At 34.2% G+C, this 576,716-nt stretch overlaps 1 protein-coding gene, 1 long non-coding RNA gene and 1 pseudogene across 2 annotated transcripts, besides 6 other annotated features; 1 reads left to right on the top strand and 2 right to left on the bottom strand.

Annotated features, from left to right (window-relative positions):
• Positions 37,489-38,092: an enhancer, noted in NCBI's record as "NANOG-H3K27ac-H3K4me1 hESC enhancer chr2:185389775-185390378 (GRCh37/hg19 assembly coordinates)". NCBI's record gives its function as "activates a minimal SCP1, AML or CMV promoter by ChIP-STARR-seq in naive H9 embryonic stem cells {active_cell/tissue: H9 hESC(naive)}" and the evidence as "EXISTENCE:reporter gene assay evidence [ECO:0000049][PMID:30033119]".
• Positions 43,136-43,636: an enhancer, noted in NCBI's record as "H3K4me1 hESC enhancer chr2:185395422-185395922 (GRCh37/hg19 assembly coordinates)". NCBI's record gives its function as "activates a minimal SCP1, AML or CMV promoter by ChIP-STARR-seq in primed H9 embryonic stem cells {active_cell/tissue: H9 hESC(primed)}" and the evidence as "EXISTENCE:reporter gene assay evidence [ECO:0000049][PMID:30033119]".
• Positions 106,068-111,439, bottom strand: LOC105373780 (proline-rich protein 18-like). The gene is made up of 3 exons (NR_171621.1): positions 111,238-111,439; positions 110,709-111,161; positions 106,068-108,817 (listed from the first exon to the last, which is right to left on the bottom strand). It is a non-coding gene; the product is annotated as a proline-rich protein 18-like (long non-coding RNA).
• Positions 110,733-110,852: a silencer, noted in NCBI's record as "silent region_12164". NCBI's record gives its function as "represses an Ori minimal core promoter by ATAC-STARR-seq in GM12878 lymphoblastoid cells {active_cell/tissue: GM12878}" and the evidence as "EXISTENCE:reporter gene assay evidence [ECO:0000049][PMID:35858748]".
• ZNF804A (zinc finger protein 804A) lies at positions 110,970-451,933 on the top strand. Its single transcript, NM_194250.2, has 4 exons — positions 110,970-111,511; positions 378,810-378,953; positions 446,044-446,174; positions 448,224-451,933. Exons 1-4 carry the CDS (start codon positions 111,401-111,403, stop codon positions 451,465-451,467), a joined length of 3,630 nt encoding a protein of 1,209 aa, NP_919226.1. The 5' UTR covers positions 110,970-111,400; the 3' UTR covers positions 451,468-451,933.
• Positions 111,033-111,192: a silencer, noted in NCBI's record as "silent region_12165". NCBI's record gives its function as "represses an Ori minimal core promoter by ATAC-STARR-seq in GM12878 lymphoblastoid cells {active_cell/tissue: GM12878}" and the evidence as "EXISTENCE:reporter gene assay evidence [ECO:0000049][PMID:35858748]".
• Positions 197,987-198,492: an enhancer, noted in NCBI's record as "H3K27ac-H3K4me1 hESC enhancer chr2:185550273-185550778 (GRCh37/hg19 assembly coordinates)". NCBI's record gives its function as "activates a minimal SCP1, AML or CMV promoter by ChIP-STARR-seq in naive H9 embryonic stem cells {active_cell/tissue: H9 hESC(naive)}" and the evidence as "EXISTENCE:reporter gene assay evidence [ECO:0000049][PMID:30033119]".
• Positions 198,493-198,996: an enhancer, noted in NCBI's record as "H3K27ac-H3K4me1 hESC enhancer chr2:185550779-185551282 (GRCh37/hg19 assembly coordinates)". NCBI's record gives its function as "activates a minimal SCP1, AML or CMV promoter by ChIP-STARR-seq in naive H9 embryonic stem cells {active_cell/tissue: H9 hESC(naive)}" and the evidence as "EXISTENCE:reporter gene assay evidence [ECO:0000049][PMID:30033119]".
• On the bottom strand, positions 414,549-415,003 carry RPL23AP33 (ribosomal protein L23a pseudogene 33; annotated as a pseudogene).

Raw genomic sequence — 576,716 nt, forward strand, 5'->3', positions numbered from 1 at the left:
TTTTGATGTCTGCTAGCTAAGGTTTAGTATCATGCTTATTTACAATATGTGGATATCCTATTATGTTGCCGATTCCTTTAGCTTTTCTGTAGTTACTATGTCATCCTAAATTATTTCAGCTCCATTGCAATGAAAGTGCCTATTAAATGTTTATATAAAATGTATAATGATTAAGTCTTACAAATAAATATTTATGGAGGCTTCATAGTTCCTTGGCAATACTATTATGTATTGAAGAAACTTGACGTTTCTAAGAATCCAAATGACTTTTAACCAATGGGTATTATTATTATATTAGAGATTTATGTTTCCCACCAGATGATGAATGCTGAACATTGGAAGAGGTCTTTCTAGTATTTCAAATAGCTTATGTAAGCAGAAATAATAAATAAAAATTTTCTAACAAGTAAGATTTCCAGAAAATGACTTATAAAACATTCATTGTATTTCCCAATGTAATGCTGAGGAAAATCCATTTTATTACTATGGAGTTAGAATACATCTATTCTTTCCTGACTTCATGCATTTGATTTATATTTTTCACATTTTTTTCTTAAGGAATCCAAGTCATCAGGCTATTTCTTTGTATGATATATTCATGATATATTAAATTTCCATCTTCATAATTGATCAGTATCTTATATTTGTATAATTCTCTTCAGAGTGCTCAGTGACTTCACCACATTTATCTCTTTTGATCACAATAATCCTGTTGTAAGTAGGAAAAAATCTTTTCCTTTTGCCATTTAGAAAATTAATACTCCGAGAGATTAAAAGATTGCCTAAGGTCAAGCAGGGAGTAATGTGGGAATCTCAACCTTGAATCCACTTTTTTTTTCTTTTGAATCCAGGGATTTCATCTGTTATCACAGGCTGTTTTTTTATTAAATATTGTAAGGCCAAATCTGCCTCCTATCCTAATCTTGCAGAAATCCCCTTTATCCGAATAAGCATTCAAATTTAATTTCATGATTCATTCAGAATCTAGTTATTTTATTAGAGAGTTAGACCTTTATATAGTTGATTAATTTATTCAGCTTATTTTAAAACAGACATTAGATGCCAGAGGATACAAAGGGTAAACATACCCAGTCCATATTTGTAATCATCATACAGGCATAGAAACAATTACTATAAAGGAAAGATATGCAAAGTATGGTGGGAGCATGCAGAGCTGCACAGCATGTAAGACTGCCTGGGCATTAAGGAGAATCTTCTCCAGAGGACTTTTATGTGATGGGGAGCTGTTCACTAGATGAATGTGCAGGAGCATAAGACATCACAAACAGAGCATAAACACTTTTCCAAAAGCATGAATGAATGGAAAGCCAAGGAAAAGAGTTTAGTTTCACTATGATTTAACGTGAAGACTGAGTAGAAAGGAAAAGTCTTGACAAATGGGCAGGCAATGTTATGAGAACAGTAAGTCTCATGCATCAGTGTTTAGATTTTACACTACAGACAATAGAGACATGTGCGACGTAGAGGATAGTGCGCAGAGGTACCTGTGGAAGGACAGGATGGCACAGGAATAAGCAGGTTAAGGAGGCTAAACCATCAGAGAAGAGACCCAGGATTTGAGAGCTATTTAAGATTTGGAATTCATAATTAATTGGACAAGGTCTATATTTAAATATTATTTAGTTGCAAGTTCCATTAACCCAATTCCTACCAGCTTAATAAATAACATGTATTAACAGACTCTTCTAACTGGGAATTCCAAAAGCTGGATTTGACTTTGTGCCAGGGTGAAATTCACATCAGTAGGACTCTCTTTCTAGATTCCTCAGCTCAATTTTTAAAATCTAGGTTTTATTATCAAGCATTTACGCCAACTTCACAGCTAGTGATTCTAGAGTAAAAATTATGATTCTCTATCCTATGATATCTCTATTAAGTAGAGACATTTTCCCACTCCTGGTCTAACCACAAACTCTCCTCATGATGGCAAGACAGGATCTGTTTATTCATAGCCCTTCCAGAGTCAAATTTAAGTGTGGAAATGTACATGATAAACAGAAAAATAAAAGATGTTTGAAGCAAACATCTAGGAAGAATTCTGAATTCCTGGATTAGACAACCAGACAGATGACAGAGCTCTTAATAAAGTTGGATGCAAGAGGGTGACGTATGATGTGCCTGTGAAGCACCCAGGTGACATTGTCTATTAGAAAGCTTATTGCTGAATTTTGAATACAAAATAGAAATCTATGATTTTTGTATGTCTAAGGCCTATATGCTATCATTGAAGTCATGGAGACAGATGAGACTGCTAGGGATTTTGTGTAGAGTAAAAAGACAGTATTATAAACAACATCAATATTGTAATGCCTTTACTTTAATCAAATTTTCTCTTTTATTTTCTTTTTTTCATTTTTTTCTTTTTGAGACAGGGTTTTTCTGTCACCCAGGCTATAGTGCAATGGCATGAGCACAGCTCACTGTAGCCTCGACCTCCTGGGCTCAAGTGATCCTCCCACCTCTGCCACCCAAGTAGCTGGGACTACAGGCGTGTGCTAGCACGGCAAGGTAATTTTTTAAATTTTTTGTAGAAACAAGGCCTCCCTATGTTGCCCAGGCTAGTCTTGAACTCCTGAGCTCAAGTGATCCTCCTGCCTTGGCCTTCCAAGGTGCTAGTATTACAGATGTGAGCCACTACAACAGGTAACTTTTATGTTTTCCAAAATCACCACAAGCCAAGACAAAGCTTTTCTCCATACACATATGTTAAGTAGCACCAACCTTCAAACCATATACTTGAATAACAGTACATACTAGGAGGCATTTGACAACAAAATCAAGATTTCATACACTTGAAAATTAAAACACAATGTTTAAAAGCCTATGTTCTTGTTGATATTCTACTTGATTGACTTTAGTGTTACTTAGTTTAGGACAACAAAATGAAGGAAAAATTTAAAACCAAAATATTTGGTGGAATTAAATCATAAATTGCCTTATACTTTGAGATAATTCTAATAAAAAGAGAGTAGTTGTAATAAAATGTGCATTTCTCTCAAAATATCTTCTTTAGACATTAAAATAAATGCCACAGTTGGAGAGATGCAGCAAAGGAGGAAAGGAGAGGAGAGATGGGGTAGAGAGGGAGAGCAGAGAGATTGGGGGTATGAAAGAGATTCCAATCAACACTGCTGGTATTAAATTTGGAGGAAGGGTACCATGGAGCAAAAAATGTGGGAGGCCTGTAGAAACTGAGGGCAATCCCCCATCAATGGGCATAGGAAACCGAGACCTCATTCCCACAACCCCATAGAAGTGAATCCTCTCAGCAACCTGAGTGAGCCTGGAAGCGGGATTTCTCCAGATTCCTCAGTGAGGGATGCAGCCATGCTGACTTCATACTTTAAACTCACTGAGACCCATGTCAGAATTCCAACTTATAGAACTCCAAGATAGTGTATTTGTGTTGCTTAAGCCTCTAATGGTAACTTGTTATGAAAGCAGCAGAAATTTTTTAAAAATAGTAATACATTCACATCTTTTATGTAAGGTGAATAAGACATCTTCCTTATTCTACGTGGGCTATTAGGAAATACATTTTACATTTACATCTGTAAATTACTTAAACTCTCTGGATCTCATTTTATTCATCTTTAAGGTGAAGAATTTGGGGGATTTTTAGGATAAAATGTTTGCAGATGGATACATTTTATATGCATTTACAAATGTCCATTCATATAGTCTTGAAAATTTAAAAGAATTAAAAGATTTTTAGTTTTACATTTAAGTACTTAAATGATCTTGAACTAATTTGTGTATATAGTATAAGGAATGGACCCAGTATCAATCTTCTCCATATGGCTATCCTGTTTCCTTGCATCATTTATTGAATAAGAAATACCATTCTAGACATAGTACATGTCAAATATTTCATGACGAAGGCACCAAAAGCAATTGCAACAAAACCAAAGCTTGACAAATGGAAATGTAATTAAACTAAAGAGCTTCTGGATGCAAAAGAAACAATCAACAGAGTAAACAGACAACATGCAGAATGGGAGAAAATATTTGTAAATTATGCATCTGACAAAAGTCTAATATCCAGAATCCATAAGGAACTTAAACAAATCAACAAGCACACACACACACACAAACATACAAAACAAAACAAATAACCCCATTAAAAAGTAGGGAAAGGACATAAACATACACTTTTCAAAAGAAGACATACATGCAGCCAAAAATCATATGAAAACAAATGCTCAACATCACTAATCGTTAGAGAAATGCAAATCAAAACCACAGTGAGATACCATCTCACACCAGTCAGAATGGCTATCATTAAAAAGTCAAAATATAACAGATGTTGGTGAGGTTGTGGAGGAAAGAAAATGCTTATACACTGCTGGTGGGGATGTCATAAAATAGTTCAGCCATTGTGGAAAGCAGTTCGGTGATTTCTCAGAGAACCCAAAGCGGAATTGCCCTTTGACCCAGCAATCCCATTATTAGGTATATACCCACAGGAATATAAATTGTTCTACTATAAAGAGACGTGCACATATATGTTCACTGCAGCACTATTCACAATAGCAAATACATGGAATCAAACTAAATGCCAAACAACATTAGACTGGATAAAGAAAATGTATACATACACATCATGGAATACTGCACAGCCATAAAAGAACAAGAACAAGATCATGTCCTTTGCAGTAACGTAGATGGAGCTAGAGGTCATTATTGTAAGTGAACTAACATAGGGGCAGAAAATCCAATACTATATGTTCTCACTTATAAGTGGAAGCCAAACATTTAGTACATATAGACACACAGAAGGGAACCACAGACACCAGGTCCTACTTAAGGGTGGAGGGAAGGAGGTTGGTGAGAAACAAAAAACTAAAGAGCTTCTGCATGCAAACTATGCTTATTACTTGGGTGAAATAATCTTTACACCAAACCCCTGTGACACACAATTCATCTATATCACAAACCTGCGACTTTCATGTATCCCTGAACATAAAATAAAAGTGAAAAAATTTACCTTCCTGAACACTTACACACTTTTGATAGGAATGTAAATTAGTTCAGCCTCTATGGAAAGCAGTTTGGAGATTTCTCAAAAATCTGAAAATAGAACTACCATTCGACCAAGCAATTCCATTACTGGGCATATATCCAAAGGAAAATACATTGTTCTACACAAGAAAAAAAGAATCAAAAAATTGTCAATTTGGCTGAATTTTTCAATTTAATTAAACACTGGATCTTAAGGAAATTTCTCTTATCAATTTAGTATGTGTTACAAACCCCTTTATTAGATTCTCCAGTTCATTTCCTTCCCACTCAATTAGAATAAGATGATGATCCTAAAAAGATAGAGAAACAGGCCAGGCATGGTGGCTCATGCCTATAATCCCAGCACTTTGGGAGGTAGAGGCGGGCTGATCACCTAAGGTCAGGAGCTCGAGACCAGCCTTGCCAACATGGTGAAACTCTCTCTCTACTAAAAATATAAAAATTAGCTGGGCATGATGGGGGGAGCCTATAATCCCAGCTATTCGGGAGGCTGAGGCAGGAGAAATGCTTGAACCTGGAAGGCGGGGATTGCAGTGAGCCGAGATTGCACCATTGCACTCCAGGCTGGGTGACACAGCAAGACTTTGTCTCAAAAACAAAAACAAAACAAAACAAAACAAAAGATAGGGAAACACTTAGAACCCCTCAGTACTTCTTGTTTCTATTCCTGTCTTCCACACCATATACATGTGTATTAAGAACTCTGACACTATTTTTTCTTTCATTTGTTTAGTTTACATATAATAATTATATGTGCTTATAGAGTACACAGTAATACTTTGATACATATAATATATAGTGATCAGGTCAGGATAATTTGCATATTAATCATCTTAAACATTTATCATTTCTTTGCGTTGGGCATATTCAATATCCTCCTAGGTATTGGAAAGTATGCGATATGTTATTGTGAACCATAGTTATCCTACAATTCTTTAGAACATTAAAAATTATTCCTCCTATTTAACTGTAATTTTGTATCCTTTAGCAAATCTGTATTTTCTCCTTCTCCCTACCCTTCCCAGCCTCTAGTATCCTCTGTTCAAATTTTTACTTCTATGAGATCAACTATTTTTAGCTTCTGTATCTGAGTGAATCTGCAATATTTAACTCTCTTCTCCTCACTTATTTCATTTAACATGAGGACCTCTAGTTCCACCTACTTGCCACAAATGACAAGATTTGATTATTTTCATTATTTTTTATGAATGAGTGTAATGTACATACTCATAACAATATGAGTATAAAGTACATATACATACCACATATACTTCATCCATTTATCTTTTGTTGGACATTTATGTTAATTTCATATCTTGGCTATAGTGAATACCAATGCAATAAACATGGAGGTTAAGATGCCTCTTCAATACTGATTTCTTTTTCTCTGGATAAATACTCAGTAGTGGGATTGCTGAATCATATGATAGTTGCATTTATAGTTTTATAAGGAACCTCCATACTGTTCTCCATAGCTGCTGTGCTGGTTTACATTCACACCAACAATGTATAAGAGTTTTCTTTTCTCTGAATCCTTGCTGGCATTTAGTATTTTTTGTCCTTATTTTACAATATCTATCTTAATTGGGATGAGATGATACCTCATTGTAATTTTGATTTGCATTTTCCTGATGATTAGTGATGTTGAGCATTTAAAAAATATATATTTTGGGGGCATTTCTATGTCTTCTTTTGATGTGTCTGTTCAAATTATTTGTCCATTTTTAATTGAATTATTTGATTTTTGCTGTTGAGATGTTTGAATTTCTTGTGTAGTCTGGATATTAATCCCCTGTTGGATAAACAGTTTGCAAATATTTTCTCCCATTTTGTAGGTTGCCTTTTCTTTCTGGTGATTGTTCCTGTTGCTGTGCAGAAGCTTTTTAGTTTTATCTAATCCCTTTTGGGTTTTTTTGCTTTTGTTGACTGTGTTTTTGAGGTCTTTTTTATAAAACCTTTTCCCTGAGCAATGTCCTAAAGCATTTCCCCTATGTCAAAAAACTAGAAAAATTTCAAATACACAGCATAACAATACATCTTAAAGAACTAGAACAGCAAAAACAAACCAAACACAAAATTAGTAGGAGGAAAGAAATAAGATCAGAGCAGAAATAAATGAAATTGAGACTAAAAATGTACAGAAAATTAACAGAACAAAAAAGTTGTTTTTTTAAAGATAATATTGACAAATAGTTTCTTAAGACTAGCTAAGAAAAAAAGAAAAAACTCAAATAATTAAAATGAGAAATGAAAAAAAAGGTGTCACAACAGATACCACAAGAATTACTACCATGAACAACATACACAAATAAATTTGAAAACCTAGAGGAAATAAATTCCTGTACACATACAATCTACCAAGATTTAACCAAGAAGAAGTAGAAAACATAAAGAGACCCATAACAAGTAATAAGACTGAATTAGTAATACAAAGTGTCTCAACAAAGAAAATTGCGGGACTGTTCATGCTCATGGACAGGAAGAATCAATATCATGAAAATGGCCATACTGCCCAAAGTAATTTATAGATTCAATGCTATTCCCATTAAACTATCATTGACATTCTTCACAGAATTAGAAAAATAAATAAATTCATATGAAACAAACAAGCAAACAAACAAAAACCAGCCCAAATAGCCAAGACAAACCTAAGTAAAAAGAACAAAGCTAGAGGCATTACACTACCCCAATTCAAACTATACCACAAGGCTACAGTAACCAAAACAGCGTGGTACTGGTACAAAAACAGACACATAGACCAATGGAACAGAATAGAGAACTCAGAAATAAGACTGCACACCTACGGCCATCTGATCTGCAACAAACCTGACAAAAACAAGCAATAGGGAAAGGATTTCCTATTTAATAAATGGTGCTGGGACAACTTGCTAATCATATGCAGAAAATTTAAGCTGGTTCTTACACCATATACAAAAATTAACTCTAGATAGATTAAAGACTTAAATGTAAAACTCAAAACTATAAATACCCTAGAAAAAAATCTAGGCAATACGTTTCAGGACATAGGCATGCGCAAAGATTTCATGAGGAAAACATCAAAAGCAATTGCAACAAAGGAAAAACTTGTGAAATGGGATCTAATTAAACTAAAGAGCTTCTGCACAGCAAAATGAACTATCACCAGAGTGAACAGACAACTTACTGAGTGGGAGACAATTTTTGCAATCTATCCATCTGACAAAGATCTAGTATCCAGCGTCTACAAGGAACTTAAACAAATGTACAAGGAAAAAACAAACAACCCGAAGGCAAAGGCCATAAACAGACAATTCTCAAAAGAAAACATTCATGTGGCCAACAAACATATGAAAAAAAGCTCAACATCACTGATCATTAGAGAAATGCAAATCAAACCCACAATGAGATACCATCTCATGCCAGTCAGAATGACAATTATTAAAAAGTCAGGAAACAACAGATGCTGGCAAGGTTGCAGAGAAAACGGAACACATTTACAGTGTTGGTGGGAGTGTAAATTAGTTCAACCATTGTGGAAGAGAGTGGTGATTCATAAAGATATAAGACCAAAATTACCATTTGACCCAGCAACCCCATTACTGGGTATATACCCAAAGGTATATAAATCATTCTATTGTAAAGAAACAAGCACATGTATTTTCCCTGCAGCACTATTCACAATAGCAAGACATGGAATCAACCCAAATGCTCATCAATGATAGAATGGATAGAGAAAATGTGGTACATAAACACTGTGAAGGTAATGAGATCATGTCCTTCGCAGGGACATGGATGGAGTTGGATGCCATTATCCTGAGAAAACTAACACAAGAACAGAAAACCAAACACCTCATAGTCTCATTTATAAGTGGGAGCTGAATAAAGAGAACACGTGGACACATGGGGGGAACAACACACACTGGGGTCTGTTAGGGGCTGGGGGAGGGAGAGCATAAGGAAGAATAGCTAATGGATGCTGGGCTTAATACATGGATAATGGGATGACCTGTGCAGCAAACCACCATGGCACACATTTGCGTATGTAACAAACCTACACATTCTGCACATGTACCCCTGAACTTAAAATAAAAGGTGAAGAATAAAAGAAAAGAAGGAAAATTGCAGGACTGGATGGCTTTACTGCTGGATTCTACTGAATCATTAAAAAGTACTTAATACAAATTCTTCTCAAATTATTCAAAAAATTTGAAGTAGAGGGAGCTCTTCCTAACTTATCTACGAGGCTAGCAAACCTTGATACCAAAACAAGACAAGGAACTAACATAAAAATGAAACTACAGGCCAATATCCCTGATGAACATAGATGCAAATATCCCTAACAAAATACTAGTAAACTGAATAAAACAATAGATCAAAAATAACACATCATGACCAAGTGAGATTTAACTCAAGAAAGCAAGAATGCTTTAACATGGGCAAATTAATAAACATGATACATCACTTCAAGAGAATTAAGGACAAAATGTAATATGATAATCTTAGTAGATGCAGAAAAAAGCATTTGATAAAATTCAACATCCCTTTATGATAAAAACTCTCAATAAATTAGGTAGGAATAGAAAGTACTTCAACACAATAAAGGCCATATATGACAAACCCACAACTCATATCACACTGAATGGGGAAAAGCTGAAAGCTTTTCATCTAAGAACTGAGACAAGACAAGGGTGCCCACTCTCGCTACTCTTAATCAACACAGCAATGAAGTCCTAGCCAGAACAATTAGGCAAGAGAAAGAAATAAAGGGCATCCAAATGGGAAGGGAGGAAGTCAAATGGGCTGTGTTTGAAGGTGACATAATGTTATGTATAGAAAAGCCTAGGTTCTGGTAAATGTTTTTAAATATGTATTTATGGATATATAGAAACACATATATAATGTAGTCATGTATGTATGCCTGTGCACATGTATATATCCCCCCATATATAAACACATGCATGTGCATGTGAAGAAAGCTATGTATTTAGACTTTACCAGATTCTCTCTTCACTCTAGCACATAAGGCATGTGTAAAAATACTACACTGCATAAGAAGACATTTTAAAAATTTAATAACAAGAGGAAGTTTTAGACACAAAACTGCGTATAGTAATGGTAAAAAGGCCTATAGGCATCAGAGGAAGACCTCTAATAAAGACAGTGTAATGTTAAATGTTTGTGGTGTAAAAACAATGGCAACAAAAGCCAAAATTGACAAATGGGATCTAATAAAACTAAAGAGCTTCTGCACAGCAAAATAAACTACCATCAGAGTGAACAGGCAACCTACAAAATGGGAGAAAATTTTCGCAACCTACTCATCTGACAAAGGGCTAATATCCAGAATCTACAATGAACTCAAACAAATTTACAAGAAAAAAACAAACAACCCCATCAAAAAGTGGGCAAAGGATATGAACAGACACTTCTCAAAAGAAGACATTTATGCAGCAAAAGACACATGAAAAAATGCTCATCATCACTGGCCATCAGAGAAATGCAAATCAAAAACACAATGAGATATCATCTCACACCAGTTAGAACGGCAATCATTAAAAAGTCAGGAAACAACAGGTGCTGGAGAGGATGTGGAGAAATAGGAACACTTTTACACTGTTGGTGGGACTGTAAACTAGTTCAACCACTGTGGAAGTCAGTGTGGCGATTCCTCAGGGATCTAGAACTAGAAATACCATTTGACCCAGCCATCCCATTACTGGGTATATACCCAAAGGACTATAAATCATGCTGCTATAAAGACACATGCACACGTATGTTTGTTGTGGCACTATTCACAATAACAAAGACTTGGAACCAACCCAAATGTCCAACAACGATAGACTGGATTAAGAAAATGTGGCACATATACACCATGGAATACTATGCAGCCATAAAAAATGATGAGTTCATGTCCTTTGTAGGGACATGGATGAAACTGGAAATCATCATTCTCAGTAAACTATCGCAAGGACAAAAAAACCAAACACCACATGTTCTCACTCATAGATGGGAACTGAACAATGAGAACACATGGACACAGGAAGGGGAACATCACTCTCTGGGGACTGTTGTGGGGTGGGGGGAGGGGGGAGGAATAGCATTAGGAGATATACCTAATGCTAAATGATGAGTTAATGGGTGCAGCACACCAGCATGGCACATGTATACATATGTAACTAAACTGCACATTGTGCACATGTACCCTAAACCTTAAAGTATAATAATAATTAAAAAAATAATAAATTTAAAAATTAATAAAATAAAATGACTTCTGCTGGAAAAATTCAAAGAGTAAATAAATATTATATCTAAAAATAAAAAAAATAAATGTTTGTGGTGTTGCAATTATGTTTAATTGTATGTGTTTATTTGTACACTTCATATTTTACAAATCTGTTCAAATATATTCACCAAAATATAGTCACAAATGTTTATTTTAAACAAACCAGTAGCACTATTATAGTGGTGCTTTAATGCACATGGATAATTGCGTAAGATGTTGTACTTGAATTTATAGTCTTCAACAGTTTTGTACAGCCCTGATTTCCACTCAACTGAAATCAGATAACCACAGGTCTTACCACATTCGATTTATTACTTCAAACAATGTTGATATAGTTCCTTCTGTTTATTTTATATATTTATTTATTTATTTTCATTTTCTTTTCTGGCTCACATTAGAAAGTATATTAAGGCCAAGGGCTATGTATTATCAATTGCTGTAATTTTCATAGCAACTGATACATTAAATGCTTAATGTGTAAATGTCAAAGGAAACAGGTATTTAGGTTCATATCAATACAATAATGGTTTCAATTTTCTTCTTTCCTCCAATTCTTCACATATTTGAATTAACAAATAAATTATGACTTTTATTTTTGTATTAGTATAATATTCAAACTAAAGCATATCTGTACTATGGGTAAGTAAGTAGATATTACTGTGAGTAATATGTAGATACATAGTACGTAATTTTATTTTTGTCATTTTAAGGTAATCTAATAAATCTTTATTGAGTATGTAACAGAAGCAAAAGAATAAGATTAGTTCCCAGTATTATACACAGAAAAATAAATATATATAAGCATTCCTGACAAACTATTTTATCTAAAAATCTTCAAAATTGTCAATTTTTTCAATGTAATCATGTTTTAAACACTCAGTTAATACAAAATTAAACTCATAATGTGTCAGTTTAGTAGCTTATTTGATATCAACATAGTTAAGTTTGAAAATTGTGTTGAAAACAAAGGAAATTAGTACTGCATTATGTATATTTCCTAAGTGTGTAAAAGAGAAAATATCTCATTGAGTCCCTGCATTCTTAGCAGTAACTGTGTATAATAGACACGGAGGCCCACATGCTTTCCATAACACACTTACCAGAGTAAAATTGTACATTAAAAACACGGCTGTGGATGTAATTGATTTCATGAACTAACCTACCTTCAATTCTAAATGCCAAACTGTCCATCAAAGCTACAATTAACCAGCTGTAAAAGAGAAGCAAAGTTCTATGAGGAGAACTCCTTTAAAATGTCACTTTAAAATTTTATTTTGCCAGATAATTCCTCACTTGAATTGTCAAAAGCAGTGTTTCCCAAGAAGGTTTTACGTTTCTGTATATTCTTAACGTGCCTTTCTGTCATAGATATTCAAAGTTATAATTTCAAGTTTGCTTTGTTGCTGTTAATATTTTTCATCTGTAAGACTTCAGCTTAACTTTTCAAGACAAGGAACACAATAGTCAATATGAAGAGAATAATTAGGTTCTAAGAAAGGTGGCACCCCCAAAAATTCTGTTGGAGAAAAATGTATTGATATCTTATTAAGAGCAGAAATTTGTATTGGAGAGACATTCTGGCTATCAAGTCCTGGCTATCAAGTCTGGCTATCAAGTTCAATGGGAAGGTACCCATTGAAAAAGGACTTTGAAGTCAAATTCTGTTCCTGAATCTCATACTGGAGAAATATATAGTGTTAGCTGTCTTGATGACAGAATCTGAAACACGTTCTGCCATCAATACTCTGAGTTTATTCTTTTAATTATTTAATTATGCATTCTTTATGTATATATTAATTATTTGTAAAATATTATGTATTATATTGAATACACAAAAGAGCATATAAATACATGTATGATCTAAAGAATAACAAAACTAACACCTGACATGAGAAAGTGAACATTATAAATACTATATCTCAATTTACAATATTTACCATTTGTCAATCTTCATTTTCATTCTTCTCTCCTCTCCTTCTGCAACCAATATAAATTTTCTGTTTATTATACCTTTCCTTTATTCAAAATTTTGTCACACTTTCACAAATACATTATTCTCTTTTTAATTTCTTATCATACATGTGGTATAATATAGTATTTCACAAATTTCTATTAGAATAATTTTTACATGTCTATGCCAGCCAAGGTGATGCTTATTATTTTCTTTGTATTTATTTTCACTGCTGCAAGGTATTCCATAGTATGGAAACATCATAGTGTATTTATATATTCTCCTCTCAATGGACAGTTGGGTATTTGAGTGCTTAAAAGTTGTTGCTATTATGAACACAGGCTATGGTCTTTACATGTCTTGTATTGAAAAAGTGTGTGGATTTCTCTAGAATAAAACGAATAGAATTGATGAGGTATGGGTTATGTTAACTTTCTACTTTCTTAGATAATTCCCCATTGTTTTCCAAAGTAGTGGTATCAAGCTGTTTTCCCACCAGAACTCTACTACTCTGCATCCTCACGAATATTTGTATTGTTTTTCTAGATTGATGTGAAAAAGTGGGTTTGTTAAGCACTTATTGCACTGCGGTTTTAATTTAGTTTCTCTAATTTCTAACTTCTTTTCACATGTGGGTTGATTTTTCATATGTTATTTTTTAGGAAATATCTAGTCATATTTAATAATATTGTCCTAAAATTTGATTTTCCCAAAAGTCTATTTTGGCTGATATCAATATAGCTACTGGATATTGCTGATTAATATTAGCCTTGTACATCTTCTTCCACCATTTTGTTTTTAATATTTTTTACTATGTATGTGCCATGTGTCTCTTGTAAGCAAGAGATATATAGAAAATTTTCCAAATCATATAATTTTTGCCTTTTTAGGTAGATAATTTAGTTTTTTTCCCCTCTTTTTCTAATTATACTTTAAGTTCTAGGGTATATGTGCACAACGTGCAGGTTTGTTACACATGTATACATGCGCCATGTTGGTGTGCCGCACCCAGTAACTCGTCATTTACATTAGGTATTTCTCCTAATTCTATCCCTTCCCCCTCCCCCCACCCCACGACAGGCCCCGGTGTGTGATGTTCCCTGCCCTGTGTCCAAGTGTTCTCATTGTTCGGTTCCCACCTATGAGTGAGAACATGCAGTGTTTGGTTTTCTGTCCTTGCGATAGTTTGCTCAGAAAGATGGTTTCCAGCTTCATCTATGTCCCTACAAAGGACATGAACTCATCATTTTTATGGCTGCATAGTATTCCATGGTGTATATGTGCCACATTTTCTTAATCCAGTCTATCACTGATGGACATTTGGGTTGGTTCCAAGTCTTTGCTATTGTGAATAGTGCCACAATAAACATATGTATGCATGTGTCTTTACAGTAGCATGATTTATAATCATTTGGGTATATACACACTAATGGGATCGCTGGGTCAAATGGTATTTCTAGTTCTAGATCCTTGAGGAATCACCACACTATCTTCCACAATGATTGAACTGGTTTACACTCCCACCAACAGAGTAAAAGCATTCCCATTTCTCCACATCCTCTTCAGCACCTGTTGTTTCCTTACTTTTTAATGATTGCCATTCTAACTGGTGTGAGATGGTATTTCATTGTGGTTTTGATTTGCATTTCTCTGATGACTAGTGATGATGAGCATTTTTTTGGTGTCTCTTGGCTGCATAAATGTCTTCTTTTGAGAAGTGTCTGTTCATATCCTTTGCCCACTTTTTGATGGCGAAAGATTTCAGCTTTCTACATATGGCTAGCCAGTTTTCCCAGCACCATTTATTAAATAGGGAATCCTTTCCCCATTTCTTGTTTTTGTCAGGTTTGTCAAAGATCAGATGGTTGTAGATGTGTGGTATTATTTCTGAGGGCTTTGTTCTGTTCCATTGGTCTACATCTCTGTTTTGGTACCAGTACCATGCTATTATGGTTACTATAGCCTTGTAGCATAGTTTGAAGTCAGGTAGCATGATTCCTCCAGCTTTGTTCTTTTGGCTTAGGATTGTCTTGGCAATGTGGGCTCTTTTTTGGTTCCATATGAACTTTAAAGTAGTTTTTTCCAATTCTGTGAAAAAAGTCATTGGTAGCTTGATGGGGATGGCATTGAATCCATAAATTACCTTGGGCAGTATGGCCATTTTCATGATATTGATTCTTCCTACACCTGAGCATGGAATATTCTTCCATTTGTTTGTGTCCTCTTTTATTTCGGTTAGCAGTGGCTTGAGTTCTACTTGAGAAGGTCCTTCACATTCCTTGTAAGTTGGATTCCTAGGTATTTTATTCTCTTTGAAGAAATTGTGAATTGGAGTTCACTCATGATTTGGCTCTCTGTTTGTCCGTTATTGGTGTATAGGAATGATTGTGATTTTTGCACATTGATTTTGTATCCTGAGACTATTCAGCCGTAATAAAAACGGAAATTCTGTCGTCCATAGCCACATAGATGGAACTGGGGACAATATGTTAAGTGAAATAAGCTAGGAACAGAAAGTTAAACACTGCATGTTTTCATTTATATGCAGAAGCTAAAAACTTTCATCTCATAGAATCCAGCAGCACATCCAAAAGCTTATCCACCACGATCAAGTTGGCTTCATCCCTGGGATGCAAGGCTGGTTCAACATACGCAAATTAATAAATGTAATCCATCACATAAACAGAACCACAGACAAAAACCATATGATTATCTTCAATACATGCAGAAAAGGCCTTTGACAAATTTCAACAGCACTTCATGCTAAAATCTCTCAATAAACTAGGTATTGATGGGACGTATCTCAAAATAATAAAAGCTATTTATGACACACCCACAGCCAATATCAGACTGAATGGGCAAAAACTGGAAGAATTCCCTTTGAAAACTGGCACAAGACAGGGATGCCCTGTTTCACCACTCCTATTCAACACAGTGTTGGAAGTTCTGGCCAGGGCAATCAGGCAGGAGAAGGAAATAAAGGGTATTCAATTAGGAAAAGAGGAAGTCCAATTGTCCCTGTTTGCAGATGACATGATTGTATATTTAGAAAACCCCATTGTCTCAGCCCAAAACCTCCTTAAGCTGATAAGCAACTTCAGCAAAGTCTCAGGATTTTTGTCCTCTGAATAAGGAAAATGGGAAGTCAGTTATTTATCAAAATGCTACCATGCTACCAGAGTACTTAAGCCTGTTAGAATTTAATACATTTATTTTAAAATTTACTTTAACAAATGTATTTTTAATTGATTTTCTTCAAGGAATCACTACCGTGTATCAGTTCCTGATTTCCTTTTTACGTTTTAAGTAAAATGAAGAGACATCTAGAGAAAGCATACTTAGAATGGCAATATTTAGCTTCCTCAGATTCCCTAAGCCTTTGAACAATTAGCCATGAGCCTTTGATTTTTAACCACATATCAAATGCTTTTCTGATGACTTCTGTCTTACAAAACATTTAATTAGACTGAATTCATACACCATTCTGTTGCAATTGAGTTTCTCTTTCATTTTAGGTGGATTCTCAAGCTGAAGATGGAATGATGGAAAATCAATTATCTCTATTCTTTCCTGGGTATCTGTTTCTCCACCTGACTTGTAAATCTTGAGTATTCAGTAATTTACTCTGAAGCCCTAACCACTAGAGTGGTTTCATTTATCCTTTCAACAAATATTAACTAAGTGTCTTACATGCTAGTGAACTTCTATATGTTATCTGTGAAGGATACAATTGAGAACAAAGCCAACATACTACCTGGTCTCAAGGAGTTTACTTTTGAATTGGAGAAAAGTACTATTCCAGCAATTCATGCATGTAATAAAAATATATATAACCTTAAAATCAATGGCATTATCTAGTTTGGAAGATAGACAAATATAAGGGATTAAATAGGAAGAGGATAGACAGTAGAAAAAGCAATTCAGAAAATGGGAACTACATCAAGAGGGAATGCAAGTAGTCCAATTCATAGAACCTGTGGAGAACTAGACAAACTGAAGAGGAAATCTTCACACCTGAGACTAAGAATGCCTCTAGGCAAAGTCCAAGTATAGAATGTCCCCACCACTCCCTATCCATATGGCTCCTACTTCTGACCTCAGGACTAGAAGCTGTTGGTTCTACCCAGAGCCACACACTAGAGATTAAATTTCCTTCTTGCTTTTGGAAAATGTAGTGGCAAAGTTTTTTAAAAAAATAAATAAAGAGAAGAAGATTGAATCATTTCATGTGAGGTTGAATTTTTTTTTTAATCTTAATCTCATTATTACCCATTTTAACTAGACATAGGCACATAAACTTAGAACACATGTGGTCTTTCTCAAAATGCAGTCTTTTTATTTCTTCTGTTTTTACTAATTTTATTCCTTTTCAGTTGCTTTCGGTGAATTTTAGGGGAGTCACCACAGACCATATTGATTTTTAAAATATGTTTTGTGACTGATTATAACATATTATGCTCTTTTAAACGTATTGCCTTACCACTGTTTTTTATTTCTTTTATTTTTTTTAACATGTTGACCACCTATTTGAAATTGTCTATAAAATGATTTACCCTATTTATCAGGAATAGTGTTAATTAGAATAATGTCTATGGAGATTGTATTTGTGCATGTGTGTATATATACTATATATAGTATAGCATTACATACAATATTATTATAGTGAAATATATATAATATATTCTATAGTGGACACTTAAAATTTGTCCTGACAAGAGGAACCGCACCTATATATCTGTGAACCGTTTTAGCTTTGTAAATATAAGCCTGGGTTCTACTCATTAATCTTTGGCAAATCCTGAACCTGGAAAATTAACCAATTAAACAACAATTATATGTACTTAGATGTTTGCAGTCCTAGTTGTTAAATTTATATGTTTAATAATGTAATATGCTATCACTATTGAGGGTGACATGCAAATCTACGAAGATCATTATATTGTAAAAATACCTTTTTCCCACTAATAGTGGAAGAGAGACCAGGTTCTAAAACTCTGAACTTGAGTGAAGAAGGAGAAAAAAAAATAGACTTGCAATTTGTGGAGAAAATATATTCTTTCAGCCGTGGTGGAAGACTGATTTCTAAGGAGAGAATCACAACCGGGAAATTCCTGTGAATGACAATAGTGATAGACTTTGAAAGCTATGAAATTTCGCATTTGTAAATTATGTTAAACTTGAGAAGTGAGTTTTGGAGAATAAATATTGAGTGCTAGTGCTCTGTGAAGCAAAGCAGTCAACATAGAAAGATTCTGAGATAATTTTTTGTTTGGACATTCTTTAAAAGGTGACCAAACAATTTGGAGGCACTTATTAAAAAATTGTATTATTTTATTATTTCATGCTCATTTTCTCTCCTTTTCCTGTTCTCAACCTTATTCTTATCTAGTTTCACCCTCTACTATCCCAGCTTTTCCAGTCCACCCTTGGATATATAAAACATTATAACGTTCGTGGAATTTCCATGTTTTACGAAGATGCAAATCAAGTTTCTTATTAAAATATGCAACCAACACCATAATTCTAAAAGTATTTTTTCATAAAATCAGAGCTAGATTTCAACTGTATTCAATTATAAAAGTTCAACTATTTCCTAATGAGGCCACATCCTTTTAATAAGTACTAACCTGTTAAAGGCCACATTTAATTCCAGTAAAGGTTATAGTCTCTTTGGGCCCTCTGTGTAGTCCAAATGCAACTTTACTGGCTCCACCTCAGTCTGGCATTAATTCCATCTGCAGGGATCTCTTGTGATACATGTAAGTTTCTCAGAAGCAATAGCATCTTCCACTTAGCTTCTTATTTCTACACTGTCCTTTCTTCCCTTATTATGTAAATAAGAAAGAAAAAAAGAAAGAACAAAAGGAAAGAAAAAGGAAGGAAGCAAAAATTCCCACTGAGTGAAAATATCTTAATAGTATACATAATGTTCAATTGAGAAATTGAAATTTTATTATTTAATTATTTTCAAATAAAGGGCTTTGAAATGTAAGGCAAGAAGAAATGGCAGTACTATTCTTCACACCTAACCTCCATTTAGTACATTTCCTACTTCCTAGCATCTAAGGTGCTTCCAGTTTATGACTGGATGAGCTAATTGAGTAGAAGATAACATTTAAGTAGTTCATAAGGCAGGTGGCATAATATAAATATGATTATATAATTAAATTTATAATTATAAAAATATGATATAAATATAATATATAAAACTGTGTAAATATAATTATATAATTATAGTTATATATTATAAATATAATTTCATATGATCCTGAAATTATACATGCATATGTAACATATTAGAAATATGTAATAAAATTTTAAGGTTTATTTTATTTAATCTTTGATTAGCCTGGGGTTAAAGACTTGTTGTTAACAACAACAGACATTGCAAACCTGAACCCAACTAATGCCTGTAGGTCTCAGCAATTTTATTTTGTGTGATTTATTGTGATTTTTTTTCATAAGGAGGAATTTTGCCCCTTTCCTTTTCCCTGCAGTATGAATTTAAAATTGCCGATGTTGAATTATCTTCGTTGCAGTCAGAAGGGAGGGAAATGAGCTTCAGTAGGTAAATACCTGACATGATGAAGCTCGCTTTCTTATGAATTATGCCAAAGGAATAGAAATAATTAACTTAGAACAAACATGTCCAAGGAAGCAATGAGTTCTGTTGCAAAATTACTACAGCAAAAATAACTGCTTTTCACGTTACACTGAAATGGTAGAAAAATGAGCAAAGATATTTTATAAAGATTTCGCACATAAGAAACATAAAAATTACATAAAATAAATTGTGTTTAATATGCCTAAAATCTATTTCAGGTGGAAAGTTACATATGGCTTGTTTGGTTTAAATATTAAAAAGTACTGAAAATAAGGAAATGTCATCTTAATGAGGTATAGGGAGCTCTGCACCATATCAAGAGATCTGATTTTGGACCTAATTTATCCACTAAATAGCTATATGCTCTTCTGTAAAGCACATTTCATCCTCTGTGATAGTTTTTTAATGAGTAAGAATAACAAATGTTGGATTAAATGCTACTTGAGGTCCTATTCAACTCTTATATTTTAATTTGTGGATTCTTCTGTGTGTTCTATACATTTCTATGTACATTATATGTATTTTAAATTTTTAATTGTGGTAAAAACACATAATATAAAATTTACTATCTTGGCCATCTTTAAGATGCAATTCAATGGTATTAAGTATATTCACGTTTTTGTATAACAGATCCTCAGAACATTTTTATCTAGCAAAATTGAAACTCTATACCAACAAAGCAACAATTCCCCATTTCCCCATCCCTGCAGTCCCTGGTAAACACTACTCTACTTTCTGTTTCTATGAATTTCACTATTTAGATACCTCACATAAGTAGAATTATTCCATATTTGTCTTTTTGTGATTGGTTTATTTAGCCTAGCCTAGTATCCTCAGGTTTTATACATGTTATATTAGGTGACATGATTTATTTCCTTTTTAAGACTGAATAATATTACATTGTGTGTGTGTTTTGTGGATTCATTCATCTGATGATAGACATTTGGATTCATTCATCTGATGAATGAAAATTCATTTTGTGGATTCATTCAGCTGATGATGGACATTTGGCTTGTTTCCACCATATGGTTGATATGAGTACTGTTGCTGTGAAATAAATGGGTGTGGAAATATCTATTCAAGACCCTGCTTTTCATTATTTTGGAAATACACCCAGAAGTGGAATTGCTGAATCACAACTTCATTTTTAATATTTTTAGAAACCACTATACTATTTTCCATAGAGATTGCACCACAATAAGTATGTTATATATTTTAAGTTGATATTTATTTCATTGCCATCATCTATATTGTCACTTTCTTCCTTAACACTTAAAAAATTAGAAGATATTCAATAAACATTCTGGAGTGTGGTCATACCTGAAAATCACCACTTTCTGATAATATATCAAACCCTGTCATGAGACATTTATCTTAGAATATTAACCAGGAAATTTATAAGAACTAATAAAGTTACTTACCTAAGGTTTGCAGCCACTAACATAATCAGTGGGAATTGTTTATATTTCTTTTTAAAAAATGTATTTATGTCAGGCTATAACTATGGATGTAAAAAGTAAAGAGCATTTAAGTATTCTTTATATGATGGGACGATATGAGGGGATGGGAGGAACATATGGGACTGAGTGTGATCTTTTGCCTTTCAAACTATCAGCTTAGAATACTGAAAGAAGATTGGGACTTTAGAGGATGAAGACAGAATGCCTGTTACATTCTAGGCAAAGCAGTTCAGAGCTGCTCTATTCCTTAAGTTATTTGGAAGTCGTAGTAATGTGGATGGAAAAATCTTAGGAAGTACCTTTTTCTTGTTTGAAGTTTCTACTGCAGTTCCAAAATTTTCTCCAGGGACAGACTATTGTATGCCATAGTCTTTTGGGATATTTCAGCTAAATTAATCTGCTGACTGGACTCTGAGTAAGAGTCTTTTAAAAATTATTTTGATTTTTTATTTTAGATTCACAAGGTACATGTGCTGGTTTGCTACATGGGTATCTTGAGTGATGCTGAAGTTTGGGCTTCTAATGATCTCATCACCCAAGTAGCAAACACAGAACTTGATAGGTAGCTTTTCAACCTGAGCTTCTCTTCTTCCTTTCCTGCTTTTGGGGTCTTCAGTATCTATTGTTCCCATCTTTGTGTCCTTGTGTGCCCAGTGTTTAGCTTTCACTTATAAGTGAGAACATGCAGTATTTGGTTTTCTGCCTCTGGGTTAATTCACTTAGGATGATTGCCTCCAGCTACATTCATGTTGTTGCAAAGGGCAAGATTTCATTATTTTTTGTGGCTGCGTAATATTCCATGGTGTGTATGTACCACATTTTCTTTATTCAATTCACCATTGACAGGCACCTGGATTGATTCCATGTCCTTACTATTGTGAATAATACTATGATAAACATATGAGTATAGGTGTCTTTTTGGTAGAACAATTTATTTTTCTTGGGTATATATGCAATAATGAGATTGCTAGGTCAAATGGTAATTCACTTTGAGTTCTTTGAGAAATCTCCATACTGCTTTCCACAGGGGCTGAGCAAATTTGCACTCTTTGGCCACCAACAGTGTCTAAGCATTCTCTACAACCTTACCAATATCTGTTATTTTTTGACTTTTTAATAATAGCCATTCTGACTCATGTGAGATGGTATCTCATTGTGGTTTTGATTTGTATCTCTAATGATTAGTGATGTTGATCAATTTTTTATGTTTGTTAGCTGCTTGTATGTCTTCTATTAAAAAGTATCTATTCATGCCCTTTGCCCAGTTTTTAATGGGGATTTTTTCTTGTTGATTTGTTTAAGTTTCTTAAAGAATCTGGATATTAGTCCTTTGTTGGATGAGTAGTTTAAAGACCTTGTCCAGGGGCAATATGGTTTCAAAAGGATGTTGCCTCTCATTTTTTCCCACTTCAAAGATTATGTAAAGAATTGATAAGGCATGTATTTAAAATTAAAAATGATGTGGAGGAAAATAAGCTATGAAAATTATTACAAAGGTATGCTTATAAAGTATTTTACTTTTTCAGTCTTTAGTCAATGTATTTTATGTTTTCACTAACAGGATTTTAAATAAATTATTATTTATTTTGCCACATAAACAAAAGTAAACATTTCTACAGGTTTTTATGTACTCATATATTCAATTCATCAACAATCATGCATTGTTTTCTGTTCAGCATTGTTGTAAAACATAAGCAAACAGAACTAAAAGGCAGCTAACTAAAGAAGATAGAACAGGCAAAAATGTACAGAAATTAAACCAATGTGTGTATTAGTCTGTTCTAACACTGCTGTAAAGAACTACCTGAGATTGGTTAATTTATGAAAAAAAAAAAAAAAAAAAGAGGTTTAATTGACTCAGTTCCACATGCTGTATGGGAAGCATGGATGGAAGGCCTCAGGAAACTTACAATCATGGTGGAAGGCAAAATGGAAGCAAACACATCTTACCATGGTGGAGCAGGAGAGAGAGAGAGTGAAGGGGAAAGTGCTACACACTTTCAAACAACCAGATAGCCTGAGAAATCTACCAAGAGAACAGCAAGGGGGAAGTCCCACCATGATCCAATCAAGTCCCATGATTAAATCACTTCCCACCAGGCCCCTCCTTCAATACTTGGGATCACAATTCCACGTGAGATTTGGGTGGGGACACAGAGCCAAACCATATCAATACACAACAGATGTTGTAGTATAGAGCTGATCAGATTTCCATGATTGCATGAAGCAAGCAAGACAGGGTGATAAAAAGCTTTGTGTGTTTTGGTACTTAGTCTAAAGCCTATAAAGAACTACTGAATAATTTTAATTAAGTATGTGATACAATTAGATTTGTTTTAGAAATATTATTTTGGCACCTCTCCGGAGATTTGATCATGTGGAGACAATTTGAAGAAAGAGAGACTGGTTTAGAGGACACTGTAGTAACACAGATAAATAGTGAAAATAGACTGAGTGTGGAAACGAGTGGACGAATGACAAATATATTTAGATGACTAAAATGGGCATACATAGTGATCATTATGGATGAAGAGAATAATAGAAAGAACAAATCAAGGATGCTTGCAAATTTTCCTAATTACTGAAACATAGGTACCTGATATTTTGTTTCCATAGTTCCAAAGTTACTTGTTTATTATCAAATTTACTGATCACAAAGGTCACTTCTGTTTATTGATCCAATTTCCCAATAAAAGTGAGTCTCTCAAGGGCAGTATGGCAGTATACAAAACAATACCTGGCACAAATATTAGTTGATGATATAATATTGATCTTATTATGTATAAAAAACACCTCTTATTTACCAAAACAGCTCCTTTCATTTCTACTTCTATTAAACTTCTCTGTGATATTTGATATCACAGTAGTTAATCTGTGAATTTTCTCTTCCTTATCGTGATGTCTGTCATGTAACGGTTATTCAATTATATTCATCTCTACGCTCTTACTTCCTCTCCTTCAAAATACCAATCTTCCCTTGCTCTTTGATTGAAATCTCACAATGTCACTCAGTCTCTTTTAGCATATTTTATTCCTTTTTTTGTTTAAAGTTGGTAGTTTGCAAATATCTGTTCTTGACCTTATTTTATTTTAGTCCACTGTTTTCTTCTGTGTAATTTCATATCTTCTCTTATCATTTCATTTTCTACCATTATGTGTAGACCAGTGGTTCTTGTGTCAGTAGTCTCATAACTTTGCAAATAAGCATACTTTTAGAAATGATTCTTGAAAGTTAACATCCCAAGCACTACTTATATTTATTACATGTGACCATAAGCAAATGACTCTCTTGCCATTGGGCCATGTGGAATGTAGATCAGGAATAGATTTTATTATTTCCTCAGATGGAATGATCTCTATCACTTGCTTTCACTCTGTAGTGTACACACTACAATCAACTCAGGTACCTATTAAAAAGGATATTACTCAAACCCCATGCTTTATCATATAGATAGAAACAATTTTGCATTTTGGTAGAGTTCCTAGTTTTCTTTCATGGGATATTCAGGGCATATTCAGGGCTCTTGTGTCAATAGTTTCATAACTTTGCAAATAATTTTTGCATAGGCCACAATTTTTGCAAAGAGAAACTTGCTACAGAACATATGGAGCTGGGATCATAGTTATACACAAGTTGGGTATCTGGTATGGAAAAATCCCTAGGAATATACAATCAGGTCCATAACTTAAGTTACAGGAAGTATTCAAATTCTGCAGATAAGGGATTGGGGAGATAGTGTAAGGAAGTTATTGTGCCTCTCTTAAAAATAATTTATCTTAGGTAGCAAACACAAGAAAAAGGCTCCACTACACATACTTTCAGGTTATACAAATGTATCCTATACTTCAACTATAGAGAGTGCCCACAAACCATTTTCTTGACTCAAAAACTCCCTTCTTTCACCACGATTATAGTTGATTCTTATATCCTTTAAGATTGTATTCACTCCTGAGAACTGTAACTGTCCCTATTTCCATATTGGAATTCCTTTCATATAAAAATGAAGAATGCACAGGTGTCCATATAATCCGGAGTCATACATGATAATATTTTATTTTATAGATTCCAGATTTTCTTTTTAGCACTATGTAAATTTGGCAGATATTATAAATGCCCTGTGTATTATCGTAAGGGAATCTCTAGTAACTAAATAGTATAGCAAAAAGAATGCTATTCAGAAAGAAGAATCCTAGAATAACAATCTCAGATCTGAAAGGTACCTCAAGAGTCACTTATCAAATTTCCTATCTGTTCCCTAAACATATCTATTAAATAGTTTTATGATAAGGAAATAAATACCTTAAAATTATATTACATAAAGCCTTTTAAAAATGTATTTCCTCTTATATGGTCATTCTGGCTTTCCCTTTATTGGACACTTTCTCAGAATTTTTGCCCATATTTCATTGTTTCCTTCTTTCTTCCTCTTATTTTTTTAATGAATTCATTAGTTATTAAAATTTACTGGACAGGATGCAGTGGCTCACACCTATAATATTTCAGAAAATGTTAAAGTGTCTGGTGTGCTGATACCATCTCTTCTTTCTAATGCAGCATCATTAGATTTAATTTATGAGATACGGATTTAGCTTATTCTAGATCTTTTATGTTACTTTTAGAAATGTAAAAAAAGGAACTAAAGACACATATTTGTCTACAATTTTTTCCATTGTGCACACATTTTAAAAATAAGTCTTAATAATATGAAGACATGTTTTATTTCTCAAATCCATCTATCTAACCTGTAATGTTTCAACAATTATGGAAAACTGTTTTGGTTGCTCTTCATTATACTGTCTGTTTCCAATTTATCCTAAAAATTAAAACAGCAACAACAAAATAACACTATATACCTTTAGCATCAATTACTGGAAATATCATTAGAATTCTGATATTAAAATTGAAACTTAAATGTTAGCTAGCAATCAGTGACACCACGTAGAACCTGAGATCAAGAGCCATTAAATGGTCTGTGAAAGACTGTTTCGTAACAAGATGATTTATGATTTTCAATGTATAATGCACTGAAATTGCATTGTATGTGTAATGTTTAATGCAGGTTCTACAAAATAATGAGTAACTTCTGGTTATATAGAATTGAATGTATGCATTTCTCTCCACTGCTTATAAAATCCCACATTAATAGTCATAAAGGATCAAGAATGGCATCAATTCATCAGGCCAAAAATTTTTTAAAAATGAAAATATTGGAAACAAGTGGTTTACTGAATTTTTATAAGCTAGAAAGCACATGAACCAGTAGTAACTGACTTATATTACAGGAGAAAGAGTAAAGAAGAAATAAGCATAAGGGTTAAAAACTTTAAGTACCATAAACCCATAGGCAGGGATGGAGACTCAAGGATAGAGACTCAAGATTATGTAAAATTCTTTTAAGGAAGTTATTAGAAAACCAGAAATCCTTCCACAGCCCACGAAATCAGTCAAATACACTTTTGCTCTTCTTTCAGAAGATGTTTACTCTCTGGAGAGGTTAAAAGATAGATTCTGGCTTAGGGAAAAAGAGGTCCTGCTGTGGGGAGAAGTGAGGCTGAAAACAGGATTCAGTGAAAATCTTCATACTGATGATGAGCTCCTCATACAAACACAGCTTTCCTTTTCTGAACTCCTAGAACACCAGCTTATATGTACTAAACAGGAAACAGGAGGTTTTTGGAGAAACTAAGCAGCTCAAAAGAAAATACCTATAGGTATTCATATTTGGGAATTCCCCAATATAACAAGCTAGTCTGGTCACACTAAGTGAGGCCTAGCTGTCAACAAGCCTCTACAACAAACAGAGCTTCTAATTAGTTCCTCAGGATCTTTCTCTTTTTAGACAGCCACATTTCACTACATATTCAGAAAAGGTCTTGTTCTGACAGAAAAACAAAAACAATTAATAGAGAACCAAACCAAAGCAACATTACTATATTTTATATTGCCAAAGATTAGAAGATTCTAAATGCTACTAGAAACGGAGGGGGAGGATACAGATAAAGAAGCAGAATTGGAAGCTAGAAAACAGTGGAGAATAATCTTCCAATTTTGAGGGACTCAACTAATTCTCACTGAAATGTGAGACCATAATAAAAACATTTTTAGGTATAAAAATCCCCTCAAATTTACTTTCAAAGTCACCTATCTCAAAAATCCTAGGAAAGTGTACTCAATCAAAATGAGAGAATAAAATGGGAAGAGAAAATATGGGCTCTTGAAAACTGGATCTCCAACCCAAAAGAGGTAAAGGAATTCATAATATGAAATCAAGGGAAGTACAGAATGTCAGCTATACACAGCACTAGAAAGCAAATAATCCACATGAGAGGAGAAAGATTATGGTTTCTACTGATGATTTCTAAAAGAAGAAAAATGTTAGTAAATCATCAGGTATGTGTGAAAGAAAAATTGTGGGTAAGCAGGTGATTTAAAAGTTGGAAATTAAATGTATGTAAATGAAACTAACATTGTTTTCAAAGAAAGCAAATATATATTTATATATATATACCTTTAGCATCAATTATAGTAAGCATATATATATGTATATATGAAGAAATGTCTCACTACACACCTATCAAGATAACTAAGATAATACATAGTGATATGACATAGTGATGGTGAGGATACAAACTGGATTACTCCATATTGCTGACTGGAATGTAAAATGGCACAACCATTCTGGAAAACAATTTGGCAGTTTTTTAAAACACTTTGCATGCCATAATTTTGTGACTCAGCAATTACACCTCTGGCCGTTTATCCCAGATGATTAAAAACTTTCATTCACACAAAACCTGTACATGAATGTTCAAAGCAGCTTTATTCGTAATAACCAAGAAGCAGAATTGTCCTGATGTCCTTCAGAGCAAGAATGGTTAAACAAACCGTGGTCCATACATACTATAGAATAATACTCAATAATTTAAAAAATAAATTATTCATGTACACATCTGGGTGAATCTCCAGGGAATTAAGCTGAGTGATTAAAGTCAATAGAAAGGTAATATACTATATGATTCAATTTGTATAACATTTTCAAAAATGAAGGAAATTTTGTGTAGAGGACAAATTAGTCATTGTCAGAAGTTAGAGAAGGGACCAGTCAGGGGGACTAGAGAGACTAGAGAGAAGCAGGCATGGTTACAAAACAGCAACATTGACTGTGGTAATGAATTGGGAGCCTACACATATGATATAGAAAATTCTGTAGAATGTAACACTCACACACACATATAGACAAATGAGTATAAGTATAATTGGGGAAATCTGAATAAAATGGGTGGATCATCTTTAGGTGAATATACTTTTTATGATATCACACTGTTGTTTTACAAAATATTAGAATTGGGAAAAGCTGGGCAAAGCATATAATGGAACTCTCTGTTTCTTCTTAGAGCTGTATGTCATCTATAATTTTATCAATAAAATTTTCCATTTAAAAATTTAAAAATAGAAATGCAGGCATAGTTTCCTGTTAAAGTCAGCTGTGTGAAATATATCATCATAATTTAGGAGAGAGAGTGCAAAGTCATGTGAGAGCACATGTGTGTGCATGCATGCATTCACACAGAGGGAGGTGCAAGAGTTGCATAACTCTTCCTATATGTACAATATAGGATGTTAAACAATAATACATAAAACTATAATATATTTAAGATACATGTAAGCATGTTACATAAAAATATGAAAGTAAATACCACCAATGAGATTTAAAGGAGTTAAAAGTGCTTGTCCCTAGAAAAGGGGAATCTGGGCCAGAATATTGCTGTGTTGTTTTAAGCTCCATGTTATTTTAATTTTAAAATATGTACACAAATTATTGCATTTTGTTAACATTAGAAGTTAATAAATTAAAAACATAAATATTATGTAAATAGCATTGTGAAAAGGTAGAATAACAATCTAATGTTTTAAAATAAATACCTGATTAGTAAATAAATATGAATATGTGAAAATGGATTTATTACATATATGAAGCATAATCTTTCAGCAAATGCAATCTAAGTGATCAGTAAGCAATCATTTAAAATCAATAGGCTAATATTGCTTAGAGTATTACAAAAGGTTTTTTATGTATACTTGCTGGTTTCTAGACACATAGCTTTTAAAAATTCATATATAATTTACAAAGACAATTTTCTATTTGCAGATACAATATGCTTATATTATAGATAAATGTAGACCTATATAATCTACATTTATAAATACTACAGTACTCATGTGTTTTAAAGTAAAATAACCTTAAAGGCAAACAATAAACTTCAATATTATGAGGTTCAGCATGTTAGTCAGAGACATTGTTGCATTACTAGACTCGATTTTTACAAGTCCCACAGTCCTCAACTCCAGGAAAGCCATTATGGGTAATAAGTCAGGGACTATGTCTGTTTTGCTTATCATTACAGCTCCAGGAACTGTTATCTAGAACATATTATTTCCATAACAAGTATTTATTGACTACTTGATTCATTTCTATACATAAAAATACTACTTCCACTTTTGCTATAATTTTAGAAAAACCAATTTTACAAATTATTCATGTGGTATTATTTTTAAATCTTTAATCTTTTGAGTTGATTTTGAGTATGGTGTAAGATACGAGCCCAATTTCATTCTTTAGCCTGTAGATATCCAGTTTTTCTATTATCAAATATTAAACACTATCCTTTCCCCATTGTGTGTTCTTGGCACCCTTGTTAAAAATTAGCTGACTATATGGATTTTTTTTACTCTCTACTTTGTTGCATTGATCTATATGTCTGTCTTTATGTCAGTTCCATAATGTTTTAATTTCTATTGCTTTGTTATATGTTTTGAAATCAGGAAGTATGATGCCTTCAGCTTTGTTCTTCTTTCTCAAGATCATTTTGGCTATTTGGGGTCTTTTGTGGTTCTTTGTTAAATTTATATTTCTTTTTTCTATTTCTGTAAAAATGCCACGAGGATTTTGATAGAAATTGCATGGAACCTGTATGACACTTTGGGTACTTATGGACATTTTAACAATATTAAGTCCTCTGATGCATGAACATGGGTGTCTTCCATTTATTTATGTCTGTTTTGATTTATTTCATCAATACTTTGTAGTTTTCATTGCAAAAGTCTTTCACCTCCCTGAAATACTTAAGTATGTTATTCCTTTTGATGCTATTGTATATGAATTTTTAAAATTTCATTTTCATATCATTTATTATGTATGTATAGAAATACAGCTGAATTTTGTATGTTGGTTTTGTATCCTGCAACTTTACTGAATTTATTTGTTCTAAGAGTTTTTTTAATGGTGTCTTTAGGATTGTCTACATAAAAGATAATGTCATCTGCAAACAGAGGTAATTTTACTTCTTTTCCAATTCAAATGCCTTTTATTTATTTTTCTTGCCTAATTGCTCTTTCCAGGACTTCCAGTACTGTGTTGAATAGACTTTGTGAGTGTGAACTTCTTTTCTGTGTTACTGGTTTCAGAGAAAAACCTTTCCATTTTTCACAGTTGAGTATGTTAGCTGTGGGTTTTTATAAGTAACCTTTATTATGTCGAGGAAATTTCCTTTTATACCTAGTTATTGAGAGTTTTTTTAAGATCATGAAATGTACTGAATTTTGTTAAATCCCATTTCTACATCTATTCAAATGATCATGTGAGTTTTAGTCTTCGTTTTGTTAATGCGGTCCATCAAATTATAAAATTCCTAGATAGAAATATAGGGAAAATGCTTCAGGTCATTGGGCTAAGCAATAGTTTCTTGAATATGATAGTAAAAGCACAAGCAACAAAAGTAAAATTAGACAAGTGAGACAACATCAAACTAAAAACTTCTACACAGCAAATGAACAATTAACGGAGTAAAATGGCGACCTATGGATTTAGAGGACATATTTGCAAACTATATCTTATAGGGGATCGGTATCCAAAATATGCCAAGAATTCCTAAAACCCAATCACAGAAAAGAAATCACTTGATTTATAAGTGGGCAGAGGGTTTAGATAGACATTTCTCCAAAGAAGACATAGAAATGGCTACCATTTCTATGAGAAGATGCTCAACATTACTAAATGTTAGGGAAATGAAAATCAAAACTGCAATTAGATATCATCTCTCACTTGTGAAGGTGGTTATTATGTCTATCTATCTATCTATCTATCTATCTATCTATCTATCTACAAAGATAACAAGTAATAAGAATGTGAAGCCATTAGAGCTATTGTACACTATTGTTTGGAATATAAACGGATGCAGCTGCTATAGAAAACAATATGGAATGTTTCATAGCCAACTAGAATAACCAGTATTTCTAGCACTAGTGTTTGAATAACCACTATATCGCTACAGATTTCAAGTGGAAGTCTTATAGAATACTAAAGTGGAATGTTTAATTATTTTCAATAAGCACGTAGAGCACATAGAATAAAAATTAAAGACTAGTATATTGAATTTTGCCTTTTATACCAGTTTCCCCCATGGATTGCTTTCTGCCTCATATTCTATTTTATCCGATAATTATATTGGTATACCAGTGTGTATTGCTTATACTAGCTTTTCCATGGCATATTTTTACCATGTCCTTTATCCACCCTTTTGCACTGTATTATTTTGGGTGTATCACTTAAAGGGCAAACACTTACATTTATTTTCTTTTACTAATGAGAAGCTTTTTCTCTTAAAGAAATGACATTTTCTAAATAATAATAAATATCAAATTTTAATAATTATTGCTTTTGTACATCACCTTACCCTACATCACCTTTTATAATTTAAGAAAAGTTACCATATTCCCTTCATGAAAGTTGTGCCATCATTTTATCCTGTCTCCCAGGCCTTCTCCTTCTCTTCCTAATATTTCCAAGAAAATTGACAGCTATTCAGAGATTTCATCTTCAATTTCTTTCTCAGCATTCTTGAATGGATGTTATCCAGGCCAAGAGATTTACATTTTTATAGAGCAACTAAGTGCTCTCTAAAATTATCCTTTCTAAAAATCTTCTTTCTTATCTTAGACTTCATATCACTTTTACCAATGTTGAGTCAAATTTTGTTGTTTGGGGTAGCCATTCACCTTGCCAGAAAAAGCTGAAAATTTGTATAATTTTTGATGATGTGTTAGCAATGAAGCATTATCATAAAGTAAACTGAGCATTGATTTTAGCATTTCTTGTCTTATAATAAATATAATTTAAGAGACCACTATATGTCATTTAATACTTTTTCACAAGAATCATATCATGCTAGTTTTGCTTTACAAAAGTTTTCATAGCTTGCTGCCAATTTGTTATAATTACATTTAATTAGCATACTTTCTGTGTCATCTTTTATGTATTTTATTACAATACCTTCAATGACTGGCTCCTTAAATACTATTACTGTTTTTTTCTTTCTTAAGATTATTTGTGATCACCTCTTTAGAATTTTATTTCTTAAAGTAATCCATTATCATTAATATGTTTCCTATTAATTAATTCTATGTTGTCCCATAAATGAGTAAATTTCAGTAAGCATTTTGTTTTTATTTATCTCTATTAAGTTAAAGTTTTTAAAAAAACTTTTCCTGTTGAAGGCTGTTTATTCGACTAGACCAAAGTAAGCATCCTCAACAATAATAAATTTTAAGAGTTTAGATTGAATTTATGTTAGATTTTCTGTCATTTCAACTTCCCTGCCAGTTACTTTTCATTGGCTGGAATTAAGTATAGAATAATCCCTCTCATAATTCTCTCTAGCTTCTAAGAGATTAAATTGACTGTAAGGCAAGCCAAGCATTTGCCAGACTCAGCTTTTAATAGAATTAGTTCTGTGGAAAGTCTGAAAAGATTAAATCATCCTTTTTTATTATATTGTCAGTTTCTTAAACTCTATGAGCTTCTGTTTCCTTATCTGTAATACAGAGGTAGTAATATTTTCTCTTGCTTGTGTATTTTCCATTTATTTCAAAGAATAAATGAACCCAAAAATATTGAGATATTTTGAAAATCTTTAAAAATGCTTTCAACATGCTGTAAGAATTTTATTTTATGTAAGCATTTTGAAAAATAGTTTTGCTTCTTCTAGCCACAAATCACACAGGATTATGACTCCTTTTATTTATTTCATCATGTGGAACACACTTAAATAGATAGGTTATCAAACAGATAATTTGCTTTAATATCTATCATATAACTATTCACACATAATTAGACTGATTCAATAGTTAACTAATGAATACAATGAGTCAATCTAAGTAATTTATTCAGAATTTAATGCCTACTCTGCATGGTAGAAACAATATATCTCCCCAAAGATGTCCATTTCCTAATGGCCAGAAGATATGTTAGGTTACATGGCAAAGGGGAATAAAGTTGAACATGAAATTAAGGTTGATTAGGAACTGATCTTAAAGTAAGGAGATTATCCTAAATTATACAGGTAGACCCAAAGTAATCACAAGAGATCTTAAAAATGGAAGAGGAAGGTGGATGGAGGAGTTGCAGTCAGAGATACAATGTGAAAACAACTTGGCCCACTATTGCTGGCTGGAGGAAGCTGGTTGGATGGAATAAGAATACCATGGGTCAGGGAATTTGGGCAGCCTCAAGAAGCTGAAAGAGCCAGGAATTCAAGTCTCTGTTACAACCTCCAGAAGGAAGGAATGCAAGCCTTACACCACGTTTACTTGAGCCCAGTGAGAACCATTAAGATTTCTGATGTCCCAAACTGTATAATAACAAGCTTGTGTTGTTTTAAGCCACTACCTCTATGATATTTTGCTTCAGCAGTCATGGAAAACTAATACAACCAATATTAGTTTGTATTAATAGCAACACTACAAAATATCTTCTTTGAATAAAAGCACCTTGGACAACTACATAAACTGGACAAGCCTGATTGTGGGACTGTGGAAACATATTTCACTGTTGTATTATAAGTGCATTCACTTTGGTAAAATGAACAAATAGAAAAGAGGCAAAACAATTGTCTTATGTCTTTTCCAAGACAAGTATTTAAGGTGATTTCCTCCTTGGCAAATCTCTTTCTAGTTGGCATGAAGGACTTTATAGTTTATTGAAAATGCCAAACATTTAAAATTTGAACATTGAAGATAAAAAAATTCAAGACTCTTCTTGGGTTTTCACTAAGTGGATCTCTAAGGTGTATTTCTCATGAATATCACTACTACCATAATGGAAGTTATAGAGATAAGTTAGATGAAATAATAAAATAAAAATAACATGAATATTGGCATAACAATATTACATGCATAAATACTTCCACAGGCACATGAACACACACACACACACACACACACACACACACACACACACATGCGCCAAAGATAAGCTGAAGTAGTTTCATAAAAGAAAGTATTTGGTTGTATAATAACTACTAAAGTATCTCTAGGAAGTATGAGCTTAGAAAAGTCAGATAGACTTCCTTGGAAGACCAGAAAAAACTTATTTTTAGAAGAAATATTATCATTGTCTAATCAATTTACAGTTTATTGTTTCTGATATAACCTTAAGATAATCTCCTAGTGATATTTTAAAATAATTCAATGTTTTCAAATTATTTAGTCTGTCAGATGCATTTTTTAATTGATTAATATCCATATCATTTAGTAAACCATAAACTTAATAGCAGAAGGGTTCATTATTTTATCTCCAGAGCTCAGGATTTGTGGCAGGGTAAACATCAATGAATATTTGTCTAATGAATATTTTTAATTATAGAATAAGTTCTTAATATTTTTTAGATTATTTTACATTCACTGAGTGTTCCGGATAGAAAAATTTCTGCCTTTCAGAAAGCTTGTTCTATACCAAATGACAAAGAATATGAAGACTAATAGTATATAGCTTCTCTGGATGATGTCCAGGAAATACATGTCAATCATGAGAAGAAAAAGTACTTCTAGGTTATTCAAACTCGAAATTAGAGACTTCAAAATAAATTACCGGATATCCCAAGTTGTCATCTGAGGTGCAGATATCTAAGACTTCTGAGACTTTTATGGCATTAGGAACCAGTTTTGTTTCTGATGTCTTCTGTTAAAAAAAAAAGTGCTATTTTAAGATTAGTACTAGAATTTGCAATGCTATACTATATCTAGAATAAAATAAGTATTATAATAATTCAAACCAATATACAAATTCAAACTGATTTAAAAATGTTGAGGACATTAGGTTTTTATGGTATTTTCAAGGGTATTATAAATAAGTTACAACTGGAAAATTATGAATCAATGCAGTCATATTTCAACTGGATTTTATATATGCTTCTTTTTTACTCTAGAGATAGTGAATAAATGCTTCAAAATGCATATATTCAAATGCGATTTACCTATACATAGGAAATAAAAATAGTAAAAAAAAGCATGTTCACATTGTGAGATTACACAGTTTCCAACAAATTTTTTTCATTTTGAAGTATGATTAACAAAGCAAAGACTTTTCTAAATTCAAGGCAATGTACTGAGAAGCAGAATAAATCAGAAGAACAAAATAACCTAGATATTAAAAAATGAAAGAAATTATAAATAAGTTCCTAAAGTGTATTCTTATGTAATACAATATTTAAATATGTCACATATTTCCAGGACATATGTTGTGTTTCATAGTGTCAAAGCAGTCAGGGGGAGTAGTTCAAAGAGAAATAAAAATCAGAATTCTGCTTAGTAATACAATCAGTTGATTGCATTTTACACAACTCCTCTCTTTGCCTTATTTCTTGTAAGTAAATGTACAATGTCTTTTTATCAAATTTATAGCCAACTGTAACTGATAAATGCACATAAATTGTATGGATATGTCACAGGATACTTTAGGTGCCGCTTCACTAGCCAAAAACCTCTGTGGCCAGCAGCACCTTCTACCTGAGTATTTTTCACACCTGCTGTGTTCATTCCACCTACTTGGCCTGGCAGGCTGCTCTCAGCTCGTGCTACCGACCCAGATCCCACATTTACCAAGGGCACGTCAGGCGCGGAGTGGCAAGGGGCGTGTGGGTGAGTGAGTGCAGGCTCTGGCCACTGCGCACAACCAGACACACTGGCTGCTGCGGCAGAGTAGGCAGCTCCAGACACTGGCACAGGTACCAGCTCCATGTGAGGCTGAGGCTGGACCAGACGTATTCCACGTGGCTTCCACTGTGGGCACTTCCATCTGGAGGAGGGGAACATGATGCCCCCACAAGCTTGGAGACACCAGGATCCACAGAACCCTAAAGAGGGTGTCACAGCCCTGCCTCCGGGAGCCCCCAGGGCTCCCCAAAGGGCTGCAGCTCTTCTCTCCTTCTCGCCGCCTGTAATATGGCGAGTGGGGGAAGCGTGTTTCAGCCCTGTTTGTATTACAGCTCTTTTATTCCTACCATTCAGCAGGTACTCAGTTCTTGTCCTGCATCCAGGAACCATGAGATATGTGGACAACTGGAGGGTGAGCAAGGCAGAGAGGAGCTTCATTCAGTGGCAGAAGAGCTCTCAGGAGACCCCAAATGGGTAGCTCCTATGCGCGAGCAGGTTATCCTAATGTCTACAGCTCTCAGCAGAGAGGAGACCTGAAGTGGGTAGCTCCTATCCACAGGCAGGATGTGCCAATGAGTCTATTCAGCTCTCAGGTGATAGGAGACCAACAGTGGGTAGGTAGCCCCTCTCTGCAGGCAGGTCATACTGACATCTGCACAAGTCTGGCTGAGTCCAGAGATTTTTATGGGCTTTAGAAGGGAGGAAGTGTGTGCAGATTGGTCCATGGGCGGCCATGGGTGGGCCCGGAAAAGGCACCGTAAGTTCTCATTTGGATTCGCGAAACTGACAGCCTGGCCCCCAGGCCTCAGGCTATCCCTGGCCTAGAGGTGGGGTTTCACTGGGGACCTACTCCTTTTTGCCTGGGAGCCTATCTGTCTCCTGCCACCATCCACAGCTCCCAGGCTGTTTCTGCCGAGGGGCACCTGAAGGCCTACGCTGAGCCATTCTGAGTTCCCCTTAGGCTGCCTTCCCATGCACGTTGGTGCCCAAAGTCCAGAGGGGGCCAAGGTGGCAGGGATCTGGCGGGTCAACACTGCCCAGAACATGTTCACACCCAGTCTGGTTGTGACAGCACCAGGGCTTGGCCTCAAATTTGCTCTGAAACCTGAGCAAGTGCCAACAGTGGGGAGAGGCCAGTCAGCGGGAGCAGGCACTTTTGAGCCTGTGGGGAAAAAGGGGCTTCCTGGACCCTTCTGAGTGCAGAGATGCCCAGGACCACAGCCACAGCTGGGTGGATGTAACTGTTCTTGGGAAGGTGAGGCTACCACCCCTCCAACTCAGGAGGCAGGGGTCCCGCCTGCTCCTAGCTCCAACCGGCTCTGTGGAGCACGTAGCAGCAGCTTCACCACCCCAAATGCAGCCACCATCATGGCAGCAGCGACTTCAGATGGGCTGCCACTGCCCATCAATTCCCTCTCTGAAGAGGTACGTTTAACTGCTGTTAGGATAGGGACAATGACTGCTCTTAACTGCTTCATGCTGACAGGGGGCATTGTTTTGAGGAAAACGGCAGTCAGACCTTCTGTGAAAGGCCTATCTAAGGGTCCCCAGTAAGAGGGAGCCATTGTCCAAGGTTCCATTTGCATGACCATTTGGAGTTTGATGGCCTGAAGATGAAAGAGACAAACCGTGATATTAGAAGACAGGAATAAAAACAAAACAAGGGGTAAGGACAGCTCAAAAATAGTGAGGCTGCTGACACACACAGAATTAGAATATTGATTCAGATTTGTACATTACCTCTCCCTTTTGTCTCTTCTAAACTTCAGTCAGTGATCAGTGGTTAGTTCACAGGAATAAGCAAGGTTAGTCTAAAATGCAAACCAAAGATTGACAAAAAAAAATTAGTTTTTTTCTTTGCTTTACAGTAACTTAACATAGTAACCCTAATTATGATTGATAGCATGTACTCAGATATTTGACTTTTAGAACTCCCATACAATTTTGGAACATATATTAATATTATTCACTAAAATATAACCTGAAGAAGATTAAAACTCATTTTAATTTTGACCCTCTCGTGTAACTAAACATGTGAAATATTCCTGTTTTTGGATGCTCCAGTGGCCCTCCATCACATCCCAAACTTACGGGTTAGAGAAGCCAATTTCAAAGCTGAAATTTGATTTTGGGAAGCCTAGCAAATACGTTAAAGCTTTAAAACACTTGATATCATGAAATAGAATTCCAGGTTTCCATAAGACATTTATTTAGCTAAAATGATGACTCCAAAAAAACAAGGCAAAAAACCTTACTCATTGAGAGGGAAGACTTAGCTTTCTGAATAATCTTTCTCCGGTCTTTCTCTTCTTTTTTCAGCAGTTTATTCACAAGGCAAATAAAAATCTTTCATTATCCTTTAACATTACATGAAATTCTCGTTCAAGAGAAAGAAAGCCAAATTTCACCCTTGCATTAGTCTATTATTAATATCAACCCCAATTTTTCAATGAAATCCTATAGACAAATCTGTCAAATCTTAATCAGTTTGACCATGAGGTGATATTCTTATAAGTCTTTTATAACACTTAACAAATTTTTGCTAAAGAGCAGATTAGTGCCTTAAGAAACCTTTTTTGTGCTTTTATTCAAATGTTCAAATTACAGAAAAACCAAATAACAACCTTTTAAATTTACTCAATATGTTCACACACAGAATTGCTTTTACAAAATTAACATTTATGAACCTTCCACAACTTGATTAAACCTTTTACTTTATCTTATATAATTTAAAACAATCCTTTAACCCTATAAAATAGGAGAAAATTGACATTCCCATGCCTTCTTATAATCTTTTACAAAAGACACATTTTATTTTCCTTACACACCTTACATGTAAATCTATTTTTAGTAGTCTCAACAACATGTTATAATAGTAACTCTTACCAATGTTTAATTCTGGTGTAAAACCTAGAAAGTTATTTTAATTATGCCCTAGGTGCAGATGAGGTCTGACTCTTTCCAGCATAGTTAGGGGTGTGGTTAAGTTCATATGTCCCCAGGCCTTACCAAACTGTAAAGCAGGCAAGCCAAACAGTTTTCAAAAGCCAAAGAAGCAGTTTATGACCTTAAAGCATTTAGCAAACCTAGTTTCTTACCTGCATGATTTAGACTACATGTCTACATTTCTAAGACATTTTTATTTTACCAATAATTTTTAAAGCTGTTTTGAATTTTCCAAAAATTAAACTCACATTAATTAAAAGGCATTGCAGCTTTATTTTTCTTTAAAATTTGATTTAAGCATGCATTTTTTCTTAAGACAATCAATAAGAGGTCATTTTCATATAAACATCACACATATAACCCATATATAACTACACAGAGAGACAGAAAAATATTCAGTAGTTGTAAAATTTTTCATTTGCCAAAGTCTTAATTGTATTACTGGCCTCAAGGTGGAGCCCTTCAAGAAACAGGGCTAGGAAAACCTGCAGTTTATAGGTGCCTAATAATCAGGCATGGTGGAAAGACTAAAACAGGTTTTGAGAGGGATCCATCAACCTCTAATTCCTGGGGTCCAATGAGGAAAACAGGTTTTTTTTTTTTCCCAATATGGGGTCAGTGGCACCTCCTCTGTTTGTCTCAAGGAGTTCCAGGCCATCAGAATATATCTTAGGGCCTCTCATGTGTGCATTAAGAGTGGCAAGACAAAATGGAGAGAAATAATTGAGTCAACTGAGAAGAAACAAACCTTTTTTCAGAAAAACAAGGTCCATGAAGAGAAATGGTATAAAGGCCTTTTGAATAGACATACAACTTTGATATCCACATTAAGTTAAGGTGACTTTTAACCATATCACTTCTTTTTTAAGAATTCCTTTTAAATCCCTACTACCCAACCTTAGCCATGCCAAATGGCCAATACTTCTGACTTTGAACTCATGGAGGAGCAGAGAATACAGTGATTTTTACTATTCCCACAACCAGTTTGCACAAAGAGAACCCAGAAGTCTAACTGCTAAGAACTTTTACCCTTTTGCTGGCATGTCAGGCTTCTAGTTTCCCTTTCCCCTAGCGATGGATGGCCTCTTCAAGAGATTGCCAAGCAGCTTAATGTTCGGGGAAATTAAATGTTTCCCAGTTTGGGGGATGCATCTGAGGAGTGTCCTGTGGTACAGATATGTGATTCCATAAAGAGAGGACAGAAGAGGATAACAGAAAAAAGTTTTTTTTTTCTTTCTCCAGAGTCTGAGGGTCAAGAAAATTCCAATGATTAAGGATGCACTCAAGAGGAGTGAATGCTGAAGATGATTGGTTATCCATCTGGAAAGAGGGGAAAGAGGTGTCCCTTTGTTCCTTTCTGTTTCCAGCAAATACCAAAGATACATGAGGGAAAGAAATAAAGGTGTCCCCTTCTTTCTTTTAACTTTATATTCCCAAATCCTGGCGACCTTTGCAAGTGTCAACCATGGGTGCAAGTGTGACCTTCACTCATGAAGTGGGGAGGCCTAGTGGGTAGGAATATTCACACTTACTTTTATGCACTGCCCTATCCTCCCACTGTTGGGAACATTTGCATGCTAGCATGACCTCGATCCACAAATTGGGAGGGCTTAATTTTCAGGAATTAGTTATGCTCACCTGCACCATGCCCCTTTACTTCTGCCATCATCTCTCTCTGGGTCCCTCAGGTCTAGCTTTGCATTTCAGGGCTTCAACATGAAGCTTGCATTGTCTCAGGAATGTGGATGGACTCATTAAATTAAGTTTCAGGTGGCCCTCACCAAATTGCTGCCAGCAACTGGTGGGGCAGACCTTCCATTGCTTCCCTGTCATAAGCAGATGAAGCAATGGGACCAGGTCCTCCTCAAACAAGAGAATGAAAGGGAGTCCTTGGAATTGGTGACCTGACCTAATAAGGTGCTTTCCAAAAGGAAACAAACAAACAAACAAAAACCTGACCCCTCACATAGAAAATTCCTTGTATTTGCAGGACTATGCTGACTCCTGACATGGTGTAGGGAAAAAAAAAAAGAAAAACAAGAAAAAAACCTTAAGTTCAGGGGAGGGGCTTGCAGAGTGGCTTGCTTTTCAGCAGTACTCAAGGTTTGATTCAAATGTAGTATGACATAATTCCAGCAGAGTTCAAATACTTAGGTTAAGTCCTGGAAAGCCTTTATATGCCTATGAAGTTCATCTGAAAACTTGCCAAGATTCCCCCTTACTTTGCCTTAAGTCCTGTTGAGAAAAGGGTACCTGGATCTTCACTGGGCCATATTCACCAGGCATCTGTTGCAGGGGCAGGAGTGAGACTGACCTGACTAAAATGAGGATTTCTAGGTTGAGCCAAGCTTGAGAGACAACCTGGATAAGAAGGAGCAAATGGAGTTGACTCCCCCACTGGAGGTACCTCTTGGGTTTGCTTCCTTAGTGCCCTGGGATTGCCCCTTGCAGCATCTCCTTTTATGGCCACTGGAAGGCTGAATCAATACTGCATTGACAAAAGTCCGCATTACACTACAAGGCAAAGAAGGCCTGCACACATGGGACCTTAGACCATTTGCTCTTGTGTTTATGCAAAAGGTCCATTTGCAGGATGATATTGAAATTAATGATTCCTTCCTGAAGCCATGCTTCATTCCTGTGCCTCAAGGTGCTTGGCACTAAGTTGGCAACCAAGGAAATGACAATAACATTTCTGCCACAAATTTATGTAAAGATACCAAGGCACACTTTGCTTTCTCTGTGCTACTCTTAAACTTTGATTTTACACTCCTGATGGCCAAGCCAACTGCCCATTCTACCCAGTAATATCATCTCTATGATTTGCAAGAACACCCTTAACATTGTATGCAAAGAAGAGGATAGCAACCACGGCAGTCTTGAAAGAAAGAAAAAAAAGAAATTCCAATAAGAAAGACTGAAGGTCTGAGTGCTGACACCCTAATGAACTCCTGTCAGGGACTGGAGCAGGTCTAGGGGCCTTCAGGCAACACTGAGGTGTGACCTCAGCCAGATGCCCTTATTTGCCCCAGGACCTTATTCTGATCTCATACGATGGCTAGACCTCCATGAAAGGAAAATGTATTGGAAAAAGCCAACAGGCCAATCCCCGAGGGTAATGGGGGATTCACGACAATGTCCTCCCCAGCAAGCCTGTCCTCCGTGTCTTAAGTCTGGCAGCCGTGCTAGTCACTTTTAACTGGCTGACAGAGGCCCAGTATTTTTCTTTCATTTTAGCTTTTGTGGAATTTAGGGACTTTGAAAAAAACAGGATAGAAAGCAGCAAGTTTATTTTATCTACACTTTTGCAGATCCCAGATGTGCTGGCAAAAATGTCATGGGATCCTTGGGGTGTCATTTCTCTGGCCAGAAATCTTTGTGGCTGGCGGCACCTTCTGCCTGAATATTGCTTTCACTTGCTGGGTTCATTCTGCCCACTTGGCCCATGAGGCTGCGCTCAGCTTGCACTACCTACCTGGATCCCACACCTGCTAAAGGCAAGCCAGGTGTGGAACGATGAGGGGTGTGTGGTCATCAAGTACAGGGTCTGTCCTGTGCACAGCCAGATACCCTGGCTGCTGTGGTGGGGCGGGCAGCTCCAGGCTCTGGCTCTGTGAGAGGCTGCTGCTGGACCAGATGTACTGCACGTGGTTTCCACTGCAGGCACCCGCATCTGGACAAGGGGAACTTGGTGGTTCCCGGAAGCTTGGAGATGCCAGGTACCACAGAACCCCAAAGAGGATGTCACAGCCTTGACTCAGGGAGCCCCGAAGTTTGAGCTCCCCAAAGGGCTGCAGCTCTTCTTCTTCTTGTTGCCTGCAAGGTGGTGAGTGGAGTGGCTTGTTTTAGCCTGCTTGTGTTACAGCTCTTTGAGTCCTGACATTTGGCAGGTCCCAAGTTCTTGTCTGGTGTCTAGGAAGAATGAGATACATGGACAACTGCAGGGTGAGCAAGGCAGAAAGGGGCTTTATTGAGCAGCAGAACAGGTTTCAGGAGACCCGAAGTGAGGACCTCCTCTCCACAGGCAGGTCATCCCAACATCTGCCCATGTCTGGCTGAGTCCAGGATTTTTACTGGCTTCAGAAGGGAGGAAGTGGGTCCTGATTGGTCCATGGGCAACCATGGGTGGGCCTGGAAAAAACACCATAAGTTCTTATTTGGGTCTGTGGAACTGGCAGCCCAGCTCCCAGGCCTCACACTGTCCCTGGCCTGAATGTAGGGTTTCACTGGGGACTCACCCCATTTTGCTTGGGAGCCTGCATGCCTCCTGCTGCCATCCATGACATCCAGGCTATTCATGCCAAGGGGCACCTGCAGGCCCACACGGAGCCATCCTCAGTTCTCCCTCTGCCTCACTCCCATGCTCACTGATGCCCGAAGTCTGGAGGGAGCCAAGGCATCAGGGGTGTGGCATTTCCATGCTGCCCCGAGTGTGCACACATCCCTCTGAATTGTGACAGCATCTGGGTTTGGCCCCATCTTTGCTCCGAAATCAAAGCGGTTGCTGAGAGCGAGAAAAGGCCAGGCAGCAGGAGCAGACACTTCCAAGCCTGTTAGGAGGGGGCTTCCTGGACCCGCTAGAATGCAGAGATTCTCGGGTCCACGGCCACAGCTCTTTTAGTTATTCAAACCGGCTACCACTGCCATCGGATATATATATATATATATAGTTTTATATATATATATATATATATATATATATATAGTTATATATATATATAGTTATATATATATAGTTATATATATATAGTTATATATATAGTTATATATATATAGTTTTATATATATATATAGTTATATATAGTAATATATATAGTTATATATAGTAATACATATTTATATACAGTAATATATATTTATATATAGTAATATATATATATAGTAAAATTATTGGGTACATATGAAAATCAAAGGAAGTACTGCACTTATGTATGTCAAACCAGAATCAGGGAAACGAAATTCAAAATGAAAAAAAAGTCAAAATGTGCATGTAGTTTATGATATCATGTCTTTATTTTTAAATGCAGTAAAAGGAGTTTATTAAACACTTGAAGTCATTGTGTAAGGTCTTACTATACCATTCATGAAGATAAATATTCACTAAAGTGTGACCTAATGTGATGTTAATGTTTACTGTCTTTTGATAATGACTACCGATATTTTATAATGTGTATTTAGGTCTAATCTTAGTTCTATTGTTAATTAGGTGTGCAACTTGAGTATATTACCTCATGGGACTTATGTGTGAAAGGAGGATAATTTTTACCCTATACTTTTTTGTTGAAGTTGTGAGATATTTGTAAACCACCTCAAACAGAATATAGTTTAATTACATTATATGTAATATAGAAAGACACTTTATTGCTTGGATATGACTCACTCAAAATTGAATAAGATCAAGTCCATAATTGATGAAGATTTTCTAGTTCAATAATGAAGATTGTTTTTATCTAGGTTAAGGATCTTAAAACAAAAACACTATACATTGTTCCATTCCAAGAAGAAGAAAGCTCAGTAGAACTAGAGTGAAATTTACCTACATGTATATATGAATATATATATACATATATATTTATGTACACTAGCCATAAAAGTTTAAAGTTGATTTTTTGTATTCTTCTGGGTAAATACACAATGAGCCACTATTTTTGTTGATTTATAGATTTTTTAGGGAAAAATAAAAATACTTAGATTTTCCAACTCTAGCAGCCATAACAAATATTTCAATAGAAAACAGCCTTCCTTTTAAAGTAAAATAAAATAATAATATGCTGTGTGTATTGCTAGAGCAATAAACTTTACTCAGGTGCCCTTGGCCTAAACTCATTTTGAGAATTACCACATTGTTCAACACTAACATTTTGCTTTTTAACTGTCATGGTTACAAAGGTTTTTGTTATTCAGATATGAAATTCTTTTCTTTTAATACAAGAGCTTTGGCAGCTGATTCACAATTTCACATTGTTTCATGCCAATTCATTTTATTATGTGAAAATTGTTACTGTTATATGTAGTTCCCTTGGGATTTTAGAGTAAACTTGCTGTATCATATCATAGTCCATTTTTAGAATATATTACTCTTTTTTAGTTTATGGTTCATTTTAGTTCAGAGAGAAATAAAATAATATTAGAGTTTCAGGCAACACAAAGTAAAAAGATTAGCTATAGTTTTTGTTTTCCTTATAGCCTGTTATTCTGTCATGCATAAGTTTCAAATAACCAAGGTTTTTATTAAATAGTAGTGCCTAGGAATAGTTTGAGAGCAGTTTAATGAGTATTTACAGTACTTTAGATGTGTTCTTTTTATTTGCATTAATTTTATATATGCAGGTTGTCTATAAATCCTGGAAAGAGGTAAACGTACCTAATCATTATGTAGGGGTGTGTGTGCATTTATATTTATATTTTTATGGTGCCCTTAACTTCATACATTAAGAATGATATGATTTCTAAGAGGAAAAAAAAACACATGTAAATTGTTGATGATGGCTCTATCAGTCTACTAGGGCTATCATAACAAAATATCACAGTCTCGGTGGCTAAACAGTGAAAACATATTTTCTCACAGTTCTGGAGGCTAGATGCTTAATATCAAGGTCAATGTTGGTTTCTGGTGATGCCGCTCTTCCTGGCCACCTTCTCATTCTGTCCTCATGTGACCTCTTCTCTGTGTGCTCACTGATATAGTTAATACAGCAGTTGTTCAAAAGAGGTAGGTTCACTTGAACAAAATTTTGACTTAGCACAATTAAGTTACTTGCCAAAGATAAGTGATAGTGAAATGATTTAAATCTTGATTGATTAATTAAAATTTTAGTTGTATGTTTGTTACATCATGCTGGTTCTCAGTGTAATGATTTAAGTTTTGATTGATTGATTAAAATTTTAGTTGTATGTTTGTTACATCATGCTGATTCTCTTAGTTTGATTTGTTTGTTTCAGGAAGCTGACAGAAAAATTGTTAATTTTGATAATTTATAAGTATATTACTTGCATTTTTTCTGTAAAATTTTTGCACAATTTATCATTTTGCTTGAATTTCACAGGGTAAACAAATATGTAAATACATAAGTATATAAAGAAGTTAATATGACCTTAACACTAAAACTAATTTCTTAACAGGGAAATAATTTCATTATAGCCTATTTGTTATTTCAAGGAGAATTGATTATATAATTCCATTCTCATTAGATAATAAGACACTCAAAATGACTTATAGGCACAAGTAATTACTGCTTTATTACTGAGGAAAATTTACAACTAGTAGAAAATTCAGTTAAACTATTTGAAAAAGCTATGATAAATGAAGTGTATGAATCTAAATTTATACATAACAGAATTACCTTCTATGTTCCTATCTTATATTTACACAATGGAATCCTATGGCAGCCATAAAAATGAACAAAAACATGTCCTTTGGAGCAACATGGATGCAGCTGGAGGCCACAATTCTAAGGGAATTAACACAGGGACGGAAAGCCAAATACCACATGTTTTCATAAGTGGGAGCTAAATATGGAGCATACACGGTCATAAACATGGGAACAGCAGATACTGCAGACTACTGGGTTGGGGAGGGAGGAAAGGGGGCATAGTCTAAAAAACTGCTTATTAGGTACTATGTTCACTATCTGGATGATAGGATACATTCTCAAAACCTCTGCATGGTGCAATATAACCATGTAACAAACCTGCGCATATACCTGCTGTATCTAAAATAAAATTTAAGGTTTAAAAAAGAAAGAAAAGAAAAATTAAAGTTTACCTTGGGAAATAGGAAGTTAAGAATACAATCCATTTGCAAAGACCCAGGGATATGAGAAAGCAAAAATACTAAGAGATTAAACTATAATAAGTGTTATATGATTTCACAATAAATGGTAAGGTAGGAATGGGCAGAGTTGGCACAAGGGAGATGACAGTCGCTAATGTTTCTCTAGTACTAAGCCCCAGACCTTTCTTCTAAACCTTTTATATTAATTGTCTCAGTCATTTCTCAGAACAACCCTGGGGATTGTGTCGACATATTACAGTTAGGAAGATCACTGCACTGGAGCTAGATTGCCATACTTATTATCAAGGTAACCATGGTTACTCTCTGAATGCCTTCATTTCCTTCTCTGTAAAATGGGAATAATGCTAGCATATCTCTTTACCATTTGATTGTGAGGATTACATGAATTTACAGATAGGAAGCACTTCGAGTAGTGCCTGGCAAATAATAGACACATTATATGGTAATCACGTTTTAATTATTTATAATATATTTTCTGCCCTTTATATTTGTAGAAACAGCCAGTGGTATTTTAAAAAGACAAGTCAGAGCATGCCAATACTATACTCAAAAGCCCAGATGGCATTCTTGGCACACATAGAGGAAAAGCCAAATTCTGGGCCTTTAAAACATACCTCAGTGGTTACTATCCTCCCCTTTCCCCATCCACAAGAGACTCATTGGCCACCTAGCGTTTTGTTAAACATTCCACTTTACACACTTAACACTCACTATTTCCTCTAACCAAAAACTTCCTACAGGTATAATCTCAACTTGCACCTTCATTACTTGCAGGCTTTTTATGAAAGAGTATTTTTCTGACCACTTTAAATAAAACAACAAAGCCTCACCAGATGGGGGGTGGGGGGAATTTCAACTAGATTAATCCAACTTTATGATAGATCAGTGATTTTTTATTTGAGGCTTTAGATCTTCTTTTACCCTTAGGAACTGGAAAGAGCACAAATACATGAAATAACAGTTTTCGGAAGTTGGAAAACAGGCAGCACAGTATTGTGATTCCTAAAGAAATTAAATAATTAAAATGAGAAGTAAGATTAACATTGCTGACTGCCCAGAGTTAATTTCCAAACTGAGGGCCAGGGAAGGAAAACTCAATCAGAATTTAGCAGACTTTTTAAGTAGAGAAGACAGAGGCCAGAGTCTGGGGAGGCCAAAGTGGTTGGAAATTGAGAGGAAGAGTAACAAAGAGGAGGGAACTATGTAGAGAAAAAAAATCCAGAGATTTGCACAGGGTTATCCTTAAGTTGTTTCCAATAAATGACTAGTGGGTGAAACGCTATTCATTTGTGTAAAAAAATCATAGAATTATAAGTTTAAGAATTCCAGAAATTCATACAGGATAGGAGAAGTTTGAGTCCCAACCAGCCAGTGATTTCAACCCTACAGACAGTCAATAGCATTACCAGTAAGGACATGCCTTATTAATAGGATGGAACCATTCACTAAATGTAGGATACTTTAAACCATCTTATCATAGCTTTAGTAGGCCTATGAGACTAACCCACATGAAACTTAACCGCCTGCCATGAAAGAAAATATCACTAATTAAATGAAGACAAGATTCAAACCAAAAACAACATAACATTCATAAAATCTGTACTCTTTTTCTTGGACTGCCATAACAAAATGCCAAAGACTGATTGGTTTAAACAACAATGATTTCCTCAAGAGTTGTTGAGGCTAGAAGTTCATGAGCAAGATAGCAGCAAATTAGGTTTCAGACAAGGGCCTTCTTCCTGGCTTGTAGTGTTGACGGAAATTAAGGAACTGGAGAGATTGAATGGAGTGCAGGAAAGTGTTTATTTAAGGGGTACATCAGCTTAGTGGACACGTGTTTTGAAAATTTGAGCTTAGAATAAAGAAAACGAGTTTTTTTAAAGAATTTTGAGGCAGGCATTATGTGAAGTAGGAAGCAGCTTTATAGAAGTGAGAATAAAGGCTGCTGTGATATTTTGGCAATATGTCTTATATTTCCGGGAAAATTTGGTTTGCCGCTTATGCTTATTTGTTTTGTGACCTTGGAACCCGAGGGAAGAAAGAAATAGGAGTTTACAATATGTATGGAGGGCAGATATGGTTAATGTTTTTTTGGGAGAGACAGTTAATATGTTTTTTAACTTTAATTTTGGGGGGGGCTATTTAAATTTTTTAGCCTTGGTTAATATAGCAGTTTATTTTATGAGCTATTGTTACTTTTTTATTGTAATTATAATTATTATTTATGCTATTATTTTGTTATATTTTTTTAATTTTTTACTTCAGTAGATGGCTATCTTCTTGCTGTGTCCTCACATGCACTTTCCTTGTTGCATCATGCAAGGGGAGCAAGGGAACTCTCTGGTGTCTTTTTGTCTTCCTGTGATGATACCAATCCTGTCAGATTAGGGACTCACCCTTACGGCTTCATTTAATCTTAATAATGTTCCAAAAGTCTTTAGCTGAAAATAATATAGTATTGAGGGTTAGGCCTTCAACATATGAATTTCGGGGAGACAAAATTTAGTCCAGTCCATAGCAATACCCAATATCCAATAACCTGTGTCAAGATATGCCAAGATGGAGGAATATGTAACTTATTATAAGTGGCAAATATTGATAAATAACACCCCAAAATGTCAGACACAATGTAAATAACAGACAAAAATGTTTAAAGGGCTACTTACATGAATTTAAAGGAAAATATAAACAAAATGAAGAGTTAGAAGCTAATAAAAACTAAATGGAACTCCTAGATATGAATATAATATATTAAATACTGTCTGAAATAATTTTATTTGGTGAGAGTAACAGAAGATTATACACTTCTGATAAAACTTTGAATATAGCAAAATAAATCATCCAAAGGGGGAAGCACAGAGGGAAGACAATTGTCACAGAGAGAGAAAGAGGGAGAGAGAAAGGAAGGAAGGGAGGAAGGAAGGGAAGGAGGGAGGTAGGGAAGGTGTGGACTAGGGACAATAAAATTTGATCTAACATACATGTATTAATAATTAGAGTCCTAATATAAAATAAAAGGGAGGGCGGGCAGAAAAAAAATATTTCAAGATAGAAATAACAGTGTTTTCTAAAATGGATAAAAATTATGAATTAGTACTTCCAAGAAGCTAAATCATCTCAAGGATGAAAAATGAAGAAATATACCCCCAAAAAGCTAATAATATTTAAATAGCTAAAAAATACTGCTAAAGAAACAATATTAAAAGTGGGAAAAACAAAAAGATAAATTATATACAATGGAATGAAGATGAGCATTACTGTATACATTTCTTTAGATGCTATGCAAGCAAGAAAAGGACAATATAAATAAAGTGCTCAAAAAAGGGGGAAAAAGTCAAGTAAGAATTTCAAATTCAATAAAACTCTTCAAAAATGAAGGTAAAATAAAAACTTATTTTTGGACAAATAAAAACTGTAGAATATGTTAATAGGATTGCATTATAAAAATTGCTGAGGAATATTTCTCAAGCATATAAGTAATAAGTTAGATGGAAACATACACCTATGCAAGTAAAAATGGTAACATAAAAATGGCAATAATGTTAAAATTATAAACTTTCTATTATACGTAAACTCCTTAAATTCAATGATATTCTTCCTTAAGAAGCTTTACAAACAAGAGCAAATTAAACCCAGGATGAGTATAAGAAATAAAACATAAATAAAAATAACTGTGAAAAATCAATAAAAAAGAAAATGGACAAGCAATAGAGAAAAACTAATAAAAGCAAACATCCCTTTTCTGAAAAATCAATAAAACTGATAAATGTTAGCTGTGTTGATTAAAACAATGTAAAAAGAATGAGGAAATTCACAAATGTCAGAATTGGAACAGAGAACATAACTACAAACCCCATAATGATAGTAAATGAATAATAAGTAACTGTCGTGAACAACTTTATGCCAACAAATTTGACAGCATAAGGTAGAAACTAATCTTGAAAGACACATGTTACCATAATCAATTCTAGAAAAAATAGAAAATCTTATTCACCTTCTATTTTAAGTGATTTTACTTTGTAATGAAAAATCTTCTTACACAGAAAAGTCAGGTTAGTTCCATCAAAAAATTAAAGAGTAATTCCAAAATAGTACAAACTATTTCACAAAATAAAAGGGAGATAACACATGTCAACACAGTTTATGAGGCTACATTTACACTGATATTCAAATTTAACAGAGACATCATAGAAAAACTAAAATGTAGAAGCAAAATTCCTTAAAAAATATTAGTAAGTTATATCCAGTAATGTTTAAAAGGGCTAATGCACCACATAAACGCTATCATAGGAAGGTAAAGTTGGTTTAACACTTTAACTTAATTGAAACATTTACACAAAGTTTAAGTTTTGGTATTTATTAATTAAAACTTTTAGTAAACAAAACGGTATCAAACTCAGTCTGATAAAGGGCATTTCTAATCATATAACTTACATCATACTTTATGATGAAGGACTGAATATTTTCTGTGATTGATTGGTAAAAAAGGCAACCATATCAGCTCTTAATCTTCCTGTTCAACACTGTATTGGAGGTCCTAATCAGAAATAAAAGGCATATATTACTATTTCAGCATTAAAAAATTAAAACTGTCTTTACTTTCAGATAACCTGATCACATACATAGGAAATCCTTAAAAAATGCAAAGATGACTCTAGAACTAATAAATGAGTTAATTAAGGTCACAAAATATGGATCATTTAGTACATTTATATGTTAACAATTAATAGTTTTATATTGAAATGTAAAAATTGCTATTTTCAATAGCATCACAAAACATGACATATTTGGAATAAACGTTTAAAATATTTGTGTAAAACCTGGACACATAAAACTATATAGCATCGATGACTACAATTATATACCAAGTATAGAAATTGGAAAACAACAGTACTAAGATATCAGTTCTCCAAATATTGATTTACATATTCTACATTATTCAAATCAAAGTCTCAGCAGGTGTTTTTATAGAAACTGACAGGGAAACTCTGAAGGTATGGAGAGATGCCCAAGAGAGAGATCAGAATTGGGCAACTTCTATTACCCAATTGCAAAGCTTAATATAACACAGTAATCCAGACATCATAGTATTCACATAAGAGCAAATATACAGATTAATGAAACAGAATAAAGAATGAGTGTATAGATAGATATTTATATAGCAATATCTATAGGTGTATAGTTTGTGTGTGTATTCAATTTGTTGTTGACAAAGGTGCCAAGGCAGCCTGTAAGATGGCCCACAGTGATCCCTGATTCTTGGTATTCACAGCTTTCTGTAATCTCCTGAGTTTGTGTAATTTCTTTCTAACCAACAGAAATTGGCAACATTAACCAGGCATGGTGGCTCACACCTGTAATCTCAACACTTTGGGATGCTGAGGTGGGTGGATTGATTGAGCCCAAGAGTTTAAGACCAGCCTGGGTAACAAAGGGAGGCCCCGGTCTCTAGAAAAATAAAAATAAAAACAGAAAAATAGCTGGGCATGGTATTCACGCCTATGGTCCCAGCCACTTGGAAGTTTGAAGTGGGAGGATTACTTGGGAAGTGGAGATTAAGGCTACAGTGAGCTGTGATGGCATGACTGCACTCTGGCTGGAGTGACAGAACAACACCTTGTCTCGGAAAGAAAGCGAAGAGAAGGGAAGGGAAGGGAAGTGGAGGGAAGAGAAGGGGAGGGAAGGGGAGGGAGAAGGAGAGAAGAGAAAGAAGGGAGAGGGGAGCAAGGGAGGAAGAGAGAGTGGGAGGGAGGAAGGAAGAAAGGAAGGAAGGAAGGGATGGAAAAAGGGAGGAAGGGAAGGAAGAAGGGAAAGAAAGAAAGAAAGAGAAAGAAAGAAAGAAGGAAAGAAGGAAGGAGGGAAGGGAGGGAGGGAAAGAAAAGAAAGAAAGAAAAAAGAGAAGAAAAAAGGAAGGAAGGAAGGGAGGGGAAGGAAGGGAGGAAGAGAAAGAAAGAAAAGAAAGAAAAAAGAAAGAAAGAGAAAGAAGAAAAAGAAAGAAGAGAGAAAGAAAGAAAAGAGAAAGAAAGAGAGAAAGAAAGAAAGACAGACAAGTAGGCAGTGTTGAGGGAATGTCACTTTCATGTTTATGTTACAAAAGATTATGACTCTCATCTTGCTAACACTCTCTCTCTCTCACTGGTTTTGATTCAGCATGCTGTTGTGTAGGAGAGGCTCCCATTGTAAGAAACTCAGGTGAGCCTCTGACCAACAGCCAGCAAGGAATTTGAGTTCTCAGTTCAATAATGTGCAAGGAACTGAATCCTGCCAACAACCATATGTGTGAGCTAAGGAGTGAATCTTTTCACAGTTGAGCATTGAGGCGAGAGCATCCCTAGACAACCCCCTTATTTCAGTCTTGTGAGAAACAATGAATCAAGATACCCAGCTAAGTTATTCCCAGTTCCCGACCTACAGAAATTGCAAGAAATTAAATGTGTGCTGCCTTAAAGAATTACATTTTGGAAAACTATGAGAAAGAATTGCAAGAAATTACAAGTAAAGCCCTCTTCCCTTGTGCTCCCTTCTAGTCACTCCCATGAAAGAATAACCACTCTCAAAATTTCTAATTGCATAAGCAAATTTCACATTTTTTTACTTTTGTATTTCATATAAACAGATTATACATTGTATAAATTTATTTTTGCCTGGCTTATTGCATTCAAAATTATGTTTAGGAAATATGTCCTTAATAATTTATAATAAAAGTCATTCATATTCATCGGTGTATAATTATCTATTGTGTACACAGAACACATATTATTGATTAATTTGAATCATAATGGGACTTTAAATAGCTTACAGTTTTTTTTAATTTTTAACTTTGAAAACGGTGATGCTATGAATATATTTAGTCCATATCATTTGATGAACAAGTATACTCATTTCTTTTTAGGTGTATTCTTTGGATGGCAATTGCTGGGATATAGAATACGCATTTACCTTTAGTAAATATGGCCACTTATAGTTCACTGATAGACACAGTAATTGTTTTGTACTCTGAGAAGATAATGCTATTGAAAAGAAAACAGACATTTTTGCCTGTAAATATTCAAATTTTATTTAGTAAATATTTCAATGAATAAGATGCCTAGGTTTTGTTTTGTTTAAATATACGTGAGGTACCATGCTACTGAGAAATTGTACTCTTGGGCACTTATACAAGAAAAATGACCACACATGTTCACATAAACATGACCAAATATTTAGTCATTAAATATGAAAATATGACTCATTTTAGTCATAGTACTATAAGTTAATCCGTTGGAATATATATATTCCAATATATATAATCACAAGTACAACTAACCATAGTGTACTTACTCCTTAGCACATAAGCTATATATATTTATAAGGAATAAGTACAGTATAGTTAACCAGACTTGATTCATAAACCTAACCATAAAGAAAGGAAAAGGGGAAGGGTAGCCATATACTTTGATTACCATTCCCCAAAATGGTAGGAGAGTAGATTGCTAATTGTAGAGAGAAGAGATACGGGATGACTAAGAAAAGACATGTACACTACAACTAGATTAGAAGATTTACACAATTTTCTTCATTTTCAAAATTATATGAGCATAAAGTTCTCTGTTCTTGAAGACATTTATGCAGCCAAAAAACACATGAAAAAATGCTCATCATCACTGGCCATCAGAGAAATGCAAATCAAAACCACAGTGAGATACCATCTCACACCAGTTAGAATGGCAATTATTAAAAAGTCAGGAAACAACAGGTGCTGGAGAGGATGTGGAGAAATAGGAACTCTTTTACGCTGTTGGTGGGACTGTAAACTAGTTCAACCATTGTGGAAGTCAGTGTGGCGATTCCTCAGGGATCGCCTGAGAAACCCAAATACTATTTTGGTTTCCAGAACTAGAAATACCATTTGACCCAGCTGTCTCATTACTGGGTATATACCCAAAAGACTATAAATCATGCTGCTATAAAGACACATGCACACGTATGTTTACTGCGGCACTGTTCACAATAGCAAAGACTTGGAACCAACCCAAATGTCCAACAATGATAGACTGGATTAAGAAAATGTGGCACATATACACTATGGAATACTATGCAGCCATAAAAAATGATGAGTTCATGTCCTTTGTAGGGACATGGATGAAATTGGAAATCATCATTCTCAGTAAACTATTGCAAGGACAAAAAACCAAACACCGCATGTTCTCACTCATAGGTGGGAATTGAACAGTGAGAACACATGGACACAGGAGGGGGAACATCACTCTCTGGGGACTGTTGTGGGGTAGGGGGGTGGGGGAGGGATAGCATTAGGAGATATACCTAATGCTAAATGACGAGTTAATGGGTGCAGCACACCAGCATGGCACATGTATACATATGTAACTAACCTGCACATTGTGCACATGTACCCTAAAACTTAAAGTATAATAATAATAAAATAAAATTTAAAAAAGTTCTGTGTTCTTGAATGTCCCCTTTGATTTAGTGATAGCATGGAACCAATGTTAGTACATTTATGTAATATTTTACTGAATTCTATCTTTAAACTTTTAGAATCTCTTAATTCCTTGGACATTTTTATACAACAGATGCAATGCCATATAATTTAGGTTCACAGTTATTTGGTAAGAAAGTCAAATATCAATCATTGCTAACACATTGTTAGCTTAAGAGGAAGAGGTATAAATACCTCAAACACATTTCCCTCTGGAAGAAAAATAACAGGGAACTGTAATTAAACACAAAAACGTGTTCAGTTGAACTTCAGTTTTGTTCATAAGCATAACTTCTAAGCTCCATTTGCTTTTTTTTTTTCTTTTAACATGATGGTATTTCTGTGGAAAGTATTAGAAGCTTACCCATACTAAAAGAGAGTCACTGAAGATAGCAGAGGATACCAGGAGCAAAAAAAAAATTGAATTCAGAGATTATTCAGTAATATATTTTTAACCATTTGCAGGTTTCTAAGCATCAACTATATTTCTCCTGTTTATACTAATTTCGTCCCAGCCTTTCAAACTACTAAAATAGGGATCCTAGATCCATAGCAATGATAATTTTATAAGTATCATTATATTCTATCAGCAATCCAGGTTTTCTCAAACTTGAAATGTGACAACAAATGGAATATTTTACAAAACTTTGTGAAAAGCTTTTCTTAACACTTAAGAAACACTTAGCACATAAAAATAAGAAAATTTAAAATTTGTTCAAAAGATTAAAAACATTAGTAAAAAACAGTACTGAATTGACCTGGTTATTTTTAGCTTTAAATTCAACTCCATGTTCTTAAAAAATAAAAGGATTCAATTTATAAAGTTTAACTTAAAATAAAGTGCAAAATTCACAGATAAAGAAAACAACTATTTGAAACTATAGTAGTCTTCCCTTATCTGTAGTTTCACTTTCCAAGGTTGCAGTTACCCATGGTCAAGTGTGGTCCAAAATATTAAACGGAAAATTCCAGAAATGAACAATTCATAACTTTCAGGTTTCACATCATTTTGCATCATCCTGCTCCATCTTGTCCAGGAGTGCATCATTCTACTCTCCAGCATATCTATGCTATATACACTACCTGTCCATTTAACACTTAGTAGCTGTCTTGGTTATCAGATTCAAACAACAACAGCAACATAATATATATAGGGTTTGGTACTCTTAAGTTTCAGGCATCCTATGCAGTCTTGGAATGTGAGTCTGTGAATAAGAGGGGACTACTGTGAGTAAGAGGGGACTACTGTAAACTCCACACATAACTACTGATTGGCCAATATATGATAGATGTAAAACATAAAAGGAAACCTTCAATCTCTGTTTTATAAAAATACTAATATTCCCCTAGGACTATTTATTTAATTTACTTTCATTTTAAAAGTAAAGCAGAGGGGATAATATTGTTAAAATCCAAAAACAGTCCAATTTCTTTGGAAAATTGGAAATATGTAATTATAAAGTGGGCTAAATCAATTTATCAGAGAAGTTTAGATGTTCCCAGTAGGATGAATATTTAGCTTCTCTCCAAAAAGTCTCTCATTACTGTGTGTCATTTAAATAAGCTTGTGAATGTAGTTATGCTGTAGCCACTGATTTGCAGTTTAGCTTTTGGAAAGTTAGTGTTTTTGCTGTTTTATAAAAAAAGAACCTGTGCAATTATATTTTATATGCTTTAGTATGGCTTTTACATTTTTGTCTAGAAACACCCCTAACACAAAGAACATGGTTAATAATATTTTGAATGAATAAATAATAAGAGTATAACTCACCTCTGTGACAAGGTAGAAGACCAACCCCCAAATTACCAATAAGCAAAACTTAATTTATCTGAAGCATAATTTGGATCCCCTAAGTGTGCAAACAATATTTATCTAACTTATTAAAGTTCATTGATATCAACTTTTTCTAACAAAGAAAAAGCTAAATACTTTTAAATTTTTTTGAGACAGAGCCAACTGAATTGGAATTCAAGAAAAACAGAGATCTGAAGAATAAAAACTTTTTGGCATATATATATAACTGTTCACAGTATTTCCTTATATATTTTTTTCATTTCTGTAAGGTAAGGAGTAATAACCTCCATTACATTTTTTATTTTAGTAATTTGAATCTTCTTGGTGTTTTTCTGAATCAGTCTAGCTAAGATTTTGTCAATTTTATTGATCTTTTTAAAGAACCAACAGTTGGTATTGTTGATTTTCTTTCTTATTCTTCTGTACTCTATTTTATCAATTATCACACTAATTATTATTTCCCTCATTCTGCTTGCTTTGTGTTTAGTTTTCTTTTTCGAGTATCATAACGTGGAAGTTTAAGTCATTGACTCAAGATTTTCTTTTAATGTGGGTGTTTATAGCTACAAATTTCCCTCTACACACTGTTTTGGTTGCAATTCATTAGTTTTTGTATATTGTGTGTCCATTTTCATTCATCTTAAAGTATTTTCTAATTTCTCTTGTGATTTCTTCTTTGAGTCTTTGATTATCTAGAAATATCTTGCTTAATTTCCAGATATTTGTAAATTTCCCAAATTTCCTTCTGTTATTCATTTCAATTTCACTTCATTGAGATCCAAGAATATACTTTGTATGACAAGAAACTTTTGAAATTTATTTTGGCTTGTTTTATGGTCTAGCCTATGGACTACCCAGGAGAATGTTCTATGTGTACTTGTAAAGTATATGTGTTTTGCCATTGTTAAATGGAGTGTTCGATAGATTTCTGTTAGGCCCTATATTACTTCCCCGGGGCTTCCATTAAAACCTACCACAAACTTGGTGGCATAAAGCAACAGAAATTTATTTTTTCATAGTTACGGAGGCTACAAGTCTGAAATAAAGCTGGGTCATGCTTTCTTGGAGTTTCTAGGAAGATTCTGTTTTATGTTCTTCTCAGCTTCTGGTGTTGCTGGCAATTCTTAGTGTTTCTTGGCTTGCAGCTGTGTAACTCCAACCTCATTCTCCATTGTCACTTGGCATTCTCACTGTAAATACTTGTCTGTGTACAAATTTCTCTCCTCCTATATTGAGAATCCATCATATTGGATTCAGGCCCACCCTAATGACCTCACGTCTACTTAATTACCTCTGCAAAGATCTTCTTTCCAAAAATTTTTATATTCATAGATTTGGGAGTTAGGTCTTAAACATATATTTTAGGGGTACACCATTCAAGCAATAACACTTACTATTGTGTTTTACTTATTTATTTTTTATATTTTCTGTTTCCTACTAGAAATAAGCCCTTTGAATGTAAGACATTGGTCTTGTTTCATTAATTACTTAAACCTCTGTGCTTAAAGCAACAACTGGACAAAACTGGTGTTCAGATAATATATTTAGTGAAAGAATGAATAAATGGCTGCCTTCTCTTTTATGCCAACCTCCATCTCAACCTAAATATTTGTGCTCAAAAGCTTATACAATGATGCTTTACCCAGACTACAGCTGTGCCTTAATTAGTGCTAGTTTCTTCATTGCTATTAAAATTATCTCATTATCTCATCTTTTTTCTATGTAAATGTTGATTATTCAGTAATAATATGAGTTCTATCTTTTTTAGGATGTTTTCAAACTCAGAAACCTGACAGTCTAGAATAGAACAACCAAATTTACCTTCTATTTTTATTAATTATACTGTTAGCTCATTTTTAAAATTTTCTATGTTGACTGAAATTTAGTTTAGCCTAAGTTCTGCATATGCATCACTTTAATAACTGAGGTTATTATAACAGTTGAATATATATGATATGGATCCAAATGTATTGAAATAAATTTTGGCTGCGTGCTTCACATTGTTATTTTCAAGCTGAAATTATAATTCTGGCAAATGTACCTAAGACTATGTACAGCTTCCTACTTGAAATATAGATTAATATAAGCCAGAATTGTTACTATCTAATACAATTTTTGAAATTCAGGGTTCATAAACAACCAATCCTGGCTACTCTAATATCCTCTAAAATATTTTATTTGTTTAGGTGTTTTGTAAATTCTCATTCTGATAGGCCAGACAAGTTGAATTTGAAACTGGCTTAATTGCTGTATAGAATTGATATTTATGGTTTCTTTTGAATAAACAAAGAAATTGACCCTCTCAGTCTTTAATTTAAGAAATAGCTACATTTGTCTTATTTGAGTTCATTTCTCAGTAAACTAACAATCAGGCCTCCTAGATAATACCACGAACTGAAATTTGCCAGATCACCCCATCTAGACAATGAGACACCAGACCTGTCACCTATCATTGTTGCCACACCAACCACCTGCTTCCTGTTGTCCAACTCCTCTTCTTTATCCTTCCCTAATTCCTGTTTACCCATGTATAGTTACCTTCCTTCCCCACTATATAAACCCTCAATTTTAGTAAGTCAGGGAAATGGATTTGAGACTGATCTCCCATCTAATTGGTTGCAGCACTTGATTAAATCATTCTTCCCCAACAATACCCATTGTCTCAGTAATTGGCTTTCTGTGTGGTGAGCAGCAGAACCTAGACCAAACACCTAGTGTTATGGTTACAAAGTGACTAATAAATTATTATTATTAAATGAAAATATTATCAGACTCCCCAATGTTCAAAATATGCAAAAACTGATTATTTAGGTTTTAAAACATCATATTAAATTATGTTACAATAGTAATGACACAAATTTCCTAAGATAATAAATTTTAGGGATGCAGTGGTTCATGCATATAATCCCAGAAATTTGGGAGGCCCAGTTGGTTGGATCACATGAGCCTAGGACTTCAAGACCAGCCTGGACAACATGGAGAAACATCATCTCTACAAAAAAAAATTTAAAAATTAGCCAGGTGTGGTGGCATGCACCAGTAGTCCCAACTTTTTGGGAGGCTGAGGTTGGAGTATCCCTTGATCTCAGGAGGCCAAGGCTACAGTAAACCATGATCACACTGCTGCACTTCAGCCTGGGCAATAGTGCGAGATCCTGTTTAAAAAAAAAAAGAATAAATAAAGAGAGAGAGAAATAATGAATTTTGGCAATGTGCTTTTATATTACATCACTTAATACAGTGTCTTATATTTATAAATTATACATATAAGTACATATATATGAGTTTAAATGTGTAGGAATGTAGTTTATTTTTTGTAATATTTTGTAGAATGTTTGGTGAATATTTAATGTAATTATTTTAGTAAATGATCAGGAGAAAATTAGCTGTAATCATTTCAAAATGTTTAATATACTTCATTGCTGGCACACGTGTATTTGTTTTCTTATTTCAATTTAATACCAATCATTAAAATTTGGATGTTATTTATAAGCTTGCTTCATCTATTTCTTTTGTCTGTTGGCTGTCTTGTTTTCTTTTATGAGGTGCATTATATATTGTATATGATAATACACATTAAATTGGGCAATGCATGCTATGTTGATGCCCTTGAACCTTACTGTTGAACCTGATAAACTAGATTAATACTGTAGCGAAAATTCATTCTAAGCCCAATGAGAAGAAATGATCTGTACAATGCATAAAACATTTTTTCATGAATTACCCTTAAAGAAATATGTTATGTATCGGTTTATATGTGTGTCTTCTTTAACATCTAACAGTTTCACAGCTCATTTGTTGTTTGATACAGGGGGATAATGGACAACAATAATTTAAGAATTGGCATGTCTTGACAAGGTATGTTTGAAATGGTTTACAGATTTATGCCTTGGTGAAGGCACCATTTAAAAACACATTGTTTTCTAAGATATTTCTGAGTTTGCCAGTAAAAACAATACCACTCCCTTATAGAATCACATCATCTATATAATCCTATTCACTTATGCTCTTAAACCTTGAGTTATGGGCTTCCTCTTACATACTGGAGTTGTTGAAGGAAAGTATCAGTGTCTATATTGTCTTTATTCCAAAAATATTAAATATAATTATTATAGTAAGCTTTAAATTATTAAATGCTAAATTGTGTTTATGAATACTAATTTTGACCAATTTTAAATATAGAAAAGAACATACATAAAGAGGGGCATTACATAATAACAAAAGGCTAAATTATCTAAGGAAATGTGGGAAAAAAAAAGAAAAACTTAACTATGTGTGTACCCAACAATACAGAGAGTCAAATACATGAGGCACGACTGATAAAAAATGGATTTATAGACAACTCTACTATTATAGCTGAAAGCTTCAACATTTCTTTGTCAGTAAGGAAATGACCAAGAAGTCAGAAAATCAATAAAGATGTAGTTGACCACAATAGCATTCAACTTGATCTAATTGACATTTATTGAATACTCCATGTAGCAACAGAATGCACATTTTTCGCAAGCTTACCTAGAATATTCACTAACATAGACTACATTCTGCTCCAAAGCACACCTTAATACATTTAAAAGAATAGAAATAATACAATATGCATTCTCAGATTACAGGAATTAAACTGAAATCAAAACTAGAAAGAGAGCTAGAAAATCCCTAAATATTTGCAAATTAAGAATGCCTTCTAAATAATCCATAGGCCAAATGAAAAATTTTAAAATAAGTTTTAGAATATTTTGAACTAAATATAACTGAAAGTATAGCTTATCAAAATTTATGAAATACAGTGAAAGGAATGGTTAAAAGGCAATTTACAGTATGGAATGCATAGATTAGCATAAAAGAATAGTGTTAGTGTCCTAAATGTCCTTCTCTACATATTCTTCTCAGAAAACAAGAGAAAGGAGAGCAGCATAGGCATAAAGAAAGCAAAATAGAATAAATAATAAAAGTTATAGCAAAAATAAATGCATCAAAAATCCATAAAAAATGGAGAATTTCAATGAAACGAAAATCTAAGGTTTTGAAAAGATTAATCAAATTGATAGACCTCTAGCCAGGCTAACAAAAAAAAAATAGAGAAGATAACACATTTCCAATATCTGAAATGAAAGACGGGCATCACTATTGATCCCATGAAATTTAGAAGTATAATAGATGAATATTATTAAAACTACGTGAGGCCACAAATTTGACCACTTAGATAAAATGGTCCAATTCCTTAAAAGACATGAAATAACAAAATTCACACAAGGATAATAGATAATATGAGTAGCCAATTTATATTAGAGCATTTGTACTAATAATTAATAACATCCAAAAACAAAACATACAGCTCAATGGCTGCACTAGTTTAGTCTGCCAAACCTTTAAGAAATTATACCAATTATTCACAATTTCTTCCAGAAAGCAGAGGCAGAGATACATATTTTGAAATAACATGTTCTATACCATCAATAAATACAATTTTCATTTGTCAGTTTCAAAAAAAGTACTACTACTAATAAAAGAGAAGCAGAAAGAACATTTGCTAAATCCTTTAATAACACCAGAGTTATCTTAGTATTAAAACTGGCAAAATACATTACAACAAAGGATGACTAGAGACCAATATCTTTTATTACCACCAATGAAATATCCTCAACAAAATATTTGTAAATGGAATCCAACAACGTGTAGTTATATACCACAACAAAGGAGGATTAATTAATACCAGATGTGCAATGTTGATTTAACATTCAAAATTGTTCAATGTAAATTACATCAACAGAATAAAAACAAAAAGGAATTTTTAATGTAAATATATATATATATTTAAAACATGATATACATTATTTTGTTGTACAGCACAAGGCTTCGAAATATGTATATGTATTTCTGCTTCTATTTTCAGGAAGATCATAGATAATTGGTATCAGCTCTTTCTTGAATATTTGGTGGATCTCACCCGTGAAACCACTGGATTGTGTGCTGGTTTCTAGAAGGTTATTAATTATTGAAACAAATTTTCTAATAGACATTAGCTACTCAGATTATTTATTACTCCATGAGTGACTTTTGGTAATTTGTACATTGCAAGAAATTGGTCTATTTCATCTAAGTGATCAAAATTACACACACACACACACACACACAATATATATATGTATATGTATATGTATATGTATATGTATATGTATATGTATATAAAATAAATGCAGTGAAAGCAAGGGTCAATACTATGTATATATACACATATATAAATTTGGAATAAATATATATATAGATCACTAGCACTAAAATAAAACACTTTGTGTAATCTAGTAGAATGTGTACTGGATCTAAATGCATAAAACTACAACACTCTAATGAACAAAATCAAATACATTTTTAAATGAAGAGATATTCCATATTCATGAACTGGAAGCCTCAATATTGTTAAGATGGTCTTGCTTATTTGAACTATAGATTCAACACAATTCACAATCTCAATCAAAATCTCGGCAAATTATTTTGTAGATACTATAAAACTAATTATAAAAATTATATAAGATGTCCAAAGACCCACTTTTCTACTTGCAGTAGAGAAAAATCTGTGGGCTGAAGGAGATGGGGAGAATGGAAATCAAGTGGTTGTTAAACAAATACTTGTGGGTCCCTTGTTACACATGCTGGGCCTAGGACTACATAGAATGCAGCATGTGTTCAAAATGGGATTGTGCGCTAACAGAGCCCATTTCCCCATTCCTAAGGTTAAATTCAATCAATGCTGCGATATGTTAAAAAGAAATTGGCACATGAAGTGAATAGGCAGCTGAGGTGCTTATAAAATCTTTTCTGTGTTTGAACATGGAGGAGGAAACATAAAGGTCATAGTTTCCCCAGAGTGGGGGAAAAAAGAATTTAAAAAATGTGCATAGAAATAACCATAAGTGAGAAGCAATTTGCACAGCCCATCAACAAAATGATGAAAATCTCTGCAACTGTCTTCAAGGTCATATGAAATTTGAAGAACAGTGGCAATAAACCACTCCTATCATGTACTTCTTTTCACTAGAGAAGTCCCACAGATCTCAATTTAATGATGTTTATAGCATTCAAGCCATACTTCAAGTAGATCAAGTTATAAAATATAAAGACAATGGTATTTCTATGCTGAGCTTTGGACTCAGATACATGCCCACCCACTGTGTTAGTAAAAGCTAATGTTTCAACTTCAGCCCTGCCATTTACTAAGAGGAAATGAGTCTTTGGTAAGAATTTTAGTCAAAAAAACAGAAATACTAGCCTCCACCCTGTCTATTTTCCTGGATCCTCAAGTAAATTGAGGTAATATACGTGTAACACAAAAACTCTATAAATAGGAAAGTAGCATTAATGTTTTTTAAGTCTATAAATTGTACTCTGTTTTTTCAATTACTTGAAAAACTATTTATAGGATGATATAAAAATTATGTGACTTCTGCCCTTAAGAAGTTTTCAATCAACAAAGAGACATGACATAGTCCTGATAACATTTATTTGACAGAGCAAGTTATTATAAGGCTGATTTGCAAGATACTTTTAACTTTAAGGGATGATAAATGAATTTCAGTGGGTAATGCAGGATAAAAGCTGGCTATGCAGCATAAGAAGAACTTGAATATTCAAATTAAGGTGGAACAAGAAGGGAACTTAGATAATTGAAACTGCATAAGTAAAAACATCAAAGTTGGAGGTAAGCATGGTTTATTTCTAGAACAGCAGGGAACCTGGTAGACTTAGCTGGAATACATGAAAAAAATCATTAAAAAATTTTATATATTATTCACGTATAAACCAAAAGTTAAGTTTAAGGAGTAAAGAAACAATCAGCCATACAAAGACATGAAGTACTCATACATACTGCAATGTGGATAAATCTGAAAAACATTATGCTAAGTGAAAAAAACCCACAAATAGTCACATATATTTTTCCATTCATTTGAAATAAAATATGCAGAACAGATACATTTATAGAGATAGAAGCAAAGGCTAAGAGAGGGAGGAATGGCGGGAGGTAATTGCTTAATGGCTATGGTGTTATATTTTGGGATGATGAAAAGTTTTAGAACAAGATAGAGTTGGCGATTGTACAACATTGGGAATGTACTAAATGTAGCCGAATTGTTCACTTTAAATGATTTATTTTATGTTATGTGAATTTCACCTTGATGAAAAGAAAATTTAAGAAGTGAGGAAATGATTTCTGAAGTGGGCTAGTGAGCACAATCATAGCAGGGTATATATAGGCACTAGAATGCCCCCCCCAAATCCTTTCTCAAAACTGAGAAATATTTTCCAAAATTAATGTGTTATAGTCAGTGAGTCCTAGCATTGCAATTGTAAACACTAAATAGCTTCACTTGTCATTGCATAATTGTTTCAATTTCAATTATCTTTTTAAAAGTTCATCTTTACCCCCAAAATGTACATCCTCAAAAGCCCTATTATTGTAAACATTCCTCTAGAAAAGCAGTATAATAAATGTGCCTCCCTTTTTCCAAATTCAGTACATTACTTTGTATTGTTGATTATTTCTTCATGATGCTCATGCAGTTAGCACATCTTTCTCTTAGAACATCATTATTTTACTACTTGGTCATTGAAAAATTCATTTACTCCTTCTTCATCCTTCTCCTGTCATATAATATCTACTCACTGATTCTAGATTAATTTTAGTAATAGTAATACGAGTTTGCTTCTCAGGTAAAATAATTACAAAAGTAGACTGACAGATTCTCATAAAATGGCTCCAAAATCATCAGAGACTCAGTTTCCTTGAATCTTTCTGATACCCATTTCTGGTTCATGGTTCCCATCCTTAGGATTACTTCATAATCCAAGATATCTTGAGATATCATGTCCCAATTTTAAGTAACTCTTAATAAAAAGGATGTGGAAGATGATAGCAAAATAAGAACACTACCAAGTTGAGTCAGCTCTCTAAGAAACTTTCTAAGAAATCTCAGACAACACTTCTGCTCTTATCTCATTGGTCACAATCGACTGCAAGGGAGTTAAGGGAATAACATATTTTAAGGAGATAATCACTAGTTTTAAGAAAGTTAGGGATTTGGTCATGAAATTGCATCACAAAGTATACATCAGACAGGAAATAAGCAATCTCTTCCTTTCATATATTAAATAATACATACATAGTAAATAATCAAGTGATAATATTAAGGTTTTTGCATTATATATTTTATGTTATATGTTACGCATTATGTGTGTAAACTGAACCAGTCACTATATTAGAAACTATAATTTTATTCATTAAACAAATATTTGTTGACTACCTACTGTATTTTTGGCATTAGACTAAACACTGAAGAGCAAAATTATACTTGGTTCCTATTCTCAAGGAGGTTGTAGTCTGGTGAGAAAAGCATTCTTTAACTCCATAAACATGTACATAAATATTTAAGTATAAATTGGGAAACAACCTTTTATGAAAGTCTATAAAAAAATCTGGCTTCAGGGGAGAGAATCTCCTGAATATTCAGAGTGAAATTGGCATTTGAGCTGAGATTTGCAGGCTGATAGATGTTAAGTAATTGTTGTAGGTACTTGTGAATAAAATAATGGGCAAAAACAATGGGCAAAAACCCAGTGGAGGGAGGAAAGGACTAAATGTATCTGGTGCAACCATAGTCACAGGGCTAAGGACATCAATGTGAAGGAGGTAGGATGGCAGAAAATAAAGCATCTTTTCCACAATGTTAAGGAATTAGATAATTACCCAAGAGACACTGAGTACTACCACTCACTGCTTCATACTTTATCATAATCAAGAGCTGCTTTTTATGAAATCCACACACAGAATGATGTTCTTGCCTCTATATTCACTGAACTTCTTGCTCCTGCTTCCTGGCCTGCTCAGGAACTGCCCACTCCCTCTTGCAAAACTTACCTGTCTAAGTCACATACATCCTTTGATGTATCATAGGTAGAATCTTTTTCATAAAGTCTTCTTCATGACATCAGCCTCAACCACATACTTCAGGTCATGACTGGAAAAATACTTTATCATAAAGTGTACATACTTCTATTTTCATTCTTTCCTTGTCTGTTTACATTTTGTTTTTATATCTGCCTCCTCCAATAGGCTCTGCACCTCTTGAAGACAGGAATATTACTCACTCTTGTTTATTTCCCTAGCCCCAAACCACAGGCTTGGCACAGATACTATTGCCATTAACACTGACTCAAGAAATAGTTGCTGGGTTAATAAATGAATGAATGTTGATTACATTGATTTAATCTATAAATCTACTTCTAAGACTCACATTACATTATTATACAAATTTTTTTCTGAACTGCAAAACATTTAAGGAGGAAAATAATGTAAAATTACATTTCTGAACCTTTAAATGTAGTATTTTGACTTAAGCACACCATTGGGATAGTTTAATAAAAGTCTTCTGACATTAATACTGCACCTCTTCAACACTATTAAAAGCAAATTGTTTTTATCTTAGCAACAGAATTGTTAGGAATTTCTGCTGAAGATGCTTTCAATTGTTTAATAACCACTTTGTTTATTACTCTTATTATTTACTAAAAGCTATTATATACTCAGACTATCTAAACTGGAGGAAATGTTCCTATCTGCACTCATGTCCGTGTGTGTGTGTGTGTGAGTTTGCATGTAAGCAGTAAAACCATATTTATTGAGTATTGAGATGATGGCAAACAAAACATAACATTATTTCCGGTTGTGGTCAGTATGCTCACTTGGAAGGAATTCAAACGTATGCATTTTACTATAATTTCTATCTGCTTGGCAATATTATTGAAATCTCTCCCTGTAGAGGCTTCACCTAAAGAGTGAAGAATGGGCCGGGCGCAGTGGCTCAGGCCTGTAATCCCAGCACTTTGGGAGGCCGAGATGGGCGGATCACGAGGTCAGGAGATCGACACCATCCTGGCTGACATGGTGAAACCCCGTCTCTACTAAAAATACACACACAAAAAATTAGCCGGGCGTGGTGGCGGGCGCCTGTAGTCCCAGCTACTCGAGAGACTGAGGCAGGAGAATGGCGAGAACCCGGGAGGTGGAGCTTGCAGTGAGCCGAGATCACGCCATTGCACCCTAGCCTGGGCGACTGAGCGAGACTCCGTCTCAAAAAAAAAAAAAAAAAAAAGAGTGAAGAATGGGTGTATTTGAGGAGAGTGGCGCTGCTGTATATCTTTGCTCCTTTTGCAAATTAGAAAAGCTCCATATTTTCCCTCTTCTCTTGGAGTGTTCAAACGATTCTTTCCTTAAATTATTTAACTTTTTCTCATATTCCTAGAATGCTTTGCAAAAATTATTGCAAAATTGTGCTGCTAAAATGCCTCAATCCTGTGTTTCTCTCTGAAGAGTAACATTGTTTCAGAGGTTAAGCACATAAATGTACATGTCAATCAATTCATGAATATGACAAGTGTTTTAAAGCTGAGAAGAGGGCCAGGAGGAGGAAAAAATAATAATAACTTTCATCATGTTTTATGTGTTGGTCCTGAAAAGGCATTTTTATTTTCATTAACTTAATTTATTTTCTCTGTAATGCCAATAAATAGGAGAGGCAGGTATTATTATCTCCAGTTTACTTATCTAGAAAATGGGAATTTAAGAATGCTGATCTCATACAGTTGTTGTGACTATAAATGACACAATGCATGTAAATTGCTTAGAAAATTTTCTAGAAGACATTAAATACCTAATAAAATTAAATATTATTGCCCCAATTTCAAGGAACTATCTTAATGCTAAGAGGTGTTGACTTGTTTGCCCAAAGTAATATGGGTTAAATTCTGGATTCAAATTATATCCTTCTGGCTCCAAATATATTGTCATTCCCATTGTGTTTCTCAGGAAAGATTGCATTTTCTTACAAGGCTTTTGGAGGCACCTGTCTTTATAATCAAATTTACTACTGATTTTAATGGCAGAATTGCCCAATATTTGGGGATAATGGCTAGCAACGTTTAATTTGATCAGGACAATGTGGAAGAGATTGTATCTAAGAGGAATATATTTAGCAATCAAGGTTAATTAGAACAGAAATAACTCAGTTTGGTCTGCATTTCAATGTTTAAACCTCAAAATGTTACTTTAATTAAAGCATCAATTCAGCTATAAACTATGATATTATGTTTCCCAAAAAGAGCCTCTTTGAAAAAATATAGATCATGTGATTCATTAAATTCCAGTGATCAGAAGTTAGGATAAAATATGGTTATCTACATTAGAGAAGCAGGAGTGAAGTATGATTTAATAGGATGTAATAAAAAGCAGACAAAGGCTTATAAAGGTCTGTTTTCATGAGAACTTATTTTGGCTCATAAACCATGACTGCATTGTTACAAAAAAAAATTGTGTGCTTTTTAAAATTTTAAAATGATTTCAATATACCCTTAATTTGTAAATATGCCTGGTGAGAAAGCACCCAATTAGAAGCAAATTGGTAGTTCTATCATTTTGACAGCACACATAATAATGGGAGAAACTGAGTTTTGGCAATAGCTAAGTGGGAAACTGTTCAGTTAGCTCTTATTATAATGTCCTAAACATTAAATATCAGAAAAGATGCAGTTCTTAGACAGGAGATAGCAGAGGATACATAGCAGAGGATACATGATTGAATGCCTACAGTTCAGGTGAGGAATATATTAGACAGAGCTGCTACAGGGTATGAAGTGTCTCTCAGTGCAACATTTAAAAGTGTGCTTTAGAAAAAAATGTTGTACTATGATATTAGTATTATGATAATTGATATGTAAATTAACTGTTAGTAATGGGAATGTTATATAAATATACATATATATATAAAACTTACAAAGATATTTAAGATAATGTTTTGGTTCATCTGTTTAATTAATAAACCTAAAAGAAGTTACGCACTTTGAGAAAATCGCTTATGAGTATATTTTTAATGCATCCTAACATATAATTTATTAGATATATATGTAAAAATATAAAACAAAATTTTCAGTTATTTTTTACAAAAATAAACTTTGACTAAACACTTAACAAGTTCTTAAGCCATTTACAATGCAATTCATTATTACATATAACTGATTTTTTAAACATCTAATACCTTAAATAGAAGACAAGATAGGCTGAAATGCAACTTTTACATAGTATATTATTACATTTATACTTTGAGTTATTCTAAAATATCAGCACTACCTATTTAAGTCATTTTCAATATGTCTACAACCTCATTTATTCCTACTTAGGTTTATAAAGATATTTATTTTGATATCTTCCTTGGTTTGCTATAATATTCTAGGAACAATAAGAAAATGCTGGCTGCTCTGAAGTGAAGATCCTCAGATGCTCAGAGTAGCCAACATTAGGGGACATGGATTATCAAACCATTGATTCTTTGTCAGGGCCTGGGACCTCATTGCTTCTTTCAAGGGGATGTCCAGTTATGTAAAAAGGCATTTATAATTAGTCTGAGGCTTTGCTTAATTTTTCAAAGCTACATTTTACTTGCTAAGGAAGAGAGACTTTTAAAACTTATCCATGACTTTCACATAAGTCTTATTACATAGAAACATTTTGTCTCCTCCTGAAATTATGAATTATTTTAGACCAGTAATATTATACAACCCACAGTGCTATCATAATGATCCTTTCACCTTGTTTTGTTAGCATTATCAAATATTGTTTATGTCTGATTTGTATTTTATTAAAATTAGAAGAGCCATATAGAAAATCATTTGCCAGATGATGAAGATTTTATATGTTGTGGTCAGGCCTCCATTTTAGGGTATTTGCATAAATTACCACTTAAAATGTATCCTTGAATGCTCCTTGTAGCTGTAGTTTTACAACATTGTTAATTAGCTATTTGGTTCCCTGCTAGGTTATAAAGTGTGACAACTGATGGTGATTGGTTCTTCCTATTCTTGGTAGCGATTTCCACTTTTTTTGTTTTCTTTTGTGAGGCTGTTAAGCTAATTCTCAATTCTCTGCGCTTGTCATTTTTCCTGCCTTAAAACGTGGTTCATTTGAGTGAAGAACAATACATATTGTGATGGTTAATATTAAGTGTCAACTTGACTAGATTGAAGGATGCAAAGTTGACAGAGGAAGAGAAGACTAGGGCCTGGTTTATAGATGGTTCTGCATGATATGATTGCACCTCCCACAAATGGACAGCTGCAGCATATAGCCCCTTTCTAGGATATCCCGGAAGGACAGTGGCAAAAGGAAATCTTCCCAGTGGGCTGTACTTCAAGCAGTGTGCCTGATTGTGTGTTTTGCTTGAAGGAGAAATGACCAGATGTGTGATTATATATTGACGCATGAGCTGTAGCCAGTGGTTTGGCTGGGTGGTCAGGGACTTGGAAGAAGCATGATTAGAAAACTGGTGACAAAGAGATTTGGGGAAGAGGTATGGGATAGACATCTCTGAGTCATCAAAAACTAAAGACATTTGTATCCCACATGAATGCTCACCAAAGGGTGACCTCAGAAGAGGAGGATTGTAATTATCAAGTGGATAGGATGACTGATTCTGTGGATACTACACAGCCTCTTTCCCCTGCTAGCCCTGTCATCACCCAATGGACCCATGAACAAACTGGCCATGGTTGCAGGAATGGAGTTACACATGGGCTCAATGACATGTACTTCTACTCACAAGGCAGACCTGGCTACAGTCACTGCTGAGTGCCCAATTTGCCAGCAGAGACCAACACTGAGTTCTCGATGTGGCACTATTCCTGGGGGTGATCAGCCAGCTACTTGGTGGCAGGTTGGTTATATAGGACGTCTTCCATCATGGAAAGGATAGTGGTTTGTCCTCACTGGAATAGACACTTACTTCAGATACGGGCTTCTCTATCCTGCATGCGATGCTTCTGCCAATACTACTATCTGTGGACTCATGGAATGCCTTCTCCATTGTCATGGTATTCAACACAGCATTGCCTCTTACCAAGGCATTCACTTTACAGCTAAAGAAGTGCAGCAGTGGGCTCATGCTTATGGAATTCACTGTTCTTACCATGTTCCCCTGAACGTGTACATCATGAAGCAGCTGGGTTGATAGAACAGTGGAATGGCCTTTTGAAGGCACAATTACAACACCAACTAGATAACAACATTAAGGGATCTCTGGGGTGTCCCTTTTCTGGCGGGAAACCTCTGTGGCCAGTGGTGCCTTTGCCCAAGTTCTTGTCCTGTGTCCAGAAAAAATGAGATATGCAGACAGGTGGAGGGTGAGCAAGACAAAGAGGAGCTTTATTTAGTGTTAGAACATCTCAGAGGAGACCCACAGTGGATAGCTCCTTTGTAGACAGGTCGTCCCATGGAGTGTTCAGCTCTCAACAGGGAGGAGGCCCTGGAGTGGATGGCTTCTCTCTGCCAGCAGGTCTTCCCATCCTCTCTGCAGCTCTCAGCAGCTGGTAGCCCTCTCCTCTCTGCAGCTGGTAGTCCTGACGTCTCTGTAGGTCTCTGAATCTCTCAGCAGACAGGACAGCTCCTCTCTCGAGCTGCTCACCTTCTCCTGCTATCAGCAGAGAAGGTAGCTACCCTCTGCAGCCAGTCATCCCATTGTCTCTGCGTCATCTGGATGCTCTGGGTGAGCCCGGGGCTTTAATGGACCTCACAGGGGAGAAAGTGCACGCCAATTGGTCCATGGGCGACCATGGTTGGGCCAAGAAAAGGCACCAACAGTCCCCACTCCTGTTTATGGGACTGGCAGCCTAACTCCCAGCCTTCTGGCGCTCCTTGGCCTGAAGGTGGGGCCTTACCAGGTAGCCACCCACTTCTGCCCAGGAGCCTGTCTGTCTCCCGCTGCAGTCCTTGGTGCTTATGCTCCTGGCACCAAGGGGCACCTGCAGGCCAGCGCTGAGTTGCCTGCAGCACCCCTTCGGCTTCTCCTCTCACTCTCGTCCCTGCCCAAATTCCGGAGGGGGCCGAAGTGGCAGAGGTCTGGCATGTCAGCCCCCAGGAACACACGGAGGCTTGGATCTGCAGCCGCAACTTTGGTGGCTGTAGCTCCTCCCAGAAGGGCGGGGTTCCCGCTGGCTCCGTGGAGCATGCAGCCCTCCCTGCCACAGCCAGCGTGATGGTAGCGGCTGGACATCTGGAGCGGCCGCTGCCGTCAACAATACTTTGTAGGACCGGGGCAAAGTTCTCCAGAAGACTGTGTATACCCTGATTCAGTGTCCAATATATGGTGCTATTTCTCTCATAACCAAGACCCATGGGTCCAGGAATCAAGGGGTGGAAGTGGAAGTGGCACCACTCACCATCACCCCTAGTGACCTACTAGCAAAATTGTTCCTACCTGTTCCTGTGACATGTTCTGCTGCCCTAGAGGTCTTAGTTGCAGAGGGAGGAATCCTGCCATCAGGAGACACAACAAATGATTCCATTAAACTTGAAGTTAAGATTGCTACCTGGCCACTTTGGGCTCCTCCTACCTCTATGTTAACAGGCTAGGAAGGGAGTTACATTGTTGGATGGGGTGATTGACCTGGAATATCAAGATGAAATCAGTCTACTACTCCACATTGGAAGTAAGGAAGAGTATGTATGGAATACAGGAGCTCCCATAGGGGATCTCTTAGTATTACCATGCCCTGTGATTAATGTCAATAGGAAACTACAACAACCCAATCTAGGCAGAACTACAAATGGCCCAGACCCTTCAGGAATGAAGGTTTGAGTCACTCCCCTAGGCAAAAACTAAGACCCGCTGAGGTGCTTGCAGAAGGCAAAGGGAATATAGAATGGGTAGTAAAAGAAGGTAGTCATCAATACCAGCTACACCCATGTTACCAGTTGCAGAAACGAGGACTATAATTGTCATGAGTCTTTCCTCTTTATTTTGTTTTTGTTTTTTATTTTTTGAGACAGAGTGTCACTCTGTTGCCCAGGCTGGAGTGCAGTGGCACGATCTCAGCTCACTGCAACATCCGCCTCCTGGGTTCTAGCGATTCTTCTGCCTCAGCCTCCCGACTAGCTGGGACTACAGGCATGCACAACCACACCCAGCTAATTTTTGTATTGTTAGTAGAGACAGGGTTTCACCATATTGGCCAGGCTAGTCTCGAATTCCTGATCTCATGATCCGCCCACCTTGACCTCCCAAAGTGCTGGGATTACAGGTGTGAGCCACCGTGCCTGGCCTATTTTGTTAAGAGCATGTTTGTGCATGTATACACTTGTACTAAGAAAATATCTTCATTTTACTTCCTTTCTTTTTCATTTATCATGTGACATAAGATTTATTGACTTCATTTCATCATTTAAGTGTTGTTAACTTTATGTAACATTTAGGTTAAGGATTAGTGCCCTCTTGGTTGTACTAGGGATAGCTGTATTATGTTAAGCATAATTATGACCTTATTATTGTCTTTATTTGGAGATTATATATGATTTCAGGAGAATGTGCATGAGATTAAGTTGAAAAGGGGTACACTTATGGTTAATATTAAGTGGCAACTTGATTGGATTGAAGGATGCAAAGTACTGTTCCTGGGTGTGTCTGTGACGGTGTTGCCAAAGGAGATTAACATACGAGTCAGTGGACTGGAAGATGCAGACCCACCCTCAATCTGGGTGAGCACCATCTAATCAGCTGCCAGCATGGCTGGAATAAAGCAGGCAGAAGAAGGTGGGAGAGGCTGACTTACTGAGTCTTCCAGCCTTTATCTCCTCCCATGCTGGATGCTTCCTGCCCTGAAACATCATACTCCCAGTTCTTCAGCTTTTGTACACTTGAACTTACACCAGTGCTTTGCCAGGGGTTCTTGGACCTTCAGCCACAGACTAAAGTCTGCACTGTCAGCTTCCCTAGTTTTGAGGTTTTGGGACTCAGACTGGCTTCCTTACTCCTCAGCTTGCAAACGGCTTATTGTGCAACTTCACCTTGTGATTGTGTGAGTCAATACTTCTTAATAAACTCCCCTTCACACATACATCTATCCTATTAGTTCTGTCGGTCTAGAGGACCCTGACTAATACACATGCATTTTCAGTGTATTTAAGATTCATGATAGTTATCTATGCAATGTTCATAGTTTTCAGGAAATAGATTTTACGGTAGAAATTTAAGTTCAGGGATTCATTGTGGATTGATCTCAATATCAACACATAAGGAGAGGTTACAAATAGAATTGGGCAAAGAGAGAAGTTGGAGTGGAAAGTATTCACAACGAAGCCCTCCACCAATTTCAGGAGAGTTTTGAAACTTTGATGGCCCTTCAGAGTTGTCCCAAATTTAAATAATAAGATGGTACATACACTAGTCATTGAAAGCTAACTGCCCCTTAGAAGTGGACTTGAGCATAGGTAAAGTGGTTTTCTTCAGCAAAAGTCCTTATGGTAGCATAGAATTTCTTCCCTAATAGTGTTTAAAATATTAGTTCATAAACCCTATGATTTTATGAATTTGCTAATATTAAGAAACCATGTATATAACCTAATATCTGACACAATATGACATATATTAGTTGCCTTATAATACTGGTTACTGAGAGTTATTGAATTTATCCTGCAAAATCGTATATTAGGTTATTGGTAAGCATATTGTGATGTCCTTGTTTGACAAAAGAGACTTAATTTCCTATTATTTCAGATATTTAATGACTGAAAACTTAGGATAAAACCTTCTGTCAAGCGTTTTATTTATGCTGTTACTAAAATGTATATCTAAAATATATTGTAAAATTGACCTAACAATGCTCTCTCATATGAAATTCAACCTTACATTTTATAAAATATTTTAGTCAATACCTGTCAGTAAAATATTTGATAAAAGTATAGATTATTTAGCAATATTTCTCACATTTATACGCTGAACCAAGTAACACAAGAATTTTATTCAGATATTTTGACAAAGTTCTATTTTTATTAATACTGATGTTGTCAAGGTTGTTCATTTTCCAAAAATGGATAAATTTAAGCACTAGTTACAAAGAACACTGGGTTTTTAAAATCACATTTAGAATATTTAATTTCCCTTCCATCTGATAATAATTTTGCATGTAAAAAATAACACAAAACTATGTCAATTTGAAATAACCACCCACACACCTTATGGATTTAAAATATTGTGTGGGCTTGAAATCATGAGCATGTTCTGTAAGCATGATCTCCAAAAGCATATTTTTCTTAAAAAATTATAATAATGACAGTTGTTGAACCAAATGATTTGATATTTTAATGTCAGGAACTTGCTCAGTAGTCTCTGGATCTTGGTTTATAGTGTTAACTAGAACATTTGGATTTCAAGGACATAAAGTCTCATGATAGTAAAATATAGTAACACAAAATTTTAGAATGAAGAGGGAACAGAAAGTCCATTAAAAGCTATCATCTAACATTGCTTGGAGTGTTTATTTTTAAGTGCATATTTTTGTTGTAGAGGGAAAGATTATGATCTCTACCAATTTAAACTGTACTTTCCGAGCATATGGATGTAATATAAGATAAAGGGTACACATTTTCAGGGAGTCTTTAAGAACTATGTTTAATTCCTGAGCAGACTTGGCACTGTACAAGTGGAATGTAAGGCATGATTTACAATTTCACACAACTGATTGATACTTAAAACATGGTAAGATAAATATGGAGATTTCTTTTCCCTTTGCTGTCCACTAAATGAGTAAAATTGTTTACTGCACATACATGGGCCACTTGGAGCAATTTTCAGGATAATTTTTCTATTCAAACGCTCCTGAGTGTTAACTGTTCCTTTTATATCTGGTTTCAAATTAAAGGCTAGAGAGTAGTATTCTTATAAACATGTCCCATATTTTTCTCATTAGGGTAATTATCGTACATAAAGCAATATTATAACAAATAGAAAAATGAAAAGATTTCATTAACAGAAAATGAAATGTGTAAAACTAAAAAAAAAGTGTAAGATAGTCATGTAAACTTACTCAGCAGCATTTTCCTTCTGGTGTCTTACTGAAATTTAATTCACCAGGTTTACACTTAACAACTAAGGAGGGATTCATAGGTTTTAAATATATTTATAACTATGTTTAGTCATTCTCAAAATATGTGATTTAATCATCATTTGGGGGAAAATGTATTCTTTTTTTGTTTTATAAACATTAAATGGATTAAAACTGGAATCTATTTTTTATTTTAATATTCCTAAATTCCAGTAAATAGACATACCTCAGTTTATTCCTCAGTCAACAACCACTGTTTCATCTATTTACTAATTTTGAACATTTAGATGTCCTTTGAAAACAAGTGTTGAACTTACATAGACATTATATGTAGTTGGCATTTTCTAGGTCCCTAATAACATTATTAGGTCCCCATTAGGAACCTAGAAAATACCAAATAAATATATATGACATCAACCACATTCCTATAGGCAGACATGTCACTGGATGGATAAATGACATAAACATGAGGAATACATAACTAACCAAAAAGAAAAAAAATTATAATTTCACAGTAATTAAAATGAATGTTCAAAGGACACTAAAGAAGTAAATATCTGTATTGCAGTTATTAAGAATTGGTTAAATATAATTTTTAAAAAAATCTCCACTATCTATATCCAGGGTTAGCAAGCCTCAAGAACTCATGTTTAGACTCAACGCTATAAATTATTGGTATATTAAACAAACAAACAAACAAACAAACAAAAAAGTGTTTTTGTTTGTTTTAACCATGAAGTTGGTGTTTTATTCTATACTTGTACTATTTAAATGTCATTACATTGACTTGATTTATTTGTATTATCAAGGCTTAATTCTTTTTTTTTTTTTTTTTTTTTTTTTTTTTTTTGAGACGGAGTCTCGCTCTGTCGCCCAGGCTGGAGTGCAGTGGCGGGATCTCGGCTCACTGCAAGCTCCGCCTCCCGGGTTCACGCCATTCTCCTGCCTCAGCCTCCCAAGTAGCTGGGACTACAGGCGCCCGCCACTACGCCCGGCTAATTTTTTGTATTTTTAGTAGAGACGGGGTTTCACCGTTTTAGCCAGGATGGTCTCGATCTCCTGACCTCGTGATCCGCCCGCCTCGGCCTCCCAAAGTGCTGGGATTACAGGCGTGAGCCACCGCGCCCGGCCTCAAGGCTTAATTCTTGAGTGGAAGAAAATTACTTAATTGTGCCATCTGTAAAATACTATCACCAAATTGGCCTGTTAACATGGAAAAAATGTAACTGTATATTTATCCAATTGCTTGTCACTATTGTGAAGTCATTTTGTAATGTCAGAGGAAAACAGAGTAGATGTTTGATAAATGTTTCTGCCTTGTAAGTATAGGTATAGATGTTCAGATGCTGGATTGGGCCTGCTATTGGGCCACAAATCAAATTCAATTCTGCTGATATACATTAAGCGGTTATTATATGAGAGGCATTATGTACAAATTATATAAAATACATGAGAAATATGTAGATGTTGGTTTTTTGTTGTCCACAAATCTTATAGGCTACAAACATATGTAAACAATTAATTAAAATATTAAAATATTTTTCTGTAAGTGCAGTCTATATGAGAGGCTCTACATAGTGTGGTTAAGAGCGCAGTAACCCAGAGCACAGATCAAAGCTCTACCACTTGCTAGTTGTGTGACACTGTGAAAGTAACTTAAACTCTTAACTTCAGTCCTCTCATATGTAAAATGGTAATAATAACAATTTTTCACAGATGTGTTGTGAGAACTAAATTAGACACCTACATGTAACGTCAGAAGTTCAATGACTGTCATATGGCAGATGTTCAATAGACATTACCTGTTATTTTGCTATTGTTAAAATCATTTTATTAACAAGGTAATGTTATGAAAGAACAAATGTGTAATTCTGGGACACAATAATTGTTTATATTATTTTATATATTGTGCTAATTACTTTAGATCTTATAGTAAATTAAATCCTACACAACTCTAAAAAATAAACATTACTATTTTTCCGATTTTATAGCTGAGGAAAATGAAGCTTAATGAGGTTAAACTGGCACTCGAAACCAGGTTCATTTGCAAAACTGCTGCCACTGAAATATTCAGTGCGTAAGGGACAGGGAGGGGCATGCTAGGTGGAGAGAATACAATGTGTAGAGACATGTTTATTCACTGAACATTTTGTCTCAGCCTGTTTTTTCTGTATAATACTTCCTATGATTGCCAACCCCCAGAGTTTCTTGTCTTCAGCCACTTCTCAATTAAGATGTATTTACACTACCCATGTATTTATCACCCATGCTTTAACTGTAACTAACTCTTACTGGAATTCCATTTTCCAGTCAATTCTCAAAGAGATAGGTGATGCTTCTCAATTCTTCAAAACCAAATGAAGCCCTGAAAGCTTGGATTTCAGTGCTGTTGCATCTGCCTTGATCTTCATTGTGCAAATGTCTCCTATTATTCTGCAAATGGTTGTTTTGCTTTAGTGAAGCTGGATTTTTTTCTGTTTTTTTTGTGAATATAACTTTTCTTATTCCTTCTTCTATGCCATTGATCCAACTCCTACTGCCTTCTAGAAAACTTTCCCCATTCTGTTCCACTCATTTAAATACTTCAATTCTCCAATATCTAGATTGCATTTCTTCTACCCCAACTCTGAGATTTTCATCAATCCTAATGATCCCATACCTGAGGCAAAATTTATCAGGGAACATTCTATCTTCAAAGCTTCAAGACATTCTGTAATGCCAAAGTATAAAGTGTAGGTAGAAGACAGCCTCCTGAGAGATTATTCTCTGTCCTTTTGCTTTTAAAATAGAATAAACCAAACATCATGATAGTATGCCTATTATTGGTGACTTTTTTTTTTTTTTTTTTTTTTGAGACGGAGTCTCGCTCTGTCACCCTGGCGCGATCTCGGCTCACTACAAGTTCTGACTCCCGGGTTCACACCATTCTCCTGCCTCAGCCTCCGAGTAGCTGGGACTACAGGCGCCTGCCACCACGCCCGGCTAATTTTTTCGTATTTTTTTTAGTAGAGACGGGGTTTCACCGTGTTAGCCAGGATGGTCTCGATCTCCTGACCTCTTGATCTGCCCGCCTCGGCCTCTCAAAGTGCTGGGATTACAGGCGTGAGCCGCTGCGTCCGGTCTGTTTGTTTGTTTTTTTATTACAATGGCAAGCACTTTCAGATTCAGAAGTTCTTGGTGGAATAAGTTGTGCTGCAAAATATATAAAATACAACTCAAAATAAGTTACATAATCAAGGAAGTTTGTTGGCCCAAATAACAAAAATGTCCAGTATTACCAAGTACTTCAGTCAAGGCTTGACCCAGAGACTTAATGATTTCACCAAATATCGGACTTCATTTTTATTTCTGCAATTCTTTCATTGCAGAAGGTAGCTTTCATCCTAAAACTGCCCACTGCCCCCAGTCACAACCCAATGTAGTCAAAATACAGCTGCCAGGAGATCATGGAAGGAACATTATTTTAATTTCTATCCAGCTAGAAAAGGTATCACCTTTATCTGGTAATTTTTTGACATCCAGTATTCTGAGATTCACTCTGATTGGATTGACCAAGTCAGAAAGCACCACTAAATCTATTGATGGAGCCAAGAAATGGAGCACTTTTTTATTCAGTTTAGGTTACGTGCTTTACATTCTCAATATGAAGTTAGATTTTACAGAACCAAGAGAAAATTAGGGGAGGATGAAAATCTTACAATATTGAATCATCCAATGAATGGTCTTTAAATATTTCTTCAGTTGTTTGGCTGATATTATTTTTCTCTCAGAAATGGTTTAGTTTGTTTCCAATTTAGAAGTCTTGAACATCTTTTATTAAATTTATTCCTAGGTATTCTACATCTTTGACGTTATTGTAAATGATATTGCTTTTTAATCTCAATTCTGTTTTTTGTTGTTAAAAGTTAAAAGTCTATTCATTTTATATACTGACCTCTTATCCAGAAGCATTGTTAAATTAATGCTTTGAATAATTTTAATTTATTTAATAACATATGTTTCATTAATAATATTTACATAATTTCTTTTGGATTTTTTAATGTACAAAATAATTCATTTTCAAATAATGTCAGTTTTACTCGTGCTTTTCATTCTTTATAACTTTTTTCCTTTCCTGCTATTTTCTCCTGGATAGGAAAGCCAATATAAGATTGAGTAAAAATTATAAGAATGAATATTTTGTGTCCTTTGAATTAAGATGAAAAGTGTTGAATATTTTACCTTTAAGTATGATGTTGACACTTTTTTATTGTAGATGAATTTTAACAGATTTTGTAAGTTCCCTTTACTGAGAGACTGTATTTTAAAGAAATATTGAATTTTAACAAGTGCCTTTTCCTCATTTGTTGAAAGAATGAAAAAATTTCTTTAAAAACACAGCTATTAAAACATTTTTCTTAGAATTTGTCAATTTTATATTAATTGGTATACAGACATACGGTTTCTTAAACATCTTATTGTCTATAAATGTCTTTAATACCTGTAGTAATATCCCTTATTTATTGTGAATAAACAGGGACACAAATTTTTTTTATTCACAGAATCTCTTTTGTCTTTAATGAAAGAAAAAAGGTAACAAATGTTGATGTGGGTCTGTATTGTACATCTACTTTCTATTTCATTAAGTTCTACTCTTACTTTTATTACTGGGTTTCTTCCATATTCTTTGAGTTTTTCAAACTTTTTTTTCTTCTGTTGGAAAATTACATTATTAATTTTTCAATCTTCTTGTAAATATATATGTATGTACCTATAATATATGCAAATATAGATGTATGCAAATATATATTTAGAGGTAACTTTTCCTCTAAGCACTGGGTCGGCCTCATAAGTCCTGATATGTTGTATTTCCTTTTTTTTTGTTTAATATTTTTAAAATTTCCATTGTGATTTACTTGACATATTATTTATTAATACTCCTTAATTTCCAAACATTTCAGAATTTCTATCCTTCAGTTATTGATTTCTACTTTTCTCTTATTAATTAGCAGTTTAAATTCACTGAAGTAATCAAGTCTATTTTATGCAAATTCTTTGAAATGAAAATGACATGTACACACACACCCACACACACAAATACACATCCACTTGCCCTCACAAGCATGCATGTATATACATTTAATTAATTCAAGTGGGCGAACTGTGTTGTTCAAGGCAGACATGATGTTCACTGTTTTATTCTCAGTGCTTGTCATGGTACAAGACATGGAATAAAATATGTTTGTCTGACACTATGTATTTTTTGGGAGAAATTTAACACTGTATCCAAAGGAAAATGAGTTTCAAGTTTTCATAAAAAGATTTCAAAACAGGCATTTAAATTACAAGAAATGAAAAAGTTAGGAAAAAATTCATAATTAAAACCATAAGGGTTTTGATTAAAATGAATTCAAATATTACTTGATGAATACTATTTGCTATCTAGAAAATGTATTTTTAATTGTCTATGCATATTCAAGAGTTATTTTAAAAATAGAAATTGAAACATGCCTTTTCAACTTATAATAATTTTCAGTTTCAAATTTGCTGTACACAGAAACTACAATCTACATAATTAATTTTCAAATCTTACATGTGCAGTACTTTTAATGGCATTGAGATATGTTAGTAGAGTAGGTCCACCAGGTCATTTGCATCTACCCTTCTTAACGCATGATAATGTGTCTGGGAGCTTCTATTATTCCTACCTTAAATTCTCTCCTTGAGGTCTACCTTGAAAATAATGTATCTGAAGCTACTGGAAAACTATTTTTGTCAGAGAGATATCAGAAATAAAATTCTAGAAGGATGAAAATCATCGGACAAGAATTAATTGCTCCTTCAAAATGTTTTCCTTTCTTTGGTCCTATATAATTTGAAGGCTATATCAGAATTGTTTTAGACAATGTAATTTTCTATTTAGATAAAATAGATTATTACCTCTAATCCCTCTATCCAGACCTCTGTGCCTAAGTTGTCTACTTCAAAATTTGGTACAAAAAACATTTTAAGGTTTCTACTAAGTTTTTCATTCCCTGAGAAAAAATCCTTAAAAGTGTAGAAAACAAATTATCTCTAAATATTTGTATGCATGCATCTGTAGATTAAGAAATATGTGAACTAACACAGGATTCGGGGATTTAAATGTTGATCTCAGTTCAAAAATTTTTTAACAACACCCTAAAACTAGATTTTCTAACATTTCTAGAAATGTAATAGCATTTTTAACGTTCTACAGAATTTAATACTTTTTTCTTATTGACAAGTGTTTTGAATTCACACTTATTAGTCATAAAATATGTTAAAAATTATAAAATTTAGAGCTATTTAAAGAGTTATAGAACTTATCTAATCCAGAGTTATTTGACAGATAAAAAAACTGAGATCCAGCAGGTTTTCAGGACTTGGCAAAATGTTATTTGACAGGGCCAAGGATGAACTATGGTTTCTTGATTTTAGAAATCTTGTTTGGATTTTTCAGACACAGACTTAAAGCTCTCATTTCATGTGAGTGATTTCTAATTCCCATATAACTTGTGGAATTAGATATCATTTCCTAATTCCACAAATTATGCTAAACTGTGTGAGCCTCATGTGCCTTAAGCATCCACCACTCCCAAAGTTATTGTTTAGCCAACTTTATCACAACTTGTAGAGCAATGACTACCTTACACATCATTGTATCTCCAGTACTATTAACCTACTCACAAAACAGGAGTTCTGTAAATATTTTATAAATAAATGAATACATTCAAGAGACAATGAAAAAAAGCAAGTAGGCTTACTTACAGGGGCTGAACTGTAATCATCAAAATATGAAACAACACAAATTTCTTTTTACTGAAGAATGTCTAAACACACTGTGGTACATTCATCCAAAGGAACACTACATTAAAATGGAAAGAACTAATGTGCACAACAATATGAATGAACCACAAGGCACTACTCTAAGTAAAATTATACAGATATAAAAGGTTATGTACAGTATCACTTATATGACATTTCTGGAAAAAAACAAACTATAGGAACAGAAAATAGATAAATGGTTTTTAATTGTTGGTAGTGGGAGAGAGTGGTTAGCTGAAAAAAAGACAAGAGGAAATTTTCTAATGTGACAAGCAACTTTAATGTTGATTATAGTGGTGATTACACTACTTTATGCATTTGCCAAAAGTTGGAGAGCCATATGGGAAAAAAAATGGGATGAATTTACTCTGTGAAAATTGTTCTCCGATGTAATGTGTAAAATATATTTTATTTATAAAATAAAATATAAAATTGGTTATTTTACAAAGTTGCTTTAGGATTATTTAATAGTAATCCCGATTATTAACTCAATTTTACATTAAATGAATATTTACTACCATGTCAAAATTTATGTTTCTTTGTTTTGCCGGTATATCAGTCAGGGCTCATTAAGAAAAAGAAAATTGTAAGGAGATATGGTGAGAGATTTATTACATGGGATTGGCTTAAACAATTATGAGGCTGGCTACACAAGTCCAAATCCACAGGTCCAGCCAAGCTGGAAATCTCAGGTGTGGGCTGAAGTTGCTGTCCACAAGCAGAATTTATACTTTATCAGGGACACCTCAGCTCTGCTTTTGAGGTCTTTGAACTGACTGAATCAGGCCTACTCAGGTTATCTGAGATACTTTATTTTATTAAACCAAATTTGATAGTTATGCCCTTGATAATCACAGGCAAAATTCAAAGGTTCAGTTTGTTATTATGAAACAGTAACAATTCTTACGACTTTTAAACAAATGTGGTGAGCCTTAATCTTTTAGCTAAAAGGGTTTTTGCTAGAAAGTTTGCATCTTCTAAAACTCTTTTTCAGAGATTCTTTTCCAATTGTAGAACTGTCAGGCCAGAAATCTATGAAAAGTTAAAACCTCTCCTAAATATACATAAAATAATAAATAAAACTAATCACTCTTCAAGGGAAGTTTATCTTGTACACAAGTAGTTCTATGAATTTTTAATATCATTCCTATAAGCAGTCTAGTATGTTTAAGAAGACTCCTTTAGAACTTAAATTTGTTCTATTATATTTTTTTAAAGTTTAACATGAAAGTTAAAATAGTAAAATGTAGGTTTATAAAAGCCAATATAATTCTTAATTTATTTAAAGGCTTGGATATAAGGATACTAATAAAGAGTTCTCTGTCCTAAGAGTCTGTCAATAACAGGGAACCAAAAATAACTGAAATAAAAATGAATCTTATATCTCCTTTAAACAAATATAAAAGATTCAAGGATTGGATCTATTTCAAAAACATCCACATAGCAGGAAAAGAGAGTTCTATTCTTGTTTCTATCATTAAGTTCACTTGCTTTCCCCAGTAGATATGGTTACATAAAGTTTTCACTACATTTTTGTAGAAATAAAAGTTCTAAAAGACTCTACTCAAGATATTAAATAGTATAGAAAGATGTTTTATTATAAAGGCAAGTAAGGAGTTGATTCCAGATTATCTCATTTGGAACATGACTGGCTGTAGCATGTTATAATTCTGTTGCAATGTGTTTTATTGGGGAAAGGAAATAAACTGAAAATCGAAAAGCCAAAAATATAAAATAGGTAAAATAAATTACTATTTACATACCTAAGATTCTGTAATGAATGGTTAAACAAAATATTTTATCAAAAAGATTTTTGAGAGGAATAACTGTCAAAAAGCAAAGGATAATGTAAATGTATATTTTTGCTTCTTAAAAATGTGGTTCTAATGAGAACACCTGGACACAGGGAGGGGAACATCACACCTTGGGGCCTGTCAGAGGTGGGGTAGAAGGGGAGGAACAGCATTAAGACAAACACCTGATGCATGCAGGGCTTAAAACCTAGATGATGGATTGATGGGTGCAGCAAATCACCATGGCACATGTATACCTATGTAACAAACCTGCACTTTCTGCACATGTATCCCAGAATTAAAATATAATAATAATAAAAAGTGGTTCTAAAATAATTTTATAACTTCCGCTCTCTTCCAGAGAAAAAATTAAAGTGTTATAATGCAGATTGTCATGGAGAAAGGGAAAGAGTAGTTCAATATATTTAAGAGACTTTATCTAAGAAATAATCTCCTCTCAACACAACTTTTCCATTTTAATTGTATGTACTGATTCCTCACAAAACTTCTATCAAAATTCCCCTAAAAACAAAATTGAGTAAAGCGTGCACTGATATATTAATCTGGGTTCCCTAGAGGGACAGAACTAATAGGATATATGTATATCTGAACGGGAGTTTAAAAGAGAATTGACTCACACGATCACAAGTTGATTTCCTACAGTAGGCGGTCTGCAAGCTGAGGAGCAAGGAAACCAGTTAAACTTCCAAAACCTCAAAAAAGGAAAGCTGACAGTGCAGCCTTAGCTGAAGGCCCGTGAACCCTGGCAAATCACTGGTGTAAGTCCAAGAATCCAGGACTGAAGAACTTGGGATCCGATGTTCAAGGACAGGAAGCATCCAGCAGGGGAGAAAGTTGAAGCCTGGAAGACTCAGCAAGTCTGTTCTTTCCACCTTCTTCTACCTGCTTTATTCTAGCCACTCTGGGTCTGCCTCTCCCAGACCAGTGACTCAAATGTTAATCTCCTCTGGCAATATCCTCGCAAACACACCCAGGAACAATACTTTGCATCATTCAATTCAATCAAGTTGACACTCACTTCTGTTATATACCTTACCACCATACCAAGAGTGAGTGCTCCAGCATAATAACAATGGGTTATAGCTAAAAGAAATGCAAGATACAGACTATCTCTGAGCAAGAGTACTTAGGGAACCCTAAAATGAAGAGGGGAAATAAAACCAAGGAAACTGGAGAAATTTGTATTCACTAGCACTTATAGCTACAGCAAACATTAAACACTTTTCAACTCCGAGCCATATTAACGTAAATACTAAAGGCCAATTTACCTCAGTTTCCATTACCCGACATTACTAATGACTGAACATTACAACATGCCTTCATTTTAACAACAACGGAATTATAAGCCATGCCAAAAATCAAGAAAAAACACACTCTGAGGAAACCAGGCAATCATCAGAAACAGACTCAGGTATGGCACACTGCTATAAAGAACTACCTGAGACTGGGTAATTTATGAAGAAAGAGGTTTAATTGACTCACAGTTCCACAGGCTTAATAGGAAGCATGACTGGAAGGCCTCAGGAAACTTACAATCATGGCAGAAGGCAAAGAGGAAGCAACCATCTTCTTCACAAGGCAGCAGGAAAGAAAGAAAGAAGGAGGAAGTGCCACATACATTTATACCATCACAACTCACTATCATAAGAACATCAAGGGAAAAATCCACCCCCATGATCACGGCACTTCCCACTAGGCCCCTCCTCCAATTCGACATGAGATTTTAGTAGGGACACAAATCCAAACCATATCACACAAATATTGGAATTATCAGAAAAGGAATTTAAAATAACTATGATAAATATGTGAAGGGTTCAAGTGGAAAATAGACAACATATGAAACAAGTGGTATAAGAAGAGATGGAAATCCTAGGAAAGAATGAAAAGGAAACACTATAAATGAAAAAGACTAAGAGAAATGAAGAATGCCTTTGATGTCATCGGTAGACTAGACATAGCTTATAAAATAATCAATGAACTTGAAGGAAAGTCAATGAAAACTTTCCTAAAATATATAAAGAAAAAATAATAAAACAATATATAACAAAACATCCAAGAACTGTAGCACAATATCAAGAACTGTAGCACAATATTACATTTATAACATAACTGTAATTGGAATACTGGAAAGAGTAATGAGAACACAGAGCATAATAAATATTTGAAGCAGTAATGGTTGAGTTCATTCTAAAATTAATAACAGACGCTGTATTAGTCCGTTCTCAGGCTGCTAATAAAGACATACCCAGGACTGGGTAATTTATAAAGGAAAGAGGCTTAATTGACTCACAGTTCAGCATGGCTGGGGAGGCCTCAGAAAACTTACAGCCATGGCGGAAGGGGAAGCAAACATGTCCTTCTTTACATGTGGCAGGAAGGAGAATGAGAGTGAAGAGTGGGAGAAGTTCCTTATAAAACCATCAGATCTCATCAGAACTCACTCACTAACACAAGAATAGCATGAATGTAACTGCCCCCATGACTCAATTACCTCCCACTGGGTCCCTCTCATAACACGTGGGGATTATGGGAGCTACAATTGAAGATGAGTGGGTGGGGGACACAGCCAAACCATATTAGACACCAAACCAAAACCCAGGTCCATGAAGCTCAAAGAACGTGACCAAACAGAATAAATAAAATAAACCAAACCAACAAGCCAACTTAGACCTATATTCAAACTGTAATAAAGCAATAACAAAAAAATCTGGCCGGGCACGGTGGCTCACGCCTATAATCCCAGCACTTTTGGCTCAAACGCCTATAATCCCAGCACATTGGGAAGCTAAGGCGGGCGGATCACGAGGTCAGGAGATGGAGACCATCTTGGCCAACATGGTGAAACCCCGTTTCCACTAAAAATACAAAAAATTAGCTGGGCATGGCAGCGCATGCTTGTAATCCCAAGTACTCAGGAGGCTGAGGCAGGAGAATTGCTTGAACCCGGGAGGCGGAGCTTGCAGTGAGCCAAGATCACGCCACTGTACTCCAGCCTGATGACAGACCTAGACTCCGTCTCCAAAAAAAAAAAAAAAAAAAAAAATCTTGAAATAAGGTGGGGAGGGTGTTTACTCACAGGGGTATAAGATAAGAATTATAGTGGACTTTTCATGAGAAATTGTATAAGCAAGAAGAAAATGAAGTGGAAGACCAGGTGCAGTGGCTTATGCCTGTAATCCCAACACTTTGGGAGGCTAAGGGTAGCAGATAGCTTGAGTTCAGGAGTTCAAGACCACCTTGGGCAACCTGGTAAAACCTTGTCTCTACCAAAAAAAAAAAAAAAAAAAAAAAAATTAGCACACTTATAGTCCCAGATACTCAGGAGGCTTAGATGGGAGGATTGTTTGAGTCCATTCCATTAGAATGTCAAAATATATGAGGCAAAATGATTGAATTGAAAAGAGAAAAGAAATCCACTCTTACAGTTGTAGACTTCAAAACCCCTATTCCAGTAATTGATAGATCAAGCAAACAGAAAATCAGTAAAGATATAGTAGACTAGAACAGCACTATCCATCAACTTGAATTAATTGACATTTATAGAATAATACTAGGTATTTACCCAGTTGAGTTGAAATCTTATGTCCACACAAAGACCTGCATAAGAATTTTATAAACAGCTTTATTCATAATTACCAAAAATTGGAAACAATCAAGATGTCCTTGCATAGATAAATGGATAACTTTGATATGTCCATGCAATGACATACTATTCAGTGATAACAAATAATGAACTGTTAAGCAATGCAAAGACATAAATTAATCTTAAATACATATTGAAAGATGGAATCAGTCAGTCTAAAAAGACTATGTACTCTATCATTCCATTTATCTGACATTCAGGACAAGACAAAACTACGGAGACAGTAAGCAGATCAGTGTTTTTCAGGGGCTTGGGTAGGATGAGATTGGAATAGATGAAGTACAGTGGATTATTTAACATGATGAAACTGTGCTGTATGTTGCTATCATATTGGATACATAGCAACACAAAATGTTAACCTAATGTATGGAACTCACACCACAAAGTGTTAACCTAATGTATGAAATCTAAAAAAATCATTTAGAAGTTTTGAGATCTAAGGAAGGAATGCAGAATGTAACAAAGGAAAATATTTGTATTATAAATATATTAAAAATCCTTCCTAAATCATGTGGGTAAATAGATGCTTACCTTAGTAGCTTTGGAAATAAATTGATTCTATAAGACTAAGGACAAAATTAACTATGAGCAACTATAAGTGAACACTATTCTAGGTAATAAAGTTACTTCCTATTTGGGTAAATGTTAACAAACCTGAAACAATGATTGTCTTAGTCTATTAGTGTAGACTAAGTGTTACTATAAACGAATATCTGAGACTGAGTAATTTATAAAGAAAAGAGTTTTATTTAGCTTGTAGCCTTGCAGATTGTACAGACGGCAAAGGGGAGCCAGTATGTGCAGAAATCACATGGTGAGAAAGGAAGCAAAAAAGAGAGAAGAGGAACATGCCAGGCTCTTTTTAACAACCAGCTGTCAGGGGAACTAATAGAATGAGAAGTCACTCACCCACAAGAGAGGGCGTTTATGAGGAATGTGCCCCTGTGACACAGACACCTCCCATTGGGCCCCACCTCCAACGATAGGATCAAATCTTAACATGAGGTTTGGGTAACAAACATCCAAACCATAGCACAATGGAATCAATGAAGTAAGTAAGTAAGTAGGTTTCTTATTGTTGGAGTGAGAGATTGCATATAAGCAAGGGAGTCCATATGGCAATGGATTAGAATTGGAGTCATCAGTATAAACTCAAGTTTAATTTAGGTAGTTAAATATAGATACTGATGATTTTATATAGAAATAATCATATACATGTGTATATATGTGAATTAGTATACAGATACATATTTCCTTGTTCTGTCAGCTGAGAGGACCTATAAGCCATGACATCCCAGTAACAATGAGAATGCCTAGTGTCCAGAACTTGCATTCTAATACATCTTCCAATTAAAGTATCCAGAGTTCTTGGAGTAATGGCTGATTCTGGGACTGCTGATCCTGGAATGTTTGAAGTGTCATAAAGAAAGGAAGTGTTCCAAAAAAATCTCCTCAAAACCCAGAATGATGGACGTATGTCAAAGGGACAGAGGAACCAACTAAAAGAACTCTTAGGGGCCATTGCTCAAATAATATGCCTAATGCATGTAATGTAGTATTGGGTTGTAGCCAAAGTATAAAATGAATATTCTTACTTATATCAATATATGATTGAATAACTAAGTAAATAGGAAAGAATGGATAAATATCCCATGCCAAAGAATTCCAAATAATTTGTGTAGATAATCCTTACTCAAGAAAATAGAGCACAATGCCCATTGCTTGAATGCTGGCTGCTCATAGTGACATCCCTCTAAAGAGTACAGTATGGAAAGGGGCAAGAAAGGAGTATCTTAGAGTGGAGAAGCTTGAAAAACACTACCTCAACCAGGTGACCAAGATCAACATTAATAGTAATAATTCATGTTGATAGCATGTTCTCTGAATAAAATGTGATTAAAATGTCACCTCTCCTTGTGATCTTCCTCCCCAAAACCCATATTCCAAGTCTAATCATCACAAATGCGTCAAACAAATCTTGACTAAGAACATTCTACCAAAACCTGACCAGAATAAGAAACTGGTAGAGCCCAAAGGAGGATAAGCAAACATAAAAACTGCATGTAATATGGTATCCTGGGTAGAATCCTGGAATAATAAAAAAGTTAGGTAAAAAACTAATGAAATCTGAATAACTGTGAACTTTAGTAATAATGTATTAATATTTGTTAATTAATTGAGAACTACGTAATCTAAAATGCTAACATAAAATAAGCTAGATATGCTGTATATGGGAACTCTGGAGTATCATCATGATTTTTCTGTAAATTAAAATCTGTTCTAAAATTTAAAAGTTTACTTAAAAGTATGACGTTTCCTGTCTGCCTATGAAATCATTTAGTTTTGTTCTCTTTAAATAACACGTCAGCAGGTTTGAAGAGAATAGAAGTATTATAAACATACTCATTTTGAATTGACAGTAGACTCAAGAGAAAAGCATAGGAGAAAGAATAGTTACACTTATTATCAAATATATATTTTTCATGCTTCATCCAAATTGTTCGTATCTTACAATGCAGCTCTTAGTTAGGTCCTGAACAAACAGCCCTAAGTTATCATTGTAATAGAGCATAGTAATAGATATTCATAATGACAATTTTACATTTATTAGCATACCAGATTTTATTAAAAAACCCTGTTTATTAAGTCAGTGAAGTATGTAATATATTTAAAATTAATGAGTTTTTAAAATTTTAAGGGTATTGAAAATTCACTTAACTAGAACACTTAAATCCCTAATGATGGCAGGCAAATTATTTCGTAACTATATGGTAAATTATATGTCCTGAATTCCATAACAGCAATTAGACTATATATAAATGATGTTTCCATTAGCATATCTCCTAGGGATAAATTTACATTATATAAAAAGTAAATTCTCATTTGACCTTTTGATGCAATATATAGTTTGATTTATAATATTAAACTGTCTTGTATTTCTGGCTTAATAAATGGCCTATTTTGCCTTTGCATAAATAAAATTGTTTTTTTCTTACCATTTTGCATGAATACTTTATCTTGGTATGGAAATATTACATAAAAAGCCGTTCTCCTTTAAGAAAACAATAACTTCTGAGGGGTTTATGTAGCATTGCAAAATAATTTGAGGACGCCACTTCACCTTTTTTGTAGAGTGATATTAGTTGTAGGATACTTTCAACTTGTATCCTTGTAGAGGATACTTGTAGATACTTTCTTTTTTTCATTCTGGAAATTTCACAATGGTCATTCACCATTGTTTAATCGTGGTTAATTTATTAATTTAGACTGTATCATAGGCAATGTAACTACAACTTTTTAACCCAAATCAAGAATTCAAAATCGATTTTATATACTTCTGTGCAGCCCTGTATTTCAGTTTTTAGTAACTGTTTGATTCAATTTCTTCTTTATTCTTCTTGATTGTGTATGTTTTAATGAGAAGTTGAAGGGGAATATTCAAGGACTTCTGCATGCTTATGAGCATTAATTTTGTGCCATCTTGAGTATTGAGGTTCATCTACTACTTGTTACTTTAGAATAGAACGTTGTAGGAAATTGGCTGACTCTTCAAAGCACTTCTGTGGAGCCTGTGTTCTAGACCCTTACAGGACCTAGAAGCCATAATACTGACATGGATCTTTGTGCTAATGCATAATTTTTCTCCAAAGTTTCTGCATCTATTACAGTTGCATGGCAAATGCAGTTTGGATTGCAGCTACCTGCTTTGTCCTAGCTTGAACCTTCCTCCTGTTCTTTATTCTGCCTACTCCTGCTTTTTTTTATTTGTGTGTGTATATATGTATGTGTATGTTATCTGATACATGCAATATTATTTTAGTTTAAAATTTTAATTTACATTCTCTTAGTTGACAACCTATAATACTTCTAGGTGATTTTTAATCTTTTCAATGAATGGCTCTGCCAAGTTAGATAGGTACTATTATAACATTCTTCCTTATTAGCAACAGCACTCCTGTACTGTTTAATGGCAAACTGAATGTCACTAGTTTATCATTACAGGTGATTATTTTCATACTTATTTATATTGAAGAGTTGAATTTATTTTGATCAAAGTATCTTAATATTTGGTCCTAAAGCTGATCATTCGGGTTCTTTTCTCAGTCCTTTAGCAATATTTTTCTTCTAACTTTAAAAAGGTTCCAAGATAAAACATCCCTTTTTAAAAAACCTGGTTATGATTTCAGTATATTGCTGCCTCAGTTCAGAAAAAGTCTGGCTATCAATTCAAAAATTGAGTGGTACAAGCCACCTCCTGCTTGTTAGCTAGCAGTCCAATATTTTGCAGGTTTCACAATTCTACCTAAGAATCCATAGATATGTTTACATATTTTTATAAATAACAATTCTAGTTCAATTGCTGTTGCTTAATGTAGCATGAGTATCTCCATTTCACCCTTTTAGACTAAACTACAACTACTGATAAATAGACAGTACTTCCCTTTTGTCTCAATTGCCTCTCTATTGCTTGTTTATCTCAATAGCCACTGATACCCCTGCTGTTGCCTGATAGAGCTGAAGGAGCTGGATGCTTGCACAAAATACCCTGCTAAGAGTTGAGGAAAGAAGCAGTTTCAAAGAATCTCCTATTCTCTCTAGCCTGTTTCCTTGCTGGCCACCACTTTTATCTCTCGCAGCTGCCTACCAGTATGGATGTATCTTCTTCTGGTTGGCCATCATTCCTCTCAGTGTCACAAACATGAAGAGTAAAGCACAGCAATATTGTGTAGGTCCATATTTATACAAATCCTCACATTTATATTCATAATCCTATTTACTTAAAGTACACCTATGACTCCCAAGTTATTAAATTGGGTCCTGGAACTAGTATCACTGTGTTTAATGTATATTAAATCTGACTTTCTGGTCGAAACTCTAAGATAGTGAGTTACACGGAGACTTAAGGTATTATTATTATTTCAATCTGACTATTCAAAAAGGTTATTAGTTAACTATATAGTTTCCCATATTTTAACTTTAATACAGGGTGAAAGAATAGTGACAGTTTTCCAGTACCCCTTTTATAAGATGCCATTTACAACTATGCAAATATATAGGTATAAATGCATATGAAAGATGTTAGCCAAGTCCATTATGTGGCAACATATTCAATCAGGGAAAAATGTTGTTTTGTAACACCACCAAATCTGTCTGTATCCAAATGTTATTTACCCCCCAAAACTTTTGTAATAAAATACAGAGGATAAGCAGTTCATAGAATTTCCATGATTTCAGTATAATCTAATCATGTTTATTGATGAAGCAAATATTAAAATGATAACTCTCTTCAATATCTTCAAGTATTACATAGGAATAAATTATTGACAGAAACTTGGAAGGTAAAATATCCATAGCTGGTTACCTGGTGTGTAAAACACAAAGTGTCCTATAGTGAATAAAATTCTCAATAATTAAAAAAAAATTAAACTTGCCTCTCAACCATTTTCTTCAATTAAGTTTAATTGTATTAACAAAATAAATAGTAGTAGCACATATGTGCAACAATTAAAATGATATAATTTAATTAAATATGTTTCAATTAAGTGATAACTGAATTAGCCATATGACTGAGATAAATTATTTAATTTTTTATATAAAATTATGTAATTATATACAAGACAATTTATATAAATATGTTCATTTCTACATGTAGTTTATGTACCTATATTACAAATAAAAATATCCTTGTTAGATCCTGAGGGATGATTATGCTATTGAAAATGTATATCTTAACATTATTTATTTCAGATTTGGCAGGATATTTTCATAAATTCATGTAAAAAAGTTGATTGTTACACAGTAGTTTTGAAAGCGATGAATTATCTTTTCTTCAGCTTGGATTTTAGGAAGACAATTTTATAACTGCTTTTATTTGATATTTATTTATGCTGAAAAATCTTACGTAATAGATGGAACAGACAGAAATTGAGAGTTTCCACTGAGACCAAGTAAAAAGAAAATGAAATCTTTAAGATCTGAAACTGAATTTTTTGAGGGCTACACTATTTGTATGTTGAACTAGAAGCCCAAATAATTGTATCTTAACACTTCCTCAAAGAAGATATGTAGTTGGTAAATAAACATAAGAAAAGATGCTCAAAACAATATGTTATTAGGGAACTTCAAATTAACATGATGAGATACCATTATACACCAATTAGAATGTCTAATATCTGAAAAACTAACAAATGATGGCAAGGATGTGGAGCAGAAGGAATTCATTCATTGATGGTGGAAACGTAAAATGGTACAGCCACTTTGGAAGACAGTTTGGCAGTTTCTTACAATATAAGCATAGTCTTACCCTATAATCCAGCAACTGATTTCTTAGGTATTTATCCAAACGAGTTGAAAAGTATGTCCACACAAAAACATGCTCATAAATGTTTATAGTGGTTTTATTGATAATTCTCTAAATTTGGAAGCAACGAGTATGTCTTTCAATAGATGAATAAATACAATGCAATACATTGGTATAGCAGAATATTACTTAATAAAAAGAAATATGCCATCAAGCATGAAAAGCTGAAATACATATTGTTAAGTGAACGATCTATTGAGACAACGAAAAGAGAGTGGTGCCCAGGGTCTGGGGTAAGGAGAGAAGAATGACTAGATGGAGCACAGAGAATATTGAGCACTGTGAAATTACCCTGCATGATACTATAATGGTGGATACATGACATTATGCATGTATCAAAAACCATAGAACTCTATAACGCACAGTGAATCCTAATATAAACCATATGCTATAATTAATAATGATGTATAAATACTGGTCCAGTAATTGTAACAAATGTACTATACTAACGCAAGATAATAATAATAGGGAAAATTGCATGACAGAAAGGTAAGAGGGTTATGAGAACTCCATATCTTTTGCTCATTATTTTTGTAAACCTAAATCTACTCTAAAAATGAATCAATTAAAAATAAATTAATTAAAATAGTCACTCATTTAGTTTCAGATTCTTACATAGTGAGTGTTTGACACACTATTGTCCTACCATTAAGATGGAGGTTGCTACTCCCAACTTAAATTAGACACTGTTTTAGATTTGCATATAAGATTTAAAATACCTCAAAATAAAAGTAAGACATATAAAACAACTTTTAATCATTTGAAATCATAATCGCTTTCTTTCGTCATGTAAGGTTTGTTTCCTCACAACTAGTCAGAGAAAATGAATGCTGCAAAATGTGGCTTAATGATATTTGTAACTATACCTCTTTCCACTAAAAATGGACACGATAAAAATACTGCAAAATAAAATGAATATCTAAAATATCTCATTTTCTTTCATGCTTTCACTCTATTTTATTTATTTGTTACTGGAAGTCATCACAAAAAATTTATCTGTTTTGTTTGTACTTGTTCAGTTGACCACTCATATGCTTCCTACAAATATTCTAAATTTGGCCTCAATATTTATTTATAGTCTACCTGTCACATTGTTACTGTTAGCCATATTCTTATATTTTAGTAAAATAAATCTTTTGTGTAATTGTACCTCTGTGTCAGATACTTTACTATGGAATTTTAAACAGCATTTATGTTATAGTATTTTGATTTGATGCTATACTATTTAGCAATACCCTTCTCATTATAATTATCTACTTAAGAAGCTGTATTTTGTGGGCTAATTTCGAATAATTTAAAATAACATTTTTAAAAAAGTATTTGAATTTTGTAATGATAAGCATTATTTGACCAAAAGGTCAGACCATAAGCTTGAATGATGAAAGCATAGCTACACCATATGTGCTTGATAGTGTAGTGGCATCAAGGAAAATCTATTTTTCAGCTCTTGAAGAGAAGGCTGTGGTTATCACTCCACTTACAGAGATCTTAGACACCGTAGCTCTGTTCAGAGAAAGAACTTGCAGCAATCAAAACGCTGGCTGTGCATACCGAAGTTTCTCAAAATGTAGTCCACACACTAGAGAGTAGCAGCCTCAGCATCCCCTGGGAACTTGTTAGAAATGCAAATTATGAATTCTTACCTAGGACATACTGAATGAGAAACTCGGGTTGGAGTACAAAAATTTCTGTGATTTTTTTTTTATTTTTAACTTTTATTTTACATTCAGGAGTACATGTGCATATTTGTTATACATTTAAACTCATGTCATGGGTTTTTTGTACAGATTATCTAATCACCAGGGTATTAAGTCTAGTAACCAATAGTTATTTTTTCTGTTCCTCTACCTTTTCCCAACCTCTGCCCTGCAGTAAACCACAGTGTTTGCTGTTTCCTTCTTCGTGTTCATGAGTACTCATTATTTAGCTCCCACTTATAAGTGAGAACATGCAGTATTTGGTTTTCTGTTCCTTCATTAGTTTCCTAAGGATAATGATTTCCAGCTTCATCCACGTTCCCACAAAAGACATGATATTATTCTTTTTTATGGCTGAATAATATTCCATGGTGTATATGTACCACAGTTTCTTTATCTAATCTGTCGTTGATGGGCATTTAGGTTGATTCAATGTCTTTGCTATTGCAAATAGTTTAGCAATGAACATTCACATGCATGTGCCTTTATGGTTGAATAACCTATATTCTTCTGGGTATATATGCAGTAATGGGATTTCTGGGTCAAATTGTAGTTCTGTTTTTTAGCTCTTTGAGAAATTGCCATAATGTGTTCCACAATGGTTGAACTAATTTACTCCCCCATCAACAGTGTATATGTTCCCTTTTCTCCACAAGCTTCCCAGCATCTGTTACTTTTTGACTTTTTAATGATAGCCATCATGACTGCTGTGGGATGGTATCCCACTGTGGTTTTGATTTGCATTTCTCTAATGATCAGTAATGTTGAGCATTTTTTATGTGTTTGCTGGCTGTATGCATGTCTCCTTTTGAAAAGTGTCTGTTTGTTTCCTTTGCCCACTTTTATTGGGGTTGTTGGTTTTTCTCTTGCAAATGTATTTAAGTTCATTATGAATGCTGGATATTAAACCTTTGTCAGATGCATAGTTTGCAAATATTTCCTCCCATTCTGTAGGTTGTCTCAAAAGTTTGTGTTTTGAAAGTCATCCAGTTGATTTGATGCAGACTGAAGTTTGAAAACCTGTACTTTACTGCTTTGAGTACAGCTTATAGTCTCAGCAATGAGGCTATGATTTAAAGATTAAAACAAATTAATGCAAAGATTACTGAGCCTTAGTTAATGCTAAACATTGATCATTAAAATCAAGGCAAAAGTTTCATACAGAATAGAATACTTCAGCTCTACGTACTGGATTTTTGTGTCTTTTGTTTTTGTTGTTGTTGTTGACTTACAATTAAGGTTGAGCTATGAGAATGAGAACTCTTCATAATGGGGCTTGCAATCAAAGATAAGCAGAGTTAATACATATCTCTGTCACAAAATAAATCCCAGTCAAAATGGTATCTCTAAAATCAAATAAGGAATATTAGAATATGGGATGGGTCCAGTGGCTTACTCCTGTAATCCAAGCACTTTGGGTGGCCAAGGCCACAGAATCTTTTGAGCCTAGGAGTTCAAGGCCAGCCTGAAAAGCATAGCAAGACCTGTCTCTACAAATAATAATAATAAAAATAATAAAAAAATAATAAAAAAATAGCTGGACATGGTGGCATGTACATCGGTTCTCAGCTGCTCAGGAGGCTGAGGTGGGAGGGTCACTTAAGCCCAGGTAGTCACGACTGTCGTGTTCACACCATTGCACTCCAGTCTGAGCAGCAGAGTAAGCCCTTGTCTCAATATACATACATATATATATATATATATATATACACACACACACACACACACACACACATATATTTATATATACATATGTATTTTTGGAATATAAGTTTTCAAGACTTAAGGCCCATTGCTGCGTGTTAGTTACTATAATCAAAGAGGGAAGACGAATGAGTGCATTGTTTTCTATTAGTCAGTCATGATACCCACACATTAGGATGAATAGTCACAATGATGCTGCTGCTTTTCTTTCCTTTCTTTTCCAATGAACACAAAGAATCTTCCTTGAGAAACATGTTTTTAAAGTGTATTTTAATATCACCACCTTGAAGTAAGTTAGTTTGTTGGGAAGGAGGTAAATTAATTTTTGTCTATGGTACTAAAAGTTTAAACTCAGAGTTGTAATGTATTAAATGCAGACTAATTATAGAAAAGCTAAGTTTATGTGGAATAATTAAGTTATGAGGGTAAAATACAGTTGAATATCAATGTGTAACAGTTTACATTGGGGTTTTCTGGCCTCATTTCCCTGACATTCAACAACATTTGAAGGTCAAATTTTATGGATTTATTAGAGTTGTAAGAGTTATGTTGAAAGTAATTACTCATATGGGCCAGGCGCGGTGGCTCACGCCTGTAATCCCAGCACTTAGGGAGGCCCAGGCTGGCGGATCACAAGGTCAGGAGATCGAGACCATCCTGACTAACACAGTGAAACCCAGTCTCTACTAAAAATACAAAAAATTAGCCGGGCGTGGTGGCGGGCACCTGTGGACCCAGCTACTGGGGAGGCTGAGGCAGGAGAATGGCGTGAACCCAGGAGGCGGAGCTTGCAGTGAGCTGAGATCGTGCCACTGCACCATTGCACTCCAGCCTGGGCGATAGAGTGAGACTCCATCTCAAAAAAAAAAAAAAAAAAAAAAGAAAAAAAAAAAGAAAGTAATTACTCATATATTTCCTCCTCATCTCCAAATTTCTTTTTAAATTTCTTTTAGTCAAATACTACATTCTGATTTTTGTGTTTCTGGTGTATGTAACATCATTGAAACGTTGTCAGCAGCATGTATAATATATGGGCAAAAGAATGAAAAAAAAATCAGTCCCTCACAAATATATATCCCTAAAATAAAATGTCCCATCACTTTAGAAACTTTATTAGTGTTGCCTACCAATATTAATTCTCTTTTATTTCTTTAAAATGCATTTGTTGAATTTCAGGTGGATACACAGCCAAACACTACACACCCAAGCCTCCTGTTGCAGCTTTGGGTGGCTATATGTCAAGGTTATAGCTAATTAAAATATGAGCGGAGAACTGTCCCATGTAACTTCACAGCTTTTCTTTACAAGAGACTTTCTCTTGAAGAGCGATGCCCTCTACTTTCTCTTATCACCGTTGTATTAGCCACAACATGTACACAATGATGGAGACAAGAGCAACCATCCTAGATTACAAGATGGAAGCCATACATTGAGCATGGCAGAACGCCAAGATCCTGGGTCACTGACACCATTTGGACTCCCTATCGTGTACCCTGACTGGCATGGATAAGTAAAATAAGCTATTTCCTTAAGCTTTTGTTGTCTGGAAGTATTTTTAGAGAATCTGATATTGATTTTCACTGATGTACTAGGGGAGCCTAATTTCCTTCATGTTGTATTGTTTATGAATACAGAGGCAGGATATTTGTTGAACTGGAATTAAAATAAAAAGGTAAATCATGGGGGAAAGTATTGCTATAATGTGTTTGCGTTTTCAAACATTTGCTCCAATTTCTTGTAACTCAGCCAGTCAACAATAATTACTGAGCACATTCTAAAGACTGAGTACACTTCAAGGCCCCGGGGAATGCAACGATGGGCAAACCAGCCAAGGCCACTACCTTTAAAATGCCTTCATTTGTGTTGGGGTGCTAAAATAAATAAACGGATAAAATTAAAAATGATTGTATTTATTAAATTCATTGAATGCATTCTAAATAAGTCAATTTAAATAGGCATAAATATTTCTGAATTTCTTTGAAAAGACCAGTATTATTATAGTCTCCACTGAAAATTATTAAGAAATATTCTCATTTGAGATTTTATGACACCCTCCTCCACTCAATCTCCTCATCCTCCTCTCAAAATTATCCAAGTTAATGTTGACAGTGTTAACGACTGTTAAGTGTTTGTTGCATATCTAGTCTTTCTTTCTTCTATGATTTTCAATATCCATCTGCTTATGTGTTGAAGAATACATATCCTTATTTATACCAAAATGAGATGATACTGTAGTAATTGGTCTTGATATCCTTAGATGAAAATTCTTATTATTTATTTATTATTTTTTGAAATGGGGGTCTTGCTCTGTTGCCCAGGATGGTCTTAAACTCCTGCGCTTCAGTAATCCGCCTATCTCAGCTTCTCAAATTCCTGGGATTATAGGTGTGAGCCATAGGAACCCAGCCAAAATCCTTCTTAATACAGACATATGTATGTTTTAACAATTTATCTCTGGTATACCATTGTATAAATGTACAGTAATTTCTACTATTTTTCACAGTATATAATGGTATTTGTCAAATTTTAGATATTACAAACTGTCTGCAGGGAGCATGTCTATGCTCATATTTTTATCTTTTCATGATATTATTTCTGTGTCATAGTTTGTGAGAAGTAAAATTGCTGAGTCATGGGATATGTGCTTTTTAAAAATGTTTCATAAAATCAAGTTACTTTTCAAAAATTATTATCAATTTATGCCACCACTAGTCTTAAAAATCCAGCATATAATATTTTTGTTTGGACAATGTAATAGAAAAAATAAGGGATCAACAACAACTCATGTTTATTGGCTATTCATATTACTTTTTAAATTTTTTCTTTATAGATTTTTACTTGTTTTCCCCAAACATTTTGCTTTATGCATTTTTATGTTATGTTGTTTGTTTGTTGTGGAAATACTTTTGACTGTTATGTTTTCATCACTGATTGTACTCTTCAGTGTTTTTAAATATTACTTGATATTGGTAGAAATGTAAATATTACAGTTTTCTTTGTGTTTGTATTTAATTCTGCTATCTTTCCCATTTGTTTACTTCTAACTATTCTGTCAGCATAGATTTAGTAATATCTTTTGTTAGATTTCCCAAACTGAATATCTCCTTTTATGGAATAATTAAATTATTTCCATTCATTTTGATAACACATATGCTTGTCATATACCTATTTTTTTCAATTTTTACTAGTTTTTATATTTTTACTATTTCTTATATTCTCATCAATTTTTGCTAGATCAAATCAATTTAACTTATTATTTTCCTAGATTTTTATAATTAATATTTTTTCTTTATGTAAAGAAAAATTATCACATACAATATGAACATATGCTGAAAATATTTGAGAAAAACAATTAACCTTAATTTTACTCTTGAGAGGTTTAACTATAAATATTTTGTTACAATGCTTTTTTGTATAATTTTATTTTTATTGATTTATTTAAGATTCAGAGGTATGTGGGCAGGTTTGTTACATGGGTATATTACATAATGTTGACGTTTAGGGTAGAAATGATACCATTACTCAGGTACTGAGCAAAGAATCCCAAAGGTACTTTTTCAACAATTCCTTTTTCCCTCCCTTACCCCTTTAGTAGTCCTCAATGTCTATTGTTGCCATCTTTATTTTCATGAGTACTAAATGTTTAGCATCTACTATAAAGTGAGAACATACAGTATTTGGTTTTCTGTTCCTGCGCATTAATTCGCTTAGGATAATGGCCTCCAGTTGCATCCATGTTGCTACAAAGGACATGATTTTGTTCTTTTTTATGGTTGTGTAGTACGCCATGATGTATATGTATAACATTTCCTTATCCAATCCACTGTAGATGGGTACCTAGGTTGATTTCATGTCTTTGATATTATAAAAATAGTGCTGTGATGAACATATGAGTGCATGGGTATTTTTGGTAGAATGATTTGTTTTCTTTTGGATATATACACAGTAATGGTATTGCTGGCTTGAATGCTAGTTCTGTTTAAAGTTCTCAGAGAAATCTCCAAACTGTTTTTCATAGTGGCTGAACTAATTTGCATTTCCACCAACAGTGTATAAGTATTCTATTTTCTCAGCAGCCTTGCCAGAATTTGTTGTTACAATATTTTAATGTCAATTTTTTTCTTTGTGTATATTATTTGTGTACGTACCTATGCATGTGAGGGGGTGTTTTTGTGTATATACAAATTCAATCTTATATCCTGTCACTTTTGTAACATTTTCTTCATGATGATTTTCTCATGCCACTAAAATAGCATAAATGTTATATGTTGTTGTATATTTTTATTTAATGTTTATGATTTTATATCAGATATAATTTTTAATATATTACTTCCAATAATATATCTTGTGTATTATTTGAATTGTTTAAATTTTTTCATTGTTTAAATATTATCACTCATGCTGTTCATCTATCATACGTAATAGATAAACAAATATCTTTTTTCTTCCTCAATATTTATAACTAGAATTCAGAATCCTCATGAAAGAGTTAAAGATTATATATTATAGATGAAATCAGTTACATTAATCCAATTCTTACTAAATTTATATGAGGAATTTTATTATAAAGATTCAAAGGTGTCATATATAAATAAAATATTAAACCAAGTAGATCTTAAGAATATATCTTTAGGGACATTCTCCATTCTTGACCTCTCTAGAATAATACATTATAGAAATAATGCCCATCAGTTCTTCCTGAGCTTCTTAGAGTTCAGGTACAAAAAACATTATTGGTCAGCCCTAAAACTTAGCATGAGCCTCTTGGGCTTGTTTGGTTTAGGAGTATTCCATGGATAAATTAATTTTGGTAGGCAATTGGGTGATCTAACAGACAAAGCTACATCGATAGTGGAATGGAAGTGGAATTTATGACACACAGATACATATTTCCACATTTATTTTTAGGAATATTATACTACCAAATATTGCCATCTGAATTTTGCAAGGCACCCGTTTCATGTTACCAAATAAACATATAAAAGTATTTGTTAAAACTGCCATGAGGTTACAGGAAGATGGCATCCATCTGCAAACCAGGAAGAGGACTTTCATCAGAATCTGAATGAGCTGGCACCTTGATCTTGGACTTTCCAGCCCTCAGAACCATAGGAATAAATTTCTATTGCTTAAGACATTCAGTAATGGTATATTTATTACAGTATTTTAAAATGACTAAGACAAATATATTTTATGTTAATGAAATCTATGTAGTTTTAATTAATATTTATCTTGTTCTAAGTCAACATGACCATACATAAATTTGAAACCTCAGTGGAAATTCCCACATCTTCTTATCAGAAAGGGGTATGGTAGAGAAGAGAACAGTTTGAGTATATACAAAAGTTGTGTTATGGAACAGTATTGTGTCTTAACTTCCTATACTTTTCTTAAATCTGGCCACATCTGTACTACATAGAGAACTATTTCTACAAAATTTCTCTCATATGAATAGCACAGATGCCTGATTACTCAACTGTGCTGCAGAATTTAGTTTTTGTAAATTATATGCAGTCTTGTTAGTATATTCTAGATATTACTTTGTTAAAGTCACCAATGACCTTCAAGATGGCCAAATTGAGATCATTTATTCATCTCATTTTTCTTAAAAGCTATCAGTAGCATTCCTCACAGTTGGTTACTCTTTCCTTAAAACTAACTTTTTGCATTGGAAGGAAGGATTTATGAGGCATCTTATTTTCTTGGCTTTACAATCTTCTCCCAGGAGCTTGTTTTCTATCTCCCTTTTTAGCTGTTGCTTCTCAGGTCACCCCTGATCTGTCCTGGGGCTCTTTATCTATCTGTATAAGCTCTCACATGATCTCATGCAGTCCTTGCTTATAAATGGCATTGATATGCCAGTGGCTCCCAAATCGGTTCTGATCCTGACTCCATATTTTATACCTGCACATCTCACTATCTCTATTTGTATATCCAAAATGAATCCAAATTTTATAAACAATTTCCTCAATCTGTCCCTCCTCCCCATCTTTACTTAACATCTTAGACCAATTACTTTCATTTCAGTATCTTCTTAATATTCTCCCTGAGTTTACATATCTCCTAGAATCAGTTCTTTACATCCTAACTAGAGCGGTATTTGTATCTTCCTCCCTCCCACCAATGCTTCCTTTTTCCCTTTGTTTTTAACCCAGAAACAATATGTGTCTGTAGGTGCCTGCTTGTCACCTTTATCTTCCCCCATACCATCTTTCTCCTTCTCTTCTAGTTCTTTCTTCTCCCACTTACCGGACACTAAGAAACTCATGATGACAAAATACATGCACCCTTACCTTATTAATATCTGTTTATTCTTTCACAAAAATGTACACTTGTTCTTGTTTTTATACAAAACTAAATCCTAATCTACTCTCTTGTTTGTAATATACATTTTTATATAATAAAACAACTAGAAAATCCTACCTAATCAATGTGTATAAACTTTATTATTTTAATAGGTATATGAAAGTCTGTGAAATATATCATAATATATCATAATTATGATATACACCATAATTTATGCAACTATTTCATTATTGAAAATGACTTTCTTTGTTTCCAGCTTTTTTATAATTATAATGTTAAGCTAAGAATGTTACCTTAATGTTACATTAAGTGTTCTTGTAAATATCAGTTTATACTGGTAATTTTACTCTACGTAACAAGTCCCAGGAATGCAATGGCTAGATATAAGGTTAGCTGTAATTTTAATTTTAATAGATATTACAAAATTTCATTCAAAAAAGGGAATAAAACACAGGAATGTAGTTATTGTTCATCTTTTCTTCTTTACTCATAATAATATATCTTAAATTTATTCCTTTTGGTAAATTAATTACATGTCATCCAATTGCATTAATTTTTTTGGCAACATATTAGAAATGTAGCTTTGGCTTTCCAGTTTGCATTGTTTTGGCATTTATCCCAAGGCTACTTATTAGAATTAAAAAGTAAGGGGCAAAAATGCTTGAAAAATATAAATATCACCTAAATATTTTTTACAGCCTAACAAGTGCTCTATCATTCTTTTAAGATGTAAAAAGTTGCATAATTAAATTAGTTTATCTACTTATTAAGGTTGAATCCAGAAAAATTATGAAATTTCTCTCTAATCCTTTTTACATTTGTATCAATTTCCACATTTCCACAATTTCTACAGTTATACCAGCTATTCAAGAGACACATCTTCAAGTGGGGAGCTAAGTTGGTATTCTGTTCTGCCAGGCATAATCAACATCAGCTCTAGGCAAGTTGCCAGAGAATCAGATAATTAAGCTTGAAAAAACATAAGATAATATCTTGCTTATTCCCTTTCTTTCAAAGGTTAAATAAGTGAAGTTAAGGGAGTCTGAATAATTATTTGCCCAATATTCAAAAGTTGTTTTAGTTGAAGGTGCCTTACAGTGGTTTGTAATAAGGTGTTAATTGTGATAGAATCCACACAAATATAGGTTTCACACTTCCTTGATTAGAAGATGCCTTTCTGTTTGTAACATCTTTATATATGTCTTATAATCAGTGACAATTTATTGATCCTTGCTTTTAACAGGACCATATTTCAACTCAGCCGAATTTGAATACAGAAACAGGGTTATGATCATGGAGCTACTTTTAGGAAATTATTATCTAATAATTACCTTAAAATTTTAACCATCACCCATAAAATAATACAATTGCATTATCATCTTCAGGTAATATCAGTTTTGGTATTCAATATATATCCCATGACTAGTATAGATCAGCGTTTCTCATACTAAATATCATATAGACATTTTCTTAAATATTCTCTTGAATACACTAAGTTCACTTGAGGCATAATTTTACTTAAATATGTTAACATCAAACTAATTATACAACCCCATATGCTTATAGCTCTTATGTAAACACAAACCAAAAAAAAAGAAATCAAATGAAAATACAACAGGCAAAATATCCAAATTTCCCAACTTAATTTAATACAACAGATGATGTTGCTTTGCTGAAATCAAATCCTATCTCAAACATGAATTTGTTTATGAGTGTTTGTGTGTCAACGCTAATCTCCACATGCCTGAAGTTTACAATGACTATGAGTGCACTATGGTGATGCTGTTCCTCTACCACTTTTTCCAATTTAACTATGTAGCACCTTCATTTATGCAGCATGCCATCATATCGCTTGGCATTAACTTAGAGTGAACAATCGAGTGTTAAATTTTTATTATTCACAAATAATAAAAGCAGTAGTGTTGGGCACCAATGTGATAATAAACATGAATGTAAACCAAAGTGATAAATAGTGGCAACACTAAGTTCCAAATTATCCAGCTGTATGGTTATACAGATGATAAAAATATGCTTAAGATTATTACAGTAATGAAAAGGAAAATTTTGAATCCCAAAATATACTCAGTGATGACTATGAATACGTCCCAGACACATATGAAAAGTGGTGGAATACATATTTGCTTTGTATGTTATTTCAGGATGACATAAGATTAAAAACTTGGTTCACAAAAGCCCAGGTAAGCCTGAATTGCTGGAACCCAGAAGTCAATCTAATTTGTGGATTTTTTCAGTTGAGTGATGGGAAGTTATTCAGACATAGTAAAAGCATCCAAAGATTTTTATGACATGAAGTAGCGAGTCCAGTGGAAAGGCATGTGGAGGTAGTAACATATAGTGTTAAACATCAGTAGGTAAACTCAGGAAAGATTTACCTACTCCTGGAAGAGCTGGACTGAATGAATCTGGAAAGGGATTTAGAACTCAGAGGTCTAGCCGCTGGTGTAGGAAAGGAGCAAGACCTTGGTTTCACATGTCAAGGTGACAACACTGTCCTGAAATTTTGTGTGAGCCAGAAGCAGATGAGGAACAACGCTGAGCAGAAACCTATTATCCAAATTTGAGTTAAGCAAAGCAAGATAAGTGGGATAAATCAGTATAAGAGCAAAACTTAAAGAATCTTGATTTGAATTGCAGTTGTAAATGGCGAATTGAAGGGGCAATTGCAGTTGCAAAAAGGGCAAAATTGAAGTGAAGTTGTAGCAAAAATGAACTGCAAGTTTTTAGACTAATGACACTTCTTTATTTACATTTTTAATTATAAGTTGTTCGGCTAGAACATTGCCAACTGAACACAAATAATCTGTAATTATTCCATAAAATATTTGAAATATTTTCTAAACAAGAAATGATTCTGCATATTTATAATAAGCAGGTATATATTTAACCTCATACATTAAACCTATTGTCCAAATTACTGAGATATTTTTATTTTTTAAATTAGGGTGACTCGGTTCCCCAGAAACATTTCATTCCAAAATCTTTACCAGTAGTCTTGCAAAATAAAAATTGATTTAAATAATAGGAATAATAGGAAGGATATAACAAGTGCTTGCAACACAAAGGCAAATTTAAAGATACACTGATACATACATATATGCAAACTTTGCCACTAGAAGCACAGTGTGACATTCCACGTAGACTATATTCTGTTCCATGGGATGAGTCATATATCAGTGTTTCCCATTTCCTGAACTGGATATTGAGCTTTATCCTGTAGATGAAAATTTTAGAATTTCATTAGACGTATTTTGATAGAAAAATATTGCAAAAAACCTCCTAAATTACATTATTATAAATTAAAAAAAAATAACCTACATCATCTGGTCCTTTCACACATGGTGCTTCTTCTACTTCCCTACAAGCTTCCTTGGTATAGCTTATTAATACTAACAATGTTATCTCCTTTCTAATAACTAACTTTGGAAAGTTTACAAACCTTCCAAAGACATACTAGAAATCATACAGGTTATTAGTTCTTTCCAAAGTTGACGTGTCCAGAGAATGCCTGCATTTTCAAAATGTAAACATAAAACAATATTTTTACGATAGCTGGAAATGGATTTAATTTCCATGCAATATTTAGTGTAGATCAATTACATGTTTTTCCTCTGATAGAACTGTGTTCATACTGAATTCTAACAAATTATTGGGTGATCTGTTCCACAGAGTACAGAAGTTTTGCAAATTCTCGCTTTCTCCCGAGACTTGCAGACTCCCCCAAGTGGATATCTGAAAAATTTAGCCAAGTGCCTCTAAACAACTCTGACCCTTCATAATGAGCTTTGATCAAACCATACCAACTTTTTTTTCCCCTTTGTTTGAACTGAAGCATAATACAGGAAGAATGACTATGTAAATGTGGTAACTTCCCCTTTCTACCATCTATGAGTTATAATTTACTCACACTACTATTGACTCTCTTTCTTCTCTTTTTTCCCTCTTTCAAAAAGTGAAATCAAACTGTCGGATTTATTTAAGGAGCTTATTATGGATTGCAGGGCCACTGCTACATAAAATCCTACATATGAGACACACAGAGTGGAATGTATTGCAATCTCGATTCTCAAATAAACAAGTTTCCCAAATAAACACAGTTTATATCAAAGTGCAGTTTGTTCTGACATAGGGGCATCAGAATGTCTGGAATCTGCTTTAACCAATTAAGCCTTTCAAGGCAAAGGAAAAATAAAGCCTTCAGTAAATCCATTGAAGGTACCATCTCCCAGCCTCCCACTGCCTGTTATCGATCTTTTTAAGTGCCGACTGATGAATCGTATATATATCTGATGGGATGCTCTCACTCCACCACCTCAGAGGGGCTAAACTTACACAAAGAGAGAATCAACTGGGTGGGAGGCAGGGTGGGAGGGCACAGCCGGGCTGATGGCTGCCTTGGACCCTTGAAAACCAACCAGAAAGTCTGTCTCCAGGGAATGCTGCAGACCCGGTTCCCTACTTTCCGTGACAAACCCATTAGTTCGTGTGCAGATTTTTCCATTCAGGTCGCTTCTAGGGCGAACGCTTTTGTTCGCTACCACTCTGTAGTGCGAGAGGAACTAGAGAGGCATGTAAAGCAAGCTTGAGGCAGCAGCGCCTTTGCCGCAAAGCATCCCTTTCCCCTCAGCTTTAGCAATTTAGGAAGAACTGAGGTTCTCAGGGGAGGTGGGGTGAGAGGATTGCCAGGAGGAGGGACATATAAATCAGGAGTCCCTGCTTTTACCCTCTACTCACTTGTACTCGCATCGCCACAACTACCCTCCCCCGAAACTATCATCAACACAAGCACTTACGGTATCTACAAATGTGTGGGAGCAGGGGTGGGTGGGGGGCATATTTTCTTTCCTCGCCTTTCCCTAAGACTGAACAGGGTACCAGCCTCCATACCAAACACACATTAAATAACAAAATCAAATAAGCCAAACCCAGTGGATAGCAATTATCTTGAGAAAGAAGCCGCTGCTGGCACCGGCCTGGATTCGCTGCAGTCGGAAGCGGGTGGCTTTCGGTATTGAATTATTAATTTATTTATCCCCCTCGCCCCCACCCCCACGCCGACTGCCAGGCAAGAAATCGCGGCCTCTTCGCTTCCTCTCCGCCCCCACCTTCCAGGAGTCTCCCACTTGGCGGTGGCCGTCGCGTCCCCGGCCCTCTGCGGCAGCGGCGCCGCGCGGGGCGCTCCCACTCGCGCTCGGGCTGGCGCGGCCGCGGGTCCCGGCGGCGGGGTGGGCGGGGGAGGCAGCGGGTGACAGATGTACTCCTCTGACAGCTCTCAGTATCAGCCCAGTGGCTCCCTGCCATTGGCTCAGTGCAATGGACCGGCAACGCCGCTCACTATAATAACACTCATGCCTGCCAGCAGCAGCAACTCCGAGTGCAGGCGCCGAGCGCGGGGGATGCTGCCGCCGCCGCCGCTTCTGCTGCCGCGCGGGCGGCTCCCGCAGCCCCGCTCCGCCCGGCCACCGCGCGGGCACTGACTCCCGCTCGGTTCCGTTTCGCCGGCCCGGCCCCCTCCTAGGCTGGAATCCTCCCGCGGGGCTCGTCGTCCCGACGCGAATCTGAGGAGAAACAGGAGCGAGAGACTGAGGGGAGAGCGCGGCGAGCATGCGGAGGCGGGGGAGCCTCGGCGCTCACCACAGAGGGGTGCAGTGAGCCAGTCTCCAGAGGACGTGCCGGGGGTGGCTGCGTGCCCTCGTGGCGGGTTCCCAGCCCACCGTCGCCGGCCCCGGCGCGCTGCGGCTGTGGGCGCGGGGTGCGTGGAAGCGGCGGCTGCGGCGGAGGAGGCGGCGGCTGCCCCATGGAGTGTTACTACATTGTCATCAGCTCCACGCATCTCAGCAACGGACACTTTCGCAACATCAAGGGAGTTTTCCGGGGCCCTCTCAGCAAGAACGGGAACAAAACTCTGGTAATCGCTTCTGTTTTCCTCTCTCTCTCTCTCATATTTAAGAGGGCATTTGGAAGATTGAGTTTTTGGAGGTTTTGAGATTCAGTTTGGTTTATAATTTACTCATTTTTTTATCTGGTGGGCGTGGGGTGAGAATTGGGTGTAGAAAAAGGAAGGGGTCTTAGGGAAGCTGTGATCCATGGCTTTGGTTGACACTTCCACAATGCTCTGGACTATCTCACCTCACTCCATTAAGCTGAAGATTACCACAGTCTCTCCTTATTTGAAGCAAATGTGTCAACAGGACCTGTTTAAAGAGAAAAGAAAAGAACTCTAACCCCAAGTTACCCCATAACCTCTTTTGTTTGGCTTAGGAGGCTGAAGGTGAATGAGGATGTGGCTGTCTCTGATGGAGGCAGGGAACCATGTGGCTGGTCACAAGGAGGAAGTGGCGGGATTGAGTGATGGTCTCAGAAAGAGTTTGTATTCCAGCTCTTTCCTGAAGGACTGATAGCAAACTTCTCCAGTGAGAAGTTGTCTGTGCTAAGCTTAAGAGAGTGACTCTAGAACCTTATGCTGTCCACTTTCAGCTATTCACTGTAAAGTGGTGGCGGATATGTGTGAAACACTATCACTATGTCACCATTAGAGCCACTAGGGAAAACGTGAGGCAGATAGAACCCATGCAGTTGCTGGAAGGTTCTCACTGGATCACAGAGCTTCATTTTTCAGGATCCTAGTCGGAAGAGCACTCCTGATTGGTGGGAGAAGATGTACTGAGCATTGAGATAGTGCAGGATGATTGCTCCTACTTCTCATCCAAATCCCCCTTTAGCTATAAAACCTCCCTGCAGAACTGACTTTCATGTATTGGTATGTTTGGAGAACTATACACCTCCATAAAGTAAAAAAGGAAGTAGAATAAAGGCTCATTAGGCTTAGTACTGCAAAGAGTAAAGACAAAGTAGGGTGGCAATATGAAAATGTATGATTCACTGAAGTCCATGTTTATTAGCAAGCAGCCTCCCTTCCCCTTTCTTACACAGTGGTAACTTAGCCTGAATGAGGAGAGTAGAAGTTTAAGGACAGACTCAAATAGTCCAAAAATAAATATAGCGTTCTTGATCGAATTTTCTTTATGTATCTTAAAATATGTTTCTTTATGAATAAAGAAAATATGCTGTGATGTGTGTTTTCCAAGAATGAAAAGTTCTCATCTAAAGTTTTACGTAAATTCTTGATGCATTTAATTTCATTCTTTTTACTTGAATCTCTTGGCTACTTGCTTTCAGCCCACTTAAGACTCACAAAAGCAGGGCTAGTTTGTTTCTTTTATTGATTTTGTGGATGTGGTTGTTGGTTGTTGTTGAACAAAAGAAAGTGAAAATACTCTTCTGCAGTCTTCTTTAGTAGAGTAGCACAAAGAGCAGTAGCCAAAGGCTAAAGGAGTTATTGAAATTGTTCTGGCCCCACTTAGAGAAGTAAAAAAGGAAGGTAAAATTTTGGGGGAAAAACTTTCAGTCTGAAGAAAGTACACACTGTTTTTTCAATTAAATTTAACTTACGGTTAAAGGCAAACTTAATGCACAAGATTTCATTTCCATATTTACAATAATGGTGTAGGTGATAAAATGCATAGTGGGGTTTATAGAAAAAAAAAGTTATTTTCCAAACCTCAACTTGTTAAAATTCTATAGGTCTTGATTCTCAAGTTAATCTTAGGTTCTAACAATAGTTGAATTTGCTTATGCTGATGTGTTTGTTGTGTGTTTGGAGTTGGTTCATTCTTCATGACTTACATTTGCAAAAGGTAGGTTAAAGTCTAGATTTACCATTGTAACCTTGTGAGTAAATTGGGTTCTAAAAAACAGCTATGTAAATGAGATGAATAAACCTAAATATAGACAAACATCAGAAAGAACAAACAAGGATAAAATGGCTTTGAAATAACTCCATAATTATCTTAGTTATCATGAAAGAGACTTTAGGCACTTCTGAGCTAGTCCTTCCAGATGATTTTAAAACGGCCCAAGTTTGTATTTCCTGTGTATGAGATTTGCACTGACTGAAAAGAAGTAAATTTTCATATATGATGTGAATATATTTGAAACTACTGCTTTACAAGATAATATATTCATCTACTATATGTGCTTTCTAGCCTTCTCATGAGTATTATTATGGAAAATGATGAGATTTATGCCTGTCTTTAAGTATAACAGAAAATATTCTAGATCTATTCATAAATGAATGATTTCAATTTTAAAAAGAGCTGTCTATACTCACCCCAAAGTGATTCTTTATAGCACATAGGATGCTATGAGCACTTACATATATGCTAAAACATACTGTCACTTAGAAATAGGAAACTGGATCTGAAACTTCTAAAAATTAGCAACTCAATAAGAAATACAAACATCATCTTAGAAGGTATATATGCCACATTCTATAAATTTTCAAGTAAGAATTTATGCTTATCATGGTTTTACAGTTTTATTTTTTATTTTTTAAATTGACAGATAAACTTGTGTTTATCGTGTACAATGATTTTAATCCCAGTTTTATGGAGTAATAATTATGATATCTTTCCAACTTTATATTTTATTTTAATATATTTGAATTTTGCCATTAAAAATCATCACATTTTTGTATTTTGAATCGTGTACCAAGTTCTAAGGATTTTAATAATATCGCAAATGTTTTTTTTCTTACTTCGGGGAAGTGCAACTTTAAACATAAAATTACTCAGTGAAAAGGTACTTTGATTACTGCAAGACCTTTTAGTTAGTTTCTGTCAATAGATACTTAATGGCTATTTGAGAATTTTTAAAATTCAAATTTAGAAAATAATTTTATAATCTTCAAAAAAATCACAGGATTAATTTAAGTTAGCCTGTAACTGTTAATACAGTCTTCTTTTATGAATTAGATGTTACTTATAGGATAACCAGGGTAATTCATATTTTAGTGCCAGTGATTAATTGCTTTAATCCTAAATCCAGAACGTTATCCTGCCATTCATATTGAGAAGATAGTCAAAATATATAGTCCCTTCTATAGGTCATATTATACCACCCAAACATAAAATTTTGGAAAATAAAACAACAACATTCTTGAAGACTAAGCCTCTTGTTAATGTTGACCCTATTTATGAGCTTTTAAATATATTCCTTTTGCCAATTCTAATGAAAAACATATAAATTTTCATTTTGCAATGTCTTACAAGCAAAAAGAAAGGTCAACCTATTTATCATGATTTCTGTTAAAAGCTGCAACATAACTGTGATATAGTTTTAATTTCATAGAACAAGAAATAAGTGAATATTTAGTAGTTCTCCAGAACATTTCTGGATAAGTTATAGGGCTTAACAGAAAAGAATAAAGTTTATCTTCCATCTAATCTCATTCTTTTTATTTAGATTTTCCCAGTTAATCATTGTGTAAGCAATTGCTTACTGAATGAAGACATTTGGTACATCCTTTTTGGAATTGATTTACAAAGTTTGTCTTAATTATATATTTAAATAAATACAGAATATTTCTGTATACTACATATTTAACATGGAATTTAAATATCCCTTTAATCACTTTAATATGTAATTTGGGATTTGTCTTGGGAAACTTGGAAATCATTACTAATTTGTTCATTACATTCTATTATTTGGTCAGCATTTTAGTATCTCATAATAACATTATATCTATTTCACTGACTATAGAATTCAAAAGAATCAGTGATAGTTTTGAGGTCACACAATGAGTCAATATTATCAAGCAGATTTCCTGACTCCAGACATATTTCCTTTATAATTTATATGCTAAATTATGGAATATCTAGGGATCATTATGATAATATGATTAAGAGATGGTATTGTGTTATCTGTTTGGTCGAAGGCACTTTATTTTTCCAATTGTCTACAGATGTGGATAAGTAGTGCCAGATTCACAGAATAATTTGATTAAATTTGTTTTACTACTCATCCTCCACATGCAAATATCACTCATTTCTGTCGGACCTAAATGCCTTGTTTCTGTAGGCTGCCCTGCATTTCTAATATATGAAATACTATGTTCCGCAAGAAAAGAACTGCTAATTTACTAATCGGTTCACAAAATATTTGTTATTTAGTTCATTCAAATTTATCGAGGTGCCTCAATTACAAAGCACTGTTCTAGGCACCACAGGCTCTGTATTAGGCACTAAATAATACATGCTAAGGAGCATTTTGGGCTGCTCTTGCTCATTTTGAATCTGTTAAAAAATATATTCACATCTTTTGACATGTTTGTAGGTTTCTTGTCACTCAGGACGTTGTCATGTGTGTTAATTTTGAAAAACCTGAAAAAATTCTGTGTTATTTCCCTTGTGTATATAGGAACACACTAAAATTTGGCAGGCTTTTGAAACACTATTTGGCCTTTTGTTTTAGTTTTCATTATTGAATATAACTTATTTTTCATATAATTCCTTTGAACATTTTCTAAATCTCTTGGAGAATGTAATTTAAAAGGCTTCTCTTCTCATCGAAACCCATTTAGGTGGCACTTTAAGAGTGTGCATGTAAGACTAAAGAGATCAATTGGTGAATTGGTGCTGCTGGAAAAGTTATTATTTTTAGGTTAATGTCCTCAAGAGAGCTCAGGGGTGAGGGTGGATTAGGGTGATATCCTAAAATATCTTCATACCTTCCCACTTTATAAACTTCTTCACACAAGCAGTCCAATTATATATTCTTCCAAATTTCATTTAAACTCTTATATATTCAATATTAAAGACCATCTTGTGTTTCAATTTTCTGAACTTAAGGTGTCATATATTCTTGCTCTGTTGGTTTTGAATTCTAGTGAAACTTTACTACATGTCCTTTTTCAGAACACATTATTCTAGTATCGAAAATAACTGATATTTGAATTAGTGTTATAACACAAACATGCAAGCAGTATTTTAAGGCAAATGTCAAATAATATTCATGATTACCACATACTTTTGTTAATTCATTAAATATTGAGTTATGTTAGATAGCTGCAATTTGAATAGCGATATAATGTCTTGACTTCTCACTTCTGCACCAATAGTTTCAGGTTATGGATGACTGCAATTACTTTTTTTTTTTTTTTTTTTTTTTTTTTTTTTTTTTTTTTTTGAGACGGAGTCTGGCTCTTTTTGCCCAGGCTGGAGTGCAATGGCGCCATCTCGGCTCACTGCAAGCTCCGCCTCCCGGGTTCACGCCATTCTCCTGCCTCAGCCTCCCGAGTAGCTGGGACTACAGGTGCCCGCCATCGCGCCCGGCTAATTTTTTTTTGTATTTTTAGTAGAGACGAGGTTTCACCGTGTTAGCCAGGATGGTCTCGATCTCCTGACCTCATGATCCGCCAGCCTCAGCCTCCCAAATTGCTGGGATTACAGGCGTGAGCCACCGCGCTCGGCCACATTTTTAATGAAAATACAGATCAGCGAGAATTTCAGGGATGACCTAGTCTAGAGGTTAATGGAATTATATTCAGGGCCAAATTCAGGCTGCCAAATTAGTTTGTTTAATGTGCACAGTGTTTTAAAATACTTGGGTTGAAATGAAGTTGGAAGAAGACACTTCTCCGTTTTCCACTGTCTACGCTACATTCTGTTGCTATGTAGGCTATTCATTTACTTAGGTTACTTTCCTGACCATTGAAGGCACTTCAGTGTTCCATACCTTGCTTAGTTCGAGGACCGAAGTTTACCTATGTGGAGACAGAAATATTTCTATCGTTATATTTTATTCTGTAGTACCTGTTTGCCACATATTGCTTGAACTGAATTAACAGTATTCTCCAAGTCAAATATCTAGGATCTCTATCATAATAAGAAATATACAGGGATTTCAGAGTGATAAATTTTTGCATTTTAAAATTGCAAACTTTTACTTAGGCTACTGGTGTTTTTGGTATTTTGCTGTTGTTTTTGACCTCAAAAAACTAATTTAGAATGTAATTTTATTCTTTAATATATACTTATATAAACATGTTACTTTTATATACCATATTTGGGAAATGGTTTATTAAAAGTATTATACATAGTGTAAATCATATTTAAATACTTGTAGTAATGATATGGCATTGAAATAGTTTCCTATCGTGTCCATTTAACTGAGATAGTACTGTTGAAGCGACTTGCTGTTAGGAGTTTGAGTAATCCTACCAAAAAAAGATAGCAGTTATAATCTATGGTGTACTGCAACAAAAATTTATGAAGAAATTACTTATATCTGTTTATCACATTTTTATATTGCTAACCACAATAATAAATATAATTGTGTTAGTTTCTCTTCCTAAAAATTTTAACCTAAACCATTTGATCTGTTTTATCTCATTCTAAATTATCTACTGTATCTGAGAAAATGTTACAATACATAGTAGGACCTTCATATCCATGGGTTCTCATTCATGGATTCAACCACTGTGGATATTTTGAGTATCTCAAATACTCAAAAAAGAAAAAAAGCACATTGTATTTGTACTTAACTTGTACAAACTTTTTTTTCTTGCCATTATTCCCTAAATAATACAGTATAACAACAGTTTATATAGTATTTACATTTTACTGGGCATTAGAAGTAATCTAATCTCCAGAAAATTTAAAGAATAAGGGAGGATGTGTATAGACTATATGTAAATACTACACCATTTATGTAAGGGACTTGAGAATCTGTAGATTTTGATATATATCCTAGGGGGATCTTAGAACCACTTCCCCATGGATATGCAGAGATAACTGTGTACTGTATTATGATAGTGTCTTCAAGTAGCCATGATTCATTAATTTTATAAATGTATTATAGTACACTTCCTATTACAGTATAAGATTAAGTGGAGTAATAAATAATTAAAATTCAATCATGGTTGTCAAAGTAAACAAAATCCATTACCTGAGGTATTACTCTGAATTCTTTCATAATGGTTTAGCACCATTGGAAGAAAGTTATATACTTTTCTAAATGTAAGTACATTTAATATACTGACTGTTTATGAGGTCAATGGTGTGTTCAAATTATAAGAAAACAGTTTTTCTTAAATAGTATTAGGAAAATTACCTGTATTAAACATGATGGCTAGTTTTATGTGTCACCTACAATAGTAGCATATTAGTCAATTCTCACACTGCTAAAAAGATATTACCCAAGACCAGGTAATTTATAAAGGAAAGAGGTTTAATTGACTCACATTTCCACGTGGCTGGGGAGGCCTCAGAAAACTTACAATCATGGTGGATGGTGAGGGAGAAGCAAGGACCTTCTTCCCATGGTGGCAGGAGAGAGAAGTGCAAACAGGGGAAATGCCAGATGCGTATACAATTATCAGATCTAGTGAGAGCTCACTTACTATCACGAGAACAGCATGGGGGAAACTGCCCCTATGATCCAGTCACTTCCCTCCCTCAACACCTGGGGATTACAATTCAAGATGAGATTTGGGTGGGGACACAGAGCCAAATCATATCACGTAGCCAGTTATTTAATCAAATTCTAATGTAGGTATTGCTATGAAGGTATTTTGTAGAAACACATAATGTGGACAACCAGTTGACACTTTAAGTAAAGGAGATTACTCTTGATGATGTGGTTTGGCCTGATAACCAGCTGAAAAATCTAAGAGCAAAAACTGAGCCTTTCTGGAGAAAAAATTCTACCTGAAAACTTCTGTAACAACTCCTACCTGAGTTTCCAGCCTGTAGGACCTGCCTTCACATTTAAGATTTACCAGCTCCTGCAATCACTGAGTCAGTTTGTTAAAATAAATCATAGGTGTGTCTACACACACACACACACACACACATACACACACACACACATATCATATTGTTCCTATGTTTCTGGAGACCCTTAACTGATACAGTGAAAATCAGTTTATAATATTTCTTTTATAATGAGCTAACTAAATGTTTGAAATGTAAATCTCACTTGGATTTAATAGGAAATAGATGCATTGATGTTGATAACTATATAGGTTTAAAATTGATAGAGCTGATTGTGAAATTTTTCTGCTATTTTATATACAGGTTTACAATAACTTTATCTGAAATGTTTGCCTGGATTACAATTTCTCTCTCTCAATCAACACACCTCAAGCATCTAAAACAACCTCTATGTAAAATGGAGTTATTCTTATCTGTTCAACCCCAACAGCTTACCACACATGTTTATTGTACTTGAAGAAAGTCAAGCTCTCTCTAAATTAGATAAAATATTGTATTAGTCTATTCTCATGCTGCTATAAGGACATAATTGAGACTAGGTAATTATAAAGGAAAAAGGTTTAATTGACTCACAGTTCTGCATATCTGAGGAGGCCTCAGAAAACTTACAATCATGGCAGAAGGGGAAGCAAACACACCCTTCTTCACATGATGGTGTGAAGGAGAAGTGCCGAGTGAAGGCCCTTATAAAAGGCCTTTATAAGAGAGAAAAGCCCCTTATAAAACCATCAAATCTGGTGAGAACTCACTATCATGACAACAGCATGAGGGTAACTGCCCCCATGATTCAATTTCCTCCCACCAGGTCCCCCCCTTCCACCCCCATGACACGTGGTGATTATGGGAACTACAATTCAAGATGAGATTTGGGTGGGGATACAACCAAACAATATCAAATATCTTTTAAAGTTAATTTCAAAAGTTTATACTTTGTTAGCCTGAATTTAAGCAAATGAGCTTTAAATTGAGATATATAAAATGAAGGACATTCATTTTACAAAACAAAAATGTCTTCATGAAATATACAAAATATGTACAGAGTTATGTCAATGTCCACCAGCCAGAAATACCAGGACACAACTCTAGTTGAACCAAGTTGGGAACATTGGTATTTGTTGAAACAAGGTTAACTGCACACCATGGAGAACCTTGATGCATCTCTTTTTTTTTTTTTTTTTTTTTTTTTTTGAGACGGAGTCTCGCTCTGTCGCCCAGGCTGGAGTGCAGTGGCGGGATCTCGGCTCACTGCAAGCTCCGCCTCCCGGGTTCACGCCATTCTCCTGCCTCAGCCTCCCAAGTAGCTGGGACTACAGGCGCCCGCCACTACGCCCGGCTAATTTTTTGTATTTTTAGTAGAGACGGGGTTTCACCGTTTTAGCCGGGATGGTCTCGATCTCCTGACCTCGTGATCCGCCCGCCTCGGCTTCCCAAAGTGCTGGGATTACAGGCGTGAGCCACCGCGCCCGGCCGATGCATCTCTTGAAGAGAGTATAAGGGGTTGTTCTTTCGGATTTGGGATTGTGTGAGGTGTATTTTCTGGATAGTTTACTAAAACATTGTTTAATTCTGGATTGGATACTGTGATAAAGAAAAGACAATTCCATATTGGGTATCTTAGGACTTTCTATCTAGGAGCAAAGAGAAACAAAGTGGGGGTAGGGCTGTAATTGGTGGAAAAGCAGCTTTCCTCATAATGGCTGGCAGAGGGAGATGTTGGGTAAGAAAAACTGTGTTTTTGGTAATGTATGTGCTCAAATGTGATTGTGGAGTGGACTTGTTATTGTTAAGCTCCATCACAGTCATAGAGTGACCTTGTCTGACATTAGTGTATCGTGAAACTTTATATTTGACAAGAGAATACTATTCCTCACTTTTAGATCCAGACAAGCTCCTACCCATCAGTTATTGAGAGCTGCTTTTTCCTTTCTCAGATATGACCATGAGATGGATGATTGCAAGAGAAGGTAGGAGGACAAGCTTATAAGAGAAGATTATTTCAGGGACATGAGATCCAAAGCTGAGAAGTTTTAGGAATGAGGTGTCAAGATGGAGCAAAGAGGGCTTGTGCCACATATTACCACATTAGTATAAGGAATTTGGAGGATAAAACATCCACCTCTGGAGAGAGATACAGGGTAAATAGTGTTTTCAGGAGAAACAGGCTTCACTTAGAGCAAAAAAGAAAAGAAGTTTAACTTCAGTGAAAAGTTTGAATCTACAGAATTTTTTTGATAATAGACACTTACGAATTCAAGGAGGACATAGTCCAAGAGTTTTAGGATATGTAGAAATATAGAGATTTGTGTCAGAAAAGAGGATGTAACCTAGCCATATGGAGAATAAAGTTCAGGTAATGAGGAAGAATTTGGGAGTTCTGGGCTTCTTGTGGTGAACAATGTCACTGGAGATACAGGGTAGGATAAAATTGGTTCTGACAATCATACTATTGGTAGTAGCAGCAGTGGAGTGGTGGAGGGAAACAGATATAGGACTGTATGGGCAGCACTCAGAATTTTGGGGCTCACCATTGACTACTGCTGTGACACTGAATTATGCATGACCCTTTCTCTGAGCTTCAGAGTTCTCTCCTGACTCCTGTTGAAGTGTTTTGACAGAGAGGCGTGATTACTGCTAGTGCACAGACTTTCTCCCAGATTCAGCCACTAGGAGTTAAAATTATTAGCAACAATTTAAAAATTAACTCTTTGCCTTTGATTGGGCTTCCATAACAAATTAATATAGACTGGGTGGCTTAAACAACAAATACTTATTTCTCAGAATTCTGGAGTCTGGGAAGTCCAAGATCAAGTTCCTAGCTGATTCCATATCTGGCGAGGACCTGCTTCCTGGTTTGCATGTGGTCTTCTCATAGCATTCTCACATGATGGACGACAGAGAGGGAGGTTAGTTATTGTGTCTCTTCTTATGAGGGAAGTAATCGCATGCATGAGGGTTCCACCCTCGTGACCCGATTATCTCCCAAAGGCTTCATCTTCTAATACCATCACATTGGGAGTTAGGATTTCAGCATATGTATTTTGGGGGATACAGAAGTCACATTCATAGCACCCATCTGTATTGTCTTGTTTGTGCCCCTCAGACGGGAAACACCTAAAGAATGAAAAGTAGAGGGCTATGGTTTGAATATGTCCCCCAGAAGCTCATGTGTTGAAAAAACTTTGTCCCCACTGCAGCAGTGTTGATAGGTGGGACATTTGGGAGATGATTGGGTCATAAGGGCTCTGCCCTCATGAATGGAGTAATTCATTCATAGGTTGATAGATTAATGGTCTATCTAGGGAGGGTGTTTATTATTAAAAAAATGGATCTGTTATAAAAATCAATTTGGCTGTTACTCGTAAGTCCACTTGCGATGTGATGCCCTGTGCTGCCTCTGGACTCTGCAGAGAGTCCCCGCCAGTAAGAAGCTTGTCACCAGATGCAGTCCAAACCCTTTACCTTGGATGTTCCAGCTTTGACAACTGTAAAAAATAACTTTTTTAATGTATTATCCAGTGTCAAGTATTCTTTTATAGCAACAGAGAACAGACTAAGACATCAGAGTGAGTAAGTTTTGTTGCAAATACTTTAGAAAAAGTCTGAAACTCTGGGAGTTGCCAAAGACTTTTAGATTGGTTATGGAAAGCAGGATGTTTGAAGTCAATAAGTTAATAGGAAGGAAGTGAGACTAGTTGCAGAAAAGGAATGGGTTTAATGAGAAGTGTGTAGTGATTTTTTTTTTTAACAACTGGTCAAGGACAAAAAGATGGAATTATATGTAGATTCTGTCTTTGTTTAGTAAAAATGTCTCAAGTGGCATAATCTAGTGACCCCCAAGAAAGTATCAATGGAAATACTGTAAAATTACATTTGTGTTACCTCCTTCAAAAGGTTATGTTAGCAAAATACCACTCCCTGGTGAAGACAGTCAATGTCTGGACAATGTGCATTTATAGTTGAGAAGAAAATGACTGCTTTCACTCCAGAATAGTGTTCTTGCACCCAATTTAGCAAGAAAGTCTACTACAGCCAGTCACTTGTGTTATGACCTGGGTAAAGTTCACCTCTCTCCCTGTTAGTTATGTTATCTTTAGATAAAAGATATGATAATAAAATTAGCTATGTATGGATTTACATAATTTGGACACTATTAGTATTGAACCATGTCAACATTTCCTTTTTTTCTCAGTGTCTTAGCCTGTTTGAGCTGTTATAACAAAATACCACTGATTGAGTGGCTTACATACAACAGAAATGTACTTCTCACAGTTCTAGAGGCTGGGAATTCCAAGATTAAGGTGCCAATTTGGTGTCTGGTGAGAGCTTGCTTCCTCATAGTCAGACTTCTTCCCATATGGGGGAAGTGGGCAAAAGAACTCTCTAGCCCTCTTCTATAAGGGCACTAATCTGTTATGAGGGTGGAGTTCTCATGACCTAATTACCTTCCAAAGTCCTCATCTCTGATACCATCACATTGGGGCTTAGAATTTCAACATATACTTTTTTTGGGGGAGGGCAAACATTCAGAACATTGCTCTTAGCTTACCCGTGGCATTTCTTACATGTTTACCCATACCCCAAGAATGTATAGAATCTTAAATATGTGCTGAGCCCTAAATATTTTAGGGCTAAATATTTATGGCATGATATTTAGGGCATGAATATTTAGCCCTAAATATTTATGAAGACATGAAAATCATAAGGAAACCCTCAGATATCAGTCATTGCTGTGACTCATAAAGTTCACGAAACAATGGGAAGCTTGCTCTTTTGGGAAGCTTAGAAATTCTTTTAATTCTCTTCAATAATAATTTTGATAGCTGTAATTCCCTTGCAATGTCTTCTAGATTACTGAAGTTCTGAAGTTACAAAATTAATATTTACACTAGGGGGCGACATAACATTTCCTCTTCTTTTCAAAAAAACAGGCATAGTAATCAACCATAGATTAATAACATTGTCAAATATACTTAGGACAATTTTATTAGTAAAGAGTCAGTTTAAATTTTGTTAGCCAGAAAGTCAATATAAGAAGGCAACATAGGGGTGATGTGTTTGCTGTGTACTTTATTTGCATACTTCACCTAGTAATTATTTTTGGCCATTATCTATTTTAGTCACATGTGATACATGGATAAGATATTGCTGACATAGAGTTGATGACCAATTATATCTTCATTAGGTGTCACTCTTGGCTGTAAAAGTATCAGTCTTCCTATTGAAGCTGATGTTTTTAGGGTTTTTTAGTTTCTTAAACCTTTTATGATTCTTAATACCTAATTTGCTTTAATGTCATAGCTAATTAATCATTAAATTTGATTGAAATGTTCATGGAGTACATTATTAACCAAAATAAAGGTCAACTGTGATGATAGTTACTTGCTGAAAGAATACCAAAAATATGAAATAATATGTGAAATTTTGAAAATTATTTCTTATTTTCATGATTGCCATAAGTGATATTATATAAATAGAAAAAAATAGTTGAAAAATATCTGAGATCCAAATTTTCAAACTTTATTAAAATTTAATGGAATTTTCTTCATAGCAATTAGTATTATATTTCTAGGGAAATAGTACAGATTGTTTAAAATTATACAAACTTTTCTATTTGTATTACCAATCACTGGGAAATTATTGGTTCAACATGAAAGATGTAATTTTTTTTTTTTTTGGGGGGGGGACGGAGTCTTGCTCTTGTTGCCCAGGCTGGAGTGCAGTGGTGTGATCTTGGCTCACTGCAACCTCCGCCTCCCAGGTTCCAGCAATTCTCCTGCCTCAGCTGAGTAGCTGGGATTACAGGCTCCCACCACCAAGTCTGGCTAATTTTTGTATTTTTAGTAGAGACAGGGTTTCTCTATGTTGGTCAGGCTGATCTTGAACTTCTTACCTCAGGTGATCTGCCCACCTCGGCCTCCCAAAGGATGTGATTTTTATGGATGAGGACTTAAAGTAGTTGATGTTATGATACATACTGTTACTCAAAAACACACAAAGCTTTTTCACAGGTAGACTGATAGTAATAGAATTTCAGATGGAGTTTATTACTTATTGCTGTCCTGAAGAGCCACATTGAAGACAATCTATTTCCATATTATTCCACAGTAAAGGGTTAATTAAGTAAATAATAATAATAAATCAAAACACACAGATCTTTGTGCAACAGCTAGCATTATATAAGCTAAATTTGATAAAGTAAGAAACATTTGGAGACTGAGGATGTTGTTTCCTTATGTGATACCACAATTTAACTCACATATGATGTTGTATGAACAATTATTTGCCTTTCAGGCATCCAACATGCCAACTATTTTGACACATTAGCAAGGTGCGGATATAATTCTATGAAGTATAGAAACTGTGTAGAGTATGAGACACTCTCCTCTTTTCTCTTAGAACCCTTCATAAAATAAGGGCAATATCTATTCACAGGTTCAAGGCAAAACAGACATGCACATGTGGAACAAAATCATTCATATTCTCTCTCTTTCTCGCTCTCTGCCCCACTTCCTGTCACTCACTCTCTTGCTCTCGCTGTCTCACTACACACCATGGTAGTAGAGGGTGCTGTTATTTCAGTTTCAGCCTGTCTGAATGTTTGTTTCTCCTGAAGTCCACAGAATTCTACTAGCATCTTTAGCCATGGCCAGAAATGTAAACAATAATTCATTTGAAAAGGAAGAACTTTCTGGCCGACCAATATAATACCAGAGGTCTGAAAATCATGTTAGTAAGATTTGGCAAAACCTGAAGTAACTCAGTGGTCAAAGTTCCACTGGATGGACAATCCTACAAATTAAAAATTAATAAAAAGAAAGAGATGGGGGTAAGGGGAAAGAGAAATTAATTAATTCTTCTAAGGCAGTAAGAAGCTAATATAAGCTAACATAGCTGATATAAGAAGAATTGGTGCTACAAAGAGAATAAAATACCTAGGAATACAACTTACATGGAATGTGAAGGACCTCTTCAAGGAGAACTACAAACCACTGCTCAAGGAAATAAGAGAGGACACAAACAAATGGAAAAATATTCCATATTCATGGACAGGAAGAATCAATATCATGAAAACGGCCATACTGCCCAAAGTAATTTATAGATTCAATGCTATCCCCATCAAGCTACCATTGACTTTCTTCACAGAATTAGAAAAAACTATGTTAAATTTAATATGGAACCAAAAAAGAGCTGGTATAGCCAAGACAATCCTAAGTAAAAAGAACAAAGCTGGAGGCATCATGCTATCTGACTTCAAACTATACTACAAGACTACAGTAACCAAAACAGCATGGTACTGGTACCAAAACAGATATATAGACTAATGGAACAGAACAGAGGCCTCAGAAATAACACCACACATCTACAACCATCTGATCTTTGACAAACCTGACAAAAACAAGAAATGGGGAAAGGATTCCCAATTTAATAAAGGTGTTGGGAAAACTGGCTAGCCATAGGCAGAAAACGGAAACTGGACCCCTTTCTTACACCTTATACAAAAATTAACTCAATATAGATTAAAGATTTAAACATAAGACCTAAAACCATAAAAAACCCTGTAAGAAAACCTAGGCAGTACCATTCAGGACATAGGTATGGGCAAAGACTTCATGTCTAAAACACCAAAAGCAATGGCAACAAAAGCCAAAATTGACAAATAAGATCTAATTAAACTAAAGAGCTTCTGCACAGCAAAAGAAACTATCATCAGAGTGAACAGGCAATCTACAGAATGGGAGAAATTTTATACAATCTATCCATCTGACAAAGAGCTAATATCCAGAATCTCCTGGCATTATTAATAATGACACTGCCTTTAACTCTCACAATTAATTTGGATGATAACTTATGTGGTAACCCTGCTAAATAAAAAATAAAAATTACCATAGTAACAGGAACTTAAACAAATTCACAAGAAAAAAACAAACATCCCAATCAAAAAGTCGGCAGAGGATGTGAACAGACACTTCTGAAAAGAAGACATTTATGTGACCAACAAACATGAAAAAAAGCTCATTATCACTGGTCATTAGAGAAATGCAAATCAAAACCACAATGAGATACCATCTCATGCTAGTTAGAATGGCAATCATTAAAAAGTCAGGAAACAACAGATGCTGGAGAGGATGTGGAGAAATTGGAAAACTTTTACACTGTTGGTGGGAGTGTAAATTAGTTCAACTATTGTGAAAGACAGTGTGGTGATTCCTCAAGGATCCAGAACCAGAAATACCATTTGACCCAGCAGTCCCATTATTGGATATATACCCAAAGGATTATAAATCATTCTACTCTAAAGACACATGCACACATATGTTTATTGCAGCACTATTCACAATAGCAAAGACTTGGAACCAATCCAAATGCCCATCAATGATAGACTGGATAAAGACAATGTGGCACATATACACCATGGAATACTATGCAGCCATAAAAAAGGATTAGTTCATGCCCTTTGCAGGGATATGGATGAAGCTGGAAACCACCTAATGTAGGTGACAGGTTGATGGGTGCAGCAAACCACCATGTCACATGTATACCTATGTAACACACCTGCACATTCTGCACATGTATCCCAGAACTTAAATTATAATAATAAAAAAAGAATAATTGGGTGATGGCACATCCAGGTTTGCCAAAGACAGTCCCAGTTTATGCTGTTGTCCTGGCATTATTAATAATGACACTGCCTTTAACTCTCACAATTAATTTGGATGATAACTTATATGGTAACTCTGCTAAATAAAAAAAATAAAAATTACCATAGTAACAGGAACCTACTTGAAATGATGCCTCTGTTTCTATTCTGGCTTGAATTCTGCATTCTTTGAGGATTTGTAGCCTCATGACAGAATCCTATCTACAGGTGATGTATTTCATATGATTTTTGGCTATTTTTTTAACAATCTCAAGCCCAATAATAGGCAGTGATATAAGGAATGTAGTTACTTTCTCCCCACTTTCTGGCAAGTTAAGTTTAGCCACCTGATACAAGAAGGGACATTCAGAGGTAGGATGGCACAAAGACACAGGGTCCACTGGAGATCACTGGAAGCAGCTGCAGCAGGGTTAAGAGAAGGGAGTCCCAGCGAGTCTTCAGTCACCACACACTAACATCATCAGTGAAAAGTTCCTGGGCCTGAAGATCCAGCTATGTTGTTTCTAGTTGACTATTTTAAGTGACAGAACTTGGCCCAAGCATTGACCATTTTGGTTCCTCAATAAGCCTGATTCAACAGGGTCACCTTTGAATCTGTCCTCCACCTTTCCAATAAACCTATTTTATGCATCATTCAGTGAGTTATTTATTTATTTACTTTTTTGCTGAGAAACATGACTAGATTTAGGAAAAATGTAGAATTTTACTTTTTTTTCAATATTTTCTGGGTTTTCCAGAGTTTTCACGTGTTTCACACCTTCCTTTGCTTCCCACCATTCCCCTTTCTATTTGGAACTAGAGAGACATGAGTTTGAATTCTAGCTGTGTAACCTGAGTCAGTTATTTAACCTCTTTTTGTTTCTGTTTCTTTGTCTGTAAATAGCAAAAACTACAATTAACTTTAGTCCCTGCTGTACACCAAATGTTATCTTGAAATATTATACATATTATATGTAATTACTACTGAAATGCTCTAAGATGCCTATGTGTGAATGGCATTGTTGTAAAGATTAAATAATATAAGGGAAGTGTCTGCTTCAGTGTCTGGCATATAATAAAAGCTATTATTTTTACGATTATTTCCATCTTATAGAAGAATTATCGTTCTTCCCTTCCAAAGCTAATAAATGGACATGTGTTTATCAGACAGAACGTAAGAGCTGCCAAATAAATAGGGAATAGGTGCTTTCGGGAGTCTAGGGAAATAAAGGTCAGGGAATTGTTCATAAAATTTAGTACCCATAAATAGCCTATAAGTAGATTCCCTAGTTTATTCTATGCAGGAAAATAAAGTTCTACGGAGCACAGATTCCAAAACTAATTGGTCATAAATATCACCTGAAAGTTTAGAAAATGTAGCATCATGGACCTCTTTTCATAGGTTCTAAATCTTAATATCTGTGGGATGGTGCAGGAATCTAGCTTTGCTAAGTGCCCTCAGATGACTCTTGCTGTTCTAGGCTAAAATACATGTGGTTTGGCTTCAGTGGACATGTTCCTGAAGAATGTTTGGATGTCACACATTCATATTTAGTATGAGAGATGAGGTCCTCCTCTCATCATTTTCTTAGGTTCTCTTCTCTCCACTCCTTACCCTCCCATCACTTACAATAAATCTTTTAGAAAATTAGCTATACATTTGTTTCATTATAAAAAAGAAAGAAGATAAATTAAAAAAACTTGAAAAAACTGTAGTTATAGTTAAAGGACATAATTTTAAAATTTAATAGAATCTAACATCTACAGAATGGGTGGAAATGTAAGACTATTTTGTAAGCACAATAAATCTAGTTCTAGGTTAAGCTTCATGAGAAAATTTAGTTAACTTGGCCAATTTCCTTTTCAAAGATGCTTTAATGTCTTAGTTTATGTAGAAATTAGGTATAATAATGCATTCATAGTATTCAATAATTTACAATGTATGCTGTTTTTTAAAACCATTGTGTTGAATAACAAAGCAAATGATTGAGACAATAAATTTGTTTAAACATCATGTAATTTGAAAAATAAAAAGACATAAAAGTAAACAGCTTTATGAATAGCAGAACAAATGCAAGGTGTTTTTACAAAAAATTATATCGAAGATTTAACAATTGAGAGCTTGGATTTATAAATAAAATAACTTTTACCAATTATTTTATTTTAAAATATGGTATAGGTACTCTTAAGTCATTTCTGGATATATGGAACTTTCATCACTGTTTAGAATTTTTACTTATATTGTGATTATGATGCCTTAGGAATCAATTCTACATTAATAATTTTGTGGTTAAGTCAATTATTTAATACAGTTTTATAAATATTCTAAACACCTTTGATTAATCTTCTCTAAATCATATTTTCAAATCATTAAAATAAATCAACAAACTTTAAATTAATTTCTCACATATTGAGCACTTATTCTTTGTTAGGTCCATTGATAAAAATTTACATAAAATATGTCAAACATTGCAGCAACTATTTAATTTGATATTATTATAATTGCCATTTTAAAAATGAGAAAACTTAGTGTTTAGAGGTTACATCTTATCCAAGGTCATCTATGTTGTCTTTAATTTATACATGTCTTGTGGACACTAGAGTATGGACAAGAATACTAAGACTTTAACATATGTATATTTATATTTATTCCATTGTGTTTAGTTTATCTCACAAGTAATGAATAATATGCATTCTCATATCCTAGAAAATATGGCTATGCCCAGTTATTGAGATTAGAATTAGGAAACACGTTTATAAATCATTCAATATTGCCTCCAAATATCATGGTTTAATTTGCAAAAATAATTTGCTCTTTCATTTCTTTGTTTTTCTATTTTTGGTATAAACATCTGGATACTTAATTAAAATTGGCATTATTGCCTATTTATTAACTTACCAAAAAAGTTTTCAGCAAAGACATTTTCAGGTTTGTTTTTCACCTTATTACAGGTAATTGAACAGAAGCTAGTCAATTAGATTATATACGCACGAAGTAGCATGTTTAATGTACATTATATATTGCACCAAGATAGGAAAAAAAGATTATTTAATAAAAGATATGATTTTGGTAAAATTCAGGTGTTAAAATATTTTTCTAATACAGTTAGGTCTCCATATCCATAGGTTTCACAGGGCCTACCATGGAACGTTAGCATCCTCGGATTTTGGTATCGCTGGGATTCCTGGAACCAAACCCCCTGTAAACCTAGGGACGACTGTATCAATTCATGTTGCAATTTTCTCCCAGCTTTTAAAAATTCCTAGTTCTGAAACCTTCTATATACTATTAAGATTAATAAAACTTCTCACATTAAATAAAGAATTATTTGCAGGCTGTTTATACCTAGAAGTGCACCACCATTTTCTGGAATATATTATTGTTTCTTCCATTTAAAGGAATAAGATAAGCAAAGCTGCCCATTTTCTAATCACTGGGCTTTGCAGTACACGTTTATAGAGATTGGTTTTCAGCTAAGACAGTTTATAATGTGTAAGTTATGCTTCCATCTTTTCAGAAACTAATTTCAGGGAGAGTATAAGAAGATAAAAAGATCGGGGGCCTTTTAATATATTTTTTGGTAAGATGCGGATGCATCTAAACTTATTTTCTACTAATTGCTGGCTTTGCTGCAGGGAATGGGAGGGAGCAGGGAGGAGAAAAACACCTTGTGATGTGTGAACAAAAAGTAATCAGCAAGGAGCCTGTGAGCAGACGTTTGGTGTGATTTGTAAAGAGGTTTCTTATTCTTTCGGTCTTCATTAATTTGTTCCAACACCAAATTTACGTGTAAAGATATATAGTGATAAATATTATATAGATTTATGCATGTATTTATGCATATATAATCTGATCAAGATAACAACTATAATGTAGTTAGAAGCTTTTATTTAAAAATAGAAGACATATTTTTGTGTGTTTTTTTAAGGTTACTGTATAGTCTAGACTGCTTCAAGTTATATGAATAGAATTGGATCATTTTAAGGGTATTTATGTTGAGAAAATATTGTACTGACTTTTGAAGTGGAGAAGAAAGGAAGTCAACATTATTAATGGCAATAAAGGAAGCTAGAAACAATTACTGTAAGGCTAAGAATAAAATTAATGATATCCTTCAAATGGATGCTTGCAAGTTAATATCATGCCTCTATATCACATTTCTTCTAAGTTAGTATTTTTATGTAAATATGTTTATAATAAAAAACATGATTTTAAAGCAGGTGGGTACAGTTATTACCTCCATTTTATGGATGAAAAACTCTAAGTATCTAGCCAGAAGTTATACATGCTTATGAGTGGTTCAGACTAATTTTGACTTAGGTTGTGATCTCATCACAACCACAATAAATTATCGTTATTTATAACAATTCTTATAATAATGATAGACTATAAACATATTTTACAAAGAAGAATAAATACAGCAGAGAAGTCAGTTAATTATATAATTCAAACTAAATAAATTATTTGCAAAAATGTGTTTCACATTATACCCTTAAAAACAATTTATGATTAAATCTATAGGTAACAAAATACATCCAATTGTAAATCAAATATACATTTCTCAAAATAAGTGTGTGAGCATCCCTAGGGAAGTATATTTTGTAGGTTCTTAACTATTTTATATCACAAAATTATATATGATATCAGATTATGAATAATATGATAAACACTTATTTCACTGATTTAAAAATATAAACTATTAAAGAAAGTTTGTATGGAAATATTTGAAAAACATAAAGTAATCACACTTAATGATAGGTTATTGAGCTCTAGCTTATAAATATCTCTGATCTGTTTTGTTTGCCAAATATTGCGTTATAATTCTTTAACATTCCTTCATGCAAATCAAAAGAAACAAATAGTGTGACAAAGATTCCTACAAATAAGAGTTAAAATATATTGCTTAATTTTCTGCTAAAAAAATTGCTAGTTCTGCAAATCAGTTCATAAAAGGAAGAATTGTCTAAGCAATACTTTTCACCAAGAGGAAGACTATCTGTGAAAATAAAGTTGTGTTTTTGACATTAGATTGGAATCTAAGTGATTTGATTTTTATTTTAGCAACTATGCCTCATTAAAAATTGGCAAAACGAACTCATCTATTTATTCATCAGATTGAATTAAACAGGGTAGTAACAGGATATGATGATTCTCCCTTTATGAAACCTCTGGTAATTTCTTAGTCATCAGGGTATGGAATCACACATATTATTTTTGCTTGAGCCTGTTGAAAGTCATTTTCAAGGACAGTATAATATTACAATAAGTGGAAAAACAAAGGAAGAGAGAATTTCATATGGAAGGCAAAAAATTGTAAGTGAAATAGATGTAATAAGCATTCTGTAGAGAAGTGTCACAATTATTGGTAGTATAAAATGTGTAGTAATTACTTGATTGATTTCATTAGTTGTAAACTTAAACATCCTATCGATATTTTTATAATTTTAGTATACAAGGAATGGTATCATAAATGGTAGTAAATGTTTAATAAGAAGATAGCTGCAATTTATTTCACAATTATTTGGATTTTTAATAGCATTTATTTTTCTGTATCTTTAATTTCCTATAATAAGAATAATTAATAGATGATAACTAGATAATGACAGAAGCAGACAGAAATAACAGACGAACATAAACAAACATTCAAGTCTGTCAGTTTTGGAATTTCAGAAGGCTAGAAAAAAATGTATGTACGTATATAAAATACTCAAAATTTTCACATATTATCTCATACATTTTTAGTTCTATTTTCAAAATATAGAATCATTTAGAAAAATAACTTTCCAGATGAAATATATTTCTTTTTTTAACAACACTGGTAGATAATTTTTAAATCATTGGGATAAAACTTAGAAATTGTAACAAATATCAAGTAAGATACACTATACATTTGCATGTTGATCCCAGCAACAAATTATTTCCCATTACCAGCACTTGTATTAATAATTATGTATGTGCATGTATTTGTATATAGCTATATATCCATGTATCCATATTTCTAGATGGACAATCCGACATAAATGGCTTCAGAATTTGTGGATTTAATTTCTGCCGTATTGTTCCTGGATAATTACACTATGCTACTAGAGAAAGTATGTGTCTGCATTGGTGTGTACATATTCATTTATTTCTATATTTCTGTAACAAATGTCTATTGATTGCCTCTATGTAGCTGATACTCTACTAGGAGTATTAATACAATGTCCTTTTTTTATAGATTGTACTGTTTAGTGCAGTGGTCTCCAAAGTAGGATGCATGTACCCCAAAAAAGTGTGTAGTATAATTTACTGGCAGCAAGTAGAAATATTTTTAAAAATTATCTGGATATTTGTGATTATCTTATTTAAAAATATTTCTATAACATTTTATAATGTATAGAAATGCTTGTACCTATTTTCTTAATTTGAAGGCCTTCTTAATAGCATTATGCTATCAAACAAATCCAGAGATTTGATTGGCATATGAGAAAAGAATTGACTGCAATCTGCAATGAAAACATCTTATGGCCAAAGACAATAATTTTGAAATATGGCCTGAGTTTGGTTTTTGATGTGAAATTTTGAAACATCTCAATTAGTCATTAATTTGACTGTTCTGTATACATTTCCAGGCATTTTATTTGTATTTTATCCTAACGGAACGCTATTTGGAAAGTACTCTGATTATATCTTACTTGTGTCATTCAAATTCAGGCAATCTGTCTTCAGAGCCAGAGCTTATATTCACTATGCTAGTATATCTCTCACACGTCAAGTTCATTGAAAGGGTACAATGATAACTGTAGATCAGGAAATAAGTATGATATTAATAACTGTAATCCATTTTTCATTATTTGCATCTTTATATTGTGTCATGAAATAGGAAGTATTTCAATTCCTCTAAAGTATACCTTTCTCCACAGTGTGAATTTATGGTTTTTCGATTGCTTTCTTTAAATGTTTGAATTGTAATCAAAGATTGAGTCAAATTTGAACTTAACAATGTTCTGATCACCCAAGACCTGGGAAAATGGAGCTTATTGAGATAAATTTCTTGCACCAAAAGGAGCCTTGATTTTGCATTAGATATTAATATAATATTTTACATTATATGTACTGCTGAGTGAAAAAATTGCCTACCACCTTCAATAGACTTTCATTCTATTGAAACCAATTTATGCCATATATATACACTTTGGAGTGTATGTATCAGCTTTTTGTCGATTTCAATAATACTGACATCTTATTAGTTTTTAAGTTGCTTTCAGAAAACACTATGATGTTAAATGTATAAAAACAATACAACAACATTGAAAAAGACTTCATTGATTTGTATAAGATGTGTGTATGCAAGAGTAAATTATCTAGGAGAATAATTTAAGTAAATTAGCCTGAAAACAAACTGAGGAAAGGAAAGAACTTAGAACCGGAATACATATTCTGCAGAAAATTTTCAGTGCCTATAAGTGTACTTGAAAATAGCATTTGAAGAAGAGGTGCCCACACAACAAAGATATGATATTGCACTGAAAAATCAGAACTTAGAACAATCTATCCCTTGTATCAACATCAGTACTACACAAATGAGAAGCTATATGCTATTAGGTGGACAAGAAAGGCATTCCCTTTATTTGCTGGAAAAATTAGCAGTGGGTTATATGAGCAACAATTACTTTGTAGACTATTCTTTATTGTAGTCATAGAAGAGGTAACTAAAAATGTCTGAATATTATCAGCCGTTCCTTAATTGAAATCTGCAATAATAGTAAGTACAACATGTTTTATCCTCAAAATTCATAAGAAAATAATAAAGTTAATATGCATAAAATACTACAAAATAAAATACTGGGAAGTAATGGGATATTAGAAATAAATTTACTAAAAAATAAAATCCTGACATGAAATTAAAAAAATTCATTTTAATGCTTGCATGAAGTAAAAAACAAACTCTCAAATATAAAATAAGCACAAATATTCTCTATCTTTTCATATTTAGAATGATAATTAATAGGATTTGTAAAATATCCAGAAATTATTGAAGATTTTTCAAGTATTTTTGTGTCACTGTACTAAATGTATGTAAATTAAGGGTGGGTCACATTTTTCATATATTTTTACTATGTTAATGGTTCCAAGAAACATTTGTTTTATTGACTTTTGGGTACTGCTTAAGATCAAATTAATGATGTTCAAAGCCATGCCTAGCTTTAATAAGTGACACATGTTGAATATCACAAAAGTACACATTTGCAGAAGATGACATCCAAACCCAGCACTTGACCCAGATAATGTTACTGCATTGGAGCATGATTGCCATTGCACTGACCACAATCTTTAAAAAAGAGCCACATTAACAAACACACACTCAGGTGTGCACGCACATACACAACTTCCCCACATGCAATATATGGCAAATGTCACAGCAAAACTATTAATGAAGTTCGTTTGATTGCTAGATTAAGCACAAATCATCCTTACTCAGATTATAACATTCCACCAGGCCTCAAAACTTAAATAAATCATCTGATTTTAAGAGGAAAGCATAATTCAAGATACTTCTGGAATAATATCGAGAAATCAGTATGCTTATTTAAACAATTAGTCAGGGGGACTAAAAATTCTTAGGTATGTCTGGCTTTTCCAAAAGTTGCACAAGCATGTCAGAATTCCTCATAATTGATTGACAAGGATAGTTAAAATAGTGCTGGCCCATTAATACATTTGCAGTTACCAGTAGATTAAAGGAGTGTTGGCTCCATTTTTATTCAGATATTCTTTCATGTAATGTTGATAAAAAATACTATGAGAATGGTGATACAACTATGTGTATGTACTTAATGCCAATGAGTTATACACTTAAAATGGTAAAAATGGTAAATTTTATGCTATATTTTACCACAATAAAAAAGCCTAAAAATACTATAAGACATCTACAAGCTAGCTGTAAATATAAATGCTTGGAGACTTCTGTGAAAGTCTTTCATCTCACTTTGATAAAAATATAATTTTAAGTATCTGAATTCCAATACTCCCATGTTTATGCACATGCATGTCTGCATGTGAGGGATGTGGTAAGTTCTATATTACATTTTTCAGAGCACTAGCAATGATTCTATAAAAGACTGAGCATATGTGCCAAGTTGGATCACTTACAAACTGGAGAAGACACACATTTTTATAAATTTTTGAATTATTCATAACAGAGGTTCCAGGTTGTAACTAAAAAATGGGGCTCCATTTGTAGTATTCTAAATTCTACACTACTATAGTAGATATCCCTCCTTCTGTGAGGGTCAACTATACCTTTTTCTGATTAAACTAAACACTTATTTCCAATTTGTTTTGATTATGCAACATTCTTGGTGAAAAGCTGGTTGTCATTCAGAATTGATTTCTGTATAGTTTTGAATTTATAACCATGAAGAATAGCAGCTGATTAAATTAATGAGTAACACTGCATTACAGAGTAAATTTGAAAATATATCACTTTGTTGAATGGGAGTGGGTGAGTGGCATGCAAACTGCTTCTGCGTATTGAGTTCCAGTATTATATTACTTACAGCAGTAAGTGATTGTTCCGTTTGTGATGGGAATGTTCTGTTGCTTCTGATCATTAAAATAAGCAGGATACTTTGATTATACCTACAAGGTACTCTTGGTATCACCAAAACAATTTAATCTTTCAGAATTATGTCTAAAATTTTTAATTCAAGAGCACCCAAATGAAAATGTCAAGAATCAGGTTGGCAGAAGTGGGAGGACAAAAATAATAATAAATGTGGGTTTTTCCCCTCTAGTAGATATCAATTTCAGTAATGCAGCATGTGACAGATATAATTTTAAATGTTATGTCAAAATTATAAATACGACAAAAATTATAAAATAGCCATCAGTTTATACACTATCATTAAGCATTTTATTATTGCTTTCTTATTTTTTCTCACAAAGTCATAAATTAGATTCCTTGGAAAATTAGTTAACTTGAATGTTTAACATTATTATATAAGTATAATTTTATGTCTAGATAGATAAAGAGTAGGTAGGATCTGGATCTATGTTTTCAGTGTAATCTAGATAAATGACTTAGTATATGTTTCATTACATAAAGATGAATACAGTATAAATAAAATTGCTATTTATAATGAACAACAGAATATATGTGGACAGATGGAGAAATAAATAAGTAGATAAAAGGCACGATTTAAGATGAATATATTTTCATAAATCTTGTTTGAGGCTATTTTACCTTTTATAGTATAAAGCAGAGTGGGATGGATTATTTTATAGTAACAGTTTATAAATTAATAGTACTCTTTCACTAACTTATTTTGAGTAATATTATTAGTGTTTTACCATTTAAATTCTTCCTAGAGATTAATTTAAATAGATGTTTTGAACACAATTTACTATACTTGAAATTTTATACAGCTAAACACCAACAGATAACCTAACTTTGAGGATTTCTTTTTTTAATTTTATTTATTATTTTTTTTGAGACGGAGTCTCGTGCTGTCGCCCAGGCTGGAGTGCAGTGGCATGATCTCTGCTCAGTGCAAGCTCTGCCTCCCGGGTTCACGCCGTTCTCCTGCCTCAGCCTCCCAGGTAGCTGGGACTACAGGTGCCCGCCACCACGCCCAGCTAATTTTTTGTATTTTTAATAGAGACGGGGTTTCACCGTGTTAGTCAGGATGGTCTTGATCTCCTGATCTCGTGATCCACACACCTCGGCCTCCCAAAGTGCTGGGATTACAGGCATGAGCCACCGCGCCCGGCCCGGATTTCTTAATATATAATACTTCTAGGACAGGGCAATTTTCCAATTTTTCTTTGTAATCTCTAGCCCCGGTTGTTTTGTTTAATTAGTATTTTGAGAGCAGCTTGAGTGGTATATTTTCAGCATTGTGGATGGAGTAAAAATGATCCTTTAATACATTTCTACATTTTTCTGCTTGAAGATCTGTTAAAGACTGCACGAAAATTATTAAAAGAATTTATGCTTTTGGAATTTTTGAAACTATTTTGTATGCTTACTACTTGATAGAAATTAAAATCCACATTTTTTCATAAACTTAAATAATTTGGAAAAGAATTTTTTCTTAGCCATATAGATATGTCCATTATATTATAAATTATTATGACTACATCTGAATTACATAGACATATACCTCAGTGCTCAACAAGTAAATTATTATGTTTATCTATTCATGCTATCCTCTTGGTAATTTTTTTGTAATGGTCACAAATTTAGAAATGATATGTCTTTATGGCTGAAGAGAATAGCCCCTAAACCCTCTGTGTCTTATTACTAGAATGTTTGTTTTAAATAAGTACACAATTGTATAATTAAATGACTAGTGTACCTTGAAATATTTTGATAGAATCAAATTGTAATACCAACATGTTAATTTTTTCTTCAAAATTGTCATTTATAGAAATGAATCGTTCAATGTTATAACAATTGGGATGGGTATGAGCAGAGAAGACATTCAAACCATGTGGACTGTCATATATATGGACTTTCACGTAACAGCAGAAATGGAGAATTAATGCCCACTAAAATTAATTGCATACTTCTTTACCCATAGATAAAATTATAGCATCTCGTGTGGTTCTCTAAACGAAATTTCTTGCAGTGTTTAATTTAGGCTCAACTACAATGAATAAATACATAGTTCTACAGTGAAACAAAATACATGTATTAAGATGCTGCTTAATGTTAGCAAACTAGTCTGGAATAATGCCAATACCAGAGAAGGCTAAATAGGAAATTCATTAATTATGGTCTGTTTGCCATTTTTTTGTCAACTCTGATCATTAAGATTATCTATCTTGACTTATTTTATTAGTACATAAAATGAATCATAATACAATTGAATTTAACCAGTATATCAAAATTTCATGTTTGTGTTTTTTCCAGAAAAAAAAATACATTGACTTATTGCTACCTAGAAAGATGAATTTATATTTCATGTTAATTATACAGATATCTAATTAATTTGTGCCTGAAAAGTTCTATTGTGATACAGAAACATTTTGTTACTTAAACATTTGGCTTTTTTAACTGAAATCTTTCTGATTTATTTTCCATTTTTCCTTGATCAAATTGTATTATTTGTCAGAGATCTTGCCTTGAAATGAATTGCATCTACAATGTACTACCCACACTGCACTAGTTTCATAATTATTATTAGCTTGACATTTGTTGAATAATAAGTGTATATGCAAATGTATTATATAAATCTTACATGTGTATGGTAAGCAGAAAATATACTATTTAAATAATTTATCTTGAGCATTGTGAATTCAAAATTTGCCATGATTATTAATCATCCTTTAGATTGCATAGGTAGCTAAGAGACATTAGAAATGGATTTATTCTAAGAAGCTCTTCAAGTTAATATCTCAGCTAGGTCAAGAATCGAAGTCTTGAGAACTGCCAATCTAGGGATTCTGAACTCATTAAATCAATATGGGTGCCTTGAATTTCAACTTCCTAGGAAAGTTTAGAAGGAATTAAAACAGAGGAAGAACTGGTTTACTCAATATTTATTCAACATGGAGTTTCTTATGTATAACTGTCACAGGCAATGGGAACAAAAGAACAAAATTTAGTAAGTTTATAAAAGATGTAAAGAATATGGCCGGGCTCAGTGGCTCACCACTGTAATCCCAGTACTTTGGGAGGCCGAGGCGGGCGGATCACCTCAGGTCTGGAGTTGGAGACCAGCCTGACCAACATGGAGAAACCCTGTCTCTACTATAAATAAAAAATTAACCGGGCATGGTGGCGCATGCCTGCAATCCCAGCTACTTGGGAGTCTTGAGGCAGGATAATCGCTTGAACTGGGGAGGAGGAAGTTGTGGTTAGCAGATATTGTGCCATTGCAACAGCCTGGGCAACAGGAGTGAAACCGTCTCTGAAAAAGAAAAGAAAGAAAAAAAAGGTGTAAAGAACAAAATTTTAAGGCTGATCTGGTAATATTAAAAGAAATATTTATTGTTTAAAAGCAGATATGGAAAATTACAAGTATTAATAATTACAAAAATTAACTGAAGAACATCTGAAAATTTTAGAATATATGCCAAAAGTCATATTTTTCAAATTTGGAAAACAGACATTTGTATCCAGATAAAAATAAATAAATATTATTTTAACAGATTTATTTTAAATTCTTACTCAAAATTAAATATTTTTCAGTGAGAACATTATTGTTACCATTTGTATTTTAACTCACAATATGTTCTTTGGTAATCCTTTTTTTTAAAAAAATACTTGTGTTTGAGTTCATCACATCTAGAATTGATGGTACAGAATCGTGGTATTTCTATTGCATACTGTGGTACATGCCCATGAGTTTCTTTTTTTGTATACACCTAGAAATAGAATTGCCAGGTTGTAGTGTATATGCACATTCAAATTTATCAAGTAATAAATGTTTTTCAAAGAGACTTTATTGTTCATTCTCTGATAGCAGTAGGTTGGAGTTTCTGTGGTATTCACATACCAAATAATACATTTTTTACACACTTATATTTTTTGCTTAATTAGTGCATGAAAATTGGAGTCTTGTTAGGATTATAATTTTTCCTTATACCTTTTTTCATTCTCTCATTTTTTGACATTCACTTTTATTGAATATTTTAGTTTCCCTAATTTGTGAAAAGTGTTAGAAATGTCTTTTGCCTGTTGACATTGTTCACTTGTTTATTGCTATGTTGAATTCCATGTCTTGTTCTTATTGATTCACGGGCATTCTTTATATATTCATAGTATATTCCTTTGTTGATTTTATGTGTTGAAAACCTCTTTTTAACCAATTTATCATTCACTTTATTGTGTCTCTTGTCAGAGAGTAGTTTTAATAATAATGTTATTTTTTTGGCCAATATCTTTCCTGCATTCCTTAGGGGGTGCAGCAAAAGCACTCCTGAGAGGGAAACCTATAGCCATAAATGCCTACATCAAAAAAGAAGAAAGATCTCAAATAAACAATGAGTTCAGGCACATTGATAAAATCAAGTTTTCTAAATTGAAGAAGTAGGGAGAGTTTCTTATATTTTTCAAAGTTTTATGTGTTACAACATTGTAATAAACTAGATAGATGACCAAAATGAATGAATTCAGGATGAGAGTTGTTAGATGAGCAAATAATAGAAAATAGTTAATACAAATATACAATAAACACTTCAAAGTAAAATACAGCTTCAGTTGTATGTAACATTAAAATAAAAAGCCTTTTGAGGTTGATCATTATTGCTATATTCTAAAATAATATTAGTCAAACTGCAATATTAAAATTAATCAGTTTAGGACAGTTTTCTGTAATCTAGCTATTGCAAATAACTGTACTGAATATTCTGAAGTTACTTGTTGGACTAAATAGAAAATGTCTTTACTAAATGTGCATGTTCTAGTGGGCAGAGAAAGAAGACTATGACAGGGTATGTAATGTAATTGTTTGTGATATCTCTGGCATTAGGCTGAGTGCTGGGGATAAAAGTATGAATTAGGCCTTAGAGGCTTGCAAGGTGAAAACAGAACCACAAAATCACCATACACTATACATTTCCTTTGAAACCAACATAATAAAAAATAGGTTTTCAAGCCATCTCTGGTTAAAATAATGACTTTAAAGCAATGTTTGTCCTCCAGGGCTCTATTTAGTTTTTTTCCATGAGTTCTTTACTGCTTAGTAGTCATTTCAGTCTCTCACTTTTAGCTACCAGGTCTCTGGTACTGTAGCAGTTTTCAGTGTACTTCTGCTATAATCTAAGTGAATGGCTTGTTACATTCCTAAGTAATATTTTATTTTCTTCTATATTTACAGTCTTTTATACCTAGATAAGATCCGAAAGATAATTCGTTCAACTGCTATTCGGAAATTTGGATACGGAAGTCCAGAGAGAGACTATGACCTGTCCAAGGTCATTAGCTATTAAGTCATAGCCAGGATGTCTCCTGGCTCCTTTCAGGTCCCTTTTAACAGTGGGTAGGAAATCTCAACTAAATCCTTCCTCCGATTTTTTACAAGAACACCTCAATGCCAAACACTTTCTCCTAACCTCTTATTTTCTCAGAAGAAATATTTTATAGAAATATAAGAAGGTGTAATACAATGCTTTATGTGTTTTGTGGTTCTTGATTCAAAAGCAAAAAGAGTGTTCCACTTCTAAATATAATCCTGAACAAAAGTAATATTTGAAATAAAATTCTAAGGGTAAAAAATTCAAGGTTTAATCTACTCATCTATCACTTATAATAGAAGCTATGCAACTAATGATCCATTCATCATTTTGAAATTCTACTTCCAGTTTATCAGGCTGCCAAATGCCTGGAGATTCAAAGGACTGGAGTGAGGTGCTTCTATTAAAATAAAGTTGGAAGTGATGAAAATAAACTGTTTATACCAAGAGCTGTTGAGGCACTTGGAAATTCATTTTTAAACAGATATAAATAAAATCTGTCATTTTAAAAAAAAATACATTAAAAATATTTTATTGCTAAAATTGATTAAAAACTTGAAAGAGAAGTATTTTATGGTATTCTTCAGAGATTGGATTTAATAAATATGTAGCACAAAGTAAAGAAAATATATTTTTGGTCTGTGAAAATATTCTAGTAACTATGTTGCTGTTGAACTAAAGCATATTGAAATTTGGTGTAACTTTGGATAATTCCTTAAATAGCTCTGGATTATATGTTGATATATTGTTTATTTATTTTGTGAAATATAAACAGCCATTCAAGCTTCCAAATCAGCTTGCAAACTTTGTACATTTCTAGGTTTCTTTGAATTAAGTGTGTCTCCAGACAGTGAAAGCAAATTTTACCATATACGTAAGCAAAGCATAGATAGGAAATCTGCAACTCCTTTCACTCTGCTGTCCCCCAGCAAAAATAAAAGCAATAGTAGAAAACAAATATCAAGAAGTCAGTTCTAAAGCTTAACACAGGTGCTTTGGAGTTACCATTATTGCACTAATTTTTTATATTTTAAAAGTTGTAAAGTGCAAAATGTTATGCCGGCTTCATTAATATATTATTCTAGGTGATAATACTAAAAGTCACTGGCATATCATCTTTTGCTATGATTGATTCTGCATATTTAATTAGGTTTATTTAATACTAAATTTGGGAGATTTCTCAATATATTGAACAAGAACAACCCGGACAACACTGGCACTGACCAAATAAAATGAATACAAGCAGCTAATAAGTTACAGTTCATATACAGTTAATATCAGGGTTCATAGTGGAATTCTGTCCACTTTTTCAAAGATTAATGAAATGAAATTTGGTAAACAATCTCTTTGTTATGTTGATGTCTAATTTTAACATGCAGATTTCTCTTTTTCCCTTCTAACTCAATTGATAACTTTGATTTATGAAACAAAATCACTCCAAAAAGCTTATTGTCTGCATTGAAATAAAGGAAGATAGTATATTAAACTAGAAGTAACTTAACTTTTATGAACCTTTGATGTAGGACACTTGGATTTGGAGAATGTGAATATGAAGTTGGGGATCAAACAGAAATATTCCTATAAAAGGGAGCAAAGTGTATAAAGAACAAACATAGAGAAGCTGGCCTACAAAGTAAAGTAAAATATAGATACAAACACTCACTATTTGACTTAGAAAGAATATTAAGTAATAACGGAATGTCAGACTTGATAAAAAATAGATTTTCATACTGATGTTGGGAACTGGGTACCTTTACAAGTGGTCAGTAGAAGTATATAATGATACAGCTTTTTTTTTTGCAAGAAAATAAGAAGTGTCTTTCAAAAATTCTTAATATTCATACACTTTAACTCAGTAATTTTATTTTTAAGAAAGTTTGAGTAATCTTATCCATCAAGGTATAAATATTATATTATTTTATGTTTTCAATCAGTGAGTTTAACTATTAATGCTAAATTATCTTTCAATCACCTTTAATGCGTACTTTGGCAAATTCCACCATATTTGGTAACTTTTATTTATTTTACTAAGTACCATTTAGTGTTGCTTGTTTGTTTATTTTTTGAGATGGAGTCTCACTCTGTCGCCCAGACTGGAGGCAATCTCAGCTTACTGCAAGCTCCGTCTCCTGGGTCCAAGCAATTCTCCCACCTCAGCCTCCTGAGTATCTGGGATTACAGGGGCGTGCCACCACGCCTGGCTAATTTTTGTATTTTTTAGTAGATACAAGGTTTCACCATGTTGGCCAAGCTCAAGGGATCTGCCCGCCTCTGCCTCCCAAAAAGCTGAGATTACAGGCGTAAGCCACCTTGCCCAGTCCTACTTAGTTTTAATTGTCAGGCTCATATTCAAATGAAATGGCTTAACTATCTTATATTCCCTTTCTAAACCTCAGAATTTCTTATTTTGTTGGGGTAGAAGAAGGAAAAGGGGAAGACAAAGAAATGTGTTCCTTCCCTATCTGGCCAGAGTTTAGCAAACATTGCTAGTCATATATAGAAGGTTATCAGTCTAACATTGACTACCTATGAATGCCTCCATGTAGCAAACATATTGGTCTGGGGACTGAATTCTTAGAAAGTAATGCTTAGTAGTTTTGATGTGTGATTCTCTCATATCCAGACGAAGTTTGACCTTTTCTACCCAGCTTCGGCTTTGCTTACCAAAACATTTTGCTTCTGACAGCCCCCACCCCACCCTTTCTTTTTTATAAACAGCTCTCTTGATTAGGGTGTCAGAAAGATGGCCCCAAATCTTAGTTTATTCTATGATGTTTGCCTGACCAACAGGAAGCTCACTCTGCATTGCTATTCCCAACAGTTAGCTTTTAAGCTATCAATTCTGTCCTCTCTCTACCCTGCTATAATCTCTTAATTCTACTTTATGTAGTCAGAGCAGATACATGTATCTATTGCTTCAACAGAACTCTTACCTGGGAATAGAATGTCAGTTCTTCTATCTTGCAAACATTACTAGTCTCTGTAACAGATTCTTTTGGGATTTTTTTAAATAAAAAGTAGGTGGCGGAAGAAGTGCTACTTAAAATTGCTCTATTTCCCACCAGGCACATTAAACCACAACACTACACTTACCCAGTTTTCTACTTAAATAAACTGGACAAAGGAAACCAGTAGATGTCAGTCTGGGTAATAAAAGTAGTTAATGACTTAGTGACTTGAACGGAGGTAAGTAGCTCCAAATGTTGATTATTCTTCAAATTATAAGGTTTTTATGTTACTTGTTTTAAGGATAAAAAGTTCCACTTAACATCCTGATAAAATATTTGAAATCCAACTTAGATATATAATCACAAATGTCCACAAAGAAATAGAATCAAATCTATACATTTTAGCGTTTTTGTAAACATAAAATATGTAAATCAAAGCAAAGACAACCTGAATGTTTAATGTAAAAAAAGAGAATTATTCTAAAGCTAAACTTAAGAATTCCCCCAGCCTCCATTGAAATGAGAGTTTTCTAAGGTCTAAGATCACCCCTGGCAGTGTGTTCATATGACCATATGTTTTTGTAAAAATCTGCAAAAGTGAGATATTTTAACAGCAGTTGGTTAAGACTTTTTTCTTTCCAACTTCCCCAAAAATATAGATACTATCTTAGTATATATGGCCCTGCTTGTGCCACATGAAGCCTGATGATTTCAAGCAAACTGAGTTGGTGGCTGATAGTTAAATGGACTAAAGAAAAAAGTATTGAAGTTATAAAACTGATATTCCCAGGTTCACAAATTATTCAATATATCAGTTGCTAGATCCTAAGAATTAATTGCTTACAGAATCACATAGATCAATGCAATGTTACAATATGTCAAAACTTTTTTTCATTATTCTTTTGCATACCTTAATTTCTGATTAATTTTGTATATTTTAAAGAATTATCAACCATACCCAAATTTGGTTATTATAGAAAAGGCATATCCTAGTGAAAACAAATACTTAACCTGTGTAGTAGGCAATTGCCCCCCTCAGATGTCCACATATTAATCCCTGAAACCTGTGAATTTATTACTTTTAAAAGTGACTTTGCAGATGTGATTAAGGATCTTTAGATGGAGAGATTATTCTGGAATACCTGAGTGGGCCCAATGTAATCACAAGGATCCTTATAGGGAAAGAGGGAGGCAGTAGAGTCATGGGCAGAGAAGGAGATGTGATGACAGAAGCAGAGGGGTGAGGAGGGAGGGAGGGCGTCAGGGAGAAAAGGAAAAGGGAGAGAGAGATTTGAAGATGCTGTACTGTTGGCTCTAATGATGAAGAAAAACATTGCAGTTGGCCTCTAGAAGCAGAAAAAGACAAAGAAATAGATTCCTACTTAGGGCCTTTAAAAGGAGCATAGCCTTGCCATCACATTCATTTAAGTTAATAAAACCTGTTTCCAACCTTTGACCTCCAGAACTGTGATGTAATCCATTTGCGTTGTTTTGAGCCACTAAGTTTGTGGTCATTTGTTACAACAATAGGAAACTAATACAAACCAAAAGAAAATGTTTGTGGTATTTGTCAGGCTTAAATTATTAATTGTTTATATTGGTCATTGAAAAGCAATATCCATTTGTTTGAAATTTTGCATTGCTAATTTTGTATTTTTTTAAAAAAATAAAAGCTGTATAAACACATGACTCACAGAGATTGTATCTTTCCTTGCATTAAAGAGTGGTTAAATTTTTCAGAATTTTTCCTTTTAAAATAATTATAGTAGTCTACTTATGAAATGGATATTATTCTTTTGGAAAGTACTTTCACAAAGACCTAAGCTGTTATGTAATTCATACTCTTATTTAATTGTATGTACCTGTCGAGCAAATAATATATATACATTCAACAAGACAGCTATTCTTTCACAGTACAAGCATTTTTCCGTATGAAACAACTACATATTGTTTTTCTAACACCATAAAGGATTTCCTATGGAAGTTTAGCAATAAGTCAAACCAGATGCTCCACTTCAAGAATAAAGAGTAGCTTGGCACTAGTATTATAAAGCTGTCTACTTGCTTTTATTTAGAAGTCATTAAGCACTACAGTAAAGTAACTACTGCTGTTCAAGATATTATTATCAACTTGCATAGACAGTCAGTATGGGAGATAACACAATAATAATGAATCTTATATTTATATGGCAAAAGTATTATTAAAGAAAGCAAATACAATATGTTCTCCAGAATTTGACCACTTATATTTTAATATATATAAACTAGTTAACAAATTAAGCTCAATGGGGATTGATTAACTTAATGATTCAGTATCATATTAGTTTTTGAAATATAACTCAGTTTAATACTTTATATATCCTGTTCTTATTAAAATGTCTTTAGTAAAAGCATGCAAGAGCTTTCTTGTTGGGAACTATCTCACACATCGTGATTAGGGTGTCAGAAAGATTGAATGATTATTTGCTTGTTTTTAAAAGACAGCAAGAGCTATAGGAAGTTATTTAAGATCATAGACTTAGCATACACTCATTGACTAGTTGATAGATAATGATATGTTAAGGAAATACCAAGAAAGATTGTTAATTTGCATCTATTGTGCCTGATGGGAAATGAAAACAAATAACAGTTTGATTCTTAAATTCCACTACTATTTGAAAATACTGGAATTCTTAGGTTTGTATTTTAAGCTATTTTATCTTTCTTGTCCATTTTTATAATTCTAACATGGATTATGAAGTAAAGTTGAAGTAAGTGAAAATTATTTTTATTATTTTCCAATAGCTCTTAATTTTTTATATATGCATGTACACGTATACCCACTGCATAAATTGTATAGGAAGAAAAAAATTACTTTGCTGATAGTAGAAAAGACTGAAAAATTATGCCTTTAATCAAATATTCAGTGACTCAATGGCTTTTTTTTTAATGTTTCTCCCATTAAAACAGAACTAATACTATGCCACTGAAATGCTGATATTTTTATTTTCTTGTTTTCTTTTGTGTGTGTGTGTGTGAGAGAGAGAGAGAGAAAGAGAGAGAGAAATATTTGTGTTTTTTCTGTCTCTCAACTAGGTGCTTGGGCTAGGACAAAGCATTGTGAGACTGGCTCTAGGGCTGTGTGTGTGTGTGTGTGTGTGTGTGTGTGAGAGAGAGAGAGAGAGAGAGAGAGGTAAATATTTGTGTTTTCTCTCTCAACTAGGTGCTTTGGCTAGGACAAAGCATGTGAGATTGGCTCTAGGGCTGTGTGTGTGTGTGTGTGTGTGTGTGTGTGTGTGTGTGTGTCTGTGTTAGTGTGTTCCCCCAGTCATAATGAAAAATTGTTCCAAAGCAGTGTGTGTACTTCACTGTTTTTTTCTTTATTATTTGTCCTAGATCCTTTTTTTTGTCTTCAAATCATTTAATGCTTCTAATTATGAAGGCGATTGATGAACCTACATTGACAATCACTATCACCCAGAGATTATAGTTTACATTATGGTTCACTAGTGGTATTGTATGTTCTAAGAATTTGGATCAATGTATAATGAAATGTCTCCATCATTATATTATCTTAGTCTTTTTACCACTTAAGAATTCTCTCTTCTCTATCTACTCATTCCAGGTATTACTTTTTAAAATAAATTATGATATTTCAGCTCAGAATAACTTTATCTCTGATATACACTCTTGCTATTTGAAATCAATGCAATTTAAAATGTTGTGTAGAAGATTTTTAAATTGCTTTCATAGTGATGATCTATGTGGTTTCAATAGTTTCTGAAATATCAGTTTCTTAATCTGCACATTATTCAAATATGTCTTATTTTTAATTGCAGTGGATTGAGTTTAAAATTAAAAACCTCTTTTTAGAATTAGGGGCATTTTTCATTTAAAAGACAAATTTTTATCTGCTGTAGGTGGTTCCTTTAGAACTCCTGATAATTATATAGTAAACGAGGAGCAGATGAGATGTGAATTATTTCATGAAGTATTTTCCCCAAACTTGGCACATTTTTTTTAGGCAGCAGGAAACTGAGCATTATTTTAAAAATGCACAATGTTTACATTGAAAACTTGGTACTCTCTGGAGAAATAGACTTAGGAGAATATTTCCAGTAAAATCTGGATTATTATATTTAAGTCTTTTCCATATTTGCTGCAAAAGATGTTTTCTGTTTAACGACAATTTAACATTTTATTGCTGTATTCCAAATATAAAAAGTATAACATTTTAGTGTTTTCATCTGAAATTAGTTATGGCCAGGTTCCTAATCTGTTAATAATTCTGTTCAAAACAGGAAAAGAGACAGTGCAGTATCTTAAAGCAGATTTATCTTGTGTTCATTTCTACTCAGAGTTAATATGTTATAAAATACTCTGCAGGCATAATTTAGAAAATAGCTTTTTAAGGTATTTTATGATTATTGCACTTAATAATTAAGCTATTTATTTTGAACTAGCTATTTAAATACAACATAATAAAAGTTGTAACTAATGTTTTTCTGGGCCACTGTAGCTTGAGGGTGCAATTAAATCATAAAAGTGGAATCAAACAAATTTTCTAATCCAGTCCTCACACACAAAAAATTGAGAAACTCCTGCTCCTTCATATAACTTTTTACCATTATATTCTGAACCCCTGGGAAACTGGAGAATGGTGTTTTCCTTCTTATGACCTCCAGTAATGGTCAGGTATATTCTCAGTCAGTTAAGCTTGTCAGTATTGTAAAGAACCTTCCCCTTGTCTGAACTTGGCTATACAGAGAACTTGCCATTCAATCCTGTTGTTGTGTGCCAGTTAATATCCCCGTGCTGTAAAATGTTCTCTGATCCTCCTCCTTGTGCAACAATATAGAGCTGTTAGGTTTGCTCAGGTTTCACAGAGATTTTTCAAACTATAACTCTTATATTTAACTTATTATTTATTCCATCCTCTCCAATCATAGATAAAAATCCATTGAGGTATGATTAGGGAACAATCTGGATGACAGACTTGGGGCTTCAAAATTCACATTTATATGATGACATGCAGACTTTGTATGTGGATCAAGATTGCATCGAGGTTCATTGGTCTACCTCTGATGCAACAGTCATAGACAATTTTCAAAGACTGCAAAATTGAGGCTCCTAATCTAGGATCTTTCATTCTCAGAGACCTCATAATGTGTGGTATAAAAAATACCTTAGGTCTGTGGGTATGTTTTTATTCATTTTTATGGGTGGTATTCTTTAGTCAGTACAAACTTCAGAATTTGAAGTTCAAAAGTATTTTCATCAGATTTCAATTACATTTACATAATTAGTGAGTATATACATTTGGCTGCAATGTATAACTTACTAGATTTTATGTATATAACCTTAAGTGGCTTTCTATTATGGATTGTCACTGAATGTGATTCATAAAACCATTTCCAATGTCTTGCCTCCATTTTTCTCATTATGTATATTTTGTGAGAAAAAAGAATGCATGTTTCAATGGTTTAAAAATCACAGATATTTTTATCTTCATCACATAATTGATGCTTACCATACACCATTCGTATTTCCAAAGGCTACATGCTCACATTTAGCTTTCTTTACTCTTCATGAGGCCTCCATTCCCGTAAGGTTGATATAGGGAAGCAGATATAATCATAGCACATAATTCCACTTTAAAGTCACAGTTTATACTATTTAAGTTGTTTCTCATCAAATCACACTCTTACAAGCTTGAGTTCATCACTTTGTTAGGTATGTTCTATAACTTACTTCATGCATCATCTTCTCTAGGAAGCCCCCTCCTTTTTTTTTTTTTTTTTTTTTTTGAGACAGAGTCTCACTTTTTCACCCAGGCTGGAGGGCAACGGCGTGCTCTCGGCTCACTGCAACCTCTGCCTCCAGGGTTCAAGAAATTCTCTTGCTTCAGCCTCCCAAGTACCTGGGATTACAGGTGCCCACCACCACGCCCAGCTAATTTTGGTATTTTTAGCAGAGACGAGGTTTCACCATGTTGGTCAGGCTGGCCTCAAACTCCTGACCTCAGGTGATCCACCCGCCTCGGCCTCCCAAAGTGTTGAGATTACAGGTATCAGCCACCGCGCCTGGCCTAGGAAGCCCTTTTCAAACATTGATGATTCAGGAGATTAACCTCCTCAGTGTCACCCAAATATGCTTTGTGAAACTTTATGGCTGTTCTTAATATATAGTTTTGATTTTTCAGTTTCCTCGCTCCATTTGATATTGATGTTCTTCAAGATTGAGAATATGTTTAATATTTTTGATTTTTAGAAACAAAGAATGCCTATTAAATAAATGCATGAGAAAGAAGACAAAAGAAAATATATTAAAATAACAAAAGGTTGTCATGATTAAGACATTTTAATTTCATCTGTATTTTGAGTGTTTAAATTCATAAATTTTTATTTTGGAGGAGGATAGGAAAATAGAGATCAAGGGCCGGGCGCGGTGGCTCAAGCCTGTAATCCCAGCACTTTGGGAGGCCAAGGCAGGCGGATCACGAGGTCAGGAGATTGAGACCATCCTGGTTAATATGGTGAAACCCCGTCTCTACTAAAAATACAAAAAATTAGCCAGGCGAGGGGGCAGGTGCCTGTAGTCCCAGTTACTCGGGAGACTGAGGCAGGAGAATGGTGTGAACCCCGGAGGCAGAGCTTGCAGTGAGCCGAGATCGCACCACTGCACTCCAGCCTGGGCGACAGGGCGAGACTGCGTCTCAAAAAAGTAAATTAATTTAATAAATAAATAAAATAAAAAAAAATAGAGATCAAGGTAACTCAGTACACATATAAATCTAGCCTTGATAATTCTATACTTTGGAACTCATATATGTGTAAAAATACTGATGAATTATGATTCTAGGCAGGGGACATTATTGACATTTTTACCAAAGAAAAAAAAGAAGTAGGAGGAGGAGCAGGGGAAAAGAACGAGGAAGAAGGAGGAGGAGGAGGAGGAAGAGGAGGAGGAGAAGAAGAAGAAAGGAGGAGGAGGAGGAATGGTAATCTTTATTTCATAGGACATTATTAAAATGTTATACTTTTACATAAAGTACTTTGACTTAGAGTTTCTTTTTTTTCAAATTTTAAAAAGTCATTCATTATATGACTTCACTGATGAATTCTATAAACATTTTACAAACAAATAGTACCAATCAATACTATATAATTTATTTTAGAATATAAAGGAACAGAAAACACTTCTTCACTTATTTTATGAAGCCAATGCTTCCTTAGTAACAAACACCAGACAAAAAACATTACAGAAAACTACAGACCAATATTCCTTATTAACATAGATACTAACATTATTAACAAACTATAAGTAATTGAATAATAAGGATGATATATAATATCAGGTGAGGAGTTGAGAGGTTTATCTCATGAATGCAAGATTTGTTTAATATTCAAAAACATTTTATTCATTATATTAGAATAAAAGATAAAAGACAAATGATTATCACAATATACTTAGAAATAAGTTTGTACAAAGTTTATGATAATGGCTTTAAGCAAACGAAATACATGGGGCATCTCCCGTCTTGATAATGAACATCCATGAAAAATCCACAATTTACATCGTACTTTAAGATGAAAAGACTGACTTATTTCTTTCTAAGTTTGAGAATAAGGCAACAATGCCCAATCTTTCCACTTATCTTTTTTAAAATTTTTTATTTTATTTACCCTGATATAGAGTCTTGCTCTGTCGCTCAGGCTGGAGTGCGGTGGCACAATCTTGGCTCACTGCAACCTCCGCTTCCTGGGTTCAAGCAATTCTCCTGCCTCAGCCTCCTGAGTAGCTGGGATTACAGGAGCCGGCCACTATGACTGGCTAATATTTGTATTTTTGGTAGAGATGGGGTTTCACTATGTTGACCAGGCTGCTCAAACTCATGACCTCATGATCTGCCCACCTCGGCTTCCCAAAGTGCTGTGATTACAGGTGTGAGCCATCATACCCAGCCAAAACTTTTAATATTGTACAAATTGCTAATATAAAGCTAAACAACTGATATATGGAGCAGCAGGCATGGATCCCAAAACATTATGCTGAACCAAAGCATGTAGAAACAAAGTATAATCTATAATGACAGAAAGCAGATCAGCAGTTGCTTGGGGCCAAGGATGAAATTGACTAGGAAGAGAAACAAGGAGCTTTGTGGAGTAATGGAAATGTTTTATGTCTTGATTGTGGTGGTGGTTGAGCAGGTGTACAAATTTGTCAACTCAAAAATGTATGCTTAAAATGATTACATTTTATCATATTTAAATCATATCTTGAAATATTTATTTAAAAAAGAAATTGCACTGTTTCATTATAGTCCAGAAATATGTACACATATATATCATTGCACAAAATAGCAAATTATGTATAAAAGAGCACATTCAATTGTTTCTTAAATATTAAAGCTTTGTGACTTTGCCAGGAAAGTTTCCAACATATGTCTAATCTTTTTATAGTGCTTTGAGTAAGATTTTCTAGAATTTAATTGCAACATATGCAGTAAGTGAGAATGTTTTCTTCAACACAGAGATAAGCTATTTACAATAGGTTTCTTGCCTTTGTTGACTATCTGGAGTTAGAAAACAAATATTTTTGTATTAATGTAAAATAGGTCTTTTGTCCTAACAGCTTTGTTAGAATATTGAGAGGAGAAATGAATGTCACTCATCTGATAGATTTTAGAATCTGAAATATTATCTCCTTTAACTTTTAATGTCTGTCTTCTCATCAAGCACACACACACACATGCACACATTTATGCACGTGACCATGCACTCTTGATGTTTCTCATTCACATGGCTAATTATTTTCTTACAGTGTAGAAAGACCCCCAAATACATACAAATTGAAATGTTTGTGGCACTATTTTTTTCCTGAGAGTAAATTTAATTATATAATTTCATATGTGTTGCTGATGTATTTCAAGGTATTAAATTGTTTAATGAGTTCCCTAACTTTATGACCTACTGAGAGTAACACTGTTTTCTTTTGTTAATATTTGTGCCTAAACTGTCCTCAAGTAGCAATTACTCACCATTTCTACTCTCCATTCATATCCTTTCCCTTCCATTTTCTTTGCTTTCCTTTCCATGGATATGATCTTATTTATTGAATCAGACATACTAGCTGAGGAAGTATTGTTCTCCAAAACAGAAAGGATGGTTTAAAGTTCAGAGTTTACTTGGCTCTTTGTATCAACATCTTCATAACCCGTAATTGTTTTAAAAATTCATTAGTCGGGATATAAGAGGAAAAAGAACTATAGAAGTAAGATAGTATACTACTTTCCCCTTCCATTTTGTTTTCTTTATTCTCTCTTTCAACATTATCTTCTGTGGGTATATGAAAACCAGTTGCTGGCCAAGCCAAGTTTCATTAGTGACTCTGGCAACATCCCCAACTCATTCCTCCTACTACCCACGTTTTATACCCACATTTTAAGGATAACAATTATAGAAGCTCTTGTGTGCCAAGGATGGAAGAAGTCTAAAGAGCACATTCTTAAGACCATATTCTCAACAACTATTCCTGTATTCTAATAAAGCTAGATTCTTTGCATGTTGAAAACAAAATCTTTTAGAATGACAACTGCCAAATTTTCTTGATATGGTAATGGATAATGGAGTCATATATATTGAAGAGAATACGTGTTAATTGATATGAACTTTTCATAAACATAAAAACAATTACAGTTCTCTTTTATTGATCTACAGCTTCTCTAATAAATACTCTATTTATCTAGAGTGGTAAAAATCTGGATGAAAAATTGTAGACACAGAATCTCACATTAAAAAGCACATCTACTAGTGGCATGGCATAAAAGATGAGATCCTGACTGAAAATATTATGTAATGCCCTACATTTTTTATTTTCCTTCATGCATTTAATAAATATTTATTACTTTTCTTTTTATTTGTTTTCTTTCTGTGATAAAGGACAGCAAGTTATAATGCAAAATATAGTATAGTGAAAGGTTCTTATTTTTGTTTGTCATTTGTTTGTCATATGGCCTTGGTCAAGTCACGTAAACATTTTTGAACCTTGGATTTCTTTTCCCATAAATGGCAATAAAAATACTGTCTAGGAGTCTTTTCTCATAGTAATGTTGTGAAGAATGTACAATATACTTGATAAATTTGCTTTGAAAAATTAAAAAGAGATATACTCATTGTAGTTACTATTAATTCCCTGATATTGTCTTATTCTTACAGTATACCTATAACTCAAGAGCAACAAATCTATTTTACTATACAATTCAAATAAAACTGTATCAAAATGTTTTCTGGCTTTTCCCATAGTTAAGAATGCAGAATCAAGAAACACTTTATTGTGGATTCTTCTAATCATAATGTTACATATTGAGAAAATTACTTATCTTGTAGAAAGTAAATGCTCTTGCAATTTTTGTACATGTAAATTATAGGTAAACATGTGCATATAAATTTATATAGACATGTATAAATATATATATACATATCAATATATAAAATGTGGATATGTGTATATGTTTTATATAATATAAAGTATAAAATAAACAATAATTTTAAAAAGGCATTGGAAAACCGAACAGAACCTGACAATATGGGTTCCAGGTGTTAAGAATAACCCATGCATTCGTGTATCCTATAAATATATACACCTACTATGTACCAATAATAATTTTTTAAAAAGAATAACCCATGCAAATAACTTCTATTACTAGCATGATTCTAAAAATATTTTACCATAAAATTCTCAAACTACCTTAAAATGCCTTTCAGGTGAATCATGTTAATTCAGTTATTTGTTTTTATTGAAGAGTGTAGGATGTGGAATTAGGAATTCTGTCTTCAACCTTCTGAAAAAAAATACTGAAGTAAATATGCAAAAATTTAACTGTCAGGGTTAGAGGTACAAAGACAAGAACCAAGGAGAGATATGAAGATTGCAATACAGCTATATATCATATATATATATATAAAATACCTCATCTGTTACATGGCATTGAAGTGCAATTGAAAGGAAACAACTGAATAGATTTTGAAAATAGTATTTATAACCCATGCAGAAGCAACAATATTTGTGTGGCTATTGTTTTATTTTTTATATTTTTGTGTTTTAGTAATTTTTTAAACCAGTTTTCTTTTCTAAATATAAGGTAAGTTATTATAAAATAAAATATTAAAAGGCATAAAAAGTCATCCTGGTGATATATAAAATTAAAAAATCTGTAATTATTTGTTTGACAGTTAACTTCAAATTTTCTGTTTCTCAATTAAAAAAACCTGTATAGACATTTTATGTCCTGTAATGTCGTCATTAAATCTTATACTAATGTTTAGTATTTGCATCTGAGGTAGAACTTCTTTGTTCGTTCTTAAACTACTATGTAAATGAAGATAAGACACTCTTTCAAATTCTATGAAAGCATTACAAGGCATGAAGAGATAAACAAGATACTGATTGCTCAAAGAGGTTTAAAACTCTGTTTCATACCTTGCTTTTCATTTTAAGAATTATCAAAAGAGACCATGTTAAGGAAACATTTTAGATAAATATTTTTCTTTTATTTTTTAAGTTCTGATGTTTAATATTGTACCACACTGGGGCAGCAGTCAGCAAGATTAGTTTTCTTAAATAAAAATCTGTCACAATTACCTGGTGTATGGCTTTTATTTAGAAGGCTAATAGTAAGTTTACATTTCCTTTTTTCATATATTTGGCTTCATAATTATCACCTGCTTGTAGTGTAATTGTGAGAGGATAATTCCTAGACACTTTTGATTCATCAAAGTTATTTGTGTACCAGATCAGCCTCTAAAATCCTATAAATGACATAAGCCCATTAATGTAAGATATCTCTTACATATTTATTTTAAAATTAATGATGAGAAGTAACACAATTATTTCTATAGTTTCATTTGTATTATCTGTCTCCCATTTCAACGTTTTGTCTTCATATGTTATTATGGTAATAACATCCACATAGAAAGGAAATTAGTTTCAAATATACTTTCCTCTGATACTAATGTTACTTACTGCCATAGTTTTCTATTTTACATTGATGATATATTGAAAATGTCTACAGTACAAATATTAAAAGGGCAAAAGGTTTTCTCTGGTATATTGCTAAAGATATGATGACCAAAATAGGCCAGTTTATTAGCAAAATAAAGTGACTTTCTGTTTTTCATAGTGGGAGGTGATGAACGTTTTTAAATATTCATTTATTAGATATAGCTGTTTATTATTTTTTAAAGTTCCAGAGGGAAACTAGTTGATAATAAAAGTATAACACTGAATTAAAAAAGAAAAGCTGATAACATTATTGGAATATAATAGGTAGAGAATATTTTAAGCTATGACAGCAAGATACATCATTTAATAAAACATTTTAGGGATTTTTTATTTTCCCAAAGATGGGGGATTAGAGGCTTTCAGCATGCTTTAGCCTCTTGGAAATAGCAAGATAGTACATAAAGATCAACTCTGTGAGCTCTAATTCAAGAAGGAAAATGGAAATGCACCAGAATTGTGAAGGACATCCCAGGTCCCAGGGAGGAGAACACTGAAAAATAGTTCCCATAAAGATGTGTGGCTGATAAAAGTAAGTGAAGCCCCAATACATGAGAGAGGCAGAGAGCCTCCCTCTGGAGTCACCTTTCCACTGGGCTTTTGGGCAAGTCAGGATGAGGGAGAGCGCTTTGTTTTTCTCAAGTCCTGGAGTGAACTTGTGAGAAACTTGGAGATACTGTAAGGGAAACACACCTGGAAAAGCTGCAGATATTTTCCCAGACCCAAGACTGAGAGCAGAGGCCATTTTTAGCCAACCACATACATACAAAGTCAGCCACTTTTTGGTAACTCAGCAGCATGACCACATGGCATTTAAATTTTGGGCCAGAGATTCGAGTGCCATATCTGGAGTGGGGTAAGGGCTTCCACAGCCAGAACTATGTAAAGTGCCTCAGCAGTCAGCAGTGGAATTGTGCTCTGGCCTGTTGTAAGCCTGGGGCAGGAAGAGTGCTACTACAGCTGTAGTTTCTCTTCGGCAGTGAGACTTGCAGCCAGGTCCAGCTTGGTGAACTGGAACTGGTTTGCATATGCCATTGCTATGTGCTCCAGCCTGCTCCCTTGAGATGTTGGTGCATCAGGGCCCTCTGTGGTTTATGCCCAGGCAGAGCTCCAAGTATTCAGAGCATTTGCTCAACTGGATCAGCAACCTGACCTGCCCCACCCTTCCTGTGCAGAGATCTTGGTGCAAGGGGGCCCTGTCTGCTACATACCCAAGCAGATCTCCAGGAATTCAGAGCACCTGCTCACTTAGATCAGCAGCCTGAGCTGCCCCACAACTCCTGTGCAGAGATTAGCTGCAGGGGGCTCTCTCTGTTCCATTCTCAGACAGATGTCCAAGTATCTGGAGAATATACTCTCCTTGATTAGGAATTTAGACTACCCCCCATCCCCATGCAGTTAACTTGAGGCCATGGAGATTTCTCACCTCCGTGCCTAGGCAAACCTCTGAGCGCTTGGTGGCCAGACACTGTATTCTCCCTTTGGCACTGGTGTTTCCTCCTGCCATCAGAGGACCTGTCGGCAGATTTGCCTGATCCAGCTCTACTCATCTTGGCCCCTGCCACCTGGGGAGTGAGCAGGGAGCTCAGACCACTGTGCATTCCAAGCATCAGCCCATTGCCTGAGGTAACGTAGACAATCACTGGTAAACAAGGATCAAGTGTACACCCAGCCATGTTTGCTGCAGCTAGCTCTTACTTATAAAAACCATCAACTGGCTCATAGATCAAACTACACAGGCCAATAGAAACCTGTCTAAAGAAATGCATAGGTTTATAGAAGTTAAGCCAAAACAGCCTACCCAGTATTCACTATAGTTGCACCCCTAGGAAGGAGGAGATAGGAAAAGGGAAAGAAAAAACAACAATGATAATATGGCAGTGGGGGTGGGCAAAGAAAAACCTTACCCTCACTAAAATGATTACAAAGCTTGTAATTGCCGTTATCTCCAGATGCAAAAGAACCAGTGCAAGAATTCTGGCACCATAAAAACTCTGAATGTAGTGACGCCAACAAAGGATCACATTAGATCTCTTACAGTGGTCCCTAACCAAAATGGAAACTTATAAATGATGGATAAAGATTTCACAGCTTGGATTGCAAGGAAGCTCAACAGGATCCAATACATGGTTGAAAATCAACACAAATCAATCTAAAGCAGTCCAGGAAATGAAGGAAGAGATAAACATTATAAAAATAAATCATTCAGAGCATCTAGAATTGAAAAACTCACTTAAGGAATTTTAAAATAAAATATAAAGATTTATCAACAGATTGGATCAGGCAGAAGATAGAATGTCAAAGCATGAAGATCTGTATTTTGAACTAACTCAGAAAGACAAAGAAAAAATGTTTTTAAAAAGAATAAATTCTTCAAGAAATATGGGATTATGTAAAGTGACCAATCTTACAAAACACTGGTATTCCTGAGAGAGAAAGAAAAAAGGTAAACCACCTGGAATACATATGTGAGTTAATAATTCAAGGAAATTTCCCTAATCTTGCTAGAGAGGAGACATCCAGATAGGAGAAATTCAGGAACACTTGCAAGATATGCTACAAGTTGAATCTCACCAAAGGACGTAGTCATCAAACATTCTAAAGTCAACACTAAAGAAAAAATGTTAAAGACAGCTAGATAAAAAGCTCAAATAATGTACAAAGGGAACTCCATCAAGCTAACAGCAGAATTCTCAGCAGAACAAAGGCCAGATGGGGGCCCGATTTGCACATGTCCCCTAGAAGTTAAAGTATAAATAATTTTAAGAAAAGAAAAGAAAAGAAATGCCAACCAAGAATTTCATATCTTGCTAAACTAAGCTTCATAAATGAAGGGGAATTAAAATCTTTTCCAACCAAGGAAGCACTAGATAATTTATTAACACTAGAACAGCCATACAAGAGATTTTTAAGGGAGTTTTACACATAGAAGCAAACAAATAATACCCGCTACTACAAGAACACAATTAAATACATAGCCCACAGGTCATATAAAACAATCACGCAATAGAAACTCAAGACCAACCAGCTAACAACTTCTTGATAGGATAAAAATCTCACATATCAATATTAATCATGAAAGTAAACAGTGTGAACTTCCCACTTAAAAGACATGGACTAACAAGTTGGATTAAAAGTAAAAACAACAAAACAAACAAACTAAAAAACAAGACCCATAATCTGTTGTCTTCAAGAGATAACACCTCACATGTGTTGAAACCCATAGGCTCACAGTAAAGGGTTGAAGAAAGATCTGCCATAGAAATGAAAAACAAAAAAGAGCAAGGGTTGCTATTCTTATATCAAATAAAATAGACTTTGAAATAACAATTGTCAAAAAAGGTGAAGGGCACAACTTATGATAAAGGATCCAATTTAAAAAGAAGACTTAACTAAACTATATGTATACTCACCAATTATTGGAGCACCCTGATTTACAAAACAAGTACTTCTAGACCTAAGAAAATACTTACACAGCTACACAAGAATAATGCAGGAATTTTAGCACCCAGTGTCAGCATTAGACAGATTATTGAGGCAGAAAATTAACAAATTCCGGACTTAAACTTGACACTTGACCAACTGAACCTAACAGACAGCTACAGAATACTCCACTCAAAACCCATGGAATATATATTATTGTAATCTGCACACGGAACACGCTCAAAAATCAAATAAACACTTAGCCACAAAGCAAGTCTCAATAAGTTAAAAAAAAATCGAAATTATATTAGCCATACTCTTGGAAGATAGTAGAGTGAAAATAGAAATCAATACCAAGATCTCTCAAAACCGTGAAATTACATAGAAATTCGACAACTTGATTGTAAGTGACATTTGAATAAACAATAAATTAAGGCAGAATTTTTAAAAAAATCTTTGAATAAATGAAAATAATAACAAACCATACCAAACTCTGTGGGATGCAGCAAAAGCTGTGTTAAGAGGAAAGTTTATAGCACTTAATGCCTACCTCAAAAAGTGAGAAAGACTGATAATTAATAATCTAACATTACATTCAGAGGAACTAGAAAAACAAGGAGAAACTAACCCCAAAGCTACCAGATGAAAAGAAATAACTAAAATCAGAACAAAACTGAATGAAATTGAGAATGCATACAAAGAATTAACAAAACCAAAGCTTGGTTATTTGAAAGGATAAACAAGATTGATAGACTAACAACTAGATTAAGAAAGAAACAGAGAAGATCCAAATGAGCACAATAAAAAATGACAAAGGTGACATTACAACTAATCCTCCAGAAATACAAAAGATCCTCAGAGACTATTATAAATACCCCTATACACACAAACTAGAAGACAGAGGAAATGGATAAATTCTTCTAGAATTTCCTCTGGAAGAACACAGTCTCCCAAGACAGGAAGTAATTAAAAGTCTCCTAAATCAGGAAGTAATTAAAGCTCTGAACAGACCAATATACTGTTGTGAAATTGAATCAATTATTTAAAAAACCTACAAATCAACCAAAAAAAAAAAAAAGGCCCAGGACCAGATGGATTCACAGCTATGTTTCAGCAGAAGTACAAAGACAAACTAATACCAATTCTATTACAAAAAATTTGAGGAGGAGGGACTCCTTTCTAACTAATTCTATAAATCCAGCACCACCCTTATACCCAAACCAGGCAAACACACAACATAAAAAAGAAAACTGTAGGCCATTATCGCTGATGAACATAAAGGACAAATCCTCGAGAAAATACTAGCACCCAAATCCAACAGCACATCAAAAAGTTAATTCACTATGATCAAGTAGGCTTCATTCCTGGGATTCAAGGTTGGGTCAATATACACAAATCAATAAATGTGACTCATTATAGAAACATAATTAAAACCAAAAGGCGTAAGATCATCTCAGTAGGTAAGGAAAAAGCTCTTGACAAAATCCGAAATCCCTTCATGATAAAAACTCTTCAGAATCTAAGAATTAAAGTAACATACCTCAAAATAATAAGAGCCATCTATGACAAACCTGTAGTGAACATCACTCTGAAAGGGCAAAAACTGGAAGCATTCTCCTGGAGATCTAGAACAAGACAAGGATGCCCACTTTCACTGCTCATATTCAGCATGGTAGTGGAAGTGCTAGCCAGAGCAATCAGACAAGAGAATGGAGTGAAAGGCAACCAAATAAGATAAAAAGTAGCTAAGCTGTCTCACTTCACGGATGATATAATTTTATACTCAAAAAGCCCTAAAGACTCCACCAAAAAGCTCCTGGAACTGATAAATAACTTCAGTAAAGTTTCAGAATACAAAATCAGTAGCATTTCTTAACATCTGAGAGTCAAACCAAGAACACAATCCCATTTACAATAGCTAAAACTGAAACAAAACAAAACAAAGAACCAAACAAAAACCTAGGAATACATGTAACCAGAGTTGAAAGGTCTCTGCAGGGAAAATTATAAAATACTGATGAAAGAAGTCATACATGACACAAATGGAAAAACATTTTATGATCATGGATTGGAAGAATCAGTATTGTTAAAAACACTGCCCAATTAAGCTACACATTCAATGCTTTTCTTATCAAACTACTAATGTCATTTTTCACAAAACTAGAAAAATATATTCTAAAATGTGTATGGTATCAAAAAGAGCCTGAATAGCCAAAGCAATCCTGAGCAAAAAGAGCAAAGACAGATATATCATATTACCCAACTTCAAATTATACTATAAGGCTATTATTATAGCCAAAACAGCATGGTACTGGTATGAATTCAGATACATAGACCAATGGAATACAATAGAGAACACAGAAAAAAAGCCATACACCTACAACCATGTGATCCTTGAAAAGGTGACAAAAACAAGCAATGGGGAAAGGACTCCCTATTCAGTAAATGGTGTTGGGATAACTGGCTAGCCATATACAGAAGGTGGAAACTAGAGCCTTACCTTTCACCGTACACAAAATTAACTCAAAATGGATTAAAGATTTAAATGTAAGACCTCAAATTTTAAGAAGCCTAATTAAAATCTAGGAAACAGCATCCTGAACATTGGCCTTGGGAAAGAATTTATGACTAAGTCCTCAAAAGCAATTGCAACAAAAACAAAAATTGGCAAATGAGACCTAATTAAACTAAAAAGCTTCTGAACAGCAAAAAAATTATCAATAGAATAAACAGACAACCTACACAATGGGAGAAAATATTCACAAACTACACATCTGACAAACATATCTATATCTGGAATCTATAAGGAAACTAAACATTTTAATAAGCAAGAAACAAACAACTTTATTTAAAAGTAGGCAAAAAATAGGAACAGACACTACTCAAAAGAAGATATACAAGTGGCCAACAAACATGAAAAAATGTTCCATATCACTAATCATCAGAAAAATGCAAATCAGAATCACAATGAGATACCATCTCACACTACTCAGAATAAGTATTATCAATAATTCAAAAAATAATAGATGCTGGCAATGCTGTGGAGGAAAGGGAATGCTTATACACTGTTTGTGGGAATACAAATTATTTCAGCTTCTGTAGAAAGCAGTTTAGAGGTTTCTCACAGAAGTTATAACAGAGCTACGGTTCGACTCAGCAATCTCATTACTGGATGTATATCCAAAAGAAAAGTTGTTCTGAAAAAAAGACACATGCACTCATATTTTAATTGTAGAACATTCACAATAGCAAAGATATGCAATCAACATTGGTACCTATCAGTGGTGGTCTGTATAAAGAAAAGGTGGTAAATATGTGCTATAGACTATGATGCAGCATAAAAAAGAACAAAATCAAGTTTTTTTGCAGCAACATGGATGGGGCTGGAGACCATTATCCTAAGTGATTTAGTGAAGGTAGAGAAAACCAAACACTGTATGTTTTCACTTATAAATTTGAGCTAAATATTGGGTACTCATGAACATAAAGATGGCAACAATAGAAACCAGGAACCACTAGAGGGGAAGAAAGGAAGGGAATGAGGGTTGATAAGCTACCTATTGGGTACTATGTTCAGTACCTGCATGGTGGTATCATTCGTACTCCAAACCTCAGCAATGTACCTAGGTAACAAATCTTCTCATGTATCTCCTGAATCTGAAATAACAGATGAAAAAAATAAAAATAAGGTAAAATTGTATTTAAATATTTTAAATGAAAAATATGTTTAAAACTTTTTTACTAATTCATTGGATTTTGAGAATGGGAGTTTTTGGTGAAATCCTGTTCTTGGCTAATTCCTAGGGCAGTTAAAATAAAAACCTAAGAAAGAGAGCTCTTTGTTTTTCTCTGTTAAGTTGCTTGCCTTTCCAGTACCTTTCTAAGCATATTTCCTCCTGCCTTCATTCAATGTAAATCTACCTTTTGATCTCTTTCTATATGGTTCGGCTGTGTCCCCACCCAAATTTCATCTTGAATTGTAGTTCCCATAATCCCCATGTGTTATGGGAGGGACCTCATGGGAGGTGATTAGATTATGGGGGCAGTTCCCCCATGCTGTTCTCCTGATGGTAAGTTCTTACAAGATCTGATGGTTTTATAAGGGGCTTCCCTCTTTGCTAGGTTCTCATTATTCTCTCCCCTGCCACCCTATGAAAAGGTGTCTTCTACTATGATTGTAGGTTTCCTGAGGCCTACTCAGCCCTTCAGAACTGTGAGTCAATTAAACCTCTTTCCTTTATAAACTCAGCCCTTCGGAACTGTGAGTCAATTAAACCTCTTTCCTTTATAAATTACCTAGTCTTGGGTGTTTCTTCATAGCAGCTCAAGAATGGACAAATACACCTTCTCTGATTCTTTCTACTTTGCTCTTTCATGTTTCCTCATTAAGGTATGAATCAATACTATTGCAATTGAAATCATGTTGCATGATTGGGAATTCAAACAACAACCAGGTGTTATTTAATGGGCTTGTTAAGAATTAAAAACTTAAATATTTATATATACGAATTTCCTCAAAACTTAAATGTCTACATTTTACTTCCATAATATAAAGACATTTTGGATATCCACAAAGACTGTTAGGGGTGGTGAATTTCTGAGTTACCAGTGGCGAATCCATATGGGTCTGCAGCAACATCAGTTCTCGCCTCCTCAGAAGAAAGTATTTTACTCAGGGACATAAGGCAGAAAAAGAGACCAAGGCAAGTTTCAGAGCAGGTTGGAAGTTCATTAAAAAGCTTTAGAGCAGGAAAGAAAGGAAAGTAAACTTGGGAGACCCAACTGGACATTTGGAGATCGAGTGCAGAGTTTGACCTTTAGACTTTGGGTTTTATATATTGGCATACTTCTGGAGACTTGCATCCATCTTCCCCTGGTTCTTCCAATGGGGTGGGCTGCCCACATGCATGGTGGCCTGTGAGCACTTGGGAGGTGAGCATGCACAGTGCATTTACAGGAGTTGTATGCATGTTCTCCTGAGGCATTCTTCCCTTTTCTGGTGGAATGCCCCCAGAAGGTTATACTCCAGCAGTTTGGCTTTTAATGTCCATGCCCATTGGCCCCAGTCCTGAGATATTATTGGAAGCTTCTGATTACCAACTTCAAGTGTTTTATTTTATTGGAAAATTGCGTCTCCCTGGTGCTGGCTGCGACCAATGATCATTTTAGAGAACCAGTGTGGTAACTGCCAGACCATCAGGAAACGGCCTTTCCCTAGTGCCAACTGTGACCAGTTATCATTTTAGAGATACAGTGTGATAACTGCCAGACCATCACCTGATGGTCATCTGACATTCCTGGTGGGTCGGGGGAGCCCAATCCTGCCCTGCTTATGCCTGACTAGCTACCTACTCTAACAAGATACACAGATAAAAACAGATACAGCCTATATCTTCAGCTTTTGCTATAGCCCGGTTCTGATGCCATCATTTGTGTTTGACAGAGACACAAAGACAGGCAAATAAAGAAATGGGCAAGGCCTTAGGTATTTTCTGCTTGGAGGTTTTTGGCATGGGGTAGCTGGAGGCAGATTAACTAGAGACAGTACATCATATGTGATCTGTTTGGGGAATATGCTTCCTTTTTCTGGTTGGTTCTGAGTTGGAAATAAGGGCAAAAAAAATTGGGAAGGTGGCTGTCATTGAATACATCCTGACCATATTGCTGATTGCTGCAGAGGTTATGGTTTGTTTTCCTGGGCTCCTTGCTGCAGAGGTTATGGTTAGAATTCTATTGTCATACATTGTTTGGCTGTTGTTTGTATATTCAATGTCTCAGTGCCCCCTTTTAGTCATTCTCTCACTTGTGATAGGTAGACCAATTTAAGGAAATCTAGAGAGGCAGATCTTTGCTGCTAAGTGTTCAGTTGTCTCCATAGTCAAATATTTCACAAGAATTTATTGACCAATTTATTGTATCCATATGAAAAACATTTGAGAAGATAGCAGCTATGAAAAAGCATATAGGATTCTGGATGTAATGCATTGGAATAGCATCATGGTCATCATGTTAAGAAAAAGAATGCTTCTCCCTGTAATATGCTTTAGAACCAGGAACCCCAAACACCCAACCTGGGCCAAGAGAGATAATTCCATTGGCTATAAGGATCTATCATAAAGTACCAAGTGAGTTTTTCCTTATGGTGATGTACCTTGCCTATTTCATTTATTTACATACAACAAGACTTAGAAATGGCACAGATGCCACCATGGCTAGCTAACAGGAAATATGGAGCAATGAGATTATACATCTCTACTCATTACAATGAGTTGAGAGTGAATTGTATTCTATCTAGGGAAAAGGTGGTTTGTTAATAATTACGCAAGAGTTAGTGATGCATTTCTTACAGGCTTTTCTATTTATATGATTCCCACCATTGGAAATACTGCCCAGATTGTTTGCATTCTTTTTCTAAGTAGAGCATAAACAAGTGTGGCCACGTTTTAGATATCACTCCCCTTTCACAAATTCCAGTCTTGCTGATTTGTAGAATTAGTGCTTCTGTGTGCAGTCAAGTCACAGAATGCTGTTGATAAACTGCAGAAGGTATTGGTCTGAGACAAACACTGTCAAGTTGCAAAGGATGGAGGATAGAGTAGGGAAACATGGATATCCACTAAAAAGGGAGCTGTTTACAGCCCAAGATTACAACTGAATTTTTGTGTTAGCTGGGTTGCATATTCAAATCTCTAGTGTCTCAGGTGGGATGCATTTGATCAACGACCTAGGAAGTTTGTTGCATTTAAATTTAGAATTAACTTGGGTCTGTTTAATAGATTATAAAATTGGTCCTTTTTGGATGAAAGTGTCCTAGTAAAGTCAGATTTTGATTTTATTCAATATAATTTGTAGATATAGGTTCAATGAAATATAATTCTGTATGGTTTTATTTGATAGAATGGAATTCTCTAGAGGTTTTTTTTTCGTGGAGTTCAAGTGATAGATGGCATATTAAGCAGTCAGTATTATTGAGGGAAGGCCCTACTATTTGTGACAGCCTATAAAGAGTATTATAATGAATATTTTCTGCCTTAACAATTACCATAAAAAAGAAAGAAAATAGAAAACAGGCCATTAGCGGTGGATGGCAACCATTGGTCTATGGAGTATTTGAAAATGAAATTTTTTTATGTGAATGAAAATTTTGCATGTGAAAAGTGATGAAACTCAAAGTAGGAGTTAAATAATTAGATATGTTAATTGATTAATAATTATTAATCTATTTAAATTCTAAATTTGGATTCTAAATTTAAATTCTAAATTTAAATCCAACAAACTTCCTAGGTCGTTGAGCAAATTATTAATCAATTATTTAGATATCTGAATTTTAATGTGTTCTGTCATTAGTTTTCCTTTGTCGGTAGAATTTTTAACCCACAGAGTGGCATTTATGGTATGTGTATCTGTGGTATACATCAGATATAATGGAGAAAATAAAGATATAAGCACATTACACATAGTTATGCCTAGATATTTTCTCTGGAACCTCAAGAGATAGTCTCTACAGTATGCACGCAATATTGCTATTTCATTTGTAAAGTAATACTTTCCCTACTAAATTTATAGGAGTGTTATTACAGTGCATGGAAGAGTGTTTTGTTAGTGGGCTATGAATTACAGTTAAGGTGGGAAATAAGGAAAATCTGAGGAGTATTTCAAATACCTACCATCTGTGTGGCATGTTTACTTCTATGAAGAAATTAAGCAAAGGTGGCTGGTTTTAAGGTAGAAAAAGTAGTGCTTACATATACCAGGAATGGATTGAGGTTAATCAACTACATTTATAGTTAATTAACCTTAAGTGTTTAAAGTTAAGGCAGAATGTTGTATATATTTCTCTTCCTCAGAACATACTCACTGATCTGAATTGGGGCATTTTTCTTTATCTTTTCTTTATCTTGTGTGTGTATATATACATATATACACACACACCCATACATATATACACATATATATACACATATATACACACACACACACACATATATATATACACATACATACATAAAATACAGGACAATCATTTTCCAGTGTCCCTTCTGTTTATATTGTGTACAGTTGTCCAGGTGGTCTGTTGGGAGCAGGGCCATTAAGTTTATTTGAGGTCTTGTCCTGTTTTTGTTCTCGAGCTCTTTCAAAATGTTCTGCCAGGTAATGTATCTGAGGTAAAGGGTAATTTTTTCATTCTAATTTATGTTTTCCAATTAGGTCTCTGTTTTCAAGTTGAAGTTCTTTAACTGCTAAATATCATAGAAAACATTTTTGTCTATCCTGAAAATATCTAGCAGTTTCCTATTTTCTTTCTTTGTGCATTTGTGAGATAGAATTCTTTTTAGTTTGTTTGTCATGCTCTATCTTCCAGGCTGGAGTGCAGTAGCGACATAATGGCTCACGGCAGGCCTTGATCTCATGGGCTCAATTGATTCTCCCACTTCAGACTTCCTAGTAGCTGGAACCACAGGCATACACCCCAATGCCTGGCTAATTTGTGTATTTTTGGTAGAGATGGGGTTTTCGCCATGTTGCCTGGGTTAGTCTCGAACTCCTGGACTCAAGTGATCCATTCTGTTTGGCCACCAATAGTGCCAAGATTATAGACTTGAGCCACAGCACCTGATGTTGCCTATGAGATTGAATTCTAATCACTTGCTTTTAATTGTCAATGTTTCAGGAATTGCTCTTAGTAGACTTTGCCCTACTTTTGGGGCTTTTTGTTTTTTGACGCTCAGGCTTATTAAAAGGGATTCTGTACATCCCTTTTCCGATAACTCTATTTAGCTTTTTACAGAGCAGGATTTATCATCTGAGATTTCTTACAATGTATACAATTTGGTGTATGTCAAGAAACCTGAGTATATGCACCCAAATTAATTATTATTTTTCTATGAATAATCACTGGTCTTCTCTGGGTTTAGGAAAATTCTTAATTATGATTCTTTGTCCAGTTTGGGCTGAAAGTTTAAATTCTACAGTTGCCTGAATACTTATCTAATGGGAGGGATGGATTTTTATAAGCAATTGGACTATTTGGAGTCATTATGAAAAGGTAGTTGGTCTAGAAAGGGGAAGAGGAGAAAGGAGTTAACAGGCTGTGGAAGGAGAGAGATCAAATGGATAATTGGAGTATGGAGAACTGTATATAGGAAAGCAATGGAACAACAAGGAGCAGGGAGTAGTCACTAGAAAAATTACTTTGTTCCTGCTCAATACGATTGTCAAATTGTTCATTAGTGTTGGATAAATAACCTTTTAATGAAATAATTTTTTAAAATCAGCATTTCATGGAGGTCTTCACATAAAATTGTTTCTCATTTGGTGTGATAATTTTTTACCTCTTTGGTGAATTTATGATATTTAGACAAATGGCACACAGATTAGGATTGTAGTAAGAATAATGAAAGTACACATAACACTGAGAAGTTTTTTTCCCCCCAGGCCAGGTGTGGTGGCTCACGCCTGTAATCCCTGCACTTTGGGAGGCCAAGGCTGGTGGGTCAATTGAGGTCAGGAGTTCAAGGCCAGCCTATCCAACATTTTTAGCCTACTAAAAATACAAAAATTAGCTGGGCGTGGTGGCAGACGCCTGTAGTCCCAGCTACTCTGGTTGAGCCAGGAGAATTGCTTGAAACCAGGAGGCAGAGGTTGCAGTGAGCCAAGATTGTGCCACTGCACTCCAGCCTGGGCAGCAGAGCCAGACTCCATCTCGAGGAAAAACAAAAAACAGAAAACAAACAAACAAACAAAAACACCAAGAATTTTTTTTCTGGGGAAGAGTATTTAAGAGTATTTAGACTATGGAGGAGAAGGAGATTTAGATTTAGGCTATGAGAACTGGGGATGGTTGGTTGAAATTTATGCTGGTACACTTGGTGTCTTGACCAACTAACCTGACATTTGGCTGCTTCCAAGTTCACACCCAATAATCAGTGCTCCCTAGAAGTTGGAAAATGAAAGTTAATGCTCTTCAAGTATCAGAACATAGGTTTCAGGACAAAGAAGAATGAGCCAAAGGAGAATCTTTTCAGGTTATGTTTCAGGCAAATGTTTTCAGGCAAAGAATGTTTTCAGGCAAAACAAACTTACCTGAATGTACACTGGTCCAGTTAAGAATCTTTCATTTACTATTCTGCAAACCCAGTGCAGAGAGGAGCTATATATGACCTTTTCTTGTATTCTACCTCAGAATATTCCTATGGTAAACAGCAATTTTAGATAGCACAACAAAATATCCAGAAAGAATGCAAAAATAAAGGAAGGAGTGGCTTAATTTCACCAATGATGCCAAACAAATAAGAACCAATAAAAACCCCAATATCAAACTAAGAATAAATAGCTTAGGAACTGTGATTTGTTTAGGGAGAATATATGGCTTTTTCTGGTTCGTCTTGAGTTTGAAACAGGCAAAAAATAAGGAAATTGACAGTCACTGACCAAGTCCTGACCACTCTGGGCTTATTACTACAGAGGTTAAGACATGGTTTGCTGGACTGATTGCTGAAGCAATTGTGGTTAGAACTGTATTGTCATATATAGTCTGGCCACTATTCATTTGTATGTTTAATTTCCCAGTCCTCCTCTCAGTAATAGTAATATTTGGCATTTATCAAGCAGCTATTACATGTTAGGCACTTGGTCAGATACTTTATATGCACATTTTTAATTAAAAATTTCCAAAACAGTTTTAGTGTTTTATATATACCTATATATAAAACAAATATATATACATATATAGAACATACATGTATATCACATATATATTTGAAACCTTATAAAAACACATTATGATATAGATATTATTTTCAGTTTATCAAAATTGTAAAAACCCACAAAGTCTCATATATACATGAATTGTCCAAAGTAAAACTATATTAATAAGTGATGGGACTAGGAGCAAAACTCAGGCATGGCTGACCCCAAAAGCCATGTTCTTAAGTACATCATCATATGAATGAATATTTCCTGTATATACATAACTACAACTTAAAGTATTAACTCCTTTCGGAGTTTATTATTATTTTCTGTGCAAATATGATTAGGCATAAAAAATGTATAAGTAGAAAAGTGTAAGTACGAAGCACCTTACAGCTGAAGTATACGATAGTCAGATGATCTGCAGTTCTATATCCAGCCAAGAGGCAGACCTGAACAGGGGGAAATGTGTCAATTTCAGAACCTTAAAAATTAGGAGGTAAAATTAGCCGGGTGTGGTTTTGTGTACCCGTAGTTCCACCTACTCCGAAGGCTGAAGCAGAAGGCTCTCTTGAGCCCAGGAGTTCAAGGCTGCAGTGAGCTATGATCTTGCCACTGCACTCCAGCCAAGGTGACAGTGAGACCCTGTCTAGCAAACCATCAAAAAAGAGTAGGTAAATCCCTTTGCTCATTAGTAGTTTTAATGTAATTAAGAAGTTCTTGATCCAATCCACAAAACACATAACATTTTGAAATTTGTATGAAAGCACAGTCTAAATTCTTCCATTTAAAAAAGTCAGATTCAACTAGAATAGGACATGTTTTTATTTTGCCTAATCTGTTTTACATTATTCTTGCCAGCTACTTTTAAAGAAACTATGAAATACTTTATAAAAAAAATCTCTCTGCCTGTTCATTTGTCCTTAATCAACTGAAAGTTTCTCTTAGATTCTCTAAAATAAAACAGAAAGCTTGTCAATAAATTATTTCAGAAACAGATATTTCAAATATTTGGAGAAAACTTTGCATGCACCCCACCACTGCCTGTCTTCTCTCCTCTTGTCTTCTGTGCCCATACTCACTAAAGTTAATGAAAGGACTGAGTCCTGAACACAATTCTTCAATTAAAAAAATCATTTATTAATCTCTCATACTATGTCAAATGTCCTTCTAAGCACTGTGAAGATTCAAAGAGCCATTTGTGTTTGCCTTCTAGAAACGTAGTCTACTATGAAAAAACACATACACAAAATCTGGAATATGAAGGAGGAATTGCTACACTTGGGATATCTAGAGAAAACTGTGTGAGACAATCTAAACACCTGCCAATAAGAGAATTATTGAATAAAGTCACAAAGCATGGTGCGTTGCACCTAGTGAGTTCTCAGTAGATACTAATTTATTTTAAAACTGCTATCTTACTTGATATGATTTTCAGAACTATTGCTTTGGTAACTCTATTCTCATTAATATTGAGTATGTCAATAGCCCTTCCAGAAGTAGTTTGAACAGTGTCTTGTGCAATGAACTAATATGTTTTTCTAAAAAACAAAGTTTTCATTCAAATTTATAATGAACCTGTTGACCATAAAATATTAATAATTTTATCTTTAAATGAATGTTAAGATAGAACATTGCTATTCTTTATATATGAAATTGGCATTTAGAAATGTATAGTATTTGTGGTTCAGCAGGTGGGAGGGAATGGCGTCCAGTGGCTTTTTCTCTTCCATTTATTAAGTGAAAAGGAGAGTTACAGCCCTTTTTATCTTGCCACCCCACAGCTCAGCATGCCAGCCAGGAGTGTCACAGCTCTTTTTCTGCTATAGTTCAACGAGTAGGAAGGGAGGGTTACAGCTCTTTCACTCGCACCAACCACAGCTCAGCGAGTGTTACAGCTCTTTTGCTCCTGCTGCCCATAGCTGGGTGAGTTTCGGGTTCTTGTACTGTGACCAAAAGGAATAAGCTATGCAGATACTATAGAGTGAGCAAGGCAAAGGCAAATTTTATTGAGCGACAGAAGAAAAGCTCTCAGCTGTGAGAGAGGACCCTAAAAGTGGGGTAGCCATCCACGAAGCTGAGTCCAGAGGTTTGTATGGGCTTAGAATGCTGACTGGTCCAGCAGTAGGCTTGGAAAAAGCACCATTCAATTGGTTAAAAAGCATAATCTAGAAGGAACCAATAGAGAAGAGAGAGGGTAAGATGGGGATGGAAGTTCTCACTTTGGTCATGGACTCTACCGGAACCAGCAGCTTGGTTTTCAGGCTGAATTCAACTGTCTTTGGCATGAAGATGGGGTTTCACCAGGGACCAGTCCCTGTCTGTCTAGGAATTAATCTGTCTCATCACTCTCAAGATGATATAAGTTATTATTAAATTTTAACATGTTATTTGAAACTGTTGTTCCACCAACATTTTTAAACTCCAGTTTCTCCTTTCCAGTATATAATTTGGAATTAATTTTAACATTTTACATGCTTGAAAAATAAGCCTGCTGGATTTTCTTTTAAAACAAATATTAAAGTTTTTGAAGAGAACAAATTCAATAACTGATTCTTGGGGCACAACCCTGGAGAACTTTCAGTTTAACGACAATTCTTTAATAAACACTTTTTAGTCTCAAGTGTTTTAATGACTACGTTTGCTCTTTTGTTAAGTACTCTTTTTAAATGGCTTACCAAAAATCCAGGGAATGTATCTACTTGGGTTGAATGTTTTGTTCTGTTGCTATTATACATACTGAAATAGCAACATTACCTGTTGTGTCATCAATATGGAGTTTTTGACTACGTTCGTTTTGTATTTTCCACAGAGACTGAGGTTTTGAGATGATTTGATCAGAAATCAGGTTTACGAATGATGTAATAATAGACTATATACTTCATTCCTTGGAACTGTCAGGAAGCGTCAGATTTTTCTTATGCTTAAAGACTCATAATAAAGTTCCCTCTTTGTGTGACTACCCAAATTATCTAAAGAAAATATAAGTGTCCATTGAGATAACTCATTAGTCTACTTGGCTATTTGAGAAACGTATCATCAACTGGATAATACTTTGAAATATTTGAATGGTGTCTCAGTGAGTATTTGCTTATTACTTATCTTACTATCTTTTTAATTCAGGAAAATATTAGAAATTTCTACCAGTACTCTGCTGGTGCTGAGGTTAACTTTCCTTTACTTGAAATTCATACCAAAATAATTTTAATGGTTATGTGAAAATGCATAGTAAAATAATAATTGTACCTTTAAAAATTATTCTAAAATTGTATCATAACTTAGGATCAGAACATATACATCCTCAGGAAAAATTAAATAAGAGCTTTATGATATAAAGTGATGTTGAAGATGTTATGCCACCTAACCTTGAGACTACCCTTTATTTAATACATCAAGTATTTTTGAACCATGCATTATCTTTTTCCTTTCAATTCATTGTTAATCATACAGTATCTGAAAACTTCATAAGTATTTAGAATGCTTTCTGTAGAAAATTTACCTAATATGCATTTTATTAGGTTACCATACAAGATATTTATCATTGATGTAGTATTAGTGATGGCAGCAGTGGCCCCTCTGGAGTAGCCTCTGTGAAGACACTGGATACAGAGTGGGAGGCATGGCCAAGGCTGCATGCTCAATGGACCTGGCAGGAGTCAGGAACAGGCAGGAGGCCTGCTGTCCTGGCCACAGCTGCAGCCACCCAGCCATGGCTGTGGACCTGGACATCCCTGTGCTCTCTGGTGCCTGGGAAGCCCCCATACCCTCACAGGCTTGGAAGTGCCTGCTCCCACTTCCTGGCCTTTCCCTGCTCACTGCACCCACTTCGATTTCAGAGCAAAGTTGTGTCTGAGCCTGGGCGCTGTCACTGCTTGGCTGGGTATGCACGTGCCGGGTGGTGCTGATATGCCATTCCCTTGCCACCTGGGCCCCCTCTAGACTTTGGGCACTGTGCATGGGAGGGAGTTGGGGGTGTTGAGAAGGGTGGTAGGGATGGGGGAGGGTGCCTCGGTGTGGGCCTGCAGGTGCCCCGTGGCACAAACAACCTGGGAGCCATGGATGATAAGTAGATGGCAGTAGGAGGCAGACAGACTCCTGGGTGGAAAGAGGTGGGTTCCTGGTGAAGCCCCACCTTCAAGCCAGGGATGGCCGGAAGCAATGGGGGCCAGGCTGTCAGTTCTGGGTTTAGTCCATGGCCCAGATTGGGAATTTAGGGTGCCTTTGTTTGGGGCCCACCGATGGCAACCCATGGACCAATCTGCACACATTTCCTCCCTTCTGAAGCCCATAAAAACTCAGGACTCAGCCAGACTCATTGTCTTTTGCCCTAGGCAGACATCACAAATAGATTATAGCCCTCGTATGAAAGAACGCTTGCTATGGGAACCCAGTATTAATCTCAGTCTCCTTCATAGCACAAAGCTTAATTCAACAGTTTTCAAAAAGCAGAGCAAATGATTATAGGAAAGAAGGTTACAGAAGATGCTGACAAGGAAACTTCCCAGAAGAATTTAGAAGAATATGGAAGATAATAAGAAATAATTTTAGAAGTCACCAAGTTCTAGTTTCATGAAATTGGCTTGAATATATACTTTGTCTCTTTTGTGTAGACAAAAACTATTTTGTATGTTTTATTATTGTTGCCTACCTCATTTGTGAAGAAAATTGTTTAGGTTTTCAAGAATAGTAGTGAAACAAACTAGAGTTAAATGACACTATTTGTATCAATACCAGTATTTAGCTTTCAGAAATGTTCATATATTATAAAGCTTAAGTAAATCAATGGAAATAAATAAGCACTGGAACAAAATTATGTGTGTCAGAAATTTTTATGGAACTATAAAGGATTGAATTAGATATTCATCATGTATGTTGAAGAGTATAAATTATAAACTACACAATATTAAACAAGTGGCTTAATAATCTACACAAGTAAAATGGACATAATTCAACATAAAATAAATGTTATTTATAATTCTAACTATAACCTTAAATATGAAGAACATGTATTTCCTCTTAGTAATTCTGATCCTAAACTATTTGTAAGTTTGATAAACCTATTCCCATTTCTTTACTCAAATTTTTCATCTTTTAATAATCTCATAATATGATTGATTATTTTAAGGAGAAATTTAATTTTTTTTCTTTATTGTTTTGCAGCTACAACATCGATTTCTCAGTTCATCTTCATGTTCTTTAGCTGCATCATGCAGAGAAGAATAACTTGATACTGTCACTAGTGTCAGTTTCAATGCTATCATGTTTACATTATTCTTGTTCAGAAAGTGTTTGGGACAGAGGGAGGCTTGTTATGGCAGTGGCTGTTTTATCATACAACAATATTTTGTCTTTACGACAGCTCTTGTAGGCATGGTTTTTATATTTTAAAGACTGTAATTATGTGTTTTCTATATTAATTAACTAATGCAATAATTGGTGTAAACATTTCTGAATGGAAATACTTTAGAACTAAAAACCAGCGTAGTATACTAGAATCCTAGAGTATCTCTAAAATCTAATTATAATGATAATTTTTTAAGAAGCACACCCTGATATTCAACTAGTTTAACTTTCTTTAAATCACAAATATAGAGAATTTGAAGCTGTATCATATATATTTCAGAGATCTACATTAATATTTACACAAAGACAAACACAAACTCTTAGTATTAAAACAATCATTTAAAATACTGCAGGCAACACATTTCAGAGTTCTTAAAGATGATAATTCAAAGCTTTTTAAAAGGTAGTACTAGATAAGCAATATCAGATGACAATAAGGAACTAGCACTAAAGATTCAATATTGCTGGTTTTATGTGATATTTTGTGATCATGAAGATGCCCATGGATATGCCATAATATACAGGACACCATCCCTTATGGAATTATGATACTTCTGTGCCTGTATCTCAGGTTCTTCTGAGAAAAATATCAGTTCTTCACCTAAGAAGCTCATCTACAGAAAGAACTCATAAATTTTGGGATTCCAATTTGGAGATAGTAATTGAGTTACCATATTAGTTTTCTCTTGCTGTACAACAAAATACTACACATTTAACAGATTAAAACACCATACATTTATTATCTCACAGTTCTGTAGGTCAGAAATCTGGCACAGAATAAGTGGATTCTCTCTGTTCAGGGTCTCACAAAACCAGAGGCAAGGTATCAGAATGGGTCAGCTGTTATCTGGAAGATCTGGGGAATAAGCCTCTTTCAATCTCATTTAGTTTGTTGGCTGAATGCAGTTCCTTGAGGTTGTAGGACTGAGATCCCTATTTTCTTGTTGACAGGCCCCTGGGGGCTGCTATCTGCTTCTGGAAGTTGCCTGCATTTTTTTTTCTCCTGAGGCCAGTCTCTATCTTCAAACCAGAAAAGGGACATTGCATGAGTCCCTCTTGTACTTTGAATTTCATTGACGCCTCCTCTATCACATCCCTCTGGATTCCTTTCCTGCCTCCTTCTTCCACATTTAAGGACTCAGGTAATTACACTGGACCCACCTTGATAATCCTGGATAATCTCTCTATTTTAATATCAACCAATTAAATTTGGTTTCATCTGCGAAATCCTTTTTACTGTGCTACTAACTGTGGCTATAACACCACAAATTGAAAATTATGGTAACCAAAATTCTGAGTACCACAGTTACTTTCCAAAGGATATTTGTACATTTGATACAACCACTTTTTTTCAAACATTTCCTTTACCCAATAGCAAATACATGTAGAGCAATTTCAGTATATAAGAAAACTTAATTGAATGCAGTGTACTTTTTTATAGATTTTAATATCGTATATCATATTTGATTATCTCAAAATAGCCTTATTAATTAGTATCATAATGTATTCTTCCTTCAGAAGCTAGAAAAACAGATTCATTTCAAAGCCTATGCAGAAAAACAAAAAGTATGTTACATCTACAAGTACAGTATGATAATCTATTATACCAGATTCAAAATACATGTACTCTAAATTTTTAGCTAATCAAATACAGTAGGAATAACATATGCAAATAGAAAAATGTACAATTTATATCTAATATAAAAATTTATATCCCTACACTTTATATTTTAATTATAAGCTGTAATAGTATTAAACACTATGTTAAAATGATTTTGTGGTCACTTTGTCCTGCACAAGTTGTGTGAATGTTTTCTTATGATCAGCAGAAATTCTGAATTTCCAAATTGTGTGCTATCATCTCAGGCAAATTAGCATAAAATATAATTTCTGCTAATTAGCTAGAGGCAAGGGAGGCAAATTAACTTGACATGTTAATATTGCCTTCACGGTATTATCATAATGTGCATGTTCATGGGAAATTTATTAGTTATTCTCTTTGCATCAATATCAGAATTCACTACTTAGAGTATATCAGCTGAGGGAAATATACGTGTATAAAATACATTGCTAGAAAAATTGAATTGCAGAAAACTGGCCATTTAGAAAATAGTCCCAAAAGATAATTTCATGGAACATAGTTTTTGTTAATTACATCTAAATTTTGGTTTTGGTTATAATGAAGATGCATTTAACTTTCAAGTGTTTATAATGTTGAGGGTATAGAAAGGCAAATAATCCAAATTAGCTGAGAATTTAAATTTATTTTGTGGAATGTATTGACCTTAAAATGCATTGTATTGAGGTAAGAAACTTAAAAGAGTTTGACTATAATTTGAATTTTAGTGCTTTATACTATATTTTAAATAAATGTTGCCTTTAAGACATTCTTACTGTTTTTGCTTAAATTATTTATTGACTAGAATTGTATTTAGTTGTTAAAATACACTCTAATGTTTTCTTGGTCTTTTAAGATTCAGATCTCTTGTATAGACTTTCATTAACTTTCAGTAACTTTATTTCATCTCATAAACATTCTGCATTTGTGAAACATCAGTAAGTAATTAATGGTTTTTAAAAGGTCTTATTATTCATTTGACCTAGTTAGCCAGAATGTTAGATTCTATGTTAGGGAAAAATTATCACACACATATTGACATATACTGGTATATTTCATCTGAAATTGTGGGCCGAGGATCTACTATGTCAAAGACATTATCCTGGAAGCAATGTGAATATAATTATGACATAGATAGAAAATTGCCCTCTAGCAGGATTACATAATGAAAAGGGCCTTTCACTATTCATAAACATATTAGGAAATTTAGAAAATGCCATTAAAGAGTTAACATCAAAAATGTATACGAATTAAGTTTCTTTTTTCCTAAGTTTTATTTGTAACTTGATCCAGTTCCAGATACATTTAAATCTCAGCTTATTATCTGTAGTGTGGAGAACATATATGTTAATTCACATATAAGAGAATTCTTGTGAGAATTAAAATAAATCTTTTTGTGTGAAAATTATTTAAAATTTCTAAATAGCTATCATATAATGTATCTAACCAAAATAAAAATATCTGTGTTTTCATAATATCTTCAAATTATTAAGTCTATTTCAAAATAATGAAAAATCAAGCATTCTTAATACTCATTGCTTTGAGGCAATGTGATCTCTTGGATTGAAAACTAATTTTCAGTATATTCTAGTTCAAGTTTTTTTTTAAAAGGGCAACAGAATCAACTTTACAAAATAAGGGCTCCAGTTATCTCAGATGTAAATTTAAAAAGATCAATTAGGACAGCTATAACAACTCAAAGGACATATTATTTTCTATGTGTTAATGTTTATTTTAAAAAATGTTTAATAAATTATAATTGTATATATTTATAGCATACAATGTGATGTTTTGATCTATGTGTTCAATGTGGCATGATTCAATAAAATGAATTAACATATTCATCACTTCACTTACCTATCAATTTTATGGTGAGACATTTGAAATTTACTCCAGAGGACATGTTGCTAAGTGAAATAAGCCTGACACTGAAAGATATACTGTTTGTGTTCACATTTATAATAAATTACAAATAAAATATAATAACCTGCTAATTTTTTGACAATTGAATTTAAACAGAACAGTATCATCATTGATTATATAATTGAAATAATGTTATTACTTCTCTCCATCAACAAATTAGCAGAAGAAAATGTATGATTTTCTTTTTCTTCACAATAAAACATGGTAGGAAATTTAGTTGCCAGAAGCAACAGGAGCCCCTCAGAAGGTTCAAAAACTCTTGAGATAAGCTACAATGGATCCTTGAAGAAAAGAAAAATGTTTACTTCAAGAGATATTTGGAAAGTTATACTACTTAACTGCAATGATCAAGATTGTAGAAGATTAACCAAAGGGCAAAGAACCTTCCTTAGTGAAGTGGCTTATTATATATTATAAATAGCTAGAGAGAACAATGTATCTACAAGGTCAAAGAGGATATATTATGTCTATGGAAATAATAAGTATAATTTATGAATTTAATTCATTAATGTTGTAAATAGTATTGCCCGAGAATTGGTAGGCCTAGAGACTACATTGTGAGATCTGCTATTTAAGTTTCTTTCTTGGTCAGCAGAACATCTAAGTGACACCATTTTTGTATTTAGTACCAGTTCTTCTGAGGAAATAACTGAGCCTCATACCTGCTCTTTCAAATATATAGTACTCACTTCCCTCGGTTTTGTGAGGGAGCATCCCTTTTGGTTGCAGAAAATGAATGTAACAACTCTGCTACCCTTCCTTTATTGTGTGAAAAATGGTATTATGAGACAGAAAATATATATAATGCAGTTTATATAGTAAAAAACATGGCAGAGTCTCCAAAGGATACATAACAACTCCTATATTCTTGCAGATACACTGAGAATACATATTTTTTCTGGAAATACAGCCCATGAAATGTTGAGTCTTTAGTAATTAGCTGACATATAAAGTACTTCATACAAGTGAGATTCTTATATAGTGTATAATTATTTGTTGTTTATGGTTCTGATTGTAGGTTCTGAAAGAACAGACACAGTTTCAAATCGTATCTTATAAGCCGTAGTTCCTTAGAAAAATTATTGAATTATTTTCTGAGGTTCAGTTTTCTCTTCATTTAATAATACGTATTTCTTAAGTTAAAACATGAAAGGCAAGACTGGTAAAAAGTAATTTCTAAAAATTATTGATCTCCTTCTTTGCCACCCTGGTTCTTTATACATCCACTACCCACATGAAATGTTGAAAATGGCTGATGAGTAGTTGTGAAATAATTGAATAGATCCACAAATCACATAAATAAGAAAACTATTTTCAAATTTTTATGGCTGAAGAGTTTAAAATTACATCAAATATCATTAAACCATATGTCAGTGATCCTCCTGGATGACTTGGTTGCCACATCTCTCTCTCACACACACACGCACACACACACACACACTCAGAATATTTTTTTTCTCTAAATTAGTTTCAGCTTTTTAAGGACAAATAATAATTTGTGTTATTTTTATACTTGAGTTAATTACATTTATCTGACAAATATGAAGACTTTGTAAGCCGGCAATTTTTTCTTCCATTCTCTTACTAAGTTGTATTGTTTGTTAATTATTTCAGTGATGGTCTGTGGCTTTTAAACTATACTAATGTTTGTTCATATGAAAATTCATTTATTTTTCACTAAGTTTTTAATGATAGCTTAGCAGTGTTAAAATTCTAGCTTAACACTTATTTTTGTGAAGCATTTTGAAGATTTTTCTGCCTAATTTTCTGAAAGTGTTAGTATTGCCTAAGAAGTCTTTTGTCAGCCTAATTGCTATTCCTTTCTATATAAATATGCTTTTTCTGTCTGATAGCTCTATTTTTTTCTGTTTATTCTGAATGTTATGTACTATCAGCCCAATGTATTTAATTGTTGGTTTGATTTAATTAACCTTTCCAGTACATGGTTTGTATCTTTAATCAGAGTACCCCAGTTATTATATTTCTAGGAAATTCTCACTTTTCCCTAAAAAATAGAGCTTCCCCATTATGCCCTTTATTTTATTTTTTTTCTGGAACTTTATTAAGACACATGTTAGAGCCTGTCAGTTTCAGAGCGATGCCTATTGATGGCTCAGACATGGTTTTATTCCTTTTCTTCTCTATATTCTGGGAGATATACCATATTTTAGTTCTTGGATTCCCTATTTGACTGTGATGTTCTTAGATATTGCAGTGTCTAGTGAGTTATTTAAATGACTACATATATTTTTATTTATGAAGATTTAACATTTTCACTTACTAGTCTATGCCTTTTTAATACAATTCAATATTTTCTTATTTGTATGGATGTTATATTTTTCTTTATCTCTTTGTGGACTCTAAATTTACTTATTTTAAACCATTCTATATTGCACTCATATGTCTTTTAGAGTAAAGACATCTTCTATTGTTTATTTATTGAGTGTTTTTCTTTAATTTTGATTATTCTTGTTGGATTTTAGTATATTTGTTATAGATTCATCTTGAATGGATGGGTGTCTATGTGTGCATTTGCCCTCTCTCTTCCCAGCTGTCTTCCTCTTTGCCTAGTGGACTTGCTTTCATCTTACCCATTATAGTTCTCAATCTAACCAGGTTATAGCATCTACCTGGGGCTTCTTTTCTGCAGCAATATTAGAGGTATTACAGATTTAATATCCAACCAATAATCTATTTGTTCAGGTAGTAATTATGGATGTAGAACTGGTTTGCCTGCCTAAAGTGATCACGTTCATACAATAAGTTAGGGCCCCAAGCAGTAATCAGTTCAGGCTTTTGAGCTTTTTTCTTGGACAAGGTGTGCCACCTAAAGTTTTGTTTTGAATCAATGAGCCCAGTTGCTTTTACTCACCATCTGTGTAGACATTATGTTTGCCTCTCTCTATCCACTTTCATCATGTCTGCTCTTATTCAAGGAAACTAATCTGTTTAGAACCTTTCAATAGTTTTATTTATCTTCTGACTACTGTCTGGGTTGAATCATAGAGAACTCTAGCCAGGGACCAGTGGGAAGAAGTAGAGAGAGGCTGAATTATTTATTGCTGTGGATTCTTTCTTGAGTAGTTACAAGAGACTGGGGAGTCCCTGCAGGTAGATTGGCTTTGTATCTCCACTGAAGTGACCTCCTTTGTATTATATGGACCTATCTTTTTAGGTTTTGGTATTTATGGTTCTCCTCTATTCCCTAGAGTCTGGAGTGATTAACGGCATTCCTCTGGGGTACAGCAGAAGCCCTAGTGCTTTCTCAATATTCAGGAACACTTTGGTAATTAGTCCCTTTATTAAACTTGATATTGATTGAATAAAGTTGAATTATTTTGATATCCATATGCTGCCACTGTTTTGTCAATTGATTGATAAGCCATCTTTGCAGAGCCACATTGGCCTCCCTTGCTTAATTGTGAACCAGTAGTCCCACTTGTCTGTGTCTTCAGATTCACAAATCTCTTTGCTGTTTTCTCCCATTTCAGTCCAATGAAATGTTTAATTCAGATTATGAGATTTACCATAGTGTGTTATTGTTCTTTTTCTAAAATAATGCATCATTCATTGCTAAGTGCTTTGAGCAGGGGTAGAGTAAATCAGTTGTTTATAAGATGAACTTAAAATGTTATATGGACTGATGTCTTGGTTCTCTTCACTTACACAGTACTAAAGTTTTCAGAACAGGGGAAGCTTAAATGCTGCACCTGTGAGCTGTGTGTCAAACTTTCAAATTATCTAAGACACTGTTTGAAGGAGTGAAAATTAAACTAGTTCATGAAAGCTAGACTCAGTGATGGTACTAGAATTTCTGAAACAGCATGGGAAGAGCAGAAGTATGAAGATAAATAAAGGCTACTTTTGTACTATCTTTGCTTATTGCATATGTTTTATGCTCTATGGTCCTAACAGTTTCAGAAGTTAAAAAAATAAAGAAAAATGAGAAACTGTAGATGACTTGGACCATGAGTCCAGAATCTTGCAGAAGAAACTGGAGAGGTCCTCAGAGAGATGACTGATCCACTGACAATTATTAGGCTATTTCTATAATATCCTTGCTTGCTCTGAGTATCCCATGCCCTACGTTTCTAACAGCTTATCATTTAAAATTAGTATTAGTGGAAATTTGTTCCCAGATACATATATCCTAACAACATCACTGACCTTTTATTTGAATAAGTTGTTTTGTGATGAAATTATAAAATATGTTAGCATTCATAAAAATCTCTGGATTCTAGATGACTACCAGAAATTTAACCTTTTAAAATTTATTACATTTACTTTTTGAATTTCAGTTGCATAGTAGTTTTGTGAGAACAAGAATGACTTTTTTTTTTTAGTGACACAGAAGGTAGTGATGGCATCTTGCCAGATGGGCAACAGATAACTATTTCTTTTTTTTTCTTTTCTTTTTCTTTTTCTTTCGTTCGTTTTGTCACCCAGGCTGGAGTGCAGTGGCACAGTCTCAGCTCACTGCAACCTCTGCCTCCCAGGTTCAAGCAATTCTCCTGCCTCAGCCTCCCAAGTAGCTGGGACTACAGGCATCCGCCACCACGCCCAGCTAATTTTTGTATTTTTAGTAGAGACGGGGTTTCACCATATTGACTATTGGCCAGGCTGGTCTTGAACTCCCAACCTTGTGATCTGCCCACCTTGGCCTCCCAAAGTGCTGGAATTGAGTTTATAAATCTCATCATAGGAAAAGCAAGAAAATTACAGAAAAAAAAGATGAAGGAAAGAAAGGAGAAAAGAAAAAAATGAAATAAAAGAAGGAGGAAGGGAAGAGGGTATGAAAAGATGAGAAGGAAACAAAAAGGGAGGGATGAAGATAAGGAAAGGGGAAAAGCCAGAGGCAACCTAATTATCATGTTCCTACATTTTTCCAAAAAAGGGATAGACATTGCTTGTGTTTGATATTCAAATGTGTTTAATAACCCATCATTTTGTATGCTTTGCAATTATCCTACAGCTGCCCCTTCTCAATGTTTGGAACCTCCATAGTATCCATATAGCTTTTGTCTTTAATTCATGTATCTGTGTTGCAATTCAAGTTACACATTTACCATATCTTGATTATCCAATTGCCAAGAAAGCTTTGCTGAAATCAGATTCAGCTTTGATGAAGCTTATTTAGAATAAATATTGCTTGCTGGAGCACCTAATTGTCCAAGGCCTGTGAGATTTGACAGTATCCTGTTCACTGAAAAATTGCACTGCAGCAGGAAAGAGGGTACAATAAGTATTGATTTATTTTGTGCATAGAACTTGTTTTGCCACAGCTTGTGAATTGCCTCATGAGCTGACAATCTATTAAGTATTGCTTTGTGTGTCTCTTCCTTCATTATTGCTTCTTTTATTGCTTTATGTTTTACTACCATTAAAATAGACTACCAAAGAAAAACGGGCAAAGGGAAAACTATTGTGGTAGCACCACAATTTGTAGGAAAATAAATGACTTTATTAGGTAAAACTGGATTTCTGCCACTACTTCCAAGGACAGACTTTAAAGAAAACTTAAAAGGATTATATTGAAATGTCTTATAGCAAAGTAGGTAATAGAATGAATAATTCCATTCTAAAAATCAATAGTTTGACTTTGACATTTTATGTTACTCACAAATAATAAACTATCTCACCCGCTAGTGAAATTGTTGCAGTTTTATTCATTTTTTCATGTTGGTTCTGAATTTTTTATGTGTAAATGCAGAGACACATTTAAAATTTAACTCTCACCATTTTCAAATGGCAAGTTTTTTTATTGTAAGAAACTTGAAGATTTAAAATAATTTGTTATGACTTTGGTGTCTGTTCCTCATTTCTCTGTACTGTTTCATCGCAGTGCAACAGTTTAATGTTAAAAAATATTAAATATTACATTGTAGAAATTTAAAATATTTATGTCATTATCCCTCTTTTCTTTTAATTGGTTGGCTTCAGACTCATCTTGACTTAAAGTTGTGGAAACTAATAATCTTAAAGCATAAGAGAATAAACATAATATTCAAATTTGCTTACAAGGACTAGAAGAAGATGTATTACTATGACATATGAAGGCTTGTAAATGAAGAAACACAAGCAGAAAATCACAAATAAAAAAGAGAACATGATTTTTTGCAAAACAACATAATGACATAGGGAATCAAGAGACAAAATTTGAAAGAAAATTAACTCTACATTATAAATAATAGTGAAACTTGAGATTGTGTGAAACTAATTTATTGATACCTAGGAATAATGAGAGGGTAGAAGTATAAAATGAAGAGGATAAGGGAAAGGAGAGGAAGAGGAGAAGAAAAACAGTAGGATGGGATGGGCATCACTGGAGGATATATAAGTGTGAAGGAAAAAGAATGTTGATTCAACTTAAAAATTACATGTTTTTCTGAATTAGAGACCAGAATACAGGAATACAGATAATATAAAGAAAAATTATTTTAAAATTTTCCAAGTCTAAAAAAAGTAGAATTATAAAATGTGAACAACTCACTGTTAAAAAAAGTAAAATTCCATGTCAACAACTTTTTAATTAAAATAATAAAGAAAAAGAAACAGTCTTATAAATGTCTTCCTAAAGTTTACTTATTAATTGATGAACATAAAATAATGTCAGTGGTCCATACCTACACACCAGATAAAGTCATACATTAATCTGTTAAATCTTATATATGCCTTAGTTATGTATATACGTATGTGCGTGAACATGGCTGTACATGCACATAAATACATGGATGTATGTATTTATGTAAGTATGTACTGTGCATGTATGAGTGTTTTGTGTTTAGTTATGAATGTATATATAGATGTAGATGCATGTGTATACCTACCTATGTGTATTCACACAAAGAGACGTATGTTCACACACACATATATATTAGGAACATGCATGCGTATTGAAAGCATTGAACATATATTTTTCATATTATTGTTATTACTAATCCTATTATGACTATCTTAAAGTACTATTTTTACAACTACTGCTGTTATTGTCATATCTCCACAATATAAAGCAATAAATTTGACTTACTTTTGTGCACAGGTTTGTTTTTTACAAAATCATATGCATCAAACCCTAGCATTATTACATATTACAATGATATATTTTATTTAATTTTCTTGCATATGTTTGATAATTCTTTTTAAATAAACGGTAAGTTAAATCACTGCATGTAGAGCAAAACCTGAGATACCTAGATTGTTTTGTTATGTATAAAATCTAAAAATGTTTGAACCTTACTGTGTGCCAGATACTACTGGGACTATTTTTTATTTCTATTAACTCACTGAATTCTCACAATAACGCTATTAAATAGATACTTTTTAAATTTTCATTTTGTGGAAGAAGTGAGGCACGGAGATATTTAATAATATTCTGATGGTCTCATAGCTAGTAAGTGAAAAACAAAATCAGATCTCCAACATAGTACCTTGTTTGCAGCATCTGTATTCTGCCCCTACTATTCCTGTCATTTCTTTTTTCATTGGATGAAATACTTTCCACACTAGTGAACACAAGAAAAATATATTATCATTGAACTAGATAAGCTTATATACATTTTAATGTATGTACTAACCTCAATTGTTTATTTTCTTGTTTGGTTATCAAAACATTAAGAACATTTATTAAAAAAAATTCAGTAACTCAGTAATGAAAATACCACAAAGAGGGATAATATGTATATTTATGACTTCTACTCACATTACTTACAGAATTATTTTCACATTTACATGAAAGTAACCAAATCATGTTGGCCATAGCCATTATAATGATTTTTCATAAAGAATTCAGTTTATTAACTAAAACTGATATAATTCTATCCCCTGAGATTGAGTGGGAATTCCATTTTAATGAAAATATACTGAGGACAATATGTCAAGTAAAGTTTATTGTTATATTAAATATTCTACAGTGAATATATGAATTATTTAGCTAGGATATAGATATCTTGCTTCACTTTTTTTTTTCCAAATCTTAAAAGTCAAACATTAGAAATATGTTTGAAAATATTTAAAAAGCATTAATCACACACACTCACACACATATGCATACACACACACTCTATTCTGGATTTTGTATATTTGTAAAAAATAGTTTAACATATTATCAAGGTTGAAAATATATTTTAATTTACAATATTAGGTTGATAATTGAATCTAAGTTAATAAAGACTGAACAAATTGATGAAGACATTATTAAAATAAAATAATTTTGTATTATATGTTAATAATTTCCACTACAATATCATATACAATATGAGTATTTTTGTGAGATCCCATAGGCAACAGTATAAATATAATGTTTTTTCTGAAAGCTGTTTGTAGCACTGTGTATTCTATAATCTATTAATAAAAATGCCAGTTATATTTTAATATGACCATAGTTTACTGGTTAATCTGCACCCACAATGCTCTAGGAGATCAATAGTATCTTGAACTTTACAGGACCACACTGTAGTGTTCTATGACCTTTTAGACTTCTGAAGTGGACTATGTTCAGTACATCTTACATTAAAAAACAAAACTGTTAAATAACTGTCTACTTCTACTAAAAATATAAATGTAAATAGGTTCAACATAAATAAATTTTATTAAAAAAATATTTATTTAACTTTACTCTTCATTTTGTTTGAAAGTATTATTCAGGATCAGGTAAATCTATTATATTTGGAGTTAAAAACATTGAACTTTTCAAGAACATTGTACTAAAGCAGTAGAACAAAAAAGAAAAAAAACATTTATTTTTTCCCTATTATTATCAGATATACTTGTTCTGATGATTTCAGCTACAAATAATAGAAACACGGAATCAATGTGCTTAAACTGTATAGGATTTATCATCACACATAACAGAAATCTGAGGATTTAGAAAGGTTTCAGGTAGTTGATTCAAGAGATATAATCAACAATACAATTTTTTTCTAGGTTGTCATTCTTGATGTTGATTGTCGTCATCACATCCAGGCCATATAGTAATATCTAGAGGATAAAGAGAGATCATTTCCTCCTGTTTATGGCTGACTCACTGTCACTATTTCCTTGGTCAGAATTGGGTAAATTGCTCAATTCTTGGGAAGAGAAATGAGATTACCATGAGTGGTGTAGACAGTACACGGTCATCTGAGATAGAACAGATCTTGAAAATTATCTACAATGTCAATAATACTGAGTCTACTCAAAACTAGACAAATAGAAAAAATATGAATTCCAACTGGCTATATTTAGGGCATAAATTGATCTAATGACTCATATAATTTATAACATCAAGGTATTAAAAGTTCAGAATATAACCCCAAATCTTTGTCTATATATTTTAAGTAATAGTTATTATTATTTAAGAACAAAATCACTGCTGTAAGTAATATCAAAGTTATATTACTAACTCAATGTTCAAAATGATTTAAAAGAAAGCACATTGCAGTGGGAGAAATGCCTTCCTCAACTTTGAGCTCTCTTTAAATTCTATATTTATTGCTATTATACTGATAAATCAGCTTTAAAATTATATAATTTTTATCCTGTTTCTATTGGAATTCGGTCCCACCACAGGCTTGCATGAGTTTACAACCTAGTGAGTTAGTCCAGGCTGTAATGTTAAATAATTTACACTATCTGACTATCATATCCACTGGTTTTAACCCAGTGGTTAACATCTTAACCTTTTAACATCTTAGAAGGTCTGAAGATCTGGATATTTATTTTTTAAAAGGTCAGAAGCACAGTAATAATTAATTAGTTAGTGAATTAATTTAACCACAGATTTGACTCATTTTCACTGTTGTTTTAATATATCTCCATATACTTTGAAGTTATATGTATTTTATAACTTTCGAGAGCATTATTTCTTTAAAACAGTGTAAGTGATTATATATTATAATACTTAAGAAGAAAACTTTTATGTGGTTTAATATAATTTTGAAGTAGTCAGCTAATCATGTGAGTGATTTTTTATTGCAGGCATTCTGAAAACCAGACAGTGTGCTATACTGGTATTTCCAGTATTGATATTCAAAACCGAATTAAGTTTAATATAGGAATGATTTTCTGTATTATCATGCTTATTTTTATATCAAGTCTATTTCCTACTATCCACTTTTTCTGATTAACTTAGAAATGCTTTCTGCTGAAAAGTCACCGTAGCAACTTTGCAATATTTAAATGTACTTGAAAGACATAAGAGAACAAGGAACACATGCCTGACTTTTTCAAGCTAAATGTCCTGATTTGGGGACAGATTGAAAGAAATGAATAGTCAACAGAGATACAGGATGATGCCGGAGAAAAGCATTTGCATTGCTTTTCTTGATTTAAGCCTACAATTACCAAATAATAATCTTCTACCTAAGTATAGCCCACCTCAAAAGCCAAGGATAAATGTGTTGTCAAGAAAAACAATGAACACAATATTAACATGAACTAATGGGTGCTGAATGCTACAGACATACCAAAATGTATGTGTAACACTATATACTGAAGAGGAATAGGATGGAAACAGTTGAGGGGGATCTCAGTGATATTCAGGAGAATGCAGACAGAAAAAATATCTTAGTGTATTCTTACAGATTCAAATATCAAAGTACAGAGATATGATAAACACAAAATACATTTAAAATATGGAAACAAACCATACATATTATTATAAATATATAGTGAGACTCGGTTATAAAATACCTGACTTTAATGTAATAATAAAAAAATAAAAGAAACATGTCTAGTGACAAGACAAAGTAGTAGAATTCCATTGTAGAAATTTGTACTGTTAATTGGCAATTAATGAATCCCACAGAATAGAATGTGGATTAAGATGTTGAACGTAGATTCAGACAAAAAATAAATTAGGTGAAATGTGTTTACTTAGAGGAATGTGCTATAGATCACTGGGTTAGGTGGAAGATGTGGATGATGTTTTCATAATCCAAAGATACAATAACACAAAATACAAATGTAACTAATAGACAAGGTAGATGGGTCATTGCGATGGCAGCGGGGACCCATTTGTAGCAGCCATTGCAAAGATGCCAGCTGTAAGTGGGGAGGCATGACCAGGGATGCATGCTCCATGGAGCTGGAGGGAGCTGGGGACAGGTGGAGCCCCACCCCTTATGAGTTGGTGGGGCAGGAGCCCCACCCTCCCCGGTGCAGCTACTACTGCCCAGCCACTACTGTGGACCTGGACATCTCTGCACTCCCGGGGGCTCAGGAAACCTCTGCCTCCACAGGCTTGGAAGTGCCTGCTCTCGCTATCTGTCCTCTCCCCACTCCTTAGGCCTGCTCTGATTTCAGAGCAAAGTTGAGGCCAAGCCTGGGCACTGTTGCAGCCTGGCTCAGTGTGCACTCACTTGGGGCAGTGCTGACATGACAGCTCCCTATTGTCTCAGCATCCTCCAGAATTTGGGCCCCGATGAGCATGGGAAGAAGGTAGAGAAGGGGCTAAGGGTGGCTTGTCATGGGCTGGGAGGCTCCCCTTGGCAAGAACAGTCTGGGCTCCATGGGCACTGTAGATGGCAGGTTAATGGCGGCAGGGAGCAGATGGGCTCCTGGGCAGAAAGGTGTGAGTTCCCAGTGAAACCCCACCTCTAGGCCAGGGAAGGCCTGAGCTGGGCTGCCAGTTCCCAGGCCCAGAGTAAGAACTTATGGTGCTTTTTCTGGGCCTGCTCATGGCCACTCATGGACCAATCAGCACACACTTTTTCACCTCTGAAGCCCATAAAAGCTCCAGATTCAGCCAAACTTGGGAGATGACCTGAAGACCTGCCTTTGGAGAGGAGCTACCCACTGTGGGTCTCCTGTCTGCTGAGAGCTGAACAGACATCAGGAGGACCTTCCTTTGGAGAGAACTACCCACTGTGGGTCTTCTGTCTGACAAGAGCTGAACAGATGGGATGACCTACCTGCGGAGAAGAGCTACCCACTGCGGGTCTCCTCTCTGCTGAGAGCTGAACAGATGTGGGGAGGACTTGCCTATGGAGAGGAGCTACCCACTGTGGGTCTCCTCTCTGCTGAGAACTGAACAGATGTCGGGAGGTCTTGCCTGTGGAGAGGAACTACCCACTGTGCATCTTCTCTCTGCTGATTGCTGAACAGATGGGATGACCTGCCTGTGGGAAGAGCTACCCACTATGGGTCTCCTCACTGCTGAGATCTGAACAGACACTGGGACAACTTTCCCATGCAAAAGAGCCACCTGCCTGCAGAAAAGACTGTGCATCTCTTCTCTGCTGAAAGCTGGACAATCATCAGAATGATGTTCCTGTGGAAAGGAGCTAACACTTGCAGGTCACCGCTGAGCTGTATTGTCACTCAATAAAACACCTCTTTGTCTTGCTCAACCTTTACTTGTCCATGTTCCTCATTATTCCTGGATGTGGGACAATAACTTGGGACCCACTGAATGGCAGGGCTGAAAGAACTGTAACATGAACAGGGCTGAAACATGTTCCTTGCTTGCCATGTGGCAGGAGATGAGAAGGAGAGAAGAGCTGTGGTTCTTCAGGGAGCTTAGACCTAGGAGCTCCCCCAAGCCAGGGCTGTGACAACCACTTTGGGGCTCTGCAGTTGCTGGCATCTACAAGCAACCAGGCATCACTGTGCCAGCAGTGGAAGCTGCTTGCAGTGTGCCTGGTCCAGCTGCAGCCTCATAGGGAGCCTGCACCTGTGCTGGCACCTGGAGCTGACCATCCCACCACAGCTAGCATGCCTGGCTGGACCCCACGCTCACTCGCTCACATACCCCTTGCTGCTATGTTCCTGGCTTGCCCTTGGAAGGTGCAAGATCCAGGGCAGTAGCACAAGCCTGAATGCAGGCTGCCTGGCTGAGTGGGTGGAATGAGCCCAGTGGGCCCAGGCAAAACTCAGGCAAAGTCACCACTGGCCACAGAGGTTCCCAGATGGAAAAGTGACATCCTGAGGATCCCATGACAAGGAGAGACTTCAAGAGCCTACACTATGCCACAAAAAAAATCCCACTAAAAGCAGATTGTAAGAAAAATATTAAAAGATTCTTATGTTACCAAACAAAAAAGACAGCCCCAATGATGCTAGGACTTTGAATTAATTTCTGCCTAACCAGAAAGAGCTGATATCAAAGTGACATTATTCTTGTGCAAAAGTAGCATACTGTCGGTGGATCTATGGGGAGTGCATGGTCTATAGAGAATTTAAAAATAATAATATAGCAACTAAAAACAGGTCTGAGTTTTAATATGACCATATGCCAGGAATTCTGAACAATGTCAATAACAAACTCCTCCAATTATCATTTATTGGTTTAAGTTCTAAGCAATTGCTGCTCTTACTGATGGCATCCGCAGCCTGTCTGGTGCAGTCACTGCAGGGATGCCAGCTTCAACAGGGGAAGTGCAGCCCGGACTGTGCACTCCATATAGCTAGCAGGGGCCAGGAACAGGAGGGAGTCCCACCTTCTACTGAATTAAAGGGGCAGGAGCCCCATGCTTCCCAACACAAATGCAGCTGCCCAGATGTGGCTCTGGACCCAGGCATCCCTGTGCTCTCAGGAAGCCCCTCCATGCCCTCACAGGCTCCAAAGTGCCTGCTCTCGCTCCCTGGCCTCTACTCACTCCTGGCACCTGATCCAATTTCGGAGCACATATTAAGCCAAGTCGGAGTGCTGTTGTGACCCAGACACATGTGTGCATGCTTAGGGCAGCACAGACACGACAGCACCCCCTGCCGCCTCAGCCCCCTCTGAAACTTTGGGCACCAACAAGCTTAGGGAGGGAGACCAGTGAGGGCTGAGTCTTCGCATGGGCCTGCAGTCAGCTCATGGCATGAACAGCCTGGGTGCCATGGGTGGAGTGTTGATGGCAGGAGGCAGACACATTCCTGTGTTGAAAGGGGTGGGCCCTGCCAGGCAAAGTGGGCAGAACAAGCCCGGAGGGTGTCAGCAATGCTCAGACAGAAGGCACCAGTGGCCAAAGAGGTTTCCAGCTGGTGAAGTGACATCTCAAGGACCCCATTACGTTATGGTTGAGTATTGATAATATGTATTTAATCTTTAAGTAGTATATATTAATTATTTATATTTTAGTAATCATTTTACGTGGATGTTAATTTGGAGTACTTCCAGTTATACAATCAGCCCTTGACATGGGTAGAATTAGCTACATTTGATTTTTTTTGTGACTTTTTTTTGCTTGAGAATTAATTCATGTGGTAGAAGATGTCTTTCGAGACGCAGATGATGTCTCCAACCCTTGTGGCACTGCATACTCCTTCATTAAAATAACAGATTGTAAATAGGCAATTGTAGTACAGTGATTTTACAGATGGGAAAAACAAACAAAATGAATTATTTAACTCTGTCATTCGATATGCAAATCAATCTGAATTTTGTGGCGTTTACTCTTATTGAAGCATTTTCTCATGGGTTTCCACCCCCGGTAAGTTAGATTAATGTAATTAAACTTTGGAATGCTGAGGTGGGTGGATTGCTTGAGCCCAGGAGTTCAAGACCAGCCTGGGAAACATGACAAAACCAGATCTCTACAAAAAAATACAAAAATTAACCCAGCATGGTGGTGTACCCCTGTAGTCCCAGCTACTCTGGAGGCTGAGGTGGGAGAATCACCTGAGTTTACAAAGTCAAGGCTGCAGTGAGCTGTGATTGTGCCTCCGCACTCCATGCTACAATGAAACCCTCTCTCAAAAAATAAAATAAAACAGAGTGAGACCCTGTCTCAAAAAATAAAATAAAATAAAAACATCAATTTAGTTTTTATTTTTCTTATTTGAATTGCAGCATGTATTTTATTTGAATTGCAGTATCTATTTTATCTAATTTTCCTTGGCATCGTATTATGTCTCTGTGTTGCAGGTGTTGTGTGCTAGGTATGTGTAATTCAGTACAATGAACAATTCAATGTCTACTTTTTAAACCCACATTATTATTTGTTTCATTTCATGATTATTAATTTAGTTGTATGGGGGATATACACTTTTTTTTCTGTAGGTTTCAAGTATGTCAAAATAAACCTCTTTCGCTATACAACTTTAAACTGAAGTTATTCAGCCACATTTTACATTTGAGATTACAGTGCTTTTATATTTCCTACCTATGCAACATATTCTTAATGTTGGAGGTCAAATGAATGATAAGCCCAAATGCAAGTGTTTTGACTTGCTTCCATGGTAATACTTTCCCACCATTTATTGTTCTTATTTATTTCCCTGCATCACTGCCCCAAAGATTGATTTTTCAGAATTTTGGGCTATATCATTTTTTTCTTCTTGAGCTTCAATAGCAAGAACAGTTCCTAAAGCAGAGTTGCTAAATGGAAAAGTGTATATGAATACAGGCAAGGTAGAGGGTGAGGGAAGTGAGACAAAAAAATTGTACAATGCTGATTTAAGAGTGCCATAAGGAGGTCTATCCAAGAATATGAGAATATGGAAAAGTATTTTAATAATAATATTCAGTAAAATATTCTATAATTTTTCTCCTTAACATAGCAAAAAATTCAATTTATGTTGGTTGTAATAATGTCAGCTTTCTTATCATATGTTCTATTTAATGCTTTAATAATATCTAATTGGGGCCTCATTATTGTCCCTTGCTCTAGATAGCATCCTCTATTGTTTCTTTTGTGGTATATGTCTGTTTTATGTTTTATTTGGTAACCTTTTATTGACTACCAGTAATGTCTCTTACCTTGATCTCCTCTTCCATATTTAGTTTGCTATTCCTTTAAAACATGTCTAGGCAGACGTAATTGTAAGCAGGCAGATGGCTGTAGAGTGATACTTTTTGATAAGGAAGTGGCTTCTTCTGAAGCTATGACTTTACAACCACCCTTGCCTAAGGCGTAATGAATGATTTGTGAGTTTGTACTGGATACTTTTAAGTTCCAGGAAGACAGAAAAATAATGTACATAAACACGGACATTTAAGAACAAAGTGCCTGAATTTCTATGTTGATATTTTGTTTGCTAACAGTAGGGGTACACAAATAAGTGTATATGGGTAGAAAATTGTGTTTATGTAAATGAATAGGATTTCTCTGTTAATAACTACCCAGTTAGTACAGCTATAAGAAATTTGAAATTATAAAACTAAATTTATTTTGTTTTATAAGCTCTATCTAATTTATGGTGGAAAGCTCTATATGTTGCTATAAACCTTACAGTCTGCAGTATGTATGGAGGCTGAGTATTTTTCGAGAGAATATTGTATATTTGCATGCTGAAGAATCATTTTTTGTTTTGTTTTCTTTTTTATTAAATGTAAACTTATATTTTACATACTGGGGGGTACATGTGCAGGTTTGTTGTATGGATATATTATGTGATGCTGAGTTTTGGGATATGGATCCCATCACCCAGTTAGTGAGCACAGTACCCAATAGGTAGATTTCCCTCCCTCCCTCCCTGATCTGGTAGTCTAAAGTGTCTATTGTTCCCATGCTTCTGTTAAAGTTAATATTTAGCTCCCACTTATAAGTGAGAATGTACGGTGTTTGATTTTCTGTTCCTGAATTAATTTGCTTGGGATTATGACCTCTAGCTCTGTCCACATTGCTGCAAAGGACATGATTTTATTCTCTTTTATGGCTGCATAGTATTCCATGGTGTATATAGGTCATGGGATCTATGGTGGTGCCTTCTGCCTGAGTGTTGCTCACACCGGCTGGGCTTGTTCCGCCCATTCAGCCCACCAGGCTCCTCTCAGCTCGTGTAACCAGCCTGGATCCTACACCTGCCAAGATTGAGGGAGGCATGTAGTGGGGAGGAGTATGGGGGTGAGTGAGCGTGGGGTCTAGCCACTGCACACAGCCAGGCACGCTGGCTGCTATGTGGGGGCAGGCAGCTCCAGGCTCTGGCATAGGTGCTGGCTTCGTGTGAGGTTGTAGCTGGACCAGATGTACCACATGTGGCTTCTGCTGCAGGCCCCCATGTCTAGATGAAGGGAATGCAGTGGCACCCAGAAGCTTAAAGATGCCAGGAACTGCAGAGCCCCAAAGAGAGTGTCACAGCCGTGGCTCAGAGATTCCCTATGTTTAGGCTCCCCAAAGGGCCGCAGCTCTTCTCTCCTTCTTGTTATCTGCAATGTGGCAAGCAGAGGGTGGGGGCATGTTTCAGCTCTGTTTGTGTTACAGCTCTTTCAGTCCCCCCTTTTGTAGGGTCCTGAGTTCTTGGCCCACGTCTAGGAAAAATGAGGTATGCGGACAATTGGAGCATGAGCAAGGCAGAGAGGAGCTTCATTGAGTGACAGAACAGCTCTCAGGAGACTAAAAGTGGGTAGCTCCTTTCCACAGGCAGGATGTCCCAATGTCTGTGTGAGTCTGGAGTTTCTATGGGCTCAGAAGGGAGAAAGTACATGCTGGTCAATCCACGGGTGGCCATATGTGGGTCAGGAAAAAGCACTACATGTTTTCATTCCAGGCCATGGACTCTACCTGGAACAGGCAGCCCGCTTCAGGCCCCCAGGCTTCAGTTCATTCATGGCTTAAAGGTGGTTTCACCAGGGAGCTGTCCCTTTCAGCCTAGAAACCTGTCTACCCTCCACCATCAACATCCAGTCCTTAGCGCCCAGGCTGTTCATGCCAAGGGGTGCCTGCAGGCCTGTGCCAAGCTGCCCTCAGCCTCTGATGGCCTTCTTCCCATGCTCATCAGTGCCCAAAGTCTGGAGGGGGCTGAGGTGGCAGGGGCTGGCATGTCAGCACAGCTCCAAGTGCACGTACACCTGGCTGGTTTGCAACAATGCCTGGGCTTGGCCACAACTTTGCTCCACACTGGAGTGGGTGCTGGGTGTGAGGAGAGGCCAGACAACAGGAACAGGCACTTCTGAGCTTGCGGGGCAGGGGCTTCCCAGGCCCCCAAGAGTGCAGGGATGCCTGGGTCCAGAGCCAAAGTTAGGTGGCTGCAGCTACACTAGGGAGCCTGGGGCTCCTGCCCCACCAACTCAGTAGGGGGCGGGGCTTCCACCTTTTCCAGCTCTTGCTGGCCCCCTGGAGCATGTAACCCCAGCTGTGCCTCCTACACTGCAGCCAACATCTTCTCAGTGGCCGCTCCAGACAGACCGCTGTTGCCATCATGTGTACCACTCTTTATCTACATCATATGTACCACACTTTCTTTATCTAATCTACCATTAATGGACACCTAGGTTGATTCCATGTCTGTGGCTATTGTGGCTAGCACAACAGTGAACATATGAGTTCATGTGTCTTTTTGGTAGATGATTTACTTTCCTTTGGGTATATGCCCAGTAATGGGAGCATTGAGTTGAATGATAGCTCTGTTTTAAGCTCTTTTGAAAATCTCTACACTGTTTTCCATGGTGTCTGAACTAATTTATGTTCCCACCAACAGTATATAAGTATTTCTTTTTCCCATCAGCCCTGACAGCATCTGTTGTTTTTGACTTTTTAATAATAGTCATCCTGACGTGTGAAAAGTTATCTCATTGTGGTTTTGATTTGCACTTCTCTGGTGATTAATGATGTGGAATGTTTTGTCATACATTTGTTGGCTGCTTGTATGTCTTCTTTTGAAAGGTTCCCATTCATGTTCTTTGTCCATTTCACAATTTTTTTCTTGCTTATTAATTTATGTCTCTTATAGATTCTGGAAATTAGACCTTGGTTAGATGCATATTTTGTGAATATTTTCTCTGATTCAGTAGGTTGTCTGTTTACTCTGTTGATAGCTTCTTTTGGTGTGCAGAAACTCTTTAGGTATCACTTATAAATTTTTGCTTTTGTTGCGGTTGCTTTGGGGATTTAATAAAAAAATTCTTTGCCAACGCCAATGTTGAGAAGGATATTTTGTAGGTTTGCTTCTGGGATTCTTATAGCTTGAGTTGCTACACTTAAATTTTTAATCCATCTTGAGTTAGTTTTTGCATATGGTGAAAGGTAAGGGTCCAGTTCCACTCTTCTGCATATGGCTAACCAGTTATCCCAGCACTATTTATTGAACCTGGAGTCCTTTAGTCATTGCTCGTTACTGTCGGCCTTGTCAAAGATCAGAAAAATGTTAATGTATATATTGCTGGAAGATGTCAAAGATCAGTACCACTTATTTTTTATTTATTCAGCATTGTGATCAGTTTAAAAGATTTATTGGGTCAGATCAGTACAACATGTAAGTCAATAGTGAATGCTGAAAGATGTCAATATGTTGTGATCTTTGAAGAAGTAAATATGTAAACTGTGATTTATACTTATTTAAAAGACATAACACAAGGACTAAAATTCACTACCATGTTTAAAATTGAAATTATAAAACTCAGTAGATTAGACATTACTGATGGCTGAGAGAAGGGAGGAAAGGCATGTCATTGCTTAATGGTTATAGAATTTCTGTTTGGGGTTATGAAGAAGTTTTAGAAGTAAATAGAAGTCAATTGTAGTTCTTGTTGAATGTAATTAGTACAACTGAATTATATAATTAAAAATCATAAAAATGGGAAATTTTATGTTCTGTATATTTTACCACAATAAAAAAAATTTAGACAGGCCAAATGTGAAAACAATTTCATAGGCCAGGCGTGGTGGTTCACGCCTGTAATCCCAGCACTTTGGGAGGCCAAGGCGGGTGGATCAACTGAGGTCAGCAGTTCAAGACCAGCCTGACCAATATGGTGAAACCCCGTCTCTACTAAAAATACAAAAATTAGCTGCGTGTGGTGGTGTGTGCCTGTAGTCCCAGCTACCCAGGAGGCTGAGACATGAGAATTGCTTGAACCCGGGAGGCAGAGGTTGCAGTGAGCCGAAATCGTACCACTGCACTGCAGCCTGGGTGACACAGTGAGACACTGTCTCAAAACAAAAACAAAAACAAAACAGAACAATTTTATAAACATATAATAAATAAACATTTCTAAATCATAGCATAAATCATATATATTCAATATAGTGATAGAACAAATTATATACCCGCCACACACTCCCCAGTTCATTCTTCTCTGCTTAGGATACTGGGCAGGATTTTTAGGCAAAATTTATGTATCATTGGAGAAATCTTTTTCTTTCTCTCTCTCTCTCTTTCTGTGTGTGTGTGTGTGTGTGTGTGTGTACGTGTGTCTCCAAAGTATAGCAATACATTTTAATATTTGGTATATATAATCTATAATATTTCAAAGAATAAACCTAAAAATTTTCTTAAAATGATTTAAGATGACCAAATTTCTTTTTTCAGACACCCCCCTAAAATATCAGCAACACTTAAACTGAGAGATAGGATTACTTTTGCCATTCTTACCTATTTTACTATTTTAACTATTTCCCACAATTTTATGATTTACATGTCTCTCAATATACAATACTTCAAACCATTTTTAATGTTTACTTGACAAGGGATATAAAACTATATTTGATTTCTTGAAAAGCTTTTTTGAATGAGAAAAGTATTATGAACAATTAAAGGAAATAACAATGTTTCTTTGTGCTAAAAGGAACATTTTTAAAAACTTAAAAAGTAAAATGCACTTAATGATACCCTAAAACCTATTTTTAAAATTCCAATTAGAGATATGCTAAATATCTGACTATTTTAAGTAAAGTTAAGAGAAATGAATTATAGACTGCAGTGTATATCTCATACCATCAAAATATTTCTGATTTGTTTGGAGAGAAGTTATGGATCTTTTATACCTAATAACCAACATGTTTGTAGAAGCAAACAGATATGTATCTTAATCTATAATATTTAGAGTATAAAAAATAATTTAACAACATTTAATAACACATATACACACTAGTAGAATATGGAATATTCTACACACAAGGAATATGACACCCACTAGGTTCTGTGTTATGTGTTATTCCATCAAGCTTTGAATCGATGGGTTAGTTTACATTGTTCATTCCTCTGACAGTCTGAGCATCTCTCCTTCGTCTCTGCTCCAGCCATCAGAAATATTGATCTCACCTAAAAATATTCAAATATTGAACAATACTCCAAATACAATATTTCTGATACAATCATCTTCTAGATTATTTGCCTTCAAGTAACACTGATGAAAAATTGCTCACAATAAAAGAAAAATAAACCTGACATTAGCAGTCTAGTGTTCAAATTTTTGACTTATCCTTTAATGGTTATGTAACCATTGGAAAAGCATTATCTCTCTGAACTGTAGTTATTTCATCTACTAAAAATATACACTACCAGAATAACTAGATTTGCCTAAAAATTAAGGAATTTGGTAAGAACATATATTTGAAAGCTATTAGTGAAAATAATATATTTTAAGAAGATAAGAATAATTTTAGGTCTGGTCATAAAATTAGGGCCATGCTTTAGGACTACAAGATAATAGTTAGAGAAGTATGTAGTTTAATCTTTACTATATTTAAATATGTAATATATGCTTAATGAGTTTTTTATAGACACAACATTTTTAGCTCTTTATTTATCCTGTTTAGATTGAAAGTTCTGCTCTTCAACAGGGCTGCCATAACAGAAACTACATTTGGAAGAGGTTCCTTAGAATATCGTAAGATTCTGTTTATTCTCTCATATTCTATGTAGCCTTGGAATGTGACCTATGGTGCAAACTCCATAGCTGAAAGTAAAACAACACATAATGTAGTAATAAAAGAATCAGGCAGTTAGCCATTAGATGACATAATTTTCCTTTTCCTTGGAATTATATATGGAAGTAAAATACCTTAGACTTTTATGGAACAATTTTAATAAAATAATTTGTATACATCAATTTCAAAACATCTCTCAAAAACCATTAAAATTGAGAAATGTGTGACTATTCTAATTAATAACATGAATTCTAAGATTTATAAAGTTTCATAATCAATATCCTGTAGGGAGGCTTTGAATAAAAATTAGTTTGCCCTACCGATGAAAATGCAGCATTGCATTAAGAAAGTCTCAGGAAAAAAAAAAAAAGTGATATAATAAAAATGTTAAAGCTATCATAAATATGACAGGGATAAATGGTGACAAGACTGTTGTATATTTGGTGTATTATTGGACCCTAAATTTGAGTATCATAGCACCATGCATTTTGCAAAACCATCAAGTAAAGATTATGTAGTGTGCTTACTATTCCATTCTAGTTGTCTATCAAATCCTACATGCCTTGTATTCTACTCATTCAATTATAAGCTCTATATGGAGTTACATGAATAATCTGATAAACTACAAGTGAATGGCAACAGCCTGTTGAATTGAGATAGAATACTTATGTTTGCTAAAATTCTGTAACCTAGAAGAGAAATTCTAAGCATGGAAATTTCTTATGACCTCACAGGTAACTTTACAAAATATTACTGAAATCAAGAGAGGGGAACAGTTTTTAGCATGCCTTTAGTAAGCCATTCATTAAATCAAGAAATATTTACTGAATGTCACCTTTATGAAACAATTGAAGTAGTCCCTTTGCACCTAATCTTCAGTGAAGACGCATTGATCGTAATGTTTTCACCAAAAGTGTTTTCTAAAACAGAGGGAACATCTCTTTGGAAATGTGTGTACTGTGGGTGGTTTAGAAAAATATCACTCTTGTATTCTGTTTTGTATTTACTTATATAACTATACATGTTAGACCATAATATGTGAACAGGTATACAAATAGATTCTACCAATTTTTGTTTGAAAAAATATCTGGAAAAAAAATACTGCCTATATCTGGAAAATAAATATATGCAAAAAAATTCACAATAATTTGTTACATTTGATATATTTAGTGAGCAAAACTTATAAAGAAGACATATTTAGTGAGGATACTTTTAAAAATAAGATATATTTAGCGGGGTTCACTCCATCTGTATGGTACTTTTATGCACAACACTTTTGTGTTGGGGCTTTTGAAGGGATGATCATGCTTTTTCTTCATATCATTTTCATGAGGTGATATTTAAGGCTTATGTTAGTATCTACGGATTCATGTCAGAGAAGAAAATAGAATTTTGCTCTGATCTTTCAACTTGCTCAGCAAAAAACCTTCAAAAACTTTGCCTATCTCTTTTTTCTAGAAGTGCCCCTTTCTTTGTAGGAAGCTAGGAAAAACTACCAATTCTAGAATAAGTTGATGCTCTACAGGATTTATGTTCCTTTTGTTCCAAGTCAATTGGTATGAGATACAAAATCATATATTCTATATATATATATAGTAAATGTTGATAATTATACAACTTGATTTTATTTACTATTTTATTTTTATTTATGAAATGGCTTCTTTGTTGAGACAAACTAGTTTACAAAAGTGAATCTATACATAAACCTTTATGTAAATAGACATCAGCACAAACTGATATTTCTATCTACAATATCCAATGTTCCTGAAAATATTAGAATATTATTATTTGGATATACTGTTAATATAAACTTTCATTTTTAACCTGATGATGCAATTTAGAATTAGCATTTATTCATATCTTTTAATATAGGTAAGGGAAGGATAGAATAAGAAAATTTCTATGTCTTTCTAGTACGAATTCGTTGTTTTATTTTACATAGTATTTATTATTTATATTTTAGATAAATACTTTATACTATATATTTCTCCAAAACTGTAAGTGAGAGCACAGTGATCCCAGAAATAGCCATTAAAAGAACTGGAACAGATTAAAACACAGAGAAATGATCCATAGTTTCTTATGAGAGAAGCAATGAAAGATCTTTTACAATTGGTAAAATGATTTATAAGTGAAAGTTTCTAAAGGTCTGTATTAGATGTTACTTTCTCTTAAAAGAAAGTTTAACTGTATAGCCTACTAAAAGCTTGATATGTTTTAAGGCTTTATGTCTTTGTCTAGAAAAAATAGCATAGCATTTTATTTTAGGAATCAAAAGCAGACAGCAGTTGTTCAACAATATGTGTCTTTATAAATATTAACTAGTGTGTGTGAGTATCTCTGTATATGCATGTGTGTGTTTGTTTAAATGCAGGGCAGAGCAGTTAATAGCTACAATACTTCGCACACACTGATTCAGCACTTAGATTTTATTAGAAAAACCTGTCTTCTGTCATGGTGTGAATGTGTCTGGCCCTAGGACTAGCGCCATGTGTTGAATTCATTACAGTCTTTCATAAGATCCCAGGAGACTTTATTCACAGATGTAGGTTTCCTGCCAACCACCCATAACTGTCTATTTGGCCTTCACTGTGAGCACAAAGACAAGAAATTATCCAGTGGAAATAATTCATAGCAGTGCATTAAAAATAATAAGCATTACTCCTAGTCAGCGATGCTGGAGGTTTATAGTTTCTGACATTTGACTCTGGTTTTGTGGCAGCCCCCAGGATTTATGTGTAATATCCTATGTCCTTTCAATGTCTCACAGTAAACCCTGAGGTTTTACAGCTTCAAAGAAAGCTGTAGAATGCTGACACCAGAAATCTGTCTATTTTATTGATTTTCCCATAAGGGTATTTAATTATTCATTGAAGGATCCATTTAACAATTACACCTATTTTTAACCAATTAAGGTCACATTAAAGATTTACCAATATCATCGTAATAATAACTACTATTTCATGGCATTTAGCCAGTATAAGTAGCAAGTAGGATTCTCCTGACTATTACAGATATAAAAATTTAGAGTTACTATGCCTTCAGACAAATAAAAAAAATACATAGCTATCACCTTCTATAAAATGAATAGTTTAATAATTGAGATAGTGCTATTTATAAAACCACATGGTTTTGACAGCCATATAATATTAGTAAAATATTTTATCCAGTATTTTTCTTATAGGAGTAGAAACTTTCAATTGTGATACTACAAATATAAGAAGTGTCATCATATAAAATTAAAGAAGGAAGTGCAGAAATCATTCATTGTGGGGTTAGAACATATATTATTTCTGCACATCTGCCAAACCTGTGTACTAAAATGCAGGGTTTTTATTTTTTCGTATTATTATATTCCTTTTAGTGGTAGAGAAAAATCTAGGATTAAAAAATAATTATTTAGAATAAGGTATTCTCAATTATCTTTTATAAGGGGTTATAGAATTTATGAGTTGGAAAGTATTTAAAAACCATATATGGCATACACCTCATTTTATAAGTAGATAAATTAATGTCCACAATGGCTTGTCCAAGGTCATCAAATATTAATAATATAATTCTCACACCATTTGCCTTGCAATCCAAGATAATTTCTACTTATTGCATTTTATAATCCGCAGCTCATAATTTATGTTTGTTATATTGCACTCACATTTCTCCATAGCCCCATTTCAAAATAAGTATTCATATATGCAGGCTATGTTACAGATGGCTTCTGTTACTTACCTGTTTTCCCAGGAGGAAAATTCAATGTTAATTGCTTAATTTTGACTTCCAGTCAATTTATGCCTCAGATATGACTTATATTTAAATTTAAATCCACTTAAAAAGATAATAGTTCCTATATGTGCCTATGCATTATTTTTTTCTTTATTTTGTAAATGTTCTTGTAGCTGGTGTTACCCTCTTGATAAATTATTTTTTGTACCTTTTTATCTTCCTGGATTTATTCTCGCTTTGCTCCATATAATGTCAGCTTGGCGTCAGTGAACATCAGCATAAAAATAGCCAAATAAAATTTAAAAAACCTAATCTCATGAATACTCAACTATTCTAAGAATAAAAAAAAAAATCGATGATGCAACTAACTTAGTCTTTTTTTTTTTTTTTTTTTTGACGGAGGCTCACTCTGCCACCCAGGCTGGAGTGCAGTGGCATGATCTGGACTCACTGCAAACTCCACCTTTTAGGTTCAAGTGATGCTCCTGCCTCAGCCTCTGAGTAGCTGGGATTACAGGTGTGTGTGACCACATCCTGCTATTTTTATTTTTACTTTTTTTTTTTTTGTATTTTTAGTAGCGATGGGGTTTTACCATGTTGGTCAGGCTGGTCTCGGACTCCTGACCTCAAATGATCCACCTACCTTGGCCTCCAGAAGTGCTGGGATTACAGGCATGAGCCACTGTGCTAGGCTTAGTCTTTATTAGAGTTCCTAAAGTAACATCTTCTGTTATAAATTGCAAATGATATAAAAATTTCAGTGTCAAATGGAGACCACCACAAATTGTTCTTTCACAAATCTTGTTCGCTTGTCCATGGATGATTTATTTTAGGAGCTTGGTTTTTACCATTACATAATGTATTTTTATATAATTATGTGTGCTTTCATATTCTTAATACTTTTGGTATATAACATACAGATAGATACATATTTCTTATATAAATTGATCAGGATATACATGTGTGTTTATATGGTATACAGTTTTGAAACATTTTAAATAACCTAAGAGTATATAATTGGCATTATCTAAGTTTGAGTTTCCTAGAAGCAGAACCTGAGACAAAACTTCAAGAACATAAAATTTATTCAAGAATTCTTCTCAGAAATAGGATCACTGGCTTGAAATTTGAATTTCAGATAAACAGTAAACATGTATTTGAAATACTTTGGACATATTTATTCTAAAATAATATTCATTTATTTCCTGAAATTCAGATTAATCTCAGAGTTCCTTATTTTATCTGACAATCTTACTCAAGAGAGAGGAAGTGAAGAAAAGTTAGGGCAGAAGGAGCTAGGCAAAGGTGTCTTGTCAGTCGGAATCTGACACTGCCCTGATCTGTGGGGAAGTTCTGTTCCTATGGATGTACGAATTACACTATAAAGTTGGCCCCATCTTGGGGCAGGTCTTTGGTACAAACTTCACTCAATTATTCACTGCAGGCTCTGAGGGGAAAGGTGAGATTGAGTGGGGAAATAACCTGGATGGGCGAAACTCCTGTTCATGCATACAGACCTACAAACCCACCTTGTTTTTTCTTGGAATGGAAATACCTTAGTTTATAACTTCAAAATATGTAGAGAGATAGAGATTATCAACAAAACATATAGAATGACTTTTTAAGGCTGGGAGTGGTGGCTCACGCCTGTAATCCCAGAACTTTGGGAGGCCGAGGCAGGTGGATCACAAGGTCAGGAGATCGAGACCATCCTGGCTAATACGGTGAAACCCCGTCTCTACTAAAAATACAAAAAATTAGCCGGGTGAGGTGGCATGTGCCTGTAGTCCCAGCTACTCGGGAGGCTGAGGCAGGAGAATGGCGTGAACCCGGTAGGCGGAGCTCGCAGTGAGCCGAGATTGCGCCACTGCACTCCAGTCAGCCTGGGCGACAGAGCGAGACTCCGTCATTAAAAAAAAAAAAAAAAAAAAAAAAAAAGAATGACTTTTTAAACTTTTTTTAAGAGACAGGGTCTCACTCTGTTTTGTTCCCCAGGCTGGAGTGCATCGGCATGATCATGTTCAGCTAATTTTTTTACATTTTTGTAGAGATGGGGTCTTGCCATATTACCCGGGCTGGTCTTGAACTCTTGGCCAAAAGCAATCCTCCCACCTTGGCCTTCCAAAGTGTTGGGATATCAAGCATGAGCTACTGTGCCAGGTCTGGAAAGACTTCTTATAGCAGGTATTTAGGGCATCTTGTCACCAAAAGTGGATTTAGACTTGTTCTTGTTTGTCATGGTATCATTTCTTTCTCTTTTAGGATTTATATATGTATATATATTTTTACTAATCATTGAGACTATTGTATCCTCTGCTTATTATTTTTACAAAAATTAGGCTGTACCATTTGCTGAACAGAGATGACTTCTATTATTTTTTCCAGTGTTTATATATTATCTATAAATCAGTTGTAATTTTCATAAACATGATGTGAGTTCTAACCAGCATAACCAATTACATTATAATATCCATTGCGTTGTTATATTATTGCTGATGGAGAAGTTTCATTTCTACACTTCTATAATGTAATTTCGGAGACACTGCAGCTCTTAGCGGAATATGATACATACAGGAGCCTCCCAGGCCAGGTGACACCTTCTTAGTTAGAGGACAAAATACTTAGTTTTTAAGGGGCTAAGAATCAGGTGAGAGAATACTTTCAACAAAGGCGAGATTGGGTTTAAAAAAACAAAAGAGGAAGACCAATTGCATTATGTGTTAAGGAAAGTTAGATTTCACAAGCTGGAAAAAAACAGGCAACAACATCAAATCCAAGTTAGGATTGAAATCTCATGTATGTAGAATCAAAGTCTGAAATCTAGTAAAAAGAGGGATGGGGTGAGGGCAAGTTAGAAATAAATGTAAAAGATTCTGGCTTATTATTGGGAAGTTCTAATTGTCTGGGACTGCTTATATGGCTTTTTGGGGTCTAGAATGTTGTTCTAAAGGATGAGAGTTTCTGGGAATGCCACCTTACACATATAAATTATTGTAAAATTCTTATTATTTCAAGAAATGCAATATCATGCAGCACAGTTCTCACTGAAATATTTTATATGATTTAAACAAAGCAAGCAACCAATCTTTTAATAATTTGACAATACAGTTTTATTATAAATTAACATATGGTTTTTCACAGAAATCTGAAGTATGAAAAATACCACCCTTAGTTAATCACTCAAAACCAACAATAGTTGGTTTTCATTCCTTATTCCTGTGTTCTTGCTGTGCATATAATTTTTACATAATTGTAATCAAATGGGTTATATAAATTAAATATGCTGATTAAGCTATCTGTTCTTCCTGATTATAGGTAAATATTTGCTTGTTGCAAGTAATTTAAAAATGTAGAAACAAATGTAACGAAAAAAAATCACCCAGAAGCCCACAACCTAGAAGTGAAAATTATTAATATTTTTATATTTTAGGTTATTATTATTCACTATTAAAAAATAGTGACTTCAGTAATTTAGTATAAATGACATTGATATAAAATATGATTACTCTTTACAGTGAACAAATAAAGATAACCTCTGCATGTGTGAAGAAGAGATTATATTTTAAATTAATTATAGCAAAATAAATCCCAACAGTTTAAAGATTGTAGCTATTATTATTGCAAGATAATAATTAATAGCACTTAACAGTGATTTAAGAGGTCACCAACAAATCATAGAACTTGTGGGATTTGTGAAGGGAATAATGAAGCTAAAAAAATATGCTTTCTGTTACATGAAGAGATAAGGAAGATGAGAAGCAGTTGAACCATGCATTACGTGTCAAGCCTTTGTTTCTGGGTCATAGAATCTGTATGAGACACTTAACAGAATCCAAATGAATAGGTGAGTTTGATATCCCAGTTGATTAAGGAACAACTACTACTTACATTAAATGCTAGAAAATCTGAATAAATTGCTAATCCTATAATTTGATTTAATTTACTAATATATAAATTTAAGTACAGAATTAGAATCAGATAATAATATATTAAATCATCCACGGGAGATTACTTTCATGATTAGGCTAATGAGGGATGTTATGAAGATTGAAAAAGCATTTATCAAGATATGATAATTCAAAGAGTAATACTTATCAAAATAGTTTAGTTGTCCTTCTAACATTAAATAATGAGAAATTATCACCATGAAAATGACTCAAACACACACACACAAAATCAAGCACTTGTTGTACTTCATAATATTTTAAAAGTTAGTTTCCATTTGATTTTTAGGAACTTAAAATATAAAATCTAGAAGAGGGCTTCAAGATCATCGAATTCGGTGGCTTTTAAACTATCCTCAGTGAAGCACAAATGTTTCACTGGAGACATTGTTTCATTAGATTGTGACTTTGATATTCACTGGGTGGGTCTGAATCCCCTGCTCCCACTTGAACCAAACATATTTACTGTATATCTAATATATATTGGATTTCATACATAGACTTTTATTTGGAAAATTGAAGTTTTAGCTCCCTTTAAAAGGAGGTAAAAGGTTCAGATTTAATTTGAGTCTATTCAGTCTTTATGTGAGGAATTAGAGGTTTTTCCAGTAAAATTCACACACTAATTCATTCAAAATGGGGACTGGCACCTAAGTCTTTTAGAAGTGCTAGAACAGTAACCATCCTACTACATCATAATAATGTATATGATGTATACAGTTTAGTTTGCTGTACAGAGAACATAAAGGGTTCAACCATTATAAAAGGTTGATAGTCTTAAAGTTTTTAAGTTACATTTTAATCCTCCAAATTCATTTTTGTATATGGGGAAATTATAAAGCTTGATAACTTCTCTTATACAGCTAAAAGCAGTATCAGTAATATTACGGAGAAAGGAATGTGCCACTACTACCATTTAAATCATGTAATTTCTCAGCAGCTGGAACATAAAGGCTCTTATTGGCTGAGTTAATTTATTCCGCCTTAACCTTTGTAACTTCAATTGTTTTTTGAGGGAACACTTAGATGGTCTTTAATATCCTTTTTATCCTGTGTCATTTAGGATGCTTTACACTGCAAATGGTGGAGGACTGTCGCTGAAACTGGCTTAATCAGAGAGGGAATTTATTACCACACAATAGAAATTGCAGAGATATGGTAGACTTTGAGATTTGTTGACTCAGCAGTTCAAGTATGTCAGGTAGACCCAAATTCTCTGTAACTCTCTGTATGAAACTTTCAGAGTTGGCTATATACTTAGCTGGTAATAAGATGTCTGAAGAAGTTCTAAGTGTCACATCCAGATGCAATACTGTCCGTAGGTAGAGAGAAACATGTATTTATTATTTTCTCTTAGAAGACAAGAACTTTTTTAAATAAGCAATTCAGCTGAATTGCTTTCATTTTGAATGGATTAGAATTGGCTCACATGCATATACTTGTACCAATCAATGGCAGGGAAGATTAATTTACTGGACCAACCGTGCCCACTCATGAGACTTGGTGTTGGTTCACTTTATCATGAAGTGCATAGTTATATGCATGGTGCATGGGGGTGGACACCTGAATAAAACTGGGATTCTATAACTAAAGAAAGCAGGAATGGATAATGATTAGGAAAACATCTGTGTCCACTACACAATGCTAACAATATATGGCTATGTTTATAATTGGCAATGATGGCATAATCAGAATAGTAATAAGATCAGACAAAATAAAACTAATTTGAATCTAAATAGAATTACCAAATATTCTAGGCATTTTTACCCAAGTCTTCTCTAGCCATTTAAACCTTTGTAAGAATCAGCTTAAAAATAATGGAACAGATTTGCATAAGTAATACCAATCTGAAAGCTTTCAATGAGTTAATATTTAGGCACCATTATGCATAATGATGTATTGATTAGATAGAAAATTAAATGGTGAATCCAGATAACCAAGTGACCTCAGGAAATTTGGCATAGAAGATGACCAAAGCTGCTGCCAAAATGCATACCTTCATTGTCAATGTGGACTTCAGGACTTGAGCCAGCTTTCATATTCACAGTATGTAAGTAGTTCTAGCAGGGAACTCTGTGTGACACTGACTGGTATGTCAGGGTAACCAAAAACGTAGTCCTGAAAATCAAGCTAGTGTTGCCATGATTGTCATATAAAATATTTTCATTGCAGAGATCACTGAGAGCAACTAAAATACAAAATAGAAAATTAAAAATAATGGTAGACAACATTTACTGAAACCTCAATGTTTAATGCCAGGTAATATTGTAAGTGAACTAAAGGTTTGCAACAAACCTATAGAATATAGATTCTGTTGTTATTATTGTTATCAACTTTGTATAGATGAAAACACTGGAGTTGGAGAAACGGTAGGAAATGCCTAGAGCTATGCAGTTACTAAGTAGTGGAGCTGGTAATCTCACTCAAACAATACGCCACTAGAGCCCACATTCTGTTAAAAACTATACTACCCTGCCTCTAAGAGCAGTGCAAGAGAGAAGAGATATGTGGATCATGTGCTTATTTATACCACTAATGTGTTTAAGCCATGTTGCCTCAATCTATTTCCAGACTACATAGTTCTTAGAGAATATGGTAAGGTATTTGATGTAATATTATAAGAATAACATTAATATTCTAAAGTCATATTTGTAAACTTATTGTAAATCTGGGCCATTTATTTCTTCTAAAAGTGTTTTCAAGCATTTTTGTTAGATGTCCAACAGACTTAATTGAATACAAAAGTGTTTTTGGTGAATTCATGAATGACTGAATGAATAAATTTAACTAAATAGATTGGTGGGACATCCTTCTATCAGTCCTATAATTTCCCATACTGTTTACTGAAAAATATTTTTGTGTAAAAACTGGTTTTAAGGACACATGCAGTTTACATAAGGCCTCTGTATTACAGGAATCTAGGCAGCCTATAGTCATAACCAAATACTAAGAATTATATGAAGTCCATTTCAAAGTGATGAAAGTTAAAAAGAAATGATTGCGAGTAGAATAATAAACACCATATATTTGACATAGGCTTAAATAATAAAAAAATGACTTATGAACTGACATTAGGGCAGCTGTAAGTTTCAACCTGTAAATTCATTGGAAGACAACCTTGAATGACAAAGACAAACTAAAGACAGCAATCTGGAAAAGAAAACCAACAAAAATACCAAACTGATAGAAACTGACATGATAAATATATAGTGTAAATGGGGAAGAGGGCAGTTCTCATTTGATAGAGGCCATTGTTATCTAAGTTAAAACTGCATTAGCAAAGAACTTGTAAAATTTATAAACAGTAAGTGAATTATGTGTGTATTATTTGGAAATGACCCTCCATTGTTAAGATGAAAGGGTGAAGAAGAAAGAGGAGTTCTGATATATGTATTCATTGTATAGTGATTAAATCAGAGTAATGAGGATATCCATCACCTCAGACATGTATTATTTCTTTGTAGGGAGAACATTCAGAATCCTCTTTTCTAACTATTTGGAAAAATAAAATACATTGTTGTGAACTATATTGACCTTAATGTGGCAAAGGACACCACATCACATTGAACCTCATAAATATGTAAAATTATTATATATCAACTTAAGTTAAATAAATTGTACTTAAAAAAAGAAATGGGCTATGTTTTAGTGTTTGCCTTACTTTAATTGCATGCATTTTAATGTAAAACTGTGATTCAACCCTTCTAAAATCACTAGTTTTATAGTAAATAGACTACCAAGAGCCACAAAAACAATGTTACGACAGAATACAGCCAAAGACTTGAAGTGTTTCCAGGTATAATTTTGGGAAATAACTAGAAAGATATTGTATATAAACACAATAGAAAAAGGCAATTTTTGGCCATTCTGCTAAAATAAATTTTCTGTTTCTTTCAGTAATAAAACGTTTCCAAAATAATTTGAATATATACCTTCTTTTCTTCAAAGTATGTTTTAGTCATTTTATAACGTTGCCTGAAATCATGAGTAAGAAGGCAAATTAATATCTAGTTTGATTCAAATGAGGTTAGCTGTTTTGCCTGCCACTGCTTACAGTCATTTTATTATGCCTTAGGAACATTTTATCTAAAGGGAGAAAAGAAAGGTTTAGTGCCACTAGATGTCTAGAATAATCAAATGGCCATTAACAGCTTGATTTTCTTAAAAATCAGGTTCTTTTTTTTCTCCAGGTTGATATCATAAAAATATGAAGGCAAATTAAATGCTATGCATTCATAGTACAGTCTCTCTGGGAAAATGCTATTACTGTAGAATTGCTAACCAGTAACAAATTACTACAATTAGAGTTAACTGAGTGTTGTTTTAAGGCCACTCTATGTCACTAAAGTTATGTGATTCCAGAATTTGTGTTTCTTGCATTAATATTAAGACTCTCTGAGTGCATAAGGGGAGATACTTAATGATTATTCATTTGATAAAGCACTTTGGTGTTAAAAAGAGTTCTTTAGAGTTTAGATTCTTGTAAATCTGAAGTAATTATAGGTCTTTGGAGAAATTTGTCTGTATTTTTATTTTAAAATAAGAGCTAGAAGGAAAATCACTCTTTGTAAGCCAGTTGTAGAATAAAAATAAAAATAAAAATAAACTATACTTGTTTTCTTTTTAAAGAACCTTGTTTTCACTGCTATGTCTAAGAATTAAAAGTCTGTGTGTACTAATATATGCTAATTGTATCAATAATTGCATAGTCACAACCCTTTATCTATGATCATTTCCTTCAATAATCTGTCAAATTTTGATTTTTTGAGACAACTGGAATGCAACTGTTTAAAAGCTGTTACATGCTATAGAGATATGAATTTACATGCAAGAAACTGAAGTATTTATGGTAGAAGTTATGTGCATTTCATATTTTAGCTCTTCAGGCAGTCATCCTTTGGCTTACGATTCCTCAAACCTAATTCATCAGTTTCTGATTTTGAATCTGAATAATCCCTTTAGTTTTTCCAGTTCTGCCACTTTAAATTTCTAATCCTGACTCCTGATTTCTTCTCTATTCCTAACTCCCTTCTTTACTTCTATATTTATGATATCATCCTGATAAAGAGTTCACTAAGCAAAATTTTAACTACCACCTTGAAACTTTGATTTCAAAACTGATCTGGTTCATAATAAAGATATTATCCTGATTAACAATAAATGTAATGTCACTTTTCTCAGTCACGTACATATGTCGTAAAGTATCCAATAGCACACTGAATGGAGAAATTCAGGGAAGCAGCAATTTACAGTTAATATTTGAGTTACAATTATGTGACATTTTTTATGGAGTCACGTTTACATAGGTTAATTTGCCTCTGTATGTTATGTGTATATGTTATGTATATCTATGTAGAGATATACTTAAAACAACTTTATTAAGTAATGGCAGTTTTGTTCCTTCTCATTTTGTCAGCCAATTTTATAAGCATATTTATACCTAACAACTCAGTAAATATTGTTTGAATATCTGGGCTTTTAATGTCTATGCATATGTCATATTATGCATATCAGAATTTTCTGTCTGGCTTCTTTTGTTTTTTGCAGTAGCTCCTTTTTGATTATAAGCAATTTAATTGCAATATAACCATTACAGCTTCTACAACACAAAGGCTTCTTTTTCTTACATTTCGTGAAGTGTTTACTACCCAAATAATTTTAATGGAAAAACTGTAGTATTTACTATTAAAAGTTTGAGTGTTATATACGTATTTTCTCAGAATCACAATCACTGTTGCTAAAAAGTAGTTTTATCACTGGCTTGTTTGAACCAACCTAGTATAAATGGAATCTGTTAGAGTTTGATTTAAAATAAACATACCACAAACAAAATATTGCTAAACCCTGTTCCATAAAGCATGCATAGTGAACACATATACTCTAGTTATAGTTAATAATCATTGAAATGAAAATATCAATGCAGGCCGGGCTTTGTGGCTCACACCTGTAATCCCAGCACTTTGGGAGGCCGAGGCGGGCAGATCATGAGATCAGGAGATCGAGACCACGGTGAAACCCCGTCTCTACTAAAACACAAAAAAATTAGCCGGGCGTGGTGGCGGGCGCCTGTAGTCTCAGCTACTGGGGAGGCTGAGGCAGGAGAATGGCGTGAACCCAGGAGGTGGAGCTTGCAGTGAGCCGAGATTGCGCCACTGCACTCCAGCCTGGGCGACAGAGCAAGACTCCGGTTCAAAAAAAAAAAAAAAAAAAAAAAGAAAGAAAGAAAGAAAGAAAATATCAATGCAGGAAACATTTGTTTGCAAAAGAAGAGCTGTATATTTTGAATGAATGCTGCAGTATAGATATGAGGCACATTTAACTTATAAAAAAAGTGAAATTTATAATAGTGCATATATAAAATCCAGAATAATTTGTTTTGAAGATAAATCTGTTGAGCCTAATTAAAACTAGAAGTTCAACATGATAAATCTCATAGGACTATACTTTTTTCAAAATTACAAAATTTTTAGGATAAACTACTTTGTTTTATTTCAAAGATGCGAAAAGTTCTCTAAGGACCTTAAAGAGAGTTGTAGGGGTACCACCAGCCACAATGTTAATATATTAAGATACAATTATACCTGATAAGTGAATCTATAGTAATGATTGGTATTTAGAGAAGAGAGAGAACACTTTCAGATTGAGTTTCAGGAAATCTTTTTTTTTTTTTGACACCGAGTTTCACTCTTGTTGCCCAGGCTGGAGTGCAGTGGCGCCATCTCTACTCACGGCAACCCCCGCCTCCCGAGATCAAGCAATTCAACTCCCTCAGCCTTCCTGAGTAGCTGGGATTATAGGCATGCTCCAACATGCCTGACTAATTTTGTAGTTTTAGTAGAGACGGGGTTTCTCCATATTGGTCAGGCTGGTCTCGAACTCCCAACCTCAGATGATCCACCCGCCTCAGCCTCCCAAAGTCCTGGGATTACTTCTTAAAAGAGGTTAAAAAGAATATAGGTAGAATTTCCAACAGAGAAATAGGAAGGACATTGAAAGAGTGGATCCATATGGAGTGTGTTGAAAAGATGTTCAAAGTTATAGTTTAGGTTAAGTTCTTGTGGAAGATTAGTGAAAAAATAAATTAGTCAGAGTCCTAGGTTTTTGAAATCCCTTGAATTAAAAAGAGTTAAGAGGTTTGAACTTTGGTTAATAGAATTTTTTGAAGACAGAATGGAAAGCCCAAAGCAAATATCTTAGCCTGGGTTTCTAAGAACACAGAGCCTGAGGGTAAGCTTATATGCTTTTATTTTCTTAGGGAATGAATCTCAAAGCACAAAAGTGAGGGACAATGCATTGACACTGGGAAGGATAAAAAGCCTGAATGACACTGGTCGCTAACAACTGACTGCTCAAACCTTGAGGGGATGCCCTGAGAATCCTTGTAGACTCTGCTTGGACTGTTTCTCATGGAAAGAAAGAAGAAAGTAAGAATAGTTCTCAAATTACAATTGGTTAAACAATTTGAGAACAATTCTCAAATCACATTGGTTAAACATTCACACCATAAGTTGTTAATACTCCTGCTCTTTCAGATTATAAATTGGGCAAGAAATGAGGCAGTGTTAGATTGCACCTGTTTGAGGTTAATCAGAGCCTAAGCAGAGATGAGACTGGAAGAAGTGATGCCTGGATGATAGGAAATATGTAGGAGATTTCTGATAGTTGCGATATTTTAGGAAAACTGGTTTCATAGCATAATTGAGAAAAGGATATTGAAGACAGTAAGCCCAGTTAGAAAAATTTTAAAATAGCCCAGGTGAACATAGTGAAGAACTTTATTGACGTAGTGGTATTTGGAATAGGAAGAAAGGAGTGACTATGAAAAGGTACAGGCAAAATAAATTTTCAGAGCATAGCAGGTGACTGGATATGGGAATGTAAAAATAAATATGATATTACATATGTACGCCCTGATTTCAATAGTAACAATTTTCTAATCGTGTATATGAAGAGTGTAGCTAAAAAGATAACCCAGAATATATTCTCATTTTCATATTTAATAAATGTTTTCTGCTTTTTTCTTCAGAGTACAACTACAATTATAACCTCAGTCATTTTTGTAGTAACCCAAGGGGTTAGGAGATGACAGTTCTCTGAAGGCATGGTACCTATTTTTTTTCTTTCCCTGAAGTGTACGTTTGTGCTACATGATTAATAATTTATTTCAGATAGTTTATATGGACTATTTTTTAAGAAAAACAACTTCCTTTCACACATAAATACACACACATAACACACACACACACATAAACACAATGAATACGCATCTTGGCAAATGACCATTTCATGTGCTGGGGTGGTAGAAAATGTGGTTTGGGGCTTAAAACACAAAAAATCATGGCTTTCTTTTCACAAAAGTTATTGAACAACAGATTGACACCTGACATTACCTCTACCTCTGCTACCATGGCACCTTTTTTTATGAGCCATGGATCAATGAGAAGAGTAGCTGAGGAAAGAGGCTGACTGCTATTCACTTGATTATTAAAACCCTTTGCTGCTGAGGTCACCTTTTGGTGACTATTCACATGGGACACAAACACCTTCTTGTTCTCTCCCCCACACCCCCATACAGTGAGCTCTATCAACATAACTCTTCACCAGACTTCTTTATCACTATTTTTTCAGTCATGTTCCTTCCAAGTCCCTGACCATTCAGCCAAACCAGTGGATACAGCCCATGAGTTGGTATATTATCACACATCTGGCCACTTCTCCTTCCAAGCAAAGTGAACAATCGCTGTTGTTTGAGGCTGTCTCAGAAAGAGGCTGTAGTCCTGCAGCTGTCCACTTTAAGGTGGTGTGTACATGGTATATGTTGTACAGGCTCATTCGTTAACCAGACCTGAGTCTTCTTCCTCTGTTAAGTAATTTTTGGGAACTCCTCATGAGGTGATAGGCAGAGAAGGCAGTACAGCGAAAGTGCAGGCTAGGGGCATTGAAGCCATTTCATCATGTAACTTACTTGTTAGTTCAGGGTGTGATCATGTATATACCATTTTCATTTGTTGATAGAGAGCTGCTGATAACTTTAAAATTTATGGTTAGGTGGCTCAGATGACTGAGCCTCTGGCTTTAATGACATGAAGGTGACTGAGAGTTGTCTAGCCTGACATTTCAGTGAGAGATATGGAGTCTTCAGATGATCTTCCCCTATCTTGTGAAATACCTGACCATCAGGATAGCTGTGGTTTAGGACTACATATTAGACCATACAGCTGTAATAGTTTTGATTGCACTCTATGTTTCATTATTCATTGGAGAGCTGGTATCCACAATATCCAACTTCGTGTGTCAATATATCATGTGTTTAAACATTTGGAATTTTTGTAGGAAATGTGTTCTATACTGATGAGCATTTACTACTTTCTTCTACAAAATAGAATTAAAACTACATGAATATCATTGGGAAGTAAGCCAGACAGAGTTTATATGTGTATTTCAATAGTTTTAGTAAAGCATATCAGCTTATCAGGAGTCCTTATGTGCCACATTTTTATGTGAAAATCTTTTACCTGAAATGCCAGGTTTGTTAACTTCATAGGCATAAAGAGATTCAAGGCTGCCAATTGTCTACTGCTTTATAACTTGTATTGACTCATTAGGACTGACCTTGCAGATCCAAATATAGTATGGAAATATTACATTGAAGAACGTTAACTTTTTTTTTAGAATGGAGGTGTTCTTCCTTTCTCTGAAACCACTCACCTAGCCACTCTTAATATGTGTACATGGGTAATTTTGGAGGGAGTGTGTGGGGAAAGAATTACAATTTTATTTCATTTTTACTTTATTCTATAATTGCAACTTTTATTTTAGATTCAGGGATAATGCCAGATTTGTTACATGACTATATTGTGTGATGCTGAGGTTTGGGATACAGATGATCCTGTCACCCAGAGAGTGAGCATAGTACCCAGTAGGTAGATTTTCAAAGCTTGCCCCCTTCTCCCTTTAGTAATATTCAGTGTGTATTATTGCCATCTTTATGTCCATGTTTACCCAATGTTTAGCTCCCACTTATAAGTGAGAACATGTAGTATTTGGTTTTTTGGTCCTGTGTTTATTTGCTTAGGTTAATGGCCTCCAGCTACATCCATGTTGCTGCAAAGAACACGATTTTATTCTTTTTATGGCTAAATAGTATTCCGTGGTGTATATGTATGATATATTCTTTATCCAATCCTCTATGGATGAGCATCTAGGTTGATTTTCATATCTTTGTTATTGTGAACAGTGTTGCATTTTTGAATATATGTGTGCATGGGTCTTTTTGGCAGAATGATTTATTTTCTTTTGGATATATACCCAGTAATAAGATTGCTGGGTGGAATGGTAGTTCGAAGTTCTTTGAGAAATCTCCAAACTGCTTTCCACAGTGGCTGAACTAATTTAAATTCCTACCTACAGTGTATAAGCATTTCCTTTTCTCCATGGCCTCATCAGCATGTGTTATTTTTGACTTTTTACTAATAGCCATTCTGACTGGTGTGTGATGGTATCTCATTGTGGCTTTGACTTGCATTTCTCTAATAATTAGTGATTTTGATTATTTTTTCATATGTTTGCTGGCTGTTTGTATGTCTTCTTTTGAGATGTGTCTGTTTATGTTTTGTACATACTTCTCAATTTTTTTAAAATGCTTGTTGATTTGTTTAAGTTTCTTATAGGTCCTTTGTCAGATGCATAGTTTGCAAATATTTTTCCCATTCTGTAGGTTGTCTGTTTACTTTCCTGATAGTTTCTTTGCTGTGCCTAAGCTCTTTAATTAGGTCCCGCTTGTCAATTTTTGTTTCTGTTGCCATTACTTTTTAGGACAAAAAAAGAGCCTGAATAGCCAAAGCTATTCTAAATAAAAAGAACAAAGCCAGAGGTATTACATTACCCAACCTCAAACTATACTATAAGGTTACCCTAACCAAAACAGCTTGGTACTGGCAGAAAAAGAGACACCTCAATCTATGGAACAGAATAGGGAGCCCAGAAATAAAGCTGCACACCTACAGCCTTCTGATCTTCAACAGAGTCAACAAAAATAAGCAATGAGGAAAGGACCAAATTCAACAAACGGTGCTGGGATAACTAGCTAACCATATGCAGAAGATACATATACAAATACAAATATTACTAAAATATTATATTGCCATATACAAATATTAACTCAAGATGGGAAATTCTATATAATAACTTAATAAATATTTAGTCTTACAATCTATGACAAGGAAATGTATATCTCTATAAATATATACACTATGTAAAGTAATCTCTGTCCATTGAATAAAATGCCTCGTGAAACTTTAATATGTAACCACCTCAGGCTTTCTTCCTGCTTTAAACATCTCAAGGATTTCCCACTGAACTCAGAATGACATTCAAACTCCTTATCTTAAGTCTATTTCAATCTTCTTACTACTGTAGTCCCATCTCCCACTTCACACACCCTCGAAACTCCATTGAGCCTCCACGTGGCTGCTCTGTTCTTGTCATTCAGCTCTCTCCAGTCACATGTCATCTCCCCAGATGAAACCTTCCTGGCTATCAAATCCAAACGCCTCTGCAGTTTCTATTACTTCAGTGATTCTACCTTCTTGAGGAATACATCACCATGTGAAATGACCATTAATATTTTTACTGCCATGAGCAAGGACTTAAAGAGGGTTTGTACTGCCCTTTGGGGTATACAACAATCCTCCACTTGGTCTGGAATTTGAATTCAGAATGTCAGTGCCTGCTTTTACTCTCTGAAACTAAAGAATTTTATCTAAAGAAACAAGTTGCCTTCAGATCTTCTTTTACTCTCACAAATGAAACCAAGTCATGTAGATATGAATCAGATATGAAGTAATATTGAAAATATATTTGAATTGCATTTATATACTTTAATATAGAAAATTAAATGAATATCTATCTATCTATCTATCTAATACTTCTGATTTCTCTGAAATTTTTTTCCTGTTTCCAATATTATTCTGAGAACAATCCTGTAAGTTAAGGAAGTTTAAGAAGGCTGATATTTCCTGACTATAAGGAATACTTTTGTATATTTGAAATATTTAAAAGTGGTACAGTTTGCACATGAGTGTAGAGTTTACTGTAACTAAAGTATCAAAAAAACCTCGAGTCTTCTCTCAGAAACAATCTAAAAAGAATTATTTTAGTAGATGAGAAGTTACCAAAAAATCGTTTCTAAAGGTGACTTCCAAAATAATGATTTTTGCATATACTTTTTTAAAAAACATTCTTGGCTCCAAACATAAACTTCCTAGTGTACTGCTTTCCTTCTTTAGACTTTTCATATATATATATAAAATATTGTGTATTTTAATATGAGGAAAATATATTTTTATAGTATATATTATAAATATATAATATATTTTAAGACTGCATAAAACAACAAAAATCACATAAAAGCATAAAGTATAGGAATTCTTCCACATTTCCTTTATATTAATATACCTAATTTAGTTATGTAAATATATAGTATTTATATTGCTTTGTGGGCTTCACACCAGGAGTTCAAATAGTTTTTATTACAGGAAATGATACATTTGTATCTGTTTTTTTATTTGTTATTCTTTTTCTTAATACAATGGAAGAATCTCCAAGTTATTACCTTCAAAGTGGTCTTGTATTTTTAATTTAATGTTTTATTCAGGTATAATTGACACACAGTAAACTGTACATATGTACTTACAAAATTGTGTAAGTTTTGAAGTACGTGGGCATGGGTGAACTGTCACTATAATCATGATAATAAACATATCCATCACCCTCAAATATACCTTGTGCCCCTTTACAATAATATTTTTCCTACTGTTGTGAGCCCTGAATTCCCAAGAAACCATTCATTTACTTTCATTCACTGTTGAATTGTTTGCTTCTTTTATAATTATAAAGAATTTATACCATATATATATATTTATTTTTTGTGCCTTTAAACCACATTCTGAAAGCAAATACCTTATAATTTTAATCTTCATAAATTTTACCCTTTCTTTCTTGCTTTTATTGTAGTGAGAACACTTAACATGATATGTAGCCTCTCAACAAAGTTTTAAGTGTATAATACAGTATTGTGAACTCTAAGCACAGTGTTGCATAACAGGTCTCTAGAACTTATTCATCTTGTAAAACTGAAACTTTATACCCTTTGAAAAAGAACTCCTTATTTTTTTCTCACTGCAGCCCCTAGCAGTCATCTTTCTATTTTGTTTTTATGAATTTGACTGTGTTAGATTCCTCATATAAATGAAATCATGCAGTATTTGTCCTTCTGTGATAAGCCAATTTCACTTAACATAGTCCCTCCAAGTCCAACATGTTGCATATGGTACGATTTCCTTCTTTGTTAAGGCTGAATAGTATTTCATTCTATGTCTATGCCATGTTTTATTTGTCCATTTATCCATTGATGGACATTTAGGTTGCTTTCATATCTTGACTTTTGTCAATAATGCTGCAATGAAAATGAAAGTCCAGATTTTTTTGGAGATCATGATTTTAATATTTTGGATATATATCCAGAAGGAAGATTGTTGGATCATATATTAGTTCCATATTTAATGTTTTGAGAGATGTGACTATTGTTTTTATGGCAGATACTTCATTTTACATTCCCACCAGCAGTGTACAAGTGTTCCAATTTCTCCACATTATCACCAGCATTTTAATCTTTTGTTTACTTTTTTATAGTAGCCATTCGAACAGGAGTGTAGTGATATTTTGTTGTGGTTTTGATTAGCTTTTATTTGAGGATTAGTGATGTTGAGCATCTTTTCATATATCTGTTGACCATTTATATATTACTTTGGAGAACTGTTTTCTCACATTCTTTGTCCATATTTTAACTGGGATACTTGCTTTTTTGTTATCAAGTTGTAGAAGTTACCTGCATATTTTAGATATTGATCCTTTTTCAGATATATGTTTTGCAAATATTTTCTCCCATACTGTATGTTGCCTCTGCACTCTGTTGGTTGTTTCCTTTGCTGTGCAGAAGCTTTTAAGTTAGATGGAGTACTACTTGTCTATTTTTGCTTTTGTTGCTTGCACTTTTTATGCATATTTTAAAAAATTGCTTAGTCTAATGCCATGAATCTCTCCTTCTATGTTTTCTTTTATGATTTTTAATTAATCTTTAATCCATTTTATTTTGTGTATGGTGTAAGAGAAGCATCCAATTTTATTGTTTTTCATATGAATCCTCAGTTTTCTCAACACCATTTATTGAAGAGACTGTCCTTTCTCCTTTTTGTGTTATTGGCACCCTTGTCAAAGATCAGTTGACCATACATATATGGGTTTATTTCTGGGCTTTCTATTCTGTTCCATTATTCTGTCTGTCTATTTTAATTTCATTATTATACTGTTTTGATTACTATAGCATTGTAGTGTATTTTGAAATTCGGAATTGTAATGCGTCCAGTTTTGTTGTTCTTAAGATTGATTTGGATTTTGTGAATCCTTATGAATATTAGTATAATTATAATCTTTTTCTGTAAGAAATGCATTAGTATTTTGATAGGGATTTCATTGAATCTGTAAGTCTTCTTGAGTAATGAGGACACTTTACCAATATTAAGTCATCCAGTCCACAAACATGGGATGTCTTTTTATTTTTTTGTGATCTCTTTAATTTCTTTCATCAGAGTTATGTAGTTTTCAGTGTCCAAGTCTTTCAACTACTTGATTAAGTTTATTCCTATGAAGTTAATTCTTTTTGATGATATCAAGTGGGTGATCTTCCTGCCTCAGCCTCACAAAACAGTCTACTTAATTTTTGGTGGGGAGTTTTACCAGACATAGTATATTCCTGGGTTGCAATTTTTTTATTTCATCCTTTTGAATAGATAATCCCATTGTTTACTAGTCTGCAAGGTATTGCTAAGAAACCCATTGATAGTCTTATTGAAGCTCTCCCATACATGATGAGTTTATTTCGATGCTTTCAAAATTATCTCTTTGTCTTTAATGTCGACACGTTGGCTGTAATGAGTCTTGGTGTAAGTTAAACTTTTGGTTGATTCTGTCTGCAAACTTCTGAGCTTCGTAAATCTCAATGTCTATTTCTCTCTCTGTATTTGAGAAGTTTTGGCCATTATTTCTTTAAATAAGCTTTTGATTCCTTTCTTTTGTTCTTCCAGAACTTTCATAATGCATATATTAGTTGGTTTGATGGTGCCCGTAATTCTCTTAAACTTTCTTCACTCCTATTCATTCTTTTATTCTTTTTGTTTCTCTTATAATTTCTAATGACCTTCAAGCTTTCTGGTTCTTTCTTCTGATCAAGTCTGCTGTTGAACTACACTAGGAAATTTTTCAGTTTAGTTATACTCATCAGCTCCAGAGTTTCTCTTTGCTTCTTTGCATAGTTTCTGCCCTTTGTTGATATCCTTGATTTATTCCTGTATCATTTTTTTCTTATCTTATACAGTTGTCCATCTTTGTTTTTTGTAACTCACTGAGCTTCTTTAAAACAATTATATTGAGCGTTTATAAGGAAATTTATAGATTTCCATTTCTAATTTAGGTAACTGGAGATTTATTTATTTTTTAATTGAGTCATGTTTCCCCAATTCTTTTTGTTCCTTGTGGCTTTCCATTAGCGTCTGTATATTTGAAGAAATAGCCACCTCTCCCAGTCTTTACAGACTGGCTTCAATAGTAAAGGACCTTAACCAATCAGCCAAGTTAGACAGTCTAGATTACTCCTCAATGATTGTGACAAAGATGGCTATTTTTTTTCATGATCCAGTTCTATATGTTGCTCTGGGAGTCATTTCTGGGCAAGCCAGTTCTCCATATTCTCCACTGACTTTATATATGCACCTAGTTCCCTCTGTTATGTTATATTTGCCTAATATAGCTAAATTGAATTTCATTTTCTGCAACTAAAGCTTCATAAAATTATCCAAACCACGGTTTAATTTCACCATTATGTGGGAACTTACATGAACCATCTAAAAAAAAAGTATGTCTTCCATGAGTGATAATAGGTTGTATATGGCACTCTAATGATACTTGTCTACATAGTTGTACTTGTATTTCATATTTTCCTCTCTAGATCACAAAGTCTTGAAACAATAACTATGTGCCATATACCAACATGTACAGAACAATATCTAATTCTTAGTTTTGGAGAATATTTTAAGACAAAATAAAAGTATAGGCTATATCACAGGATTATCATTAAAAATTCTGGACAGTGAAAATATTAACAACGCATTTGTTTCTAAGATATTTCATTAGTAACTACGTGCTAGCTAGGAAACAACTATTAAATGCTGCCTTTTGTATTAAAATGCATACTGAGTACAAGGCAAAGAAAATTTGTCCTTAATGCAAAAGAGGAAATAATATGTTGTGTCAGATGAAATTAAATTCATATTTGGTTTGTTGCATATACAAAATAATATGCATGGGAAATTAAGTAAGGTCATTTTGAGATCTTTTTAAGCAACATGAAGAGATTTATTAAAAATAGGCTATGCAATAAGATTTTGTTTAAAAACACCGGTACAGAGAATAAATGGATTAAATATTTAACAGTTATAATAAATTACTCCACTGTATTTTAATGTTTTAACTTTAAATGCCTCTTATTAACTAGAATAATTTGTATATTATAGGGTGGTTAATTGTTAAATCATGTTGGAAAGTGGTTGATCTGCTTCAAATGGTTCCTAATTTGAATTAAAATACAAAAGTCATTCAGAAACATTCAGGTGCCTCCCTCTTACTTTGCTTTCTGTTCATCTTACTCCCTCTGACAATCCCAAATCAGCAGAAACAAATTACATGCACATGCACACACTATTCCTGGCTGCCAACATTTAAATGTCTCCATTTTATTTTAATGTTGGTAAACTATTAAATATGCATTACTACTCATATGTCTACAGCTACATTTCTAAAGTTTAGAATTGTTATATTCTGTTTCATTTTTATGTTAAAATATATTTACATTTGTTCAGTAAAAAGCTGGCATTGCATATTTTCAAGGATGACTTCTACAGCTTGTGAATTATTCCAAGTGACTGATAGGATACAGTCAATAAATGAAATTATCTAAAAAGTGCTAAGAAAGCATTCAGAGAACAGTGAATGTGAAGAGTGGCTTGGTTGCTGTAGTGTTGTGAATGAGCATTAAAAGAAATAATAAGGTCCACACAATTTTTCGAGTAAGGTAACTTGTCTACATAGTTGTATTTGTATTTCATATTTTCCTCTCTAGATCACAAAGTCTTGAAACAACAACTATGTGCCATATACCAACATGTACACAACAATATCTAATTCATAGTTTTGGAGAATATTTTAAGACAAAATAAAATAAAAATATTTCTTAATGTGAAGGACAATCCAAGACTGAATACATTTTATAAATGACAGAGAGAAAGGAAATCTGGCATTACTGCTTTCCTTTATACCTTCTTCATACTCAGAAGAAGTAAATATTGAAGGATGAGTCTTCAAAAAGGTCGGAGTTAGTAAAAGTTTCTCTCTGGCTTTAGCCTTCTTCCATATAAGGCTGGTAGCCAGACTAAGAACTTAAATACCCTGTGTCCCACGAGAGTAGCCTAAGGAAAATCTTGGACACTTTTTCACAAAATTGCAAAAGGTTCCTAAGTATCAATTTTTGTAGTCTTCAGGATTCAAGATTCAAAATAGCTTGGGGACTAACTGTTCTGGACTTATAGAATGAGTGTAATTTGGACAAGACCTATTATTGGGTAATGAGGACTAGGTGACACAGACATAAGTTATTGAGTACTCATGAAGTTTAGTTAAAGTGCAGTTAAAGTGTTCACTTCTGAAAATATGCCCACATTTGTGACTGAGTTTTATAGTTCTTTACCTTACTCTAAGAATAATAAAAGATATAAGTGCAACATTTTTTTTAAAGAGACATGGTCTCACTGTGTCACCCAAGCTGGAGGGCAGCAGGATGATCATGGCTCTCACTGTTACCTTGAATTCTGGGCTCAAGTGATCCTCTCATCTCAGCCTCCCACATATAGCTAGGACTACAGGCATATGCCACCATGCTCAGCTGATTTTTTAATTTTTATTTTTTAATTCTGGTAGTGATGAGGTCCAGCTATGTTGCCTAGGCTTATCTTGAACTCCAGAGCTTAAGCCATCAACTCGCCCCAACCTCCCAAAGTGCTGATATTATAGGCATGAGCTACTGTACCCAGCCACATCCGATACTTTTTAAAAGACAATTATTCTATCATGTTCTTAAATATTTCTATAACTTTATCAATTTTTATGAGTATTTTGGTAAATTATTAATTTCTAAAAGAAACACTGAGTATAGGGGACTGATAAGGAATTACAATATGTTTACATTGTTAGTTTTTCACTAAATCTGCTTTGCTTCACGCGGGTTTTGGCTCATAATAGGCATTCAACTAATACATTTTTAATGAATGAATAAGTTCAAGCAGATGCTCTAACATTGTTTCACGCCAACAGGTCTAATGCATATAAGAGCAACATTTGGGAGAATGAGCCCAACCAAAATCCATTATTCCTATCAGTTTTGTAACTTGTAAATAGTGAGTTGTGTTTAATTTAAATTACTTAGAAGAAATATCAGAAGGCATTATATAGCTTTTAATTTTAGTAAACAGAAATAGAACAATGAGAAAACCAAAGAAGCATTATGACTCCAGAATCATAAAATTTGAGGAATGTAACTATAATTATATACCTTGCCATTTTCATGATTATGAATGTCTGGTAGTACTTTCTTCATGTATTTTCCTAAGCCAGTACTTTCACATTTTTGTAATGGTATTGCAAATAGTATCTTATATTCTGTTTTATCTAATATTTTGATATAAGTATTTTATATTTTCTTTTAGTAATGTAATAATATATGAATAATCAATGCAATATTTACACAATTCATGATTTACAGATTATTAAAATCAGTAAAAATTGCAATTGGCGAAAAGGCACATAATATAAAAATTTTGCAATATAGTAAGTGTTACAGTAATTTATCTTTAAGTAACTCCTGATGGCAGTAATGTGCTCACGATTTCTAGGCTTGTGGGATCTAAAATAAAAGACAGGATGAATTAAATATCTCAATTTTGTGTAAGAATATCATATAATTTAAACACATAAATTATTGAATGCTTACATGGAGTGAATAACTTTTAGTTATTTGAATTTTAATACTACCCAAGACAAATATTATATGAGCCAAATACTAGACAAGACAAATTCTAGCAGCAGGTTTAAGAAGTGTTTTAGTTGGTTTGTGTGTGTGTATATGTGTGTACACGCAACTGAGTTTGTGAACATGAATGTAAAAATATTCAAGATTATAACTAGTGTGAATGGAGAGAAGAAAATAATTTTTTGTTTGTATTAAATGTCAGATTTTCTTTTTGTACTTCGTACATGTTAATAAACTTTATACTCCTCCAACTGTCCTCTTTTGACCACAGTGTAGAACACCCTGGAAGAGCCTAGGTGGAAACCCTGTCATAACTCCTCTCTAAAATCATAATATAATAAACACCAAGCACTACAGGCATCCCATCCTGGCAGGGTATCAGATGTAAAGACAAACGAATTAGACATAAATAAATAATTTGAATTATGATTTACTGAAATTTATTGAAAAATGGCAGATGGAGATAATATTTATAAATTACTATGCTTCTTAAAATTAGTTTTTGTACGTCTCTCTCTCATGATCCTTCTTGTGCAGCAACTGCCCTGAAATCTTTTCATTTATTTTTGTCTTCCCAGTTTTTTAGAATTATTTTCCCAAATTTCTTTCAATTATGTACTCTTACCTTTCTCCAGATTCTTTTTTTTAGATCTATTTGCTGTTGTTTTGTTGGTTTCATCAGTAACTCTGTCCTGCTGTTCCAAAATAATTTTTCAACATCCTTTTAAGGCACCTCAGTGCTTCCCTTTACCCAGTTTTCAAATTCTTCACAGTAAATGTCCAGGTTTCAAATTGGCAAAACTAGAATTCTTTGTGTTGAATACAAGATAGGAGAGAAGAGAGATACTGTGAATTCACACAAGTAAGATTCTCTTTTGCCGCCATCCATTACAAGAACTGTGGAAAAGGGTTATTGCATTACATGTAAGTTGGCAAACAAACCATGGTCACTTTTAGAGTATACTCATAATTATATGTATTTTATTTTATTTTTATTGAGACATAATATTTGTGCATGTTTATGGAGTACATGTGATATTTCGTTACATGCATATAATGTGTAATGATCAAGTCAGGTTATTTAGTGTGTCTATCACTTCAAGTATTTATCATTTCTATTTGTTTTTAACGTTTCAAGTCCTCTCTTAAAGCTATTTTGAAATATACATCATATCAAATGGGGAAAAGCTCAAAGCTTTTCTCTAAGAACTGGAACAAGACAAGCATGCCTGTTTTCACCCTGTTATTCAATATAGCATTTGAAATTCTAGCCAGGACAATCAGGCAAGAGAAAAAAATAAAAGGCACCTATATTAGTCCATTTTCATGCTGCTGATAAAGATATACCTGGGACTGAGCAATTTACAAAAGAAAGAGGTTTATTGGACTTACAGTTACACATGGCTGGGGAGGCCTCATAATCATGGTGGATGGCAAAAGGCAAGTCTCACATGGCAGCAGACAAGAGAAGAGGATTTGTGCTGGGAAACTTACGTTTTTAAAATCATCAGATCTTGTGAGACTCATTCACTGTCAGAAGAACAGCACAAAGAAAACCCACCCCCATAACTCAGTCACCTCCTACTGAGTCCCTCTCACAACACATGGGAATTCAAGATGAGATTTGGGTGGGGACACAGCCAAACCATATCATTCCACCTCAACCACTTCCAAATCTCATGTCCTCACATTTCAAAACCAATCATGCCTTCCCAAGAGTCCCCCAAAGATTTAACTCATTTCAGCATTAACTCAAAAGTCCATAGCCCAAAGACTCATCTGAGACAAGGCAAGTCCCTTCTACCTATGAGCCTATGAAATAAAAAGCAAGTTAGTTACTTCCTAGATACAATGGGGGTACAGGTACTGGGTAAATATAGCCAATCCAAATAGGAGAAATTGGCCAAAACAAAGGTGCTACAGGCTCTATGCAAGTCCAAAATCCAGTGGGCAGTCAAATCTTAAAGCTCCAAAATGATCTCCTTGACTCCATGTCTCACATCCAGGTCACGCTGATACAAGAAGTGGGTTTTCATGGTCTTGGGCAGTTCCAACCCTGTGACTTTGCAAGGTATAGCCTCCCTCCTGGCTGCTTTGACAGACTGGCATTGAGTGTCTGTGGCTTTTCCAGTTGTGTGGTGCAAGCTGTTGGTGGACCTACCATTCTGGGGTCTGGAGGACAGTGGCCCTCTTTTCACAGCTCAAGCAGGCGGTGCCCCAGTGGGGATTCTGTGTGGGGATTCTGCATGGGGGCTCTGACCCCACATTACCTTGCCCTTCCCCCACACTGCCCTAGTAGAGGTTCTCCATGAGGGCCCCATCCCTACAGCAAACTTCTGCCAGGGCATTCAGGCATTTCCGTACATCTTCTGAAAACTAGCTGGAGGTTCTCAAACCCCAGTTCTTGACTTTTATGCACTTACAGGCTCAATACCACATGAAAGCTGCCAAGGCTTGGGGATTACACCCTGAAGCAATAGTCTGAGCTGTACCTTGGCCCGTTTTAGTCACGGCTGGGGCAGCTGGGATGCAGGGCACCACATCTCTAGACTGCACACAGCAGAGGGACCCTGGGCCCCACCCATGAAACCATTTTTTTTTTCTCTTACACTTTCAGGCCTGTAATGGGAGGGGCTGCCACAAAGGTCTCTGACATGCCCTGGAGACATTTTCCCATTGTCTTGGGGATTAACATTTGGCTCCTCATTCATTATGCAAATTTCTGCAGCTGGCTGGAATTTCTTCCCAGAAAATGGGATTTTCTTTACTATCATGTTGTCAAGCTGCAAATTTTCGGAACTTTTATGTTCTCCTTCCCTTATAAACCTGAATGCCTTTAACAACAAGCAAGTCACCTTTTGAATGCTTTGCTGCTTAGAAATTTCTTCCACCAGATACCCTAAATCATCTCTCTCAAGTTCAAAGTTCAACAAATCTTTAGGGCAGGGGCAAAATACAGCCAGTCTCTTTCCTAAAACATATCAAGGGTCACCTTTGCTCCAGTTCCCAACAAGTTCCTCATCTTTGTCTGAGACCACCTCATCCTGGATTTCATGGTTCATATCATTATCAGCACTTTGGTCAAAGCCATTGAACAAGTCTCTAGAGAGTTCCAAACTTTCCCACATTTTCCTGTCTTCTTCTGAGCCTTCCAAAATGTTCCAACCTCTGCCTCTTACCCAGTTGCAAAGTCACTTCCACATTTTTTGGTATCTTTTCAGCAGTGCCCCACTCTTCTGAATATCAATGTAAAGTATTATTTTGTTTTTACACTGCTGATAATGTCATGTCCAAGACTGGGCAGTTTAGGAAAGAAAGAGGTTTATTGGACTTACAGTTCCACATGGCTGGGGAGGCCTCATAATCATGGCAGAAACTGAAATGCACACCTCATACAGTGGCAGACAAGAGAAGACGTTTTGTGCAGGGAGACTCCTGTTTTTAAAAGCATCAGATCTCATGAGACTCATTGACTATCATGAGAACAGTGCAGGAAAAACCCGCTCCCATAATTCAGTCACCTCCCACAGGGTCCCTCCCATAACACATGGGAATTCAAGATGAGATTTGGGAACAGACACAACCAAACCATATCAACACCCAACTTGGAATATAAGAAATTTATATTGTTCCTTTTTACTTATGACACCTTATTGTAGAAATACCTAAAGACTTCATAAAAACACTTTTAGATCTGATAAATAAATTCAGGAAAATTGCAGGATACAAAATCAACATACAAAAACCAGTAATTTTTCTACACACCAATAATGAACTAGCTAAGAAGAAAATCAAGAAGGCAATCTCACTTATACTAACTCCATAAATAAATAAAATACCTAGGAATGAATTTAACCAAGGAGATAAAAGACCTCTAGGAGTAAACTATATATTTCTGATGAATAAATTAAAGAAGACAAAAACAAATGGAAAGATGTCTTATAATCATGGATCAGAAGAAATAAAACCATTAAAATGACGATACTACCCAAAGCAATATACAGATTCAGTGCAATCTCTATCAAAGTACCGATGTCATTTTTCACAGAGATAGAACAAAAAAATTCTAAAATCTGTATGGTATCAAAAAGACCTCAAATAGCCAAAGCAATCCTGACTAGAAAGAACATCACATTACCTGACTTTAAGATATAGTACAAGGCTATAGTAACCAAACAGCATAATACTGATACAAAAACAGATACATAAAGCAATGCAATAGAATAGAGAACCCATAAATAAGTCCATATATTTGCAGCCAACTGAATTTTGACAAAGGTGCCAAGAACATACACTGAGGATAGGACACTTTCTTCAATAAATGATATTGGGAAAATTTGATACCCATATACAGAATAATAAATCTGGACTCCTATTTCTGATCATATACAAATATCAACTCAAGATGAATGAAAGACTTAAACATAAGACTCAAAACTATTAAAATCCTAGAAGAAGACATAGGGGAAACACTTCTGGAAATTTGCCTAGGCAAAGATTTTGTGGCTAAGACCTCAAAAACACAGTCAATAAAAACAAAAATTAGACAAATGAGACTATATTAAACCAAAAAGTTTCTGCACAGCAAAGAAAGCAATCAACAGAGTGAAAAGACAACCTGTTAAATGGGAAAAATATGTGCAAACTATTCATCTAACAAGGGACTAATGCCTAGAATATACAATGAGCTGAAACAACAGTAAAAAAATAAATAAAAGTGAGCAAAGGACATTCATAGATATTTCTCAAAATAAGACATACAAACGTCCAACAGGTATATAAAAAAAAATGCTTAACATCACTAGTCATCATGGAAATGCAAATTAAAACCACAATGAGTTATCATCTTACTCCTGTTACTATGGCTGTTATTAAAGCTACAAAAAAATAACAGGTGCTGGTGAGGATGTGGAGAAAAGGGAACTCCTATACACTGTTGGTGGAAATGTACATTAATATAAGCATTATGGAGAATAGCATGTAGTTTTCTCAAAAAGCTAAAGCTACAAATGGAACGACTGTACGACCCAGCAATCTCACTAGTGTGTATTTATTGAAAGGAAATAAAATCAGCATCAAAAACATGCCTTTATTCCCATGTCTTTTCCAGTACTATTCAAAATAGCAAAGATACAGGATCAGCCTAATGTCTATCAATGAATAAACTGATAAAGGAAATGTGATATATATACACAATGGAATTCTAGGTCATAAAAAAATGAAATCATGTCATTTGCAGCAACATGAGTGGAGCTGGAGGGCATTATGTTAGGTGAAATAAGCGAGGCATAGAAAGACAAAGTTTACATGTTCTTATTCATACGTGGGAGCTAAAAGAGTTGTTCTCATCGAGGTAGAGAGTGGAATGATAGACACTACACTCTGAGAAGAGTGTGTGGGTGCGCGTGTGTATGGGTTGGGGGGGATGAAGAAACATCATTTTGACGTAAAAAAAGCTTATGTAAAAATAAATTCATGTTCTCCACTGCTTTCTTAATCATGTTATGCTTAAGTAGACAGTTGTGTGTCTACATCTGCAGCAAATAATTTAAGAGTTGCTTAGTAATTAATACTTAGAACAATGTAAGTAAATCATCCGATGATTTAAAATGTTCTTCTTTATGCCGTGTTTAAGATGGCTGGAAAATAAATGGTGTACATCGAAATTTTACATCTGTGAAGTTTATGTTTTTAGAATTTTGAGTTAAACATGGCTATCTAGGAAATGTGAATACATTACAAAATCTACTGTGAATGTTTCTGAAGACAGAAGTTTCATTCTGAAATTTCATATCTATAAATAAACACAATGAATCCAATTTACCAATTATATTTATAATTATTGAAGAAAAGTCCAGAGTTACCTTCAGAGAACTTAGAGAGGGAGGTTACTATACGCAATAGTGACGTATGAATTGGTTAAATATGTGTTCTGAAAGTCAAATAACACCACTGATACGTGTTCAACAATGAAAGTTATAACTTATGGTTTGTATACCTGTAACTTTGATGTTACAATGACTCTATACTCAGAATTAAGGTGAAATGTCATTTATCTTTTCTAGATGTGATCGCTAATTTAACCTTGAAATGCATTATTCAAAATAATTCTCCCTAAGAAAATTTCATCAGAATGTGAAACTCTGACATTGATGGAGATCATAGATGAGTTTTAAAATTGCTTCATGTTAACGGTATTTACCCTACAGGAAAGTTTAGGCTTCATTTAAAGTGTGCAGCCATTCAAAACAGTGTTACTTTGCCTAGGCTATTAAGGTAATCATCCAATTTAAGAATATATTACTGTGAAGACACCATCTGGCATAATACAAAATCTGAAGGCTAGGCTTAGTTTTAGTATGGATTTTTAGAGAAATCATCGAGTAACATGGATAATCTGTTAAATAACCCTGTACCATGTTAAAAATTACCACAGAAGGTAAAATAGATACATACACACATTACAGTATATTCCTTTTTCATTTAATAGAAACTTATTCTAAAATATATGCTTAAAGCAATGATATATTCAAGTAGAGAAAGGTTTATATGATAGAAATTTTAAAATATCTAAATTACTGACTCATATCACATAATTAGCAACAGGCTCGCGTGTATCACTGTGATTGACATACAAGAATTTTCTCCAGTTGGAAGAAATGGTCATTTTATGGCTCAATATTAGAATAAGATGATTTTCAAAATGTTTAATTTTTTTTAAATTGGGAGAAAAATTAAAACAAGTATATTTGGATTAAAATGTCATTTCATTTTGCATACATCATAGAAGTTACTTTGGGCTGTATTGTAACTATAAATACTGAAGCTGATTTTCCTGCATGGATATCAGTTTCATTATTTTATAGGAACACCATTCAACCATTACATATTAGTGTTTTCATCCGAAGTTGTAAAAACACAGGTTACTTTAATGAAAACATTTTTTAAGTAAGCTCTTTATTTCAGTTAAGTATTGGCTTATTGCTTTCAGTCTATATATTGGTCTGTTAAATGTATATTTTGATCACTGTGAAAACAGCAATGATTTTCCATACAAGATTGTGTAATCCCTAGCAAAACTGTAATGATTTTGGTCACTAGATTGGTCTGCAATGGTGTAGGTATTTGGGGATTTCTATATTCAACAAAGTATTTATTTTGCTTCTGTTCTAACACTTAATTATGTATTAGAAGGACAGATACATAGATGGATGGATTTTAAAAATCTCTTTTATTCTTAAAAAGTTAGTTGACATATTGACATGAAAATTAACATACTTAGAAATTAATGAAGATCCTTATATACTGTAGAATCTGTGAAGTTCAACATAGTTTTGGCAGTTGTTATATATCTCTTATAATATTGTGCTTATTCTTTTACTTCTATTTCTCTTCCTCATCAAAATCTCCTAGCACTCATATGTGAATTAAATTTTTCTAAGCTATGCACCAGGAAAAGGCCATTGTAATCCTGCTTCAAGCAGCTGGTAGTAAAAGAAACACATTAATAAACTGTGCATAAATTCTTAAAAGATGGAAGAAGAAATGGCTTTGAATTACATTTATTACTTTATGTAAGTAAATGAAGTACCGCATGTAGAATATATGTATTTAATGCTCTATGTACATTTATTTGTCTTAAGTGAAGAAAAATGATAGCTGCTATAATTTAAAAATGTACACGATTTTGAAATCATGATATTTCCCATAGGAAGCACAAAGAGAACATCATGGATGTGATATGATTATCTAAAAATGAAGACAGGCAAAGAATCAGAGAGTTCAGAGAGTTTCCCAATACAGAAATTCACGGAAGCATGAGAAATCTTGGGAGGATGTGCATTATATAAATGAAAAGATACTAAGATACTACTGTATTATTAGATCGAGGGAATATTAGTCACTGAATAATAGTCACTCTGTTATTGGCAAACTCTTGCTAAACCCAGATCTTGTGCTGATGTCTGATTCTATAAGTATGAATAAGAAAATATTCTACTCTGAGTCCACCATCTAACTACAAAGAAGGGCATGTAAATAAGTGAATTACAAGGCAATTAAAGCAGCACGGGAAATGTATGCCTATTGCAGGAACGACACAAAAAAAGACGTGAGAGTATGGCTAGAAATTTGTCAAATAGCAAAGTAGTTTTATAAGCAGCAATAGTAACATGTGGAAAGGCTTAGTTAGAGAGATGAAATAATGTGGTAATTTTAAGGCAGTAGGCTGATGCCTAAATTTTAAGATAAGAGTAATGTGAAAGAGTTGCATTTCTCATTGATGCAGGGTATTTTAAAAATTAGTGAATACATACAGTTATTCCTAGGGATTTATAATTATTTTTTGAGAATTAAGGCTTTCACTATTGAATATTAGAATAAGACACAGTGATTAGCTACTAGGACTAGTTCTGCATATTGATTTGCCTGTTAAATATAGAATGACCTTTGGAAATTTCTTAGCTTGTCTAAATCTATTTTTACCTCCTATAAGAAGAGAATAACAGTGCTTACATGTAAGGTTGCTGTAAGTATACATAGAGAGTGCTACTGAAGCATGTAAGAGTTGATTATTTTTTAATATAACGGTTATGGTTTTGAAGAAAATATTTAAATCATATTTCTATGTTAGCCAGCATCAGTATGATCTTCTCTTCTTAATAAAATTTAAATATGCAATGTTATCTTTAACTATGTAACATTTTATTTTATAAAGTAAATATAAAATAATATGACTCTACCATCAATTTGAATAAACTTCACCTACTCTAATAATAATTTTCCACTGCACAACTTGTTTGTAATTACCCATTTTGAAACTTTCATTTAGGAATATTTATAGACTCACAGAAAGTTGCAAAAATAGTACTGAGAGGTCCTGTATACCTTTCATCCAGTTTCCCCCACTGGCTGCATCTTCCATAACTGTAGTATAATATGAAAACCAGAAAATAACCAAGATGTAAAGTGTGTGGGTAGTTCTATATCATTTTACCACATAGGTAAATTTGTGTAACTACCACTGCAATCAAACACAGTATTATTTCACCACCAAGAAGCTCTGCCTGATGCTACCCCTTTATCCCCTTTATAGTCACACCCTCCTCTCCCCTACTCATCACTGCTAATCCCTGGTAACCACTAATGTGTTTTAGATCTCTGTAATTTGTTATTCCAAGAAATCATATAGTTTCTGAATCTTTTGAGTTAGAATTTTTCATTCAGCATGATGTTCCTGAGATACATTTAAGGTGTTTGCATTCATTTAGAGATGATAGCTTTCTAGCAAAGTAATATTTTATGGTATGGATGCACCACAGTTTGCTTAAACATTCACCCACTGTAGGGCATTTTGGTTGTTTCCAGTTTGGGGCTACTGCAAATGAAACGGCTATGAACAATAATATACATGCTTTTGTAAAGAAATAAGTTTTCTTCATTTCTCTGGATAAATGCCCAGAAGTGCAATTGCTAGATTGTATGCTATGCGTATTTCTAGAGTTTTAAGAATCTTCCCATTTCCCAGAGTGTTTGTGCCATTTTACAATCCCACCAGCAATGTATGAGTTTATCCACATAAGTTTCAGCATTTGGTATTGTCACCATTGTTTGTTTTATTTTAGCTCTTCAAATAGGTACACCTCATTGTGGTCTTAAGATACTCATATAAAATGAAAATATTCATTTTTGTAGGAACATATTTCTGAATAGGTAAAAATACCTTTATCTTTTCTAAATAAGGTATTGAATTGAAATTTGGAAAAATAAAATTCTGCTACATTATCAGAGAACTGTCGAAATTCAGAGAGAAAAAAAAATGTATTTCCAATTGGATAGGGCTGAAACCAGAATTTTGGACGAGAGTTAAGAAGCATTTCAAATTGTCATGAGAAAATAAATAATTACATAAATGCATTTCACGTATATCAGTGACAATTAAAAAAACAGTCAAACTAGCCAGTAATTGTTCTTCGTATTAAAATTGCATTCGTTATCCATCCTTCTGCAACATGACTCCAAGAATTTACATTTATTATTTAAATATATATCTTAAAAATACTTTTGTAAAAATACACAGTTATCCCTTGAATAAATGCCTTAGGTCTTAGGAAAGTATATACCTTGTAACAGTTTTGATCTAAAGATGCTAGCTCCATAGTCCCTAAATTTAAAAAAGAAAGGCCTATGTGCAAAACATTAAAAGAACAATTGTTTTTAGTATAATGCATGTTAATACAGCATAATAATAGTAAAATTTAGAAGTTGAATGCTCTAGCACTACAAACATTGAGGAGTTACGTGGAATTGGAAAATAGTCTCCTTGGTAATTTAACCAAAGTAAACCTTATCTATAAGCAAAATAACACATAAAACATAACATTTTCTTTGCATTTTCTTAAAAGGAACTTTATATTTTTCAGAACATATGTTAGCATTTCATTTAGGGTCTTATTAAAAATGCCCTGGCATTTCTGTTTGTCTGAATAGAATTTCGCTCCCTCACACATCTTGAGCATTATAAAATACCACATTAACCTTTCTCACAGAGCTTGGCATAATACAGAAGATATACTCTTCCAGGAGAATGTATTATTCATTAAGTAAATAGTGGAAGCAATATGAAAGAATTGTCTGAGTACTAAAATTTAATCAAAGCAATTAAAGTCAAAGGTGTTAATATATTACCAGACATATCAGAGTCATTAAATATTGTTGGTCTCTTCCTGCAGGAATGAAATGGACTCCTACTTCAAGTACTCAGCTAAACTTTTATTATGCCTCATTATTTTTCTACTAACTCATGATGCCTAATTTAGTCCAAGTACTATGTATAAGATACATTTGATTTTATATTTTTCTGTTTGTGTATATCTTATAAATAATTTTTAACTATTTTAGTACCACTTTACAGATCTAAGATGATAATATCCCAGAGAAAATATTTAAACATAACTAGAAATAATTTTATATACCAGGAAGTTAATAATTTTCACAGCAAAAGTATTGCATGCAATGCTTAATGATTTAATAGGGGATACTCACATGCCAAATGCTATCTATTTAATTCTACTAAACACTTACTTATAGTCAAATACAGTATAAGAAGTGATCAGTTTATGAGTATCTACAGTGTGGCAGATTCCATCTTAGATAGCTTGTTCTCAGAATTTCATTTGGTATTGTTATTATTGGCATTTTGCAAATTAAACTCAGAGAATAATCTGCCCAAGAACATTCAACTGGTAAATGGCAAACACGGTCTGTGAATTGAGAATATATTAAAAATAGCATTGGGTGGTTATTAACTGTGGATAACCAGATGCAGTAACAGGAAGTAATCAACATATAGCAGTCAGATGACCCATACCTAAAAATATACTAGTTGAGTAACGCTTGTGAGTAGAGTTTTCAAATGAAAATCTATTAAAAAATGAAGAAGGTATTTACACATGCTGCTCTTTATAAAAAGGAAAGACATAATGCATTAAATCACCAGAAATAGAAATAACCAACTCGAGAAATATTTCTGAATTCCGAATATGAACAGGCATCTGAGGATACAAATATTAATAACATTTTAGAGACTATTTTCCAGTTCCGTGCAATTTCTCAATGTTATGGGATGATACACAAAAATTAAAGCTGATTTCTCACTTTGAGCTATGCCATATTTTGATGTTTTTAATCACAATGAGTAAGAAAACTCAGATCATTAAATGATGGAGATAATTTGTATTATTACTTCTATGCTTTATCAAACTAGTTCCCAGCAATAGTCAGCAAATATCCATGTTGTTTCCAGCTTTAAGCCTGTGATTTCAGAATGGGTAATAAAGAAGATGATAGGACTTTGCACCTAGAGATTCCTTCTGGTCTGACAGACTGTCTGAAGATGGGTGGTATTCTAATTCCTCAGTACAGAAATCTGAGCCATGTGGATAACTGTTATAATTCTCTGATTTCACTTGTGACATTGGAAGAAGTTTCTTTCTATCCTGAAATGGAAACATGAAAAATAAGCCAGCATAATTTTCAAAAAGAGATCTTGATTTAGCTTGCTTAAGAAAAAAAATAATAACAGTGTGTTAGTCTCTTTTTCTTCCTTTAAAAGTAAAATGTTATATATACTACATTTTTTATACACAATACAATACTATTTGGCTATTTTAAAAAAGGAAATGGTCTTATTCGCAACAACATGGATGAACCTGGAGAACATGATATTAAGTGAAATAAGCCAAGCTCATAAAAACAAATACTGAATGATTTTACTTGTATGTGGGATCTAAAAATGTCCAATTCACAGAAGCAAAGACTAGACTAGTGGTTGCCAGAAGCTAGAGGGTTAAGGGATTGGGGAGATGTTACTGAAATAACACAAAATTTCATTTAGACAGGAGGAATAACTTTAAGAGATCTATTGAACATCACAGTGAGAACAATATATTGTATATACTAAAATTACCAAAAGAATAAATTTTAAGTGCTCTCAACACAAAATATAAGTATGTGAGGTAATTCATATTTTAATAGCTTGATTTAGCTATTCTACAATGCATATATATATATTAAAAATCATGTTGTATGCCATAAATATATACAATTTTTACTTGTCAATTAAAATAATTTTTTTTTAAGTAAAATGTTACTTCCTGAAATTAAAGGGTCTCAGCTCAGTAAGAAATACCTCATGATCTCCCATAAAAACATGAGTATATGCCAACAGTGAAACCATCTTTAAATATATTGCATTTGAAATGGAACCCATGATTTCAAATCAATCAGTTGGTTCAGTTCAGTCAGATTCTTGTTTTCAAAATTAAGTATTCTAATTTCCTCAATGTTATCTCTTGTAAGCCAATTTACTCATCCAAAGTAATCTGAAAATCATATTGCTGTGCAAATCATTGAATGCAAAGTGAACAAAAAAATAGATTTATTCAGTTGATGGAAATGAGTTGCTTAATCAAACGTTGAATATAGACTGTAGAAATCATTTTGTTACTGACACGTTTTTCCTCAACTCTATGTATTTATGTAGCACTTATTACTATAGTGTCTAGATATCTTGACAAATGTGTCATGCCAACATAAAACACTATAGTCTCTGGCCAAGCCTATGGAAATCCATATGGCACACTGAACTATTCAAAAGCAAACACAAAAGTAAATCACCCTGTGTGATCAGGCATTGAATATTATCCTTAGCTTATCACGGTATGAATTTCTCTTTGCATGCCTGTCCCAAACACTCATGGAGTAAATATGTGCCATGGAAATTACTAGTATTGGTCCTGACTCATAGTATATGACCAATAAATGGTAACTACTACTATTAATATAACTACTAATATGGTTGCCATTACCTGAACAAACTCCTTAAGAGATTATTTTGGTAAAATCAAGATTCAGCTAAATCTCAGGGATTTTTTTCTTATTCTTTAATTTTAATAAGCTTATAATATCCTCTAGGTAATTGATTATAAAGACGATTTTCTTTAACTTGGTTACCATTTTTTAACAGTATTTTTTTTAGAATAGTTTTAGGTTCACCACAATATTGAGCAGAAAGTACAGAAATTTCCTACACACTCCTTGTCCCTGTGTATCCATAATTTATTTCATTATCAACAACCCCTACCAGAGTAGTATATTTGTTAAAATTGACGAATATACACAGACACATCATTATCACCTGGAATCAATAGTTTGTGTTAGGGTTCACTTGTTGTTATACATTCTATGGGTTTTGACAAATGTATAATGACAGGCATCTGCCACTGTAGCATCATACAGAGTAATTTCACTTCCCTAAAAAATATTTTGTGCTGTATTCAACCTTCCCTTTCCCCCACACCTGGCAACTACTGATCTTTTTACTGTTTCCCTAGTTTTGACTTTTCCAGAATGTCATATAGTTTGAAGCACAGTATGTAGCTTTTTCAGATTTGCTTCTTTTACTTGGTGCTATGTATTTATGTTTCCTCCATATCTTCTTGTGCCTTGATATCTCATTTCTTTTTAGCACTGAATAATATTCCATTGTCTGGATGTGCCATGGTTTATTTGTCTATTCACTTACTAAAGAACATCTTGGTTGCTTCCAAGTTTTGGCAATCATGAATAAACCTGCTACATGCATCAATTTGCAGCTTTTTTTTTTTTGTGGACATAAGTTTTGAACTTCTTTGAGTAAATACCAAGGAGCATGATTGCTGGATGGGATTATAGGATTATGTTTACTTTGCTAAGAAACTGCTAAACTGGGCCAGGCATGGTAGCTCACACCTGTAATCCAAGCACTTTGAGAGGACGAGGTGGGTGGATCACCTGAGGTCAGGAGTTCGAGACCAGCCTGGTCAACATGGTGAAACCCTGAAGCCCTGTCTCTACTAAAAGTACACAAATTCGGCAGGTGTGGTGGCAGGCGCCTGTAATCCCAGCTACTCAGGAGGCTGAGGAAGGAGAATTGCTTGAACCTGGGAGGCAGAGGTTGCAGTGAGCTGAGATCGTGCCACTGCACTCCAGCCTGGACAACAAGAGCTAGGCTCCGTCGCAAAAAAAAAAAAAAAAAAAAAAAAAAAAAGGAAAAAAGAAAAAAAAGAAACTGCTAAACTGTGTTCCAAAGTGGTTGTGTCATTTTGCATTCCCACTAGCAATAAATGAGAGTTCCCATTGCTCTACATCCTTGTCAGCATTTGGTGTTGTCAGTGTTCTGGATTTTGGCCATTCGAATAGATATGTAGTGATGTTATAGCGTTGTTTTAACTTGGATTTCCCCAGTAACGTATGATGTGGAACATCTTTTTCTATGCTCATTTTTCATTTGCATATCTTCCTCAGTGAGATGTCTGTTAAGGTCTTTAACGCTTTTTTTTTTTTTTTTTTTTTTTGAGACAGGGTCTTGCTGTGTTATCCAGGCTGGAGTGCCTTGGTACAATCATGTCTCACTGCAGCCTCAACCTCCTAGGCTCAAGTGATCCTCCCACCTCAGCTTCCTGAGTAGCTGGGACTACAGGCATGCGCCACACTACCTGGCTATTTTTTATTTTTATTTTTCTGTAGAGATGATGTCTCTCTATGTAGTCCAGGCTGATCTCGAACTTTTGGTCCCAAATGATTCTTCTGCCTCAGCCTTTCAAAAGTGCTGGGATTACAGATGTGAATCAAAACACCTGGCTTTTAACCCATTTCTTAATTGGGTCGTTTGTATCCTTATTAATAAACTGTTAATGTTTCTTTGTATATTTTGATAACAGGCCATTATCAGAGATGCAATTTGCAAATATTTTTCCTAGTCTTTGAATTGTATTTTTATCCTCTTGACAGTGTCTTTCATGGGTCAGAAATGTTTAATTTGGGAGAGGTCTAGCTTATCAGTTCTTTCCTTTGTGGATGTTTTATTTGGTGTTATGTCCAAAAATATCTTGCCAAACTCATCATCTAAGTTTCTTTCTATGTTATCTTCTAGAATTTTATAGTTTTGTGTTTCATATTTAGGTCTGGACTCTATTTGATTTAATTTTTGTGAAGGGTGTAAGGTTTGTGTTTAAACTCATTTTTTTTTTGCATGTCAATATCCAGTTGTACTAGCATACTTTGTTGAAAATACTCTTCTTTGCCATTGTATTGTCTTTTCTCTTTTGCTAAAAATTTGTGTGGGTTTACTTCTGGACCTTCTATCATGTTTCATTGATCTATTTGTCTATTTTTTCACCAATACTACACTGTCTTGATTACTGTAGACTAAGAATAAGTCTTAAAGTTGGGTAATGTCAGTTCTTCAACTTTGTTCTTCTTTATTACTGTGTTGGCTATTCTGTGTCTTTTCCCTCTCCCTATAAATTTTGCTTTGTCAATATCTTCAAAATAACTTGCAGATATTTTTACTGGAATTTCATTTAATCTGTAAATCAACTTGGGAAGTAGTGACATCTCAAATATATTGAGATTTCCCATCCATGAACATGGAATATATTTCTATTTATTTAGTTATGTAATTTCTTTCATCAGAGTTTTGTACTTTTCCTCATATAGATATATATTTTTTAAGTTTATACCTAAGTATTTTGTTTTGGGGGATGTTAATGTCTAATGTAAATGGTGTTGTGTTTTTCATTTTACTCCCCACTTGTTCATTTGGCATATAGGAAAGCAACTAGCTTTTCTATATTAACCCTGTGTTTTGCAACCTTGCTGTAATTGCCTATTAGTCCCAGGTCTGTTGCCATTGTTGTTGATTCTTTTGTATTTTCTACATAGATGATCATGTCATCTGTGAACAAAGACAGTGTTACATCTTCCTTCCAAATCAGTGTATCTTTTCTTTTCTTGTCTTGTCTTATTAATTAGAACTTCCAATATGATATAGAAAAGGAGGAGTTACAGGGGACATCTTTGTTTTGTTCCTGATCTTAGTCAGAAGGCTTTGAGTTTCTCACCATAAAGTATGATGCTAGCTATAGATTTATTGTGGATATTCTTTGTCAAGATGAGGAAGCTCCTCTGTATTCCTATTTTATGTTTTAGGTTCTGTTATTTATGGGTGTTGAATTTTCTCAAAACCCACTTCTGAATTTATTTCTATGCTCCTGTGATTTTTTCTTCTGTAACCTGTTGATGTAATAGATTACATTAATTGATTTTTGAGTTTTAAATGAGTTTTCTATGTGTGGGATAAATTACACTTAGTTGTGATGTATTATTATTTTTATGAATTGTTGGATTTGATTTGATATAATTTGGAGGGGAGTTTTTTACATTTCTGTCCATGATAGTTCTTGGTCTGTGGTTTCCTTATCTTTGTCTGATTTTGGTATCAGAAAAATGCTGGCCTCATGGAATGGCTTAGGGAAACTTCCTTCTGCTTTGATCTTGTGAATAAGATTTTAGAGAATTACTATAATTTCTTCCTTACATATCTGGTAGAATACTTTAGTAAACCCATCTGAGCTTTGTATGTTCTGTTTTGGAAGATTGTAAATTATTAATTCAATTTATTTAATAGATGGAAGCTTATTTAGATGGTCTATTCTTGTGTGAATTTTGGCAAGTTGTGGCTTTTAAAGAAATTGTCCCTTTCTTCTAGGTTATCAAACTTGTGGACATAAATTTATTCATAGTATCCCTTTATTACTCTTTTAGTGTTTATGTAATCTGTGGTTATGTCTCTTCTTTAATTTCTAATTTTAGCAATTTGTGTGCACTTTTTTTTTTCTCAGTTAGCTTGTCTAGAGACATATCATTTTGTTGATCTTTTAAAGAACCAGCTTTTGATGTCTGTATTTTAGTTTTCTTTACTGATTTTAGCTGGTTTTTTAGTAACATTGTTTCTTCTGCTTACTTTGTATTTAATTTGTTCCTCTTTTTCTATTTATGTATTTATTTGATATTATTTTGAGATAGGATCTTGCCGTGTCACCCAGGCTGGAGTGCAGTGGTCTGGTTGGTCATAGCTCACTGCATGCTCAAACACCTAGGCTCAAGATCCTCCTGCCTCAGTAACTAGGACTACAGGCATATTCCAGCATTTCCTATTTTTCTATTTTCCTAAGGTGGAAGCTTAGATTGTTGAATTTTACATCTTTTTGTTTTTCAAATATGTGCTTTATTCTGTAAATTACCGTCTAAACACTGTTTTTGCTACATCCTACAAACTTTTGTAAATTGTGTTATTTTAATTTAGTTCAAAATATTAAAAAAATTCTCATGAAATATCTTCTATGACTTATGTGTTATTTAGAAGTGTGTTATTTAACCTCTAAATATTTTGGGATTTTCCAGCTATCCATCTGTTACTGATTTCAAGTTTAATTCCATTGTGGTCTGTGAGTAAACATTATATGATTCCTCTTATTTTATGATTTGTTGAAGTGTGTTTTATTTGCCCAGAATGTGGTCTATCTTGGTGAATGTTCCATGTGAACTAGAAAAGAATTAGTATTCTGCTATTGTTTGATAATGTTGTTTATAGATGTTCATTTTATTTAGTTGATTGATGGTATTTTTGAGTTCAGCAGTGCCCTGACTTTTTGACTGCTCATTCTGTCCATATCTGGCAAAATGATGCTGAAGTTTTAAACTATTGTGGTGATTCACCTGCTTTTCCTTGCAATTCTAGCAGTTTTTTCCTCGTATAACATGATGGTTTGTTGTTAGGTGCATTTAAATTAATGATTGTTATGTCTTCCTGGAGAATTGATCCCTTTATTATTATGCAATGTCTCCCTTATCTCCAATAACTTTTCTTGCCCTAAAGACTGCACTGTCTGTATTAACATAACCACTCCTGCTGCTTGTTAATTAGTATTTGCATCATATGTCTTTCTCCAACCACTTTAATCAATACAGGTCTTTATATTTAAAGTGTATTGCTTCTAGATAACATGTAGTGGATCTTGTTTTTTAACCCTCTCTAATAATGTTTGTCTCTTAATTGTTGCATTTAGTCCATTGGTGTTTAAAATGATTATCTATATAGTTGGATTTCTATCTACCACTTGGTTTTTTTTCAGTTTATTTTTAAAAATAATTCTTTCCTTTTCTTTCTTACATAGGTCCAAGATCAGGCTGTAAAATACAATGAAAGGCCTGATTAATGAAATAATTATTTACATTATGTATCATTCTCAGCAAACTAACACAGGAACAGAAAACCAAACACTGCATTTTCTCACTCATAAGTGGGAGTTGAACAATGAGAACACATGGACACAGGGAGGGGAACATCACACACCGGGGCCTGTTTGGGGGTGGGGTGTTAGGGAAGGGATAGCATTAGGAGAAATACCTAATGTAGATGATGGGTTGATGGGTGCAGCAAACCACCATGCATGTGTATACCTATGTAACAAACCTGCATGTTCTGCACATGTATCCCAGAACTTAAAGAATAACTTTAAAAATAAATAAATCTTATGACTTACATATTATTACACTAATTTCTGGTACTCAATGTTGAAGGTAAAAAAATGATGGTATTTGATGAATAGTGTCAGAGAAATTGCTCTTTAGCATGACAGTTTGTGGAGTAAAACAGTGGTTTTCCAAGAGCAGTGTTCATATCAGTGCTGATTCATAGTTTTTATTCTTCAAGCCAAAATGAGGAAAGTAAGAAAACTATGCGTAGTTTACTAGGGGCAGAACTAAGCATGTAGAAGTTTGTGGGAAATGGTGAAGCAAAAATACTTAAAAATTACTGTAATACTTTTAGCCACCACCACCACACAGGCACAGAGATACAACATTGAGTAGATGATTTATTTTTATATTTCATTGTAGTCCATCACAATCTAATATGAAATATAAGTATCCTGAAAGATAGGAAATGTACCGGATCCTGAATAAAGCTTGGCTTACTGATAAAATAAGACATTTCATAGTCTTTCCATTTTGATGTTCAGTCTCCCCTCAGTTTCATTCTAACACATGCACATGCCTCTTGATGTCTAGGCTACACCTTAAGTTCTTTATTGATTGCTTACAGGATGAAAAACACAGCATAGGGCAACATGATTTCCATGTGATCCTGACCTTACCAATTTCTTAGGCTAGCAGTAGGGAGACAATTTTGTCTACTGCCCTTTCTTGAAAATATTTTTGTTCGATATTATTTGCTCTCTTTGATATTTAAATGACCATTATTTTATTAAAATATGGAGGCAATAGAAAATAAGTGTTCATAGAGAAAATGTGGTACATATACACTATGGAATACTATGCAGCCATAAAAAGGAATGAGATCATGTCCTTTGCAGAGACGTGGATGAAGCTGGAAATCATCATCCTCAGAAAGCTAACACAGGAACAGGAAACCAAATACCACATGGGAGTTCAACGATGGGAACACATGGACACAGGCAGGGTAGCAACACAGCTGGGGCCTGTTGGGTGGTGGGGACGAGGGGAGGGAACCTAGATGGTGGGTCAATAGATGCAGCAAACCACCACGGCACACGTATACCTATGTAAGAAACCTGCACGTTCTGCACATGTATCCCGAACTTAAATTAAAAAAAGAAAAAGGAAAAAAGAAAATATGTGTTCTAGTTTATTTGTTTGTTTTTAACTTAACAGTGGTTAATTCGTTTTCTAATTAGGTGATCTCATTTATAAATAATAAGTTTTTTCTCTTCCCTTCCAATATTTAGAACTCGTATTTCTTCTTTTTTTTTTTTTTCTGCATAAAGCACTGGCCAGGACTTCCAGTACTATACTAAATAGTGGTGGTATTTATGAACATTCTTGTGTTTTTTCTGTTTTAAAGAATATATTAAACATTGGTTCATTGAGAATAAGTTTTGTTGTAGATGTTGTTACTTATATCAAATTTTAAAAATTCCCTTTACTACTTTTTTTTGTTTGTTTTTTGTTTTTTTTTTGAGATGGAATCTCACTTTGTCACCCAGGCTGGAGTGTAGTGGCGCGATCTCGGCTCACTGCAAGCTCCACCTCCTGGGTTCACGCCATTCTTCTGCCTCAGCCTCCTGAGTAGCTGGGACCACAGGCAATCGCCACCATGCCCGGTTAATTTTTTTCTATTTTTTTTTAGTAGAGACAGGGTTTCACCGTGGTAGCCAGGGTGGCCTCTATCTCCTGACCTCGTGATCCACCTGCCCCGGCCTCCCAAAGTGCTGGGATTACAGGTGTGAGCCACTGCGACCGGCTTTACTACTCCTTTTTAAGCTATTTTTAAAATCATGAAATAGTGTTGAACTTTGTCACGTGAATTTTCTGTAATAATTGATAAACTGTATGCATTTTCTTCTGTAATACAATTTAATGATTTACAATGATAGTCATTTGTGTAAAACCTTATACTTGGTGCTTTTGAACATGTTTATGTAATTATCATTAATATCTCTCTAAACTAAAAAATAAACATGACTTGCTGACCTATTTACTTGATTTTAATTAATAAATATGTTTAATTTTCTCATATTTATTTCAAATTATATTTGTCTATGCCATTCATGAGAACTAAGGTGTTATAAATATTCATATGGACTTTCATAGTAATATACATTTCTGTAGCCTATATGAATAAACTCTTCGACTTGAATAAGTATTAACTGGGTCCAGGACAAGAATTGCATTTGAAAAGATAACCTATATTTCTCAAAAGAAAAATAAAGAAAATATCAGATCTGTCCAGGCGCAGTGGCTTACGCTTATAATCCCAGCACTTTGGAAGGCCGAGGCAGGCTGATCACCTGAGGTCGGGAGTTTGAGACCAGCCTGACCAACATGGAGAAACCCTGCCTCTACTAAAAATACAGAAAAGTTAGCCAGGCATGGTGGTGCATGCCTGTAATCCCAGCTACTTGGGAGGTTGAGGCAAGAGAATCACTTGAACCTGGGAGGCGGAGGGTGCAGTGAGCCGAGATCATGCCATTGCACTCCAGCCCGGGCAACAAGAGTGGAACTTTGTCTAAAAAAAAAAAAAAAAGAAAATATCAGATCTAAGGAGAAATGGAAGCCAATGAAGTGAAAGTTAAAATGGGAAAATAAATAATACTGATTAGTGGCAAGGCAAGCTGAAAAATAGATAAAATCAGTTTTGAGAAATTGATGGATGAGCACTGCTAAAAAAAAAGGACAGTACATGTGTAAGCATTTAACTTCCTGGGTTCCTAGAGTCAGAAACAGTTGGGAAACTTAAAAAAAACATGGACAATTAGAGTCTTAGAATGAATCTTTTCCTGAGCTCCGCTTGTTATTTTGATGATCCTTTTGGATACATAGCCTAATAGACTATGTTGACATCAAATTATAGATAAATTACCTTATCTAAGGATAATTAAATGGTTTACTGTACAAAGGCATTATTGTAAATTAGAACATAGTTCATTTCACACCTGTGATCAAGTTAGCATTAGTGTATTCTTTTTAGTCCCATTATATTCCATTTGCTGCATTCACTTTGTGCATCTAAAGGACTAGTTTCCAACAACCCCACCTTTGGCAAGTATCCCAAAGTATCATCAAAGTAACAAATGGAGTTCAGGAAAAGATTCATTCTAAGATACTAATGTAATTGAAAATAATTTGTTATGCAAAAGTTGGTAAACACAATGTGTACAACTGTGTGCTCAAAATAAATGGAAACAAGACGTCTACAAAGCATATAAAAGAGGAAGTTGAGCTTATTCTAATTTTATGTATGTTTTGCAGATATAAAACACTTCTACAGACAGCAAAGAAAATAAGTATGAATTAAAATTCAATTGACACATGTTATCAAAACAGTTAATTTATTATCTTTGGTTTGTAGAATCATTTATGATAATTAGCAAATAAACACAAGGTTGAAATTTTACACGATTCTGAAATTTGATTGTAGGATAAACAATAATAACTTTGACTCCATAAACCTTTTATCATGCTGACTAAATTTGAAGCTTGAGATTTTATTTTAGCTCCCATGATTATTTTGGAATACAGTTGTATGAACAGAAATTGAAAGTTTTATATTAATTATATTAGGTTACATTTGATCCCTAATTGCACCCACCATGTACATGCTTAATTATAAACTCAAGGAATAAAAATAGTCATGTATTCTCCAAATAAGAGTCACAAATTAGTCTTATTGTAGTTACATGCTGATTTGAAAGGCTTAAGCAATAAGAATATTGGCTATTGTTAATAATTCCTGCCATATGTTCTGTGATTAACAAATAAAAAGATGATTTCATGACTTTTTTTGCAGTGTGGGGGGAACAGCGTCTCACTCCATCACCCAGGCTGGAGTGCAGTGGCACGGTCGTGGCTCACTGCAACCTCTGCATCCTGGGTTCAAGCGATTGTTGTGCCTCAGCCTCCTTAGTAGCTGGGACTACAGGTGCTCACCACAAAGCCTGGCTCATTTTTTTTATTAGTAGAGACAGGGTTTTGCCATGTTGGCCAGGCTCATCTCAAACTCCTGACAAGAAGTGATCCTCCAGCCTCGGCCTCCCAAAGTGCTGGGATGACAGGTGTGAGCCACCATGCTGGGCCTCATGACTATTCTTTATAGAACTAATGCAAAATACAGATATACAATAGCTTACCTCCATACACAACCACTCAATGTCCCAATACTTTAATCTCCCCTGCTCTTCAGATCTTACATGTTTTAGCCTTTTTGTCTCTGCCTGTATGCCTTAGCTGTAAGCCAAATATAATCAAATAATTGAAAACTGACTATGATTAGAATCAGTGCAGACATTCTCCAACATTCATTTCTATATTTAAACATTCATTTTCTTCAAAAAAATTAACTCAGTTGTTGAATTAATTGAAATAGAATGAAATACAATTTTCTTGTAAGATTTATCACTTGTTTTTCTGTATTTTAGTCAACCATCTGTGACAATTTTGTTCATGACTTGGTAAATGAATCCTGAAACTCATTCAACACCTGTTTAAATTCAATATTTCAAGGGACTCATAGTCTCATACTGTGCCACATTAGTGCTTCAGTCAACTCCATAAGTGGAATTTCATATTTTTTGTATATTCTTAAGACTCCTCAAGTCACCATCTTCTCTATTAAGGCTCATGTGCATTTGTTAGAAATATCAAATGTGACTAGCACCAGGTGAATATATTTTAGAAATGCCCAATTGATATTTATGGTCACAATAATAAGCAAGGGAGATGAGCAAGTTTTCTAAGGGTGTTAAATAGCATTAGAGTGTTGGCCTCTTTACGGTGCTTACATAATATGCTTAGTGAACACTATCCAAAGACTGCACTTTGATTTTCTGATGACGCTGAAGAACATGTCTCAAAACTCAGAATATTTCAGAAGACAAATCTTTTATTTCTCAGGCATAGATTTATTAGTTTTTTCAAAATTATCTTTCCCTGTGATTAAATAAAACCTCAGGAAACTTTTAGAAAGATGATAGCTGTGAGAAACAGAGCTGGGATAGAAGTTAATTTGTTTTTAGGGCAAGAGAAAGAAGTTCCCCTTTAAAGTATTTGTAATTTAGTTAGTAAATTTAAAATTTTAGTAACATTCTGTCTTATATTCAACTTATTTCTAACTTTTTGAATTTTTAATATGTTGAAAGTCATGAAGTCGATATGGGGGATTTCAACCATAAAGACAGAATATAAAAATTCATTAAGATTAGGATAAATATTCACTTATCTTCACCACTGTGAGAGAGAGCTTTAGGACCTAGCAGAAATTACTCAACTACTTCCTTTCCTTCATCTGTAAAGCAGACTTTATAATAATATTTAATTCAGGAGTGTAGTGCAAGGATTAAATGATCAATGACTACAGTTAATAGATGTCGGTTGTAAAATTATAAAGATTAGAATTAAAGTAATTTTAATTGCAAATTTAGGGAGTAATCTGCAATACTCTCACTTTTGACACCAATTGTAAGTTCGAGTCTCCAAGACCACCGCTTGTGACACAAACTGCAAATTTAGATGTTCCCAAGATTATCCTCAGTTTCAGTTCTTCACTAGAATTCATTGAATTCACTGAAAGCAGGTATACTGACAGCTACAGCTTCTTTTCTTGAAATAATAAAGATTAAATCATCCAAAGGAAGAGCTGTATGGGGCAGAGTTTAAGAAAGTAATAAACACTGAAGCTCTCAGTTGTTCTCATTCAGTACAAGTTGCAGACAGCACTAACTTTCCTGGCAATGATGTGTGACTATTTGCACAAAATATTACCAGTCAGGGTAGCTGACTTGAGGCTTGATATCCATCCTTTTTATTGGGGATTCATCAACACATTTAATTGCCCATATGAGTATCCTCAGACTTCATCCCCTCTAGATCTCCAGGAGGCAGAGCTGATACTGTGTGACTCAAAGTCCCCACCATAAATCGCAGAATATCTGGCATGACCCCTAGCTAAATAAAGATGATTTTATCAGGCAGGGCATTCAGAGGCTTAGAGATTACTTCTCAGGAGCTGAGAGCAAAGGACACATCACTCTTTGGGCAGGAATAATTACTTACTATAGCTACACTGCTGAAGTTCTAAATGCTATTATTAGTGTTTCAGAATAGAAACTCAAATATGTAGAAAAATATACAGGTAATATTTGATGCTACCCATTCTTTTAAATAGTTAATAATACACAGTTATCATAGGCTTTCCATTGTGATAAACTGGTCATTCTTCTAGAAGCAAAATGTTAATTGTGTCTTAATAGTTTCTGTTTCAGTGTACAAGTAATTAGAATTTTATTTGCCCTCTGGAAAGCAAGTAACATTTTTCAAATTATAGAGAAGCAATACAGTCATCATTTTGCACTTGTTTATAATAAATATTTTTGCATTTTAATTTATATATTCAGTCTAATTTTTATTTTTTATTTTATGTTTAGTTTTAGAAATTGATTCTTATCAATAAGATATAAAATCTGCTCTTATAAAGTAGCCCTGTTGGTGTAAGTGTAAGGTACCAATTTGCAGATCATTTTGAAAAAAGTAACCTTTCTTTTTAATCATTTAGTCTCGGATATGGTGTGTAACTATATAGACAAGTATTTTTGTGCATTCATTTCAATCATTATGATAATAAGCTTAAAGAGAGAAAAGCTGTTCTATTTCTTATTATCCATTGTTAAACCTGTGTAAGTGTTTCAATTACCATAATTTTGAAAAAAATTATGGCTTAAAATTCTCAGGTAATATATTCCCTTTCAAGTATTCAATTTCATTTTTTGTATTCAGACGAAAGTACCTGACAGCTGCCTTTGAATATATTTCATGGGTATTTGCAAAGAGTAAAGTATAGGGTAGGAATGAAAAGAGGATAGAACAAAGTTGATTCTGACAACCTATCACCTGATAGAAAGAATAAGATATTTTTGCATATTGTATGGCACTTAGATAAAAATAAAATAAACTTGCAGTAACTACTTTATTTCCTAAGTTTTCTTCAGAATTTTCACATTGAATTTAACTGCCTCAGAACGTGCTTTGTAGCCACTTGGTTAATAAATATTTGTAAATTATTTGTTGGTCACCTATTAGGTTCTAGGATTCTGGTGAAAAAATATAGAAAATAGATAAATAAATATATATATATACATACATAGCAAAGTTCTAAATGCTATTTATGTGTGTGTATGTATATAACTATATGTGTGTGTATATATATAACTATATTATATAGCTTCCAACTTCTAAGACGTAGGAGTCTAATAGGAACAGATCTCAATCTGGTGAAAGTGAGCCATGTTGTAAATAAACACATAAAAAATATCTCATAGTTCACAGTTTCAGGCTCATGGAGTCGACTTTACTCTCAGCCAGTCTGTCAATATTGAGTTTGAAGATTTTTCTCTTTTAGACAGTGAAAATTTCTGGTATATATATCTTTGCCATGTTGTTTGGAATTATAATCTATAGTTGGCAAAATTGATGTTTTTTGTCTCATTCATTAATAATCACCTGACCTTAACATAGCCTAGGCAGTACTCTATATCTGTCTCTTTCCCCTTTGGAGATCGCCAGACTGAAATCCTTTCCAATCTTTCCTAGTGCAATAAGCAGCATCATTATCCACCCCACTTGAATTCAAAGCCAAAACCTCTAAATTATTCTTGAGTCTTCTGACTTAACATCCAATGAATCAGCAAGTTACATCAACTCTATTTCAAGAATTATTGGGAATGCATCTATTTGTTTCTAATAGCAATGGTATTCTTGACTCACTTTATATTGTTCATAGTTGATGCCTTTGAACAGTGGTTGGATAAGCATTAATTTTGATTATTTCCATTTGGGGAGCTTTCCAAGTAAAATGTTTACTCATGTATATCTATTATTATTTTAATTTGTCTTGAAGTGCAATAGTATTTTAAACAAATGAAAGATAAAGAATGTTAAGATAAAATCACAGAAACAAACTTTAAAATTCTAAATGAAACTGCATACGTGGAATGCATTGCATGACACTATATTTAGTAGGCTCAATAAATATCAAATTAGAAAATATAGGCCTCTTTATTTTGAATTTCCACAAATAATATTAAAATATTAAAATGGGAGAAATAAGAGACTCCCAAGACTTAAAATATTTAATGGTGGTATATTTTGTATATATCTATACTTAGTTTATTCTTACTGCGATTTAATTTATAACAGAATAAACTGGAAATGCTATAAATTTGATGAGTGTTTTTAGAAGCACTCTCTATATAGCATTCAAAACAGACATGAAGTATAAAAGCCTAAGGTGAAGGGATTTAGTAGTATAAGAAGTAATTAGCTGCCTAGAGAATCCTGTAAGTAATGTGTGGTCATCATTATATTGACATCTATGTATTAGTTTTGGATTCATATGGTAATATCTTATTTTAAATAAGCATTAAAATGAATCCATTTTCTATTACTTAAAATAACCACTTGTTAATGGGCACAAATAACACAGGAAGTGGAGAACTGCTCTATTTCAGCTCTACCATCTCCTAGCCATGTGAGCCTTTATGTATCTAGGTAAATGCCTTTACTTTTCTGCTCTTCATTTTCTTTATCTACTAATTAGAACTATACATAACTACCCTTTATAACTCATAGATTATTACAAGGATCAAACCAACACATTGCAATTATTTTGTATTATATACAGTATAAGTACATCATATTATCATAGAATGTACTATGGTCTGAATGTTTGTGTCTCCCCAAAATTCATATGTTGAAACCCTAACCCCTAAGGTGATTTTAAGAGGTAGTGCCTTTAAAAAGTGATTAGACCATGAGGGTGCAACCCTCATGAACAGGATTAGTGCCCTTATAAAAGAGGCCCTAGAGAGAGCCATGCCCCTTCCACCATGTGAGGACACAGCAAGAAGGAATATCTATGAACCAGAAAGCAGGCCCTCACCAAAGTCCGAATCTATTGCAACCTTGATCTTGATCTTCCAATACTCCAGAACCATGAGAAGGGAATTTCTTTGTTTTTTAAGCCACCCATTTTATAGTGTTTTGTTATAGCAAACCAAACAAAGTAAGACATAATGTTTCCAAAAACAATAATATGGTTTCCTCTGAAAAGTATTAACAACTCAAGTAAGTGTTAGTTTACAAGTGTGTATACAAGAGAATTAAATAACTCCAAAATAAAACTTCATTCCCAACATTTTCTGTTCACCAAACAACTATCCGTATAAATATGCAGTTTATTTTTTACAATTAACTCCCAATTATTATTTTAAGTAGATTTTCCCTCTGTGACCTCAAGTCCTAATCATGTGGGATGAAAAAAAGTATTTCAGACAATAGGGCCAGAAAGACCTGATTACAGTAATGTGTCTATTTTATTGTTTTTTCACCATAGGCAAGTTGTTCACATATCTATTCAGTGGTTAAAAGTGCCTTTTAAAAACACTGTTGCTCTAAGGATTGAGTTATTATACTTTATATTACTTACCATTGTGCCTGCTGCATAAAAACATGCTTAGTGTATTATACCTATTTTTACATGTATAGCACAAAATAGATAATATGCACAATGCCCAGTATTTACTCAAGAATAACAGATATTGGCATTGTAATATTGTTGAATATAAAACCATTAAATTTGAAACTGTACCCTACATTAGTGTTCCCGGTTTTACAAAGAAAAAGGTAACACTAATTCAAATTATAAGACTGGAACAATCATATGGATGGATTCTCCGTAAATATGAGTTTTGCTGAAACATTTGCCATGCATAATAGCTAATGTATTCAGTATTAAAGATCAATTAGGAGATTAATAATTTTTCAGAAACAACTATCTACTTATGTTAGTATTCCTATTTAAATCAACGTTTTACTGATGCGGTTTTTCAAGAATGTAATTATCACTATCCTTCAGGGAACATATATAAGCTATTTGTATGAAATATGAAGAACAAAAGCCTAAAGTCCTATTTATAGAGAAAAGAATGTTCTTCAATCAAATGTACAAACAGAACATAAACTCATGCATATTTAATTTTTCTTCTCTAGGCATTAACAGATATCCCATTTTTAGAATATTTTATTTTCTTAGCACAGATGTGGAACCAATGTCTGAAGTGAAAAAAAAAAGATTACTTGGATTATTACTACTTATGGGCAAAAATCATGTTCTATGTTGTGCCTTTATGCCCTAGCATAATGCTTAAGACAAAGTAAATAATGGAAAATATAGATTGAGTGAATAAATTTTAACAAAGAATGTAATCAATGTATACCATATAAAATATCAAATAGTGTATGAATTATTTAAAGTATATGCTGGTATTTTATGCCATAAATACAATAAAATTTGACATTATTAAATAAAAGTTTTGTTCCTATACTTTTTAAAAATTAAGCTTTATTTTTTCCCCTAGAAAGGATCATGAATCAAAAAGCACGCATTTTTTTTCACATTTTTCCAATCTTTAATGTTTACTGAAACATAATATTTGATAAAATACATACACACATATTTGATAAAATCTGGATATGTGGTATATCCATCACCTAAAACATTTATCATTATTTTGTGTTGCGAACATTTCAACTCTACTCTTCTAGCTACTTTGAAATACACAATAAGTCATTGGTAACTATAGTTGCCCTATTGTGATACGAAGCACTAGACCTTATTCCTTCTAAGTGTATTTTTGGACCCATTAACTAATCTGCCTTTATCTTTCCTCCTCACTACCCTTCCCAGCCTCTAACAGATTATATTCGCTACCACTATGAGATCGATGAAAAAACAAACAAAACAAAAAATTGTGGGTACATAGTAGGTGTATATATTTATAAGGTACATGAGATATTTTGATGCAGGCTTCCAATCCATAATAATATCAGGGTGAATGGGGTATAAATCACTTCAAACAATTATCATTTATTTGTGTTGCAAACATTACAATTATACTCTTTTGGTTATTTTAAACTGTGCATTACATTATTGTTGACTGTAATCACTCTGTTGTGCTATTAAATACTAGATCTCATTCATTCTATCTAACTATATTTTTATATCCATTAACCATCCCCACTTTCCCCCTCCCCCATCACCCTTTCCAGACTCTGGTAACTATCATTCTACTCTTTATCTCCATGAGTTCCATTGTTTTCATTATTAACTCCCACAAATGAGTGAGAATATGCAACATTTTTCTTTCTGTTCCTGGCTTAAGTTTCATTTAACGTAATGTTCTCTATTTCCAACCACATTATTGCAAATGACAGGACTTCATTCATTTTTATGGTGGAATAATAAAGGACGTATTTTTGAGAAATCAAACTGAGAGAGTTTTCAGTTCATTTCAGACAATCGACAAAAGATTGCATGTTTTACTTGAAGCTCTGAACAGATCCAAATCCCTCTTGCAGAGTCACATAGAAATATATTCTCTTACAGCCTTCAAAGATATCAGCCCTGCTCCTTTATTAGTTAGCAATATTTTGAGCCAGTTCAACATTAATATTAGTAAAAAGTTTAGTTATACTTTTCAAGAAGTAGAGAAGTTCCATTCTCTAACCTTTTCTGCTTTAGCCTCTGAAGACTTAAATACATAGAAAACAAAACAGAAATGAAATTAAGAAATGTTTGAAATAGGGCAACCCGCTCGGGTCCCCTTCCACACTGTGGAAGCTTTTTTCTTCCGCTCTTTGCAATAAATCTTGCTGCAAAAAAAAAAAAAAAAAAAAAGAAATGTTTGAAATAAATAAACAACTTGTAAATGTACAGATGTTCTCAAAATAGAATAAATGTATTTTGCTCATTTTTTAAACACATTTAAACAAGTATGATTTTAATATATTTTACAATGTTATGTTTAGAGTATGTTTTACATACAAAATAAATTGATCACACCGTTATGTATTTCATAAATAATGTTCTTCTACTTAATATAAGCGGAAATAAAAAGAGAATATATGTTTTAATTTAATGTCATAATTTCTTATTTATTTTAAGCACAAAATATTTTCATATCAGGTAATGTTTGCCACTGGGGATTCTGTTTTAAAATATTTTCAATTTTAATTTTTTTTTTAATTTTAGCTTTTATTTTAGATACAGGAGGTACATGTGTAGGATGGTTACATGAGTATATTGGACTCTGATAGTGAGCATAGTACCCAATAGGTAGTTTCTCTGTGAACTCATTCCTCTCTCCCCCATTTAGTAGGCCACAGTGTCTGTTTTTCCTATGCTCTCTTCTATATGTGCTCAATGTTTAACTTACACTAATAAGTAAGAACATGCAGTATTTGGTTTTCTCTTCCTGAATTAATTTGCTTAGGATTATGACCTCCAGCTCCATCCATGTTACTGCAAAGGACATAATTTTTTTTATGGCTCCATATGTATATGTAACACATTTTCTTTAGCCAGTCCACTATTGATAGGCACTTTGGTTGATTCCATGTCTTTGCTATTGTAAATAGCATCGTGATGCATGTGTCTTTTTGGTATAATGATCTATACTCCTTTGGGTATATACCCAATAATAGGATTGCTGAGTTGAATGTTAGCTTTGTTTTAGGGTATGTGAGATATCTCCAAATTGCTTACCATGCTGGCTAAACTAATTTACATTCCCACCAACAGTGTATTAACATTTTCTTTTCTCCATAGCCTCACTAACATCTGTTTTTTTTTTTGACTTTTTAATAATAGCCATTGTGACTGGCATGAGATGGTTTCTCATTGGGATCTTAATTTGCATTTCTCTGATGATTAGTGATGTTGAGAGTGTTTTCATACATTTATTGGCCCCTTGAATGTCTTCTTTTGAGAAGTGTCTGTTCATGTCTTCTACCCAATTTTAATGAGATTATTTGTGTCCAGTTTGTTTATTTGTTTAAGTTCCTTTTAGATTCTAGATGTTGGACTTTTGACAGTTGCATAGCTTGTCAATATTTTCTCCCACCCTACAGATTGTCTCTTTATTCCACTGATAGTTTTTTAGGCTATGCAGAAGTTCTTATTTTAATTAGGCCCTATTTGTCAATTTCTGTTTTTGTTGCAATAGCTTCTGAAGGTTATTTCCTAGATTTTCTTCTAGGATTTTTATTGTTTGAGGTCTTAAATTTAAATGTTTTATCAATTTGAGTTAATTTTTTTATATGGTGAAAGGTAAGTGTCTAGTTTCGTTCTTCTGCATATGGTTAGCCAGTTATTTTAGCACCATTGATTGAATAGGGAGTCCTTTCCTCATTGCTTCTTTTTGTTGAACTTGTTGAATATCAGCATGTTGTAGGTGTGCGGCTTTATTTCTGAGTTTTCTAGTCTGTTCCATTGGTCTGTGTGTCTGTTTTTGTACTAATAACATGCTGTTTTGGTTACTGTAGCTTTATGGCATAGTTTGAAATCAGGTAGTGTGATGCTTCTGGCTTTGATCTTTTTGCTTATAATTGCCTTTGCTATTTGGGCTCCTTTTTGGTTCGATATGGATTTTAGAATAGTTTTTTTCTAATTTTGTGAGGAATTATATGGGTAGTTTTATAAGAATCTGTAAATTGCTATGAGAAGTATGACCATTTTAATGATATTGATTCTCCAATCCATGAAAATGGGATGTTTTTCCATTCATTTGTGTCATCATTGATTACTTTCAGCAATGTTTTACAGTTGTTCTTGTAGAGATCTTTCAACAATTTGGTTAGCTGTATTCCTAGGTATTTCATTTTATTTGTGGCTATTTTAAATGGGATTGTGTTCTTGATTTGGCCTTCAGCTTGGATGTTATTGGTGTAGAGCAATGCTCCTGATATTTGTACATTTATTTTGTAGCCTGAAATCTTGGTAAAATAGTTCATCAGTTCTAGTAGCCTTTTGCCAGAGTCCTTAGGGTTTTCTAAGTATAGACCCAGATCGTCAACAAAGAGGTAGAGTTTGACTTCTTCTTTTCCTATTTGAATGCCTTTTATTTCTTTCTCTTGCCTCATTACTCTGGCGAGGGATTCTACATCTAAAAAATATTGTATCTTTTTTATGTTTTAACAGTATAATAAAAGTAGCTCACAATTGTAATGATTCATTATTTATTTTTGGGATAGACCAGCCATTTTTTGGATGTAAGAAATGAATTCCCTAATTTATTACTTTATGGCATTTCTTGTGGTTAATTGGCTTCATGGGTTCCAATGAAGTTAAATAACATTGCATTCAAGTAAAACTGCTAAAGATTTTTCATGTATTCAGCTTTCATTTGAAATTCTCACTCATTGATTACTTTAATACTAACTATTACAAAAGATTTAAGATCCTGCAAAAGTATAAAGATAATAATTCTTACTGCTGTCAGAACATTTTAGTGGGATTTGCATAAAGATAATGAATACTTATATACTTATTTAATTCTGAAATAATTCATAATACAAGATGGTCTCTCAGAAAGTTCAAGCTTGGGTATTACTGAAGTTACATCGAGACTGTATATATGTGTTGTTCTTTCTTTGTACTAATTTTTTATGATGTATATTTACTTGTGTTGGTTAATTTTTGTATTTTAAATTTATTGAGGAGTGATAACTTAGCTTTATTAATTTCTTTAAGGATTCTATAAACCAACATGGATACATGATAATGTCAATGAAAATGATCTTCACAATACAGCATAGCATAACCAAGTTGCCAGACTCACCTTAGCTCTCATTGAATAAGGAATACAAATTATTCACATCTTAATGTGACAAAAATACATATTTTCAATATTATATCTTGAGCTCTGCCAATCAATACATTACATCTCATTTTGAAAAAGTTGATTGGTTTTATTCATAATGAATTGCCATTGGAAATATTGATCAGGAAAGTCAAATCCTGGGTACAGACATATATAGTTGCACTAATCGTTTTTTAAATCACTTTATTGAGATATGTTTGGGATACAAAAATTGCACATTTTTAATGTATACAACTTGGTGAGTTTGGAGCTAAGTATATACCTGTAAAAATGTCACCACAATCCATGTCATAAACTTATCCAATAATCTCCAAAAGTTTTCTCCCATCTTCTTTATTATTATGATTACTAATTTTATAAGAACACAACATAAGATCTTAGCAAATGTTTAAGTGCACAATACACTATTGTTAACTATAGGCACTATGCTATATAGTAAACCTCTAGGAATTATACATCTTTTGTAACCAAAACTTTGTCTTTTGCCTGATACCTCCATGTACCACCTCTCCTGCTCCCCAAGACCCTGGAAACCACCATTCCACACTTCAGGCTTCTATGAGTTTGACTACCTTAGATTTTACATATAAGTGAAATCATGGAGTACTTGTGTTTCTATATCTGGCTTATTTCACTTAGCAAAATGGTCTACTGTTCACCCTGTTGCCACAAATGGAAGGATATTCCCCTGTTTTTAAGACAATAATACTGTATTGTCAGAATATATCATATTACTTATCCATTCAGCCGTCAATGGACATTTAGGTTGCTTGCACATCTTAAATGCTGTGAATAATGCTACAATCAACACGTGAGTGCAGATATTTCTCCAAGATCCAGATTTCAATTTTTTTTGGATATATACAGAGAGGTAGGATTGCTGGTTCATATGGTTGTTCTATTTTTAAATATTTAATAACCTTAGGGTTCATGAATGCACAATGGGGAAAGAATAGCCTCTTCAAAAAATGGTGTTGAGAAAACTGGATATCCACATGCAAAAAACTTAAATTGGGCTCTTATACAATACAGAAATATCAACTCAAAATGGATTAAAGGGTTAAACACAGGCCCTAAAATAACAAAACACCTGGATTGACATAGGGTAAGAGTTCTGGGCATTGACTTTGGCAGTAATTTCTTGGATATGGCACCAAAGACATAGGTATCGAAACTAAAAATAGGCACGTGACACTACATCAAATTAACAAGATTCTACATTCAAAGGAAACACTATTAAAAGGCAACATACAAGGATTCATGATGAATACCCCCAAAACAAATGCAATGAAGCAAAGATAGACAAGTGAAACTAACTTAAACTAAAACGCCTCTGCATAGTAAAAGAAATAACAGAGTAAACAGACAACCATTGGAATTGGAGAAAACATTTGCAAATTATGCCTCTTACAAAGGACTAATATCCAGAACCAACAAGTAACTCAAACAACTCAAGAAAGATACAAACAACCACATTAAAAACTGGGCAAAGGACATAAAGTGACATTTCTCAAAAGAAGACATACAAGCAGCCAACAAACACCACAAAAAAAATGCTCAATATCACTAATCATGAGAGAAATGCAAATTAAAGCCACAATGAGATATCATGTTACATCAGTCAAAATAGCTTTTTTAAAAAAATCAAAACACAAGAGATGTTGTCATGGATGCAGAGAAAAGGGAATGCTCATACCCTGTTGGTGGGTAGTATATTAGTTTAACCTCTTTGGAAAACAGTACGGAGATTTCTCAAAGAACTAAAAATAGAAATATCCTTCAACCCAGCAATTGGACTACTGGCTGTCTACTCAAAGGAAAAGAAATAATTATATAAAAAAGACACCTGTCCTCATATGTTCATTGCAGCAGTATTCACAATAGCGAAGTCATGGAACCAACCTAAGAGTCCATCAACAGTTGACTGAATAAAGATAATGTGGTATATATACACCATGGAATACTACACAGCGACAAAAATAATAAAATTATGTTCTTTGCAGGAGCATGGATGGAGCTGAAGGTCATTATCCTAAGAGAACTAACTCAGAAATGGAAAATAAAATACTGTATGTTCTTACTTACAAGTGGGACTAAATAATGAGTACACATGGACATAAAGAAGCAAATAATAGACACTGGAGACTCCAAAATGTGGGGGATAGGAGGAGGGTGAGGGTTGAAAAATTGTTTATCAGGTACAATGTTCACTATTTGCAACTGAGTAAACTAGGAGCCCAATTCCCACCAGTACACAATATACCCATGTAATAAACATGAACTTGTGCCCTGAATTTAAAATAAAACGTATTTTACATAAAGGCAACAAACAGAATTGGAGAAAATAGTTGCAAATCAGAGCTGATAATATTCCTAATACGTAAAGCTTAATATTCAAAATATATAACGTTTAATATTGAAAAAATATAGTCTAATTAACTCAATAGCAAAACATGATCCAATTAAAAAATAGGAAAAGGATCTGAACAGACATTTTTCCAAAGTATACAAAGAAATGATCAACGGGCACATTAAAAGGTGCTCCACACTGCTAATCATCAGAGAAATGCAAAACAAAACCACAATGAGATGTTATCTCACATCTGTTAACATAGATATTATAATTAAAAAAATAAGTTTTGGTGAAAATCGGGGAAAAGGGTACCCTTTTACATATAAGATCATGATTTTACTGGGGTAAAAACCAAGTAGAGAAGAGCATCATGAAAACATTTTACATTATGTTAATTTGGTAGAAGTAATGAGTCCATGATCATAAACTCTTGGCCCAGGAGATGACCTGATGCTGACATAATGATTTGTTGGGGTTTTATATTTGCCTTATAGTTTCACACTTGTTTAATATCAAATATTCTTATTTCAAGAAAAATGTTTTTAAAAATTGATAATAATTATGTATTTACAAAATGAGGCTGGGGGGCGTTGCTTCTCAAGGCAATAGGCAATAGGCTGGAGGGTTCCTCCTTCCATGTTGTCCTAGAATGACAAAGGAACTTCAAGATAGTCATACATAAAATCTGAAAAACAATGCTGGACGGCATATCACAAATACACATACCATGCTACTCTTAGGTCTATGCAATACCAATTCCCTCATAAATTTACAAAAATGCCTCTCTGATCAATGTTTAAAAAAATGGGTCAAAAACAGCTAAATATTAATGCTCTGGGCCTAGAATTGCCTGTCTTGGATGGCCTGTGATACTGTACCACTGCTGCTCTGTATTCTCCTGTTGGAATCTAATAGGTGTCCTAACATTCTAGTGTTACCTGTAGCAGTAAAAATGTGTTGTGGATTATTCACATGATAACTCAGCAATGTTAGCAACTTCTCTTTGAACACTCTTTCTAAATCCAATTTAGTAATCTCCAACCTTGTGTTGACAGACACTCAAAAAAATCAGAAGATTTCTAAAGGTGAGATTATCACAGGAGCCTTCATGAAGGAAATAGGTTTATAAGCTAACATGTGGATGAAGTATAAAATTCTCCTGTTTTTCCTTGCTAAGTATCCAGAGACTAGGCTTGCCAGATTACAAAGTTAAAACAAAAGATATCCAATTAAATTTGAATTTTAGATAAATAATACTTATTTTAGTATAAACATGTTCCAAATATTGCATGGAGAAAACACATTTTATCTGTCTATATACCCATTCATCTTTCTCACTCTCTCTCTATCTCCATATCTGTATTTATGATCTGAAAATAAAATTAAATATAGCATCCTATATTTCATCTGGTAACCTTACTTGCGACATAAGTTTGATCAGTTAAGAATGTCCCCAGGCTCATGTTCTGTCCTCAGGATATGTCCACAGCTTACCTCAATAAAGTTAGGTACTCCTTGTTTGCTAAACACTGGACGAAGACACTATTGACAGATATTGTGCAGTTTAGTTATAACGCTCTAATTTAGCACATTTAATGCTCAGCAATAAATTGTATTCCCTTATAGACCTATACCAATATGTGAAAACATTTGGGGTTGATAAATAACAATTGGTAAATAGATTATGATTAGAATATTTATATAATTCCTGAACTCACTTATATAACCGTTTCCCCATTTTTCCTCTGTTAAGTGTCTAGTGCCTACCTCATGCTCCTTGTCACTGTTCACATATGTGCTATTCATGAGCACATATTCATAGGTTCAAGTCATTCCCTATTTCAGCTATTGGTTTCTTTATAAATGTTTTTTAAATTAATGGTAGAAATAAGTGTTTTGTTTATTCTACTTATGAAGGTAAATATCTCGAATTGAAACACATCAAAATAAATATTTTCAGCTTTGTTTTTTCTTTGAATTATATATTTATCATTGCAGTATTTGGTATGCAGTGTTATCTGTATTTATTTATATTTTTCTTTCTCTAGTACAGTGTGAGCTTCTTGGCTTGAAAAATTTATTCATCTTTTTTTTAAAAAAAATTGTGTCTTATTTCCTTTAGTGTAATCATATAAAAGTATTCTAGAAATAGTCTAAGGAAATGTACAATCATGGTGGAAGTTGAAGGAGAAGCAAGGCGTGTCTTACTTTGCAGCAGGAGAGAGAGAGAAGAAAGCCACACACCTTTAAACCATCAGATCTCGTGAGAAGTCATTCACCATCTGAAGAACGGCACAGGGAAAACTGCCCCCATGATCAATCACCTCCCACTAGGTCCCACCCCACATACATGAGGTTTATAATTTCGGATGAGATTTGCGTGGGGACAAAGAGCCAAACCATATGAGAGCAGAATGATCTCAGTGTTAAAGAGGACCCTTAATTTACATGAGAACAATCTCGGAAGTTATGTCAAAGTTAGTCTTTGAGGTTACCTACATACAATATAGTCCTCCATTTCCTGGGGAATATTAACTATATGATTCGTGAGCGTGTTTGATGGTGACCTTATAATGTCGACCTACTAGAAAAATATTAAGGCTTCTCCTTTGGACGTAGAGTCAGTTTTGGCCAACTTTCTATAATATGATTCCTTCCTATAAATGAAGTGTTTGTTTCTATCTAGTCTTCTCAATAGTTCACATGGGGTGCATCCCAACAATGCATTTAACTTGGCCCCTAAGGCAATCATGTTCATATTTTATATTTCTCAGCATATTTGTTATTTTTGTATGTGTTATTCACATATTTATGAGGCTGTGGGATGAATCCTTCTGCTTCTTATATTGTCATTTTCTTTTTCCTCCTAGAATTTAATTGTGAGTTTTAGAACGCAATAAAAATGGATTCTTTACTTTCATTGTGTTGAGATGCAGTGTTGAGGTATATGGATTTATTGACAGAGAGTAACAGATTTGTGAATAAAATGAATCACAACACACCTGATTTTTAGCAATGAATATTTTTAAAGCCCATTTTAATGTAAACTAGTCAATTCTTGATACATTTGTAAAAGATGTGTGCTGCCTCTGACTTTACTCTCTTCAAATGCATCCCTGATTAGTTGGTTTAGTTGCTTTGTTCTAGAATAACCTCAAATGCTGTAACAACTAGACATTTTTCTGAATTCTACTCCCAGAAGAGGAGAGAATATATTTGAAATACACGCTGTTTATTTTCATTTAAAGTCATTATAAGTCTCAAAAAATACATATTTTCTTCATAACATGCAAATTATTTAATGTTTAACAAAATATTAGTTTGCTTGTTTCTAACCCTTGCAAAAACAAACTGTATGAACACAAGTAAATATTGGCTCAGGAAATACCCTGAAGCTATAGTTAAAATGTGCTTTTGTTTATAGAGTTTTTTTCCTCAGTATTTATAAATATTCATTTCTTACTCAACCTTCTAATTCAACATGATTTTATATTGTATTTTTTTTCTTTTTTGAAGGTGTGTTCTCATTATTTAAAAGGGACTTTATTGAATTTGCTTAAATTTTTAATTTTATTTCATGTTTTTAAGAGATGGGATCTTGCTATGTTGCCCAGGCTGGTCTCAAACTCCTGGGCTCAAATGATCTTTCTTCCACAGCCTCCCAAATTGCTGAGCTTGCAGGTGTCAGCTACTGCAACCATCTTAAATTTGCGTAAATTTTATAATGAATATGTTTCTGTAACTAAAGAATTTTGAGTTTTCACTTATGTCAGATTCATACACTTATAGAATACTTTCCCTTAATATTTTCTTACATTTTATGTATAAATTTTATAGGTTTTAAAAGCAATGTTACTTTTCTTCAATTATTTTTAGGAAACTCAATGATTCAAAGATTTTTCTATGTAATAATCATAAAGGAGTGCCTAATGTATACAGCAAGACTAGTATGTGCATATATTATTTCATGTGTCCATTTTTAAGTAATATCCTAGAAAATGATTAAATGGTCTTAATGTGTGTATGTATATACATAGACATTTAAATACATGTGTGTATAGGTGTACGAGTGTGTATAGGTGTAACTATGTAGATACATGTGTCTTTTTTCATAAATACATTTCTATTTCTAACTTGCTATTTTTGGTAAACAAAATACTCTAAAATTTGTTTCCCTGCTTTTATAACTGATATGTTGAACACACCAGAGACAACTGGGAAAATGAGCAGTTTAGTGCCAAACAATTTATGACTTTAAAACTTAGCTCAGTCTTCCATCTTTCTAAACAGTTATTTTATGTAGGTTTAATCAGCAACTTCAGTTTTCCTCTACGTCTGGTTTAAACATTCCACAAGTCTCAAGGTCTCCACTAAATTCTTGCTTTCTCATGCTGAGCTGTCATATTAATTTATCTTACATGATAAACTCTTTCAGTTTCCAGAGCTGTAGTATATCACCATCTGATCACGTGACCACATCTTTAATATTGTAAAAACAGCTTCCTACTCTCATAATTCAGTTGAAGATCAAGGAAGTGATCTTCAGAGGGTAATTGAAATTCATGTCAATGTGAACTTCAGGTTTGTTCCATGAATCAAAAGGGAAACCTGACCCAAATCCTTGCACAAAGTCTGTATTTTCCTTTCCACACACTCTACAATGTCTAAACACTAATTCTCACCTCTTAAACATGTGCAGGTTACACTTCCTTCATCATCTCCTGCTTGAATTATTGCAACTATCTCCACATTAATCTTGCTTGTTCCTTGGGATATCTGTTCCTCTTAAATCAATATTTTATTTTACTACTGATTTTTGACTGTGGCCTTTTATTTAAAGACCAAGTCATCTTACATTTATGTTTCTTGGATGCTTTTCTCTTTCAGTCTTTTTGAATGACAATAGGTATCTATGGAAAATTATAACACAATGCAATCAAATGATTTGAAAGTTGTTTTGTTTGTCATTATAGTTTGAAGAGTAGAACATTCACCTTAAAAAACACTGGCTAGTTCTGAAATTATGTTTAATTTGTATTTTTTAAAATGTTATCTGGAGGATGCTGTACTTATTCTTTCATCCTTGCCATGAGATTCAAAGTGATTATGTGTAGGGGTGTGAAAACAAACAAAACAATAAAAATATCTAATGTAAGCAGAAAGACTTAGCTGATCCCTCTAGAGCTTGAATAAATAGACATTTCAGTCTTTTCCTGTTTGGAGTTTCACTAATTTTCTTGAAGGGAAATAGAAAAACTTGAGAAACCATTTGAAGATTTCCCTTACTGTGTAGCCTTCTTCTGTTTTATTGATGGGCTCTTTCTGTTTCAAGAATTGCAAAGCCTGGGAGGTATTGTTGCTTAGCATTGTGCAGGAAAAGCTATCATAATGGAGAATTTTAAAAGAAAACATTGTCAGGAGTGCTTGTAGACTCTACTATGGGGAAATTTGACATCTCTTTTGCATATTGCCACATATTTCTGTGGATTCTTAAAGAATTGAATGGGGATAAATATTAAGCTTCCGGTGAATATATTTATTAGTTTTATGACATGAGGAATGAAAAATAATATCATTCAAGATAGCGAATTAGGTAATATAAAAATGTTCTGATGATACAAATAAATATCAATAATGGCACTTATATATACAATTAGTTTATGAAAATGATTACTAATAACACTGATTATTTACAAGTCACTACACTACTTTAGGTGTTTTACATGAATTTACTAGTTTAATCCTTTCAACAATTCTATAAAGTAGATACTATAATTAACTGAATTTAACAGGCAAGGAGACTAAGGCATAGTTCCCAAGGTTACTCAATTTGTAATAATGCTAGGATTTCAAGCATATTGTCTGCCTTTGTATTCATATGCTTAACAACAAAGTTACAAAGTTATAAGTAATTTATTTATCAAGTCTAATATTTTGTAGAAGACATCATCAAATTATGCTCTCATTCACTTAAACTGATTTTGAACCTTTAAACAGTGGATTTTACAGTTATTAATATGCTTCTATATTATGACATAACTAATGATATAACACAATATGATTAACATAATGCCTCTCCATTGCAATTATGAACCACAAATCATTGGGTATATTATTGGGTGTATTTATAACTTAAAAATAGAATTTTAGTAAAATTGAGAATTTTAAATTTCACAAAGTTAAAAATACTAACTGTTCCACTTCTCATCACCTATATCTATGCTTGTTTACATTGCATTTCTGCAAGAAAGTAGTATTCAATTTTCTCAAATTTTTTGTCAGGAGATACATACCTAGACACATACACACATTATTATGTATATGCAATATCATATATTTATGTTATATGTAGATAGAAGTGCTTATAGAATGTAGTATATATGTAATATGTAAGCTGTAAATTGCTTGCCTTATGTATTATATATTATATCTAATCTGTATGTATAATATGTAATATGTATAATTTATATATATGGAGGTATTGTTATTCTCATAACAATCATAGGGAACCAATTATTAAGAAAAATATTCATTATTGAAAAAAAAATATGGACACCTATCTTGTAAAAGAGTGCATTGTTAAAAAGTATAGCATGCTAAATGCAATGGATCCTGGATTGAAATCTTACACAAAAAAGGACATTGGGAAAAAAGTCTGTAGTTGAGGTAATAACATACTAATATTAATTCTATAGTTTTTTTCAACTACATCATTATGAACTGTATTGACATTAGGAAAAACTTATGAAGAGTAAACAGATAAATTGCATACCACCTTTGCATCTTTTCTGTAAATCTAAAATTATTCCAAAATTTTTATAATATATATTTTTAAAAAGAAATAGAACATGAATACTAAATAGTCTTTCTATATTCACTGACAATAAAATATATAAATTATCTCATGCAATAAGGATAGCAATTGATTTTTTTAACTTTAGGAATGATATTATTGTCAGGCCTCTGAGCCCAAGCTCATATCCCCTGTGACCTGCACCTATACATCCAGATGACCTGAAGTAACTGAAGAATCACAAAAGAAGTGAAAATGGCCAGTTCCTGCCTTAACTGATGACATTACCTTGTGAAATTCCTTCTCCTGGCTCATCCTGGCTCAAAAAGCTCCCCCACTGAGCACCCCACTCCTGCCCGCCAGAGAACAACCCCTCTTTGACTGTAATTTTCCTTTACCTACCCAAATCCTATAAAACAGCCCCACCTCTATCTCCCTTTGCTGACTCTCTTTTCGGACTCAGCCCACCTGCACCCAGGTGAAATAAACAGCCTTGTTGCTCACACAAAGCCTGTTTGGTGGTCTCTTCATAGGGACGTGAACTCGCTGAGTCCGCCCTTAGTAATGTCATCAGTTAAGGCAAGGACTGCCATTTTCACTTCTTTGGTAGTGGAATGCCATCAGTTAAGGCAGGAACAGGCCATTTTCACTTCTTTTGTGATTCTTCAGTTACTTCAGGCCATCTGGGCGTATACATGCATGTCACAGGGGATACAATTGCTTGGCTTGGGCTCAGAGGCCTGACAATTATGCCTTATGCAAAATTGAAATCTTAAATAAACATGACTGTTTATTTGAACGAATTTTAAATAAACTGATAACTTTATATACTACAAAAATGGAGACATAGTTATGTAATATGTAAATAAGTACATATGCATATGACATATATAATTATTTTTTCATTAAAATACATATAACTTTCTATTGAGATAATAGATCTAAGTTAAATTTCAGATTTCACTTTGAAAATAATCTGATTTCTAAACTGTGGTTTTACTGTATCAGCAAGAATTTTAGAAAGGCATTATGTATGTTTAAAGTAGAGCTTAAGTTGGCATATTATGTGAATTTTAAGGTACTATATCTTAATTGGCCAAACATATGGTAGCATATCTTTCATATTTCACCATGACAAAGGTAACAAGAAGCCATATGCTCTTCTCTTGCTTCAAGGGTTGGCTTGAAGAAGGAGACTACAGACACCCCATCAAGGGTTGGCTGTTTTTGGCTACATGCTTGGAATAAAGATGATTGGGGATAAATAAGTCTCACAACCAGGTCTCTAGAATAATTTGTTTGCTACTCTTCAGGTTATATAGTAGCTTTTCTTTTATTTTTCTCCCACAATACGTTATTGGTTGCCTGACTTCAAACTCCAAGACCTCATAAAATGTATGAGACTTTCTCTCCATTTTCCAAACCTCAATATTCTAATCTGTAAAAGGTTTAATTCACCGGCTGGCACATGGCATATCTAACTGTTAGCTACAATTTAACTTGCATTTAATTTCCTTTTCTCGGTCATATAACTAAAACTACATTTTTATTTGTGTTGATATCAGATAAGCTGTTAGGCTTTAGAAAGCCAACTAATGTGTTGCTTTTGAGTTCTTACTGGAATACTTTTCACGGAACTTAAATTAGTTTTACTACCTCAGCATATTTTACTTGAGGTATGTTTGAAAGTCAAGAGATAAAGCTGGTCTGTGATTTCTATAGAAATTTTGACAAACACAAAAGTGGTATAAAGCCATTATGCATACAGGCAAGCACAGTTGGGATATTTTCAGTCTGTCAAGTTTGCATTTTTAAAAATGTAGTAAGGTTTTATGAAAAGAAAAATTGCTTTTCCTTCAGTTTTCTTATCTCTTTCTTTGAATTTCAGGATAAATTTGTAAATCAAATTGTGTTCAGCCAGGTAAGGCTCAAACTTGAAGCTTACAGCTCTAAGAACTCTTTTGAGGCATATGCATAGGATAGTTTGATGCATAAAATGATTGAAATAGCATTGCAAGTTTTTAAGGCAATAGCGGGAATATAATTTAGTACTTACAACAGTCTATTCCAGTACATAATTTTAAATATAATGGGAAAATGAATCCCGGACTTATTTACTGAATTCTTTGTGTGCCAGTCACTGTGCAATGGACTTGGGGGCCAAGTAGGAAATAAAAAACATAACTGAACAAAACAAAAACAAGTTCTCAACCTCCAGATATCACCACAGATGTGCAAATAAATTTGGGATAATATTAAGTGGCACAATGAAAGTATGTTTGTGCACAGAATGTAGATGATGTAAGTGTCTGCAATTGTTTGAAGGTGTTAAGATCATGTCTATTAAATAGAACTGAGATGAACTTTTAGGATGTATGGATCTGGCATTATTCCTGGCTGCTATTTACCTCAGGTCCCTGATGAGCTTTTGAGCCTAGAAATTATGAAACTAAACTTTTGATACCATCTTCTGAAGAAGGCTATATTTTAAATTTTTCCAACCCAATGGAAGCATATTCTGTAGTTTATTACTTCCTTCAAACTGCTGACGTATAGCTTAGATGCTGAAAGGAGGATAAAGGAATATATCTCTGTCACATTCCATGATGTCTCTCTCTCTTTTTTTTTCTCACATTGTCTCCTCCTTCATTTTCTCTGTCTGCTTTCTTACTATTTAAATTCTGATTTCTCTGTTTTGGATAGCCCTAATGAAATGCTTTCTTTCTTTTCTTTTCTTTTCTTTTTTTTTTTTGCCTATGGTTATATTCATTCATTCAACAAATTTTTATCAAGCACCTACTATTTACTAAACATTATTTTCATTTCAGGGAATACAGTAATGTGTGAAACAGACAAAATATTTGTTATAATCAGGTAATCCGGAGTCAAAATGAATATATCGCATAAGGTCATGCATGTTACAAAGAAAAATTTATCAAGTGTATACATATCTTTCAAGAAGAATTATGTAATGTTTGAGAATCTTGAAACTAAAATCTAAAGTTTATAAAATTAAAAAATATTGTGTCTTTTTAAATGGCAAATATTTGCCTACTCTCTGTTACTTATATTTGAAATAGTTACCATACATTGATAAAAGCCAAATAGCTCACACATTTATTATATATAATAATAAATGGTTATTAACATTAATGAAGGCTGTATAAGGTGTTCATCCTAAATAGTATGTAAAATTTGGGGACTATTTATCTGAGTTTTTAATTATATCAAATGCTCAAAGGAGAAGAATGACACAATAAAATAGTTATTATTTGTCTATTTTTATTTGCTATTTATCAATGATGACCTTACAATCAATTCTGCCCAATTTCAATATTGCCGTTATTTCTAAGCAGTGAGGAAATGAATTTGCAAATAAACATTTAAAAGAGAATAATATAACAAATAATTTAAGAGCTTATAGTTGTAAGGAGGACATTCCAAGCATACTCCTTAAATTACTATGAAAGAAGTCTTAAAGCTTTTGGCCTCTTTTAAATCACAAATGTTATTTCTAGCCATTTAGTCATTAGAATATGTAAAAATGTATCAAATAATTTTAAGTATTATCTTTTTTGGCATGTGCATGAAATCATTTCTTCTACCTAAATATTTCTCAAATCTTTCTCATGATCTCAATTCTCATGGCCACCATCTAGATCTAAGATGCTACAGGATGAATCGTGTCCCCAAAAAGATATGTTGAAGTTTTAACCCTTAATACCTTACAATGTGATCTTATTTGGAAATAGGGTCTTTACAGAGGAGTTAAGTAAAGGTGAGCTCTTTATGATGGGCCCTAATTCAATATGACCAGCGTCTTTATAACAAGGAAAATCTGGACACAGAGACAAACATAAATAGAAGAAAAAGATTCGTAGACAGCCATATGATGAGAGAAGCAGAGGTTGAATTGAAACAATGGAGTATTTTTCTAATATTGTTCGTTTCTTTGTTCTTCTATGAAGTATATTTTCTTTAAATATTACTACTAAGACTTCCTGCCTTCATATTCTTTCCAAACCATCTCAAGTTAGGCTTTTCTAACAGCCCAATGAAACCCACCATTATGAAGGCCATTAATTTATTTCTCTGAATATCTGGTATTAAGGTGCCCATCTACCACTCTCTATTGCTTTACTTTTTTTCTTCAAAGTGCTTTTTTTTTTTTTTTTTTTTTTTTTTTTTTTTAGTGGAGTCTTGCTCCGTCGCCCAGGCTGGAGTGCAGTGGCATGATCTTGGCTCACTGCAAGCTCCACCTCCCGGGTTCATGCCATTCTCCTGCCTCAGCCTCCTGAGTAGCTGGGACTACAGGCACCTGCCACCACGCCCGGCTAATTTTTTGTATTTTTAGTAGAGATGGGGTTTCACCGTGTTAGCCAAGATAGCCTCGATCTCCTGACCTTGTGATCTGCCTGCCTCAGCCTCCCAAAGTGCTGGGATTATAGGTGTGAGCCACTGCGCTGGCCCAAAATGCTTTTTCCTTTAATGGTCTCTATCTCTAACTTATACTGTCCTCTCATGCCCACCCCCATGAAAACAAGGACTTATTATTCACTACTTTGAGTCTCTATTCCTAAAACACATATTCAGTTTTCAATTATTTTTTTAAAGGATTGAATTCAGTGAATCTCTGATATAAAACCCAACTAAATACAAACTAAATACAGACTTTGGCTAAAATAAGAACAACTTTCAAATACATAAAAACATAAAAATTATGACTTTTATTCATTTTTTTTTTCTGGTCTACACACTAAATGCATCCTTACTAAAATAGTCATGAAGCCATCTTTATGTGGGTTTATTTGAGAGAATATTTTGATTAGGTGGTCATTAATTTTAGCCAAAAATATGTCTAAATTTGGCATTTTAAGTTAAAGGACTCATAAAATAAACCAAACACGTTTCAGTATTTTGTATTTCATTCCTCATTTTCCTCTTATAAACATATCACCTCAATTTCCTTGAGTAATTAACCACAAAACACACTCTTAGGAAGAAGTGTGATTTGACTTTCAGAATTCAAACTGGACATATGAAATTGTCCATCAACTGGGCAGTGCCCCTTCTGTGACACCTAGGGCAGACCGTCATTAGCCATACACTGTGTAATCCAGGTATATGATTCCCTTCCCTTCTTTTAAAAAAGATACAAAACAACAATTTATACAGGCACATCTTCATTGCCAGTCAGAAATGTAATGTCTATAAATAGACTCTTTAAGAAATAAAAGCATGAGATAATAAAACTGTTTTCATATTACCAAATCATCCCCTTGATATTTGTCTGTCGCAAATGACAGCCAAAATTAAAGTCAATATAATAGTTTATGAAAAAAATGATGTGCAAGTAATTTATACTGTTTTTAATTTCTGAATGTTTTAGTCCATACAATTATGACAATCATTTAAAAAAATCTAACTGCTCCAACTAAATTTTAAAGTTACTGGAATAAATGACTAGAAATTTTATTTAGAAAACAAAAAAAAACTATTTTTTTAAAAAAACTATTTCCTTGCCTGAATAAAATGTCTGTGAATTCAATTTTATGTGAAAAATTCTTACAGGTACACAAGTAAGTAGTTTCAAGCCAGATTCTGAACTGTCTTTTCAATCAGTATATTTGTGTTTTTAATTGGTATATTCGTAAGAATATAGTTTTGCTGGTGACATTGTTTTCTGAATTGTTTTGTAGAGAGCCATGTAACTACTGTGGGTAAGCCAATTTTATCTCTGACTTCAGTAGCATATTAGTGACTGATTGGGCTGAATAAGCATACAGGAGTAAATTGGAACGTGCTGCTAAGTCACACTACTATGGTAATAAGGGAGGAGAGCACCCCTCCTGTCGTCTTATGCCCAATTTCTGCCTCCAAAGAAAGAAGTAAAAACTAAAAGGCAGAAATGAAATCCACAGGCAGACAGACCGGCACTGCACCCTGGGCCTGGTAGTTAAAGACCCACCCCTGACCTAATCTGGTTATATTATCTATAGATTACAGACATTGTGTAGAAATGCACTGTGAAAATCCCTATCCTGTTTTGTTCTGATCTAATTACCGGTGGGTGCATGCAGCCCCCAGTCACGTAACCCCTGCTTGCTCAATCAATCACTACCCCCTCACATGCACCCCCCCCCCTTAGAGTCGTGAGCCCTTAAAAGGGACAGGAATTGCTCAGTCGGGGAGCTCAGCTTTTGAGACAGGAGTCTTGCTGATGCCCCCTGCAGAATAAACCCCTTCCTTCCTTAACTCAGTGTCTGAAGAGTTTTGTATACGGCTCGTCCTGCTACAGTAAGAGACTGAAACTGAAAGTTAATTCTTCCAATTCTATTACTTTCTCATGCCATTGAGGAGACTCTAAAATATTTTTTCACAACAAGTAGTATTTTATTTAATAATAGGTCTTTGTGAATTTCCCAATTTTAAGTAGAATTATATATCTGCAATATTTTCTACTGAAATATGACTTTGAAAAAATCAATATAACACTTGCCGTCATGTTATTTGGTTAGAGCAGGAGAAATAAATTATTATTGTAGAAATGAAATACAGCATGTTTCTGGCATTTCTTTTAAAGAAAAAATGGTTATTAATTTTGCCCCACAACATGTATCGATGTACAATATATCAGTTAAAAAGAATTTATGCATGTAAACGTGCCTATTACTTTATTGTTAAGTTTCTGTTACTATAATTTCTAAGTTGCTAAACACACCAAATTAATTCATTGCTAAATTATTATTTTTATGAATAAATATCAAAATTATTGTTTGGTGATAAAATGTCTATTCAGATGTTTTGAATCTTAATAGATAAGAATATTAGTAGATAAGTTTTAATCTGCAAGTTTTATATAGCATCATCACATCACATAAATAACAATTCTTTATTTGTAGAACTAAGCACAGATAAACAATCATAGATATACCCAAAAGATTTTTAAGATTTTTAAAAATGATAGTTTTTTTCTTTTTATTAGGAAGCATAAATATTAAAGAGTCTAATTGAGGCTTCTGTTTTAGAGTGAATATATAACCTTGTCTTTGAGTACTTGGAAACTAATAAGATTATCCAACAAAATATCTGTTCTGTCTGTATCTTTACTGTGCGATATGACTGTCTTGTAAAAATAACTTAATATGGTGGTTGCTCAAAAAAAAAAAAAAAGAGAATTACCTTACAATCCAACAGTTTTATTCCTGGGTGTATCCAAAATGATTGAAAGCGAAAGTGTCTCAAAGAGATATTTATACATTCATATTGTCTCAAAGAGATATTTGTACATTCATGTTTATAGCAACATCATTCACAATAGCCAAAATGTAGAAGCAGCCTGCCTTGAGCTGAACTGTGTCCCATGCAAAATTTGGAGGTTGGAATCCTAACCTCCAATGGTACTGCCTTCAGAGGTAGGGTTTTTAAGGAAGTAATTAAGGTTAAATGAGGTTTTAGGGAAAGGCCATAATCCAGTAAGACTGGGGTCCTTATAAGAACAGCAGGACATACCAGAGGCATGCAACTACAGAAAAAAGGCCATGTGAGGACACAGCGAGAAAGCAGCTTTATCTACAAGCCAAGGAGAAAGGTCTTAGAAGAATGTAACCTTAACAGCACCTTGATCTTGGATTTCCGGCCTCCAAGACTGAGGAATACATTTCTGTTGTTAAATCTACCCAGTTGATAGTATTTTGTTAAAGCTATTCTGACTAACACACAACCCAAATGTCCACTGGTGGATGAGCAGATAGACATAATGGAGTATATGCACACAATGGAATATTACTTAATCTTACAAAGGAAGGAAATTCTGAAACATTCTACAAAATGGATCAACCTTGAGGAAATTGGGGTTAGTGAAATAAGCCGGAAACAAAAAACAAATACAGTATGATTCCACTTACATGACTTATCTGAAGTAGCCAAACTCATAGACACAGAAAGTAGAATGAGTTACCACGGGTTTGTGGAAGGGGGAAATGGAGAGTTGTTTAATGGGTATAGAGTTTCAGTTTTGCAAGATGAAAATATTCTGGAGATCACAAAACAATATGAATGTATTGAACACTGCTGAACTACGTGCTTCAAAATGGCTAAGGTGGTAAATTTTATGTTACATATATTTGCCACAAAGTGTCAAACAAACAAAAGTCACCACTCACTTTATTAAAATGATCAGGCTACTTAAAGATAAGTCTTTAAAATATTATTAACTATTGCTTTTGAAATGTAAAAGTAAAATTATAATTTCAATATTAGGAGTAAAAAACACTTTAGGTAAAAATGTAAGGAATTACAAGGAGTCTACCTTCTTAAAAAGTTCAAAGGGAAAAACAACATGAATAGTAATTGTAAGTAATCCAAAATTGTTGCAAATAAATAAGGCAGGCATCAGTGAATCCAAATCTGTTCGCTACTAAAGCATTCTTTTTAATTTCTTCAGTCATGTTTTATAGCTGCTATATGTAAGAAGCAACATTTTAAAAAGTTACTTTCTATTTATTATAGCCACATAAATGGTAAACCAAATATATAACTAGGACAAAGTAATTAACATTACAGTTGGTGCTCCGTATCTACAGATTCCTCACCAGCAGATTCAACCAACCCGGATCAAAATATTCAATAAATAAATAAAAATACAACAGTAAAAAATACAAACTTAAAAAGCAATACAGGAAAACAACTATTTGCATAGCATTACCTTGAATTAGGTATCATAAGTAATCTACAGATACTGAAAGTGTATTGGGGGATGTGCATAGAGTGTATGCAAATACCATGCCATTTTATATAAGGGACTTAGCATCCTTGAATTTTGGTATCTGCAGGGGTCCTGGAACCTTTCCTCTGAAGATATCAAAAGACCACTATACTGCAATGTTTTAATTATACTAATATAAAACTCCTAGTGGACTTTATGAAACATTGAAAATACATCCTTTGAAGATCTGTAATTTGGAATTTTGGGTACATATAAAGGAAAGATGAAATTTAATTTCAAAGAATGGTGGTTCTTAAATGTTAGAGTGCATTGGAATTATCTGGAAAGCTTGTAAAAGCACAGATTACTGGGTGAATCTCCTTAATTTCTGTTTCAGTAGGTTTAAAGTGGGGTCTGAAATACAGTATTTTTAAGAATTTTTCAAGTGATATTGATGTTTCTGGTCTAGGGACCACATTTTTATAGCCACTATTATAGAAAATAGGGTTATTAAGGGGTATACCTTCAGTTGTGGAAATAAGATCATGTCTTATAAAACCAAAATACTATAATTTTGGACCTTTGTTAAATTCACCAAAATAATTAAGTTTATATTTACAAATGACTTAGTAACTTTACTGACATTTTGTACAAATTAAATGATTCCCAAATGATCATAGCAAAGCAGATCTTTAAAAAGTATTTAATAAATGTACCCTTTAGTCGATTTTGTCTCATCTTAATCACCCTCTTTTAACTGTGTGCATATAACTACAAAAGAATCAGATCATCACCATTATTTACAGAGTGAATATCCTGCATCTATGTTTGATGTATCAGATTTCAGCTATCTTATTCTGATTTTGCTTTTATTCATATGTTTTATAGCACTTTCATGTCTTGTGTAGAGGGAAGGAATATTGTCTTCGATCACATTGCCTCTGCTTCACAGCCACTTACTGCTCCTTCTGATTGCTAAGTGCCTCTGGAGAATGACCTATAGTAATTGCACACTTTCTCTTGGCAAAGCTCTGTCTGCTTCCTTTAAGGAAAGAACACACTGCTGTAAGTTATGAATCAGGCTTGCAAAATGTAAGTTCTGGCAACAGGCTCCCGAGAACCTACATCCTGTATTATATCATCTGAGCTTTATTTCATGCCATTATTCTGAGGACATACCTATGTATCATTTTCTCAAAAGAAGGGCTTTGGTAGCCTAGTATTGAATCTTTTTTCAATTTTATATTTCTGGAACCAAAATTAATTAACTGAAAATCTAGCAAGAGCACAGCAGGTATCTCAACATGTTGAAGCGTTGAATAGTATAATTTAATAGAACCATAGAAATCCTGAGTCTTTTTTTATTTATATAGGCGAAGAAATGGAAGGTCTGCTATATTTAGTGTCTACAAAGTTGCAAAGATGGCATCTGTATATAGGAAAAGAAAATAAAGAGACATTAGCATCCCAATCCAATGACATTTACCAGAAAGCAACACATTCTGGTGTGGCAGAGGAGAGCAAGGAAAGCCATGATAGCCCAGAGATATGGATATTCCTCAGAAATATGAAGGTAAATAGAAATAAGGGTACATAGTTCTGGGTCAGAACTGTGTTCTTTGCATTCATCTTAACAAGGCTTGGTAATCAGAGCTCAGATGTTTGCCAAGTAAGATATCATTATTAACAACCTTCAAGAAAGCATTTTTTTAGAAGTTGGGCTTGAAAGCACAAGTAAAACATCTGTTATTGCAAAACTAGAGAGATAATTTTTCCTTTGGATATAACAAAGATACATAAATATTTTAAAGTTATAATTTTGAGTTTCGAAGAAAGATTGTCATATTTTAACTAGATAAATAAGCTTAAGTATATATACAGTTTATCATCAACCTACATTCTACCATCTACTCAATATGTAAAGTCATAGAGGAGAACAACTGAAAGACAAGTTAGAAATCATCTGATTTAAAGACTATCCACCAAACTTTCTTACTAAAAAATATGTGGTCCAAATGATTAAGGGAAGTTATAGTAACAAATTGTGTGTGAGTTTTGGTGCTCCCCTTTCCTTTTATACTTAGAATTCACCCACTTTTCCAACCCAAACTGCCCAGAGTACTATAAAATACATATTATAGTTTGATAAATTGTTTTTCTTAAATTTTAAATTTTGTGAGTAGAATGTGTTATAACGTTTTCATAAATTGGCCAGAAAGAATGTCATTAAACTAAGCTGCTTCAGCATTAGTAGCCATATATTGCAGTTCCACTCCCTTTAGGAATGCTTTTTAAAAAGGGCATGGGGAGAAGGGACTGACTACCTATGTGAGTAGTTTACTCATTTAGCAAACATTTATGTTCTTTATGAAACATTTATGTTCTTTATGAAAGCTGGGTATATAGGTGTATAAAAAAGCGGACAAAGTTTACATCTCAAAAAGAAAATGTTGGTCTTAGTAGAGAAAGATAAATTATAAACAAGTAAGATGACATGAAAAATGTCAAAGGCTAATATAATGTGATAGTTATTTCATGGAAAATATAGAGTACCACTACCAAATATCTAAAATCAAAACTATCTGAAATGTAAAAGATATATAGAAACCCAAATTTTTGTACCCTCCTGGCATGAGTAGAACTATTGTGGAAAACTGGCAGTGTCAATAATTCTGAATATATAAATATTAGATATTCTATAACCCAAAATCTTGTCTATAGGTATATTCAATTGAAATATGTGTGTGTTTGTGTATATTTCACCCAAAGACAGATACGTAAATAAGAATATTCAGAGCAACATAACTCGAACACTACAAACAACTCTCATGTAAATCAACAACAAAATGGATAAATAAATTTTGATATATTAATTTACACAGTGGTATGCCATACAGTATGAAGATGAGCAAACTAATACCACACACAAAAGAAATTACTCTCATAACCATGCTGTTGGGCACTGGAAACCAGGAAAAAATATTTACATTCTTTGATTCTAACTATGTGCTTTTAAAATAGTCAATACTATTTCAACATTTTTGAAATTAAAATATTGGTCATTTTTGACAATAAGGTTGTAGTGCTTGAGAGGAGAAAATATCAGCAATGTATAGCTGCATAACAAGTCACCACAAGCTTAGTGGCTTAAAAAAAAACAAAACATGTATTTAATATATCACAGTTTCTGTACGTCAGGTGTCCAGACAGGTTTTGCTGGGAACTCCACAACAGGGCCTCATCAGGCTGCAGTTAAGATGTCTATTGCAGTTAAGATGTCTCCTGGGGCTAGTTGGGGTGGCTCATGCCTGTAATCCCAGCACTTTGGGAGGCCAAGGAAGGAGGATCACTTGAGCCTAGGAGTTCAAGACCATCCTGGGCAATATAGCGAGACCCCAGCTCTATACAAAATTTTAAAATAAAAAAAAAAAAGAAGATGTCTACTGGCCTTTCTCATCTGTTAGATCAACTGGATAAAAGTCTACTCCCAAGATCACTTCAGTTGGCAGAATTCACTACCTTATTGTTAGAGGACTGAGGCCCTCAGTTTGTAGACTACCTGCAGCTCCTGGCATGTGGACATTTCCATAGACAAGTTACGATGATGCCCACTTGCTTTATCAAGGCCACTAGGAGAGTGAGAAAAACTAAGAGTCTTTTATAAAACAATGTAATCTCAGGAGTGACACCTGATTGCTTTAGCGATATAACATAATGTAATTATGAGAGTCGTATCCTATCACCTTTGTCATATTCTACTGGGTATAAGCAAGGTAAATGTCTCACTTCCTCTCAAAGGGAGAGGGAATAGGGAATGGTGTTCACACCATTGTGTGTGAAACAAAAAACAGATCATTTGGTGTCCCTTTAGAATCTGTCCATTATAATGTTAATGTTCTATTTCTTGATATTTTATTTTCCATTATTTTCTATAAACATAAATATAAGATACTGCAGTTATTCCAAAACAGATAAGCAGATTTTCTGTTTTGTTGATAATAGCTTTACTGAAATGTACTTTGCATATTTTTCAGAGTTGTGCAACTGTCATTGCAATTTTAGAATATTTTCATCACTCCCCTTGACCAAAAAAAAAAAAAAACAATAGCAGTCACTGTTTCTTCTTCTACTCCAGCCTTATGCAACAAATGATCCATTTCCCATCTCTATAGGTTGCCTATTCTGAAATTTTCTTATAAATAACATTGTGAAACGTCTTTCGTGACTTGCTTCTTTCATTTAGCATTTTGTGAAGACTTATCCATGCTGTAGGATATATCATTATGTCACTCTTTTTATAGCTGAATAATATTTTATTAGCTATGTATATATAAAATATTTGTTTATTCATCAGTTTGGGGTGTTTCTACTTTTTAGCTATTGTCAATATTGCCACTATGACCGTTTGTGTACAAGTTTTTGTGTGGATATACATTTTGAATCTTTTGAGTATGTACCTAGAAAAGGAATTTCTGGATCATATGACAACTATATTTAAACTCCCAAGGAATTCTCAGACTGCTTTCAAAGCAAGAGCATCATTTTGCATTCCCACCAGGAGTGTATGAGAGTTCCAACTTTCCCATATCCTTACCAACCTTTCCCATATCCTAACCAAAACTTGTTATTATCTGTCTTTTTTGTAATAGACATCCTAGTGGATGTGACATGGTATTTCACTGTAGTTTTCATTTGCTTTACCCTGAGGGCTACTTTAAAATACATACACACACACACACACACACCCCACACACATATATATACATATACATATATACATATACATATATATGTATATATATATGTGTGTGTGGGGTGTGTGTGTGTATATATATATACACACACAAATATATATGTGTATATATATATTTTTTTAAATGTGCACACACACATACATGTATATTTGGCCTGTTAAAATGTATTGAGTTATACTTTTGTGATTGAGTTATACTCTTATGATTTGACTATTTTTCTCTATTTTATAATGGATTAGCTTACTTTTAAAAAAAACAGAGAAATAGAAAAATACCATTACTAATATCTGTATCATATGGGTATTAAACAGTTCTTTTAGATTTTTGTTTGTTTGTTTTTTTAACCTGGTCATCAATTCTCTCTCCAACCAATACCTGTATCTCACACCTCTGCTGTGAAAATAGAATAATGCAAGTGGAAATCCTGGAGAATCAATGCCTCTGGTCTCTATTTCAATTGACACACCATTAGACCATGAGCAAGAGAACAAACCTGCTAACAATGGTCAGGAAGGGAAACCAAGTAGCCGATTAAAATTAATAGGTCTAAGGAAATAATGGCATTCATAGCAACCTGGTTGGAATTGCAGACCATTATTCTTAGTGAAGTAACTCAGGAATGGAAAATCAAACATTTTATATTCTCACTCATAAATGGGAGCTAAGCTATGAGGATGCAAAGGCATAAGAATGATACAGTGAACTTTGGGGACTGAGGGAAAGAGTGGGAGGCAGGTGAGGTATAAAGACTACAGGTTGGGTACAATGTACACTGCTCGGTGATGGATGCACCAAAATCTCAGAAATCGCCACTAAAGAAAGAATTCATGTAATGAGAAACCACCTGTTCTCCCAAAATCCATTGAAATAAAAATTTTTTAAAAAATTATAAATGATTAATAGGTCTAGCAAGCTAGTATCAAACAGCAAGAGGGGAGCCAACAGAAAACACCATATTGAAGTTTAGTATTAAGTGTTAATGTAAAGTCAGGAGACAAAATGGTAGAATTTAGGGCACTACTGATTGTTCACTTCATCTGCACATTGGGTTTGAATCGAGAGCTGTGTCAGTAAAAATTAGAAAAATACTTAGTCTGCTGTCCTCCACAGTTATTTATTCAAAATTGTCTGTCTTAACAACTTTCCTAAAATCTTGCCTTTTTTAGGTATTTTGTGTATTTAAAAAAGTTAGGAAAGGAATCCTACTATTTGATATGTATATAGTGTGGGGAATTTAAAACTTATTCTATGGCTTTGTTGGTGATGATTAACTGCTTTTATTTGCTGTTGAATCGTAAACAAAATAAACATACACAGAATTTACATCTATTTGGTAAACTATATAATGAGGTGGCGACTAATGTCCAGGTTGGCAAACAAAAATCCTGGTGTACAGCATGTGTGTCTTGTCCCCAGCAACATAAAGAACATATAATGTTACAATATACTTCTTTATTACAGAAGAATATATGGTTGTGTTTTGAAAATATTATTTCTTTGTAGATGGTTCTCAGGGGTAGGTAAAAAAAAATCTTGTCTGGGAAAAAGTGGAGAAAGTGGAACATCTTGTTGCTGTTCATTTTATTGGTTTGGTCAGAAATTGTGAAAGGGGGGTCTTCCATCCTTAACTGTGCTTTGACCTCAGTGCTTTTCTTCTTTTCTCCATCTGTGGCAGAATTGATTCTTCATATCTTTCTCAAGGTCCATTTCAGCAGTTGATGAAGCTTTTTGAAGAAAAATTAGTTCTATTTTTAATCATTTTATCAAAAATATTTGCTCTGTGAAAGATATCTCTGTGATACATTTTTGCCTTATTTGAGGTAGTGTTAATGAGGGAGGAAAGGGTCAAGTGAATATGAAGATGTGAGAATGAAATCAAAGAGTGGGAAAGCTAACACATGTGACATGTGCCTTCTGGACATCAATAATATTATTGTGGCCATAAACAAAGCAGCTACCCTTCATGAGGGAAGAGATGGATCACTCTCTTTTTTTTTTCTTAATGCTGGATTTTATTTATTTGCACTTTACATGAAAATGAAATTTTCGAAAAGCAACATAAATATGTCTATATTTGTTTAATGGCATGATTGCCTTAGTACCTATGTAAGAATAATTTTGAGATGGTTATCATGATCTGCATTTCTTAATATTTCTTTTTGACCTATTGTAAGTAATAATGTAAATGTGTAATTATGGGCATGTTTAATATGTATAATTTCCTCAATAGTCTTTAAAATTAGTTTTAAGATCTTAGGAGTGTTATGTATTTAAGTAAACTTTTTAAATTGTCACAAAAATATATAAACAACTCACTGGGAACTTGTAGGTTCTTTTGAAAGTGACTTTATGACTATCTTAAAGAAGACAGGTTATTTACCTAGTTTGGGAAGCAATGATATGAAACCACAATAACAACTAAGAAAGGAGAATCTCCTGCATGCCAGTGTAGTAATAGTCATTGTGAAGGAAAGTTTTAACTTAAAGAATGAGTAAATATTCTTTACATGATACTTAGCTGTCTGCTATGAAATTATAGAGTGGCCGGTGCCATTTCTCGGTTCTACACTTCTACTTTAGAGAAAACAGCGCTATCTTACATGAATGTCATATCATCATGAACTCCTGAGCCAATTTTGGTAAATGCTTTTACAAGACCCTTTTCTTTTTGTGAGTTAGGACTGTTAGTAAACAACAAATTGTTCTTCTTTTCATATTCTCAGACAACTTCCCCCAAGCAATTTCCCATATTTTAATTATCCACGGAAGCTTGAATACTTAGTATCTGTAATGCCATGGCAAAGGATTTGTACTGCTCAAGCACTTCCTAGACATGAAGCAAGATAAAAATCACACTAATTCTCATTACCAAAAATGAAGATGGCTAATGGGGTACAGCACTAGATGTTTGGATATGAGGGTAAATCTTTGTTCAGTTAGGTATTAGTATTTCAGGGCTGAGTCAACAACTCCAAAAGTTATAAAACTCTAACTACGCTCCAGAAGAATTTTGCTTAGAAGTATGATTACATCTCATAACAGTCATTAATAGTGTTTATAAAACTGATAGAGCTAGAAACATTTATCTTTCTACAAGTATTTACTAAGCACCTTGTTTGTACCAGGCACCATTTAAAATGACACTGTAAATGCAGGGGTAATAAAAGAGGTAATGTTTATACCCTAACATAGTTTCTTAGAAAAAAGAACAGTTAAATCATAAATAAAAATCGAGGAAATATGCAATAACATATGCAACAAATAAAAGAAAACAGAGTTTTTTGTTAGAAAGTTCCTGATGGCTATAGAAGAGTTGAGGGAAGATTTCTTTGAGAGAGAAATTAGAAATCTGGCATTGAAAAAAATGCTGGAATGACAAGAAGAACAAATGTAGAAAGACATTATAATGGCTTAGATGAGGACGGCAACAGTATAGATAGAAAAAAATCTACTATAAATTTTGTTTTATTAAAAAGCTCTTGTCATTATTGAGTGATTAGATGACACTTTGGAGGTTCAGGTTTTGTTGGTTGATTTATATAAACCTCATTTTTTTTTTTTGTAAACCTCTGTGTAAAAGTTAGTACTTCGGAATGTGTAATTATTCTCTCTGTCAGAATAATTATTCATACCTTTTGAAGTAAGGCAAATTTGTCTGAGACACCTTCCATTGTCATAAAAATAGTGAAAACCACCTGAGGATTGTTTTGGGAAATGTAATTAGTTCGCTTTTTATGTTGTATTTATTAAATGTCCCAGTCTTAGTAAAGTTTCATGCTAACCTGTATATTTTTACCACATGGAACTAGTACCCCAGGGATTAGAGTTTTGCACCTATTGGACATTAGCCAGTTATCCTAACATTGCTTAGCCTTATAAACCCTCTTCAGACTGGTTTGAACATCTCACTGTTCCCCTCATTAATTAATGAGTGGAAAAAATTCCTTGACACCTGTTTATTTCATGTTGAAGTGTGGGACTCATTACTTTATCTTTTTAAAAATTATATGTTAGCATGTAAGGCATTTATCTCAAGATTGGTGGCTATGGTTAGCAATGTCCACAGCTCTGTTTCTTGCAGATCTGGATGTAAAAGAGAGCAGAGAACTTCTTGAATCTAATGATTATTCCAGCACACCCTCAGAAAATTTTGATGGTTGCCTCTGTCTTTGTTTTTGTCCCAATTGTAGCTGATTTCATGAGTCATCCTCCTTACCCAAAAGACACCTTACAGATCTTTCAACCCCCAAACTATTAATAAACTCTTCTACTTTCTTCAGTTACCCACTCACATAGTAACCAACTGGACCCACCATTTTGATATACCATTTTGGAAATTTTAATGCCTTTTATCCTAATTTCTGATGATGCATACTTACCCTTCAGTGTCTTAGTTTACACTGCAAGTCTACGTGTTTCTAAACCTCAGAAAGACTTAACCAGGCTTTAAATATGTTTTCCAGATTAGTGACTTTTTTAAACCCTTTCTGCTGTTTTCCTTCCCTATTGGTTTACATGATACGAGGAAGTATCTGAACTGCTCTCTCAGCATCACTGTCATTCCCTTCACTTCTATCTTTACCTCATACCAATGCCCAGTGTCCTAACTCTGAAAAAAATGCTGTCTACATTTTTTTTTACTGCTATCTAAAGGAAGATAAGCCCTAGTTAAAAAAACAAAAGAAACTCATACAACCATTCAAAATTTAAATAAGCTCCATATATCTGTTGATCAAGTTTTAAAAAATCCTTTAATTTATAGCTTCACCCTTCATTTATCTTTTAATTGGTCTTTTGTTGTTGTTGTTGAATGATTTCATGAAATGTGTTTAGTGGGTTGTTTGTCCTTTAGAGTTTCCCATAGCCTTTTTATCTATTCTTTTTCCTTCCTGGACTTATTCCTATGCTGTGATGAACCACTGTGTTTACCAACACTATAGGAGTGATTTTGTTGAGTTGATAAAAATATTAGCTAAATTAGGTGAGTATCAAAATATAATTGACTGAACAGCATACTGTAATATAAGCAATTAATAATTCATTTACAAAATGTAATTGAAATAATGTTTTTAAAAGGATTATGTTAGCTTTTTTAATGTGACTTTTCCCCTGCAGTTTAGAAGATTCTACATTGGAATAAAAATATGTACCCTTTGCTTCAGCTTGATTCTAGCATTATGCTGCAAAGTAGCTGTGTTAAAGCTCCTGTTATGTCTGATAATTTTCTTGCTTTGCTTTCCATTAAGAAGCTTTTGACATGCACAAATTTGTTTTATAATGATTTCATTCTGTCACGTTATATAATATTCTCATTTAATAAATATTCATTGAGCATATAACTCTCAGGAGGCATTGTTCTGGATCCTGGGCATAGAAAATTTAACCCCTTCTCTAAAGATGATAATTTTTTCCCCAAAGATATGGGGAAAAAGCTAACAATATTTTACTTTTTGTTGGGTGTACATTATAGTGATGAGAGAGTCCATTAACAAACCGACACATATGTATAAAGTGGTTATAAGAAAATAAAACCGGACAAGAGGACTGAGAGGGACAGGGATATACAAGATACAGATGGAATTTTCAGGGAATGACTGCTATTTGTAGCAATTTCATAATCCTGACACAATTTACTTTTAAACATCTCAACATTAGCCCAAGATATGCAAATAGCTAGGGTCCCTACACAGTAATGAAAAATATCATAACCAGAAATTTTAAGGTATAACCCTTTTCCAAAGCAACACCAGGCATTCTTTAATAATGTGCTATTATATACAGTTATTGTACTAAAATTCACTGGGTACCTTTAATGATCCAGGGACTGTCATTGATGTTGGAGGTACAGAGGAAAATTATATAGACCTTGAATGTAAGAAGCTCAAGGACTAAAATGACCAGAGCTTCACAGACTTGACAGTGTATACCTCAACATCCAAAGGCCTACTGAATCATCATCTTCAGGAAATGAGTTAAATTTTCTATATTTATAAAGATTATTTTTTGGAGTCAGTTGAGAATAAGTGAATAGGGTAGTAAATTTAATAAAAATTAGAAATTAGTAAATTTAATAAAAATTAGAAATTAGTAAATTTCTAATTCAACATCCACCAACACAATTTCACCATTGTTTATCATTTGTTTCTCTCTGGCTACCATAAGACATTTTTCCCCTTTCTTCTGCTCTTAAAAAATACTCTTGTGGTTCTGAGGTCACTAGGATGCCATATTCTGAAGCTGCCAACTGTAGTTGTACAGGCAGGTTTTCCAGGTGTAGGCATGACAACCAGTGTGGCTTTGAAGTTGGGTTGGCCTCTCATCTGTGATTTTTGAGCCATACACCACTTGTACTTTCATTCTTTGTTTGTTGTTATGTTTTGTTTTCTTTTTTCCTAGGAAATATTTACTATTATAGCTGTTTTATTTCTGTTGCTTCAGAGCTGTTTCTACTTATAATTCTTCTACAAATATGAGGGAAAATGTCACCCTATGATGCACAAATCTTAATCCCCAGAACCTGTGAATATGTTAGGTTACATGGGAAAGGGAAATTCTGTTTACAAGTTGTAGATAGAATTAAGTTTGCTGGTTAGCTGACATTAATATAGGGAGAGCATACTGGATTATGGAGATGGGCCCAATGTAATCACAATGGCCCTTAAGTGCAAAAGAGGTAGAAGAGTCCCTGTCAGAGTGACTTGAAGTGTGAAATGCTTGAATGGTTATTGCTGGATTTGGAGATGGGAAGGAGCTATAGCCATGAAACGGGGCTGGCCTCTAGAAGCTGGAAAAGGTGAAAAAGCAGATTCTCTGCTAGAACCTTCAGAATGGAACGCAACTCCGCAGACACCCTAATTTTATCCTGGTGAGATACATTTTGAACTTCTGACCTCTAGAGATGTCAGATAATGAATTTGCTGTATCTTAAGCTACTAAATTTTGTGATGTGTAAAATTGTTACAGCAACAAATAGGAAACCAGTATATTCACCAAGGTTTCAAGGGTCTCAGTTCTGTGAGACAGTCTTCATTATAAAAAAATTTCGCAATAATTTTTGTATTAGATACCATGGTCCCACAGGCTCCCAGGCTTCACAGGTTCACGACCATTCTAGAACTTTCTAAATGTGTATATACTGACTGTATGTACAGCTCAGACTGTGTGATATCTCCATTATAAAGTCTACCTAATACTGATTAAGGTATGAGTAAGAACATGCCCAGTAAAATGTTTCCACACAGGTGCCAGGTTTTACAACTGGCCATGTTATGTAGTACCAGAGCGAAAATTTCAGCCAAAAGGCATGTTGATGTCAAACAAACAAACAAACAAACAAAACAACTATGTAGAGTTACGGAGAAGGGTGAGGCTAAATCACCACTGGAAGGGTTTAATTCTTAGTGAAACCAGTAAATAATAATTTATATGCTACGTTTTAAACTTTTTTAAAAAAATTATGGTAAAATAGACTTAGGAATTATTCCATCTTTTACAGGTAAGAAATCTGAGAACTGAAAACTGAGAACTGAAGAATTATTCTTAAAAGTGGTTCCTGTCTTTCTGTTTGTTTTTCCATTTGTGCTTATTCCATTTCAGAACCTTAATCACAGATGGAGGGAGGTACATGAAATGAAACAGAAAATGAAAAATGGCTCTAAACTCAGAGGTTAAACCTGATGGGAGTCAAGGCAAACTCTGGGGCAAGGTTTTTGACACCAGAGCTTCTTATACTGTTGAAGTGAAACGAAGAAAAGCTTTTTTATCTTGGAGAAATTATCCCTTCCCTAGACATCTTGAAACCATAAATGCTAGGTCTTAAAAATTCTGGCTACACTTTAAAAATTCTCTTCAATAATGGATTGAGTGCAATGAGCAGTAAACTGAAGACTAGAGACTTGCATTTCAATCATGGCTCTGTCCTTAACTTCAGCAGGAGCTATCAATTAGTTATTTACTCCACTTGCATCACAAATTTCTCTCTAGGGGTGGGTTAGTCTTCTGAAAAGGACACAAGTAACCTGTGTCCTTTATAGAGAATAGCAGCAACTTAGAGGTAAATTCCATGAAGTCTGACTGGGGAGATGTTTTCCGAGTCCTTGTGCTTCTCTGCATGAGAATCTTGGAAATGTGTGATCTCTCATCCTTGGAGATTAGCAGAAGCCTTGCTCACTGATATTTAAATCTTGCCAATCAAAATACACATTGTATTTCTTCCAGAACTCTAGATTTGGGGAAACAGAGACATCATTGCAGGAAATGACACATGCATATGATTGTGCACAAATTTATCTTAGTAATTTGACGTTTTCTGTTATATTTTGGCTTTGCAATGGGCCAAGAAAAGCTGCTATATTTTCTCCTAGGTACAATGCCTATGTCATATGATGGCTTATTTGGGCAATAAGGAAAAATAAGCTATACTTTTCCCCAGGAGAGAATAACTGTTAAATTACATTTAACATGTATTTAACTCATTTATATTTCCCCACAAAATCACAATCTTTAAAAATAAAACAAGATAAAGTAACATTTCATTAACTTTCAAACAATCATTTCTTGATAATAACACAATGGTTTAAGTACTTATTCTACTTTATGAAAAAACTTTGAAATATTCTTTTTTGGGAAATTTTCATTTTCTGAATTCCTATGGGTACCACACTACACCTTGGCTGCTTGGAGTCAAAAGTGCTGTGTACACGTATTTTCTGTTATTGACTCCACTTGCCTTATCTAAGCTCATCTGTGACTAAATCTTGGTAATTATAAAAAGGGTTTTAGCTCACAGTAACTTCTACTTTTTTGCATCATCTTTGTGCAAGAGAAAACAATCTTTCTGAAAATTTTTCTTTTTGTAATCAGAGCAGAGAGAAAAATACATGAAAGAGTTTGCATTAGTTTTCTAGGGCTGTCATAACAAAATACCACCGACTGGCTTAAAGAACAGAAATTATTTTTCTCCCCATTCTGGAGGCTAAAAGACTGAGATCAAAGTGTTTGCAAGATAAATTCTTCTAAGGCCTCTCCCCTTGGTATGCTGATGGCCATTTCTTCTTGTATCTTCACATCCTCTTCCCTCTGTATGTATCTGTGTTCTAATCTCTTCTTTTATAAGGATATGAGTTAGTGGATTAGGGCCCACCCCTCTGACCTTATTTAATCTTTATTATCTCTTTGAGGGCCTTATCTTCAAATACAGTCACATTTTTAAGTACTTGGGGTTAGGACTTCAACATATGAATTTTGTTGGGGGACACCATTTAGCTTATAGCAGAGGTACTTTACAATAGGAATTTGACATTTTGTTTTTGTAGTGGTTAATACTGAGTGTCAACTTGATTGGATTGAAGGGTGCAAAGTATTGATCCTGGGTGTGTCTACGAAGGTGTTGCCAAAGAAGATTAAGATTTGAGTTAGTGAGCTGGGAAAGGCAGACCCACCCTTAATCTGGGTGGGCACCATCTAATCAGCTGCCAGCATGGCTAGAATATAAAGCAAGCAGAAAACAAATAAACAAAACAACAACAACAAAAACATGAAAAGACTAGACTAGCCTAGCCTTTTGGACTACATGTTTCTCTCATGCTGGATGCTTCCTGCCCTTGAACATTAGACTCCACGTTCTTCAGTTTTGGGACTTGAACTGGTTTCCCTTGCTCTTCAGCTTTCAGATGGCCTATTGTGGGACCTTGTGATTGTGCCAGTTAATATTTATTAAGCATATATATATATGCTTAATAGGATATGTATATCCTATATATAGGATATATATATATATATCCTCTTAGTTTTGTCCTTCTAGAGAAGGATGACTAATACAGTTTTCCAGTAAGGATTTTTTTTTTTTTTTTCTGAACTCTTCTCACTCTCTAGATTCTTAGTCTCTGAAGTTTAGAATAAGCATAAAAAATTGATTTATATTGACAACATTGTAGTCAACTTAGCATGCTCCCCATGATGGCTCTAAGATAACTATTCCAGGAGAGTATTGTGTTTCAAACTTCTTCAGCAGCAAGACATTTTTGCTGCATTAAATCTCATATAGCTAGATGTATATTTATCTCTATTTTTTGTTCATTTTTGTTTTTAATAGGAATATTTTTTCCTCCACAGTGTGATTTCAAATTTGTGTTCCAAAATATTTGGTAATAAATATATATGTAAAATAATTTTTCAATTAAAAAAAGAATTATATAAAAGAGTGAGTTTTTTTTTTTTTTTTTTTTTTTTTAGGTAATACATTTTTAGAGTGGACAATCCTTCAGTTTTAGTGGATAGACTACCACTGTGAGTGATAGGATACAGCGGGTAGGCAACAGTATCTGGCCCAAAATTTAGAGTGATCTACATAAAAATGAATGTGGTTAGTGATTATCAGAAGCTTCCAAGTTTTTATTATAAACTAGGCAGATATCTTTATTTGTTAAAGTACATTTTAAGATATAACCATGAAAACTAATATATTTCTAGAAAATGCTTTTGGAAGAGCAATAAAAATCTTACGATGTACTGAATAATCATTACAAAATAAATTGTATTATTTTAAAATTTTTGTCTCTGTTAGACCAGAAGGTAGTTCTACAGAGGTATGTAATGGATGCACTTAAATTTGGAAATGAGTCTCTTTCTGTCTCAGTCACTTTTCTCTGGCACTTCTTCTGTTGTTTTGCCTTTATGGTTTTCTGTTTTATCTATGAATGGAAAACCTTAATACATCAGCTTCTCTGGTTTCTCCTGTAAGCCTACAATTTTAACATCTCTTTAATCTCTGGCAGAGCCACGTATTCCACAGTGCCCTTTCCATAGCACATCTAAGCTCTGGAAGTCGTTGTTATCTCACTGATTGCTCCACTTGTAGCTCATTAATAGATGACATCACTATTGTTCCTCCTTTGTTTAGGCATGAAGGTATCCTTGTTTGTATTACAGAAAGTGGTTTGTCAATTTCTGATAAAACAGGCTCATTCTTCGGAAGTATTGCAATGCCATAAAATAATTTTAAGACAATCACCACATTTAGATTGAATAAAATGTTAAATGCTTCATTATTGCCAGAATAATGCCATTATGTTTCTAGTTTTCTTTCTAAATATTGTTTACTAGTGAATTCATTATCATGAAAACATCCAGTTTGGTTATCAGAAAGCTTCTACTAAACAGATTCACAGAGAAACACAAATGAAAAGGTGCTCATGAATCACTGTGCTTCATGTTTTAGGTGGGGCTCAATACAACTTTGGTAAGGTGAACCATGTTATCTTTTAAGGATTGAAGACAATCTTCAACTGATGGCTCTAAGATAACTATTCCAGGAGAGTATTGTGTTTCAGACTTCTTCAGCAGCAAGACATTTTTGCTGCATTAAATCTCATATAGCTAGATGTATATTTATCTATCTATTAATACCTGCCATCCCATATTTATAGAAATATGTATTACATACTACATATTACTATATTAATAATGTAAATGTGGGGTTATTCTTGCTGGAGGTCTGATGGCATACAGTTTATTCTTCATTTTCTTTGCAATCTCTCAAAAGGTTTTGTTGGTTTGTTTTTATATACCTACAGCAGTAGGAAATAGGCTTCACTTTAAGTAACTGAAACTGCTGGAACTACTTGTAAAAGTATCCAGTGTCCCAAGATAGTAGCAGACAGGTTGTTATTTTAAGTTTGCAATTGGACAAAACTGTAGAGTAGGACAAATTTTCCCAGTACTTCAGTTGTCTTTTTGTGTGTGTGAAACTATTATGTTTTGCTATAAATTTTGTTCTCCTGAGGCAAGGGTTGCAGCTGATTTCTCTCTGAAATGTTGAACTTATTTCACTTCTTAACTCACCACATGTAACAAATACATGCTTAAATATGATTCATCCGAGGAATATAAGCATTGTAAAAACAACAATGCCATAAGTCTTGAGAAAGGAAAATTTAAGACTTCCATCAATGGTGGATAAACTTGGACTTGGGAGTTAGGTGGAAGCTGACCCAGTGCCTCCAAAATCAGGTCGCTTGAGAGACAAGCTTCCCTACCTATTGATCCCCTTCGCCTTGGCTGTCTCCCCACATTTGTTACCTTAATTATATGCATGATACGTATGTAAAAGTTTGTTCTCACATAAACATTTCTATTGCTCATAAAAATCCATGTGGCATTGAGCTAGTATCCCTGCAAGGTTGCTATCTTAGGGTTTCCATCCCAGTGAAGAAAAACTCCCAGGTATCTACAAATGGCCTACCCTCCTTATCCCCCTGCTCACCTATTGCTTATTTAAGTTCATCAGGAATATAATTTATTGCCCAGTAATATGCCATAAAATAATTTATATGTAAATCTGCATAAATTAATAGTAATTTATTTTAAAAATTAAGAGCATTTCAAGTCTAAATACTCTGTGATTAAGTGTGCTTAAGTGCAATTAATGTAATGAAGTACTAATAAAATCCAACCACACGTTTGGATAGTGTAATAATGTGCCATGAATAACTATTAATTTTTTATCTGTTAAAACCACCCTTATCATCACACCGCTGGTTTTCCTGATATTATGGAGGTGTAATGGTTATTAATATTTTTAAGTTTTAAAATGAAGACAGTCTATTTTACTTTAAGTTCTATGTTAACTTTTGTATGGCCTTGCTACATAGAAGTCATTCACCAGAAACTATGAAAATCCAATTCAAGTCTGGCTAAGATTAGTAAGAACAAGAAGGTTGCAAAAGACATATATAAATAAATAGGTAGGCATATACATATAAATGTATATGTGTGTATGCATATACAAGAACATTTGTATACCTTCTGATGTATTAAACATAGATACCACACATAAAATACATATCTGTGCATATATAAATGCATACACATATACCTGTACACATTGATTATACTGGAATTACAAAAACAGAAGTCAGTAGAATCAGCTGGGGCAATTCAACTTTTCTTAAGATCATATCCTTATATCACTGAAGTGAGATACTTTATGTTAGATGCAGCCAGCAGAATCTGGGGCAGAAATGATCAATACTTGTTACGTTGGGATGTAGCTGAGGTGAGAGGTAGATCTAGCTGAAGTCAGAGGTGTCTCAAATTCCCAGTGTATGAAAATCAGTAATAATATGGAACTGTAAAGTCAAAAAATCCATGCAAAAGGACATCATGCAATTCCAAAGAAAATCCTAACTCTAAAGGTAATAAAAGACATAACTCTTTTAAAAGTTTACATTTAGCTTTATATATTGCTTATTTTTTCTTACACATCCTTTCTAGTCAGTAAATACTAGGAGAAGAATGGTTAGCTTGCTTTTCGTTGGAATTCTCAAGCTAATCAATAAGTTCTCTTGTTCAGGTTCTTGTGTTCTTCTGTTTTTTCAGCTATTAAAAAAATTGAAACATTTTGTAAGCAATTCCCTAATAACTTTTTTTATATTTTGTAAGACAAAGGATATGAACTACAGTGAAAACTGGAAACTCACTTTGGACTAGTCATTTTGAATGTATGCTTAACATTTTAAACATTTTTGTGACTAAATCTTTATAATAGTACCATTAAGGAAATAAATTATTTCCTCCTTCGTATAAATTTTAAAAATCTGTTTAATTTAGTTCAGAGCCTGAAATTAGAAGGGCCAGGTTTTGGAATGCAGATTAATGGAAGTCCCAGGTCATCGCCCTTTCTCCTAATTCCTTTTTATTCTGATATTTTTACTAGCCTACTGGAACATAATAAATTAGCAGGAATGTCCTGAAGAGCAATTGTTTCCTCTTTCATTATTGTTTAAAAATAAATAACGTTGATTACTTTACTATAAAATTCTTATTGATGAACTTTTAACATGAATATAATTTTAATTCCAAATCTGACCATAATTCCTAATGTATTTCTTTAGATTAAGTAACTTTATTTTTAGAAATTTGATTTACAGAAAAATTGTAATGATGGTAGAGAGTTTGCAAATATCTTACAGCAAATTTCTGCTATTATTTAACTTTAATATAGTCTATCTAAGTACAATTTAAAAACTAATATTAATATACTTTTTTTTTATTCATGAGGTACTTGTGCTTGTTTGTTCCACCATATATGTGTAATGGTTGGGGTTGGGCTTCTAGTATACCCTTCACCCAAATATTGATCGTTGTACCCAATAGGTAATTTTTCAACCCTCACCTCTCTTACTGTATTCTCTTCTGGAATCCCCAGAGGTTATTCTCTTCATCTTTATGTTCATTCTTACACTTTGTTTAGCTCTCGCTAATAAATTAGAACATTCAATGTTTGATATTCTGCTTCTCTGCCACACTTTCTTTGTCCAGTCAACTGATAGACGCTTAGGTTGGTTTCATGACTTTACTATTGTAAAGAGTGCTGCAGTAATCATATAACTGCAGGTGTCTCTTTTATATAATGGATTCTTTTCCTTTGGGTAGGTATCTAGTAGTGGGACTGCTATGTTGAATAGTAGTACTATTTTTAGTTGTTTGAGATACCTCCATATTGTTTTCCATAGAGGTTGAACTACTTTGCATTGCTACCAACAGTGTCTGAGCACTCCTCTTTCTCTGCATACCCACCAACATCGGTTGTTTTTTTGACTTTTTAATAAAAGCCATCTGGCTGGTGTAATATATCTCATTGTGGTTTTAATTTGCATTTCTCTGGTGATTAGTGATGTTAAGCATTTCTTTATGTGTTTCGTTGGCCACTTGTATTTCTTCTTTTGAGAGATATCTGTTCATGTCCTTTGTCCAGCTTTTAAGTTTTTTGGTGCCTTTCTCGTTGACTTCTTTTAGTTCCTTGTAGTTTTTGTATATTTGACCTTTATTGGAGACATAATTTGTAAATATTTTCTCCCATTCTGTAGGTTGTCTGTTTATTATTTCTTTTGCTGTTTTTTTTTTTAGTTTAATTAAGTCCCATTTGTCTATATTTGTTTTTGTTACATTTGCTTTTGAGGTCTTTGTCATAAATTATTTGCCTAGGCAAATGTCAAGGAGAGCTTTTTCTTAGGTTTTATTTTAACATTTTTATGGCTTCATGTCCTAGGTTTAGGCCTTTAATCCTTCTTGAATTAATTTTTGTACATAATGAGAGATAGGATAGTTTCATTCTCCTGCATGTTGCTAGCTAATTTTCCCAACACCATTTATTGAGTACGGTGTCATTTTCCCATTGTTTATTTTTGTCAAACTTATCCAAGATCATTTTGTTTTAGGTATGTGGTTTTATTTCTGGGTTATCTATTTTGTTCCAATGATCTATGTGTCTATTTTTGTACCAGTACCACGCTGTTTTTGTTACTATAGCCTTATAGTATAATTTGAAGTTAAACAATGTGATACCTTCAAATTTGTTCTTTTTGCTTTGGAATGCTGTAGGTGGTCTGGCTTCTTTTCAGTTTTATATGAACTTAAGGATATTTTTTTCAACTCTGTAAGAAAATGATGCTGGCAATTTGATAAAAGTTGTGTTAATCTAGATTACTTCGGGTAGAATGGTAATTTGAACAATATTGATTATGTAAATCCATGAGCTTGAGACAATTTTGCATTTGCTGGTGTTGTCTACAGTTTCTTTCATCAGTGTTTTGTAGTTCTTGTAGATATCGTTCATCTCCTTTGTTAAATACATCCATTAGTATTTTATTTTTTGTATAACTATTGTAAATGGGATTGAGTTCTTGATTTGGTTGTTAGCATGAATGTTATTGGTGTATACAAATGCTATTAATGTTTGTACACTGATTTTGTATCCTGTGACTTTACTGAAGTCAATCATCAGGTGTAGGAGTCTTTAGAGTAGTCTTTAGAGTTTTCTAGTATAAGATTATGTAATCAGTGAACAGAGATAATTTCACATCCTATTTTCCAATTTGGATGCATTTAATGTTTTCTTCTATCTGATTGTTCTGGCTAAGACTTCTCTTACTATGTTGAGTAGGAGTGGTGAGAGCAGACAGACATCCTTGTTTTGTCTCAGTTCCTGGGAGAAATACTTTCATCTTTTCCTCATTCAGCATGATATTGGCTGTGGGTTTGTCATAGAGATGGTTCTTATTATTTTGAAATATATTCTATTTATGTCCTAGTTTGTTGAAGGTTTTTAGCATGAAGTGATGGTGGATGTTATCGAATGGTTTTTGTGCATCAACTGAGCTGATCACATGGTTTTTGTACTTAGTTCTGTTAATTAGGTGGATCATGATTATTGTTTTGTGAATAGTGAAACATCTTTGCATTCCTGGAATAAGCCCACTTGATCATGGTTAATTATTTTTTGACATGCTGTTGGAATTGGTTTGCTAGCATTTTGCTGATTTTTGCATCTGTGTTCATCAGTGATATTGGTTTGTAGTTTTCTCTCTTGGTTGTGTTTTTGCCTGATTTTTGTGTAAGGATGACACCTAATTCGTAGAATGAGTTAAAGAAAGATGTTTTCTCCTTGATTTTTCGGAATAGTTTCAGTAAGATTGATAACAGCTCTTCTTTGTGTGTCTAGTAAACTTTGGATGTGAATCTTTCTGGTCCTAGGCTTTGTTGTTGTTGTTGTTAATTTTTAGGACTCATTCAATTTCATTACTTGCTATTGATCTGTTCAATGTTTCTGTTTGTTTCTGATTCAATCTCGGGAGGTTGTATGTTTCCATGAATTTATTCATTTCCTCTATGTTTTCTATTTTGTGTGCACAGAGGTGTTCATAGAAATCTCTGATGATCTTTTGCATTTCTCTGGTAACAGTTGTGATATTACCTTTATTATTTCTGATTATACTTATTTGAATCTTCTCTTATAACAGTGTAGCTAGTAGTCTGTGATTTTTGTTTATCCTTTCAAGAAACCAACTTTTAGTTTCATTGATTCTTTGTATCTTTATTTAATCTGTTTCATTCATTTCTGCTCTGACCTTTTTTTATTTCTTTTCTTCTGCTAGCTTTGGGGTTGGTTTTCTGTTGTTTTTCTAGTTCCTTGAGTTACAATGCTAGGTTGTTAATTTGAGATTTTTCTATCTTTTTGACATAGACATTTAATGCTATAAATTTTCCTCTCACACTTCTTTTGCTGGATCCCAAAGGTTTTGATATATTATATCTCTATTTTCATTCTTTTAAAATATTTTTTATTTCTGCCTTTATTTCATTGTTTACTCCAAAGTTGTTAAGAAGCAACATGTTTATTTTCCATGTACTTGTGTAGATTTGAGAGTTCCCCTTGGTATTGATTTTTAACTTTATTCCACTGTGCTCTGAGAAAATACTTGGTACAACTTCATGTTTTTTTTGCTTTTTTGTTTTTTTGTTTTTTTTTTGAGACTTGCCTTATGGCCAATCATATGGTCGATTTTGGAGAATGTTCTTTGCAAATATGAGAATAATGTATATTTTGTAATTGTTTGAGTATTACGTTCTGTAGATGTCTATTAGGTCCATTTTGTCTATATCCAGTTTAAGTCCAGAGGTTTTTGGTGATTTTCTGCCTCAATGTCTCTATTGATATCAGTGGGATGTTGAGGTCCCCCAGTATTATTTTATTACTATCAATCTGTTTTCTTAGATATAGCAGTATTTGTTTTATGGATCCAGGTTCTCCAGTGGTGTATGCATATATGTTTAGGACAGCTAAATATTCTTGTTGTATTCAAACCTTTATTCTTCTTATTATTTATTTTTTATTTATTTATTTATTTTTGAGATGGAGTCTTGCTCTGTTGCCCAGGCTGGAGTTCAGTGGAGTGATCTCGGCTCACTGCAAGCTCCCCCTCCTAGGTTCACGCCATTCTCCTGCCTCAGCCTCCAGAGCAGCTGGGACTACAGGCGCCTGCCACAACGCCCGGCTAATTTTTTGTATTTTTAGTAGAGACAGGGTTTCACCGTGTTAGCCAGGATGGTCTCGATCTCCTGACCTTGTGATCCACCCACCTCGGCCTCCCAAAGTGCTGGGATTATAGGCGTGAGCCACTGCGCCCCGCCTCAAACCTTCATTATTATATAATGCCCTTCTTTGTCTTTTTCTCCGTGTTGTTGATATAAAGTCTGTTTTATCTGATATAAGAATGGCTACTCCTGCTCACTTTTGTTTTCTATTTGCATGATATATCTTTCTCTACCCTTTTGCTTTGAGTCTGAATGTATCTTTAGCCAGTAGGTGGGTCTCTTGTGGACAGCAGATGGTTGTCTTTTATTTTTTTTATCCAGTTTTCCACTCTGTATCTTTTTAGTGGGGAATTTAGGCTATGTGCATCAAGGTTAAAATTGATATGTGAGATTTTGTTACTGATGTAGTGTTGTTGGCTAGTTGTTTTGAAGTTTTGATTGTTGCTTTATAGGACCTGTGAGCTTTGTATTTCTATTTCCTTTGCTGATGGTGACTATCAGCCTTTCATTTCCGTATTTGAAAATCCTTTGATTGTAGGATCAGTGTAGTGGTGACAACTCTTAGTGAATGCTTGTTTGGGAAAAGACTTTATTTCTCCTTCATTTATGAAGTTTAGTTTGGCAGGATACAAGCTTCTTGGCTAGTATTTTTTCTTAAAAGAGGCTAATAATAAGCTCCCAATCTCTTGTCCCTCGATTTGTTTTTTATTTTTTTTATTTTTAACAGACTTTATTTTTAGAGCAGTTTTAGGTTCACAGCAAAATTGAAAGTACAGTCTCCATATATCCCCTACTTCCCCCAACCTCACTCCCAACACACACACTCTATCAATGTTCCAAACCAGTGTTACATTTATTACAGTCAATGAACATATGCTAACACATCATTATAAACCAAAGTCCATAGTTTACATTAGATTTCACTCTTGGTGTTTCATATTCTATGAGTTTTGACAAATATATTAATGACATGTATCCACGGTAATAGTATCACATAGAATAGTTTAAGAGCCCTAAAAAATCATCTTTCCCCAAACCCTGGCAGCCACTGATAGTTTTACTTATCTTCATGATTTTGCTTTTTCCAGAATGCTATATAGTTGGAATCATACAATACGTAGCCTTTTCAGATTGGCTTCTTTCATTAAAGAATATGTATTTTAGGTTCCTAAATGTCTTTTCATCACTTGATAACTCATTTCCTCTTAGTGCTGATTAACATTCCATTGTCTAAATGTACAACAGTTTATTTATTTATTCACCTACTGAAGGATATACTTCCAAGTTTTGGCAATTATGAATAAAGCCACTATAAACATTTGGGTGCAAGCTTTTGTACGGGCTTAAGCTTTTGGTTCATTTGAGTGGATACCCAGGAATGCAACTGCTGGATCATATGGTAAGAGTATGTTTAGTTTTGTAAGAAACCACTGAACTGTTTCTTCAATCGTGGCTGTACCATCTTTCATTTCTATCAGCAATGAATGAGAGTTCCTGATGCCCAACATCGTTGTAAGAATTTGGTGTTGTCAATGTTTTGGACTTTTGCCATTCTAATAGATGTGTAGCAGTATATTTTTCTAGTCTGTAATTCCGTAAAGACATATGATGTTGAGTATCTTTTCAGATCCTTTTTTGCCATCTGTTTATCTTCTTTTGTGAGGTGCCTGTTCAGATCTTTTGCCCATTTCTTCATTAGTTTGATCATTTTTTCATTGAGTTCTAAAAGTTCTTTGTATATCTTGAATATATTCTCTTGAATTTCTTTATCTGGTATATACTTTGCAAATGATTTCTCCTAGTCTATGGTTTAACCTCTCATTCTGTTGACAATGTTTTTCACAGAACAGAAATTTAATTTCAATGAAGTCCAGTTCATCAATAATTTTTTTACTGGATCTAAAGTCATCAGCTTGCACAAGATCATCTAGGTTTTCTCTTATGTTATCTTCTAGGAGTTTTTCTTTTTTTTTCCAACTTTTATTTTAGATACAGGAGGTCCATGTTCAGGTTTGTTACATGGGAATATTACATGATGCTGAGGTTTGTAGTATGGATCCCGTCACCCAGGTAGTGAGCATAGTACCCAATAGGTAGTTTTTAACCCAGCCCTCCCTCCTTCCCACCACCCCCTAGCAGTCCACAGTGTCTATTGTTCCCCAATTTATGTACATATGTGCTTGTTGTTTATCCCATGTATAAGTGAGAACATGTAGTATTTGGTTTTCTGTTTCTGCATTAATTTCTTAGGATTGTGGCTTCCAGCTCCATCCATCGTGCTGCAAAGATCATGATTCCCTTCTTTTTTTGTGGCTGCATAGTATTCCATGGTGTATATGTACCATGTTTTCCTCATCCAACCTACCATTGGTGGGCACCTGGGTTGATTCCATGTCTTTGCTATTGTGAATAGCACAGCAATGAGCATATGAGTACATGTGTCCTTTTGGTAGAATGATGTACTTTCCTTTGGATATATACCCGGAAATGAGATTGCTGAGTCAAACAGAAGCTCTGTTGTAAGTTCTTTGAGAAACCTCCAAAGTGCTTTCCACAGAGATTGGCTTAATTTACATTTCCACCCACAGTGTATAAGTGTTGCCTTTCCTCTGCAACCTCTCCAGCATCTGTTGTTTTGACTAGTTAATGATAGCCACTCTGACTGGTGTGAGATGGTATCTCATTGTGGTTTTGATTTTCATTTATCTGATGATTAGTGATGTTGAGCAATTTTTCATATGACTGTTGGCCATTTGTATGTCTATTTTGTTTTTATTTCCATAGATTATTGGGGAACAAGTGGTGTTTGGTTACATGAGTAAGTTCTTTAATGGCAATTTATAAGATTTTGGTGCACTCATAACCGGAGCATTATACACTACACCCAATTTGTAGTCTCTTCTTCCTCACCACCTTCCCACCCTTTCTCTCTGAGTCTCCAAAATCCCTTCTGTCATTCTTATGCCTTTTCATCCTCATAGCTGAGCTCCCACTTATGAGTGAGAACATACAATGTTTGGTTTTCCATTCCTGAGTTACTTCACTTAGAATGATGGTTTCCATTCTTATCCAATTGGCTGCAAATGCCATTAATTCATTCCTTTCTATGGCTGAGTAGTATTCCATCATATACATACACCACAGTTTCCTTATCCACTCATTGATTGATGGGCATTTGGGCTGGCTCCACATTTTTGCTATTGTGAATTGTGCTGCTATAAACATGTGTGTGCAAGTATCTTTTTAAAATAATTACTTCTTTTCCTCTGGGTAGATACCCAGTAGTGGGATTGCTGTGTTAAATGGTAGTTCTATTTTTAGTTCTTTAAGGAATCTCCACACTGTTTTCCATAGCGGTTGTACTAGTTTCCATTCCCACCAGCAGTGTAGAAGTATTCCCTTTTCACTGCATCCACGTCAACATCTAAATTTTTAATTTTTTTTTATTATGTCCATCCTTACTGGAGTTAGGTGATATTGCATTGTGATTTTTATTTGCATTTCCCTGATCACTACTGATGTTGAGCATTTTTTCATACGTTTGTTGGCCATTCGTATATCTTGTTTTGATGATTGTCTATTCATGTCCTTAGCCCACTTTTTGATGGGATTGTTTCTCTTTTTTCTTGCTAATTCGTTTGAGTTCATTGTAGATTCTGGATAGTAGTCCTTTGTCAGATGTATAGATTTTGGAGATTTCTCCCAGTCTGTGAGTTGTCTGTTTACTGACTTCCTTTTGCCTTAAATCTCATAGTACCTATAGAACAAAAATACTTTTTTAAAGAAAGACAAAAAAACCAAGGTATACAGGCAACAAATAGCATGATGAATGTAATGGTACCTCACATTTCAATACTAATGTTGAATGTAAGCGGCCTAAATGCTCTGCATAAAAGATACAAAATTGCAGAATAGACAAGAATTTACCAACCAACTATCTGCTGCCTTTGAGACACATCTAACAAATAAGGATGCATATAAACTTAAGGTAAAGGGGTGGAAAAAGAAATTCCATTCAAATGGACAACAAAAGTGAGCAGGCCTTTTCTAACAGGGAAATATCACAATCCTAAATATATATGCACCTAACATACTGGAGTTCCCAAATTTATAAAGCAATTGCTAATAGACCTAAGAAGTGAGATAGACAGCAACACAATAATAGTGGGGGACTTCAGTACTCCACTGACAGCCCTAGACAGGTCGTCAAGACAGAAAGTCAACCAAGAGACAATGGATTTAAACTATACCTTAGAACAAATGGATTTACAGATATTTACAGAACACCTATCCAACAACCACAGAATATACATTCTATTCAACAGTGCATGGAAGTTTCTCCAGGGTAGACCATATTTTAGGCCACAAAATGAGCCTAAATAAATTAAAGAAATGTGAAATTGTATCAAGCACTCTCCCAGACGACAGTGGAATAAAACTCGAAATCAACTTCAAAACAAACATTCAAAACCATGCAAATACATGGAAATTAAATAATCTGCTCCTCATTAAGCACTAGGTCAGAAACAAAATCAAGGTGGAAATTAAAAATTTATTTGAACCAAATGGCAATAGTGACACAACCTAGCAAAACCTCTGCAGTACAACAAAGGTGGTGCTAAGAGGAAAGTTGATACACCTAAATGCTTACATCAAAAAGTCTGAAAGAGTACAAACAGACAATCTAAGGTCACACCTCAAGGAACTAGAGAAAAAAAGAACAAATCAAACCCAAACCCAGCAGAAGAAAGGAAATAACCAGGATCAGAGTAGAAATAAATGAAACTGAAACAACAAAAAGATACAAAAGATAAATGAAACAAAAAGCTGGTTCTTTGAAAAGATAAATAAAATTGATAGACCTTTATCAAGTTTAACCAAGAAAAGAAGAGAGAAAATCCAAATAACCTCACTAAGAAATGAAACAGGATATATTACAACTAACACTGCTGAAATAAAAAAGACCATGCAAGGCTACTATGAACACCTTTATGTGCACAAACTAGAAAACCTAGAAGAGATGGATAAATTTCTGGAAAGATACAGCCCTCCTAGCTTAAATCAGGAATAATTAGATGCCCTGAACAGACCAATAACAATCAGAGAGATTGAAATGGTTATTAAAAAATTACCATGTCGAATGCTTTTTTTTTACATCTATTGAGATGATCGTGTGATTTGTTTTTAATTCTGTTTATGTGGTGAATCACATTTATTGACTCGCATATGTTATGCCATCCCTGTATCCCTGGTATGAAACCCACTTGATCATGTTGGATTATCTTTTTGATATGTTGTTGGATTCAATTAGCTAGTATTGTGTTAAGGATTTTAGTATCTGTGTTCATCAAGGCTATCGGTCTGTAGTTTCCTTTTTTGGTTATGTCCATTCCTGGTTTTGGTATTAGGGTGATACTGACTTCATAAAATGATTTAGGGAGGATTCGTTATTTCTTTATCTTGTGGGATAGTGTCAATAGGATTAGTACCAATTCTTCTTTGAATGGCTGGTAGGATTCTGCTATGAATCTGTCTGGTCCTGGAATTTTGTTGTTGTTGTTGTCGGTAATTTTTCAATTACCATTTCAATCTTGTTGCTTGTTATTGGTCTGTTCGGGTTATCCAGTTCTTCCTGGTTTAAGCTAGGAGGGCTGTATTTTTCCAGGAATTTATCCATCTCTTCTAGGTTTTCTAGTTTATGTGCATAAAAGTGTTCATAGTGGCCTTGAATGATCTTTTTATTTCAGTAGTGTCAAAGAACAAACTTTTTGTTTCATTTATCTTTTGTATCTTTTTGTTGTTGTTGTTTCAATTTCATTTATTTCTGCTCTGATCTTGGTTATTTCCTTCCTTCTGCTGGGTTTGGTTTTGGTTTCTTCTTGTTTCTCTAGTTCCTTGAGGTGTGTCCTTAGAATGTCAGTTTGTGCTCTTTCAGTCTTTTTGATGTAGGCATTTAGGGCTATGAACTTTCCCCTTAGCATCGACTTTGCTGTATCCCAGAGGTTGGGGTAGGTTGTGTCATTACTGTTGTTCAATTTGAAGAATTATTTAATTTCTATCTTGATTTTGTTTTTGACCCAATGCTTATTCAGGGTCAGGTTATTTAATTTCCATATACTTCCATGGTTTTGAATATTTTTTTGAGGGGTTGATTTCCAGCTTTATTCCACTGTGGTCTGAAGAGTGCTTGATATAACTTCAATTTTTTTAATTTATTGAGGCTTGTTTTATGGCCTATCATATGGTCTATGTTGAAGAAATTTCTATGCACTGTTGAATAGAATGTGTATTCTGCAGTTGTTGGATGAAATGTTCTGTATGTATCTGATGAGTTCATTTGTTCCAAGGTATAGTTTAAATCAATTGTTTCTTTCTTGACTTTTTGTCTTCATGACCTGCCTAGTGCCATCAGTGGAGTATTGAAGTCCCTCACTATTATTGTGTTTCTGTCTATCTTATTTCTTAGGTCTATTGGTAATTGTTTTATAAGTTTAGGAGCTCCAGATTTAGGTGCATATATGTTTAAGATTGTGTTATTTTCCTGTTGGAGAAGGCTTTTTACCATTATATATTGTTCCTCTTTGTCTCTTTTAACCACTGTTGCTTTAAAGTTTGTTTTGTCTGATATAAAGAATAGCTACCCCTGCTTGCTTTTGTTGTCCATTTGCATGAAATGCCTTTTTTCTTCCCTTTAAGTTTATATGAGTCTGTGTGTTAGGTGAGTCCCCTGATGGCAGCAGATAGTTGGTTTGTGAGTTCTTTTCCATTCTGCAGTTCTGCCTCTTTTAAGTGGAGCATTTAGGCCATTTACACTCAACATTAGTATTGAAATGTGAGGTACCATTCCATTCATCATGCTATTTGTTGCCTGTTACATACAATGTTAGTATTGAGATGTGAGGTACTGTTGCATTCATCATGCTATTTGTTTCCTGTGTACCTTGGATTTTTTGCTCTTTGTTTTTGGGTTTTTACTTATATTTTTGTTTTATAAGTCCTCTGTGATTTATGCTTTAAAGAGTTTCTGTTTTGATGTGCTTCCAGGATGCGTTTCAAGATTTAGAGCTTCTTTTAGCAGTTCTTATAGTTGTGGCTTGGTAGTGGTGACTTATCTCAGCATTTGTTTGTCTGAAAAAGACTGTATCTTTCTTTCATATATAATGCTTAGTTTCAGTGTATACAAAATTCATGGCTGATATATGTGTGTGTGTGTGTGTGTGTGTGTGTGTGTGTGTGTGTGTGTGTGTGAAGATAGGGCCCCAATCCCTTCTCCCTTGTAGGGTTTCTGCTGAGAAATCTGCTTTTAATCTGATAGTCTTTCCTTTATAGGTTACCTGGTTCTTTTGTCTGACAGCTCTTAAGATTCTTTCCTTCATCTTAACTTTAGATAACCTGATAACAATGTGCCTAGGTAATGATATTTTTGCAATGAATCTCCCAGGTGTTCTTTGTGCTTTTTTTTATTTTGATATCTAGGTCTCTAGCAAGGCCAGGGATATTTTCCTCGATTATTCCCCCAAATATATTTTCCAAACTTTTAGATTTTTCTTCTTTTTCAGGAACACCAATTATTCATAAGTTTGGTCATTTAACATAATCCCAAACTTCTTGGAGGCTTTGTTCATATTTTCTTATTTTTTTCTTTATCTTTGTTGGATTGGGTTAATTTGAATACTTGTCTTTGAGCTCTGAATTTCTTTCTTTACTTGTTCAATTCTATTGCTGAGATTTTCCAGAGCAGTTTGCATTTCTATAAGTGTTTCCAATGTTTCCTGAAGTTTGATTGTTTTTTCTTTATGCTATTTCCTTGAATGTTTCTCTCTTCACTTCTTGTATTATATTTTGGTTTTCCTTGCATTGGGCTTCACCTTTCTCTGGTTCCTTCCTGATTAGCTAAATAACTAACCTCCTGAATTCTTTCTCAGATAAATCAGGGATTTCCTCTTGGTTTGGATCCATTGCTGGTGAATTAGTGTGATTTTTGGGGGTGTTAAAAAGCCTTGTTTTGTCATATTTCCAGAGTTGGTTTTTTGGTTCCTTCTCATTTGAGTAGGCTATGTCAGAGGGAAGGTCTAGGGTTGAAGGCTGTAGTTCAGATCCTTTTGTCCCACAGGGTGTTCCCTTGATGTTGTAGTCTCCTCCTTTTCCTATGTATATGGCTTCTTGTGAACCAAGCTGCAATGATTGCTGTCTCTGTTCTCGGTCTAGCCACTCAGCAAGTCTCTCTGGTACCGCGGGCTGTCAGCACAGAGTCCTGTGATATGAATCGTCTGTAGGTCTCTCAGCCATGGATACCAGCACAGTATTTGGTGTGTCTCCCAGGTCCTGGAGGAGCACTCTAGAGGGTCTGTGGGTCCTTTGGAGATTGCTGGTTTGTTCTTGCATCAATATGGAGCTAAAATTCATGATGCCAGCCTCCACTCACTGCTGTCTGTCCCAGTCAGAGCTGCAATCTAGTTCTGCCTCTCATCCGCCATGATGATTCCTGATGCACCGATTGATTTTTTTTAATGTCAAACTAGCCTTGCATACTCATATAAACCCCACTTAGTGATGGTGTATTATGTTATTTTATATATTGTATTCTATGTTTTGAAGTTTTTTTGCATTATGTACCTGAAATATATTAAGCTACAGTTTTCCTTCCTTATCATATTGTAATCTGGATTTGGCATTAGAGTAACGATGGTTAAGAAGGCATTAGCAAGTATCTTCTACTTCTTCTTTTTTTTTGAAACAAGGTTTCACTCCTGTTGCCCAAGCTGCAGTGAAGTAGTGCAATCACAGCTCACTGTAACCTCCACCTCCCTAGGCTCAGATGATCCTTTCACTTCAAACTACCAAGTAGCTGGAACCACAGGCACACACCGTTATGCCTGGCTACTATTTTTATTTATTTTTTTCTTTTTTTGTATGTGTAGAGATAAGGTTTTGCCATGTTGCGCCAGGCTGGTCTCGAACTCCTGAGCTCAAGCCATCTGCCTGCCTCAGGCTCCCAAAATGCTGGGATTACAGGCGTGAGCCACTGCAGTTAGCCAGCAATTGTTTTCTATGCTTCTGCTTTATGGAAGAGATTATGATTACTATCAATTGCCTTAAGTGTGGGGAGAATTTGTAAGTGAAATCTATGTGGTCCTGATGCTTTTTTTATGTGAAAGTTATTAATTATTACGTATATGATCTATTTTTTTTCTTTTGTGTGAGTTTTGGTAGTTTGTGTCTTTCAAGGTATTGTTGTATCTAAGTTATCAGATATGGGCATAGAAATATTCATAATATCACTTATTATCTTGTTAAAAGTGATGTGATTACTAGTGATGACCTCTCATTCACTTCTCATATATGTAACTTGTGTCTTTTGTCCTTTCTTCTTGGTTTAACTGGGTTAAATTTATGAATTTTCTTACTCTTCATAAAACTAGATTTTCATGTTCTTATTTTCTCTATTGTTTTCCTTCTTTCAGTAAGTCTTGCTGAAATTCTCATTGAAGTATTTTTTAAGTATTATTATTATTGCTTTTCTTCTGCCTTATTTAGGGTTAAATTGTTCTTTTTAATTACTTTAATTGTTGAAGCTTAGATTATTGATTTTATTTACTTTTCTAATATATACATTCAATACTATATATTTACTCAAAGAACTGCTTTAGTCATATCTCCCACATTAAGTTGCATTTTCTTTTTTATTTCAAAATATTTTTAAAATATCTCAAGACTTTTTCTTTGACCTGTATGTTACTTAAAAGTATTTTTTGGATCTTCAAATACTTATAGATTTTCTAGCTATCTCTTAATTTCTAGTTTACTTTTGTTTTAGTTTGAAAATATTGTACAATTTTTTTATTTTTTAGAGTTCGTAATCTAAATTTTTAACTAGTCTAAGTCCCTCATCCAATAATACCATACTCTTCACATGTAGTGTTGATACTTTATAAAAAAGCATACCTAATTTTTCACTCCCATCACTTATGATATTTCTAGAGTTCATTTTATTTATTTATAAACCATATAACCACCCAATATATAGTCAATTTACTTTAATCAGTCAGTTATCAATTAAGAATAAGAGAAAGAAAATATATCTTTTATATTTATTCTTTATTAGATGCATTTTTTAAATGTAGATCTGAGTTTCTGAACTGTGTCATTGTCATTTTTATTCTCCTTGAATAATTCTTTAATATTTCCTGCAGTACAAGTCTATTGGTGATGACTTTCATCAGTTTTTATACTGTTGAGAATGTTTGTTTCTCCTTCTCTTTTGAAGGGTAAGTTTGCCTGACGTAGAACTCTAGGATTCTGTTTGTTTCAACACGTCAAATATTTCACTTCACTCTTCTTTAATGCCTAATTTCTGTTGACAATTGTCTACAATTCTTGTTCTTTAATCGGTATTGTGTTTCATCTTTTGACTTTTTTGTGTTTTTATATTTCTTCAGCTTGAATATAATAAATGCTTAAGTGTAGAAGTTTTGCTATTTATCCTGCTTGGTGTTCTCTGAATTTCTGTATCTGAGATTTGTTATCTGTCAAAATTTTGGAAAATTCTTGGCCATAATTACTTGTAGTATTTCTTCCATTCTTTTCTTTCTTTATTCTATGTCTGGATTTCCAATTAACATAAGTTAACACCATTTAAAATAGTCTCACAATTTTTCAATGTTCTGTTCTATTTTTGTCATTCTTTTTCTTTTTGCAATTTCATTTGGTAAGTGTCTATTAACATATCTTCAAGCACACTGATTCTTTCTTGGGATATTTCTGATCTATTGATGATCTCTCCAAAGACATTCTTCATTTCTGTAACAGCATTCATGACTTCATTCATTTCCTTTTGATTCTTAGAGTTTTTACGTTTCTGCTTACATAAACCATATGCTTTGCATGTTATTTTTTTGTCTTTGATTACATTAACAACGTAACAGCTATTTTAAATTCCTGTTTGGTAATTCCAAAATCTGTATAGCATAAATAACAGTATACTTCTGATGCTTGCTTTGTCTCTTCAGAGTGTAGATTTTCTTGCCTTTTTGTCTGCATTGTAATTTCTTATTGAAATCTGGGTATTATGTTAGGAGCGATGGAAATGGGGAAATATGCCTTTAGTGTGAGGTTTTATGTTAATCTTGCTAGGAGTTGGACTGTGTTTAACATTGCTGTAGCTGTAGGTGTCAGAGGCTTCAAATGTCTAGCACCCTGTTGTCCGGGGGCTTGCTTGACAACCACTCATTAGGTCGAGGCTGAATATTGTAGCTCTTTAAGCTGTAATCCACTTTTATTATTCAAGAGACCTGTTCATGGTAGTAAGGTGCCGAAGAAAGGGTACCTTTCAGAATCCTGTGATTAAATCTTAGCCTTGTATTGGCCTTTGTCCCTAGTATGTGAATTTCACAAGTTTTGCTTCACCTTCTCCTGCTCATCTCACTTAGGAGAGACATGAAAGTTACAGAGGGTTGAAATTGGGCAAAGGCTGTCTACCCAAGTAAAGTTAGGCTCTGCTCAAGTCTTTTTCACTGGAAAGTAAACCTTTGTTATGTAGATTACCCTTCAGAGTTTAAAAGCACTTCAGAGTTTTTCTGGGCCCTTTATTGGAGAATATCGTTGTGTCCTTTAAGGTAAAATCCACAAATATGTGGAAACTGCTAAGACTGTGGCCTTCAGAAGTTTCTCACTCATGTTCTAACTCACATTCAAACACAACTAATTTATCAAAATTACCATTTAACTGTTCATAACAGTTTATGTGTCTGGTGGCAGTTGCTCCAAGTAAGCAGATTTCAACTGTGACTCTCTGAGATCACTTCTTTCTCCAGATTTTGGGGTGACAGTTTGCCCTACAACTTCAATTCTCTGATGAGTGCAAGGGAAGCAGTTGAATTTAGTTTGTTCAGCTTTTTTACTTCTTGGAATAGTATCTTCCAAACCCTATATGAGAAAGCTAAAATAAGAATTCCCTGCTCATACAGTTTTAATTATTTTTAAATACTTGCCATTAATCTTCCAAATAAATTACATTTCTTAATATCACCCAATTAGGAGTCATTACTGTGTCCTGATCAAAAGGATGAACTTTGTACTCAGACTTTAGATGTAAATCATGACTTCTGCATGAGCTAGATATCTAGCCTTAGGAAAGTGATTTTACTTCTTAAGGTTCAACCTTCCAATCTGTAAAATGAGTACAAGTCACTGACTAGTAAGGTTATAGAAAGATTTATTAAAGTAAACCATATGAGTTATCTGAAATATAGTAAACTAAGCCCTAAATAAATATTAACTATTAATATTTGCTATTATAACTAGTTTCATTATTACTATCACCCTATTAGAGCCACATTGGCACGTTATTGTTTCTTGAGCATATCAGGTACTTCTCCTTCAGCCTTTGCAGTGTCTGTTTCCTCTACCTAAAGTGCTCTTCAGGAGTTAACTGCATGAATAACTTCCTCATCTCTTTCAAGTCATATTCTAGTCTCTTTAAATGTCATATTCTCATTGACGCCCACCCTGACTGCCATATTTATAATTGCAACACCCATCATTCTTTATTATACTTTTGATACCCCTTGCCTTCCTTTATATTCACATAGCATTTATTTTTTTCTAACTTTTTTTAATTGTTTTTATTGTCTTTCTTTTTCCTCTCTATTTGAACTACATGAGCAAAGGGTTTTGTGTTTATCTAAGCATCTCCAAATACTGTCCAGAACTATATGTGAATTATCATATGTGCTAGATACCCTGTTGTTGAAAATTTGAATTCTGCTGAACAACACCTACATAAGAAAGAAACATTTATTTACAGATTGTGGGCATGAAATTGTATTAATTTCCCAGCACTACAATCTAAAAATACTAAAATCTTGAGTGTTTAAAACAATTGCAATTTAATTCCTCATACTTCAACAAAGGTCTAGGGAAGAATATTTTCTTACCTCTTCTAGCTTCTGATGGCCCCAGGTGTTGTTTGGTTTGGAGCTGCATTACTCCAATCTGTGTATCTGTCTTCACATGGCTTTCTCTGCTGTGTTTATATCCTCTTCTTTTCTGTCTTTTTTTTTGGGGGGGAGGGGGGTGATGGAGTCTCACTCTGTCACCCAGGCTGGAGTGCAGTGGCATGATCTCGGCTCACTGCAACCTCCGCCTCCCGGGTTCAAGTGATTCCCCTGCCTCAGCCTCCTGAGTCTCTGGGATTAGAGGTGTGCGCCAACATGCCTGGCTAATTTTTTTTGTATTTTTAGTAGAGACGGAGTTTCACCATGTTGGTCAGGCTGGTCTTGAACTCCTGACCTCTTGATCTCCCCACCTCGGCCTCCCAAAGTGCTGGGATTACAGGTGTGAGCCACCGTGCCTGGCCTCTTCTGTCTGTTATAAGGACATTTGATCATTTTATTTAGAATTCACTCGGGTAATCCCAGATTATCTTGATTTGTGATCTTTAACTTCATTGCATGCACAAAGACTTTTTTGCCAAACAAGGTGACATTCAGAGGTCCTGGATAGGCATGTCTTTTGAAGAGGCCACTATTAAACCAACCAGAGACAGTATATTTGGCATCACTGTTTAAGCATTTGGCAAATTGTGTCCGGATGTATCTGAAATAATTATGCTGCTACTCAAAATCTGGTCTCTGCATAAGCAGCATGAACATCATCCAGAAACATTTTAGAAATGCAGAATCTCAGGTCCCACACTCAAGTAATTGAATTAAATATGCATTTTAACAAGATCTTAAGTTGTTTCATATGCACATTGTAGTTTGAAAAGTCTTGATGTAGAAATAGAATGGAGCAGAAACTAGATAATGCAGAGAAATTAAACAGCTATAAAATTGGAAACCAAAAGACAAGTGTTACAGAATTTTATGAAAATGTGTGGTAGGAAATTTACAAAAATTGAAAAAGCAAAGAAGGGTGAGTAGTTTAATGTATCCAGGAAATACAACTCAGAAAATCTATGGGGAAAGAAAAGCTTGATCAAGTGAGTTATATCAAGTGCGTTATACAGCAACAGGAAGAAGAAAATCACCCTATAAATATAGCCGTACACTTCGCTAGGATTAGCTATAGCTATATCTATCTTCTTTAACTCCAGACAGATCTGGAATACATAAGACTCACTTGGAGGTCTTGTTAAAATCATATTTCTATGTATACCCGCAGATTTTCTGATTTAGTAGGTATGGGACAGGCTACAGAGGTTTTATTTCTAACATGTTCCCACATAAGGTTGATGCTTCTGGTCCAGGGACCACACTGAGAGGACATTTTCCTTACAGCTATTCAGAGCATTTATCTAGATATACTAATAAACAAGAAACATAAAAGCTTAAGTTCCTTGAATTACAATTTTCCTTAAGAACCTCCTTCTCAGTTTTAACAGGGTCTATCATATTATTTTTTCTGCTTTTAAGAAAAACAGGTAATAGTAGAAATGAAAGCAAACTTTAGGTGTGAAATATCTGTATCTCTGTGTTCATAACATTCTTAAGATATCTTAATATTTCTAATAGTTGAACAGTGCCTTCTGTCTTTAACTTACAAATGATATAATGTCTTAGTACTGTATATGCTTAATTGGTAATGTCAGGTATTTATGTCTAGAGATGTAGTTTTGGAATATGCTTGTTAAATGAATGTTACTGAATGCAATCTCAAACCACTTACTGTACTTTAGTTGGGAATAGCAGGCTATTCCAGCCCTCATAATCATTTTCTAAATATTTCAGAGCCTTCCTCAAGAATATCACCAAAGGAAAAGTAAGGAGATCTTAGGGGGAAAAAACAGTCACTTTATTTTTGTGGTCAAAATGTTTGAATTGCTTTGAAATTTAAAAAGAGAGAGACTTTCAAAAAGATTTTAACCTCTTTTTCAGAATAGGTAGTTCAAACTTAAAAACTAGAAGCCATTAGCAATTGAACTAAGGAAACGTGCAAATATTTGAGGAGTTTGAGATTTTGACATTTATTAAAATGTGAGGCAAGGATTAAAGAAAAATACTGGGTTATTAAGTTATTGAGCCAAGGACTTTGTCTTCTCTGAGACATCCAGGAAGTAAGTCTGTTATAAGAAATTATGAATCTAACCAAGAAAGAGAAGCTTATTATATCAATAGTGAGGATTCTTAGCATTTGCACATATTATCTACAATTCTGTAGAGGATCAAGAAGCTGAACTAGGACTTTGAAAATGTTTAATAATCTCCGAACCAAACAAACATAGAAGACAAATTTATATCAAAGGAAGTTAAAAAAAATCCACTTTGTTTCCCCGGGATATTTATAGTCAGAAAAAAAATTATTTTTTTGTATCCATCACTATTGACTTTAGAAGCCAATTAATAAATGGCATTGAATAAGTAGGCAACCTCTGACAACTTAGAATAGAGCAGTGAGTTCTCTAGAGCACTGCAGGAAGGAAAACACCTGTAACTTCTGCTGGCAAAAATTTCATACTCTTATACATTCGTAGTCTTTTTCCCTCGTGTCTTTATTTTTCTTTATTGGGGATCAATAATAGAAATATAGAAATTTAATATGTTTTTTAGAATGCATACAATTTTAGTCAAATAAATAAATGTGTGTTTATTTAATTTGGATATAAACATTTCATCAACATTTAAAAAACTGATTTCTTAATTATATTTCTCTTCGGAATACAATTATTTATGGTTTGATAGGTGCTACTAATTGATCATCACAATCAGGAATGATGAGCAAGAAATATTTTTTCAAGCCAGATAAAATAATAGGACAAATTGTCATGACATAAATGTAATAACTGTAGATATTGTTTAATATACAGTCACATTGTTTAATATACAGACATATTTCCTAGAAAGTGTCACTATCATTAAGTAATGCATATTGTATATTAATATGTGACATACATCATCCCTACAATTTGTGTACTCTTAGGCTAAAGGATTACTTTTATTTTTACAAAAGTACTAAAAACCGTGCTACAGTCTAACATTTCACTGAAACTGAGTTCTACTAAAACAGATAAAGATCTTTTCTAAAAGAAAAAATTAATTTGTTTATAAGATTATTAGTGACTAAAAAGATAAATATTAAGTATATTAAAGTCTTTATTTAAATAGAACAGAAGTTGCATTGTCATATTTGTATGAAAATTCTATTGAATTATCAAAAGTCAAGAAAGAAATTATGTTTATGTATTTTATTTTCACTGATGAGGAAACATTAGTATGACTAGTGTTATATTGTCTCTGCTCTTTTCAGATAGCCCCTGTCCAACTTGGCATAGTCTTTACCTTGAATATTTTGAAAAAAAAACTAGACTAAATATGTGTATCAGACCTAAATCAGAAGCAAAGAAAACATTGTAACATTCACTCCAATCATATTACTATTCCTGTCCTGTAAAAATAGAATGCTAGAAAATAAAATTGCAGGACGCAAAGCCTAGTGTCAACTTGTCATCATGTTACATTTAAGGTAGTTATTAAAATAATTATGCTATCAACTTGTGAAGTTTGGATGCACCAAATTTAGCAACCTGGGTTAATTGTTTGCCATTTTCTGTTGAGTGAAAGAAAGAAATGAAAGGGGGTGAAGGGATAGATGTGAAGGGATAGATGAAGCTACATGTTTTAGAGGTATTAATACACATAAAGATTTTCTATAAAAATACAATGAAAAATCATTCTCAGCATGAATAGTGAATAAATGAAGGCTGGTTGTTGAACTTAGATTCTTTTTTTGTCTTCAAAATCAGGAATAAAGCACCTGTCTAATTATCTGCAGTGATGGAAGAAAAGCTGAGAAAATGCTGTTTTAAAAAATGCAAGAAAGCAAATTTGACCTTGAATAATATAACTACTTTTTGACATTAAACAGAACAAGTCCCATAGAGTCTTTTTTTTCCCAATTGGTTTGAATTATGGACTGATGAGTAAGACTGTCATTGTGGAATCTAATGTGTATTGTTTATAATTAAGTTTCCAATACAGCAGTATAGACTAGGAAAAACACATATTAAGGCATTCATTTTTCTAGCTGCTTCTTTTGGCCTTGAATATTTGTACAAAGACCAATATTATTTAGAGAAAGGGCAAGAAATAGACTTGTATCCAATATTCTATTTAGAATACAGATTAAATTTGAATAATTATTTGGTTCTGAACCGTAATCATACTATAGGCTTTTTTCATAATTTAATTTGTTTATATTTTAAAAATGTGTTTTCTTTGAATTGCAGAATTAGCAACAAAAAGGTAATATTCCTTAACTTTATGGGATGAATCTAATTCAATATTAATATTTACTGATAATATAAGACTATTAGTTCAGTATAGAATTCTATACTTTTCATTTATTTACACATTACAGAAAGATTAATAATATGACTGAATAAATATAAGCATGTATCATACACAATGTTATAATTTTTAATTTTCTATCTTTCTCATTTTATTTTACAGGTTTAATTTTGTTTTTATAGTATATTTTTACAATCATATATGTTTTCCTATGTTCTTTGAAAGCCAAAACTTTTTTGAAAATACAACTTATTTTATGTCTAATTTTCAGTGGTTAGAAGATTGGATTGATTTGGGCTCAAGTTCATGATTTTTGGCAGAAGTGATGTAAAATAATTAAATTTTGAAGAGCTAAATTATTATCAGACAGAAATGTGAATCTCTTATATTGAAAGCGAGATACAGACTTTAATTCAACATTCAGATTTAGAATAATACATATATGAAATTTTGGATTATATCTTAGTTTTAAAGCATATATCATTTAGTTTTCAAATTATTTAAATATTAATAGATTATATTTTTACACTTAATTTGTGCACTAATACACTTTTATGCCTAAAGACACACAAAAAAAAACTTAACATTGAGTAATCAGATAAAAATGCAAACCCTAAATATTTAGTAAAAATTGGTTTTAGAATCCAGAGGTAAAAACAGAATTTAATAAAATGCTTTACAAATCACAACAAAACAACGACTTTTAATGTTTAAAAATTAACTATTTTTAGTATTTTATTTTAATTTTCTACATTTAGTATGTATAGCCACAAGCATATTTGTTAACCCAGTCCATTGTAGACGTATCTTTCTGCAAAAAAACAAAACAAAGCAAAATGATACTCAGATTTTCTAAACTTTTGTTGTTTAGGATGTTATAAAATATTGACTTAGCTCCTCTTTATAAATCCAGTCTCAATGCAATCAGAGATCTAATGAAAAATTTTTTGTATCTATACCAAAATCAAGACTTGAAGTAGTTAATTATTGAAAGAATATCTGTTAGGCAATGTTTGGGGAAAACAGTTTTGGAAAGGGATATATCATGCTGTGTATGGCATAATGGATATAATTTTATAAAAACACAATATAGGGTATTAATTTGGTTATAAAGTATTGTAATAGTTCTTTCTCCCAAATAGGTAAATGGATAAAATTATTATTTTTATTTTATTTGAAAATAATTTTTTATAAAGTATACACATAAGTGGAAGGGACTCAAGAAAAGAATGAATGAGTAGGAGAAAGTGAATGGAGGAAAGAAAACATGTACTTAATATTTCCTGATATAAGCCAATATTAAGTAATACAGGACAAAAGAAAAGTATTCTGGATTGCCTAGGAGGCACAAAGATTTAAAATATAGAAAATATTTGCATGTGTATTTAGAAAATTTGTTTATTCTGGTTATTTTTATTTAGTCATTGAAAAGACACAGTTGAAGTATTTTACAAGTCATTAGAAGGGAGCCATCTAGTTCTTTTTGATATGTCAATATTTTACTTATAAATATTATTCTAGAACCTACATATGTATGCATTTAGTATATATACTATATATTTTATGGTAAAATAGTCACTATGAGTGTTGGCTTTTTAAGGTGGGGGTCAAAAATGCTACAAAAAATTATCCCTGTGTGTCTATATATGCGTGTATGAATATGTATTTATATGTGTATATATGTTTATATATACAGTAATCTATTCAAATACTCTCAATACCTTGACTCCCCAGATACTCTCTCGTATATTTTGCTTTATAAATATCGAGGTATAATATAAACCTTTAATATCCCAAATGCCATAGCAAAATATAAACATTTTGATTTATGATAACTCTCAAATTAAAGGCCCAGTGAATTCAAATAGCAAAAAGGACTAGGCAATTAATTTTCAATAAATGTTTGACTTGAGCCATTTGTTAAGTATAACACATATTAGGTTTTTGTCTGCAGATTATGAATGGACAAACTATCGCCCAGGACTAAATCCAGTCTGAAATACTGGTGAAAAACTTAGTGAAGTAAGTTTTATTAAAGCACAGCTTTACCCTTTGTCTATGTACTGCCTATGACTGGCTTTTTCTGACACTAGGAGAGTTGAGGAGTTGGAACAAATACTATATGGTCTCCAAAGACTAAAATATTTGCAATTTTTATAGAGAATTTGCCAACGCCTGCTATAGGTGATGATCATATCCGGTTGTAAGAATTCATCTGGATCTTAGATTATTAACAAATCAATTATATGTGTTCACAGCTGTTCTGGCACCAGTGCACACATTTGCATACAGAATCATGTACTTATTTTTTTAGATTTACCCTCAATTTGAGAGTCATAGTTGATTTTTTCTTATTATAATTACATTTCTGAAACATTTTTATGTTCTTTTCCTTTTTTTTTTTTTTTTTTTTTTTTGAGACGGAGTCTCACTCTGTCGCCCAGGCTGGAGTGCAGTGGAGCGATCTCTGCTTACTGCAGGCTCCGCCTCCCAGGTTCACGCCATTCTCCTGTCTCAGCCTTCCGAGTAGCTGGGACTACCGGCGCCCGCCACCACGCCCGGCTAATTTTTTGTATTTTTAGTAGAAACGGGGTTTCACCATTTTAGCCAGGATGGTCTCGATCTCCTGACCTCGTGACCTGCCCACCTCGGCCTCCCAAAGTGCTGGGATTATGGGCGTGAGCCACCGCGCCTGGCCGAAACATTTTTATTTTCATGAGATTGATCAAATACACTAAAAACCATTCTATTATATGGATTTCCACCAGAATAAGAGCGTAGAAATAGTGTTTAAATGAAAAATATCTCTGAAAAGGTGTCTTTATATGTATAAGAAATTTTCATTAGGTGTCAAATGCTATATAATACTTTCTTTGCAATATAATCATTTCCACGCTCAACATTAATTTTTACAGACTCTTTCAAAGTGAGAGTAATAATAAGATATTGGATGTACAGATGCATTTCTAAATGACAGGCACTGAGGTGTTACAAATTTGCAGTAAAAATCTGCTTGCACATTTGTCAGATGTTCCACTTTGGGGATGGCACGCTATGGAGGTGGCAAATTACGCTTACAATTAAATGCTAGGATTCAGCCAAGCCCATCAGGTATATAGCATCAAAATCATTGACAAGGAAATGACACATAAACACCAGCTGTAGTGCATACCGATGGCATGCTCTTCATTCCTTTATAGTGTCAGTAGCCTTGCATAGTAATTTACTTTCTAAGTTGTTTCATAGATAAAACCACCTTTTTAATTCATTAGTAAATTGAATCAAGAACCGATGATAACCTATTGTCAATTTTATCATAAACTGGTCAAATATGTATTACTAAGATTATTAGTATCATTATTAGATACCTAGGATAGAACTTTCTTTTATTTCCTTTTCTATTTTATTAAAATATATAGAGCATAAAAATACACGCATTATAGTACCAGCATTGGGATAGAATTTAAATATTGAAGCCAGGTGTGGTGTTGCACACCTACAGTTCTAGCTACTGAGGAGGCTGAGGCAAGAAAATCCCTTAAGGCCAAGAGTTTGAGACTGCAATGTGCAATTATGGCACCTGTGAATAGCAACTGAACTCCATCCTGGGCAACATAGTGAGACACTATCTCCAAAAAAGTAATAATAATAAAGAAAATAAGTCATCAAAATTTAGTGAAAATGAATCTATACAGGATTTTAGCCTCCATCTTAATTAATATTTTAACATTTCAAAATTTACAACATGGCAGTCAAACATCATTTTAGGAGTTTTCTTCCTAGCTTTGCAGATTAATTCAGCAGAAAACTAGCATTACAAAAAAGTTGTTATTATTTTAGAAAAGGTGAGAACACAGTCGCCCATCACTCGGGAATCATTCAAACATGGACAAAGTTTTAAGTCACTTATTGTAGTTTGAGTTGTATGACTTACACAAATACCTAAATAACATACTAATAAAAAACTCTGAATTCCAGCAGTGCTATTGGCAAACCATAGTCAGTTTCTTTAATTATATATTTAGGAAACCTTTCCTATATTAACTTTCTTGTAGATTTGAATATCAGTTACCTGGCCCTACAAGCTCCATAATAACTCTGAGACCACCTAATATTCAACTAAAATGAAAAATGGCCATGTCTTTTCTAGTCCTGCTGTCTCTAGTTCGCCAACCACACATTGTCTGAGTTGGGATATTCTGTGAAATCTGGTCAGAGTCCCAGAGGGAAAAATGTAGAGGGAAACCTTTGAGTAATGAGAAAGAACTCAAGGAGAGCAGAAAACAATTCCTTACAGTTTCTTTCCCTTTCCCCTTAATAGTTTCGGTGAAGATAAAGATTAAAAAAACACAATGGAATAAAGAACTTTTTATTTTTCCCCTCTTCTCTGACAGCTCTCTGTGTCAGATTTGACCTTGGAAGATCACAGAGGAAAAGCGAGAAGGAGTAAGGATCCTTTTTTATGAAAGTACATAGGCAGTGGCCAATGAAGTCCTCAAATGAAAGGAAAAAAGGGGACAAAATTCCTATAAGTATCATTTACAATAGGGGTGTGCGGGCTCTACCTGCTGGGAGGTGGGTAGCTGTTGGCACTGGAAAGCACTTTTCTTTCTAGGAAAAAGAGCTAAAACATGATGAACAAAAGTAAGAAGATTGTTGTTGATTGTGAGGCTGTTGCCCTGACTGTATTTGGAGTTATTTTCTTGAGGAAATACAATTTCTCTCACTCTCCATAAAATGTAAGCAGCATGGGTTTATTATGTTTGTTAATGTTAACATTGGTGAGAGTAAAGAATACATAAAAATAAATAATGAAATAATAACTCGTGAAAAACAAGGCACCAGTATTAAAGTCAAGCAACCCCACCTCATTAGTAGTGCATAACACTAAAAAAGAAATGCCAAAATAAATATTCAGTCATATATAAGCTGCTTGTTTGTGTTATAGTGAGGTGAATATCATCTGTGGAACTACATGGAAGATGTCTGAGAGTCGGCTTTGAGTGGAGTTGTCAGAAGTCACATTACTGTTGAATTTTACTATATTTAATTGTTCATTTTAACCAGAAAAGTATTTATTCATACAAAGTGGTTTAAAATTGTGTTTTATGGATTATAAGGTAACTTAGTAGGCACTATGATAATTAAAAAAAAAGTATAAAACTGCTCTCTAAACTCAAAGTCTTTATAATCTATTTGAGGAAGTAATATACGTTACTCATATGAAGATAACCAATATGAGAAAACTGTTAAAATTGTCAGGTGCTCATTTCTGAATGGTGAGATAAGAAAATTGAGGGAGAATTAGGGTTTGAGCTGGATATTGAAAATTTGGCAGGATTTAAAGTAATAGGAAATAGGACATTTCTAGAAAGAAAAACATGGTGACAAATATTGGTTGAGATTCTGGTCACCTTGTAGAAGATTTTGCCTGAGTTAAGAGTTTTTTGAGTAACAGTATCAGGGGCAGAATATAAGGGCAAGGCAGAGATCCTTTCTATTCTAATTGAATAGAAATTTAGCAGAAATTTAAGAAGTGAATGAAAGTATGCAGTTTTACGTTGTGATTTTTCACAATTTTATTTAACCATCTGCCCAGGGTTTTCAAAGCAAAAATTTAGTGTTATATGACATGTGCCTGCCACTACAGGTCTATTCTATCTTCTGAAGTCCTCAAATCACCCCTATGACAACCATTCAAAATATATTATGGTTCACCAAACATACCTTGTTCTTCTTTCCTCATAAAACTTTCTTTAGACCTCTGCTATTTTTTCCATCAAGATGAAGCTCTTCTTTGATTGTCTCCCTTCTGGATGCCTTCAGTACATGCTTCAGGTTTTTACCACTGTGTGCTTGAAACACTTACTATATACTTTAGGGCATGTTTGAGAAAGGCAGCTTTTTTTTTTTTTTTTTTTTTTTTTTTTGGCTTGTCTACTACTCTGTTCCAAGCACCTAAAATAGTACCAAAGCATAGATATTCCTCAAAAGAGTGTGTATTGGCTGAAGACTGATTTCTCTCAGGGTAGGCAACTTGTGTTATTTTGAAAGGTAGAAACTGCCATACAGTTCCTGATAGTTCCATGTTTGAGATAGTTTCATTATATATCAATACATTGCTATTAAATGAATGGTTGATTGGAAAGACAAATGCCTAACCTGAATTATTGAAAAGTACAAAACTAATATGTTGATTAAAAAAGTCTCTAGCCTGAGAATTTCATTGTGATTTCCAGTACTACTTTGATTCAAAATTGCTGTTTTGCACTCGATAAGTTAGAGAAGTTATTCAGACGTCAGTTTTCTCATTTGTTAAATTAAGGAGCTGGACACTGTACAACTCTATTACTTGTTAGGAGCTATTTTTACACATTCACCCAATATATTCTTCAATAAAACCTCTGCTTCAAAGGTTGCTGCTTTGCTCCACAAACACGTAATTTAACACCTAATTGTCTCCACATTATAGGAAATGAGAAAGTTGTCATGGAAAGGTCATTGAGAAGAATTTATTCAGCACAGCATGGCAGTTTCTGGCTTTCAAGAGCTGCCTGGGATATAATCACTTGTCTGGTAGCTGAGAGGCCTTTCTAAACCTGAGTAGATTTTCCTGACCTACTTAAAATCCACTTATATTTCTGGCATCTTTTTAAAACGTGGGGACTTAATTTGACATATGTAAATGAGATCTCCGTCACCTGGGTAGTTGCTCTTGCATATCTGTTGGGTTAATAGGTATAGTTTTAAGCATTTCCTTTGTGTAGGTAGAATTTTAAGTATAAGAGAAATTCTGGCCTATGAAGGGCCTGACATTTTTAAATACCTGTAGCCCTTGTCTACATCACATTGTTGCTATCAAGAACAGACATTGCTAGCCTCAACTCTGAGTTTTGCTTTGGAATTTACAAGAATATCTTCTTTATAGAAAATTAAAGTTATTCTTGAGGAAGAAATTGATCAATAGAAATAACGTAAAACGTACAAATATTTTCTCATGAATGTTAGTGCTCTGATGAGTGATTACCAATTACTACAATTTGAAAGTCAGTGAGTGATACAGTGAAGTTAGTGTAAGAAGTTCAGAAATCCACATTATCCACAGATTAAGTAATCATCCACAAGACCTATTTTTCAGTACCGATAGATGCTGTTAAAAAAAAACATAAAATAATTATCAAATCCATACTAGGTTTTGCAATCTAATATTTTCTCAAATAATATGTACTAAAAATAAAGCCCTCACTTGGAGTTATTATTCTTAACCTGTTATTTTAAAATGTTGGACTTCATGAGAAAAAATAAATAAATTATATGAGGGTATTGTGCTATGTTCATAATTCTGTGTTTTCTTATCTGTTAAAGTTAAACATAAATGGACATTATAATAAAATAGTAGTAAAATAATATTATAAATCAGAATAATATATAGCTACTTGATTTTATTTTCATGATTCATAGTTTCAAAATATTTCTAAAATAGAGATAGGTTGTAAAATCAGTGTATATGCTAGTCTTATTATTTAATATCTATAAAGCAGTTTTAATTTAATTATGTCTTTTAAATTTACTAATGTACGGATTCATAGGATATAATAAATTTTTTCCTGGATAGAATTCATAAGGGGTGCTGTTATATAAAATGAATATACTAACCTTAAAAATAATCGCAACATGTAATATAGATAGTTAACATCTTACAATGAATGAAATGCTATCACATTGACTCTATCAAGATGAGGAAATGATATCTGGAGTGCATGTAAAAAAAGGCCACAATTTGATTTGGTTTTTGTATTTGTGTTGCTGTGGCATGTTAGTTTGTGGCCTCTTGTCAATTTGTCTTGTTTTGATACATATAAACACCAAGTGCCTTAAATCTCTAAAATGTCATTTTAAAATATACAGGTACAGTACATAAGCTGTCATTTGACAAATGCATTATGAACACAGAGCCAGGAACATAACATCTTTCATCATTCCATTTTCCTCACTGCTGATTCTCGTTTCCCTCAGGCAATAAAAGACTCCAGAGATTCCTTAATGGAATACAACTTTAGGCTACAACTTTATTAGCTTAAACCAAGAATATGGCAATTGTTCCCAGATGGATTCAGCAAGCCACTAGGCAGCAATGGCGCCTAATTCCCCAAGTGACTGTTTGATATCTCTTTTGACACCTACTTGCCTTTTATGATGGGAATTGGGCTCTCCCTCCTACCTAATTCTTTTACTTGGAATACAGTTTTACCTTTGGAGGGCATATTTGCAATATAGTTTTATCCTTCGAGGGGCTGTGTTTATCATTTGGCACTTTCTCCATTAGAGAATTTCAAGATTTAAAGAAAGTAGTTTCTGTTTCTAAGTAATTGTAAGATTGTGAAAGTTCTAACTCTTAAGCTCAGGGATTTCTCCCTTTCTGGGTATTTATTTTTACAATTATTCAACGTTCAATGTTCCTTTTTATCTTCTTCATGACTTCTTTAGAATTTGATCTTTAGAACTAATTTTTGCCATAAACATGGTCAAAACTGTCTCATTTATCAACCGATCAATCATTCAAGCCTTCTTTAGATTCCCACAATGTTACCGTTATCTCCCCTGACTTGCTAAACCTTTGAAAGTGTTGTCTCATCATGCTGTTTCTTGTTTGGGAGTATTTTTTTTGTCATTGCTGCTGTTGTTGTTTTACCTCTCTCTCACTCCTCTACTCAGATGAGGGACAGCGTGGATGCTTGAAATGATTTCCATAGCTACCAGTACTTTTTAATAATTAGATCACAAGTTTTTAATGGTGAGAAGGGATGTTGAGACCAGGAAGTGTAAAATTTTAAATGAAGTTTATGCTTGATTAAGGGTGTTGAAATATATCTTAAGTACTTCAGCCATTTAAATTTTTAGCAGATCAGTACGTTATTAATATTTGTAGTTAAAAGAGGGCAGTATTAACACTGTAAATATTGTATTTAAAGAAAAAGGAAAGCAAGAAGACCAGTAAAACCATGAGCATTTGGAGAAGTGGTCATGGTAGTGAAGATATAAAGTGGGAAGATGAATAGAGAGATAATCAGTACCTTTCTGGGACAGAGCTCCCAGAGAAAGGAGCAGGCTGTCATCTTTGCTGTTTCAGTCTCCACTGGTGATATCTGGAGGTAAGGGATAAAAACAAAGCCACTAGGGTCTGGAGTGATCCCCCAGCAAACTACAGCAGCCCTATAGAAAAATGGCCTGACTGTTAAAATAAAAATAAACAAACAGAAAGCAGCAACAAAAACATCAACAAAAAAGACCCCACACAAACTCCATTCAAAACTCAGCAACCTGAAAAATCAAAGGTAAATAAGCCCACAAGGATAAGAAAGAATCAATGCAAAAACACTCAAAACTAAAAAAACCAGAGTACCTCTCCTCCAAATGACCACAATACCTCTCCAACAAGGACACAGAACTGGGCTCTGGCCAAGATGGCTGAATTGACAGAAGGAGGCTTCAGAAAGTGGGTAATAATGAGCTTTGCTGAGCCAAAGGAGCATATTGTAACCCAATGCAAGGAAACTAAGAATCATGGTAAAGCAATACAGGAGCTGATAACGAGAAGAGCCAGTTTAGAGAGGAGCATAACTGACCTCATGGAGCTGAAAAACACAACACAAGAAATTCACAATACAGTCACAGGTATCAATACCAGAATACACTGAACAGAGGTAAGAATTACAGAGCTTGAAGACTATCTTTCCGAAATAAGACAGGCAGAAAAGGACAGAGGAAAAAAGAATGAAAAGTAACAAACAAAACCTCTGAGAAATAAGGGACTATGTAAAATGACTTAATCTACAACAGATTGGGGTACCTGAAAGAGACAGGAGAATGGAACCAATTTGAAAAACATACTTCAGGATATCATCTAGGAGACCTTCCTCGAACTAGCAAGACAGGCCATCATTCAAATTCAGGAAATCCAGAGAACCCCAGTAAGATACAACATAAGAAGATCAACCCCAAGACACATAATCTTCAGATTCTCTAACATTGAAATTAAAGACAAAATATTAAGGGCAGATAGAGAGAAAGAACAGGTAACCTACAAAGGGAATCTCATCAGACTAACAGTGGAACTCTCAGCAGAAACCTTACAATCCACAAGAGACTGGGGGCTAATATTCAATATTTTTAAAGAAAATAATTTGCAACCCAGAATTGGATATCTGTCCAAACTAAGCTTCAGAAGTGAAAGAGAAAGAGGATCCTTTACAGACAAACAAATGCTGAGGGAATTTGTCACCACCAGACCTGCCTTGCAAGAGCTCCTGAAGGAAGCACTAAATATGGAAAGGAAAAACCATTACCAGCCACTAAAAAAAATACTGTAATCCACAAACCAATGACACTATGAAGCAACCACATAAACAAGTCTGCAAAATAACCAGCTAGCATCATGATGGCAGGATCAAATTCACACATAAAAATATTAACCTTAAATGTAAATGGGCTAAATGCCCCAGTTAAAAGACACAGAATGGCAAGCTGGATAGAGTCATGGCCCATTGATATGCTGTCCTCAATAGATCCACCTCAAGTGTAAAGGCAGACATAGGCTCAAAAAAAAGGGATAGAGGAAAATTTAGAAGGCAAATAAAAAACAAAAAGCAGGAGTTGCAATTCTAGTTTCTGACAAAACAGACTTCAAACCAACACACATGGAAAAAAATAAAAAAGACAAAGAAGGGAGTTACAAAATGGTAAGGGGTTCAGTTCAACTGGAAGACCTAACTATTCTAAATATATATGCATCCAATACAGGAGCACCTAGTTTCATAAAGGAAGTTCTTAGAGACCTACAAAGAGACTAGGACTCCCACACAATACTAGTAGGAGTCTAACACCCCACTGACAATAATAGACAGATCATTGAGACAGAAAATTAACGAAGATATTAAGGACCTCAACTTCAACTCACCTCTAGATCAAGCAGACCTGATAGATATCTACAGAACTCTCCACCCAAAAGTGATAGAATACACATTCTTCTCATTGCCACATGGCACTTACTCACTCTAACATTGATCTCATAATCAGAAGTAAAACACTCCTCAGCAAATGCAAAAGAAAGGAAATTAAAAAAAAAGTCTGTCAGATGACAGCACAATCAAATTACAACTCAAGACTAAGAAATTTACTCAAAACCACACAACTACATGGACCCTGAACAACCTGCTTCTGGATGACTCCTGGGCAAATAATGAAATCAAGGCAGAAATCAAGAAGTTCTTTAAATCTAGTGAGAACAAAGAGGCAGTATATCAGAATCTCTGGGACACAGCTAAAGTAGTGTTAAGAGGGAAATTTATAGCACTGAATGCCCACATCAAAAAGTTAGAAAAATCTCAAATTAGCAACCTAACATCACAACAAAAGTAACTAGAGAACCAAGAGAAAACAAACCCAAAATCTAGCAGAAGACAAGAAATAACCAAGATCAGAGTGAAGCTGGAGGAGATGGAGACACGAAGAACCCTTCAAAAAACCAATGAATGGAGGAGCTGTTTTTAAAAAAAAAAATTTAATAAAATAGACTGCTAGCTTGACTAATAAATAATAAAAGAGGGAAGAATCAAATGACACAATCAGAAAGGATAAGGGGGATATCACCACTGACCCCGCAGAAATAAAAACAACCATCACAGAATACTATAAACACCTCTATGCACATAAACTAGAAAATCTAGAAGAAATTGATCAATTCCTGGGAACATATACCCTCCCAAGAATGAATCAGGGAGAAATTGAATCCCTGACTAGACCAATAATGAGTTCTGAAATTAAGGCAGTAATAAAGAGCCTACCAACCAAAACAAGCCCATGACCAGATGGATTTACAACTAAATTTTACCGGGGGTACAAAGAAGAGCTGGTATCATTTCTATTGAAACTATTCCAAAAATTAAAAACAATGGACTCCTCTCTAACTCATTATATCAGGCCAGCATCCTCCTGATACTAAAACCTGGCAGATATACAACAAACAAAGGAAACTTTAGGTCAATATCCCTGATGAACATTGATGCAAAAATCCCCAATGAAATACTGACAGACTAAATCCAGCAGCACATAAAAAAGGTTATCCAGCACGATCAAGTTGGCTTCATCCCTGGGATACAAGGTTGGTTCAACATACGCAAATCAATAATTGTAATACATCACATAAACAGAACTAAAGACAAAAACCACATGATTATCTCAATAGATGCAGGAAATGCCTTTGATAAAATTAACATCCTCTCACATTAAAAGCTTTCAATGAACTAGGTATTGAAGGAATATACCTCAAAATAATAAGCGCCATATATGACAAACTTACAGCCAATATCATACTGAATGGGCAAAAACTGGAAGCATTCCCCTTGAAAACCAGCACAAGAAAAGGATGACCTCTCTCACCACTGCTATTCAACATAGTATTGGAAGTTCTTGCAAGGACAATCAGGCAAGAGAAAGAAATAAAGCATGTTCAAATAGGGAGAGAGGAAGTCAAATTATCTTTTTTTGCCAATGACATGATCCTATATATAGAAAATCCCATCATTTCAGCCCAGAAGCTTCTTAAGCCAATAAGCAACTTCAGCAAAGTTTCAGGATACAAAATAAATGTGCAAAAATCTCTGGCATTCTTATACACAACAACAGGCAAGTAGGGAACCAAAACATGAATGAACTCTCATTCACAACTGCTACAAAAATAATAAAATACCTAGGAATATAGCTAACAAGGGAAATGAAGCACCTCTTCAAGAAGAACTACAAACCACTGCTCAATGAAATCAGAGAGGCCACAAACAAACAGGAAGACATTCGATGCTCATGGATAGGAAGAATCAATATGGCAAAAATTGCCATATTGCCCAAAGTAACTTATAGATTAAATGCTATTTGTATTAAATTATCATTGACAGTCTTAAAAGAATTAGAATAAATTATTTTAAAATTCATATGGAACCAAGAAAGAGCCCAAATAGCCAAGACAATCCTAAGCAAAAGAACAAAGCTGGAGGCATCATGCTACTGACTTCAAAGTATACTACAAGGCTGCAGTAACCAAACAGCATGGTACTGGTACAAAGACAGACACATAGACCAATGGAACAAAATAGATAACTCAGAAATAAAACTGCACACCTACAACCGTCTGAGCTGTGACAAACCTGACAAAAACAAGCAATGGGGAAATGATTTTCTATTTAATAAATGGTGCTGGGAGAACTGGCTAGCCATATGCAGAAAATTTAAACTAGACCCCTTTCTTACACTTTATACAAAAATTAACCCAAGGTGGATTAAAGATTTAAATGTAAAACTCCAAACCATAAAAACCCTAGAACAAAATCTACGCAATGCCATTCAGGATGTAGGCATAGGTAAATATTTCATGAGGAAAACACAAAAGCAATGGCAACAAAAATGAAAATTGAGAAATAGGATCTAATTAAACTAAAGAGTTTCTGCACAGCAAAGGAAACTGTCATCAGAGTGAACAGACAACCTACATAATTAGAGACACTTTTGCAATCTATCCATCTGATAAAAGTCTAGTATCCAGATTCTACAAGGAACTTAAACAGATTTACAAGGAAAAGACAAACAACCATATTAAAAAGTGGGCAAGAGTACATAAGCATATACTTCTCAAAAGAAGACATTTATGCGGCCAACAAACATGAAAAAAAGCACAACATCACTGATCATTAGAGAAATGCAGACCAAAACTACAATGAGATACCATCTCACACCAGTCACAATAGTGAATATTAAAAAGTTCAGAAACAGCAGATGCTGGCGAGGTTGTGGAGAAAAAGAAACGCTTTTACACTGTTGGTGGGAGTGTAAATTAGTTCAACCATTGTGGAAGACAGTGTGGTGATTCCTCAAAGATCTAGAGGCAGAAATACCATTTGACCCAGCAATTCCATTACTTGTTGTATACCCAAAGGAATATAAATCATACTTCGGTAAAGACACATGCATGTGTATGTTCATCGCAAGGCTATTCACAATAGCAAAGATATGGAATCATCCCAAATGCCCATCAATTGTAGACTGGATAAGGAAAATGTACATATACACCATGGAATACTATGCGGCTAGAAAAAGGAAGGAAATCATGTCTTTTGCAGGCCCATGGACGGAGCTGGAAGCTGTTATCCTCAGCGAATTAATGCAGGAACAGAAAACCAAACACCACATATTCTCAGTTGTAAGTGGGAACTGATCTATGAAAACATCTGGACACATGGTGGGGAACGACACACACTGGGGCCTGGCAGAGCATCAGGAAGAATAGCTAATGGATGCTGGACTTAATACCTAGGAGATGGATTGATTCGTGCAGCAAACCACCATGGCACACATTTACCCATGTACCCTGGAATTTAAAATAAAAGTTGAAGAAAAGGTAAATAGGAGACATACATGAGATTGAATTTAAGAGTTGAGTGAAAGAGTAGTGTCTAAGAGTACCTCTTGAATCCAGCTTAAACTTTTGAGCAGATTTTTTTTGAGATTTATTTTTAAAACTAACTTAAAAGGTAGGATAGAACTTTGGGTGAGGAATGGTGAATTCCATTTTGTTGAATTTAAATTTGATAATCTTATAGAACACAAGACTAAATACTTAGTAAGTCAATAGCAATATTAGTACATTTAATACAAATGTATACATTGTTGCTCAAATTAACCATTTTATTTCAGATATTCAAAGTCTACCATATTTATAAACCTTGTTTGGGATTATTTGATTTGATCTAAAGAAAATGTTATTTTTTTGTCCATATGTGTATGTGTATGTGTGTATGTTTTAGTATATATCTGAATTGTACCTGTGTTTCAGAAGAGCCAAATAAGACAAATAGTCGTTGTCTTAGTCCATTCTTGCTACTATAACAAAATGCCCCAGACTAAGGAATTTATAAATGATAGAAATGTATTTCACACAGTATTGGAGGCTAGGAAGTCCAAGATCAAACTCTAGCAGGTTTGGTATTTGGTGAAGGCCTGGTCTCTTTCCAAGATGGCACCTTGAACACTCTGTCCTCTGGAGGGGAGGATTACAGTGTCTTCACATGGCAAAGGGAGGGAAAGGCAGAAAGGGCCCACCTAGATTGATCCAGTGATTTTATAAGGTCATTAATCCCATTTATGAGAGCTCCACCCACATGATTTAACACCTCCTAAGAACTCCAGTTCTTAATACTGTTATATTAGGATTTAAGTTTTAACATAAATTTTGAAGGGGACACATTCAAACCATAGCGATCATAGAAGTTCTCTGATCACAGAGCAGTGACTCTTAAAGTTCAGGAGTTTCTGATCATTTGTTACTGATAGTAGTATTCCCAGTTTCTCACCCAGAACTATTGACATACAGGATAAAACCAAAGGGATGACATTAGTCTATGGCACATGATTTATTACTAATGCTTATTAAATCCTTTTGTCAAAATTGTCTACAACAAATATGCCATTAATGTGTGATATACGTATTTTTTTATTGGATATACAGCTTTAGAATGGGAAAAAGGAGGGAAACATGCTGTGTTTTCCTTCAGATACATGAATTTCATTGGTCTTCTGAGTATATCTATTTCTGAATTCATCATTGGTGATATACTTGAAAAACCAAAAACCCTTTATATAAGAATTCCTCTTGTGAGATAAAATATGTTTACAATTATTAGTTTGTTGGGAAATTACATCCTGAAATGTATGATCTTCATGATTCCAGCAGGTAAGAAAAAATTCATATAAATTGCCTTTAAATCTTATATCAAAAATACTAAAGAGCATAACAAATTTTCTCCCTTTACAGGTAAGCTTTACAAGCAAATATTAAGATATCTTTACTTTTAATAGTAAATGTTTCTTTATTTCCTCCATTGTAAGATTTTATATTTATTGAACTCTTGAAAAAAGATCAATAGATACGCCCGGAATGTTCTCCCAGCATGGAAACAGAATTTCCCTCACTCTGTGGCTGTCCTCTTTAAAACTTCTAGTAGCCTATAACTCAGGCAGAAGTGAGACACAGCTGGTTATGTTCAATGCCACACTGAAAATTAAATTAAATTAAAATCTTATCAAATAAAGATAAATTCACATTCTGTTTACATTTCTGAAAGCCTCCATGACAATATATATTTTTTAAATATTTCAATTAAATTCACATCTCGTGTATGTCAAACTTTGACTCTAAATATTTAAAGTACATATCTTTGGATGGTCACTAAAATGTGAAATGCGGCAGTCAAGCTGACCTTAAAGCTATAACTTGATAACGTTTGTTACATCTTTATATGTGAAGAAAACATGGAAGCATATTCATGTCCTCGGTAAAAGAAAAAAAAAACAGAATGGACATTTTAGTGTGCTATGATTACTATTGCTTATAACGCTCTCTTACGTTTTATATTTTCTCATCCTTCTATACACATCTCCAATATTATTTACTGTTCTTATTACTATTTCTGCCTAAGAACAAACTATCTCATATTTGGTGGCTTGAGACAACCACTTTTTTATTGTAATTCTGGATTCTTTGGGCCTGTAAGTTAGGAAGGATACCGTGTGAATGGTTTGTCTCTTGCCTATGGTATTACAGGGTTGAATCAAAAGCTGAAGGCTGGAATCCTCTCAGAGCTGGTCCTTTCACATGTCTAGGAGCTCATGCTGGGACTGGCAGCCAGGACTTAGCTGGGGACACCAGCTGGAACACCTGTAAGAGGCTTTTTTTTCACAGCATAACGACCAAGGTTCAAAGGGAAGACTGTGACCATTTGTGACCTACTCTTAGAAGTCCTATGGAGTCAGTCCTAGAGTAGCCACAAGCCAGATTTAAGGGAAAACATGTAAGCCCCACGTCTCAATATGAGTGTCAAAATCATATTTATGATGAGCATATGAAATGTGAAATTTTATTATGGCTGTTTTTAGAAAATATAGTCTGTCTCCAATTCTATTTTATGAACGAAATTTATGAGCTTCTCTTTCCAATAATGCAAGGAAACAGGTATCAGTCATTTTTTCACTTCTAGCAATTAACACAATGTTGATGTACAAATAGGTAGTCACAAAATATCTGATGGATAAATAAATTAACTAATTAGAATGAATTAATTCAGTCATTAAGAAAAGGGACTAAACAGAATAAACTATTTAAAATGGTTAAAATGTTAGTAGTACAGATAAGTTTATATATCAGAATTTGATCCTGATTGTTTTTGCCCTTTTTTTGCAGGGCACAGAGGATACATTGATGAATAATAACAACCAAAGTGTCACATGTTTTGTTTTCTTATGCAATGTAGTCCTTTCAGGGAGACAGATATAACTCAAATATAAAAATTAATGTGTGTGCATGTGTGTGTGTGTATATATATGTATATGTAAATGACAGATTGATACCAGAGCTCTAGCAGAAAGGAACAACATATTATTATATCTCAAAATGCTCATAGGTGTCTCAAAAGGGCTCCTTTGAGAAAGAAACTCTTGACCAGGTAACTTGGGCAAACAGGAAGCTCAGTGGTATTTCAAACCTAGGGAATGTTCAAACATACAAAGACTGTGGTATGGGACAAAATGGAAAAGAAGTCATTACTGGGAGTTGATACAGATTTGCATCTTCAAAATAAATTAATGAATGGAATATATATTACATATATGGGCATGTATGTAAGTATATGCACATGTGTATGCATCCATGCCTTTTTATTTTTTTAATTTAATTTTATTTATTTATTTATTTTTCTGAGACAGAGTCTCACTCTGTCACCCAGGCTGGAGTGCAGTGGCACGATCACGGCTCATTGCAACCTCCATTTCCCAGAGTCAAGCGATTCTGTTACCTCATCCTCCTGAGTAGCTGAGATTATAGGCACATGCCACCATGCCAGGCTATTTATTTATTTATTTATTTTGTATTTTTAGTAGAGACAGGGTTTCACCGTGCTGGCCAGGCTGGTCTTGAACTCCTGACCTTGTGGTCCACCCACCTCGGCCTCTCAAAGGGCTGGGATTACAAGCATGAGCAACCGAGCCCAGCTCCCTTTTTACTTTTAAATAATGGAATGTGACATTTTCTATATTTCAAAACTGTACATCTATTTGCATATATTTAACAGCTTTTTTGTTCTTTAAAATTTTGTCTAATTTAGAAATGAAACATTATGGAATGAAATACGTATATTTAATGTGTCCTACTATCTTATGAGGAAATGACTTCTAAAATTAGACTTTCAGATCTTCCTACAGTTCTTATTTGTGAACAAGGAATTTATTCTCTTAGGAGGTGAATTATTTTCAGATTAAATTTCATGGAAATTAGTGAACCATAATTATTTTCTTTATATTTGTGAAATTGTTTAAAAATTATTGAAATTATTATATTTTAATGGTCTGCTAACCATTTATTCCTTAAAAACACAAACAAAAAGGGACATTTGTGACATTGCTTTTTATTAATTGACTTCACTCAAGTTGGAAGTTTTATTTTTAGAATTTCTTACTAGGTCATTGAAACTTTATTAATACATACTTGAAACCTCAGTTGATTACTTATTTGAAGTTTACTCTAACCGTTGAAAAAATTCAGAGAAACCTGTAAAAACACATTATATTATCAAAGCCTACTGTTATTGTTCATTCTTCTGTTTTTTACACTGCATGTATATTTTTATATAGTAACAGCATTAAAAACAAATTTTTGAAAAATGACAAACGGCATGACCTAGGAAACAGTTAAGTCCCCATTGTCAACATTTATGGAGACCATTTTCTTTTATATACTTTTTACTTCATTTTATCATGTGTATTCTTTTATATAGTTTTTACTTCATTTTATCGTGTGTATTAAATCTTGGTCATATATTTTTGCCCTACCACTCAAAATTCAATCAATTCACTTAAGAAAACATAGTAGTTAAGATCTCTAAATATCTATAAGCTGTTAAATGTCATTTCTACTGCAGAGGTCCTACATGAGTTAACATTATTCAACCTGAAAATGGTCAGCATATTTAACTAAGTGTGAATAATTAATTTTATTAAACTATGGACAATTAGTTGATCTGGTTCTATTATAGATGAGATATATATGACTATAATATGGCTCTTCATTGAAATAGATATTATATAACATTAAATGTTGAAAATCCAGTTATATTTTTATATAGAAAGTAGGCCCCCACACACTCACTTCAAACTTTTTAAAATCAACATTGGAGGTACAATTTATAAATAATAACACTCATCCATTTAATTATTTAAATTGATAACTTTATATATATTTATATAAAACATAATATATAAATATAAATATATTTATATATACTATAATATATATTTATATATATATAAAAATATATATATATAAAACTTTCACCCCAATTATAATATGTAGTAGTAACCTCTACCCAGGAAATATACCCATGCTCCTTTGCTGTCAATCTTTCCACCAACCATCTGCTTCAGGCAAGCAATAAGTAGATTACTTTTGCATGTTCTAGATGTTCAGATAATGGAATCAATATAAACTAATTTGTTTCTAGTATTTTTCACTTAGCATAATATATACAAGATTCATCCAGATTATTGGCTGAATTAGTAATTTATTCTTTTTTATGGTTGAGTGGTGTTTCATTTTATGAAAATCTTACAATAAGTATATCCATTCACCTGGTAATGGGTGTATAATACCCATTACTGTCAGCTGTAAGTCAGGCTGTTTACACGTTGATATTCCAAATATCTTTAAAAAATTTTTGTTTCTTTCCTTGAGAGTGCGTACTTGTAATAAAATAATTCGATGTTCAGATGATACAGCATCATTATAATCTCCTATCATCTATTCTATTTAATGGTTTACCAAGAATAATATAAAAATTACATAAAACATCATTAATGGTGGCATGAGTTTTCATCAAATATAACCATGATAATGACAAAATAATAATAAATAATTTTATGGAAGATACAGTACATAAGGCATAAATATTTTATACAATATTTTATTTATTCCAAACTGTAAAAAACAAGATAGGTTTTATGTTCCCTTTTCAAAAAGGAAACTTACAGAGGTTAAGAATTTGCCCATGATCACATGGCTAGTAAACAACTGAATGATTTTCCATCCAGTAGACTCAGAGTCCACAAATAGTTTTATTTTGTTAATATAATTACAATGTGATAACAAAATAAAACTATGAAATAACTGAAGTAACAAAAGCTGATGCTGCAAGTAAAAACTGTGTATTCTATTTTATATTGTCTCCATGTTTCCAAAAGGAATAATGCTTTACTCTTTTAATTTTGATGGTCACAATTGTAAATACAAAGAGCTCTTTGTTTATTTTCCTTCATTAAAATTTCCAAATTTTCCTTCATTAAAAAAAAAGATTATATACCTTCCCCCTCAATTTTGTACTCTTTATTTTAGTAGTTTCTCTTATTTATGCTTTGCCTGTTGGTAAACTTTATAATTTTAGGTACTGTATTTCAATGCTTATTTCCTAATATATCAATGTTACAGGTTCCCTTGACTTCATGATGTGTAAAATGAGAAAATTAGGCCCATTCTACATCTCCCCTCTACTTTTGAGCTTCTGTTAGCTCTACTTTTTACATATTTAGAGCTTAGTAGCTTGATATTCTTTTCTAGATTTCAGTTAAATCTTGTTCTCATCATTTATAATTTGAGTCTAAAATCTGATGATGATAGGTCACTAAAACTATTCTTCTTAAAGGAGAATCAAACGAAAATGAGACTGAAATGAATTTGCTTTTCTTGAATTTTATCAATTGTATACATCCTAATACTTAGCTTTCACAGTATACTTCACATACTTCCTCAAAATCAAAATTTTTTGTTAGTATGTTTTTTATAAGGAGATAATTGAATACAAAACTAACAGAATGAAACTTGATCTCTATAAATATAAATGCATTTACTATGTATAGTAAATGTAAATGCACTTTATCACATGTATCATATATTATTTATTATACATAATCTAAATCTAAATGCACTTTATCATATACATCACTTATTATATAGAGTGCATTTAGATTTATATCAAATGTGTATATATTACTTATCATAGAAGTAGCTAGCCTAATTAATAATTTAATACTTTATGTAGTATTTTATATAATGTGAGAAGTATGTTAGAATAAATAATTTTTAAAGACTTAGTTATCATAACAACTCATACTAATAGACATAGAAGACATTAAATGGCCTTTAAAACTTTCTACTGACCTGGCCATTGTCATTTTAAATATAAGAGTATAAGAATTGCTATTTTTTTATTCTTCAAGCAATGTATTCTGTATATGTTAGAGGGCATTTTCAGGACAATACCTTACAAAATGTTTACCCTCCTAAAGATGATACTTATTTCTGATTTGCTTCCAAAAAGATTTCAGTGAGCTACCATTCAACTTACGGGCAAAAGAAAATCTAGACTTATATTATCTGATATTATCTGATGTAGACAATATGATGAATTATTTTACAGGAATTATTAATTTTATTAGGTGAACCATAGATTATTCTCTTAATCTTTGGAGATTAAGATTTTCTCTTAACCTTTTCACTGATTACATTTTTTTCCTATTTTAAAACTTATAAAATAAGAAAATAGGCTGGGTGTAGTGGCTCATGCCTATAATCCTAGCATTTTGGAAGGCCAAGACTGGCAGATTGCTTGAACCCAGGAGTTCGAGATCAACCAGGGCAACATGTCAAAACCCTGTCTCTACCAAAAAAAAAAAAAAAAAAAAAAACAAAAACAAAAAAAAAAAAACCACACACACACAAATGGACTGGATATGGTGGCACTTACCTGTGGTCCCAACTACTGGGGAGGCTTAGGTGGGAGGATCACCTGAACCCAGAAGGTCAAGGCTACATCCTGCCACTGTACTCTAGCCTGGGTGCCAGGGCAAGACCCTGTCTCAACAACACACCCACCCACACACACACACACACACACACACACACACAAATAATCTTAATCTATTTGACAACAATTTTATATTTTGCAAATACTACTTATGTATGTAAAGTGTAATTATAGTGTTGAACAAATACATATTTTCAGATTCTATTTACTCATAAAATGCTAATAAATTTGTGTCTATTAAATGGACAGAAATACACCTGATTTATTTTTTATAAGAAGTCTAGCTTGAAACAAGTTTTAAAATATTATCAATTAATTGTTTACCTTGAGATATAATATGTGATCTGCTTGGTTAACTCACAAGTCTCAGGTTTAATAATAGAGAGATTTTCTTCAGTGGTGAAGTCTGGGGATTTTTTGAAACAGTAACCAGGATTAAAGATAGAAGTAATTACTTTTTTACCTGAAGATTCTATCATTTGAGACAGGCATTTTTGAGAGGTGATTTAAATAAGGAATTTGTGTAAAGCAATGATGCTGTGAAATGCTAACGTAAGTATCTGTATTTTAGTAAGCAGACAAGTAACTCTGATCCTTTTGTCAGTTCATGAGTGGGGAATTGGATTTAAAAAGAAAACTGTTAGTACACAAGTGAGATACCTTGCAGTATCTAGTCACCAAACTTTGATATTGATATTTCATAATGAGTCACCTTCCTCCTCCTAGAGAATGGAATTGGTTCTCTGAAGCACTGAAAAGAGTTCCATCAGAATAAAGCATTTTACTTACTATATGATGGAATCTGGCTTGGGTACACAAATGGCTATAATTTTTACCAACTACTTCTGAGAAAATAACATGACACAATAAAATAGAAATTTTCTTTAACTGTAATCTCAATTTGAAGGAGTAAGCTAGAGGGTAAAGAAGCAAAAATATAGTTATTGTGCTAGAATAAAGCTCTGCAACAAAGTATGTTTTAAAATCTCCAGAATCTACTGACAGAAAACACTGGTATATTTCATAAATTTTTGAAAGCTACATTAAGAATAAAAAGGCATATTTTCTTCTAAAATGCGAGAGGAGAGAAAACAAGATTTCCCTTCCAGGTACAGCACCACTTATTTATACGCCCGCTTTTATATGTTATTAATAAGTAAATTCATATTCAAATTAATGGTTGGTGTTAGTGTTAATGATGCCTCATCTTTGGATTTTGAAAATTAATATTAAATCAGTTTTTTTTGCATTTTTTCCTTTACTCTGTGTGTGTGTGTCTTTTTTCAGTAAGTATCACCTGCTCATGTGATTTAATCACTCTTTCTCTGAATGAAACTGATTGTTGATTATGTTATACAGAAGTTTCAACCAAAGGAGATATTGATGTTTTCTGTTATTTTCAAATGCTTTTGAAAAACATTTCTTAAATATTGGAAACTTTAGGTATCTGAGTGATTTCAGTTTTTTTGTTCACATTGCATTTCAGTAGCATCAGTGTTGCTTGAGAACACCTTGGAAATTCAGAATCTCAGGCCCCAGCCCATGTTAATGAATCAGGAACTGCCTGTTGACAGGTGATTGCTATGTATATTTAGATTTAGATTTGAAACACACTGATTTAAATAGTCTCTAGTTGAATTAATCACTCACATCTGAAGAAAAGGAATATCCTCCTATGTGATGTTGGCCTCACTTAAAAAAAAAAAGCAACCACTACAACAGCAAAAAACCACTGAATGGAATGGAAGAATGGAAAGTGTACACTCTTGGAAAGAGTTTTACTTTCCATTGAAAATATTCCATCAGTTTTAGATTCCTGGATAATGCCAGGAATATAAATGGAACCTTGCATTTTTTGTTATAGAAGTCAAAAAGTCTTTCTAAATTTTTAATACTGAACTACACGTGAGTGGAAACGAGTTTTTCTCTCTTACCATATATAGAAAATAAGGAGATTCAAGGATAAATAATTAATAAAAAATGCATTATTCTCTGTAGGGCTTTTATTCAGTCTCTCTCATTTCAATGATTATAAATTCATCAAAGTATACTTGGCTTTACCAATTAACTATGCAATTTGTCCATCTCTTTTATCCACATCATAATCAAGCATCCATTCCTCCAGTCCATAAGAAGCTATCGAAGGCCTGTAACAACTTGGTAGTTTGCCAGTGGGGGGTCCTAGATATCCAAATATCTCCTGTTTTGCAATTATAGGCACAGCAGGAATTTGCTATGTGCTTAAAGAATGCTGACTTATATGACTCCTTTAGGAGTCAAGAACTTAGTTTGGAAAAATGTCAAAGCTCTTTCCAGAGTTATTATACCATGTTACATTTTAAATGCTTATTCTTCATGAATATTTCTGTTAGAAAACACTCTTTTTTGGTTATAAGGTGTCACAAATTATTTGCAATGAAATCGGTTAATTTGGACAAAAATGTAGATTGTTTAATCATTAAAACTGTTCTGGCCTAAATATTGGGTCCAGTTATCTTCTTTCATATTAAGACTTAGATATCAAGAGATGAGTTAATCATACTCCCAGTTTATAGCATGTTTTTATCATTAATTTATGAAAGATCTTCTCTTATTTTTTTTATACTTTTCATTCTTAATTTCCACTATCTTTTTCATCCCCCAAATAGACATCTATTGTAAATTGCTTGATAAATGCTCTTACATATACATAAATGTTATACAATCTATAATTTTGATATTTTTTAATGTTTTAAATGTACATCAATGATATTATACCAAAAGTTCATTGTGTTTTATACTTTTTCCATGATTCTCTATATTTAGTTGTTGCTTCATCCTTTGCACATTGCCAATAGAATTCATAAATATTTTACTTATCTGTTCTCCCAGAAATGGAGATGTTTAGATTTTCTCGTAATTTATGCTGCCACAAATAACCCCAAAATTTTATTGGACTTATGCAAGAATTCACCTTAAATATTTTCCCAGCAGTGAGATTCCTGAGTTGCAGGGCACATGCATACTTAATTTCATTAAATACTCTTAGAGAATTGCTTTCCACTGTAACTGTCCTAGTTTATATTCACACCAGCAGTACCCCAAAGTTTTCTACTCTCACACTTATCTCAGCAATGGGATTAAGTATTTTTTGTAAATTTCCCATGCTATATTGTATTGTTCCTGTCTTACCTTGTACTTCTGTGTTACATGTTAGTCATTTAGGCTTCCCATTTTTTTGGATTATACATTATTATCTATCACCACTTATTTTCTATTAGGTTCCTTAATGATTCCTTATTGCTGGAGTTCTTTGTAGAGTCTAGATCTTCAGATCAGTTCTGTCCAACAGAAATATTTGCATTACCCAAAATTCTATAGCTGCACTATCCCATACTGTCACTACAAGCCACATGTGGCAGTTTAGCACCTGAAATGTAGCTAATGTGACCTCAGAACAGAATATGCAATTTAATATGTTCTAACTAATTTATATTAAAGTTTATGTAGCTACATGTGGCTACTTGTTACCATGCTTAACATGCAGCTCAAAATATTGATGCGTTGTTGGTTTTAGGTAATATATTTCTAGTTTATTTGTTGTTAATTTCAAGTTATTTTCTTTTCAACATACAGTCTTTATTTTGATGTGTTCTTGAATCTTTCACAAGAATATCATGAAAGAGGGAATGTAATTCTCAAAACATTATATCAGGAGGCACAAGATGCCACTTTGTCACATCTTTAAGTTAAAAGTGATAGTTATCCCTCCCTTAGGGTGCAGCAAACCACCATGGCACATGTGTACCTACATAACAAAACTATACATTCTGCACATGTACCACAGAACTTAGAGTATAAAAAAATTATTTTAAAAATGTGGCAGTTGACAATTTAATACTGTGAAAAGCATATGACTTCCTTTGTAAGTAATGAATATTTTTGGGCAGATATTTTGAGACCGTGTAGATTTCAATTTTATATTAAACTTCCACTCACTTATTTTAGCATCTATTAATGATCCTCGCGTGAATCAATTAATGGTTGTGAGTGATGATTTTTCCAAATCTAAAATCCTTTCCTCATTTAGTAATTTGCATTATATTATAAAAATACTTTTTATCTCCATGATTTATTTACATGCTTAAATCAATATATTCATAAATTCCTATTATATCTGATGGTTTATGTCAAATAATAACTGTTTATTTGATGCTAAACATGTCCAATATTTGGCCACTGGAAGATTCTTCAAGCTGGCTTCTATGAAGTTCTGATATGTACCATCATTCTTCACATATTTTCTTACTTGCTGTCACACATGATACTCCAGATTCATCTTTCCTTCTATGCCCTTAGCCCTAGAATCAGCTATTTCTCCAAGATGCCATGAGCCTTGACATAGGACTGAAAATCTGGGAGCTAGATGTTTTGTTTTCTACCAGAATGCCATTTCTTTTAAATCCTCTTAGTGGACAGAGCTAGAAAATGTGTATCTCTCATACACTCCTCTCTCTCTGTCTTGCTGCTGCTCCCTTTACCTTCCTTTCTCTCTCTCTCAGAAAGAGTTCATACAGATATATTCAATTCTAGTCCAACATGCAACAAAGGAGGGTTCAGTCTAGTATTTCTCATTTTCATGATTGTTTTTTGATCTGAACTGCTTTGAAAGTAATCTGTAGAATTTATCTGAAGCCTGAGGTGAAACTATCTATCACCATAGAATATTTATGATTGCTTTTGTGTATTTTACATTCCTGTTAGAAATATACATGCTTCAATTTCTCTGCATGTCAGTCTGGATGTCTCAGCTTTGAAGCCCTGACTATTCACTTAAATCCCTGGATTATGCAATTATGCAATTCAGGGATTTCATGTAAATTGAATTATGCATATTTTCATGAAAGTTATGAATGTTGAATTATGTAAGTCATATGTAAGTCATGTTGAACTGTATAACTCAACTTACATGAAAGATCAACTGACTACCTACTATTTGGCAGGCACAGAACTAGGTGTTAGGGATTTAAATGTTAAATTGTTCCTTCCTCAGCAAATTAACAGGATAGAAGAAGACCCAGGAAGATGTTTATAATGCTGATGCTGGACAGGCAAGCCCCAAAATTGGGGTTTGTACTGGGAAGGTTCTGAACTCCCCCCAGGAGAGAATTCAAGGGTGAACCAGTATTGTCAGACAGCAGCTTTTATTGAAGCAGCAGTGTAGAGCAGCAGCAGAGGTACTGGTCCTTGCAGACCAGGGCTATCCCATTGGCAGTGTGCCCAGAGTAGCAGCTCAGGGGTAGCTATGCAGTCATATTTATATCCACCTTTAACTTGCAAATTAAAGGGCAGATTATGCAGTAATTTCTAGAAAAAGGATGGTAACTTCTGGGTATCCAGTGGTTGGAAAGGGGCAGTAACTTCTGGATGTTGCCATAGCAATGGTAAACTGACAGGGCACTGGTGGGCATGTCTTATGAAGAAGTGCTTTTACCTCTTCCCTGTTTCAGCTAATTGTTAACCTGGTCCAGAGTCCAAGCCCTGCCTCCAGAGTCAAGTCCCACCTCCTACCTCAGTACTGTACTGTAATAACTATCAGAACACAAATGAGAGAGAAATAATTCATTTAGCTCAGGAAGGCATGAAAAAAAAAAAACAGAAAAAAGATGAAAAAGAGGTGACCTTAAGTGGAACCGTAAAGGACTAACAGACTCAGACACAGGTGGAGAACATTTGGTGGAAGGAAGAGCAGCAATGGAGACACAGAGTTGAAGGTTCATGGAGTGTCTGGGGACAACTGGTTTGGTGTTGCAGGCAAGTTTGTGGAAAAGCACTCAAGAAATTAAATTGGAAAGAGACCTTGACTTCAGTCTGGGAGTGTTTGTATGTCACAATAATAAATAAGATATTTGTTCTATAGACAATGGGGAACCATCAGAAGTTTTAAAGTGAAAAAGGAAATTGAATAGACTCATGCAGGCAGATTTAAATCCTAACTTTGCCACTCACTACCACTGAAACTTGAATAACTATGTTATCTCTCTGGGCCTCCTTTCCCTATCTATAAATGAGAATTAATAATACTTACTGGATTGCTGTAAAGGCTAAATCAGAAATGCCTAGCATGGTGCTTGGCACATGGTAGTTGCTTTTTAAAATTAAGTTATTTAATACCAAAGAAGTCTTTCTTGGGGAAAGAGAAAAAGGATAGATAATGAGTGCCATTATGGCAGGGCCTGTTCTTTGTTTGCTGCCTGTTACTAAAAGCAAGCAGTTTCCTAAAAAGGAGCATCCACCCAGGCCTGAAATCTGTTCGTGTTCACAAACCTAGGGGAGTTGTTTGTGCACACACCATGTTGCTGACACTGGGAATAAGTCATTACAGACAAGATACAGAATCAGTGTCTTAGAGGGAAGAGTAATAACGGAAGTTGAATTACAGTGGGACAGTGTGATTACAACTGATAAATATAACAGTAATTCTACAGAACTTTTCAAACAGTATCCTCACAGATTAGATAAACTCATTCATTATTATTTAAATATAAATATCATAGAATTGTGTTCTTAAAATCAATATGAATGCTGATCTTGGAAATAAACATAGATATTATAGGTAGATACATAGATATTATATAGAGATATAGATGCTTTGTGTGTGTGTATATATATATATATTTTTTTTTTATGATAGACTCCCTCATCTCTTGCGTGAGCATTTTTTAATAGTCTTTTCACAGCTTCCCTATTCTTAATCTCTCTTTATATTGATATGGTTATCAATATAAATAACTGCAATCTCCTTAGCGTGCCATATGCTTTGTGATTGTGCCTTTACCCCTCTCTCTATTCTTATCTCTTACATACCCTGCATAATACTTTAAGCACTGATAATATCAAACTGCTTTTGTTCCCTGACTGCATCAAGTTTTTTTCAAGCCTTTGTGACTATGTACATGGTGTGTCTTCTTGCTGGAAATCTGTTCACACATTGCTTTTCTTGGATAATTACTACTGCTTCTTCGCAGATCAGTTCAGTAGTCATACTCTTCAGAAGCCTTCCTTGACCCTCCTGTGCTGCAATGAATCCTATGAAGTCTTTACCATAGCGCTTACATTACTTATATTACTAGGTGGACAGCATCTATTTATATGAGTATCTTACTAGGTCTTATGTTTCTTGATACCAGGAAGAAACATGCGTCCTTATTATTCCTCCTCATAAACTCAGAATCTGGTATAGTGATTGGTAAACAGTAGGTTAGACAAAGAAGAGAGTGGCCACCTCTCTTCAGGCTAATTTAGCCCCCAAATTATGGCATATTTTCTAGCGTTAATTTTACTTATTTTAATGTTTGCTATAGTAACATTAGATATGATGGCTTCTTTAACTTTAGCAAGAGTATGGATAAAATTCTCAAGTATATTTTCAGACTTCTATGATTTTTAAGTCTGTTTATTTGTTTATAATACCTCGATATTTTAAAGAAAAATTAAAATCACTTATGGCACATACTGATAGAGTAAGAGGCATAATTGCAGCAGTGATTTTTTCCTAAAGACAAAGAAAGAAATAGAATAACAGCACTTTTTTACAGAAATATTTAATAATCTTAAAAGGTATAAATTTGAAAAACAAACATGATATGAAGAAAAATATTATGATCTATCATTTTATTTAGTATTTACTTATAGATGCTTAATTTTATTTGAATGTGATTTCTTCACTGGAATAAGCTCGTGTATGAAGGCTCACTGAGCATATTCTACAAGATATACAAGCATTTCTCCACTTATGAGGATGCCTGGCATGAACAGCTCTGCCCTCATCCACTGCCAGTGGAAGCCTTCTCAGTGGCTTTGGTCATAACAAGATTTATTAGCCTTAGTATGATCACCATAGCCTTTGGGAGCTTGCCTTGAGAGAAACAGCAGGAAAAAAGGCAGTTTACCTTGCTCAGTGGTCAGAGGAGCCCCAGCAGCAGAAATTTCTGAAGGCAGGACCTGGTAGCCCAGAAAAAGAGAGAACATGCAGGAGTGCACGTGGGAGCCTCTCTCAGGGGATATTTGCAGGGTGTTGGGACTACTGAAATAGCAGGTTGGAGTTTAAGACAGAGAATTTTTTTTTATTGTTCTTATGATTCTATATTAAATTCTAGAGTTCAGCAGCTTGGGCAATCATGGATTGTGTTCATTTTTATTATTAGAACCCATTATTATCAGCTTCAATCAAGACAGCATAGCATTAAAACTAGACTACTTATCTTCAAATCTAGATAGATTCTGCCACCAAAGCTGTTTGATCTCGGGCAGGTTAAACTGTCTGTGCCTCAGTGCACTCATATCTAAAATGACAACAATAATAGGAACCAATGTTATGAAGTTGTTATGAGAAGTGAGATCCTTAGAAACTGACCCTGGCAAGTAGTAGATGACACATAAATATTCAATATTATTAATATTGTGATTATTCTATAGAGATTTCTAGGAAATTTCTTTATTTTGCTAATTAAACTTTTCTTTGAGAAAGTCAGATCAACATAGAGAATAACCCAGAATTAGTAAGACATTAAATATTCATATTTTTATTAAATACAATCTGTACCATTTTAATATTTTTCTGTGTATGCCTTATTTAAAATAGCTTGTGCTAATGTGAATAAGAGCCACACAGAAAGTTGTATCAAAGTATAGCCATAACAGAAGCTATGTATAGCCATAACAGAAAAGGGACAATTTTATATTAAAAACCAGAAGCATTATCTATACTATAGAAAAAAAAATTCAATATCAGCCCGGCAGTGCTCTATTTGTTCTTACAATGCATGCATATGATATTGCCTACAAATTGATTATATAGAAAACATTGTTTTCATAAGGTTTTTCTCTGTGTTAGAAAACTGAATGATAATACTTTATCCATTGATATGATAGAATCTACCTAGGCTAAAAGTTGTGTGTTGGTTACATGGTCATTACCTTTCCCAATGTCCAGAGAATTGAACATTGAAATCTGATATAGTCTTCATTATATTATTCAAACTAACATTCTCATATTTTTTGTATACATGTTCATGACGTACTTTAAGAAGTACTTTGAAAGACAAAGAAAAATGTAAACCTAACCTAAACTGCCACAATTCCAAAGCACAAATAAAGCACTATAAACAAATTGCTATAGACATCTATGTATGTGTGTATGTAATTTAAACAAATGATGTCATGCTACATGTATACATGCCAATAAATAAATGTATATTATTATTTTAATAGCTACAAAGTATTTTATTACATTAGAGTATCATATCATTACATTAAAATTAAGTTTATTAAGTTTTTGGGGATTCGTATGCAATTTAAAAATCTGGACTCCTGTGCAAAGTTATACATTCTCAGATTTTTAAAATAGTGTTATTAATTTAACATGTATTTCCTAAAGTAAAATATTAACTCACAGCTGAAAAATTATATTTCTTTATCAATAGGATACTCATTGTTGATTTATAGGTGTTTTGTAGTACAAAGAAACTATAAACAGGTTGCCCTCTCTTTCAAGAAAGGCCATAGCATAAAATAATTTTGGCAGTACAAAAGAAAAAAATGTAGTGTCCAGAATTGAACTTACACTTTAAAAAGTGTTCAGTAGCCTCATTATCCTGAGTAATTAATTCACGATGTAAGAATACATTTAATAAGATTTCTCTTAACAGAATGTTTACTACATATAAATAATTCCATAGGAAAAAATATAATGAAATGAAAACTTTGTTCTGTAAAAGTTAAAGAATTTTGAGGTTATTTTTTCATTTTTGATTAATTAACATTTATCAGTTCTCAATAAATCTCTTTTAAAGGTGGCCTGACCTGAGTTATTTGTTTTTAAAAAAATAGAATAAGGGACCATAACCGACCCCTTCAACTTGGATTGAGGTGTCCATGAACTTAATATCTAAGTCTGCCTGCACAATTGCTAATTCATCCTAATAAGAATTTTTTAATTATTGGAATAGACTCTTTAGATAAACCCATTGAAAGCTACTTCTCTAAGCTATGAATGGAACTTTGTTTTAGCTTCACCTAGGCTCATGGCCATCGTGGTGGTTCACACCTGTAATCCCAGCACTTTGGGAGGCCAAGGTGGGAGGATCACCTGAGGTCAGGAGTTCGAGTCCAGCCTGACCAACATGGTGAAACCTCATCTCCACTAAAAAACACAAAAATTACCTGGACATGGTGGCACCCACCTGTAATTTCAGCTACTCAGGAGGCAGAAGAATCGCTTGAACCTGGGAGGCGGATGATGCAGCGAGCTGAGATCATGCCACTGCATCCCAGCTTGGGCAACAGAGTGAGACTCTGTCTCAAAACAAAAAAAAAAGTCAATGAGACTCAAATCTTAACTATTTTCTTGTTATTCTCTGCAAAAATCAGTTTAAAATCAAACTTTTGTTTCCAGTGTTCAAGAAATAACATGTTAAAAGCTGAATTGAAATTGATATTCTAAATTAGAAATGTCATTTTTAATTAATTCAAACGTCATATGCTGTGTGCTCTCTAATTTTTTCAGTATCATGGAAAGATTCTTTCTTTTAGTAAAAGCAAAACAAAACAGAAATATTTACTGACCCCCTTATTTACATATGGCAAGAAACCCAGCAACCAATTTCTCCCTTCCAAAATATACACGCCCGCTAACAAAACTAAAGGAAAATTTATTTCTCTCAGTCATCTCTTATTCAGCTTAAGAATTAAATTAAATTGTTTAATAAGAATTAAATGGTTATTCTTAACTTCCTTCTCTAACCACTCTTTTCTTCTCTGACCTTGTATCTACTCAAACATAGACCCTAGGTATCGACTTTTTGCTTTACCCCTGAAACACCACCATTTCTTGACCATATTCAGTTGAATTTTACTTAACATTAGGAGAAATTAAGACGTTTCGCCATAATGCTGCAAGCGAACAATGGAAATTCAGTGAGTTTTTCAGATTCATGAAGGTTTTCAGTTATCTTTGCCTCATGATTTTCTCTCTGTACGTGTTTTCCCTTTGAACTTTGTTATCCAGTCATCTGGGTGTAATTCCTGCACTATCTTTCACGTTTTTGTCATATGTCCCTGTATGTCTTCTTTATACAAGCCCTAGAAATGTGAAATCTCTCCATTTCTTTGGGAAAAGCAGTTCATTCCTGATTTGTTCTCATCCTAACTCACTCCAATTACAGGAAAAGGAATAGTGGTGGAAGATACTTCTACTTTCACCACAAGTAGGCTATCAAAATATCTTCTAACTAAATATTTTTGTTACTAAACAGAATTTCAAAACCATCTTTTAAAATGATATTTGCAGGCTACATTTTGATTAGAGTTTAATTACAGCTACATCTTATAAATATTTTAAAACCTCATAGTGTTTCCATTATCTAATTAATGCCACTGTGATTGTGGCATGACACATTATATTCATGAATGGGTTTTTAACAATTTATAATGACTAGTAAAACAGCATTACTAATCTACTCCTTAAGCTTGGTTTAGTTTTATTGTAATATTTGTATAGTCTTATATAAATGTTACTATTTAATGTATCACCTTCTTAAATACACTGGCTGACCAGTAATAATACATTTAAATTAAAAGATGGGATTAAGTGTTTTATATTATCATATGCTTACATTTTAATTTAATTTACATTTTAAAAAATACTTCATCCTTAAATGTTTAATTTATATTAAAATCTGTGTTTCAGATATATCTTTTTGCTGTGTCAATTTTTTTTAGGGTACTATTTACTCTTCTTGAGAGCAATGTCAGGCAGAGACAGAGGGTTAGCAGATAGCTCAGCAAGAGTCAACTAAGTGTCAAACTTCACCATTACATGGTATAAGACCCCAGGCAAATAATCCTTCCCCTTCGTGTCTTGTTTTTATCATATGTAAAATGGGGCTAATAATATTTGTCTGAGGGTTAATATTGTCAAAGCTGAGATAATTTGAATGTAGTGCTTTTTTGTAGCATCAATAAATATTAATGTCCTTCCCTTACTCATTGTATCTTCTCCATCCAATTTTTAGTTGTAAATTTTTCAAGTTAAAATGCTTCTCTTTTCAAAATATCCCTTTTCTTTTGGATATCTGAACATGTGATTATTTCCAAATGGGATTTCCCTGCTGTGCTAACAATGTGTCAAGTGCACAGACTATCACTCCCATTTGGAGTTCAAGACAAAGCAGAATTAACCACAGGGGCAGAGCCTGCTGGCGCTGATGAGAGGGACAGCATGTCTCTATATATTGTTCCTCTTATTATGGAAGCTATGGTTGCATGATGATCTTTCAAAGCATCTGGGGAACCCCTGTGATGTGACACCTACAGTGTCATGCTTGCTTTTTGAGAAAATATTTTCTAAAAATTCACAAAGCTAGAAGTTTTGAGAACTATTATTTTACCTTATTTTGTCCTCAGCAAGGTGATTTCCTTTTGGAGCTGGGATTTTTTTTTTTAAAAAAAAAGGAAATTTATGATTTTAGGAAATAGTAGAACTAGTATAAAATTAATTTGGAATTCATTTTCTTTTTAAAATCTGTATTTGACTTTTTGATCTGTCTTATTCTATGTTTAAAATACATAACAATGAAAAAATAATAAGAAATGACCTATAGAAAAGCATTATAATTGCATGAAATTAGATTTGAGTGAGGCTAGAAAATATTAAACAATTCACATATAAGCTCTGGGAAATTTTAGTCTTGATAGAAAAAATAAATAAATAAAACACCTCAAGATCAGTTTCACAGATTTAACAGAGTAGTCATTTCCAGGATCATCGACAAACTGTAAATATAGTTTCTAGAAGAGGAGGATAATTCAGACAGTGAGCACCATAATGGTAGAGGTGAGGTTGCTTTATGAAAAGTTACTGTTTCTACTAAGGGATACTCCCAGAGTCCACAGATTCTGGTGAGCTCATGTCTTGCCCTTTACTTAAAACCCCTGCTTTGGGTTAGTTCAGTCAGAATAGCAGATGCTCTTGGTTTCCCATTCATACTCACAAGCAATTATCATGTCCATGTATATAGTCCTGGCCTCCAGCTGCTATCACCTGAACTCTTTTCGTGGGAACTTTCTTTGAGCACAAGAGATCACTCCATCCTTGAGTGTGAAAAACCCAAAAGTTCCAGGTGCAAATGCCCACTGCAAACTGCCATCAACACTTTTTTTAAAGTTAAATTAAATTACATTTTATTTATTTATTTTTTTGAAACAGAGTCTCACTCTGTTGCCCAGGCTGGAGTACAGTGGCATGATCTTGGCTCACTGAAACCTCTGCCTCCTGAGTTCAAGCGATTCTCCTGCCTCAGCCTCCTGAGTAGCTGGGACTACAGGCACCTGCCACCATGCCCGGCTAATTTTTTTTTTGTGTGTGTGTTTTTAGTAGAGATGGGGTTTCACCATGTTGGCCAGGCTGGTCTCAAACTCCTGACCTCAGGTGATCCACCCACCTCAGCCTCCCAAAGTGCTGGGATTACAGGCGTGAGCCACCACACTTGGCCCTGCCATCAACCTTTAGAGGAATTTGTTGGGTAAGTTACATAACTCCCTTGTGCATGGATCCTAAAACACTGAAATTTGTGTTCTCCATGAAGTTCCAGAGTTTTCAGCATAGACAAGCTTTTTCTACCATCTCTAGTAACGGTAACACAGTCTTTAATGGCTTTTGTCTTTTTAGTTTTAACCTATCTGATTATGTATATTTAAAGTGGTTTGCTGTAGACAAAAATAGTTAGTCTGGCTTTTTTAACTCACTCTGACAATTGTCACCTTTTAATTGGTATAATTAGGCCCTTCAGTTTTAAAGTGATTATTGGTATAGTTGGAGTAATATCTACCATGTTTTTAATGTTTTGTATTTGTTGTATTTTTTCTTTGTTTCTCTCCTCCCCATTTTTTCTGCCTTCTGTGGTTTTAATTGAGCAATTAAATGATTCAATTTTATCTTCTCTTTCAGGGCATCAATTATACTTCTTAATACTCTTTAGTGGTTGATTTAGAGTTTACAATGTACATTTTTACTAATCTAAGTCCACCATGATACAACACTATAATAGTTCATATGTAGTGTGGATACCTTGCAAGAGAGTATTCCTAATTATACCCCCCCCCATTTCTTCTTAAATTGCTGTGATTCATTTCATTTATACATATGATATAATCAGCCACTTCATTTTCAGTATTATTGCTTAAAACAAAGTTAATTTTTGGATCAATTAAGATTCTGAAAAAATAAAATATACCACTTAACCTTCATTTATTCCTTCTACAACACTTCTTACATCATTTTCTTCCTGAAAAGCTTCTTTTAATAGTTTTTGCAGGGCACATTTGTTGGTGATGAATTTGGCAGTTTTTGCTTGTCTGAGAAAGTCTATTTCTGTTTCACTTTTGAGAAATAATTTCACTGGTTATAGAATTCTAGGTTGTTGTTTTTTCTTTCAATATTTCATTTTATTCTCTTCTTTCTTGCATGATTTCTGATGAGAAGTCTATTGTAATTCTTATCCTTACTTCTCCATAGGTAACACTTTTTTTTTTTCCTTTAAAACATATAAATTCAAGACTTTTCTCTTGGGTTTTCTGCTGTTTGATTCTGATATGCTTATGTGTTTGTTGTTGCTGTGTTCTTATTTATTTTGTTTGGTTTTCTCTAAACTTCCTGGATCTATGGTTTGGTACCTGTTACTAATTTGGGGAAGTCCGCAGCCATTGTTACTTCATCTATTTCTTCTACTCCACTTCTCTCTCTCTCCAGCTTTTGATATTCTAAATATACATATGTTACACCCTTTGATATTATTTCAAGTTATTAGATGTTTTGTTCTGCTTATTTGCTTCTTTCCTTCATTTTCTCCTTCCTTCCTTCCTTTTTAGTTTTTCTTTGCATTTCAGTTTGTTCAGATTCTATTGGCACATGGTCAATGGATAAGTCTGTTGAAGACATTTTTCATTTAAGGTATATTTAATTTCTAATATTTTATTTTTATTTATTCTTAGCATTCCTGTCTCTTTGTTTATATAACTTGTGTATTCTTGCATTGTGTCTACTTTTTCCTTTAGAAAACTTAACATATTAATCATAGTTACATTAAATTTTCTCTTTGATAATTCCAACATTTGTGTAATGTCTGAGCCTTGTTATGATGTTTAATTTTTTTCTTCAGACTGTTTTTTCCTTAACTGTTAGTGTGCTTTTTCTTAAAAGCTGGAAATGTATCAGGTAGTAGGAACTGAGATAAATAGACCTTCAGTCTTTGATAAAGATTAAACATTAGCCTCTTAATGTCTCTATCTCTCAGTGCTATGACTGTAATAATTGTTTCTTCTGTGATATAGAATTTTTTTCTTTCTCCCCCAGGCCTTTATTCCATTTTTGGCTACAGAGTTTCCTGTCAGTTTTCTTGAAGCCCTGAGCTCTGTTGACAATGTTGCCCACACTTCCCCAACTTGGGTGAGACAGAAAGGCTATGGGGTCTGGACTGGTAATAAATTCCTTCCCCTGGCTGGAACAAAGTAATTGAATTGAGCTATGGAAAACCTTTACCTCTTGGAACCAGGCCTTTATTAATAGAGAAGGCTATTGGCTTATTTCACATTAGTTACTACTCCCATTCACATGCCAAGGACATGAGAGACTCTTTCTCAGATCATCATCATGAGAATGTGGTAGGGCTTATGAAAGGAATGCCCACAAAATTGTTTGGGGGTGTCCCTCTAAGATTGCAGCCATCAAGAGTTTCTGTATATTACACAGAAATTTCTGTATATTGGGCCACGGTCAGCCTATAGCATTTCACCAAAGTTAACATTTAAGAGTTCCTACCAGTTCATGACTCCAGCAGCTTCTGCTCCAGATGAACAGTTCTTAGTTTCTGTATCTCTCTGAATGTGATTGTTTCTCTGGATTTTAAGATGGTATTTTACCCCATGATCTCTGTTCTCCAATAATACTAAGACAAATAATTGATTTTCAGGTTTCATAGATTTTCTTTTATTAGGACAGATGTGTGGACTCTCAAGCTTCGTATGTGTCAGAGCTGAAACCAGAGGTCTTTATAAGCTTCCTACTCTCTCTCACTTTGTACTCTTCTACCAGTGTTTCCTGAAATCTCAAAGCACTCATGTGTTTAAAATAAGCCACTTAAGGTATTTGTCTCAGTGTGTATTTCTGACAGGACCACCAGTGAGACAACTTACTATGTAAACCATCCTGCCTTACCCAAGACTACTGTGAAAACTGAGCTAGTAATACATACGCAGCAGATCATTATATGCCTTTTTTCTACCTTTCAGAGAAAATGGCCAATGCCTATACATATAAGAGATTTCTAAGTTGAAATAAGTACCCTCAATTACTATCACTTATAATCTACAGTGAGACTCTTTGCAGAATCTACTTATATAAAATTTTCATATTAAAAAATTATATGTATGGATTTTATATATATGCACTAGAATACAACATACCTCAGCTAGTATTTAGTTTTAGAAAACCTGATGTACATGTTCTTGTTTGCCTTAAGAGATTAAATTCCCCCGACAGCCCTGATTATGCACAGAGAGACTGCAGGGTGATGTTAAGTTTCAGTCAACTATTAAAATATACTATCCTTCAGATTTTTCCAAACATGAAGGTGACTAATCTAACTCGGTGTTTTGATGACTTGTCCAATTGTACTAATTACTAGTTTAAATTACCCAGAGAGTCTAATAAGTACTGGTCACAGGCTACTTCTTCCATTAGAGTCCAGCGATGAAAAATAAAACAGATGCCCCAATGAGGCATTGTCTTGATGATAAGTATAGCTAAGTAGAATGGCCAAACCTTTACTGTGACAGCTGAGGCTTATGGGAACTATCCTTCTTGTACATGAACAGATTCTAAGGTTAGAAACCATGCTGTTGGTCCAATAGTTTTTATCAGCTAAATAATCACAGAAGAGAAATAGTTAAAACCTATGAATGTACCTCTTTCCTTGAAACTAATTCTTAAAGGAGATATCACTTTTCAGAAAGAATTTTTCTTGTTCCAGTTCTCAGAAATGTGAACATTAACGTATCTTTCTTTATTACTGTTGAGTTGTACTCAATTTAGCTCGCCAGAGGAATCTATAGAGATATGATATTCAATACACAGCCTTTTTAGTATTCAGTCTCTGCCTTTACCTTTGATGATGGTGTAGATGAGTTTGCATTTCTGTGGAATCTTTTTTAAAGACCTTACATCTAAATGCGTGTTTTTAGTAAAATTCTGTTCAGTATATCTGTGACTTTTGATAAAATTGTGACTTTCTAACTCAATTGTTATTTGTCCCTTTTATATTCTTCAAAATCATCTTATGATCCATTCTTCAGCCTTTGAGATAATAGAACCTGACCTTTCAGAGCAGAATGACATTTATAATGAGACAACAGCAAAGCTTTTTATCACCCAGAAACAGTCGCCCTCTTGCCAAACAGGGAAAAGATTTCAACAAGATAAAGACTAGCATTAGTACTGCCAGGATGTATTTCTACAACAACACTTCAGACACCACATACGTGGGTATTTTTTCCTCACACTAATTAATCCTCCAAATCTCTGGACACCAACTGGGTTAATGTCAGACTCCACAGGTTAAAGTCTGAGTCCCATAAGACTGTTCCCATTTTCAATGTCAGTCTCAAGTCCAGATCACCTGTACTTCTGACCATTGGCTCTAAATTGGGAGTTTCTAAGACCCCCTCCTCAGGTTTGGTAATTTTCAAAAATGACTCAGAGAACTCAGGCAAATAATTTATTCATTATTACTAGTTCATTGCAAAGGATAAAACTCAGGAACAGCCAGATTGGAGAGATGCACAGGGCAAAGTATGGGGAAGGGTTGTGGAGCTTCCTTGCCCTCTGTAGGTGCACCACATTTCCAGCACCTCTGTTTTCCATAGTTTAGGGATTTTTTAATGGAGGTTTCAATGTGTGGACATTAATTATAACGTCATTAGCCATTGATGATTGACTCAATCTTCAGCCCTTCTCTCCCTGTTAGAGGTTTGGGAGTGAGATCGAAAGTTCCAACCTTCTAATCATGTCTTGGACTTTCTAGTGACCAACTCCCATCCTGAAGCTATTCAGGAGCACCCAGCCACCAATCATCTCATTAGCATAAAAAAGGCACTAATCACTTGGGAGAATCCAAACATTTTTAGCAGCTCTGTGCCAGGAACAAGGGATAAAGCCCAATTATGTACTTCTTATATCACAATATGATAACCACTTTTTCCACATGCTTATGTTGTACTCTGTCTCTCCCTCATTGTTAATATAGCTATGAGACTCCAATGCCCAAAGGTATTCTATCACTGTTTCTTCCTGAATAAATTTTCTCTTTATATTAAAAGGAAAGATATAAGAGGGAAATAAAACAAAGATTAAAAAGTATTTCTCTTCTAGAAAAATGATAACAGAAGTAGAGAAAATAGCATTTTTAACAGAGATCTGCAAGAAGTGAACAAGTGTGTTATGCAAACATCTGTTATAAGAACATTCTAGGAAGAATAAATAACAAGTCCAAGTGTCAAAGTGGGCATATAGTTATGAAAGCTTCAGAAACTTTAAGACAATCAGGGTGGTTAAGTGAGGTAGAGAGCATGATAGAAGATGATGACACAGCTGTAGCTAGGAACCAGGTAGCATAAAACCTGTAAAGACTTTGTAAGGGTATTTATGCTAATAATTGTGAGGAATTATTGGAACAATTTTAACTGAGGAATGATAACATCTTAAATTCTAGAAAACATAGCTTCACAGCAAGATATTCATAGAAAATAACAAAAACCTTATAATCTTAGCCCAGTGCTTCTTGAAAGTAAAGCCTAGGACAAAGGCTTGTGTGTAGATAATTTATTTGAGAAGTGATCCCAGAAAGCAGAAATGGAGTTCTAGAAAAGTAGAAAAGGTAAAAAAGGAAAACAAATATACTGCTATATTGTTTGCCACTATTACAACTAACTGGTGCTCCATCTCACTGTGACCCTCTTTAAAATCTTAGAAATGTATCTTCAAAATGCCTGCCTGTGAAATAAAAGAGAAAATAATTTACACTTGAGCCCTCACCAGCCACAGTGGTCAAGGGTGGACCCATGTGGTATTAATTTCTCAGAATTTTGGGTTGTTAATTTATCAGTATGGAGCGGGATTTTGCAAGCTCCCATACCATGAGTTATAGTAGCCCCTGGACAGGAAGTGAAAGATGCTTCAGCATAGGCTGAGGCATAACGCAGTCAGAAAGGTGACAAAAGCAAACTTTGGGGAAATGACAGTCTCTTAAGTAAGTGCTGCTGGGAAAAATGGATATCTATATGGAAGAATGGAAAGAGACTGCTAATAATGCAGAAGAATGGAACTAGGCTGCTAGTATTATATGAAAAAATGCTCAATGCCACTAAACATCAGAGAACTGTAAATCAAAACCACAAGGAGATACCATCTTTCCCCAGTTAAAATGGATTCCATCCAAAAGATAGGCAATAATGAATATTGGCAAGGATGTAGAGAAAGGGGAATCCTCATATACCATAGGTAGGAATGTAAATTAGTACAGTCACTATGGAGGATAGTATTGAAGTGCTTCATAAAGCTAAAAATAGAACTACCATATGATTCAGCAATCCCAGTGCTAGGAAATTAGTATATTGAGGAGATATCTGCACTCCTATGCTTATTGCATCACTATTCACAATAGCAAAGGTTTGGAATCAACTTAAGTGTCCATCAACAGATGAATGGATAAAGAAAATGGGGTTCATATGCACAATGGAATATTTTTCAGCCATAAAAGGAAATGAAATCCTGTCATTTGAGACATCATGGATGTAACTGGAGGTCATTATGTTAAGTGAAATACGGGAGGCACGGAAAGAGAAATTGTGTATGTTCTCACTCATATGTAGAACCTAAAAATTAAAACAATTGAACTCATGAAGATAGAGTAGAATGATGGTTACCAGCAGCAGGGAAGGGTAGTAGGGAGTGGGGGTAAAAAGTGAGGATGGTTAATGGGTGCAAAAATGTAATTAAAATGAATAAGATCTAACATTTGATAGCACAACAGGATGACTACAGCCAGCAATAATTTACTGTATGTTTTAAAATAATTAAAAGAGTGGAATTAGAAGGTTCCTAACACAAAGAAATGATGAATGCTTGAGGTGATGGATACTCCAATGACCCTGATGTGTTTGTTAGACATTATATGCCTATATCAAAACATCATGTGTACCCATAATAATTAAAAATTAATTTAAAAATGCAGTCAAGTAGTACTACATGAAGCTGCTGGAAACTGGCTGACTCAATCAGTTAAGCAACGAGTAGAATAAAAGATATGTACTATTGCATAGGAAGTATAGATTATGGATTTCCAGATGAATTTATTCTGTCTGGAAATATTCTTCCAGAAGAGAACAATTTTCCCCTCTCTCCCTTGATGAATCTTTTTTGTATAATCAGAATTTAGCAAATGATGTTTTTCTCTTTCTTTCTTTTTTTTTTAACTTTCTCTCTTAAGAACTTATAATGAAATTTACACTACATATAAATTTCATTTCAAAATGATAAAAGCAAAGATGCTTTTTATCCTTGAAGGAGCAGTAGGGAAGAGAGAGAGAGTGATTTTCCAAAGCATTTTAAATGTTAATTAGATACAAATGTTATTTTTCAACATTTAAAATAATTATATATTAACAGTTCCCAATCTATTTATATCTTTGCAATTTTAACTTATTTAAATGGGATATTTCTAGTAGAAATGCAAGGATGTATGTGATTACAACTACTATTCATCAATGGTAATTTGTACATTAGCTTGGTATGAGCTACAAAGGTGTCCCTGAAATGACTGGGTACCACACTCCCAACCATGAGCGGTTATTTTAATAATATATGAATCTAGTACTTCTAATTTCTGTTCTGTTTGCTTTTTTACACATTTTCTTTTATAAAATTTATTTTTAATTGGCAGCTTTTATGTATTTACCATGAACAATATGTTGTTTTGAAACATGTATGTATTGTAGAATGTCTCAATCAAGCTAATTAATATATGCATTACCTCATATACTTTTAATTTGTTTGTGGAGAGAGCACGTAAAATCTACCCTCTTAGCAGTTTTTGAGAATGCAATACATTGTTATTAAGTATAGTCACCATATTGTGAAACTAGATCTATTGAACTTATTCTTCCTAACTGAAATTTTGTATTATTTGACGAACATCTCTCCATACCCTCAACCCCTACCCCTATACCCTGGGAACCACCATTCTCTTTCTGCTTCTGAGTTCAATGTTTTTAGGTTCCACGTATACGTGACATAATGTGGTATTTGTCTTTTTGTACCTGACTTATTTCACTTAACGTAATGTCCTCCAGGTTTATTTATGTTGTCATAAATGACAGGACTTTCTTCTCTTTAAAGAGTGATAGCATTCCACTGCGCATATATACACAACACATTGTCTTTATCTCTTCATGCATCTATGGAGGTTTAGGCTGATTCCATACCTTTGCTACTGTGAATAATGCCACAATAAATATTGAAGTACAGATATTTCTTCAACATACCAATTTCATTTCTTTTGGATATATTCCTAGCAGTGGGATTGCTGGATCATATGGTAGTTCTATTTTTTAATGTTTGAGGAATCTCCATATTGTTTTGCATAATGGCTTGCTAATTTACATACCCACCAACAGAACACAAGGGCTCCATTTCTCTACATACTTGTCAACACTTGCTATCTTTTGTGTTTTGCTAACAGACATCCTAACAGGTTTGAGGTGGTATCTCATCGTGGTTTTACTTTGCATTTCTCTGATGATTAGTGATACTGAGCATTTTGTTTCATATATCTTTGGGGCATTCGTATGTCTTCTTCTGAAAAATGTCTATTCAGGTCCTTTGCCCATTTTTAATCAGGTTATTTGTTTTCTTAGTCTTTAGTCATTTGAATTTCTTATCAATTTTGGTTATTAAACCTTATCAAATTTATGATTGAAAATACAGTAGTCACCTGCTTATCTGTGGAGGATATTTTCCAAGATCTACAGTGGATGCTTGAAATCACAAATAGTACTGATAATATACTGAATATAAAAGTTATGTGAATGCGGTCTCTTTCTCTCTCTCTCTCTCTCTCTCTCTCTCTCTCTATCTCTCAGAATATCCGATTGTACTGCATTCACCTATTTTTTGGATGGTTGACCATCAGTAACTGAAACTACTGAAAGCAAAACTATGGATAAAAGGGGGCTACTGTATTTTTCCTGTCCTGTTGGTTGTCTCTTCATCCTATTAATTGTTTCCTTGACTGTGCAGAGCTTTATACTTTGAGGTTATCTCATTTGACTATGCTTTTTTTTTTTTTTTTTTGGCCTGTGCTTTTGGAGTCACTGCCAAAAATATATTGCCAGACTAATGTCATAGAGATCTCCCACCGGCTTTTTTTGTTTTTAGCAGTTTTACAGTGTCAGGGCTTATGCTTAAGTCTTTTATCAATTTTGAGTTGGTTTTTGTATATGATGTGAAACAAAAGTCAAATTTTATTCTGCATGTGGATATTTAGTTGTCCCAATATCATTTATTGAACAGACTATCCTTTCCCCATTGTGTGTACTTGGCAGCTTTGCCAAAAATGCATTGACTGTAAATGTGTATATTTATTTCTGAACTCTCCATTCTGATCCATTGGTCTATGTGTCTTTTATAATGTTAACAACATGTTGGTTGCTATATCTTTGTGGCATATTTTGAAATTAATTAGTGTGATGCCTCCATCTTTGTTCTCTCTATTCAAGGTTGCTTTGACTATTTGGACTCTTTTTTGGTTTCATATAAATTTAGGATTTTTTTTCTATTTCTGTGAAAAATGTCATTGGAATTGTATAATAGAGGTGCCATTTAATCTGTAGATCACTTTGCCTAGGATGAATATTTTAAAGTATTAATCCTTCCAATCCATGAACACAGAATATCTTTCCATTTATTTATGTCATTCAATTTCTTTCATCAGTGCTTTAAAGAGTGTACAGGTTATTCACATCCTTGGTTAAATTTATGCCCATTATTTTTGTACTTATTTTAAATGAAATTGTTTTCTTACTTTCTGTGTTGGATTGTTCATTATTATTTTATAGAAACATTAGTGATTTTTTATATGTTGATTGCATATACTACAACTTTAGTGAATTTATGTATTAGTTCTAACAGAACTTTGGTGGAATCTTTAGGGTTATCTCTATATAAGATTATTTTATTTGAAAACAAGGAACTTTGACTTCATCTCTTGCCTAATTGTATGGATAGGACTTCCAATACTATGTTGAACAGTTGTGGTAGGAATCAGCATTCATGTCTTTTTTTCTGATATCAGAGGAAAAGCTTTGAACTTTTTACCATTGAGTATGATGTTAGCTTTGAGTTTGTCATACATGGCCTTCATTGTGTTAATGCATATTCCTTCTATATCTAATTTTTGAGAGCATTTATCATGAGAGGATGTTGAGTTTAGTTAAATTTTTTTCTGCATCTATTGAAATGATCATACGGTTTTTGACCTTCTTTCTATTAATATGGTGTGTCATATTTATAGATTTTTGTATGCTGAACCATTCTTGCATCCCCAATATAAATCTCAACTGATCTTGGTAAATAATGATTTTAATGTGCTGTTGAATTTTGTTTGCTAGTACTTTATGCTGAGGATTTTTCCACCAAAAAAAATTGATATTACAGGGATAGTAACCTTAATTTTGTTTCTTTTTTTTTTTTTTTGGCAGTATCCTTGTCTGATTTTCATATCAGAGTAAAGCTGGCCTCATAAAATGAGTTTGAAGTATTTCCTCTTCTTCAACTTTTTGGGAGAGTTTGAGAAGGATTGGTATTAGCCTTAAATGTTTGGTAGAATTCAGCAGTAAAGCCATCAGGTCCTGGGCTTTTCTTTGATGGGAGACTTCTTATTTAATCCTTGTTAGTAACGATTTGATCTTCCTACTCATTATTGGCCTGTTCAGAGTTTCTATTACAGGTGGAGTGTCCCTAATACAAAAATCTGAAATCTGAAATGCTCCAAAATCTGAAAATTTTTAGAGCTGATATGATGCCACAAGTGGAAAATTCTATACCTGACCTCATGTGATGGATCACAGTCAAAATACAGGCACACTACACAATTTATTCAACATCCCCCAGGAAAAAACATCCAGCTTCTTGCAGCTGTGAAATAACTTTTCCACACTTGCTCAGATTCCCCCATGCAAGTATTCCCACATAGGGTAATAAAATGATATGCATGCAGGCCAGATATGCCAACAACAAGTTCCCTGTGATGCCTCATACAGGGTAAAGTTCGATGTGCATTACCCACTGTATTTTTGCTTATTCACTACCCTGTGGTGTAAAAATATTGCTGAAAATGTCAAAAGGACCTACAGATTTTTCTATAGTTAACAGTTGTAAGAATAAAAGCATTCATGTTCATCTGTAGCACAAAAAGTCAAACTGAACAATAATGTGTGTAATGTCTTACAGAAGAGTATGATGTTGGAATGACCTCTTTATAAAACCTGAAGAAAGAGAAGGATAAACTGTTGAAGTGCTATAATGAAAGTGATCAACAGAAGTTAATGATAAATAGTAAAACACTTTATAAAGCTAAAATGAAGATCTTGATTGTGTTTTGAAAGAGTGAATCTGTCAGCACTGAAGTAAACATATGCTACTTAATGGTATGCTGATCATGAAACAAGCAAAGATCTATCACAATGAACTATAAATTGAATAGAAATGTGAATATTCAACAGAATGGTTGCAGCAATTTAAGAAAAGACACGACATTAATTTAAAAAAAATGTGTTGATAACATATTTACTTGTCACAAAGGAGTAGAAAATTCATCAATGTATTTCCCAAAGTTATCACTGATGAAGATCTGATGCCAAGTCTACAGACTGTAATAAACCAAATCTATAACGCTGATTAAACATCACTGTCTTGGTGTTATTGCTCTGGAAAGACACTGACTACAACCAATAAGACAGCCCCTATAGAAATTAAGGATGCCATGGGTAGAATGACTGTGCTGGGATATGCTAATGCAGTAGGCATGCATAAGTGTAAACTTGCTGTCATAGTCAAAAGTTGTGTCCTCAGTGTTTTCGGGGAGTGAATATCCTACCAGTACATTATTGCCTTAACAAAAAAGGCATAAATCACCAAGGACATCTTTTCCCATTGGTTTCACAAACCTTTGTTTTCAATGGCTTGCGCTTACTGCTGGAAAGATGGACTTGATGAAAACAGCCAGATTTTGTTATTTCTTGAAAATTTTTCTTCTCCTCCTCCAGCTATAATTCTCATCAAACATAACTTTTATAGCATGTACTGTCCCCCAAATGTGACTTCATGAATTCAGCCCTGTGACCAGGGTATTCTTAGATCAATGAAGAGTATATATAGAGAAAGTATATATATACTGTAATGTACACATACACATATATATATATATACACACACACACACACACACACATATAAAGCACTTTCTTGAACAACACACTAACAGCAGCGAATGAATATGTGGGTGGGTGTGGAAGGTTTTCAGGAGGAGTGTATCATGATGGACGCCATATATTCTGTTTTCAGTGAGTTGGAACACAGTAACTAAAGACACAGTTGTTCATGTCAGGCACAATCCCTGTCATGTGAATATGTTCATTAATGAAAACAACCCAGGTGTTCACTTTGAAGGACTCTATGTCAGGAGATAATAAAATAATGTATGACTTCCTTCAATCCTCAGAAACAGACCTCCAGAGTCCATCAGTAAGGAGAAACAAATGACTATCAAATAACTTTTTAATGTCAATAATGAGACTCCAGTTATTCATTTACTGATAAATGGAGAAATAGCCAAAACGATTCTGAAGCAAGGTGATAATAATAATAGTAACAATCAAAATGCTGTTGTTAATAGTGCAGAACAAGCTCCTATAGACAACATAGTAAATATGTGTGATGGGCTTTTTTCAAGGACTAGAGCAGCATGTATTGTAAGCCATGATATAAAGAACCATAAAGCATATCAGTTTATAAAATCAAAGACAGATTTCTAAAACACATATTGTTAATGAAACAAATGATTCTGGAGGAAACATTTTAAAAAGCCATCTTTCCAAATTTCTTCTCATTTCTAGAGGAACCACTTTCTCTTCCCTCAACTGTTTCCAATGTTTCTTTTTATCTAAAAAAAAAAATGATGTACAGTAATCTCTTAATGAAAACAAAGCGTCATAGGTAGAGAGTGAAAGTCTGCTGTTTTTTAGTGTTGTTGTTATTCAACCATTTACACAAGTATTCTGGGGTTGCTACTGTGTTGCTTAGTTACCCTGAACACATTATTTTTTCACTTTATAATAGCATGTCATATGTTTTACTGTTAAGTACGTATGTGTAAGTATAAGAAAATGATTGTTTATCAGTTGCGTATAAATTCAGAATCAGGAATGATGGTGATACCAAACAACCACAGATCGTACAGAAGTGGCTGAGATAGTGACACCTTTGCTTTCTGTTGGTTCAGTATATTCAAACTTTGTTGCATGCATATAATTGAAAATATTATATAAAATCACCTTCAGGCCATGTTAAGGAATATATGAAGGACCCAGTGAATTTTGTATTTAGATTTGGGTCCCATCCCCAAGATATCTCATTATGTACATGCACATATTCCAAAATCTGAAAAAATTTTAAGTCCAAAACACTCTAGTCTCAAGCATATCAGATAAGGGATACTCAACCAGTACTTCATGATTCAGTCTTGGTAGATTATGTATGTTTATTGTTTTTCTAGTCTTTCTCTCATTTGATTTTGTTCTGGTCTTTACTATTTCGTTCCTTCTGCTAACTTTGAGCTTGATCTTCTTTTTCTAGTTCTGGGAAGTGTAATATTATGTTGTTTATTTGACATCTTTCTTTTTTTTGATGTAGGCATTTATTGCTACCAACTTTCCTCTTTGGATTGCTTTCGTTGCATTCCTTAAGTTTTGGTTTTATTTTCCATTGTCTTTCATTTTCATTTGTTTGAAGATAATTTAAATTTTTCCTTTTAATTTCTTCAGTGACTGATTGGTTGTTCAGAAGCATGTTGTTTAATTTCCATGTATTTCATACTTTCCAAAATATCTCTTGTTATTGATTCCTTGTTTTATACCATTGTGATCAGAAATAAAGATTGATATAATTTTAATTTTCTTAAATTTATTAAAACTTGTTTTGTTGCCTAACATATAGGCTATCCAGGAGAATGTCCCATGTACACTTGAGAAGAAAGTATTTCCTGTTACTGTGGAATATAATACTCCGTACATGTTGGTTAGGTCCATTTGGTCTAAGATGTAGTTTAAGTCCCATGTTTCCTTATTGATTTTCTGTCTGAATGAACTGTCCATTGCTGGAAATGGAGCAATGAATTTCTCTAATATTATTATATTATAGTCTATCTCTCCCCTCAGATATTTAATATTAGTTTTATGTATTTACACACTACAATATTTATATGTTTATATTGTTATAGCCTCTACTAAGTTGACCCATTTAACACTATATAATGACCTTTTAATCTTTTTTTCAGTTTTTGACTTAAAGCCTGTCTTATCTAAGTATAGCTACTTATTTTGGTTTTCATTTGCATGTACATCTTTTTTCATTTATTTACTTTCAGCCTCTATGTGTCTTTACATGTGAAATGAATCTCTTAAAGGAAGCACATAGTTGGGTCTTGTTTATTTAATGTATTCAGCCACTCTATATTTTTGATTGGACAAATTAATTAATTTATATTCAAGGTAATTATTGATAGGTAAGAACTTATTGCTGTCTTCCTGTTAATTGTTTTCTGGTTATTTTGTAGATCTTTTGTTTCTTTCTTCTACTCTCGATGCCTTCCCTTCCATTGTGATGAAGTACTATTTTCTTTAGTGATAGACTTTTATTCCTACTTTTTTATCTTTGGTATATCTATTATGTATTTTTGCTTTGTGGTTACTGTAAAACTTAAAATATATATATTTTTTATAGTTGTAAGAGGCTGCATTAAAATAATAACAACTTAGGCCAGGTGCAGTGGCTCACACCTGTAATCCCAGCAATTTGGGAGGCCGAGGCAGGTGGATCACCTGAGGTCTGGAGTTCAAGACCAACCTGGACAACATGGCGAAACCCCGTCTCTATTAAAAATATAAAAATTAGCAGGACATGTTGGCACACATCTGTAATTCCAGGCACTCGGGAGGGTGAGGCAGGAGAATCACTTGAACCTGGGAGGTGAAGTTTGCAGTGAGCCGAGATCGCGCCACTGCACTCCAGCCTATGCAACAGAGTGAGACTCTGTCTCAAAAAAAAAAAAAAAAGATAACAACAACTTAAATTTGAGAGCATTAAGAAACTCTACATTTTCATTCCACTCCATCTTGACATGTATTTTGATGTTTTAATTTACATATTTTAATAGTGTGTTTTTGTTAACTAATTATTGTAATGATAATTATTTTAAATATTTTTTTGAACTTTCATACTAAATATATAAGTGGTCTATACACCAGCATTACATTATTAGATTATTCTTAATTTGTACCTACTTTTTCAGTACTCACTTTTATCAGTCAGTTTTACACTTTCATATGTTTCATGTTACTGGCTTGAAGAACTCCCTTTATCCATTTTTGTAAGACAAGTCTAATGATAAGTTAACCCCTCAGCTTTTGTTTGTCTGGGAAAGTCTAACATTCCTTCATTTCTAAAACACAGATTTGCTGGGCACAATATTCTTAGCTGATAGTTTTTTTCCTTCAACACCTAAGTAATTCATCCCACTGGCTCCTGGCCTGTAAGTGCTCTGCTGAGAAATATGTTGCTCGTTTTATTGGCCCTCCTTTATATGTTATTCGATTCTTTTTTATTGCTGCTTTCAGGATTTTCTCTTTGTCTTTAATTTTTGACAGTTGGAGATCTTTGACCTTCCTGTACCTAGATATTTATATCTTTCCTCAAATTTTGAAAGTGTCTGCTATTGTGTTTAAAAGTAATCTTTCTACCCTCTTTTTTCTCATCTTCTATACTTTTATGATTTAAATATGTGCTGCTTGATGCTGTTCAATAAATTCCATAAGGATCTTTTATTCTTTTTTTTAATTATTTCTCCTCTGACTGTATATTTTTAAATATTCTTTTTTGAGTTCACAGATTTTCTTTGTTGTGGTAAATTCTGCTGTTGATGTTCTCTAATGCATTGTTAATTTCATTCATTGTATTTTTCAGCTCTAGAATTTCCTTTATTCTATATATTATTGATTCTTTATTAAATGTATTATTTTGGGTCATTTATTGTCTTCCTCATTTTATTTACTCATTTTTCTGTGTTTTGTTAAAGTTCACTGAGCTTCCTTAAAACAATTATTTGGAATTCTTTCTCAAGCAGTTTTTATATCTCCATTTTCTTAGATCAGCTAGTGGGAGATTTTGTTCTTTTGGTGATGTTCTTCTATATCCTTGGTTTTTCATGGTTCTTATTGCCTTACGTTGATGTGTATGCATTAGAAATAGTTTATTATTCCAGGTTCTTTGTCTGGGAAACCCTACTTCAGTCAGTCTGTCCAGAGATTCTGAGCAGGCCACCTGGCATGATTCAACAGTTGGCTTATTGCTGGAATCTAAAGTCGAGTTGTCCTGCTGCCTAGGTCAGGAGGTAGGTGGGCCTAGTACCTATGGCTTTCCTAAGCCTGTGTCCACAGGGGCTGCCTTGGCACCGGGGTGGGCCATGAGCCTGAGTCTTCAAGGGCTGGCTACCCACTAGGAAGGGTTTGGCATTTGGTTCCATTGGGATGAAAATGGAGCCTTAACTCCACAGGAATAGGTCTGGGTCCTGAGTCCATGAGGACTGGCTTGGAACCTGGGTCTACAGGGGTGTTCTTGGGCCCTGAGTGTCCTCAGTGTCCATAGGGTGTGCCTTGGCACTGGAGTATACTATGGTGGGCCTTGGCCTTGGGTCCTCCGGAGTCCAGGGCATGTGGACTTGCCTGTAATCTTTATCTGCTGATGCTGGCCTAGAGGCTAGATGTATAGGTACTGGCCTAGAGGCTTGGTCTGTGAGAACTGGACTGGGTCCTGGGTCCTCAGTCAATAGCCTGGAACCTGGTTAAACAAAAGAAGTCTTGGGGCCTGTGTCCATGGTTACCTGTTTGATGTTTGAGGCCAGAAGTGCCAACTTGGCATTAGGGCAGACTTGAAGTCTAGGACCACAAGAACTGGCTTAGCAGTGAATGAACCTAGATTATATCCACAGGAACTTGCCTGGAGGCTGAGTTTTCAAGTGATGACCTAATGACTAGGGCTGCAGGGGCCAGTGTGGCATTGGGTTTGGCCCAGCACATGGGTCCACTAGGGTGATCCAGAGCCTGAGACTACTGGGATCAGCCTGGTGCTAAGAAAGGCCCAGAAAGAGTCCGCAAGGATAGCCTGATTTCTGCAACTATGGGAACTTGCTTAGTGCCAGGGTGGACTTGGAGGCCCTGTAGGTGGGTACCAGCCTGGAATCTGATGCCACAGGCAGTGGCATGGCAATGGCTGGACCTGGATCCTGTGTCTGCAGGGGATTGCCTGGGAGTTGAGTTTGTAGGTATTGACCTGATAACTGGGGCTGCAGGAGTAGACTTTTAGCTGATGAAGGCCTAAAGCCTGGGGCAATGGCCAAGCTCAGTGCTGGCGCATTCAGGAGTCTTGGGTCTCTGGGGTTGGCCTAGGGTATGGGCAAATCAGAGCCTGAGGCTGCTGTGGGCCAGCCTTGTGCTGGATGAGGTCCAGAGCCTGGGGCTACTGAGGTCAGCACAGTGGTGGAGCAGACTGAAGATCAAGTCTGTTGCTCAGGCCTGGAGCCTAGGGCTATAGAATCTAACCTGGTGCTAGAGCAGATCTAGAGGCTTAGTCCACAGGTACTGTCCTGGAATCTGCGGCTCTGGGGCCCTGCCCAGCATTAGTTTTTTGGGGGGACAGGACTGGTGTTGGGATCTGAAGCAAAGTCCTATGTTCACATTCCTCTCCTTCCTCATGTGGAAAATATATCTCTCCATGCTTTCTTGCTTGGAGCTGGTGGAAGGGTGACATAGGTAATGTAATACTATCTTTCCTACATTCTTCAATGGGTATTTTCTTATTTCTGCACTATACACAGGTGCTACAATCTCTTATCTGGTTTCCTTAGCTCTTATGAAGGTATTTTTGTGTGTGAATAGTTGTTTAAATTGATGTTTCTGCAGGAAATAAGCACTAGGGTGTCCTATTTTCCATCATCTTGCTGACATTGACCCTCTTTCCTTCTGTACTCATTTTGAAGACAAAAAGCACAGTCCTAATGTCATGTATTTGTTATTTGTTGAGTGTCTGCTAATGCTGGGCTCTGATAAAAGCTCTGGAAATACAACAGTAAGGAAAACAGGTACAAATTCTTTCCCTCAGAGAGCTCACACTTGTCAGGGAAGGTTACTTGTATATACCCTACTAACAGTACTTTAGGAAAGAGGCCATATGCTATGATGAGGCTACTATGAATTGCGTCATGTTGGAAAATAATGTTTCTCCCTTCAAAGTTCTACTTTGGTGCTATTCATATTTTAGTATTGGGGGATAGATTGTCCTTGGGGTGTGGATAAACCATTATCTTCTCTATTTCACTTCGCTGTCTACAAAATTTATTATACTGCCAAGTTGCTGTGGTCACCCATTAAGATTTGTGATTTTATAACTTGAAGGTATATGCATACTGCTTCCCTAAAAGAAAGGATTCAGCCTTTACTGTTTTTACATATATGTAAAAAGTGCTGAGTTAGAATGACCTGACTCGTTGCAGGAAGATTGTCCTTCTTTTTCACTTTGTGCCTTCACTCTCAGTGACACAGTACAGAAACTGTGCTCATAGTTCAACCTAGAATGGCTTTACCAGATAGAGGGTGAACATTTTGGATTGTATATATAAGAACGGCTGTGCTCCTTTTTCATCTCACTCAAATGTATCTCTTACTTTCTGCAGTGGGATGGCTGTATTTAATATGTGCTTTAAAGTATCAGTCAGTACCTGTTTCAATATTAGCCACAATGAAAGAGAGGGGTCATGGAACGTGTCAGCCTAACTAGGACTGATTTTGTCTACATACATGTTTTTAAATGTATGATCAGTAACAATACATATGACTCCTTTCCCTTAAGATGCACATACAATATTGAAGTCTTTTTTACTCTGATAATGTTTTCTAGAACACAGCCTTGATTCCTTAATTGCACTTAACATCAACTTGAAAGTCTGGCTCAAATGTTTGTAATTGTACTATCATTTGCAAACTTAACTTCAGCCATGCTATGTTTCCTTTAATAATTTAGAGGAGGATAGAGATAGAGAGAAAGCAACAGAACACACAAATATATCAAAATGTTAACAATAATTTTATTTAAGTGAAAATCATATGAGTCTTTTATCATAGTTTTGTAACTTTTCTATAGTTATTAACTTTTTTTAAATGTGAAGTATAATTTTAATTTTTTTCTGAAAAATAAATTGTAATGAGAAATAAAGCAAAGAGATGGGGAAATACAGAATAAAAGAGACTAAGAAGCATAGAAGATGGTAATATATGGGCCTTAATGGAATTTTGTTTTGAACAACCTATTTTTAAATATTAGAGAATTGGAGCTATTTGCACACACTGACTGGGATATTTGATGACAATAAAAAATGATTGTGGTTTCTCTACTGTTTTTGTTTCTTTGTTTTGGTCTGATATTGCTTTTGTGATTATGTTCTTTAAGTCATCCTGATTTAGAGAGATATACTGAAATATTTACAGATAAAGTGATATAAAGCTAGGAAGACATTTAAAAATTATTTGAGTAAGATGAAAGGGTATGAGATGGGATAGGATACAATAAATCAAGATTGATCCTGAGTTCATAGTTATTGAAGCTGAATAGTGGATACATAGGGATTATTATACTCTTCTGTCTTTTTTATGTGCTTAAAAGTTTAGAAATAATTAAATGCTATGGACAAGAATATTTGGGTTTAAATATGGAGTGAACATTTGCTCATTATATCCTGGAGCTACTTAACTTTCCTGTGCTTCATTATTTCCATCTGTAAAGTGAGGAAATGAAAAGAATCAGGATTAAATGAGTTAATACATCCAAATTATTCATCAGTGACTGACCCTAAATAAGCACTAGCTAATAGCTATAGTTACTTTTAAATTACTGTTTTTATTTTTAAAACTGGGCTGAAGCTAATATTTTTGAAGAATGCAATTTGACCAAGAAGTCTGTTCCGCTAAAAACCTCCCCACTTTTGTAGACTGGGTAAACAGAAACCAATTATTGCTTCTCTAGAGGAATATCAAACTTATTAAAAAAAAAAAACACCTTACAACATAATAAGAGCTAATCAAATATTTAGAGAGAGGAAGTAGCTTTATTGTAATTATAATGAATGGGGAAAATCAACTAGTTTACCATGAAATTTCTGTTGGTTTAAGATTGTCCAGAGAGCTAATTCAGCTTTAATCCCAAAATTATTTTCATTTCCTCTATTGATTAGAATGTTATCTCTGCCTCAAACGCTTTAGCCATGAAATCATATTACTTAATTTTTGTTTCCTTTAAATTGACTAATCCATAAAGTATTATTTTGAAGATTTTAGTGAAAATTCAATAAGCAATTTGGGTCTATATTACTTACTTTTACCTTTTTAAGCTAAGAGTTTTTAACATATTGGAAGAATCAATTAGTATAAGTAGGAATAATTGACAAATTTGCTGAGAAATGGTGCATTACTTATTGAAATTGATGGAATTATGCATAAAAAATTAAGTTATTTTGTGATTTATCACTGTCTTAGTTCATTTGTGTTGTTCTAAAAGAATACTTGAGGCTGGGTAATTTATACAGAAAATAGGTTTATTTGACTCATGGTTCTGCAGGCTGTACAAGAAGTATGGTGCTGTCATCTGCATCTGATGAGGGCCTCAGGCTGCTTCCACTCATAATGGAAGGGGAAGGGGAGCTGGTGGGTGCAGAGATCACACGGTACAAGAGGAAGCAAGAGAGAGCTATAGGAAGATGCTAGGATCTTTTTAACAACCAACTCTCAAGAAAATTAATATAGTAAGAACTTACCTCAATCCTCCATGGAGGGTGTTAATCTATTGATGAAGGATCTGCCCTTATCACCCAAACACCTCCCATTAGGCCCCACCTCCAGCATTGAAAATCACACTTTAACATGAGATTTAGAAGGGAAAATTATCCAAACTGTAAGAGTCACCTTTGTTGTGCAGTTGATACAACTAATAAAACATAACAATAGATTATTATCTTTAAAATGAGAAAGTAAGCTATGTATTATGGCAAATGTATGCATTGATTACTATAAACTATGCCTCCCAAACCATGGTGAACTTTACTATATGTGATGTATGCATGAATATACAGTGCAATAACATAAGCAAAGTATTAGTCATGTATTAAATTACTGGTGAACCACTTTTCAGTATTGTAGAAACAATTTAAACAAATTGCTTTAATTTCAGACTATAAGTCCTTTCTAGTTTGTGTATTTAAGGAGGATAAGTGCCATTGCCATATAGAGGACTACATTTTATTTAAAAATATCAGTGCTAAAAGTGTGTTTTATAATAGTAAGTAAGAGACTTGAATATATAGTTAGGATTTTTTTTTTTTTTTTTTTTTTTGAGGCAGATTCTTGCTCTGTCGCCCAGGCTGGAGTGCAGTGGCACAATCTCAGCTCACTGCAACCTCTGCCTCCCACGTTCAAGCAATTCTCCTGCCTCGGCCTCCGAGTAGCTGGGATTACAGGTGCCTGCCACCATGCCTGGTTAATTTTTATATTTTTAGTAGAGACAGTGTTTTATCATGTTGGTCAGGCTGGTCTTGAACTCTTGACCTCAAGTGATCCACATGCCTGGGCCTTCCAAAGTGCTGGGACTGCAGGCATGAGCCACGGCGCCAGGCCTAGTTATTCTGAATTTTAAAGGAGTTGTATATAAGATAATCTGGAAGTTAGAAACATATTTTACAGTGAGGTCTGAAGTTTAGGTCTTCTTCACATCATGAATAATGTTTACACACGGAAACATTGTCCAATTTTCACTTATTCAGTGAAAGAATTGGACAGTGTTTCCGTGTGTAAACTTTATTCATGTCTGGCAACATTGAATTGAACACTGCATCTGGTGAGGGGCTCAGATTGCTTCCACTTATGGCAGAAGGAGAAGGGGAACCAACAGGTTCAGAGATCACATGTGGCGAGAGGGGGCAAGAAAGAGCTTCAAGGAGGTGCTAGGCTCTTTTGCCATTATTTGTGACACTTACTTCATTGACATTTAAGTAAGCATGAAATAGCAAGTAATTTATCTTTAATGTAACTTAAAATCCACAGTCAAACATTTGGCCATTTTATGCATTGCAAACAAAAGCTAATGATGACTGGCTATATGTTCATCTTCTCAGGGGTTTGGTTATATCACTGTCTTTATTTACTGTGAGTATGATGAAAACAATCTGCTTGTGCAGTTTAATCCTTTTCAGTTTAGGTAAATAACTGAAATAACCGCAGAAAAGGGTTTTCTTTTCCAATAAATAGAGATTATTTTAATGTTCATTCTAAATTGATATGGGTCAGGATAAAAAAAAATCAGTCCAGTTAAATGCCTAGATGGAATGAATAATAAGTTACTATATAGATAATTGAAACAAACAAAATACAAAACTTGTATATTTGTGCACAAATATAGACCTTTTCAAACAGAACACATTTTACATGTTCAGAATAGAAAAATTTTATGTTAGCTGAGTCATTGCCAGGAATCCACAGTTGAATCAAGATAGCTATGTGATTTTCAGTTTTTATGCTAACCTAGCATAGGAACTTGTTCAATCAAGGACTTCTATTTATTTCTATCATTTGCATTTCTCCTCCACATTTGTGCTATTTTTCTGTTATTTATCTTGGCTTCTTCTGTTAGTCTTTTAATTTTTAAGTTATAATTTATTCTAACTTGGTTTTCTAGTATTTGCTTTCTTTTTCTCTTTGCTGTATTCTGTTTCTAACTCTAATTATTGTACTATAGTTGACAACTGCTAAAACAAAGTAAACACAGGGGAGAGCTAATTGTATCCTTCCTTGAAATTTTATTTTTCAGGACTATGCTGAGAAGGAAAATACCATAGCAAAAGCTCTGGAAGATCTGAAGGCAAATTTTTACTGTGAACTCTGTGACAAGCAGTACTATAAGCACCAGGAGTTTGACAATCACATTAATTCATATGACCATGCTCACAAGCAGGTAAGAAAGAGATGTGAAAAAATTCTGGCATTTCTGGACTTGTGTAATAGTTTTAATTGTGTAGACTCTATGAATATGATATGATATTCTTATTTAATTTAATTTGCTGTACAGTTTTGAAATATATCATTCTGGGATGATAATTTGATGACTTACAGCAAAATCCTTTTTTTTTTTTTTAAAAAAAAAGGCACCAATAGCAAAGTCTGAAATAATCAACATAAAGAAATACCATTCAATTGCCTTTTAATGAGTAAAAGTGTTTCGAAAACAATATTCTACAAGTGATGATCCTCTTATTGTCCTCAAATGTATTGTTTTAAATATTTAAATCAATAATTTATGCATTATATTATATATTTATTGCATGTTATTTATAAATCTAATATATACATATATTTATCAAAGTTAAATAAAATTTAACATAGTTTTCCATAGAAAGCATTTTGGATTTAAGCTACTATGAAAACATGTGAAAAAAAGATTGAGTGTACTACAAATGGTCCTAGGTTATTGATTGAGTACTTAATATATCTATGATTTTGTTCATTTTAATATTTTCATTTTATTGTCAATTATAAATCCCAGATTAATTATTACTATCAATTATAAATCCTAGATTTTTCAACACTCTATGTAAATGAGTTTTAAATAGTAGTGTTATAAATGTAATTAATACAAATTCCACTTTCTAATATGCCTTATATTTACCAATGCAACTTCATTCATTGTTTAGCTAACTTGATACAATACACAGTATTAGCATTAATTTATAAACATTTTCTATTTTAGCTATCACCCTCAAATACCATGCCGAGTACTCATTTTGATATGAATTTAAAGGTACATTTTTAAGCAGTTGAACCTGCCCTAACTTTCTGTTATATCAGAGTTATTTATTGTAAGAAAGAAAAAGTAGGGAAAGTGATCATGTTAAACGATAATGAACCAATTGTGTGTACTTCCTTTGCTGTCAATCCTGCAGTCGTTCATACCAACTACACTGTGCTTGGAGAGGATGGTGTAGGGAAGAATTTACCCTTCAATTACATACTTCACCGATTAATGCATACTTAGCTTAATGATCTGTCCTTGCCTTTCTTTCCCCTGGTAGTAGATCTGTTGGCCCACTGGTTAAGGGAAAGGTTTTGATGGAAATATTCCTTTTCTTACATAAAAATACATACATAAGTATATCATTGCTTGATTTGAACATTAACATTCATTAGGAAATGGTATTATTTTGTGATAATGTTACTGACGTTTGTTTTATCAAATAATTCTGGAATGCTGTTTTGAAAGAGTTGAAGTCTGAGAAAGTCATTCCTCTGATTTTTCCTATGTATCTAAAAGCCTGAGTATATTACTACACATATGTCTCATTGTGTAAAGTAGGTATTTGGAAATGCATGTGTGTTATAAGAATATCTATTATCATTTGCAAAAGAATGCTTCATTTAGCCATATGGCTGTCTTGAAGATAAAACTTACTAAAGTTAGCCCAAGGGCATTTTCAGTTTCTTATTCTTAGTGAACTTAGTATACTATATATTCTATACAGAGAAGTTAAAGGGAATTTGGGTTGGATCTGGCTTGCAATTTTGGTATTCTAGAGGCCCACCTTTGACAATGCTCAGAGTGATCAAATCCTAAAAACAGCTACTCAATCAAAATACTCATAAACTCTGGTAGACAGCACAGTCCTAATTGATTAATTCAATGTGATATGATGTTCCAGAAGCTAAAAATATTAAAATCTATAGAATCTTTTATGCCTTCCCCGTAAGATAATAGTGCGTCTTTGAGCGTGTCTTCCTAGAGAATGCTCTCCTTTTTCTGAAAAAATAACGTCATCGCTATGACCATCAATATATACTTCTACCACATGACTCTAACACATTGTTCACTTTGAATGAAGTAGAGGGGGAAACAGATTGGATATAGACAATTCAGATGTTTCTCTCTTGAGAACTTGAAATTGGGATGTGATTAAAAAGAAAAAAATGCCTAATGTCTGATAATGGCTGTACTTGACACTTAAAAATGTAGGGATTGTTCAGTGGTGAAGTTGATTAAAAAGCTGAGAAAGCTGGTTTGCATAAAGAGAGAACAAAACAAACTTAAAAGAGAATGAGATACAAGTGACCCTGTGACAATTGAGAGTATGGAAATAGCAATTTTGATTCCTAATGACCTTCAGATTCCTAAAAGCTGTCTTTCCTACAACTTTTATGCAGATCCTGTCCTTGAGTTTTGAGAGACATTTCAGCTTGCTGCTAATAAACATACTTAAGACAAAGCAAATGAGCAAATAAAACTAAAACTCCAGCCTAATGCTTGTTAATACCTGCAACCAAAAAAAACTCTTCATAAAATATTAAGCTCTCTGAAGATCAAAGCAATCTTTTTGGTTTCCCATAGAAAATACCTTTACAAGAAACAGGTACAGGTTGAGTATATCTAATCTGGAAAGCTGAAATCCAAAATGCTCTAAAGTTTGAAACTCTTCGTGCGCTGAAATGCATGATGTTCAAAGGAAGTGCTCATTTGGACATTTCGGATTTTGGATTTTCGGATGTGGGATGCTCAGCTGGGTACCTATAATGCAGATATCCCAAAATCTGAAAAAAAAATTTCTGAAATCCAAAATACTGGTTCCAGCATTTCAGATAAGGGACACTCAACCCATATACTCAAAATCCATTTGGCCTTCAAATTCCTAAAAGCAGTCTTTCCTACAACTTGTATGCAGTAAGTCACTTAAGCACTTAAGTGTCATATGGGTACTTACATGGAATTAGAGCACTTCCTGAATGGAATTAGAAAAAGGCAAATTGTGCATACTACTGATGCATTCATTTCCTACAGAGATATGATACCAAGGGCCAATAAGTGAATAGAAAAAGGGAGGAGGATTTATTAATGGAATGAGTTCTAACCCTGTCTCTTACCAGCCATATGACTTTGGGTTAAATAATCAAACGCCCAATGAGCTCAACTGTCTATTATTAGGGAAATTAAATGAGAGAATGCACATTAATATGCATTGCAGAGTACATGGAAAATAGTAAAAGCTTAATATTTAATACGTTCTTATTATTATTACTTACTAAATTTTTTTTCTCCTAGAATATTTGGGACACTGACAGTTTGCCTTTGAGACCATTCTTTATTTAGGCCTCCCAATGAGGATCTGTTTTCACTTCATGTAGGCTAATAGAGTCTTTAAAACACATCCAGGTAATCTGGACCTAAGAGCTGTTGTGAATGCCTCATATATCTTTGCAAATCTGTTATGACAGAATATGTGTTGCTTTGAACTCTAAACTTCAAAGGAAATTCGGTTTCCTTTCATCCACATTCTCTTTGCATAACTTTAAAATCTCTCTCACTTATCACTAAGACTTGCTAACAGAGGGTTAAAAAGAAAGAAGAAATACAGGGGTACAGATATGATTACAATAGCTCACAAATTACAGTATCTTTGTTTGAATTTTTTTTTAACTTTGTAACTCAAAAGATGTTCGATTGTAACAATTTTAGGGCAGGGACTCTTTCTTACATGCCCTTATCTTCCCGGTGTCTAGTGAAGTGTCTTGCACAATTTAGACACAATTAATGCTGCTATATAAATAAATGTAAAAAGGCTAGAATCAAAATTCATTTTGAGATTTTATATTTTATATTCTCCAGAGTAAAGCAAAGTGCAATGCTTTCATTTTTAAGGTTACAGATATATGTGATTAATCTTTCTTTGGAAAATGGAAAATGATGAATATGACACTCAGGATAGTGGTTACTTCAAGGGGTGATGTAGGGTGATGGGATACCATAGGAGACGTAAGTATGTGAAATATGTTCTAATTCTTAAACTAGATAGTGGTATCAGAGATATTCAACTTAGTTTATAATGCTTTATATGATTGCATAGATCAAATACTACATAATAATTCATTAAAGGAGGAAATATCATGAAAAAATCCAATATTTTGATCTCATACTCTCTGAAACTCTGCTAACTCAAATATATAGAAACTGGAGAATTATAATTAGTGCTATTGTTAACTCTTCCATGTGCCATTCAAGTCGTTCACTGTTTCTTAAAAAAATACACAATTTAGACACCCAATTAATGCTGCTCATATATATAAGTGTAAAAAGGCTAGTGTCAAAATTCATTTTGAGATTTTGTAATAAGTCAAAATTTTGTGGTAGGTAAGAGCTTCAAAAAACAAAATGATCTATTTATGGATTTAAACTTAGATAAAACTATTTGTAAGGAGAATATTACATATGAGGATGGTGTGACTGTTACAAGATGAATGAGTTATTCGAACATTCATAAATGTCCATCCTTCAGAAGAGTAATGCTACTGATGATAATAATAGCAACAATTTACATATAATATATGCACTCTATAAAATTCTTCACATGCATAAAACCATTTAATGTTGATATAGTTTGGATTTACATTGTTTTTCCATGTGAGAACATGATTTAAGAGCAAATAACACTTTCAGAAATGCCTTAGAATTTTCACTTTCATCAGAAGAGCATACAAGATACTCTGAAAGACTCTTCTACTACAAAATAAATAGATCTTCCACAATACAATTTTCTTAATTCAGTTGCTGAGTTCCTATAAAGGATGATATCTCCAAAGAGCCCCTGCTACCAACACCACCCTTGGAGGCTGAGGAGTAGGAAGCTACTGGCTAAAACTTGGACCTACAGTAATAATCACCTACAAAGAGTGAAATTGAATGAAGAGTAGATACCACTGTGAGCTTTGTAACCTGGGAAGTGAACTGTGGACAGCAGTTGGTAAACTCTGATGATGATTTCTGGGTTAAGATGAAAGCTGCACTTAGGTCTTGACTGAAACATAGAAATTACTCCAGCAAAAAAAAAAAAAACAAAAAAAAACTCAATTTAGATTTTCCACTGAATATTATTAACAAAATAGGAATTCACAGCCAAGGTTTTAAAAATAAACATATATATATATACCAAGAGAAAAATCGCCAAGAGTGAGAATTAACAGGAAAAAATTACTTGGGTATTGGATTCATTAAATACAGAATACAATATATATGTATGAATGAAAAGTTTAAATTAGTAAAAAGTATAACAAGAGTAACATCAAAGAACCTTTTAGAAGGACAGTGATGAGTTTTATAATGAACATGTAGAAATGTCCTAAAAGCAAACCTTAATTGTTTAAAATTAAATAGTTTAAGAAAATAAAAGATTAGTTGATTTAATATTTTAGTTTAGTTTACTAGGAGAATAAAAACAGATGAAGAAAAATAAAGTAGGAAATGAAAGATCTTTATCAAGAATTACTCAGACTGTATCACAAGGAAAGCAAGAGCTAAAATCTTATATGTATCCAGAGTGAAGAAATAGATGATTTTCAAAACAGAATAGAGCAATCTAGAATTTGAACACAGAAAATTATCATTCAAGAATTAAGAACTAATGAAGACCTACTTCTAGTTTCTTTTGAAAAAGTTTGAAAAAGCTCACTAGTTATTAAAGGAAACTAAGATGCAAACTGCGTTTAAAAGTAAATGTTTTCATTAAAATGTTATAAATATCTTTCATTAGATTGGCATTTATTTCATAAAATTTAGTAAATATATATGAAAATCTATTTTAAACCAAGAATAAATCTTCTGATCTGCTGATCAGACAAAAGCTATCTAACTTTCATATGAAGAAACATCAGTCTTTGTGATGAAATACCAAACACATTCTTTTTAGGATTATAGATAAAACAAGAATGCCACTATTCTTTGAACAGTATACTGAGGTCGTAGAGCAAAAACAAATGAACAACAAAATAGGGGTTAAAATGCAGAAACAAAGCTATCATTATATTATTCACAGATCCTATGATGGTCTAATGAGAATTTGAAAAGTTGTCTGGCTATTATATTGCATTTCTGGACTTGCACCAATTTTGAGAAAACAAAAACAAAATTAAATACCAATGAGAAGAACAATAGACCATATATGATAAACCTAAATGATAAACCTAAAAATGCCATACAACTTTGAATTAGGAAAGTTAGAAAATTGTTTTTAAAATGCATTAAATGGAAGGACAAAAACCTGTTCACATATACATATAAAAATAGACATAATCATAGAGACACCAATTTGCCCCAAAACTGACCTCAGATTCAACAAAGCTTTTAGTCCAAATGTCAGTATTTTTTTGTGATAAACTTCTCAAGCTGATTCCAAAATTTTTATATAAGAATGAATACGGTCCTGAAGAAATAACTAAAAGTGGTGAGATCTTGCCTAACAGTTACCAAGACTATTACATACAGTTCTGCATTCTGAAGATGTGTTTTGTTGATACAGGTATAGACAGATTGATGAATGGAACAGAATATAGAGCTGTGACACAAAGATTATATTTAGAAATTTATTAAGTGACAGGAGCAGAAAGCAGGTCAATAGTGAAGGGATATACTTTCCAAAACTTTTTATTTGATGATTGATTATCCTTATTTTTAAAAAAGAGATTGATCTTTTCTTCATAGAGTAAACAAACAAAATCAATGTCAGATGAAGAGTTTAAAATTAAAGAGGTTAAAATGGAAGTCAAAACTTTATATATTTTAGGAACATATCTAGGGAATTATTTTTGTGACATTGGGGTATATAGGTAAAATTTATAGAAGTATTAAAAGCACATGCCTGTAATCCCAGCACTTTTGAAGACTGAGGCTGGCGGGTTGATTGAACCCAGGAGTTTGAGATCAGCCTGGGCAATATAGTAACACTTTGTCTCTATAGAAAATACAAAAATTAGCTGGCCATGAAGGGCCATGCCTGTAGTCCCAGCTATGCAGGAAGCTGAGGTGGAAGGATCGCTTGAGCCTGGGAGATCGAGGCAGCAGTGAGCCATGATCGCACCACTGCATTCCAGCCTGGGTGACAGAGCAAGAACCTGTAAACAAACAAACAAACAAACACAAAGTGTTGTGTGAAAGTTTTGTAAGTTTAACTGCATGTAATATGATATTTATTACTAGGAATTTGTAATAACATAAAAAGGCAAGCCAGAAATTGGGAAAATATAACTGCAACTTACAAAACCAAGAAGAATTTAGTATTATGATTTTATTGTAGAAATATGAACACATATGAAAAATAGAAATGGCCCAGTAGAAAACTGAACAAAAATATTTGAGGACATTTTACAAAAAAGGAAACACTAAAGGCTTATATGTGTATTAGAAATTGTTCAAAAATAAGCGACAGTTTTACAACATAGATTTAAAAAATGTTGATAATATCAAGTGATAATGTGGATGAATAGAAAATATTACACATCATTTTTGAAAGTATGATTGATTTAGCAACTCAGGAAAATAATCTTGTAAATTTATATATTAACATATTAAAAGAAAACAAATCCCTAATGTTAATTCTAATAGGTATGAACAACAATATTTGTAAATTAATTAGGATATAATCACAAAATGCAAAATTATTCTGCAGTGCAAATTAACTGTAGGTAGGTGTTTCATGAAAGAATCTTAGAAATAAAAATAGTGAACAAAAGATTGCAAAGACTACACCTTTTTTATATTCTTCAAATTAAAGCAAAATGTAATGTTTTCATTTTCAAGGATACAGACATGATTAATCTCTCTTTAGAAAATGGAAAATGATGAATACAAAACTCAGGATAGTGGTTACTTCAAGAGGTGATGTAGGATGATGGGATACCATAGGAGACGTAACCATGTGAAATATATTCTAATTATTAAACTGGATAGTGGTATCAGAGTTATTCAACTTAGTATATAATGCTTTATGTGATTGCATACATCTCACATCACATACTACATAATAAATCATTAAGCCAGGAAATATCATAATAAAGCAAATATTATGATATCAAATTTTCTGCAACTGCCCTATTACAGATATAGAAGCTGTCTTAATTTCAGGGAAATACTAACTCAGTAGTAAGTGGAGAATTATAATTGATGCTATTGTTAACTCTTCCTTGTGCCATTCAAGTCTTTCACCATTTCCTAAAAAAAATTAAAATATCTCCCCTGTTCAGTAATTATCAGAGTAATCTTGTTTCAAATTTCATTTTGTTAAACTTTAATCAATATTAAAATAAAATTTTCTATGAAAAATCAAAAGGCAGTGGCATATTTCCATGTCTCTTTCTCTTTTATCATCTGCCCATACCAGCCTCTTTTTATTAATGTAAACAGTGCTCAGATTTCTGTCACACTTATGTTCTTATAGCATGTTTTATTCAAAAGTCCACAGAAGCACAGGATTTTATTAATGCACATAAAATTTGATTTTATGCAGATAAATGTTAAATGCAAATCATTATCTTAAGCTACATTTGCACTAATAGTTAAATTATTATTGTAAAAACATAGGAAATAGCTTTACATAACAGGAAATACAGTATTTTAAGGATAACTATACATCTCAATATTCTAGGATGGTCTCACTTTCTACCACTGTCCTGATTTAATTATGAAAAGTCCCTATTTGGATAATAAATAATATGATCACAATATGTATGTTTGTGGAAAAGCAGCAATGTTTTTGGATACTTTTTAAAAAGATGGAAGTCTAAAGGCAATGGCCTAGTTAATGTGACTCTTCATGCTAGTATAATGTAAAGTTAAGAGCTATGTGTTAGATAGAGTTTAGATATTTTTGCCCTTGGAATCTCATGTGGAAATTTGATCCCTGATGTTGGAGGTAAGACCTAAAGGGAAGTGCTTGGATCTCTGGGCTGATCCTTTATGAATGGCTTGGTGCCATTCTCATGGCAATGAGTGAGTTGTCACTCTTACTTCCCAGGAGAACTGTTTGTTAAAAAGAGCCTGGCACCTCCTCCCTCTCTTTCTTGTGCCCTCTCTGGCCATGTGATCTTCCCATGCTGGCTCCCCTTCTCTTTCTACCATGAGTGGAGGCAGGCTGAAGTCCTCACCAGAAGCAGATGCTGCCCTCATGTTTCTTGTACAGCCTGCAGAACTGTGAGCCAAATCAGCCTCTTTTCTTTATAAATTACTGAGCTTCTGATATTTCTTTATAGCAACACAAATGTACAGAGACGGTGTCCATCATAAATCAGCAATATGTACTTAATTCTCAATTTCAAACTTTCTAAGTGATTCTTTCATATAACAAGATAATTAAAATAGTTCTCAGTAAAGGTATGTCACTCTGAATTTTAGTCATTGACATTAAAAAAAAAAAAAAAAAAGGAAAGCTCAGAATCAGGTAAAGAGAAAAAAATTTCCTGTAGACTTCTTCATCTGCCCTTAAAGTAAAGCCACAGTTGCGTCTGTCCTCTCACCTGGCAGCCTATGGGCAATTCAAAGTTATTTTCCCTGTAAGAGATTTGTCACACTGATGCTTTGAAGAGATAGAAAAGGGAATGATTGTCTTATTGCTGCTGCCCCTCAAACATCTTGATTTTTGCTTTAGTGGTTTCAATGTAACTGAAATACCTCCCAACAGGCACTGAAGTGATCTTCACTTCAGCAAGTCAAGATTCCTTGCTTTGCAGCATGCTATTTTGTTCTGCCCCAGAGGAAGTCAAGGTCAGGCCAGGTTGTTGGAATGTTTTGTTTCTGCCAGGACTTCTATTGCTATAGAAATGAAACAGATTTAGCCCCAAATTTGAGCATTTCATAATAATTTAAACTGCTGTTTAGTGATCTGACACTTAAAGGAATTACTTCTTGATATTTGGTAATAGAAATATTCATTTGTGGGGAAAAATGTACTAAAGCTTAATTTAAAAGTAGGAGATACTGGCAAGGTAATGCGCAATACAATCACTTCACATATCTTCCATGGGATTTTTTGGTGTGTATGTCGTGTGTACTTCAATCTAATTGAACTTCTGATGGTTTTTATTTTAGCCATTTAGAACATTGTTCTCTTAGAACAAATTAAAGACATACAGTTTGCTCCTACAGAGCCCTCAAACCCAGAAATATTTTTGCTCCAAGAAATGCACACAGGCACACACATTTACATATATATAGCTAATTATAAAAATGTCCTATTTTGACATTTCTCATTTAAAGCCATAATTGGGACTGAAATAAATTGTATATTTTGTCTTGAGTATGCACCAGACTCTGGATAAAAGAATCATTTCTAGCATCTGAAATGTTGCCATTTTCGTACACCTTCCCCAAGTCAACCTTATGGTTCTTCCTTCCCTTCCTTCTGCCATCTCCTTTCAGGTGGATGGCTGTCTATTGACTCAGCCCCTGTTGAGGGTAGGGAGCAAAAACTAAAACTGTAAACAAAGATTTCTGTCCTGTTACCTAAATATAATTATTCCCCACCAAAAGAAAAAAGAATGCAAGAGATAAATGCATCTAATTTTACGGATTTCATTTTATAAATTCAACTTAGCACTGTAATCCAATAAAAGTCCTACCACGTTGAGTTTTTACCACTAAAACTTTTATATGCATTAAAAAAAACTATAAGAAAGCCAATTAGAGTCAAAGTAATGCATATTTATTTTTATTTTAATAACCATTTATTAACTCTTGGAAGTATATTTTTCTTATAGTTTACATGATGACTTGGTTGGTGGTATCAGTGAAACTGTACAGCTTTATTTTACCATTTTATTTTTAATGCACTTTTTAAATGACCATCCTTTAACAAATACACTTTCTAAGAATAAATCTGTTTGGGGAAATAGTTTGTGAATTTATTATATCCTTTATTCTGTATAGATTTACTAATACTTTATTTTATTTTAAAGAAATTGAGACACCTTCTGGGAATTATTCTTAGTAAGTTCAAAATTTTAAGAAGAAAATTCATCCAGGAAAAAATATGCAAAATCTAATATTACCATCATGTGGAGATTTGAGAAGGGTACATTCCTAGAATCAAAATTTTTATCTCCTACTAATCCTATCAAGAACCAAACCTTAAATTATCTGCTGAAAGGATTATCTCATAATATATTTAAAATTCTCCTGGCACCTATAGAAACTAAGATGCTAGGATTTTTTGCTCTCTGTGGTAAGAGATAAATATGGTAAATAGCAAGAAAACTTTAATTCTAGTTGAATATGAGAATAACCAGAGAAGTTTTTAAAAATAGCATTCCCAGAGTCTGGTATAGGTCCATGCTACCTTCTTTCTTTGAAGCTTTCCAGAAAATTATAGTTTGAGGCCAAGGTTGGAAAAGAGAGTCAAAATGCCAAGGATCATGAGGTTATTGTTACTTCCCCTTTGATGATGTTTCATCCTTCTATGATACAGAAGAATAGTGAAGTACATCTCCACTTCTTTCAGAATACTTGTTGAAAAAATAATATGAAGAAAATAAAGAGAGAAACAAAGAGAATGGAGAGAAGCAGTTAAGCAAGTGTATTGTGTTCTCCTTTCCCCAGGCATTGACCCGTAGAAGGGGAGACGCATTACAAAGATACAAAGAAAGTAGGGATTCTGGACAGAAAGTGTCTTTTGGGCAACTTTCTCCACACCAATTTGTAACTCAGCCAATATCAATCTCAATTTGACAGCAGAATGTGTTATGCAACAAGTTTGTTGGTTGGCCTTCCCAGATTGCTGTGTTTAAATTTTCCATTAATGTTGCCAAGAGTTTCTCTTTTACTCTCTTTAGAGGACTAGTAAGATAACTGATTTGAGACCTGGTAATCCTGCTATGGACAACAAAGAAATGCAGGTAGATTATGTGAGCCAAAGAGTAGGACTGAGGGCACAACTAGACTCAGAGATGTCTATTTTACCAGGGAGAACTACCACAAAGCTCGGTTTGAGTCACCTGAAGGTTACTGAGTCTTCAATCAAAGTTGTAAAAATATACAATGGGCTATACTAGCTTCCGACTTCAATAATGGAGGCAGCAATATGATATGTGATTAGAGGAATCAGGTATTTTATATAGAAAGCGTAAGGATTTTGGTTGTCAAAAGGACTTATAAGCCATCTCCTGGACCTCGGCATGCCCTCAAACAAAGAATATTTGGAAGGAGCAAGGATCATAAATAAGAAATTGAAGATACTTAGCAGTTATCTCAAAAAACTTGTCAGTAAATTATGTATTTAAAATATGTTGGAATACTATTCATTTTCTACAACTCAGTGGAGGATGGCTCAGGTAAACATGAAGGTAATTTATTTAAAAAATAAGAAAGCAAAAATGTATTTTCACATTTGTGATGTATAGAAATTTTTCACCCAATATGGTTACATATTTTACCAATGAGCCCTATTATTATTGTTGATAATAAAAATATTTGTTTTTTTATTCTTTAAGCTATGACAATCACCAGACCATACCCGAATTTTCAGAAATTTTCAAATTATATCAAATTTGATCATGAATAAAGTCTATGGAATGGTTCATTTATTATGCTTACCTATCATAATATTTACCTATATTTAAGAATAAGATGAACTACACTTAGAAGTCATCAACTAGTGTCTTAAACATAACTCACTCACAATAACCTGGATAACTTATGATAACAAATTATGTCTATACTACTACAAACAAAATGATGCCTCACGGAGTACTAGAAACAAAGAAAACAAGATATATTTGTGTGTGTTGTGTGTGTGAGAGAGAGAGAGAAAGAGGAAAATAATCTACATTCTTTATTAATGAATACAAATATTTGCAATCTTGGTAATTTGAGGTTGAAAATACTATAAATAATTGATATCTCCATGAGCATCTTTGACAAATGAGAGTTCTGACAGTCTTTAACTCACTTAAATTATGTAAAATAGACTTCTTTATTATGGTCACACTGTAGGAAAGGAGAACATAGTGAAGTTTTCAACCTCATTTCCAATAAACATTTCTTTCTTTTTTCTTTTTTGATTTTTAAACTTTTATTGTATCACTCTTATCAAACACACATCAGAAAGCATACCAACCGTGCACCTATGGTAAATCAATTTACAACAAACTGAACAAGGCAATTGTGTTTACAGAAAAAGTCTTCAGCAAACAAGTATGCAATAGAGTCAACTGAAACACATTGTTCATACTTTTTAGGAATATAGGAAGGTGAAAAATCTTTTGCTGTTCAGCAGGAAAAAGAGTCTAAAAGATTTGAATGGAAATCAGAAATTTAGGGATTTGAGAAAATAATTTTTTGGTACTGACACACATCTACATATATAGCCCCATTTAGTTTTTGTTTTGTTTTTGTTTTAAACAAAACCTCACAAACAATGAGACATTGCAAAGAATACAGAACCATAGTGCCAAGAAATGCCAAGATGAATGTGCTACTGAAACATCTGGTAGAAATGTTACAGACAACTATTCACTATGTATTGTAACATTCTTGTGGTTCTGAGGTGAAGGTAAATCAACAGGAGAGATTACTGCTTGTAACTGGCTTTGGTTTAAGCGATTTTTCACATTTTTTTCTAAGCATACCTTCTTATCAAAAATGTAGCAATTACATGTTACTGAGGGAAAATAGTACTAGGTTTTAATATTTGCAACCAACTACTTCAGCTGACACAGGATGCCATCAACTGTTAAAATTTATTGATCATAGTTAGATTTTCTAAGAGTGATCGACAGATAGCAAAGATGGAGCCCTTTTGGGAAAAAATAAAATCCCTTCTACCCCAGATTTGTCACTGTTAAGAGGTTATAAAGGAATGTTAAATTATTTAAGATATTTCAAAAAAAATTAAGAATGGAAGAGTAAGTTATGCTGGAAAAGATATGACAGCTTTACCCTAAGCAAAGTAAATCATCTACAGAGATGCAGCTTAGCTTTTTTTATTACAATAAACATACTTCCATAAGGTGCTGTAACTGTGCAGCTAGTTCTTTTCTTTGTACAAAATTATTTTTACTGAATGTTTCACTCATCTATGCTTTTTCAAGCTTCTATTGTTAAGACACATTTTTTAAAAAAAAATTAGACTTGGGAGAAGTTATAATATAGGCAAACACAAGTTATTGTGTAACCTAGTATCATCAATTCTTCATTTATTGAAATTCTTTTGTGTCTTAGTAATCAATTATTCTGTGGACAGACAACTTTTTTTTGAGATCTCATGTTTCTTAGTCTGTTGTGTGCTGCTGTAACAGATTACATTGAGACTGAGTATTTGTTTGGATAGAAATTTATTGGCTGACATGTCTGGAAGCAGGGAAGTTCAAGATTAAGGAGACAACATCTCCTGAAGTCCTTCTTGCTGTGTCATCCCATGGTGGAAGGCAGAAGGGCAAGACAGAGCAAGAGGGTGCCCAATTCACTCTTTTATAACAACACCAATACCACCTATGAAGGCAGAAGCCCTCATGGCCTTATCATCTCTTAAAGGTCTCATCTTTAAATATTGTTAAAATGACAATTAAATTTCATAAGAATATGATGAATTCAGAATATGGAAAAGAATGAAGATCATCGACATTCAGGAGATAGTTGAAACCCAATCCAAGAATTCTAAGCAATAAAATAAAATGATACAGTAGATTATAGGTGGAATGTCTATTTTAAGAAAGAATCAAAACGAGCTGATAGAGCTGAAAAACTCACTTCAAGGACTTCAGAATACCATCCCAAGTATTAACAGCAGAATCCACCCAGCTGAGGAAGGAATCTCAGAGCTTGAAGGCCTACTCCCCGAATTAACTCAGTCAGACAAAAATAAAGAGAAAAGAATAAAGGGGAATGAATGACACTTCTGAGAAATATGTGATTATGTGAAGAAACCAAGTCTGTCACTCACTGGCGTCCCTGAAAGACAGGTAGAGAAAACAAGCAACTTGGAAAACGTACTTCAGAATATCATCCATGAAAATTTTCCCAAACTTACTTAGATTTGAATCAACATTCAAATTATGGAAATGCAGAGAACAAGATACTACGTGAGAAAACAATCTGCAAGACACATAGTCATCAGATTCTCCAAGGTTAAAATGAAAGAAATACTATAATACTAAAGGCAGCTAGAGAAACATGGCAGTTCACTTATAATGGAAGCCCCATTAGGCTAATAGCAAAATTGTCAGCAGAAACCTTAGAAGCTAGCAGAGATTAGGGGTCTATATTCAGCATTCTTAAAGAAAAGAATTACTAAGAGTTTTTTTTTCTTTATTAGTCTAGCTAGCCAAGCCAAGCTTCATAAACAAAGGAGGAATAAGATACTTTTCAGACAAGCAAATGCTAAGGAATTTCATAATGACCAAATAACTACCAGAACTGCCTTACAGGAGGTCCTTAAGGGAGTGCTAAACATACAGGAAACACTATTATTAGCCACTACAAAAACACACTTAAGTACATAGAACAGTAACCCTGCAAAGTAAACATGTAAACAAGTCTATATAATAACATCTGACAATATCATGGCAGGAACAAATCTTCACATATCAATACTACCCTTGAATGTAAATAGGTTAAATGCCCCAATTAAAAGGCACAAAATTGTAAGTTGGATAAAAAGCAAGACCCAGTGGTATGCTGGTTTCAAGAGATCCATCTCACGTGCACTGACACACATACACTCAAAGGAAAAGGAGTGGAGAAAAATGTACCAAGCAAAGAGAAAACAGAAAAAAGCAGGGGTTCCTATTATAATTTCAGACAAAACAGACATTAAAACAACAAATATCAAAAAAAGACAAAGAAGGATATTATATAATGGTATAGAGCTCATATCAACAAGATGATTACAAGAAGATCTAACTATGCTAAATATGTCCACATGCAACACGGGAGCACCCAGATTCATAAAGCAAGTTCCTAAAGACTTATGAAGAAAGAGACTTCAATAACCGTAACATAATACTGGAAGAATTCAATACCCCACTGACAATATTTGACAGATCATTGAGGTACAAAACTAACAAAGATATTCAGGACTTGAACATAACATTTCACCAAATGGACCCAACAGATATCTATAGAGCACTCTACCCCAAACAACATTATATACATTCTTCTCATTTTCACATGGCACATACTCACGATCATATAAAACAATGCTCAGCAAATTAAAAAATAATAATAAATTGAACCACATTCTTACAAAATAGTGAAATAAAAATAGAAATCAATACTAAGAAACTTGCTCAAAACCATATAGTTACATGGAAATTAAACAGCCTGCTCCTGATTGACTTTGGGTAAATAATGAAATGAAGGCAGAAATCAAGAAATTACTTGAAACTAATGAGAAGATGCAACATACCAGAATCTCTGGGACAGAGATAAGGCAGTGTTAAGAGGGAGGTTTATAGCACTAAATATCCACATTAAAAAACTAGAGAGATCTCAAATTAGCAACCTAATGTCACAACTAAAGGAACTAGAGGATCAAGAGCAAATCAACCACAAAGCTAGCAGAAGAAAAGAAATAACTGAAATCAGAGCTGGATTGAAAGAAATTGAGATATAAATAGCCACATAAAAGATCAACAAATCCACAATTTGGTTTTTGGAAAGAATAAATAAGATAGATCACTAGCTAGACTAACAAAGAAAAACAGAGAGAAGATCTCAAATAACACAACCAGAAATAAAAACAAAGTATATTACTACTGACCCCACAGAAATACAAAAAGATCTTCAGAGGCTACTATAAACATCTGTGTCCACACAAGCCAAAAGAAATGGATAAATGCCTAAACACATACAACCATCCAAGATTGAACCAGGACAAAATTGAATCCCTGAACTGATCAATAATGGATTCTGAAAGTAAATCAATAATAAAACGTGTACCAGCCAGAAAAAACCCAGGACCAGACATATTCAAAGCCACATTCTATGAGACATATAAAGAAGAGCTGGTACCACTCCTACTGAAATTATTACAAAAGAATGAGGAGGAGAGATTCCTCCCTAACTCTTCTATGAGGCCAGCATCATCTTGATATCAAAACCTGGCAGAGACACACACACAAAAAAGAAAATGTCAAGCCAATATCCTTGATAAAATAGTTGCAAAAATCCTCATCTATGCAAAATCCTTTTGAATAGATGCAAAAATAAGAGCTCCAAACCCAACAGCACATCAAAAAGCTAATCCACCACAATCAATTAGGATTTTTCCCTGGGATGCAAGGTTGGTTCAACAAATGTAAGTCAATAAATATGATTGACTATATAAATAGAACCAAAACTAAAAAAACACATGATCATCTCAATAGATGAAGAAAAGGCATTTGATAAAATTCAACACCCCTTCGCATTAAAAACCCTCAACAAACCAGGAATTGAAGGAACATATTTCAAAATAATAAGGGCTCTCTATCAAAAACCCACAGTGAACATCATACCAAATAGGCAAATGCTGGAAACATTCCCATTGAAATCTGGAAGAAGACAAGGATGCACTCACTCACCACTCCTATTTCACATAGTACTAGAGGTATTTTACTAGCCAGAGCATTCAGGCCAGAGAAAGAAACAAAAGGCATCTGGATAGCAAAAGAGAAAGTCAAACTATCCTTGTATGCAGCCAATATGATGTTATACCTAGAAAACTCCATAGTCTCTGCCCCAAAGCTCCTAGATCTGATAAACAACTTCAGCAGTTTCAGGATAAAAACTCAACATACAAAAATCAATAGCATTTCTATACATCAGCATACAAGCTGAGAGCCAAATCATGAACACAACACAGTTCACAATAGCTACAAAAGGTATAAAATACCTAGGAATATAGGTAACCAGGGAGGTGAAAGATCTTTACAATGAGAATTACAAAACCCTCCTCAAAGAAGTCAAAGATGACACAAATGGAAAAATATTTCATTCTCATGGGTAGGAAGAATTGATGTTGTTAAAATTGCCATACTTTCCAAAGCAACTTACAGATTTAGTGCAATTCCTACCAAACTACCAATGATAGTCTTCATAGAATTAGAAAAAAAACTACTATAAAATTCATATGGAGCCAAACAAGAGCCCAAATAGCCAAGGCAACCCTACTTAAAAAAAAAATCAAAGCTGGAGACATCACATTACCCCTTTTTAAACTACACTGTAAAACTATGGTAACCAGAGCACCATGGTACTGATACAAAAACAGAACCATAGACCAATGGAACAGAATAGAGAACCCAGAAATAATGCTGCACATGTACAATCAATCTTCTTTATACTGTATACAAAAATTAACTCAAGATGTATTAAAGACTTAAATGTATAACCTAAAGACATAAAAACCCTGGAAGATAACCAAGGAAATAAATATAATTCTGTACATAGGCCCTGGCAAAGTTTTCATGATAAAGACCCCAAAAGCAAGTGTAACTGAACCAAAAATTGACAAATGGGATCTAATTAAATGAAAGAGCTTTGTACAGCAAAAGAAATTGTCAACAAAGAAACAGACAACCTGCAGAATAGAAGAAAACACTTGCAAACTATGCATCTGAAAACAGTCTAATATCCAGAATCTGTAAGGGAGTTAAACAAATTTATAAGAACAAAAGCAAACAACCCCATTAAAAAGTAGGCAAAAGACACGAACAGACACTTTGCAAAAGAAGATATACACATGGCCACCAAGCATATAAAAAATGAACATCACTAATCATTAGACAAATGCAAATGAAAACCACAGTGAGATACAATTTCACATTAGTCAGAAAGGCTAAAAATCAAAAAAACGACAGGCTCTAGCAAGGTTGCTGAAAAAAGGGAACACTTATACACTGCTCGTATGAAGGTAAACTAGTTCAACCACCGTGGAAAACAGCTTGGTGATTTCTCAAAGAACTGAAAGCAGAATTAACCTTTGACCCAACATTTTCACTATTGGGTATACACTCAAAGGAATATAAACCTTCTACTATAAACGACACACATGCTTATGTTCATCACAGCACTATTCACAATAGCAAAGACAGGAAATCAAGCTAAATGCTCATCAAAAGTAGAGTGGATTAAAAAAATGTGGTACATTTACACCATGGAATCCTACACAACCACATAGAAGGATGAGATCATGGTGTTTGCAGCAACATGGACAGAGCTGGAGGCCATGTATTAGTCTGCTTTCGTGCTGCTGATAAAGACGTACCTGAGACTGGGAAGAAAAAGAGGTTTATTTGGACTTATAGTTCTGTACGTTCTGAGGAGGTCTCAGAATCATGGCTGGAGGTGAAAGGTGCTACTTACATGGCGGCAGCAAGAGAAAATGAGGAGGAACCAAAGTGGAAAACCCCAGTAAACCCATCAGATCTTGTGAGACTTACGCACTTTCACAAGAACAGCACAGGAAAGACCGGGCCCCATGATTTAATTACCTCCCCAAGGATCCCTCCCACAACATGTGGGAATTCTGAGAGATACAATTTAAGTTGAGATTTGGGTGGGACACAGCCAAATCATATCATTCCAACCGTGGCCTCTCCAAATCTCATGTCCTCACATTTAAAAACCAATCATGCCTTTCCAACCGTCTCCTGAAGTCACAATTCATTTTAGAATTATGCCAGAAGTCCACAGTCCAAAGTCTCAACTGAGACAAGGCAAATGCCTTCCATCTATGAGCCTGTAAAACCAAAAGCAAGCTAGTTTCTTCCTAGATACAATGGAGGTACAGTTATTGGGTAAATACAGCCATTCCAAATGGGAGAAATTGGCCAAAACAAAGGAGTTACAAGGCCCGTGCAAATCTTAAATCCAGCTGGACAGTAAAATCTTAAAGCTCCAAAATGATCTCCTTTGACTCCAGGTCTCACATCCAGGTCACGCTGATGCAAAAGGTTGGTTACCATGGTCTTGCGCAGCTCGGCCCCTGTGGCTTTGTTGGGTACAGCCTCCCTCCCAGCTGCTTTCACAGGCTGGCATTGGAGTGTCTGTGGCTTTTCCAGGCACACAGTGCAAGTTGTCAGTGATCTGCCATTCTGGGATCTGGAGGATGGTGGCCCTCCTCTCACAGCTCCACTAGGCGGTGCCCCAGTAGGGACACCGTGTGGGGGCTCCAATCCCACATTCCCTTTCTGCACTGCCCTAGCAGAGGTTCTCCATGAGGGCCCTGCCCCTGTGGCAAACTTTTGCCTGGGCATCCAGGCATTTCCATACATCTTCTGAAATCTAGGCAGAGGTGCCCAAACCTCAATTCTTGACTTCTGTGCACCTGCAGGCTCAACACCATGTGAAAGCTGCCAAGGCTTGCGCTTGCACCCTCCAAAGCCACAGCCCAAGCTGTATGTTGGCCCCTTTCAGCCATGGCTGGAGCAGCTGGGACACAGGTCACCAAGTCCCTAGGCTGCACACAGCGTGGGGGCCTGGGGCCTGGCCCACAAAACCACTTTTTCCTCCTAGGCCTCCAGGCCTGTGATGAGAGGGGCTGCCATGAGGGTCTCTGACATGGCCTGGAGATATTTTCCCCATGGTTTTTGGGATTAACATCAGGTTCTTTGCTACTTAAACAAATTTCTGCAGAAAGCTTGAATTTCTCCCCAGAAAACGAGATTTTCCTTCCTATCATATAGTCAGGCTGCAAATTTTCCAAACTTATATTCTCTGCTTCCCTTATAAAACTTAATGCCTTTAACAGCATCCAAATCACCTCTTAAATGCTTTGCTGGTTACAAATTTCTTCTGCCACATACTCTAAATCATCTCTCTCAAGTTCAAAGTTCCACAAATCTCCAGGGCAGGGGCAAAATGCCACCAGTCTGTTTGCTAAAACATAACAAGAGTCACCTTTGCTCCAGTTCACAATGGGTTCCTCGTCTCCATCTGAGATTACCTCAGGCTAGACCTTATTGTACATATTGCTATCAGCATTTTGGGCCAAGTCATTCAACAAGCCTCAAGGAAGTTCCAAACTTTCCCACATTTTCCTGTCTTCTTCTGAGCACTCCAAACTTTTCCAAATGCCTATTACCCAATTTCAAAGTTGCTTCAACATTTTCAGGTATCTTTTCAACAAACCCCACTCTTGACACCAATTTACTGTATTAGTCCTTTTTCACACTGTTGATAAAGATGTAATTGATACTGGGAAGGAAAAGAGGTTTAGTTGGACTTACAGTTCCAAATAGCTGGTGAGGTCTTGGAATCATGGTTGGAGGTGAAATGCACTTCTTACATGGTGGTAGCAAGAGAAAACGAGGAGGAAGCAAAAGCAGAAACCCCTGATAAACCCATCAGATCTTGTGAGACTTATTCACTATCACAAGAACAGCACAGGAAAGACTGGCCCCCATGATTCAATTACCTCCCCCTTGGTCCCTCCCACAATACATGGGAATTCTGGGAGATACAATTCAAGTTGGGATTTGGGTGGGGACACAGCCAAACCATATCAGGCCACTATCTTAAGTGAGTTAACACAGGAACAGAAAACCAAATACCACATGAAGTCACTTATAAGTGGGAGCTAAACATTGAGTATATATGGACACAAAGAGGGAAAAAACAGACACCAGGGCCTACTTGAGAGTGGAGGTTGGGAGTACGGTAACGGTTGAAGAACTACCTATTGGGTACTATGCTTATTACCTGGGTTACAAAACAATCTCAATAAGAAACCTCCTCTACATGCAATTTACCTATATTACAGAACTGTACATGTAACCCTGAACCTAAAATAAAAATTTTTAATGAAAATTTAGAAAATTTTACTATGTAAAAATAATTCTGCATAGAATTTACTTTGGGACATACTTAAATATGATTATTTAATTATGATAATAAGCACATGAAAGTAATTATAAAATTTTCTCCGAGAAGTAAAGCAGAATTTCAAGTGAAGTTATCCATGAATTTTTCCTAACCTCCACCTCAAATTCTACCACTCATTTCCATTCTCTTCCTAGGTTTTGAAAATCAAATGTGTAAGAGATGTAATATATGTGTGGCTATTGAAAAGCACATGCAGAAACCATTTTCAGGATATGGTATGCTGTGCCCTTGGCTCCACTAAAGCATCCACCTTGTTATTTAGATCCCTTGCTCAATTTGGTTCTCTGATCTCTCTGTTGGTATGTATTCTAAGCATAGGCATCTCATCCCAAAGTGATGGATACAAACTTTGAAGAATTTTACCTGAATCTACACTGCAGTGCCATAAAGTTTAAACATCAGTATGTCAGAATCATGGAGTCCAGAACTACTCCTCAGTTCTAAATGCTGCCTAGAAAAAGAGAACAGAGTTTCAGGCACTGGAAACTCAGGGATTTTGCTGTTTTTATTGTTGTTGTTTTACTTATTGGAGGCATAAAAAAGAAGAAAAAATGGTAGAAAAGTTAGAACATGAGAGGGGAAGAGAATACCTATCCTCTGCTTTTCTTAGTAAATCAAATTGCTGTTATACACTGATTTTGTTCAAAGACTAAATTTTAAAGCTATTTACATTTCATGAATTGCTATTTTTCACTTTTTATAAAAAGTGTTTGTGTGTATGTGTGTATAATAAGTTTGTGATCTGAAAAAAAAACGTTTATTTTACCCTAAAAACAAAACTTTTTTCTGTTCTGTGTATGTGTGCATATTTTAGATAGACATCATTTTGCCCTCCACATTATTCACTCCAACATTGTCAACAGCATGTACTTTAGTTTTTGCAAAATTTGTTTAATAATCATGTTAATGGATTCACAATTTCTCTTCATGTATTTTTTTTTTCTTTTTACTTAAACATTTCCCATTGTTTGATTTGAGTTTCTTTCAGTATTTAAATTTTGGGATACTGATACTTTCTTCAGACTTAATTTTTTAACCTTGTTTTAAGGATCTGAAAATGAATATGAAATAGAGAAATTATGTTAATTTTTCTTTGTTTTATAAAATGTACGATAATCTAATTGAGACCTGATGTACTAATTTTCTAGAAAGCAATTTTCAAAATGGTCACACATGTCAGAACTTCTATAAGCAATTTTATTTTTATTATTGTCAAAATAAATATATTTAAGTGCCATGAATCATTTGATTGGAAATTTAATTACTAGTATAAAAATAACACTTGCCTGCATGTTCTGCACATGTATCCCAGAACTTAAAATAAAAAATAATAACATTTGAAATAATTTTTATATTAAAGCTGTAGTATATTAAAAATATGTATGTTAACATGCATATATTCGTTTCTTTAAGTACAGATATAGATATATATTATTGAATATTAAAGCTGCCCACACACATACACACATTTGTGTGTATGTGTTTTGATAGGAAAATCATTGTCACTGCTACTTAATGTTGCTTCTTATTCAATTGCGTGCCTCACTAAGTACATGGTACCTAAACATACACCAGAAATGCACATAAAATACATTAAATTCAAAAATCTATTGAAACATATATCTTAATACAAAAATCATTTTCTTCATATGGTTTTTACTAAGTACGAAACTTAAACATGAAATGATACAATTATTCCCCCATTTTCACACCTGCTTAAATTTTTTCTAAGTGTTTTTGTAACAATTTGGAAAATATTGCCCATTTACTTAGTCCAGGATAACTGCTTGTATTTTTATAAAACAAGCAGATATTAATGTGGAGAGGTTGATACCACTTTAGTGATATTCCTTGGGATAACCAAAGATAACAGTCAGATCATTAGCATGATGAGTTCCAATCAAGGAAAGTATGATTCATGTCACAAAAATCTGCTAACAAAATCCTCCACACAAGGTTAAAAAAACTTCTTTTTATAGCTGACTGGTAATTTTTAAAAATGTTACTGTGTTGCCTTATTCAACAAAAATATTTGCTAAAAGCTTATATGACTTCGTTGATAAGAAGAAATGCTAGATGTTAACCCCCAACTTTATTTTCACCACAGACATTGCTGTGGGCTGCAGAAGCTCATTTGCCCTGGAGTCCTTAAGGAAAGCTATCAACAATGTTGCAGTCCAAATGTAATTCACATAGTAGGTTCAAGTAAGACTGCAAAAGTGAAGTGAGTTCAGTTTCTGTTTCTTAGAAGCAAATGCTTCTTGGAACTGAATGGCACTAAAGAATATATGAGAAGCAAAGAGAAAATGAAAGCACATAGAGGCTTTAGACCTCATTAACCCTGGTTGTATAGGAAGAAGCCATTTTTGCTCAATCATATATATTCTAAATATTTATTTTCTATTTTGTAACTGTAACTCTCCAAGATACTTCACTCTATTTACTAAATAATGATTAATAGTAATCATATTAAAATATAACAGTCCTTGAGAATAAATTGGTTTCCTTCCAAAATTAATTATTCCTTAAAATTCCCTTCAGTTTAAAAAATTGATGTTTGATATAATTATTTAAATATTTTATATCTGATTTATTATATTCTATATCTGGTTCATTATATATTACATATTATATATAACATATAGATTATTTACACTGTAGTATATGTGTCAAATATATGTATTACATATTATACATCTATGTTATTCATATATTATACCCATTATATGTTGCACATAAACGCAGATACCTACACTTAATCAAGGAGGTTTTACACCATGGATACCACCATTGTGAGAACAAAAGATAAAATAGTGAGCAATACAACCACAATCTTGGTTTAGTTCCTCCATTTCCCACAATTAGATCTTGTATTAAAAATTCAAATTAATATAAGCCAGAAACCTTGTTTCTGCAGGCTTTGGAAATTTACCTTTCTTTAATGCCAAGCTGACGTTCTCCATAGGTCCCACTATGGTTGTCAGCAGGAAGTTTATTTTTCCTGCCCCCTGAACAAAGTATTGCAATGATTTCTAAAATATGGTTAAATATTTACAAAGCTGCCTGGATCGTTCTTTGTCACTTTAGTCTTGTCTATACTCTGGTTTTACTCCTGGCATCTGAACTCAGAGTATCTTCTTCAGACAGTTATGTCTTCCACTCCATTACATTATACCAATGTTGGCAGGGTGCTCTACAGAAGTCTTCTAAACTTAGTTAAAATCATAATGGAATGCTTAATAAAATTTTACTGCATTCTGCTATTTGGAAATAATAGAAAGAAATTACAGAGTAAAAAAGAAAAACTCAACATGTCTATTTGACATATTATTTCTGATGTTTACAGGTCTGTAGGAAACCACTGTTATTCTTTTTTTCTCAGCCTCCACTCTACTTGACAAAGGGTCCACTTTTTTCTCTGATTTCAAAGCACAGTCCTATGTTCTTTCTACCTAGACTCTAGGGTACTGAAACTAAATTAATGGAAAACATATTTTTTGTTTGCTAGTCTTGTCCATATTCTTTATATACCTAACAATCGACAAAGAATTAACTTTATCCAGTATTAACAATATTTACATTTTAAAGAGGAATAGTGTCTTTCTTAGTTATCTAAAAGCTCATTAATTTAAAATTATAAATTGACGTGACCTTGACCAAACCATTAGTCACATTGCAGTGTTTATCCTAAAAGAAAAAATTACGTGATATCAATATTTCTAGAAAAACCAAAACTGCTTGTATTAGAAAAATGTGCTCAAGTTGTGGAAATAACAGAAAGAAATTACAAGGAGAAAAACAAAAGACCTATTTGACAGTTTACTACTGAATTCTTTATACGTGGGTAACATAGGTTTTCTGCAGGAACTTGCCTTACTTCTCTTCATCAATGTTTATTTTATAATTATTAGTTTTGAAAACCAAAGCAACATTTCCACACTAATTTTGCTCTTTTCAATGAGATTCTATTACAAAGAATATTAATATGTCACATAGAAAGGAATTTTCTCTCAAATTTTTATCACCTAATAAATATTTGGTGAGAAAAGTGTTCCTAAAATACCAAACTTTGTTCAGTAATTTTAGCGGAGCCCAGCCCCATGGTGTGTCAGCAGTCAGAGTTAGAGAAAAACAAGGGTAATGTGCATTTTTTGGGTTGTTGAAAGACTGTGTGGGCTCAATGAGAAAGGGTGAGAAATGACAGAAGAGGAAAGATACCATTAGCATTTTTCGCTTCCACCTTCTATTCCTCACATTGTTGTGTTCTTTTTTTTTTTTTTTTTTTTTTATGGAGTCTTGCTCTGTTGCCTAGGCTGGAGTGCAGTGGCTCGATCTCGGCTTACTGCAACCTCCGCCTCCAAGGTTCAAGCGAACCTCCTGCCTCATCCCCCCAGTAGCTGGGATTACAGGCACGCGCCACCATGCCCGGCTAATTTTTGTATTTTTACAATATACAGGGTTTCGCCTGTTGGCCAGGCTGGTCTGGAACTCCTGATCTCAGGTGATCCACCCAGGCCAGCCTCCCAAAGTGCTGGGATTACAGGTGTGAGCCACTGCACTCAGCTGTGTTCTTTATTTGAAAGCAAATATACACACAAACCTGACGTCCTTACCTCATGTCTCTTTATCATAAGGGTGTTTTAATTCTGCCTGGTTGTATTTATGATTATATTTTGTTCATTATTGCCTGTGTTATAATCAATATTGATGGTTTCATTGTTTTTTCATAAAGAAAAATTATATAAAGGAAGGCTAGAGCCTAACTTTTGAGTTAAAAATAATATATCGTATTTTTCCACTGTAACTGGATAAACATTTATCACACCTAAAGTTTAGAAACACTCTGTAAAATATGCTGTGATAGTCACTTGAAGATATTTAATGTTTTATTTTCAATTTAATATATAAAACATTATCTACAAGTATATATTAAAATATTCTCATCCTAAAAATTAGAAAACATTATTATGTAAAAAGTAAACATATTTACCTGTTGATAATACTTTTTAAATGTGTTTGCTCCCTGATATATGAAAAATTTGGTAAGGTAACTTGATTTAGTATGAGTCCTAACCAACTTAGGACTCAAAGTAAATTGCTAATCGTTTATCTATTCAGTTGTTGTTTTAATGCTTAGATCATTATAGAAGTATTTCTTAATTTACACCCTAAATTTTCAAACACTGAGTTTATATGCTTGTAAGATTAATTTATTTTGTTGTAGAAGTATATCATATAATCATTTTTATTAAGTCAGCAAATTGCTAGGATCATTATATACATCAAATGTTAAATTTTCAAATGCAAGTATTTAAACTTTTATAAATTAAATTAGTCTCTCAGGGACTAAATTTCACCAATGAAAGATAAGAAAATAAAGATATTCTAAAATATTTCCTAATCTTATTACATTTTTATTTTAAAACTACTAATTAATAATGGATAACATGTTTTAGAATTCTATGTGGAGTACACAACATTTGAAAGGGTTGAATTGTTGATCATATATTGTATGAGTCTTCATAGACTTTGTGAAGATCATGTTTGAGATATCATTGATGAGAGTGTGCATCAATTCGTTGATATATACTGAACTTTTTGTGTTATATTGATGTCTTAGATATAGTTTCACTTTATTCCCTGGAGCAGTGTCTAATTGATACATGGTAACTGATTCTGTAACTCCATACTTTCAAGAGACTGGACGATCTTTAAATATAAGGAAGTAGTAGATTCAGAATGCCTAGCAAGTGCCCATAATGCTGTGCACATAAAATTCTTCTATAAATAAAATTGTCTAATCATAAAACCTTCCAATTTTTTATCATTTTTATGATACTCTGTTTGAGAACAACAATGCATTATTAATTACAAGAAGATCATGTTTTGATATTAACAAGGTGTTCCTAGATTTAAGATATGGAAAGGAAACAAAGCTTACCCCGTTTCAGTTACTGATGCTATAAATAATAAAATCAAAGGTAACAAAACACTGATGCTGCATTAAGCTTTACTCGGTGAAGGGGTATGCCAACCCACATGCCATTAAGAAAAATCAATACTGTTTGTTTAATATGTATTCATATTACTACATATACACCAATTTATTAAATTTAAATGCTACATGAAATTTTTCATATGAATATTTTGTCTCTGAGATGACTTGAATACATATATTTTAATCATTACTGATATATTTGTAGTCATTTTTACTATTAAAAATTTTTTTATTAACGTATTTTTATTGGCATACTTTTGCCCTTTTAATTCTGTTGGCTTGTTTTTATTTATCTCTCTACTACCCTTCCTTTTACTTTTTTGCTAGTTTCAAAAATCTAGATTACACTTTTATTAATTACCCTTGATCTCTAATACACATTTATATATTACTATATTGATAAAATTATTATATATTACACGTTAAGCGAATATACTTATCTTTGTGTATTTACTTAAGATATACTTAATATTCTTTTTTATTTGTTTTTGAGACAGTCTTGCTCTGTCGCCCAGGCTGGAGTTCAGTGGCGAGATCTGGGCTCACTGCAAGCTTCGCCTCCCAGGTTCACGCCGTTCCCCTGCCTCAGCCTCCGGAGTAGCTGGGAGTGCAGGTGCCCGACACCGCGCCCAGCTAATTTTTTGTATTTTTTTGTTTTTAGTAGAGGCGGGGTTTCACCGTGTTAGCCAGGATGGTCTCCATCTCCTGACTTCGTGATCCCCCCACGTCGGCCTCCAAGATTCTTAAGATATACGTAAAAATAGAAGGCTACGATGAAGTTCAAGATTATTTACTGTATCTATTTCCTTTGCCTTCAAATGAAGTACTTTACATCAGGTGCTTCAATGGCACATTGTGGAAATTCATACCAACCTTCTCTCTGTGTAACCTAGAATTTGAGTTCCATCTATTTATAATACACGAAACTACACAACTAGTGTTCTAGTCCAACAAGCTGAAGCATCGGTCTTTTTATGCTCGTGTGTGTGTGTGTTTGTGGGTGGGTGGGGGTGTGTGTGTGTGAGAGAGAGAGAGAGAGAAAATAATGTATTTTTTAACTTGCTATATTTTTTATTTCTATGTATTTTGGACAGAGGACAGGGACCTCAAAGCATGATTAAACAATAACTCAATAACTTAAATATGAATCTTTAAGAAGCATTTTAAGATGGAATTATTGTTATGAACAAAGTCAGCTCATGCTCTCTGATATGCAGATGTTCAAATGAATACTGAATCGTTAATAAAAGCAGAGAGAACACACACACACAAATCTGGCAACTAGGTGCTCATTAAAACAGAAACAGAAATACATAGCAAGCTGTGGTCATTCAAAGAGAATTGTGCTACTTTCTCACTCCATACTAGTCTGAAAACTCAGTTATAATTCTGTGCCTAATCTTTCCCAGAAGGCTCTCAAGTCACTTAATTAAAATGATTCTGAACTAAGAGAAGGAAATGTACTTGCAATTCTCAACTCTAGCAAAGAAATTCCATGGGATTTTACTTCAACCTTGATTTTCTTTTGTTTTCAAATTTAAAGTGTTTAGTAATTTCACTGTAAAAAAGTAAATTTGCAGTAAATCTAAAATGTAGTCTTTAGTTCAGCACTTGAACAAACTTTCTCTTCACAAAATGTATTGTTTTTGCTATGCATTTTAGTCTATGTGGGCATTGACTTTCATTTTAAAAATATATATAGTTCTCTATTCCTTCAGCATGTAATAAAGTTTAATTAGAAATATGTATGTTTTAACATAAAAACACATTGTGTTATTCATACTATAAACATATATGAATAAAATACTGAAATCTAGTTTATTAAAAACATGGAGACATTGTGTAATGTTATTTGCCACGTGTTTTTTTTCTGAAAATTTTTGAATGTTTGAAATAATAAACATGGCTGGATTCTCAAGCCAGACTCACACAAAACACGACCTACCTAGTATCAATCACCCCTAATAATTTCAGGATAATAAGTGAAGCAGTAAGAAATCTGGGGCCTCTAACAGAACTCCCAAGGTGCTCTAACTCCCTATCAGGATGCATTCATGTCCCAAATTTATATATGAAATCTAAATAATATGTGTGATTGGTATCATTTATACATAAAGAGCCACTCATGTCATGAAGCATCTTCATGTTATACTCAGATAGGGGTACAGTTTACCTGAAATTTTCCAGGGAGTCATGGCGCCATCAATCAATAGGTTCCTGCTTCATTTGTCATAGCTCATAGCCAATAGTGAATAATCAGTTTCATCCTGCCAAAAATTTTCTGTAAATAAAAGCTCTGGTATCTTGTTAGCAAATACCATTAGCCTGATTGCCAGGAGGTCTGTCATTAGCATGTTTATAATGAAATTTGACAGGATTGGCCTGAATTTTCTTATTTTGAAAACCTGTACCTTAGCTATTTTTCTCATATAGACAAAACACCATTGGTCAATATGGCAGTTTTAATTCTTTCTTTACAAGCAGTATATTTTTGTTTTCTTGTTTGCTAGATTAGTTTGTCAATACAGTTAAATGTAGAATAAAAGTCATCCTTACATATAAAAATAATAGATACATCGAAATTCAACATTACAAGTGGTATTTGCTGTGCATTTGGGTTTGATATTCTTTATCAGGCAAGCGAGTTATCTTCTATTCCTTTTGTGAATAGTTTTATTAGAAATATTTCATACATTTTATCTTAAGTTTATATGTGTGGATATGATTATTAATCTCACTTAACTTCTACTTGTGGTGGGTTTTATTGGTTGCTTAATGTTAATTCTGACTTGAATTCCTAGAATAGGTAAAATTTCTCATGTTGTACTATCTTTTTAATATGTGTTAGTAATTGTTAAGGATATTTGTAGTTATGTTTATACAAATGGGTAGTATTAGGTATTTTGTACAATGTCCCTCAACTGGGATTTGCTTAATGATTCTTATGATTAAAATGGGCTATGTTTTGGGGGGAAGAAAAACCACAGAGGAAAATACCAATTTTGTCACATAATATCAAGGGTACATACTATTATCACAAATTGTCATGATTGATTTTGACTTGATTGCCTGGACAAAGTAGTGTGTCAGGATTCCCCAGTGTTTTTTTCCCCTTTCCATACAGCAATTTTTTCCCCTTTCCATACAGCAATTAGTTACTGTTTTTTTTCCCCTTTCCATACAGCAATTTTTGGATTTTTCCCCCCCTTTTTTCCCCTTTCCATACAGCAATTTTTTCCCCTTTCCATACAGCATTTTTTTTCCTGTTTCCATACAGCAATTTTTGGATGGAGTCACTCATTATGTGTAGCTCATACTTAATAAGTAAAGTATTATGATCTACCTCCTCAAAGGAAAGTATCTAAATAAATAATTTGGAAATTGTCTTCCTAGGGAATTTGATCTTTCTCCAACACTTTTTTATTTCAATCATTAATTTATATTAGCATAGACATTCATCTTATACTTTGGTTTGCAATCTAATACTACCATATTTTCTTGCTCAAATTATTCCAGCTTTGGCCATTAGGAACTCTTTCCATTGTTTTTTGTATTCCTTTAACACACCCCCATACTTCCATCATTATAGTTTCTTTGTTTCTTTATTTGTTTTTAGAAGTTCCTTTCTTTAGGACGCTAGAGTATGGTCTAGGCTCTTTATTCCGTGCCTCAAACCAAGAATCAGCCATTTCTTCCAGGAGCCCTGATGACTTTTGCTGGAGAATGTTAGTACAAACCAAGATCTGGGCTCTAGGTCTGTTCCTTAACATTTCAGGGTTATTGCTAAGCTTTTCAGCTAAGACAGCTTTTTATTTTCTTACTGTAGAGGTTAAAGAGTTCATTGTATATTTGGGGTACAAATCATAAACCATTTAAATGTTTTGTTATTTTAATTTAACATCTAAACATGTCAGTTTTTATTCTTGAAAAGACACTATACTTAACCCTGTGTTATTAATGTATATACAGATAATAAAGAATGGTAGAGCATTAGAAATTTCTTGTATGGGCTTTTGTGATTCTATCTGCACATAAGTGAGTTATATTCTCATACTTTGTATAAACTGCAAAAACAATGTGAAGCTACTGTAATAGTGAATATAACAGTGATGAACAGTGAAGAAAAGAGTGTTTTTACTCTCCTTTCCAGTTCAATAGCTCTTTACTTGGAAGTCTGTGGTAAAAATTACATCACCTGCTTGTGGAATATAGAACACCAACTCCAAAGTAACAGTTTTCGTTATCTATATTCACTGCCTTTCCAGTTCATACCTATACTAAGCCTGGGGACGTGATAAAGCATTCCTGAATTCAACTGCAAATTGTTTACAAAGTATAAGAAATTGTTATAGATAGTAAGAAATAGAATAAAGGGTCTGAAGAAGAATTTGGAAAAACTCACTTTGTTTATATTTTACCTTTCTCTAGATTGAATATAAGTGGCTTATAAAGATAGAACTTGAAAATAATTAATAATTTACTTTTATACAGGACACAATCTTCTTAAGGACAGGATAATATATTAATTGTATTGTTTTCTCATCATCTAACTCTTCTTATTTCTTCCAAAGAAGAAATATCTATGAAAAGTACTTCCATGTTTAGTCATTTCTAGTTTTAAAAGTGTGAAAAATGTTGATTGTTTACAACATAAATTTTTTACATGCACATGAAATGGTAAAAGTTGTAATTGTGTAACTATTTTATGATAATATTTACAATTAGTGGTCATTATAATGTAATTAATAAGCCTTGTGTTTGTAAGTGTGGTTAAACATATTTTTGTACTAAATATGTGTTTGATTTTATATTCATTAAAATACTTATTCAGTGGTGGTAAGATTATTGAATTTTTTATATAATGACAATCACCATGTTCAAGGATTTGACTTAATATAAGATACATGGTTCGTATTAATCATCTTACATGGGCTTCTGTTTTCTATTCTAATTAGTCTACTAGAAGTTCTAACTTCTCAAAAGCCTATTTTATATGTATTTAAATATAAGATGTATATGTGTGACTATTTGCAGGCATCAAATCTTGGCTTTAGTAGTTTTAACAATAGGCAGATCACTCATTGAAGTTTGTGTCCCACAGACTTGAGAGGCATAGAAGTGCATTTATTGCTCCAAAATGTATTTTTAATAGGATAATTTTTTAAATGTATAGAATCTCTTTTTTACTTGCTAACTGATGAATGAAATTTGTGAATGAATTAGTCACACTCGTTTTTCAAAAGTGTGGTCTTTTTCATGGGTGTTCAAATGCAGATGGCATGGATTCTAGGGGATTTAAAAAGAAAAATTTTGTTTTTCTAAGTAGAAAATGTTAGTTGAAACCCTTTAGAAGAAGCTATGTTCTACAATAAGAAAGTAGAAAGAAAAATATACTTGCATATTTAATCCTCTTATAATAGTCTAGTTCATTCTAAAATAAATTGAAAAAGTAATACTTTCAAAGTTATGAGTAACATTTAAAATACATCTTTATACTTATTATTTTTTATTTTAAAATTTGAATCTTATTTGTTTCTGTTTAAGGTGAATATAAATAAATCAAATAATATATTGTTAATGAAAGTCAAGTGCAAATAATGCCTTGTGTTCTCACAAATTGATATAACTAAGCATTTAGATTGTCGTTTTTCTAATGTTGCAAAAGTAAAGTTTTTCTTTAAATAAAAGAAAATGAGATACATTTTTAAGATAAATACAATTATTTTTATTTATATTTGCTAGTTCAACCCATCTTCAAATAAAAGTAGCAAATACTAAAAAATGCTTGAGTAATTTAAGAAACTTTTGGAAATAATAAAAATTATAATTCAGTTTTAAAATAAATAGAATCTAAGAAAAATTTTTACATGAGAGAAAATGGCAAATGTGGTGGGTGAATGTCCAGCCCAGTTTAATCAGGACATCAGCTCTGATTCTCTGCAAATATCTCAGTCTTTTCATCTCTGCTATTTTATCCTGCTAGCTTTGCTCATGTCTGTTTTCTTATTCATCTCTGGTGGAAGATATTAGTTCCCTTCTCTTTGAAAACAAAATGTTTCACATTATGGGATATATTTAGGTACAGTGCCCCCCTTGAGTGTTATACCACAGAAATGCTGCGTATCAATGGTGCTACATATAAATCCCTGAATTTAAAACTACGCGAAGAAGAGTGAGGAGGCTAATTCGCTTAAATCAATCTAGTCATATTCCAAGTGTATAGACAGGGGTAGATCACCACAACACTACATACCTGTTATACAATTTGGCAGGGGAATAAATATTTCAGAAACAGCTGTAATATCAGTATTTTTTTCTTCTTTTTAAATAGTTCGAACAATTGCTTGCTATTTTCTCATGTCCTGGGTGTATTAATGTAGGTCCTAAAAAACAGAAGCCAAATAAGATTAAATATTCAAAAGATTTATTGGGGAAAATGTCATGAAGAATCTATATATAGGGCAGTTAGCCAGAGAAGACTGGGAATGCTTTGGGGACTGTGATACAGGACACAGATTTGACACTTGTAAAAGAGAGCGAAATGAAATGGAAGAAGAGTGGATTAGAAAAGTCCATCAGATCCTCCGCTGGTCAGTACTGCCAGTGCTCCCAAGGGGGGTAATACACATCTGTCTGTATCCAAACAAAAATGCATGTCTTTCATACTTAGCTTTTAACTCTTTGTTAATGACTCCCACTTTTTCACTGTCCCTTTGTAGGACTTCAATGCAACCTAGTCGTAACTGGCCAAAGGATGCTGTTCTTGTAGAGATTATTTATTATTTATCTCCATATGCTTGAACCATTTTGTTTGCAGGGGCATTCTCCTCTACCAGTATAGAATCCTTTAAAAATTAGCTCCCATTTTGAGCCAGGAAGTATCCATACATCCTACACTGCTTAAAATGGCATGTAGCAATAGAATCTCTTATAAAACTATCTTAATACCTGTTTCTTAGACCACTCTTGGCATAACTTGTATGTGTTTGCCTACCTCTAAGACTGGATGTGAATGGAAAAAAATACTTATTGGGATAAACGATTACAAAGGATAAAGAGGAGGGAACCAGGGAAGGCAGAGGAAACTTCAGATCATAATGCAGGTCTGAAACTTGTTTAGAAGAGAGTGAAGGGAAGGAAAGAGAATTGAAAGAAAGTTTTGGCCAGGCTTATATGGGACCTTTACATCAAAGTCATCCACTGCAAAAGTCCTGGCAGTACTTGTAGGAATGCTTCTACATTAGTAATGACATGAGAGAAGTTGGTGGGAAGCATGACTTCAGCATGAAAGTGGCAATAGTTCTTCAAGGCAAACATCTGGGGTCATAGGTAAATTATACTTTCCTCAGCAGGAGATCCAAATGGTGAATTTTCATTGCCATCATTCTTGGTAATAATCCCTAAGTGCATCAATAGTTTGTCATGATATGAAAGGCTTTTGTGATTTAATCAACCGTCATTGAATATTTTTGCTCTAAATATTATTGTAAATTCCAGAAAGCCATTCGTGTGTATTAATAATCTAGGAGGTAATGCATTTTCTTCTTTATTTCTCCTTTTATATGTTTTGCTAATTATAAACCTTGGTCTTAGAAATTGTTAGATAATAATAATATTTTTCAAAATATAAATGAGATTTGAAGTGACTTATCCATATGTATTTATATATATGAGTATATATATAATATCACATGACGCTTTCTTATTTTCCATTTGTATACATATTTTAACTTTTTTAAAATCTCCAAATTATACACAAATTTAGCTACCTTTTTCTTCAAATTATACTTAAAGACAGTGCCAGGATGCAGCTCATACAAGTTTTGTCATCAGGTGTTGGAAAATATTTTTTATGGTAAAAAAATATGTACTTAGAATTAGCTAGACTCAGTTTAGCTTATCCTAATTTTATTGGCAACATCCAAACAATCATTGTCAGGAGCCAGTTGAACATATGTATTCTCTTTTTTAGGCCTGATCAGGGTGTGGACCTTGGCCACATCAGTCTTATAGAGCTTCTTCATAGTCAGTTTGATCTTGTGCTTGTTGGCCTTGACATCCTCAATGAGCACAACTGTGTTGTTAGCTTCGCTCTTCATGGCAGAATCAGTGGTCAGGGGGAACTTGATGATGGCATAGTGGTCATACTGGTTTCTCCTGGTGCTCTTCTGAGATATTTGGGCTGCTTTGGAGCCTCAGTGTCCTGGGCCACCAGAAGGTGGGTGATGTGTGGATCATCTTTATGTGTGCCTGTAGATGCCTTCTAGCACTGCATTCTTGGCCTTCAAATTCTTTGCTTTCCTTTGACTTTGGCTTTGGGAGGACCAGGAGCCTCTTTCATGACCTTCCCCTTTTAGTGAAAAGGGTACTATTAAATCTAATATGCTGTGTCTCAGATGCATTTGATTATGTTACTTAGAGTGCTCTTAATGACAATAAAAAATTTTTAAAGAGTATTTCTGGTCTCAAGTTCTGGTTGAGTTGTGCTTCTGAATGTTTTCTTTTTTTTACCTTATAAAAACCATAAATCTTGTGACTGATGTTGTTTCTATTGTCACTGTTTTTGTAATAAGCTTAAGGCCAAATGTTATGAGTTCCATGAAATTCACTTGACATAATTTTGCTATTTTTGAACTGTTGTTTGTGCTAATACTTTGCCTAAGATACTGCCTACTAGGCTCAGCCAAGGAATGTACAGTTACAAGGTTTAAAATAATTATGTCAAATGGATCAAATAAAAAAGACTATACCTTAGGTGTCCCTCATTTAGTAAGCAGTTTCCCTAGAAAAAAATTCTGAGACAATACAGCAGGAACCATGTTCTTAAGAGAGTTTGTAGGTTTTCCACAGCTGCAGCTTTGTCTCAGTAACACAGTAGAAGGTTTGTTTCTCTGTAATACAGATCTATACTCTTCTAGTTTTATCAGTACTTTCTATTTTTCTTATTCTCCACTATCCCCCAACAATTCCTGTGTGTGATTCAATGCTCATCAAATCTGACTCAGTAGAAATCTCCACATATAGAATAAAGATTACTTCAAAAATACAGTCAAGCACCACATCATGACAGTGGACCACATATATAGCAATGACCCCATAAGGTTATACTAACTGTATTTTTACTGTACCGTTTCTATGTTTAAGTATGTTTAAATACACGTATACTTACCATTGTGTTACAATTGCCTACAATATTTAGTGCAGTAACATACTATATAGGCTTGTAGCCTAGGAGCAATAGGCTATACCATAGAGCCTAGGTGTGTAGTAGGTTATACCACCTAGGTTTGTGTAAGTACACTCTATTATGGTTGCACAGTGACAAAATCACCTAACAATGCATTCCTCGCCCAGTTGTTAAGGGGCACATGACTGTAGTATAAGAGTTTGTAACATTTCTGTGCTCCTACTCTAAACCAGAAACTGTGCTAAGTGTTTATAATACTTTAGTTTATTTCATTTTTATAACTTTTTCAGATTTTCTTTTTTAATCACTTCACTGAGGTATGATTGACATATGAAAAGCAGTACATAGTTAATGTATACAACTTGATGAGTTTGGACATATGTGTGCTTCATGTAGCCACCACGATTTATGCTATAAACATATCCATCACTGCCAGAAATCATTCCTACTTTTTTTCTTTATTACTTTTGTGCATGTGACCACTTTTCAAATATGATACATTCAAATATGACAGAAATAATTAAAATTGCCTCTGTTTGCAGATGATGATCTTAAATAAAGAAAACTCTAAAGATTCCCGAAAAAAACCCTGTTAGAGCTAATAAATTTATTCAGTAAACTTGCAGGATATAAAATCAACATATAAAAATTAGTTGTGTTTCTACATGCTAACAACAAACTACTCTAAAAGGAAGATTTTTAAAATTCAATTTGCAACACCATCAAAAAGAATGAAATACTTAGGAATAAACTTAAACTAGGAGGTGAATTACATGTATAATGAAAACTACAAAATACTGATAAAATAAATCAAACAAAAATAAGTGAAACAGCAAAGGAAACAACATTAATAGTTTACTTAATTTTTATTACAATTAAAAAATTTTTATTAATTTTGCATGTTACAGATAAGGAAACTAGTTAAACAGTTAAAGTGTTATAGAATGAGGGCTCTGAACAAAGCTTTGTTAGAACTTAGTCCCATACTGTCAACCATTGTCAGGTGGCATAATTTAGAGGTGCAGATAGAAGCTAAATAGTCGACTAAGTTGCTCAATTGTGGCATGGCATTAGACCTTAATTATACATTTAGTTTCACAGGCACAATTACCACATTATACTTGCCATGACAAAGTATTCTGGGTGTAAAATCTACTTCTTTGGGTAAATGAAGAAAAAATTTATCAACTTAGGAGGAGTTCAAATCTTCTAATACTGTATAACTACCTATAAAAGAAGGGTAAAATTAAGTCCTTAGTTTATTTCTAATCGATCATTAATTAATTTTGAGTCATGACTTAGTCTTGGTGCTACTCCTGTTATATAATCAAGAGAGAGGGCTTGCTTGTAGTCTATCAGTTTTCTTTGAAACTGAGAAATGATATGATTTTTATGAAATATACTATTATCCATTCATATGATATCCAGTCATTGTCTTTATAACTTGAGACAATGCTTTCTTCTGTCTCTATGGATTCACCAACATTAAGTATTATCTATTTACCCATTTATATGAAAGATAGAAATCTTAGTATGGCCTGCAATTTAAATTTTTCACTACTTAATAATTTTTACATTAATTTGAACATTTTAGAAGGACTTAGTGGAATTTATTCTGTTCTGCAACTATAATTATCAAGGCACTATTTCTATGTTGAATCATTTTACACCCAACACTAGATTAGAGTGTCTGTGTGTGTGTGTGTGTGTGTCATTATGATTAAGTCAGTGTTTTTTACAGAACCAAGTCAGTAACTGAACACATAAAAAAAGGAGTGTAATCCTTTGTCATTAAATCCTGCTGCTTAAAAGACACTATCCCTGCTGTCAAGATTCAAAGCACTTCCTTTTAACTTCTTGTAAGCTTTCTTTGATTCTTTTCGATAATACTCAACTACCACTGATTCTTATGTTTAATGTTTTCCTTTCCTTTCTATTTCTTTTTCTTTTACAGTGGTCCTTCCTGACAAGAAATTTCACATTTAGGATAATCATATAACAGCATTTTTTTTTAGATCTGGCATGTTTAAAAATATTATATTTGCTTTTAACATTTGTCTGAGTTTAGAATTCTGGATTCAAATCATTTTCCCTGAGAGATTTGCATGTGTCGCTTTTCTATCATTTAGTGTTACCGATTATCTCAGTTTCATTCTCATTTCTTTTAGGTGATGTGTTATTTTTTCTGTAGTAGAACCAGTATGATTAATACAGTCAGCTATAATATATGTTTGTTTCCAATGTTACTTTTCCTTGAACTGAATCTTCAAGAAAATGGCATAGAGACTCTGTGTTTATGAGTACAATGTGTCTACAGGCATGTTTCCATCTAGGGGGTGATTTTATGGTGAATCTAGAGAAAATGGTCACCTCTACTATTGCTAAATTAGAAGGCCTTTGTTTTTCTGGAAGAGAACCACTGTTCTAGCTGTTCCAATTTAAAATTGAATCATCTGATAATTACACCAAGGCTCATTCATCATTTGTGTACTTGGTGATATAGCTTGCAGATTCAGTGTTCTGGACTGCTATGTTCCTTAGCTGTATTTCTTGTCTATCCAATTTCATTGACCTTCAATGATCCATAGTTCTTCAAATATCAGGTTACCTTCTGGCCAATTCTCTTGGTTGGAAGAACAGTTATGGTTTTAACTTTTAAAAGTGTATTTTGTTGTCATATTTGATCATTGGAAATAAATGGAAAGGAGATATTTGATGTTATCAGACATTTTCAAGTCATTTGAAATTGCTGGTTTTCTCTAAAGGATTCATAAAATAATATACAGGAGGTTAAGTTGCCCCTGTTTTGTCTAACTATACAATATAATCTAAGCATTTGAACACAATATTCAAGCTTTTCTATCCTTATAAGAAATGCATTTCCATTTCTTTTTTCTTTGTTGTTTGTTTGTTTGAGGCAGGGTCTTGCTCTGTCACCCTGGATGGAGTGCAGTGATGCAATCACGGCTCACAGTACCCGCAACCTTCCAGGCTCAAGCAATTATTCCACCTCAGGTTCCCCGAGTGGCTGGGACTACAGGTGCACACAAACAGGCCTATCTAATTTTTTTATGTTTTTGTAGAGATGGGGTTTCGCCATATTGCCCACACTGGTCTCAAACTACTGGGCTGAAGAGATCCATCTGCCTCAGCCTCTCAGAGTGCTGGGATTATGGGCATGAGCCACCATGCCTGGAACATTTCCTTTTTAATGTCATCTTTACTTTATTCTCTGTGGTAGGTGGGATTCTAAGATGGCCATCAAGATTACCAGTACCCCTAATGTATACACCTCATCAATCAGACATTAATTTATTTTCTACTGTGAAGTAATTTTGCGATACAATTAAGATCTCAAATCAGCTAAGTTTAACATTGTCCCATTGGGGCTAATCTAATTCCCTGAGCTCTTTAAAAATGTGGAGTTTTCTGTGGCTGCTCTAAAAAGAGGAAGCCAGAGATTTGAAGCATGAGAAGAATTTGACACATGAGAAATTCCCCAGTGCTGGCTTTGAAGATGGAAGGAGCAACATAACAAAGAATGAGGCAGCATGCAGTAGATAAGGGAGATCTCTGACTGACAGCCAACAAGAAAACAGGTATCTCAGACCTCCAGCCATGAAGAACTGAATCCTGCCAACAACATGAGTAAGCTCAGAAACAGATATTTCTCCAGAGCTTCCAGATGAGAACCCAGTCTTTGATCCCAGTCATATATACCCTGAGGAGAGAACACAGCCACTGTGCCTCACTTTTCATCTATGAAACTGTGACAATCTATGAAACATGGATTATTTTAAGCCATTTAGTTTCTGTTAATTTTTTACACAGCAGTAGAAAACTAGCACATTCTCTCACCATCCTGTATTTGTTATGTTAAACTCTAAAAATTACTTCTACATTCTCATGTCATTGTTTCTGACTTGGAAATTACCTGTGATGGCTCTTCTTTCATCTATTAAAGATTGTTTTCTTCTTGTTTTTGACAATTACACAAAGCTTATTTACAATAATTCATAAATCATTTCTTGGGAATATGCCTCCCTCTTCTGAAAGAAGTATTACATATCCCATATACAGTATATTTTATTCTGTTAAATTTTTATTGCTGAGAGCATTCCTTTTTCCATCACTTCGCCTCTGTAGCACCTTTAATAGTGTTGTATACCCTGGAAATTGACAAATCATATGGTTGAATGAAGTTGTGTCTTGCCAGAAACAAGAACTGTAACAAGTTTAACATACTCCTTCAATGGAGGATAGATTTGAATAGAAACTATTACACTATTGACTCTAAAATAAGGGAATATGATAGAGATTTAGGCTTGCAGATACAAATCGTTAAAGGTTACATCATTTAAACAATAATAATAGCAATAATTATGCCATATAATTGCACATTTTGTAGTTTGAGAAACATTGTCATGTTTTTTATTTTGATTTTCCAAAAAATATAAAATATAGGAAGTTCACATTTGATAGGATACAGATTTCTTTATAATGTAATTTATAAAATCATACAGATATTTGTTAATGAATCCTAGACTGTAGATAAATATTGACACTTAAACCTATTCTCCTTCCAAAGCATCTGATACTGCCCGGTTGTGATATGTTTTTGCTAGAAAATAATTATATCTTGGGTACTATATTAGTTTCCAATTGCTTCTGTAATAATTCATTACAAATTTAGTGGCTTAAACAAAACATTTACCTTACAATTCTGGATGTCAGCAGTCCTAAAGGCAAGGTGTCAGCAGGATTATGTTTTTTTCTAGAGGTGCTAGAAGACAAACTGTTCCCTTGCCTTTGCCAGCTTTAAGGGGTGACCTTTATTCCTTGGATCATGGCCTCTTTCTCCATTTTAAAAGCCAGAAGCAGCCTACCATCATTGAATCTCTCTCTCTTTTTTCTCCCCCACCTCAAGCTCTGCTTCTGCCACCACATCTCCTTCTCTTGACTCAGACTCACTCGTTGATTATAAGGACCCTTTGATTGATTACATACAGCCCAGCATGTAATCTAAGACAATATTCTTCTTTTAAGGTTCTTAAATTAATCACATCTGCAAAGTTACTTTGCCATGTAAGGTAACATGTTTGCATGATCTGGGGATTAGGAAATGAACATTTAAGGGGAACATTATTCTGTCTACCACAGGCATCCATGGGTTAGAATTATAAGATAGCTAATTATCAATAGGTTTATTCAATATTAAGATTAGCAGACTTCTAAAAATCCAGCTCTTCATCAAAGCCACTAAATTTTAAACAGTTCCACATATTGTACTTAAAAGATGAAACAGTATATAAAATGTGCTTTAATGAATTCACTGTTATAATACATATTACTAATAAACAAACAACTCTACAATTTCTTCATGGTTTTACAAAACTGAGTTACGCTCAGAATGCAAATTGCTACTCTGTTATTTCAGTTTAATGTGAGTTATTCTTAAGCAAATATCCAGTAAAGGATTAAAGAACAGATTAGCACTGGAGTCCTAAAAATAAAGGTAAAAAGCATCACTCTCCCTTGCTCTGTGACTTTAAGCAAGTTAACAGCTAACTTCAGTTTTTGGAGGTGAAATGCCACCACTCTATTTTTTTCTTACAGTTTCATAAGTTGAAATTTGTGTACAATAGCTCCTTTGGAAACTGTTCAAACTCATAAGCTGATTAAGTTATGAACTGCTATTTTTTCACTAGGCCTTTTTAGAATTCATCTCTGGACTATTGTAATGTTCTGTTAGGAACAAGTCTGTTTTCAACAGACAGCAACAATGAAATGAGACTGGCTTTGTCCCAACTGGTTTTATCGAGGAAAATGTAGCAAAATTAACAGATGAGTTCAGAAGACAAGTTAAGTACTTTATTAGCTGCTGAGAGCATTTACTTATAATTATTTATATAAATAGGCAAAATTACATGCATTTTAAAATAATTTTAAGCTTATTACAACATAGATGTATGATCCATTGCTGCACAACACATAAATCCAATTGACAAACTAACACAAACAAAATATAAAGTTGTTTTTCTAAAGCATAAAGTGCATTCTAAAGATATCTACCTTCAGAAATTCACTTGACATCTATATTATACAAATGAAATGTCATCATATTTATTGATAAAGAAATATTCCAACTTTAAACTAGTTTAATTTAAAATGTTCATGGTATTTATTCCTTTAAACAATAATGCCACTTTCTTAAATCATAATTTTGAAAAACAGTTATTTTGTCTTAATTTACAAGATAAATTCACCTCTGGGTCAATTTTCTCAATCTCAAATGAGATTTGTATTCAATATGTAGAATTCTACCTTTTGTCTGCAGGGTCTGAATAAGGAAAAAAAAAGAAACTGATATTTAATAAGAAGACAACTGATACTGAGGAATAGGCAGTATATGTGTTTTACATATGTGCTATGCCAAGAGTTTATGTGATCCCTGCAATTGTTCAGATCAAAAGCAATCCTCTGGACTGTTCATGGTTTATTTTTTAAACAAAAGAGGAATAAAACAATGTAGTAGTTTTAGTCTCAATAATTTCATTTTCTATTTTTTTATTTTTAGAGTTTTTAATTTTTTATAATTTTGAATTTTACTTTAGATTCAGGGGGTAGATGTATTTAGATTTGTTACATGTATATATTGTTTGATGCTGAGATTTGATCCCATTACCCAGGTAGTGAACATAGCACCCAACAATTAGTTTCTCAATCCTTTCTTCCCCCTTTAGTAGTTCCCAGTGTCTACTATGCCATATTTTTGTGTATGAGCACCAAATATCTAGTTCCCATTTGTGAGAACATGTGGTATTTCCTTTTCTGTTGCTGCATTAATTTGCTCAGGATAATGGCCTCCAGCTGCATTCATGTTGCTGTAAAGGACATGATTTTGTTCTTCTTTATGGCTGTATAGTATTCCATGGTATAAATATGCCACATTTTCTCCATCCAGTTCACTGTTGATGGACAAATAGGTTGATTCCACATCTTTGCTATTGTGAATAGTGCTGCAATGACCATAACACATGCATGTGTCTTTATCGTAGAGGGATTTATATTCCTTTGGGAATATACCCAATAATGAAATTGCTGAGTCAAATGGTAATTGTGCTTTGAGTTATTTGAGAAATTGCCAAACTGTTTTCCACAGTAGCTGAGCTAATTTACATTTCCACCAACAGTGTAGAAGCATTCTCTTTTCTCCACAGCCTTGCCAGAGGCTATTATTTTTTGACTTTTAAGTAATAGCCATTCTGACTGGTACGAGATGGTATATCATTGTGGTTTTGATTTGCATTTCCCTAATGATTAGTAATGTTGGGCATTTTTCATGTGTTTGTTGGCCACTTGTATATCTTCTTTTGAGATGTGTCTGGATGTGTCTTTTGCACACTTTTTAATAAGATTATTTGCTTTTTGCTTGTTCAGGTGTTCAAGTTCCTAATAGATTCATGATATTAGACCTTTATCAGATGTATAATTTGTAAATATTTTCTCCCATTCTGCAGGTTCTCTGCTTACTTTTGTTGATAGTTTCTTTTGATGTGCAGAAGCTCTTTATTTTAATTAGGTCCACTTGTCAATTTTTGTTTTTATTGAAATTATTTTTGAGGACTTAGTCATAAATTCTTTCCCAACATCAATGTCCAGAATGGTGTTTACCAGGTTTTCTTCTACGATTCTTATAGTTTGAAGTCTTACATCTTTAATAAATCTTGAATTAATTTTTGTATTTGGTGAGAGTTAGGGGTCCAGATTCATTCTTCTGCATATAGCTAGCCAGCTATCTCAGCACTATTAATTGAATAGGGAGTCCTTTCCCCATTGTTTATTTTTGTCAACTTTGTCAAAGGTCAGATGACTGCAGGTGTGCAGCTTTATTCCTGGGTTTGCTCTTCGGTTCCATTTGTCTATGTGTTTGTTTTTGTACCAGTACCATGTTGTTTGGTTACTGAAGCCCTTACAGTATCGTTTGAAGTCTAGTAACATGATACTTCTGGCTTCATACATTTTGCTTAAGATTGTTTTGGCTATTCGGGCTCTTTTTTGGTTCCTTATCCATTTTAGAATAGTATTTCTAATTTTGCAAAGAATGACATTAGTAGGTAATTTGATAGTAATAGCATTTAATCTATAGATTACTTTGAGCAGTATGGTCATTTTACCCATATTGATTTTCTAATTCATGAGCATGGAATTTTTTTTTATTTGTTTGTGTAATCTGTGATTTATTTCAGTAGTGCTTTGTAGTTTTCCTTGTGGAGACCTTTCACCTCCTTGGTTAGACGTATTCTTGGATATTTTTGTGACTATTGTAAATGGAATTATATTCTTGTTTTGCTCTCAGCTTGAATGTTTATTCCTGTATATGAATGCTACAGTGAATAAATTAAAAAACAAATTGTTTTTGTTCTGCATTTTATTTCTTTCTCCCTTTCTTTTTTCCTTTTTTTCCTACAATTTTCCCTTTGAAAATTTTGTTTTATGGTCTGAAAAAATGCTTACACCTTTTGTTTTTACTGATTAAAAATACTTGGATAAAATTGAGATTTATTTAGAAAAGATGAGAAAATCAAAGCATTTGTAATTTTTTAGATGAAATTCACCAAAAAATTCACCATAATAAAGTGAACAAATCAGCGACAGTACATTTACATAGTGTGAACACCATCCTTTTCTAGTTCCAAACTTTCACCTTCACAAAAAACAACTCTCTAAACTTTATACAGTCACTCCCATTTCCCTATAGTCCTAGCACTAGGTGACCAATAATTTTTCTGTCTCTATTGATTTAGCTATTCTGAATATTGCATGTAAATTGAATTATACAGTATATGACCTTTTGTGTCTGGCTTATTTCCCATACAATACAATTTTTTTGTGGTGTATCCAAGTTGTATATTCCTTGGATATATCACAGTTTTGTCCATTTATTATTGATTGGAACTTAAGTTGTTTCCAAATATTGGCTGTTGCAGATAGTGTTGTTATGGTCATTTGTGTAAAATTTTTTGTTTGAATATCCATTTTTCAAACAATTTGGGCATATACCTAGAAATGGAACTGCTGGGTCATACAGTAATTATATGTTTAATTTTCAAGAATCTGCCAAACTATTTCAACAGTGGCTGCACCAATTTACATTGCCAACAGCAATTAACTAGCGTTTCAATTTCTCTACATCCTTGCCAACATGTATTATGTTCTATTCTTTTTTAAAATTAACAATCCTAGTGAGTGTGAAATGGTTTCTAATTGTGGCTTTGATTCACATTTCTCTAATTACTAATGACGTTGCACATCGTTTCACATGCTTACTTACCATTTGTAAATTTTCTGTGGAGAAATGTCTATTTAAGTCTTTTGCCTACTTTTAAAAATTTGGTTGTCTTTTTGTTTACATATTCTGGATACTTGGCCTTTATAAGATACATTATTTGCAAACAATCCACCTATTCTCTACATTGTATTCTCAAAGATCTTGATTTTATCTTTGATGCACACAATTGTTTAATTTTAATGAAGTCCCATTAATATATTTTTCTTTTGTTGCTCATGCTTTTGGTGCTGTATGTAAGAAACCATTGCTAAATCTGAGTCCATGAAGATTTAGCCCTATAATCACCTTTAAGACTTTTATAGATTTAGTTTTATATTTATGTTTTTAATCAATTTTGAGCTAAGTTTTTTAAATGGTGTGAGGTAGATGTTCAATACCATTCTTTTGCAAACTTAGCTTAACTTGTATTCCAAAACTTGCTTTGATATAGCTTTAGACCTCCTTCTTTATGTAGTTATTGTTATAAATTACATTATGTTTACATTGTGTATACATTGGCATAGATTTATAATTATTGGATAATGGCACATAGGAATGAAAGAAGAGTTAAAATACAATTATACTGACTTTTATTTATTTACCTATGTAGTTACCTTTACCAGTGTACTTTATTTCTTTGTATGACTTCAAGTTATTCTCTAGAGTCCATTATTTCAGCCTGAATGGCTTCTCTTGGCATTTCTTATAAAGCAAGTCCACTAGCAACAACTCCCTCAGCTCTTGTTTCTCTGTGAATGTCTTAATTTTTGCTTTATTTCTGAGTATAGTTCTGATAGATACGGTATTCTTGGTTGACAGTTCCTTTTCCTTTTTCCAGGTAGGGGATTGGGACGAGGAGAAAATAAAGTCTCACATGCTTGTTATCTTTTCCTCGATTCAGTGATCATTCAGTTCCTGTAAACCTTTGATTACTTTCCAGATAGATATCCAAGAAGTTGATTCTGATAGTTTTTGATTCTTTGTTTCAGTGTTTCTGTGAAGAGATAAGGCTTTGAAATTTCCTACTCTTCCATTTCCACCAAGGTCACTCAATAATAGTTTCTAAACATCTGAAAAGATGCTTAACCTCACTACTCATGTGCCTGCATGACTCTAGATTCTCAGGTCACATTCTTAAACAGCTTCCTCTGATCATCTTTTAATTATCACCAAGGCTTGTTTCTTGGATTATGGATTGTTTCCGTTCAGATTCCTCAGGCTTATTTGACCCCAGATGCTCAAGTACTACCTTTGGATTCATTCTTCTGTATCTGTGGATGCCTGTGTCAGAACATCTGTGTCCTCCCACGACGTAAACAGAATTTCATATGTCCTGTGGGATGCAGATCAGAGGCTGGATGCAGGTCAGAGGCTCTGGTCTCATTGCCTAGAAAACACAGCTTCTTGGCCTGGCCCATCCTGCCACACATGCATTTTTGAATGATTATTCAACATTAGATTCACTTAGAAGGATACAGGCCAGCATCTTACATGCTTTTCAGTAGGAGTCCTTGCATTCCCACAGTAATTCTAGGGCTCTTTTCTCTGGTATTCCAAGTTACAGTTTAATTGCAGAGAGATGAGATAATGTGGGTGGATGGCTTAGAAGCCCCTCAAGAACTAATACATGTTGTAAGAGGCTCTCTAGGTATAACTTCCATTGTTCTGGCAAGGGACAAACTTAGTTTGTATTTAGGAAAATCCCAGTTATGGCTTCCCACCAAATAATAAATTCTTCACATACTTCTGAGTCCAAAAGCAATTTGAAGTTATTTGTAAACATAACTTACAAATCTTAAGCCAAATTTCCTAATAACAGAAATTGATATTCCACCTTTATTCTGTGTCTAAGAGTTGGAAATCTAAAGTTACACCAGATTTAAATTCCTCCATAAAGAAGGAGAAAACACTTGCTAAACTGTTACAATTAATTTAGTATATATTAAGCAATATATCAATTGTAACTATATATACATAACATTTTTGAAAAAGATAAAAAGAATAAATGATATATTTACACGTATATAGCATAATATTATATTTCTCACAGACCACTACAACTGTGTCTATATATTATTTTCCCATTACATCAAATAAATGATTAAAATGTTAACTAACCCATATAGATTTCATGGTTTTAAAGATCATGTAAGCAATAATTCACTAGATTGATATTATTTGATATGTTGATTTACTTGTGAATGTTCAATGAATTGGGATTATTTGGAATAATCTAGTTATTTATTAAGTCATATATATGAAAATATAATTGGAGTAGTCATGCAGTAGTAATTTTTATTTTGGTTTTACAATAAATCTTATTTTTATATTTCAAATTTAAATTTAAGAAACTCTTATCTGTGTAAAACATGCTAGTCAGAAGAAAATGGGAAATAACATATGGCAGAAAATACAAGTAAAATTATTCCATATTTACTGTACAAAGAGAAATATAATTAACATCTTGTATATTTTCTGGCATTATTACTCTATTCCTATAGATGCAGATACTTTTATTACATTGTAAAAATATTTGCATTTAAAAAATAACATTTTAGTTCAAGAATATCTCAAATATTTTACAGCTATTAAAATTATTGGTAATAGCTGCAAGGTATATCTATATAAAGTTGAGCCATATCTCTTAACCATTCTTCAATCACTGGGCATTCAGTTGTTTGTATATATATTAAAAAATAATAGCATCAATGCCTCTTACACTTGAGTTTCTATTACTCTCACTGTACTATCCAATGTTTTCTTAGCAAATTTTGAAAGCCTCCTATTCTATTAAGAAGTTAATCACTGCCATCCTATGTGAATTCAATTTGAAAAGTATTCATGAGCACTTACAATGCATGAGACACTTCTGATCCAGCACTTAAGAAAATGAACTGAATGGTCAGAAAATCAGTTTTAGACATAACATGCACAGATTGCAAAGACTTTTATATTAGAACTAGAATGAGATTTTGTATACAAAGAGAAACTTGAGTTAATGGAATCTAAAGAACGAGAGGCCTTGGGGAAAGATATTGTTCAGATCTGATATGTCATTAAGAGATTACATGCTTTTAAAGCTGCCATGAGAAAAATCCAAATGATACACATTCATGGTAGTAATGGGAAAGGAAATTTTAAAGAGTCTTCCACAGGTTCATTCAGCATAATGCCATTGATTAAATAATGACTAGAACAAAATTACACATTAATGTGTGATACCATCCACTAGAATATCTTAACCTTCTCTGAAGAAGGATATTTGCTAACATTCTAATAGAATCTTTTGCATAGTGTCATTGAAGAGAGCTAAATTGATTCAGGAAATAGAGTTGGTGATTGAGTTGTAATTCTTTCATGGTATTACTTCTCTACAAGGTAAAAATCATACTTAGGTTTTTCAAAAGCTTGCAAAAAATAGTTCTTGACAGAAACAACTCTCTGGAATTCAAAGGAAGCTTTAAGCCTATGGAAACAGTAATAGTGGATAATATATTAACTCACTAAGAAGAATGAAATTATAACCAAAAATTTTGGAACAAGAGAGTAATGTATTTACTTGTGGTAGGGAAAACACTTAACAAGGTAATTCTTGTTATTAATCTAAATATATATTTTATTTCATACTAACTCACTCCAACTTGAAAGATGGCATTGGAAACATAGACCTTAGAATATAAAAACTTGAAGGGATTTTACATATCATATGAGGAGACAGAAGTCTAAAAATATAAAGAGAATTATCCAGGAACAATATCCAGTAAGTGAATATCTATGATAAGATTACATTCAACTGTAAATAAGAGAAATTTCAAAGTTGACTCTAAAAAGATTGGCCTGGCACGGTGGCTGACGCCTGCAATCCCAGCACTTTGGGAGGCCAAGGCGGGTGGATCATGAGGTCAAGAGATGGAGACCATCCTGGTCAACATGGTGAAACCCCGTCTCTATTGAAAATACAAAAATTAGCTGGGCATGGTGGCGTGTGCCTATAGTCACAGCTACTTGGGAGGCTGAGGCAGGAGAATCGCTTGAACCCAGGAGGCAGAGGCTCCAATGAGCTGAGATTACACCACTGCACTCCAGCCTGGGAGACAGAGTAAGACTCCATCTCAAACAAAAAAACAAAACAAAACAAAACAAAAACAGAAAAAGAAAAAAAAATGCATAGGTAATCTGTCAAAGGCTGATGCTGTAATTCAGTGATGCTATTAAGGACTAGGAATCTATTGATTTTTCTGCTCTGCTTCAATTGATTAAATGAGGCTCACCATATTATGGAGGGTAATCTACTTCACTCAAAGTCTACTGATTTAAATATCGATATTATCTAAAAAATATTTTCACAGTAAAATCTAGACTGGTGTTTGACCAATATATAGATACCATGGACTAGTCAAGTTGACACATGCAATTAACCATCACAAGTTCACCTCCTTCTAAGTTAACCTGGCACCCATACACATCCCTTTAACCCAAAATTAATCTCCAAATAAATGTAATAACAAGGTCACACTCTGTCTAACATGATACAGCTATCCTGCATACAACCCAAAAGATACCAATCCCTTCCCCAGAAGATAATTTAAAGTCATTGGGTAATGTTCACTTTTCTCCTTAATATCCTGTAACTTAAATACTATGATGTAAAATTAACAATACTTAGATACTATGATGTTATTCAATACATATTATGTCATATCATAAAAGGATAAAAAGAAAAACAAATATGTGTGTGTGTGTATACAGTTTATCCCCTTGCAGTTTTAGTTACTCATGGTCAACTGTGTTCTGAAAATAGATGAGTATAGTACAATCAGATATTCTGAAAAAAAGACCATATTCCCAAAACGTATATTACAGTATATTGTTATAATTGTTTATTATTAGTTATCGTTAATCTTACTGTGCCTAGTTTATAAATTAAACTATCATAGGTGTGTGTGTGTGTATATATATAGGAAAATACAGTAAATATAAGATTTGGTATTATATGTGGTTTTAGGCATCCACTGGGGCTTTTGGAATGTATCCCATGCAGATAAGGCATAACTAGCACATACACACACACACACACACACACACACACAAATACTTATATAAAATAAGGAAAATATTCTCATGTCAATTGAAGTCCTCATTTCTGTAACTGGCCACATGGTTATTGCCAGTATTTACAAATGCTTTCTTCTATTACCCACTCCCTTTATCCTCAACAAGCACCTCAATTGATAGTCATTCCTTGACTAGTGGGATGCCTCAAGACTTCATTTTTGAGGGTCTTGTCCATTATTAGTCATGCCTGAATTGTTGTATTTTTCCATTGATGTCAGTCACAGGAAATGGTAATACTAAGATATGCCCTATGGGATGTCCTGTATTCCAGATATGATCTTCCTTACCTCCATTGTGCAGTAGCAGTCCAATTTCCCCTTGGTAATCAAAATCAATCACCTCACCCAGCACAGTAACTCCCTCCTTTGCCTGTTGATTCAGAGACATAAGGAGCCCAAAGTGGATAGCTGTAGCTTAACCCACTCTGTCTTAACTTCCAGTTCAGTGGAATAATTAATATGTCTCTTGATGGAAGCATTCCTTCCTTTGGAACTAAGACTTCTAGACCAACAGAACATAAGGTGGCATAAATAGGAAGCCAAAAATTTGCTAGTAAGTAAATCAATAGTGGTAATAGGGAGTGTGCCTGTCCCATGTTCACCTCTTGATTCCTGGGCTGATGAATCCTGGCTGTAAGGAAAACATCATCATATATTGGATGCTAATTCAGAACATATACAGCTTTCTGGAGAGTCTTACCAAAACCCTGCCTGGTATTGCCACCTGGCTGGAGTTGAAACTGAATTTTCTTTTTTGGGGTGGATGAGGGTAATCAAACAGTATTTATTTTAAAATTTAAATTAAAAATCCATATATATGCTTTGTTCTAACAATTTTTCCTTTTAAGTAATTTATCCTTCAGAGATACTTGCACATATACAAAGGTTTATGTAAAAAGACTTTACTATACACTTATTTGTAATAATGGGAATCAGAAACAACCTAGACATCCACCAGTAGGGGAGGGGTATATATATTATGGTATTCCAAACTAGAAACCACCATACCACATTAAACTAAGTGTTTAGTGTAAAGTGCCTGTTTCAACAAATAAGGAGAGAAAAATATCTTTTTTCACCCATTCTTTGGTTTTTTGAAGAATTTCCTATGTAATTAAACTTTCAAAAGGCCATTCTACCATTCTATCAAACCAGTTTCTTCAGGGTGGTAGAAAACATGGTAAGAGAAGTTAATTTCTTAAGCCTGGGCCCATTGCTATTCTTCATTTGTGAAGTGAGTACCTTGATTAGAGAAATGCTGTGTGTGGAATATCATAAATGCAGATAAGCTAATCCACAGATGATAGTTTTGTGAGAATCATTGAGTGCAGGGAGGGCAAATCCATACCCAGAGTAAATTTCTATTCCAGGAAGAAGGTAACACTGCCCCTTTCATGATGAAAGCCATCCAATGTACTCAACCTGCCACCAGGCAGCTGGCTGATCATTCCAGGGAATAGTGCTGTATCAGGGGTCAGTGGTGGTCTCTGTCGCTGCTGGCATTGGGCTGTCAATGATGGCCATAGCCAGGTCAACCTTGGTGAGTGGAAGTCCACATTGCTGAGCCCATGTATGACCCCTGTTCCTGCCACCATGGCCTCTTTGTTCATGAGTTCATTGGGCAGTGACACAGGCAGCCGGGGAAAGAGGCTATCTACCTGATTATTAAAATTCTTCTCTGCTGAGGTGACCTTTTGATGAGCATTTATGTGGGACACAAACGTCTTCCTGTTTTTCTCCCATTCACAGAAGTCTATCCACATACCCAATCCTTCTTGTTACCAATTTTTAAATCATGTTTCTTGCAAGTTTCTAACCATCCAGCCAACCCATTGGCCACAGCTCATGAACTGGTATATAATTTTACATCTCAGTATTTCTCCTTCCAAAAACAATGAACAACAAAATTCACTACTTGATGTTCTTCCCATTGTGAGAAATTCCTGTCATCAGTGCTCTTCAGGGTAGTTGCAAAAAAGAACTGTAGGCTGGTCATGGTGGCTTATGCCTGTAATCCCAGCACTTCGGGAGGCTGAGATGGGTGGATCACCTGAGGTCAGGAGTTAGAGATTAGCCTGGCTAACATGGTGAAATCCATCTCTACTAATAATATAAAAATTAGCTTGGCATGATGGCATGTGCATGTAGTTCCATCTACTCGGGAGGCTGAGGCAGGAGAATCAGTTGAACCTGGGAGGAGGAGGTTGCGGTGAGCCTAGATTGCACCACTGCACTCCAGCCTGGGAAACAGAGTGAGATTCCATCTAAAAAACAACAAACAAACAAACAAAAAACCTGTAGTGCTGCAGCTATCTATTTCAAATGGTGCCTGCATGTCATACAGGACCATCTATAAATCAGGCCTGAGTTTTCTTTTCCTCTGTCAAATGTCACTTGCCCAGTGTTGTGGTTCAGAGAATTCTTCTTTTCCCCACTCTTTTAAAACTTGCAGTTAAAGGGCATCTGTGCTACCATGCGACTATGAGCAGTGGTCAGAACAAAAATGACTTGCAAATTCTTTATTATTTCATTCTGAATGATCTCTCTGTCTGGAGAGTTTTCCCTGAGATATCTGTTTGGGTTACTTTACGTTTCTTAAATGTCTATTTTCAAATGTCACCTTCTCAATGCGGACCTCTATGGTTAACACACTCTAAAGTGCTTCCCAATGAGTCATGCCTTTATATAATTCCCTTCCCTTGTATGTGGATGGAAACTGTGACTTTTTTCTAACTGACAAAACACGAAAAATTGGTGAGATAACACTCCATTGACTAGGTTGCTTTATATACTTAGCAGAATGGAGAGAGAGAGAGACACTTCCTTGATAACTTTAAATAAGCTGTCATGATTTCAGTGGGTCTTATGAAAAACCCCAGGGACAAGAAACTGCTGGCAGCCTCTAGTTGCTTGGAATGGCCTTGGCTGACAGCCAATAAGAAGCCCAGGCTCTCAGTCCTACTACCACAAGGAAATGAATTCCACCAATAGCATTAGAAAGCTTGGAAGTGGACATTTTCCACAGACAATCCTCCCGATGAAAATACACCTTAGCCAACTTCTTGATTGATGAAAGGACAGGTATGCAGACCATGGAATAAATGTGGGCTAAGCTGCTAAATTTGTGGTAATTTGTTACACCAAAATAGAAAATTCATACACCTTCCCTAATCACTTTATTTGAAATTTTTGTATTTTTAATAGAAACGGAGTTTTACCATATTGGCCTGGTTGGTGGGACCACATTTCTATATGCAGTCCATCATTGACCAAAGTGTTATTATTTGGAGTGTAACTATACTTGATTTCTATTATTCACCTCTCAAAATTACTTTTCTAGATGTAAATATGACATGGAACTTTATTCTTGTTTCAGAAAAATATAAGAAAAAACATTAACACTGGTAAATTCTAGTTTTAAAACTCTACAAAGTATTTGGCCAGGTCTCAAAGCAGTTGAATATTATCAAAATATTAGGTGAGTTTTTTTTTACCTTGGTATCAGGAAGTCTGTCACAAAAATAAGAGAAGTATTTGTGCATAGAAGATCAAGATTAGTACAATCACCTGGATGTAGCATAGTGCTTTTGGACAGCCTCTACAATATTGACACATTTACATTTTGTTTATTTTTTAATTGTAATTTTTATTTTTGGTGGATACGTAGTAGGTATATATATTTATGGCTCACATAAGATATTTTGACACAGGCATGCAATGCATAAGAATTACATCAGAGTACATAGGGTATCCCTCACCTTAAGCATTTATCCTTTGTGTTTCAAGCAATCCAGTTACTTTTATTTTTAAATGTACAATTAAATTATTTTTCTGCTATAGTCACCTTTTTGTGCTCAAAAATACTAGGAGTTACTTATTCTAACCGTACTTTTGTACCCATTAAATATCCCCCACTTACCCTACCCCCAGCTACACTTTCCAGGTTCTGGTAACCATCCTTCTACTCTCCATCTCCGTGAGTTTAATTTTTATCTCCCATAGATAAGTGAGAATGTGTGGTGTTTGTCTTTCAGTGCCTGGCTTATTTCACTTAAGACAGTGATCTCCAGTTCCATCCATGTGGTTGCAAATGACAGGATCTCTGTATTTTCTATGGCTGAATGATAATTTATGTGTTTATGTACCATATTTTCTTTTTCCATTTATCTGCTGATGGAGACTTAGGCTGCTTCCAAATCTTTACTATTGTGAATAGTGCTGCAATAAACATGAGTGCACAGATATGTCTTCAATATACTGGTTTCCTTTCTTTTGTGTATAGTGAGATTGCTGGATTGTATGGTAGCTCTATTTTTAGTTTTTTAAGTTACTGTTCTCCAGAGTGGTTGTACAAATTTGCATTCTTCCTAACAGTGTACAAGGGTTCCTTTTCCTCCATGTCTTCACTAGCATTTTTTATTGCTTATCTTTTGGATAAAAACCATTTTAACTGGAGTGGGATGATGTCTCATTGCAGTTTTGATATACATTTCTCTAATAGTCAATGATGTTGAGCACATTTTCACTTCCTGTTTGTCATTTTTATGTCTTTTGGGAAATGTCTATTTAGATATTTTGCCTATTTTTTAATCTGATTATTTGATTTTTTTCTTATAGAGTTGTTTGAGCTCCTTTTATATTTTGGTTATTAATGCCTTGTCAGATGGGTAGTTTGCAAATGTTTTCTGCCATTCTGTGAGTTGTCTCTTCAGTTTGTTAATTGTTTTCTTTGCTGTGCAGAAGCTTTTTAATTTGATGTGGCCCTATTTGTCCATGTTTCCTTTGATTGTCTGGGTCTGTGAGTTATTGCTCAAGAAGTCTTTGCCTACTCCAATGTCCTGAAGAGTTTCCCCAGTGTTTTCTTTTAGTTTTATTTGGTGGGATTTTTGCATATGGCAAAAAATAGGAGTCTAATTTCTTTCTTCTGCATATGGATACCTAGTTTTCTCAGTGCAATTTATTGAAGAGACTGTCATTTCCCCAATGTATGTTCTTTGAAACTTTGTTGAAAGTGAGTTCACTGTAGATGTATGGATTTATTTCTGGGTTCCCCATTCTATTCCATTGGTCTGTCTTTTTTATGCCAATACCATGCCATTTTGGTTACTTTAGCTCTGTATTATAATTTAAGCCAAGTAATGTGATTCCTCCAGTTTTGTTCCTTTTGCTTTAGACAACTTTGGTTATTCTGGGTCTTTTGTGGTTCCATATACATTTTATGATTTTTATTTATGTGAATAATATCATTGGTATTTTAATATGAATTGCATTAAATCTGTAGATTACTTTGGGTAGTATGTACATTTTAACAATATTGGTTCTTTCAATCCATGAAAATGGAATACATTTCTACTTTTTGGAGTCCTCTTCAATTTCTTACATCAATGTTTTATAGTTTTTTATTGTATAAATCTTTTACTTCTTTGGTTAAGTCTGAGGTATTTTATTTTATTTGGAGCTATTGCAAATGAAATTACTTTCTTAATTTCTTTTTCTGAATTTTAATTGTTGGTATATAAAATTGCTACTGATTTTTGTATGTTGATTTTATATCCTGAAACTTTACTGAATTTGTTCATCAGCTCTAAAAGCTTTTTGGTGGCATCTTTAGTTTTTTCCAGGTATAAGATTATATCATCTGGAACAAAGATAACATGGCTTCTTCCTTTCCAATTTGGATGCCTTTTATTTCTTTCTCTTGTCTGATTGATTGCTCTAGCTAGGATTTCAGTACTCTGTTGAATAACAGTGATGACAGTGGTCATTCTTGTCGTGGTCCAGATCACAAAGAAAAGGTTTTCAGTTTTTTCCTCATTCAGTACGATACTAGCTGTGGGTCTGTGGTATATGGCTTTTATTATGTTGAGGTATGCTCCTTCTAAACCCAGTTTTTTGAGGGCTTTTGTCAGAAAGAGATGTTCAATTTTATCAAACACTTTTTCAGCATCATTTGAAACAATTATATGGTTTTTGTTCTTCATCCTGTTGATATGATGTATCACACTGATTGACTTGCCTGTGTTAAATCATCCTTGTCTCCCTGGGATACATTCCTCTTGGTCATGATGAATAACCATTTTAATGTGTTAATTCAGTTTGCTAGTATTTGTTGAGGATTTTTGTATCAGTAGTCATCAGTGATGTTGACATGTAGTTTTGTTTTGTGTGTGTGTGTGTGTGTGTGTGTATGTTTTCAGTGTGTCTTTTCCTGGTTTTGGTATCAGGGCAATACGGTCTTATAGGAGGAGTTTGGAAGTATTCCCTTCTTATTTATTTTTTCAGATAGTCTGAGTAGGATTGCTACTAGTTCTTTAAATGCTTGGTTCAATTCAGTAGTAAAGTCATCAGGTGCTGGGATTTTTCTTACTAGGAGGCTTTTTATTATGGCTTCCATCTCGTTACTTGTTACTGGTCTGTTTGAGTTTTGGAGTTCTTCATGGTTCAGTAGCTTGTATATGTCTAGGAATTTGTGCATTTCTTCTGGATTTTTCAATATATTTACATGTAGTTGCTCATAGTAGCCACTAATAGTCTTTTAAATTTATATGGTATCTGTTGCAATCTCTCCTTTTACATCTCTCATTTTATTTGGATCTTCTCTCTTTTTTTTCTTAGTCTGGCCAAAATTGTCAATTTTGTTTAACTTTTTAAAAAAACCTTCTTTTTATTTCATTGATGTTTTGTATTGTTTCCTTTACTTCATATTCATTTATTTCCACTCTAATCTTTATTTTTTTTTCTTCTACTAATTTTGGGTATGGCTTGCTTTTGTTTTCTAGTTATTTAAGATGAATTCTTAGGTTATTTGAAGTTGTCTTCTTTTTTAGTTTGCTGTAAACTTTCCTCTTAGTAGTGCTTTGGTTGTATCCCATAGATTTTTGTATGTTACGTTTCCGTTATCATTTGATTAAAGAAGTGTTTCAATTTCCTTCTTTATCTCTTTATTGACCTACTGATCATTAAGGAGCATATTGTTTCATTTTCCTTTATTTGTATAGTTTCCAAAATTCCTCCTTTTATTGATTTCTGGTTTTATTCCATTGTGTCAGAGAAGATGCTTGATATTATTTCAATTTTTTTTGATGTTTTAAGATTTGTTTTGTGATGTGACATATGGTCTACTCTTGAGAATGATCCATATAATGAAGAAAAGAATGTGTATTCTGTAGCTGTTGGATGAAATGTGTCGTAAATATCTATTAAGTTCATTTATAGTACAGGTTAAGTCCAAAGTTTCTTTGCTGATTTTCTCTCTGGAATATTCGTGCAATGCTGAAAGTGGATGTTAAAGTCTCTCCAGCTGTTATTGTACTGAGGTGTAGCTCTCTATTTAGCTCTAATGTTTGCTTTATAAATCTTGGTGCTTCAGTGTTGGGTGCATATATATTTACATTTGTTATATCTTCTTGTTGATTTGATCTTTTTGTCGTTATATAGTGACCTTCTTTGTCTTTTCTTATAGTTGTTGTCATCGAATCTGTTTATCTCATATAACTATAGCTACTCCTATCCTTTCTTGGTTTCCATTGTCATGGGATAACTTTTCCCATCCTTTCATTTTCACTCTGTGTGTGTTTTTATAGGTGAAGTGTGTTTCTTGTAGGTAACAGATTATTGGATCTCGGGTTTTTTTAAAAAAATTAATTTAGCCATTCTGTCTTTTGATTGGAGAGTTTAGTCCATGTATGCTTAATGTTATTATTGATAAGTAAGAACTTACTGCTGCCATTTTGTTAGTTGTTTTCTGGTTTTGTTGTAGTCTTCTCTTTCTTCTTTCTTTCCTTCCTGTCCTTCTTTCAGTAAAGGTAATTTTCTTGGGTGATGTGAATTAATTTCTTTATTTTTATTTGTTGTGTTTTAATTGTATATTTTTAAATTTGAGGTTAGTATAAGGCTTGCAAATAGTCTCTTATAACCCACTGTTTTAAGCTAACAACTTAACAGTTTTTACACAAACAAACGTGAGCAAACAAGCAAAAATAAAACTAATAAGAACCCTACGCTATAACTTTGTTCCCCTCCTATTTTATTTTTTGTTGTTTCTGTTTTAATCTTATCTATATCTTTTTTATTCTTTTCTTTTTGGAGATGGAGTCTCGCTCTATCTTATGTATATCTTTAAAAGTTGCTGTAGTTGTTGTTTTTGATTGTTTCATCATTTAACCTTTCTATTTAAGAGTAGTTTATACACCACTGTTACAGTGTTACAGTGTTACATGTTTTTCTGTGTACTTACTATTACCAGTGAATATTGTATCTTCAGATGATTTCTTATTGCTCATTAACAACCTTTTCTTTCTAACTGAAGCACTCCCTTTAACATTTCTTGTGGGACAATCTGCTATTGATGAAACCCCTCAGCTTTTGATTGGGAAAGTTGCTATTTCTCCTACCTGTTTGAAGGATATTTTAAGCAGGTTTACTATTCTAGGGTAAATTTTTTTTTTTTTCCTTAAGCACTTTAAATACATCATACCACTCTCTCCTAGCCTGTACAGTTTCCATTGAAATGGCTGCTACTGGACATGTTGGACCTCCATATTATATTATTTGTTTCTTCTTTCTTGCTGCTTTTAGGATCCTTTCTTTTTCCTTGATCTTTGGGAGTTTGATTATTAAATGCCTTGAGGTAGTCTTCTTTAGGTTAAATCTTCATGGTGTTCTATAACCTTCTTTTACTTGGATATTGGTAACTTTTTTTTAGGTTTGGGGAGTTCACTTTTATTATCCCTTTGGATAAACCTTGTATCCCCATCTCTTGCTTAAGATCCTATTTAAGGCCAAAAACTCTTAGATTGTCCCTTTTGAGGGTATTTTCCGGATCCTGTAGGTGTGATTTATTGTTTTTTAACCTTTTGCTTTTGTCTCCTCTGACTTCGTGTTTTTAAATAGCCTATCTTCAAGCTCACTAATTTTTTCTTCTGATAGATCAATTGTTTTTAAGAAACTCTGATGCATTCTTTAGTTTGCCAATTGCATTTTTCAGCTCCAGAATTTCTGCTTGCTTTAATTATGTCACTCTCTTTGTTAAATTTAGCTTGTAGAATTCTGAATTCCTTCTTTCTTATCATCAATATTTTTGAGTTTCCTCACAAGTGCCATTTTGAATTCTCTGTCTGAAGAGTCACATATGCCTGTTTCTTCAAGATTGGTCCATCATGTCTTATTTGGTTCCTTTGATGAGATCATGTTTTCCTGGTTGGTCTTAATACTTAGGAATATCTGTCCATGTCTGGTCATCGAAGAGTTAGGTATTTATTGTCTTCACAGTTTGGGCTTGTTTGTACTTATACTTTTAGAAGGTTTTTCCAGGTCCGAAAGGACTGTATGTTGTGAACTAAGCTGTATCTACATTAGGGGGCACCCCAAGCCCAGTAGTTCTGTGGCTCTTGTAGATTCAGAGATACCACCTCCAAGGTCTTGGACAAGATCCAAAAGAATTATCTGGATTACCAGACAAAGACTCCTGTTCTTTTCCCTTACTTTCTTCCAAACAAATGGAGTCTCTCTCTCTCTCAGTTCTGAGCTGGCTGGAGCTAGGGGTGGAGTGTCATAAACACCCCTGTGGCCACCACCACTGGGATTGCACTGGGTCAGACCTGAAGCCAGCACAGCATTGGGTCTTACCCAAAGCCTGCTGTAGCCACTACCTGGCTCCTCTTCACTCAAAGCCTTGGGGCTTTACTAATGGCTGGTGTCCTATGTCCTTCCCTTTAGGGAATCAAGTTCCTTCAGGCCCCAGGTGGGTCCAGAGGTTATGTCTTAAAGCCAGGGTCCAGAATCAAAAACTTTAGAAGTCTACCTGGTGTTCCATTGTACTGTCGCTGAGCTGGCACTCAAACCACAAGATGTAGTCCTTCCCATTTATGCCTCCCATTTCCTAAGGCAGAGGAGCCTCACCCCATGGCCACCACCATCACAGGCCCATAGGGAAAACTATCAGGCAACTGCTATTTCCTTAAGAGTCAAAAGCTCTTCGTTCAGTTTGTGGTGAATACTGCCTGGCCTGGGGCTCAACCTTCAGGGCAGTGGGCTCCCCTCTGGCCCAAGGCGGATCCAGAAATGCCATGCAAAAGCCAAATCCTGGATTCAGGGACCCCAAGAGATCATTTGGTGCTCTATCTCCCTGTGGCAGAGCTTGTAGCTAAGGTGCAAGACAAAGTCCCCTTTCCTTCTCTCTACTTTTCTCAAGCAGAGGAAGTCTCTCCCCATATCCACCACAACTGGGAATATGCTGAGTTTCACTGGGAGCCAGGAAGTCACAGAGTCTCACACGAGGCCCACGAAGTACTACCTGGGTATTGCTGCTGGTTATTCAGGACCCAAGGGCTCTTCAGTTAGCAAGTGATCAATTCTGCCAAAACTAGGTCCTTCCCTTCAAGACAGTAAGTTTCCTTCTAGCCCAGCGTGTGTTTAGAAATGTTTTCCTGAAGCTGGGACCTGGAAAGAGGGTTTCACAATTCTGACTGGTACTCTTTCCTGCGGTGAGTGAGATGGTATCTTAAGATGCAAGACAAAGTCCTCCCTGCTCTTCTCTCTCCTCTCCTCCTCTCCCCTCCCCTATCTCTCTTCAAGCAGAATGAAGGGATCTTTTAGGAGCCATGAGCTCTGCAGCCTGGGGTTAGGGGAGGGGGAGGAGTGGCATCAGCCCTCCCTTAGCCAAACTGTTATTCAGTTTGTTATGTGCCCCTCCAGACCACTGGCTCTGAGCCCAGTTCAGCAATAGCACTTGCCTAGGAGTTGCAGTCTAGACTGCCGCGAGTTGAATAAATAAAGCTGAAATAAATAAAGCTGAACTTTATTTAGAGCCCCAGAGCCCTCTGGCCCAAGGTGGCAAGGCTTGCAGGAACTCAAGTTCCAACTGCTGGGATGGTCCATTCCCCTCTGGCTAGGGCTGGTTTAAATACTACCTCCATAGGTGAGCATCAGTGGAGTTCAGTTCGATTTTGCTTTCTGTTGTGGCAGGAAAGCACTGAGTTCAACATAACGTCTCACAGTTGTTTCTCTCTCACTCTCTCAAGTGTGCAGATTTTTCTCTTCATGCAGAATGGCCACTTCTGGGGGTTGGGAGAAGGGAGGCATTGGCTATTCAAGACTGTTTATCTTACTTCTTCAGTGCCTCTTTAAGTGAAATGAAGTTAAACCCAGGTACTGTGAACACTCACTTCATTTTTAGTTCTTATGAAGGTGCCTTTTTTGTGTAGATAAATTGTTATCCTTGTGGGCGGGGGGAAGATGATTAGTGGAGCCTTCTATTCTACCATCTAGCCTCTCCTCTTTAAATTTACATTTTAAATAGGCACAGTTATCTAAATCTGGAGCTGCTTCCAGCCATGCCTGTCAGTCACTTATATTACAAATAACAACAGTATTGGCATTTAATAATTGACTGACTCCTCAATATTCAATGATTATGTCAATGAAACCAAATTATTTCTAAACCTCAATGGTTACTTTGAAACAGTAAATAGTGAAAGTCCTGGCATTTTGCATGCTTTCTTTGGAAAATACGGTTTGTTTTTCATTCATTTGTTTTTCATTAGAAGCATTGCACTTTTATCTTACCAATGAAATTTAAAACCACTATTTGTAATCATTGATTATTACATGTATTTTATGTATTATATATGTTTATATATATGTGTGTGTGTGTGTATGTGTGAGTATGTAATAACAATTAACTTTTATACTAAAGATTTTATTAAAAACAGTAAAGTCTATCTTTTTGGTTTGTTGACTAGAGCTTTTCTAAAGAACCAGTAGGAAATAAATTATCTGTACTTCTTGGAATAAAACTATTTATAACTAATAATCAAAGATTATCTGCTGATTAGCTCTGGTATTAAAACTCTTTCTTGCTTTATTTCACCTGGTATTTTACTTCTTTTACATCTTATTGTAGAAAACTTAGATTCTTGTGTTTGTACGAAGTTGTTCATGGTCCCTGATACACACTCTCATCCCCAACATCCAACCCTTTTTTTCTAGTTAATATTTGTATTCCTCAAAACCCAGCACAGATATCACTTTTACCAAGTAGCTGTATTTAGGATTTTCTTGAGCACTTCTCTCTCTTCACACATGGCACTGTAAGAATAATCCAACCAGTGATTGCTGTTATCTCTTAATGTGTATGTTCACTCCTTATTTCTGTAAAATACGCATAAATACACAACACTTGCCCACATATACACTCATAGAAACACACAATGAAAGTAAAAATATTTTCTTTAATTAAAAAAAATCTCAGCCTTTTAACAGAGTGACTGCTGCTAGTGCTCAATAATTATCTGTTGAATGAGTCTTGATATTACTTTAAGTTTTTAAGAAATAAAAGTGACCAAGACCCTGTATACCTAAAATTTATGAGCAAAATATTCTTGACCTATTATACTGTAATTCTACACCTGTTTTATGAAAAGCAATTAATAATTTGATGCATATGATAAAATTATAGCCATTTTAATAGTCATATTAAGGAAATGATTTCAAAGTTTTGCTTTCTGGGAAATATCTATACAATTGAGACATTTATGACATGATTTATCTTTCATCTAAATTCTACTCTGGAAAGTCTTATCCTACACAAATATGTCAGTGCAAATGAGCATTCTTGAAATATCTTTGTGTAAATTCAAAAATATATAGATATATACACATACAAGGACACTTTCTATAAATCATGTCAATTTAAATATTAGAGATCATTTTAAGCTTAAACTATGTCAGTGTTATATGTCATTTGAGCTACCTCATGCTATGTTGGGGAAATTCAGATTTACAATCCAGAATCATTAGGAGCCTACTGTTATTTATTCATAGTGATGAACTTTTTAAAATAGATGGAACATTTATAATTTGGAGGATCTAAATCAGTTACACAATAATTTAAAAATTTTTATGGAACAGAAATGTTATAAACCAGGTATTGTTCTAAGTTCCTGGTACACATAAGTGCATATGTATATGGTATTTATTAAAACTTTATCCAATTAGTTTTTTAAAATGTAACTAGTGGTATTAGTTCATTCTCATGCTGCTAATAAAGACATACCAGAAACTGGGAAATTTATAAAGTAAAGAGGTTTGACTCACAGTTCCACATGGCTGGGGAGTCCTCACAATCATGGTGGAAGGTGAAGGAGGAGCAAAGTCATGTCTTATGTGGTAGCAGGCAAGAGAGCATGTGCAGGGGATCTTCCCATTATAAAACCACTGGATCTCATGAGACTTGTTCACTATCACTAGAACAGCACGGGAAAGACCTCTTCCTGGCTGCTTTCACGAGCTGGTGTTGAGTGTCTGTGGTTTTTCCAGGCACATGGTATAAGCTGTTGGTGGATCTACCATTCTGCTGTCTGGAGGACAGTGGCCATCTTCTCACAGCTCCACTAAGCAGTGCCCAAGTGGGGACTCTATGTGGGGGATCCCACTCACATTTCCCTTCTGCACGGCCCTAGCAGAGGTTCTCCATGAGGGCTCTGCCCCACAGCACACCTCTTCCTGGACATCAGGCATTTTCACACATCCTGTGAAATCTAGGCAGAGGTTCCCAAACTTTGATTCTTGAATTGGGTGCAGCCACAGGCTCAACACCATGTGTAAGCCACCAAGACTTCGGGCTTGCACCCTCTGAAGCAATGGCCTGAGCTGTACATTGGCCCTTTTTATCCATGGCTAGGATGCAGGGCAGTAAGTCCTGAGACTGCACAAAGTGGCAAGGCTCTGGGTCTGGCCCACAAAACCATTTTTCCCTCCCAATCCTCTGGGCCTGTGACAGGACAGGCTGCTGTGAAGAAACCTGACATGCCTCGGAGATATTTTTCCCCAGTGTCTTGGTCATTAACATTTGACTTCTTGTTACTTATGCAAATTTCCGCAGCCAGCTTGAATTTCTCCTCAGAAAATGGGTTTTTCTTTTCTATCGCATCATCAGGCTGCAAATTTTCCACTTTTATGTTCTGCCTCCCTTTTAAACATAAGTTCTAATTCCAAAAAATAACTTTGTGAATACATAAAACCAAATGCTTTCAACAGCCCCTAACTCACCTCTTGCATGCTTTACTGCTTAGAAATTTCTTCCAAAAAGTTTCACAAATCTCTAGGGCAGGGGCAAAATGTCATCAGTCTTTTTGCTAAAGCATAACAAGAGTAACAGAGTAACATTTATTCCAGTTCCCAATAAGTTCCTCATCTCCATCTGAGACCACCTCAGCCTGGACTTTATTATCCATATCACTATCAGAATTTTGGTCTAAGCCATTTGACAAGTCTGTAGGAGGTTTCAAACTTTCTCATATCTTCCTGTCTTCTAAGCCCTCCACACTGTTCCAACCTCTGTCTGTTACCCAGTTCCAAAGTCACTTCCACATTTGCAGGTATCTTTACAGCAGCACCCCACTACCCAGCACCAATTTACCATATTAGTTCTCATGCTGCCAGTAAAGACACATCTGAGATTGGGTAATGTATAAAGGAAAGAGGTTTAATTGACTCACAGTTGCACATGGCTAGAAAGGCCTCACAATCTTGGTGGAAGGCAAAGGAGGAGCAAAGTCACGTCTTACATGGAGGCAGGAAAGAGAGCATGTGCAAGGAAACTCCTCTTTATAAAACCATCAGATCTCATGAGACTCATTCACTATCACAATAAAAGTATGGGAAAGACCCGCCCCCATGATTCAATTACCTCCCACTGGGTACTTCGCACCACACGTGGGAATTATGGATGCTACAATTCAAGATGAGATTTGGGTGGGGACACAGTCACATTATATCACTAGTATAAGTGAGTCCTACTCAAGATTCTGACATATTACAATTGCATAATAACATGAACCATTAGGGAAAATAGTACTTTTATTATTTTTAATAACTGTACACATCATGAAAGTACATAGTGAAAATATTTGTGGCACAAGATAACTTTGATGTCTCCAAAATTATACCACACACACGGCTATTTATCAATTATGTTCGAGTTGGCATGCTGTTTTTCTTGCCATCAACCCAGAAAATGAACTTCTTTAACACAGATGAAAGATAATACCCAAGGTAGTAAGAATTTCTAGAAAAACAATACCAATTTTCTTCCAATATCTTGAATTATTCTGGAAACGTGCCTGCTGTTTGAGAGAAGGGATTGTTTTAAACCACATCAGGAGAGATCATTTGTCTTATGGATTAACATAAATAATGTACTCTCAGAACACACAAAAAGGGCTGCTCTGCCTATGGAGTAGCCACTCTTTATTCATTTACTTTCCTAATAAACTTTTCACTTACACACACACACGCACACACACACACACACACACAGACACAAAGGACCAGATAACTTTCTAATATACTGTACATCAAAATATAAGAAAACATATTATATATAACAGAAATACATAAGCAATAAGCAAGTTGAATTTTTTTGTAAATTTGGGATTTATAAGGCACGAATCCTTCATCTGAATTACGCAGAGAAACAGCAGGAAATGATCAATAAGAAGAGATTAAAGTTTTCAATTAAAATTTGCCTAAGGCATAGATATAAATTTCACTATGATGTAATAATATGCTTTGGCTTTTTCACAAGCCAAAATGCGAGAAAATATTTTTGTTAGAAGTGGATTGTCATGAATGTTGTGTTTACCTCTCGACAAGGTCAAAGATGATGCATTGGAAAATTTCAACAATAACAATGAAACTTTAAAACTACTATAGACCAAAATACAATTAATCATTTTCCAACTTTTTTTTAACAGAGGCTCAAGGAACTGAAACAAAGGGAATTTGCTCGAAATGTAGCATCTAAATCCAGGAAAGATGAAAGAAAACAGGAAAAGGCACTCCAACGCCTGCACAAGCTGGCTGAGCTAAGAAAGGAAACTGTATGGTGAGTATCCAATGAAATTGTAAGTTTTCTTAAAACATGACCAAAAAAGGGGTATAGGGGGAGTCAGAAATAAAGGGCACAAATCTATTTATTACTGTACCCAGAATAAGGCACACATGTTTTCATGGCCTTCTGTAGGCTGTAAACAGTAATTTGAATTAGAATTTTATGCAAACACCTGTTTAATGCACATTTCAGTAAAAAGCCAAAATTACTGTAATTTTGGATTAAAAAATAAACTTTATGTTATTATTTAAGTTATCTTAGTTGAAAGCTACCCCATTTCTTGGTGATACTCAAACATTTGATTGAGGAAGACAGCAAGGCAGTATCTTATGACCCTTTTAACAAAAAGAGTTTTTAGAGATACTTTTTAAAATGAAAATTTGGAGAACTTCTATTTAAAATTATGTTTAAGATTCTTTTTCTAAAAAAGGATAAGAATTTTGCTTGAGAAGCAGACCAACATTAAGTGCGCTGTGAATAAATTCTAACTGGGCTGTTAGAGGTTCACAACTTTTAAACTTTGATCTGCTTCTAACAGTGAGCAGCTATTAGGTGTGAACAGTGTTGTAATTCAGACTTTACAATTCAAGCCAGGGCAAAGTTATTAAAAGAAGACTTTTTAAAAGTAGTCTTTGTTTCTCCAATCAATAAAGCCTCTCTTATTATTGTCTATATCAAAATTATTTCATTCCAAATCTACTTTTTGCTGAATAATGTTATGGGATACGTTGACATATCGAAACATTGTTAGGGATGCCAAATTTGTAAAAACCAAAATAAAATGTATATGTATTTGGAATCCTACATCCAACTGTTAAAAACAGATGTTACTGCTGTTCAGTTACACTAATCAGATATGTTTACTTTTTGTGGTAATGAATAAAAAATTATACAAATTTTAACTATAGAGAATCATGGAACCTATGTAACTTAACGCTCTACAAATAGCATTTGCAAATATAAATTATGATATATTAAGTGAACTAGAGCTAATAATGATATACACAAAAAGCAATACTGTTTATTTAAATTATTATCCTCAGTATAAAGCACATATTTTACATTATATGTACACACAGCCACACATACATGATTTTCCCATTAATTTTATGCTTCAAAAGATGGGAAAAGAAGTCATTCTGTTACTTAGCAGATAAAGCTAAATGAAGCAATACATTGTGTTAGTGGTTAGATAAAGGAAATATCCAACTAAAATTTTCTTGTCTACTTATAATATTTAAAACACTGAATTTTTAGAATAGCAGGAATTTTCTTCACACAGAGTTCTGCTAAGGATAAGGTTTAGGGTTTCTTATATTTATGTGTTTGTCAGTATAGTTCTTTTCATCAGAACTCACTACAGTGTAATGTAATTCCAAATAAGTTATATTTTAAGTGAATTGTCTTTTATCTTGCATTTACTGCATGTTATGATATAATGTATAACTTCAGGATAATTTTAAATATTGAGACTAACAATTTCAAAAGAGTCAAAGCTCTCATAAAGCTAGTACTATCTCTTAGTTACCTTTGCCCATACCAATTGGGCTATAGTAGACTCTTGGTGAATGCTGGGTGAATTGAATTGTTCAACTGAATTCCCAGCTTTTCTGCAGTCATGATTAAGGGTTTTGTTTAGAACTTTCATCATATTTACCATATAGCATCAATGATATTAAGTATGTGTGAATCAAAAGTAATTTTACTTTAGACAATACAACACTTCAAAATATCACAGAAGAGGCCATGAAGGTAGACAATTTTGGTCAGATAGAACTGGTTAAGAGCATATCCTCAACATTGCTCATAACAGCTATAAAAGCAACTTCAGGACAATATTTCCAAGTTATTCCAAACAGTAACCAACAAGTAAATGATATTGTGGCACCATGGAAAGTACTTACACCATATGAAGGCAATTCTGTCACAAAGATTTTAAAATTTGAAAAAATATTATAATGACTTTTTAAAGATGAAAATATTTGACTATTTTTTTTTCTCAAAAGTGTGCTATTTAACACATGCTTCTGTTTCTCTCTCTAGTGCTCCTGGAAGTGGCCCCATGTTCAAATCAACAACTGTTACTGTGAGAGAAAACTGTAATGAAATTTCCCAACGAGTTGTTGTGGATTCAGTTAATAACCAGCAAGATTTCAAATATACTTTGATTCATAGTGAAGAGAATACTAAAGATGCTACCACTGTTGCTGAAGATCCAGAAAGTGCAAATAATTATACAGCAAAAAATAACCAAGTTGGGGATCAAGCCCAGGGGATTCACAGACACAAAATCGGCTTTTCTTTTGCATTTCCAAAGAAAGCGTCCGTGAAGCTAGAGTCCTCAGCTGCAGCCTTCTCTGAATACAGTGATGATGCCTCAGTGGGAAAAGGATTTAGCAGAAAAAGTAGATTTGTCCCCAGTGCTTGTCATCTTCAACAATCTTCACCAACAGATGTGCTTTTGAGTTCTGAGGAGAAAACTAACTCTTTTCATCCACCAGAGGCAATGTGCAGAGACAAAGAAACTGTTCAAACTCAAGAGATAAAAGAAGTCTCTAGTGAAAAAGATGCATTATTATTACCTTCATTTTGCAAGTTTCAACTTCAGTTATCTTCTGATGCAGATAATTGTCAAAATTCAGTCCCATTAGCAGATCAAATACCACTAGAGAGTGTTGTTATTAATGAAGACATACCTGTTAGTGGTAACAGTTTTGAGTTGTTAGGAAATAAATCCACAGTTCTTGACATGTCTAATGATTGCATATCTGTGCAAGCTACCACAGAGGAAAATGTTAAGCATAACGAGGCATCCACAACTGAGGTTGAAAATAAAAATGGTCCCGAGACATTGGCCCCTTCAAATACTGAAGAGGTTAACATAACTATACATAAGAAAACAAATTTCTGCAAAAGACAATGTGAGCCATTTGTACCTGTCCTTAACAAACACAGATCTACAGTTCTTCAGTGGCCATCAGAAATGCTGGTTTATACAACTACGAAACCATCAATTTCCTATAGCTGTAATCCTCTATGTTTTGACTTCAAGTCTACTAAAGTAAATAATAATCTAGATAAAAATAAGCCAGACTTAAAAGATCTTTGTTCTCAGCAGAAGCAGGAAGACATTTGCATGGGACCACTTTCAGATTACAAGGATGTATCTACAGAAGGACTCACTGATTATGAAATTGGAAGTAGCAAAAATAAATGCAGCCAAGTCACTCCTCTTTTGGCTGATGATATTCTCTCCAGTAGTTGTGATTCTGGAAAAAATGAGAACACAGGTCAGAGGTATAAAAACATTTCCTGTAAGATCAGAGAAACAGAAAAGTATAATTTTACTAAAAGTCAAATAAAACAGGACACTCTAGATGAAAAATACAACAAAATAAGGTTGAAAGAGACCCATGAATACTGGTTCCATAAAAGTAGAAGAAAGAAAAAAAGAAAAAAGTTATGTCAGCATCATCATATGGAGAAAACCAAAGAATCAGAAACTCGCTGCAAAATGGAAGCAGAGAATAGTTACACTGAAAATGCTGGGAAATATCTATTGGAACCAATTTCAGAAAAGCAGTATTTAGCTGCAGAGCAATTATTAGACTCACATCAGTTACTTGATAAAAGGCCCAAATCAGAATCCATATCCTTAAGTGACAATGAAGAAATGTGTAAAACATGGAATACTGAATACAACACTTATGATACTATCAGTTCTAAAAACCACTGTAAAAAGAACACAATACTTTTAAATGGACAATCAAATGCAACAATGATACATTCTGGGAAACATAATTTAACATATTCTAGAACTTACTGTTGTTGGAAAACCAAAATGTCAAGCTGTAGTCAGGATCACAGAAGCTTAGTTCTTCAAAATGATATGAAACACATGAGTCAGAATCAGGCTGTTAAAAGAGGTTACAATTCTGTCATGAATGAATCAGAAAGATTCTATCGAAAACGTAGACAACATTCACATTCTTATTCTTCAGATGAAAGTTTAAATCGACAGAATCATTTACCAGAAGAATTTTTGAGGCCACCAAGTACTTCAGTTGCTCCCTGCAAGCCTAAAAAGAAACGGAGGCGAAAAAGAGGCAGATTCCACCCCGGATTTGAAACTTTAGAACTCAAAGAAAATACAGATTATCCCGTGAAAGACAATTCTTCCTTAAATCCTCTGGATAGGTTAATAAGTGAAGACAAAAAAGAGAAAATGAAACCACAAGAAGTTGCAAAAATCGAAAGGAACTCAGAACAAACAAACCAATTAAGAAACAAACTGTCTTTCCACCCTAACAATCTCCTTCCTTCTGAAACCAATGGTGAAACTGAGCATTTAGAAATGGAGACCACTTCTGGTGAATTGTCAGATGTTTCCAATGATCCCACCACATCTGTCTGTGTAGCTAGTGCCCCAACAAAAGAAGCAATTGACAATACCCTGCTTGAACACAAAGAAAGAAGTGAGAATATAAATCTTAATGAAAAGCAAATTCCTTTTCAGGTGCCTAATATTGAAAGGAACTTTAGACAGTCACAGCCTAAATCCTATCTTTGCCATTATGAACTGGCTGAGGCCCTTCCACAAGGAAAGATGAATGAGACACCAACTGAGTGGCTGCGTTATAATTCAGGAATCCTTAACACACAACCACCATTACCATTCAAAGAAGCACATGTCAGTGGTCATACTTTTGTAACAGCTGAGCAAATCCTGGCTCCATTAGCTTTACCAGAGCAAGCATTATTGATCCCACTAGAAAACCATGACAAATTCAAAAATGTACCATGTGAGGTCTACCAGCACATTCTGCAGCCAAACATGCTGGCCAACAAGGTTAAATTTACCTTTCCTCCAGCTGCCCTCCCACCCCCTAGCACACCTCTGCAGCCTTTGCCTTTGCAGCAGTCCTTATGTTCTACCTCTGTAACCACTATCCATCACACTGTTTTGCAGCAGCACGCTGCAGCTGCTGCAGCTGCAGCTGCAGCCGCAGCTGCAGGAACCTTTAAAGTGCTTCAGCCACACCAACAGTTTCTTTCCCAAATCCCAGCTCTCACCAGAACCTCATTACCTCAGCTCTCAGTAGGACCAGTAGGACCGAGGCTTTGTCCTGGGAACCAGCCAACTTTTGTTGCTCCTCCTCAGATGCCAATCATTCCAGCTTCCGTTCTTCATCCTAGCCATCTGGCTTTCCCATCTTTACCCCATGCACTCTTTCCTTCACTGCTTTCCCCACACCCTACTGTCATCCCTTTGCAACCTCTCTTCTAGTCATCACCATAATGGGAAAAAAATACTCTTGTGAAAACTATTGCTATATGCGTTAAGTGTTCATCTATGTGGGTACATGGCTATTTAACTGGTGGAAATAAACTGGCCGATACATGGCGTCATTGGTTTGAAATCATTTACTGTAAGTGCAATGATGCAAATAAATCCCTAAGTTTCTGATATATAATATTATTAAAGCACTGAATAGTTTGAAAATCAATACAATATATGCTATATATTAAAATGATGTCTTAAGAGTATGTATAATGTACATAAAATATATTTATAGTACTCTAATTTATGTTGTAAAGTATGCTCCCTTGGTTTTTCTTAATCTTTGTGTATTTGCACCTATTTAATGTTTAGACAAAGCTGATGGCACTATGTTTTGTATCATGTTCCTTGAAACTGTAAATTCAGTGAAAAATATCTCTTGCAATAAATTTTTGTTAACTATTTAAGTAAATCGAACTTTTGTTTTTAGTTGGTTTTCCCTGTTTTAGGAATGTATAGTAACAATAGGTGTTGGATTTATATCACTTTACTCATACACAGGAATCTCTGAATCTCCAAGGCCCATCAAAACATCCTTGGAGCTCTATCAATACTTTAACTATGATACTATCTTTTAGAATAGTGTAACAGAGGGTCGATTTGTTTTTCTGTTTTTCCAATGTTACTTATACTCAAAGTTTACTATATTTTCTAAACAATTGACCCCCTCTTTAGACAATAATCCATGGAAATTCACGTTAAAGTAATTTTAGTATTTGGGTGGGTAATAACTCAAAAATACGCAAAGTATGTAGTACTCTTTCTGGAACTCTAGAACAGGACTAATAGACAAGCAATGGTAAATAACCAATATAAGTGCTTATAATGTTTAAATTCCCAAATTTATTGTGTTTATTTTTAATTATTGTGGGAAATACGTGGAAATATTGGCATGAATTAAGGAATAGGTTTAACTTTAATAAACCACTGCCTGTTATATAACATCTTGGGATGAACGGCGTAAACACAATCTGTATAAGGATGTTACTCTTAATTGAGAATCTGGAAGTGGGATGGAGAGTAAATAAATAGTCCTTCTACCTGCAAATCTTTCTAGTAGTTATGCTTGTATTGTATTTTTAAATCGCTCAGGAACAATTAGAAAGTCCACATCACTCTTCCAGATTCTGCTTTATTTTATTTATTTATTTTTTTTGAGACAGAGTCTGCTGTGTTGCCCAGGTTGGAGTGCAGTGGCGTGATCTTGGCTCACTGCAACCTCTGCCTCCCGGGTTCAAGCCATTCTTCTGCCTCACCCTCACAAGTAGCTGGGATTACAGGTGCATGCCACCATGCCTGGCTAATTTTTGCATTTTTAGTAGAGACGGGGTTTTTCCATGTTGGTCAGGCTGGTCTTGAACTCCTGACCTCAAGTGATCCACCTGCCTCGGCTTCCCAAAGTGCTGGGATTACAGGCTCTGCTTTATTTTTAATGACCTCTGCATTACTGCTCACTCAAGTGCTTTTATGTGTACTTAAGAATATAATGAGTCAATAGAGAACTAGGAAATAGCACGCTTTCCCCAAGAATATTTCTTATACCTGTCCCAGTCCATACCATTGGCAAGACAAAGTATACATCCCTTTTAAAGTGGGTTGTCCTCACCATTTGCAATAAGAGCAGATTATAGTAGCCTGGCAATAAGTCCAGGGTTTCAGAGCCCAATTGAGTCACTTTAAATGGAAAGCAAGTTTTAAATGATGCTGTACTGAGGAAATATTGTATATGGCTAGCATAGGAACTGGATTACCCTAAATAATTAGGGACCTAAAAGTATTTTCCCATATAAAAATAATCAATATTTAATTATATCTTATGTAAGAAAAATAAGAAAGAAAATCTAGGCCATTTACTTTCATGATATTTGGCATAATAATCACTGGTTTATTTGAAGGTTCACCTGAAAAATGCTTGTGAAAGACTGAGTATACCATTTAATGATTGACTAATAAGTAGATAAAAATAATAAGGAAGCAATTCCATGTCAAATGCTGTAAGATAATATGTTCAAAAAACAGGAACTAAAATTGGAAAGGATGATTTTTTCCCCAGGCAAAATATTTGAAACTATCTTTGAAGATAAAATAGATGGAGATATCTACTGGGGAATGCTGACCCAGTTTGTTTTTAATCTGTCAAAGCAGAATTGCTGTTTTTGATGTTAAAAAATCAAACCAAGTGTTTGACTTTAAAACATGCATATTTTCCTCTTCTTTGTATCTTCTATCATCTTGGTTGTTCACCTCTTACCTCTTGTTTTAATCCTGCAATTGCTTTGTTTATTGATCTTTGTTGATGTTATTGCAGACATCATTTGTGTATTATGTGCCTCCTTTTCTTTCACCATGTTATCATTCATGTTTTTCAAATTCTGCTTCTCTCTTATTTATTTGTTAAATGATATGGTTAGGTATGGTTAACTTTTTAGTTGTAGGAGAATGTGCCTGATTGCTAGATATATGACAGGAATTTCTAGAAACTTTGAGGAGGAAAGTTCTCTATTAAGATTAATTAAAACTCAGCTTTACAGATAAAATAATTGGTTCTCATGGATACCAGGTCTGGACAAGAAACTTGAACCTAGTTAATCACTGTCAAAGTCAGTCTGATTATAAAAAATTCTTCTAGTTTTCTGATACATTGCTAAGATATTGCTTACATGGTCTGGGCATCTGTTATGTGTCAAGGACTCAAAATGAATGGATGGTGAGACACACATATTCAACTATTCTGACAACATCAACTCCAGAATCAAGGAAATCAGGCCAATAGGCTGAAGAACAACAATGAGCAGAGCAACCAGACAGGTAAGTCAGAGAGCTGTCATTAGGCAGTGAGGCTGTCAGAGGACCACCAGGCAAGCCCACATTAATGGCAGCAAGAGTCAAGCCATTCGGGCAGTCATACTCTGGAAGTAGTTTTGGATGCTGGCTGACAGTGTGCTATAAGGTGTATCCTGAAGAAAAAATTTCAGTCCTTTCCCAGCATGAATTGTTGTACATCCTATATACTTTGGAAATTTAAATGATTCTAACACTATCTCTTACCCACCATCTCTAGTCTGCTAGTTACAGGCATTGTCATACCATTTGTTATTGTAAGGATGAATGATTTGGAAAATAGAATGAAACCTGAATGTAGAAAGTAACTGTAGCCAATTAACAAAGGTTTTTACATTGGATAATAGGAAGGAAAGTCATCCACAACTTCAACTACTATGCATGTGTCAATTATACATTTTCACCAAGTTTTTTTTATAAGTCAAAGTCCTATATCAAACTATCCACAGGACATCTTAACCTGGATATCTTCCAAGTATTTTGAACTCAGAACTCAAACCCATCATCTTACTTTATACATACTACCAAAATCTGTTCTTTTCTCTGTTTCCAAACTTTGTGGATATCATTATAATAAAACCTGTTATTCAAGTTATAAGTTTATGCCCACATCAAAGCAATCAAGAACCATTTGGCTCTATTTCCTTAAATTTTTTTTCAATTCCATTTCTCCTGCTTTTAGTTGTCCATATGCTGAATTGCTGTTTTAAATCAATGTCTCCATCCTCCCAGTCTCCCTTTTCTGCAATTCATCTTCTAACACTGCTCTCACCAGGGCTACATTTTTAAAATGTAGTCTTATTATGACATGTCCTTACTTTAAAACTTATTCAGAGTTTTCAATTATTCTCAAGATAAACACCAAAGTCCTTAGTATGTCTTGGAAAATCTGTGCTGAAGTAGGTTCCAGCCTCTCAGGATCATTCCTTCCAGCTCTCCTCTGGGCCAACCATTCTAATGTACTGATCTAAATCTCCCTTGAGATTGTGTGAGCATGTTTTGCTGTCCTACAATGCCCTACTCTCTCTATATTTCTTCACTTGGATAACCACTAAAGAGCCAAAATTCAAGATGTCGATTTCTTTTAGGAATTCTCTCCCAGGTTCCCCCTCTCCCCTAATGAGATGGCTTCTTGTCTTCTCTCTTCCTGTAACATGCCGAGCACAAATTTTGTCATAGAGTATTCTCTGTGTCGAATATATTGCCTTGTTTGTCAAAATCACTAGACTGAGAGCTCCTTGAGTCTCTGTAGAATGTTAACACATAGTAAACATTTAACAAAATTTTGTTAAGTGAAGAATAAAATGAATTGAAAAAATATAATTAAAATCTATGAAGAGTGTACTAGGGTTCCAGAATTGTTACCTATTTTTACTCCAAATAAGTCCTAAATCCTTCTAAATAAAAAGATAATTTTTCAAAACTAAATACGGTTTCAACATGTTAAATATATAGAACTTTTTTTTAATGGAATTGTAGATCACTTAAAATAGAACTCTACCACCAAAAATCAAAGCACAACTTTAACCCTTTCTTCTGGCCCAAGAGGAATGCTCAAACTTTACTGTATTGATCTTGATCTCAATGTATTTATTTACCTACCTGCTTATCTATCTGTTTATTATTTATCTAATCTATCCTGCATCTATCATCTTTCTATCATTTTATTAATACTTGCTACCAAACATAACATATTATTATGTATCAGACACTAAACTAGTTTTCAGGGCCAGAGATATTAATAGAACATATTGCTATTCAGATATTTGAGTCTAGTATGGAAAGCAGACATGCAAAATCTTGTATTTAGCCATCCAAAGTTTGAGATTTCATTATTCATCAATTAAAATAGATTGAATTTATATTCAGCATTGCATTACACCACTGTCCTGTGTTCTTCATTCCTCATTGTTTTATCTACTTTTTTTTTTTTCTACTTATTCGTCTGCTAAGCCACTGTCACTTATGTGTCCTTGGGAGAGAATGTTGCCCCTGGGAAGTTTTCCAATAAGCTGTTTACCTTCTCTCACAAATAAAATTGGATAAAGGATTGAGACTTATTTATATCATGAGTTGATGCCCAAAGTCCTGCTTTAGAAGCAACAGTAGAAGCCTATGCAGTTAGTTCCAAAATGCTGATTTTGGCTGAAACATAGGCCACTGTCTACCACCCTTGTGGATTACATCCTTATCCCCCCAACCAAGATGGCAGGCATTGGTTCAGAGGAAGAGACCGCTTTTTGTTTTTTACACAAAGACATCATTGCCCACTAAGCCAAATGCCTATAGCAAGATACTTTTACTTATGGATACAAGCATTTTGTAGACTAGCAACTGCCCTGAGCTTTTGACCTTTAAGAATGTGAGCTCTGGAATCTACTTGAGCCTGGAAGTTCCTGGTAGAAAATTAAAAGTGTAACCAGCTTTCTTCTTATTTAATATCCTAAACTGTTATTTTTAAATAATCTCTTTTATTTTCTCCCTTAATCTCCTAAACTGTTATTTTAATCAGCTTAACGATAACCCACAACATTTGGACAAACTTGTTGTTTTTAAATTACTTCATTATTTTTATTGATAATTTATTGATAACTCTTATTTTGAATATATGTGTTTACATATTTAATTAATATTAATATTTTCAGTTTTAAAAATTCTGGTTTTAGGAGAGGTGCGGGGGGGCGCACACTTCTAATCCCAGCACTTTGGGAGGCCGAGGCAGGCAGATCACTTGAGGTCAGGAGTTTGAGATTAGCCTGGCTAACATGGTGAAAGCCCCTCTCTGCTAAAAATGCAAAAATTAGCCGGGCATGGTGGCAGGCACCTATAACGCCAGCTACTTGGCAGGCTGAGACAGAAAAATCGCCTGAACCCAGGAGGCAGAGGTTGCAATGAGTCAAAAAAAGCCAATTCACTCCAGGAACAGAGCAGGACTCTGTCTCAAAAAAAAAAAAAAAAGAAAGAAAAAAAATCTGGTTTCAACTGCTGCATTTTAATTTTTTACAAATTACTTCCTAACATTTTTCATGTGGTGATTTTCTATACTTTTATTATCTTCACAGTATTTAGAATATTTTATTATGTACTTCAGATTTTTTAAAAATAGATCTCATTATATTTCAATTGAACAAAGCATACTTTGTTTAGTATTATTACCTTTTGTATCTAGACTGTATTGATTAAGACTATTTTAATTATTTCATTTAATATTAATTTTCTTTCCTTTTTCAACATGTTTATTGATGGTATAGGCATAAAACATACATTCTTTGGGAAGGGCCCATGTATTAAGTAAAGGAGTTTTGATGACAGGCCTCACATTAAACCTTTAGTTTTTTCCAAAAATGTTCTATTATCTCTAATTCCATAACAAACAACTCTACCAGACCTGAATTTTTATCGGACCTTACAAAACTAAGATTCAATTAACTAGAAGCAAGACTTGAGTCATTGTGTAAAAGAATCATTTTCCTTTTGCTCCAGTAGCTTTGTGCAATTACTTAACCTCTAACTGGAAAACCCTCTCATAGCCTAAGCTCCCTCGTTACTCTGCTTAGTTCACATTCCCCTCGAGAACAAGACTAGACCCTATGCTCCTTCCTAGCTCCTGTTGGCACTGTATTGTGCTCTGCAGAATGTAACTGCTGCCTGGGGTTTGCTCCTGTTGTGTTTTCTAATTGATCCATCGTCTTGCTAGTGCCTAAGCTTGCAACCCAGACACTGTGTCTTGATTATTCTAGTTGAACTTGTTGCAACCAGCTTCTGTAACCGAGTAAATTATGTTTCTTCTGGATGCTTATTGACTTACATTGCACATTATCCTCCTTTTGAATAATTCCCCTTATATTTCTTGACTGAGGTTACCTAAGTTACAACATTTTAAAGTCAAGGAGACTTTAGTTTTTAAAAATCCAACATTTAAGGTGCCTTAATATGGAAGCCCATGTTTTCTGTGCATCTCTGAAAATAGCTATGCTTCAAATTAATGCTTTGAGTTTTGACTAATCTGCTTACCACATTCAACTTGTTTTTTAATCTAATGATTTTGCAAGTGACTATTACTTCAACTTATGACTGTTGGCAGAGAATCAATCTTCACATTAAAATGATAAGCCTCAAACAGATTATAGTTTTTATTAAATGGCTTTCATTCCCAGAACAGTTGTACTGAAATAAAACAATGATAGAAATATTAATAAGTTTTGAGATGTGAAATCTTTTATTTTCTATCCTGCATTACAACTTTTCAGACCATGACCTTTGTGAGCCCATACAATTTCTTAGGTAGTGTGAAGCATAATGTAATATTTTAAATAATTTTACACACTAGCAATTATAATTGCATTTTATAGTACCTAAGGATTAATTATGTGCTTGCCAATCCTCTGTGCTAATATATAACACTGTCTTGACACTATCTTTTAAAATTGCTAAACAAATATAATGTAACATTATTATTCCATATAGAAAAGCTTTGCCTAAACATGTTAGCATAGAAAAGACTCTACAGCAATGCATTTGTATATAAATAAATGTAGTACTGTTAGAGGTAGCTATTAAAGCTCATTGTGGTTATACTGTCAATTTGTTGGAGGTTCTGTCTATGTTAAGAACTGGTTTATCCATGTTGACTAAAATAAGACTTTACCAACAATGAAGTTTAAAAATTGGCTATAGATACAGAGTTTTAGATAGAGTACAAAAACAAAACCTTCTGTATGAAAAATAATTCATTATTTCAGCAAACAAATCTAAAATTAAATTACATGTGAGACCTGAACTTAGTGACAGAAAGTGGATTAAAAAAAAATCTCAAAATCTGTTACATGAAAGCTGCTTTGCAGTACTGAATGCTTTCTCTCTTCCTTCCCAGGAACCAGTGCCCATTGTACTACATGATAGTAACTGCCTGCAACTTCTGAACATTCTCCCCTTGGCAAAGCTACTCTTCCTTTACAATCACAGTCAAGAGGTTGAGTAAAGCAGGCCACAGTGTTCCTATATCACGTTGTCCCATAGTGCCTTTGGAAAGGAACACGTATGTGGCTTTCTTAATTAATGGGCTGGGACATTTTGAGGTAGGTGAAGGAATTACAAAGTGGGAGTATAAATGTTAAATCAGGCACTGAGTATGACTTTACCTGGTTAAACAAAAACAAAACCAAAAAAACCCTCATTCACAGGGAGGTAATGTTTTTGTTCCTGACCTGGCTCACTTGCCCTCAGGTATGCTGCATTTCTTTCAAAACGACTTCAAGTCTTCATCGTATTTTTTTTTTTTTGTAATATTCAGTTTATTTTTCATCCATTAAAGCATTACTACTAAATTTTTAGTTGCTTGAATACTTTCTATTAGTTTCAATGGCTTAGTTTTTTTTTTTTTTTTATTATACTCTAAGTTTTAGGGTACATGTGCACATTGTGCAGGTTAGTTACATATGTATACATGTGCCATGCTGGTGCGCTGCACCCACTAACGTGTCATCTAGCATTAGGTATATCTCCCAATGCTCTCCCTCCCCCCTCCCCCGACCCCACCACAGTCCCCAGAGTGTGATATTCCCCTTCCTGTGTCCATGTGATCTCATTGTTCAATTCCCACCTATGAGTGAGAATATGCGGTGTTTGGTTTTTTGTTCTTGCGATAGTTTACTGAGAATGATGGTTTCCAATTTCATCCATGTCCCTACAAAGGACATGAACTCATCATTTTTTATGGCTGCATAGTATTCCATGGTGTATATGTGCCACATTTTCTTAATCCAGTCTATCATTGTTGGACATTTGGGTTGGTTCCAAGTCTTTGCTATTGTGAATAGTGCCGCAATAAACATACGTGTGCATGTGTCTTTATAGCAGCATGATTTATAGTCCTTTGGGTATATACCCAGTAATGGGATGGCTGGGTCAAATGGTATTTCTAGTTCTAGATCCCTGAGGAATCGCCACACTGACTTCCACAATGGTTGAACTAGTTTACAGTCCCACCAACAGTGTAAAAGTGTTCCTATTTCTCCACATCCTCTCCAGCACCTGTTGTTTCCTGACTTTTTAATGATTGCCATTCTAACTGGTGTGAGATGATATCTCATAGTGGTTTTGATTTGCATTTCTCTGATGGCCAGTGATGATGAGCATTTCTTCATGTGTTTTTTGGCTGCATAAATGTCTTCTTTTGAGAAGTGTCTGTTCATGTCCTTCGCCCACTTTTTGATGGGGTTGTTTGTTTTTTTCTTGTAAATTTGTTTGAGTTCATTGTAGATTCTGGATATTAGCCCTTTGTCAGATGAGTAGGTTGCGAAAATTTTCTCCCATGTTGTAGGTTGCCTGTTCACTCTGATGGTAGTTTCTTTTGCTGTGCAGAAGCTCTTGAGTTTAATTAGATCCCATTTGTCAATTTTGGCTTTTGTTGCCATTGCTTTTGGTGTTTTGGACATGAAGTCCTTGCCCATGCCTATGTCCTGAATGGTAATGCCTAGGTTTTCTTCTAGGGTTTTTATGGTTTTAGGTCTAACGTTTAAATCTTTAATCCATCTTGAATTGATTTTTGTATAAGGTGTAAGGAAGGGATCCAGTTTCAGCTTTCTACATATGGCTAGCCAGTTTTCCCAGCACCATTTATTAAATAGGGAATCCTTTCCCCATTGCTTGTTTTTCTCAGGTTTGTCAAAGATCAGATAGTTGTAGATATGCGGCATTATTTCTGAGGGCTCTGTTCTGTTCCATTGATCTATATCTCTGTTTTGGTACCAGTACCATGCTGTTTTGGTTACTGTAGCCTTGTAGTATAGTTTGAAGTCAGGTAGTGTGATGCCTCCAGCTTTGTTCTTTTGGCTTAGGATTGACTTGGCGATGCGGGCTCTTTTTTGGTTCCATATGAACTTTAAAGTAGTTTTTTCCAATTCTGTGAAGAAAGTCATTGGTAGCTTGATGGGGATGGCATTGAATCTGTAAATTACCTTGGGCAGTATGGCCATTTTCACGATATTGATTCTTCCTACCCATGAGCATGGAATGTTCTTCCATTTGTTTGTATCCTCTTTTATTTCCTTGAGCAGTGGTTTGTAGTTCTCCTTGAAGAGGTCCTTCACATCCCTTGTAAGTTGGATTCCTAGGTATTTTATTCTCTTTGAAGCAATTGTGAATGGGAGTTCACTCATGATTTGGCTCTCTGTTTGTCTGTTGTTGGTGTATAAGAATGCTTGTGATTTTTGTACATTGATTTTGTATCCTGAGACTTTGCTGAAGTTGCTTATCAGCTTAAGGAGATTTTGGGCTGAGACGATGGGGTTTTCTAGATAAACAATCATGTCGTCTGCAAACAGGGACAATTTGACTTCCTCTTTTCCTAATTGAATACCCTTTATTTCCTTCTCCTGCCTGATTGCCCTGGCCAGAACTTCCAACACGATGTTGAATAGGAGCGGTGAGAGAGGGCATCCCTGTCTTGTGCCAGTTTTCAAAGGGAATGCTTCCAGTTTTTGCCCATTCAGTATGATATTGGCTGTGGGTTTGTCATAGATAGCTCTTATCATTTTGAAATACGTCCCATCAATACCTAATTTATTGAGAGTTTTTAGCATGAAGGGTTGTTGAATTTTGTCAAAGGCTTTTTCTGCATCTATTGAGATAATCATGTGGTTTTTGTCTTTGGCTCTGTTTATATGCTGGATTACATTTATTGATTTGCGTATATTGAACCAGCCTTGCATCCCAGGGATGAAGCCCACTTGATCGTGGTGGATAAGCTTTTTGATGTGCTGCTGGATTCAGTTTGCCAGTATTTTATTGAATGCTGAGAGATTTTGTCACCACCAGGCCTGCCCTAAAAGAGCTCCTGAAGGAAGCGCTAAACATGGAAAGGAACAACCGGTACCAGCCGCTGCAAAATCATGCCAAAATGTAAAGACCATCGAGACTAGGAAGAAACTGCATCAACTAATGAGCAAAATCACCAGCTAACATCATAATGACAGGATCAAATTCACACATAACAATATTAACTTTAAATATAAATGGACTAAATTCTGCAATTAAAAGACACAGACTGGCAAGTTGGATAAAGAGTCAAGACCCATCAGTGTGCTGTATTCAGGAAACCCATCTCACGTGCAGAGACACACATAGGCTCAAAATAAAAGGATGGAGGAAGATCTACCAAGCCAATGGAAAACAAAAAAAGGCAGGAGTTGCAATCCTAGTCTCTGATAAAACAGACTTTAAACCAACAAAGATCAAAAGAGACAAAGAAGGCCATTACATAATGGTAAAGGGATCAATTCAACAAGAGGAGCTAACTATCCTAAATATTTATGCACCCAATACAGGAGCACCCAGATTCATAAAGCAAGTCCTGAGTGACCTACAAAGAGACTTAGACTCCCACACATTAATAATGGGAGACTTTAACACCCCACTGTCAACATTAGACAGATCAACGAGACAGAAAGTCAACAAGGATACCCAGGAATTGAACTCAGCTCTGCACCAAGCAGACCTAATAGACATCTACAGAACTCTCCACCCCAAATCAACAGAATATACATTTTTTTCAGCACCACACCACACCTATTCCAAAATTGACCACATAGTTGGAAGTAAAGCTCTCCTCAGCAAATGTAAAAGAACAGAAATTATAACAAACTATCTCTCAGACCACAGTGCAATCAAACTAGAACTCAGGATTAAGAATCTCACTCAAAGCCGCTCAACTACATGGAAACTGAACAACCTGCTCCTGAATGACTACTGGGTACATAACGAAATGAAGGCAGAAATAAAGATGTTCTTTGAAACCAACGAGAACAAAGACACCACATACCAGAATCTCTGGGACGCATTCAAAGCAGTGTGTAGAGGGAAATTTATAGCACTAAATGCCTACAAGAGAAAGCAGGAAAGATCCAAAATTGGCACCCTAACATCACAATTAAAAGAACTAGAAAAGCAAGAGCAAACACATTCAAAAGCTAGCAGAAGGCAAGAAATAACTAAAATCAGAGCAGAACTGAAGGAAATAGAGACACAAAAAACCCTTCAAAAAATCAATGAATCCAGGAGCTGGTCTTCATCGTATTTTGAGAGATGTAAACTTTTACTGCTGCTTCAGCAAGTAACAAATTTTCCGAAGTCCAAATCATTCAGTTAGGACTAGCACACAGGGAGGGACCTGGCAGTCTACCCTCTACTGGTCATTATCACTTCTATTTTCACAAAAGTCCAGAGCTAGAGGCATTGGATTCCATGTCTGCAGGAAGTCTGGGATGAGTTTTGTCTCTCTAACCATACTTTATGGAACAAACATACACACAACACACACATGCACACCTCCCAAGGGCTGCCCGATCGTTGCTGCATGGAATTCCTGGACATTTTCTCCTTAATGAGATGCTAGCCTCTGTCTCTCTGCAGTCACAGTCAAGAAATGGAGTGGAATATACGCTCAGGTACATTATAATATAAGATGGGAAAAAAAAATTCCCAACTACTGGAAAACTGTAAGACACCTTCATTTTCTATGTCATCAATAAATCTCGTGTTTCCCTAGGTCTTCCAGAATAAGGGAGACAAACATAGTTATACCAGGAAAATGACATGATAACTATTCTAGTAAATTATTGAATAAATAATTCTTTAGCCAAGGTCACTTGTCCTCAGTTTTGATCAGTGCTCAGGAGAAGGAGATAAACTATGCCTAATGATATAACCATGCTATACCCCTGCTGGCTGTAACCATGCTATTGTCATATTTGAGGTGCCTCTTCAATTAAATGCCTTTATAGGCTAACCTGTCTCTGATGATCATTTATGTCTAATATGTTCCAGGCACTCTCCTAGGCTCTGGAGAGTAAACAGTGAATAGAAATAAAGTCTATCAACAAGGAATTTAGAGTCTAAAGGGGGAAGTTGAAAAACAAATAGCCATTTTCATAAGACGGCTGAGTAATATAATAAATTTAATAAACATAATATGTTGAGAAAGCATATAACATATTAAGAATAAAAGAAATTCTGATAAATGAGGGAAGAGAAAAGCAACACAAAAGCCAGAGAACTCATTAAGGAATTTATGTGTAAGATGATAGTCCCTAATAGTTTTTAAATAGCAAGGTAAATAACCCTCATTGAGAGTATCAGATTAGAATTATCAGTAGGATTCTATAAGAAAGAGTCGATTAGTATGTGTGTGTTCATTGGTGGGTGTTGAGGAGACAAGAAAAATAAAGGAAGTTTCAAGTACTAGCTAGCAAATAGAAATCATATTATTTGGATAATCAAAAAGTTAGATAATCTATAAGTCTTGTAGGGGTTTATGTTATAGGAGAAGTTTTGGAAGAGGGCAAAAGAGGATTTACAAATGAAATTTAAGTTTCTGGCCTGCATAATTAGGTTGATGTGGTTATTCATAAATAATGCAAGGAGAGAAGATAGAAATGAAAGTCAGTAAGCAAAAGTTGGAGAATGGAAGATAACATCTTCAAATACTGTAATTTTGTAAGATACGTCCTTTGGGGGAAACTGGGCCAAAGGTACATGGGATATCTTCATATTATTTCTTGCAACTGCATTTGAATCTACTATAATCTCAAAAAAAAGACAATTAAAAGAGAAATTTGAGGTACCTGGAATATGTCTAAGTAGGGCAGTCTTATAAATAGTTCAAGCTGTAGTAGAAACTCTCTTAACTGAAACAATAAAAATATGTTTGTTGTCTATCTCTTGCTTAAAGCGATGAAGTACACATTAAGGCACATATGCACACAGGCACAGTATAAGCATCGTGTACTAACTCACATTATCTTGTTGTACTTTAAATTTACCAACATTGTGCTATAGATCCAAGGTCTTTGCTTTGAATTTATTCAAAGTTATTAGTCACCTTTTCTTACATAATCCTTTGAAGTTATTGGTCATCTTTTTCTACATAATCCATACTCAAAATAAATCATCTATGGACTTCTAAGTTTTCTTATTTAAAATGTACTGAGGACTTAAATACATTTCTGAACAAATTAAAATTGTGTTTTTAAATTATTTATTTTTCTCCTATCTTATATAGCTATACTCACACCACAGTTAAAATAATTTAGTTAGCAACCACCTTAATTTAGAATTTCTAAAGCATGCTAAGGAATAAACTGTATCTGCTTATATTCACATTTCATCATTTCACTTAACACTGAATTAAATTATATAATTATAGTAACAAATGAAACATGAACAAAGTGATCTGAGAACAAACAAATCTGAATTTTGGTAAGCAAATTATCAACAGTAGTGATAGTAAGTGTAATGGTGTCCTACAGCATATCCTAACAGCTACTCATTATGCTTTGAGAATCAGTTTTAAAGGGAATTTAGAATTCAATTACTCTGAAAAGATACAAATGCAGATCATTTTAAAATAATCTATTATACAGGTATAAAGTTAAAAGGCACATATATACACATACACATATACTAAGGAAATGTATTTTGGAATCATCACCCTGTTCATTTTAATTAAAATATTATGAGATTTGAGATTACCCTCTGAAAAAATGTAAAGACTACAGAGAGAAGTCAATCCTGGAAATAGCAACCAGCATTTAAGCTTGGGAAGAAAAGGAAACAACTACAGAGGACACAAAGTATCCATAGAGCTTGAATATAAACTAGAAAATTATAGCACCATGAAAATGGTAGCAAGAGACAGTTTTAAGTAAAAGGGCATGTTTAAGAGTTGTCAATAGCTTTAAGTGTTTAAGTAAATGAGAAGCATGCATTCTTCGTTTCATGACCTAAGCCATTGCTGAGTCTGATATGGTAGTTTTAATAGAATGGTAAGCCTAGAAGCCATATTGCATTGACTTTAAAAGAGAATTGTGGGCAAGAAAATATACGCAAAGCTTTTTAGAATACCTACAAAGGGGTAGAAAGAAATAGAATTATGGTTATAAACACTATAAAAATAGGTTTAGATTTTATAATGATGTCCAGCTCTACTGCATGTATATGAAGATTTGACTAGGTATAAGATCATGTTTATCAATTAATTTATGTGCAACTTAGATTCCTTATATGTTAATATAGAGCTTGAATGTATGTTTATAATATCCTCTGGACTTAAATTCTGTAAAGCAGTTCCAAGTTGTTCACTGATGTTATTCATGTAAATTTTTTTGAAATTTCCTAGTAAAACAAATATAACTTATTGATTATTTTTCCTTAGTATCATTATTCATGTTTCCTTTTAGGATACAGTTGAATGTGAGGAAACCAAATTATATAAGGAAACCTGGATAAGACTAATACTATACGATATGAAAAATGACTGTAGGTATTCATATGTTCAAAAATATTAGTTGAATAATAGTGGAAGTAGGCATAAGGAAATCTGAGACATTTTTAAAGGCTTAATATTTTAACTTTATATGAGTCATCTGTTTTATATAATTCACATGTACATAAATATTAAGGTGTTGAATATATTTTACTTAATATCTTACTTTGAGAATCAAATGGTCCATATTCCTTATTATTTAACACACTTTCAATAGAGATAACTTATTTGATTAAAATCAGTCATAATTTTATTGACTCATAAAGTCAACACTTTTTTCATTTTCAAGTTTATATTATGTGACCTATTTCATTTAATAATATAATTTTTCCCTTTACTATTTAATTTATAAATCAAAATATTAAGGCAAATTCTATGCAAGATTAATTTTATGTATTATTTTTTAGAAAACAAAAAAGCTTCCTTTGTTCTCCTATGTCCTTGTTGCTGTTTTGATTTTTTTCTTTTAGTGAACTATATCTTAAGACATTTTTATAATTTGTAATCATTTGTAATGGTTTTTGGCCATTAAAAATAATATTAATTTTAAATAAGTTGGATTGGATGTGGCATGCACCCAAGCAGTTTGAACTTGTTGATTCCTTGTGGAATGGTTTCATCATTACTAGACTGGAAGTTTTCTATTCTTTTCTTATTCACAAGGGTACTATAAGAAAATAAAGGCAAATTCCTGTTCAGACTAGGAGGGAAGCTATAAGACTCTTTTATTCAAGAATTAATAAAGTTATTTTAGTTAGTTGCTGCTAATACAAAGACATTTCATTAAGAATTCTGCTTCTATGTCAATCAGCCCAATGAGTCAAAATTTAGCAAAATATCCAACTCGATAAGTTAACTCTCAAGATCCACAGGTGGATCAAGTCTCTAAGCACTGCCTCTGAAAATGTACTCTTTTCCTTGGAAATACTGTGTTTTTGGACACTTCAGAGTGGCTCATCTCAGTGACCTCTACTTACCTGAGATACACCTATTGCAGCAAATGCAGGAAAGCTAAGAAACTCATAAGAGGTTTTCAAATACGGGTTAGATAATCTAGCATTTAGGATCTGTCATGTACCTCCAACTAAAATATATCTATACCAATAATAACATGAAAACATTCTTCAGAGCTGCTCTTTTAGTAGAAAAGTACAGTTCAGAAGCCTAGAAGTTGAACTAGATTTCCTAAACTCTGCAGGAGGGAAAAAGACATACATTTCTCCCACAAACTTACATTAAATATTTAGGAGCACAGTTTTTAGGAGGCAGCTCTAGAACTGAGCTTCACCACTTCAATGGACTGAAAGTTTGTGGCCCTCTAGAATTGTTATGTTGAAACCCTGAGCCCCAGTGTGATGGTATTTGGAGATGGGACCTTTGGGAGGTAATTACTGTTAGATTATGTCATGAAAGTGGTGCCCTCATAATGGGATTAGTGTCCTTATAAGAAGAGGAAGAGTGAGAGATCTCTCTCCTTTTCCATGCCATATGAGGACACAGTGAGAAAGCAACCATCTGCAAGCCCGAAAGAGAGCCCTTACCAGAACCTGACCATGCTGGCTCCCTGATTTTCACTTCCGGCCTTCACACTGTGAGAAAATACATTCCTGCTTTTAAGCCTCTCAGTCTATGGCATTTTGTTACGGCAGCCTAAGCAGACTAAGACACTTACTAGCTCAGGACTTAGACAAGTTAGTTAGTTAAACCTCTCTGAACCTCGGCTTCTCATAAGTAAAATGGAATAATAATATTTATCTCAGCGTTGTTGTAAGAATGAAATAAAATTCTGACACACTACTGGTATATGGTAAGCACTAATGAAAAGGATTTAGCTATCCTTTTCATTTATCTTTCCCATTTGTCTTCGGATAGTTAACCAGAAGAGAATCTGAGACATGAATTTGTGTGTAAATGATTTATTAAAAAAGAGCTTCCAGAAGAAAACTAAGAACATAGGGAAAACCAGGAAAGGAAAGGGAAGAAATCAAGAAGAATATTATTTCCAGAAAATTCTGAAGGTAAATTCAGCCTGATTCCTCAGGAAAACATGGAAGTGTAGGCTCCATTTGAGTGTTGTCTTGATTAGAAGCATAGTGACCTTTCAATTCGAGCATCAATCTGTGATTGGCTAAAAGCAGCCATCAGGAAAAAAAACTGTCCACTGCTTTCAACTCTGCAAGTGTAGGCTAAGTGTCACCAGTATCCCAAGGGAAGTTCTGTGAAAAGACTTGCCAGTTCATGACCTTAGAAATAAAATTACAGGCCCTTAAGAAGAAAATAAAATAAAATAGAAGCTGGAGGAAGGGCACACACAAAGAGTAAAATTCCAGTGTCTGCTACAACTGCTTTATTTTCTACTATTCTTTTACAGTTTACCTTTCCTACCTCATTAGAATCATGTAGCACTCTTTTATTCTCAAATGATGTTGATTCGATGTTCTCTCCATCTTCAAATGTTTCCAATAATTACAAGCAGGTCCCAAGAAATCATCTTTGTAAATTAGAAGGTATTGAGAGGCAATTCTCCATGTGGCTTTTACATTGCTGCATCCCTTATAAGTGAGGCACTGAATTCATTTTGTTTTAAATTGTTCTTCTCAAGAATGTTAAAATAGTGAACGCACTTGGAGGAGAGTGATAGTTTCTTCTTCTGAAGAAAAGGTAGGCATGATTTATTACGCAAAAATAGAGAAAATATCAGAGGCCCTTAAATCAGTATTCCTCTGCTCTAATGCAACTGACTGTGTGCAGGTGTCACCTAGGTCTGTTTGACATTACTCTGTCAGAACTGAGGATCAGAGAACCTGCACAAAAATGCTGATACTGCTATAAGTAATAAGTACTTCCCTTCATTGCTAATTTGTCTCATACTTCTATCAACTACAGAATATTGTTCATGCTAACTTGTTAACTTTCAAGAAAGCTAAAAATCTCAGACTCTTTAAAATAATTTCACGTAAAATTGTTTATATCACTCACTTATTGTTGGTTCATGTTATTCTTATTTTTAAATTTTAGCTACTTTCTCTAACAGTCTTCAGTATCTTTTTCATGAATAAAGCACAAGGAAAAAATTAACCTTAAATATTTGAACCAAAAGTGTTTATATGTCTTAGAATACATAGTTTAATCCCAACAGAAAAAAATTGCAAAAATAATTATATCTGTTTAATGTATCTTTTTATTTAATTGCATGCAAATGTTTATAGACACAGACATAATAACTACAAGGGTGTCAAGAAATGATGAGACCATAGCAAAGGTGTTCACCTATATGGAGAAATAAGACTGGATGTCTATTACTACATAGAAGAGTACACAAATGTACAAGAATAGGTTGTGATCCTCTTTCCTAATCTGTTGAAATGTATTGGAGATCCCTCATTTATAAAATGCCAACAAAGATAATTAGAACAGAGAGAGATGGACAGACACACAGAGAAAACAGTTTATGAAAAATAGTGAAAAACAGAACTAAAGCCTTGTAAATGATAATTCTCTCAATTGACGAACAAAGTTTAGATCTTTAAAAAGTTTTTTTATAGGCCACTTACCACAAACTAACATTTTTTTTTGTTATTCATTTAGTAGAACAGTTGGTTATTCTTTTGTAGATACAGAGAAATAAACTAACCTGGGATTGAACCAGGAGCATAATTTTTATACTCTCAATATTATACCAACTAGGAATACAATCGTTAACAAACCAATCTACCTGTAATTCAGAGACTTCTCCCAAGGAAGCTGAATTAAATGATTTCTAATTGAATAAATGACCATATTTTACAAAGAATTACATTATTTTTTCTAAATTAGATCTCTATCCACCACTATGCATCCTGGTTCTGGAACAATTAATAAAAAATATAATAATTTCTGAAATACTGGGCATCAAATGAACATATCTCAAATACATAAACTCTCAGCCCAAATCGTACTAAATGGGAAATGTTAGAAGCATTCCCATTAAGAACTGGAAGAGGACAAGGGTGCCAACTTTCACTATTCATATTCAACATAGTACTGGAAGTCCTAGCCAGAGCAATCAGGCCAGAGAAACAAATAAAAGGCATCCAAATAGGAAAAGAAGTCAAATTGTCTCTCTTCATTGATGAGATTATTCTATACCTAGAAAACCCTAAAGACTCCACTAAAAGGTTCCTGGAGCTAATAAACAACTTCAGTAAAGATTCAGGACACAAAACCAATGTACAAAAATCAGTAGCATTCCCATACACCATAACATTCAAGCTGGGAGCCAAATCAAGAATACAATGCCATTTACAACACACAAACACACACACACACACACACACACACACACACACACCCCTAGGAATACATATAACCAGGGGGGTGAAAGGTCTCTATGAAGGGAACTATAAAACATTGCTGAAAGAAATCATAGATGACACAAACAAATAGAGAAGCACCCCATGCTCCTGGATTGGAAGAATCAATATCATGAACATGGCCATAATACGCAAAGCAATCAGTCTACAGATTCAATGCTATTCCTATCAAACTACCAATGTCATTTTTTACAGAATTATACAAAACAATTGTAAAATTCACATAGAACTGAAAAAGAGCCTGAAGAGCCAAAGCAAATATAAGCAAAAAGAACAAAGCCAGAGGTATCACATTACCCTGCTTCAAACTTTACTATATGGCTGCAGTAACCAGAACATCATGATACTAATACAAAAACAGACTCATAAACCTATGAAAGAGAAAAGAGAAATCAGAAATAAAGCCACACATCTACAACCATCTGACTTATAACGAAGTTGGCAAAAATAAACAATGGAGAAAAGACTACCTATTCTATAAATGGTGCTGGAATAGCTGGCTAGCTATATGAATCAATGCCCATCAATGGTAGAATGGATAAGAAAACTATGGTATATATATACCATGGACTACTATGCAGCCATAAAGAGGCACAAAATCATGCCCCTTACAGCAACGTAGATTCAACTGGAAGCTGTTATCCTAAGCGAATTAATGCAGGAACAGAAAACCAAATGCCACATGTTCTCACTTATAAGTGGGATCTAAGCATTGAGTGTGCATGGACATAAAGATGAGCACAATAGACACTGGAGACTACTAGAGGAGCAAGTGAGAGAGGACAGCAAGGGCTGTAAAGCTACCTATTGGGTACTATGCTCACTACCTGGCTGACGAGATCATTTGTAAACTAAACCTCAGTGTCACACGATACATGCATGCAATAAACCTGCACATGAACTTTCTACATCTAAAATAAAAGTTAAAATGATATTTAATAAAAATAAATGACAATAATTTTTAAAATCTTTCTTGAGTTAAAATAATTGGCTCAAGTCTTTTAAAAGAGGACATATGTCCAGAATAGTAACCGGTATAGAATACATGTTGCATTGTGGTACTCTCTTGACCCTAATGATAAGGGAACTTCAATGTTTTATACACTGATTGCCTTAGTAGGTATTAAGTGATTCTCTGTTGAAAATAACTTTATAAATAATAAGCTAGAAATATAGAATTAAAGGTGATTCTGTTCATTTGAAATATACGTTTTCCAAAATCCAAATTTATTAACTTTTACTTGAAGCAATTTCTTACCCTTAACAGTTTTTCTGGGGATAAAAATATATTCTGACTGAATACAGAATAACAGCATTGGTCATAATCGTTTAGAAAAAGAAATGTTTATAAGAAAAGCCATATAGCTTGTACTCTTTTTAGCTTCAGTCTCCTGATGCTCTTATAAAACTATAATGGATTTAATAATAGTGTTCTGACTTTGCTATAAATCTCTGGCAACCCCAACTGTGATACTGCAAGAAATAATATGATTGAAAATCAGGTACAACTGTGTGTCAACAAAAACACCATTGTTTCTCTGGAGGCAAAAATAGATGAAGACATTAAAATAAAAAGCATTATGGACACATAATTCCATAATTCTCTGTGATTCCACAAAGCTGTCTAGGAAGGGGCAAACATGTATTTATTATTAAGCTAGTTTTGAAACAAATTATAGCAATAAGAGTATATTTCACATAATACCAAAGTATTGGATAAGATGGAAATTATGGACACTTCCTGGATGTCTACCCAATAGTTGTTTTTTTCCAAGGCACCACTCTTACCCATATAACTCCTGCTGTATGAGATAATAATCTTCCTCATTGTTTATATCTTCTGAAATTGAGTTTTTCATTTTGGGCAAATTTTAGTTTGAAGAAACCCTCTTTGATAGGTCTGTATAATAAGGATAAGGACATGTTGTACGTAGTACACTGACATTAACTAAGGGTTAGAAATTTTATAAATCATGAATTATAATTTTATAATTTATAATTATAAATTAGTATTATGACATTTATACTATGATATATTTTAATAAGCCATTTTATTAATGAGCAAACTGATGTTAAGAGGTTAAGTAATTTTTCTAAAATCACATGCTCAATGAGTACAAAAGAGTATGTGTGTGTGTGTTTATTTAGCTGTAGTATATACATATAATGGAGTCCTATTCAGTGTTTAAAAAATAAAGCTACCAAGCTATAAAAATTACAGCAAGAAACTTAAATGCATATTGCTATGTGAGTAAGCCAGTATGAAAAGGATACTGTATGATTCTAATTATATATGACATTCTATAAAAGACAAAACTGTAGAGAAAGTAAAAAGATCAGTGGTTGTCAGTGGTTCAGGGGAGGGAGCTAACATGAATAGATGAATTATAAGGGATATTTTTAGAAAAGTGAAATGATTAGATACTATAATGGTATAGATAATATAGACACTGTAATGGATACATGGCATTATGCATTTGTAAAAACCCATAGAATTATAAAAGACAAAGAGTGAACTTTAATGTAATCTTTGGACTTTAGTTAATAATAATGCATCAATATTTGTTCCCTAATTTTAACAAGTATACTATATTAATGCAAAAGGTTAATAATAGGAAAAATTGTGCACTAGGAAAAGGGTGTATATAGAAACCCTCTGTAGGATATACTTATGATCAATTTATCTGTAAGTAAAAGGTCTGTGTATTCTCTTTTGCATATTGATGTCCAATTGTTCCAGACCCATTTTCAATATAAAGACAATTCGTCTTATATGGATTGCCGAAAATTCTCTGTCAAAGATCAGTTGATTGTATTTGCATGGATCTATTCCTGAGCTCTCTATTCTGTTTGGTTAATTTCTTTGTTTATTCTTTCACCAATACCACACTGACTTGACTACTGTAGTTTTATAGTAATTCTTAAAGTCAGGTATTGTTAATCCTTTAATTCTTCTTTTCTTCAGTATTGTGCTTCTTATTTGGAGTCTTTTGCTTTCCACATAAACTTTAGAATCAATTCATCAATATCCACAAACTAGCTTGCTGGGAGTTTGGAATTGGATTGAATCTATAGATCCAGGTGGGAAAATTGACATCTTAACAACATTTGGGTTTTCCTATCCATGAACATTTCTCCATTTATTCATATCATCTTTGGTTCTTCCAACAGGGTTTTGTAAATTCCTCTCATGGATCTTCTCTATAGCTTGTTGGATTTAAACATAAATATTTCATTTTTACTGTGCCAATGTAAGTGATTGTTATGGACTGATTTATCGACTCTCAAATTCACAGGTTGAAGACCTATTTGGCTGTATTTGAATATATAGCTTTTATGTAGGTAATTAAGGTTACCTGAGGTTATAACGGTGAAGCCCTAATCCAGTAGGACCTATGTCCTTATAAAAAGAGGAAGAGGCCAGGCACCATGACTCATTCCTGTAATCCCAGCATTTTGGTAGGCTGAGGCAGGCAGATTGCTTGAGCTCAGAAGTCCGGAACCAGTCTGGACAGCATGGTGAAATCCTGTCTACTAATAAAAAGTAAATAAATAGTTTTTTAAAAAATCAAAAAGAGGAAGAGATATCAAAAGTGTGTTCACACAGAAAAAAATTTATGTGAAAACACAATAAGAAGGCGGCCATCTGCAAGCACAAGGAGACTTCCTCAGGAGAAATCAAACCTGCCAGGACCTTGATTTTAAACTTTCAGCCTCTAGAACTGTAAGAAAATAAATTTATGTTGTTTAATCCACCTAATCTATGGTATTTTGTTATGGCAGTCCAAGAAGACTAACACAGTAATATTATGTTTTTAACTTCACATTCCAATTATTCATCGTTAGTATATAGAAAAGCAATTGAATTTTATATTGTAAACTTGTACCCTGCTACTTTTACCAGTTTGCTAAATTTTTCATTGGTTCTTTGGGATTTTCTACATAGACAAAATCATATAATGTGTGAACCAAGTTTATTTATTCTTTCCCAATATTTATACCTTTATTTTATTTTCTTGTCTTATTGCTGTAGCTAGAACTTCCAGTATAATGTTGGATAAGAGTGTTAAGGGGGGCTTCTTTGCATTGTTCCTGATCTTAAGGGAAAGCATCTATTTTTTCACTTTAAATATTATGTTAGCTGAAATATGATAGAATTTTTCTAAATTTTTAAGCTAATTTTTCTTCATTAGCCTGTTATCAACAAGTTTGCATTAATTAATTGCTGGATGCTGAGACATTATTTTGAAAATAGACATTATTATATTAAATATTTATTCTGCATCTTTTGCTTTTATTTATACCATTTCCATTACATGAATGTTATGCCTTTTGTAATTGTCCCACAGTTCTTGGCTATTCTTTTCCTTTTAAATAATATATCTCTTATCTGTTTGCTTTTCAGGTTGGATAATTTTTATTAACATGTCCTCAAGCTCATTGATACTTTCCTTAGTGATAACCACCTTGTTAATATACTCATCAAAATCATCCTTAATTTTGATTAAAGGGTTTTTTATTTCTAGCACTTCTTTCTGATTCTTGCTTACAATTTCAATCTCTCACATTACATCACCTATTTGGTCATGCATCCTTTCTACTTTTTTCATTAGCATGTAACATGTTAATTGTAGTGATTTTAAATTGCCTATATGATCATTCTAAAATAAATTTTATATTTGAGTCTTGTTCTAATGTTTGCATTGTGTCTTTGGATCAAGTTTTTTCTTGTCTTTTAGCATGCCTTATATCATATTATAGTTGATGAAAGCTGGATATCATGCATCAGGTAATAGAAATTCAGGTAATTAGGCTTTGAATGTCAGGTTTTTTTGTTTATCTGGCTAGTGCTGTGTTTAATATTTACTATAGATTTAGGTTCAGTTTCCTCATTTTTCCCTCCCCTGTTGTCTTTGTTTATCCCTATGAACTCCTTAAATTACCTATTTTGGCAATAATTCACCATTATCATTCTATAGGTGTGGTGTTAAGGTGTTGAGGAGGGGAAATGTTCTATATAATTCAATACTTCAAATATCAGTTTTAGTGAGCCTGGGTCACTGGACTGTGACTCAGAAGCATTTCAAGATTTTTTCCCCTATTGCATGATGCAGAATCTATAGAGGGGTCTAGAGTTGTTTAATTATTTTTTTCCCCAAGTATGACAACACTCTGATAAAAACGTTTCTCCTGGAGGGCAAATCTTTGCTATGGAGACAGCTCCGAACTTATTTTGAAATGGCTACTTTTTCTCTGGGTGTATTTCAGAATGGTTACTTTCCCTTTCCTCCTGACTAAAACATAAATGGATTTTTTTTCCCAATTTTCACAGTGAGCTGGTAGAATTGCTGGAACCCAAGCAAATCTGAGGATTGATACATTTTGGCTCTGTGTCCCCATGCAAATCTCATCTTGAATTGTAATCCTCACATGTTGAGGGAGGGACCTGGTGGGAGGTAATCGGATCATGAAGGTGGTTTCCCCCATGCTGTTCTCATGACAGTGAGTGAGTGCTCAGGAGATCTGACGGTTTTAAAGTGTGGGGCTGGCAGGGCACAGTGGCTCACAACTGTAATCCCAACACTTTAGGAGGCCGAGATGGGCGAATCACTTGAGGTCAGAGGTTTGAGACCAGCCTGGCCAACATGGTGAAACCCCTTCTCTACTAAAAATATAGAAATTAGCCGGGTATGGTAGTGCACGCCTGTAATCCCAGCTACTTGGGAGGCTGAGGCAGGAGAATCACTTGAACCCAGGAGGTGGAGGTTGCAGTGAGCCAAGATTACACCACTGTACTCCAGCCTAGGTGACAGAGTGAGACTCCATCTCAGAAAAAAAAAAAAGAATAAAGTGTGGGACTTCTCCTTTGCTCACTCTCTCGCCTGCCACCATGTATACATGTTTTGTTTCCCCTTTGCCTTCAGCCATAATTACAAGCTTCCTGAAGCCTCTCCAGCCATGTGAAACTGTGAGTCAATTAAACCTCTTTTGTTTATAAATTACTCAGTCCCTGGTAGTATCTTTACAGCGTGTGAAAAGGACTCATACAGCAATCCTCGTAACACTGAGCACCTAGAAGTTTTTCTCTGTCAAGCTAGTCCACACTCAGCCTAGAGCAATTCTCCAAAATTACCATTAAGTGTTCCTGCAAGTTACTGGCTCCAGCTACTTTTGTATCAGGTAAACTCATCATGGTTGTAATTGTCTTTGTCTAGCTTTCCAGATTTCAGGGAGGTAGTTTGTCCTGCGACCTCAATTCTCTGGAGAATCTTATAAAAGTCAGTGATTTTTGATTTTCTCAGTTTTTATCTTGGTGTATGGATAAGAGCAAAGATTTCCCACTCTTTATATAACTCAACTCAAACCAGAAGTCTGCAAAAGAGTGCATTAATTTCAGTTCTGTTTGATTGTGAATCACGACACTATACCAAACAGCTCATGAAGAAATTCCCTATAAAGAGAATGAGAGTCTCTAAATAATTACAATATAGAAAATATTAGACCTAAGAATTACTTATGAACTGTAATATATTCTTTATTTCTGCTTTTCAGATTTGTTTTTAAATAATATTTTGTACCAATCAGTACTTTTTCAGATACAAATTTCAGAAGGGCAACTCCATTTAGCTAGAGTCAAAGGTCCCAGGAACAAGCTAATATCAGACTTGGCTGTAGCTAGGGGATCAAAATTTGTGGTCAGGAATGCATTTCTGCTATGTCATTGAGGTGGGAGGTGAGGCATGATGTTTGGTAATTATATAGGATCATGTACATGCCTACTATCAATTTATAATATTATCTCTAAGCTTGAAATCTAGTTTGTTTACCTCGATCTGAAATAATAGAGCTAGACTGTAAGCATTTCTCTTTTGTAGACAGTGTGATGTTGAACTTCGTCAGTATCATGTCATATAGTTACATGGCTGGAGGAAAGAACATCTCTTCCTGAATCCTGTGTACTTCTATTTTGATTATTTTTATTTCTTTCTCACTGCTGACAGTGTTATATTTGGGAGATATCTGTTTACATTCTGCCCAGGGATAAGCCTAGAGAAAGCAGTCCCTCAGTGATCTAATAGTTTGGCTTTGGAGCAGTGACCACTTCAATGAGGAGGGCGTCTACAGAAACACCACAAACTAGAAGTATGTGCTATTCAGCTCCAAGAGCTGATGGAAAAAAAAATCCTGTCCTCTGTTTTCATAAATTGACTAAGTTAACAAATTATTTGATAAACAAAATTGAAATGGGAATTTGTAGACTTAAACAATGTTTAATATAAGCCCAATATTTTTAGTGGGCCTTAGAAAACTGACAATTTAAGAAACAAACAAGTTTATGGGTTTTCCGAAAAACAAGTGAACTCTGAAATAGGAACTATGCCAATGGGGCTTCTTCTAAGAATTGAAGACCTACTAGTAAAAATATTTGCAGAAACAGCTTTGGAATAGCCAATAATTCATATTAGCAAAAATAAAAACGTATAATGGCATAAAACCTACCCAATGGGCTGTATCTATTTATTTATTTATTTAATGGATAATTATATGATTAAATATATACACAAAATAATTATACATATTTATATATTAAAGTGATATGTTTCAACACATATATACATTGTGTAATAATCAAATCAGGGCATTTAGCATTTTTATTATATCAAAGATTCATCGTTTCTTTGTGGTGAGAACATTCAAAATCATCTCTTCTGGTTATTTTGAAATATACTACACTATTATTAATTTTAATTACCTTTATTCACAATAGCACGTCAGCACTTATTCCTTCTATCTAACTGTGACCCTATAACCATTAGCCAACGTCTCCCTCTTCCCCCTCCGCACTCAATTCCCCAGCCTCTGGTAATCACTATTCTACTCTCTACTTCTATAAGATCGACTTTTGGGTGCAGCACACTAGCATGGCACATGTATACATATGTAACTAACCTGCACATTGTGCACATGTACCCTAAAACTTAAAGTATAATAATAATAAAATTTAAAAAAAGATCGACTTTTTTAGATTCTGCATATGAGTGATATCATGCAGCATTTGTCTTTCTGTGCCTAGCTCACTTCGGTTAATTTCTTCTAGGTTCAACTACATTGGTGCAAATGACAATAATTCATTCATTTTTTATGGCTGAATAGTATTCAATATATACATATTTTCTTCCTCCATTCATCTGTTGATGAACACTTGAGTTGATTCCATATCTTGGCTATTGTAAATAGCACTGCAATAAACATGGTAGTCCATATATCTATTTGACATATTAATTTCATTTTTGGGGGGTATGTACCCAGTAGTGGAATTGCCTGGATCATATGGTAGTTATATTTTTTATTCTTTGGAGGAATCTGCATATTGTTTTCCACTTTACTAATCTACATTTGCAACAGTGTGTAAGAGTTCGCCTGTCTACACATCCTCACCAGCATCTGTAATCTTTTGTGTTTTTGGTAATTGTTATTCTAACTGAGGTAAAGTGACACCTCACTATAGTTTTGATTTGAATCTCCCTAATGATTAGTGATGTTGACTATTTTTACATATACCGTTGTAAACGGTATATGTATACGTATACGTTGTATATATACATATACATATATGTATACGTATACATATACGTTGTATATATACATATACGTATACATATACGTATACGTATATGTTGTAAACGGTATATGTATGTTGGTCATTGATATTTCTTCCTTTGACGGATGCCTGTTTAGGTCTTTGCCCATCTTTTAATTTGATTTTTTTTTTTTTTTTTTTTTTTTGCTATTGAGTTGGTTGAGTTCTTCCTATATTATTGGATGTTAACCCCTTGTCCCAATGGTGCTGTTTTAATGAAGAATCTATCATCCAAGTACTCACTGCCTTTTCACTAAATTTCCAAGATGAACTAATTATAAGCATATATGGATGACGATTAATTTTCGTCATGGAAATATTGTCACTATTTATTTTACAAACCTTGTTACTATAGAATAACAGCCTTCCTACAGCACTAAAGTTCCTTGGGTAATATAAATTTTTAACAGTCCTGGATTTCTTCAGTTTTCTTCCTGTAACTATTTCCTTGGGACCACTATCAACAGACCACTTCTTTCTTCTCTATGAAACTGCCTCAGCAAATATTAAATTTGTAAATTGAACAGCAGAGATTTGCTTTGTAAACAAACCATCAAAATAATTTGCAGCATTTGTTTGTAAAGGATTCATAAAATTCTCCTGTCATTAACAAAATTACATGTGATTTATATATTTGTATGCTTGTTTTAAATATGATTTAAGAAGAAACTAAGAGTGAGATGCTCTTCTGGAATCTTAATGGACTAAAAAAAATCTACTGAAATAGGTAAACACCAGAAACTGAGTTTATAGAAGCTTAGGTTTGACTCTTCCAAATAATTTTCTAAGATTACTGTGTTTTCTAAATACTGAAACCGGAGATCTTGTATCTTTGGGACTGACATTTAGAGAGAAGTACTAATTATTCCTTTCACTATTTCTTGAAATACTCCTCTGTTGTCTGTAGAATAGACAAACTAGTAAAAATAATAAATATATTCAAAATTTGCAACAGTTTAAGATCTTACTTTATGTTAGAGTCTAGCTCAAACACAACACCTGCTTTGTCTTTCCAGAAGTTAATTCTCGGTGATAGTTTTGTGTGAACCTGTTAGGTTTTTTGTTTTGTTTGTGTTTTTTTGGCATGCATCCCAACAGAACAATATAACAGATAAAAAGAAAAGATATTTGTTTGCCTTTACCTGGGAAAACATAATATACTAAAAAGTAATCCCTCAGGATTTACAGTCTCTGTCTTATTTCTCTCAATTTAAGATGTTTTTTCTTAATCTTTGTTAATCCAATATGTAGATTACTGATAGTCTATTATCTGTTGTTTTGGATATCTATAAATCAAACTCTGTCTATTCATCTATCTGGAAAGAAATGATCACTCTTTCTGTCTGTTTCTGTTTCTCTGTCTCTATAGCTGTGCATCTGTATAGCTATAGAGAGAAACTAAATTGGTTGGGAAGGAGTATAAAGTTTCTGAAAGTACAAAGCTGAAGTTTGTCATCTTGGAATGATTTGTCTGTCAAAGATAGTATATTAGCTAAGGAAAGATTATTGGCTATTCAAAATTACCCAGAACTGATAACAAAATGACAACAAAGAATTTCTAGAATTATGTATTGTAAACAACAGGTTCCCAATTTTTCTGAAATAGTAAATCCTTATATGACTTTACAAATTATTTTTTCACACTTTCCTCACTTAATTCTAACATGCAATAAGGATTGAGATCCCCTAGATTAGTATAAAATCAAAAGAGGACAAGTAAATGAGATGGTGACACTGGAGTTCATGAACACAGAATTTTTCCTCTTTATTTTGTTAAAACACAAAAACTGTTATAAGATGATTATACAGCAACCATCATCTGAATATTTTTCTATTTTTTTCTGTAAGACAAGATCTTTTATGTCTGGCTCTTGGCCTTAAGTCCAGTAGGTGGTTGTCTTACATTTGAAAGAATTTTAAGTAGGACTATTACATGAAATTTACCTTAATGAACTTCAGATTTTAATAGCAAACATCATCATGATGTTGGTCAGACTTATTGCTGAGGTAATGTCTGTTGACTTTTCAGAACTGGAATTTTTTCAGGTTATTTAAGAAATAGTATGATGCCCCAAATTTTGCTGCACACTTTTCCCCTAGTTTATATTGTGTAATTTTATTGGGACTCGGAAAAGAATACTCCAAAATGAAGGCTTCAGAGGCAAAAGCTTTTCTCTCACCTTCTCCCCTGCTCCTGTTAGAATCTCTTCTTCCCCAAAGCGGGTCCTAGAAACCAGAACCCCTTCTCCCCAAAGCTAGCCATAAAACCTGAAAATTGTTACTCTAATCGCCCTCACCTTTCTGTGTAAAAACTGGTCACAGAGAAGTTACCTAACTTACCTTGTTTGACTGTAGGTCAAAAAAGCCCCCCTACCCCACCCCCAAAAGGAAGGAATGCATACTTAGAAAGACCATGAAGAGTTTAGAGAGACAGGCCTTGCTGGATTTTCCCAGTCAATTAACATTAGATCATATCCTTTTTTTCCCAATCATATTTCTACCTGACTGCTGATCATCTGTTGAACCTAAGGATAAAATGGACAGTTTCTCCTGTATCTTTGGGTTTTCATTCTTAAGGCTCCCATGTATACATTACATAAATTTGAATTCCTTTTCTCCTATTAATCTGCCTCGTCAGTCATTTTTCAGCAAACCTTCAGAAGGCGAAGGGAAAATTTTCCCATGGCCCTGGCAATTGTAAAGGTTTTTAATGTTTTAAAAGTTTTTGCTAGTGATTGTATTAGCTATATAATAATAATAACCATAAGTAGAAGACCTCCAGACATATAAAATGTAGGTGAGTAACTTAGCTACAGTTTTTCAGATGTATATTTTGTTAATATGATTTTTAATGAATGAAAAATCATAAAATTAAGATATATTTTAACCTAAAATATAAAATAAAATGTGAAAGTCACTTCTCCTTATCAAAGCCTACCACATTGTCTGGTGTTTGAAATTATTTAGGTTGTTTTCTTGTCTATGAAAGCATGTATCTAGATCTGTATCTGTATACACATACAGAAACACATGTAGATATGTAGACTTTCCAAACACAAAAATATCCTTACTTAATTAAAAGTACATTGAACTATAAATGTTTATTCATCTTTGATTTTATAATTATATTTATCCTATACTTCATAGGTCAACTTTTTAATAACTAATTTATATTTTTAAATGTATTGACCAAATATGCCCATCTTATCCTTCATAAGCATTTATGTTTTATCTATATGTAGTTTTATCTCATTCTTTATCCTTATGTATATTTTGCTTCTTGCCTTTTCTTTCATAGGTAATGCTTTTTAAGAAATAATGTGTTTTTCAATGTATTCTTCATACCTTTTTATAACCACCTTTGAGGGACTCTATCTCTGTATTTTTGCCAGTTTTTCTATATTTTATAATTTGTTAATTTTCTTTTATATTTGTCAGTTTCTGAAACTTCATTTTTCTTGTTTCTTACATTTAAAATTTACTTAATTTATCTAAATGTTCTTGTTTAATAACAAAACTTACCTTTAGTAATAAAAATACAACTTTCCCTATATACAAATTTAAGGCACTTTTATTTCAAACTTTTATTTTGTATTTTGATTTGATTTACTCATACGGTAATTATTTTAGTACAATGGTAATTATTTAGTACAATTTTTCATAGGTTCTTAAATTGAATTTTACCTTTAGTTTTATTGCAATTTGATGAGAATGTGCTCTGCAGCTTGTCTATTTGGAATTAATTACCTGTGTCTTTGTGACAGTGTATCATCTTTATATTATAAATTAAATACTAAATTCAAGACTTGTACATAGATGATCAATTTCTGAAGCTGTAAAACACTCACTCCTAGACCAAGTCAGGCAAAATATTGTTGTGAAGGCACTGTATACTAAATGTGGGACTCACAACTTGCCTTCTATGGCTGTCTACGTTGGCTAACTAGAAATTTTCTTGTAAAAATGGGAGTGAAGAGGTGATGTTTTGTAAACGTTTGATCATTTTTGTGAGTATAATACATTCCCAAATCAGGTTGAATATCTAAAGACATAACTTTGCTCTAATTGTGGTTAAAATGTTAAACGTTTTTTTCTCTTCTGCTTCTATTTTTGAAATATGTTTCATCAGAGAGGGACTCACTAATAATACTATAGCTCTCACTTTTTTCTTTTTTTTTCTTTTGAAAGATAAAAGCAGTGATAATTAAGTTTAAGTTGTTCATCACCTCCCTTTATGTGTGCAACTTCTCAAGCACCCCATTACTGGTTAACCACTTAATGCTAGAGGATGGGGATTCCTGACACCAGGTTATATTTCATTAGCATGAACAGCTGGAGCCTGAAATGGAAGGCACCATAGGGACTAATTAACTGAAAATATTTAAATAGCAAATACCTACCAGAATCTTTTTCACAGAAAGCAAAGCTGTGTTAACAACCCACGTATAAAGCTGCTGCATACCTAAGACTAATATTTATTTGAAATATAAATGTTTTAAAGTCTCTCCACTGTAATACCGCTCTGTGATGAAATTTATCCAAGTCTCATTCACTGTGTCTTATCCTGTAGAATTATGTGCTTAACCTCACTGGTATATTTGATGTGGCAGATCTTACGGATATGTGTCAGTGGAGACCTCAGAGAAGCACATGCATTTTCTCATAACTGCTGTTGTGAGACTTAAGAAAGCCATTTGAATGTATTTGACTAGAAGATAATTAAACATTTGTCAGCTGTGTTTGAACAGGAGTTCTGATCCCAGGGTCCCTGGGCTCCAGAGAATATGAGAAGCACCTGAAATTAAACAATAGATTTTATATATATATATAGATGAGCAGTTTTTTAGAGGGAGTAAAGTCTCTTGTATTGTCATATGTATCCTAAAGTATTAAGAAGCCCCAAAGTATTATGGCTACATACCTTCCCCTACTCCAAGTATTACTCACCTAGATGCTTTTTATTCTCTAAAATTATAGTAAAAAATTTACTTGGATTGTCAAATAAATAAATAAATAAATGTGTTATATTTATTTATTTATTTATATTTATGAGAAGAGTTTGGCTCATCTTATGGAAAGGAGACATAGAGCGTATCAATCACATAAAGCAGAATTTACCAATACAGGTCAATATGCCACTGGGGGAATTTTTTAGCTACCTGCGATAAAAAAAGAAAATACAGTGTTCATAATTTTAATGATTTTCTTTTAATCCAACATCATATTGTGTCCAGAATTGGTTCCTTCTGGTGGGTTCTTGGTCTCGCTGACTTCAAGAATGAAGCCGCAGAACCTCACGGTGAGTGTTACAGTTATAAAGATGGTGTGTCTGGAGTTTGTTCTTTCAGATATTTAGATGTGTCCAGAGTTTCTTCCTTCTGGCGGGTTCGTGGTCTTGCTGACTACAGGAGTGAAGCTGCAAACCTTTGCAGTGAGTGTTACAGCTCTTAAAGGTGGTGCATCTGGAGTTGTTAATCCTCCCGGTGGGTTTGTGGTCTCACTGACTTCAGGAGTGAAGCCGCAGACCTTCACAGTGAGTGTTACAGCTCTTAAAGGTGGCGAGTCTGGAGTTGTTTCTTCCTCCTGGTGGGTTCATGGTCTTGCTGGCTTCAGGAGTGAAGCTGCAGACCTTCAAGGTGAGTGTTATGGCTCATAAAGGTAGTGCAGACCCAAAGAGTGAGCAGCAGCAAGATTTATTGTGAAGAGCAAAAGGGAAAAGCTTCCACAGCATGGAAGGGGACCCAACCAGGTTGCTGCTGCTGGCCCCGGTGGTCAGCTTTTGTTCCCTTATTTGGCTCTGCCCACATACTGCTGATTGGTCCATTTTACAGAGCGCTGATTGGTCCATTTTACAGAGTGCTGATTGGTCCGTTTTTAGAGTGCTGATTGGTCCATTTTACAGAGTGCTGATTGGTCCGTTTTTAGAGTGCTGATTGGTACATTTACAAACCTTTAGCTAGACACAGAGCACTGAGTGGTGCATTTTTAGAGTGCTGATTGGTACGTTTACAAACCTTTAGCTAGACACAGAGAGCTGATTGATGCATTTTTACAGAGTGCTGATTGGTGCGTTTACAAACCTTTAGCTAGACACAGAGAGCTGATTGATGTGTTTACAATCCTTTAGCTAGACAGAAAAGTTCTCCAAGTCCCCACCCGACCCAGAAGCCCAGCTGGCTTCACCGCTCAATATTTTGCCATCTTTAAATCTTAAACTCGGATTTCTTCTATTAACCGATAGTGATGATAGGAGTGTGGGTATTTGTTTTTGAATTCTTACATAGTAAAATGCTAAAGTAGGGCTGTGCCAAGTCGTTTCTTAATGAAAAGATATAAAACCTAAAAGTTTGGGTACTACAGCTGCATTTTCTCCCTACTTTTATTCATAAACTCTGCCCCCAATCCCCTGCCAACATTGAGAGTCACTATTTAATCAGTTACCGGTTCTAGTGTTATGAAATAGTTGGTTTGTCCAGGACTGAATGGTTTTCTGGAACACAGAACTTACAGTGCTGAGTGAAGTAAGTCTGAAAACAAATGAAATCCACTGTAAACAATAAAACCTAATGATTGAAAAAAAGTCATCTGGGAGTTTGGCATAAATGTTGACATATAAGAAATACATCTTGAAAGAACAGTATTAAGAATGATTTTTTAAAAACTTCTACATCATTAAGAAGGATTTTTTAATTTATTTTATTATTATTATACTTTAAGATTTAGGGTACAGGTGCACAATGTGCAGGTTAGTTACATATGTATACATGTGCCATGCTGGTGTGCTGCACCCATTAACTTGTCATTTAGCATTAGGTATCCTAAAACTATCCCTCCCCTCTCCCCCCACCCCACAACAGGCCCCAGAGTGTGATGTTCCCCTTCCTGTGTCCATGTGTTCTCATTGTTCAATTCCCACCTATGAGTGAGAATATACGGTGTTTGGTTTTTTGTTCTTGTGATAGTTTACTGAGAATGATGATTTCCAATTTCATCCATGTCCCTACAAAGGACATGAACTCATCCTTTTTTGTGGCTGCATAGTATTCCATGGTGTATATGTGCCATATTTTCTTAATCCAGTCTATCATTGTTGGACATTTGGGTTGGTTCCAAGTCTTTGCTATTGTGAATAGTGCCACAATAAACATACATGTGCATGTGTCTTTAAGGCAGCATGATCTATAGTCCTTTGGGTATATACCCAGTAATGGGATGGCTGGGTCAAATGGTATTTCTAGTTCTAGATCCCTGAGGAATCGCCACATTGACTTCCACAATGGTTGAACTAGTTTGCAGTCCCACCAACAGTGTAAAAGTGTTCCTGTTTCTCCACATCCTCTCCAGCACCTGTTGTTTCCTGACTTTTTAATGATTGCCATTCTAACTGGTGTGAGATGGTATCTCATTGTGGTTTTGATTTACATTTCTCTGATGGCCAGTGATGGTGAGCAATTTTTCATGTGTTTTTTGGCTGCATAAATGTCTTCTTTTGAGAAGTGTCTGTTCATGTCCTTCACCCACTTTTTGATGGGGTTGTTTGTTTTTTTCTTGTAAATTTGTTTGAATTCATTGTAGATTCTGGTTATTAGCCCTTTGTCAGATGAGTAGGTTGCGAAAATTTTCTCCCATTTTGTAGGTTGCCTGTTCACTCTGATGGTAGTTTCTTTTGCTGTGCAGAAGCTCCTTAGTTTAATTAGATCCCATTTGTCAATTTTGGTTTTTGTTGCCATTGCTTTTGGTGTTTTAGACATGAAGTCCTTGCCCATGCCTATGTCCTGAATGGTATTCCCTAGGTTTTCTTCTAGGGTTTTTATGGTTTTAGGTCTAACGTTTTAAGTCTTTAATCCATCTTGAATTAATTTTTGTACAAGATGTAAGGAAGGGATCCAGTTTCAGCTTTCTACATATGGTTAGCCAGTTTTCCCAGCACCATTTATTAAATAGGGAATCCTTTCCCCATTGCTTGTTTTTCTCAGGTTTGTCAAAGATCAGATAGTTGTAGATATGTGGCATTATTTCTGAGGGCTCTGTTCTGTTCCATTGATCTATATCTCTGTTTTGGTACCAGTACCACGCTGTTTTGGTTACTGTAGCCTTGTAGTATAGTTTGAAGTCAGGTAGCGTGATGCCTCCAGCTTTGTTCTTTTGACTTAGGATTGACTTGGCGATGAGGGCTCTTTTTTGGTTCCATATGAACTTTAAAGTAGTTTTTTCCAATTCTGGCTGGTTCAATATACGCAAATCAATAAATGTAATCCAGCATATAAACAGAAGCAAAGACAAAAACCACATGATTATCTCAATAGATGCAGAAAAGGCCTTTGACAAAATTCAACAACACTTCATGCTAAAAACTCTCAATAAATTAGGTACTGATGGGATGTATCTCAAAATAATAAGAGCTATCTATGACAAACCCACAGCCAATATCATACTGAATGGGCAAAAACTGGAAGCATTCCCTTTGAAAACTGGCACAAGACAGGGATGCCCTCTCTCACCACTCCTATTCAACATAGTGTTGGAAGTTCTGGCCAGGGCAGTTAGGCAGGAGAAGGAAATAAAGGGTATTCAATTAGGAAAAGAGGAAGTCAAATTGTCCCTGTTTGCAGATGACATGATTGTATATCTAGAAAATCCTGTTGTCTCATCCCCAAATCTCCTTAAGCTGATAAGCAACTTCAGCAAAGTCTCAGGATACAAAATCAATGCGCAAAAATCACAAGCATTCTTATACACCAATAACAGACAAACAGAGAGCCAAATCATGAGTGAACTCCCATTCACAACTGCTTCAAAGAGAATAAAATACCTAGGAATCCAACTTACAAGGGATGTGAAGGACCTCTTCAAGGAGAGCTACAAACCACTGCTCAATGAAATAAAAGAGGATACAAACAAATGGAAGAACATTCCATGCTCATGGGTAGGAAGAATCAATATTGTGAAAATGGCCATACTGCCCAAGGTAATTTATAGATTCAATGCCATCCCCATCAAGCTACCAATGACTTTCTTCACAGAATTGGAAAAAACTTTAAAGTTCATATGGAACCAAAAAAGAGCCTGCATTGCCAAGTCAATCCTAAGCCAAAAGAACAAAGGTGGAGGCATCATGCTACCTGACTTCAAACTATACTACAAGGCTACAGTAACCAAAACAGCATGGTACTGGTAACAAAACAGAGATATAGACTAATGGAACAGAACAGAGCCCTCAGAAATAATGCCGCATATCTACAACTATCTGATCTTTGACAAACCTGAGAAAAACAAGCAATGGGGAAAGGATTCCCTATTTAATAAATGGTGCTGGGAAAACTGGCTAGCCATATGTAGAAAGCTGAAATTGGATCCCTTCCTTACACCTTATACAAAAATGAATTCAAGATGGATTAAAGACTTAAATCTTAGACTTAAAACCATAAAAACCCTAGAAGAAAACCTAGGCAATACCATTCAGGACAGAGGCATGGGCAAGGACTTCATGTCTAAAACACCAAAAGCAATGGCAACAAAAGCCAAAATTGACAAATGGGATCTAATTAAACTAAGGAGCTTCTGCACAGCAAAAGAAACTACCATCAGAGTGAACAGGCAACCTACAGAATGGGAGAAAATTTCTGCAATCTACTCATCTGACAAAGGGCTAATATCCAGAATCTACAATGAATTCAAACAAATTTACAAGAAAAAAACAAACAACCCCATCAACAAGTGGGCAAAGGATATGAACAGACACTTCTCAAAAGAAGACATTTATGCAGCCAAAAGACACATGAAAAAGTGCTCATCATCACTGGCCATCAGAGAAATGCAAATCAAAACCACAATGAGATACCATCTCACACCTGTTAGAATGGCGATCATTAAAAAGTCAGGAAACAACAGGTGCTGGAGAGGATGTGGAGAAATATGAAGTATTTTATTTATAAGAAAGTTTAGTCGATATGCCAGATATATAATCAAAATGTAAAAGCCAATTTTATTATTTTTTACCTACAACTAAGTTATAAAATACTTTTAAAAAAGATTCCAGTAAGGGATATTTTGATCCCCTGCCCATAATCACCTTCTGGAATAAAGTACTTATTAAATACTTACAAGTAATGGGAGTTCTGTTCCTAAATAGTCCCTGCTGTCATCTCCCTTTAGAGATTGCTTCAGTCAAATAAAGTCACCTCCACCAATAACAGTATACAAGTCTCACTACTTGGGCCCTTGTTTCTCCTTGAGGAACATTCTTTGCTCCTTTTTATACCCCTGGATATGAAGCCTGTTGGATATCCTTAGGAGCTTGGAGATTGATAGACCTAAGAGTTATTCTGGTGCTCCGCAGATATGTGTCAGATCCAATAGGGTAGCCTGGTGAGTGGGATGCTTCCACTGACAGTATTTCTTTTGTGGAATCGTGTGCTATTGAGTAACCAGGAAGGAGCTGACACACTGGTTTTGCATTACTCTCAATGTTATACACAAGATTCATTCAGGACTCTGGGCTACTATTTGCCTACAATTTTATCTTGGGTTAGAGCTATGAGTATGAGGGGTTTGGTTGGCCTCTACTCACACATGTGTCCACTGCAGCGTCACCTCTGGTTTAAAATATCTGAGGGTTAAGGGGTCCTTAACCCTCTTTGTACAGTTTAACCAGTGATATCCACAACCCGTACATTGAGCAGGCTTCACGCCATGTGTCAGGTAGTTTTCAAGCATGGTGTCATTTATTCTGTGAGCTTTCAACACTCTTGTTCCACAAAGCCAACAGAGCCTTTACTGTGATATCCTTTCTTGACTTTGATATGTATGGGGGATATTCCGGCCTCCCTAGTCAGTCTTAAGCCATGGCAGAGAAGGGATAAATATTACTTCCTGAATGAGATCACTCTTTTTGCGTGCCCACAGCTACCCACCTGCCCTCCCTGATGATATGTGGAAGACTAGGGTGTGGTCCACTGAAAAAGATTGCATTCTAAAAATGAAGTGATTTTGTCCTAAAGAATTTAAGAGATAACATGGTTGGAAGATGTTTTGTTCTACATCATTATGAAATCTCAATGGTAAATTTAACACAGCAAGAATAGGAATTCTCAGTCACATGTTCTTTAATATTCTTGGTAAGACATCCATCTGTGACTATTACTAAGATTATGCAGTAACAACTTTTGAGAGAGTCATTGGAAACCAGCGTTTATGGGGGATGATGAAGCGCCATGAGTATTGATGTAATCAGCATTGGCAGTAAGTGAGTCCTGGAAGGAACTGAAAAGGCAAGAATATCTGTATTATAGTTTTAATACAAACAGGTTCACAAGAGCCATGGCATGAATTAATGAGTAATAACTGCATTGATATTCTTTGGTCATGGTGGGAGATACACACATTTAGTGAGAAAGAACATGAATACATGGTTCTTATATTTGGATGGTAAACAATAATTCCTGTACTTTACAGATAATCTTCACATGCATTAATTGGACAATAAACAAATTCTTAAATACCTCTATTCTATCTATCCAAATCTATATCATTAAACTACTCTACATCACATGAATGCATGCATTTTATACTCCAGTTGGAAAATAATTGTTTATATAGATAGGACTCCTGCAAACTCTATTTGCCTAGGGTCCTCATAAACTAGGATTGATCCTGTATGGTTGTAGGAAAGACATCTATATTAAAAGTAAGGAAAACACTTTTCTACTTCACATCCTGTAGAAAAAAATGTATTCCAAATAGATTATACATTTTACATTTTTGGAAACACACAAGACTATCTTTATGAATCTGAGACATGAAAAAACTTTTAAAAAATATAATGTGGTGTTTGGACCACTTCCATGAGAATCTCCTATAGGCTTACACTATTTTGTACATTATTTTAAAAATATTTACTTCTCCATATGCACAATGATATTTGTGTTGAAACTATAATATAGACCTTCTTACCTCTACAGTTTCCTTTACCATTTATGTAATGTTATGCTGATTACACATTTATTCCAAAGGCTGTGTCATCCACCATGAGTACCAGTTTCCAATGACTTTCTCAAAAGTTGTTATTGTGCTTTCTTAATAATTATTACATATGCATGTCTTACTCATCCAAGTGAATCAAAGGTTGACAGATATTATCTTGAATATACACTATTTTTAAGGTAAATGTGATTGATATGGATGCCCCATCCATATCCTCTAGTTAATTACTACATACTGTTGTTATTTTGTATTGATTTTTGCAGGCCTTCCTGACTACCAACAGCCAGCACTTGTGACTCTTTGTAAAGAGTTTACTCTTATAGAAGAAAAATGCACCAACAATGTGAATGAAAAGCCAGAAATTCTAGGAAATAGAGGTCTTTCTCCATCAGCACAACTAATGAATGACATAAACTGGTGTATAATTCATTACTTCTCCAGGAGAATGATTCTGAGATGTATGGTCTGCTTTACCTCCCAAATATAACTTCCTTGATAATATGCTTTTTGCTAAATTTTTCCCTTCTTACCTTAATTCCTCACTTTCTTATCATTATTTTCCTGAATAAACTACTAGCACTTAGATTATTGTCTCAGGTTCTGGTTTTTGTGAAACCATAGTAAGACACACAGTACCATATGTGATCCTGGGAAGCAAAGCCTCAGGATTGGGTTCTAGAATTTGATCACTTTTGGGCCAGGTATTTTATTTTAAAAAGGGCCATTTTATTAAAGGTAAGGGGTGGTAATAAACTCTGGCATGATGATGTGAGAAATAGTGCAGATGAAAGATGACACATTGCTTTACTCAGAATCTCTAACATTGGAGGTCTGCAGGGAGAAATAAAGTTGTAAGGAGGATAGAGCTTTTTGTTAACTGTTATTGAGTTCTTGAAAAGAAAAAAACAGCAACTACTGACCAAATATGAACTCAGAGCTCAGAGTCAAGGTCATAGGCTCTATAGAAAGGAGACCCTCATCTCCTGCAGCTGCAGGGAAATCTGCACAGAAAAATGCCTAAAATCTGTTTATGAAAAAAAAAGAAAAAAATGCATTTTTGGACCAATACATCTTCTATAGCAAAGCAATGGTCTTGATAGGGAAGGAGAGGTATCTGAAATAGAGACACCTCAGTGATTGCAATTGAAAATCTTGAACACCTCAGTTTCCATGACCTCTCTGGGCTGTCATAAGTGGCTTTCTTTCTTGTGCTAGGGGATATCAAAGTACCTTTGATTGGAGACTTCAAAAAAGCAATATCTGAAGCAATGACTTGTCTTCCTCTAGATATGACTCCAACCCTGACCACTGTTACTTCTGGAGCAACGATTAGTGCCAAATCCACCACAGAATGACATGGACATGTTAACCAAGGCTTCAGATTCCTTAGGGATGAAGATCTAGGTTACACTATAAGACAAGAAACAGACATTAACACCTGACTTTAAGAGGAGAAATATCTAGAATATGTGGTGGCAAAGGAGGAAGATAGTAAATATCAGTTGCATCCCCAGGACCAAAACAGCAACATTTTCTATGGCTTATTCTACTAAATCTCCTAATGTAAATACATTTTTCAGAGAATTTCAACAGCAGTCACCTAAAAAAAAAACAATCAGATAGAAATAACTTAATATGGGCTATGAATGCATCTGTGTAGTTTGAGGATTCTATAAGTGCCCCACCTATGTTCACTTTAAACCTCATTTCCATGTACATCAGCTCAATTTCCAATTGCCAGCAACTGCATCTTTGTCAAACGGATTATCAGTCAGAGTTCAACTACAGAAACATATATATATGTATACGTGTGTGTGTGTGTGTGTATAATTAGCATTGGCTTAGCTCACACAATTCCAGGCTTTGGCCAAGCAACTCTGAAATGCACAGGGCAGGCAAATTCAGCAAGGGAGAACATGGCAGGCTGGAGCACATGAGTGGGGTCAAAGCTCTTGCACAAGGGCAGAATTTCTTCTCTTTCAGGGAAGCTTTAGGCTCACAGGTAAAGCCTTCCAACAGATTTAGTCAGGATCAGCCTGATTATCCAGGATAATCTTTACTTAAAGTCAACTAAGAGTCTGTTAAATTACATCTGCAAAATCCCTTAACAGCAGTACGTATATTCATATTTGACTAAACAACTGGGAACTGTAGTCTAGTTAAGTCAACACATTAAAAAAATGACACTGGAGTTTTTCTGATGCAAAGAGGTCAGTATATCTATGCATGGGGCCAGGCTGGCAAAGTCAGATGGATAACCAGTCTCTCTCAAACAGCACTCAGACAATAATCAATTAGCCTTCTATCCCCATAGGCAGAATAACTCTAAAGTCAATATTCTGTACTGACTCTCAGAGATCCTGAGTGGGATAAAGTTCCAGCTGCCTAGTGTGGTACTTGCTTGATAATTTACTGCCCCTGTCCTCCTTATATTTCCTATTATTCTACTGAGTTTTCCTGTGGTCATCTTCTAAATAAACAACTTTCCCTGGAAACTCTGCCTCCAGGTGTCCTCTAAGGGAAGATAAACTAAGACAAAAGTAATACATTACAATATTGCTTAAGCACCATCAAGAAAATATTAACGTGTTTATTTTAAAATTTTATATAATTATATTTAATTACTGGTATCATTCTTAAATGAAAAGGTAGTTCAGCTATATAGAAATATCAAAAAGACATTCTTAAAAAATTTTTAAGTCTGAATGGTGTAAATTTTGAAGGCAAACATAATCATGCTTTATTCTTTTTCTTTTCATAATTAAATTAGTGATGTGGGTATACACATGTTGAACATCATTGATTTTTCAAGCTGCTGTACCCTGAATACATATGAGGAAAAGAGAAGGTCTTGAAAGTTAAACAGGACTTTTTACTGCAAATGCCATGTTTACATATTTACATGGGCAATTCAATTATAAATTGTTGCCATTTATTTACATATTTTTTAACTATCTGAAATATTGAGTTAGAAATAGAGTAGAATGAGAAGACGAGCAAAGGGATTGGTAATTTGATTTTGCTAGTTTGTAGAAATTGGTTTAATTTTCTATTAATAAGCAAAATATCCCCTAAAATACTTGCAAATAACTGATATTATTTTTCCTCTTTCAACAAGCAATTGTAGTCTTTAATGTGGATTTCATTTCAACAGCTTAAGTGTTCTTTTACTAAAAGCATTTTTAAGTTGCTGAAGATCCTATTGCATTATAAATACATTTGTATTCCCTTCAACTTGAAATCTAGACTAACTTCTCCAAAAATTGCCCTCATCCTTAATCTACTGCTTTGGTAAAATGTAATTTACTGCTCTGTATAAACTGAGGATTATAGAAAAATTCAAGACATCTTCTTAACTGTACTCTCATTATTTTGTCTGCTAAAGTAAAACTAAACCAGTATGACTACAGGTGAGGATATTAAAATAGTCATGTTCAAGATTATTAAAGTATTTGCAGTAAAATGTGGCAATTTTCCTGCATTACCTTAGTAAATTATGGGTTGTTTAATGGGTTGTTTCAGAGTAGAAAATGAAACTTATTTCTTGGAGCAATTTAATTTGTTCAATAGATTAGTATGCTTCGTGATATCGTCTTTAGGAAAGAAAAATATATTACAAAGAGAAAAGGTACCATAAACCATTATTACAGAATTTTAAAGACTTTTAAAAAGCAACTCTACAGCCTTTGAACCCTATGCAAATGTTCATATAGCTATGTATTTTTTATTAGGACATCTGTTTTTTGAAAATAATAACATGTTTGAAAATAATTCAATAGAATACTGGGTCTGAGAATCTTAAGGACAAGTGTGAAATTGTTTTATCTTCATTTTCTGGGAGCTCTGGACAGCTGATAGAGACAATGTAGAGAGCATCTGCTCTAGGGGTAACTCATGGGATACTTGTCAAATTGATTGTGCTCAGAAACAATTGAGACACAAAAGAAAGAGAGCTTCTAATCACATTTCATTTACAATGTTGCTCAAACCTAGAAACTGCAATTTAGAATTAAATAGCTTGGGCATTGTAGAATTTTTAATTAACAGATTATTCCAGTAATTCATATATTTCTCACCAGGTGACTGAAATGAATTTCCACCCAGGTTTTGTTTCCATATGTCACAAAATTTCTGACAAAATAAGCAACACATTGATGTACTAATTTTGTGATTAATTTTATAAGCACACTGCCATACCAAGGACAGGAAAATAAAAATCATTCTACTAGATTATATTCTCCTTTTAAAACTTCATTGTCAATGATATTGGGTTTTTTTCTGTATGATTACACTATTTTTAGTTGCAAAAAATCATGGATGCTTTAAAAGGTAATTGATGGTTTCAGTGAAAAATACAAGTCATTTAGACAGTATAAAGTTATTGATAATGGAAAGAATATTGCATTTCTCCAAGTACATGTATATTTGTCAGGATATACCATTGTCTATACTTTCTTCCATTGATTCAAACTCTTTCTTGACATAAGTGTTTGAAAATAAAAGTCCATAAGCTATTAGAAGGAACCTAAAGAGTGCTAGAATGTTACAGATTCTTGTTTTTGTTATTATTAGCTATGATTAATATATTTCCCCATTCATCTTTATTCACACAGTTTAAGTTGTTACCATTGGCAATAAGAAAAAATGACAAAGAGACCCAGAATATGCCATTGTGGCATAAAAACTATTTTGAGCTGAAGACATTTGAGAATGAGCAGATGCAGAAAGAGATTTTCTCTGACCCCTGTCCCCTCCCTTAGAACATCTGTCTAAAAACAGAAACTATCAGAAAAAAATTTGAACTGCCACAATAGGGTGATTATGGTTCACAAAAATATATTTTAAAATAACTAGAAGAAGGGAATTGAAATGCTCCTACCACAATGAAATGGTAAGTGCTTGAGGTGACGGACACCCCAATTACCCTACTTTGATCATTACACATTGTATGCTTGTAACAGAACATCACTTGTATCCCATAAATAGATACAACAATTATGTACCCATAATAATCTAAAATAAGAGTATTAAATTCAACTGTCTTAAATTTTCCTTCAATGGAGGCTTCCTGTACTCGGGCTGAGGAAGTTCACACCCATCACTGAAGAAAACTGGCACTCTGATGAGAAGTAGTATAAATAAACATAGTCACAAGAGTCATACCTTCCATCTACTCTCCTAAAGACCCTAATATTTTTTCCTAAAATTATTTGTTGTTCTGTAACTTCTCCTTTCCCCTCTCCTTCCCCATTAAGATTTTATACAAATTAAATTCTAGTTACTTCTTTCAGTCACCATCTTTGCAAGCTCCTACAAACATATATGAGTAAACTTTGTTCTTTCTCCTGTTAGTCTGTCTTCTGTCAGTTTAATTCTCAGATTTCAATGACAAAACCTAAGGGAGTAGAAGAATGTTTTCCCTCCCCAGTGATGACATTGACAACAAAATAATTAATCCTATATAAAACTCCAGCTTCTGTTTCTTCATTTTCTCTCCACTTCATGTTCCTTCTATTCTCTCAATTAAATATGCTTACAGACTAAACTCTTTTATCTTTTTTCTTTACACTTTGCTTGCTCCCTCATCATCCTAAAATCTGTCATAGCAATAATATCAAGTATTATAAATTATGAATTTAGTGACATCTCATAAGAGCTTTCATTTCACACACATCAACTGCAGTGAAATGAAGTACTTTGCAGGACTGTGTTTCCATGGATTGCTGAAGCAACAACATCCAGTGGCCAAACATGAAAATGATGAGGATGTAGGAAAATGTCATTGAAGTTCACTTGTATTCTCCTTTGGCTTTATTGTCATCTTTCCACAAACTTGAATGACTTAAAATATTTTATGGACACTTGGATTTGCATTCATAGTTTTCGTGTACAAACCCAAGGTGATATGCTCAATTTTAGGACCAGAGCTGGAGCAAATGATTTCTAAAACATCATCAGATATTTCTGAATAAACACAATATTTTGAACAGTATTCTATGCTTCATTACTTTAGTATTGAGAATGTATTCTCTCTTAATATACCTCATCATTAACATAACAAGAGAATTATGTCATCATATTTCACCTAATCAATCTTTTAGATTTATGAAATTAATGTTTTCACCTATCACTATCTAATCTATACTTGCAATGCCTGTGCAGTATTAATTGCTACAGCATTGATGCTACAACCCAGGATATCATACAATACAATTAGCTCGGATTTTCTTTGCAAATTTATGCCTCACTTCTTCTGAATAAAGAAAATAGCATGCATTGACAGTGTGGTTATGGTTGTTGTACTTATTACTTAAAGGCATCCTCTTTATAATTACTTCATTTTTTGTGTGTCCAGGTATGACATCAACTAGTCAGGATACTTCTGTGTGTGTGTGGGGGGGTGCGGGGCGTGGGGGGAATACTATATTTGCTGTTGTAACATACTACACATTATTTTGCTAGCCTTTCTTTTTCAAAGTGAGACATATAAATATTGGAAACAACAGTTAAATTGGTTTTTCATAAAAGTTGATTAGCAGTGAATGAGTAAGGCAAGTCTCAAAAGAACTTAGGGAAATAATAGCATCATTGAAACATTTTCAGTTGGAGGAGTCAAAATATCATATAACTTGAGTCTTAAAGTGATCATTTAGAATGATTTTTAAATTTTTTTAATTGACACATAATTATACATATTTTGGGGATACAAGATGGTGTTGGGATACATGCATACATTGTGGAATGATCAAATCAGGTTAATTAGCATATCCCTCACCTAGAACACTTGTCATTTCTTTGCACTAAAAACATATAAAATTCTCTCTTCTAGCTACTTTGAAATATATAACACGTTATTTGTAACTATAGTGAACTTGTTATGCCATAGAACACCAAAACTTATTGCTCCTAGGCAACTGTAACTTTGTACCCATTGGCCAACCTCTCCCCATCTCCCATCCTACAGTTCCCAGCCTCTGGTAACCACTATTATACCTTCTACTTCTATGATATTAACTTTTTAAGATCTAGAATGAGTGAGATCTTGTGATCTTCATCCTTTTTTTCTTGAACATAATGTTCTTTGGGTTTGTCCATGTTGTTGCAAATAACAGAATTTAATTTGTTTTTTTATAAGTGGATAGTATTCCATCATGTATATATACAACTTCTTTTTATCCATTTAATAATTGATGGATAATCCATTTAATAATTGATGTGTAATTGATTCCATATCTTGGCTACTGTTAATAGTGTTGCAATAATCATAGAACTGCAGATATGTCCTCAACATACTGACTTCATTTCCTTTGGATATATACCCACTACTGGGATTGTTGGATCATACGGTAGTTCTATTTTTAATTTTTTGAGGTATCTCTCAACTGTTGTTCATAATGGCTGTACTAATTTACATTCCCAATAACAACATATGCATACCATTTTTCTCCATGTTCCTCCCAGTATTTCTTATTTTTTTGTCTTTTTTATAGTAGTTACAAATTTTGTTAGGCCACAAAACTAGTCTCAAACATTTTAAAAATAATCAAAATCATATAAGTATCTTTTCTGACCACAATGAAACAAAGCAGAAATCAAAAACAAGAGGGACTTTGGAAGCTATACAAATACATAAAAATTAAATGATGTGTTCCTGAATAACCAATGGGTAAATAAACTAAAATGTAAATAAAAATTTTATTGAGACAGGTGAAAATGGAAACACAACATGCCAAAACCTGTGGAATACAGCAAAAGTAGCTGAAAGAGGGAAGATTATGGCAATAAACACCAACATCAAAAAAGTAGAAAGTTCTCAGATAAACAAACCTAAACCCTATAAAGGCTATAGGTGATAAACCCACAGCTAACATCACACAAACTAGGGAAAAGTTGAAAGGTTTTCCACTAAAATCTGAAACAAACAAGGATGCCCAGTGCTATGATTTGAATATGTGTCTTCTTCAAAACTCATGTTGAAATTTAATTGTCAAAGTGGTGGCATTGAGAGGTGGGACCTTTACGAGATGATTGCATCATGAGGGCTCTGCCTTCATGAATGTAAAAATATGTTCATGAGTTAGTGGGTTAATGGGTTATCATCAGAGTGGGACTGTTGGCTTTACAAGAAGTGAAAGGAAGACCTGAGCAAGCAAGTTAGCATACTCAGCCCACCACCTTGGGATTCTGTAGAGAGTCCTCACCAGCAAGAAGGCTCTCACTAGATGTAACCCTTAAGCCTTGGACTTCTCAGGCTCCAGAACTGTAAGAAATAAATTTATTTTCTACAAAGAACCCAGCTTCAGGTATTCTTTTATATGTAAAAGAAAAGAGATAAATTAAGAACATTTTGGTACAGAGAAGTGGTGCGCTGTGGATGTGAAAGTATGATTTAGCTGACAGACAAAATTGACTCCCTATGGCTAACTGAGGTGCTTTATATGAAAACACAATCAGGCAGTTATACTGGGTGAGGGAATGACCATGTACTACATGTCCTCAAGAAGATGTTGTTGTAAATGTTGTAAAAGTGTGACAGGACTTCCCTTTCTATAATCAAGCCAAACCAGTTCTTGTTTTTCGTGGCTGGATAAACTGTGGCTAGAAACCCCCAATGCCAGCAGCTATTAAAAATAAATATCTGACACAGACTTTTGATTTTGGGCTTGTAAACCACCAAATCACAGCTCAACTATTTAGACCAATCAGAACTGAACAACCTTAACTCCTTCATTTACATAAATTGAACTGATTAAAACCTGGGTGAGAAGTTTCCTTATTTAAGCCAGACTCTCCCTTTGTTCTTTAGTGGATGTGCTTTCACTTGTAATGAAGTCTGTGCCTCCTCAATCTGCAGATTGTATTTTTTCTCTACAGACCTTAAGGTCTTTTGTTAACACAGATAATAAGTACCTGAAAATACGGAAGCAGCTTTGGAACTGAGTAATGGGTAGGGGCTTGAAGAATTTGGAGGAGTAAGCTAGAAAAAGCTTAGATTCTGGTGAGGGCTTAGAAAACAAGAAGATTAATGTAAACTAAAGATAAAATTCTAAGCTTCACCCTCGAAGGACTGAAAGGACCCTCTGTTGGCCAAAAGAACCACAGAACAACCTTAAAAATTGAATTTCTAGCCATGATAGGAAGGTACCCCAAACATGCCTCATTATACCCCCTCCCTTTTGGGTGCAACTGACCAGAATTTAGGTTAAAATAGAGATAAAAAACTGACAAAATAAACTCTTTGTGGCAATAAGATAAATTATAAATAAGACATAAGGCCATTCAAGGCAAGGTTAAGTCACATCCAACAAACAAGATCTCTTTACGTGACTTTTATAAGAAGTTAACTGGGTATAATGTGACCTACTTTCCAACCTGAATTTGGTATAGCATCACATGGCAGATAGCAGACCCCCCATCTTAACTCAAGCATTCCTTTTTACTGACTTCAAGTCTTCAGACAAAGCTTAACTCTTTCAACCAATTGCCAACTGAAAATTTATAAAACCCACCTATGACTTGTAAGTCACCACTATGAGATGTTCTGCCTTTTTAGGTCAAACCAATAAGTACCTTCCATGTATTGTTTTATTGTTTTACGCACAATTCCTGTCTCCCTAACATGTATAAAACCACACTATAACCTGACCATTGCAGGTGCACTTTCTCAGGACCTCTTGACACCATGTTCTCTGAGCCATGATTTCTCATATTGGCTCAGAATAAGCCTCTTTAAAATATTTTAGTTTGCTTTTGCTGTTAACACTAGGGAAATAAATATGGACAGTAAAGACCATTCTTACAGGGTTTCAGATGGAACTGAAGAACAAGGTATTGGAAATTGGAGTAAAGGCTACCCTTGTTACAAATTGGCAAAGAGCATGGCTGAACTGTGTCTGTGCACAAGGGCTTTGTGGAAGGCTGAGCTTGAGAGAGAGGAATGAATGTATCTGGAAGAAATTACTAAGAAGCAAAGTGCTCAGGCTGCTGTGTGGTTACTTCTAATTGCATGTGGCGAACTGCTAGAGCAAAAAAAATTAGAAAATTAGTGGTCTGGCCATGTTCTAGAAAATGAAAGAGCATTTTCAAGAGAGTAATCCAAAGGTGTAGCTGAGTCACCACTTGTCAAAAAGCTTAGCATGGCTAAAAGGGAGTCAGGTGTAATAGTCATGACAATAGAAAAATGGACCCAAAGGCATTTTCAGAAATCTTCTAGGCTGCCTTTCCCATAACAGGCCCAGAGGCCAAAGAGCATTCTGAGGACAGGTACAGGACACCGTTGCCCTGACCACATTGGGACACTGCTCCTCACATGCTGATAGCTCAGGATGAAGGCCCCTTGGCTCAAGTGAACTCAGCTTCCAAAGGTACAAGTCACAAACATTGACAACCTCCACGTAATGCTAATTCTGCAGGCTTGCAGGAAGCAAGACTGTGAAGGCTTGGCAGCCTCCACAGATTTCAAACAATATTGTCAAAAGCTTTGAGGCCTAGGAAGAGACTTGTGGGGGCAGAACCACTTCATAGAATACCAGCCAGAGCAATGCCAAGTGGAAAATTGCCATTTTCCTCTGCAGAGGAGTCACCACCAAAGCAATGCTTATTGAAGCTGTGGGAGCAGGAACGCCACTGAGACCTCAGAGGTGTAGAACTGCCAGTGTGCAATTTCAACCTGAAAGAGGTGGGCAGATTGAGCCCAGCCAAGCCTAGAGGCATGGCTGCCCCAAACCTTGGGGGCCCAACCCTCACACCAGTGAGTAGAGGATGCCAGGTGTGGAGTCAAAGGAGATTATTATGGAGTCTGAATATCCAATATTTGCTCTGTTGGGTTTCAGACTTGCTTGGGCTATGTTGTCCCTTACCTTTTAGCCTATTTCTTTCTTTTTGAATGGGAATATGTACCCTATTCTTGTGTATCACTATTGTATCTTGAGAGAAGATAAATTGTTTTGATTTCACAGGCCCACAGGTGAGACTTTTAGAAACTGGGCTTTGAACTTAGACTTGAAATTGGTGCTGGAATAAGCTAAGATTTTGAGGCTATGAAAATAGAATAAATGTATTTGTATGTGAAAAGGAAATGTTGTGGGGAGCAGGCTTAAAATGTTATGATTTGAATATTTGTTCCCTTCAAAACACATGTTGAAATTTACTCCCCAGTGTGGCAGTATTGAGAGGGGAGGCCTTTAAGAGATGATTGGCTCATGAGGATTCTGCCTTCATGAATGGATTAGTTCATTCATAAATTACTAGATTAATGGGTTATAATGGGAGAAGACTTATGGCTTTATAAGGAAAGAAAGAGAGACCTGGGCAAACAAGTTAGCATGCTTAACTCCCTCACCATGTGATACCCTGCATCACTTTGGGACTCTGTAGAAAGTCCCCACCAGCAAAAACGCTCTCACCAGATTGGCTCCTCCACCTTGGACTTCTCAGTTACCAGAACTATAAGAAATAAATTCATTTTCTTTATAAACTTCTCAGGTTCAGGTATTCTGTTATAGGCAACAGAAAACAAACTAAACGACTTTCACCATTTCTATTCAACATGGTACTGGAAGTTTAGTTAGTGCAATTAGGCAACAGAAGTAAACAAAGGGCATCCAAATTGGAAAGGAAGATGTCAAATTTTCCCTGTTAGCATATAACATAATCTTGTATATAAAAAATCCTACAGAATCTATCATAAAACTGTTAGAACACACTCATTGCCCAAAGCAATCTACAGATTTAATGCAATCCTTATCAAAATATCAATGACTTTTCTCATAGAAACAGAAAAACAAAATCCTAAAGTTCATATGCAACCACAAAAGATCCTGAATATCCAAAGCAATCTGGAGCAAAAAGAACAAAGCTGGAGGAATTATATTTCCTGATTTTGAAATATACTACAAAGCAATAATAACCAAAACAGCATGGTACTGTCATAAAGCAGACACATGTGAATAGAACTGAATTAGAACTTAGAAACAAATCCATGCATTTGCAGCCAACTGATTTTTGATAAAAGTGCCAAGAACACACATTGGATAAAGGACAGTCTCTTCAATAAACAGTGCTAGGAAAACTGGATATCCACAGGCAGAATAATAAAATGAAATCTTTATTTCTCACTACTTACAAAAATCAATGCAAAATGGATTGAAGACTTTAGCATTAGACTTGAAACTATGAAACTACTAGAATAAAACATAGGAAAAATACTTCATGATAGTGGTCTGTGGAATAATTTTTTGTATAACAGAAGCATGGGTAACCAAAGCAAAAATAGACAAATGAGATTTCATCAAACTAAAAAGTTTCTGTACAACAAAGGACATAATCCATAGAGTGAAGAGAAAACCTACAGAGTAGGAGAAAATACTTAAAAACTCTGCATCTAACAAGAGGTTAATATCCAGAATATAAAAGAAACACAAACAACTCAGTGACAACTCCCCCCCACCCCAAAGAATCCAATTAAAAAATGTGCAAAGATTTGAATAGACGGTTTTCAAATGAAGACATACAAATCGCAAATGGGTATACAAAACATGCTCAACATCACAAATCATCGGAAATAAGTTTTATTTTTCTTTTTGGAACTGACAGAATGAGCATGAAGGACAGTGAAATGATATGGAGTGTTCCATTTGCAGCATGTGCCTAAAATAAATAATTTTAGACAAATATGTACAGACTTCTAATTAAAATTGTCCTATAATGAGAGTTTTCAGAAAGCACCTGAATGATGACAGTTATTTTCCACTTTCCATGGATCTTTGCTAGTTATGTTATGGTTATGTTACTACCTAATAGGACCTGTATTCAGAAAGAACTATAATTTGAAAACAAACAGCGAAACGAACACAAAATTCTAATTTTAATGCATATATCCTTTAAAGTGCTAATAAATATAAAATAAAGAAAATTTTTCTCTGTAGGAAAATAAGAATAAAAATAAGATATATAAATAATCATTCTATTTTGCAGATCAGTTTACCAAAATTACTTGAGAAGTTCCCTTTAAAAAGTTGTCAATTCTAGGGTTGGGGAATGGCAGAAGGCAAAGATTCTCAAGCTTTAATGTGCATAATAAACATATATAGAACATGTTAAAATATAAATTGCTAATTTCATAGCCAGACTTTCTAATTTTTCAGATCTGAGTGGAGGGCCATGAATATGCATTTCTAATTAGTTCACATGAAATGCTGAGGTTGCTGGACTGGAGACAACAATTTGAGAACTACTGGTAGAGAGTGAAATGAGTTTTACACATTTCTGATTCTATCATAAATTCCACAGGCAAGGTTAACTTAGATTTATAGAAAACAATGATGAATGAGCCAAAATTATATCCATCTATTTATCTATCTACCTATACATATATGTATATATGTGAGTATATATTTTTCCTATATCCAGTTTGAAATAATGCAACCAAGAAACCTTTTACAATTCTTAATATCCTAAAGCATTTAAAGAGGTCTGAGTATAATTAGCTTTTTTATGAAATCTGTCCTACACACATACATGTATGCTAAAACTTCACAATGGTTATTAAAATATTCCTGAATGGCTTCACAATGGTCAGGTTGACATTAACATTAAATATATGAAGTGACATATTTTAGTAGAGTCTATAAATAAAGATATCTGAAAAAGGAAGGTGGTAGGATCTACTTGATTATGACTCCACCATTGCAATGATTATATTGATATCTATTTAATAAAGCTGATTATACATTCCAAAATGGTTATGTAGGAAAAGCATATTAATGTTTAATTGATTTTGACTATATGGCACTAAAAAGAAAACCAAACTAATTTACAGTTGGTTAAAGTTTTCCAAATATTTGAGTCACAGGAAACACTGTATTTTCTGTAACTTGTTAGTAATCAGTTAAATATATTAACTATGCCTTTTTGTAGCTGAATATTTGTAAATAAAACTAAAAACCAACCAACAAAAGTTCTTATATCATAAGCATGTGGTAATAATAATATAAGCTCCTTTTCAAGTTTTCTTATTATAATTTTAGAATCATTAAATGTGACTTCTGACTAGTTACCAAATATGGCTAAAAATATATTGTCAACATTCTGATAGATATATTGGATAACCGTATTTTCTCCTTAGAGCAATAGTATTTCCTGTTTACTTCAAAAAACAGCAATTCAATGTGGGGCCCCTTATAGTAATGATTTACCTGTTGATTCCAACTAATCAGAAAAAAGTAGGTGGTAGAAAGAAATTAATGTACATATATCATTAAAATACAATGTTTTCATAAAGTTAAAAATGTGGCTCTTGTTTTAAGTTTTTATTTTTTCTACATCATTTTACTTTATTTGTCATTTCAACTTATTTGCTTTTGTTATTTGGGTAGATGTCCCATTTTTAGAGAACCATCAGGTTGCACTCTTTTGTTTGATTTATTATGGTCTTGCCATTTGAAATTTTATGTAGTTTTAATACTTTTATGTATATTTATAATTTGTTTTGGCAACCAAATCATGTCGTAAATCACATCTTTCTTTTTCCCCCACTCTAAGGCATCCTTTTTTCCAGAATCTGAAGATACATTCTAGTTTAAAAGAATAGCTTCAGCCATTTAAATGGGTGTAAAGCCTGTTTCAAAAACGTTATTCTTGGTTCCATGTAAACTGCCAAAATGTAAATCCATTTTGTTTAACATGTTATCAACTTAACAGATGGCATTCATGTGTGGGCATCCAAAAGACCACATATGAGCATCAAGTATGTACATCTGAGAGTGAAACTTTGGGCCAAAATACTGAGGTTGTTATCTTTCTTGGATTTCTGCACTTCATTGCCAATGAATTTGTCAAATCAGGAGCAGTAAAGAGGGGAACAAAGTTCTTCACAGTAAGCAGCGTAATATGGAAAATCCATAACTGATATCACATTCTTCACCAACATGTGTATTTTTTAAAAATCTTTTTTTAAAAAATATCTTAGTATAAAGACCTGTTTAGAGGTGGAATTTGTTCATAAAAGTCAAATGATTTTATTGAGAAGAAAATTGAATGTCTCCTACGTGGCACATAAGAGTTGTAAGACAGTTTTCAAATAATATATTAAAATGTCGGTTTTTGTTGCCTGTATATGACATTTTTAAAATATGAGTTTTATTTATAAAAACACAGCAGAAAGATCATAACTTAAGTATATACTTTAATGAAAATATATTTGACTTTAATAGATATTTTTAATATGGCTTGAAAGTAGAACTTTTTCACTTCTATTTTTTATAAATGAGGAAATTTGAGACTCAAAATGCTAAGAAAATGTTTCCAACCCTTTTGTGAAATAGGGAAAGTTTTAGGCTATTACACCTGGTTTAGGATTCCTAAAGTAATATATTTTCCACTATTATTTGAATGACTAAAACTTACTGGACCTCTACTTTGGAGGTTGCTGAGTACAGGCAGGCTGTAAACAATTCATTTTTATACAGACGACTAATACATGACACAAGAGGCACACTGTATCAATAGATAAAGACTGATGGCCATAGATTCAGAATGTCTTGGGTCATATCCCAGCTCTGTCATATAGTAGCTTTGTAACTTTACACAATTTAATTTGTTTCTATGTGCTTCCATTTCCTTATCTGTTCAAAAGAATTTTAGAAGCAATTGCTTCATAAAGTTATGAAAGCATTAAATAATCATATGTATTAGAATTATATACTGTACTGCCCAGAAAAAATAAACATTCAATCTATATTATCCATCATTATCATTTGCCATTGAGCTAACATGAAACCATTATTTCCAGTTCACAGAACAGGAAACTGAGGTTTGGAGTTTAAATGATTCATCCAGTGGCACACACACAGAACTATTAATTGCTGGAGCATAATTTTAACTATAAAATATCTGACTGCAGAGATTATTCTCTATCTGCCCCTTCAACTACAAGATTGGACTTCCCTGCAATCCACCTCAGTCTATTTGTATGGAGCCAGAGAAGCCAGTTAAGTACCAACTCACAAGTGATTCAAAGTGAATTTGCCTGGGTCTTGTCCCAGACTGTGATAGATGCAGAGGTTCAAGGTCAGAAGCCGCAAAAACGGGGATAAATATTTCTCAAATCATGCTGCTTTTGTTGCCTGTCACATTAAATCCATTCAGTTGTCTGCTCAAGGCCTAGATTAAGTAGTATACAATGAAGTTGACAATTTGGTATGCCTAAAATAGAAGATTCCATGCAAAAGACATGTGAGGATTAATAACCTTCTACTATTTTATAACCACAAAACTAGGATAATAAGGATTGTCAAAGATTATTTTTTCTAAATAGAAATTTTTATAATTGTATACAAAATTATAACAAAGTATTAAATTATAATGATTTCTGGCCAAATAAATATATAACTATATCTTACATAATACATACTAAATCATGTAAAAACTAAAAGAAATGCTCTAGTAAAGAGATTTCTGTAGAGATAAATGTATTGACTAATATAATTGCATAATCTAGAAAATTTTTATTGCAACCTTATGTGTAGTGGGAATCATCTGGAGGTACCTATCTACCAAGAAGAAAATGAATGCAGAATTTCATTATAATTTTCTGTAATAGTAAAATTAAATGTATCAATGTGCATGCAATACAAACAGAATATTAAGCCAAGAAAATTAATAATTTGACACTGCTCAATTAAAGTTATAAAATAAAAAATATTTTTATGAATATAGAAATAACGAATATAATGATATTATTGGGAATAATATATAACAAACTTCAAAGCAGTGGTTATGTTTGGGGGAAGTTAGTGAAATATAATGAGGGTAAAATACATTGTGAAGTAAACCTTATTCTTGATATTGTGTTCTGTAATATAAACTGATATAAAACAAATATGGCAAAATGTTAATATTAATACATCTAAATGTTTCATACATGTATATTTTTTGTCTTATATTCTGTAGCTTTGTTATAGGTTTGTGATACTACTAACAAAATATTAAAAATATTGCTTATAACCCAAGTGATACATAACTACACTTGGATATTTCAATAAATATGTTGGATATTATTTGGTTTCAGTGATTTCTTCTAAACTTGCTCTGATAAACTTTTCTTGTACACTTTCCCTGATTTTCTTCCTCTGAAAAAGGTAAAATGAATTTTGCATGAATCTTTTGAAGAACTGTATTTTTTTCAGAAGTCAGAATTCCTTTTAGCTTGAATTCCCCAGATGATTTCCCCCGCACTTGATTTTGTGTTTCCTGTGTACTAGTCATTTTTATAGCACCAGTATTCATTACGTTGATCCCTGACCATGTTATAGCACAGTTTTTTTTAAAGCAGGTTGTGTTGGCATTCATGCAAACAGAAAGAATTCCCTTGGGCTCTTCCCTCTATTCCCTTACAGCGCAAGAGAATAAAAAATTCCCACTTTTTAATAAATACTTTTATTAGAACCATATGGAAGAGAGATTATATTGTTTTCTTAATTCCAAAGGGCAGAATTAGGGCCAATGTTTATAACTTCCAGCAAAACAATTTTTTTGTTCATTATGAGAAAGAACTTTTTGCAATTATATAACTGAAGATTGTAATTGGTTTTATTTGAAGCATTGAAGTTTCTGTTATTAAGAAAGAGATGGAATGACAGCTCCTTCCTTCATTTCACTTCCTGCTCCCATACACACACACCACTCACAAAGACACACTTCTGGGATGCTGTAGAAGTCGCTCCTGTATTACAGACTAGGCACAATGATTTCTAAACTCCTTCTAAATATATAATCTATTTTACAACTACAGCTATTAGTTAATGGGGGCTTTTGCTATATACTATTTTGATTTAATTATAGAAAAATTTATAATCACTTTATATTACTGGACATGACATGTTTTCACTTCTTTAGCTTTGACAATATATATCTTTATCACCTCTATTTATTAAAAAAAATTGATGATCTCTTTTACAACAACTGTTACTCTATTATATAAGTTAATATTCTGAACACAGCCATACTTCAGAGATATTAGAGTCAGTTCCAGACCACCACGATACACCAAATATCACAATAAAGTGAGGCACAGAAATATTTTGGTTTTCTGATGCATATAAAAGTTATGTTCGTACTATACTGTAGTCTACAGTAGTTATGTTGAAAGACAGTGTTATGTTGAAAAATGTACACATAGTAATTTAAAAATATTTTATTGCTGAAAAATGCCAACAATCATCTCAGCCTTTAGCAAACTGTACATATTTTACTCATGGAGGGTCTTGTCTCAGTGTTGATGGCTGCTGACTGATCTTGCTGGTGGTTACAGAAGGTTGGGTGGCTGTGGTAATTTCTTAACGTAAGACAACTAGAAAATTTTTTACACCAATCGACTCTGCCCATCATGAAAGATTTCTCTGTAGCATGTAATGCTGGTTGATAGCATTTTACTCACAGTAAAAGTTCTTTCAAAATTAGAGTGAATTCTTCCCATTTTTGCTGCTGCTTTAGCAGCTAAGTTTAGGTAACAATCTAAAGTTTTTGTTGTCATTTCAACAATGTTCACAGTTTCTTTACCATCTTAAGAAACTTTTTGTTTGCACATCCAAAGTAAGCAATCCCTCCTGTTCAAGGTTGATCATGAGATTGCAACAATTCAGTCACATATTTAGGCTACACTTCTAAAGTGATATTTTGAAAGGAATTTTTTTTTTCTCTGAGAAGTAGATTTCCACAGTGGTTTTAAAATATTCAGTAAATTATGCTGTAAACAGATGTGCTGTCTTCCAAGCTTTGCTTTTCCATTTATATATCACATGCAGAGTAAACTTAGCAGAATTATTTAGAGGTTTGGAATTTGGGAGACTATTAGTGAGCATTGCATTCAACTTAAAGTCACCAGCTACATTACGCCCTAACAGAAAGTCAACGTGTCCTTTGAAGCTTTGAAGCCAGACATTGGCTTCTCCTCTTTAGCTATAAAAATCCTGGAAGACATCTTTTTCCAATATAAGGCTGTTTCATCGACATTGAAAATCAGTTGTTTTTTGTAGCCACCTTCATCAATGATCTTAGCTAGTTCTTCTAGATAACTTGCTGTAGCTTCTACATCAGCACTTGTTGTTTTATCTTACATTTTATGTTACGGAGATGGCTTCTTTCCTTAAATCTCACAAACCAACCCCTTCTAACTTCAAACTTTCCTTCTGCAGCTTTCTTACATCTCTCAGCCTTCACAGAATTGAAGAGAGTTAGAGCCTTTCTGTGGATTAGGCTTTGGCTTAAGGAAATATTGTGGCTGGTTTGATCTTCTATCCAGAGGATGAATTTTCTTCATATCAGCAATAAGTTTGTTTTATTTTCTTATTCTTGTGTTCCCTGAAGTAGCATTTTAAATTTCCTTCAAGAACTTTTCTTTTGCATTTACAACTTAGCTAACTGGTGTAAGAGCCCTAGCTTCCAGACTATCTTGACTTTCTACATCCCTTCTTCACTAAGCTTAGTCATTTCTGGGTTTTGATTTAAAGTGAGAAATGGGACTCTTCTTTTCACTGGAAGACTTAGAATCCATTGTAGGAGCCAAGTGTGGTGGCTCACACCTGTAATCCCAGCACTTTAGGAGGCCAAGGCAGGAGGGTCACTTAAGGCCAGGAGCTCCAGATCAGCCTGGACAACACAGCGAGACCTTGTCTCTATAAAGGATACAAAATAAGCCAGGCATGGTGGTGTGTGCCTGTAGTCCCAGCTACTTGGGAGGCTTAGGTGAGAGGATCGCTTGAGCCCAGAATGTTGAGGCTATAGTGAGCCATGATCGTGTCACTGCACTCAGCCTGGAGAACTGAGTTAGACCCATTCTGAGAAAAAAAAAAAAAAAAAAGAAAAGAAACCATTGTAGCATTATTAGTTGGTGTGTTTTCAATATTGTTGTGTCTCAGGAAATAGGGAAACCCAAAAAAAGGGAGAGGAGATAAGGGAATGGCTGATTGATGGAGCAGGCAGAAAACACCCAATATTTATGGATTAAGTTCTCCATCTTATTGGGTGTAGTTCATGGCACCCCAAGACAATTCCAATAGTAACATCAAAGATTATTGATCACAGATCACCATAACAGATATAATAATAATAATAGTTTAAAATATCACAAGAATTACCAAAATGTGACACATAGACACAAAATGGGCACATGCTGTTGGAAAAATGGAGACCATAGACTTGCCAGACATAGACTTGCCATAAATCTTCAATTTCTTAAAAATGCACTATTTGTGAAGCACAATGAAGTGAAGCACACTACATTGAGGTATGCCTGTATTAATCCCCAAAAACCAATTCTAAATCATTTTGTTATCAGACACATGGAAGAAAGACTGCCATAATGTTTCTTTTTTATTCCATGTCATTGAACACATCACATTTATCCTCAGTGAGTATTAATGTATTCCTTAGTATGTTTTTATTTCTAGTCTTGAACAATTTCTCATGTAATGTCTTTATTTGTAAGGCTTCCAGATGAATAAGTGAGTGAATGAATTAATAAATGGGCAACATGTCAAATATTAAGAACATAGTCACAAGGCTGACTTCAAATCCCAGATCTGCTACTGTTGATGGCTGTTGTGAAAACTTGGTTCTTGTCTTCTTAGTTTAAAAATTCCAAAGAATTTACACAAGAGACACACAGCATAGGAGATGAAGCATAGAACAATTTATTGCAAAGGAGAAAGAGTACTCTGAATGTTGGTTGCAGAATAGACAGTACACTCTGGGAGATAATTCAGAGTGGGCTACACATGAGGATGAGACAGTATTCACTGTTACTGGGGAAACTTCCCTGATGGGAGTCTTTTGTGATTATTCATGAGGGGATGGGAAGAGGTGTTACCAGTACGCATGCTCTGGGTTGTCATCTGGGTGTACATGTACAGTAACTTTCCATACTATTTCGTTAATGGCATGTCTCATTAGCATCTTGAATCTCCACTCAGGAGTATGTTTTTCATTATCATAATGAGCAAAGTGTCAATCTAAGGACAGGTAAAATTAAAATGCACATGCTCTCTACAAGGGAAGTTCCCTATGGAGATAGCTGTGCCTGAATGAGCTTGACTACAGTGCAAACGCTGGGGCTCATTGTGCCATGGTTGCCACATACCAAGTACATGGTTACTTCCTTGACTACCTATCCTGTTCCACTATTAGCTAGAACATATGCAAATTATTTAAGTTCTCTAATCCTCAGTGTCCTTAACTAAACATAACTAGTCCTTGTGCTTATCTTGTAGAACTGAGGAGTGCCTTAAATAAATATTATTAATACATGGATGAGAACTGAGTAGGATAGGCATGAAGTTTGGGAAATAAAGTTTATTTCACTCTTTCCTGGTCATCCATATAGGTTCATTAAGTCAAGTGCCTACAAAATGCAGGCTTTTACAACAGAGGTTAATATATTAAGAGTGCATAGCATAGAAGACAAAGTAGAGGCAGCAAACATACACTACTTAATCTACATCCCACATCTACAAATTGCAATATCCTTTTGCCCAGATGTCTTGTTTCTGAATATAGATAGTGCTGTATACATTATAGTAGTGCTTCTCTAGAATATGGAATATGTAGGGAACCATAGTCAAGTAGTCAAGTTGGGATGGAAAGCATCACCTCAACAAACAGAATGCTCACCAGATGATGCAATCGTGAATTCATCCAGATATAATGTTTGCTCTCTCTGTTATCATCAGAAGTTGAGACCTGTTCCATACTGCTCTTCATTTCTTCTTACTTGTATTATATATCATCAAGATTGCTTATTAGAAGCAGGGACATGGGCAAGAGGAGTATTGCTTGTTTGTTTGTTTTTATTGCTTTTGTCTTGCATAAAATACAAACTAATTAAATTTAAAAAGAAAACCCCTCCTTTTCACACACCAAGTTTTCAAAACTTCCTTCTTTGAAAACACTGCATTCCAGGTCTCCCTAAAGAGTTTCAAATTCCTTATGATTTATTCTCCTATTAAATATTAATTAGTAATAATGCCTGTAAAATAACCTAACATATAAATAGTCAAAAATAGTAACCTTCCATTATTACAACAAAAATTTCTGCTGTAGAACTTATTACAGCCTATGTTAAATTTACGAATTTCACTATGTACAACAATACCGAAATCTGTTTGTGGGATTCATCCATGGTGATCCAGAGTCCCCACATAATGAGATCCCATAAGCAAATCATGTAGTCAGACACATAGTATGGCATGATGCTCTTTAATTCCTTTGAATTAACAAGGCATCCTACTCTATCCCACACCCATTTGTTCCTCATTTAACATGGAGTTTAACAATGGCCCCAGCTCTTTGACATTTAGTAGCCTTCTGGCTCAAATTTGCTATTTCTACAATTACATAAATACTCTTGTTAGGACTTCCTTTAAAAAATACCTATCTAAGAGTCTTTACTAATGTAACTCTCCCCAAGCACCACAAAGAGCCTGATTTTCCCATATATCTTTACAAACTGCAAATCCCTATATATCTCAACCCCTTACTTCCCTGGTTTCACTTTGACACCTTAGGTCCTAGTTTTTGCTGTATCCTGTAGAATTTTCATAATATAAAGTTCAAGCTCAAACTCGCTGGTGTTTGAGCCTTCAGTTCCATCAGCACAGGTACTTGAACTAAGGACTTTAATGGTCTTTGGATCTCTTCCTCTTAACATCAGGTTACCTCTCCTTCTATGCCTTTGCCACATATTCTTAACTTTACCTCAGGTAGTGTGAAGTACATGCTTGTGTCATGAAATGACTATGTAGAGAGTCATGGTATAACCATATCAATTTCTTCCTGTCCAATATTCTTTTGCTTGGATGGTTGCAGATAAATCATATAGTTCAAGTAATGCATGCCATCAGCTAAAATAATCTCTTATTATACTTTATTGATATATGAATGTTTATTAAACACAAACATTATTACCTGCTAATTTACCACCTGCTGGTTGAAAGATGGCAAAAGTCTTACTGTTTATTTTGTAAGACTTCATTAAGCCATTAACCTTTCACTTCTTTAGGCCACTAGGAAAAATTTCCTTACTTTAATCACTCTTGTACTAACGCTCTAAAAGCGAATATAGTGATTTGTAATATGCCTCATGAAGAGTTTATGGTAAATTATTTCCTAATGCCTATGCTTTGCAAATGTTTACATAAATACGTCCATAAAATATATAAACACTGAATTTTTGCCAAAGGGTTTCTGTCTTTTGAATTGAAAATATATAAGTAAACCCTATACACAGACTGATTTTTGAAATATTTCAAGACCCTATTTTATCTTTGTTTTGCATAAATGCAGAAAGACAAGGAATAAATGAAACAAAAAAGTACTGAGATCTCAATACTCACCTCAATTAAAAAGAAAAAAAAAGAAAACCAAATCTCTTGATTATTGTGGTCATTTTAAAAATAATATCATTTGCAGGGTGTTAAGTGATGTTTCAAAGGTAGTTACCGTGGTGAGCAATTTGCTAATATTATGGTGATATGAACTACATATATACTATTTTGGGAAAATGATCCTATTTTTTAAACTGTTATGATTTTAGAAAATAAAATATAAAAGCTTATAATGATGGTACTGATTTAATTTGAGGAATAATAATCAAGGTCATGAATGATTTCCCTCAGATATTGAAATATTCATGTACTGTTTCATAGCTTGAGAATTAAAGTGATATACAGAATAAAAATTATAAAACCTTAAATTAAATATTATAAGTTATACAAATGGAGAAAGATTAAATGACTTTGGTTTTAAAAACAGCTTAACTATAGCCAGGCATAAAGGCACATGCCTGTAGTCTTAGCTATTCAGAGGGCTGAGATAGTAGGATGACTTGAGGTCAGAAGTTCCAGGCTGCTCTGTGATTACGCCTATGAATAGTCACTGAGCTCTAGCCTGGGCAACATAGTGAAACTTTGAATCAAAAAAGGAAAAAAAAAAAAGCCAGGCATGGTGATATACACTTGTAAACTCATCATTTTGGGAGGCCAAAGCAGAAGGATCACTTGAGGCAAGGAGGTTGAGACCAGACTGGGCAACATGGAGAGAACTCATCCCTATTAAAAATAAGAGAAATTAGCTGGGCAGGGTGGTACACATATATAGGCCCAGCTACTTGGGAGGCTGAGACAGGAGAATTGCTTGAGCCCAGGAGTTCGAGGTTGCAATGAGTTTTGATCACATCCTGTGTTTCAGCCTGGGCAACAGGGCATGACCTTATCTCTAAAAAAATAAAAATAAAAATAAATAAAAAACAAAAACCCAAATTTAACTAAAATTTTATTTACCACTTATTTAAAACATTTCAACTCATTATAAATAAAGAATATATACTTAACGTACCTTCTTCTTATTCTTGCACCAATTATTTATCTTATGACATATTTAAGAAAATAGACATCTCCATTAAGAGCTCTACATTGTTATTATAGAAGCATAATTTTGCAAAGAAGAATGATACATATATGGCCTCAATTAATTCTAATTCAATCTGCCTGAATTTCACACAATTTTTAATTACTTCATTTTTCTAATTGCAAAACAAATCAGGTTTACTACTAAACAAACCAGTGGAATAAAAAAGTATAAAAGATGAAAAAATTATATTCAGTGGTAATTCCACTACTGGGCATTTACAAAGGAAATAAAAATTTATTCTATCAAAGAGATACCTACATTCATATGTATATAACAGCACTACTTGTAATAACAAAGATATGGAATCAAACTAAGTGCCCATCAATAGATGGTTGGATAAGGAAAATATGCTATATATATATATTTTATGTATACAAAATATGTTATATACATAAAATATATATATATACATAAAACATATATATGTTATATATATAAAAAATGTATTATATACGTGTGTGTATATATACGCATATGTATGTAGCTATAGCATGAAATACAATTCAGCCATACAAAAGAACATGTGCACACATATATATGTGTATATATATGTGTATGTGTGTGTATGTGTGTGTATATATATGTATTGTGTATCTATACAATGAAATACTATTCAGCCATAAAAAGGATGAAATCATGTCTTTTGAAGTAACATGAATGGAACTGGAGGCCATTATCTTAAGTGAAAAACTACAGAAACAGAAAGTCAAATACTGCATGTTCTCACTTTTAAGTGGGAGATAGTGTGTACACATGGACCTGGAGAGTGGAATAATAGACAATGGAGACTCAGAAGGGTGGGAAGGTGGGAAGACATGGGGGATGAGGGATGAGAAATTACTTCATGTGTACAATGTATACTATTCTGATGATGGCTACATTAAAACCCAGTCTTCCCCATTATGTAAATGTCTATGTAAAACGCTCTTGTTCTCCCTAAATCTATTTAAAAATAAGAAAAAAAGTCTTTCCTGTCTTTTTTTTCTGACCACTCATATATTTTTCAGGCAAATTATATGGCAGTAAACATAAATGCTCTTTAAAAACATAGACAATATATCATAAACCTTACCACACAAAATTGATGCTAACAAATATATAGTATACTTGTATTTAACAGCTGCTTCACATCCTTCTCTTGGTCCTCAGATTTTTTTTTTTTTTTTTGCATATTTCTATTTTAAATAATACCTCAATGGAAATTCTTTACATACACCTTTGAGCAGTTTTGTATAATTCTTCATTGATTTTCTAAAGATAAATTCCTGGATTTGGAAATGCTGGGTGAAAAAAGATTGTAGACTTCTGAATTCATCCCCAGCACTTAAAGAGGGTAGAAGTCATCACTCCAATTCTTAGAAGAAAAAAAATTTTTTTTGAATGAACTTAAAAACATTTTTTTCTTGGATATCTCTTAGAAATGAGCTTTCAGAGCAAAGCACTGCCGTGAAATCAGGAGATACAGTTAAATTGACAGAATCACAGCTGATTTACCTATAGTCTAAGCCACCAAAACCATAAATTGGCACAAAAATTAAATGCTAGTTGTGAGGAGTTTCTGGGGGTTCATTGTGAACTGGCATGAGTGGGAAACTCCTGGGGCTGCAATCCTCAGTGCAGGAGGATATGGGACACACTTTCATGGTTTTCATGTACAGGGACCACATCTGGTCTCTTGGTGAAAATCTATAAAGGTCTCACGTCTCTGACAGAGTAAGAGAGAAAGTAATTGAAATAGGCCTAGAATGTTCTCCATAAAAAAGGCTTATCCTCTGGGTTGGCAGGGGCGGAACTTACCCAGAGCTTTATTTCACCGAAGGGAAAAACATTTTCCTGACTTCAGCATTTTCCAGTTTTACTAAAGGGAGAGAGAAAGCTACAAAATACTTCTAAGGTCACTGTCCAAGGATACGGTCTCATTTTAAAAATATGCTTTAGTCATGCGATAATAGAAGATTCTCCTCCCCTGCACCCTACCCCTCCCAAAAGTAGGATCCAATATAACAATGAAGTATAAAGTACTTCGAGACTCAGACTCTACCTAAGTAAGAGATCTTCAAGAAGGCCAAAAACAACAGGAGAGACAAAACCAAGGACAAAAGAGAAATTTGAAGTCTCCTGCACCTATAGCTAAAAAAAAAATGAACATTAACTCCTAGTCATATGTATATAAAATCTCATACTCATTCACCTCAATTCCTGTTACCAGTTCAGCATGTTTTGACTTTCAAACAAAACAAAACAAAATGAAAGACATGTTAAAAAGCAAGAAAAAACAATCTGAAAAGACAAAACATATATCAAAACCAGATATAGATGTGACACAGATTTTATAATTTTCAGAAAGGAAATTGAAAATAATTATAATTAATTTGTTAAAAGTTTAAGTTGAAAAGGTAGAAAGCATACAATAACACGTGTAATGTAAGCAGAGAGACTGAAACTCTAAAAATAAATCAAAATCAAACGATAAAAATTAAAAACATTTAACTGAAATAAAAAATGTCTTTGATGGTCTCATTGGTAGACTGGACATAAATGACAGTAGAATTAGTGAAGACAAAGAAATGTCAGTGGGAATTTCTGAAAATAAAATGCAAAGAATGAAACAGAACTATCGGGGGAACCAGCCCCCAATATTTCAACATAGGTTCTTTTCTATTTTCCCTAAGTGTAGGCTGGTCTGAGAAATAAAGAGAAAGAGTACAAAAGAGAGAAATTTTACAGCTGGGCCTCCGGGGGTGACATCATATGTCAGCAGGTTCCGTGATGCCCACCTGAACCGCAAAACCAGCAAGTTTTTATTAGGGATTTCAAAAGGGGAGGGGTGTACAAACAGGGAGTGGGTCGAAGAGATCACATGCTTCAAAGGGCAATAAAAGATCACAAGGGCAGAAGGGCAGAGCAAGCTCACAAGGCCAGGGTGAAATTAGAATTACTAATGAGGTTCCATGTCCCACTGTGCACGCATTGTCATTGATAAACATCTAAACAGGAAACAGGGTTCAAGAGCAGAGAACTGGTCTGACTAGAATTCGCCAGTCTGGAATTTCCTAATCCTAGCAAGCCTGTGGGCACTGCAGGAGACCTGGGCATATTTCATCATTTATCTTCAACTGCTTAAGGCAGACACCCCCAGAGTGGCCGTCCATAGGCCCCTTCTGGGAATGCATTCCCCTCCCAGGGTTATTCCTTACTGGGAAAAGATTTCAGCAATATTTCTCCTACTTGTTTTCTGCAATAAGAAAAATATGACTCTGTTCTGCCTGGCCCCGCAGGCAGTCAGACCTTATGGTTATCTCCCTTGTTCCCTGAACATTGCTGTTATCCTGTTCCTTTTCAGGGTGCACAGATTTCACATTGTTCAAACACACGTTTTACAAACAATTTGTGCAGTTAACACAATCATCACAGGGTCCTGAGGCGACATATATCCTCAGCTTATGAAGATGACAGGATTAAGAGATTAAAGACAGGCATAGGAAATTACAAGAGTATTGATTGGGGAAGTGATAAATGTCCATGAAATCTTCACAATTTATGTTCAGAGATTGCAGTAAAGACAGATGTAAGAAATCATATAAGTATTAATTTGGGGACTAATAAATGTCCATGAAATCTTCACAGTTTCTGTTCTTCTGCCACGGCTTCAGCAGGTCCCTCCGTTCAGGGTCCCTGACTTCCCGCAAGACAGAACAACAAAAATGTATGAAGCAATTTCAAAAAGCATAATGTGTACTAGGAATACAAAAAAGAAAAAAAAACAGAACATAATATAAAAGATATTTGACATAACGAAATGCCAAGAATCTTCTAAAATTAATGACAGACACCAAACCACAGATCCAGGAAGCTCTATTAATATGAACAACAAAGGTAGTATAAGCACCTAAAAATCTACACCTGGACATATCATATGCAAACTGTAGAAAGTCAGAGACAAAAAAGAAAATTTTGGAGGGAGGTAGTAAAAACAAATAAAACGTTTACCTACTGTGGAGGAGCAAGGATAATTACTTTGTATTTTATTGAATAATATTTTCTGAGAACTTTTTCAGTAAGTAATCATTTAAACTACTTATTCAGCCAAGATTTCTTTGATATTTTTGATAGTGGTAACTTTTTAGAATTGTTCTCTGTTGTTTCTTAGTTATCTTTACAAAAGTCTAAAATATTAGAATACTTTTTGATTCCTCACTTTCTCCAACACATTGCATTCAATCGACTGGCAACTCCCAGTGGCTCAAACTTCAGATGATATTCAGAATCTGACTTATTTGGACGATTTCCACTGCTATCAGCCTGCTCAATGCTCCCAAACTCACTCTAGCTCTCAGAGTACTTATCACCCTATAATCATATCATAATGGTGCACAAAGTTTTGATACCAATAGTGGCTGTCAAATTAAAGCTTGCAATTCAGAATACATATGTATTATGATAACATCAGGACATAATATAAGTGTTTTTATTTAAAGCTAATTGAATATATGCAAATATACCCTAAAACTACATAGTTGTATGAGACACACACACACACACACATACACACAGAAACCCATTGGTGAGAACACGTAATTGACACACCCAGACACAGACACAGGCAGGCAGAAGCCTATTGGTGAACATGCCATCATTATTGTTTGTGTGTGTGTGTGTGTGGTACGTGTGAATTGGTCTTCTCTTTCTGTTTTTCATCCTGTGCCACTTTTACCTTTTCCAGAATCTATCGTAAACTTATTCCATTAATTATACAAACAAATAAGTGAATGTGGAATGTTTTGGATAAGTTCACCTGCTACATTCAAAAAGTAATTATGCTCTCCATCAACAACAGGTCAGTTGCATAAAATTTAACAATAAGGGAAAAACTATCATATTAAGATGAATTATCTTTAGTAAACATATTTTCCAAATACTCACTGCACCAAACAGAATGTTTTTGCCTCAACTTTATGAAATTAGGAAGATTTCAAGAGGTTACCCTGTTCCTTATTAAATCTCAGCTTCTTCTGAAGCTGCTCTTCTGACTTCATCCCTCTATTGTTTCTATGCACATTTTTCTGATATTTCAGTTATTTTATGAGTAAAAATGTTCCAATACATGTCATTCTTTCTCTGATGGTAAAATTAATATAATCATCAATCTTCCTAAGAAATTATTATTCCTGTCACTCTACTCAATAATTTCCTATGACTTTAATGTTTGACTGACAGTAGCTACATGGAGACATTATTTGTGTGTCATATGAAACTTTGTCAGAAATTATGAAAATTCTAATGGGAGTAAATTCACCTTATTGGTGTATTTTTAAAACAAACATTTTAATATGTGATGCTCAGGAAAACATATATTTTTATTACTTCATGTCATTTATTAAAATTCATATCAGTGAAGATTAATTTTTTGTTACCAAGTAGAAATTTTTAACTACATTCTTGTTGTCAGTCACTGGTAAGCAAGAATACATATCACATGGTTACCTACATAGGTGGTAACATAGGAAAGTGAAAAAACAGAAATAGAATATTTTCTGGCTGGGCGTGGTGGTTCACTAATGTAATCCCAGCATTTTGGGAGGCTGAGGTGGGTGGATCACCTGAGGTCAGGAGTTTGAGACCAGCCCAGCCAACATGGTGAAACCCCATCTCTACTAAAAATACAAAAAATTAGCCAGGCATGGCGGTGGGCTCCTGTAGTTCCAGCTACTCAGGAGGCTGAGACAAGAGAATTGCTTGAACCTGGGAGGTGGAGGTTGCAGTGAGCGGAGATTGTACCACTGCACTCCAGCTTGGGCAACAAGAGCAAAACTCTGTCTCAAAAAAAAAAAAAAGAATATTTTCTAAAGAATCTTAATTCCTATAATAATCTGTCATTGAAAAGTCTTGGAACTCATATAGGACCTCAGAACTTGCACAATTAAGTCTGTTACCTTATGCAAAAACTATCTTTTATATATTTCTCACAGGCACTTATATATTATCTATTTAAATACCTTCATCAGTGGACTCACTTTATCACAGGACAGCTCAGTCCATGTGCGGACACATTCTAATTTTAAGAAAATATTTCTTTTTTATGAGTTAGCCATAGTTTAATTCTATTTTTTTTTTGTCACTCTCAACATTTTTCTCTCTCCTTCCTTCCTCTTTCCACACCTCCATTTTATTTTCTTTCTTTCTTTTTCTTTCTTCCTTTCTTCCTTTCTCCCCTTCCTGCCTTCCTTCTTCCTTTCCTGCCTTTATTTCTTTTTCTTTGTCTTTTTTCTTTTTCTTCTTTTTTGTTGTCCTCCTTTTTTTCTCTTTCCTTCTCTCCTTTTATTTCCTTAATTCTATCTTCTTTTGACTTTCTTTTGCAAATATATACTAAATACTTCCTAAGTTCTAGGCATCATGATAGATGCTCCAAATACTGTAATTAAAATAGAACATCTCTTTCCAAGAACATTAGCCAAATTAAGGAGATAGACAAGTGATCAATGAAATATAATGCATTTTACAACTGCTATGTAAACACACTGGAAAGACAGTAACTCAGTTGTGGAAAGGGAAATAGGAAAAATAGCAGTTGTGTCTATGCTAAGGGTTGATACTTATTCTGGACATATGTAGAAAAAGATGAAAATTTATTCTAGGAACAGAGCACATCTTGTGGAAAGCCACTAAGGAAAGGGACAAATATAGTTCCTAGATTTGCTTTTAGCAATGGATGTATGGTTCCATATTTCAGTCTTCAATAATCCTATAGGCTAATGGCAAATATATTGAGCTGAACATCATAGAAAGTCCTCTTGGATTGTTTCTCCCTAAAATTTATCATTGCAATCTCTATAATCCCAATTACCAATCAAGTTTCTCAATGTGCTTATACTATAATAGCCAACTTTCTTTCCATTACATTGTGACTTACAATACATTGATCTCCTTATATTTATGCAATCTCCAACTTCCCTCATGCCATCTCGTTTTTTTTTTACCTCAGTATAAACAGTATAGTTAATTAGACTCCCAACTCAAGTATTCCTTTAACTTCCTTGTGTCCATGTATTTCTTTTTTTCTTCCCATGTGTGCTTGACAAAATGACAATTGTGATTATACAACTCTCTGCTTATATGTACATTTGACCTATATAGTTGATCAAATTGGAGAAAACTATGAATCACACTAACTGCTTACACATTAATTCTGTGATTACTAATTTCAGGTGGATCTTTTATGATGGCTCATAATCATACTCAATTATTCTAGTTTGTTCACTTTCTCATTTTCTTAGATAACTACTTCATTTGTTTTCAAAATTTCTTCACATCGCTAGTACCTCTGATCTTATCTTGACTTCTTTCACTTTGAAAATTAAAAAAGAAAATTTGAAAGCTTCCTCTTCTGTCTACAGATCTACCAGCTTATAAGTTCTGCTTTCTCTTCTGTTACTAAGGATTGACTCTCTGTGTTCAAACCTGTTGCCAAGTATTCCCCTTTGTTACTGGATCCCACTCTTTATCACTTACTCAAAGATTTGGACAAAACTATTCTCACCTCTCTCTCTTTTGAATTGACAATCTTTTCCTCCACTTCAGGGCATTCACATCACTATATAGTGAAATCTTGTGCTTAAAAAAAAAGATCCACTTAGCTCCACCTTCCTCTAAAACTATGACTCCATTTCTCAATCCTGTTTCTAGTAAAACTCCTCAAAAAGATTGTCTACATTGACAGTTTTAAATTACTCTTTAATTTATCCCTAAATCCACTCCACACCACACTTACAAGGCTGCTGAAACTGTCGTGTTAATGTCTTCAAAAATCTGTTTTCAAATCCAATAATCAATTATTAGTACTCCAGTTAGTAGACCTCGTAAGAGTATTTGACACAGTTGAACAGTTTCTTTTTCTCTCTCTCTGAAATTTTGTTTATTTCCTTTGCCTCCAGAACAAAGTCATTAAGATTGTTTTTTCTTTCTAATGATTTCTTCATCTTCTTTGTGGGCTCTTCTTTATTTCTCACACCTTTAAGCTCTGCACCATGAAGATAGAAAAAAGGGATAAGATTAAAAATAGAAGTGAGCAGAAAATAGTAAGAAATCCAAATAAATAATTTATCAAGAATCTAAGAAAAACTATTGCTTAAAAGTGTAGGGATAAGAACACTTTCTTCAAAAAATAACTGGTAAAAGAAATAGAAAAGACAAAAAGTGAGAACCTGTAGATTAATACCAACTTAAGAGATAGATCAACAAATTGAAAAGTATGCCCTTTTTGGATTTGACTCTAAAAAATCTTAAACATTTAAGAGATAATTAGAGAATTTTGAAGTTATGTTTATAAAATGAGAGATACAGCCAGGCACGGTGGCTTACACCTGTAATTCCAGCACTTTGGGAGGCTGAGACAGGCAGCTCATGAGGTTAGGTGTTCGAGACCATCCCAGTCAACATAGTGAAACCCCATCTCTACTAAAAATACAAAAAAATTATCCAGGTGTGGTGTCAGGCACTTGTAATCCCAACTACTCGGGAGTCTGAGGCAGGAGAATCACTTGAACCTGGGAGGCAAAGGTTCAGTGAGCCAGCCAGGATCGTGCCACTGCATTCCACCCCGAGCCACAGTGTGAGACTCCATCTCAAAAAAAAAAAAAAAAAAAAAGAAAAGAAAAGAAAAGGAAAGAAAAGAGATGCATTGGAAAATATTTTCTGGTAAAATTATATAATGTCTGCAATTTACTTTAAAATAATTCAATGGAAGAAGATAGCATGTGAGGATATAAATTAAATAAGATTGATCATGAATTGGTAATTGTTGAAGGTTGGTAGTAGGGACATAAATATTTATTGAGACAGCCAAGTGGGAGTGGTTCCCTGGAGAAACTCCAAACATAGCCCCCCAATGAAGTGGAGTCTTGGGAAGTTCATGATGTTTGCAGCAGGAAGGAGCCTGGCACCTCCTCTTCATGTGTGGAAACTGAGATTCAGGCTGCAGGTGGGAAGTGCTCTAGCAGGGGAATCTGGCCTTGCAAGAGTATCTGTTTCTCCATTTTCTTCCTTTTCACCCAATAAAACCCTGCTTAACTCACCCTTTAAACCATCAGTAAGCCTAAATTTTGTGGCCATGGGACGGACAAAAACCCCATCTTCAGCTGAACTAAGGAAAAGTCCTGCAACATTTTTGGCGCCCAACATGGGGCTGGAAAAACAGTGAGTAAAATGGGTACTCAAAACCTCTCACTGCTGCTCCTAAGCATTTTTATTCTCACACTTCTGAGTGTGAGGGAAACATGCCCCTAAACCCCGGGGCTCCTGGGGGTCTGGGAAAAAGCCCTTTCCTTCCTATTTCAGGAAGGACAGGTGAGTGGGGGCTCCTTGTTCCCCCTCCCCTCTGTGTGGGGGCTAGGAGCATGCCCCAAGGGTCCTGGTTTCCAGCTACGCACTGCCACAACAGCCTTCCCCTTCCCCACCCAAGGGGTTCAGCCTCATCAGACAGTAAACTTTTCTCCCTGGTGGAGGAATCACTTGCATAAGAATAACAAGAGGTTCTTCCCTAGGAATTTTTAAATCTTTTTTCTTTCCTCTTCTCCACCCCATCAACAGTTAAGTTTCAGCAAGTTTATTTCTTTCTAGAAGACGTTTTATTTGGCTAGGAATAGTAAGAATTCCTGTTTATATTCTCTGTAAAGATTTAATTGTGGAAAAGGATTTGTGGGACTAGTCTTGGGCTGTGGCCAATCTGGTGTGCTTGGCATGTCTGTATGGTTTGTGCTGCAAGCCTCTATCTTGTTTTACTTCCTGAGGGCATGGCCTTCAACTGCTTGACAATGCTTTGTTTAGTAATCCTGCCTTATGGGATGAGCTCTCTCTCTGGTTCAATATCTGCATGTTTTCCCAGCCCTGTCTCTTAAAGAGCCCCACCCAGCAACTGGGATTTTTTCTGCCTGTATGTGTGTGTACTGTGTTTGATGTCTTTAAAAAGAACTCTAATTAATTTGGTCTAAAGAAAAACAAGCACTTGGATCAAATGTTTTTTAAAGGGAATATAAAAGCTGTAGTACCTTTCAGTTCATGTGAATTTAATCTTTGAGAAATAAAAACAGCCATAAAGATTATTGGTAAAATGCAGGTTAGATGCAAGGTTTGCTAAGTGTTTTAAGGTTACAAACTGCTTTTTGGGTTTTGAGAACTATTTGACTTGCTGGCTTCACAACTGGTAAGGATTGGGAACATATAAAACTAACCAGGCCCTTACCTAAGAAGGCAAACCTTGATGGCAGTTAGCACACAATTAAAGCAACTTACCAAGTTTTACCTTAAAGTTAAAAATTGTTAGGAGTTTCTAGTATAATACGTAATTGAAACTACCAAAAATAGATTTGCATGCAAGGGGTATAAGAACAGTAAAATGTGTTTTCATGCAAAAGGTTATAAGAATGCATAGAAATGTAAACTTTTGCCTAGGGTTAAAGAATTCTTTTGAGTTAAATAAGGAAAGCTGAAGGTTCAAACAAGTGGAGGAAAAGTTGTGGAAATTAATATTGCAGAAGAGGTTCTCTGTATGAGCATATTAACTACAATCAAAATGATTACAAAGGGTTTTTGCTTCTTTAAAATTTCTGAGTCATCATTTTGGGAAAATAAATAGTTTATGGTAATCTGGGACTCTGTTTCATAATATCAAGTGCTTTAAACATATTTAAAAGGCTCCCCAAAATCAAACTTAAGTTTCAAAATTGTCTTTCCTGACAACTGGCTTTTCAGGTGTTTCAGAAGGCCCCTGAAACATCCAGAAAATAAGAGGTAAAGAGGATTATCTGACACATTTAGGTACATGGGATTACCAAAATAATGCTCAATTTTCTTTAGGTTTATCTTGGTGAATAATGCTAATATGTGTTCCAAAATTTTATGGGATTTCTGAAATTCTAATGTCTGATTATATGCTATCAATTATAATTAAGGTCTTTATGTTGTTATTGTAAACCACAGAGATAACCAAACTTCTTTGTCAATCATGTTTCTAAGTGTATCTACCCTGGACATTTTGTTATTCGCAGATAATTGTTGGCTCTTTTTAATCCTTTTCAAAAGATGGTTTATAATAAGTTATAGAACTGTAACAAGTGCTCTCAAATACAAGCTTCTGATAACTTTAGAGATTGTAACATTGAAATAAAAAAAGTATAGGACTCATGAAGAGCTGAAATGTTCATGAATATCAAGCAAAATAAGAATTAACTAAATGGACTGAACTCAGGAAACTGAAGAAAACCTTTTTAACCTTTGCTTGGAATGAAATATTGCTGATCCATGTTTTGTTTCTCAGAGTCAAGGAAACACATTTGAACTATTTATGGCCTTTAATAATGAAGCAAGGTATACACCTGTAATCAAAATTTGGAACATGTTTGTTTCTCTCTGCCAGGTTCTTAAAGAATTTGGAAACTATCTGTGAGTATTCTTATGGCAATATAGTTATTTTTGTACATGTTAGAAATTTTCCATAATAAGATCAAAAATACAAAAGGGATGTTGATGAACATTTAACTGAAATGTACTGTTTTGTCATTTTTATAGCAGATAAGGGAACAGATATGGCTGCATTAAAGTTTATAAGGTGTGAGTGGTAAATTAAAAAAAAGAAAGCAGAGCACAAGACATACATTCACCATGTGAATGAGGTAGTAAGTACAGTCACTAAAGACTGGAACAAAAGAGATCTTAACATGTTGACTTTTGAAATGTAGACTGAATTGTTAATGAATTAAGTGACAAGCAATAGAAACTGGATCTTATGTGAACCAGAAAAATGCTATTCCCTACCCAATTGAAGGGAAAAAAAATGGTAAACAGAGGAGCACTTCGATTTTTTTTTACTCATCTACTTTCCAAAGTTTAGGGATTCTGGAGTAAGAGGAATCTCCCTGACCACCCGCCAAGCATTTTTAGGTTGCAGTTAGGAATGGTAACTATTATATGCATGTCACATTAATAGATATAGGGACAAGAAGAAAGATGCTGGCATGGTAGACTCAGATTTAAAAGGCTTTGGTGCCAAGAGAGTAATTATATACTCATCTACTCTTTCATTCCTGAATATAGAGCCTGGAACCTGAGGAAGAGAACAAAAATGGAAAGCTTTAAATAGACTGTGCCTAATTTTTACGTCTCAAATTGATTCATTAATCACTGGATTGAACTAAATTTAACTTAAAGCAATTAAGTTATCTGCCATTAAGCAGACTGGGTGGGTCAGAAATTAGAAGCCAGTTCTAAAAATAAAGAATAGCCCATTTTCCAAATCTGAATTAGTGATTGACAAGTTTACCTCCTTGAGACAACTGTAGGAACAGCTTTTGAATAGAAAGTAAGAAACAGGATGATATCTGTAAAGTAGGTTTGAGCTAGGGGTTGGATCAAGACAAATATTTTGCTTAAATCAGCAAAGAATTTATCATGTTTAAGAATAGCTGGAGGCCGGGTGCGGTGGCTCATGCTGGTAATCACAGCATTTTAGGAGGCTGAGGTGGGCAGATCCCTTAAGGTCCGGAGTTCAAGACCAGCCCGGCCAAGATGGCAAAACCCCTTCTCTATTAAAAATACAAAAATTAGCCAGGCATCTTGGTGCATGCCTATAATCCCAACTACTCAGGAGACTGATACAGGAGAATCACTTGAACCCTGGAGGTGGAGGTTGCAGTGAGCAAAGATTGTGCCATTGCACTCCAGCCTGGGCAACAGAGTGAGACTTCATCTCAAAAAAAAAAATGTAGCTGGAAAAGATCAAGTTGACAAGAGATCTTAAATATTCTGGAGAAATAAGGGATATTAGTTAATGTAAGGTCTGAGAAGCTATGAAAAAAATTACAGGAAACAGACATGAAGTTATTGCCCTTACAGGAAATGGAAGGGTGGGTTAAATCTAAGCCGTTTTGCAGAGTTGGTGGCCACGTTTGAGAGATTTCACATCTAGGGAAAATATTTGATTTGTGGTGTCCAGGAAATACAGAAGTCATCAAAGTCTATCTTAGGATACTTTAAATATCTTAGTAAAATATCTTAGATATTTTACTAATCTATCCTCTGAGAATATTTGCTGTTAATTCTCATTAGAATAACTTGAAGTCTAAAACAAGGGTTAAGGTATTATGTGTTACTAAAACATTTAAAAATGCATACTGACATCACAGTTTAGAGCAGTCACAATTAATATTTGTGTTTTTTCTATGTGTTTTTAATAGTACAAATAACTATCTTTATCAAAGGATAGCAAACTAGGTGGAGTGGGGCTAAATAAGATAAGGCCACTGATTGTTTCTGTTAATAAAGTTTCATTGAAATACAGCCACACTCGTTTGTTTATGTGTTAGTTTATATGGCAGAAGAACTGAATAGTTCCAAAGATATTGCATGGCCAGCAAAGCATAAAATATTTTCTATCTGGCATGTAAAAAGTTTGCCAACCACTGCTCTACATTCAATTTTTCTTGCTTTTTAATATAGATTTGTATCACTTACATTTTCATAAATATACTTTGACTGTATTAGATTTTATTATATATAGTTTAGATATTTTATGAATTTTAGGGATATAAGTTGTTTTAAATATTTTATAGTTTATCTATTTTTCATGATATTTGGTCTAACTTTTATATTTTCTCAGGAATAGTTCCTGAGAACAATAATCACTAAAACAAAGAGCATAATCATATAAAGTTTCTGGGTACATATTAATAAATTGATTCCTCATATATTGTACAAGTATGTGTATATCCATCAGCAATCATACAAATATTCAAAAGCCATATACATTGTTTTCAGCAATTAGTAATATTATAAATTCTTATAATATTTTAAATTATCTAAACCATATCATGTTTAATAAAATTAAACCTTAAAATTAAATAAAATTATTTTTATTAAGCATGACATGGTTCAAATAATGTAAAAATATCTAAAACAGAACATCATAAAATAAAATATTTATGTAACTTTAATGACTTTTTAAAATGTATTGGGTAACCATGTAGTATTCACTAATATTTTATTTTGGCTCATGCACTTTCCTGGTCTTTGATTATTATTTTATTTGGTTTATATCCTACAAAAATACTCAAAACATATTATGTATAATTTTCAGTTTTTATTTCTTTCCTCTGGAGTCAAAACTTGAATATAAATTTGAAGCAATCTTAATTTTAGAAAAACTTAAATTTTTATAATTTCATTGTACATTTTCCACAATTTTGTTAACCAAACCTTATTTGATGTCCTTAAAATAATGAATCAGAATGTTTTCTTGAGTCTTTCTATAGTATTCAACTCAGTTTCCATAAAAGCAAAACTTTTTAAACCTCAATGATATAAAATGGCTTACATATCATTTAATTACCATGTATAATTGTGTGTATATTTGAGATCAAATCTGACTCCTGAAAAACATACCGTTTAATGAAACATTCTATTGCTTAACCTATTTACCATGATTATTCTGCAGCACTGGGCATCAATAACTACGTTTTACAATTGAAACAGTAGGCTGTACATTGATTACTTTTTTATGTAAGGAAACAAAAAATGTATCACTTATACTAAGCTTCAATCTAATTGTATTGCTTTTATTGCCAAAAATTGTATATTTTGACTATTATTAGCTATTATTTAGTTATTTGTATGTATCTATGTATTCACTGTTCCCACTTTTATTAGGGCCTTAACTTAACATCAATTGTGTAATTTCCTCTATTTAAGCTCCTAGAATTACTAAAATGTGATATCCATGTTCCGATCTTTGAAAGTTTTCTGTCTTGAATTCTATTCTGTCTGATGCTAAAATTACTACTGTTCTATCAGATATTACAAATAGTGGAAAAAATAGAGTTTTAAAATATTCTATTTGATATTATAATTACTGCATTTTCTAGGTTATCTTTATTGCTTTAGTTTTCTGTTCACTTCAGAATTTCTTTTGAAAGTACTATATTAATTTTTAAATTTTATATTGGCTAAAATCCTATACTTTTAATAGACAAATTTAACTCATATGCATTTATTATGTTTACTGATACAATAAATTGAATTATATCACTTTTATGTTTTTATTTTGCTTGACTCCTTTTTTTGAGATATGTTTTACTAGATTTTTCTTGCTTTGTTTGTCTACATATTGTTCTTTTCCTCAAGTGGTTGTAGAAATGCATATTATTTCTCCTCTTTAGTTAGTTGTTTTTGGCAACTTAAGACATGCATTTTAACTTGTTTCTTTAGCAGTCTGTAGAATTAATGTGTCCTCCCTACATATAATACTAGTAAAGAACATTAGCAACATTTTTAGGAAAATATTGGCCTCTTTGTCCTACTCATTCCCATTTTGAGGTCATCTGGTATTTCATCATAAAATTATTGCTTTTATAAAAAAATTAACAATTAGGTAGGCTTAACAGCTTATTTTCTCAACATTATTTCTTGTACCTCAGGTTTTTTTTAATACTTTCTAAAGTATCTTACTTAATTATAATATGATACTGTGAAAAATATTATTACAGAAATGTTTATAAAATATGAAAATCGATGTATAATCACTCTTAGTCAAATGAAACTAAGAATCCATTGGGGTTGAGTATATGAGTAGTATACTAAACTGCATGTATTTGTATGTTTGCACACATTTATCTGTATTTTTAAATAATGTATGTACAGTAGTGTATACTTAAGAATAACAGTAAAATAACATTAGTTGTCAAATATGTTACACTAAAATCCTTGACTAAAAGATCTAGAGAAATGGAATAAATCCATGTTTCAATATTGTTCAAAACTCTTATAACTGTACTAGATAAATTTGATGTGTTTTCCTTTAACTTAATGCATTTGGGTATTGTCATACATATTTTAAATTTATTTGTAAAATATTAATTCTATACATGTTTATCTAAGATTATGTAATTTCTTGGGAATTTTTAAAACATAATCAATATTGACAGAGAGTTAATCTAAATATGTATCCAAATTCACTATTACATGTAACATAAAGTCACATTAGGTCAAGCACGTACTGTTGAAATTATACAAGAAACATGATAAAATGCCTATCTCTGGGAAATATTGGCAATACGTTATTTTAATTTCAATTTTTCATAGGAAAGATAAAACCACATTAAAAGGCAATTTAAATACAGTTTATTTTAAATTCTCTATAATTTTATTGAAAGTTAAGATATGAAACTTTCAACATCAAAAGCCCTCTCTCTTTACATGATTGTAAAACTTAATAGTTCAGATAAGATACCATTTTCTAAACATTTTTATCTTTCTGAGAAAGAAAATGAGTAAGGGAATTTCAATAAAGGAAATTGACTAAATAAGAGATAAATGACATAGACAAGAGAATATCTATAGACCTGGTTTAAAAGTAGGATCATTGGAAATCTTTAATATTCACATATATATTAAATCATATAATAATATTATTAAATAATTAAAATGACTACACTAGAATATTAAAAATGTTGTACATACATAATAGGATAGGAGCAGGAGACATTTATGCGATGTGTAACTTTTGTTAAAGGGTATTTTAGAATGAAGAATAAATCTCGATCGTTATCCATTCTGCACTGCTGAAAATCTGAGTGAGGTCTACCTCCTTTGTATGTTCATATCAATAGATGCAGAGAAAATGGGCTTACAAGCACTGGAAGTTGGTAAAGATTTCAACCAACACATAATGTGATATCATAAATTACTCGATAAGCACCCTAAAGTACATATAAATAGCCTAGGATTTCTTTTTATTCAGAAGAGAGGAGCTTCTATTCTATTCTATTCTTGAGAATATATCTATGTTCAGATATACAAGAACTTTGGTTAATCGACCTCTTTACTATCCAATGACATTGCCAAAGGAGATTTCAAAGTCATTAGAACAATGATGAAATAGACAGAATTACTTTTAATGATAGTGGCACTTTGTTGGTGTGCACATGATAAAAGAGCTTATGACACCAAATTTAGCGCCTAAATCACACGTGCAGTCTTTTGGTATTTAACAGCTATTGAGAGTTTAATTATGAAAACAATGTGAAATTGGTCTAGAGTTTCAGATAAATTTTAAATCATGTTCTCAAAATTCAATTGCAAACAGGAAGCCACTGATTATCCACCGGTGGCAATCAATCTTTTTGTTTTTGACACAATTTTCAATACAATAATTTTAATGGCATAATTGAAGAAATTAAGAGATTCAAAGGCAACTCAAAAAGAGTTAGCATTAATTACAGTAAAATTAACTACTAAAGTATAAAAATATATTATAATGTCTACCAACACATCTAAGTTAATGCACTATATGTACTTGGTTGTCCTTCAACATTTTTATGTCACTGCTTGAATTAAATCATTAACATGCCTTATTTCCTTAATGCAAAACTGGACTTCAGATTGAGAAACTTGTTTTCCTGATTAACCAGAATTTCTAAATGATCATGAACAAAGATAAAAATAACCAAAGTCAGTTGCCTTATTTATTCCTCACATTTTCTTGAACATTCTTTTGAGAGTTAATATAAATGTTAGTACAAGGAGCAGTACCCATCTAAATAGAGTGATTTGAAGTGAAGTGATACATCTGCCCAAAAACGTGTCCCAACTTTTGTTTTCTGATAGTTTAATTGCTTTTGAATACTTTGAAATGTGAGAAAACTACTATGAACTAGTTTCAAAGGTTAGATAGATCAGAAAAAAACATGGGTGAAGGAGGCAGGACTTAACTATTTTAACTGACATGATATGAAAAGAAAAAGTTACCTAATATCTGTTTTGCAAAACCCTGTATTTTATAACATTGGACACTGATAGTAATGACTTATGGAAAAAAAAGCATTAAATGCACACTGTTCCAAAATAATTAAACTTTTTAACTAGAGTGCTAATACAAGAAATAACAAGTCAAGTAAACTATTGGTAAAATATTGACTTCTTAAATTCTAATTAATTAATAGAAAATTAAGAACTTTACTTATTAAAGTTTAGGGAAAATGAGAAATGAAGACGGGGAAATAATAAAGAATTGAGGTTGCTCAATTACCGGGACAAGGATACATAGGCAAAATCAGCAAGAATTACACATTAAACATTTACAAAACAGAATAAACCAAGATGAAGGATATAGAGTGATTGGGCATTGTGTTTAATACTGGGTTTCTCTGGAGAGTGATGTGTTCAGCTACACTAGAGTATTTTGTCTTCAGCTGCTGGTTCCTGATTGCACAAAATGTTAACATGGTAGCATGTGAAACACCAGGACTTTTGTATTATTCTAATATTTTCTTAATATAAATTGAGTATGAGCAATTTAATGTTGACCTATATTAGAATAGATGATAGGATTTATTTTAAAAATTAGTCAAAGTCAAGAGGCATAGGTGCTTGTAATTCTGATAATGCCAAATTCCTTACTATTATTTTTGTATCAAGATTTCCTCTAGCAATATATGATAATGCCATTTTCAACCTTGACAAGAACGTACTATAAGCTTTCAATAGCTTTATTTTATTTTTTTTATTTTTATTTTTATTTTTTTTGAGAGAGAGCCTTGCTCTGTCATCCAAGTCTGGATTGCAGTGTCACAGTCTTGGCTCACTGCAACCTCTGCCTCTCGAGTTCAAGTGATTTTTCTGCCTCAGCCACTCAAGGAGTTGGGATTAAAGGTGCCCACCACCATGCCCATCTATTTTTTTTTTTTTTGTATTTTTAGTAGAGATGGGGTTTCATGATGTTGTCCAAGCTGGTCTCAAACTCCTGGCCTCAAGTGATCCGCCTGCCTCAAACTCCCAAAGTGCTGGGATTACAGGTGTGAGCCACCGCGCCTGGCCTCAAGCTTTCAACACCTTTATACTTTAAGAATGCTTTTGCTGAATATAAAATACAAAATCCTCAAGTTACGCTTTCTTTCTCTGATGATCTAGTAGATATTGCTACACTAATTTCTGAAGATAAATGATTTGTAGGAGAAAGCTGAAACCAGACTGCTTCCTTTTGTAGGTGATTTTTTATTCATATTAGTATAGCTATTCAAAATTTATTTGTTTACATTTGCTTTTGTGTCTATAAATGCCATCTGTGAATAGAGATAGCTATTGAATAAATGGTGCTGGAAAATATGGATAGGAACACTTTTGAAAAATCCTTAAGCATTTACAAAGAACATATTAGAACTTATAAGTGAGTTAATCAATGTGGCAAGATGTAAGATTAATATATAAAATTTAGTCATTCTATTTACTAGCAATACACATTTGAAAATTGAAATAAAAATAGGACACATAATAGAACCAAAAATATGCAATTTTATGGATAGACTTGTTTAACATCCTTAAAAAGGAAAAAAAGAAACACTAGGCTTCATACTGAGCTAATTTGTCTAATGTCCTCAATGCATTACTGTACTTCACATTGAGTAAGTTTTACCCTCCTAATTGGAAAAAAATTCTAGAGCATTGTAAAGAAGGGGAAATATAACCAAAAGTCAATTGTCATATTTTATTCTTATTTTTTTTTTTTAGTATAAAAGCAAACATCACTGCAAGGCACAGTAGCAAACAGGGTGATTGAAATGATGTCAATTGACAATACCTGAGAGATAAATATGCCTAGGCACATGTCTTAAACTTGATTTTTCTGATAGTCTTATTGCTGCTTAGTTTGTTGGTGAAGTTGATGAAGGCCTACGTTAAATAAGAATGTGCAATTTAGAAAGAATATTGTGAGAATTCTTTTTTTTGCAAACTAAGCTTGAGAGTAAAATAGAACAAAGACTTAAAAAGAGGAGATAGGACTTGATTTTTAGCAACGTGAGATTGAAAACAAACACAAAAACAAAAAAGTCTGTATTTTTAAGTAACATGAAAAGTCACAGTGCACTTGTCATATAGGAGAAGAGAGTGAAGATGATAATGATGCATACACAGTTGCTTTTCAGTGGAGCTTTTTTTCTCTGAAGTCTAGGAATACTTCCTTACGTCTTTTTCTCTATTAAACTTTAACCCTTATAAATAGACATATTATCTTGAGAGAGGGAGAGGAAGGCTGTGAAGATCCAGCACACTTTAATGTGATTACTTTCTGTTAATAAATTTGGCTTCTCAATTCTTTTTCTGGTTGTTCTCTAATGCCTTCAATAGGCAGGGCTTTTGTTCAGATAGTGCTTTATTTTTGTTGTTTTATTAGTTATTTGTTACTATTGTTATGGTAATTTATCAAGTTTCCTATAGTTCTTTTTGCAGGTGAGTCTAGTATCTGCCAACTTAGATATCACAGAAACATCATTCCATTAGCTATATTAAATTCATAGAAAAACATTTGATCATGACACTCATCTGTTACATGGGTGTATTTCTTCTGATAAACGTTCTTCATCTATTAATAGTCTTTGATATCTTTCAATTTACACTTTTGTGGTGAATCCTTGTATGATATGATGCTATACCAGTTCCTTTTGTTATTATTTTTAACTGAATTACTTGGATTTTTTTCTAAATCAATGATTTGCTAGAATATCCCAGTTTGGGAGGCAGCGAGGTATTAGGCACTGTCCTAAGATGATTTGTTTTCATCAAACAAATAAATCACTTATCTGGAGCCACAGACTTTACTGCTTTCTGCAAGTGAAACCAGTCTAATGGTCCCATAGACAGTTTTTTTTTTTAATAAACGTAGAAGTTGACCCTTTAGGTCTTAAAGCCATCAAAAAGTGGGCTGAAGACATGAATAGAAAATTCTCAAATGAAGATACACAAATGGCTAGCAAACATATGAAAAAATGCTGAACATCACTAATGATCAGGGAAATACAAGATATACAAATCAAAATCACAATGCAATACCACCTTACTCTTGCTAGAATGGCCATAATCAAAAAAACAAAAAATAATAGATGTTGGTGTGGATTTGGTGAAAAGAAAACACTTTTACACTGCTGGTGAGAATGTAAACTGGTACAGTCAATGAATGGATAAATGAACATATATATATATATATATATGTATATATATATATATGTATATATATATATATATATATATACACACACACACACACACACACACACACACAATGAAATACTACTCAGCCATAAAAAAGGATGAATTAATCCATTCACAGTAACCTGGATGGGATTGGAGACTATTATTACAATTGAAGTAACTCAGGAATGGAAAACCAAACATCATATGTTCCCACTCATAAGTGGGAGGGAAGCTATGAGGACCCAAGGGCAAAGAATAACACAATGGACTTTGGGGACTCAGGAGGAAAGGGCTGGAAGGGGGTGCGGGATAAAAGACTACAAATTAGGTCCAGTGTATACTGCTCAGGAGATAGGTGAACCAAAATCTTATAAATCACCACTAAAGAACTTACTCATGTAACCAAATACCACCTGTTTGCCCAAAAAACCTATGGAAATATTTTTTTAAAGAAATTTACATTTATTTTATCTGAGTTCCTTCTTCACGAAAGGTCCCCTAGTTTTCTCAGAAAGTGTCAAAGAACTGACACTCACCAGATCATCACATCCAGATAATGCAATGCAGGACCCCTCATTCATCATGTTTGCTTCCTTGCCCCTCTTGAGTTTCTGTTTTTCTACACATTGTTATATTTCTTCCCTCCTATATAAACCCCTAACTTTAGTTGGTCAGGGGGATGGATTTGAGACTCATCTCCCATCTTCACGGCTCCAGCACCCAATTAGTCTTCTTCCTTGGCAAAAATCATCATCTCAATGATTGGCATTCTTTGTGGCGAGCTGCCCGAACCCCTGGTATTTTGGTAACACAGTATGGTTTGTCTATATTCTTACATAAATTCGTTTCCTATAATAAATTGAATCCCATCAAGTTTGTGGAATACTCACATCAACCCTGTTCACCCTACTTCTAAAAATCAACTGTGGCAAAAAAGTTATGTGTCTTTCCACATTAGACAATGCAGTTTATTTAGGAAGTGTATCTGTTGCTGACTGGGAGGTCTTTGATATCTGCCACTGCATGACATTTTCATCAAGATTGTTCTGTGAGGTTACTTTCATTCCACTTACTATTTTATAATTTCTTCCTGATCTTGTATCTTTTTGATAGGATTTACATGTTGCAATCTCAAATTGTACCTCTTTCTAGTTTTGTTGAAAAAGCATGTTGAGGATGCTTGTTTATGTTCATGTAATAATTCCCTTTTTGGGCATAATTTCCATAAGAGATAGACCTGAATATTTATGCAACATGGACATTCTGGAGCCTGATATGTTCTGTTTCTGTTTTGATTTTCTTTTGTTATCTGCTTTGTTTTACATTTTTTTCATGCCATAAGTATAATTTAACACTCCCATCTCAATTTTTTTAGGGCAGGCTTTTTATTTATTTATTTATTTATTTATTTATTTATTTATTTATTTATTTAATTTTCGAGATGGGGTCTCACTCTGTCACTCAGGCTGGAGTGCAGTAGCATGATCTCGGCTCACCACAACCTCCACCTCCCGAGTTCAATAGATTCTCCTGCATCAGCCTCCCAAGTAGCTGGGACTACAGTTGCACACCACCACACCTGGCTAATTTTTGTATTTTTAGTAGAGACAGTTTCACCATGTTGGCCAGGCTGGTCTCCAACTCCTGACCTCAGGTGATCCACCCTCCTTGGCCTCCCAAAGGGCTGGGATTACAGGCGTGAGCCACCGTGCCTAGCCTTATTTTACTTTTTTATTAATTATTATTTAATTTACAGTGAAACATACTTATACATATTTATGGGGTAGAATGTGATACTTCAACGGATGTATACATTGCATAATGATCAACGTGGGGTAATTACCATATCTATCACTTTAAACATTTATCATTTCTTTGTGGTGACAGCATTCAAAATCTTGCCTTCAAGCTATCATGAAATGTGCACTACATTATTATTTTCTGTAGTTACCCTACTGTGTAACAGAACATCGGAAATTATTCTTCTTTTCTAGCTGTAACTTTGTACCAAAATTTCCTGGTAACCACTCTGCTCCTTGGTCCCTGGTAACCACTACTCTATAGATTCCACGTATGAAAGAGCTGATGTGGTGTTTGTCATTCTGTGCCTGGCTCACTTCTTTACACATAATGTCCTTCAGGTTCACCAACGTTGCTGTAAATGACAGAATTTCATTCTGTTTTGTGGCTCAATAATATTCGCATTTTCTTTCCCAATTCATCTGTAGATGGGTATTTAGGTTGATTCCATATCTTTGCTATTGTGAATAGTGCCGCATCAGTCTCTTCAATAAATGGTGCTGGAAAAACTAGATAGCCACATGCACAAGAATGAAACTTACATACAAAATGAACTCTAAATGCACTAAAGACTTAAATGTAAGACATAAAACTACCAGAAGAAAACATAGGAGAAGCACTTTGTGAAATTGTACTGGGCAAGAATTTTTTTAATAAGATCTCAAAAGTACAGGCAACAAAAACAAAAATAGACAAATGGGATTACATCAAACAAAAAGCTTCTGCACAACTAAATAAACAATAATGTAAAGAGACAACCTATGGATGGGGAGAAAGTATTTTCAAGCTATGCATCTGACAGCGGTTTAATGTCCAGATGATATAAAGAGCTCAAATAACTCTATAGGAAAGAGTCTAATAATCCAATCAAAATGGGCAAGAGACTTGAATAGACCTTTTCTAAAAGAAGACATAAAAATAACCAACAGATATATGAGAAATGTTCAACATCACTAATCATCAAGGGAATGAAAATAAAAATCATAACGGATTATTACCTCATCCAAGTTTGACTGGCCATTATCAAAAGGACAAAGAAAAAAAATGCTGGCAAGGATGCAGATGAAAGGGATCTCTCATACATTGTTTGTGGGAGTGCAAATTAGTGTAGCCACTATGAAGAACAGTATGGAGCTTCCTCAGCAAACTAAAAATAAGAGTACTGTGTGATCCAGAAATCCCATTCCTGGGTATATATGCAAAAGAAACAATTAGTGTTTCAAAGAGCTATTTCTATTTTTTAAACATGAGATATGTATTAGTCCGTTTTCATCCTGCTGATAAAGACATACCCAAGACTGGGCAATTTACAAGAGAAAGAGGTTTAATGGACTGACAGTTCCTTGTGGCTGGGGAGGCCTCACAATCATGGTGGAAAGTGAAAGGCATCTCTCACATGATGGCAGACAAGAGAAGAGTGAGAGCCAAGCAAAAAGGTTTTTCCCTTACAAAACCATCAGATCTCATGAGACTTACTCACTACCATGAGAACAGTTTGGGGGATCCGCCCCCATGATTCAATTATATCCCACTTGATCCCTCCCACAACATGAAGGAATTATGGGAGCTAAAATACAAGATGAGATTTGGGTGAGGACACAGAAAAACCATATCAAGATGCTTATTTGAGGCATTTTCCTTTTTTCACAATTGTAATTTTCCCAAACTGCAATAAATATTTTGCACATCTTTTATAATAAAATTTCTTAAAATAAAGCTTACAGAAGTAGAAATATTAAACTAAAATTTTAGACTTAAAGAACAAAATGCCTACCTAGAAACATTATGATGGTAATTAATTTCACTTACTGTATGAAACACCTTTAACATAAACACATGATATTTTTTGCATGTGATTTGACTCCAATTCTTGAAATAAATTTCTCAACTGTCCTTCAAAGACCTGCTCATTCTGTTCCCAAAATTGCAGAAATAGGTATGTATGAAAAAAATGATAACTTGCTTTTTAGTCTTCTCTGCTTAGGAACATTGACTAAATTTGATGCTTAATATAACTTTATATTAACTTTACTTATTTTCTATTTTTCAATCAGCCTGTTTTCTATTTTTAAACCATCTTCCTAATCTGTGGTCATGCTTAGTGCCAATATCCTAAGGCAATGAATATGTCTCAAATCCAAAACCAAGCAGCCACTCATTTTTGCAAACTTCTTACATGCACAAGTCATGTATACTCAGGAACCCCAGGGTTCATTGTCACTTGACAGATTTTCCTGCAGGACCATTTCAGTATTCTTGATTTTATACTCAATAAAGGTATTCTGACAAGAAGTAAAAAACACTTGAAGCATTCTTTTTTTTTTTTTTTTTTTTTTGAGACAGAGTCTCACTCTGTCGCCCAGGCTGGAGTGCAGTGGCACGATCTCGGCTCACTGCAAGCTCTGCCTCCCGGGTTCACACCATTCTCCTGCCTCAGCCTCCCGAGTAGCTGGGACTACAGGTGCCCGCCACCACGCCCGGCTAATTTTTGTATTTTTAGTAGAGATGGGGTTTCACCGTGTTAGCAAGGATGGTCTCAATCTCCTGACCTTGTGATCCACCCACCTCGGCCTCCCAAAGTGCTGGGATGAAGCATTCTTTTTTAAAAATGTACCATATACTAATATCATATTAAATGGAAAGTTGAGAAATACTTTCTTGGCACATGCTTATACATTTAAAATTTTTATTACACATTTACAAATTATAATTGTATATATTCCTGTGATACAAAATAATATGATTTTTGAATAAAATGTGGAATAATTTAGTTAAGTAAGCATCTATTACCACAAATATTTAACATTTTGTGACTAGAACATTTGAAATTTAGTTTCTTAGTGATTTTGAAGGTACAGTATTCAATTATCAACTATATTCACCAATTTTGCAATTGATCTAAAAAAAACACAGACTTCTTTCTCCCATTTAACTGAGGCCCTGTATCTTTTGAATATCATCTCCCCACTTTACCCATCCCTCATCCTCTGAAAACCATCAATGTACTCTCTGCTTTTATGAGTTTAATAGGATTGCTGAATCCTATGGTAATTCTACTTTTAGGTTTTTGATAAATCTTCATAGTGCCTTCCATAATGACTGTACTAATTTACATTCCCACCAACAGTGTACAAGGGCTCTCTATTCTGCAACCTTACCAACACTTGTCCTCTTTTTGATACTAGTCATTCTGACAGGTATGGGGTGGTATTTCATTGTGATTTTAGTTTGCATCTCCCTAACGATTAGTGATTTTGAGAATTTTTTCTTGTATCTGTCTTCTGATAAGAAGATTCTTTTTTTTTATTATACTTTAAGTTTTAGGGTACATGTGCACAACGTGCAGGTTTGTTACAGATGTATACATGTGCCATGTTGGTGTGCTGCACCCATTAACTCTTCATTTAACATTAGGTATATCTCCAATGCTATCTCTCCCCTCTCCCCCTACCCCACAATAGGCCCCGGTGTGTGATGTTCCCCTTCCTGTGTCCATTTTCTCTCATTGTTCAATTCCCACCTATGAGTGAGAACATGCGGTGTTTGGTTTTTTGTCCTTGCAATAGTTTGCTGAGAATGATGGTTTCCAGCTTCATCCATGTCCCTACAAAGGACATGAACTAATCATTTTTTATGGATGCATAGTATTCCATGGTGTATATGTGCCACATTTTCTTAGTCCAGTCTATCATTGTTGGACATTTGGCTTGGTTCCAAGTCCTTGCTACTGTGAATAGTGCCGCAATAAACATATGTGTGCATGTGTCTTTATAGCAGCATGATTTATAATCCTTTGGGTATATACCCACTAATGGGATGGTGGGGTCAAATGGTATTTCTAGTTCTAGATCCCTGAGGAAAAGCCACACTGTCTTCCACAATGGTTGAACTAGTTTACAGTCCCATCAACAGTGTAACAGTGTTCCTATTTCTCCACATCCTCTCCAGCACCTGTTGTTTCCTGACTTTTTAATGATCACCATTCTAACTGGTGTGAGATGGTATCTCATTGTGGTTTTGATTTGCATTTCTCTGATGGCCAGTGATGATGAGCAATTTTTCATGTGTCTTTTGGCTGCATAAATGTCTTCTTTTGAGAAGTGTCTGTTCATATCCTTTGCCCACTTGTTGATGGGGTTGTTTTTTTCTTGTAAATTTGTTTCAGTTCATTGTAGAATCTGGATATTAGCCCTTTGTCAGAAGAGTAGATTGCAAAAATTTTCTCCCATTCTGTAGGTTGCCTGTTCACTCTGATGGTAGTTTCTTTTGCTGTGCAGAAGCTCTTTAGTTTAATTAGATCCCATTTGTCAATTTTGGCTTTTGTTGCCATTGTTTTTGCTGTTTTAGACATGAAGTCCTTGCCCATGCCTCTGCTCTGAATGGTATTGCCTAGGTTTTCTTCTAGGGTTTTTATGGTTTTAGGTCTAACATTTAAGTCTTTAATCCATCTTGAATTAATTATTGTATAAGGTGTAAGGAAGGGATCCAGTTTCAGCTTTCTACATATGGCTAGCCAGTTTTCCCAGCAGCATTTATTAAATAGGGAATCCTTTCCCCATTTCTTGTTTTTGTCAGGTTTTTCAAAGATCAGATAGTTGTAGATATGCGGCATTATTTCTGAGGGCTCTGTTCTGTTACAAGGGACGTGAACGACCTCGTCAAGGAGAACTACAAACCACTGCTCAATGAAATAAAAGAGGATACAAACAAATGGAAGAACATTCCATGCTCATAGGTAGGAAGAATCAATATCGTGAAAATGGCCATACTGCCCAAGGTAATTTATAGATTCAATGCCATCCCCATCAAGCTACCAATGACTTTCTTCACAGAATTGGAAAAAAAAACTACTTTAAAGTTCATATGGAGCCAAAAAAAGAGCCCGCATTGCCAAGTCAATCCTAAGCTAAAAGAACAAAGCTGGAGGCATCATGCTACCTGACTTCAAACTATACTACAAGGCTGCAGTAACCAAAACAGCATGGTACTGTTACCAAAACAGAGATATAGACCAAGAAGATTCTTTTGAGAATTTTTTGAGAAATGTCTGTTCAGGTCTTTTGCCATTTCTTAATCAATTAGGATATTTGTTTTCTTTCTGCAGAGTTCTTTGAATTTCTTATATATCTTATATATTAATACTTTATCTTGTACATATTAGTACTTTAGTTTGCAAATATTTTCTCCCCACCTATAAGTTGTCTCCTCACCCTGTTACTTGTTTCCTTTGGTGTGCAGAATCCTTTTTATTTTGACGTAATTTCATTTGTCTATTTTGCTTTTGTTGCCTGCAGTTTTGGGATCTAAAAAAATTTTGCCTAAACCAATGTCATGTGGTTTTCCTCTGTTTTATTCTTATAGTTTTTATGCTTCAGATCTTATGTTTAAGTCTCCAATCCATTTTGATTTGATTTTTATATGGTATGAGATAGGGTTTCAATTTCATTCTTCTCTATTGAAATATCCCATTTTTCCAACTCCATTTATTGAAGAAACTGTCCTTTTCCCATTGCATATTCTTGACACATTTGTTTAAAATTAATTGACCATAGTTAGAATCTCACTTGTGGACTCTTTATTCTATTTTATTTGTCAATGTGTCTGTTTTTATGCCAGTACCATGCTGCTGTAATTACTATTACTTTGTAATATAGTTTGCAACAAAATAGTGTGATACCTCCAGCTTTGTTCTTTTTGAATGAGAGCCTTGGCTATTTGTTTTTGTGTGTGTGTGGATCCATATGAAATCAATCTATATCTATACCTATGAAAAATGATATATCTATACCTTTATATATGATATTTTTATATATGATTTATAAATGATATTTATATATGATATTTTCTATAGCTATGAAAAATGACATTGGAGTTTGAATAAAGATTGCATTGAATTTGTAGTAAGCTTTGGGTAGTATAGTCATTTTAACAATATTAATTGTTTTAATCCATAAACATACAATATTGTTTCACCTATGTATTTCTTCTTCAATTTATTTCATTAATGTTTTATAGATTTTAGTGTTTGTGTCTTTAAACTTTTTGGTTAAATTTATTTCTAAGTATTTTATTTTTTTTTTAGCTATTGTAAACGGGATTATTCTCTTGATTGATTTTTAAGAAAGCTCGTTTTTAGTGTATAAAAACACTGCTGATTTTTATGTTGATTTTATATCCTACAGCTTTATTAAATTTTTGTCAGTTCTAACATTCTTTTGATGGATTATTTTCAGTTTTCTTTATATAATATTTATTGTCAACAAATAGTAACAGTTTCACTTTTTCTTTTCCTATTTGGATGCATTTTATTTCTTTCTCTTGCTTTATTGCTCTGTCAAGGACTTCCAATACTATATTGAATAGAAGTGGCAATAATGGGCATCCTTGTTTTGTTCCTGATCTTAGAGAAAAGGGTTCCAGATTTTCACTGTTCAGTATAATATTAGTTGTGAGATTATTATATGTGGTCTTTATGGTGTTGAAGTACATTCCCTTTATACCTTGTTGAGTGTTTTTATCATGAAAGCATGCTGAATTTTGTCAAACACTTTTTCTGCATGTAGTGAAATGATCAAATGATGTTTCTCCTTTCATTCTGTTACTGTTCTGTATTACATTTATTAATTTACAAATTTTGAACCATCCTTGTTTTCTAGTAATAAATCCCACATGATAATGGTGAATGATCCTTTTAATCTGTTGTTGAATTTGGTTTGCTAGTATTTTGTTGATAATTTTTTGCATCTATATTCATCAAGTATATTGGCCTGTAGTTTTCTTTTCTTATGATGTCCTTGTGTGGTTTTGGTATGAAGTTAAGTTAATGCTAGCATTGCAAAAAATTTGAAGTATTCCCTCTTTTTTGATTTTTGAAAAGGTTTATGGAGAAATCGTATTAGTTCTTCCTTAAATGTTTGGCAGAATTCAGCAGTAAAAGTATCAGATCCTGAGGTTTTCTTTGATGGGAGACTTTTTATTACTGCTTCAATCTTCTTATTTATTGCTGGTCTACTGAGGTTTTCTGTTTTTTTTTTTTTCTTCATGATTCAGTCTTTGTCAGTTGTATGTGTCTAAATATTTATCCATTTCTATGAGATTATTCAACTTCTAGCATCAAGGTTATCCAATTTTTGACATATAATTGTCCAGAGTAGTCTTTTAGGATTCTTTGTATTTATGTGGTATCAGTTGTAATGCCGCCTCTTTTATCTCTGATTTTATTTATCTGAGTCTTTCCTCCTTTTCTCTTGGTAAGTCTAGCTAGTTTATTTCCAAACTGTGATGTTTCCACTCAAGACCACTGTAACTAGTTCATCAGTATTTTATACTGGAGCAGATGTCAAGATGATAGTCTTTTTCTAATTTAATATAAAGAACATTTGTCTTTGCTGTAATAGCCTTTCCTAGTATGATGATTTTGCTTATACTATTATTAAGATTGCCAAGACTATATTCCCCCTTTTAATTTTATTTTTTGTCTTATATTTTGAAAGTATCATTAAAATTTTGTTTTCTAATTTTTGTTCAATGTACAATAGTTTGACAAGATTCTTCAAGAATAAGGAGTCTAATGGTAAAATATTTAGAAAATGTTGTAGATTTTGGACTCACCTTAAATATCTGCAATGCTGTGTGAATGAAGCCTTTTTCAATTGGTTAAAATGATGACTTTTTATTTTCTAAGTTCAAAACTAAAACATTTGTTTTTTGTTGCATTTGCAATATGGAAAATAATAGGCTGAATATATTTGAAATTGATTAAAATGTTTAATAGAACCATAGTAAATTCCACACTACAGCATCTGAATGTCATAACTCTAAGTGATCACAAACTTGATACTTGTTTTAAGCAAATTGAGGTAATTAATATGTCTAAATTAGCTCATTACATTACTCTGTATGATTGAAACGTTTATAATTAAAAAATAGAATGGTAACATAATATTTATTGTAATGAAGAGAAAGGGCCAAAGATATTTTCAGAAATTTTGTTTTTGCAAATAAGAATTTGTTGGTTTCACTCACATTAAATAACTATTTGGACACTGTTATTTGTAAAAATTAATTTTTATATCCTCTTTTTTTTTAACCGATTATTTGAATTTCATTTTTTATTCTTAAGTACTAATTTATACTATACATTGTTTTCTATGTCCCTTACGAAACTCTTATGATGTCTCTTTCAATTGTTTCTTTGCACATCTTCACTTAGATATGTGTCCTGTCTCACTAATGTGTATTGAACTTCTAAAGAATAAGATCTATGTTTTATCATTTTGCTCTCACACAGGAATCTGCACAGAGAATAATGTAGAAATAATATGTAAATCATTAACCAACTAGCTATATATTTATATATTAGTAGTTCTTGCTAAAGAGCTCCAAGCTTACTCATATTGGCAGTTTGGCTTCATGGAGGAAAATTAAAAACTGCGACTACTTAAATGAAGGCTCCATTTACTAACTAGTCTCTATTTACTCACTGCTGCCTGTTGGTATGATTGTTCTAATGCTGAATGCATATAAATAGTAATGACCCTGCATGTGTTTTCAAAATTTGCTATTTTTCAGCACTCATTATTTTGTTTAGCTTGCAGTGAAATTGCAAATAATTATTTTAATGTATATATGTTAAATTTATTCTAGTTTTTACCCATTTTTGCCTTCAAACAGTCTTTTAAAACGTTGTCTTTTTGAAGCAATCCCAAATAACTTTGAAAGTGAGTTTGTGATTTAGACAGAGTGATATTTAGATGGAGTAGAATATTCTCTGCATTATAAAACAACTTTTCTCCTAAATTCATTAGAACATCATATTCCTTTTTTCTTTTTAAGAAAGGCCTCATGACAATAGTGGTTTTGCACCCAATGCCATTAACCATGCCAATCATCAAAACAGTAGTATTTTTAGCAGACTGATCCCCTTTTATATTAAAAAAACATTATAAATAAAGGTAGTGTCTATATGTACCAGTAACATAGACATTTAAAGCAAATGTGTGGTAGATTTTGTTTAGTTTCAATTGAAAATTGGTATCAGAATATAGGGCTACTAATTCTATTGATGTTTACTTGTCTTTCAGTTATTATTTTATGTTTCAGATAGTTGATGAAAAATAAACTAATTTCACAGTAAATCATAACTAAGGTTTCTTACATATCAAACTACTATTAAAAATAAATCTAATATAGTGCTTTATATTCATGAATTATAGATCATATCAGAAGTAATAATTTTGAAGCTATTGATGATCTTTTTTCTCTAAGGCAAGAAGTCTAATCATTTTGGTGGCGTGATCACCTTCTGGCCTAGTAGTATAAAATTTGTGGGTTAGAATTATACTTTATGTTTGAATTGATTAACTTTTGTAGATAAAATTTTGCCTTGTTGTTTGAAACAGGAAGCCCAACTCTTTATTTTTCATAAAAATACTCCTTTTTATAAAGCGGTTCTTATGGGAACGAAAAAAATTGTATTAGAACATAGTCTAATAAGTAGTGGGTTAGTGATGACACATTTTAAGAAGAGACTGACAGTCATTTGATTTTTTATGTCTGAAAATCCTGTCAACACCAGCATTTTTGGACTATACATGGTCTCTGGACTTCAGTCAGAGCCATCTGTCTGAATGGCAAACTGCCTATTCATAAATTAGTTGGACCATTTTATCAGGGCAGAAATGCCAGAGAATAATAACTACAAAAGAGCAGGTTATACATTTTACTAACTGTTGCCGCATCTATAGGAAACTCTTTCACTGTTATATTTTTTGTCGTAAACAAGGATGACACCTAATCTACCTAAAGTGAGGCCCTAAGGAAAGGCAGGATGAAGACATTTTAAATTACCTATGGTATTGAAACAAGTCATTTATCAATCTTGAGCTGAAAGTAATAAGCAGGGATGATTTGTGAAGTGTATATTCAGATGAACAAGTATAGGACATACTCAAAATAAATTTGTACATATAAAATAACTGTAAAGTGATGGTTATAATCTTAGTACAACAGCAATTTCTTTCCACATGGGACAACATTAAGAATTATAGAACATATTTTAAAAGTGAGTAGGAGGCTGGGTGTGAGGGCTCACACCTGTAATCCCACCACTCTGGGAAGCCAAGGTAGGCAGATCACCTGAGGTCAGGAGATCGAGACCATCCTGGCTAACAAGGTGAAACCCCGTCTCTACTAAAAATACAAAAAATTAGCCGGGCGCAGTGGCGGGCGCCTGTAGTCCCAGCTACTCGGGAGGCTGAGGCAGGAGAATGGCGTGAACCCGGGAAGCGGAGCTTGCAGTGAGCCGAGATTGCGCCACTGCAGTCCGCAGTCCGGCCTGGGCGACAGAGCGAGACTCCATCTCAAAAAAAAAAAAAAAAAAAAAAAAAAATATATATATATATATATATATATATAAAAATTAGTCAGGCGTGATGGCACATGCCTGTAATCCCAGCTACTCTGGAGGCTGAGGCAGGAGAATTGTTTGAACCTAGGCGGCAGAGGTTGCAGTGAGCCGAGATCATGCCATTGCACTCCAGCCTGGGCGACAGAGCAAGAATTCGTCTCAAAAACTAACTAAATAAATAAATACATAAATAAAAATAAAAGTGAGAAAGGGAAAAGGAAACTATGTGTGTGTGTGTGTGTGTGTGTGTGTGTGTGCATTTCTTTAGGACAAGAGTGTGTTTGGATTTTCATATCAATAACTTATTTGAAATAAATCACTCCATGTAGCATCAGTTAGATAAATTCTATAAATTAATATAACATGTATAATTTATAGTTTTTTTAAATTTTCTAACGATGAATTCACTTAAAAGATTATTTTTCTTTCATGTGTCTTCATAGTAAACAAAATTTGTTCATCTTTTATTACAAATAGTATGTATCCCACTTTCCTAATAGGTGAATTTATTTTACTTCCCAATAATACATTTAATTTTTCCAGGAAGTAAACAAAAATATATTGTGAAGTGTTCTATAAATTAACTGACTTCTTTAAATATTTTCCTTCTTGTGTTATTTTATAATGGATTTGATATTTTCATGCTTAAAATATTCTAAGCATCAAACTTTTTCTGTCAATTTACACACAGTGATAACATATTTAATACATTTCAAACTGTCACAATCTCTAAAAGCATAGAGCACATACCCAGTATAATAATGTAGGCTTTTAAAGGTGATTGGTGACAAAAGTATAAGTAGTTTTTGTACATTACAAAAATTCCTTCACTGATAATTAAAAAGTAAATTTTCTATATCATGAACAATGAAATAGCATATAAATGCTAATGGAAAAGAAGAAAGAGAAGAGACATCATTTTGTAATATATTATGTGCAATTCTGGCATTAGTCCATAATGAAAGTGCTCAACTGTTACTATTATGGGAGTTCTAGTACCCCTTCAATATCAATCAAATATTTGTACTATATCCTCTTTCGTCTTAATTGAAAAGTGCATCCTGTAAAGAAATAAAATGTAGTAGCATTGCAGATTCAGCAATATAATGTGAGGCTATCCCTTTTAAAAAATTAAATACCCTATCTAGAGTGACCCAGAAATTTTAATTTAATAAAATAATTAGCTTAACACATGAAGCTAATAACTTATGAAGGAAATTTATGATTCAATCTTCAGATCCCTTTTTATATATTTATTTTTATTATGCATTAAAATGTTCATTTTATAATGACTAGTATAAGCTACAAACTACTAATTGCTCTATGACAAATTTCCCAAATATGTATCACACATTAGATTATGTCAAAAGTGGTCTCATTTTGTAAGTATTTATTGATAACTGACTGTATTCACATACTTTAGGAATTGTAAGATATGTAGGAAAACAATGTAAGCACTTAAAGTCCCAATACCTTAAAGATTAGATAAAATTTATGCATGTTTATTACAAAATAAAACGTGGAACTTACCAAGGGGAGGATAAATTAAGTCCTATGAGATTCAAAAGAGGAAAAACAGACATCCAGCAGAAGAAAAGGAAAAAGAGATCTTCATGGAGGAGAATTTTATATTTGATTTTGATCTTGAATATATTATTTGGACAGAGAAACAAGGCCTGACTAAAAAGGAAAACGAAAAAATAACAGAAAATTTCAGCTACATTCCACCGTTTGATTATCAAGAACAGTCACAAGTGATTACATTTTACACCTGGAGAAGATCACAAGCATAGACAAATACAGACTCTGGGAAACAGGTACATATGGTACATATGAACACTGAGAGTAGAGAAGAAACAATAATTAATAAAAAATTAGCATCCCTAGCTATACAAGGTAATGTTAGAAGAATTTTATGCAGGTGATCAATTGTAAGAAATCATAGCAACAAAATCCCCAAATCCAGCTGAAATCTTGTCTAAATTGACTAAATCCCCACAATATCCATCAGGCAGAAAAAACAGTATGCCATTTTTCAGCACGATTGCTACTTACCTCAGATCAGTCTCTGCTGTTACATGTCCAGAATTCAGTGTTCAGCATTCAATATAAAATTACAAGAAACAGAGAAGTGCAAAAAAATTCCAACTCACTTTCAACATTTAAAAAACAAAATCAGACTCATAGAAGGATATAGATGTTGGAAATATAATACAGTGAATTTTAAGTAGCTATTATTAATATGTTAAAGGATCTAATGAAAAGGTTAGGAAATAGTCAGAATTTCATGAGAATTTTTAGAAAAACGGATATAATGAAAATCAAGTAGAAATGCTAGAAATCAAAGCTTGTAACAAGGATGAAGAATTATGTTAAAAGTTTCATAAGAGTACTCATCATATTTAAGGAAAGAATCAGGAAGCTTGAAGATAGGTCATTGATATGGTTTGCCCCTGTGTCCCTACCCAAATCTCACCTTGAATTGTAATCCCCATAATCCCCACATGTCAAAGGCAGGACCAGGTAATTGCACCAGGTAATTGTATCATGGGGGAGGTTTCCCCCCTTCTGTTCTCGTGCTAATGAGTGAGTCTCACAACATCTGATGGTTTTATATGCATCTGTCATTTCCCCTGCTTGTATTCACTCTGTCCTGCCACCCTGCGAAGAAGGTGTCTGCTTCTCCCTTGCCTTCTGCCATGATTTTAAGTTTCCTGAGACCTCCCCAGCCATGTGGATCTGTGAGTCAATTAAACCTCTTTCCTTTATAAATTACCCAGTCTAGGGTATTTCATAGCAGTGTAAGGATGGATTAATACAGTCATTAAACATTTTCTCTACTGAAATACACAGAGAAAAAGGAGTGAAGAAAACCAATAAAAGAGACATACAAAAGCTGTGGGACAATTAAGAAAAAAACTATTTTAACATGTATGTGATCAAAATTGCAAAAGTGAACGAAAATGGGAAGGAAGAAATATTTAAAAATATAATGACTGAGCATTTTCCAAAAATAATGAATAAAAAAACCCCCATCAAACTTTAGGTCCTAAAATCACAGTGAACCCCAAACAATATAAACAACAGACACATGCATGCATGTGCACACACACACACACACACACACAACACACCACCCAGACATTTCATTTTTAAGCTGCTGAAAATCAAAGATATAAAGAATATTGAAGGCAGCCAGACAAATATGACAGGTTACATACAGATAAACATAGGTTAAAAACACAGTAGGCTTTCATTGTAAAACCATACAAGCCCAAAGACAATAGAATGACCTTTAGCAAATACTTCAAGAAAAAATAATTTCTCAATTCAAAATTATGCTACGCAAAACGGCCTTGCAAAATGAAGGAAGGAAAGACTTTTCAGCCAAAGGAAAGCTGACAGAATTTACTGCCAGTTTATATGTGTTATAAGGAAGATTTTAAATATATATGATACTAAGTAGAAACAGATTTGCACCAAAATGATCTAAAAGGGTGCTAAAATATAAAAAAAAAATCCAAAAACTGGTTGCTTATACAACCCTAATGAAAATAACCACAGTATTCTAAAAGGAAACAAAGGGAAGAATGATGTGCCATTGTTTCTATGCAGAGAAAAAGTGGCCTCTGTCATTAAACAACTGTCATTCATTGGTAGATTTAGCATGTATGTTGGTTAAAAGATGAATTTCCATGTTCTTACTAAGACTTGAATGAGAAATGAAGAAAATGTAAGAAAGACTAGAACACGGAGAAATAAAGAAAGCATTGCAAAGGAAAAATATGGACAAACATAAAAAAAATACAAGGCAGTAGAGAAAACAGCTAATAGGATATCTTCATTAGCATGAGTGAAAAGACACAGAAAATAAGAAGTTAAAAAAACAAAACAAAACAGGTTTTATCCATACCATGAAAAGCCAAAAAAACAGACTAAGTTTACACTTCATTAGGAGGCACTTTGAAAGTCAATGAGGAAGAGGGCCACTTAAGTGATTGATTTGTAATCTTCATTCTTTTCAAATGTAGGTGTTTATCACTATAACATAAAGCTATAGGAAAAAATTCTTTCCCCTTAAAAGCCAATGGAGAAAACTGAAAGAAGTGACTCTTACATGGGGATACAAAGATATGAACATAAGAGCATAAGAAACATGATAATGCAAGAAAATGTAACAACTCCTAAGAAACACAATAATTCTCCAAGTAATAGATTCCAAAGGACACCTGTAAAATTTCTGAACAGAATTCAAAATAATGATATTAAAGAAGCTCAGTAGGATACAAGAAGCCATAGATAAATAATATAAACAAATTGGAAAAACAATTCAAGATGCAAATAAGAAATTCAACAAAGAGATAGTTATAATAATAAATAACCAAACTGAAATCATGGAACTGAATAATTTAATAAATAAAATAAAAAATATAATTGAGAGCTTCAATAATAGACTAGGTCAAGCAGAAAAAACAATTTCTGAATTTGAATATGGGTCTTTTAAAATAACCCAGTCAGAGCAAAAGGAATAAAAAAGAATGAAAAAAGCCAACATGACATACGAGACATAATAAAGTGACTAAATATTTTAATTTTGGGTGTTCTAGAAGGCAAAGAAGAGATCAATGGCATAGAAAATCTATTTAACCAAATAACTGAAAATGTTGTAATTCTTATGAGAGGTGTAGACTTTAGATGCAGGAAGCTCACATATCCCTGAATAGAAATGTATTCTTCAAGGTACATTACAGTTAAACTGTCAAAAGTCAAGAACAAGGAGTGAATTCTAAAATCAGCAAGAGAAAAGTGTCAAGCCATATATAAGGGAAACCTCATCAGAATAACAGCAGATTTATCAGTAGATATGCTACAGGCTAAAAGAGAATGGAATGATATATTCAAAGTGCTGAATGAAAAAAGCTGTCAGCCAAGAATACTGTACTCAGAAAAGCTATTCTTTGGGAATGAAGGAGAAATAAAATCTTTCTAAGACAACAAAAAACTGATGAAATTCATCACCACTATACCAGCCATACAAGAAATGCTTAAGGGTATCCTACACCCAGAAGTGAAAGGATGCTACCTACTATCAGAAAAACAGACAGAAGTGTAAAACTCACTGATACAACAGATACAAAAATGAGAAAGACAAAGGACTCAAATATTACCACTACAGAAAAATACCAAACTGTAATAATAAACAATAAGAGAAAGAGAAAGAAACAAAAGATACACAAAACAACAAGAAAACAATTTTTAAAATAACAGAAATAAGGCCTCACCTATCTATAATAATCTTGAATGTCAATGAATTATATTTCCCAATTCAAAGATAGAGACTGACCTAAAAAAAATGCATCACCCAACTATATGCTGCCTACAAGAATCTCACTTCATCTGTAAAGATATATAGAGACTGAAATTAAAGAGATAGAATGATATATTCCATGCAAACAAAACCAAAAATGAGCAGGAGTAGTTCTACTTGAATCAGATAAAACAGACTTTAAGTCAAAAACAGTAAAAGGAGAAAAAGAAGATTATTATATAGTGATAAATGGATATATTCTGCAAGAGGATAAAAAATTCTAAATATATATGCACCCAACACCAGAGCACTCAGGCATATTAGATCTAAAGAGAGAGATAGGCTCCAATACAATAATAATTGGAAACTTCCACATCCCATGCTCATCATTAAACAGATCATCTAGACAGAAATTCAATAAAGAAACATTTATCTTAAACTGAACATTAGACCAAATGGACCTAAAAAACAGAACATTCTATCTAGCAACTGTAGAATACAAATTCTTCTCATCAGCACATGGAATATTCTCTGGGATAGACGATATGTTAGGACAGAAAACAAGTCTCAACAAATTGAAAAAATTGAAATTCTATCAAGTGTCTTTTCAGACCACAACAAAATAAAACTAGAAACCAGTAACAAGAGGAACTTTGAAAACTGTACAATTACATAGAAAGTGAACAACATGCTTCTGAACAATCATTGGGTCAATGAAGAAATAAAGAAGAAAATAGGAAAAAATATTTTAACAAATGAAAATGTAAACACAAAATGCCAGAACCTATGGCACACAGGAAAAACAGTGCTAAGAGAAAAGTTTATAGCAATGCACACCTACATCAAAAAAGTAGAAAAATTTTAAACAACCACATGATGCACATCAGGAAATTAGACAAAACAAACCAAATTCAAAATGAATAGAAGGAAAGGAGTAATAAATATCAGAGCAGAACTAAATGAAATAGAGAACCAAGAAATAAATCTATGTATTTACAATCAACTGATTTTCAACAAAGACAGAGAATATGTGTTGAGAAAAGGAATTCCTCTTAAATAAATGGTGCTGAGAAAATTGAATATCCATATGCAGAAGAATGACAGCAAGCCTCTATTTCTCACCATACACAAAAATCAACTAAAAATGGTTTTAGGATTTCAACGTAAGACCCAAAATGATTAAACTAGTAGAAGAAAATATAGGGGGAAAAGCCTATGGACTTTGGGGTAGCAAATATTTTACAGCTAAGGACTGAAAAGTATAGGTAACAAAAATGAAAATAGGGAAATCAGACTATGTTAAACTAAAAAGCTACTGTCCAACAAAGGAAACAATCAAGGGAGTGAAGAGATATTGAATGGAAGACAATAGTTGACTGTAAATAATTTTGTGCCTTCTAAAGAAGCTAAGCAAAGGGAGTATATACTTACAGACTTAGTTGTAGCAACTTTCCTAATTACTATTGCTGATTGTATTAATTAATCTTGTGGATTTGATTTCTCAACTTGTGAAACTTTCTTTCACTCATGAAGCTCCCCCCCTCATCTCCTTTGTGATGTTATTCTCCAATACATTACAGCTTTACATATTTAGTCTCAACACTACAATTATATACATATTGGGTTTTTTTGTTTGTTTGTTTTGGGGTTTTTGTTTGTTTGTTCTTCCCAAGATGGAATCTTTCTCTGTCACCCAGGCTGGAGTACAGTGGTGTGATCTCAGCTCACTGCAACTTCTGCCTCTCATGTTCAAGCAATTCTCCTGCCTCAGCCTCCAGAGTTGCAGGGATTACAGGCATGCACCACCATGCCCAGCTGATTTTTGTATTTTTAGTAGAGACGGGATTTCACCAACTTGCCCAGGCTGGTCTCGAACTCCTGACCTCAGGTGGTCCTCCCACCTTGGCCTCCCAAAGTGCTGGGATTACAGGCATGAGCCACCACACCCAGCCTACATATTGTTTTTTAAATTGCTTTTAAATCAATAAATATGAAAAAGAAAAAATACAATTATATAATGTTTTATGTTTGTTGGCTGTTTGTATGTCTTTTTAAATATTTCTTCTAAAAAAATGGGATACATGTGCAGAATCTGCAAGTTTGTTACATAGATATACATGTGCCATTGTGGTTTGCTGCACCTATTAATCCATCCTCTAAGTTCCCTCCCCTCATCCCTCAACCCAGGCGCTCCAGCCTCCCTGGCTCCAGCAGGGGAAAAGCACAGCCTGGAGCTATAGAGATGGATGCTGCCCTTCCGCAACCCAAGGGGATTAGCATGTTAGGCAGTTGTGAGTCCTAGTGCTGGTTGCTGCCCCTCCTCCAAGGAGCTCAGATGGCTTAGACAGCAGTCAGCTACAGCCCAGGTGCTGGTTGCCCCTCCCACTGGGAGTTAGGTAAGCCTAAGCAGATCCCAGCAGAAAGGCTGTTAGGAGTCTGGACGTTCCGGGGTTGGGATACAAGGCCCAGGTGGTGTGGGTTCACGAGTGAGATCTTTAGATCCGTGGGTTGGTTGCACAGTTCCATGGAAAAAGCATGGCTTCCCCTGCTGGGTAGAACGCTCACTCACTGCCTCCTTTGGTTCTCATGTGTGGTCTTCAGGTGGACAGCTGCACCACACTGTTCCTCCTTCTCTCTGTGGGCCAGGCCAGCCTGGCTAGTCAGTTGTAATGAGAGGACCTGGATACCTTGATTGCTGGTGAAGAATTCACATGCTTATTATGGTTTTTTCAATGGGAGCCTCCAAACACTGCTGTTTCTACTCCACGTTTATATAACTTTTAATAATTACCTACAGTCACCTCTACAAGCACTGCATTTAGCAACACTAACATTTGCTTGGGCTGATGTAGGAAGATAGCACAGGCTGAGTGGCTTAAACATAGAAATTTATTTTCCATTCTGGAGTTTAAAAATATTTTTTCTACTCTGGAAATTAGAAGTCTAAGAATTTTTGCAAAGTTGATTTCTTCTAAGGACCATTTAAAAAAACACAACTGGGTCGGGCACAGTGGCTCATGCCTGTAATCCCAGCACTTTGGGAGGTAAAGGCGGGTGATCACAAGGTCAAGAGATTGAGACCATCCTGGACAACATGTTGAAACCCAGTCTCTACAAGAAATACAAAAATTAGCTGGGCATGGTAGCGTGAGCTTGTAGTCCCAGCTACTTGGAAGGCTGAGACAGGAGAATTGCTTGAACCTGGGAGGGTGAGGTTGCAGTGAGCTGAGATCGCCACTGCACTCCAGCCTGGTGACAGAGTGAGACTCCATCTCAAAAAAAAAGGGAGAACTCTTTCGGGTCCCTCTCCTTAGCTTTTCTCTGTATCTTTATATTGTCTTCCTCCTGTATATGTCTGTGTCCAAATTTTCTCTTTTAGTAAAGATAACAATTATATTTGATACGATGCACCTTAATGGCCTAATTTTAATTTTATTACCAGTTCAAAGACCTTTTCTCCAAATATCATTACATTCTGAGGCTAGGATTTCAACATATAAATTTTTGGAAGGCATGACATTTCAGACCTTAACAAGTACTCTGTATTTTCAGGTGTAATCACATTATTGTCTGGTGCTACTTCCTTTCTGCCTCAAAACATTCTTTTTTTTTTAATTTTTGTAAATTGGATCTGCTTTGCAATAAATCTGTGTTTTTACTCTACATGGAAAAGATTATTTTCTTGTACATAAAGTTCTTGGTGGACAGTCCACTGGCCCTAAACTCTTTAAACAGATTATCCCACTGCCTTCTGGTGTCCATTCTTTGTTTTGAGAAGTCATTCATTAATCTTATACATGATAATCTTACACATCATCCCTTTATGTGATTATTCATTTTTCTCTTGTTCCTTTCAAGATTTCATCATTGTCTTTCAACATTTTGATGATGATATGACTAAGCATGGATCTCTTTATATACACCAACCTGAGGTTGCTGAGTTTCCTACATGTCTAGAATAATGATTTTCATAAAATTTGAGGAAGTTTAAGGCATTATTTCCTGGAATATATTTTCTTCTCACTTGCTCTCCTCCTTCTTACACTCTCATCATTTACATGTTGTTTTACTTAACTACGTTGTACATTTCTTACATACTCTGTTCTTTTCTGTTTTTTTAAGTTTTTTTTTTACAGATTTGTCACTATGAATCTATCTTTGTGTTCACTGATTCTTTCCCCTGACAGCTTAAATCTGTTGTTGAGCTCCTGTCATAAATTTTCATTTTTGTTGGCATAAAACCTTCAACTCTAGAACTTCAGTTTAGTTCTTCTTAGAATTTCTATCTCTTTATAAGTATTCTCTATTTGATGAGTCAATGCCATCATACCTTTCTTAAATTAATTCTTTTTTTGTTTTTTGTGTTTTGCTTTGAGACAGGGTTTCACTCCTGTTGTCTAGGCTGCAGTATAGTGGTATGATCATGGCTCACTGCAACCTCAACTTCCCAGGCTCAGATGATCCTACCACCTCAGCCTCTTGAGTAGCCAGAATTAGAGGTGCATGCCGCCATGCCTGGTTAATTTCTTGTACTTTTAATACATATTAGGTTTCATCATTGTGCCCAGGCTCATCTCTAACTTGTAGGATCAGGTGATTCTCCCACCTTGCCCTCCCAAATTCTGGTATTACAGCCATGAGCCACCATGCCTAGCCCCCTTCTTAAGTTCTTTAAGCATGGTGATATTTCCTTCTTTGAACATTGTTATACTAGCTATTTTAACAATTTTGTCTGTTAAGTCGAGTATCTGGGCCTCCCTGAAGACAGATTCTATTCAGTGCTTTTTATTCTGAAAACAAATTACTCTTTTTTATTTTCTAAATATCTCATAATTTTTCATTTATAACTGAACATTTTAGATAATATATTAAATCAACTCTAAATACTGATTCAACTTACATTTATACAGCTTGTTATTATTTATTTAGTGGCTTTGCTCGACTTTATTTGTGAAATTTATTTCCTCCCACAGTGTGCCTCCTTTGATGTTCCCTATAGAGTCCAGTCTTGGCCTTGCACACAATTTCTCTTACCACCAGAGTGGGATTGATTTTAGTCTGGATCTCTTTAAGTGTTTTTCCCCCGGTCTCCCTGTTAAGCTTCTTGCTGGTCAGCCTCTATTGTTTCACATTCAGCTGGTAATCTCCACTAATAGCCAGCAGATGCTATACTGTTTTTGGCTACATTGTGAAGCATACATTTCTCCATAGTCTGATCCAGTAAAATGTGGGCAACTTTACAGAGCCAGGATGTCACTACACTTTGAGGTAGACCCCACAAACTTTCTTTTTAACTTTCTCTTTCCCTAGCATTTTCTGGTTTAAATATCTACATGCTCTATCATTTTTTTGGTATTTGCATCATAGAGCTACCAGTCACCTCTTTGTTGCCCTTACCAATGAACTTCCCCATACTCTGTTCCAAATAAAGGCAGTCTTAGTGTATTACTGTACTGTAGCTGAGGTTGAGGACAGCAGCCTACTTCTTCTCAGTGACATTATTGCTCTCTAAGCAGGGCACTGGCCAAAGATAGTAGTTCTTGATCTTCTTGGCTTGCCTCTCCCAATGTGGAACCTCTACCTCATGAGCAAACTGTAGTAGAGACAACTGGGCCTCAGCATTTCCAGCCTACTGCACTTGGGGTAGAACTTCTGCCCTGTGAGTGAAGTAATAAAACTAAAGTCTTTTTTGGCCACATCTATTTGAAATGGAGTTTCTACAACTTCAGAATTGAAGCTAAGAGATGTCAACAACCTGCCTCTCCCAGTGCGAAACTGAAGCCCTCAACTGAAAATATAGCCCTAAACTAGTAATTGGTGAGGAAAAACAGCCTGGTCTTTTAGTCTGACTAGTGAAGAGCTGAAGTAACAATGAGCTGGGAAAGGGAAGAGAAAATTGAAGTGGATTGTGGCTCAAATGCCACAGACTCTCACTCTCTCTTTTTTCTGAGTTTAAATGTATATTCTTGAATACATATTTCACTATTGGCTGTTTGTCCTTAGAAAAATGTCAGCAGACTACAGCTGTTTTTATAGTTTTCACCAGTCAAAAGACTGTTTTCACTGAGACAGTGTCCACTAAGCTCCTCTCCCAACCATTTGAGAGGCACCCCACACTAACTGTTGAGGTTTCCAAATTATGGTGTCCATTCTCAATTGTAACATTGTTATATAAGGGAAAATGATTGTGAAGACCTTTGTAGTAGAAAAATGTCCATCAGTTATAAATTTGAAATGTGAACTGAGCATATAAAGCATGAATGTGTGTAAGTAATCAGAAAGGACTAATGCATAATCATACATTAGCAGTGCTGAATTTCAGTCTATTTGTAAAATCTATTTATAGAAATAGAATTTCTCTATTAAATAGATGAACATTTGAATTTTGTGAGCTATTGACAAGTAGCTTAAAAAGAAGTTAGCTGTTTATTCTTAGGAATGTGAAAAGATGCTGATATTGGATTTAAGGATATCAGTCATTTTGATTAAAGCATGTGACTTAATATGTTAGCTTTCTCACAATTCAGCATGTTTTTGATGTAGTTATTTTGGCTATTTACACTATAATCACAAAGACAACTGTGATGTTTCTTTTCAGTATACATTCAGAAATAAAGACCAATCTATTGTTTTCTAGGTGTTATATGTGTTATTAAAATTTAGGGATTTTATTTATTTTGAATGCACTAAGTATATACATTGACTTATCCTTTTAAGAATAGTTCTGGCTTCAGTAATGTTTTGGAATGATATAGTTATTCAGAGTGAGTCAATATCAAATGTGAAATGACTGTGAAGAATAAGTGAATGTATGGTGAATTAGATAAATTAGCATCAAATGAACAGTATTTTCTCTGCTTCACTTTCCTGCACAACATTTTAAGGTTGATATTTTAGGAAATAATCTCAATCCATTAATTTTATGGAGTATCTTCTGCCACTGCTAACAGAACAGATGATCGTTTCTATGCCAGAATTAAATTCTATAAATAAGTTATAGATGAACACATAAAAAGTCATTGAGTGTGAGAAAATTGATATCTGTACCACTGTGTGATACCTTGTACTCTCCTACAGACTCCCAGAAAAAGTTGAAAGTGAAATTATAATTGAGAAATATTTAAGTACTTAGGATTCCTTCAATATGGTAAAATTGTATAATTTTTATGCCATTTTTAGAAGCCAAGGGAGAATAAAGGAAGTAGAGAATTTACCTGCAAAGTAGTATGTTCTAATGAAGTTTAGTACAAAGTCTGTAGAAAAAATACTGAAAATATAAAGTAAGTCATTTTGAAAAGATCAATTTGTGGGAGTATGTACATAAATGAATAAAACATACCATTTACAAGTTTTATAAAGAACCTTAGTTCATGCTGTTCCATTCTCTGTTAGTGATTTGTGTTAGTAATTTTATTCTAGTAAGATAATTTGACTTAATGGTTTTAAAATGACTTATTTCCTTACAGTTCTGGGCCTATACGGAGGCAAATTATTTGGCTATGTACATACACAATGGTTTTCATGATGGAAAACATGCCCCCTTCTGCCAATGCACTCCCCTCCTCAACATCTTCCAGAGAACTTTGATTACAGCATAATGTTGAAAAGCTCCACGAAAAGATTCACAAGAATTATTTGATCATGTCATGTATTACCAGCCCACACAAATGTATGATTAAATTAATGTGTGGATTATGTAAGACCTTCTTATGTAATTTTTTTCAGTCATTATGACTGAATTTTCTTCCTCTTCAACTTTATTAAAATATCTCTAAGTTTTGTAAAAGGTTTCTGTTACCTCGATCTAATCTCTTTTTAAGTAGGTATTTTCTATGCAGGTGACCACTACCTCATTTTTTAAAATCTCTGACCCAGTAAATGTTTCTGAAACTGGATTCTCTTTTCTAATCCTCTACTTAATATTTCTTCTTTGATATTTCAGTGTCATAAGCAGCTCAAGTCCTAGTTAGTTATATGCAGGTGGTTTTCCTAGGGAGAAAAGAGTACATTTCCTGCAGACTAGAATTAGTCAGGGGCAAGAGGGCACACAAGTGGCTCTGTTTTATAGCATTGATTCAATTTTATTTGTATTAGATTTATATATTTTTGAAACATTTGCTTCCTTTCTCAGAATGCAAAACTCTAGAAAATAAACTTGTCTCCTGCTGATGCTGTGCACTATGTCTTACACAAAATAAGGAGCCAAAAATTTAATGTTCACTCATTCTGTATGTATTCTGTTGTCAACCTGCCTTGTTTCATTTGCTTAGTTTTATAAGAGTTTTTTTATGTTTTTCCTTTCAGAGGATCACAATATAAGAAAGGAACAAAGAGGTTAACTCACAATCATGATAGACGGTGGTCCATGCCCTTGTGCCATGTGCTCTTCACATTCTAAACTCTATGGAAAACTCTGGTTTCTCCACTCACGCCTGCTAGAATTTAACATCTTGTGTGGTTCAAGGATGTGGGAACTCTATTGTACCATCAAATTTAGAAAGCAATATATTTATTCAAGAGATCAAGATATATCACTATGGTTTGAAAAACTTTGTTTTTCTTTTTGCTGGTTTTCATCTTTGGATCCATTCTTTCTTCTGTAACTTGTTCAACATATCTGATACAGTTAGAAAAATTCAGATCTCTTTCACTTCAAAAGAATGTATTAATAATCTCGGGCTACCATAACAAGATGCAACAGACAGGTTGGCTTCATTAAACACCAGGCATTTATTTTCTCACAGTTATAGAAACTGAAAGTCCAAGATCAAAATGCTTTAGGGTTGGTTTTTCATGAGGCATTTTCCTAGCTTCTTGCTGTGACCTCAGATGGCCTTTCTTCTGTCCTTCTACAACTGAGAGCGCTCTGGTGTCTTTCTCTCCTTATTAACAACACAAGTTTTAGCAGATTAGGGACCTACTCTTGTGAAACCATTTAACCTTAATTATTTCTATAAGGGTCCTATCTCCAAGTATACTGGCATTGGTGATTAGAATTTCAATGTATAAAATTTAGGGGAACACAAGTCAATCCATAACAAAAATATCTATAAAAGTTCCACCAGTGATGCTTGAGTGATCCAGTTTCTCCCCATCCTCATCAGCATTTGGTGCCATCATTATTTTATTTTTGAAAATAGTGTTTTTTATGATGAACAGAATATTAAAATTTTACTTTTTAATTATTATTTTTTATTTTGCTTTTAAGTGAAAATATAAATGTACATATTTATGGGGCACGATGTGATGTTTTGATGAATATATATGTTGTGGAATGGTCAGATAAGGGTAATTAGCCATCACCTCAAATATGTATCATTTCTTTATGGTGAGAACATTAAAAATCCTCTCTTTTAGCTATTTTAAAATGCACGATACATTATTATTAACTATAGTCACCTTACTGTGAAAAAAAATTTATTCCTCCTAACTGTAACTTTTTTTTCCATTGACCAAAGGCTTCCCTTTCCCTGTCTACCTCTTCTGCCTCTAGCCTCTGGTAACAACCATTCTACTCTAAACTTCTATGAGTTTGACTTTTTTAGTTTCCATGTATAAGTTACGTTATATAGTATTTGTCTCTCTGTTTGGCTTATTTTACTCAGCATGCTGTCCCCTAGGTTCATCCATGCTGTCATAAAGGCAGAATTGCCTGTTTGGTTTTTTTTTTCTTTTTAAGAATGGATCGTATTCTATTGTGTATGTACAGTATATCACATTTTTTATTCCACTCATCTGTTGATAGACACTCAAGTTGTTTTCATATCCTGGCCATTGTAAATAATGCTGCAATGAACAGGGGCATGCAGACACCTTTTTAGCATACCAATTTCAATTCCTTTGGGCATATACCCAATAGTGGGATTGCTGGATTATATGGTAATTCTGTTTTAGGTTTTTGAGGAGCTTCCAACAGTATTTTTCAAAATACTGTATAAATATTTTCAAAATATTGTATAATATTTTGTATAATACTGTATAAATATTTCAAAATATTGTATAAATTTACAATACCACCAATGATGTATAAGGATTCCCTTTTCTCCATATTCTTGCCAACTCTTGTTGTCTTTTATCTTTTTGATAATAGCCAATCTAACAGGTATAAAGTGGTATCTAATTGTGGTTTTAATTTACATTTCTGTGATGATTATAGGTGTTGAGCCGTTTTTATATATATGTTGTCAAGATATATATAGTTGGAAGCTATAAGTCACTGATGAAAGAAATTGAATGTAACAAAAATAAACGTAAAGATATCTCATGTTTATAGATTAGAAAAATTGAATTTTTGATGTTTACACTACCCAAAGCAATCTACAAATTCAATGCAATCTTTATCAAAATTCCAATGTCATTCTTTATAGAAACAGAAGTTACAAAAAAACCCTAATAGCTAAAGCAAACTTGAGAAAAAGAAATCTGAAGGCATCACACTATTAGATTACATTACAAAGATTTCAGTTTACATTACAAAGCTATATTTATCATAAAGCATAATATTCGCATAAAAACAGATAAATTGACCAATGGAACAGGACAGAGAGCCCAAAATAAACCCACATGCCTATAGTAAGTTGATTTTCAACAAAAGTGTGAGGAACACATGAGGAGAAAAGGACAGTCCCTCAATAAATGATGTTGGGAAAACTGAGTATCTAATACAAAAAAATAAAAATGGGCCTTTGTCTCAGTTCCTACACAAGAATCACCTTAAAATGAATTAAAAAGTTGAATGCAATAGGAGCAAAAGTCTACGACATTGGTCTGGAAAGAGTTTTAGGGAAAAAAGTGAAAATAGACAAATGGGATTTTATGAAACTATAATAAAAACGTTCTACGTAGCAAAGAAAACAATTAATTGAGAGACAGCCCATGGATTCGGATGAAATATTTGCAGATCACGTAACTGATAAGGAACAAATATCTAAAATATACAAGGAACCCAAACTACTCAATAACAAGAAAAAAAAATCTATGAAAAGTGAACAGAAGACTTGAACATAAATTTATACAAAAAAGACACTAAAAAATTTTAGACATTATTATAATTATAGGTATATGGAATGTCATTTAATTTGAAATTGCATTTAGTTTTGATTTGCATTTCTTTAATGGCTGATGATGTGAAACAGGCTTTATGTTCTTACTTGCCTTCTGTATATCCTTTTCAGTAAAATATGGGTTTCTGTCTTTTACCCATTTTTACTTGGCTTTTTAAAATTGTGAGTTTTGACAATTCTTTATATAGGAGTTTTTTTTTTTTTTTTTTTTTTTTTTTGAGACGGAGTCTCGCTCTGTCGCCCAGGCTGGAGTGCAGTGGCGGGATCTCGGCTCACTGCAAGCTCCGCCTCCCGGGTTCACGCCATTCTCCTGCCTCAGCCTCCCAAGTAGCTGGGACTACAGGCGCCCGCCACTACGCCCGGCTAATTTTTTGTATTTTTAGTAGAGACGGGGATTCACCGTTTTAGCCGGGATGGTCTCGATCTCCTGACCTCGTGATCCGCCCGCCTCGGCCTCCCAAAGTGCTGGGATTACAGGCGTGAGCCACCGCGCCCGGCCTATATAGGAGTTTTTTGTGAGATACATGGTTTGCAAAGATTTTCTCCTAGTCCATAGCTTGTATTTTCATCTTCTTATCAGGGTCTATCACAGAGCATAGGTTTTTAATTGTGATAAGGACCAACTTATCTATTTTTCTTTTATTTGATCATTCTTTTATTGTCAAGTCATTCTTTTACTGTCAAGTTTTAAGTTCCCAAAATTTTCTTCATTTATTTTAGTAGACTTATATGAATATAGACATTCTGGAGAATAGTTTGCAATTCCTTTTTAAACTAAAAATAGACATACCATATGACCCAGCAATTTCACTCTTGCATGTATCTCAGAAAAATGAATATCTATTTCCATGAAAAAAAGTTAAAAGAAATCGTCCTAATTAGTGGATGTTAAGTTTAAAAAATAAGTGACAATAGACTCCAAAAGACCTACTGTGAACTTTGCCTTTGTAACCTTTATGTCATTAGTCAGCCTTAAATATAAAAAACAGGGTTTTCGTCATCGTTGTTGTTATGTTAGTGCACACTCTGAACAATAAATGTAGTCTGAATGCCGCAGCTTTCAGCTTGTGGCAAGGTGTCTTCTAATATATTCCTTCATTTTTGCTGCTTTTGTTTTATCTCAACCCCCAATTACTCTAGCCTATCAAAACAATTAAGCTTTTAATTGATCTTTCTTTTCTGAGTCTACTATATATGAATTTATCATAAATATGCTTATTTTATTTATTAAATAATTCACTCAGTAAAATGAGAAAATTATTATTGAATAACTGTTTTACCTTGATTAAAGAGGCAAGCTGAAACTTGTATTACCAATCATACTGTGTATTTGATTACTCAAATCCTATACAGCAGTATACAGAAATTGTTCACATCAAAATAAAACCACATATTCTAAGAAACGACAATTGTTCCCCCAAATTTAGTAAAATTTCTATGTAGAGTTACGCACAGGTACACAGTTGGTCAATAAATCACATATACAGTGGTGGTCTCATAAAACTATAATGGAGCTAAAAAAATTTCATCACCTAGGGATGTTGTATCCATCAAAATGTTGTAGTGCAATGCATTACTCACATGTCTGTGGTAATCCTGGCATAAATAAACCTATTGCACTACAAGTCATATAAAAGTATAGCACATAAAACTATGTAGAGTATCTAACACTTGATAATAAAGAATTATGTTGCTGGTTTATGTATTTACTATATTCTTTTTTTGTAGAGTGTACTCCTTCTACTTATAAAAAATGTTAACTGTAGAACAGCCTGAGGTAGGTCCTTCAGGAGGTATTCCAGATGATGCATTGTGATGACAAGAGATGACAGTTCCGTGTGTGTTATTGCCCCTGAAATCCTTCAAGTGGGACAAGACATTGAGGTGGAAGACAGTGATATTGGTGATCCTGACCTTGTGTAGGCCTGGGGTAATGTGTATGTTTGTGTCTTAGTTTTCAAGAAAAAAGTTTGAAAAGTTAAAAAAATTATTTTAATAATGTTTATAGAATAATAATATAAAAATTGACATAGTTGTACAATGTGTTTGTGCTTTAAGTGAAATGTTTTTACAAAATAGCCAAAAAGCTAAAGAAATTAAGGTTAATTGATAAATGAAGAAAATTATTATTATAAATTTAGTACAACCTAAGTGTACAATGTTTATAAAGTCTATAGTAATGTACATTAATGTCCTCAGCCTTCACATTTAGTCACCTCTCACTGACTCACCCAATCCAACTTCCAATCCTACAAGCTTCGTTCATGGGAAGTGCCATATATAGGTGTACCTTTTTTCAATCTTTTAAAATTGAGAATGGACTGAAATTTTTCAGGATAAAGATTAGAATGCAATTATTTAAAAAAATTAGTTTCACATGAATATCACTTATCTAAATTGACAGTTATTCACTTGTTTATTAGAGCCAAGAGTTTGAAAAGGAAATATAAACTTGGGCATCATCAACATATAGTTGGCTCTCCATATCTGCACGTTCTCCATATGCAGATTCTACCAACTGCCTATCAAAAGTATTTGAAGGACAAAATAAAAATACAACAATAAAAATAATACAAATAAAATAAGTATAATAACTATTCACATATCATTTACATTGTATGGGGTGCTATATGAGGTGCTATAAGTAATCTAGAGATGATTTGAGGTTTGCAGGAAGATTTACCTAGGTTATATGCATAGATTACACCATTTTATGTAAGGGACTTGAACATTCACAAATCTTGGTACTCACGGGAGTCCTGGAGTCAATCTGCAGATTCCAAGTGATGACTGTAATGACTGAATTAAAACTGTGTGACTGGATGATATTGGCAAAGAAGTGAGAGTATATAGAAAAGTGAAGAGATCAAGAACTAAACTTGAGTTCTCCAAAATCAAGCGTTTTCACAAAAGAGAATGAACTAGAAATGGATAAAGAGGAGATATAAATAATATAGAAAACGTGCCAAAAATGTTTGTAGTCTCAGATATCAAGATTAAACTGACAATAACTATGACTATGTATTTAAGAGAAACAAACTCAGCCATTCTATCCATAATTTAACAGATTAAGGTCAATTGTATGTGGTGGAATTATCCATGTGATCTGCTCTGAGTGGTTTTATCCATGTGGCTTTATCTGAGTTCTAGTAATGACTTGGCTTCCTCAAGGCATTTTAATACTTACTAATAACTAGCCTTGGTAAATATCTCCCATACCTATTCAGCTTATAGTATTTCTCAACAGATGCAGGGTTTGAATTTGTCAATCTGAAATAACTGAAAGGATTAGAATCCAGTTTAAAAGTTTATTTAAGCACTAAGCTAAGAACGGCCATTGCGATAACACAAACTCCAAAGGAATGGTGTCGTGCCTTGAAGTTAAAAGTCAAGGTCTTCCTTACATAGGCAGAAAACAAATAAATGTAGTGGGACTGTAACAGTTTTTATATAAGGCTGGTTTGGTTTATGAGTGTAAGTAATTTAATTAGTTACAGTTTGTTCTCTTTCCTATCGCTTATTTTCTTTTCCTTTTGAATTTAAAAGAGTATATTTCATGGACAGAAAGATGGGAACAATATACACTGGGAATACTAGAAGAGGAGAGTGGAAGAGAAAGGACTGAATAACTACCTACTGGGTACTATGCTCACTAACTGGGTGATGGGGTCCTTCGTACCCCAAACCTTAGCAGAACGCAATATACCCTTATAACAAACCTGTACATACACCACCTTAATCTAAAACACATGTTGAAATTATAAAAATAAAATAAAATAGAAGAGTGTATTTAAACATGTTGCCTTGGACACTGTGATAGTCATGCAGTCCTCGCATGAGAAAGGAAAGAGGGAAGTTAATCTATAATACATAACAAAAGTTAAGATGGAAGGGGTCCTCCCTGGTGCCCTTTAGTCATTTATAACATTTTATAGAACAATGTAGATAAGGAAAAAGACTAGTCTATAATTAGAGAAACACAGTTCACAGCTTCCTAGGTTATGGCTGCCTATTTATGTGGCTCAGGTCTCATAATCACATTCCGTTAGAGCTCAAAATATTTTAAGGTTCCAACAGCTTAGATTGTGAATTATTTATTTTCACATACAACACATCTGCAACTCTAATATTGACCAGCATTTTAAACCCAACTCAATAACCAGGAATAGGGACTCACTGTGTTGAGTCCTTTCCAGAGACCACTGACAACCACAGAGTTCAAAGTTCAATGATTTTGTTTTCTTCTTGTTATTTGTTAAAAGCCTGGCTAAAGGTTCATATTAAAATTTTTAACAGCAAAACAATATAGAGACAAATTAGTTCAATACACAAAAATAGGCTCTGTGCACTTTTCTCTAAAAGGAAGCCCCACAAAATATTGTTGGTCTTATTTTTTATTTATTTTTTAATTTTTATTATATTTTATTTTATTTATTTATTTTTATTATACTTTAAGTTTTAGGGTACATGTGCACAATGTGCAGGTTGGTTACATATGTATACATCTGCCATGTTGGTGTGCTGCACCCATTAACTCATCATTTACATTAGGTGTATCTCCTAATGCTATCCCTCCCCACTCCCCCCAACCCATGACAGGCCCTGGTGTGTGATGTTTCCCTTCCTGTGTCCAAGTGTTCTCACTGTTCAATTCCCACCTCTAAGTGAGAATATGAGGTGTTTGGTTTTTTGTCCTTGCGATAGTTTGCTGAGAATGACGGTTTCCAGCTTCATCCATGTCCCTACAAAGGACTTGAACTCATCCTTTTTTATGGCTACATAGTATTCCATGGTGTATATGTGCCACGTTTTCTTAATCCAGTCTATCACTGATGGACATTTGGGTTGGTTCCAAGTCTTTGCTATTGTGAATAGTGCCGCAATAAACATATGTGTGCATGTGTCTTTATAGCAGCATGATTTATAATCCTTTGGGTATATACCCACTAATGGGATGGTGGGGTCAAATGGTATTTCTAGTTCTAGATCCCTGAGGAAAAGTGACCTGTCTTCCACAATGGTTGAACTAGTTTACAGTCCCACCAACAGTGTAACAGTGTTCCTATTTCTCCACATCCTCTCCAGCACCTGTTGTTTCCTGACTTTTTAATGATCACCGTTCTAACTGGTGTGAGATGGTGTCTCATTGTGGTTTTGGTTTGCATTTCTCTGATGGCCAGTGATGACGAGCATTTTTTCATGTGCCTTTTGGCTGCATAAATGTCTTCTTTTGAGAAGTGTCTGTTCATATCCTTTGCCCACTTTTTGATGGGGTTGTTTGTTTTTTTCTTGTATATTTGTTTGAGTTCATTGTAGATTCTGGATATTAGCCCTTTGTCAGATAAGTAGATTGCAAAAATTTTCTCCCATTCTGTAGGTGGCCTGTTCACTCTGATGGTAGTTTCTTTTGCTGAGCAGAAGCTCTTTAGTTTAATGAGATCCCATTTGTCAATTTTGGCTTTTGTTGCCATTGCTTTTGGTGTTTTAGACATGAAGTCCTTGCCCATGCCTCTGTCTTGAATGGTATTGCCTAGGTTTTCTTCTAGAGTTTTTATGGTTTTAGGTCTAACATGTAAGTCTTTAATCCATCTTGGATTAATTATTGTATAAGGTGTAAGGAAGGGATCCAGTTTCAGCTTTCTACATACGGCTAGCCAGTTTTCCCAGCACCATTTATTAAATAGGGACTCCTTTCCCCATTTCTTGTTTTTGTCAGGTTTTTCAAAGATCAGATGGTTGTAGATGTGTGATATTATTTCTAAACTGGATCCAGCAGCACCTTAAAAAGCTTATCCACCATGATCAAGTGGGCTTCATCCCTGGGATGCAAGGCTGGTTCAACATACGCAAATCAATAAACGTAATCCAGCATATAAACAGAACCAAGGACAAATACCACATGATTATCTTCATAGATGCAGAAAAGGCCTTTCACAAAATTCAACAACCCTTCATGTTAAAAACTCTCAATCAATTAGGTATTGATGGGACATATCTCAAAATAATAAGAGCTATTTATGACAAACCCACAGCCAATATCATACCGAATGGGCAAAAATTGGAAGCATTCTCTTTGAAAACTGGCACAAGACAGGGATGCCCTCTCTCACCACTCCTATTCAACATAGTGTTGGAAGTTCTGACCAGGGCAATCAGGCAGGAGAAAGAAATAAAGGGTATTCAATTAGGGAGAGAGGAAGTCAAATTGTCTCTGTTTGCAGATGACAGGATTGTATATTTAGAAAACCCATCGTCTCAGTCCAAAATCTCCTTAAGCTGATAAGCAACTTCAGCAGTCTCAGGATAGAAAATCAATGTGCAAAAATCACAAGCATTCTTATACACCAATAACAGACAAACAGAGACCCAAATCATGAGTGAACTCCCATTCACAACTGCTTCAAAGAGAATAAAATACCTAGGAATCCAACTTACAAGGGATGTGAAGGACCTCTTCAAGGAGAACTACAAACCACTGCTCAATGAAATAAAAGAGGACACAAACAAATGGAAGAACATTCCATCGTCATGGATAGGAAGAATCAATATTGTGAAAATGGCCATACTTCCCAAAGTAATTTATAGATTCAATGGTATCCCCATCAAGCTACCAGTGACTTTCTTCACAGAATTAGAAAAAACTACTTTAAAGTTCATGTGGAACCAAAATAGAGCCCGCATTAGCAAGTCAATCCTAAGCCAAAAGAATAAAGCTGGAGGCATCACGCTACCTGACTTCAAACTACACTACAAGGCTAAAGTAACCAAAACAGCATGGTACTGGTACCAAAACAGAGATATAGACCAATGGAACAGAACAGAGCCCTCAGAAATAATACCACACATCTACAGCCATCTGATCTTTGTTGTTGTTTTTAAACATAGGAATCTGGAAGAAGTAAGAAAAGGTATAATTAAAATCTTCAAAAAATCAATCCCCTATGTATATTTTGGAATCAATCTTTGGAGGCTGATGACTGAAGCTAAGGACAATTAGTTTGTATATCTTGATCTGGCCACAGGTAATAAGGCTTCTAACTTTAGGCATTTCATCTTAAGCTGGTGGGGAATTTAGTATAGTACATATTTTTCTGACATTATTTTAATTGATTGTTAAAAATTTCACTCAATAGTTTTATTTTATACTTTGTTATTACAAAGTAATTTGATAATAAAAATGAATACAAAACCAGGCATGCTTATCTTAGTAAAAGGAGAAAAAGATAAATTACTGGCAGATTCTTTTTTCACTTAAATTAGTTATTGAATGTTAAATTAAAAAAAACACTCTAATGATGGGCTAAATAATTAATGCCCCTTAAAATAAATAAATGTAAACCACAGTTTCTTAAGGAGCCCTTTTAATCATTAATAAATAACATAAACAACTACCATAACCTAAAGAAAATCTAAATATTAACCCCTTTCATAATGCCTCTTCAAAGGACAAAGGAAGAAGAGATGGATGGGGCATAATTAAAAAAAACTCTTGAAGCTTACTATAGTCTTAAATATGGGCATAGAGGACCACCGAAGGTTTGGATAATCCATTTTAGTATCACCCACTGCCAAAACCACACAATCCAAACCCTTAGTTCAGGAATAATACACGTTAGTTTAGCAGAGAGAAGTTGTGTTGCTTGGGATCCTTGATTTTGAGTTATGCCAAGTAAAAGGTTGTTATGACAGTTTCTCAGATTTAATGATCATAAAATCCTAGGAGTGAGTGTATGTAATTTAAATGTTTGACCTTCTTTGACATCTCAAGCTCCTTAGTATCTTTACAATAATTCTCCATTTCTGAGGATACACTGGAACTGAACCAAAATGTGACCTACATGGCAGACTAGAAAAAACATACTGTAAAACACAAAGTATTTATGTAAATGGAATAATAATTGGAATTAAGGAAGTTAATTGGTAGCCATTGGCTCAAAGTTTGGATTATGAAGTATTAAGGTAACTAGGTAATAAATCTCTTACTACTACTGCTACTGCCACTACTACTACTGACAATATTAGAATCCTTTCTTCAAATTAAAACCATTTAAACAATAAATATATGAAACTGATAAAAGCAGCTCTGTTCCGTTTAAATTAGGGAATGAAGGCACTGTAGGTTTGCTTCCTCAGGCCCTGCTCTGCACCTCACCATAGGAAAATCCTTAGTCTCAGGGCCTTAAATATTACAGTTTGGAAGCTCTATATGATGACATTTAATGCCAAACAATTGAGTTATAAAACAAAAATAAAAATATTTTAGGAAATTAAAATGAGTGCTTTTGTAAGGCTGTATTATCCAAGAGAAAAAGAATGAACAAAATAAGTTACCTGATGATTGAAATAAAGTAGCTATTGGTTTAGTGGACATAGTAAAAAAGAAATTAAGAGGAAAACAAATTGCTAAAACAAACAAAAACAAGAATAGGGGTTGATGGCTGACTAGATAGTCATGACAAAATAAGTCATTACTTAAGAAAGATTGTATGTGCACATACTAATGTAATGTTTAAAAGCAAGTGCTTTTGAATGAGACTCATCTAGGTTTCATGGAAATGTAAGTGGGTCTTAGATTTCCAGCTCTGCTACTTATTAGATATTTGAAGGTGAGCAAAGAACTTAAACCTAATTAACCTCAGATTCTGCATTTGTAATAGAAACAATATCTTCCTCTTCCAAACATTAATTTATTTGCTCAACACAAGTTTATTGTCTAAATGCTATTAGACAGTCATATTATTGTGGATTTTCCCATGAATGTTAGATTCATGTCAAGAGGTTCTTTAACACGGAGCTTACAATTAAACGGAAAAAACAGAAATTGAATATATGCTTTCAAGAGTATTGAATATATGCTTTCAAGGGTAGTGAATATGAGAAAAGAGCAATAGAAGATACCATGCTAGCATACAATAGGATTACAGGATTGTTGTGAGGATTAATATGAGAGATAACATAGGTAAACCTTATAGTACAAGGCTGTACTATTGTGCATGCATTTATGTAACAAGGCTGTTGTTTTTGTTTGTGCTTTGGGGATAAATAGGACAGTGTCAAGTCTGAAAACTTTTGAGTGATTCCAAATTGGATGGAAACACAGGTCACCAACTCAACAAATCCACAAAGATAAATCTTTCAAAGAATAAACTAAGTTATGATTATCCATATTGCTTTTGAGAATATTATAAAACAAATCTTATTTTTTTAAGTAAAACACTGAAAACCTGGGAGATAGAAAATGGTGATTTTTCAAGAGGGATATTAATTGTAGTCATACACACATGGTGAAAAATTTTAAAAATAGCCCTAGAAATATCAATAGCAGCAAACTGGTATAACAGGAAAACATAAGTCCAGAGTAGTAGACAAAGTCAGATATTCTAGGGTTTATTAAAGTGGTTGAACCTTTTCATTTCAGAATGCTATTGTACTTTCTTGTTTCACCACAAGAATTTAAAGGAACACAGATTTGATAAAGTTGATCTGGTAAAGAAAGGTGAAATTCCTTTCTATAGCTCACTTAGTCAAACTATATGAATAGGTAATTTTAAAGCAAGTTTTTTCTAAATGAAAGGGAGTGTCAGAATTTGGGAATCAGATAATCCTTATTAAGTAATTTTTAAAAATTAGTACTTCTTTTTTTATTTTATTATTATTATACTTTAAGTTTTAGGGTACATGTGCACAACATGCAGGTTTGTTACAGATGTATACATGTGCCATGTTGGTGTGCCGCACCCATTAACTCATCATTTAGCATTAGGTATATCTCCTAATGCTATCCCTCCCCCCTCCCCCCACCCCACAACAGTCCCAGGTGTGTGATGTTCCCCTTCCTGTGTCCATGTGTTCTCATTGTTCAATTTCCACCTATGAGTGAGAACATGCGGTGTTTGGTTTTTTGTCCTTGCAATAGTTTGCTGAGAATGATGGTTTTCAGCTTCATCCATGTCCCTACAAAGGACATGAACTCATGATTTTTTATGGCTGCATAGTATTCCATGGTGTATATGTGCCACATTTTTCTTTTCTTATCTATTCATATGATAAAGGCACAACAGCTACTTTTTGTTTTATTGGGTGATTTTGACTAGTCATAAAATTATTCCAGTTTTTTATTTTCTTATAAATACATCTAGTGAGGAAATAAAGAAACTTACTAAAACAAAAAGTATGAAAATAGCTTTTTCTGTATTGTATATTTTTTGGTTACATCTGTCACTTATTTGGCCTATACACAGTTATTTTTATCAAAGTATATTGAGGAAATAGAAACCATTTTTAGATATTTGTAATTAGATAATAGAGGAAACATGTTATTTAAGCCAATGTAGATATTATTTAAATTTTAACTCAAAATGAGATAGAATCCTCAAAGTCATGTACATTCATGCTTCGATTGCTTCATATTTCTAGTTCTCCATACCCTTAGGGCACTAATAACCAAAAATCAGGCACAAAACAAATGAATAACCAAAATTATATTTCACTGTGGAGAATCAATGAAATAGAAACTTTGGATGTATTGTATTCTATAAAGCTAAAATAACTGTAAATCATTTGAACTGGATGTTTATTCCCTGATTGCTTCCTCTCATGCATGGAAAAATTATTTATGTAGGATCTACATTCCCCACAGGCAAGAAGGCATCACAGAGTGAAGAGTCAATATGCAAAGTGTCTCAGAATTGTTTGGCACATCTCTCAAGCCTTCTGCATTTTGTCCTCACACAGTTTCTTTTTAAACATCTGATCTATTCCTTTATGGAGTAGGGGAATCTTCTGATTAATATGCACTGGGGCACCACATGGTTGCCCATCTGTGTGGGTCAGTTTCGAATCACTGATCAGGGCTGAAATTGAGTTGAAATTTAGCCAAATAGCCAGCAACAATGACCTTCAAACCCGTGGTGGCTGGCTGATGGGCAGCTTTAGAGAATTTAATTTGCTTTAGAGCTTGTATCTCACATTCATTTCTGATATTTAAAATGAATTTATTTCTCATAC

Source organism: Homo sapiens, chromosome 2 (assembly GCF_000001405.40).
Source record: "Homo sapiens chromosome 2, GRCh38.p14 Primary Assembly".
NCBI classification, from domain to species: Eukaryota; Metazoa; Chordata; class Mammalia; order Primates; family Hominidae; genus Homo; species Homo sapiens.

Bases quoted from the DNA above. Each gene is read 5' to 3' on its own strand.
- ZNF804A (NM_194250.2), top strand. From the start codon at position 111,401: ATGGAGTGTTACTACATTGTCATCAGCTCCACGCATCTCAGCAACGGA. The intron at 111,512-378,809 runs GTAATCGCTTCT...TTTATTTTTCAG, and splicing joins AGAACGGGAACAAAACTCTG to GACTATGCTGAGAAGGAAAA. The intron at 378,954-446,043 runs GTAAGAAAGAGA...TTTTTTTAACAG, and splicing joins ATGACCATGCTCACAAGCAG to AGGCTCAAGGAACTGAAACA.